Consider the following 407,117-nt stretch of genomic DNA (forward strand, 5'->3'; position numbering starts at 1 on the left):
ATTTTTTATAAATTGCATCAATAATAGTCAAGATGTCTGAACTAGACTGGAAAATTGAATATAGTTCACTGCCGTTCAAAAGATTATTCCGAATGAAAGTGTGTTAAAGTGTGCTAGAAATATTTTTGGTTAATTAAAGTAATCATGAAAATGTTTGCAGAAATTAATAGTTAAATTTAAAAAAAGCTTAGCATGAAATCTATTTTAACAACACTACTATGCGTTTGGAACACTGACGTATGAATAGTAAAAAAATTTAAATTATTATGCTAAGAAGTTTTTTCTAAAATTTACCTAGAAGGAAAGAATTAAGATAACAGTACTGCAAACTAATATAATTAATCAGGCCTCTCAGTAAATAAAAGCTTATTTTTTTAACCAAAAACTAAAAATTGGGATGCAAAAGTTTGTGTAGTATACTTGGAAATATCTGAACATATAATTAATTAGAAACGTACAATTAAATTAATAACAAGCTAATTAACAGTAACATTAAGCTTAATTTCATTCAATCTGAAACAAGCAATCGATCAGGAGCACCGCATAACTGAAGTTTTATTGCTATTTTACGTAGATTTGCGTAGAAAATAAATATCTGCACTTGTGAAACAAGTGAATAATATACTGATAGTCAACAGGAATTAAAATACAGTGGTTAAAAATATAACTCCTTGTCAGAAGATATGCAAAGTTACCATAAAGAAATTGAATGATTATGGAAAATTCATAAAGTTAAGCGCTACAGTGTGGAAAGAATATTCTGGAATAAACATGTTAAGAAAATTGGATGGAGAAATAATCCTTAATTTATTGATATCCATATAAACTGTATGCTTGTAGAGACATTAGGATTTTTTTGAGGCAGGAAAGATGAAAAATAAGCAACGCCTTTGCCGGGATTCGAACCACGGATCTCTGAAATACCGGCTCAGTGTGCTGAGCACTACACCACGAAGGCACGTTAGGAAAGCGGGATAAATACCTTATATACTCCCCTTTTTAAAGGGCGACTGGAATTTTTAAGGGGACCCAATCGCGAAATCCTGGGTGTGTAGAATCCTTTTAGTTCGGGCGCCACTGTAGAGACATTAGAATTAATCGGAAGCAGGCAAGATGAAGCAAACCCTTCGCCGGGAATCGAACCACGGAGCTCTGAAATACCGGCTCAGTGTACTGACCACTACACCACGAAGGCACGCTAGGAAAGCGGGAGAAATACCTTATATGCTTTTGGAAAAGGTTACAATAAATTTGGACCGATGTATGAATCATCGAATACGAGTTAATTTCTTTCGTTATTTTTTCTTATTAAAGGGATTTATAAAAAGATATGCTAAGGTAAAGGTGAAAATTTTCCCAATATTTTTAAAGAATAAATTAAAAATATATTTTTGCTTCATGAATTGACAATTTTACGATGCATTTTTACACAGTAAATAAGTATAAAAAAAAAAGAGCTGGGGGAATTTCTTGGATTATAAACTCGGGTCGAACTACCAATGTTTAGTGACTTTCCCGATTGATCAAAAGATCATTTGAAATTATATATGTTTTTTTTTTTTTTTTTTTTTTGTATGCAAGTAAAGGAATGCGCTGAACACTGGTAGTTCGGTCCGAGGTTCAAATCACGCGAACGGGCTGGTTGCATGGGCGTTTTCGTGGTTTTCCCCATGTGTAACGTGTATACTAGCCAGTTTCCCTTAGAAAGTACTCCACGAAGGCATCCCTCCCCTTAGGCAGATAGCCCTCGTGTGCTTTGCCATAATTAAATACACCATATTAAATACACCTTTTAATCGTTAAGAAAGCATTGCAAGTTATGTTTTAAGCTGGGAAAATACAGCTAGCGGCCCAGCTGTAAAAACCACTGCACACTGGTAACTCGTTCCAGATTCGAGCCCCGCGAACGTATTGGCTACGGATTATTTTCGTAGTTTTCCCATCTGTATCGTGGATACTAGCCAGTTTCCTTTAGAATGTACCTCACGGGCATTAATCCTTGCCGTGAAGTACCTAACGACGGAGCACGAAATGAGTAATTAAATAAAAAATAAATAATCTGTAAAACAACTTTAAAAATTTGATCTCCTGTCTGTGATGAAAGTTCATGCCCCTGTTCTTTTATTTATTTATTTTTTTTAGTCCAAAGGAGTAATTTGCTCACATTTCGTTTTGGGATTTTGCGTCGAAAACTTTAAAAGGCTGTATCACTTTTTAAATCGTTGCCACCACGTATTATTTCCCTGTATTATATTTAAAGAAATTAAATAATGAAGAATCTGCATAAAGGTACGTATGTTTCTCGCATTGTGATAAAACAACGGTACCTAGAGCCATAAAAATTTCAATAACGTTATCTTCCGTAGAATATGGGCATGTGGACGCCCTAATTTGAATTTGAAATTTGTTTTGTTATCGATTTCATATTTTGCAACACTTCAACGAATTTTTGATTATAAAAACTAAACGATTTAAAAGCTAGCAGTGGTAACACTCTAAGAAGGATTTAAGAAAAAAAAAAAAAAAACTTTTTGTTTCCATAGCGCGAGACTGTGTATCGGAAGGACCTTCTTTCTCAAACACTGCTATTAATAACGTAATAACACAATAATTAATAATGCAATTAAGACCGAAAATTTTCTTCACAATAAATTTTACGAAATAATTATAGATGCTTCTTTATATGTATTTTCACTCATACAAGGCAATCCACATTATGTTGGCTAATCGGGATTTTACACTTTTCGGGCTAACCGGGAATGAAAACGTGATTAAACAAAACTTAATTATTACAAAATGCGTATAAAATATTTATCTGGGCAGACAGTAACGCGAGTTAATTAATTCAGATTTAAATAATTTTGTCGCTTATGATAATTTCCCCTTTGCAATACATAATTTAGCGTGCTTTTAAGTTATTCACCCAAGGTCAATATTTCTTTCGGATCAAGACTGTTTCGGTCCTGTTCTTATGGCGGAAGTATTTAAATTATTTTCATACGTCTGCTCTAAGGATCAAAATATTTTGAAAATATGTACAATGCATAATCAAGAAATGATTTTTTTTTTCTATATCTCAATAGAAATATTTAAAAGAAATCTAATCTATATTTGCCATTTGCACAACCTATTGAATATTTGTATTAAATATGCACACAAAAAATATTAGATTAAAAATTGGTTGCCATTTTAATTAGCAAAATCTAAGTTATAATACTTGTTATGTTTTAAGCTGGGATGTGTGTGTGTAATTAGGGCAAAGCCTCGAGGGCTATCTGCCTAAGAGGAGGGATGCCTTCGTGGAGGACTTTCTAAGGGAAACTGGCTCGTATACATGTTACACATGGGGAAAACCACGAAAACGCCCATGCAGCCAGCCCGTTCGCGGGATTCGAATCTCGGACCGAACTACCAGTGTTCAGCGACTTTACCGCTCGGCCGCTGGTGGGGCCCTATATTACTTTAATTCTAAAATTTAGTGTGAGATTTGGCCCTGTTTGAGATTGATCAATTTCGTTACGTCTGGTCTGAGTTCGATTAGTTTTAACCATAAATTAGGATCCAATTTTAATTTTGTTCTGTATTTATTTTTCAAGTACAACATGGAAGAAATGGTCTAGTGGTTAGCGTCGCTGACTGCAGAATGTCCCGGGTTCTAATCCCGGAGATTGGAAGGCATAGTAGTTTGTAAATATATAGTGTCGGTGCGGCATGGCGGCAGTCTAATTATGCGGCGAGCCGAAAGTCCTCTCGTGTAGTTTGGTGGAAAGGGAGAGGGTAGGAGACCCTCGGACCCGTTCCCCCGGTGTGCTCTCCATCAAAATTTGGGGCGGACCGTTCCTTGCCACGAGGTATTTCGTGCGCTTGGGTTGATGTTACGGCAAATGAGCATAACTAACAACAACAGGAGTTAAGCATAAGTAACAACAACAGGAGTTAAGCATAAGTAACAACAACAGGAGCTTTCAAGTGATACCTGGGAACAGACCGCCCTCTTAGCATGCTTTTGTGGTGTAGTGGTCATCACGCAACCGTATCCAGCTCTTATATGCCTTCCAGTAATTTCGAGAAGTGGAAGGTACTAGAGATTTCTCAGTGACCGGCGTAAAACTATCGAGAACAGAGAGAGCGTCATTTTCTCAATTTTAGTTTAGAGCTGAATTCGGAGTATTTAGACATTTTCGATACGCTTTGCATGGCGTTAACTTTCTTAGCAGTTTGAAATTTTAACTACTGATTGCGCTGTGTGATACTGAGAAAAGCTGTACGAGTATGTTTGTGGAAAGTTCCAGAACTGTAAGGTAAGAACTTTTGGTAAAAGAAATTTTATCAAGCTTTCATCGGTTCTGTGTGCATTAATTAAGATATTACCTTTGAACAACACAACAGTAAGTAAAATATAAAACCGAGAACCTATTTTATTGCAAATTCCAAACAATCTATTCTATTGAAATTTGTGCGCGTCTGTCTGTTTGTATTTTTGTGACATCATATCCTCCGGAACGGCGGAGAGTTGAGTTTCGTTCCCTTGGATTCCAAAAACTCGTGGAAAGCCATTTGGACCATTTTCATCATCGCACAACGTTCATCAGCCGAAATATTAATTACAATCTCCGAAAACTCAAATTTTCGCATTCATTTTTTCGAGTGGCAACAGTCTCGCGCGGTGTAGATTTTATATTTCGAAAAATGATGCCACTCTTCGCTTTCTATATTAGAGTCTTTTAATAATAATAATAATAAAAATTGTTAGTTTTACAAAATATGAACTAAAAATAGCATTGCCAAACATTAAATGCATTAATATTATGTAAAGTCATATTCTGTGGGTGAAGAAAACTCATTATTGCATGTGACGTCATTGTATGTCGAAAATGTTTCATGAATGTCAGCATTTTAAATAAATACACACACACACAGATCGTATTTTATTCTCGAGTGTCAAGATGTAGAAACATCTTTTTACTCGACTTCTGATAAAGATCGGGTAGGGGGAGAAAGAGAAGGGTGAAAGGAGTGAGGGAGGCGGATGAAAGAGATTTTAAATAACGAGCTGCTGTTGGCAACTTTTTTGGGTGAAAGTGCAGAATCGCCCACTGCTTGCCGCGTTTTTAAGAATTGCACATACTTGGTATCCATGTGCACATCGACCTATTTTCAATTAAAAATACGTCCCAGAATTGCAGAAAAATGGCATTGTGTACTCCCTTGACTTTACCCATGTACACATCGACCTATTTTCACTTAAAAAGTCAAAGAAAATTGACAAAAATCCAATTCTTCTTGCTGTTGTAAAAAGCGCCAAACAAATAAGTGGGCGATTCTGCGCCAAGCAAATAAGTGGGCTATTCTGCACTTTAGCCCTTTTTTTGCTTCAGGTTAGGATAACTGACTGCCACATTAGTTGTTTTATTGACACTGAGAAAAAGTTGTTATATTTCATTAAATTTAAATCATGACGTCATGCTTGTTAACTTGTTGAAGTGTCAAAAGTTTTTTTTTCCTGGTTTAGCAACAATCAATTAGTTACGAATTGATTGCTGCTTGAAAAGAATAAGATGTGAAACATAATTATAAATACAGATGTGAAACATAATTATAAATTTTGAAATTTTGTTTCGGCCGCAGCTCGCTAGTATAGCAATAAAATTTGAATATTGTCTATCTCTTCAATTCTTAACAATTTGTCGAATAATTGAATCGCCATGTTGATGTTAAAAAATGCATAATAAAAATATCTATCCTTACAGTTTGGCTGCCGAATTAATAATAGTTCAAGGTCAGTGGCGTAGCTAGAACTCTTGGTCCCCTGTGCAAAAAGATTTCCTGCCCCCCCTCCCCAATAAATTTACTGTGTTTAAAAAATGGGGGGGGGGGAAGAAAGTTTAGATTCGCAGAGATTTTTAAATAAAATCCAGTAGGTTTTACATGCAAGTATATTTCGAATTTCTATATAAAATCTGCGCCAATCCAACATACAATTTTTTTAGAAAATATGTATGGTAAAGTTTTACCCCCCTTCTTTGAAGAAAGAGCGGTAAAGTCGCTGAACACTGGTAGTTCGGTCCGAGGTTCAAATCCCGGGAACGGGCTGGCTGCATGGGCATTTTCGTGGTTTTCCCCATGTGTAACGTGTATACAAGCCACTTTCCCTTAGAAACTCTTTCACGAAGGCATCCCTCCCTTTAAGCAGATAGCCCTCGAGGCTTTCCCATAATCACATACACACACACACACTTTTAAGGAAACTTTTTGGTATACTAAACTACTCGAATACATGATTTTTATTCGTGTTTTAAGTTTAAATATGTAAATTTAGTTCAGCATGACATTCATGGGCCCCCTATGCGACTGCATTCCTTGCGTACCCTTATTTACGCCACTGTTCAAGGTCAGAGGGCTTCTAATATAATAAAAGACTATAGTGCATTGTTTGTTATCGTTTTAAAATAAGTGTCAGCTATATGTGCATTTCGTTTAGAAAATAAAAACATATCACTATTTTAGAAAAATAAAGCGTTCAGAAAGAACGAGGAACGTTTTGTAAACGGAGATGTTTAACCGATTTGCGAAAACATTATTTATAATGTATTTTGTCAGGTAGGGACGAAAGAAAGGAATAATTAATTATAATAGAAATATTAAATTAATTTTTAATATATTTCCTAGAAATCGATCAAAATAAAGACTGAAATTTTCCAGAAAATCGTGTTTGTCTTGGAGACCATTTTGCATATCTTCTGCCAGAGATGCATATCTTCTGCCAGGTCATGATAGAACCCTCGCCCTCCTTGCTGTGCCACTGCCCTTGTGGAGAACTTTCTAAGAGTAACATGCTCGTATTCATGTTACATATGCAGAAAGCCAACCCGTTAGCATGGGAACAAACTTCCATTATTCAGCAATCATATTCACCCAACCACTGCTGTGTTTCCTGCTTGCAAGAAACCGCATATTGACATGTTGGAATGATTTACGAGACATTTGATTGAACAAAATAAAAAAATAAATGTCAGAATAAAAATTGAAACGTTTCTTGAAAGTGTGCAGGATGATTTTAGATGTAAAGCCTATTTTTGATTTCTCTGGTGGGATCATTAGCAACTTTCTTCAGCATTTTTTTTTTTTTTTTTTTTTCTTTTGGTGAGACACGTATAAATATGGATAGACAAAGGTGAGTAAGTAATAAAGTATTTGACTGATGTGAATTCATCAATCAAATCTTTAAAAGTGTTCAAATAAAAAAAAAATGATACTGCATGCTTTTACCATTCTGACATTTTGTATGCTCATATGAGGCATTTCTTCTTGCTATAGAATAATTTAAACCGAACTGCTGTATTATTTTAAACTCTTTCCATTTTAATTCAACATGAATATTTTTACTCCGACTAGTCTCATCTCTCTCTTTTTCTTTTATATTACTTTAATTGTCTACTGTACACAAAATCAGTGGCAAAATCAGAAGTATACAAACTGCTCAAAGACGAATATTGTGAGCATTAACCTGGCCTACAACACCATGCTAAGGTTATAAAGGATAAAGTAGGAAAATTTTTGAAAATAGTTGATATAAATATGCTAGATGAAATTTTGGAATGTCAAATAAATATACAAGTTTACTAAAAGGTAAAATACTCAAGAGATAGAGACTGCACTGAGTGGAAATGATGGCCTACTTTGGATTGTTATATACCATAGGAATAAAAAAAGGACACCATGCAAATGCGGAAGAATTGTTCTCAAGTGATGGCACTGGAATTGAAATAACGAGAGCTGTGATGAGCTACAAGAGATTTTAATTTCTGATAAGTTACCTTCGATTCGATGATAAATCAACAGGACAGATGAACATTAAAACTAACTTTGATTTTAAAATATAGTTATTAAATAATAAAGTTTTAAATTTCTATAATAAAATACATCATTTCTTTTCCACCTGACTAATATAAGCATTTAAAAATAATTTAGGTACTTTTCCGTTTCGCCGGCGCAAATCTCGCCAAGCAGACTTTCTTGGCGACAACATACAGTATACACATAAAAGATGTTAATTCTAAGAATTTTTTTTTATTTTGAAGGCATAAACATTTTAATATGGTTTAAAATTTTGTAAAAAGCCAATAAATAAAGACAATAAATTTGTAAAAAGACATTAATTTAAGAATTTACTATGATTTCATGGTTCAATATCCTGATTCGCCAGTTCGTATCACGTGACCCCAAGTGATGTCATCTCACGTAAACTACGCTACTAATATCTAATTCGCTCAGTAATTATCTACATTAATTTCAAGTTAAATCTTAATTTGGAATACAAGTTTAAATGCAAGAATTATTTCAATTCGTACGAATAGCTTACTCAGAAATTATGTAAAACCGCAGTGCTTTACTTCGCTAGTGCATTCTCATTAGAATTGATGAATTTAACACTTGATTTCGCCTTCGGATGAGCGGTGTAATTGCGTTCTAATTGACTTAGAACCTAATTGACTTAGAACTAATTGACTTACTACCGTGAATTGTCTTAGGGGATAAAATTTAAATATCGTGTAAAAATTCTATATTATTGTATGCCAGTATTTAAAGAAACAATCTGATAAGAAATGGCTTCAACTTGTTTTGAAACTGAGGCGTAAAAGGTTACCAACAAAGATATGCCGTCTGGCATCAGTTAAACCATTATTGGCGACTTTATCGTTTGCGCCGTCAAAACGGAAAAGTACCATAATTTATTATCATTTAAATGTGACATCATTTGTAGTTTACAATAATAAATTTAATATATTATGTTTTAACAAATTTATTACCAACATTCACTCATTTCTGTCATTTTTCGTGCCAAAAATGGTATAGTAACAGTTGTCGTGAAAAATACGACGTGCGCGTGCTCGCGTAAAATTGTCAAGCGCGCGTGCTGGGAGGTTAAACGCTTTGGCCTAGCCAGACTGCTGCTTCTTTCTTGGTGCAAAGTTATCAAAAATGTAAGCTTTTTGGAGTAGGCACAATTAATGTGCCAACTTGTTTGTGGCCTCAACATGTTTGCTGAAGTAACTGTACAAAATATGTAAATGTAGCATTTCTTTTTTAGTATTTGTGCATAGTTTCCTTCAAATGAACCTTAATGGGAATTTTTTTCACAAAAATTTACAAATAAGTATTAAAATGGCCTCTAATTAAGGTATAACTGGAATTATAATTAATTCGTTATTGTGATTAGATTATATCATTGCAATTATATTATGCACTTACAGCATAATCGCATAAAGTAATGAAATTAGAGTTCACAAATACAATATAATTACAATGCAATTACAATAACTTATTAATACCATAATACAATTACAATGTAATTTAAATTGGGTACTACAATTGCATACCCTCCACTCAAAAGGAGGTACCGATAAGCCTGGAAGTCATTATCAACAAAAAGCCTGTTCAGGACAGTTTGCTGACAATTTCCACCGGGCGGAAAGTACGTTCTTCAGCCTGGGCAAATCATAACAATAAAAATCATTTAGTCTCATGATTCACCACATTTTAACATACTTTTATTAGAAGAATAATTAGAACCGACATGACAAATATCTTCGAAAAATAACTGTCAAATATCTGTATCCATTAATTGATCGAGTTATACACTTTTAAGTATATCAGAATAACAGTTCTGTATACCTTAAATACACAAATTATGGCAAAAGTTAAAGTAATATTCTTAGAAGAAGCATATGATATTACTCACCAGATGCAAAATTATAGTACATTTTTTGCCATAAATACAGATTAGTTACACAGTAGTAAAATGTGTAAAAATGAATGATAATAAGTTTATCAGAAGTGAATTAATTTTGCAAAAAAACTTTCGGCACTTGAAACTTTTCTACACCTGGGGGGGAGAGGTCTAGTAAAATTAGATTTGTTATAACTTGACCAAACATCTTCTATATATGGATCACTAAAGAAATAATGATCATGCTTAAAAAACAGATGCACATACCGGTTTTCCCCCTTGTTACGTTTTACATTGAGAAATAACAAACAGTATAATGGTGAAAAATACTATTTTTGAAGTTTTGTTAAAATGAAGGAACGCACATACCATCTTTCATTCAAGCATTACACTGAGAAATAACATGCAGTATAACAATGAAAAATTTAGATAAATTGAAGTAATACATACCATCTTTTATTCATGCACTACTAAAATGAACAAAACTATTATGCTTAAAAAACAGATACACATAATAACTTATTTTGTTCGTTACCCTTTACACTGAGATATAACATGTAGTATGACAATGAAAATTACTATCTTGAAGTTTTTTTGAAATGAAGGAACATGATTTTTTAAAGTATAACTCCACTTCCCGCACTGAATAGTCAAATTTCAAACGCATATTTATGAAGGTTCACTGAAGCAGACCCAGTACTTCAAATAAAGCAATATGGAATAATATTATGGGAAAATTTATGCATACTTTTTTCTACTGCATGTCGTCTGATATGATCACACATGTGCCTAAAAGTGTATCTAAAAGAAAAACAAAGCTATATTTCAATGTTAACAAAAAAAAAAAAAAATGTTTACAGATTAAAATTCATTCATTTTCAAGTATTATAAGGATCACGCATGAAACAAATCTGCTTTCCTATACTATTAATTAAACGTTAACTGAAATTTTATACTGTAAAATATGCTATATTTCTATATATTACAAACAAGAAAAAAATACCATAATAATAAACTCATAGCCTAGGAAAAAGTAACACATACAACATCAAACACAGAAATTTGTATACAGATAACCTAGGAAAAAGTAATACGTATTACATAAAATACAGAAGTTATTTAACGTAAAACACACATATCTTCTAAAATCTCCTTTGTGAGTTTATATTTCGATTATTAGTAGAGGATACAGGAATAAAGTAATTTGACTGATATTTAGCATATAACGACAACACATCACCCCTTAATGCTCTGAGACCTTCAATAGTTTCAACATTCTTTGATAAATTCTCAAACAATTTCATTGTTTCCTGTTTAATACTTTCGCAACTTTCAGCATTTTGTTCACTCGTTATTTCATTAACTATCGCCGAACGTTCTTCGGCATGCTTCGAATCCCTCTCAGTCACATCAATTACCAAATTATCTGAATGAAACTCATTATTTTCTAACACCAGATCTCTGAACTTCAGTTACCTAGTTTTGACATACGTGATGAATATGCTTACAAATACTGAAACGGATACTATAATCAATACAAGTACAGGAGAATGCATGAATACAAATATTACAGTCATCACACCTTATGCTACATGCACAAGGATCATTAAACCGAACATCATAAAATCTAATTTCTCTTGAACTAACAGCCTTCGAAACTGACCACTGTTTCTTAGGCTCGATTTCAATTACCTGATATTCAGGCATACTCATACTCTGACTGTTTCGCTTACGAATTTCTGTGACTCTAGTTGTCAATTTATGACGTTCTAAAGATATTGCACGATTCATCAGTTTCCTTGCAATAGCATTTAACACCAAAGATAAAGAATAATCTAGTCTCTTTATCACCTTTGCGTTACCATGTTCATACTTAAGCTGCTTGTGCCACCTTTCAACTTTCATATTTGTATTAACCCCTAATCCAATTCGATAGCAATAGGCCCATTTCTCAGGCTGAGACATATAATTTTTGTAGAAATATTCTCCAAAAGCTTTTGTTTCTTCATTAGACAAACAGCTGGTGACAAAGATATCCGAAATTCTTTTGAAAGACACTATGTCAATTTCGTGCATTATTTGCACTAACTCATTTGCAATTTTTAACCTTAAGTCACTGTTTTTTATTTTAGATAAGTTTTTATTCCATGCTCTGCGAACATGCCAGCTACACAAAAGACAATTATCAACTTCACTAAAAACCTGACACCATGCATTATAAAATGCCGGAGCATCGTCTGACATGAAAACCTTAGGTTTAAGATTAGGAACTCTATCTTTAATAGCTGAAAAAATGGTATAAAAGTTTGTGCTGTTATTTTTGATGAATACAAAATAGCAACAGGAAAACCTTCATGATTATCATCATTGACAAGTACAGAAGTTAATTGAAATCCATACTGATTCATACCATGAGTAGAGTCTATCATAATACAGCTGCTGTTTAATTCCAGCAACCTAAGTTGGGCACCATTCATAACCCCTAAAAGGAAATCATCCCTTGATACACGTTGAAAACCTGGCAGTTCGTCACCAACTTTCTTGTACAACAAAATTGAACAACCAGATTCAGCTTTCATTTTCTGGACTTTTAAGTCCACCGATACTACATCATTAGTGTCAAAAACAATTTCATTATTTACCTGAATACCTCTAGAAATATTTTGTAAATCTTTTAAGTGAGTAACGCCAATTCTTTTTGTTGGTGAATAATTACTTTGAATGGACATTAAAATAAATCTTTTCTTTTGGAATACCTTGCTGCATCATACCTGCTAATTTAGATTTTTCAGTTTTTGAGAGAGGCAATTTCCCAACTTCATGCCTATGACCAACATGCACTGATTGGTAACTAACTTTAATTTCAAAAATATCCCCGATCTCTTTCTCTGACACTTTTATTTCAGCAGGACATGTTTTCCCTATTTTAATTGAACCTCCACATTTCAAGTGATGTATTCTGTCAGTTTTTATTTTACATGAACCACTTCTATTACATAAGAAATAACTACGAATTGTCCCATCTGCCAAACGTTAGTCGTTCGTTTGGCAAAAAAGGACTGACTACTTTTTTCAACATCTTCTTTCCAATTTTCGAATTCAGATTTAGAATGAAAAATAAGTTCCTGAAAATTTAACCTTATATCTGTATGGACAGAATCTATGTGGTCATGTAACTCTTTCATAGAAGTAAACCTCTCATTACACAGAGTGCAATCTCTTTCATTATAAGTTTCCAACTTATGTTCAGAATGAAAATATCTTATGTGTCTATATAAATTACTTTTAACAGAAAATGAGCAGTCACAAAAAACACTACAAAACCTGGAACTTATCGATGACATATAGTATATAAGATATTCTTAGTGTTATTAGTTTAACAACATAAGAACTCTGTAATTATCAGAAAAATACAAATGGCAATCTAAATAGGAACACTAAAAAAAAAAAAAAAAAAAAAAAAAACAGTAATATTTAGATGATTTTTAAATTACGTCAATACACAGAGTCATTATCATGGTGTGTATATATAAATATGCTGTAAATAGCAGCTGTATAACTTAGCGCATAATATTCACAACAAAAAACCAAAATTATTGTATGGAAATATATATCAATAACGCTGTATTTAAAATTACCCAAGCATAAGAAACAGTTTTGCAAAGAAAAAAAAAAAAAATACTTTTCAGTTTCTTCTGTACCTATGAAAAATAAAAATTGGTACTCGAAGTAAGTATTCCCAAACCAGAGTTTTTACATAGAAAAAAAGGTAATTAATGGAAATGTTTGTTACCCAAAAAGTAAAAAATCAAACTTTAATAACGCCCAGTAATTAATTAAGGATAAAAACAGTGCTGAATATATATGCCTTATTACTTCTGAAATAATAATCAAGTTAAGCACCTTAATAAACAGAAAATTAACTTGCAAAATCTGAAAGTAAAACCTGAAAAAATTTACTCGTAAAACCTGAAAAGAATATTGTAAAATCTTAAATTAGCTCACGGATAAGCAAAAGATATTGTAAATAACTTGTAAATTTGAAAAAAAATAATAACTTGTAAAATCTGAAAGGAAAACCTAAAAAAAAAATTAACTTGTCAAACCTGAAAAAAATAACTCGTAAACTCTGAAAAGAATATTGTAAAATTTTAAATAACAACTAAACGAATATTGTAAAATATTAAATAAGAGCTACAAAAACAAGCAGAATAAAAATGCTTTACTATAATTAAGACACAATAACACGCCGAATAAATACTGATTCAGAAGTCAAACAACAAAAATCAGCGTTAATTCACAAAATTTTACATGAACCACTTCTATTACATAAGAAATAACTACGAATTGTCCCATCTGCCAAACGTTAGTCGTTCGTTTGGCAAAAAAGGACTGACTACTTTTTTCAACATCTGGTGAAACATGCTCCGCAAACATTGACCAAATAAAACCATATTATGACCGTAATAAAATGCAAATATTTAAAGATCTTTTGCAGGATCCGGCACGGCAGGCACTGCAGGCACAAGCTCCAGAGGTGGAACGACGACAAGTACAAGGGCAAGCCATTAGGAGGCAGGAGCAATTGAAAAGAAAGTTTCCCCGTTGGAAAATTGAAGGTAACAAGAAAAAGAAGCCGTTCCACCGACCAGAAAAGAGAGCGCACGACCACCCCCAGAATGAAGAAGGGAGAAGTACGACGAATGCAAAGAGAGCCAGGATAAATTACGGCAACTATAACCCGGCTCCCAAACGGAAGATCTACCCATCGGACAAAAGTCTACGCAGCAAATGTCGACTAATTGCTGAAGGAATACCAGCTGCGGAGGCAAAGAAACAAGGAAAATTTGAACAGCCAGCAACGAGATCCAAGCAGGAACGAGAGAGAAGTGTCCCGGTTCCGCCAAGACCAGCTGCCATCAAACGGCTAAGACCACAGGCAGAGGCTAAAAAGAAGGTCTTCAAGGGTGACCGAACTGGAAGGAAAAGAAAGCTCATAGAGGAAGGAACTGAAGGGCGAACCCGCACAAGAAGGAAGATAAACCAGACGCTAGTCTTTGCTACATTCCAGGACTGGGCAGAAAAAAGAATGTCCGAATATCACAAAGATAAGTAAAACTTTATGTAACTTTGCAACCTGAAGATAATCTTTCATTCTTACTGCAAGTGGCAGAATTCAAGACGTTTTACCTCATGTGAGGTCTACCTTTATCGCCAAAAAGGCGAGAAATGAGTTGTTACCTATTTTGGTATTATGTTTTTCAATTTCTCGCGAGTAAAACTAAAATTAATGTCTAATAGGAATGTGTAAATACTTGAATATTGTAAAAGTTATTGTATAAAATTTTATTTAAAAGATTCTGGCAAGAAAGACGTTTTAGTCTGAAAGACTTTTGAAATGTAGTATTTCAATGGAGAAGAATTGGCACTTGCTTGGAAAAGAATAGAAGTTAACAATGTACTACTAATGTATGTTTTAAAATGCGTAAAAATTAACGGCATGTTAATATGTCCTTATATACAATGTGAACTGTTATTTTAAACGTTAAGAAATACTGTGATATGTTAAAAGTGAAAGTAATGCCAAAAATTTTTAACTTATTCGTGTGACTGTAAAAAGAGAAAATTATTGTGAATATGTGTTAAAGGTTGAATGAATATAGTTAGGCTCTCTGACGCTACATTTCAGAGTTAGCCACTTTCAGAATAGTACCTCAGGGTTCAGAGATGAATATAAGGTGTGTTATGAGGTCTTGTTATGTTGAATTTTAACACGTTAGTGTTTTCATTGCAGGCGGTAGTGTTGAACACTTGTACATAAACACGTTTGTGTTTGGTGTTTTCTTTTACAACACATGTCAGAGAGCACGGGGAGATAATTAAATAAAGTCACGAATGAAATAAGAATGTTAAGAGAAATATAAGTATTCATGTTACTTGCCATTTAATTGTGTAACATTTCATTAAACTAGTTTTCCTTCCAGATCTCTGGAAGAAACCAGATTTCAACTAAGAGCTCCTGTTTAGATGCAGTACAGATGAAAAGTAATTGTCCATGAAGTACATAATGTAAAAACAAATTTTTTTTAAAATTTCTAGTTTCTAGTGAGAAATGTTTGTAAAAGATTGGCCTCGCGTTAGATTCTAGAGCTAAAAGTTTTCAACAAGGTCGTTTTAGACCTCAGTTTCAAACTAATTAACTCTGCCGGGAGGTATGTAAGGATCTTAAGTTTTACTAACGTTTATTTTATTTTAAATCTTTACTATCACTTCTTAATTTCTACTTCCGGCCAGAATTAAAAGCTTTAACTTATTTATGCAAATTTGTCTTGCGAACGCCAAGTACTTAAGTTGTGGCTTTTTGCCAAGCAAGAGAGAGGAAGGAGTGATTAGGAGCAGGCCGCTTGCCATAGCAGTTTTACTGGGTTGCTGGTTGCCTTCAAGGCCAGAGGTTTAATCCTCTTGATAATTTTAAACGTATCGTAGTGTTAACAGTTCTCTGTACTACATACGGCCTTTCTGTTAATATACGGCCAAACTTCAAGTAGACACTTGTTTATTAATCCAAAGTTAGTTTAGTTAGAATTTAGTTAATATTTTTATATTCTTACGTTCAGACCACAAGTGGTTGGTCTCTGTATTCCGAAGTCCGGAAATCATTGTAAAGAGAGAAAAACAAAGGGTTTCGTATACCCTTCCTGTGTATCTTGTCTACTTCCCACATTTATTGAACATAGATTTAGTAAGCTCCCTGTTCCGAGTCAGGTCATTTAATGTTCCCAAAGCAAGTAAGGAGGAACACTGAACCTGATACGTTTAATAACGATTTTATAAGGAGGTTTAACCACATTTTATTTAAAATTGAATTGAACATTTACCAATTGCTAGTTTTCACTTTGATAGCGAAAACAGACAAAAATGTCTCGCAAATTCACTTTTGTCCTCAAAATGAGATTGCTTCCAAGACTCAAGTGTCTCAAAACGGTTTTTCCCTCCAGCAAAAACATTTCTCTCCCCCCCCCCATTCATTTTCCGTCTGTTAAATTCCTGAAGATAAGAAAGGACTTACTTCCTATCTCCACGGTTAAGATTCAAAATGAGAGAGTTAATGATGGTCTAATCATTATAAAGTATTAGTAAATATTTTCGTTAATGTATTAGAAAATGCTCAATCGTTAGTAAAGGTGATATGCCGTGTTGAACCAGTAAAGAACACTGATGAGTGTGGCGTAAAAAAGCTAGTGCTGATAGCGGATGAGTGCGGTTAGCTGAATTCTTCATTTCCCGCACAGATCTTGAGCAGCATGCGTTGTTACACTTATCGACATACTTTTCATGTATGAGGATGCACAAGGAGATGGATTAGTTGCTCAAAGGATGTATAGGAAGCTATTCCCGGAGAGACACACAAAATGTTAAAAATCGACCATTTGGACATAATTTGAAGTCTGAAACCTTTCAGATTTTTTTTGGCATAATTTAAAACGTATCAATTACAGTTTTCTGTATTCAAAACTGCATTGCAATGAAAATAGTTTTGTAAAGCGAATAGCCAATCAGAATTGAGAAAGAAAAGTTTTGTTTCCCCGATTGGTTACAGTTGTAATATAAGTTTAAGCAATGATCGCTTCAGCTCATTTTATTTAGTTCTGATGAGGAGGTAGATGGTTTCGAACCCCAGGAACTTCATAAATCGAAATCATTGTCATACAGATGCAGTGGAATCAACACCCATTACTTTTAATCATCGCTTTTTTCAGCAAGTTTTTTTACAAGTTTTATGTATATTTAATTTATAATTTAAATTTCTAGGATTAAATAGTTTATTATCTTCGAGAATTTTAGTTTAATATTGTCTCGAAATTCTGAAATTGTAATTTCTCTTAAAAGTTGAATTTAATGACCTTAGTTGTTAACATTTGCTGATTTAATTTATTCTTCTCTTGTCCATTATTATTTTTTTTATGAATTAAAGGTAGTTTCCAACCCTTAAGATATTTCAATTTCTGGCGGCTGCCAAAATATTTATTTCAAATAATTAAGAAATACTTTTGTTATTGTTATTATCATTTAAAATAGAATAAATCAATATTTAGAGTTTAAAATTTTTAATGAGATAATATATTATTAAGGGGACCATAAGCTTTAACAGTTAGAGTGTCAAGGAGCGATTTTGTACTTTTGTGAAGTTGATAAACGTAGCATATTCAATTTCCATTGATGCATGACTTTATGGTTACTACTCCATTTTAGATAAAAATAAAATAATGAGACAGCTGATAAAAGAACGAATTCTTATTTCAGTCTAACATTTGATTGTAAATATCATTAAAATGTATAAAAATGCTTGTTAATTCTTCTAATCTACAAGTTTATTATAGGAATTAGTCTATCTCAAACCGATATTCTATCTAGAATTTTCATTAAGTCTGCTGTATACCCTAACAATTAATATAAACTATAATAAGAACAGGCAGGATTCAAGTAAAACAGAAACTAAAATATTTCATATGTTTTCCCTTTTAATGAACGATTGATAATTAAGATACCCAATTACTAAATTCTGGTGGTGGATGCCAACCTGGTGGTGATACTTGCCAACGTATAACACTAAAAGATCAAGAGATTAAAAAAAAAAAAAAAAAACCGGGAGAAGTTTTCAACGACAAAAAGATTTTTAAATAATAAAAATAGTAGAAAATAATGTATTTTTTAATAATGAATTAACTTTAAATAGTAACTAATTAATATCTGATAATAAAAAGGTTTAAAAGTTTTTATAGTTTTTTTAATTGCATTTGAGTATTTTTTAGTTATTTTACTGCTGAGAAACATCTTTCTGAAAAAAGATGCAACATGATATGTCTGAATGCATGCATTCAGAGGCAGAACGTACTTCAGTAAAATAGCAAACAACAGGCATACAGCATTAATAACTTTCTGGTCCTTTTTTATCACACAAAAAATTTAATTGTTTTCAATACAGCGTGAGGTGTAGCACATGTTTAAGAACATATGTTCTTCCACCGCACGAAAATCGAAAAATCACAATAACAAATGATACGCATTACAATATTACATTCCTTGACAAAATAACAGAAGAAATATTATCTGTGTAGGATTTTTGAAAAGTCCACGAGTATTTTACAGTTTCTACCATATTTTGAACTTACTGGCTAATATATGCTAAATGCTCCGCAGTGGCGCTTTATTCTTATCAGAGAACTAGAACTCGACGTTTTCAGATTCTCACGCACAAAATAGAAAAGTAACAGTATTTCGAGGATGAAACGACTTTTTTTATACGCATTTAGAAAAAAAAAAAAAAAAAAAAAAAAAAAAAAACAAGCGTTTTTGGGAGAGGGAGGACACATAACGAAGTAATAAGCCAAGCTTCATAAAAATCGTAAGAAAATTTAAAAGTAGTTACATTGTATTGGCAGAAGTATAATATGAAATCGGGAGTTTTCCGATTAAAGTAGGAGAATTTATAATTCTGAGATTATTTCGAAGCCGATGACATGAAAAATGAACTGTGTCCTCGTAGGGATTCTAATCTTGGACCTCACGAATACGCATTGAGTGCACTGATCATTACACATAAAGATCTGCTAAAAATATATTGTTGCGTTTGTCTTTTCTGACACCAGTTGTTGCGTTATTTTCTTCCTTCACGTTCGTACGGGGTTTATGTGGATTTGGAGTGAATGACGACGATACTTGATGAAGTATCGAAACACACTTTATTTGCCAGTATTGTTAGGACAGCTCCAAAACACGTTTTACAGTCGTCGATGAGCTACTATAAACACTTTGGCACGATCAGCGACTCAGTCTTCCTGTTATCAGGCTATCATGGTGGAGACAGCTTCACTGCAAAGCACCAGAGTACAGCTCCCGACTCTGCTCGATCGTTCTCGGAACTCCACGTACTCTCGAGACTCTTCACGCTACAACTCGCGATGCACTCGACGACACACAGAGCACTCCCGACTCTTCGGTTCAGTCGTTCCCGGAGCTCAACACGCTCTCTCGATGATGCACTAACCGCGAGACACTAAGAGACTCCTTCGGTGAACTCGACGACCCACTCGGCACTCGCTGCCCGGCTCTCAACTCGATCGACTCCGCAGGGATTGACTCGCTAGACGAGACAGCAACTCGATACTATCTCGCACTCGACGAGGCACTCTCACTCGCCCTCTCGACGAGGCACTTACTTATTGACTGTGGACCAGCAGGGTTTATATAGCTTTCGGCTTGTGTTCGAGAACATTCTGGGCTAAACCGGTAAGAATTCGTTCCAGAAGGTTCTCCATCCGTCCATGGTATATCGCCAATTTTGTCGCCAAATGTGACAACCCTAAAACGGCTTTGCGGGGAAGCTATCTCACCGCGCCTGTACATTTCGTAACAATATTCTCTATTTTAAGGAGCAACTGAAGATTAAAGAACACAGTTACTAAATTCCAGTAATGGATACTGATTCTCAACCATTACCTTTTTTAGTTCAGGTGTCGGTGTAAAGACATTACGCTATTTTGAAGCAGAAAACAAAAAAAAATGAGCAATGCCTTCACCGGGACTAGAACCTCAAAAATACGCGACTAAGGTATATTAAGCTAATGTCTCTATTTCCCCCAGGCTAATTGGACATCTGAATCTTAGATTAATACAAAATCTAAAAAACATTAATATATACTGATGTTGTGACGTATCTCACTTATCTTAAATACTCTCCCTTTTAAAGAGCGATTAATGATTAAGGGATCTAATTAATATATTATGATGGTGGAGAATTATCATCCGTTATTGCCATTTTTAATTCAGATGCTAATGCAAAAACATTAGGTTATTTCGAAGCAAGAGACACGAAATTTTATCTGTATTATCATCAAGATTCGAACCTTAGACCTCTCGAATACACATCGAGTGTACTGGCCGTTACACACGAAGGTCAGCTAAAAGGACGAGAAAAATATAGATATTATGTTATTTCAAAGCAGAAGACATAAAAAATGAACAATGTCCTCACCAGGACTCAAACATCGAACTTCTAAAATACGTAACGAAAGCACACTAAAAAATTATAAGCTCAAAATAAAACATTTTTACATTTCAAAATAAGTAATTTCATTATCCATTTTTTACCTATTTTCTAAATCCATTAAAGTGAAGAAAAATTCTAATTATATACTCTACTATTTGTTTATTTTAAATAAAAAATGTAAATTTATTAATTTTTGTTTTAAATTTAACAGAAATGAAAATATGGAATCTAGCAAATCATAAAAAATGTATATTTTTTTCAAGTGAGGTAATTTTAACCAGTTAATATATATAAATTAAATAATTTAATATTTCTTAAGATAAGTGTTGTTGTTATCTTGTCCATATTATGCGAAACAATGGTTGCTAGAGCCTATACCGAAGAGAGGTTGGACTTCTATTTTCCACCCCAATTTTGAGAGAAAGCCCTCCGGGGGGTGGAATCCGAGGTTCTCTCATCCTTCTCGCTTTCCATCAACTCACATGAAAGGACTTAACGGCTTGCCACATATTTAAAGCGCTGCCGTGCTGCATCGACACTATACATTTACAAACATCCATGTCATCTCTGGGATTCAAACTCAAGCCCTTAGGTATCGTAGTGGGTTCCCATATACCGTCTAAGCAACTATGATAAGAGTTACTTTAATTTAATTACTAACTGGATTTATTATTATGTTTAATAAAATATTTTATTCCAGGATTTGAATCCGCGAGCTCCGGTACAGTAGTTAGCGTTGCTGACTGCAACGCTAACCACTATACCGGCTGGGTGGCGTAGTCGTGGTACTAAAGTTATTTCAATTTTTGATTAGATGGTAGGTGTTAGTCAAAACGTTGAGAACCGCTGCCTTCATTAAAAAATTGTCATTAATTTAGTCTCATTAAAAAATTAATTTCTACGAAGCTACAGAAGTTTTTTAATGTTTCTCTTGTAATAGTATAAGATTTAAAGTATATCTTAGAAACAATTTCTATATCAACTGACAAAACATCAGCTGATGTTCTTATAGAGTTGTGGATAATATGCTCTGCACATCCGAGTCCAATTAAATCCTATTTAAGGTTTCGTTTCAGTTTAACATAAAACATTATTTTCTCCACGTCCATCAGCTCTTCTAAAGTTACAACTCGTATTATCGGCCCAAATACTAATAACTTTTTCTTTTAAATTATTTTCTTTAAGACAGTTAGTTAAACAGTGGCTGACAATATCGGATGTTTCACCAGGTACGGATTTAAATCCTAAAAGTTTTACTCTTTACTCCAATCTATAAATCTAACAAGTAGTGGAAAAGTTAATCGGCGATATGCCGTATAGACCAGGGTTTCTGTAACTGTAGAGTTTCTATAACTCTCTATAACTATAATCAAGGGGGTAGCCAAAAATGTTAGCAGTTTTGATATTTCTCTAACTTACTGTAATAATTTTACAATTACCAAATATTTTTACACAATGTATCTGAAAATAGATAAAGATAAGGCAATACAGACAAATTAAAAAACGAAAACGTTTCGACGCATTCCTTTTACAATATAAACATTCATTTCCCTTGCTTTGCACGTGACTGTTACTTATTTAAAATTTTCACGTTGTTCTATGTCTTAAAATTAGAAATTAAAGTCAATGACCTAAAACTGCAATAGTGTATTACAGTACAAGTGAAAAATTGGCAGTTTCACTCACGAGTATGTCAGATTTGCGCAATACTTATGGGGGGGGTCACACACAATTTTTGTAAATATTATGGGATCCTGGGGGTCGCGACTGAAAATAGTTTTAGAAACCCTCCCGTAGACGAACCCGTCGAGAAATGATCGACAATGTTCTCGAAAGCAGGTCAAAAGCTGTAAATACCCTGCCTATACGCAGACTAGCAATATATCGCGAGAGTATCGAGAGTATGCTAAGTTCAGTAAGTGTTTTGAGTTCAAAGATTAGCCTGAGCGCGACCGAACCGACTCGGGAGAATCTGAGAATTGGAGTCGCTGGGAGCTGTAATTTAGTCCTTTGCCGTGAAGCTGTTTCACCTTTGCAGCCCGAAGGCTGCGCTGCTGATTGTTTCAGCGTGTTTATCGTAGTTTTTCGACGACTGTAAACGTGTCTTAGGAACTCTCCTGAGAAATATTGACGAATAAATTGTGTTTCGATTATTCATCAAGTGTTGTCATAAATCACTCCAAATTCACGAACCCGTAGAACGCAACAACGTCGCGTTTCCTGTTTGACAACAATGTCGTTGCCAAACAGGAAACGTCATTAACCATCACAGTTTCGGTAGATTAAAAAAAAAAATATCCCTTACGCAAAATCAAAATGACATTGGAGAAAAAAGTTTACTATCCAAATGTGATAAAAGAAAGATATTTTAGATGGATATATCTACAGTGAAATTTTAGCAAATGACAAATTATTTTTAGAAGAGAAAGGAGCCAACAACAAAAATGTGTAAGGGGATGATGCATACTACCGTATGTAATGCACCGCTGATAATTAAAAAATATATGTACATATTGTAAGGTTTATCCTAAATTTTTAACAGTTATTGCAAGTTAAAGCTCCTTTCCTATCTCTTTTAATTTCAGCTTACAATTTCCTACTAGAATGTGTTTTTTTAGAATCGGGTTTAATGCAAATGAGTAAGAGTAGTATTTAAGTTCCACTGACTTCGAGAAAGAGCTCAGAGTTTCTGACTAGAGCGCGTTTGCCTTTTGGCCACGTCTTTCTAAGCTGTTACTACGCTCGGCCGTATTACAGGCGCTTGATAGCTTCGCTAGCTAATTCAATATTTAAGGCCAACTACTTAGAATTATGATATCTTCGGCTATACATCTTTAGTTAAGTTCTTATTTATTACTATTTTGAGTTCAAGCCAAAGTGGAGGCTTTGCTATAAGCCCTGAGAAAGGAACCAACTGTTCATTCTTATTCTGAGCAATAAAGTATAATTAACCCTTCTCGAGTTTACGTTTCTGTTACTGAACTTAAGCGATTATTCGCTTAGCTGTGCACTAGGTTCCTCCACACTCATTTAAGTGTTAGATAAAAGCGTGAAACCACACAATATAATAAATTCAAATCACAATCAAATTACTATATCAGTTAAAAGTTTCAGTGCTGAAGATTTGAACTATAGCTGTGAAACGTCAGATAGGGTATCCCCTGTTTATGCGGCTGGTATGGCGCGCGTCTCCCAATTTGTGTTTGTATTCTCACAGTTTGTAATCCACATTACTTAATTATCGGGTTTTAACGAAAGTTTCCTGCCACCGTATATATCGTCTGCGCAAACAGTTCGCGTTGGCATGTTTAATCATATTTTGTCAAACGATTTTTGGCATTTGAATGAATGAGACTTGCTTGTTAGAACACTGTACTGTGAAATTCGTAAAAAAAATATCGATATCATTAGGTACAAGGTGTCTAAAATGGAACTATCACGCTATCAGATTAGAAGCATCACTTAGTTCTGTTACAAATCGTCAGCCATGGAATGGTACCAAATCATGTGCACAATTTTAGGTATGATTTTAGGTATGACGCTGCGAAGGTTTGGTATACCAAAAGGTCAAAATCAAAGACCATGTCACTCGAGAAGCTTGTGGAAGAAGATCAGTATGAAACCACTTGAGAACTTGCTAAGGAGTTAGCATTAATGCCATGTCCATTAGTCGCGGTATGCATCCCATAAACTTGACTTACAAGTTCAGTCGTTGAGTTTTGAATTAGAAAGCACATAGGTAAAAGTTCAGCAACCTCTCTCAAGAAAAAATGACTGAGTTCAATATGTTTGTTACGCTCTCAAGTGACATAGTTTTTAGCTAAAGAAATGGCACCCTGATTATCAACAAATAAGTTTGTGGAAAATCTTAAAAATGTTCTCCCACAATTTCCTTAAAAAATTTTGGAACCACAGTACTTCCTTGGCTACGTGGCACATCGAGAGGTACTCAGCTTCAACTGTTGACAATGCAGTCGTCTCTTGTTTCTTACTGCTCCGTGAGACAGCTCCACCTGCTAGTAATACGACATAGCCACTAAATGGTCGTCTATTAATTTTATCACTAGCACAATCAGAATCGCAGAACACTTCCAAATCCTTTGCAGTCTTTTGCAAAGTCAGCTTTAATTCCTTGGTCTGTTTTAGGTAACAAAGGATATGTTGTATGCCAGCCCAATGTTCCTTGCTTGGGCAATTATTGAATTGGCTCATGTAAGTAGTAGCAAAAGCTAAATCCGGCCTTTTTCCTCCTGCTAGTTACAAGAGCCCTCCAACAGCCTGCGTATATTTTAATGCTCCTTCAGCATTCAACATGTTATCCTTAGTTGGCTTTTACATATCTCATACCTGGATCTAATGGTGTTGATGCTCCTTTAGCTCTTTTAGCGTCTTGTATATTTGTTTCCAAGAGCTTACTAGCATAGACACTTTGCTACTTATTTCTGGAACATACCAGCCATTTTCAAGATTTTAAATTTGATTCATCCCATTTAGAATGGTTATTATCTTGATAGTGCCTTTTCCAGTTGCTGGTAATGACTTTCCATTTGCTACAGTGAGGCTATGGGGAAACTTAAATTTTTCAAAGTCTATAAAGTAGTGACTGTTATTGACGACATGCTTTTGAGGCCCCATTCATTATCAATAAACTAATTATCAGAATTTGTTTCTGCAGAAAATATTGCCTCATCTACAGTTAGAAGTGTCATATTTTCAGCAACACTTCTTACCTCCTTTGTTTGGCCCTGTATGTGGGCTAGGTTTTGGTGGTTTTCCATCAGCTATCCATTTCTTACATGTTGTAACCCAATGTCCTCTCTGGTGGCAATAATTGCACTTGATATTGTTTTTCTTGTTAATAGATGATTTCCGCTTAAATTACGAATTTGCTATCAATGCTTCCTGATCTAAAGCTTTAAAAAAATTTGGATCTTCCCTTAGTTCTCTTTCATGGGTGCACAATTGTGTGGTTAATTCGTCTAAAGTTTTCTTTTCATCACTAAGAAGTAACCAACTCGATTTGAAAGTACGATAACTGGGAGGAAGAGTATCCAATAGTTTACAAATCAACAGCATTTTTTGTAGTCTTATTTTCAAGTCCACTGTTCAGTTCATTCCATAAATTTATCAATTTTGATAAATGAGCTGCCATATCATCATTTGACCAACTGAATTTGAAGAACTGTAAACGTATGTTATAAAGTTGATTATTGGACGAATCTTCGAATACTTTGTGAAGTTCCAGCCAAATGTCTCTTGCGCTGTCGAATCTCATTACCTTTATGAAGTATCTTCAGTCATGGAGTTCGTAAGAACCATCATAGCACAATTATTGGCTTTATCAAAAACCTTAATGTCGTCTCTGAATCCCTTTCGAATCTCTTTGGCGGCGGCTTGATCAGGCTCCACTGGCTTCTTTAATTTTCCTTCCACGACTTCTAAAGCTTTTTTGTGATAATTTAATGCGAACTTAATTCGATATTTACAAATAGGCCAATCACTTTTTCCGCATAATGGCTTAACTGATATCATTGCAGCTTCCATTTTTGCGAACTAATTTGCCGACTCATGTAAGGCTTAAGAACTGCCGTGTTAGGCTTACGATCTGCTGCTAATGTTTATCTCCACTTTGCTTCTAAATTTTTCCGCGCAGTTATAGCATGCTGGGGGCCATAACCTGATGAAGTCTAGCGTTAGAAATGGTGACATATAAATAAGCAGAGATTCATATGGATTAACATATATTGAAATAAAAAATCATTATAGGCACACTAAATGTTACATGGTAAGCATAATAAAGTAAACAAGTGTCAAAAACTGAACACGTTGCCAAAAACAAGAAATAAAAATCGTGTTGCCACACATGTTGCAAAATACAAATGGGAAATATAACAACAAATTAAAAGTTATTTGCAACATTCTTAAGCCTGTATGTAAAACTATGTGAGCAGAAGCTCTTATAAAAATGCTTTTAAAGAAAGACACAAAATGCAAACAAAACTCTTAATGACATTTTTTGGAAATTTGTACCAATGGATGTCTTTGTGAAATTACAACTCTTAAATTGGGGGCATATATGGTTGTTATACTATTCAACAGAGGGTTTCAAAGCTTACTAGATATTCTACATTGTATAGGTGTACAATATAGTGATACTGCAATGGAGGTATTTAATAAACTCGACAAGGACTGAATGAATCAAAATGTCACTCACTACCCAGAATAAAAATTGCCACCACAAAAAAAAAAAAAAAAAAAAAAAAAAAAGATAGTCTGATTCGCTAATTATAAAAAGCAAAACAGATCAAGTTGAACAAAAGGAAGGTGTAATGTATATATATATATATATTTGCGTCTGCGTGAAGGTGTAATGTATGCGTAAAGATTTAATGATAAAAATATAGCATTTTAAACTTTAAATGCATTTTTCCCATCCGTTCTCAAAACTTGCTTACTTCGTGTAGGATAAATGAAATAATTTTTCTTTTATGAAACATTGTATAATTGCATAATCTATATATAGTTATATAGAGAATGACATACTATAATATTTACATGTTAAATATTTTTGAAATTGTGGCCTGTTATTAAGATAACGACATCGTGAATTTATTGAAAAATTTCATAGAAAAACTTCAAAAATGGTAACGAAAAGAAACAAAGTATTTTTAACTATTAAATTCAAAAATTAAATCCCCCAACACCCTGTTTAAGTTTTTTCTCTAACACTCCTAAATCTATGCGATTTGAGCTTTGTTCAGGGTCTAGCCGCTCATAGACATCGAGAGGTACTCAGCAAAAAAATCCATTTTTATTTTCAGAAATATTCTTTTAGCCACAGACATAATAAAATTTGTGATAAATGATGTTTTAAAAGGAGTGATAGAAATTGATGTTGTATTTAATAGAAAATAACTATAATAAATTCCTGTAAAAAGGTAATAAATAGTATCTCATTAATTCTTTTAGAGTACACTGGTGTGCAAAAATTAAGGACGAGACGGTTTTTTTCAATATAACTTTGTACAAAAGTTTTCCAAATCAACACATTTAATACCGTAAGATCCCCAATACGTAAGGACATGAGTAATGTAAGCAACACTTACTAAAAGAGAAATCAGAGGGATAAAAAGAAGCTTTATTGAAAAAGTAGCATGGAGCGCAATGCAACTGAAGGCCGAAACATCCCTGTGATGGGCGTCCAACAAGAAACATCCGGTCTTTAATAGGGTATATGATCTCCCCTGACTGCTAGGCAGGTTTCACAGCGTCTGCCCATGCTGAGAATGAGGGTGTCAATGAGTTGTTGAGGCATTGCTGTCCATTCGTCTTGCAGCGCCAATCGAAGCTCCGGAATCCTTACTGGTGGTAAGGTACGAGTTTCCAAGCGTCTGCCTAGAAAATCCCATACATGCTCGATGGGATTGAGATCCGGATATCGTGCCGGCCAATCCATACGTTCAATATCCTCACTCTCTAAGAGGCGTTCGGCAGCTACTGTGCGATGACATGGTGCATTGTCGTCCATGAAAAGGAACTGCGGACCCATAGCGCCTCTAAAAAGAACCACATATAGAAGAAGAATCTCGTTACAATAACGGTCCCGTTGACTGAACCTGCGTCGAAGATGTGAAGGTCTGTACGACTACCAAGCATGATGCCTCCCCAAACGAGAACACCGCCACCTCCATACCAGTCCCTTTCAATGATGTTCGAGGGATGATTGCGGCTTCCCCGCTCTCTCCAGATGAGTATGCGATGAGAATCGCTACTCAGACTGAATCTGCTCTCATCTGTAAAGAGTACTCGTCCCCATTCATTGTCTCTTCAATTCCGGTGTTCCTGGCACCACAGAGAACGCCTTCTCCGATGGGCAGGCGTTAGAGGTACACACCGTACAGGGCGTCGTGCAAACAGACCACCACCGTGCAGTCTTCTGGCAACGGTAAAACGCGATATCGGTCGTCCAGTCGCCTGTGTCTAGCAATTTCTCCCGCTGTCTGCCGCCTGTTTCTTCTGGCCTGTAAGGCAATATACCGGTCATCTGCGGGTGTGTTTCCTCGTGGACTACCACTACTAAACCCCCGGATAGCTGTTCCTGTAATTTGAAATTATCTCCAAAGTCGTGAAACGATGCTGTGAGCAATTCCGAACTCTGCAGCCACACTTGTCACACTGCGGCCTTCCTCCAACTTCCGAATGATTCGACCTCGGGTAAAAGCATCCAGATGTCGTCTAACAGATTGATTTTTCGCCATTTCTCGCTGAGGCAGCAACTCGGTGTGATTTTAACTGCTATACGGCGTGCAATCTCTTTGCCAGAAATACTGAGCTTACACCGACAACATGCTTTATATTAGTCAGACACTCCCCCATTACGTCTACCTGCATATCTGAGCATGTGCTACCGTACATCACCTTACTTAATCTCCTGATTGGTCTTTCTGTCTGCTCTGCCTCTTCGTTCAGCTGATATGCTAATTTTTCGACTTCGTCTTTCATTTTTGCACACCAGTGTAGATTGATTTATTAGCATGTCTACACTATAGGTCGCCACCATTTCCAGGCTAATATCGCTCTATTTTCAATTAAAACCATTTTTTACGTCGATTTGCTGTTTTTAACAGCAGGCATTCATTAGTATTGAACGCGATTTGAGAATATCGTCGTTTATTTTTGAAGAACCCGTAATATATTTGGCATTTAAATATTTGTGAAAATATAATAAACTTACATTTTCGATTACATTTTCGAAATGTAAAAATGGCTAAGCGGAAAAGTTATGATTCACAGGTGATAGATCCAGGGCAGTCTACTAACAATAATAATATTGAAAAGAAAAGATTTTTTTTTTTTTATGGAAAATGCAATAAAAGTTATTTATCATTTGGGTTTCTTTGGAATGGAGATGAAACCTCAACCTCAATGTGTTGTTTGCGGTGAACTGTTATCCTATCAAATTATGAAACCATCGTTTCTTAAAAGACATTTTGAATCTAAGCAAGCCAATTTAAAGCATAAATCTGAATAATATTTTAGGAAGAAATTAAGGAAGCTCAGGAATAGTAAACATATAATGAAAGGTTTTGTTACTTCAAGTGAAAAAACTTTGAAAGCTTACTACTAAAGCATACTAAGCCTAAAAATTATTAAGTCTGGGCCGGCTCATACTATATCGGAGAAAACCTTGCATTACCAGCAGCTAAAGACATTATTTTAACATTATTCAACAAAAACGCGGATAATGAACTTGATAATATTTCATTATCAAATGATACAGTAAGTCGACGAATACATGAAATAGCAAATTCCATAAAAGAGACGCTTATTCAAAAAATAAAATACAGTAAATATTTCGCATTGGAATTGGATGAAAGTACTGATATAACGAACTTGTTCATTAATAATTTACGTACGTTTTGAAGAAGATAAACGAATTGCTGAGACAGAGCAAATGCAAATGAAATTTTCAAAGTAGTTGAAAATTTTATGTCTGAGAATGATATTCCTTGCAATAAGTGCATTGCCCAAAGTGACCACACGTCCTGATTTTGGCGGGACAGTCTCGCTTTTTGGAGGACTGTCCCGCGTCCCGCCGATTTTTAAAAATGTTCCGCTTTTTAGAAAACATCTGCATTTCTTATTTTAAATGTACTGTAAAAATATATTACCAATTATTTATTAATTATTATAGTGAATATAAAGAAATAAAAAAAAAACATAAAATGCAAGCAGAGTAAACTAAATTAGGCGATGTAACGAGTTAGATTTACTCGGTGGTGTTCGAACAATGTCGTTACGTTTCGTCAAGGAATATGTATTGTTAACGGAGGAACAGCTAGCATTAGCTGAAGGGCTGTTTGCTTTCCACACCATAAACCACAAGATTCAGATCAATTGATTGTACATCGCAAATGATCAAAACATAGTAAAAATTTGCCCGTGCAAGGACAAAAGCCGAAGCAATTATTTTGTAATGTTTTTTCACCATATTCGTTTTTCCACTTCAGAAAGAATTAGATTAAATGCACATTTTATGTCCATATATTATGATGCTTCCAACCACAAAGATTTAAAATTATTTCTCACTGTTGTTAGACTTTTTACTTTCCTTCAACTGTTAGAGTTTTATTGAAAATTACTTTTTGATCCAGAAACAGGAATTAAAATTAGAATATGTGATGTAGCCGTTCCTCAATAGACACTAATGCCGGCTAGCTTTAAACGGATTTATTAACAGAGCACACAGGAACGGTTACAAACAAAAGAAATATACATAAAAATGAAACATATACCAAATGGAACATCAAACATTGAGAATAACATAACATAGCAAGCTATCATCATGGCGGCTGGAGGTCGACTGACGTTTTTTTTCATATCGCCACGAGATGGCGTTTAAATAAAATAGCTCGGTTACAATTCATGAGTTCATGGCGTGAATAAAATAGTTCAATTACACTTAAATAGGTCTGTTACATCCTCCCCCTCTGACTTCGTAGACGTCTCGGCAAGAAGTCAGGAACTGACATTTGTCTACTTTGTGCAGCGGGCGGAGAATCAGATGGACGGGCTCCAGTTTGACGAGGAGTAGATTTTGCGTCACCAGCACCTTGTGCAACAGGTGCAGATTCGGATGGTATTACACGTTTCGGGCGTCCTCTTTTCTTTAAGGGAACCACTGGAATTACACGAGCTGAGTTTTGCTTATTTCGATCTTGATATGGTTTCAAGGTTGAAACATGATACTTGCCGAGAATTTTGTCTGGTTCATGAGGATCGGCAATATCATAAGTGGTTGGAGATCTTGTAGTCACTATCACATAAGGACCATCTCTCTTGGGCATGAATTTAGCAGTTTTCTTCAGTGGACCTTTGCTGATTGGGTGGAGGGTGACCCAAACTTTATCTCCAGGAACGAATTTCGGTGTTTCTCTTCGTTTTTTGTCAGCATATCATTTCTGCTTATCTTTATGCATTTCGACTCTTTCTCGTACCTGTTGTACATTTCTTGCAAAACGTTTCAAATATGGAGTAATTTCGGGAACAAAATTATCGTTCTCAATTACGGCTTTTATATCATGCTTTACATCATCTAAGGTTCGTAACTCTCGTGCAAATTGAAGAAAAGCAGCAGAATGTCCAGTTGAAGCACATTTGACTGTATTCAAAGCAAACCTTATTACTGGCAGTTTATCCTTCCATGACTGATGGTCGTTACCAACAAGTATTGCTAAACGTGGTTTCAGATCTCTATTCTTCCTTTCAACTGGGTTAGATTGTGGGTGATAGACAGGAGTAAGACTTTGATCAATGTTCAAGATATAGCATAGTTGTTGCATAACAGCACTAGTAAACTGGGTACCATTATCACTTATTATTTTCCTGGGTAACCCAAATCGAAGGGCGACTTCCTCCAAAAGAATAGTGGCACATTCTCTGGCCGTGGCTTCCTTTAAAGCAAATAGTTCTGTCCACTTCGTAGCACAGTCCTGCACAATAAAAATCCATTTTTCACCAGACGGTGTTTCAGGAAGGGGACCGAAAAGATCAATTGACAAGGTCTCAAAACGTTGAGCATAGACTGGAGTTTGAAGTAAACCAGATGGCTTTTGATTAGTGGCTTTATAACGACAGCATTCGAGACAGCTTTTGACATATTCTGCTATATCCTTTCTCATTCCAACCCAGTAGTATCTTTTTGCTATTCGATAAAATGTTCCTTCAGATCCATAGTGACCGGCCGTTGGCGAATCATGATATTCTTTCAAGATTTCTGCTTTTCTTTTGTGAAGTATAACTAGTTGAGCTTCTTCCTCTTCTGAATCAGGGGAATATCGGTACAAAACTCCTCTGTTCATAACGTAGCCTCTTCCAGTCCAAGTTGCACAGTCTGCTTCTTTCTCTGGACTCTCAAAAGTTTCGATGATCTTCCGAAGATCATCATCTTCTAGCTGTGATTGTCTTAATTCTGCAGGGCTAATAGTAGGGATTTCGACAGAGACAGCACATACTTGACAAGAATCTGTACTTGAGTGTTCACAAATAGGACGAGACAATAGATCAGCAATAAAGTTCAATCGTCCAGGAATGTAATTGATAGTCAGATTGTAGGATTGGATTTGTAAGGCCCATCTTGCGAGCCTACCAGTTGGTGACTTTAAAGACATCAGCCATTTCAATGGTTGGTGGTCAGAGGTGATTGTGATAGACTGGCTTTCAACATATCCTCTAAATTTGTTGAGTGCCCATACTACTGCTAAGGCTTCTTTTTCTATGGTGGAATAGTTTCGTTCTGATGCAGTCAGCAAGCGGCTGGCATATTCTATAGGGTGTTCTTCATTTTTCTCCCCTTGTAGCAACACTGCTCCGATGGCTACATTGCTAGCATCTGTGCGAATGATAAAAGGCTTCGTTCCATCAGCTTGCTTAAGAATCGGCGGGCTAATTAATTTGGATTTCAGCTCTTGGAAAGCATATTCTTGTTGTGCTTCCCATTTCCACAGCGCTTTCTTCTTTGTTAAATCCGTTAACGGTTTGGCTATTTGAGAAAAATTTGGAATATATCGACGATACCAGGAACACGTTTGTACGAACGATTGCACTTGCTTAACAGTTTTCGGCGATGGCATGTCTGCAATGGCAGCAGTCTTGTGTGGATCAACAGCTATACCATGCTTAGTAATGTAATGCCCTAAATATTTCACTTTTTCACAACAGAAGTGGCACTTCTCACGATTAGCATTGAGCTTGAATAACGATAGACGTTGGAAAACTTGTTCTAAGTCAGAAAGGTGCTTTTCGAAGCTAGATGACAGCACGATGATATCATCTAAATATGTCAAAGCAAACACATTATTAAGTCCAGAACGGAACCTATCTATCAATCTAGAAAAAGTGGCAGGAGCGTTTCTCAATCCGAAGGGCATTCAGGTAAATTTATATGTACCAAAAGGGCAAACAAAAGCAGTCTTATTTTGATCTTCTTCAACTACTCTCACCTGATGATAACCGGATCTCAAATCAATAGTTGACATATAAGGTGTCGGTTTTGCTTCACTCAACAAATCATCTATAGGTGGCAAAGGATAAGTGTCTGGAACGGTTTGAGCATTTAGGTTACGATAATCAATGCATAACCGTACTTTTCCATTTGCCTTGGGAATCAGAACCACAGGAGAGGCATAGGGGCTTTCACATTCTTTTATGATACTTTGTTTTAGAAGGGAATCAAGTTCCTTTTTCAACAGTTCTTTCTTACTTGGGCTCATCCGATATGGAGGGACTGAAACAGGGGGGCTGTTTCTTGTGTTAATATGGTGTTCAATGAATGGAGTGGCTTCCCCCCTACTTTGAAGACAGTGTGATATTTGTTAAGCAATGCATCAGTTGCAAGCCGTTGGGCTGTAGTTAATTGTTGTCCTTCGTTTTCTCGTAGTTGGCAGTTGTTTACAACAACTGGGGTTTCTTCCAGTACTTGGGATTGATGAGGTTTCACGAAGCTATATTTTCTTCGAGGTTCATCAGAAAAGTTCCACTTATTTTCAGCAAGATTTAAAACAATTTTAGCTTTTTGAAGAAAGTCAATTCCTAACAGAGTCGAGTTATTTTTGGCATCAGGCAATACAAGGAGCGGAGTTTTGAACTCTCTGCCTTCGAGAAGAATAATTTGTTCGGTGCGAAGTACCTCTTTTTCAGATACCAAACCATCAGCGAAAGACACCTCTAGTGTTGTCTTTTCAAATACTGCATCTTGTTTCTGCAGAATATGATAGAGGGATTCACTTGCAATTGAGTGACTAGCACCAGTGTCGGCGAAAGCTGTACCGGAAACACCACCAATACTAATTGGAAATACAGCAGTCCGAGTGGAAGATAAACAGGATCGGATTTGGATAGTGCCAAAATTTGATGAATTTGAAGTCTTTGGGGGGTTACAGTCTGGACATTTAGACTTGATAAAACCAGTTTTTCCGCACCCATAGCATGTTAAAGGAGGTCGCTTTTCCTCTGTTTGTTGCTGAACACGATTTGAAAAGGTTTTATGAGTTCCCTGTATGTCACTTGTTCGATTTTCTACTTTGTGTTTGGATGGATTAGTCGGTTTGTAAGAATAGTTCCGCCTGCCAGGAAGTTCAGTTTTATAGTTCGTATTTTTAACACGTACAGCTTCATAATCATCCAATTTCTGTACTAATTCAGATAACTCTTTATTTTTCCCCAAGTATCAATAAAATGCTCCTTAACGTCACTACTGACTCTTCTTTTAAGCTGATCCGTCAGGACCAAGTCTTTGAGTGATTCAAAGTCTGTAACATCGAGACTATGGAGCCACTCTTCGAGATAATTGTTTAATTCGTAAGTAAAATCTTTCCATAAAGACCCAGGGTGTTTTTGGTGTGTAGTAAGTTTAATTCGAAATGATTCAGCATTTAATTTGAATCTTTGTAGCAGAATCTTCTTGATGTAAGAATAATCTTCTAATTTGTCTTTTGGTTCTCTTAAAATAATTTGCGAAATGTCTATAGGCAGAAGAGGTAGGAGATGAGTGATGTAATCTATTTGTTTTATATTAACTTTCTCACATTTTCTTTCAAAAATTTGCAGGTAAGTTGCAATGTCAGAAGTTCCTGTAAATTTAGGGATTAGGTGTTGAATATTTGTCCCAATAGCTGCATTTGAAGCAAAGGCGGCATAGTTAGGGTTTGAGCTAGCAGCTGCCAGGTTTAATTTTAAACGTTCCAATTCTAATAAAAGTTCTTGTTCTTTTCTTTGACGTGTCTCCAGATCGTTGCTTTCATGTTGTTTTTGTTGTCTAGTTTCGATTAAAGTTTCCAGAAGATTCCTGGTAAAAGCCTCATCATAAGTGTCAGAATTGACAATAAGATCTTTAAGATCTATTACTCGCATAGTGTCGTTTACAGTGAAACCCAGTTCTGCAGCGAGAGATTTTAAATCCTCTTTTCGTGCTTTGGCAAGGTAAGCCATAATTATATGAGAGGTCAGGGGGGAGGGAAAAGATGAAGTTGAATTTGTTGTTATTTCGATTTTATTCACAATACAGTATTTTAGAATTAATAATTATACCTTTAAGTAAAATGTATATACCTCTATTAAACAGCATGTATGAATGTAAACAATGTTACTCGTACATTTAATATACCACTATTAAATCGTATTTATAAATGTAAACAATACTACTCAGAAAGTTTATTATTTCGGAGTCGTAAAAATATCATAAAATGCACTCATAAATTCAACTTGTATCAAGAAAATAACATATAATAAATTGCTCAAAAATTGTTTACTACTTAGCAAAACATACAAAACATACATAAATGTCTTACCATAAGCTTTTATATTTAAGCTGAATTCTTCGAAATCTTAATCTTAACAAAATATTAAGCTGATTAAGCAACACACACTTAGTAACTCTTTTACTTTATTTAAATAGTCATTCGATTTTATTCATAATTATTTTCTTTCGCTTCAAGAAATATTTTCAAGACATGCATTCATTAAAGGAAAACAATCGTATTTTCTTAAAGTATTATACTATAATCATTTTCTTAAAATGTTCGTCGAAAGATAAATCAACAAGTACAATATTTTATTTTATGTAGAATAAAACATTTAATAAGGAACAACAGCACTCAAAGGAAATAAAAATAATAAAAGATTTGACGTAAATACATCATAAATCATCGCTAGTCTAAACATTTCCGCGGGGGGAAGACATCTGCTGCTGTATGTCAGAATCGAAACTAATAAATTCTAATGAACAAACGTCCATGAATATATTCAAACTTTAACATCAAAACATGTATTCAGTGAAACAATATTATTCACAAATTAATTTACTATGCGCATTAAAATTTTAAAATAACAAATTACAATTCAAGAAATAACGTTTGGTTAGCAGAAAGCCGTTTGCTTTCGTTTAATACTCTTACGTAGTATCAATAAATGAGATTTCAGTAAAGAATTTACATTTGCTTTAAGAAGCAGCTTATAATAAATAATCAGTTTAAAAGAACTTTAAACTCAGATTAAACGATAATGTAAACGAAACTTATCTTTTCCGTTGAAATTGTCCAGTTGATGATTCGATCTGCTAGCAGCACGGTATGACAATTTTAATTCCAGAATTGGTTTCCAGAATATTTGACCAGTAGTCCACACCTGAAAAGAAACTGAGCCGATCTCCAGCAACTAAAAGTTAAATTCGGGAGTAAGAGCTTGTTAAAGCCAAACAGAAATTCTAAACATTTTGTTGCGCCATTTTGGATTCAAATTTAGTTGGACGCCAATGTGATGTAGCCGTTCCTCAATAGACACTAATGCCGGCTAGCTTTAAACGGATTTATTAACAGAGCACACAGGAACGGTTACAAACAAAAGAAATATACATAAAAATGAAACATATACCAAATGGAACATCAAACATTGAGAATAACATAACATAGCAAGCTATCATCATGGCGGCTGGAGGTCGACTGACGTTTTTTTTCATATCGCCACGAGATGGCGTTTAAATAAAATAGTTCGGTTACAATTCATGAGTTCATGGCGTGAATAAAATAGTTCAATTACACTTAAATAGGTCTGTTACAAATATTAGATTTTGTTTCATTGCCGGGTGAAACATTTTTTTTTTTTTTTTTTTTTCCAATGGCAGATTGTGAACAGTTACAGTTTTGTAAAAGAGTATATTAATCTATACTAACGACAGACGTGGTGGTCTCTTTATTATGGAGGCACGTAATAGGTGGGCCACCCTTGCCTCCTGTGAAGGGACAGACAGTTACAACCACGCCTTCTCCGCGATTTGAACGCAGGCCCTTCGGTATCGCAGTCAGGCTTCCCTAACCACTATACCGTCTGGGCGGCTGCCGAGTGAAACTTCATAAATAATTTTTTATTCAATAAGTACTACTTTTAAAAAGAATAATTTGAATAATAAAATTATTGCCTATTGGAAGCCAATAATTATATTGTTGATACTAACACAAATTTTGGTGGAAAAGCTAGAAGACGCATCAATAACGTTTTTACGAAACTTAACGAACGTTTGAACCAAAACATTATTGGAGTAGGTTGTGCAACGCACATTCTACACAATACTATTCAAATAGCATCTGACTTACTTCCAGTGGATGTTGAAAATACTATTCCAAAAATTTATTCGTATATATAGATAGATAGATAGATAGATAGATATACTGTGTGTGTCGAAAGTTTGACGGATTTTTGTGAAAGCGCAGAAATCGAATATAAAAGAATTATTGGTTACAGCAAAACACAATGGCTAGCTCTTTTACCAGCTGTAGAAAATATTTTTAAGTATACGAACCATTAAAATCATACTTTTTATCGCAAGATAAATGTCCAAGAACATCACAGCTGTTTTTTGAAAATTACACATCACAAATTTGTCTTCAGTTCATCCGCAATCAAGCTACATTATTTCACAATGTTGTGAAAATTATTGAAGGGGACAAAATTTCAATTACGGAAGTGTCAAATGAAATCAATAATTTAAAAACAAAATTCCCAGAAAGAATTGATAACGATTACGCTCCTTTAGTTATTCGAAAGGACATCACTAGGTTGGAAGAAAAAAGTGCCATATTAAACTACCTGATTTTCTGAAAGAAGTCACGAGTTTTTATAATAACTACTTGGGATATCTTGAAGAACGGAGAGTTCAATTCGAGGATATTAAAAACTTTGATTGGGTGACATTAAAAAAGGAGATTTTATGGTAATATGTGGAAAAATCTTTTTTAATATATTAGAAACCATTTTCGGTAAAATAATATTTGCAAAAATGTTCTTTTTGATGAGGTGTCATTGGTAAAAAGATGCGTTCCTGATGAATAAATTAAATGTTGGTTGTCTGCAAATGTGGAAACAGACAAAAAATGGACGGAGTTATTCCTTCATTTTAAACAGAATAATATTCCTTATGAAAATTGTAGAACACACGCTCTCCCTTCCAGGAACAAATGCAGCAACAAAACGAGTTTTTTCTAGTATCAATAAAATATAGACAGTTGAAAAAAGCGCAGTTGAATATTAAAACTTTAAAATCTGTGTTAAGCCTAAAATATAATTTGATGAATTCATGTGAGAAATTTCACGACATTTTAATAAATGATCCGAATCTATTTCTATAATATTTCGCATTGGAATTGGATGAAAGTACTGATGTAACGAACTTGTTCATTAATAATTTACGTACGTTTTGAAGAAGATGAACGAATTGCTGAGACAGAGCAAATGCAAATGAAATTTTCAAAGTAGTTGAAAATTTTATGTCTGAGAATGATATTCCTTGCAATAAGTGCATTGCATCTATTGCAAAGTATTCACTCGGATAAAAAATTTAACCGTGAAAGAAAATCATAATTTTTTAAAATAATATATTAATTAAATAATATATTTAAATAATAAATATTAAATTAATTTTAAAAATATATTCAAATTATTATTTTTTACAAATATTTATAGTTACCAATTGTTAATAATAAATATATTTTTGTATATTTATAGACAAGTATATGAATGTATATAATAAAAAATATTTTTTTGAATTATTGGTCTGCTTTCATAACTAAATTATAATTAGCATTTCATTCCATTTGTCCCGCTTTGTCTCAATGAAAATGTGGTCACTTTAGCATTGCCGTCCGCAGTGACGAAGCTCGGGCTTTTACTGAACAGCACTCCGGTGTTATTTCTCAAATAAAAAAAGTCGCAGCTGAAATGAAATTTACTCACTGCTCCTATTCATCGTGAAGCTTTAATAGCCAAAACAATCCCCAAAACCTGATAATCGTTTTGAATCAGGCTGTGAAAACTGTTAATTTTATTAAAAGCCAAGCTTTAAATTCAAGAATATTTACGATTTTATGCCAAGAGATGGGCAGTGAACATGAAACGCTTTTGTTACATTCTGAAATAAGGTGGTTATCCAGACGTAAAGTTTTAAATCGTCTTTATGAACTTCGACCATAAATTCAAATTTTCCTCTATGATTCAAAATTATTTATTTAGTAATTTAGCAGATATTTTTGGAAAGTTAAATGAATTAGATTTTACATTACAAGCACAAAGTGTTAATTTGTTTACCATTAAGATATAAAATAAATGCAATAATGAAAACACTCGAGCTAATAATCAAATAATAAACATTTAAGCAAAAACATTTTAAGCTTTTTGCCATTTTTAGAAAGTTTTCTAACTGAAAAAATTTGAAAATAAAAGAAGAATTAGCATCCGAGATTAAAAATCATTGCTTTTCATTAATAAATAATTTCAACATGTATTTCCCTGATGATTATGAAAAAGAAAATTGGACCTATTTTGAAATCCGCTTTGTTCAAATGTACCTGAAATTTTATCTCATGGAAAAAAAAAGAAAAAAAAAGGACAAATGATAGAACTCTAGCTGAAGATTTCAAAAATAACACACTTGTTAACTTTAGGCTGAACCGATAAAAAGAAGTTGAAGGCATTTCGAATAAAACTATTAAATTTTTATTGCTTGTTTGCTCAACATATTTGTGTCAACAAGGATTTTATTCCACCTTACATTTGAAAAATAGATACAGAATAAAATTAAAAGTAGATCCTAATTTACGGTTAAAACTGAAATAAGACTACACATAAACAAATTATCTTTTTTCAGCAGGCCAAATTTCACGCTAAATTTTAGAATTAAAGTATTAAAATTTAAATTTTGATAATTAAAATGGTAAAAAGTTTTTAATCTAATAACTTTTTTTGAGTGCATATTTAGCCAATAGGTTGTGCAAATATTAAAAAAATTAATAAATATTTCTATTGAGGAATTGAAAAATAATCATTATAAAATGTAGTGGTGGTACACTAAAGTTTTTCAATTTTTGTTTAGTTGGTACGCGTTAAAAGTTCTAAAATTAGTTTAATATTATTTTGACTGTGCTATGATATTTACAAATCGCTAATGCACAAAATATTTTAAAGAACAAGCATTACCTGCTTCTTACCTTCACATAGCTTTACAGGAAATCTCCGTTTGCGTGTTTATGCTGCATGCCGAAACCGAAAAGAAATTGGGGGAACAGGAGAAATACTTACCTTTCAATTAATTTTCCAAACACAATTAAGCAGCTAATGAAATCGCTTTTAAGCTGCTCACTTGAATATTAAAATTTAATCTATAACAATTGAGTCGTACGACAATTCCGTCAGGAAAATAGCAGTTGCTACTTGTTTACAGCTGTTTTCAAACTACCTGAAATTCAGGTGTCTCACAGATTGGTGTGAACTGACAGCGCCACCTCGTGAACAAATGTTAAGTCAGTATACTTTACACTCTGTTTCCGAGATAACGAGTGAAGCATGTTGAAGGCTGTCTTTTACAGACACTTATTTTATAGCTAATTCGATAACTCCAGAAAACATCTACTGAGTTCTGGAGTACGAGCATTGACTGCAACGTCAGGAAAATGGTTCCTTCTTCTACTTTCAAAATATCGAAAGGTAACGAAGCAAAAATTTCTAAAAGCAATTTTTGAAGTTATTATTAAAAACCGCATAATACATTTTTAAATTTCGTATATAATGAAGAACAAGTTAATACTTCGTACTCGATATTCAAAGTATTGGTATCAGAATTTATATTAGACAAAAAGAATTATATGATAAGTGTTTTTTCTTTTTTCAGAAGTTAAAAAAATAAATGATTTAATTAAAATGTGCAATATTGAGAAATTTATTCAAAAAGGAAAGTTGTACATAAATCAAGTAAAATAATATTTAGAGTGCATAAATTAAAGCTAAAAATTATTTCTAAATAAGAATGGCCAGATCAAAAATATTGCATCTCATGCCCAGATACATTATAACATGTAATCATAAGCATCGTTGTTAGTTTAAGCGAAAAAAGTGAGCGGTTTGTTAAAAATTAGACGAGATGAAAGATTTTGTTTTAAAATATATTTTAGTATTCTTCAGCACTGCGTTAATATATGCATTTACAACACAACATCCACAAAACATCATAACTGAATTCAGTCATATCTAATCTTTAGAACGAATCAGCTTCATCAGAGTTTCTTAAACTGTGGGTCGCGACTCCCATGGACGTTGCGGGACCTGCAGCAGGGGGTCGCCAAAAATTTTAGCAGTTTTGATATTTCTTTAACTTATTATAATAATTTTACAATTACCAAACATTTTTACACAGTGTATCTAAAAATAGATAAAGAAAGATAAGACAACGCAGACAAAGAAAAAACGAAAACGTTTCGACGCATTCTTTTTATAATATAAACGTTCATTTTACTTGCTTTGCACGTGACTCTGTCATTTCGTCTGTTACATATTTAAAATTTTCACATTGTAATTAAGATTAATGAACTAAAACTGCAATAGTATATTATAGTACAAGTGAAAAAATTGACAGTTTCACTCACGCGTGTGTCGGATTTGCGTAATGCTTTTCGGCGTCCCCCAAAATTTTCGTAAATATTATGGGGACCAGGGGTCGCGAAAAAAATCTCAGTGATAGAAAGCGGTCGCGACTGAAAAAATTTACGAAGCTCTGAGCTGTATAATAGATTAAAGACATCGCCAATGTGAAAGATTTTGGTTGCCATGCTCAGCATTTATCACTTATTTGGCTCAACATTACATACTTCTTTTTTTTTTTTTTTCCATTGTTTTCGATATCGCCTTTTTCCAAATTTGAATCAGCATTTATTTACAGAAGCAACGAAAAGAGAAATTTAATAGCGAGAGCACATTTAAGATAGTATATCACAATTTTGTACTATGTGTATAAAATCTTTGAAGAAATTTTAGTTTCTAACTAGATATTCATGTTTTCAATTTTGCAAATATAAAATTTGATGAATCTCATTTAAATAATACAATTGCAAATTTATTATTTCTATTCAGAAAAGTATTAATTTATTTGTTTTTAAATACAACACATAAGAAAGACATTTAAGCTTGTTTTCTGAACAGTCGATGTAAATTGATTGTATATTTGATTTCTAAATCCAGTAGTCAATATACAGTTAAAGGTATCTAAATGTGAGAAACTTATTTTCTTGGTATCCAAAATGTAGTATTTTTAAAAGTAATTTTACAAAAAAAAAAAACTCATTTCCCCATTATTTTTGCACTTTTGCATGAACCTAATGTAATCTAGCAAAGAGATTTAATAAGGGCTTTTGTTTCTGCCACATAGCAATATATTTAAAGAAATTAAAAAAGTCAGGAAATAAATGGCTTCTGCAATACAAAGCTGCTTAATCATGTATACTGTACTAATTCAATTAATTAAAAAGTATAATTTTCAGAAATATTTTGCTTTTATATGCCTTACAGATAGAATTATAGACATTAACAGTGTGTAGATTTCATGATATTTAGTATATAAATATATATATTTAGTATATAAATCTAGAATTTGATTTTTACAAACATTAACACATAGATCCATGTCATTTTTTGACTTCAAATGTATTGTTTTTCTGTAAAACGAAAAAAAGGCTGTCAGAATCGAGGCCTTTAATCTGGCTAAGGCCTAATTAAATATGCTTAAGAGTTCTGTGTGCTTTACGTTCATTTGAATTTTGTTTGATTAACAGAAACCATTTTAACACTAGATTTGACGTAAGCTGTGTTAGCATATAGAGGGTGTTCGCACATTTTTTAGACGATTTTCAATGTACTTTCAGAAATATTTTTCCTTAACTTGTATGTGTCAAACGTTTCATTTGATAAGCCTTATTCTTAGCTATCTTTCTACACCATAATTTCAAAGACAATAATGCCTTTGTAACGTATTTGCGTTGCTACGCTGTAAGGATTATCTTAATTTTATTAACAGTTAAATTTTAAGTTCCTTTCCTGTCAAATTTTTAACTTCAACTTACTACTTCCGGCCAGAACGTAGTTTTGGAATCTTGCTGAATATTTAATGAGGAGGAGCGGTATTTAAACCACGAAGTTACTTACTGAGTCAGAGAGAATCAGAGTTTCTGATTTACGCGCGTCTGATTTTTTGGCCACTCTCTCTCAAAGCTGTTATTACGCTCGGCCGTACTCAGGCCGTTGCTAAGCTTCGTAGTCAAATCAGTTAAGGGGCCAACTCGATTTGAACCTCGATAGCTTCGGCTATACTTCTTTAGTTAATCTTAGATTTAGTTTAATTCTTAGTCTTTTAAGTTCAAGTCCAAGTGCGGGCTTTGCTTGTACACTCCCAGGCGGAGATTTGTTGAATCTTATTGGAATAATAAAGGGTTAGTTACCCTTCTATCTTGATGTTTCTTGTCACCGAACTCAAGCGATTATTCGCTTATCAGTTTTTAGATTCTTCACATCCAACATTAACTTAGAATTCCAAAGTGAGGAACTCTACATTTGGCGCCGGAAAAGTTTTTTTAACGGACCATGTCATTAGAATTCGGGAAGTTTACGTTGACCCCTCCGACCTTTCAGATCCCTATAACATTCACGAATCCAGTAGAAGGGTTTGGATTCTTCGTGGAAACGTTGCATGCATCTATGAAACCAACAGCAACATTTGACGGCAAGGGCTCAGTCCTGACATTTTTGCAGCAATTGGACCTACATTTCACCTTACAGCCTGTGAATAAGCTACAAAATGTGATCATAGCTACTACAGCCTTAAAAGGTCAAGCCCTTAGCTGGCAGAAGAGTATAGGAAAGTTCTTGTTGGGGGACCCAGGATCTGAATCATATAACTGGAAAAATTTCAAGTCTGCATTACTAAAAGCATTTCCAGTCGTTAAAGATCGTGCGAAGCTTGAATCAGAATTGTATAGTAAATACCAAGGCGGTTTCGAGGATTTGGCGGAGTTCATTTTAAGAAAAGTTCATATTTTTAATCTATTATACGGGGAAAAGACCGATAAAGAAATTGTCGAAGTAATTCTACCGCGTTTTCCACCGTTAGAGCAAGATTTCCACGAAGTGCGTAATCCGCAAACATTAGAAGTTCTATTTCAGCTTGCAGTGAAATTTCAAATAGAAGAAACTCGGAGAAAGCGCGTGCTAGTCAGTTTGGCCAGTACTCAAGATTTACTCCCCAAAAGAAACCACAAGTACAAGGCGTATCGGCAGACGGGAAAAAGTGAGAAGTTCAATAACAAGAGCGCAGATAAATCTAAGAGCGGTGGATATAAGCGAAAAGAGGCGGCAGGTAATCAGAATTTAAACGCAAACCGGTGATCGAGAAGGGGCAACGGTCACCGAGTGGGAAAGAAGACCCCTCAGAAATTTGTTTAAATACAGTGGTGGTACAAAATCTAGCTATGCCGGAGGTACAGATTCTGGTAAATAATGTACCAACCACTGCATTCCTGGACACAGGGGCACAATGTTCATTCCTATCAGAGAATTTTTTTAGAAAGCATTTTCGTCGTTACAGACTGTTTAAAGCCACGGGACAGAAAGTAATTGCCGCCCAAGGCAAACAGTGCGTATGTTTGGGGAAAACCGCACTGCATGTTCAGATTAAAAACGAGGTCCTAAAAGTTAATTTTTTAGTCGTGAAAAATTTACTCACGTCCGTTATATTGGGGGTCGATTTTTTACACGCATCCGGCGCAAATCTTAATTTTCAGAATTCTACTTTTCAGGTGCACATGGACCCGGTAGAAGAAGATGAAGTTCCCATGCCGGAATTGCCTCTAGAACATTTAAATCTTGAAGAGAAAAAGAAGATTGAAGGACTGGTAAGGAAATTTAGTTCTTTGTTTAACGACAAACCTGGTTTTTGTCAGGTAGTTAACCATTCTATTGATACTGGAAACGCCCCTCCAGTCCGGCCGAAGCCCTATAGATATGATAAAACGAAAGAAAAAATTATCGAGAGGCATGTTGAAAAAAATGCTAAAAAACAAAATAATCGTGCCTAGCTCGAGTTCGTACGCAAGTCCGGTGGTCCTTTGTAGAAAAAAGAACGGGCTACCGCCTGAATACCCGGACGCGTAATGGCAGACCGCACATTGAGTTGAACAGTGTTAAGCGAATTTCGCTTACTGCGCATGCTTGATGGTGTACCTTTGGCGCGGGGAGAAATATTGGCGACTAAACAACCCTACGCTAGCTTATTCGTGATCTCCATGGGTGTCGATTGTGTTCGAGTGATGTTTACAACTACAGTCTTGTGGAACTTTGTTTATTAGTTATGTTAACGTCCATACCGATTGCACTTGCTTATTTTTCTAATACATATTTCATTTTAATTTATCAATAAGAATGCGTTTAATATTTGTTAACATATGTTGTGCGTAATAATTCGTTATTTAGATGCAATTTGTTTACATGTTATAATTCAGTAATGTAAAATGTATTTTCTCGCTTAGTTTGTTAGCGTATATTCGCGTTTTTATTTTCTCATTTCAAAGAATTTAATAAACAGCATTAAAGAATTGTAAAATTTCTTCAGTGTTATTTACAAGCACTTGCTATATTCTTCAGTGTTTCTTTATGTATGTACGAATGGAACGTATGGTAAATCCTGAATTGTTTTTATTGCTTAAAAGTGTAATGAATAAATTTTCAACTAATATATCCTAAATTCCAGTCTTTTTCTGGATGAAAATTTGCACAGTTCCAAAGGAATGTGCAGAATTTCATAAGTATTACATCTTACATTTTGAATGCACACTGCTTCACATTATATTGTAATAATGATTTAGATCTTATCTCTCTATGCCTGTATCAATTGTTTCATCGGATTATTTATCAATAATGCCTGGTAGAATTAGAAATATATATATTAGAAAAGGTTTTTCCTATATCATCTCCAAGGAACAGAAATTTAATTAAAGCGATGAATTATTGGAATGAATTTTAGTCAGTATTTGAAGTTATTTAGAATTCTACTGCAGTGGAAAATATGTTATCTAGATTTCTGTTGCATTAAAAATTATTTAAAAGCTGGGTAGAAATATTTTGAAATGTAAAAATTTTAAGTAACAGAATTAAAATTATTTAAAAGGTAGCTATTGTCATTGATCATAGATTAATTGACTTGGTTTGTTTCCCTTTTATCAAGGGAAACAAACCAAGACGTCAGTACATAAACAATATATTTTTTATTCTGGGGGGTTAACATTGTTATAAATGGTGATATAATCAAATAAATAACAAAGAATCTTTGCAAGTGAAACGTATTTTAACATTTCTTTGAATTTAGGTATTTTTTCAAGTATTCCAAGCATTTAAAATAAATATATTTTACATATTATGCAACTGTGGATGTATTTCTATTTCCTGAAGTTCTGAATATCTGCACAAACACATATTTTGATGGCTTAGAAAGTTAAGAAAAAATCTTTTTAAAAATATTTTGGAATTATCAACAAATGATTTTATATCAATAAGAAATTGATACATTTGTAATTAACCCCCCAAAATTCTTTAAGACTGGCAAATACAGAAATTTTAGTTGTAATTAAATATGATCCCCCCCCCCAAGTACGTGTGATGAGTACGTTTCGTTAGACTTTGTGATTAATTTGTGACAACTATACTTGTTGCCAAAATTTGGTCTTTATGCATATATATAATGTATACAACATGCATGCAAAGTTATGATGTGTGTGATTATAGCAAAGCCTCGAGGGCTATCTGCCTAAGGGAAGGGATGTCTTCATGGAGGACTTTCTAAGGAAAACTAGCTCATATACACGTTAAACACGGGGAAAACCACGAAAACGCCCATGCAGCCAGCCCATTTGTGGGATTCGAACCTCAGACCGAACTACTAGTGTTCAGGGACTTTACCGCTCGGGGGCCTGTGCAAAGTTAGCTGTTAATTTATCATAATTGACTAAACATTACGAATACTGTTTCTCTTTCAAGATACGTACTTTCAGTTGTTTTCCTAACAACTTCTGTATTTATTTAGAAAAAATTCTGCTGATAAAATACTATACGCATAAATATTTTTAAAATGGTGTATAAGAATGCTGTTGATTTTTCAGAGACACAGTAACAATTTAACTGGTTATAAACTTAACAGAGCACAGATGTTGAACAGAAAAAAGAATTCCATTGGAAATGCTCAAATGCCAAATTAAAATATTTGATAAAACAAATGTAATTACAGTTAACTGATTTCTGAGCTTGAAGACTGATTATCAAATATAAGTTAATGTTTTAATAAAAGAATTTCATGAAAACAACCTAATTTTGAAGTACAATGAAAATAGTAGATTTTACTTTAAAAAATAGCTTAGTACGATGATTTTGCCAATGTGTTCTTTATGTTTATTTATGGGAAATTCACAGAATGTAACATATATTATGAATACAAAGGTAAATTTTTTTTATTTTAAACTATCTCTAATTAAATATAAAATATTTACAAAAGTTTGAATATTTGGTGTAAAATTCGATTTTTCAGTATTAAGATTAAAAGCTCTTTCCACTGATAACTTTTCTTGATTTAATGAATCTCCTTTTGGTCTTTCTTACACCATAAAAGAGTTTCACTCACTTTGGCAATATATACTATGTGAGAATTCTGGAAAACTTAAGCGACTTCTCGTTATGTTTTGGAAATTACAACAGAGGTTTGGAATAGTTGTAAAAACCCTTTTATAAACTCAGACAAATTAAAAGAGTGCACAGCTTATTCATACATAATCAGCCAGCATTTATGGCGTAAATCAAAAGTAACAAAATGAATTTAACTAAGTAAATTTTAGTTAGCCCAAAGGCTACACAGACAGAAAATGCACAAATCGTCTCAGAAAATGCAATGCTGCAGATAACCTACTCCCAAGAGTACCCAATTAGTAATGTGGTCTGCAAATAGATTCTTCGTTCTGATTCTACCACGTAAAACCTCTTCCTTTAAATACTACTGCTTTCTATCTCATTCGAATACACTCAAAATCAGAATTCTGGCAGGAAAATTGAAAGCGAGGAAAAAAAAAAGCTAATTAACATAAAATCACTGGTTAATAAAAATAAATGAATACTCTACAACCTCAATTCACCACTTTAATTTAGCCATTTTCATTTTTATGTAGCCTGTATGTCAATATATACATTTGTTTTGGTGATAATAAACATAATTCTTTCGGGCCCACCAGCGGCCGAGCGGTAAAGTCGCTGAACACTGGTAGTTCGGTCCGAGGTTCGAACCCCGCGAACGGGCTGGCTACATGGGCGTTTTCGTGGTTTTCCCCATGTGTAACGTGTATACGAGCCAGTTTCCCTTAGAAAGTCCTCCACGAAAGGCATCCCTCCCTTTAGGTAGATAGCCCTCGAGGCTTTGCCATAATCACACATACATACATAATTCTTTCATTTTTTCCCGATTACATAACATCACATGCAACAGCTGTAAATATGAAAAACACTTGCATATATCCAGCAGTATGTTAATTTCTTTTGAATATATGGTGTCTGTCATCTACAAAAGAAAATTGTAAACTTAAAATATAAGATGTGAACACAGGTCTCCTGCTGGATAATATAAGAAAGTCACACTTTCTGGTATTATTATTTGTAGGACCTAAGGTCCTACAAATAATAATTTATACCAAATACTGTGTGGAGAATAAAAAGCATAACGCAGAAACTTTGTGAAAAATTAACATGTATATCGCTTTGTCTTAGTGTTATAGTCAGAATCCCATTCTGTATAATAATATATGCATTTGACATTATTATGTATTGCTAATTAAATTAAAATTTTAATACTTCAATGAAATATCAAGAAAATGAGAAAAAATTATGAATACTACTTAATGTATGATATTGTAAAGATCGTGACTTGTAAAGATCATGACTTGTAAAGATCGTGACTTGTAAAGATCATGACTTGTGAAGATCGTGACTTAAAGAGAACGTGAAATATAAATAATAGGACAAGAACTTGCATTTTACGGTGTGGCAACAAGAAGAGGATTCGAAAGATTTTTATATATATATTTTGTTTAGAGAGTTGAATGTTTTTAATTTTTGAATAGTTGTAAGAGTTTTAACTGCAGTAGTTAAGAGTTTAAAATTTTGATAGTTAAGAGCTGCAGTATTTATTTTTTTGGTTCTGTTTTAAAATTTAAATAAAAGTATTTTGTTTATTCTGAAAAATTAGCTTTATTCTTCCTACAAGATTCAATATTCATTATATTGAAAGAAGGAAAGGATCTTTACTGGCGCAGTCGACAGGATCGGAGTTTCCCCGCATATAATTACGAACCAAAATAACTCAGGTGAGAGCTCAATTTACCTTGTAAACGTAAAATAGTTAATTAAGATTATGAAAAGTTAATTATTGTTTCCGTCATGGAATCTTAGTTTATTTACTTGTCAAAGTAATGAATACGCCAGTGTTCAAATGTAATTTTCAAAGTAATGAATACGCCAGTGTTCAAATGTAATTTTCAAAGTAATGAATACGCCAGTGTTCAAATGTAATTTCGTTTGACTCGCCAGAGTAGGTGAACAACACATTAAGTATTGATTCTACTGATTGATTTTCGTCTCGAATAAAATTAAATTCATTGTGAATTATATTTAAATAGAAAAAGAAAAGAAAAAAAATAGCTTTTCATAAAACTAAGAGTCTATTGGCTGAATAAAATCGAGACATGGCTTTTATGGGACGTGGGAAAAAAGAGGATTTGCTGGCTTTAGCTGCTGAATTAGAAATTCAAGTAGATCCAAGTATGAAAATCGTGGCGATAAAAAATGAAATAATTCAAAGTGATACATATGATGAAGCATTTGCTAAAGAAGTGTTTTTAACGATTATTGAAGAGAGGAAAAGAAAAGAAGAGGAACAGCGAAGAAAGGAGAAAGAAGAGATTGAGGAACACCGAAGAAAGGAAAAAGAAGAGATTGAGGAAAGACGAAGGAAAGAAGAATTAGAAGCACAGCAGAAAAGAGAGCAAATGGAATTTGAATTGAGGAAACTCGAAATTGAATCTCGTGTTCGACTAACACAAACTCCACCAACAAATGAAAATGGACATCATAATTTTGATTTAATTAAGCTTATTCCCAAATTCAATTTAAGACACGATGATATTGTGATTTATTTATCCTTATTTGAAAGACAAGCTAAAAGGACAAAGATTGATCCTAAAGATTGGGTTTCATGTTTATTGACTATAATGCCATCTGAAATCATTCAATTAATTGGTAGGGAATCTGAAGAAAATTTTGAAGATTATGAGTACGTTAAGGCCATTTTATTGAAGAGATTTAAATTAAATCCTGAAAGCTTTAGAAAAAAATTTGTGATGCACCAAAAGAGCGCTGAAAAATCATGGAGAGATTTTTGCTACGAAATTACAAGTTATTTTGAAGAATGGATCAATGGTCTTGAAATCACAAATTTTGCCGCGTTAAAAGACTTGATTATTACTGACCAAATTAAGAAAAGAGTACCCTATGAAGTAAGAGACCATCTTCTTGACGACTGGGCGAAATTCGTTTCTCCAACCAAATTAGCTGATAAACTTGACGAATATGACAGTGTTCGTAATATCTCAAAACAGAATGGTGGTAATCCATCAGCAGACAGAACTAATAAAAAATGGCAACCTCGTTCTCCACTTCCAGAAAGAGCTTTCAGAAATAAATCGCTGTACGCTGAAAACACGCCAAGAGTGTACCCATCCCGTAAGAGTGACGAACCACAAAAGACTAATTTCAAATTAACTTGCTATAATTGTGGAAAAGAAGGTCATACATCTAAGTTATGTACCAAAAATCGGATACCAAGAAGTGCTTCTGCAACAGCACAAAACAACTTAATACAAGTACAAGCACCCCTAGCAGAAAAAGAAAAACCAGAAGTGCTAACTGCCAAGATCTCTATTCCTGTCTCAAAATCAGTGGACGTATCTAGAAACATAGATGAATTAAAACTGGTCAAAGTTAAATGTGGAGATATTATTCTAAATGGAATCGTAGACACGGGAGCACAAATTTCAGTAGTCCGTGAGAAATTGGTTGACAACATACCTTGCGAAGGAGAAAGTAAAATAGAGATATCTTCTGCTTTTGGTGAAAACGAAATTACTCCACTAAAGATTTTCCAGATGAAAATTGACGATGATTTTCACGGTAGAGTGTCCATTACGTGTGCTGTTTCAAAAAAGCTAGTTACCGACTTGCTATTGAGTTCTTCAGCTTATGAAACACTCTGTGGAAATATCGAACTGTGGAACTGTGATCGTCATTGGGATGCATCCCCCTTAGAGTACAAAGAGACAGATGATAAACCCTCACCAGTTGAAGACATTACTACAAATTTGGCTGTTGTTAATCAGATTTCCCAAGAAAACATAGAGTCTCTGAAAACAACGAACAAGGTAAGACTAGAATTCAAGACACATCAAGAACAAGACGAAACTCTGAAAAAATGCTTTGAATGGGCAAATAAAAATCAAAATTCATATACTTTCGATGATGGCATATTACTTCATTCCGAATATATCTGTGGTGAAAACATTAAGCAAGTTGTATTACCTTTAGAAAAAAGAAGGGAAGTCCTAAGAATGGCACATGAAATCCCTCTTGCCGGCCACCTCGGTGAGAAAAAGACAATTCAACGAATCAAGTACTCATTCTTTTGGCCTACTATTAAGCAAGATGTTAAAAAATTCTGTGAAAGTTGTAAAGAATGCCAATTGAGGAGAACAGTTACGTACAAAGATCGAATCCCAATTCAACCTATTGTTAGGCCGGAAACACCCTTTGAAGTATGGAGCGTGGATTGTATCGGGCCATTAGAACCTCCATCCAGGAGAGGTCATCGGTTTGTGATATGTGCTGTTGACCTATGCACCAGATGGGCAGAAGCCACCCCCGTCAAAGACATAAGTGCGAAAACAACATGCAACGTTTTGATGAGGTTTTTTACTCAAACTGGATTTCCAAAAGTGATTTGTTCCGACCAGGGAACTAATTTCACAGCCAAACTCACCCGAGCCTTTGAGAACTTACTTGGTGTGTCTCCACGATTCTCCACTCCAGGACACCCCGAGAGTATGGGTGCTGTCGAGCGTTGGAATAGAACCTTAAAAGAGATGATGAACAAAAATATCCAAGAACATGGCAGAAACTGGGATTTGAATCTTCCCTATCTCCTGTTTGCCTACAGAGAAATGCCCATAGCATTTTTCAGCAAGAAATTAACGCCCTGTCAACAACGATGGTCAACCATCGAACGAGAAGCATTTTGTGTCATCGAAGCCTTGAAAAAATTTGACACATGGATTTTCGGTGCCAAAGTGCAGATTGTGTCTGATCACAATCCCCTCACCTACTTGACCCAAAGCGCCCCTCATGGTGCTAAACTGTCTCGTTGGGCCTTAGCGTTACAACGGTATAACATGACTATGACATACCGCAAAGGAAGTTTACATGGGAATGCTGATTCTTTGTCAAGGTTAGCTGTTAACTCTTTCTCTCTCAATGAACTCTGAGCAACATTGTCTCTACGGTGACGAATGTGCTTCTTGTGGGGAGACTTGTAAAGATCGTGACTTGTAAAGATCATGACTTGTAAAGATCGTGACTTGTAAAGATCATGACTTGTGAAGATCGTGACTTAAAGAGAACGTGAAATATAAATAATAGGACAAGAACTTGCATTTTACGGTGTGGCAACAAGAAGAGGATTCGAAAGATTTTTATATATATATTTTGTTTAGAGAGTTGAATGTTTTTAATTTTTGAATAATTGTAAGAGTTTTAACTGCAGTAGTTAAGAGTTTAAAATTTTGATAGTTAAGAGCTGCAGTATTTATTTTTTTGGTTCTGTTTTAAAATTTAAATAAAAGTATTTTGTTTATTCTGAAAAATTAGCTTTATTCTTCCTACAAGATTCAATATTCATTATATTGAAATAAGGAAAGGATTTTTACTGATATGAATTTTTTAAAGTGAGCTAATTAATAAACAAAACAATATATAATTCCATATTCCTTATGCTGAAGTCTACTTCATGCTATTTAAACATTGTAGTCTTCACTTTGCAAAATCCATGAGCAACATTTTAATAATACTATAGGAAAATTTCATATAATGGTCAGTAGCTGAATTGAATGAAATGAGTATTTTAAATTTATAATTAAACATTTAAAATTCACTAGAAATTTAGGGACATATAATGTTTAAATATTTAAAGTTTCGGAGGAAACTATTTAAAATGTCTCCTTTTTCGGGGACGGGTTGCTTTACACTGCTTATAGGTTACAGATTTCAGCCATATAATCTCATAAATAGCATTTAAAGATTATTTTTTTAACCCAGGCAGATTATATTTCCTCGTATGAAGTTATTAATCAAAATGTATTCACTGCCTTACTTATTCCTTACACACATAATATATTCAAATACTAATTAATCATATAGTAATACAATATTCAAACACTATAAGAAACAAATATTAAAACACTATAAACTAATTAAATCCTTAAAAAATTTTCTCTATTAAAAGGAAGAACATTTTAAAATGCCCAATTGAGCAGTATTTTTTTTAAATCTCAAAATACGTCCCTGTTGTATTATTTTTCAAATTCGTTACTAATATATGAATTAAGTAAACTCGAGTATTATTTAGAATCGAGGATTAGTGATGTGGGTGTTTTGAATGTTCAGGGTTTTATGGAAAAGTACTACTGAATGGTAAAAAAAGGTTTATTCAAATTCAAATAAAGTAATTCAATGATATAATAGACAAATATAATTAATATGTACAACAAACAATTATTGTATGAAATGCATAACAGAGCAAAAAGCGAAAACATATACATGAATTTAAAATAACATAAGCTGCAAAATAAACAGAATACAGGAATATTCACATAAATTTACAATAATATGAAACAACTAAGTGTTATGAGTAATAACATTACTCAGATTTTTCCTTATAGTTAAATATTCATTTTCATTATTGTTTTAATATCTTGTGTTGGTGGTTGGCCTGCACCCATTCTTTGAGTGATAATCTCAGTGGCACTTCATAAAAGCCTATATTGTTGAAACAAACATTACCAAATGCTAACTTGCAATGACATTAATACATGTAGCATAACAAATACACAATGAAAATTAAGAAAATGTTAATGTACTAATATTTCTTGTTTCAGTAGTATTAATTCTTTAAATATCATAAAAGAGGAATTAGACATTTTTTATTAAACATTCAATTATACATCTACCAATTTCAGTGTTATAGTGTGGCACCAGGATAACTATGCGAGACACACTAATCCCCTCAAAGATTTCTGATATACAAAATAATTTTGGCAGTAACTTGTAAAGGCTAAATATTGTCAAAAAGATACAATTCTTAAGTAATTACATATATTTTGCAGAAATATTTCGCAACTGTTTGAGCTGGTATTTGTGAGAATTCTCGAGTAATTTTTTGAATGCAGAATAATTGAACAGAGAAACAATAGAATGCATACAAATTATATCCCTAAGTATTCTTTCATTTCACTTTCTAATGCATGCATAATAGCATTAATTAAGAATTTAATAAAAACATTAAAAATAATTACATGAAGCAAGATCTCTAAAATTTCAAGATTGCATATAATTAAAATCTAGTTTAATATCTGCAATACATTTTTAAGTCATTATATTTTCATAAATTTAACTTTACAATCTAAGACGAATTACAATAAAACATACTTTATGACAAAAGAACATGAACTTTCAGACTAAATATAATGTGCATCATTTAGTCTGAGATTAAAAACTATACTAGGAAACATTCTGGAAAACCATATGTAACACGTTGGTTACCGCGTGCATTTTACGTGGTTTGCCCATGGTGCCAATATGATTTTTTTTTATTATGCGATGTACATTATGTTGTAATATTATCTACGGAAGATAAGATGAGTTATATAAATGTGTTTAATGTATTTTTTGTGGTGGGGGTCACTGGTGACCCTCGAGGCGCTGTAGATAATTTTTGCTATTTATTATTTAAGTTTTTGCAATTTATTCTTCTTCAAACCATTATATAGTTACAGTGGTTTTATTTAAAAATTTATCAGTATCAATATTTACTCCAATTATGTATTTTTACTATTGGTCGCATCGTCGGTCATCGGTGGCCCCCACAGCACTGTAGCCAAGTCGAGTGCCAGCCACCGGTGACCCCCATGGCAGTCAACGTGTTAATACGTTTTAAACTACGAGTATTTTGCTTTCATAGATAAAGCTTCATCCATCTCATCAAATTTATTAAATATTCATCAATCCTTTGATCGTCAGTTTCTATTACCTGCTAATGAGGCAGAATATATTCACCAAGACACAAAGAATATGTATTACATACATGTAAAATATAAAAAATATGATGGCTTTGCTGTATGCGAGCATGCAACGTATAATTAACTTTCCACAATTTCAGGATCTTCCCCCTAGACCAGTACTTTCGAGAACATTCTGGCGTGTTATATAACCGCTAGTATAAATACTGAGTACGTGCCATTTTTGTCAGACTGCTTTTTTCTACTGCTGCTACAAGACCTTGCAGCTGCTCATCCCATCTTGTTCTTTCCTTTGTTAAAACAGTTATGACTTGAAATCTAAATTTAATCTTACTTAGTTTAAATCAATATTGAATATGTAATTCTGAGAATTTCATATAAAGGCAAAATGATCTGTTGTAATTAAAGATGTGGGATCTAAAAATCCTTCTTTGTCGTCATTTTGCAGCCTTTTACTCAGCCATAACAATGCCCGGACGATAATGTAGTTATATCAGTAGATAGAAAACGTTGGTTTGGGGACACAGGGCGCTGGGGCGCTCGGAGAAGGGGATCTGCCGAGGGTTGCTACGTCATCAACTACGGATGCGTTGCATCCTGTTCGCGACGTCATCACGCTTTATCAGCTCGGATTATCTTGATATTGCTACGTCAGCCACATGTTTCATCCTGTTTGTGTTGTAATCCGGTTACATGTACACGTTTATTGATTGACGTAGAACTCCCCGCTGCACTGATCTCATACTAAATCCACAACCTCTTTGTAGCATGTTAGAATTTCTAATGCATTCCTTTTAGTTCAGCAACGACCGCTAGAGGGCAGTAGTCTTATCCATAGCGCTTTCTGATTGGTTCTCATGGATCCCGACCAAAGCCTATAAGAGGCGCTGTACCCTTTCATATCATTTCCGCCTGTGTTGCATGTTTCGTTCTTGCTTTCGCTCTTCCTGTTTGAATCAGGACGTGTTATTCGAGGTAAGTGTTTTACCATAGATTATGTCTGTATTCATATACTCGATGTTAATAATAATTTTTATCAGATATTATGCATAGTTTTTATAATGTCTACTTTATTTTTCTTACAGATTTTTCCTTGTGATTATTTTAGTTGAATCCATTTCGTTTTAACGTAAGTCATTCATTTTCGATACTTCTTTTACATTAATTTTTATTTTGTGTTTTTCACTATTATGTATAGATTACATTCTAGCAAAATATGAAACCTAATGTAAATTTTTCATTAAATATTTTTCAACTAACGGTACTCTTAGGTTTTCACGCGAAATATTATAGCATTCTTTAAATTATCTGTAGTATACTTTCATGTCAATATTATCGCATTTAATAAACTGATGATTTGCCTTTGCATTCTTTCTGTTTAACGTTGCAATATATTTTTTAATGAGTTTGTTTTCGTTTTAGTATTATAAGTAAGTTTATTTTAATATTTTAACTTTCCTGGACTTGTTTAATATTTTTTCATGAACAGTCGAATTTTTTCTTTGTTTTTTTCAGATGCAACATACATCTGAGGCTATGCTTTGAAATAACAAGGCTGCTCAACAACAAGCCAACGTAAGTATTTTTCTTTTTCTTTTTTTTTTTTTTTTTTAATTGTATGTTTGAGAATTTTTGAGTTATAATACTTATTTTTGGTACTTTTATATTTTTAGATGGATCCTGAATACGTTTTCGAACATGAAGACATGCCTTTGGATGATCAAACGATTGCTATTATGGATTTTGGTGGTCTTACATCATCACAGTTGGATTCGCCTTTCGCTGATGCACCAAATTTAACTTGTCGGAGTGTAATAAAACCTTTGCACACCAGAGAAGATTGACAAGACATATTAAAGTGCAGCATTCAATTCCAAGAAACATTTGCGCCATATGTAAAAAGGAGTTTCGACGCTCCGATAAGCTGAATAATCATATGAAAATTCATGCTAAACCACCGAAATTCGCGCTATCTCGCTCAGTGAAACGAGCAGCTCCCCCCGCCACCATGCCTGCCCCTAAACGACCGAGGCAAGAACGTCCACCCTGCCTTCGTACGTTTGCTACGGAAATCATTTATCCCTTTGAAGACACCAACAATGACTTGCAAGTATTTTTAGAGTTGTCAAAAACCGAAGTCGCGAGCAAGATTCAAAAACTGCCGCACAGCACCAAGGTATCAAATGGTACTTGAATGTTTGTGTGAAGATGGTCAGAAAAGTGTCAGAGATCGAGGAGGAGACATGCACCCCTTATATTTCGATCCAGATGCAGCACTACGCTCACGGGAGAAATACCCGACATGCAAGCAGCTTTCGAAAAGGTAAGAAAGTTAATTTTATTTGAACTTTAATTTATTTTAAAATGTGTGTAAAATTAGTAATACTCATGAAATGTTTTATAGGTGCTGGATTCCTTGGAGAAATTTCTGAAAAATGGTTCAGGATGGGTTTTAGACTCTGTTCAATATCTGGAGCTCAAGACCGCTATTTACAAGCCTTTAGCTGCTTCCTCCTATATACCTCTACCGAAAGCCTTAGCCAGTAAAATGGCAGCTCTCAATATACAAAATGAGGACACAAATGTCTCATCTGGAGTGGCTTGGCGGCCCTTCATCCCGTTGAAGGTCATGGAGAACATGCATACAGAGTATCTCACTATAAGCCCTATGGAAACGAAATAAACGTGGATGGCTTGTCTTTTCCCACCCCCATTCACCAGCTGGACAAGTTCGAGAAAATGAATAACCTGTCGATCAACGTGTTCGGTTGGGAAAACAATGAGATTTTACCTCTTCGGATCACCAGGAGTCGAAACGGTAATTTATCCTTATTTTTTAAAACTTAAATAGACATGTTTTAAGTTTGAAAATTATTTTATAGAATGTTTTTTAGGTGATCGCCATATCAGTCTCCTGCTCATTTCCGATGACGAGAAGAGACATTATTGTCTCATCAAGAACATGTCTCGTCTTCTTGCCGGACTCACGAAACATAGCAATGCAACATTTTATTGTGACTATTGTCTTCACCGATTCATGAAGAAAGAGACTCTCGACGCGCATGTAAAAGACTGTCAAGTGCATAGAGCACAAAAAATTAAAGTGCCGGAAAATGAATGGTTAAAATTTGACAAGTACCAGTTTCAGCTTCCAGTGCCTACGCCGACTTTGAATGCATTTTAATGAAGAAAGCTACCTGCCTACCGGATCCTTCGAAGTCATCTACCACCCCTGTAGCCAACCACCTTCCTTGCGGATATTGTTACGTGATCGTGGGGCCTAACGGTTCATTTTATCGGGAACCTCAAGTCTATAGAGGGAAAGACGCTGTCAACCACTTTCTAACAGCTTTACTGGAAGAAGAAACGGGCATCTTTCAAATTTTGAAAACTGTAGAGCCCATGATTTTCACCCAAGAAAATCAAAGGGCCTATGAATCTGCCTCTGGATGTCATATCTATTAGAAGTCATTGAATGGAGATAAGGTAAGTATTATTCGAATATTATAACTTCACTCAGTAATGTTTATTTGGAATAATATGTTTGAAAACTAATTTTTCATTTTTTCTAATTTTTAATTCTAATTTTATTTTTTCTTTCATTGCCATCTTACGGGAGTCTACAGAGGCGCAGCGCATAATGGATGCAACATCAATTTTAAATTTGCAAATTTTCTACCCGTGGTCTTCCATAATTTGAAGGGATATGACTCTCACCTCCTGATGCAAGCGGTGGGAAAATTCAAAGACGAGGAAATTAAGTGTATCCCGCAGAATTCAGAAAAATTCATTTCTGTTTCCTTAGGTCGTTTACGATTCATTACAATTTCTGATTCTCTACAATTTCTGAATGCTTCCCTAGACAAGCTGACGGCTAATTTGGAGCCACAACAATTCCAACTGACAAGAACCTATTTTCGAGAAAAAACAGATCTGATGCTTCGAAAAGGTAATCAGCATTTCTATAACTTTTTATATACGGTAGTGTATTATTACTTTTTTATATAGGTTATTTATCTTCATATTTTTCAAATTTTTTACAGGTGTCTACCCCTATGAGTATCTAGACTCGTTTGAACGATTTGATGAGCCTCACCTTCCACCTCTCACTGCCTTCTACAGCCATTTAACAGAGAATGATATCAACAGTGAGGATTACCAACATGCGAACAGAGTCTGGGAAGAATTTGGATTACATCATCTATAAGACTATCATGATCTCTATGTAAAAAGTGATATTTTGCTTCTCGCTGACATCTTTCAAAACTTCAGACGATTGTGTCTTGATTTTTACAAACTGGATCCGGCACACGTCTATACAGCCCCTGGTCTGGTCTGGCAAGCTGCATTGCGCATGTTCGACATCCAACTGGAGTTACTCACCGATCCTGATATGTATCTCTTTATAGAAAAGAGCATTCGAGGTGGCATCGCTATGATTTCACATCGCTTCAGCCAAGCTAATAATAAGTATATGGAAAATTATGACCCAACGAAGCCATCATCTTATATTATGTATTTGGATGCCAATAACCTTTACGGTTAAGTATCCTTTCCAAATGTTTAGATATAATATTTTCTCTACTATTTACTTATTATTACTTGTGATATTCATTATTTTTATTCTATCTTTTTAGATGGGCCATGAGCCAAGCTTTACCAACCCATGACTTCCGGTCGCATGACGGACCTCTTAACTTCATGGAGATGTCTGACGATGCGGAAGAAGGATGTATCCTTGAAGTTGATCTGGAGTATCCAAGGGAACTTCACGATGATCATTCAGACTATCCTCTTGCTGCCGAACAATTCGTCGTGACTCCTGATATGTGGTCACCTTACACGCGAGACCAGGCAACTAAATTCCAAATCCCACCGAGCAGTTCTACCGAACTGGTGCCAAATCTGCGACCTAAGCATCGGTACGTGATACATTACCGAAATCTGAAGCAGTATGTTTCACTGGGGTTTCACGTGACCAAGATCCATCGAGTGCTGACTTTCAAACAATCTCCTTGGCTTGCGAAATACATTGAATTCAACACTAGGTAACGTAAACTGGCTAAATCTTCATTCGAAAAAGATTTATTTAAACTCTTAAACAATTCAGTTTTCGGAAAGACGATGGAAAATCTCAGAAAACGTACCTGCATTGATCTGGTTCATCGAGAGAAACGAGCCAAGAAGTTAGTAGCTGCTCCAACATTTCATTCCTTCAAGATCATCACTGACGATCTGGCAGCCATTGAGCGACGAAACACCAGCTTGTTTCTGAATCGCCCTATATATGTAGGCTTTAGCATCTTGGATTTATCAAAAACGTTAATGTATCAATTTCGCTACGGATATATCAAGAAAACATACGGATTAAAGGCCTATTTATTATTCACAGACACCGACAGTCTTTGTTACGAAATAGAAACTGATGATATTTTTCAAGACATGGGCAACAATCTCAACTTATTCGATACCTCAGATTACCCAGAAAATCATCCCCTCTACAGCCTTACCAATAAAAAGACGATCGGTAAAATGAAAGATGAACTATCTGGACAAATTGCCCAAGAATTTGTTGGACTCAAGCCAAAAATGTACAGCCTACTGTGTAACTCTACTGAGAAAAAAACTGCTGAGGGCGTGTCGAAAACCATCCTTAAAAGATAGATTCGTCATGTGGACTATGTTAACTGTCTTTTACAACAACAACGGGGCCTTGCCCATGCGCAACGTATTGCTAGCCACAGTCATCAGATAAAGACTGTGGCTTATACGAAAGTTACTTTGTGTCCTTTCGACACGAAACGGTATCTTTTAGACGATGGGATATCGTCCTATGCATACGGACATTATGCCATATAATTTTTAGTTTGAATAATTTTATCTCAAAATTCTCTGTACATTCAATCAAAATTCTAAAGTATTTTATTGTGGAAATTTATGATGTAAATAAGTGTAATGAAATGTCTTCAAACTTTAATAAATGTTTATTTAAATATATTATTTCTTGTTTTGTACTTTAAAAAAGTAGAAGTCTTCAGTAAAGAGAGAGTTCTCATAATCTTTTTAAGGCAATGTTTAACATGTTAGAATATTTTAATCAAGTTAGAATAATTGATCTAACAAGTTAGAAAAATTAATTCTAGTTTTATCAAAAAATAGAAAATTAGAAAAATTAAAAATCTAGTGGAACAATTATAAATAGAATTGTTTTTCGAATAAGAATTTAGTTAAGATGGAACTGTTAAAATGAAAGCACCCTTTCACGATGTTAGCTGCTGGTTCTAGTGGCAGCGGAAAAACCATGTTTATTAAAAAATTAATGGACCACAAAATGATCACTCCCTTTCCTCCTAAAATTATTTGGTGTTGTGGTGCTTATCAAACTCTTTACGATGAGAGGAATCATATTGAATTTTGTGATGGTTTGCCTGAAAATATCCCCGATCAGCCATCGTTGTGAATGCAGACAAGTCCACAGAACCTGGAGCGCATTGGATAGCCTTTTTTCAAGATGAATAATTAGAATTTTTTGATTCTTATGGACAATCTCCAGATGTTTATGAATTTCACTGTTCAAATGTAAAATGGAATAATATTTCATTAGAGTGTAACTTCTAATGTATGTGGAGCATACTGTATTTATTATGTACTTAAACGAAGCCAAGGTCAATCTATTTTGTCATTTATCAATTGAAAATTTATGTAAAATAAGTGATATTAACCTGTATCAATTTGTGAAAAAAAAACTTATGGTGTAAGAATTTTATGGTGATTTTTAAACAATAAAATATTTGAAATGTATTTTTTCTTTTGTGTTTTATTGATAAATTGTTTTCTTGATGAGACAATAATGTCTCTTCTCGTCATTGGAAATGAGCAGGAGATTGATATGGTGATCACCTAAGAAAGAAAAATATCATTCTATAAAATAATTTTCAAACTTAAAACATGTCTATTAAAGTTTTAAAAAATAAGGATAAATTACCGTTTCGACTCCTGGTGATCCGAAGAGGTAAAATCTCATTGTTTTCCCAACCGAACACGTTGATCGACAGGTTATTCATTTTCTCGAACTTGTCCAGCTGGTGAATGGGGGTGGGAAAAGACAAGCCATCCACGTTTATTTCGTTTCCATAGGGCTTATAGTGAGATACTCTGTATGCATGTTCTCCATGACCTTCAACGGGATGAAGGGCCGCCAAGCCACTCCAGATGAGACATTTGTGGTCCTCATTTTGTATATTGAGAGTTGCCATTTTACTGGCTAAAAGGCTTTCGGTAGGGTGTCCGCCGATAACATCGCGGACGAAAACGTCGCGGAGAAAACAACGCAAGGCGAAAACGTCGTGCTACAAAACATCGTGGGAGAAAACATCGCAAAGAGAAAACATCGCGGTTCTAAAACATCGTGGTACAAAATATCGTCGTCAAAAATAAAGCGGTTCAAAAACTTCGCAGTTTAAAAACATCGTCGTCGAAAATATCGTGGTAAAAAATAAAGTATCTACAAATCATCGCATGACGATAACATCGCAGACATGCTTTTTTCAAGCTTTAATAACTGTAAATGGATATTCCCATAATGATTTATGAGCGCAAGATGGAAAGAAGGATAATTTTTACTTTCATATTTTTTATTAACTAATAAATTTTTGCGGAAAAAGTAAGAAGGAGACTTAAGCATAGAAAATTAATGCAACTTATAGCACTTAATAGAATTTTAACTAACAAAGTGATATATATAGTAGTAACAAAGTAATATATATAGTAGTAACAAAGTAATATATATAGTAGTAACAAAGTAATATATATAGTAGTAACAAAGTAATATATATAGTAACAAAGTAATATTATTGCGAGTTCGTTATGAAATGAATGCACAAGTCCGATGAAAAATGAACAAAAATTTATTATTATCACAACAAAAATGCTTAAATTTTCTCAAATTATCATGCAGTATTACAATATCTCACAGTAGTTATCTTTTAACTACTCAAATGTCCAATAGAACGTAATTCAAAACAGCTAAAGAACGCTAATCCGCGAATTCGCTACAATCAACAAGAGCAGTTTTCTAAGCAACAACAAAAACTAAGCAACTACTACAAACTGAGATGTTTTCCTCCTTTTATAAGATTTTAAAATCACGCGCTAGAATTTTCCAGTATTTTCTCGAAATCAAAAAGAGATATTTATTTATTTAATGCACGCGCTCTTGCATTTTCAATTTTCTGGCTTAGCTTTCTTTTAATATTCGTCACGCGCTGCACTGCGCGAGAAATAAAACCATTTAATTTGTAATTGAACTAACATTAGCTTTTTAAATACCAAATTCGTAACAATATATATAGTAGTAACAAAGTAATATATATAGTAACAAAGTAATATTAATAGTTAACTAACAAAGGTCATTAATAAATCATTTTTATAAAGTTTTTACAAGTAATTTTTCATGAAAAGTATTATCTAAAAAAGATTAGAAAAAGGATGGTAAGTAACTGCATAACCTTATTTTTAAAAAAATTGCTAAGTTAATATTGAGATTATTTTCTTCATTTTTGATAATCTAATACACTTATAGAGAAAATTATTTCTTGTTTTGTTTCAGTTTATTCTTAAAATGACATTAAAATTTTCATGCACAGCGTGCAGTCAGTTACTTGAATGCTGATTTTTTAGTTATGAAAAAAGTCAGCTATATAATATTTCAGTAAGTTTTATATTTATTAGATTATGCCAAAGCACACTACTGCTATCTGCTTAAGGGGTAGGATTCCTTTGTTGAGTACATTCTCAGAAACTGTTTCACATGCACATTATACTTTAGGAAAATCACGAAAATCTTCATGCAGGTTTTTTTTTTTTTTTTTTTGTTGTTTTTTAGAAATAATGTATACTTGCAGGGGACCTTCTTGGTGACTATCTCCCTCTAAGACGAACAGTGTTTTTGAGAACAATAAACATTGGTTTTAATCATTACGCAAGTTCACCACATTCACTATTCACTCAAAATTAAAAAGAATGGAATTTTGAGTAGTCGCTTTAAATAGGATTGCTTACATTTACATTTACATTTAGACCGCCTAGACGGTTTAGTGGTTTGAGTCGGTATAGTGGTATGGTGACGGGCTGCGATACCAAAGGTCCCGGGTTCGAACCTCGGAGAAGGCAAGATTGTAACTGTCCTTCATAGGAGGCAAATGTGACCCACCTATAATTAGGTGCCTCCGTAATAAAGTGACCATCACTTAGTAGTGGCCAAACCGAAGTCCGCTGAGGGCCGCCATTGGTAGAAGAACATGCAACTTTTATATTAAGACATTTCTTATAAGCACTTAAGAGTATTTTATTTAAATTTTCATATACATTTTACTCGAAAATTTTGTAATTACTTATTGAACTTACAGTGGCAAACTTCCTAAGACAATTTTAATGTTTTTCTTTTGTGTTTCTTAATTTTCAGAATATCTAAATTTATGCACTCCAGAAATCTGTAGCGAAATTAAAATTAATATTTCTGAGAGAGAGTCTACTTTGTGGCGATTCTTTGTCCTAAGAATTCTTTACCTTTGAAGTATAGTATTTTTTAGTGTGCTGTAGTTTAGTACAACTTTTAGTGCGTTGGTTGTGATTCATACTATGTATTAATACTTGTATATACTCGAAACATATGCTTTTTTTGGAGTAATGGATTGCACAGACTCTCTCTTTTTTGTTCATTTTATTGTTGCAACATGTTTAATTCTTATGTAGTGGTGATGATGTGGGAGTGTGAGGAGCTGTATATAGTCCTTATTTATTTTAAATATTGTCCTCGTTCATTTCTGTAGTCTTTATTATGTTGCACATTGTCCTTATTTATTTTGGTAATAACCATAGTTTCTTACTGATCCTGTGACTCAATTATTTTAATGCATGTTATATATTAGTGCATATTTCCCACTAAACATATATTATAAAACTCTATTAATATACGTCTTCAACATATTAAACATGTTTTGGATATAAGAAACACAATTAATTCAAATAGACTCATGAATCTGTGAGTTTTTATGAGCAAAAATTTATAATTTTACGTGTGATATAGTGCAGAATATCAAAAACAAGGATGTGCAAGTTGTCAAAATATAAAATCTTTGAATGAAAGGAAAAATACTTTTTTTGAGGACTTAAATACATTTAATAAATGGCATTTGGAGAAGATGATTTTACTGGTTGAAATCTGAATAACTAAATACTGAAAATTTATAAAACATCTTAAATTGTTTAACCCTTTCAATCCCAATTTATTTGTTTCAACTGACTTGATTTTTTTATGCCTTCTTGGTAATTATCACAAATGATACAAATCACACTAACAGAAATTGACAGTCTGTCACTAAGCCTCTATAAGAAGATGCGCGCAACAATTTTGTAATGAGGATGTTAAAAATAATGCTTGCTACCAGTGGGACATCAACTAAGTAGTAAATTAATGCGTTTAATTCTCTCTAGGTTTCTTTAAACATCTACTTGGACTTAACCCATTGGGACTGAAAGGGTTAAGGGAGAGACTTAAATGCTGTATTTCACCGCACTTAAAATTTTCAGAATATTGATTTATGAGTTTTTTACAAAAGTTCATTTTTTAATAAATGATTACATTTCATATTCAGTTATTCATAAAATGAAATTTTTTCTTTCATTAATAGTGGTAGTATATATTTGTTTCGAAAGAGAAGTGAGAATTAGGATTTGCCTGGGAATTGTAGCAATCTGTATGCAAGATGAAAGCAATTAAGAACTTTTTCGGGAAACTAACGCTTTAAGGTCTTAGTTTTGAGTATTGAGTTGAAAAACAAGCTAAGTGGCTGAACTCAGGGGAGGGCGGATGAATTACAGCTATTTATACTATTGGGGAGAGTCAACCATTAGTTAACATCCGTGAGAACGGGTGTTTCGTTCAAGCCTTACTCTAGAATCTTGTCCCCTCTGGCCGCTGAAGGCTATTTGGTTAATAAAAGACAGCTGAAAATTTCGGTCATTACTGATGGTGGTCCATGTACAGACAGAAATAGCATTTCTTAACTTCTTAGTATTTGTGTGTTTTACATCTACCATGCAGTTTAAAAAGAGAACTCAGAAAAGTTTAGAGTTCAAACGTGTTTAGATCGCCCTTGTTTGTTTTTGAAAAAAGGCCCTTTGCCTCTTTTGCATATAAGTATTCATAAATACAGATTTATTTAATTAATATATAATTTCATCAATGAATTATATTAAAAATATAGATTTAATTAACATTTTCCTTTCTTTTTTGGCCAAAGTTCAACGATACGAATAATGAATAATCCAAAATTTTAAACTTTTTCCAATAAAATTACATATTTACGTAGTTCGATTAAGGAGGCGAAACTCTACGATTATACGTATGATAAAAACATCATAAATTCAAACTCTGTCGCTGAGAATGGAAAATATTTAAAATCTGAGGAACAAGATTTTCCAAAATTAAATAATTTTTTTAATTATATAAACTTTAAGCAGTGTCTTTTCAGAACTGTGCGTTATGCATTTATTTATTTTTTTAAAATTTCTTTATTATTAAATACTTCTTCAGACCAATAAGAGAAATATACAAATTTTCCCGAAATATGTTTTAATCTGTCAAAACAACTTTAAAAATTTGGTGTCCGGTCTTTAAACACAACAATTATAAAATTTCCTTTTACGATTTAATGTATTTAAGGAATAAAACTTTAGTTTATGTAAATAATGAGAATAATATAAATATGAAGACATGAAAAAATATAAGTGCTTTACAAGTAAATGAAATTGGTATAATGCTTTTAAAAGTACTGTGGTATTTTTTTTTCCATTTCCGCTTTTCGAAATGTTTCATTAATTCCCCTTTGCTTCCGATTGCTCAACAAACGCACACATGACTGTCTTTCTTTATGTCTCGTTTTCACAACGTCTGTTCCTGTACGATTAAATCTACATAATAACAGGACCGAGTAATTCTAAATTAAATGTAATCTTAATTATCTAATTAATCTTAATTCTAAATTAAAATGTAATCTTTAAAAAAAATTTATACAAAATGAAATTTAGAATTGTACACAGCCCCTTAAAGAATAAAATATCATATATTTCACAACTACGGCCTAGAAACAGCATCTACAGCTTTACGGACTGGGAATATCATTTTACGGATTATTATTAACTTGGAGTATGATATACGGCTTTACGAATTGGGAATATGATTTGGCCTTTACGACGAACTGTTGAAAAAATAATCGACGTAACCTCTACATTGATAAGCATAATGCACAATGTTCCAAAGACCTAGTTTAAATTTATATGTGATTATCCACATAACACAATCGTATGATTAATTCTATTCACTTTAAGTATCTTTTATAGAATATTTCACATTTAGTACATTTGTATAACATATTTTATTAAATGTAAGGCAACTTTCTTATGTAAAAGCTAAATAATGTTCATTAATTTTAAAAGTTATATAAACTTGAGGTGATATTTATGATATGACACTAAATGGTTTGCTATAAGATTTGGAAAAATAAGAAAATTTATTTTTCCAAAAAAAAGAGCCATACATTTTCTAGAAACATTTAATTTTTTCTGGAAACATGTTTACTGGAACATTTTTTCCAGGATAATTATTCAGGGACATTTTTTTTAACACCGTGAGTAATAACATTGCGTAATAGCAGTACCGTGTGTAATAAATTTTCGTAATGATAATTTTTTATGAAATAATACAGTTGTCCCTTTATCCGCACTTCCTGTTATTTGAGGTAATCCACATTACCTTAAATGATTGAATTCCACACATATGATAAGAAAACCTAATTAAACAAAACTTAATTAAAAGACTTAATTACTAAAAAACCTACATAAAATATTTATCAGGACAGAGAATAATGCATATTAATTAATTTTCAGGTTTAAATAACACTGTCTTTCATGTTATTTTTTCTCGTGCAACTCCCGTCTGAGTTTTTATTCTAGCTGAGTACATCTTTCTCTTCATCATTGTCTCGGTCCTGTTATTATGTAAGAAGTATTTAAATTCTTTATAAAAATGCAGTAAAAATAAAAAATGTTAGCGAATAAACGCATTGCACAATTTACATACTACATTTACATATAAATATATATGTAAACAACATGTCTAGAATTTAATTGCACACTTTCGACACGTACATTTCGTTTCCATAAAGAGTGTAATCTCTTATCATATGTTTCTATGTTTACACAATAGGCTAGGTTGTTTAAATATGGCAAAGCACACAAAGGCTATCAAGCTTAGAGAAAGGATGCCTGCGATGAGGGCCTTCTCGATACCAACCACGAAGCCAGCCTCTTTGCCTGAAATGGCACTGCGTTCAAACTCCTAGCATTCAGCGATTTTAACCATTCGGCCACTAATAGGGGTCATGATTACAGTAAGATTAAAGATTATAATTTATAAATTCGAATGCTTTGCGAAACGTTTGTTCATATAAAATTAAATGTGAAACAAAAACAAAAAGATTCAATAAAAAATGAAAATGCGTCAAAAAACGTGCAGAGTGACTTTTAGATTTAAAGCTCATAGCTCATTTCTGATTTTCCTGGTAGACTCAATCTTAAGTTTCTCAAGTAAATGGTTTTCTTATAGTCTTATAGTATGATAGTGGATGTGATCTACATGCATCTGGTACTCACTGCTCGACAATACGTGGATAAATATCGATAGAGACCTCGAGATACGTAATTAATAAAGTACTTCTGATAAAACTCAACATTCAGATCATTACAATAGTCTAGGTGTGCAAAAAATATGACACGGAAAGCTTTTTACAACTTTACTTAGAGTATAATATGCTTATATAAGACATCTCTATAACTAAAATTTGGATGTTGGATTGCTGTATTTTTTACTCTTTTTATTTAATTCTACACAGATATTTTTATTCTAACTAGACTCATCTCTCTTTCTATCTTCATTTTACTTCTAATTGTTTATCATAAAATTTCAGTCTAATTATTTTAAGATTCAATTATTATCTGATATTTCATTTAAAGATCTTTTTCTTTGGGTTTGAACCATTTTAAAATAATTAAATAATTTATTACGATTTCAAAACTCTGTTTACTAGCTTTTCTCAGTAAAGATGCTAATATTCGTTACCTGAAAGGAACCTCGAGTTTAATTTTTATTAAATTTTTAATCTGTTCCAGCACTATATACAAAAACTGCTCATTAGTTTTAAACTAGCAGTAATGATTCCAGATACACTAAAAATAAATCAAATTGTAAATTGCTTAGCTGACATTTTTCAGTTCACAGAAATTTTCCTGGTGTTCAACTACTAATAAACATATACTAACTGTGTTCAATAATGGAACACCTTCTTATTTTTACTTAACAAACTGTAAAATGTCATTTGAGCCTGAAGGGGAAACAGGTGGCTCCTGCCTCGAGAAAACCATTGTTTGACAATTAGGTAAATAATGTATGTCTGATGCTCCAAGTCTTAGCTGTACCTGAAACTCGGAAACTTAACTGCATTTTCTGTCAGAGGAGCCAACATGCCGTTACACTATATCATCAGCCAAAAGAACCGTAAACAACTTATGGTGAAAGGATACATCTATAATTTTGAACGTGCTAGTGCTGAGAAAAGTATTTGGAAATGTGTAGATTATTTTACTTGCAAGTGCAAAGGGCGAATTCACACTCACGATGATAATATCATTCTTGAAAAATCTCACGGGCATCCTCCAAATGCTGGCAAAATTACAGCGAAAGAGATTATGAGTTCAATTAAAGAGCGTGCGGTAACAACGCAAGAATCGACACATTCTTTAGCAGCAGTTGGTACAATTGGTCTTCCTTGTGCTGTTTCGGGGCATATACCACCAGTGGAAAATATTTAAAAAAATATCAGATATGCTCGACACGGAGAAATGCCATTGCATAATCCTAGATGTCTTGAAGAATTAGTAATCCCAGAACAGTTTTCAAAAACACTAAAAGAAGAGAAATTTTTGCTGTATGAGAGTGGAGCGCAGACAGACATAATTCTAATTTTTTCGACCCTCAGAAATCTGGACTTCATGGCTGAATGTCCGAACTGGTTTGCTGATGGAACTTTTAAAGCAACACCACCGCTTTTCAGTCAGATTTATACAATACATGGTGTTAAATATGATAATGTGATACCTTCAGTGTATGTATTAATGCCAAACAAACGCGAAGAAACATACAATAGAGTGTTTACGGTGATAAAATCTTTGAAACCGAATCTGCAGCCCAAAACTGCAATGACTGATTTTGAAAAGGCTGCCATAAATGCCTTTAAAAATTCCTTTCCGAATATCATTCAGAGAGGATGTTTTTTTCATTTAAGTCAATGTGTGTATAGAAAGATTCAATCTGCAGGTTTGCAAAGTAAATATGAAACTGATCCGAATTTCGTTTTGGAAATCTCTCAACTTGCAGCTTTGGCTTTCGTTCCTACTTCAGATGTCATTGAAGCATTCGAACAATTAATATCATCTACTTATTTTGTAAATAATATGAACACCATTCAACCAGTCATAAATTATTTTGAAGACACTTGGATTGGTAGATTTACTCGTCGTGGACAACTTCGCAGACCAGTGTTTGACATTCCTCTTTGGAACTGTTATGATGCTGTAAAAGATAAAGTTCCAAGGACAAATAATGCGGTTGAAAGATGGCATCGCAGGTTCAACGAACTTATGAACGGATGCCATCCAACAATCTGGAAATTTATTGATTGCTTAAAAAAGGAACAAAATTTTAATTCTATAAAAATTGAACAATACATTGCAGGTCACCATCCACCAGTAAGTAGAAAAGTTTACAGAGATACATCTCTCAGAATTCAAAAGATTGTAAATGATTATAATGGTCGGCTTATTTTAGACTATTTAAGGGGAATAGCCTACAATTTTCAACTGCAGGTGTAAATTTTTTATACATTAATTAATGAGGATGTTTAATGTCTGATATAATTATACATGTTTTTATTATTACAGCTTTAACATGAGTCGTAATTACACTATATTTTCTGAAAAATATTAGGCGAACTTTTATGCTCTTAGAGTTGATATTTACAATTATACTAGCTTTCATGAATGTATGTGAATGATATTTTACTCCATATAATGTGCTTTATTGAAGCCTCTTTGGTGTAATGTGTTTTATTTAAGCCTCTTTGGAAAACACTCTGGTAGTATAAATCAAATTTTATTTCATCAGAGAAATTATGAACGACAAATGATGATGCCTTGTTCGTTTAAATATCATTTATTAACTGAAACGGTATGCGAAGCTAAAATTTATTGGAGATTTGGTATTAACAATAACGATATTTTTGAAAAATTCCTATCAACTAAAATTTTATTTCGTTTCATTTTTCATTAATTCAGGTTTGTGTGATAAAATGACTTTAGAGTATTTGTTTACAATGGATAATTTTTTAGCTTAATAAGCTATCTATATTTTAATAAAATTCAGTAAATTTAATACCATTGTGGATGCATATAAGACGAAATTTTCAATTTCTATTCCTTTCTGAAATCATCCTGATCAGGCAGCTTAATATTAAAGAATACGTTTAAGAGTATTTTTTTAACTCGTAAAGCAATGGGAGATATATTTACTTAATTTTATCTCAAATAATAAGATTAGACTTTTAATGGCTTTTCTTGTAACTTACTTTGATATATCAAACTTATATACGTAGGCACATCTTATATGTAAGCCCCTTTTGTCTTTCTGAAAGATTGTTAAAAGACAAAACTTTTTCATATATGACACCATTATGTTTTGAGACAATACGGTATTTTATTGCGTATTTTTGCATATTTAAAAGGGGGAAAATTTGAAAACTGAGGTAAGAGATTTGCTTTTAAATCCCTAGTCATTTCAATTTTGATCAGTACTGATTATATAACATAATTTTAAAAATAATTTATTATATGACAGTAATGTAAATTTAACGTTAAAAATCCTTAACAGCAGTTTTTCATTTGCTAAATATAGAATGATATATAAATGGAAGTTTTATTTGATAAATATGAAAGGTATTTTAGAGAGTTTCATGTTTTTCTGCAATGGGTAACACTATAAACATCGGTCTTTTGCTACAAAAATACATTCTCAAAATATGCATATGGTTTTCCATGTATAGCTTATTCGCAAATATTTATGAAGCAATATTAAATATTAGTTCTAACTTAGGCGGAAATTTCTGCTATGTTTACAGTTTTCTCGCGCTCCTAATTTTTTAAATGTATACAATGAAGTATTTATTATTTAATTAATTTTTTATAACTGCATTAATAGATGGTACATTATTTGCAAAGTTTTGACATGATATCGCCTTTTTTACGAAATGAAAGAAAGTAAAATTATTGTTTATTCTTAAGCTACAAGTTTTGAACAAGGCTGACATATCTACGCTAAATTTTATAATGCTGTCAAATATTTTTCATTATTCAATAACAACTATAAATTTTTATAATTACTTAAACATCATAAAAGAGTGGATTATAAAGCACTGTGTTGAATAAAAATAGTATAATATTAAGAATGGCAACTTTTGATTAAAATATAGATTCAAAATATTATTTCCTGACGCACTGCAAAATCTGAAAGTAACACAGTCTATTGTAAACGAATTTTTCAGGATGCAATTTTGGATATAATTTGATCTGAGAAATAAACATTAATACAAGGTGATTATGTAATTCAACAAACAATCTCTATACTGCTTCATAAAATAGATGACTTATGATGGGAGTCTTCTTTTATAAAATACTGTGGTTTAATGTTGCAAACGAAGTTTCAGCTTAAGTTTGGAAATTAATATAGAGGGAAAGTTAAAAAGAGGTCTTTCAAAACTAGCAAGTTAGCATATGAATAGCATTAGGGAAGAATATAAAACGCATTTCAGTATACATTCAGTATTTATTTCACAATAAGGAAACATTTTTCACTATATAAATAGCATAAGGAAATACTTTTTCAGTATATGAATGTAAAAAAACTTTTCAGTATATATCCAGTACTTATTTCAGTATAAAAAACCCCATTTGATTATGTAAATAGCATAGGGAAAGAATTTTTCAGTATATGATTCATATATTATATTCATATATTAATATATCGATTTCTTTAATCAACTTTCGATTTCTTTAAAAAACATGAACATTTAAGAACTAATCAATAGAAAAAAATGCAAATAAACAAAAAGTAAACATATTTAATTAAAATAAAAATTTAACAAACATTCTCTATTCGTAAAAAGCAAATTTAAAGTTAATTAAATTTTAAATTATGAAATTTAATTGCAAACAAATAAATGATTAATTATTGCTGCGAACTAATCTACAACATCATTTAAATTCTGAGAGCATATATAAATTACGTGAAAGTATCAAAATCCATGAATAAATATATAATTCCAAAAAATTTTTTAATCCTAAAAAATTTGTTAAAATGTATAAGTGAATAATTGTTGAGCAGGCAGGAGACAAACTTATCAAGGGAAGTTGCCTCCAAACCTAACTCTTCAATTATTCAATTCGTGTTTCGTCATCCATGTATTCAGAATTTAAATGATATTGCAGATTAGTTCGCAGCAATAATTAATCATTCATTTGTTTACAATTAAATTTCATAATTTAAAATTTAATTAACTTTAAATTTGCTTTTTACGAATAGAGAATGTTTGTTAAATTCAAATTTCATTACTTAAATCAATGCGCAAGAGAATTATTTAAATTTAATTGAACTTAATGTTTATTAAAAGTAAAACTATTATTTAACTAAAATATTTATTCTTTTTAATTAAAATAAAAATGTATTTTTTATTCACGAGAGACGCCTTTGACAAGAATTTTTATGTCTGTTATGGAACTTGAAGGGCATCAAAAGAACTTTTGAAATCTGCACTGTGATTGAACTTATTGAGATCTGTAGTTTTCCAAGCTTTATTTTTTTTATACGAGATAAGGTTGGTTCGTGTAAAAAAAAAAAAAAAAAAAAAAAAAATCTAAAATGAGAAAAGATATATATATATTTTTTTTACTTTTCAAACGAAAATATCAAATGCTCCTCAGCTGACTACCTTCTAGCCAACCTTTTTCACATTTTAAATGATTTTTAAAATTATTTGGATGATTACTCCACGAACCAAACCTTTTTTAGTAAGATCGGTCAAAAGTACACAATTTGTCTAGTAATTTAATGAAAAAAAAAAAAAAAAAGAAAAGAAAAGAAAAAAGAAAGACATGAAAGAAAAATAAGATATTTACACCATTTTTTTAAAATAATATTGTAATTATTTAGTAAAATCATATCTTCTTCTATAATGCATACCACATTACTTCATTTTGTTTAAATTGTAGAAGATTGTAGAATTAAGTAAAAATTTCAAATTACCTTCGAATGCCACTTCCAGATACTTTTAGAACAGGTAAACGAGTAAACAAAAAGTTAACATTTCTAGTCTCCTCTCCTGAAATTAAGCTCAAACTCTATACATAACTGTAAACAAATTAAATGAATATTGTAGAAAAAGTAGAAATCTTCTTCATTAAAATTTCTGAATTTATGTGTTCATTGATACTGGACTATCAAAAATGCAAATTGTGTGTCTTTCAAATTGCAAATTCATAGATATGCAAGAAATTCATATTATATTTAATTGTAGGGAGTTATGAAACTAGCATTATTTTCAGTATAAAGACCTACATTCATTTAAGTCATAAATGTAAAGACCTATCAGAGTTTCACGTCTGCTTTCTAAACATTTGTCAATAAAATAAATATAACTCAAATATCTTTATATACAAATCAGAAAGACCTTACACAAAGATGTAACCAGATAGCCATTATCTATACTGTTTTAATGATTTGAAGCATCATAATATGTATTTTTGTAAGACTCATTTGATAACACTGTAGTTAGCTAGGTCATTAGTGAAACAATCATAGATGACCCAATGCTAAAGAAAAAGATGCAAGAATTCTGAATATAGTTGGGAAAATTCATAATTATCTGATTGTTTTATAATTCTACATTTCCTATGAGCTATAATTTTTATTGCAATTCTTACCCATTACAATTAGGAATATATTAATCCTAGAAGCATTTGACATTCATTTAAAAGAAATTCAAAACATTTTAGAGAAACTACTATTTTCTACTTTTATATATGTATTAGTTTTCAATAACAAGAGGATTTCCCAAGAATTTTGGTCCAGTTTAATGCAAAATTAGAGCACAAAATTTAAATCATATTTTTCATATCAAAATCCTAGTGCTAAATATCCATAAAAAATAATTCATTTTATGATGAAACTGAAACATTCGAAGTTTATTGCAAAAGTTGCCTTCAAGAAGCAAAATGATTGCGTCACAGTATCAATGCGAATTCGTAAATATTACTAAAATGCATTACTATAATATGTAATATAATAAGGACTAGTAAATACGGACAATATACAAAACGAATAAGAACTATATGTAGTCCTCTTAACACGCACCATCACCACTACACTTTATATAAAAATTAGTCATATTTTAACAATAAAATGAAAAAAAAAGTTTTTTTTTAGCAATCCAGCACTCAAAAAAGCACGTGATTCGATTTTATACAAGTTTATAGTATGAATCATAGCCAACATGCTAATTAAGCCTTACGTGAATATTAAAAAGAACACATATCGAAGTATAAAAAATGGCTAACTCCATGAAGTTATAAACTTATATGCAACATTTTGTTCTTTTTGTTACATGCAGATGCAATAATGAACATCGTAGTAGAGTTTTTATGGCTGAGAAAAAAGATAGAGAAGCTTTTTTCCCCTCCCTGCGAAGTGTAAGAGGAAGAAAATGTTTAACGTTGAGGTAAAGAAATCCAGATAAGCAATTAGTATATTTGTTGTTTACAGTGGTGTACATAGATAAACTGAATTCTACATTTACCTAATAACACACCTCTCATTGACTTAGCTATTTCACAGTATATCTTTGCTTATTATTGCGAACTGAGAAACTAAAACTACAGTTAATTACAGATGAAAAAAAAACAATAAGATTTGTAAAATTATTAAAACAAAAAGATAATTTTGTTTGACTTAAAACGTAAACTATGGAAATTAACGTGCTTTCTTTCAAGATATCTTTTCCAATAGTTTAATGCCTAGACGCACTAAATACTTTCATTTTTTTGAAACAATTTCTTTCTGGATACTTTAATTAAAAAATAATCATACACGAAGTGAACCCGGATTTTAAAATTTAATTATGATTGATATTCAAAATCATATGTTTTTAAAGCATATATGATTCATAAATATGTATTCATATGATTCATATGATTCATAAAAATGTTATATTTTGTTATTCCAAACAATTTGTCATATAAATACAAAAAGAAATTGTACTTGAAACGTTTCAGTCAGTGAAAAGAAAAGACAATATAAAATATGTACAGTTTTTATCCTTGAAATCTATATAAAGGAAATTCGAGTAAGTTTTTATTTCACTAAATTTTATCTTTAATTAAAAATCTACAAGAAAAATTAGTCGCTTCAAAATTGCTAGGCAAAGAATCGCTAAAAATAGAATCTCACTCAGAAATATTAATTTTAATTGCACTACAGATTTTTGGCGAGCATAATTTAAGATATTCTGAAAATTAAGAAATAGCGAAGAAAACATTCAAAATTGTCTTAGAAAGTTGGCCACTGTAAGTTCAACAAGTAACTATAAAATTTTCGAATAAAATGTATATGAAAAAATAAATAATACTTTTAAAGTGCTAAATAAGAAATGTCTAAATCTAAAAGTAAATATAAGCAATCCTATTTAAAGCGACTACTCAAAATTCTATATCTTTTTAATCTTGAGTGAATGTGGTGAACTTCCGTAATGATTAAAAACCAATGTTCGTTATTCTCAAAAACACTGTTCGTCTTAGAGGGAGGTAGTCATCAAGAATGTTCACTGCAAGTATATACATTATTTCTAAAAAACAACAACAAAAAAAAAAAAAAAAAAAAAAAACTGCATGAAGATTTTCGTGATGTTACTAAAGTATAATGTGCATATGAACCAGTTCCTGAGAATGTACTCCACAAAGGAATCCCCCCTTAAGCAGATAGCCGTAGTGTGCTTTGGCATAATCTAATAAATAAAAATCCTACTGAAATATTATGCATAGCTGACTTTCTTCATAATTAACAAATCATCATTCAAGTAACTGACTGCATGCTGTGCATGGAAATTTTAATGACATTTTAAAAATAAACTGAAACAAAACAAGAAATAATTTTCGGTATAAGAGTATTAGACTAACAAAAGTAAAGAAAATAATCTCAAAATTAACTTAGCAATTTTTTTATAAATAAGGTCATGCGGTCACTTACCTTCCTTTTTCTAATCTTTTTTAGATAATACTTTTCATAAAAAATTACCAGTAAAAACTTTATAAAAATGATTTATTAATGACCTTTGTTAGTTAACTATGTCGGTTTAAAATTCTATTAAGTGCTATAAGTTGCATTAATTTTCTATGCTTAAGTCTCCTTCTTACTTTTTCAGCTGAAATTTATTAGTTAATAAAAAATATGAAAGTAAAAATTATCCTTCTTTCCACCTTGCGCTCACAAATCATTACAGGAATATCCATTTACAGTTATTAAAGCCTGAAAAAAGCATGTCTGCGATGTTATCGTCATGCGATGATTTGTAGATACTTTATTTTTTACCACGATATTTTCGACGACGATGTTTTTAAACTGCGAAGTTTTTGAACCGCTTTATTTTCGACGATGATATTTTGTACGACGATATTTTAGAACTGCGATGTTTTCTCCCACGATGTTTTGTAGCACGACGTTTTCGCCTTGCGTTGTTTTCTCCGCGACATTTTCGTCCGCGATGTTTTCGGCTGTAACCTTTCGGTAGAGCTATATAGGAGGAAGCAGCTAAAGGCTTGTAAATAGCGGTCTTGAGCTCCAGATATTGGACAGAGTCTAAAACCCATCCTGAACCATTTTACAGAAATTTCTCCAAGGAATCCAGCACCTATAAAACATTTTATGAGTATTACTAATTTTACACACATTTTAAAATAAATTAAAGTTCAAATAAAATTAACTTTCTTACTTTTTCGAAAGCTGCTTGCATGTCGGATATTTCTCCCGTGAGCGTAGTGCTGCATCTGGATCGAAATATAAGGGGTGCATGTCTCCTCCTCGATCTCTGACACTTTTCTGACCATCTTCACACAAACATTCAAGTACCATTTGATACCTTGGTCCTGTGCAGCAGTTTTTTTAATCTTGCTCGCGACTTCGGTTTTTGACAACTCTAAAAATACTTGCAAGTCATTGTTGGTGTCTTCACTGGGATAAATGATTTCCGTAGCAAACGTACGAAGGCAAGGTGCACGTTCTTGCCTCGGTCGTTTAGGGGCAGGCATGGTGGCGGGGGGAGCTGCTCGTTTCACTGAGAGAGATGTCGCGAATTTCGGTGGTTTAGCATGAATTTTCATATGATTATTCAGCTTATAGGAGCGTCGAAACTCCTTTTTACATATGGCGCAAATGTTTCTTGGAATTGAATGCTGCACTTTAATATGTCTTGTCAGTCTTCTCTGGCGTGCAAAGGTTTTATTACACTCCGACAAATTAAATTTGGTGCATCAGCGAAAGGCGAATCCAACTGTGATGATGTAAGACCACCAAAATCCATAATAGCAATCGTTTGATCATCCAAAGGCATGTCTTCATGTTCGAAAACGTATTCAGGATCCATCTAAAAATATAAAAGTACCAAAAATAAGTATTATAACTCAAAAATTCTCAAACATACAATTAAAAAAAAAAAAAGAAAAAGATAAATGCTTATGTTGGCTTGAGGTTGAGCAGCCTTGTTATTTCAAAGCATAGCCTCAGATGTATGTTGCAGCTGAAAAAAACAAAGAAAAAATTCGACTGTTCATGAAAAAATATTAAACAAGTCCAGGAAAGTTAAAATATCAAAATAAACATACTTATAATAGTAAAACGAAAACAAACTCTTTAAAAAATATATTGCAACGTTAAATAGAAAGAATGCAAAGGGCAAATCATCAGTTTAATAAATGCGATAATATTGACATAAAAGCATGCTAAAGATAATTGAAAGAATGCAATAATATTTCCGTAAAAACCTAAGAGTACCGTTAAGTTAAAAAATATTTAATGAAAAATTTACATTAGTATCATATTTTGCTAGAATATAATCTATATATAATAGTGAAAAACACAAAATAGAAATTAATGTAAAAGAAGTATGGAAAATTAATGACTTACGTTAAAACGAAATGGATTCAACTAAAAAAATCACAAGGAAAATCTGTAAAAAAAATAAAGTAGACCTTATAAAAACTATGTATAATATCTGATAAAAATTATTATTAACATCGAGTATATGAATGCAGACATAATCTATGGTAAAACACTTACCTCGAATAACACGTCTTGATTCAAACAGGAAGAGCGAAAGCAAGAACGAAACATGCAACACAGGCGGAAATGATATGAAAGGGTACAGCGCCTCTTTATATAGGCTTCGGTCGGGATCCATGAGAACCAATCAGAAAGCGCTATGGATAAGACTACTGCCCTCTAGCGGTCGTTGCTGAACTAAAAGGAATGCACTAGAAATTCTAACATGCTACAATCAGGTTGTGGATTTAGTATGAGATCCGAGCAGCGGGGAGTTCTACGTCAATCGATAAACGTGTACATGTAACCGGATTACAACACAAACAGGATGAAACATGTGGCTGACGTAGCAATAGCAAGATAATCCGAGCTGATAAAGCGTGATGACGTCGCGAACAGGATGCAACGCATCCGTAGTTGATGACGTAGCAACCCTCGGCAGATCGCCTTCTCCGAGCGGCCCAGCGTCCTGTGGAACCAAACGAACGTTTTCTATCTACTGATATAACTACATCATAGTCCGGGCATTGTTATGGCTGAGTAAAAGGCTGCAAAATGACGACAAAGAAGGATTTAACCTTTTAGATCCCACATGTTTAATTACAGCAGATCATTTTGCCTATAGATGAAATTATCAAAATTACATATTCAGTATTGATTTAAACTAAGTAAGATTAAATTTAGACTTTAAGTCATAACTGTTTTAACAAAGGAAAGAACAAGATGGGATGAGCAGCTGCAAGGTCTTGTAGCAGTAGTAGAAGAAAGCAGTCTGACAAAAATGGCACGTACTCAGTATTTATACTAGCGGTTATATAACGCGCCAGAATGTTCTCGAAAGTACTGGTCTAGGGGAAAGATCCTGCAATTGTGGAAAGTTAATTATAGGTTGCATGCTCGCATAGAGCAAAGCCATCATATTTTTTATATTTTACATGTATGTAATACATATTCTTTGTGTCTTGGTGAATGCTTTTTGCCTCACTAGCAGGTAATAGAAACTGACGATCAAAAGATTGATGAATATTTAATAATTTTGAAGAGATGAATGAAACTTTATCTATGAAAGCAAATTGGTTTAAAACGTATTAACACGTTAACTGCCATGAGGGTCACCGGTGGCTGGCACTCGACTTGGCTACAGTGCTGTGGGGGCCACCGATGACCGACGATGCGACCAATAGTAAAAATACATAATTGGAGTAAATATTGATACTGATAAATTTTTAAATAAAACCATTGTAACTATATAATGGTTTGAAGAATAATAAATTGCAAAAAGTTAAATAATAAATAGCAAAAGTTATCTGCAGCGCCTCGAGGGTCACCAGTGACCCCCACCACAAAAAATACATTAAACACATTTATATAACTCATCTTATCTTCCGTAGATAATATTACAACATAATGTACATCGCATAATAAAAAAAAATCATATTGGCACCATGGGCAAACCACGTAAAATGCACGCGGTAACCAACGTGTTACATATGGTTTTCCAGAATGTTTCCTAGTATAGTTTTTAATCTCAGACTAAATGATGCACATTATATTTAGTCTGAAAGTTCATGTTCTTTTGTCATAAAGTATGTTTTATTGTAATTCGTCTTAGATTGTAAAGTTAAATTTATGAAAATATAATGACTTAAAAATGTATTGCAGATATTAAACTAGATTTTAATTATATGCAATCTTGAAATTTTAGAGATCTTGCTTCATGTAATTATTTTTAATGTTTTTATTAAATTCTTAATTAATGCTATTATGCATGCATTAGAAAGTGAAATGAAAGAATACTTAGGGATATAATTTGGTTGCATTCTATTGTTTCTCAGTTCAATTATTCTGCATTCAAAAAATTACTCGAGAATTCTCACAAATACCAGCTCAAACAGTTGCGAAGTATTTCTGCAAAATATATGTAATTACTTAAGAATTGTATCTTTTTGATAATATTTTTTTAGCCTTTACAAGTTGTAAGGATCTTGAGTTTTACTAACGTTTATTTTATTTTAAATCTTTACTACCACTTCTTATTTTCTACTTCCGGCCAGAATTAAAAGCTTTAACTTATTTATGCAAATTTGTCTGGCGAACGCCAAGTACTTAAGTTGTGGCTTTTTGCCAAGCTAGAGAGAGGAAGGAGTTAGTAGAAGCAGGCCGCTTGCCTTAGCAGTTTTACTCGGTTGCTGGTTGCCTTCCAGGCCAGAGGTTTAATCCTCTTAATAATTTTAAACGTATTGTAGTGTTAACAGTTCTCTGTACTACATACGGCCTTTCTGTTAATATACGGCCAAACTTCAAGTAGACACTTGTTTATTAATCCAAAGTTAGTTTAGTTAGAATTTAGTTAATATTTTTATATTCTTACGTTCAGACCACAAGTGGTTGGTCTCTGTATTCCAAAGTCCGGAAATCATTGTAAAGAGAGAAAAACAAAGGGTTTCGTATACCCTTCCTGTGTATCTTGTCTACTTCCCACATTTATTGAACATAGCTTTAGTAAGCTCCCTGTTCCGAGTCAGGTTCTTGAATGTTCCCCAAGCAAGTAAGGAGAAACACTGAACCTGATAGTGGCGCTCGACGAAGAAGAATAACCATGGCCGAGTTTCAAGAAGAACCTGTGCTGCCTGCAGAAGCGGCTCAGAATCCAGAAATGCCAGCTGCCGCCCTGGAAGGATTTGGTTACATCGTCCAGACCATGCGCGCTTCGATGAAACCAGAAGCAACATTTAATGGAAACTCACCGGTAACCAGTTTTTTGAAAAAATTGGATGACCACTTCATGCTCTACCCCGTGCACGAATTTCAAAAAGTTACCTTAGCTACCAGCGCTTTGAGGGGCCAAGCGCTTAACTGGTTCAAGTGTATAGGCAGAAGTCTCTTGGGTCAAGCAGGAAGTCCCACCTATACTTACGAGAATTTCAAGACTGCCCTAGTAAAAGCCTTCCCTGTTGTAAGGGATCGTGCGAAATTAGAAACGGAACTTTTCAGTATATATCAGCAAAGAATCGAAAACCTCTCAAGCTTTATTTTAAGAAAAATTCACGTCTTCAAACTCTTGTATGGAAACCGTCCGGATCCTGAGACAATTCAAGTGATTTTGCCGAGGTTACTGCCCCAAGTGCAAGACTTTATTGAATTAAGAAATCCGACTACACTGGAAAAGTTATTTGAGCTAGCAATCCAGTTTGAAAGTAGAAGAACGGCGGACATTGAAAGAAGACGCCAATATCAACAGCGAAACCAATTTGGTGCGCCAAGACTACAGCAAACTCAAGCACACGGCTACGGAAGCAAAGCGAATCAGTGGGCAAGGAAACCCGAGCATTCAAAAACAGCCGGCGAACGTCGACAGTTCAATAGCAATCCAGGAAAAAAGTCTCAAGGCCAGTGGAAAAAGAAGAAAAGCATGGAAAGAAAAAAGGATTTAAACTAAAACGGATTTCTGCTGACGGGAAGGTGCGGAAATCCGAAGGCCAAGAAAACCCCTCTTCCTTCAAGTTAAATACATTAATGGTGAAAAATTTGACTCTTCCAAAGATTGAAGTGTTGGTGAAAAACATCCCAGTCACCGCACTCCTGGCTACAGGCGCGCAGTGTTCCTGTGTGGCAGAAGATTTTTTTAGGAAGTATTTTCGGAAATACCGCATATATAATTCGGATAATACGACAGTGTTAGCTGCGCAAGGAGAAAGATGCAAGTGCATAGGTAAATTACCGCTATACGTCCGTATCAAGAACGAACAAGTTAAGGTTATGTTTTTTATAGTAAAGAATCTGCAAGCACATATTATCTTAGGGATAGATTTTCTTTCAGAGGCAGAAGCAACGCTGTATTTTAATGAAGCGTCCCTTAAGCTGACGATGAAACCAGTTCGAGAAGAAAAAACGGAACCGCCAATGTTAAACCTTGACCACCTGCCTAAGGAAGAGCAACAAAGAATCCGACAAGTGGTAAGTGAATTTGCTTCGTCATTTAGTGATATTCCAAGATTTACTCAAGTTACTAACCATAGTATCGACACCGGAGATTCATTGCCAGTTCGCCACAAAGCATACCGGTATGATAAGAATAAAGAAAAAATTATAGAGTGGCACATTAGCGATATGCTACGTAAAAAGATCATAACGCCCATCTCAAGTAGTTATGCTAGCCCGGTGGTTTTATGTAAGAAAAACAATGACTATCCATTAACACTTCCAAAAAGGCGGCGTTTCGCGATTGACTATCGTAAATTAAACTCGATAACTAAATATCCCGTATATCCGTTACCTATTATTGAAGAAATTCTAAGGAACATAACGTCTACCAAATATATGACGACTTTAGACTTAACGACTGGTTATTTTCAAATATGGATCAGACCGGAGGACGTGCCTAAGACTGCTTTTATAACCAAGTCTGGCACTTATGCATTCCTGCGTATGCCGTTTGGCCTTTCAGGGGCACCGGCAACATTTCAGCGATGTATGGACATTGTTCTAAGGCCTGATCTTGGAAAGTCCACATTTATCTATTTAGACGATATCATTATTACTAGTGATAATCTCGACCAATATGTACAGGATTTAAGACAGGTGTTTTCTTTATTAAATGAGGCCGGTCTAAAAGTTCATGTCGAAAAGTGCAAATTTGCAGCCCCTGAATTAAAATACTTAGGTTACAAAATATCTCAGAAAGGAATAGAGACAGACGAATCAAAAATAATCGCTGTGCAAATGTATCCGCCGCCAAATACGGCGAAGAAGCTCCCTTCTTTTCTAGGACTTTGTTAATATTATAGGTCCTTTATAAAAGATTTTGCAGCTATTGCTGAACCATTGTTAAAATTAAAAAGGAAAAAGGCAAGATTCTCGTGGACGACCGAAGCCAATAGTGCTTTCGAAAAATTAAAGCAAGCATTAACGCAAGCCCCTGTTTTGAAATTTCCTGAAAAGGATGAGAATTTAGAAATTTCAGCGCATGCTTTGGATTATGCGGTAGGAGCGGTACTTTCGCAAAATCAGCAGCACGTGGCATTTTTTAGTCGAACTTTAAATCAAACACAAAGAAATTATTCCGCGACTGAGAGAGAGGCACTTGCAGTTCTGTTAGCAGTGCAAAAGTTCCGAGTCTATTTTGGAAAGGCGCCAATAATAGTGTACTCTGATCATGCGGCGGTAACTAGATTGTACTCAGGGAAAAACTTATCCCCAAGGTTAATAAGATGGGCATTCAAGCTACAAGAATATAATCTGGTAATCAAGCATACCCCCAGAAAGGAAAATATCGTAGCAGATGCCCTATCCAGAATAAAAATAGATGAAGAAGGTAATACTGTAAAGGTGGCAATGCTCACAGCATGTACGATAAATTCCCGAGAAACTGTAATAAACGAACTGGGTAAGGATCCTGAGTTTAAAAACATTTATGAGTATTTAAAGGATCCTGAAAATTTTAGCCACCAAGATATTGTGGCGATAAGAAATAGGGCGGCCCATTACGAACTAATAGATGATCTATTATTTTATACAAAAACTACAAATTCCAATAATGAATTTCGACCTGTTATCCCAGCTAGTCTTAGATTAAATATCCTGCAGGAGCTCCATGACAGCCCTTTAGCTTCTCATGCTGGTATTCGAAAAACTATCCAACGCGTACGCGAGGCAGTCTATTTTCCTGAACTGCAAAAGTTAACAAGGGCGTATGTCCAGTCCTGCCCAACATGTCAAGCCGTTAATTATATTAATTTCCGCCCGGCCGGGTTTCTAAATAGTATTAAATCCGATTTTCCAAATGGAATAATTGGCATCGATTTATTGGGCCCTTTCCCAAAAAGTCAGTTATATAAAAGTCGATATCTCCTTGCAATCGTTGATCATTTCAGTAAGTGGACCGAAATTGTTCCCTTGTACGAGCCTCCGCGAAATTAGTTACTGATTCTATTTTAAATAAATATATTTTAAAATACGGGGCGCCCCTAAAAGTTATATCGGATAATGGTCCTCAATTTGTAAGTAATATATTTGAAGACATGTGCCAAAAACTGGGCATACGTCATTTAAAAATGGTCCCGTATCGGCCGCAATCAAATATAGCGGAACGGGTCAATAGAAATGTAGTGAAAATTATCCGTAGTTATGTTAAAAATTTTCATAAAAGCTGGGATAACTATGTCAATGAATTTGCTTTCGCCCTTAGGACCGCAAAACATGATACAACGGGCAAAACTCCTGCTGAGTTATTTTTAGGCAGAAAGATTATAACGCCGTTAGATAAATTATTTTATGTTCAACAAAGAGCCCCAGAATTTAAAATGGATGATATAGAAAAATTAATTAAAAAAGCAAAAAAGAACACTGAAGTAGCACAAAGAAAACAGAAGCTCTATTATGTTTGAAACGACGGGGAGTAACTTATAAAGTAGGAGATGAAGTATTAAAAATTAAGCATTCACTTTCTTCAGCACCAGAAGATAAAACCGCCAAATTTTTTCCACGATTTGAAGGACCATATGTCATAGAAAAAATAACTCACGCTGTAGTGGTGTTAAAAGCCAGGAATGGTGAAACATGCTCCGCAAACATTGACCAAATAAAACCATACTATGACCGTAATAAAATGCAAATATTTAAAGATCTTTTGCAGGATCCGGCACGGCAGGCACTGCAGGCACAAGCTCCAGAGGTGGAACGACCACAAGTACAAGGGCAAGCCATTAGGAGGCAGGAGCAATTGAAAAGAAAGTTTCCCCGTTTGAAAATTGAAGGTAACAAGAAAAAGAAGCCGTTCCACCGACCAGAAAAGAGAGCGCACGACCACCCCCAGAATGAAGAAGGGAGAAGTACGACGTATGCAAAGAGAGCCGGGAGAAATAACGGCAACTATAACCCGGCTCTCAAACGGAAGATCTACTCATCGGACAGGACTCTACGCAGCAAAAGTCGCCGAATTGCGGAAGGACCACCAGCGGCGGAGGAAAAGATACAAGGAAAATTTGAACGGCCAGCAACGAGATCCAAGCAGGAACGAGAGATAAGTGTCCCGGTTCCGCCAACACCAGCGGCCATCAAACGGCCAAGACCACAGGCAGAGGCGAAAAAGAAGGTATTCAAGGGTGACCGAACTGGAGGGAAAAGAAAGCTCCTAGAGGAAGGCGATGAAGGGCGAGCCCGCACAAGAAGGAGGATAAATCAAACGCGAATCTTCGCTACCTTCCAGGATTGGGCAGAGAACAGAATGTCCGAACATCACAAAGATAAGTAAAATTTTATGTTACTTTGCAAACTTAAGTTAATCTTTCATTCTTACTGCAAGTGGCAGATTTCAAGACGTTTTACCTCATGTGAGGTCTACCTTTATCGCCAAAAAGGCGAGAAATGACTTGTTACCTATTTTGGTATTATGTTTTTCAATTACTCGCGAGTAAAACTAAAGTTGATGTATAATAGGAATGTGTAAATACTTGAATATTGTAAAAGTTATTGTATAAATTTTATTTAAAACATTCTGGCAAGAAAGAAGTTTTAGTCTGAAAGACTTTTGAAATGTAGTATTTCAATGTAGAAGAATTGTCACTTGCTTGGAAAAGAATAGAAGTTAACAATGTACTACTAATGTATGTTTTAAATTGCGTAAAATTAACGGCATGTTAATATGTTCTTATATACAATGTGAACTGTTATTTTAAATGTTAAGAAATACTGTGATATGGTAAAAGTGAAAGTAATGCCAAAAATTTTAAACTTATTTGTGTGACTGTAGAAAGGCCAAATTATTGTGAATATGTGTTAAAGGTTGAATGAATGTAGTTAGGCTCTCTGACGCTACACTTCAGAGTTAGCCACTTTCAGAATAGTACATCAGGGTTTAGATATGAAGATAAGGTGTGTTACGAGGTCTTGTTATGTTGAATTTTAACACGTTAGTGTTTTGATTGTAGACGGTAGTGTTGAACACTTGTACACAAACACATTCGTGTTCGGTGTTTTCTTTTACAACACATGTCAGAGAGCACGGGGAGAGATAATTTAAATAAAGTCATGAATGAAATAAGAATGTTAAGAGAAATATAAATATTCATGTTACTTGCTATTTAATTGTGTAACATTTCATTAAACTAGTTTTCCTTCCAGATCTCTGGAAGGAACCAGATTTGAATAAAAGCTCCTGTTTAGATGCTGTACAGATGAAAAAATTGTGTGTCCTGCGAGCTGCTATTGTAAAAACAAATTTCTTTCTTTTAAATTTCTACTTTCTAGTGAAAAATGTTTGTAAAAGATTGGCCTCGCGTTAGATTCTAGAGCTAAAAGTTTTCAACAAGGTCGTTTTAGACCTCAGTTTCAAACTAATTAACTCTGGCGGGAAGTATGTAAGGATCTTAAGTTTTACTAACGTTTATTTTATTTTAAATCTTTACTATCACTTCTTATTTTCTACTTCCGGCCAGAATTATAAGCGTTAATGTATTTATGCAAAGTTTGTCTGGCGAACGCCAAGTATTTAAGTTGTGGCTTTTTGCCAAGCGAGAGAGAGGAAGCAGTTAGTCGAAGCAGGCCGCTTACCTTAGAAGTTTTACTCAGTTGCTGGTTGCCTTCCAGGCCAGAGGTTTAATCCTCTTGATAATTTTTAAACGTATTGTAGTGTTCACAGTTCTCTGTACTACATACGGCTTCCTGTTAATATAAGGCCAATCTTCCACGTTTATTATTTCAAAGTTAAGAGTTTAGTTTTATTTTTATATTTTTACGTTTACACCACAAGTAGTGGGTCTTTGTATTCCGAAGTCCGGAAATTATTGTAAAGAGTGAAAAATAAAGGGTTTCATATACCCTTCCTGTTTATCTTGTCTACTTCCCACATTTATTGAACATAGCTTTAGTAAGCTCCCTGTTCCGAGTCAGGTTCTTGAATGTTCCCCAAGCAAGTAAGGAGAAACACTGAACCTGATAAAGTTACTGCCAAAATTATTTTGTATATCAGAAATCTTAAGGGGATTAGTGTGTCTCGCATAGTTATCCTGGTGCCACACTATAACACTGAAATTGGTAGATGTATAATTGAATGTTTAATAAAAAATGTCTAATTCCTCTTTTATGATATTTAAAGAATTAATACTACTGAAACAAGAAATATTAGTACATTAACATTTTCTTAATTATCATTGTGTATTTGTTATGCTACATGTATTAATGTCATTGCAAGTTAGCATTTGGTAATGTTTGTTTCAACAATATAGGCTTTTATGAAGTGCCACAGAGATTATCGCTCAAAGAATGGGTGCAGGCCAACCACCAACACAAGATATTAAAACAACAATGAAAATGAATATTTAACGATAAGGAAAAATCTGAGTAATGTTATTACTCATAACACTTAGTTGTTTCATATTATTGTAAATTTATGTGAATATTCCTGTATTCTGTTTATTTTGCAGCTTATGTTATTGTAAATTCATGTATATGTTTTCGTTTTTTTGCTCTGTTATGCACTTCATACAATAATTGTTTGTTGTATATATTAATTATATTTGTCTATTATATCATTGAATTACTTTATTTGAATTTGAATAAACCTTTTTTTTACCATTCAGTAGTACTTTTCCATAAAATCCTGAACATTCAAAACACCCACATCACTAATCCTCGATTCTAAATAATACTGGACTTTACTTAATTCATATATTAGTAACGAATTTGAAAAATAATATAACAGGGACGTATTTTGATATTTAAAAAAAAATACTGCTCAATTGGGCATTTTAAAATGTTCTTCCTTTCAATAGAGAAAATTTTTTAAGGATTTAATTAGTTTATAGTGTTTTAATATTTGTTTCTTATAGTGTTTGAATATTGTATTACTAAATGATTAATTAGTATTTGAATATATTGTGTGTGTAATGAATAAGTAAGGCAGTGAATACATTTTGATTAATAACTTCATACGAGGAAATATAATCTGCCTGAGTTAAAAAAATAATCTTTAAATACTATTTAAGAGATTATATGGCTGAAATCTGTAACCCATAAGCAGTGTAAAGCAACCCGTTCCCAAAAAAGAAGACATTTTAAATAGTTTCCTCCGAAACTTTAAATATTTAAACATTATATGTCCCTAAATTTCTAATGAATTTAAAATGTTTGATTATAAATTTAAAATACTCATTTCATTCAATTCAGCTACTGACCCATTATATGAAATTTTCCTATAGTATTATTAAAATGTTGCTCATGGATTTTGCAAAGTGAAGACTACAATGTTTAAATAGCATGAAGTAGACTTCAGCATAAGGAATATGGAATTATATATTGTTTTGTTTATTAATTAGCTCACTTTAAAAAATTCATATCATACATTAAGTAGTATTCATAATTTTTTCTCATTTTCTTGATATTTCATTGAAGTATGAAAATTTTAATTTAATTAGCAATACATAATAATGTCAAATGCATATATTATTATACAGAATGGGATTCTGACTATAACACTAGGTCCAGGAAAGTTAAAATATTAAAATAAACTTACTTATAATAGTAAAACGAAAACAAACTCATTAAAAAATATTTTGCAACGTTAAATAAAAAGTATGCAAAGGGCAAATCATCAGTTTAATAAATGCGATAATATTGACATGAAACCATACTAAAGATAATTTAAAGAATGCAATAATATTTCGCATGAAAACCTAAGAGTACCGTTAAGTTAAAAAATATTTAATGAAAAATTTACATTAGTATCATATTTTGCTAGAATATAATCTATACATAATAGTGAAAAACACAAAATAAAAACTAATGTAAAAGATGTATCGAAAATGAATGACTTACGTTAAAACGAAATGGATTCAACTAAAATAATCACAAGGAAAATCTGTAAAAAAAATAAAGTAGACCTTATAAAAACTATGTATAATATCTGATAAAAATTATTATTAACATCGAGTATATGAATGCAGACATAATCTATGGTAAAACACTTACCTCGAATAACACGTCTTGATTCAAACAGGAAGAGCGAAAGCAAGAACGAAACATGCAACACAGGCGGAAATGATATGAAAGGGTACAGCGCCTCTTTATATAGGCTTCGGTCGGGATCCATGAGAACCAATCAGAAAGCGCTATGGATAAGACTACTGCCCTCTAGCGGTCGTTGCTGAACTAAAAGGAATGCACTAGAAATTCTAACATGCTACAATCAGGTTGTGGATTTAGTATGAGATCCGAGCAGCGGGGAGTTCTACGTCAATCGATAAACGTGTACATGTAACCGGATTACAACACAAACAGGATGAAACATGTGGCTGACGTAGCAATAGCAAGATAATCCGAGCTGATAAAGCGTGATGACGTCGCGAACAGGATGCAACGCATCCGTAGTTGATGACGTAGCAACCCTCGGCAGATCGCCTTCTCCGAGCGGCCCAGCGTCCTGTGGAACCAAACCAACGTTTTCTATCTACTTATATCGTCAAGCTTTGTCCTTCCTTTGCCTGCTTCTCTCTTGGGAGTTTTTCAGCGGTTTCATCCATTGTATGCAGTTTCACCTTAGGGCCGGATTGCACCTGCGAACGTCAATAGCTTTCCGTATTTCTCCTTTAGTTACTTCAAAAGAAGGATTGACATGTCTCTTAACAACTCGCTAAACCAATGAGCCATACACTAACGTGGAGGGGGAAAGCACTAGGTAGAAAATAAACGAGGCGTTGGGGCGGTTTGCCGTTGCCTGAATGAACGGGCGTTACGGGCGACTTCGATGCGAAAGCGTTAAATCTTATTGGAATAATAAAGGGTTAGTTACCCTTCTATCTTGTAGTTTCTTGTCACCGAACTCAAGCGATTATTCGCTTAAAAGTTCTTAGATTCTTCACTTCCAACATTAACTTAGAATTCCAAAGTGAGGAACTCTGCAACGCTACCAACATAATTCCACTAAGAAATGTAAATTAACGCCGACAAATTATCCGCAAAGAATATGCGCAGACGATGCGCGCGCTTAAAAATGTTTTTCAGTTATTCTGTAAGTTTTGACTAATAAAATTTCTTGTTCGTTCAAAAACGGCGACAGTTCTTTAAAACTTCATTACACCTTTTATAGTATCGAAAGAGATATTTTATCCCATTCCTCTTGAACAGCTTTCCAAAGTCCAAGGAGGGTTGTAAATCGACATTTAGATAATTCTCTTTTTAAAAGCGCAAAAATCTGTGGATGCACTTTTCTTGATACACTTTTCCCGTTCCTTTTTTTTTTTTTTTTTTTCCAGGAATTTTTCATTCAATTTTGACGTGCGGCTGCTTACTCTGTCTTGATGCAATTCTAATGGTTGATGACACTGTGGGTAAAGGAAAGGTATTTCATATTTGAAAATTGGGTATAAAATATGTTCCAGATAATATGTGGAGTTGCCCTTAATAGTTTTCTACACTCTCTTTAATTTTTATTTGTCGTTATATCAAAAATCAGCAACCATCATAAATCCCTTTGTAAAACTTTCTTTATATTCTTTAAATCGTATTCTAAGATCTTTCTCCTGCTCTTGGATGATAATAAATAAATGGATCACTTTTATTGTGATCATTTAAATATACCCAAGATTCATCAATAGTGACAATATTTTTCCATTTTTATCTGAATCACTATTTCTCACAGAGAATTCTGCAGCAAGTTCTGCTTATTGTCGCGGAGAAAGACGACGCCCATACCCACTACGTTTTTTCGCCTTTTTAAATCATAATCACTTTGTTTACTGTTGACACTTAGCATTTTAATGATTATGCAACTGTCCGTTGACTTCGGAGATTTTCTTTTAACATTAAAGTTCTTATCTTTGCAACATCCGAAACATTCCTTTCCATTTTTCCTTGGATATGTATTTTGAATATGCTATCAGGTTCAATGTTCCGTCTTACCTTCTTCGGGAACATGCAAGGACCTGACTCGGAACAGAGAGCTTACTAAAGCTATGTTCAATAACTGTGGGAAGTAGACAGGATACACAAGAAGGGTATACAAAACCCTTTATTTTTCTCTATTTACAATAACTTCCGTACTTCGGAATACAAAGACCCACTACTTGTGGTCTAAACGTAAAAATATAAAAATAAAACTAAACTCTTAACTTTGAAATAATAAACGTGGAAGATTGGCCTTATATTAACAGGAAGCCGTATGTAGTACAGAGAACTGTGAACACTACAATACGTTTAAAAATTATCAAGAGGATTAAACCTCTGGCCTGGAAGGCAACCAGCAACTGAGTAAAACTTCTAAGGTAAGCGGCCTGCTTCGACTAACTGCTTCCTCTCTCTCGCTTGGCAAAAAGCCACAACTTAAATACTTGGCGTTCGCCAGACAAACTTTGCATAAATACATTAACGCTTATAATTCTGGCCGGAAGTAGAAAATAAGAAGTGATAGTAAAGATTTAAAATAAAATAAACGTTAGTAAAACTTAAGATCCTTACATACTTCCCGCCAGAGTTAATTAGTTTGAAACTGAGGTCTAAAACGACCTTGTTGAAAACTTTTAGCTCTAGAATCTAACGCGAGGCCAATCTTTTACAAACATTTTTCACTAGAAAGTAGAAATTTAAAAGAAAGAAATTTGTTTTTACAATAGCAGCTCCCAGGACACACAATTTTTTCATCTGTACAGCATCTAAACAGGAGCTTTTATTCAAATCTGGTTCCTTCCAGAGATCTGGAAGGAAAACTAGTTTAATGAAATGTTACACAATGAAATGGCAAGTAACATGTATAATTATATTTCTCTTATTATTCTTATTTCATTCGTGACTATTTTAATTATCTCTCCCCGTGCTCTCTGACATGTGTTGTAAAAGAAAACACCGAACACGAATGTGTTTATGTCTATGTGTTCAACACTTCCTCCTAGAATCAAAGCACTAACGTGTTAAAAATTCAACATACCAAGACCTCGTAACACACCTTAACTTCAACTCTAAACCCTGAGGTACTATTCTGATGGTGGCTAACTCTGAAGTGTAGCGTCAGAGAGCCTAACTACATTCATTCAACCTTTAACACATATTCATCATGATTTAGTCTTTTTACAGTCACACGAATAATAATAAAAAAATTTAACATTACTTTCACTTTTACCATATCACGTTATTTCTTAACATTTAATATAACAGTTCACATTGTATATAAGAACATATCAACATGCCGTTAATTTTACACATTTGAAAACATACATTAGTAGTACATTTTTAACTTCTATTCTTTTCAAAGCAAGTGCCAATTCTTTCTACATTGAAATACTACATTTCAAAATGTCTTTCAGACTAAAACTTCTTTCTTGCCAGAATGTTTTAAATAAAATTTATACAATAACTTGTACAATATTTAAGTATTTACACATCGCTATTATACATCAAATTTAGTTTTACACGCGAGTAATTGAAAAACATAATACCAAAATCGGTAACAACTCATTTCTCGCCCTTTTGGCGATAAAGGTGGACCTCGCATAAGGTAAAACTTCTTGAAATCTGCCACTTGCAGTAAGAATGAAAGATTAACTTAAGTTTGCAAAGTAACATAAAATTTTACTTATCTTTGTGATATTCGGACATTCTTTTCTGGGCCCAGTCCTGAAAGGTAGTGCAGATTGTTGTTTGATTTATCCTCTTTCTTGTACGGGCTCGCCCTTCAGTGCCTTCCTCTAGATGCTTTCTTTTTCCTCCAGTTCGGTCACCCTTGAATACCTTCTTTTTTCGCCTCTGCCTGTGGTCTTGGCCGTTTGATGGCAGCTGGTCTTGGCGGAACCGGGAAACTTCTTTCGTGTTCCTGCTTGGACCTCGTTGCTGGCCGTTCAAATTTTCCTTCTAACTTTTCCTCTGCCGCTGATGGCCCTTCCGCAGTTCGGCGACATTTGCTGCGGAGAGTCCTGTCGGATGAGTAGATCTTCCGTTTTAGAGCCGGGTTATAGTTGCCGTCATTTCTCCTGGCTCTCTTTGCATACGTCGTCCTTCTCCCTTCTTCATTCTGGGGGTGTTCGTGAGCTCTCTTTTCTGGACGGTGGAACGGCTTCTTTTTCTTGCTACCTTCAATTTTCCCGCGGGGAAACTTTCTTTTCACTTGCTCCTGCCTCTTAATGACTTGCCCTTGTTCTTGTCGTTGTTCCACCTCTGGAGCTTGTGCCTGCGGTATCTGCCGTGCCGGATCCTGCAAAAGATCTTTAAATATTTGCATTTTATTACGATCATAGTACGGTTTGATTTGATCAATGTTTGCGGAGCAGGTTTCACCATTTCTATCTTTTAACACCACTACAGCGTGAGTTGTTTTTTCTATGACATATGGTCCTTCAAATCGTGGAAAAAATTTGGCAGTTTTATCTTCTGGTGCTGAAGAAAGTGAATGCTTAATTTTTAAAACTTCATCCCCTACTTTATAACTATACTACTCCCCGTCGTTTCAAGTCATAATACAGTTTTTGTTTTCTCTGTGCTACTTCAGTATTCTTTTTTGCTTCTTTAATTAGTTTTTCTATATCACCCATTTTAAATTCTGGGGCTCTTTGTTGCACATAAAATAATTTATCTAACGGCGTTATAATCTTTCTGCCTAAAAATAACTCAGCAGTAGTTTTGCCCGTTGTATCATGTTTTGCGGTCCTAAGGGCGAAAGCAAATTCATTGACATAGTTATCCCAGCTTCTATGAAAATTTTTAACATAACTACGGATAATTTTCACTATATTTCTATTGACCCGTTCCGCTATATTTGATTGCGGCCGATACGGGACCATTTTTAAATGACGTATGCCCAGTTTTTGGCACATGTCTTCAAATACATTACTTACAAATTGAGGACCATTATCCGATATAACTTTTAGGGGCGCCCCGTATTTTAAAATATATTTATTTAAAATAGAATCAGTAACTAATTTCGCGGAGGCTCGTTTTAAGGGAACAATTTCGGTCCACTTACTAAAATGATCAACCATAACAAGGAGATAGCGACTTTTATTTAACTGACTTTTTGGGAAAGGGCCCAATAAATCGATGCCAATTATTTCATTTGGAAATTAGGATTTAATACTATTTAGAAACCCGGCCGGGCGGAAATTAATATAATTAACTGCTTGACATGTTGGGCAGGACTGGACATACGCCCTTGTTAACTTTTGCAGTTCAGGAAAATAGACTGCCTCGCGTACGCGTTGGATAGTTTTTCGAATACCAGCATGAGAAGCTAAAGGGCTGTCATGGAGCTCCTGCAGGATATTTAATCTAAGACTAGCTGGGATAACAGGTCGAAATTCGTTGTTGGAATTCGTAGTTTTTGTATAGGATAATAGACCATCTATTAGTTCGCAATGGGCCGCCCTATTTCTTATCGCCACAATATCTTGGTGGCTAAAATTTTCAGGATCCTTTAAATACTCATAAATGCTTCCAAACTCAGGATCCTTACCCAGTTCGTTTATTACAGTTTCTCGGGAATTTATCGTACATGCTGTGAGCATTGCCACCTTTACAGTATTACCTTCTTCATCTATTTTTATTCTGGATAGGGCATCTGCTACGATATTTTCCTTTCTGGGGGTATGCTTGATTACCAGATTATATTCTTGTAGCTTGAATGCCCATCTTATTGACCTTGGGGATAAGTTTTTCCCTGAGTACAATCTAGTTACCGCCGCATGATCAGAGTACACTGTTATTGGCGCCTTTCCAAAATAGACTCGGAACTTTTGCACTGCTAACAGAACTGCAAGTGCCTCTCTCTCGGTCGCGGAATAGTTTCTTTGTGTTTGATTTAAAGTTTGACTACAAAATGCCACGGGCTGCTGATTTTGCGAAAGTACCGCTCCTACCGCATAATCCGAAGCATCCGCTGAAATTTCTAAATTCTCATCCTTTTCAGGAAATTTCAACACAGGGGCTTGCGTTAATGCTTGTTTTAAATTTTCGAAAGCACTATTGGCTTCGGCCGTCCACGAGAATCTTGCCTTTTTCCTTTTTAATTTTAACAATGGTTCAGCAATAGCTGCAAAATTTTTTATAAAGGACCTATAATATGAACAAAGTCCTAGAAAAGAAGAGAGCTTCTTCGCCGTGTTTGGAGTCGGATACTTTTGTACAGCGATTATTTTTGATTCGTCTGTCTCTATTCTTTTCTGAGATATTTTGTAACCTAAATATTTTAATTCAGGGGCTGCAAATTTGCACTTTTCGACATGAACTTTTAGACCGGCCGCATTTAATAAAGAAAACACCTGTCTTAAATCCTGTACATATTGGTCGAGATTATCACTAGTAATAATGATATCGTCTAAATAGATAAATGTGGACTTTCCAAGAACAGGTCTTAACACAATGTCCATACATCGCTGAAATGTTGCCGGCGCCCCTGAAAGGCCAAACGGCATACGCAAAAATGCATAAGTGCCAGACTTGGTTATAAAAGCAGTCTTAGCCACGTCCTCAGGCCTAACCCCTATTTGAAAATAACCAGTCGTTAAGTCTAAAGTCGTCATATATTTGGTGGATGTTATGTTCCTTAGAATTTCATCAATAATAGGTAACGGATATACCGGATATTTAGTTATAGAGTTTAATTTACGGTAGTCAATTGCGAATCTCCACCTTTTTGGATGTGTCAAAGGATAGTCATTATTTTTCTTACATAAAACCACCGGGCTAGCATAACTACTTGAGATGGGCGTTATGATCTTTTTACGTAGCATATCGGTGATATGCCATTCTATAATTTTTTCCTTATTCTTATCATACCGGTATGCTTTGTGGCGAACTGGCATTGAATCTCCGGTGTCAATACTATGGTTAGTAACCTGAGTAAATCCTGGAATATCACTAAATAACGAAGCAAATTCACTTACCACTTGTCGGATTCTTCGCTGTTCTTCATTAGGCAGGTCGTCAAGATTTAACATCGGCGGTTCAGCCTTTTCTCCACGAACTGGTTTCATTGTCAGCTTAAGGGACGCTTCATTAAAATCCAGCGTTGCTTGTGCCTCTGAAAGAAAATCTATTCCTAAAATAATATGTGATTGCAGATTCTTTACTATGAAAAACATCACCTTTACTTGTTCGTCCTTGATACGGACATACAGCGGTAATTTACCTATACACTTACATTTTTCTCCTTGCGCCGCTAACACTGTCGTATTATCCGAATTATATATGCGGTATTTCCGAAAATACTTCCTAAAAAAATCTTCTGCCACACAGGAACACTGCGCGCCTGTATCCAGGAGTGCGGTGGCTGGGATATTATTCACCAACACTTCAATCTTCGGAAGAGTCAAAATTTTCACCATTACTGTATTTAACTTGAAGGAAGAGGGGTTTTCGTGGCCTTCGGATTTCCGCACCCTCTCTTCAGCAGAAATCCGTTTTAGTTTAAATTATTTTTCATTTCCGTGCTTTCCTTCTTTTTCCACTGGCCTTGAGAATTTTTTCCTGGATTGCTATTGAACTGTCGACGTTCGCCGGCTGTTTTTGAATGCTCGGGTTTCCTTGCCCACTGATTCGCTTTGCTTCCGTAGCCGTGTGCTTGAGTTTGCTGTAGTCTTGGCGCACCAAATTGGTTTCGCTGTTGATATTGGCGTCTTCTTTCAATGTCCGCCGTTCTTCTACTTTCAAACTGGATTGCTAGCTCAAATAACTTTTCCAGTGTAGTCGGATTTCTTAATTCAATAAAGTCTTGCACTTGGGGCAGTAACCTCGGCAAAATCACTTGAATTGTCTCAGGATCCGGACGGTTTCCATACAAGAGTTTGAAGACGTGAATTTTTCTTAAAATAAAGCTTGAGAGGTTTTCGATTCTTTGCTGATATATACTGAAAAGTTCCGTTTCTAATTTCGCACGATCCCTTACAACAGGGAAGGCTTTTACTAGGGCAGTCTTGAAATTCTCGTAAGTATAGGTGGGACTTCCTGCTTGACCCAAGAGACTTCTGCCTATACACTTGAACCAGTTAAGCGCTTGGCCCCTCAAAGCGCTGGTAGCTAAGGTAACTTTTTGAAATTCGTGCACGGGGTAGAGCATGAAGTGGTCATCCAATTTTTCCAAAAAACTGGTTACCGGTGAGTTTCCATTAAATGTTGCTTCTGGTTTCATCGAAGCGCGCATGGTCTGGACGATGTAACCAAATCCTTCCAGGGCGGCAGCTGGCATTTCTGGATTCTGAGCCGCTTCTGCAGGCAGCACAGGTTCTTCTTGAAACTCGGCCATGGTTATTCTTCTTCGTTGGGCGCCACTATCAGGTTCAATGTTCCGTCTTACCTTCGGGAACATGCAAGGACCTGACTCGGAACAGAGAGCTTACTAAAGCTATGTTCAATAACTGTGGGAAGTAGACAGGATACACAAGAAGGGTATACAAAACCCTTTATTTTTCTCTATTTACAATAACTTCCGTACTTCGGAATACAAAGACCCACTACTTGTGGTCTAAACGTAAAAATATAAAAATAAAACTAAACTCTTAACTTTGAAATAATAAACGTGGAAGATTGGCCTTATATTAACAGGAAGCCGTATGTAGTACAGAGAACTGTGAACACTACAATACGTTTAAAAATTATCAAGAGGATTAAACCTCTGGCCTGGAAGGCAACCAGCAACTGAGTAAAACTTCTAAGGTAAGCGGCCTGCTTCGACTAACTGCTTCCTCTCTCTCGCTTGGCAAAAAGCCACAACTTAAATACTTGGCGTTCGCCAGACAAACTTTGCATAAATACATTAACGCTTATAATTCTGGCCGGAAGTAGAAAATAAGAAGTGATAGTAAAGATTTAAAATAAAATAAACGTTAGTAAAACTTAAGATCCTTACAATGCATATATGTAATTGTAACTGTATCTATTATTATTAATAATAATTAGAACTGTAATATAAATTAGTAGAGTAGCAATATAGAATAAACGATATATCTCGTAATCATCATTGAGCACTTATCCAACATATAAAATTGATACATGGCGTAGTCTGCGTCAGATTAAAAATGAAAATCTTTTTTTAAAGAACAATGCAGTATCACTTGTGAATAATCGTAAAGACATTCTAAACTTAAATACGATGGGAAGTTGGTTACAGTGAAATCGAAACTTCCATCGCTGATAAGTGCGTTGTTTATTTTCATTTGAAGTGGCTAAAAATACGTATATAAAATCTATTTAAAGTTTTAAATTAAATATGGATGGATTAAAGCCACCAAATAATCTAAATTTCGAAGGTAAAATTGGAAGAAATGGAAACGAAAATTCCAACTCTATATGTTAGTGTCTGGTGGTATTACTAAATCACCTGAAATTAAACTAGCTGTTTTATTGCATATTATTGGTGAAGAAGCACTTGAAAAGTTTAATTCTTTTAATTTAAATGAAGAAGATAAAAAGGATGTTGACAAAGTAATCGAAACTTATTGCATACCGAAAGCAAATGAATGTGTTGATAGACATGCATTTTTCCGTCGAACACAACATGTAGGTGAATCGTTTGATGATTTTTCAACAGATTAAAATTAATTAAATAGTAACTGTGGATTTTCAGAATTAACAGATAGTTTAATAAGAGAAAGAATAGTAAGCGGAATTCCAAATAAAAATCTTGAAGATAGATTATTAAGAGAAAATCAGTTAACATTGGAGAAATGTATCAAAATGTGTAAAGCTTTTGAATTAGCAGAACTTCAACTGAAATAAAATTGAAGAAAATAAAATTGAAGTGATCAAAAGAAAACAAAATTCCACCTTTAGAGGAAAAAAGTCAGCCCTTGTAAGAAAAAATATATAAAACAAAAGCAACAAAGTACTAAATCATCTTACAACTATCAAGGAAATGCGTACAATAAACCAAAACCATATAAAAAGTGTGGAACTTTTCATAATTTATACAATTGTCCTGCTTATAATAATATTTGTTTGTACTGTAAAAAAAAAAAAAAAAATCACTTTTCTAAAATGTGCACTTATGAAAATGTTAATGTTGTACAGAATAATTTAGAGCATGAGTTGCAGTATAATGGTAATGAATATATTTTAGGGTCGGTCAATAGAAGATACAAATCCATTTAAAAAAAAAAATAGAACAGAATGATTTGAAAGACTAAAATTAAACATACATAAATATTTATTCGTTAAGTTGGATACTGGTGCTCAATGTAATGTGTTTCCATTGCCTAAATTTAAACAATTAAATTTTAAGAGATAAATGTTTGATTAAATCAAAAGTCACTTTAAATAATTACAATGGTACTACAATTGATATAGTCGGAAAATGCAAATTATTATGTGAGATATCGAAAGGGAACAAGGATGAAGTAGAATTTCAAGTAGTAGCATGTGATAAAACTATTCCAGCTATTTTAGGGAAACTGGGAATTTAACTGGATTTATCTATCACATTAAATTAAAACCAGGAGCTGTTGGTAAAATAGAACCCCGTAGGAAAATTCCCCTTATATTATTAAATCCATTAAAAAAGGAATTGGCAAGAATGGAAAAAGTTGCTATTATAAAAAAAGTTAATCAACTTACAGAATCAGTGAGTTCATTAGTTGCATTAAGAACAAAGGATGGCAATTTAAGAGTGTGTTTAGATCCTCAAAGATCTTAACCAAAATGTACTGACAGAACATTATCACATGCCAACCTTTGAAGAAATTACATCTCAAATGATAAATGCGAAGGTGTTTAGTATTTTAGATGCAAACAAAGCATTTAATTACTACATTTAGTACTCCGTTTGGTAGATATTGTTTTTTAAGGTTGCCATATGAACTGAGTTCATCGCCAGAAGTTCAACCTGAAATTTTTAGTGATTTAGAAGCTTATTAGTTTGGAGGAAAAGATAAAAAAGAACTTGATTTAAAATTAAAGAAGTTGTTGGGCAGAGTCAGAGAAAAGAATGTTAAATTTAATTTAAATAAATGTAAATTTGGGCTGAATGAAGTATAGTTTCTAAAGATGGTTTAAAACCAGATGAAGACAATTTTAAGGCTATTCTAGATATAAAACCACCAAAAAATGTCAAAAAATTAGCTATTTTCCCAGGAAAGTTTATATATGCTTCTAGATTTATACCTAATGTATGAGAATGGACATCATGCTTAAGAAATTTGTTGAAAAAACAAGTTATTTGAGACTGAAATGCAGCACATGAAAAAGCATTTAAAAGACTAAAAGATGTCTTATTAAGTAAACCAGTTTTACAGTATTATGATATAAACATGCCAGTAGTTTTATCTGTACATGCATCTCAAGAAGGACTAGGAGCAGTCTTACTGCAGAATAATTTACCAGTAGCATATGCATCTAAGGCATTAACAGATACACAGAAGAACTATGCTCAAATTGAAAATGAAACTTAAGGCATTGCATTTGCGTGTGAGAAATTTCACCAGTATATATTTGGAAAGTATATTACAGTGGAAAGTGACCATAAACCATTGGAATCAATTTTCAAAAAGCCATTAAATAAATGCCCAATGAGATTACAAAGAATGCATATAAGATTACAGCCATATCAGTTTGAGATGAAATATAAACTAGGAAAAGAACCTTTTATAGCGGATGCATTATCAAGATCATTTACTGATAAATGATCTGATTTCTTTGAAGAAGACATAGTTAAATTAGTAGCCCATATTGGATTAGTTATGGAATCTATACCAATGTCTAAATGGAAATTTTTCAACTGAAAACTGAAAAAGACGAAGAACTAAAAAATTTAAGAAAATTAATTGAACTGGATGACCGAATGAAAAATGTATGGTTCTAGAACTGGCAAAATCATATTTTAACTTCAGAGAAGAATTGTCAGAAGCAAATGGATTAATATTTAAAACTTCCTGCCTTGTACCAAGAAGTTTACGAAAAGATATGTTAAGTAGAATTCCTTATGGTCATTTAGGAGTAGTAAATGCAAAATCAAAGCAAGAGAAATATTATATTGGTCAGGAATGGCGAAAGAAATTGAAGATTTAATACTGAATTGTCCAACATGTTTAAGTTTACAAAAAGCTACTGCTAAAGAACCAATGATATCTAAAGAAATACCTAATGGTCCAAGCGAACTATTGGGAACCGATCTCTTTTACTTTCAAGGAAGGGATTATCTAATAGTTACAGATTATTTTAGAAAATATGTTGAAATTGGACATTTGGAAGATTTGTCAAGTGTAGCAGTAATAAAGCAATTGAAATCAATTTTTGCAAGACATGGTATTCCGAAAATAGTATAGTCGGACAATGGTCCATTATATAATTGCATGAAATTTAAAGAATTTGCAAGAAGAAGGATTTGAAGACCAGAAATTCAAACCTAAATTACCCACAATGTAATGGAATGGTTGAAAGACATATTCAAACTGTGAAGCAAATGTTAGAAAAGCTATAGTTGACAAGAAGGATCCATATTTAGTATTACTGGAATATCATAGCTCTCCTGTTTCAGCTGAAATTAAATCACCTCCAGAATTGATGTTTGGAAGAAAGTAAATGAATTGATGTCTATAAATGAGAATTTCATCCAAGCTAAACGATATGAGACCATAAAGAACATTTACTGAAGAGACAAACCTTACAAAAAAGCTATTATGATAGGAATACAAGACCATTAAAACTACCGAAGTTAGGATATCATGTGTATATAAGAGAGAAAGGAAAAAAAAAACTAAATGAAAGCGGGAGAATTATAGAAGAAGTAGAAAGACCACGTTCGTAGAGGATTATAAGAACAGATGGATGAATTGTAGAAAGAAACCGAAGAGACGTTTTTAAAGGAATTAATCGGAAAGAGTTTGCATTACAAAACAATTATGAAAATGAAAACTATGAAGATGTGGATGTACCCGAGATTAGTAATAATACTTCAAATTTAGATGTCCTGTAAGTTCTTCAGCACCCAACAGAAGCGTGAAGATGTATTCACGAATAAAAATGGGGTGATTTTAAGAATTCCGAGAAAACGTCCAATGTTAATAGACGATGCATATCCATGCATATTTAACGGCTGTCCAATATATATGACGGAAAACTCACCGACAGTTAGGAGAAGCAGAACGCAAAAATTAACGGAAAAGGAGAAAGAAATATTAACACTTTTCATGGAAAAAGACACGATTAATGGTTTTGATAAATTACTAATAAATGTTGACATCAAAATTAGAGAAACTGTGAACAAAAATACGAAATTTATTACCTATAAAAATTCTAATGAACTGTTTGTTATATTTTTACGTTTCTGTCCATCTCCACAAATTTCAAATGCATTCAAAAATGCTTGGTTTAATCCTAGTATACGGTACACTCGGAATTTGGTGACACTGACATTACAAATGTTTTCGCGAGCCCGATAAATATTTTTTTTTTTTTTTTTTTTTTTTTTTTTTTTTTTTTGTAAATATAATCTTGTGAACATTGTTCGTAATTCTAGTCAGCTGAAATAATTCTTCTAGGACATTTAAAACAAAAATTAATTTACCTGTTCTGATGCATTGTTGAATCTGACGTGATGTTTCAGCTGGTAATCTTCTTGACAGAAAAACCACAATTGAATTTCTTGACATCACACTTTATTTACATAAAACATTTAAAAGGACAAAATTAATATTTAAATACATTTCTTGTAGAGCCTCTCTTTTTCTCTTATGGCTGCACGAAACAATTTATCCGTCCATCACACGGATTCGAAACCGAACTATCTACCGTTTACAGAAAGAATAATAAAAACAAAGTTTTGATTTCTCTCACTAATGGAACCTCTAACGCGCTCTAGCGGGGAAAAGACACTTTAGATGAACATTTAACATACTCCCATCTTTAATTTATGGTGAAAGCCAGAAATTAAACATTAAAATTAAATTTACATCATTACTCAAAAATTAATAGAATGAAATAAAACCAATATCTATGAAAATTTCAAGCAAAAAAAAAAAAAAGTTAAAGTTCTAAAATTGAGTTGTGAAAAGTGTTCACACAGTTCATCAGCTGGATTACTGGGTCATCGTTCTGAGAAATCTCCAAATGGCAAAGTTTACAAATCGGTCGTACAAAAGTTCCTGAAGAGGTTTTTACCTTTGCCACACGTGTACAACCATCTCTACTTGGAAACAATTTTGTGACTTTGCCTATTGGCCAGTTAAGTCTCTTTCGGTTGTCTAGATCATTTGAGCCTTTTCTCTTGATTTTTGAACGAGATTTGCCAAATATTCTTTTCGAAATCTATTTCTCAATTGATCTTTTATATTTTGGTATTTCCAGTATCCTTTTTGAAGTTTCTGGAAATTAATTTTCTCTAGATCAGGTACCCAATTTCTTGGATGTCTTGAATAAAAGATGATGGAGTCAAAGGAATAAATTTATCAGATTCTTCTGATATATATATAAGAGGTCGATTATTCATTACAGCTTCAACTTCACATAATATCGTTGAAAGGTCTTCAAAATTGAGTGATGATCTACCAAGTGTTCTTAGAAGATTTTTTACACTGCGAATGAGCCGTTTAGCGGAAATAATCCAATAATTTTCTCGCAGGATGGAACCAACAGTCTGGAGACCAGCATGGCAGTTCTTTAAATGGCAATCTCGTATTAAACAATTTACTACGTGATGTTTAAATGGCAACAAAATTGGATGTTTGAACGAAAATTCGTCATCACGTTCTAACAACTTGGTTTTCATTCGTATTATGTTATTTTGATTTTTCACAACAGCAAGACCTTTGACAGAACCTGAGACATCACCAAAATTTTCTAATTGAATTGACCAAAGGGACTTCTCTGCCTCTTTCTTTTCTTTGATCGAGAGCTTAGATGGGAAAAAATAATTTCTATTTCTACATTTAAGATATGAATCTTTTCATCCAACAAACAATATTTACAAATCTGCAGAAACTTCGAAATTCTCTCATAATTCATGAATTGATCTACTTTTGCACAGGTAAATAATGATATTGCAGTTTTCTTTCTTTCTGACATACCTAAATCTTCATTAGGAACCCGTTCCGATTTGGGGCAATTATTTTCTTCGTATTTTAACCATTTTGGTCCCTCCTACCATCTCGTCTCGATAAGATGTCTTGGACTACAACCACAAGATGGCAGATCCGCCGGATTTAGATCACCTGGGACAAGATACCATTGGTATGATTCTGTGAGTTTGCATATTTCTCTGATTCTGTTATCCACAAAAGTACCCCATTGGTCATTTCTTCATATCCATGATATAACCGTTGAAGAGTCCGTCCAGTAATAAACTGGTATTGTAGTGACATCCAGAGCCTCACGAATATAGTTTGCTAATCTGGCTCCCAAAACACAAGCAAAAAGTTCTAGACGCGGGATTGTTAAAGTCTTTTTTGGCGCAAATCGAGATGTTGCTCCTAGAAGCTGTACCGAAATCCTATTATTATCTTCACAGCGCAGGAAAATTACTGTTGCATAAGCATTCTGACTCGCGTCGTAAAAAACATGTATAGACCATTTTTCTTTATTTCCGTAACCTGTGCGTCTGTTTACCTTCAAGTTAGATAATTGTTTCAATTCACTATACCATTTCTGAAAGTCCTTTTGGATCTTCTCTGGAAGCGAGGAATCCCATTCTGACTTAGCTGACCAGGCCTCCTGAATCATTAGCTTGGCTGGCAACAATGCTGGGATGAGAAAACCGATGGGATCGTAAATATCTTGTGCTATAGACAAGATCTTCCGTTTAGTAGGATTTTCTGTTTCAGGGTCAAATGTATTGCAGATCATTAAACAATCCTCTTTTCTATCCCATTTAATCCTCAAAACCGAAACTGGAGTTGAGCTTCTTTAAACAAACTTCTGTTCTCAGTTGACAATTTTTCTATTTCTTCTACCGGACCGAATTGCCATAATCTCAAATCCATCTTAGCTTCAGCCATAATTTCAGTTGACTTTAAGATAAATTCTTCTAATTCGGATGCACTATCTACGGAGGTTACGCAGTTGTCAATATAGAAGGACTTCAAGAGTTTGTCAGTAACTGTTTTGAGTTGTTTTGGATACTTATTCAAATGGTATCTTATAACCGCGCTGAGTAAAAAAGGGCTAAAAGTAGCTACAAATAACACTCTGTTATGTTGATAGACTTTAATTTTATTTTCCTTCTCCCACCATAAAAATCGCAAAAATCGGCGATCTTCTTCCTTAACTTCAATTTGGAGGAAGGCTCTTCTAATGTCGGATACAACAGCAATAGCCTTTTTTTCGGAATCGCAATAATATAGCGGGAATTTCTTCTATCAAGTTTGGTCCTTTGAAGAGACAGTCATTTAGGGATGGTGCTCTTCCAACTTTGCACGAGGCGTCAAAAACTGGTCTGATAGACGTAGTAGCACTTTCTGGCTTAATAACTGGATAGTGACACAAGCAATGGCCTCCTACTTCTTCTAGTTCCTTTTTTTGAGATTTCCTGTATGACATTCTCTTTTTGCCATTCTTTAAAGATTAGGTCATAATCTTCAAATTTACTTAACTTCTTCAGTCTTCTTGTAGTGCTAAACAACCTTCTTTCTGCTTCATTTCTATTTGAAGGAATGTTTAGGTTAATACAAGTCCATGGAAGATCAACACGGTAACGCCCGTCTACACTTCTCGTAAGTTCTTTGAGGAACGAATCATGGTCTAGTTCTTCTTCTTCCTTCTTAGACAACGTTTCAGCGGGATCATTAATTCCTATTGTTTCTAGCCGCCATATATCTGGAATGCTAAGTTCTCTCACAGATAAATTAGTCATCAACGTTAGCTGTTTCACTATTCACATATGTTGTGTAGCGAATTTAATTTAATTAAGTGATTCATAAAAATCAAAATTTTAAGTTGTAATTATTCAAAATTTGAGCTACACAAGTTTGGTTATATTCTTTTTGGGCCTATTAATTCTAGTGTAATATATTTTGGCTTTCCGAGTTTACGCGAACTGCGTCTTCAATCTTGTACACGCAAACAATGGATAAGTATTTTTGTTTCTGCGTAATAAACTCAGTTTTTCATGTCAAAAATTAATTTGATTTCTTAGTATTTAATATCATTAGTTGCAGAAAAATTAGCTCTTTAATTTGGCATAACTTTCATTTTTCTAACTTTAATTGCATTTCAGTTATGAGCTTTAATTAGTAGATTTTTCTTCGTTTCGCTTGTGATTTTGTTAAAGGGGGATGAAATGCCTTCTTTCCGGTTGAAAAGTCACTTTTTGCGAGTTTTCAGCGTTCTTTCGTTGGGACCCTTGCAGGGTTGTTGAAATTCCTAATCTCCCCCGGTCGCAGGTGGCAGTTATTTGGCGAGGGTTTGGCGACTTGGATTTTCCGTTGAGGTTTCAAAATAGTGGTTTTGGCGAGTTTGATAACATGAGGGTATGCTGTGGTTGCAACTATTTCAACTTTCGGCGAAAAATGGGTTGCGCCAACTTGGCAGTCCGGCACTCTCCCTTTTAACGGGTTGTTTTAGGGGACGAGCTCACTTTTTACACTTTTTGCACTTTCTACTTACCATCTGACGCTGTCTCGTTGGCAGCAGAATTTCATCTCGGAAAATGCATTTTTCCGTCTTTGGAGCTACGGGCCTCTTGCCCTGGAGTTTTGAACGAGGAACTTAGTTGCACGAATTATGACCTCGACTAAATTATAGGCTCCTCATAGCCGTGCCTTAATATGTAAGTTACTCAAAGATAATTAAAATAGGAAAAAACGAAGAAGAGTGATGCCTAGTTCTAGTGCCCTTAAGAAGAAATTTCAGTCTTTCCTCCATGAATAGTTTCCATCTGTTTCGACCTACCTAATCTTTAAGAATTAATTGCCGCCATCAAGAGTCTTCTGCATCGCTAGCTCCGGTGTCCCACGACAAAAATGCTAACTTCAATATTGGATTGGATTTGACTCTTTTGAAAACTATACACCCACGAACTCTTCTCATTTTCTACTACGCTCAGCAGCCGTCCTCCTTGGCATCTTGATAATTTTTAAATATGAGGGCATATGTTATGTGAAAAAATCACGGTACCAATAAGGTTTCCTACGCTGTTGACATAACACTTAAAATTTTTTTAACAGTAATATGCTAATATCAATAAGCCCAGTACATTTGCGTTGTGTTTTCGGATTAACCCTGAAATCAATTTGAGACTGAGACGGGTGAAAATCATTGAGCACACACACAACAGAAATAAATAAACATTGACTGATCTAGAAAAGTGAGCCTATTTATTAAAATTTTTAAGAGTTACTTAGTCCAGTAATTTGTAAGCAATTAAATTTCAATCAGTACTGTTAACATATAGATTATTACACAGTGCAGAATTAACTTAATAAGCAAATCTGATTCAAGCTGAACTGTAAAATATTGCTTTCAACAAAATGCATACCTCTACAGAGTAATACTACTTCTATCGTAGACTCCATAATATCAAACTATTATTGCTATTACATTCAGATAAATATGATTAGATAAAATTTTGGATAAATTAACAATACCCTCCCCGGGGAGAAAAAAAAAGAATAATTAACAAGTTATACATTCCAAAAAAAAACATTTCACACAGAGTAATCAATACCAATGTAATTCTGGTTATTGCACATAGTAACTTTCTATTTTCAAAAGAATGATTTAACCGGGTAATATGTTAATTAAATCAGGCTATTACATCCTACAAGCAATTTAACTCAGAAAAATCAATACCAATGTAATTCAGGTTATTGCACATAGTAACTCTCTATTTTCAAAAGAACGATTTAACCGGGTAATATGTTAATTAAAATCAGCTATTACATCCTACAAGCAATTTAACTCAGAATAATCAATACCAATGTAATTCAGGTTATTGCACATAGTAACTTTCTATTTTCAAAAGAATGATTTAACCGGGTAATATGTTAATTAAATCAGGCTATTACATCCTACAAGCAATTTAATCCCTAAGAGGAGCAAAGAAGCTCAACTAATGACACCTGTACTAATCAATCTTCACCAAGAAAGAAATTCACAAGTTCAATTAAATAATTTAATGAAGAATAAATTTCCTTAACCAATCTGACTAATTTACATTCACAGTTTCAATTAACTAATTTAAATAATGATATATTTCCTTGGCCAATCTAATAATTTACTTTAATGGACAACAAAATGATTTCATTAGAATTAGGTTAGTTTACTCAACTACAAAATTTTTAATTCAACTAATTAAGTTATTTCAATCTCTATTAACTATTTTAGTTGTTAGAATTATTTATTAGAAATGTCTAGTAAACTTTACTATAAGAATTGCCTATTATAACCTTTTTTTCTCTTTTTTTTTTAAATATCCGACCAACAAAATAAAAGAAAACAAATAAAAGGAACTTATCTTATGAAATACAAGCTGCAGATGAACAGGAGGAGGAGAAATACCCTCATATTTAAAAATTATCAAGATGCCAAGGAGGACGGCTGCTGAGCGTAGTAGAAAATGAGAAGAGTTCGTGGGTGTATAGTTTTCAAAAGAGTCAAATCCAATCCAATATTGAAGTTAGCATTTTTGTCGTGGGACACCGGAGCTAGCGATGCAGAAGACTCTTGATGGCGGCAATTAATTCTTAAAGATTAGGTAGGTCGAAGCAGATGGAAACTATTCATGGAGGAAAGACTGAAATTTCTTCTTAACGGCACTAGAACTAGGCATCACTCTTCTTCGCTTTTTCCTATTTTAATTATCTTTGAGTAACTTACATATTAAGGCACGGCTATGAGGAGCCTATAATTTAGTCGAGGTCATAATTCGTGCAACTAAGTTCCTCGTTCAAAACTCCAGGGCAAGAGGCCCGTAGCTCCAAAGACGGAAAAATGCATTTTCCGAGATGAAATTCTGCTGCCAACGAGACAGCGTCAGATGGTAAGTAGAAAGTGCAAAAAGTGTAAAAAGTGAGCTCGTCCCCTAAAACAACCCGTTAAAAGGGGGAGTGCCGGACTGCCAAGTTGGCGCAACCCATTTTTCGCCGAAAGTTGAACCTCAACGGAAAATCCAAGTCGCCAAACCCTCGCCAAATAACTGCCACCTGCGACCGGGGGAGATTAGGAATTTCAACAACCCTGCAAGGGTCCCAACGAAAGAACGCTGAAAACTCGCAAAAAGTGACTTTTCAACCGAAAGAAGGCATTTCATCCCCCTTTAACAAAATCACAAGCGAAACGAAGAAAAATCTACTAATTAAAGCTCATAACTGAAATGCAATTAAAGTTAGAAAAATGAAAGTTATGCCAAATTAAAGAGCTAATTTTTCTGCAACTAATGATATTAAATACTAAGAAATCAAATTAATTTTTGACATGAAAAACTGAGTTTATTACGCAGAAACAAAAATACTTATCCATTGTTTGCGTGTACAAGATTGAAGACGCAGTTCGCGTAAACTCGGAAAGCCAAAATATATTACACTAGAATTAATAGGCCCAAAAAGAATATAACCAAACTTGTGTAGCTCAAATTTTGAATAATTACAACTTAAAATTTTGATTTTTATGAATCACTTAATTAAATTAAATTCGCTACACAACACATAACCTTAGTATGGATTCTCTAACTCACCGCAAATTGTCCATCCAAGTTTTGTCTGAATTGCTGTTAGACCGTTGTTCAGCTGCTTGATTCGTCCTGTTAGGAGTTGGCCATAAACATCACTGCCAATTAAAATTTCTATTTCAAGACATCCAGTACCAATATCTGACATCCCTAATCTATGTTTCTTAAGCTCTTCTAGAACATACTCCTTTGGAATGCGTGGAATGTTCCCACATATCCTTTTTTGGTCAAGGAATTCGCTTGTGATAACTGATTTGTGACCTTTACTCGGTGCACTTAATTCAATTTTATATTTACTATGAGGTTTAGCTTCTATTTCTGCACCTCCAAATACCGTGTGGGTAATAGTTGCTGTAGCAAGAGGCTTAAGACCAAGTTCTTTCGCGGTGCTCTTTAAAATATAACTCCTTTGGGACTCACTGTCCAATAGTGCCCTAACCTTCTTAATTTTCTTATTACCCTTAATTAGTATTTCTAGTGTCATGAGAGCTACTTCTTTTGAACACTGCTGATTCGCAAGTATCTTCTGGATATTCGCTTGGGGTTTACTTTTATCACTAATTTCTTTCGTTTTGCATATCTCAGAACAGAAAAGCTCTATGAGGTTTTGAGCAGACATGACAGCGTACAAAAACTTTACACATTTTGGCACGGTGCCAGTGGCGTAGCAAGCATAACTGGCGCCCGGAGAAAAATACCTTTGTGGCGCACCCCTCACAAAAAAAACTTTTAGTAATATAATATATAGAATATATTCGTAATAAGAAAATAACGCAAATAATAATAAAGTGCTGAATCTGTTATAAAATACTAAAAAATATATTAAGAATAGTCACAACCTAAATACACTAGGCTTGGATTCAGAAATGTATCTGTGTCAGCGGAAAAATCAGACATACTATGATCTAGAATTAGTTAAAAAGGTGTTATTCATTTCATATTTTTATATAAGTGGTTTTAAAAAGTACAGTTTTTAAACAATTAAAAGTTTAATATAAAATAAATAGATATGCGGCAACTTGCCTACCACAACTCAACTCTGCCAGTCTGGTAACCCATAGCAACCAAAAACAAAATAATAGTTATTCTATTCAATTGTTATAATTATTTAACGATCTGTCTAAAAAAATTGTACTTCCATAATGGGTGACTTGTATTTATTACGAACAGCAACCTTCGATGTCGCACGAATATGGAGTTTATATGTCAAAATTCTGAGCAGAAGAAAGTTATCCAGTGTGATGAGATGCAAGTAAGACATTTCACCTGTCATTTCAAGCGTTGTGCCGCATTCCGGTGAGTCAACATATTTCTGTCATAATTTCAACGGATATATGTATCGTCTGCTGCATTTGAGCCGCCAATTTCTCTGATTTCAAGTACCAAGAAACTGTGTCACTATATACATATTGATTACTTTTCTATATATATCATTATTGTGCATATTCTATACATATTATTATTATTATGCATATTTGATTGATGTAAAGTGGTTGACAACGATGCTGCTTCACAATTGGCACGGGTGGCAGTTAAACCACCGCCCTTTTGTCGCCGAGACCCATCGTTATGGTTCATTCAATTGGATGCGCGTTAAGTCACATGACGAAACTCAATTTTATACAGCGATCGCTGCGTTAAGAGGTTATCACGTATGGCTACAGTCCCTGCTAGACGGGACTTTTCTGAAAAACGATATTTCTGGTAGCACTGGTTTAAATGGGAGGATTCCTAGAAAAAAGAGCCCCGGCTACGTGTGTATCCTGCTAATTTAGCTATGTGTGTTTCCGCACAGGAAATGTGCGGTTTTGAAAATTGTGCGGGTTTTGAGAATTGTCCCTTTCGACGTCAAATCCCGCGTAGCCGAAACATAATATGATTAGGACCTTAGAATCAGAGGTACTGCAATCAGCTCGTGAAATAATTTTGGATCCATCGGCGGCGGACAAATACAAATCTTTAAAAAAAATTAATTTCTGTTTATGAAGAATCCTAGACAGTTAAAATCAAGCAGTTGTTGCACGATTTACGCTTGGGTGATATGAGGCCTTCTCAGTTGCTGTCTAAACTGTCAGACTTAGCCGCCGGTAACCTAACAGACAACATTCTTAAAACATGATGGATGAATAGACTCCCATCTAACACACAAACCATTTTAGCGACCAGTAGCGAGCCACTTAAAAATTTTCCCGAAATTGCTGATAAAGTTCACGAGCTGGCCATTCCAGCGCAAATGTATGCAGTGCAGGCTCCTGGTCCAGGTATTGTGGCGTTACAGGCTCAAATTGCTAATTTGTCCAAACAGGTTGCTCAGTTAGTAGCCATCCAAGCTGAACCTTTTCAGCGCAACCGCTCCACATGACGTGGTCGAAATATACATCGTAGCCCACTGAGGAAACGTTATGAAAGCCCTCCTACGGGTATTTGTTTTTACCACCAAAAATTTGGAAACAACGCAAACAAATGCCGCTCACAGTGTCGTTATAACGACCAAGGAAACGAGAAGGGCCGTTGCTCGAAGTTGTGAATGACAGCGGCCGGAATTTTGCACGCCTTTTCGTCATCGAAAAGAATTTGTGCTTAAGGTTTCTTGTAGACACCGGGACTGATGTTTCTGTCGTTCCATCACATTTTCACGAACAAAAGCGCCTTACCAAGTTACAACTTTATGTAGAAAATGGAACTCCTATTCAAACTTTTGGTGAACGCCTGATATCTGTTGATTTAGGATTGCGCCGCAACATCCAATGGCCATTCATTATTGCTACTGTTTCAAATCCTATGGCGCTGACTTTTTTCAAAAATTTTCTTTGCTTGTCGATCTTAAGAATCGCCGTTTGACAGATTTCACAACCAGCTTAACTTATCCGAGAGTAATTCGCAATAGTCAAGATTTGAGCATTAAACTGATTTCGGGTAACTCCCCATGGCATCAACTTCTCAGAGAATTCCCTACAAACACGCGCCCAGTTATAGGTATTTCCGAACCCAAGCACGATTGACTGCATTATATTGAAACTACCGGACCTCCAATTGCCGCTAAACCAAGACACTTACCTTCGGACAAGCTTAAAGCCGCCAAAGAGGAATTTAATTACATGATGGAACAGGGAATTTGCCGTCCTTCAAAAAGTTCATGGGTCAGTCCGCTCCGTCTAGTTCGGAAACGAAATGGTAAGTGGCGATTATCGCTGGTTAAATGCAGCTACAATTCCTGATCGTTACACAGTCCCGCACATTCAAAACTGTAAGCAAGTTTTAGAGGGAAAAGCTATTTTTTACAACCCTTGATCTTGAGCGGGCGTATTACCAAGTGCCCGTTAACCCAGCTGATATTCCAAAAACTGCAGTTATTACGCCTTTCGGAGTATTTGAGTTTTCGGTCATGACTTTCGGCTTATGCAATGCTGCTCAAACGTTCCAACGCTTTATGAATCAGGTGTGAAACGGCCTCGACTTTTGTGTACTTTATTTTGATGACGTCTTAATCGCCTCCTCTTCAGAGCAAGAAGACCTATCACATTTGAGAACAGTTTTTGAACGTTTTCAAAGGTACGGTGTCAGTCTTAATCCTTCCAAATGCGTTTTTGGCCAACCAAGAGTATCCTTTCTTGGTCATGAAATTTCCGCTGATGGCGCTCGACTCCTTCCAGATAGAGTCACCGCTATCCGAGATATGCCTGAACCATCTACAGCAGTGTTTCTTAACCTTTTCTGGCACAATGAACCACTTTAAAAATTTTAAATATGTCACGGACCCCTCTGTGAAAAAAATTGCTTAAACATCATTTATTACAAAATATATTTTGTTTTATTATTTAATTATTTTAATATTTTTATTTCAATAGTATAAAAAATTTGAAGAAATTAAAATTTTTAATGTGAAGGCTGTTGCTGCTTTTCCTTGATTAACAGATTGAATTGAGGGATGGTTTTCGACAAAGCAACGCGCATGTCATGTTCGACATTCAGTCTATTTCGATGTTTTGTTTTTATTGTGACAAGTGTGGAAAATCACGCTTCGCAAAGATATACTGTAGCAAACGGAATAATGGCTGCCATAGCTCGTTTTACAAGCAATGGGTAGGCTTCTCTTAAAGAAGACCAAAACTCTCCAAGAGTTTTTGAATCGAAATCCATTTTTAACAAGGACTTTGTTTTCAAATCAATTAGCTCATCTTTGGCAAGGTTCATGTCATCGATACAGTCAATATCACAAAGAAAAGGATTACGAATCCACAACTCATCTTTTATATTTATTCCATCCGAATTGAAATATTTTTCAAATGAAACTTGAAGTACTTCCAGGTATTCACAGATTTCATTTTTCAAGTTATTCAACAACAAACTATCTTTCCGAGATCCATTTTCAAAAAGCACTTCGTCCAACATTTGAAAGTTTGCATATATCCCATTTTGAATTCTAATTTTCCAAAATGACATTTTCAATAAAAATGCCTCTAGTTTCTCAGTGGCATCCATAATTGTTGTATCAGGCCCTTGAATTGAAAGACCTATATCGTTCATGTGGTTAAAACTGTCTGCCAGGTAAGCCAATTTACATATAAAATCTTTTTTCTTGAAATATTCGAAGAGTGAGTTATCTTTTTCTTCTAAAAAAAAGTGATACTTCTGTCTTCAACATGAAAATTCGTTTCAATATCTGCCTCTTATCTCTCAATATCTTCGTTTCAATATCAACGCACTTCCGTTTGGTACAGAAGTACCTCATATTCTGCGTTCATTTCTTGACACAATGTTTTAAAAGCTCTACTTCTAATAAAATTCACAGTTTTAATAACTATTGACAATACTTCTTTTAAGCTGGTTGGGAGAGTTTTTGTAGCCAGTGCATGTCTATGTAAAAAACAATGTGTAACAATAACATTAGGAGCCTCATTTTTTTACCAAATGGGCAAAACCAGATTTATTGCCAAGCATCGCAGGTGCTCCATTCGTACAAAGTGAATGAAGTTTTTGTTTCCAGTTTTTTCTCTGTTCCAGTACACAAACTAATTCAACCATTTCCAGCGCACATGGCTTAATCAATGTCTCTCCAATAGTATGCGGTTTCTTACTTTTGGCAATACGATATGCAACTCTGAAAGATGCCTCAACCAAAGGTTTTTGTGAAATACCGAATCCAAGTTTGGTTAATGTTCCAGATTTCGAAAACTGGGCTTTCTTCTTTGGCCAGCTCGTGAATTTTATCAGCAATTTCGGGAAAATTTTTAAGTGGCTCTCTACTGGTCGCTAAAATGGTTTGTGTGTTAGATGGGAGTCTATTCATCCATCATGTTTTAAGAATGTTGTCTGTTAGGTTACCGGCGGCTAAGTCTGACAGTTTAGACAGCAACTGAGAAGGCCTCATATCACCCAGGCGTAAATCGTGCAACAACTGCTTGATTTTAACTGTCTAGGATTCTTCATAAACAGAAATTAATTTTTTTTTAAAGATTTGTATTTGTCCGCCGCCGATGGATCCAAAATTATTTCACGAGCTGATTGCAGTACCTCTGATTCTAAGGTCCTAATCATATTATGTTTCGGCTACGCGGGATTTGACGTCGAAAGGGACAATTCTCAAAACCCGCACAATTTTCAAAACCGCACATTTCCTGTGCGGAAACACACGTAGCTAGATTAGCAGGATACACACGTAGCCGGGGCTCTTTTTTCTAGGAATCCTCCCACTTAAACCAGTGCTACCAGAATCTCGTTTCTCAGAAAAGTCCCGTCTAGCAGGGACTGTAGCCATATGTGGTAACCTCTTAACGCAGCGATCGCTGTATAAAATTGAGTTTCGTCGTGTGACTTAACGAGCATCCAATTGAATGAACCATAACGATGGGTCTCGGCGACAAAAGGGCGGTGGTTTAACTGCCACCCGTGCCAATTGTGAAGCAGCATCGTTGTCAACCACTTTACATCAATCAAATATGCATAATAATAATAATATGTATAGAATATGCACAATAATGATATATATAGAAAAGTAATCAATATGTATATAGTGACACAGTTTCTTGGTACTTGAAATCAGAGAAATTGGCGGCTCAAATGCAGCAGACGATACATATATCCGTTGAAATTATGACAGAAATATGTTGACTCACCGGAATGCGGCACAACGCTTGAAATGACAGGTGAAATGTCTTACTTGCATCTCATCACACTGGATAACTTACTTCTGCTCAGAATTTTGACATATAAACTCCATATTCGTGCGACATCGAAGGTTGCTGTTCGTAATAAATACGGGTCACCCATTATGGAAGTACAATTTTTTTAGACAGATCGTTAAATAAGTATAACAATTAAATAGAATAAATATTATTTTGTTTTTGGTTGCTATGGGTTACCAAACTGGCAGAGTTGAGTTGTGATAGGCAACTTGCCGCATATCTATTTATTTTATATTAAACTTTTAATTGTTTAAAAACTGTACTTTTTAAAAACACTTATATAAATATATAAAATGAATAACACCTTTTTAACTAATTCTAGATCATCGTATGTCTGATTTTTCTGCCGACACAGATGCATTTCCGAATCCAAGCCTAGTATATTTAGGTCGTGACTATTCTTAATATATTTGTTAGCGTTTTATGGCAGATTCAGCACTTTATTATTATTTGCATTATTTTCTTATTACGAATATATTCTATATATTATATTACTGAAAGATTTTTTGTGTGTTGGGGGGCGCCAGTTATGCTTGCTACGCCACTGAGACACCTTTACTATTATACTATGCCAGTTCATCCAGGTCCCAAATCATTACCTCCTATTCTCTTGAATTTTTATTGCACTATATTAAATAACTAATATGTGTATCTCCTCTGCTTCTGAAAAAGAAGAAACTCCGAGTTTCGTAAAAGAGTACAGTATTCTGTGTAAATGAAGAATTTTACGTGCTGAAAAAACTTTCAAATCTTTTGACAGGGTATGACATCGAAGCCTTATTTACAAACTAATCACTCTCAATTTTCCAGATCTTTTTATTCGCTTAATAGCCTCTTTTCTCAGCAACAGAACATTCAGAATCAAAATCGGTTTTGCTTACTCTATCACCAGAGTAATCAATGCTGGTGTCCCACAGGGGTCGCCACTTTCGCCGTACCTTTTTAATATTTATACACAAGACATCCCTAAAGACCCTTCTGTTCATCTTGCACTCTTTGCCGATGACACCGCCATACTTACTAAAGCCTACACAGTTATCGCCGTAAGAAACCAACTGCAAAACTTTCTCATAAAACTCGAAAAATGGCTTACCCTTTGGAGGATTAAAATTAACACTGATAAAACTAAGGCAATAATTTTCCGTAAAGGAAAACATGAAATACTATCCTCCACCCCTGAAATATTTGACGAAGAAATAGACTGGATTAATGAAACCAAATACCTTGGAGTCACCCTTGACCAAAAACTTACCTTCAGAACCCACTTCCAGTCCGCAGTACAAAAATTTAAAATCACCACAGCTACTATGTGACCTCTTCTTGGTAGAAAAAGCAACTTATCTACTACAAGCAAATTAATTCTATGTCGCTCCATACTTCGCCCAGCCCTCCTTTATGCAGCACCGATCTGGGGACATGCAGCTAAAACCAATATTAAACAATTACAAGTTCTACAAAATTAAATTCTACGAGAAATTATCAATGCTCCTTAGTATATTCCAAACATCTATATTCACAGAGACCTTCGAATCGAACTTATTCAAGAGCATATTAAACGATTAGAGGTCAACTTTTTTTATTCAGTACAAACCCACAAGCCTTATTAGCACTCTCAGACACTCCCCGCATCACAGAGAAAACATCGGTACCCATGTGACATACTACCCACATAAGAATTACAACCTTAATTGACTCATTCACGCTAAACTGACTTTGCGGTTTACCACCCGAGGCTACATCTTATAACGACACTGAATTCCGCTTTTTTCGCCGCCGCTAGTGCGGATCTCACTCTCTTTTTTTCCACCTCCCACACTTCCTTCCACCCCACTCTTTCTCCTCCTACCCGATCCTTATCAGAAGTCGAGTAAAAAGATGTTTCTACATCTTGACACTCGAGAATAAAATACGATCTGTGTGTGTGTGTGAAAAAACTTTCCAGTTCTTCGAAAGTGCTAGAACTCAGTAATCTAAAGTATATGTAATTTATTCTTTGAGAATTTTTCCTAGTTATCATTATGCACAGTTTAGATACCTATACTGTACCAGTTCATACCAACGACTTCATATAACAGGTAGACGGCTCACCCACAGAGAATTCGTCTGCTAGGATGTCTCCAACATATACCACGTGACTTAAGCTCTTGGCGCTCTTGGGGAGTGATAGCTTAGGCTGTTTATCGCCAGTTTGGCGCGCTTTTGATATGGCTGGTAGTGCTTTTTATTTCCGTTATTCCTTATTCTTATAATGTTTGGTAAGTTCGAATTCACTGCCACTTTATTCCTGCTTTACCAGATCATTCTTATGCATTAGCTAAATTAAAAAAAATTAGGATTTATTCATGCATTATTAGCTAAGATATACTAGTATACAAATTTTCAGCTCATTTATAGATTTTGAATTAGCTTTTTTTTTTTAACCAAAGTAAACATATCGCACAATCTTATCTCAATAATTTAATAATAATAGCATTTTTCTTTCTTTCTTTTTTTTAATAGCAGGCAGTACTTGTTTATGAAACCAAAACGCGTACGATTTGGCGAAAAAAGGTTAGCGCCAATTGGCGCAGCTTTTTATTTCAACGGAATACACGGAAAAAGAACATAAAATGCAATTATTTGTAAAAGGTGATTCCAGTAAATAATGTCGTATTTATTACATTTTGATGCTATTAATACATGCTGAAAATGTCGTATACAGCGGAAATTTTCTTATACAATATGGCTGAAACTTTCCAACCAATTCAAAAGAGATAGTAAAATGACAAAAATACTGGAAATAAAATAATAAATCATGCAGTTTTAACTTAGCTATGAAAGGTTACAGGTCCCCCTTTTACAAAACTTTCTTTACATCCATAGGCGCTGCAGCGGATAACCATTTTTTCTTAAATTTTATGTGACCAAGCAGAGCAGGCGTCTTTCGTCCTATAGAAATTAATGTAAAGTATTTCCGGACTTTCGGAATTCGACCAGCAGTCACGTGACACTAATGTTGGAACCAGTCGGAGGTTGCAATAAGCTCTCTACCAGTATATATCTCGTTGGTTCATACAGGTTCCAAATCATTAACTCCTGTTCTCCCAAGTTTCCGTTTCTTCATAATAAGTAACTAATGCGTTTCTCCTTTGCTTCTGAAAATGAAGAAACTCTGTGTTTCTTAAAAGAGTTAATGCCCTCTACAGTATTCTCTGTGTATGAAGAAAATAATACATTGAAATAAGTTTTTAGTACTTTAAAAGTGCTGGATCTTAGTGCTCCAAGGATATTATATTTGAGACTTTTTCTCGTTGTCGTTATGCATGAGAAAAATATCTATATGGTGCCAGTTCATTCAGTTTCAAATCATCATTCCGAGCTGTGACTCCCAGCGTGTTGGATGCACTTTGGTTAGCTGCTCATTTTACCACGAACTGACCCAGTCCCGTAGGCGGTCAGTTAGTTTACTTTTAGTTTTTTACTGAGTATTTTCTTTCAATTCTGAGAGTGAACCTTAGTTACACGGCAAGCATGTCCTTTTTAGAACAGTAATTACGGATGATGAGGCAAGCGACTGTACGGATTCTGGATTATCTACTTTTTCCATGCCATCTACTTCAAGACGCGAGGAATTTCTGAAAGACCCCAGATTAAGGAAAATAGCGAAAACTAAGAAGGAAAATACGAGTTCTGAGAAGGAAATCACGAATGCGAAAAGAATTAGAGACGAAAGAATTGAGAAACTTATCCAGGAGTATGGAGCTGACTATTTGACTCATCACTTAGAATTTGAACAACGATTAAAGGAAGCCAAAACCTCTGAAGATCGGAATAGAATTACTATAGAACACGCAATGAAAACGTCCAAACTCTTCAGTAAGAAGCAACGAACAGAGCAAGTACCTACCATTCCTAATAATGAAAATGATTGGACTACGCCAAAAAAGACTGCTAAAATTCTTGAAAAACAGATTCCGATGGAGATACCACAAGAAAACCGTCTTCAAGTACTTAGGAAAATCGGCGAGGAAAACCCCGAAGGAGGTGCCAACGCTGACAACTCGCCCCCACCTATTGTATTCTCACAAGACGATGTTGATTGGATGACTCTGGACGAAATGTTCACTCTGAATTGTGCAGAATCCCATGAATCACAAATGAAAGGAAAATCCATCTTCGTGTATACGAAGAACTTGAAGGATTACAGTGTGATGACCGAACTCTTACTTGAAAAACAGATCCCCTACCATTCATACCAGTTTGAATTCGAGAAGCCGATTACAGTCATCACGAAGAAAGAATCTCCCCGCCAGTATCAAAGAAGATGCCATACTTCAAGACCTTATATTCAGGAAATATCCAATAGAAAAGTCAAGCAGTTCTCCAAAATCCATGAAGGACAGAAAATTAAACTCCCCGTCTACTTACTGGAACTAAAAAGATCCCCTGAAAGCAATAAGATTCACCAGCTTAATAATATGTTCAGTTTTAACATCACAAGACAGAAATTCAATCCCAGAAAAGGCCAGTCCAATGCTACCACTGCCAGCAATTCGGTCATTCGCAATATCGTTGCAGTAATCCCGTCAGATGTGTAAAGTGCGGACAACATCATCGAAGCAACCAATGTAACATGAAGCCAGAAGACAAGCCTAAATGTATTTTCTGCGGACTCTGCCACGTCAGCAGCTATAGAGGCTGCAGCGAATATAAGAAAAGATTCGAAAAGAAAAGCAGCTCTCCCTAGCCTAAAGCTCTCGAATTCTTTGAAGAAAACTTCCTTAGCTGCAAGACTGCCGAAATCCCAGCGCAGAACAACCCCAGCCAAGCTACCTACAGCGAGGAACTAAAAGGTAAAATTACTCCACCGCCTAAAGACCTCAGCGACGCAATGAAATGGATTCAAGATGAAAAGATTAACTCATTCTTAACTTCCATCATCTCATATATTGGCAAAATCAGATCAGCAAAGAATCCTGCAGAATTCTCCGAAGGTCTTATACGCAAGGCTCTTATCATCGCAACATATTTTGAGAATTCTTTTTTTTTTAGAATTCTCTGCCAACACTTACTAATGTTATGGTAGGAAAGCTATGTCATTTCGCCATGCGTTGTATACAAAATGAGGCTTTTAGCCTAGGCGCCTGTTCTCCCTGTGCTTCGCACCTGAGCCTTTAAAATCACTGCATCCTGTTCTGCTAAGCTTCGATTTTTTTTTTTTTTTTAAGTAACTATATCTCCTCTGCTTCTGAAAATGAATAATATTTGCTTTTCTGATAATAACTGATGCCTTCTAAGTTTTGCTTTGCAAATGAGGAATATTACGCATTGAAATAATTTTTCAAGTCTTCCAAAATCCTAGAAAGTAGTGCTCTAGAGAAAGGATATTAGTTCGAAACTTTCCTTTACATTTTCATTATGCACAAGGAAAATACTTATAGTCTGCTACTTTCAATTTCTAAATCCTTACATCATGAGGTTCGATTTTATTAGGTGCATATATCATATGCTTCTGAAAATGAAGAAAACAACTCAGCGTTTCTTATAACAGCTGAAACTTTTCACAGTATGTGCTATAATGGAGACTATTATACAATGAAATATTTTATACTATACAACTAGAGCTATTAATGAAATATTTTTACTAGAAATAGAATTTAAGTACTAGAGCGTATTTGTTAAGTTGAGGTATGGAAGATACCTATTTTTGAGATTGTTTCCACTGGTTCTTGTTACACGAAGGAAAATGCTTATGAGCTGTCTCATTACTTATCATTGTTTTAAAGTTCACCTGTTTGTCTCCTTTAAGTTTATTAAAAATTACTGAACAAAACTAGCTTTCAAATCACTTTCAAGATTTAACGAAAAAAGTTATTAAAATATATACAGCATTCTCTTGATTATCTGGGTGCGAATTATCCGGTTTGCGGATTATCCATGCGTACCCAAGCACGCACATTAAATGCTAGGCGCGAGAGTATGTGACAAACAAACATGCGTAAAGTCGGTCATGGAAAAAGATTGTTTCCAATACAGAAATCGGAGATTTATCTAATTGTGAAGAAGTCGAGGCAATAACTGAAGTTGTTTGCCAAAAATTTAGAAATGTAAAAATTCTAGAAACCTGGAGAAATTTAATGATAAGTTTGCAAACGGGGTTTCTCATATATACTTCCAAAAAGTATTATACACAAAGCACAGTGGCGGACTAAGGCTAAAGCGGGCCCTAGGCAACATTATAATTCCGGGCCTATTTTTCAGTCATGACTCATACTTTGCGTGTGGTTGTTTGGTTTTAAAGCATATAGTATGTAGCTCTATTTAATTATCGGATTCCAATAATATTAATGCACAAAAATTAAATAAACATAATTTATTAAAACAAACAATAATACTTAAACAAATATACTCAGATTAATTAGTTATATTGCCTTTTTCCTCACTTTTAATTCTGCAAACTCGTCAATTAGTTTGTCATAATTAATAGAGTTATTTAATAACTCTTTTTCTATATAAAGTAATGATAAACTATTTAATTTTTGTTGGCCTAATGTAGATCTTAAAAATTTTTTTATTCTGGCCATTACTGGGAATGATCTTTCACAGCTTGCATTGCTTATTGGAAGTGTTAAATAAATTCTCAGAATTATGTTTAAACTAGGGAATGTTGCAAATATCAATCTTATTTTCCTGAATAAATGACGACATGGATACAGGCGAAATAATATTTTCTTTACTTATAAAAGTCTTAAATTGTATTACTTCATTTTTCAGTTCTGCTAGGTTTTGTTGCTAATTAAAGAATCGCATACAACCAATAAATAAATAAATAAATAAAATATTAACTTTAAAATGTTCTTTACCACTGAATCTTATTTCATGTTCTGGAATTTCACCATGAAATAGTTTTCGTATTTTCTGCCATTTTTTATCATTAGTATATGCAATATCTTTAACTTTTTCTGCTTCTTTTTCTAAATTGTCAAAATCATCTCTAACAGTTTGTAAGAAGTCTATCAATGAATAATATATTAAAACTGCTGTATTTAGGGATTCATCTTTTTGTAGAAGAGTCCTGTTTGAAGCATCTATTCTCTCTAAAATCTTTTACCATATAGTAACAGTACATACTCAAATGTATCAAGTTTTTTATGTAAATCGGCAGTTTCGGACCTTGTTAATGGTTTTTCATCTTTGTTTGAGGAAAAATGATGTAAATAATGTTTATCATAACTTCATAATCATGTTTATCATGTTTATAACCCTTCATAATCATGTTTATATTCATAATTATGTTTATAACTTTATAATTATGTAACAATGTTTATCACCTTCATAATTTTCCTTTAAGGATTTCACAGCATCGGAACGAGCAAGACCACCTGGTGTCACAAATAGGTTTAATACTCAAGTGTTTGCTCTTACAAAAGTTTTGTAATGCATTCCACCTATGTGTAGAACTTGAAAAAAATACATACAATTCCTTAAAGAAATTGAAAAAAGTGGTCATTTCCATGCAACTTTCGGCAGCAGCGTTTCTAATTAAATTTAATAATAAATGATTTGCGCATGGTATAAAATGGGCAGAAAAAATATGTTGTTTTATTCTGGATTGGAGTCCCTTATATTTACCTGACTTATTAAACGCATTATCATAACTCTGTTCCCGATAATTAGTGATGTCTAAATCTATATTATTTAAAAATTCTAAAATAACTTTCTCCAGTTTTCACCAGTATGAGAAAATATAGGTAGAAATCCCAAAAATCTTTCTTTTATACCCCTTGGAAGAACATAGCGAATAATGACGGTCAGCTGCAGGTGTTGAATCAATAATTAGAGAGTAAAATTTGGCTTCCTTTACTTCTCTCACTATTGTGAGTTGTAAATCTTTCGATATAATAGAAATAAATTCATCACATATTGCAGACGACAAATAGTTTATAGTATCCGGTGCCGCAGTTTGCATATTTTTTCATGTGTTCCCGCAAAAATGGATCGAACTCGGATAAATATTCCAAAGCACCTATATAATTACCATTATAATTACCACTAAAAAACACTTCATTTTTACCACGAAACGCTAAAGAGTATGAAGAAATAAATTTGATTGTCGCTACCACAGGTTTAAGTACTTCCCTCCAATATTTTTTTTTTCATTTATAATTTGTTTTTCCAGTTCAGTGTCAATGCGTCCGGTAATTTTAGATCTTGTTATAAAAATTAAAATGGAGTTAATATGGTCACTGGAGTTTTCATGCTCTGACAATTTTTTATGTACATTTTTCCAATCATTCGCCCTTTTGTCATTAACGTTGTTTGCTTGGAAAATAATTTACAGACGTAACAGTACAATAAGTTGTTGGTTTCAGTATAAGCCAACCAATCTCTTTTAACTTTTCTCCCCGCTATTAATTGTTCTGAAGAAAGGGGCAATAGTTAATTTTCTTGTGATTTGTTTTGATCCTTCATTGCATCGAGTAGAAGATGATTCCGAAGATCTACTTATTGATTTTGGTGAATTTTTTATATAATACGCTCGCATGGCGTCTGTTCAGTATTCTGGCCATAATGCAGTATCGTTTACAAAATTCTTAGTTTCATCATTATTTTGAGATGATTTTAAATTTATATTTTCTCCTTTTGTTTCATCTTCACAAACGGAATTGCTTGGTTTTCCCCGCTGGTCTTTTTGCAGAATAGTTTCGGATACAAGTGATGTTTCTGGAGTTTGAGCAGGTGAAGTTTGTGAAAATGATGACGATTGTTGTAATTGTTCTCCATCTACAGTTAAAAATTTGTCTAACGATCTTTTCATTTGTTTTGCCACTTTATCTCGATCTGCTTTTCGTTTTCTTTTTTCACTTCCACCTAAATGTTTATAGGAACTCATTTTAAAGACCACGTACTAAAACGAAAGAAGAAAATGATCTTCAATTAAATTTATTTTTACTCAATATCAAAATCACAAACAAAATCAAAAGTCGTGGTATTTTATATTATATATTATTTTAATTAAATAATGTAATACTTTTATAAAAACTTACATTTTTATTTTAGGTATTCCAGAAATTAATTATTAACTGTGAATCCAAAACAGTCTATTTGCAATTAAGTCTAGGTACTTAAGTCTTAATTTCACAATTTTTGATCACAACTCACATAAGATGCAATACGTTCAGGAGACACTGACTTTAAATAGCTACGTTTGACTTTTTAAACACGTGCATAGTATAGGCTCGATCGTATTTACACACATCGACGCTCACGGGCGTGGATGCATAAGCACGGAAACGCTCGTCCACACTTGCCGATTTTATCAATCAAACATTCGGCATAATTTGGATACGTTTCAGTAATAATTATGAATACCACTTTTTTCTGTTAAATAAAAATAAAAGTTAAAAACCTAAATTTCGGGCTCCGAAAATTACTGGCCATAGGCACGTGCCTAGGTTGCCTAGGACTTAGTCCGCCCCTGACAAAGCACTACGTTATACATATTTTAATCCTTTTTTTTTTTCATTCATATTAACCAGTCAAATTTTGCTAATGTTACCAGTTTCGCTACAAGAGATCCTGGTTGTATTTTGAAATGTTATATGCATATATTTTTTCGTGAGGGAACCACGAAAAACTCCCATACAGACAGCTCATTCGCCTGGATATAAAATAGAGTTGATCTAGTTGTTTTTAGCAATATTATCGTGGCCGCTGATGGATCTTAATATTTTTAATATTGGTAAAAACTTGAAGCTAATGCATTATTCGCAACACTGCCACTTATAGGCTTTATGGTGCATACGTTGATGTATATTGCATATCAATGAATAATTGGTCAGCGAGTTCCTTATCATAGGTATTATAGCACATGGCATAGCAACGTTTCCTATTTTGAAAAGAGTTGAATTTTAATTTTCCTATTCGAGTATAATAGTAAACTTCCTAGTGCTAATAAGCTGAAATGCAGAAATTAGAACTTAAATTTACAATGTACTCACATGTCTTATAATTTATAGACACGCATTTTTATTCAGATAATTTCATTCTGTTTCCTTTGTATTTTTCTTATACAGTTATTTAAGGCTTTTACTTATGTACGGAAATTTCATCTTCATTTCTTTAATTCTTGTGAGGTCAGATACAGTAACGTAGCTAAAATGGTCGGTCCGCCATGGACGACACAATTTGCAAGCGCCATTTTCATGTGAAATAATATTTGATAAAGGTTAGTCCTGTGGATTGTTAAGGCAAATAAAGAACAAAACGTTCCTGAATTACCGCATGGAATTCATTTAAGAAGAAAATAAAAATTTTCTGTAGATCAGGTATCCAAAGAAATAACGAGATTTTAACAGCTACGCACTCTTATACCATTTTATTTCTTCAACACTTGAAAATTGCGAATATCAAACAAGTTACGATTTTGGTCCATTAAACCTTCGAAAGTTGCGAGATTAAGCAATTCTTTCTGACCAAAATATGAACTCAGCTCGTTGAGGACCATCAAAAGGTTAATAAGGAAATGAATTCTCAGCTAGAGAAAAGTGTTTTAAAGTTTTATTTCCGATAACTATTGCTAAGAAAACGAAACAGGAATGTGAAAGGTGAGTCCTGTTGAGGTTTTGCTATTTGTTCTAAAATACAGTTCTTCGGATAATGTAATACTGCCGAGAAATTTTTTCACAATTGCTGTAAGTGTTTCTAGTTGTGATAAGAGTGTTTTGACTAAAAATCATTTTAGAACTACAACTGTTTAGTTTTGCATTTAAGAAATAGTTCTGTACTATCAGCATAGAATTCTGTAATAGGTGGTTTTGTAAACAAATATAATAATAATAATACAATTTTAAACTCATGGAATTAAATTTTTTCTTCAGAAGTAAAGGTAGATTTTTAATTTATTTTCCTGTATGTCATTTTTTACATTCAGTCATTTGCTTATACGATGAGGAGAGACAAATTCAAAGACTGCCCAGGCGGACACACTCAGGGTCCGCCCCGGGCGGTAAATGTTCTAGCTATGCCACTGGTGTAACATCTGGAAAGACATGACACACACATATATAAGCGGGCTCTCTTGAAGGAGGTGTTAAGGGTAAGACGCTAAGCTGGCTGCAGCCTCCTAGCAAGGTCATTTCGAAAGTAGGTTTTTCCTACTTGCCTCTAGGAAAATCGTATATTCTCCTCGGCGTTTGTTTCACCTGCTTTGGAAACCGACCTGCGTTGAGGGCCAGTAACATAATACGACATTAGCGGCGCTTCCTTCTTATGAAAAGAAGGAAAAGAGCTTAGGCAATGCTGCCTATTGCTATTCCGCAATTTGATCATTTAAGAAAAAGATTTGGTAGTTCCCATGAAAGGTAAATAATAAATAAGTAGATAAGATCCCAAACTGACACCAAATATATAGTATCAACAAAAGATCCCATCTCTAAATTCAGGGTGTCGGTTAAATCGTTAAAACTTCCCAAATGGATGAAGAACCGATTCAATCCCCACCAAACGCAAACTCTTGATCAAACAAGGATGCGATGGTGAGTCTAAAAAAAAAAAAAAAAAATTAAGTAAGGAGGGCAGAGGTACTTTTTTAAGCCAAGTGGCGTATAAAAATTTGATATATATTTCCAAATTATATTCCAAAACACAGCTATGAGAGGGAGATCCCTGCATACTTTCTTTTACAAAAATAATAATAAAAAAAAGATCTTACAGGGCGTCTTAACGCTTGTTTCTTGTGGTTTCAAATTCATCTTACCTGTAGGTGTTTAGTATACATCAGTAACCCTATTATGCCAGAGAGCCCTTTGTATAGAAGGGCCTGATGGAAGCTGATATAGGGAAACCCAAGGATTTTGTTTCTACGGACAAGAAAACACCGGACATCGTCCCAGGATGTGAAAAGGTGTTTCCTCTTTTTCTCCACAAGCTGGGCAGAGAGGAGATTCGACAAGACCACATTTGTTGAGATATTTGGCCAGATAAGCATGTCTGGTAACAATTTGAATTACCTGGCGTAAGTTAGTTCAACTGAGGTGTGTGAGTTTACCTGATAAGTTAAGTGTACTGAGTACCAATTTAGAATGTTCACAGTCTGGTAGTTTAGACCATATATCATCATGTTTGTTCTTTATCCAGCTTCTTATTTCTTTTTTAACAGTTTGATATGAAACTGGGTAAAATGTTTCTGGGCCAGACATGGGTAGTTACGAAGCATCTTTAGATACTTTATCAGCTAGTTCATTTCCAGCAAAATCACAATGACCTGGGACCTAAACTAAACTAATGGTGTTATGGGTCTGAGCCAGAGAATTGAGATCTTGAGTACCGTTCAAAACACAGTTTTGTAACTTGACACGATTAGCCAAGGCAAGAATGCCTGGTTGGCTGTCAGAGTGAATACATATATTGTTACGAAATGTACAGGCGCGGTGAAATAGCTTCCCCTCAAAGCAGTTTAGGGTTGCCATAAAATGGCAAGGGAAGGCAGGGTTGTCACATTTGGTGAGAAATCGCCCATTTGGCGAAAAAATTGCGATATACCATGGACTGATGGAGAACCTTCTGGAACGAATTCTTACCGGCTTAGCCCAGAATGTTCTCGAACACAAGCCGAAAGCTACATAAACCCTGCTGGTCTGCTGTCAGTTTACCTCGTTGAGAGGGCGAGTATATGTGTGCCTCGTATAGAGTGCGAGTTAGTTTGTATCGACTTGGTGTCTCGTCTAGCGAGTCAACCCCTGGGGAGTCGATCGAGTTGACAGCCTGGCAGCAAGTGCCGAGTGGGTCGTCGAGTGCACCGAAGGAATCTGTTAGTGTATCGCGGTTAGTGCATCGTCAAGAAAGCGTGTTGAGCTCCGGGAACGACTGAACCGAAGAGCCGGGAGCTGTGCTCGTGTGTCGTCGAGTGCATCGCGAGTTGTAGCGTGGAGAGTCTCGCAGAGTCGGGTGCTTTGCATTGAAGCTGTCTCCGCCGTGATAGCTTGATAATCTGAAAGCTGTGTCGCTGATTGTGTCAGCGTGTTTACAGAAGTTTTTCGACGACTATAAAACGTGTTTTGGAGCTGTCCTGACAAATACTGGCCAATAAAGTGTGTTTCGATACTTCATCAAGTGTCGTTGTTATTCACTCCAAATCCACACAAACCCCGTACGAAAGTGAAGGAAGAAAATAACGCAACTGGAGTCAGAAAAAAAAAACGTAGCAATATTTTTATCAACCGTTTTTTTAGCTAAGAGCTCCCTGGCTACCATATTGATCGCCAGAACCTCGGCTTGGAAAACAGTTGTTAATTTACCAAGGTATAGATGAAATCTAAAGAAATCTTCTCCAGATCCCTTGGTTCTTATAATAGCTCCAGCTCCGGTGAAGTTGGATTTTGATCCATCTGTGTAGCATTCAACTGACCCTGTTGGGATTAGGTCAATTAGAGATTCTATCTCCTTCCTTTTTGGTATATAAGTTGAGAATTTATCTGGAACTATTGTTTTAGTAATTGCATCTTTGGACATATAGATTATTAGGGATCTAAATTGCCCAAGTCCAGAGATATGTCAATGTGGTGGTCACCCAGGTGGCTTTTATGACCGAAACCTGTCATTTGGCACTATGTACCATTTTTATTCAACTTTTAATTGCTCCTCCGTTCAAGAATAATTTTAAGGGTGGAATTTGCAATAAAAATTCTAATGCAACAGTAGGGATACTGTTTAAAGTTCCACTAATGCATAGGCAAGCAAGTCTTTGTACCTTTTGTAAAATGTTTAAATATGTGCTTTTGTTAATAACATTGATCCACACCACGCATCCGTAAGAAAGCCTTGGCCGGACTATGGCAGTATAAATCCATAGAGTAGATTTTGGGTTAAGGCCCCATTGTTTACCAACGATTCGCCTGCAAAGTACTAGTACATTTGTGGCGGTTTGTGCCTTTTCTTTTATATGGGTGATTTATGTTTGTTTACTGTTCAGGTAACATCCTAGGTATTTAAAGCACTCCTTACATCTGATAATCTGGCTACCCAGATACAAATCTGCCAGTTTTCATTTCCTTTTCCACCTGAAAACTATGACCTCTGATTTTTCAGCAGAGAAAGGTAGGCCATTTGTTTCACCCTAGTGTGATACTTTATTCAAGATTTGCTGAGCTTGATTGTGTAGGGTTCTAATATCGAAACCTTGTAGTAACACAATAAGGTCATCTGCATAAGCCTGTGACATGCCAGGTTCCTCCCGTAGAAGTACTAAGAGTAAGTCGAATACCAGGTTCCACAGGAACGGAGAAAGAATACCACCCTGTGGACACCCTTTAGTAATATCTCTCTTTACTTTCACAGTCAGTGAGACAAAGCTGATATTCCAGTTTTTAATCATAAAGATTACCCATCTAGTTATCATAGGGTGAATATGACTTCCAATAAGGGCTTTATGTATTTTCTCGAATCCGATGTTATCAAAAGCTCCTACAATATCCAGTAGAATCCCAATGGCAAAGCGTTCGTCTATAATTGTTTTTTCTATTCTTCACACCAGTTGGTGTAGGGCCGATTCAGTGGAGAAGCCAAGTCTAAAACCGTATTAGTCTAAGCCAAAAATATGGTTCAGATTATTATCTGACTGGAGGTGCCGGAAAATCAATCGCTCCAACAGCTTAAGCAGGAAGGATGTTAGCGTAATTATTCTAAATGAGTTTGGTTTCTCATATGTATCTTTCCCTGGTTTGAGGAGAAACACACCTCGTGAAGTTCTCCAGACCTTAACCAAGCTGGATTTGAATATGTCCACGAAAATGTGGCCAAAAATGTCCCAGCCTTTCTGAAGCAGAATTGGATAAATGCCATCGTTCCCTGGAGATTTAAAGAGAAGAAATACATATACGTCCGCTTTAGCCTTTTCAAAGTTCACTATTGTTTTAGCATGAGGGCCAGTAACCCGGAAGGAAAGAATTCATGGGGAGCAAAGTTTTCTCCTCTATTATATTAATGATTGCCGGCCATGAAAATAAATAATTTCATCTATCCCCAACTGAAAACTAACAGTTTGCTCACAGCCCTATTTATTTCCTTATATATGCAGCCGATATGGAATCCGTTATTTCACAAAATAATTAATTCCATTAATTACTTATAAAATTAACGGATTTTAAGATTTAACTAGTTATTTTATAGAATAGTTATTGCCTAGTCGTTAAAGTATTAGTAAAGACCCTTCGTTAAAGTGTTGATAAATGACAAATTGTGAGGAAAGACGGTATCTGAAAGTTGCTTGTTTGCTTCCAGGACTAAACAGCCTAATAATTTTATTAGTCGAAAAATTTAAATAGAACTATTAGCACAGTACAGTCTGTTATTTTTTTATTAGGGTTTAACTAATTTAGAAATATATTATATATTCTGTTTTTCCTTATTATTTAATCTATCCGTAAAATGAAATATAATTTTTGAAACACTAATGATTTATCAGTTGCTTTATAAAGCGACAGATTTGTTTTAGTGTCAATTTTTATTATGCTTAAAATGTATGCATTAATATTTCACCAATTCCAATTATTCATATGATATTCCACCATTTTTTAATATTCTAAGAATAGTTGTTTCCCTTAACAATCATAATAATCTCAATTAATTATATGCTGATTGAATGATGAATGAAAAAAATTAGCTTACACAAACCAGTTGCAAAAGGGCGACAAGATGATTTTTGTCAATTTCCGAGAAAAGCTCCGAATTTCGCTTAAAAATTTTTAGAGAAACTGATGCTAAAGGCAAATTCTTTGGTCTGTGTTGTCATCATGGCTTGTCAATTTCACTTTTAAACTAATGAAATACAGACATGATATTCCACCATCGGTTATCGACAGGATGCTATTAATATACAGCAACAGACAGGCCGCTGTATTCCGCACTTCATTACTGATCGGATGTTAGAAGGAAGCCTTTTCTGAAGGAACAGAATATACTGTTTTTAAGTTCTAGCTGTCTGAGACATTTTAATTCCAAATGCATTACCTCTTAATCATCAGGCGACAGTAATGAATCCCCTACTCCTCCAGACCCTGCATGTGAGCTCCAATGAACACATTTCTGACCTTTTCGCGACACTTTCAGTGGATATGGAATCATTTCCATAACTGAGACAATAACAGAATTTTACGATGTTATGTTTAAATATGTAAATGTTAGCGCTGAATCTGTTATTTTAATCTATTTGATTCTGTTATTTCATAAAATAACTAGGTATTTCACAAGTTACCTAACTAAATCAGCTAAAATGCATATTATTGGATTCTACACTTGAGCTAGTAATTTTATAGAATAATTATTGTCTAACTGTTAAAGTATTAGAAAAGACTCTTTGCCAAAGTGTTAGGAAATAATAACTAATAATGCTAGGAAATGCCTAAGTAAAGATGGCGTTAAATTGTCGGTAAATGACGAATTGTTAGTAAAGACTGCATGTTAAAGTAACTAAAAGGACTAACTAACCTTAACATTTGTATAAGTTGTAAAAAAGTGGTGTTGTATAATCTGTTACTTTTTATTACTGTTTAACAAATCTAGCAATATTATATGTACTGTTTTTCTTTACAAGTTAATCTATCCGTAATATAAAATGTATTTTTCGAGAGATTTTTACCATTTAACATTAGTTAATTTATCAAACAATGTACTTACTTTAATGTCAAATTGTTTATTTTTCCTTTTAATGGTTTATCATTAGTTAGTTATATAATAACTAGGTAAAATGTGAAAATTTTAATTTACTACCCACTTTAACTGATTAGCTACTTATTTCATGAAATACCACTATGAAACATTTGAATTATACGCTTCAAAGGTAACACATATTTGTAAAGTTGCATCATTAATAACGTCCACTAGTAAGTCAAGATTCATGATGCAAAACTTAGCTGAAAATATCCTATTCATATTTTCATGCTTTAAAATTTTGGTCATTTATGTCACAGTATTTTCAATTATAAAGCATTTGTAGCAGTTATTAATTATGGATGAAATAAATCCTAACTAGCAGATTTCGTAGCATTGGCCTCTTTTGTATTGGAATACAAATGCAAATGTGTTGCATTAGATAAAAATTTGACTAAAGGTACAATTTACAATTAAGTGCACGAGAACACATGAATCAAAGGTATTAAATAATATATTGCTGCTTCTCAGAAATTATAGGCAGAAGAGAATGATGTATGAAAAATCAATGAAATTTCAAGTTATTCTGAAAAAGTTTTCTATAATGATATTTGCTCTACAGAGCCATCGCATAAATGTTGCTTATTATTTATAAATCATCATTTTTGGTAACTGGATTAGAATTTCATATCTTTCAATCAATGACATTTTGTTGTTCACTTTATGTCATATGAGGATCAAAATGCTATTTAGTTTGAATAATAGTATATTAGACCAAGTTCAGACTTTACGGCAAATATTCAGTGAATGCTATAAAACTTGGGCAGGAGAACGGGAGACCACTAGACAGGAATAAAAATAAGTAATGAAAAAAGTCACTCTAGGAAAAAATATTATGGAATACCCCCTTAGAATAAAAAGAACTACTTTATAGGAATTCAACAAAATTACGCTATAGTAAAATATCATTGATAAAAGTATATCCCCCAAAAAATATTCCCATTATTTATAGTTTTATATAATGCTCCCTTAAAAAGAATGCAATATTTAACAGTCATACTTAGTAGTGCCGATTTACCAACAAACATAAAGGTTTTGCAAACGAGTATACCATTCAATACCTTGCAACTGAGTCACACTTCATCAAATAAACCATAGGCTTATAAACAATCGTCCAGGAGTAACTTAGGTAATTTCTTAAATGCTAATATGCAAAATATAGTATTAATGATAAATATGAATAAATTTTATTTTAATTATGTAAGTAAAGAAAATATTCAACATAATATGCATTTTGCAGGGGAAAAGTTTTACACTGAGCTGGAAAAAAGTTTATGTATTCTGCAGTAAAAATTTACATTCATTCAAATAAAGATTTATGTGCACTGAAAATTGTTTTTTCATTTTATGAAAAATGCATCTGGCAAAATGGAATTTAGAAATTTTCTACATTGACCATAATTTTCTCCCTTCTGCATAGATTGGTATACATATGAGACATATTTTATTGAATGCCGTTTTACAGCACTGGCATAGGACAGTGTCCATTTATTTATACGACGTTCCCATCATCGCATTTTTTGTGATTCTTATGTGTTCATATATTCAAAAATTTAGTGCTATTATGTAAATTATAGCATTATATGTTACACGAAGGGGACTAAATTGAATGCAAATTCAAAATATTTCCATGTATTTTCACTCATATTTCTAGAAATTTTCATAAGGAAAGTTACCAAAGACGAATGATATAAGAAGACTGACAGTCATTTGTGTTCTAAATTCTTAAGCAGAATACGTAATGCAGCTCATCAGTGCTCCAGCGGTCGCTTAACACTGATAGTTAGACAGGGGCTCAAATCCCAGCAGACAAGCTAATTGCAAGAGAATTTAGCTATTTCCTCAAATGTAAAGTAAATACGATCCAGTTTCCCTTTCTCATACTTTGTGAAGTTCTCCACGAAGGCATCCCTTCTCTTACACAGATAGCTCATGTGCTTTGCCATGATACAAATAACATACAAAAAATGAGGAGAAAATGCAGTAGATGCTAGATAGTCCAAGGGATAGAACAATTATTAATAGATGTAGCAGATCATTTTTGAAACATTTTGAGTACCAATGTCCGGGAGTTCTAAATCACAGAGAGTTCTTAAATATTAAATAACTTCAGTGCCTATAATTGAGTCTTAAAATTGGGTTAACTATTACTACACTTTATATTGAATTTATTGAATCTTAAAAATTGCAATTTTCTAGGAAAAAAGAATCTTCTGCTTGCAAAAATTCTGAAAATTCAAAATTTGCGAATCCATGGGCGATGTCCATGATTATTACATTAACCACTTCTAATAACTAATGCAATAACTCTTAAGTTGGGGGAATGTAAATAATCTATAGATATTTCGAAATGCAAATAAATTTGACAGTTAAGGAAAATTGAAAAATATACTAATTATCATAAAAAATAAACAGAAAATTATTGTCGTATGAAAGAAAAATTTTCTCATTTCTTTTGGTTTCTCTCCCTCAAATTTTAAAAAATTATATCAATCTAAAATTTTGTTACTTAGGGAAATTGCTATAAATTAAGCGTATAACAAATCAGTGCGAGAATGGTTTTGCATAGGAAACTGACACTGCAACATGTTTCAACTAGTTCTAACCAGCTTCAGAGCTTAAAAAGCTCCATAATTATAATCTTCTCATTGTAAATGCAGAAAGTTTAAATCAGTCATTAAATGCCTTTATCATTTACAGCCCGGATATTAAAAATTATCATAATTAAGGATTTTGAATTTTCGCAATAACAAAAGTATAAAATAATAATCAACAGCTGATTCAAGGCTTTCATATGAGTATATAATCCGAATGGAATGTAAAAAAAACTATTACTACACTTAATATTGAACATTATTGACTTTGAAAAATCAATATTATAATTTATAAAGCAGGCATGTTAAATAAACTGAAATTATTAAATGCCACAAAAATACAAATATGTTGACACAATTTTCTAATGCGACCACCAATGGTTTCAAGCGATTTAGGCCACTTAAATAGATATCAGCCTTAGAGAGGCAACGTACAAAAGCCTGTTTATTTAGGTTGTAGGAAACTTAGGTTGTAAGAGTTCGTCGTCATGAGATTCTCTGTACTTGATATGTAAAACAGCTACAAATACTACGTCTTACTAAAATGATCAGGCATATTTAGGCTTCCAAAACCATGTCAAAAATTTAAAAAAGAAAATCTAACAGAAAAGTTGCTGAAATGGTTAATTTAAAGCAATTAACATAGTTTATGATAAACCTTAATCAAAGCATTACAGGATTCAGAAATCAGTAAATTAGCATGATTATCAAATCAGGTTATTTAGGTTATGGCAAAGTAACTTTAAACTGGCTACAAAGTAATATCTGCAGTGAGTGGTATGAGATGAAAAAAGACTAACCATTTTGTGCACATTCAATTATCAATGAAAAAACGAAAATCTTTTTTTTGGCAGTTGAGATGCATCATTTTGAAACTTACTGACAGTTAGCTCCGATATTAATTCTATTATAAGTAAAGCTCCTTCTAGAATTAATTGAAATTAATGATGGGGACTATTAATACCTACTATAAAATGATAGAAGCCAGGATATCATGGGAAAAATTTCAGCAGCAAAATATACATCTAGTAGCTTAGTTGTTATCGGAGTTAACAGCAGCTGCGTTTAAAAATATAAATCCAAACCTAAATTATGGTCTATTTATCAACTTTTATGAAAGATGTAAACAACTGGTTTAATGTTTTAAACAGTTATATTCTGCCTTACAACTGTGCTTATAAAAGGCATAAATCAAGTCAGGATGCAGCATAATGTCTACCTTTTGGAAACTGAAAAACATGAAATGAAATTTCAAGAGGGAAAAAGAAAAAAAATCACTGCAGGTATTTCAAAAAATTCTTATTTCTAGTTCTTCTTTAGAAAAATCAGTTACATTATGTGAAACAAAAATACCACTGTTCATACCTTCATTAAAATAAGTTTCCCCAGGTTAAGGAACAAGAGGAGGATTGGACGATCACTTATTTCTCTTAATGCTCTACATGCTATACTCTTAATGCTATATTGCCTACACATATTAATTTATTGCACTTCTAAGTTTTTTTTTTTTATTAATTACAATAGTTTGTGCACTAAATTTCCAAATAAGGTCACCCCTTAGCAATAAGTTTATATTTTCTTTGTTTTTCTAGGGGATAATTTATTAACTTATACATTGTTATGAAATGTCCAGCTGTGGTAAGATAGCTTCCCTGCAAGGTGGGTTTAGGGTTGCTATATTTGGCGCAAAATCACTCCTTCGGAAACAAAACTGGCGATATACCATGGTTGGAGAGAGAACATTCTAGAACAAATTCTTACTGGTTTGGCCCAGTGTTCTCAAAAGCAGTCCAAAAAGCTATATAAACCCTGCCTGTATGCAGAGCAGCAGCTGATCGTCAGTTTAGTGTCGAATACATTGTAGTGTGTTGAGTTCCGAGAGCACTCGACCGAGTCAGGAGCTGTAATTTAAAGCTTTGCCTTGAAGCCGTCTTCACCATTACAGCCTGAAGGCTGTGTTGCTGATTGTTTCAGCATGTTTGTCAGTTTTTTTACGACTGTAAACGTGTTTCTGGAGCTGTCATATTACTCAGAGTAATACTGAATAGTGTTTTGATACTTCATCAAGTATCATCATTAATCACTCCAAATCCATAAATTTGTGTAAAATATAAAAAATACAATGGCTTTGCTCTACACAAACAGGTGAAGATGTAAAATATAAAAAATGTGATGCCTTTGCTCTACGCGAAAAGGCAACCTCTAACTTTCTGCTATTTCAGGATCTTTACCCTGGACCAGTACTGTCGAGAACATTCGAGCATGTTATGTAACCGCTGCTATAAATGAAGAATTCGTGCCATTTTTCATCAGATTGTTTTTCTCCGTCTGCCACTGTAACACCTTTTTGCTGCCGCTCTGTCTTTCTTTGTTTGAATAGTATGACGCAGTAAATTTAAAGTTAATAATATTCAGTCTAAATTACTATCACATATGTAATCTTGAATGATCTGCCATTTGCAATGAATAAAAATATGGAACTAAAAAGTTATTCTTCTGTGTTGTCATTGGATTACACTAAGCCACAACAATGTCCTGATTCGGATGCCCAGCTTCGTCACTTATGTGCCCGACTGCCAAAATATCATATTTATATACACAAAAAATTATATAGGTCACTATAAATATGTGTTTCTTTACCGGAAGTATGTCATTTAGTCTTGTATTTAATTTCTTTCTTTTTTGTCATACATTATACTTTTTATTTGCACATGTATTTTTAATGTCTTTATAATTGTCAACTAGTTACGGATAAGGAAAGTTTGCATAATTAAATATTCCTTTTGGCTTAAAAAATATTAAATATATTAATTACAGTAATCCCCCCCCCGAGCCCACCAGCAGCCAAGCAGTGAAGTCACTGGGTGCCAGTAGTTCAATCTGGGATCCTATCCCAGTAAACAAGCACCGTAATCAACTAACTAACGTAACCCAACCAAATCCCCTTTGAGTTATATAACTAATGCATTCCATAAACTTTAATATAAATCGAATTTGTAAACTACTTAGTGTAGTTTAGAAAGAAACTGCATTAATATTATATGTATGCATGCATGTGTATATATTATTTGCCCAGCATTATTTCATAAATATGATTAACAACATTCATATTCAGCCAGGAGTGCAAGATTGCATTCTAGATGAGATATTTTAATTTTTGATTTAATTAAATTATTGTTTAAAAATTACAAGCACAGTGTTCATGTATATCATGACATAGTTTCTATGCATATGTAAATTGCAGATTTCTACCTGTATTGTTAACTTCAGTCACATTCCGCTATGTAATGTACACTAGTTAAGTCTGAGTGCATTCTGTATTCATATCCCACTCATTTCTCTTCTAATAAATTAACACTGTTTTTTTTTTTTCATTTTGGAATACTTTATGGTACAGATTTTGTTGGCCATAATGTTGAATCACTGAATGCTAAAAATTCTGATTTGATTTTTCAGCAGCCTTCCAAAATTACATTTTAGGAGGAGCAAGAACAGATTTTTTAAGGATGCAAGACACAAATGTTGGGAACCCGTGCATTAAATGGTGCCTAATGTACTTATACATTTTTTCACGAGTTGTGAAATGGGGAAATTAAATGGTTAAATATTTCAGTGAGAAGTGATACATTATGTAGGATATTCAATATGCATAATGGTCAATATATGATAGTTTTTTACTGCAGTTGAGTGATGCATCACCAAGTCCTACATGGTTCAGGTCAAACTGGTCTCATTTTACTGCAGATCCACATCACAAAAATTGAGAGTTTACAACATCTTGGAATTTTTATGTATTACAAAACTGGCCTTTTATCCTCTTTTAAGAGAAAAATGATTAAAAAAATGTCATTTCATAAGCTTTTTTTTTGTCATTATAATTTTAAGTATCAATATAAGTGGTGCCAGGCATTTAATTTCTTTACCACAATCAAATGAGTCCATTTAGAAAGTATAAAATGTCATTTATTTATTATCATAACCATTACCAATTCTTTTTCACTCCTATAATTTTAAATAAGTAATTATAATACTTGATAGTATACCATAATGCTTTTATACATATAGCACACTGCTTACTTTAGATATTCACGTAAAGAACAGTAATAGTAGAAAATTCAAAATTAAAAGAACACAATTTAAACAAAATCCTTTATTTGAGTTTTTAAACTCAACTAATATTTTCAATGTCAAATTTTGTGATAATTCATAAAATATACGAATAAAAGTTAGTTCAAAATAAAATATATGTGAAAGAGGGGCAATATACAGTGTTTAAGGAAAACCATCATCCTCTTCATCTGTCATCTCTTTTGCATATTCAATATCCTGTTTTTCTCGTTCTCGACGTTCCTAAAAAAGTAGACAAATAATTTATTACATAATTTTACATCAATAAAAATGTAAATAGGCAAAGAAAAAATGAAAATTTTCAGTGTTATTGAAAATCCAAAATGTGATGAATATATTATTTTGGCTACCAATACGTTACAACTCACATTTAAAATTTTTTAATTAAATGACCATTTATCCGAACTGTGTTGTATGCATATAATAAATAATCTGCTTCACTGCAAAAGATTACTTAATTACTGATTAATTTATATGGATAAAATACAACAGGCGTTTAAAGAATACACACAACTAACAAATTTATTAGGCATTCAATATTTTTCTTAAATCACGGCATTTTTCTTTACTGTTGTATAAAGCAATTTTAAAAATCCTATTTTTTAAAATCAAATAATCGCATAAGAATTTCCAAACATTTTTCAAGTTGACTAAATTAATGCACAGAGTATAAATCAAAGAACAACTGAAAATCATATTAAACAAAGATACTGAAATGGTTTTCATAAAATTTAAAATATTTTCATTCATAAAATATTTTTGAAATTTTGAAATTGAAAAAAATTTTATGTGGAACATTTTTCATTAAAAAACTTAGTTCAGTAAGCAGTCTGTTCCAAAAGGAGGTGCAATAATGAGGTGCACAAGTATTTCAATCCACAAAAATAAAATACTTCATGAAAATATCCACAGAATGCAGTTGCTTCTTAAAAATTATGGTAGAGTGCTAATAAGAATATGGCATATTACTATTGGTATTGCATACAACAATATTCCATATGGTGATGTCAATCCTCACAGGAAAGTCTATTCCATTAAAGCAGATACAAGCTCTGTACAGATACTAACATGTCATTACTATATATTCTCCATATATGCACAGTAGTAACATAGTCAGATGTAAGTTAAGAAATTGAGCTGTTCAGTTAATGGAATATTAACTTTTATAATTTTCTCATGGTCAAGCTCATTGTGGTTGTATCATTTTATAACATGAGTATTTTGCTTAATGTTTAATACAGAGAGATTCTTGCAAAAACCATTTATATTTTTAACACTGAAATTTCTTCAGAAGCATATAGAAGCCTATGCATAAAGGAACATTAACTGCCACAATCATTACTTCTAGGTATATTACTCGCATGGATAATAAGTGAATGCCTCTTCCCATTTTAATAAATGGTTATGTTCTGCAAACAAATAAACAGATTCATCTGTAAAAAGCTCCATCCCAGCCTAACTCTTATAATTACATGAATAATTCCATCACACTCTTTTATGATGTAAGAAGTGAAATATGCAGATTAGATATATGCCTTTGTAGTTTTTTTTAAAAAAGACACCATGAAGCTACCTACATTTCACAAAAGCTAATATTCTTTTTTAGAAATAGTTATAATAAAATTTTTTTAATCAAGCTTGACTAATTTCTAAGCTTCATTATCAAGTTAACTACAAATACCAGACTGAACTGAATATTAACTGAATCTTCATGACAAAGAATACATGCTTAGAAGTTAATTCCATAATAATGGTCATGTTTTGTAATTGAAAATAATTAGTTGCCTTTAAGTATCATTTGCCAAATGACGAATTTAGTTTTCAAAAAATGACTATTCTTATTCTTGCTTGTTTAGATTTAAAAAACTATAACTATATATATATACTTTAAAATTTTATATTACACCCAAAGCAGTGTTTTTTTTTTTTTTTTTTTTTTTTTTTTTTTTTTTTTTTTTTTTTTTTAACATTTTGTGCGTTACCTTTATTTATTAAATATTATGTTCTTCCCACTTAAAACATAAAATGCAATTCAGGAATACCACAAATTATTTAAAAACATATCTCGAGGATTTCCAATAGACAGTCTCATGTGCTGGAGATAAACGTTTTTTTTTTTTTTTTGGGGGGGGGGGGGACATTGTTGCCATTGTTAGCCCAAATGGCATTTAGCCCAGAAGAGCTATTAATTTCGTTCTGACATTTTGTATTAAAAACTTTATATGTCAGTTCACTTTTTAAACTTTACCCAACCTTTAAATATAAACCTGTATTATATTTAAAGAAATTAAATAATGAAGAAACGGCATAAATGTATGTTTCTCGCATTGTTGTAAAACAATACCTACAGCCATCAAATATTGAATAACGTACGTTTCCACCAGAATACAGGAAGACCGAATTTGGAATTTGTTCTATTATGTATTCATATTTTGTAAATGAATTTTTGATTAACAAAAACTCAACGATTTCAAAGCGAGCTTTGGCAACACTGTGCGTAAAAAAAAAAAAAAAAATTATTTCCAGCGTGCGAGATTGTGTATTGAAAGTTCTAAGGATATGCTCATTTAAAAATTATTTTGTGATATTGCTGTTGAATTAAATTTTATGGTTTAAGTGCGAAGAGCATGGTATTTAATAAATGAAGGTAACACACAAAACATGGGGGGGGGGGGAATTACGCATAACATAAAAATTGAAAGCTTTCAGATATTTTTTCTTCAATTTGAAATCCTCAAGTTTATTAATCAGAAATTCATTAGTTGCCTTTAAGTATCTTAAGTTTTACAAAAGATGAAATACATAATAAAGCAAATTTGGAATTTAAAATTCGGTCTCCCAGGTGCCGTTCAGGTGGAGGATTACATTATTCAAAATTTGACAGCTCTAGTTGCTGTCACTTTTTCACAATGCAAGAAATATATGTTAATGCAGATTCTAATTTAATTTCTTTAAGTATAATGCAGGGCTCTAATATTCGGTGGCAACAATTTAAAAAGTGGTTGACACAAAATGCCAAAACAAAATTAACAAACTTCTGGGCAAATTGCCCCAATGGACTAATAATTATCTGCTCCAAAATCTGTTTTATTTTACATAAGCTGATGCCACCTAGAATGATTTTCATATGATGTAGTAATAAAATATAACTATTGGTAAAATAAAATATCCCTTAGTTTATAAGCAAATTTGAAGACCAATTGAGTTAAGAAATTTCTGATTGTTATTAAGAGAATCTTTTCCCTTACAACTAAGTGATTAAAAATTTAAACTAGCAGATATTTATTTTTATTAAGCTCACTTCCTAATTGCATGTGCAAATGTATCAAAAAATCATATCCAAACTAAGATTAACATTTTTACCAAATAATACAATTTAAATCTGTCCCTTTTACACTGCAGTTAAAGTAACAAGATACTGAGGAGGGAAAAGATTTATCTACAAGAAACTATATTCAAATTCATTTCTTCTTTTGATAATGTGCAGAAATATTTATAAAACAAATTAATCCTTTAAATGAATTATAGTACCCACATAATTTCTCATCAAATGCTAAGTCATACACACCTACATATCATCTATAACATTAAAGTTTTAATAATCTAGAATAATAATAAATATTAATATGAATGATAAAATACTTTTGAATACAATAGAATTTGCTACTTGTGCAGGTAAAAAACTCAACTGCATCCCCCCCCCCAAGAAAGCCCACCAGCGGGCGAGCGGTAAAGACACTGAACACTGGTAGTTCGGTCCGAGGTTCGAATCCCGCGAACGCGCTGGCTGCATGGGCGTTTTCGTGGTTTTCCCCATGTGTAAAGTGTATACGAGCCAGTTTCCCTTAGAAAGTCCTCCACGAAGGCATCCCTCCCTTTAGCCCTCGTGTGCTTTGCTGTAATTAAATAATCCAATCCAATCCCCCAAGAATAAGAAGAAGATTATGAAATTAATACAAAAAGCATATAACTACGTTACTATAAAAAAATCCTAATTTAAAGTATTTGAATAAAAAGAATGGTGAAAAATAAAATTTTGAAAATGCAAAAGTATTATTAATATAGATATTAATAAATAATAAGAAAAAATGTCTGGCATCATAAAAACAGATCATATTAAGCAAAATCACATCAAAAAAATTCAGAGATATTTTTGTTTTTTAAGCTTCATCGTCATTCCCATCCAGTGTTTCGTCTGTCCAAAATGGTCATGTGATCTTGCTGGTGAGCACCTTGCCATTCTTATAAAAAGAAGTTTATAAACACACACACATATATATTGAAACAACCATAAAATATTTCAAATGTATCACATTTGTTTTCTTTAATGTATATTTAAATTTTATTGATATTCTGTCAACTTTCTATCATATATTAAATATTCAAATTTAAAACAAATCAAAATAAAAAAATTTGAAAATCAAGTGAAAAATGAAATGAAAAATAACTTGAATTTGAAAAGAAATATAACTTGGTTACATGTCATTTTAAATAAGGTACAGTACAAAGTCCATAATCCAGACTTGTCGGGACTTCGGCGATTCCGGATTAGGGGTTTTTCTGGATCATCAATTTAAATCTGGTAAGATGGCATGCAGAAATTATACAATTAAAAATATGAAATCGTAATTTATGAAATAAAGAGCAATTATGATCTAAAAGGTATCAAATTTTACAAAAAAAAAAAAAAAAAAACACCTTAATATTTATTTTACTTTATTACACATTTCTTTCAACACCCGCATGCGTAAAGTTTGTTGTTTTGAGGTCCAGATTATGGACTTTGTACTGTATTACAATTTTTTGGTGTCCTGGAAATTTGCTTTTGGAAACTTAAAGTAAATAATTTGAAGAAGGGATTTTTCAGAAAAATTTTACTGCTTACTGGATTGCTAAAATATTTTTTATATTTTGTTATTGAAAATTAACTGTTACCCACGAAATACATTTATTTAAGAAGTACTTTTTGTTCATAAATGTAAGTTAAAATTTCAATTGATCATAGACTATCAAATTTTCATTATAATGAAATCTCAGCTATATTTCATTATGATGAAATCACTTAAAGAATAAAAGATAATTTATAGTAAGTTATTGTGTAAAACAGCATCAAAGCTCAGTCATATTTTGGCACTTATTAGTACATAAACTTTGTAAGCTTGCATTATATTATGTAATTTGTACAAAATGAACAATATAAACAGTTACATTTTTAAAACCTTTATTTGCTCTTACTGAGAGAAAAATAATAACAATTGCTCAATATTGTTCACATCTGTATGGAATTCTTTGGAGGATCTTAATAAAATTTAAAGATTTTTCGTAGTAGCTTGAGAATCTTCAACCTTCTATTCTGGATTTTTTAAAAAGAAAAACAAAATTAGTATTTTTCTGATATGTGAAAGAATATTTATTTAACGAAGAAAGGATTAACATACAAATCACACAATTTGATTTCCTCTTTGTTCCTGTATATAATTTTCCTTTAATGTCACCTAAAATATTTGTTATTCAAGATTTTACAGTAAACGCTCAACTATCTGGAAAGTTCGGGAAATGCTAAATGATGGAGAAATGAAAATTTTGGATAGTTGAGCATATAAAAACTGTAATTAATGATAAAAATGTCCAATAGATGGAAGAAATTTCCAGTCTAAAATTATAAAAGCAATCATCTTACTTGTTACCAACTAGATTATCAAAAGCTTACATTTAAAATTATGTAAGGCAAAAAATGCATTTCAGACATCAGAACAGATACATTTTTAAGACTTAACTTATTTTTATGACTTAAACATATGAAAGTAAAACATCTTAACCAATTATAAAATCCTGTAGATCATGAATATTGGCACTGATGTCGCTAAATCTGCACCATCATTCTAACAGAAGTTCAAAGACAATTTTTTTTTGTCTTTTTAATTTTATTTTTAAACAATTTTCCATGCTTACAGAACACAAAATTCAAAAGCAAAATCAGAAAAGTTTTAAAAACAGCATATTCTTAGAATTCCTGATACAGTGTTAAGTGCTGTCAATTAAAAAGATCTTTTCTCAGTATATCAAGTGCTCGGTTTTGTTAGTAAGATACTTTATTTATCAAGCACAATTTCTTTCACACTTATCCCACATTAAATTCAACAGCAAAATCAAAAATATTTAAAAACAAATCTTCAGAACTCTCAAGAATGTTGTCATATATTTTTTTTATATTCACTATACTGTACAAAGTCTGAAATTCGGATGTCTAATATCTGGACCTTCAGACCATCAGCAATTTTTTTGCAAAAAGGGAGAAAGGGGAAGAGAAAAAAAGGGTGATTAGATTCCGAGTGTAGCATATACTTCACGCATATGCAGTAGACATTTTCTCATAATACAGCATGAGAGGGTGGGTCTGATTCTCAATTTCACTTTAGCACTTAATAAAACACTATCATGTTGAAAAAACACAATCATTTATTAACATAAATCTATCTGATCCATTATCTGGCTCTGTAGCTGCTTTACTGCTCAACATATAAATCAAACCAAAACATTCAATCAAAGTCTGCTGAATATCATATAACCCTTATGCCAATCTAATGGATCATTTGTTGTTATTTTTTGCTTTCATTTATCACATGATTATCAACCCATGGAAGCTTGAGGAATGACTCATGCAGCAATATCTAAAATAATTTTTGTCTTAAATATCAGTAACTGAATAATACACAGCATGATAACTATTATGCTCAATGATGATTACAAACTAAAGCCAACTGTATTTCGAAGTGTTGACGAGGAGATATTTAACAGAAATTTCTGAAAAACAGACTTTGTAAATGATATTTACAGGCCAGTTACTGCTGTTTGAATTAAGGTTAACTAATTTATTGTTCTTATAAGAAGTTCAAATGTATTTTGCCATGATGTACCTGCCAATTGATGTTTGGTGTGCTTGCCACAAATAAATGACTCGCATAGTTAGAAACTGTTTATGATTAAGAAAACTGCCACAATGCATGGCAAGTGCATAGTGGAAAAATAATGCCTTAGTATATGTGGGAACTTACTTCATCAGAACTCGGATAAGCCTTAAGCATATACAGGAAATATACGTAAGTATAATAAACAAAAAAACTAATATAATTCAGGCTTAATTTCCTCAGCATGACATAGGAGATGGATAAGTTTTAGTAGAGCATGTCTTTAGTCATTAAGCTTTATGATAATCGCCAGTAGCGTATAATGGGAGCTTCACACAGACTTTATTATAATAGCCATGAATTTGAAGTTTTTCAGATATCGGAAACAAAATGTGAAATTTTCTGATGAATGGAACTTGCAAAGAAAGCAGAGAAGTGGTAATAAATGAAGATGATATAACATAAGAATTCCACTGGATGACAATGACCCAATAATCAATCAACGGACACATGGCAAAATTTGTAATATGGTTTCAAATGCAGATAATTTCTCTATCAATAGTGAAGAAAATGACAGAGAGGTTGTTGGGAATGAAAAATTTTTGACACATAATTGGAATTCTTGATATGGTAATTATAGGAGTACATTATAAAATTAAAGTATTAGCACAAAACGTGAAGTAACCGAACCAGCTTACACTGAAAGAAACGTAATAAATACCGAGCCTTTTTTTTGGGGGGGGGGGTAATTTTGATTCTTTTAATTCATAAATGTTTCAATTATTTTAGATTTCTATAATTTCTATATGTCCTCTTACTAGATTTAAAATGAGGATCAGATAACTCAGAAAATTCCCAAATCAAGGATATCCAGACTTCTTTTAAGTCCGGATCTCAGAAATTGCACTGTATTATTTCTTTAAAAATAATACATTGCAAAAACTTTTGGTGGCAAGCCCTTTACATGAAAAGTGATGTGGACAAAAAATTCAGGATCAAAACTAATGGCACCTTAAAAAAAAAAAAAAAAAAAAAACTTAACAGCCCTCTGTAGTAATGGACAATAATTTATCTCGACCTAGATTTTACTGACTGGGTCCTTAAATGAGGAATAACAAAAGGAATTTATTGCATTCCCGTGTACATGCCTTTGCAGTATAAGTAGTAACAGGAAGATCCATTCTTCACATCTCAATGAAGCCATAGTTATTTTTATTTATGTACAAATGCAAATAATTTCATCCTTTCATTTATGTAGGACTCCTGAGCATGATCTCTGTCTTAAATATTTAGGCCTAGTTAAACATTTTGTTTATTTTAATAAATATAGCTATAGGAATCAAGAAGTCATAAATAAAAAATTTTATTTTGTAATTTTTAAAAATCAATTTTTGAAATTAAAAAAAAATAACCTCAATTTTTTTTTTTTTAATATAAAAAATTTATTTAAAGCTTTTTGGTAATTGAAAGTAGAGTGTACTCTTGATTATCTGGGCTAATGCTGGACAGAAGGCTTTATAATTGAAAAATACGGATAATACATACTATGAATATTCATGCATATGTGTTAAATATTTGTCAGATTTCACTGAGTACTTTTCTGAGTGCTATTTTATCATTGTATTCAATTGTCTTTGGTCAACGAAGTCCAGTAGAGTTTGAACATAAATTTAATCATAAAAATAAATCTAAAGAAGCAATTCAGTGCTATACCATGCTTGAATTTGCAAGGGTTTTCTACATTCTCTTGCTTGCATGCATGCACACATGTGTGAAAAAAAAGATAAAATTTTAACTTCATTTGACCACCAGTGGCTGAATGATTAAGAATGCTGAATGCTGATAGTTCAACATGGCTTTGGTTCAAATCCAAGTGCTGCTGGCTGCATGGTTGGTTTTCCTCACGTGTAATACAAGCCAGCTTTCCTTAGAAAGTCCTCCATGAAGGCATACTTAGTTTTAAGCAGATAGACCTGGTGGTTTTACTATGTTCAAATAATCTAACTTAATTTGCAATAATTTCTTACTTCTCCTTTTATAATTTTGGTTACTTTCCCTATCCATCCTAAAAAATAGTAAATCCTAATAATAAATTGCTATAAACTGCATCATTTCAAATTTAATTCTCCTTATGATTTCTACATAACACCATAGACTCCAAAATATAACTTGTCAGTAATTACTGCGTGAAACCTTAAAAATTGCATGTAATACACATTTTTCACTAATATTAATTTAAAAATTATAATTACGATCTACATATATAGAAAACTGAAAAACTGTTTTAAAATTAATGCATTTATTTAGAAGTTTTCATTAAATTATTCAAATAGAAATATCACAATTTATTAATATATTTTGAAGTGACTATTCAATATTTTACATATAAAAATAATCACATGAAAGGAAAACCGCAATCCATAAACTTCCATACATCAAATTTTTATGAAAATATTAAATTATTTGACACTTTAAGTATTTTCCCATTGACCATGAAATTGGCAGAAGTCTCGCCAGTCATTCAGATTTCAGTTTCCAAAAGCAGATTACAGTTTAATTAGTTAGGTAATCAAAAGATACAAGTTACAGGTATAGTACAAAATATTTAAATAAATGTGATCTTAAACTTATGCTAATCATTCTGGTGGTTTTTAAATTTTAGGATCTTAATTTTCAAGATGACAAGTGAAAACACATAGGTCCAACACTGTGAACTGAAAATGCTAGAGATAAAGCACACTACATATCTATCTTCTTGTCTAAAGGGGGGGGATAAGATAAAAGGACAATACTCACTAAAGGGAGAAGGCAGGTAAAGTCTTCTCCCTTTAGTGAGTATTGTCTGCTGCATAGAACAATGCATGCCATATGTAGCAGCAGTAATGATGAATGCACTGTAACTGTTGTGGTTTTAATACATCCACTTTTACACTTCTAATTTAATGCACAAATATGCTTTTGATTCACTTCAAGAAATTGTATACTGTTGGAGTAACACTCTAATGTAGGCAAAGAAAAGTACACACCTGTATTTGAGAATAGCTAAAAAGCTTATTATCCCAATGTCTTGTAAAAGGGTACAAAAAGTGTATTGCTGTACTGGGAAGCATCTAGCAAAGTGATACATGTCATGTTAATTTGTTCACAGTTATCAACATGAAAAAATATACTTACTGCTTTTAGTAATTTCTCACTCATTTTTATTGCTTACTTATATATTTAAAATAATCATCTTCACATAAATAAATACATAAATTATACTTACTTCAGCTGTCTCAAGGTCTTTATGAAATGATTTAGGTGGAAACCGCATTGTCTAAAATAAAGAAAGAATATAATACAATCATTGCATTTTCAATCATGGTAAAATTACAAGATTTTGAAACATTCCTAATAATAATTCAGTAATATTTTCCAGCATTCATAGTGTATATGATAGGCCTAAACAACCTTAATAAATAAAGTTATATGTCAGTAACTTATAATAAGTAGTTTAGATAATATTTTAAATATTCCAGCACAGAAAATCTGGAATTACAACCTGTTTTAAAATTTTATGAGCACATCATGAATGACTGGTGCTTTATTAGAATAAATTAAAATTTCATAAGCCTCAGTAAGTACGGCTTCTTGTTGAGGGATTGTACTGTCCAGGACATGCATTCCTTGAAAAGAGAACAATGTTATTACTTTGTATAATGTAACAAGAACGGTCTTAAGAAATGCAAAGCTCCAAACAAAACAACAACAACAAAAAAAAAAAAAAGTTGCAGGAGCAAATTTATTTAACATTCAGGTAAATGGCTAAATTGCCGAAGACACGAACAAGTTGGCAATGGTTTTGGCAATTGAGTTTTTTTTTTACCAAATTTGGCAAGAAATTGCAAAAAGTCGCCGAACTTGGCAATAGTTTGGTCTGATCTCTATACGTAAACACAACTATGCATGCCTTTCAGTAGTTTTGAGAAACTGAAGTTACTGGAAATTCTTCCACAGAAAAATTGTATAAAACCTACGAAAGCTTCAGTTTTGAATTGTTTAGTTCAAAGTAGAGTTTGGAGTACTGAGAGATCTCCATGCGAGCTTCGCCTTTTGGATGCATTTTGCATTACAATTAATGTTCTTAGTAGTTTGAAGTGTAACTACTGATTGTGCTCTCTCCTACTGAAAAGAGCTGAATGAGTACTTTTGTTGAAAATTTCAGAACTGAAGAGTGTTTCTAATGGAAATATAAATTTTATCAAGCTATCAACACTTCTGTGTGCATTCAATCTATTATAAACCCATATGCATACAATATAATAGCACATACCAACAGGACACTTATTGAAAAAATTAAAGAATTAAATTAAATATTTAAAGTGTATAAAACTATTTAAATTATAAAACTGTTAAACCATAACTAGAAAAGTAGTCAAGGTTGACAGAAATAATAAAAGGGGGCCCTACTGTCCTCTGTTGCACCAGGGACTCAAGTCTCTAGTTACGGTCCTATAAGAAAAGTTAACTTACAGCAAAGCTATATCTATGATAAAAGTTGTTAACTGAATCTAAAATCATTAGCATTTCACCTCAGTTCTGAAACTCTGTTTTGTACAAAAATGTACAGATGAAAATAAAACTGGTATAAATATCATTAAAAAAAAAAAAAAAAATCAGCTCCCTACATGACATAGTTCTCCTTAATTTTAAAATTTCAAGTATATCTTACATAAATGTATAGATTACCTTCACAGATTTATTATGAATGTCCAAGCAAAAGCTGATTCTCTTGTGAAATGCTGCTAGAGGTTCTCCAGTGCTATATACATCTACAGTTTGTTTGGACTGCATGTACCCTTGAGCATGGTTTATATTTGCTTCAATCACTCCATCACGTATAGCCTATAATGTAAATTTTATTATTTTTGTGTTTCAGATTTAAATATAGAGATAAGACCAGTTAATGTAATGTACCAAACAGATAATAGAAATGCTGTAATTGCAGCGTCATTACGAAAAAATTACAAAATTGATATGCAATGTTTACAACATGAACAAAAATAATATAAATTTACAAAACTGTATTTATTCTAGATTATTTTGTTTGCAGAATTAGTAATGCTCAAACATTTTTCTCACATGAATTCTCCTTTTAAAATGGCTTGATTATTTTATTTTTAATGTAAAAGAATATATCATACCCTTACACTAAGCATATACAGTCAAAAGTCGTTAATTCGGACACCCATAATTCGGAATGATCTATAATCCGGACATCAAAACTAAAAACTTTCTGCGCATGCGCCGCGTTGACACATGCGCAGAGGCGTTCACGCGTGCGTGTAAGACCTTTTACGACTGCGCATATGAGTGTGCGCAAGTGCAGAATACGTTTTCGCGTGCGCATTTTATGTATAATGGAGGTATAAGCTAAATAATTATCTATTTCAGTTAATGTTGATGATTGCGTTGTTCCTTAATTTTCAAATTGCATCCGGCTTATTATTTTTTGCAGACTGTAAGAGCAATTTTATAAAAGTAAGCTTAAACTTTCGATTATATCAAATAGAATTTCCGATATATATTTGTTAATATGTAAAGGATCTAAAGCGAAAGTATGTTTTGAAATCCGAAATCTGTTTATCATTTTCACGCTGCTCCGCGGCGGGCGCGTAATGAATTGGAAGTTGATTTGTCAGCACTATCCTTATCTTCAGCGCAGATGTTTTTATTTTATTTGGCTTATAATTCCTTACCAAATGTAGTATTTCATCTCGATATGCTCCGTCTTTGATATGATTTAAAACAAGTTCCTCGTCATTATAATTCGCTTCCGATAGCGAAGAAAAGTGACAGAGGTTATTGAAAACAAAAAAATTTCGATTGACAAATTAGTCGGTGTTCTTGACACAGCAATTATAGGACTTGAACGGCGGAACTTTGTAACTGAACAAGAAATTATGTCTGTTTAATAGAATTAAAGAGAAAGTATTATCACATGAAACGAAGCAACTTAAACAACTTACATTGAAAGAAATGTTTAATAAAGTAAACAAATAAATATTAAGCTTTTTTTTTTTTTTTTTTTTTTGTAAATTTTGATACCTTTTAGATCAGAAGTTGATCTGTCAGCACTATTCTTATCTTCAGGGCAGATGTTTTTATTTTATTTGGCTTATAATTCCTTACTAAATTCCTTAAAATCGAGTATTTCATCACGATGTACTCCGTCTTTGGTATGATTTAAATCAAATTCCTCATAATTATAATTTGCTTCCGATAGTGAAGAAAGTGACACAGAGGTTATTGAAAACGAAAAAATTTCGATTGACAAGTTAGTCGGTATTCTCGACGCAGCAATTACGGGACTTGAACAGCGGAACTTTGTAACTGAACAAGAAATTATATCTGTTTACAGAATTAAGTATTATCCCATAAAACGAAGCAGCTTAAACAACTTACAATGAAAGAAATGTTTAATAAAGTAAACAAATAAATATTAAGCTTTTTCTTTTTGCAAATTTTGATACCCTTTAGATCATAATTGTTCTTTATTTCATAAATTACGGTTTCATATTTTTAATTTTGGAATTTCTGCATGCCATCTTACGAGATTTAAACTGATGATCTATAATCCGGAATCGCCGAAGTCCCGACGAGTCCGGATTAACGACTTTTGACTGTACCATGCTTAAAATTTTAATCCATGTTCTTGCCGAAGATAGCTCGAACTTATTTAATGATACTTAACTTCAGTAAGTGGACTGTAATATTAACAATAACAATTTTATTTTAACAAAAACAACATTATTGAATACTAGCACACGCATGTGCTTATAGTTACCTACGTAACTTAGCTAAAGAGTGAGCAACCATATGCTCTTACATCAAGTCAGAAATCATTCATACTAATAAAGCAAAAACGAAATAACTTTAGGGTTACACTAAAGCCAAACTCTGCTTGGCGTAAAACAATGCTGCTAAGCAATACTCTTTCAGACACCGAACAATCCAATACATTTAAAATTTTAAAACAACATTTTTTAGAAAACATATGCACTTGATCTCTTTCCCAAGCACAACGTGTAGGATGCATAAACTGTTATTCATTATGTTAAATTGTTTGGACTGACATCGCTTTAGATGAAATTAGCTTTTCACTAACCTTGGCCACAATAAATTCTGCATCTTCAGAGCTGCCTAAAAGAAGTTTTCGGGCTATCTCTGCTAGAGAAATTCGGGAATAGGAGAGACTGATCATTCGAATTCCAGTCTTGATCACATTGTGCCTCAGTCGCAATATTAGAGTGTAGGTATGATCTGCTTGAAATTGAGGACCTAAGTTTTCTAGAACTTCATTAAACATATTGAGATTTCCAGCCTTAACCGCTGAAAAAAATGTAAGTAAAAATTAGCTTCATAATATAATGTTAATTTGAAATAAATACAATACAGATATCAATGTTGATCTTTTCTTAAAATTATACAAAATATTGCAGAAATAAACACATTTTAAAATATAAATTGTTAATTACAAAAATATTTAAAGAAGTGTAGGAAGATTGTTAATTACCACAAAGAATTCTAACAAAATTTCATCATACAGAATAAAGCCAAAATTAAAATTCTTTTGACTTACTGATGACAGATTACTGCAAAATGATTGTATTTATCATATTTTTGTTTTGCTTATAGTAAATGTTAAAAATTTTCATACAAACTTCATTCAGCATTTCATTTTATTATAGGTCTATTTAGAATAAATAGTAATACTTTTTTTACAGGTTATGTTTGGTTACACAGAAGCTTAAAACATTCTTTTCTAATCTCAATCATAAGTTTCCATCTCCTGCCTTAAGTAAATGCGAAAGAAAAAGTAGTTTAGTTGTTAATTTTCATGCAAGCACTTCAACACAGTTGTTATCGAAGTTGTTCTCCTATTCTTTGTGGAGGGTTTCTTAAACTTTTTTAGTCACAACCCCTTTTTGTCACTGAGATTTTTTCACGACTCACAGGACCCCATAATATTTACAAAAATTTTATGAGACCCCGTAAGTACTGCACAAATCCGACACACGCATGAGTGAAACTGTCAATTTTGTTCACTTGTGCTGTAATATACTACTGCAGTTTTAGGTCATTAACTTTAATTTCTAATTTTAAGACACAAAACAATGTGAAAATTTTAAATAAGTAACAGACGAAATGACAGCGTCCCGTGCAAAGCAAAGAAAATGAAATGAACGTTTGTATTATAAAAAGAATGTGTCGAAATATTTTCGTTTTTTCTTATGTTTATCAATTTTCAGATACATTATGTAAAAATATTTGGTAATTGGGAATCACTCCTGGCAGCGCAATTACTGGTTTGAGGTTCGTCAGCGCCTTCTTCAGCCTCTTCATTGTCGTCGTCGGGCAAGATTGGATCGTAGAGAGCTTTGGCCTTTGTCCTGATCATATTAGTGTCCAAACTCACTGTCATTTTCCTGCCATCAGCAATCAACAATGCCAGTGCAGCTTCCATTTTTACAATTCCGTTATTACGCGGAGTTATCACACGTTTTGCTTTTTTATTGAAGGTTACTGAGGCAGTTTTGCAGATGTTTGCTTCCTCTTTCTTGATGTACTGCACTGTAGATTCATTCGCTCCGTAATGGCGTGCCACAGATTCATAACTTCTGCCCTCTTTAATCATATTTAAAAGTTTCACTTTTTCGCTGATGATCATCATATTCTTCCTCTTGGGCACCCCAGAGGAAGCTTTCGCAGGGGCACAGCACTTAGGCGGCATTATAAGGGCTTAATTAATAAAAAAAAGTTATCGCTTAAACAAAAAAAGTTATCACCAACACAACATTAAAATACAGTATGTGAGACAGTCAACATCATGGACAAGACTGGCGAAGTACAACAAGAGAATATGCCAGGTGAGGCTGCGATGATGCGCAGACAATCAACTCACAGGGATAAATCCACTCGTACTCTCATTGGTCGATGTCGCATTGGAAACCAATCATGCGCCTTTATGAGAGCCCGTGTACTCTGAGTCAACTCATCTCTTTGTTTGGTTGTATTTTTTTACTTTTATTTTCTGATGAATATTTTGGAAAAACCCGCGAAGCACTGAAGCTGCAAAACATGAAGCGCAAAGTGGTGAGGGAACACTGTATAACATAGTCTAGGCGAGAAAAATTCTACTTACAATTTCCGATGAGAACTTGAAATAGATATTGAAAAATTAAAGCCTTTCAAACAGATTCACTTCACATACTGACTCTAGATTGGGTGTGTAGGCACTTTAATATATATATATATAGAATATATAAAAGAACATGCAAAGTTAATGTATTACTACATAACATAAAGAAAAGTGAATCCAAAAATGTTAATAATAAAACTAATATAATAAAATCTGCTTATAGGTAAGATCTGAAGTAGACAAAATTCTGTACAATGTAAATGAAATTTAATAAGTTTGTATTCTGTAAATGCAAAATTCCAATTTATGTCAAGTACAGATATAACTTAGTTTATGCCATGATTTAATTTTTGAGCTTTTATGCATAAACTGAAATAAAAATATAACAGGAATACACAGAACTTTCCAAGGCCTTCTTTAATCAATAAAACTGATTTCATGTTTCCTTCAGGTGTTTAAAGTTTGTACTATTTCTCAGTTTTTTTTTTTTTTTTTTGAAAATATATTTGGGAGTGCACTTATAGGTATTTAAAAATAATAACCTTTTCACATCAGAAACATACGTGTACTACGACAATCATACCATACATTTGTTTAGATCTTACACAGGCATGTTACTTGCATTTTGCCTGTAGTTGGAGCTATACTTTACTGATAATTCATGTAATAGATTGCAAGATTTCCTTTTTCACTCACTTAATAATGGCAGCACTAATCAACAATATTTTAATATTGATGTTTCATTGATATTCCAAAGGAAAATACTGGAAATATCAAATAATACTATTTTCATCAACAGAAAAGAAAGAAGAAAATGCCATCAGAAGAAATCAGTTATGTACCTGAAACAGAATAAGCAAAAATGCAATACAAATGAGAACCAGGAAATTTCTGCCTTTTTAAGACACAATTATTTTATGAAATACAAATTAATAGCTAACTCATATAAATATATTTAAAATGAGTGAAAATATTAAATACTACACAATATTAAACATTTTACATTTATTTAAAAGCGGAAAAGGAAAAAAAAAAAAAAAAAGCTTTAAAAAATTTTCTGAAAAAATTAAATATTTTTGGTACTCAGATTCTGTGTAGCCAAGACTGGCATGGAAAGGATTAATAAATAAGGGTAGAAGATGGATCACAAAGCATGACCACCCATAAAAACTAAAAGCTAATAAGAGGGCAAAAAACACACATGAAAAGACCATAAGACAGGAACTTCTTTCAAGAATGGAATAAGAATTAATTTTCAGCAATCTTGTTGTTCAAGCATTAATATCTGCTGCCTTACTATTGATCAATAATTAAGTAATAAATGCATTATTTTCAGTTTTAAACATCTCTAAACTAAACTAAAATTTCAGTAAACATTACTGACCTTGAGTTAACTGATAATAGGGTGCTAAAGATTTTCTAAGTTGAGGTTGCCTGAATAAAGATCTATCTGGTATATCACCAAGTAACAACTCTACTGTTATGGCAAGTTTGTAAACCTAAATAAAGTGAAAGATATATTATCAAACAAAAAATAACAAAATGCAATAAAAACTATTTTCTACATAATTGGGAGAAAGATATTTATAGATTTATTTTTATAAATTTGCAAAAATATAAATAGTATAAATTTTCGAAGCTTTTTTGGTACAAAGTAATATTTTACAGATGAAAATATTATATTCCATTATATAAAAAGACTTACTCAAATACGCAAGAGCATACCAATATTAACAAACAAGTCCTTTTACCAATTATCTTAATATAAACAATATTATTTTATCAGCTTTTTTTTTTTTTTAAATCAGTAGAAAAGAAACATGCACATTATATACTAATAAAACTTAATGTAAATACTGATGTAAATAAAATTATATTGTTATTAAAATTTGCATTACTATAATTTAATACACAAGTTTTTAAATTTGATTTATTAAAACTTTAATCATCATAATAAAACAGTTATTAAATTTATTCATTCAAGTATTACATGTGTTAGTTATTTCTATTGCTTGTCTTCTTTGATGGAATAATTTACTTCTATTATAATCAATAAGCACAACCCTAATTATAGGGTTCATACACATTTCTGCACATGGAAATTAAGTACTTTTGAGGATAATTAACAAAAAAAAAAAAAAAAAAGGGACGTATCAACAAATGGGAACTGAATAAATTCAATTAAAGATATTAGCTATGCCTGAACTTCACTTTTGTAATACCATCCTAACAATAAAATAGACCCACAAGTAGAAAGCCTTACCATTAAACATAATTTAATAAACCTAATTATAAAACACATTTGAGAATAAAATCAGCTTTATAAAATTTATCCAGTAGCATTAAATATTTTACACTTTTAATAGTTGGACATACTTGAAAGAAAATTACTGACATTTTATACATTTTACTAGTTGGACATACTTGAAAGAAAATTACTGACATTTTATACATTTTACTAACTGTTAGCTTTACGCTGATTTTTTCTTTTTTATGCCTCATTTTGTCATGCACTTGCTCAGTTTAGAAGTTTAGTAAATAGCAGGTAGATTTTACGTTAAACTGCATAGGTTAAAATGAGAAGTAGATCAGAATGATTCGTAACAGAAGACTGCCTGTTGCCACTGCTGCTGATTCCCTAGACAGAGACCTGCTGATCAGAACAAACCTGCAAGTCTGATGTAAGCACAGTTGGCCGCACTGCCTCACACTTTATCTTCGCTCAACATGGCATATCAGTTACAATTGTAGTGTCAAGTCTCGTACAAACTCGTTTATTTTGTTCTTCATGGATATACTTACAGATCTACATGCATATTACTTATCTCACAAGTATGTTATGTCACACACATATTTCAGAACTTTATAAAATCGAAAATCGGCTAAATATTCGACCAGGGTAGCGCACCACGCGTGGGTACCTACATGCAATGTACAAATTGCCTGAGCCGACGCAATTAGTGTCATAGCTCTGTGTAGAGTTCCTGGGGTTGTAACCCAGTTAATATATTTTGAGGTTCCAAAAAAAACTAAAGCATCAGAAATGATAAGTTGTTTTTTATTATGTCTCACTAGATGCAAAGAATAAAGTTTACATTATTTTTTTGCATTATTTTGTTGCCTCTTGTGACCACAGTAAGGATTAATGAAAGGCAATAACTCACTTTAATATGCAGAAATAACTTTTAAGGATGACCAATTAGTTACAAAATAATTAAATTAGCTAGTTAGATAACCTTAGTCATTATAGATTTACAAAGCCACTATTATATTTAAAAAAATATTTGTTAAAAAATAGTATTAGAATCACAATCTATTATTAAGTCAGAGTTTAAAATACAGTACAAAGTCCGTAATTCGGACTTCGGCGATTCCAGATTAGGGGTTTTTCCAGATTATAGATCATCAATTTAAATTTGGTAAGATGGCATGCAGAAATTATACAATTAATAATATGAAACCGTAATTTATGAAATAAAGAGCAATTATGATCTAAAGGGTATCAAAATTTACAAAAAAAAAAAAAAAAAAAAACCCTTAATATTTATTTGTTTACTTTATTAAACATTTCTTTCAATGTAAGTTGTTTAAGTTGCTACATTTTATGTGATATTACTTTCTCTTTAATTCTATAAACAGACATAATTTCTTGTTCAGTTACAAAGTTCCACTGTTCAAGTCCTGTAATTACCATGTCGAGAATACCGACTAATTTGTCAATCGAAATTTTTTCGTTTTCAATAATTTCTCTGTCACTTTCTTCACTATTGGAAGCAAGCATGGGTAAACGCTTTACGTGCATGCGTAAGTTTGTGGCTTTGAGGTTTGGATTATAGATCATTCCGGATAATGGATGTCCGGATTATGGACTTTGTACTATACATGTTATTTATGACATAGATTCTTAAATGATATTAGGATAACTACACATTAAAAGCTACAAAACATTTAAGTTTTGTAGCTTTAATGTGTACTCAACAAAATATTTATACACTTTTTTAATTTGAAGCCTTTTCAGACATTTTGTTTAAATTATATCAGTTTCCTTCTTTTTAAGCATCTTTTCTTAACAATTTGAAATTTGTTTCAATATGCAAACCAATATTCCCACTAGCTTCTGCGTGCTTTATCTTCTAACTCGTCAATATCTCGACTAAGTGACTATGAGGATTTACTTGACCTGATAAAAGTTAAATATTCCAAAATACCCGACAGATGTGAAACAAATTACAGTGGTACCTCGCGATACGATCTTAATCCGTTCCTGGACCGGGATCGTATCGTAAAAAAATCGTATAATGAACAATGTAATCTTATGTAATTTAATTAATTCGTGCAACGCTTCATATATAAACACCAAAATCGTCTATACGTAATAATAATTAGTCACAAAATAGTATATTAAGTACCACATACACACAATAAACATTTATACCACATTTATAAATTAAAATAACCTTATAAATAAATAAAAAATAAAAAGAAAAATTAATTTCACTTACCATAAAGTACTGTACAGTCAGCGAGGGATAGTTTTTTTTACGACATTGATAAATTGCGCACAGTGTTTATAAAACTTAGACACAGTAATGGAAACTTAAAATTAAATTAAATTTCTTATGTAAAATTACAGACACAGTAATGAAAACTTAAAATCAATTTTTTTTTTATAATTTTTTTTTTTTTTTTTGCTTTTCTTTTTTTTAAACTAACTGAACTTAAATTTGAGGTGATACATCATCGTCTTCACTTTCCTTTCTAGTTTTCTTACTAGAAATACTCGCTTCTTCACTTTCTGGGACACTTCTCTTCGAAAAATATCTATCTAAAGAAGCCTGTTTCTGACGACTCCTCAAAATGTTCTGAAAATGACTCATACAAATGTCATTCACATTGTCCATTGCACGAGCTGTACGCACTTTTTCTGGGTGCTTTTTTTTCAATAAAACTGTTTAAGTTTTCAAACCAACCGATGGCTTCCCGTATTTCCGTAGATGTCAGTGCCACCTCCACCTCCTCCTCAACACTCGAATGATGTTCCTCTTGAAGATCGCTGATTTGCATCGCCTCCAATGCCTTCAAGTCGTCAGTGTTGAGCTCCTCCTTGTGCTCGTCGAGTAGGTTGTCAATGTCAGCCTCATCGACAACAAGCCCCAAAGACTTTGACAGACAATGGAGCAGGATCATCCACAGCCTCTTCTTCAGTAGGGATTTCGAAACCCTCAAAGTCTCGTTCTGCAACCACAGCTGCCCAGAGTTTCCTCCATGCTGAGTTCAAGGTGCTCCTTGAGACCTCACCCCATGCCTTTTCTATGATTTTTAAGCAATGGACAGTGTCGTAGTGACTATTCCAAAACTTGCGGAGTGTGAGTTGCGTGCTCTCTGTCACTTCAAAGCATCGTTTGAAAAGGTGCTTCGTGTAAAGCTTCTTAAAATTAGCAATGACTTGCTGGTCCATAGGCTGGAGAATGGAAGTGATGTTCGGTGGCAGATAGAGAGAGCACTTTGATGAAGTCGAAGTCGGGATGTATCTGTTCTTCAAGGCCAGGAGGATGAGCAGGGGCATTGTCGAGCACAAGGAGGCATTTTAGAGCAAGACCATTCTCCTCTAAATATTTTTTCATTGCAGGTCCGAAGCAGCAATTAACCCACTCAACAAATAAAAGCCTCGTGACCCAGGCTTTGGCGTTGGACCTCCAAAAGACGACGAGCTTATCCTTCGACACATTATGTGCCTTGAAGGCACGAGGATTTTCTGAGTGGTATACCAGTAGGGGTTTTATTTTTAAATCCCCACTGGCATTCACACATAGGGCAAGAGTAAGCCTATCCTTCATGGGTTTGTGTCCAGGAAGTTTCTTTTCTTCTTCTGTGATGTATGTACGACGGGGCATTTTCTTCCAGAAAAGCCCCGTTTCATCACAGTTGAAGACTTGTTGAGGGATGTAGCCTTCATCGAGGATTAACTTTTTGGAGGCCTCGAGATTAATTCTTGCGTTGCTTTTTCATCAGCGCTGGCAGCTTCCCCGTGCCTGACCACGTTATGTATCCCCGATCTCTTCTTGAATCGTTCAAACCACCCATGAGATGCTTTGAACGTTGGGGCCTCTTGTGTTAATGTCCCTTCGCCTCTCTGGGCTTTTGCAAGGTCTTCAAAGATCGCAGTGGCTTTATGGCATATAGCAGCTTGTGTTATTGTATCACCAGCAATTTCCTTCTCTTTTATCCAAATAAGAAGAAGAGTCTCCATCTCGTCATTAAGGGCAGTTCTATTGTATGAGAAGGTGGTAACGCCCTTTGCAGACTTGCTGGCTTTAATGGCTTCTTTATTCTTTATAATGGTACTATTTCCAACTTCACTTCCATGGTTATTGATGACTTTCTTTTCCCCTTATCACCACCAGCACTAGAAGCACATTTAGGACCCATGGCGAATAAAGTTTATCACAAAATAATATTACGATCACACAATCACAAGAATATCGTATGAACTGTACGAACGCCACGCGGTCTCGAGAAGGAGAGAACGATATCACATCGAGGCTTTGTGTGGACTCGGTACCCTACGATGCCGACCAATAGGAGAACAGGATTTATAGAGAAAGGAAGATGACGTCACGTCGACCAATACCAGAACACAGCTTGAATAGTGACATATTGAGGCTTGCTGAGTGACGTGTGAGGTTTGCCCATAGCGCGCCAACTTCAAAACAATTTCAAGCAGCAAGAGATATTGGGATCGCATCGCGAAAAACGTATTGTTTCACGAGCACGAATATTTGCGATATTCCACTTCGTATCTTGAACCCATCGTATCGCGAGGTACTACTGTATTGCTATGTCTGAATGTAACTACTGTCAGATAACGGTTTAAATAAACCTCTTATTTAAAAAGAACTTAGAACATAAAGGCATGTCCTTATGCAAGCAAAATCAACTATAGCTTGTTGTAATCTAACTAAACAGGAACAGTCATATTCAAACTAAAAATGTAGACTGGTAGTCAAGGACTACACAATTTAATTTTAATCTAAGCTCAGTAACACGGCCTAACAAAATCGCCGTTAACGTAGTTATTGTCATAATAAATTCAAATATTGGTAGAGATAACACAAAGACAAATTATTACAAATTATCAGAGCTGGTAGGAACTAATGCAGTGTGCAAGTGGAGGTCAGAAACAAATTATGTCTTACAACCCAAAACTTTAGTTTAACCCTTTCAGGACGGGCGTCCCATATACGCAACAGTAAAGATCGCATTCAGAGGACGGGTGATGCGTATATGCATTTTAAGGTGGAACGTTTTTCTGAAGGCCACTAGATGACATCCTGTGTCCATTACTTTTGAAATGAACACAGTTTTAGGTTCCTGACCTTGAGTTTGATATATTCTGCTTGACTTTGGTATTTTACTCATCAGCTGTTCGAGGGTGGGGGTCGGAGGGAAAGCGTAAACAGAGGTGGGCTCTTTAAATCGCTGCGTGCTAATGAAAACATTCTCGTATCTGATTTATATCCAATTCCTTTTTTTCCTCTACTATGTACTGTCTTTTAGGGTTACTGTATGGAGTTTTTAAGTTTTGCATTGCCTTCAGCTATATTTCCGTTCCTTCTTTTTTTTATTTAGGAAAGCCTCACCTCCAGTCTATTATGGTGGGAAGACGCTATTTATCAGAGTAAGAATATCCTAGTATGGTTAGTGAACCATTTACTAACGCAAATGAGAGTACTGATTCATTTTCTAAAGAGTTAAAAAGTGATACTTTTTCTAAGAGTCACAAAGTGATACTTCTCTGTGCTTCAAGATTTATCACACTCGTTTTCATTTTAAATTTTGTTACTTCTTACTGTAAATAGTCTTTATTGTGTTCTTTTTATTAATTTTAAACTTTATTGATGGATTTTATCAATTAAAACTTTGCAATAATTTGAATAGCACTTCCAAAAATTATTTTAGAAGATAAGCAATTTTTTAAGTACATTTTCATGTAAAATAAAGAAAAAGATGTTTTAAGGGCTAATTTTAACATATATAAGAGCTCAAGTAATAATCTAAAATGATACCAAAAATTACGATGCTAAAAGCGAAACTTTTGCTTTACTGATTTTAGTTATAAAATTAGGCTTAGCGATGCAAAACCTCCATGTTGTAAGGTGACTGCGATTCTCTTCCGTCCTGCGCATCTTAAACAAAGATGCGCCGTCGCGAAAAGGTTAAAAATTATCTAAGTGATTCGCATTCTGGTGAGGAAACGGAAAGGGGAAATTAAAGTAAAGGATGAAATTATAAACAACAGCTTAATTTACATAATAATAACTGTACCTATCTTTGAAGAATACTTTTTTTTTTTTTCTCTCTTTATGTATTCGGTTTCTTTCTTCAACACGTCCTTTTCATTTTAGAATTCCTGGATTTAACAAAAGATTTTGCATTTAGAATGTATAGAAAGCGGTGATAATTTTATTGCTTTAGGTATATGAATATTCAGAATAAATATGAAATTATATATGGGAAGTGACGAATACAGAACCGTAGTTGTAGAATTTTTAGAATTTACTGACCACTGAGCAACAAAATCTAGACATGGCAAAAGTTTTAGAATTTAGGAAGGCACTAGGCAGCAGGATTTAGAATCCACAGACATTGTATCAGGTGGGAAATTGCCTAGTGCCAGCCCTGTGATGAATTGAGACATGCAAGATAAATCTTTTAAATTGGCAGTTTTTAATTCCTTCATTAACTCTTTCGGCATGCCACCTTTTAAAAGTTGGGATTTCAGCAAATAAATAAATAATAAAATAAAACTTTAAAAAAAATCGGAATGCTTTCAGATTTTTCATTATGCCCAAAAGGACGTTTTTTTAACGTTTTATGTGTTACCTTTACTTATTTAACCTCATGTTCTTTGCACATAAATCATAAAATTCAGTTCAACAGCAATATCACAAAATAATTTTTAAAAAAGGCATATCTTTAGAACTTCTGATGCGCAGTCTCCTGCGCTGGAGGTAAAAACTTTTTTTCTGTACAACATTGCCATTGCTCGCTTTGAAATCCTTGAGTTTGTTAATCAAAATTCAAAAAAGAATTCACATCCACAAAATACAAAGAAGCTCTTCATTAGAAAAAAATGAAATAGTTTCAAAATGCTTATGTTTCACTTCTTGCTCAGAAACTTGAGTATCACACCATTTACATTAGAAACAAGAAATGCCATATATATAAAGATGTTTGGTGAGAAATTTGGTGATTTGAGGGCGCATATAAAAGAAGTTTCACAAGTTTTCATTACTTACATTAAAAAGTTTTTTAACGTAATTCGATGTTATTCGGTTAAGAATTACAAAAATTAGGATCAAAGTTTATTATTAATATTAAAATTATGCATTATTTCATTTCTATATACAGAGCTTCTTCCTGAAATAATTTCTCAAACATGAGATGATTTTTTAGCTTCTGAGGCATCTTTCAAATTGAAAATCTGAGTCAATTTATAATTATGCTCTATTCAGTTAATTTCTAATTAGAGCACCTTTTATTTTACTAGTCAAATATGTTAAATATTGGTGCTGATTTCCATGTACTTAATTTTCTATGAATATTTCTGAAAAGGAATAAATAAAGTTTTTTTTTTAATATTATTAAAACTTGTAACCAAATTATTGTAAAATGTAAGGAAATAATTCTTTTAATACTAATCAGATTTTTTTAACCCTTAATTTCAACAATACATATTCTAAAAACTCTTCTTTATTACTTATTAAGTATGCATCTCATAGAATTTGTTTTGCAGTACCTTTTAATAGATTGCTTTCCAGTACATATAATTCTTGCTGAAACAGTTTTATAAATGTATTTTTCATCAGAATTTCAGTTTATGTTTACAATTAAATGTAAAGTTTATTATATATATAGCTAATACTTGTATTTTAATTACATTGTAAATATACATATAAATGTATATATAATAATAATGTGAAAGTTGCTGTTAGGAAATTTAGTTATTATAAATATATCTAAATTTATAATTATAATCATTATAAATTTAGATATATTTAACACTTTGAGGACCTTGTGCACCACTGGTTGCTCACACACAAATGGTTTATCTGTTGGCATGCACTACCGGTGGCTCGCATGCGAATGGTTCATCTGGTGGCATGTACCACCGGTGGCTCACATCAGCTATAGTTTTATAATACAATTTTGTTAGATGTAAAAAAATTCATGTATTAATATATTTAACTACTACATCATATTACACTACTTTGCTAAACCCATAATGAGTATGCCAATGAACTTATTGTAATGAACTTATTCTGAACTTATTTCTCCTATTGTAAAGGCACCAGGATTGTTGGTGTTTTCTGGTGGTGGATAAAGAACTATTTTCAACACCAACGTTGGATTGTTCAGCATACCTTTGTTTCATTCACTATTAATTATAAAACATGGTCTGACAAAAACAATTAATACAAAGAAAAAGGATCATCATAATTAACATTTCCATACGAAAATTCCCCGTTTTCCATATACTGACATATCACACAGCTTCTTCCTGTGTGAGCTGCTGCCATTCTATCTCCTCATCACTTTCTTCTGAATCAGCTTCTAAAAACTCTGGCATTATACAGTCAAAAGTCGTTAATCCGGAACTCGTCGGGACTTCGGCGATTCCGGATAATAGATCATCAGTTTAAAACTGGTAAGATGGCACGCAGAAATTATAAAATTAAAAATATGAAACCATAATTTATGAAATAAAGAACAATTATGATCTAAAGGGTATCAAAATTTACACACACAAAAAAAGCTTAATATTTATTTGTTTACTTTATTAAACGTTTCTTTCAATGTAAGTTGTTTAAGCTGCTTCGTTTTATGGGATAATACTTAATTCTGTAAACAGATATAATTTCTTGTTCAGTTAAAAAGTTCTGCTGATCAAGTCCCGTAATTGCTGCGTCGAGAATACCGACTAACTTGTCAATCGAAATTTTTTCGTTTTCAATAACCTCTGTGTCACTTTCTTCACTATCGGAAGCAAATTATAATTATGAGGAATTTGATTTAAATCATACCAAAGACGGAGTACATCGTGATGAAATACTGGATTTTAAGGAATTTAGTAAGGAATTATAAGCCAAATAAAATAAAAACATCTGCCCTGAAGATAAGAATAGTGCTGACAGATCAACTTCCAGTTCATTGCGTGCCGAGGCATTCCCCCCCCCCCAGAGCAGCGTGAAATTGATAAACAGATTTCGGAATGGTTAGAGAAACAAAGGATATGCCTTTATCTATTTTTTTGCAGCAATTCCACTTTTTGTTTAATGGACTTCGAAACATACTTTGTAGATCCTTTACATATTAGTAAATATATATCGGAAATTCTATTTGACATAATCGAAAGTTCAAGCTTACTTTTATAAAATTGCTCTAACAGTCTGCAAAAAATAATAAGCCGGATCCAATTCGAAGATTAAGGAACAACGCAATCTGCAACATTAACTGAATTAGATAATTTTAGCTTAGCTTATACCGTCTGTTATACATTAAACGTGCATGCTTAAACGTACTATGCGCATGTGCACACGCATATTCGCAGCCGTAAAGGTCTTAAGCGCATGCGTAACGCCTATGCGATTGCATGCGCAGAAAGTTTGTAGCTTTGAGGCCTGGATTATAGATCATTCCGGATTATGGGTGTCCGAATTAACGACTTTTGACTGTAGTATATTTATAAGATGTCCTAAAGGAGTCACTTTCCTCCAAATTGTGTCATTGTTACTCTTCTCTGAAGAAGCTGAAAGTATCATCTGCCTTGATCTTTGTCTGTGGAACACAATTGTAGACTCATCTGATGAGTCAACTGCAATTGTAAAATTCATTTCCTTCCAACATATTACAAATTTTATCGGCTATGTCTTATAATTCTGCTTACCAGAAGAAATCAACTTTTAATTTTTTTAAATTTCAAATTCTTGCACACAAAATGAAATACAAAGTTACATACCAACAGCATTTCACCACGTATTAGTAATCCCTAAAGAATAGAGAATTATTTCTTAACACTCTATATTTACAGAACCAACTGAGTGCAAGTGCTTGCCAAACACACAATAACAGGAAAAAGAAACTACTCTTGTAAAGAGCACTGCATATACTAAATGTAGAGTAAAAAGAAAGTACGCTTTTCCATCTGAAGTTTTACTACACAACATTGTGAGCAAGGCGATGCCAGGTAAAACAGTACGATTTTTACTGCCGTCTGGTGGCGGGATATAGGAAAATCTGCGCAGCCCTCAATGTGCTTATAACTAGATTTCTTAACAATAACTTTCACAGGAGCTTATAAATGAATAAACCCTTCATTTCCAATTACATTTATAAATAATTTAATAAATATTTACGTATTTTGTTAAAGGCAGATACATGCTTTTTACAAGCATATGCATAAATACTCATATATATATTCCATATTTTTCATTTTTGCCATGTGCAAATCTTTAATTTCTGGGCATTCACTATATTTTTCGAATAAAGTAATCTCTACATAAAATAAAATGAAGAACCTGCCCACCTGTGTGTGTCTTTCATTCACGCTGTGCGTAAGCTAATAGACCCATGACTATGAAATTTGGTACAAAGGTGCATCTAGGCACTTCGAAATGATTTTTCAAAATTCCAGTCGGTAAAACAAGGGCCTTTTTTTTTTTTTTTTTTTTTTTTTTTTTTTTTTTTTTTTTTTTTTTTTAAGTGGACGTCAACTTTACCTAGGACCCAGGAAAGAACTGCAGATAGTTTTGTGACAATAGCTGTAGTAGTGACAGAAAAAACAGACTTCCTTTACACCATTTCAATTCTTAAGATTTTGCAATGGAAAATTGGTTAATTTATTTACTAGGATAATCAATATTTGTATTAAGGGATATTGCTTATCTCATTGTGAATTTTTTTTATATATAATACATTTTTACTTTTTTTTTTTTTTTTTTTTTTTTGTATGTGTGTGTGATAAGGTTGTTCTGCAGAGTAAAATTATGTGCAGTTTTTAAATTTAATGTTTGGTGTTCCATTTATGCATTTTTCTGGTACACTTAAAAGTCAGACGAAGGCTGGCCATGTAGTGTCTAGTTTACAAAAAAAGTATTTTATTTAAAACATTTTGGTGTTTGGAACATGAAATAAAAGTAGCAAATACTCTATCAAGGACATCGAAAGACATATACAATTTTAAAGGTACTATACAGCATTTTTCATTCTTTACACATAACGTTTTTGCTAAAATCTATATTTTTGTAGTCCAACAGCTTAGAATTTTATAAGACAAATTCATAATCAAAATCGCTGTTGCAATTTATCAAAAAATAACCAAGATGTGATTGTTGGGTAAATATCACTAAACTATACAAACTGCTATTATCCATCCAATAATGAAGGTTTCTTTTATGCAAAAGTGTCCCGCTTTTCAATTTGAGTGGTACTGTTGTATGTGGAAATACTATCAAAGCACTGTCAAGAAAGCTCTGAATGTAAACAAAAAACATCCCATCTGGAGACCAAAGCCAGGGAGCACTGCTTCAGTCGTAGTGCGAGGTTGGCTCCTCCTTTTATTCTTACCTCCATGGGTTTTACGGCTGATTTCATCCTTGGGCCTTTTCTTTCTTTGAGAAGAACACTCCTCAGTTCCCTCAAAAGTATTCTATCATGAGAGATCATTACTGCAAATTTCTTCAGCAGCAAGACATTCCTGCCTTACAAGAACAAGACTGTTTAGAGATTACTGTCTTCATACAAGATGACATAAATGAAATGCAAACTGAACAAATGCACGGATTAAATATAGTATTTTTAACTCAAGCTCTTATTCTTCATGCACCTCACCTGGTGATCAAAATCTGAACTATATTTTTTTTATTGCAGCTTTCTTTCACTTATGTTCCATATAATGCATCTACCAAGTTTCAATGAAATAGGTCTACCAGAACAGGCTCTATGTAAGGTATATATACGGTAACTTTAATTATAACCATCCCATAATAAGTTAGCAGGAGGTAAAAGATTTTGTTATAAAAACACTAAATTTGTTCTTTAAAAAAAAATCAAATTCACGTACAAAATTAAGCAATTTAAACACTAATTAAATGATCCATATAATTATCAGAATAAAATTTTGGAAAACAATTTACTGTTTGCCTGAATCCAATGGCTGATAATTCGGGAGCTTTTCTTATTGCCTGCAATAAATTTTTGTGGGCTTCAGAATATTCTAATTGAATAGCTTTGATACGTCCTGAAATGAGAAAAAATTCTAATTATATTTCAGATTAAAGCATTTCCCTTTAACAATTACTGAGTATTTGCCTACAAGCGAGTAATAAAATATCACTTTGAGTCAACAAGTCTCAAAAATTCATGCACAGGAACAAGAATGGCACATTAAATTATGAAAAACTGTTCCAATATTTTTCAGAAAATGAAACTAAAAATTAAAGAAAATAAATGGAAATACATAAAATTGTGGAGAAAAATTGTCCCTTATTTTAAAGGAGGATTAAATAAATTTACACAAGAGAATATTCAGTTCATTTGCCACCAATGATGTGCAGATAGATTTAAAACCTGAGGCAAATGTCAAAACTGCAGCCCATAGGTGCTTTATAACTTACAAATTAATATTTAATTCAATATACACCTGAACCTGCATTAATGGACACTACCCATTAATGAATTTTTCTTGAAGGCCTGTACACCTGAAGTGGAAAACCAATGAATGCTTTCATGGGCTTTTCTGTCATTTTTTAGTGGGTGCAAGGCACCATTACCCTCCTTTGACATTTCTCTTTACCCAAAAATGAGAAAGACACAAAGGAAAACAAGATAATAATGCACGGAAGACAAAAATACGCTAATTACAATGGATGAACTAACATAATTTGATTGAAGTACTCAGTTTCTTTTATTCCTTTGCTCCCAATTCAAATAAAAGGATTTATCAGAACCCCCCCCCCCAAAAAAAACTGTGCTAATCTCAAAAATATTAACAGCTATCTGTTCCTGAATAATTTGATAAATCATTTTATTTATGAAAAATGTCTACAGAAATATTACAATTATAATACGCTGGTTATCATAAATTAAGGAAAAATCACAAAAATCACGATTACTGAAAGAGTTACATATAGAATTTTATAAAACTTACCCACGATATACAACACATAGTAAGGTATCAAATAACACAAAAGAGAAATTACCAGACAATTATGGTAGTATAGAAATTAGCACATGTATAAAATGAACAAATCGAAGATGTCAGTTTGCTACAGTAAAAGTACCTTCAATATAGAATATAATCGCCTCTAGAAGCAATAGAGCACATTCAGCGATGTGTGACACTTTCAATTATGCGGTCTATCAGTTCCATAGGAAGCGAGAGCCATTGCTCTTGCAAAGCAGTTGCAAGCGCAGCAAGGGTCTAAGGGGGCGGATTGAGAGCAGCTAAACGTCTTCCTAAAGCATCCCAAACGTGCTCGATAGGATTCAAGTTCGGGGATCGAGCTGGCCACTCCATGCGCATAATTGTTTCATGTTGAAGATAATCATATACGATGCAAGCCCTGTGTGGTCTAGCATTGTCGTCCTGTAACAGGAAAGCATCACCTATTGCCCCGGCATATGGGCGCACATAAGCATCAAGGATGCTTATGTGTATAAACATGAGCATTCACGTTTCCCCTTGGAAAAACATGTAGATCTGTGCGTCCACCCAAAGAGATGCCACCCCAAACACAGACACTGCCTCTTCTGTATGCATCTCTTTCACGGATGTCTGATGGATGATAACAGGTTCCAGGTTCTCTCCATATCAAATAATACCTACTATCGCATTCTAGACTAAACTTGGACTCATCTGTAAAGAGAATAGCCTTCCATTGCTCAGGCATCCAGTGGACATGTTGCCGTGCCCACTGCAAACGGTCCCTCCTATGGCGGGACTTGAGCAGCACGCAAATGGTTGTTCGCCTCGCATACAGACCACCTTCGAGAAGTCTTCTACGCACAGTTGACGTCGACACCAACCTTCTGGTAGCTGCAGCAAGGGAGAATCTAAGAAGAAGAAGAGTAGGAGTAGCAGTTCTATTCCTGAGTGCACATAATGTCAAATATTGGTCATTGACACTCGTGGTAGCAGATGGCCATTCTTGGCTGAACCTCCTAGGTGCCAAATCTGGGATTTGAAATTGCCTCCAAAGTCTATGAACCACAGAAGGACTCACATTTAGCCATCTGGCCACTTCTGTTTGACTTTGTCCTGCCTCTAGTCTCCCAATGGCTGTCTGTCGTAGCTCTGCAGGCAAATGATGCCTGGAGATCACTGTTACGAATTGGCTATCTCAGATTTCTGATGTCACTATCACAGTGAAATATGTGGGGTTGCTCTCAAACATAGACTTTTATGCTCCTCGCAGATGACGTATTCAGAGTGCAGCGCCACTAATTTGCATATTGGAATTTTACTCAGCTACTCTTACTTGGCAACATATTCAAATTTTACAGGTTTGGCTTATTTGTGAGGGAGTTACTGCTATGTTTGTGATTTTTCCTTAATTTATAATAACCAGTGTACTTTGCCTACACACAGTGAAAAGGAAACTTTTGTATTCATAAATGATTTGGTGATTTTAAATGGGAAAAAGCACATGTACATTCTCGTTTAGACATTTCATATGATATACTCTCTTCTGTACTTCTAATTGCTTCCTTATTCATTCAATAAATTAAAAAAGAAAATATAAATTTTAAATAAAACCAGTACATATTATTTCACTTAACATTTAATTTTTATGAAGCAAAACTATACATAAATATGTACAGAGCGAATTTAAAATGTTTTAATAAAACAGTTAAAAATTTCAGAACATAATAATTACCTAAATAATATAAAAATCTGGCCCATTCATTATCTGATGCCATTTCAGGAAACACAGATTTAGAGGCTAATTTAGAAGCTTGTTCATACAAACTGTAATGAAGATAATTACGTAAAAGACAATTGAGAAGTACAGCCTGGCCTTCATAATCATTTCGTAGAACTGCACTTCGGAGGCGGGTATGAAGAAAACTGGAAGATAAGAGACAAACAGTTAAATAAAAATTACATTCCTTCAATAAGTCAAGAAAAATAATAATCTTTTTTTTTCGGGGGGGGGGGTAAAATGTATAAATAAAGTTATAAAAGTGTTAAGTTAAAAAAGTGAAATAAGTTTAAGTTTCAATTTCTAACACAATGCAAATTACAGATGTTATAATTAACAATAATAAACTATGTTTTATGTACATACAAATGACAGAAAATAAATTGTACTTAATTTCTTTAAAATCCTTTCAGTCTACTAGTCCTTTTAGTCTGCCAAACTAATTTCCTTACAGAACTGCTTCATCTTAATGAATGAATATAAAATAACAAAAGTTTAATCTTTTGCAGAAAACATTTTGACTTTACTCTTATATGCGCCCTAATATCACCAAGTGTCGCGATATGTGTTCTGCGCTGCTTTTTGCCGTGATTGTGTGTTGCAACCCTGTTGACGTTGAAAAAACTTTAGCTGGAGTGGTTTAATTGCTCGTTAGTTGGTGTCGTACGTGCTTTGAAATGGCCTATGTTACAATGCTAGGCGTGGTGGCAAGATTTCAGTCACGTATTTCAGATTGTGTGGAAAATAAATTTAGTATTAAAAGGTATGATGTTGGAGTTGTTAACAAGTCTTTTGTTCATGGGTGTGTTTATGACGATTGAAGTGTGTTTTTGGAATTTCTGTGGGACTTTTAAAACGGAGTGCGAAATGCGGAGCTGCTATGACAACTCGGACGAAGAAGGGCGTTTCTGATAGTTTTTGAGTAGAATTTCAGTCAAATGGTTGCTGGTAAGGTACGTGGCTGCCAACGGAGTTTAAGATTTGGATTGTAGTTTTGGTATAGTAACTTAACTTTGGAGGAAGTTTTTATTGTTACTTTCGAAATTTTGAATCTCAGAAAGACATGTGATATAGCAAAATCGTGGCACTTTTGTTCAGAGACGTTGTGTGACTGGCAAAATTTTATTCAGGAATGTATTATGGTAAGTGCATTTTATTTTACTCTTTTTATTTTGTAGAATGGTATGTTCATTTTTTTTTTTTTTTTTTTACTATGAATTTCTGTTGTTGTTGTTGTTTTTTGAACTGCTTTGTAATTTAGTTTATTTGTGCTCAATGCCTAGATTGTGGAATTTGTAGATTTTTTTAAAGTTTAATGTAATTTGTAGATTTTTTTAAAGTTTTTTTAAAGAATGCTGTGTACATGGTATTCTTAAAATTTATTGTTGTTATGTTAATTTATTGGAGCGAGGTGTGCATAGTTCGTACATTCCTTCACAGCCTAGAATGTGCAATTCATAGACGTTTCTTGAAGTTAAGACATATCGCTGTGTGATTTTTGTCAAATATTTTTGGTTAGAAACTTTACGTTTTCGTTTCGAATTTTTAGCTTAAATTGTGTCTTCCAAACGTGGTTTTTGCACGTATGAAAACTGCGTTTTTGGAGACATTTTAGGCTTAAAATTTGAAAGGTAGCCAAAAAATTTAGGTAGTAATATGGTGGCATGGAGTTTCTTGCCAAAAATATTTGGCGAGAAATTTGGTGACCTGAGGGCGCATATAAGAGTAGTTCAAACATTTTAATTACATTTATTTTGAATAACAATAGAAAATTTATCTTAAAGGGTATGTAAATATAATTTAATAATAATCAAAATTTAAATTTATATAGGGTTAACTTCACAAAATCAGATTAAAAGCTTACAAAACAAAAAGGATTCATTTTTAATCAGGAAGCATCACAAAATCAGATTAAAAGCTTACAAAACAAAAAGGATTCATTTTTAATCAGGAAGCATTTAGTATCACTTCCTAGAGAAAGACTTCAACTTTAAAATTCTACTTTTGTTTGTTTTCAAGACATGTCATCATCATTTGAGCACGTAACATTCCTTGAGTAATATAGTCACTAATCAGTTAAAAAATACTTTTATGTGGTTGAATGTGCAAAAATAAATTTTGCTACAGTTGTAAAATATTGTTTTAGAACATGGCACACATGAAAATATGGCTCGACGTTGGATTGGCCATTTAAAAAACTAGACTATGGCTCTAGCATGCTGGTAAGATTTAACACTGCGTGATTACTTCCTGGGAAGGTGCATCAAGTTTTTCTTCTTTCTCTTCTTATAAATCTAGACTATTTAAAAATGCATTATAACAACTGCTGACATTGAGATACTGAAAATATAATTTGAAAAAACTTGACTATTGTATTGACCCATGTTATGTTACAAAAAAAATATAACATAAAACATTTGTAACTTAAGCTTGGACAATTTAACTTGTAAACTTGGACATATTTCTTCTAATCACATAAGCATTTTAGATATGCTACTGAAACTCATTTCTGTAAAACGGTGAAAATATTGTTACGAAATGTACAGGTGCGGCAAGATAGCTTCCCCGCAAAGCAGGTTTAGGGTTGCCACATTTGGTGAGAAATCACCCATTTCGCAGCAAAATTCGCGATATGCCATGGACAGATGGAGAACCTTCTGGAACGAATTCTTACCAGTTTAGCACAGAATGTTCTTGAACACAAGCCAAAAGCTATATAAACCCTGCTGGTCCACAGTCAGTGTGTGTGTGTCTCGTCTAGAGAGTGCGAGATAGTTAGTCTCAAGTTAGCCAGTCCGTGCGGAGTCGATCGAGATGACAGCCGGGCAGCGAGTGCATCGAAGAGTCTATTAGTGTACCGCAGTTAGTGCATCGTCGAGAGAGTGTGTTAAGCTCCGGAAACAACTGAACTGAAGAGTCAGGAGCTGTGCTCTGTGTGTCATCAAGTGCATTGCAAGTTGTAGCGTGGAGTCTCGAGAGTACGTGGAGTTCCAAGAACGACTGAGCAGAGTCGGGAGCTGTACTCTGGTGCTTTGCAGTGAAGCTGTCTCCACCGTTATTGCCTGACAGTGTGAAGGCTGTGTTGCTGAACGTGTTAGCGTGTTTATAACAGTTCGACGACTCTAAAAGTGATTTTGGAGCTGTCCTGATTAATATTGGTAAATAAAGTTTGTTTTGATATTGCATCAAGTGCTGTCATCGTTATTCACTCCAAATCCACATGAACCCCGTATGAACGTGAAGGAAGGAAATAATGTAACAACTGGTGTCAGAAGAAAAAAACGCAACAATATCTATTACTTTTAAGCTAGTCTGTAAAAATTAATACTTGAGATATCACAAAAAGCAAAGTGTCATTCCAAGGACTAATGGATGCAATTAGATACATAAGTTTAGAAATTATCAAAATTAAGATTATTAATTATAAAAGTCATGCAATATGTTGCAAAATTAAATAATCAAAAAATAATAATTAAATCAAAAGGTGGTGGCTAACTAGCTAACAGGAAGAGCACAAATCTAAATCGAAACAAAACTAAAACAATAAAATAATATGACAGCAAATAGCTAAAAATTCTTTGGGTCTTTTTCAAGGAGTAGCAAACAAATTTCAACACAGCAATATTTCTGAATTATATCTAAATGATTAAAAAAAATAAGTTCAAACAAAAAGAGTAAAGTGAATTTAATTTTGAATAACAAGATGCAATAACCCTCAAGTCTTTTCATACCATAACTTTTTGGCTAATTTCATCCTCATGAATACTGTCCCAAGGATTTCAGGAAAAGTACTTCACACTCACCTATTCAATTTAGAAATTTTTTATTTATGCAAAAATTATCTTAAATGTTTCTTTCTTACTTTTTTTCCCTCTTTCTGGTTAACTTAATTTCATTTTCTTAAATCTTGACCTTAATTACTGTCGTTTTGCAACAGTTTAGAAATTTTGCCATTTTTTAGGTTTAACTTTTATTAACTGAATATTAAGAATCATTTCACGAATTTATTTATTTATAAATATGCCCAGTTGTTTCTCTGATTTCTAACATGGAATGTTCTAATTTCATTCTGTTTAATTTTTATACAGAATTATTTGTTTAGGGTCATCTTGGAGCAGATTATATCTTAATCAATGAAAAAAATTGTAACTTTGTTTTATTATATTCTTTATTAATATGGTTTTAAAAACATTTTTAATGATTTTACTTTTCTGTTTATATTTACTTTTGAATTATTTCATGAACTTGATTTACATTCATCCAAATATAATTCAGAAATGTAGTTGCGTTGAAATTTTTTTGGCTGCTCCTTGCAACAGACCAAAAAATTTAAAGGATTCGTTACGTCATATTATTTTAGTGAGTTTCATTTTTGTTTCTTTTTTGATTTGCGTTTTTTCTGTTGGGTAGTTAGCCACTACCTTTTGATTTAATTATTATCTCTCTATATATGTAATAATTTAGCAGATGATGAAACCAAATACTTAAAAGCCATGGCCAAGATGTAACTCAAACAGAACTAGGATACATAATAGAAGAAGAAACTTACAGATGTTGAATACTTTATAGATAACAAGACACATAATTTTATTCTTTAATAATTTTTACTGACACATAATCTCCTTTTCATATCACCGTGGACATGACACACACTGCACAAATTTATATGCACTTATTACATGGTGAAACAATAGACCATACAATGCAGCAGTGTGACATGTACTAGAAAGGCAAGCAATAATAAAAAAGTGAACATACATTTCAGCAAGACTCATATAAAAAGATCTGGAATGATTTGTTAGAATATTGAACAGTGATTGGCTAAGAACTCCACACAATGCAGTTGATATTGCCACAGTTTAGAAAAAGTTACTATTTTCAGAATAAAGAGGGGAGGTATCGAAATTAAAAAGATGAATTAAGGGGCTCTTGATAGTTTAAATTATAATTTATATTTACATACTTTTACCTTGCACATATATAGTGTTCACTAAAACTACGTGACAACACATAAGAAAAAGAAAATTACAATCTTAATTTAGAAATTTATATAAAAGCAAACAGACACTAATTACTATAAAATGCTGCAGTGAATACATAAATGTGCAATATGAAATTCTCATTTATGGGAAGGGTTTTTAAATTCAACTCTCATCAATTAATCATTACTGCAGTGCAGATGCAAGTTTTCCTGTGGAATGTTCAAATATGTCTATGATTTATACAATTCTATTGTATCCGTTTAAATTTTTTTAACTTCTCCAGTACACCTGAGCTGAGATGACATTGTTAGAATAAATTTTATGAAATTTCTTAACTAATGTATAAAAATTTTGAATTTGCTTAGCTGTAAAAATGTCTTAAGCAGAAAAATAAGTAGAAATGCTCAGTGAAAAAACACTATGAACTATGTTTTACATTAAATTTTATTATTGACTAATGAGCAAATTATATGGATCCACATGGAAATTCAAAATTACTGTTTTAGAAACAAGAAAGAAATATACAGTTAGTTACCTGCGGATATTGGCCAAATTTCCAAGTAATTCATAACCCCTTGAGAGGTAAAAATAGCATTTAGCAGCTATTAGATCTACAGTTCGTTGTGGCTGAGCCACTACTTTTTTCATTAAAAGGTCAGCACAGTCAACTGCCTAGAAAAATAAATTCACAATTCAAATAAAAACCACGTAAACAAAAAACTCAACAGAAATCATTAGAAGGGAAAAATATCACCCAAGAAAATTATTTTCAATAAAAATTATTCTTTAATAAATATAGAAAGGCATACAATTTATTACCAGAGTATAAACCTCATTTTTAACTACTGTTTCCCACATTCATGTTGGTATTTCAATTAAACACTTTTTTTTTTTTTTTTTTTTGGTGGGGTGGATATAAGGAAATTTTCCTCAGTTTATTTATCTGGCTGATTTCCTTGTTAACAGCTAAATGAGAATACAGAGTTCTAAATTTTTATAAGTATTTATGTTCTCTTTTTGTAGTATTGTATATTTTGTTTAATCTTTGAGTCTCTGGCCATTTATTATGCTTTTCGTTAATTCACACATTTTATAATGCTCTTAATTCAGAGCTGAATGATATTGAAATTACAAGGATAATTAAAGTATAATTGGTGACACTACCAAAAACTGCTTCATAGGTTTTAGTGACAATTCTTTTTTTGCACAACATTCTGAAAAATTTCAAGTAACACACTTTTTTTTTTTAAGTTCTAGAAACTTTTTTTATTGTAAGGCTTGTTTATTACTCCTACTCATTGGCATAAATGTGAATGCAATGAAGTCAGTTAAGAATTATTGTAGCTACAATGCTTGAGGATTAGTAACTCCAGGAATTGATATTGTGATCTGCGACATTCCTTCACATTAAAGAGAATTTCAGCTCTTTTTTAGTTATATTTAGCAATTTATGTATCTGCAAGAACTGCTATTAATCTCAAGTGGAAATAAAGTTTAAAATTTTTCTGTTCACCAGGCTTGATAACTTTGCTGTAAAACCCTTCAAAAGCACATTATAGTACAGTTAAATTAGCAAATTCTTCAGCTTTATTCCTCCCTCCAAATAAAATGAAACCTCCTTAAACAACTACTTCTCAAAATGACCAATATTTCTGAGAAAATAAACTCATAATGGTACTCATAATATTATTCTCTAAGAAATCACTTCCTATACAACTTTAACTAGCAAATACCTAGTTCATTATCAAATTAAAATATGCTATGTATTAAGCAAATGAATGAGTTACTTTTTTAAGTCAGTTTATCAGCAAAACTATTTTCATACAAAACAACAGATAACTATTTCAGAATCATCAGTTTTACATTTTCTCAGCATGGTGTAATTTATCATGTCAGCTTCATACAAAGGTTATAATACGGCACCACACTCTAAATGATTAATCAATCAAATTCCTAAACTATGTTTATTGATTAATTTAGAAGCCAAACAACAAAAATCTGCTGGAAAATTTGCAAAAATAATGCCAATTTTTGTTGTTTGACTTCTAAATTATTCGTTGTTCGGCGTGTTATTTTGACCTAAACTATTCTTATTGACTTCTCATTTCATATCTGTATGGTTGGTAATATTACACATATACAGTTAAATTGTAAAAAATATGTAAAAAGAACTTAAATACTCTTCCTGTGCAAAATGCTGAAAAAATTTGATTAATAAATATTGAAAACTTATTTTGCCATCCCTCCTTCCACTAACAATCCTCATTTTAAGTGTTAGAATTTCTATATAATTTTTTTTATATTCTTCTGCTTATTTTCTTTTGCCTGTTTAGTTATAATCATCACTTTTGCTATACATATATTTAATGAAAATTAAAAAAAAATCATGTAAACAAGACTTACAAAACAATATCCTGCACAATCACTGCTAAAATTACATAGCATAATTATTTACTATTTTAAATTAAAACAGGCAAAGTATGATAGAAAGTTGAATTTTTGTCAGACTCAAAATTTTTTCAAGAAAAGAGAAAGATTCCATCAACAACAGATTATTTTTCTAGCAAAATTAGATACGTTTCTGTCCATTTCAAATTAGCTGAGGCACTGAAATTATTTAAAACTATTTGTACCTCTGAAAATTAGAAACACATCCCCTACAAAACAATTCTCCAAAAAGAAAAGTAAAACAATTCTAACTACTCGCAAAGAATATTTACAAATTTGTATATTATGTACAAAAATTCAAAAAATGGCTAAACTGCCTACAGAAATATTATACATCAAATTAATAAACAACTACAAGAAGTGTAATGATACAATATATTTTGGATTTTGTTCTATTAAACTTATGCTGGTCATCAAAATTAAAGGATAACGAGAAAAATTTTGCTCATTAAGTCAATGTTGCAACCAATGGCCAATGCTGTAATTATTTATGCTAATTAAATACTACTGAAAACAAAACTGCACTTCTGCCAATAAATTAGAGCTGGAAATATGCGAATTCGGTGGTTGACTATGTGGTGCACAATAGACACATGTTGGAATTCTGTCTGTAGTCTTGTCTAAAGTGAATGTAGTTTCTGAGAGTGATCAGTATTCAATAATTATGGCTGAAAGGCATCATTTATCAGTATTCAGTAGTTATGGCTTAAAGGCACCACTTAAGTCAGAGTTTCTTAAACTGTGGGTCGCGGGACCTGCAGCAGGGGGTCACCAAAAATTTTAGCAGTTTTGATATTTTTTTAACTTATTCTAGTAATTTTACAATTATCAAATATTTTTTAAAAATGTATCTGAAAATAGATAAAGATAAGACAATATAGACAAAGAAAAAAACGAAAATGTTTCAACACATTCTTTTTATAATATAAACGTTCATTTACCTTGCTTTGCACGTGATGATGTCATTTTGTCTTACTTATTTAAAATTTTCACATAGTTCTATGTCTTAAAAATAGAAATAATGTTAATGACTTAAAACTGCAATAGTATATTACAATACAAGTGAAAAAATTGACAGTTTCACTCATGTGTGTCGGATTTGCGCAATGCTAATGGGGTCCCACAAAATGTTTGTAAATATTTTGGGGCCCTGGGGGTCGCGAAAAATTCTCAGTGATAAAAAGGAGTCGCGACTGAGAAAAGTTTAAGAAACCCTGACTTAAGTAAAGGTCAAGAGCCGAATAATTGACAGAATCAAAGTCAAATACAAATAGAGGTCCCCAAAATATCAATATCCTTCAAAGTGTTATATCAAGAGTTTGCAGTCACTTTTTAAGTACTGGATCAGTTGATAGACAGCCTGATGAAGGGTGACCAAGAGCAACAACTGCATCAGAAGACCATTGTCAGCCCAAAAACAATACACAAGATTTGGTTTTAGACTTCGAGGTTGTCACAGGAACTCAAATTAGCCATTCTACTGATGCATGAAGGGTTAACGAGGTAGGACTGTATGTGAGAAAAACCAATGGTTTGTGTCCTACTTACTTCAGCCTTCAGAGGAGGCCATTTAAAGCTTAAAGCAGTGCGGTCATCATTTTCAATGGAGCCAAAATTACGGGGCCCTAGTATTGTTTACTGATGAGTCTAGATATAGTCTAATTTAAACAATGATTCTAGATACGTTTTGATATGGAGAGAGGAAGGAACATGTAACTTGCCTTCCCTTATCCATGAAATATCCCATTTCCATGACTGCAGTTTAATGGTTTGGGAAGGAATCATGACAAATGACTGAACCGAGCTGCATATCTTTCAAGGAGGCTCTGTAGCCACTGAGAGATATGTGGAAAAGGTATTGGGACCCCATGTTCAACTGTTTAAGGGTGCTGTTGGCCAACAGTTTTTGCTAATGGATGACAATGCACAGCCTCATAGAGCACATGTGGTGTCAAAATACTTGTAAGCAGAAGAGACCACTTGAAATGATTCACCACTTTACTCACCCAGCTTGAACCTGATTCAGGCTATATGGGATGCCTTGCGGCAGCGGATTTCAGCATGCAAAATTGTTCCCCGAACCCTTCAGGAGCTGAAAAGTGCACTTTTAGAAGAGTGGCATTAACTCCACAATACCTGATCAACGTTTTGGTAAAGTCTATGAAATCAAGATGTGAGGTATGCATCTGTGTCTAAGGTGACCATACATCCTATTAAAGAACAAATTTTTCCACAAGAGGTGGCTTAATTTTTCCATTACCTTTCAATTTTCAGAAATTTCGTAATAATTTCAATATTTTGCAAAACATTATAATTTATCTTAACTAATGCTTTTGTTCAAATTTCTATTAAAAAAATTTTTCACTAAGTATGAGTTACATTGTATTTCTGTCATTATCCTTTAATTTTGATGACCAGTGTATATTTAATTAAAAAAAATTTGTGTCTAAATACAAAAGGAATAAATTAAATCAGCCCAATGTAATTGCATTTACATATTGTTGAGAAAAATTGACCATTATATCTGTTAGAATGCCACAAAAGGGAGAATTTTCTAATAAACTATCTTTGGTGATTTTTAATCTCACCTACTAATACTAGTGAAAAAAAATCATTCAAAGATTAGCCAAACTACAACTCGTAGTTCTTTCCACTGCTGACAAATTCCACAAGATTTTATTTTAAAACTAGGTAGGTATAAAGGAAAAAAAAAAAAAAAAATCACGATTTGTGTATAAAAACCATTGGAACTTGGAATACAATAAAGTAGAAGATATATGGAAATGGTGGCATTGCTTGACTGAAACGATTGTTATATGAGCATGGTTGCCAGAGTTTGGCTAATTCTTTTATCTTTGAATGATTTTTTTCACTAGTATTACTAGGTGAGATTAAAAATCACCAAAAATAGTTTATTAGAAAATTCTTAAGTCTCCCTTTTGTGGCGTTCTAAAAGATATAATGGTCAATTTTTCTCAACAGTGAAATGTTGGCAAAATACAGAATTTTGCAGAAAATTTTCTAAAGGGACAATGAGGAAATGCATTTTCTAGACAGCCACTGCTGCTGAAGATTACATGAAGCTGAATCTCCGCAATTTTCTGATGTTCTTTTAAGTGGAAACAGATCACTGCTTATTTCAGAAGAATAACGAAAAAGAAAAGAAAGACTCGAAGAAGAAAGTGTTTATTTTTTTAATGTATGACACAATCCTCATTTAATAGTTTGAATTTGTATTTTAAATTACTAAACTATTTTTTTTCGCCTTTTGAAGCCTATTATTATTTTATAATTTTACACATGCCAACAGGCAACTGGCACCACTCTGGCGGAATTGCACCATACTTTACGTATGCCAAAAAAATTTTTTAATAATTTAAAATATTTCTAATGAATGATTTAACTATACACAAACTGAGGGGGAAAAACCTATACAAGCACCTAACTATACAAAAATGTAATACTAGTTCCTAATGCTAACATATGACATGTTTTTTAATATACTTTTAAGTTACTTAAATATCTAAGATATTAAAATCTAAAGGATAGGACTTAGGTAAAACGAGTATGCCACGCAAAATTTAACCTTAGTATGACTGTAGCTTCATAGAATAATTTCATAAAGCAAAATCATTATGTATAATACTTTTGCTTCTCGAAGATAAGAAGCCCTGTGCCCGTTTTCACTAAAATGCATATACAGATTTTCAATGAAGTGCCTGTTTTCACTAAAATGCATATACAGATTTGCAATGAAACTACAAATACACGAGTTTTACTAAAGTTGTAATATTATGGCCTATGAACCTTTCTGTGCTTGTCAGAGCCGCACATACCTTGTGAGCTAGGCCATAGCTACCCCTGGTAATAAGATGAATAGAAAAATTACAGTTGAATAATACTATGATCATTACAGATATAATATTCTGATTGAACCAATGCCTTTGTGGCTAAGATCAAGTGTGTAGTATCAGAGTTGATAAATTAATGAGCTATTCCTTATACTCACTAGCATGCAGATGTATGGTGCATATGTTGATGAGACTGTTACTGCCCAACATATTTAATGATGACTATCTTGTAGTTATCCTCTCCTCAAAGTGTATTGCAACATATTAATCTCAGAACTGTCACACAGTAACTCAGAAGCTGGGATGTGCAATTAAGATAGAGTATCTTGGTAGCCTCCTTACAAGATCTTACTGCAGGAAAATATGCTTTCTTGTGCTCTTAAGGCTCTGAAGCACAGGTTAGGAGCCTTAAATGCAAAATTTAGTTATTCCTCTTTGAAGTCTACATCTCCCACCGTGCAATTTTACATCTGCTTCCCCAATGTTCCAGCTTAACTAAATCATGGGGATTATATTTAGTTATTACATTAGTTACTTATGTAATAACAACAAACTTCTACAAAAGGGTCTTTTTATCAATTTTCCAAAGGCATGACTTCATTTTTATCAGCTGCATTTCTTCAGAACATTGGGTTACTATCAGGTCATACAGCCATCAAACAAACTTTTCATCATGGCTTTGAAAATAAAACATTTATAAAATTTTGAAATATTGTAAAAAGTTAATAAATAAATATACCTTATCTCATCTTACCATTTTATGTTGACCACAATCAATGAGGTATAACAATACAAGAAGGTGAATATAAATATCTTGTTCTGGTAATAAAGGCAGCTGACTAGATTTAGCATTCTTCACTCTAACAGGGGCTTTATTTCCATTTGTATCCATATCCATAGGCTAAAAGTAACCAAATTTAAAATTAATTTGTGCATATTCATAGTTGAGAGCTCATTTTCACTTAACTACAAATAAATTCAGTATTAAAAGTATTTATAAATTAAAAATTAGTATCATTGTTTTTGACAGACAGAATTTATATAGGCAAGAAGTATTTCTTGCAAATTATATACATTCTCAGCTAACTTTTAAAGTGCTTACCTAAAATGTGTCATTTTAATATCTACAGAAATTACACCTAAAATATTCTAATATAAGAAGGAAACTGCATATTAAATGATTTAACATTCCAGTTAATTTCCTGATTGTTTAATTTTTCAGGATAAGTGCTCACTTAATTAATGAAGACAACAGATCATAAAAGTAGGAGCATGAGACATTTTTGAGTTTTCTATTACTACAATGTAGGAAAGATGTCTAGAAGTAAAGAGATTAATTTTGAGAAATGCAAAATAGTTATATACCCTTCCTCAAAATAAAATTTAGTAGGACTTATTTAGCCTTAAAAAAGAGGAATATTCTTAAATATTATATGCTTTCTCAAGATCAATTGCAAGAGTATTTTAATTTGGATTGGATATGATTTAAAAAAAAAAAAAAAAAAAAAAAAACCCACCCACTCCAATCTGCAATATTGCATTTGTGAATACAGGCTGGGTAAATAAAGGTTCGGTACTTGCATATTAAGGCCAGGTGGCGCAGTGTCTAGCGCATCGTGCAGCAGCACCACAGGTCCGGGTTTGATTCCCGCTCTGGGCAAGGTCGACTAAGCCTTTCATTCATTGATTTCCATCACTTGGGTCATTAAAATGAGTACCAAGTTCGCTTGTGGACTAAACACAGGGGGTCCTGCGACAAGCTGACCACTTGTTCAGGGCATATGCCCCAAGGCCCACGGTCAAGAAAGCAGATTATGGGCACTGCAGGCCTTGGCCCAGTAGGGCTGTTACACCACTGAGTTTAGTTTCACTTGCATTATATCCTATTGACAATGAAAGTTGGCAGAAATCTCGCCAAAGCTGTGCCAAATTCTGAAGGAACTGATACTTCTTTATGTAATAAACAATTAGTATTTGAACCATTTCATTTTAAAAAGTTTGTTTATAAAAAAGGCTTCAACAATTTCAATTATTTTTTTAGGCTTCCCCATTTTACCAGATATTCTATTTAGAATGCTACAAGCACAAACTTCTCTCAGGCAATTCCTCCAATCTATTACTGTATTGCTGGCCATACTCAGCTGACCATGACATGTTCATTAATACAGTCAAAAGTCGTTAATTCGGACCTCAAAGCTACAAACTTTCTGCGCATGCGCCGCGTTGAAGCATGCGCATAGGAGTTTATGCGTGCGTGCAAGACCTTTACGGCTGCAAATATGCGTGTGCGCATGCGCATAATACGTTTACGCTTGCGCGTTTAATGTATAACAGACGGTATAAGCTAAGATAATTTTATTATCTAATTCAGTTAATGTTGCAGATTGCGTTGTTCCTTAATCTTCGAATTGGATCCAGCTTATTATTTTTTGCAGACTGTTAGAGCAATTTTATAAAAGTAAGCTTGAACTTTCGATTATATCAAATAGAATTTCCGATATATATTTACTAATATGTAAAGGATCTACAAAGCGGAATTATGTTTCGAAGTCCATTAAACAAAAAGTGGAATTGCTGCAAAAAATGGATAAAGGCATATCTTTTTTCTTTAACCATTCCGAAACCTGTTTATCAATTTCACGCTGGAGGGGGGGGGGGGAGAGAACGACGTGGCACGCAATGAATTGGAAGTTGATCTGTCAGCACTTATCCAAGTTCCTCGTCATTATAATTCGCTTCTGATAGCGAAGAAAGTGACACAGAGGTTATTGAAAACGAAAAAATTTCGATTGACAAATTAGTTGGTATTCTTGACACAGCAATTATAGGACTTGAACAGCAGAACTTTGTAACTAAACAAGAAATTATGTCTGTTTAATAGAATTAAAGAGAAAGTAATATCACATAAAATGTAGCAACTTAAACAACTTACATTGAAAGAAATGTTTAATAAAGTAAACAAATAAATATTAAGCTTTTTCTTTTTTGTAAATTTTGATACCCTTTAGATCATAATTGTTCTTTATTTCATAAATTACGGTTTCATATTTTTAATTTTATAATTTCTGCATGCCATCTTACCAGATTTAAACTGATGATCTATAATCCGGAATCGCCGAAGTCCGGACGAGTCCGGATTAACGACTTTTGACTGTACACACTTTTTTTTCACATCCATTGCTTGCTGTTCTCTAAAAAGCAATCCCCAAATTTTAACCTCTTTTTTTTCCTCCAAAATAAAATAAAAAAAAAAAAAAAAATTAGCAATCACAGTTAATTTATATCCTAGTTCAAAAACAATGTAGCTCAACAAGAAATTCAAAAATACAATGTAGCCTAACAAGAATCAATCAGAACTGCATCAAATAAAAGTGTAGATGTTATGAGAATGTTACCATGGCATGCTTATCTATAACTGACACTAAACTACCCTTCTTGAAGACTATGTCATGGCCAGTGTAATAATACATAAATACCAAAAATTCTTTATCTACATAAAAAAGCTATGATTATAGCTAAAAAGCTTTTCATAAGAATAATTATGTTTATGGACAAAAGAGATACTTTTATGCTCACATCAAGTCTGATAAGTTACTGGCGCTGTTTTGGTCAGCTAACTAAAAGAGACACAAAAATTTTGATATTTCAATAGAAAAATTTGTTAGCAAATTTAATACTTTGACTATCCACATTCCTCTTTTAACATAGCAGACTTGCTCAGTTCTCGGTATAATTTTCAATATACAAGTAGCCCTCCTACAACACGGCATCCTGTAACATGGTTTCACTATAACATGAATCATATATTGCGAGAACCCTTCTACAGCAACGGCATCCTATAACATGGTTTTGCTATAACACAATACGAAAATTGCTCCAAAAATTTAACAAATTCCACACGAAGTTTCTCCATATTGAGCAAAGCACTTTGAAGATGGCAGTTGAAATATAGGCCAGATTTGCAGGGTCTAAAAAAATAAGCTTTGACCCAAATATCGGTCAGAAAAATTGGTACCTTCAGGGTGTCCGGACAATCTTCCCTGCCACTCATCCTTTGCCCAAGCCTGTTATCTGGAAAGGCGACACCCTAAAGATAGGTTTTAAAAAAGTTCACTGATGAAGATTGTGAAGTTAATAATTTAACAGTTAAAAAAATTGAAAGAAAGCCTAAATTTAGCTGAAAATCTTGAGTCATTTTTCTTGAATGCAGACCCTTCCGCTGAAAGAAGCCGAAAATTCAAAAGGAAGTTGCAAAGCTGTCTAGCTCCACGTCGAGAAATTTACAATGATCTGGTAAGAACTAGTAAGTAAAGTAAAATCACAGATTTTTTAAAGAGGGAAGAAGGTGCCAGAACTTTAAATGAAGAAAAAAATTCTGAAAATGAAAGCGATCTCACTCCACAAAAAAAAAAAAAAAAAAAAAAAAAAAAAAAAAAAAAAAACCATTCTCGGTTGATTATACTGAGCAACAATGATAAAGAAATTAATTAAATTAAAATAATACTTTTTGTTTTTTGTTATACATACATTTATATTTTTAATAAAAATTAAATAAAAAAGTTACTTGGTTTAAATTAGTTTTCGGAACGTAACCCCCTTTTTGTACTGGCTCTAGATCTCGTACAACACGGTTTCACACAACATAGCATTTTCTAGGAGGGTTACCTGTACACAGACAATAACCAAAAAGCACATGTGTTTGCCTTACATGTTTGGTAGCATATGGATTTAAATATTTTATATTTATCGGTTATTTCACTAAACATACCTACCAGCTGTAAAAATACAAATATTGCTCATACAGACTTTTTGTTTTTTTCCTCATATTTTTTGTTTCTTACAAAAGGTTTCTTTTTTTAATTATTTTTTTAAAAGAAGAGTATCCATGAGCTATTAAGAGAGCAAAACATTTCCTGCCAAATCACAAGTTGGTAATGAGTGCGTGGCTTTTTGTAAGGGTGGGAATAATGAGAAAGTACAGTAAATTTTAAAGTTTTAAACAGACATTTAAAAATAAAGGTTATAAAAATTATAAAAGTTTTACAGATTATGTAAATCTGTATATATTTCATGTCAGCAAAATACAAAAACATTCTTGTTTGGAATATGGAAAACAAGCTTATAAATTTTATCACTTTACCTCATCAATAAAAGATAACAAAACATCTCGTTGTTCAGTTGCATGAATATAAAAGTGAGACACAATTTTCCTCAATATTTTTGCATTCAGACGCTTTCTGACAGATACAAGAGCTCGGACAACACGAAGAATAAACCTTGGTTCTTTTGAGCTCACAGATTTTTCTATGAACAGAAGATGCTCCTTGATATCTAAAACAAATATAAATTAAATAAAATACTTTACTATGTTCATAATTGAGAATAGAAAGTAAACTTTGCATCACAGACCAAACATCATGTAATATATACTGTGCAGATCCAACTCTTTATAGCCCCGTTCACAAAAGCAGATTCGACCGGTAGCTAAAACCGGTTCTTCCAACGTGTCCCATTCACTTGGGAACAAGCATTAACTGCCTCGCCGAATTGGAGGTAGAACTTGGTCGAATGTTCCTTACCTCTTGGGAGCAGGGCAAATGGGAGGATTTCCTGTACTATACTGCGTGATTGCGTGGTTCACTTAATTTTAGTTACTGCTCGCTGGACTGTCAGCGAAACAATCGCACTAATAGATGTCTGGGGAGAACTGTACACGATATGGAAATTATAGACAAATACAGAGACAAGGTTATCTGATGCTAGATATTCCAAGAATATCGTTCAAATTAAAACTAAAGTTAATACAAGTGCATATCGACTTCAACGTGACAAGGAACTCGGTACCTTTTGAATGATTTAAAAAAAAAAAAAATTAAACATTTTCATCTACTTTTTATGAATATTATTAAATGGTTTTGTGAAACAAAATAATTTTAAGCTGAAAAAAGTTTTTGCTAGTAATTTTTTTAAATTTAAATTTTTGAAGAAAAATTTTACAATTAAAATGTCTTTCTTCTCCTATTCAATGTCTCCTTCCAGTTTTTTATTTTATTTATTATTCTTAATAACTTCAAGGAATGATTTTGCAATTAATGAATCAGTTTCTGAGGAAAAAAAAAAAAAACACTTTTATCTAAAATCTTTAAAACAAATATGATATCAGTCAATTTTCATTTCAAATAATTTTTCTTTTCAGTATTTTGCAAAACCCATCCTTGTTTCTATAAAGTATATAAATTTAAATAAGCAGTTAAAATAATAAATAATTTAGTCCATACCTGTATGTTTTAGGACTTTAAGTAACAGAATTTATTGAAAAAAATGCAAAAGGTTTCTCAGTTTGCATTTTCAGTTTAAAGAATACAAACTGTCTAAATAGGCATTAAATCATTTCAAATTTCTTTAAAATTTTATTACTGAATTTCAATACACACCAAATTTAGCGCTATTTATTTAGTTGGTAAATATAAACATAAATTAAAAACCTTTTTTTAAAAACTTATCCGGCCAGAAAAATTGCAAAAAAAATCATAAAATGCAAGCAGAATTTTTCTTTACCCAATTTTGTTTTGTAAAACACGTTCAAAACAATTTTAATACATTAATTAATTATAATATTGCTCGTAATAGATTGATTGTTCGTAAATGATTGTCATTGCACTCAAATCCAATGATAACTTAATTAAATTTATTTTATCAACAGAAACACTTCAAAGTTCTGGAATTTTCCACAGAAATACTTGTACAAGTGTTTAGAATATCACTAAGTATAATCAGTAGTTATGCTTCAATCTAATAAGAATGTTAAACACAACAAAATGCAAAACGCATCTTAAGGGAAAGTCAACTCAGAAATACCTCCAATCTCAGGCTGAACTAACAACTGGCAACAATAACAACTTATATAGTATAAATAATGTCATAAAAATAGTGTGGTATAATGAGATTATTACTTTGAAACCGATGTTTCGAATTGATGCCCAAGAAGAACCAATATTTCCCATTCTGCTTCATTGCATATCTTTTAAAAAAAGTAAAAAAAAAAAAAAAAAAAAAAAAAACCATCCAATAAATTTTCTTTATCATTTTTTTTTTAAATGTGAAAAGTTTCTTTTATAAGCTGTGAAAATATCGGAAGTTTGTAACCGATATATTTTTAGATATGAAATTTTAAAATTAATGGGCGTCAAAAAGTCTAAAAATATGAACGATTTCCAAAAATTCTCCCAAAATATTTAAAAAAAAAATTACTCTAAAAATTTCATTTAATCTTTTTTCCTCCACAATGTGTTATGGTGCAAACTATAATATTCTGAGATTCTCAGTTTATTTCTTAACATTTGCAAAAAATCGTTTCAACTTTAAATTTGAAAAAGTCTGATCCTCTAAAAATCAAAAGCATGACACCACATCCACAAGTAGTGTATGTACAAAGTTTGAGTTCTATATCTTATTGGAAAGCAGTTTAAAAATCAATGACCATCTTTTAACCATAGCTACACAAGCATCAAGAGTGAACTAAATAACAGTTTATAAAATAATAATAATAATTAAAAAGCATATATTTTCCAGAACCCATTAGAAAGTTCAGGTACCAGTTGCGAAAGTACAGATTACAAAATTAACAACAGTAAACAATGTTAAAAATGTTTAAACAGTATTAGAAATCGGCCAATTTGGAGATGCGATTGTTTACAGAGGCTTAGGTGCAAAGGGAAGGAAGACGGTGGTCTTCTGAACGGGTTGTAATGACAAACTCTTTTATGTCTCCTTTTTCTCCTTTTGCTAACAGCAGCTGTGCGAAGGAGCGTTGCATGTGAATGGGACTCATGTTTCCTTTATTTTTGCAACTATTAGTCACAGATTCACATTTCTAATAACAAAAAACCTTTGAATGCTGCAAATATTTATTCCATGATATTTTAAAGTTTGAAAATTATTTTTTAAAAATTATGGAATTAACCTTTTGTATGGTCAGTTATTCCACACCGATTTTAAAATAAAAAGGCTAATCTTTGGAATATGATAACAGGTAGTTTCGCGACATTTTGGTAAGGTAATAAAAGTTACTAGCTAGGACTTAAGCAGTGTACATGGATAAAGTCAAGAGTGTGCGCAATGCCATTTTTGTGCAATTCTGGGATGCTTTTTAAAGTGAAAATAGGTCAACGTGTACATGGATTATACTTCGCACCTAATCTTCGTCATGATGAAGCACTTTTGTTCCATAAAAGTTCTAGCATAAGAGTAATTCGGCTAGCAGATTGTTGGAAAAAAATGTTGAGTAAAAAAAGAAAAAAAAAAACCTTTACTTTATTTTTTTTTAGTGCTAAAAAGGAACAGTTATTTTCCTTAAAGAGTTAGTAAAAAAAATAAGTTAATTCGACGTTATTGTTTTTGTCTTTTCATTTCATTCAGTGACATTACCTTGTAATCTTAATTTTGTTACATTCGATACACTTAAAAAGCATTTTTACACATGTAAGTTTACTCCAAACCTTAGAGCTTTTGAAAAGTTTACTCCAAACCTTAGAGCTTTTGAATGCATTCTACACCTCTGGGTGATAGATGTACACTGCTCAAAAAAAAAAAAAAAAAAAAAAAAAAAGGACAGTCCTATATCTCCCGATCTACTGGGCTGATTGACAAAATTCAAACTGCGTTCTTCATGTCTTGAAAGCGCAACTTAGGATATATATTAGATTTATATATAGCACTATTCTAACATAGATATTTTGACACAAAATTGGACTTTTTCTGAAATAACATACCAATTTTTTTACATATTTCGATTCTACGACTCAAATTACGCCTAAATATGAAATTTTGTAAAATTTGGAGCAAAATTTACGGAGAAATTCACAAATTTATGTTGGCACTATTTTGTCAGTTTGCGCCAAGAATAGTTCACTTGGCGAACTTCTTGATATATGGCAACCTAGTTTCCTTTCCCGTAAGAGGAAAAAAAGTCACCATCGTTCCTTTTTTCAAATTATATTCTTTATATTGTATTTTTAATTATAACTTATTATTTTAAGTAATTTTTTCTTTTTCGAATTTTATTTTAATTGTTTAAGTTACATGGTTTTTTTCAAATAACTGCTTTAAAAATTTCTATTTACCTATTCGAACTGCGTAAATAAAGGTGCAGCATTTATTTATTTATTTTTCAAATAGTTTTCTTTATATATATTTTTATCATAGTTATTATTTTAGGTAATTTTTAAATTCTTATACTTTTATTTTAATTGTTTGTGTTGCATTGTCTCTTCAGATAATTGTTTTAAAATTTTCTATTTATTCCTTCGAACTGAGCATTTTAAATAAATTTTCCAGAATTTGATTTTATTTATTTGAATTACGTTTCTTTCGGAGGAATACTTTGTAACCCAGATTACGATGCATTTGAAAACTGCATTATATTAAAAGAGCAAATACAGTAAAGCATAGTTAACACGCCTTTCAATGTTCCGTTCAGAAAAGAAATATATAAATAAGAGAGATGTATAACAAACATTTTAACATAGGATGACTTGCATACACTGCTTTAAACAGTTTAATCATTGTGCCCATTGCTTTACACAGTTTTATCCTACATTTGGTTTCTTAAAATGTTATTCATATTTTAGTCAAATATTTTATTTTTGAAATCGCAAGAATCAAATATCACAAGATTGAAAAGTTTTAAATTAAAAAAAAAGTAGAAATATTAAATTTTACACAAAAATTTATTTTTTCTTTTCTTTTTCTTCAGGCATTCTACTTTATTCTTGCTCTTTTTCTTTAGGCATTCTGCAAGTATATTAAAAAGCATCCAACTTTTCGAAATAATCTTGGTATTTCTGACAATCATTTTAAATAAAGTTATCGCCTTCCATTTCATAAAGGCCCACAAACGGCCGAGCGGTAGAGAATCGTTGAACACTGGTAGTTCACTCCAGGGGTTCAAATTCCGGTAAATGGGTTGGTTACATGGGTGTTTTCGTGGATTTTCTCATGTGTACCATGTATGCCAGCTGGCTTTCCTTTGAACGTTCTTCACAAAGGCATCCTTCCTTTTAGGCAGATAATCCTGCTTTGACGTAACTTAATAATCCAATTCAATCCATTTCATCAATATTTGGTCAGAGCCTTTATCAGTCTTTAGAGGCTAAACATTTTGAAGGTATGAGATGAAAGAAAAGACTGGTTTCATCAAGAGGTTTTGGTTTATTTAATTATGACAAAGCACACTAGGGCTATCTGCCTAAGGGGAGGGATGCCTTCGTGGAGGACTTTCTAAGGAAAACTGGCTCGCATACACGTTACATATGGGGAAAACCATGAAAACGCCCATGCAGCCAGCCCGTTCGCGAGATTTGAACCGCGGACCGAACTACCAGAGTTCAGTGACTTTACCGCTCGGCCGCTGTTTCATCAGGAGGGGAAAAAATGCCTTTAGGTGACATTCACATACAATACTGGATAAACTCCTGAATCTTCAAATAATTCGACTGAGAAAATCACGGGATTCTCCATTTATGGTATGATATGATGTTCTATAACGTAATTTAAATTTATACAACCATATAGTCTAAAACCAGTCGCTCTTCACTTTAATCTGCAATGATAACGTTTTTGTCTTTTCTGATAACACAAGCTCAATTGATGGTATTTGCTGGTGTACACGCCCAAGTGTTTTCTCTTTGAACGCCTAAATTCTTTGAATTAACCTGAAAGCATATTCAAAAGCGTCCAACTTTTTGAAACATCTTGGTATGTCTAAGAGCCAAATTTTCCCTGCAAATTTTTGCTGGCTTTTTTCCCTAATTTTCTTCTTTCCTTCTACAGTTATTTTAAGTGCTCACACAAGAAAATTAAGATTTTTCGATTGCTAGATTTTCATAAATTTTGCATTCTTGTCAGTTTTTTAAAATATCAATTGCATCAACTGTGTTTAACTGAAGACAGCTTTTCATTTTCTAGACATTTTAACTATAAACAAAGTATAGAGCAAAGTCCAAAGGATAAATATTTTAATTAAAAGATTTTTTGCTAAATGACAAAGAAATAAAACAGTCCAACAGTGCTTATTCTTCACCACCGAGTAACCCGATTCTTATATCGGCTGAAACAATCTAAATCATATTAAAAATCATGTTTTTTTATACAATCTATAACGTGAGGGAAAAATTAGCTTCTTAAAACATTTTTTCTAAGAAGATTAATATAAAAGATTATATTTATATATATATATTTTTAAACTTGGACTTGGTTATTGAATAATGAAAAGATGCATTTTCATGCAATACAAAACATTTGGAATACGTTTTCTGACTGAAAACGTAAGATTAAAAATCATCTGCTTAATTCACAGCCATTTACAAGTCAACTACTCAGGCAATTGCAGAATCGTTTTGATCCTAAGCTTGTAAGACAAACGTAATATCACTGGATTTAAACACTTCTTTAATCTTCCAAGAACGTTCCTTCTTTAGCTCATATTTCAAGAATATTAAGTGAATACAATTATTGCAAAAGAAATTGAATATTCATTTGCACTACGGCTTGGTAGTTTACTAACAAGTTAACAAAACTTAAATTCTGCTTTTTGTGTCTAAGAATACAACAATATTTTAAATATTTACAAATAAAATATTAAATTGGAGCCTCACCACTTTAGCATTTGAAGATTGTTAAATACTAATTGTTTGTTGCGAAGTCTAACCCAGGCTTGCATGGTTGGTTTTCGTAGTTTTCTAGGTTCTCTTTACGAAGGTTCTCTATGAAAGCATCTTAATCAAATAGCTCCCATGTTCTTTCTATGTTCAAATCCAACTAACCTAGCTTAAGCGTGATTTCCAAGGGAAGTTACTAGCAAAACCCGAATACTCATTAAAAATCATGTATCTTGCCTATCGGGAGTAACATGAAAGATACGGTGCCAATAATTGAATTGCTGTTACGGTACGCTGTTTCTAAACTTAGATGGTCATTCCTTAATTAAATAGCCCACCAGTGGCCGAGCAGTAAAGACGTTGATCATTAGTAGTTCGGTCCGAGGTTCGAATCGCGTGAACGGGCTGGCTGTATCGGCGTTTTCCCCATGTATAACATGTATACGAGCCAGTTTACCTTAGAAAGTCCTCCACGAAGGGATCCCTCCCTTTAGGCAGATAGCCCTTGTGTGCTTTGCCATAATTAAACAATCCAATCCAATCCTTAATTAAATATAATTGATTTGTAACTTCTACTGGAACTGACGGTAAGAATTGAAATGCAAATAAATAATATCGTGTGCAATCTTGATTAATATAAAATTTAAAATATTTGCATAGAAAAATATTTGCATTCAGACAGAAAGTTTTTTGAAATATTTGCAATTACTTTATAAGAAGGATTTATTAATTACCGTAATAATTACTTATTATATTACTGATGATTAGGATTCAGCTCTTGACAATTAAATTCTAAATTAGAATTTTAAGGATATAATGAAAATACGCTACACACAAAAATACATTTTAGGATAAAAACGAGTTGGTTTTTTATGTTTTAAAATTTCTTAAATTCATTTAATAAACATCGTATCCTCGTTGTTAATTGAATCCTGAATGTTGGTGGCGTTTATAGAATTATTCTTACTTGTCCACAGAATCTGCTGACTTATCCAGCCATTAAGTAGCTGCAGATCATTTCTACATAACCATTGAACTTCCAATTATTCAGTCTCTAGAGGACTGTATGTTTATAGCATAATTTGACTTTTATAAAAATGATTATTCTAAATATTATGTTTCTATAAAAATATACTGTGCTTTAAAAATGTGGATGATAGTATCAGCCGCTCTTTCAGCCACTTCAAAAGCAACAGTTTGTTTAGAAATAAATTATGCAGTTAATGTCATAAAATTCAAATAAATATCAAACGAAAATTCTCAGTTTTAGACAATTCGATTTAAACGAAGTAAAGTAGCAGACGATAAAACGCCGAAGGTAAAAATTTACTCTTATTTTTTTAAAAAAAGGAAGATAGAGAGAAATTAAAAAAAAAAAAAATAGTTAAAAATTTGAATATCATCATCTATACTTTAAAAAAAAATAGCTTTTCATATAGTATTAATAAATATTTATTACTCTTCATTGAGGGAAAAAATGTATATAATTAATTATTCGTAAAATCTTGAAATTTAAGGTTAAAAATAGCTGTGGCAATTCACTGTAACAAAAATCCATAGACCACATTTGGCGATATTATCGCTCAAAAAAAAGATGCCAAATTTCAAAACTCGAAAATATGTAAATTTGTGTATATCTTAGAAAATTTTGAATAAAAAAGTCTAATTTTTTGCAGATATGCTTAAAAATATACCTACTTTAAGATGATGGTAAAAATTTTATAGGTTATAATTAAAAATTTTTTTCGAAAAATTTATAAAAATTATTTAAAATTAGAAATTTAAAAAATAAAACGCAAAAAATGAGTAAATTTTATTTGGAATGAACCTAAATTTCAAAATGTGAGAGAAAAAATCAAAAAAGTTTAATAAAAAAAGAGATATTAATAAATATTTGCCAAATTCAATTAACATTGAGGAGCTAAAATTTTGAGCTAATATTTTAAAAACTACTCGTATGATTTTTACAAAACTTGGTATTCTGGTATAATTTGAGACGTAGAATCGAAATATGGAAAAATATTGGTATGTTATTTCAGAAAAAGTCCGATTTTGTGTCAAAATACCTATGTTAGAATAGTGCTATATATAAATCTAATATATATCCTAAGTCGCACGAGACATGAAAAACGCAATTTGAATTTTGTCAATCGGCCCAGTAGAACGGGAGATATAGCACTGTCCCATTTTTTTTTTTTTTTTTTTTTTTTGAGCAGTGTACCAATAGTACATCTTCTTTTTAATACAAAGGTAAAAGGCCTAAGGCATACTTGATCTATTGGTGATAACTCACAGTAGTTGGTACGAAATGCGGGTAAAGGTAATTATCTATTTCAGTTAATGTTGCAGATTGTCTTGTTCCTTAACCTTCTAATTGGATCCGATTTTTTTTTTTTTTTTTTTACAGACTGTTAGAGCAATTTTATAAAAATTAAGCTTGAACTTTCAATTATGTCAAAAAGAGTTTCCAATTCTGGAGCTACCAAAGGATCTACAAAGCAAAAGCATGTTTCAATGTCCATCAAACAAAAAGTGGAATTGCTGCAAAAAATGGATAAAGGCATGAAGAAAGTGACAGAAAGGTTAGTGAAAAGGAAAAAAAAATTATTGACAAGTTAGTCGGTATTCTCGGCACAGCAATTGCAAGACTTAAACAGCGGAACTTTGTACTGAGCAAGAAATTATGTCTGTTTAAAGAATTAAAGAGAAAGTATTAGCACATAAAACGAAGCAACTTAAACAACTTACATTGAAATAAATGTTTAATAATGTAAACAAATAAATATTAAGCTTTTTTTTTTTTTTTTTTTTTTTTTTTTTTTTGTAAATTTTGATACCCTTCAGATCATAATTGCTCTTTAATTCATAAATTACGGTTTCATATTTTTAATTTTATAATTTCTGCATGCCATGTTACCAGATTTAAATTAATGATCTATAATCTGGAAAAACCGATAATCTGGAATCGAAGTTCCGACGAGTCTGGATTAAAGACTAAGTATTGTATATATATTTGAAATCTTAATATATATATATATATATTTAAAAAAATAAAATAAATAAATAAATAAAAAAGAAAAATCCAGGAAAAATAAACGAAAGATAACTTTTCACAATTATTTTTAAAAATGACAAAAAAAGGTACAATATCTAGTGCTCAATATGATGGAAATTATGCTTCAGTATTATTAAGCTGACTGGAAACTTTGTGTTTTGGAACTTTTAGCAAAATATTAAGATGCTTCAGCTAAACAGAAAACTTTTCACTTTTGCCAAAGAAAGAAACCCAGCACCATTCCATTTTCATATGCTGCTTGAATGTCTCGCTTAAGCAATCCTATAGTTGCCATCTAGCTAGCACATATGCTAAGCAGTTCCACAGTCAATAAGATTGTATACAAAGCAAAATGAAATGAAGAGGGGACTTCTTGCTAGGTGAAAGAAAGAAGCACATGATGAGGCTCCATAATAAGTATTTTTCTATTTCTTCGCTATATTAAATAAACTAGCAGCTTCGCTGCCAGCCTTCGTCTGGCTTTTAAATGTACCAGAAAAATGGCTGAAGGGAACACCAAACGTTAAATTTAAAAACTGAGTCGAATTTTACTCTGCAGGACAACTTCATAAAAAAAGTTATTATGTATAACAAAATTACAATGATATAAGCAATATCCCTTTATACAAATATTAATTATCCTAATAAATAAATTAACCAACTTCCCTTTGCAAAATCTAAAGAATTCAAATGGTATAAAGGAGATTAAAAACTTTGTTTCCTAAAAAAATCACTCAAAACTTTTCAATATCTTAAAAACAGTGAAATGAGCAATAAATAACATAAAAGAATACAAAAAATTCTGAAAAGCAAAGTATAATTAATGATATTACATCTTATATTTTCAAGAGAAACAAATTACAATGAAATATGCTATATAATATATAATGAAATATGCAATAATTCCTTATTACAAATATTAATTATCCTAATAAAAAAATTAACCAACTTTCCGTTGAAGAAAAAAAAATCATGCAAAACTTTTCAATATCTTAGAAACAGTGAAATAAGCAAACAATAGCATGAAAGCAACTAAAAAAACATAAAATTCCACGCAGAATTTTACTCTGCAGAACAACTTTATCAAATAAAAATCAATAAAAATGTATTATTTATATATAAAAATGACAATGAAATATGCCAATCTCTTAAAAACAGTGACATAAGAAATACGATGAAAAATCGTTGCTAAACCCATATTTCTAAAAGAATGAAACTATTCAAAATGATGCGATTTCATCAAAAATCTATCAACAACAATAAAACAAGAAAATTGTTACCAGAATCGCATTTTTGAAGGCGTGAGAAGTGTACTCGGAAGCTTCATTTTAAAAAAAAATTTAAAAATACAAAATATTATCACTTTTCCAAAATTCTTTTTGTAAAATCAGTCGCAAGGATGAAAGTTTAACGTGCCCAAAAATCAAAGAAAAACAAACTGTACATTTTTAAAAATAAACTTTTTTAGAAAAAATCCCGTTGAAAAGGTGTTAAGCTTCCTTTGTTAAATAAATTCGTATTTAATCAATTTACTTAAACATGAAATTTATTTTAAGTTTGTAAAATAGCTAAGTGCATACGTTTCATGAAGATGTGAAAATGGAGTGTGTAGAGTAAAATTTCGCTTTCCTATAGACCATTACGTCTCAAAATGACGCGATTTTGTCACAAAACATAAAATAAAAAAAAATTCCAATTCCGAAAAAATTGCTTTGAGGTGCACTGGCTCTTGTCTAGATGCACCTATGTACCAAATTTCATACCCGTGGGTCTATTAGCTTACGCGCAGTGTGAACGAAAGACACACAGACTCTTTCTTTTATTATATGTAGAAATTGTTCATTTTTTAATAAGTGATCAAAGGGGAAAGGTGATCACAGTAATCTACGACAACTGCTGGCAGTCAGGATTCAAATAATACCTGATCAGGTTGTTTAGAAATTGAAACTAATCGTGGAACAAAGCCAAGGAAAATATTACGACGAGAAAAAAGGGTTACATTTCTTTATAACAACTGCAATTTAAAGATTCTTACAGATTAATAATATATATAGTTTTTAATCACAATTATGGGTGAATCCTTAGATTAGCAAAACAAAACTGATTACTGAAATATTATATTACATCTCACCTGCTAAAGAAAGAGCTTCAATATCAGACTTCTGAGTCTTTTCCTTTTCTGAAGTATTTTCACCATCTTCTGTAGCCATTTCTATGTCAACATCTTGAATAGCCATTATCTATGACAAAATAATATTAGCAAGTAAAATAGCAATTTTGTTTACAAATTCTAAGAAAATTTTGATTTATTATACTAGACAAAAAAAAAAAAAAAAAAAAAAAAAAATCATAACAAATATGGTTTAAACATATTTTCTGTTCATTATGACCAAACGGCTAATGAAAATATTTTAAATAAAATAATGTGACAAATTTTAAAACAAGCAGAGAAAGCAGTTCACTGAATATTTGCTTTTGACAACACAGCACTTAGTTAAGGAGCAATAGTATACATAACTAGCAAGCCACTAAATATATTATACATATTTCCTACTCAATATATTTATAAACCAATTAAAGTCTCAATATTTTCATGCTATTACATCGGATCATAGTTTTCATTTAAGTCAACACTGTTTCAACTCATTGTACAAAAAGTCTTATACTTGCATGTGCTAATTTTAGTATCTGTAGTTTAGTACATCCAAAAAATATTCTTTAAAAAAATAAACATCAATTTTTCAAATGGATTGAAAATTTCAGGTTGAAAAATGGATGCCATGACAGAAGAAATGTTACAATACCTCTTTTTCATCTTGACATAATGTAGCAAGCATCCCAACATATAGCTAAAATATCAATGTTTCTGACATATATGACAAAGTAAAACATATACTGTAAACATACAATGCAATGTACAGCATATTATAATATTATAACTTTATTTAATGCTGATAATGCTTTACAGTGCATAATTTATCAATTAAACTTTACGATACCTTTTTTTTTTTTTTTTTTTTTTTCCCAATGGCAGATTGTGAACAATTACAAATGTCACCCAGTCAATTAATATACACAAGGTCGGATGTGGCGGTCTCTTTATTATCGAGGCACCTAATAGGTGGGCCACCATCGCCTTTCCTATGAAGGGACGGACAGTTACAGCCATGCCTTTTCTGGAATTCGAATCCAGGCCCTTCAGCATCGCAGTCAGCTTCCCTGACCACCATACCGACTGGGTGGCACTTTACGATACTTATTAATACAATATGACATTGCATTAGGTATTATCTCTAATTTCAGCAAATTATGACAGTCTTGATCAACCCTGGATATGAAAGCACTACTATATGTATATTTTTTTAGCTGCACATTGTTAAATTTAAAGAAATCGTACTTGACATCTACACGAATTTTAACCTTTTGTTACTATTTTCATTCAATTTGAGGGGCATATAAGTATGCCCTAATACAGCAAACAAAGGGTTAAAATTGGTTTAACAAAAAAAGTAGTATTGGGTTGTTCGGAAAGTAATTTCGTTTTTTTTTTTTGGGAACATGAAAGACAATTTGGTTGATCTTTACAATATGGTAACTGGTAGTTTGGCGACATTTTGGAGGCGATAAAGGTTACTACCTGGGACTTTGGTAATAATGTGAGCAGTACTCAGTTCCGATTACACATTATTTTGTGTGGGGGAAATGAGAGATCATGGGATATGTCACGTGATATTAATGGACGAATTACGGTTCTTTAATTGGAAAAGGGGGGAATTTGGACAAGTATCTGTGGATGTATATTATTTTGTATTAAGCTTCATTGTGTGTTGTGTGAAGTAGGGTTGAATAATTTTGGGATTGTATGGCGCTGTCTAAAGTGAATTGTAGATGTGATAAAGAGAATTTTTTTTTATCAAATTCTATCAAATTCGGAAAAAAAGTTGCTCAATAATTTTATTGAATACATAATAAAAGTGTATCCACCATGTAAGGAAGATTCGGAAGAAGATTAGGTTAGTTAGACTTTGTTAAGAATGTGAGTAGTATTCAGTTCTGATTACGCATTATTTTGTGTGAGGGAAATGAGAGATCATGGGATATGTTATGTGATATTAATGGACGAATTACTGTTCTTTAATCGGGAAAAAATCTGGCAATTTTGTATTTGGCTTTATTCTGTGTTGTGTGAATTTTTGGATCCCATGGCCGTAACTAAAGTAAATTCGAAATGGGTATTTAGTGGTATTGAAAAGGATAGTAATAAATGTTTTTTAAGGTTGTGCGAGAGAGAAATAAAGATGTTTTATTATGTTATTTATTTTACCTGGTATCTTGCTTTGAAAGATAAGTATGATTTTAAAGATTCTGAAACAGAAGTAAGAAAAGTGTATCCGCCACGTAATCAAGATTCTGAAGAAGATCAGGTAAGTTAGTATTTTTAATTATTTGAGGATATTATTTTTATGCATTGTTGTAAATGTAAGGTGGAAAGGAATTTGGTATTATTGGGAAAATTGTTATTAGCAATGATTTAGTTTAAAGTAATTAGGATTGTAAGGTAATTTTTATTAATTTAATGTATGTGCTCATTTATATTTTAAGTAGTGTTTTTGAATTTAATTATATTTTAATGAAATGATAGTTATTTTGTGAATTTTATGTTTGTAGGAATTTGGTATACGTTTAAGTTGAAATAAACGTGCATGGAAATAATTTAAATATTTGATATTAAGTATTTGTAATGCTTGAGGTATGAATTCGTTGGTGACGTGTATAATGTAATAGATGATTTAGAGGTAAAAGTTTTTGGATATTCTATTTATTTTATATGTGGAAATGTTGATATTTGTAAAGGGTAAATACTTTTTCGCGATCATGTAATTTCATATATGTTCTTTTTACCGGGTTTAAAGATTGAGAAAATTGTCATGTATTTTCGTGAAATTTTTTTAATTTATGAGAAAAAAGCAGTGTACATGGATATAGTGAAGAGTGTGCGCAATGCCATTTTTGGGCAATTCTGGGATGTTTTTTTAAGTAAAAATAAGTCGACGTGTACATGGTTTAGTGATATTTTAATGAAATGATAGTTATTTTGTGAATTTTATGCTTGTAGGAATTTGGTATACGTTTAAGTTGAAATAAACGTGCATGGAAATAATTTAAATATTTGATACTAAGTATTTGTAATGCTTGCGGTATGAATTCGTTGGTGACGTGTATAATGTAATAGATGATTTAGAGGTAAAAGTTTTTGGATATTTTATTTATTTTATATGTGGAAATGTTCATATTTGTAAAGGGTAAATACTTTTTCGCGATCAGGTAATTTCATATATGTTCTTTTTACCGGGTTTAAAGATTGAGAAAATTGTCATGTATTTTCATGAAATTTTTGTAATTTATGAGAAAAAAGCAGTGTACATGGATATAGTGAAGAGTGTGCGCAATGCCATTTTTGTGCAATTCTGGGATGTTTTTTTAAGTAAAAATAAGTCGGCGTGTACATGGTTTATGTGTATGTGTTATTTTGAAAAATGCATAAGGAGAATGGTATTGTGCAGTTTTTCCTAATTTTGCAGTGAATATTTGTCATGATTAAGCAGTTTTGTTTGATAAAATTTCTAGCATAAGTGTAATTCGGCTAGTAGATTGTTGGAAGAAGTGTTCAGGAGATAAAAAGAAAAGAAACATGTCTTTACTTCGTGAAGACAAAATGGCGGCGGGGGAAAAAAATAGAGGGTTGCTGTAGGAGAGTTGGTCGCCAAATTTTCGCCAAAAAATCGCCAAGTTACCATAATGTAAAGATCAACCGACAATTTTCGTATAATGAATAAATATTTTATTAAATTATATATTGGCCATTCTGGTCCAACACCTTTTGCCATCTTTCTGGCAGTAACACGATTCCCCGCTCATAAAAGTTTTGGTCCTTGCTGGCAAAAAACTGATTCAGGTGGTTTTTGACATCTTCATTTGAGATAAAGGTTTTACCATCCAAAAAATTTTGCAGGGACCGGAACAAACAATAATCAGAAGGCGCCAGATCTGGAGAATATGGTGGGTGTTGCAGTATGTCCCATTCAAGCTGTAAAAGCTTTTGGCGAGTGACCAAACTTGTATGAGGTCTCGCATTATCCTGGTGGAACACTACACCCTTCCTGTTGGTTAATTCTGGCCTCTTCTGTTTAAGTGCATCATTCAATTTGTCCAGCTGATTACAATAGACTTCCGAATTAATAGTTGTATTGTCCGGTAAAAGCTAAAAAAAAAAAAAAAAAAAAAAGATTCCTTTGAAATCCCACCAAATGGACAGCATCACCTTTTTTTGGTGAATGTTGGCTTTTGAAACGCTTTGAGCCAGTTCATCTTTTCTGCTCCATGACCTCTTGCATTTCACATTGTTGTGTACGACCCATTTTTCGTCCCCAGTAATAATCCGCTTCAAAAATGGATCATTTTCCTGACATTTGAGGAGCGAATCACACACGTCAACGCGGCGACACAAATTTCGCTACATAAGAACATGGGACACCCACACATCGAGCTTCAAGGTTAAGCCCAGGCCTTTCAAGTGGCCATAAACAGTCGAAATCAACAAATTTAACCTCTCACCGATCTCTCGTGTGGTTATTCGCCGATTTGCATCAACTAATGCCTTTATCGCATCTTTGTAAGCTTCAACTGGCCTTCCAGACCGTGGTGCATCTTCGACATCAAAATTGCCGGATCGAAACTTTGCAAACCAGTTCTGGCACTGGTGTACTGTTAACACGCCTTCTCCATACACATCCGTCAATTTTTTTCTCGCTTTACAGCATTTTTACCTTTTCTGAAGTAAAAAATAAAATATGACGAAAATGCTGCTTATTGCTCTCCATATTTAAAAGAGCACCAACCAAAAACTACTGCGTAGAATTAATAGAACTTTTTCACACACAAGCCTTGTAATATCAGCTCTCAAGACATATAATGGTTATGCGGCTTAAGTGCGAAGTTGGTTTCGAAAAAATGTAATTAAGTCCTCTGACGGGAAAAAACGAAATTACTTTCCGAACCACCCAATAAATTATAATAAAAATGGCTAAAGTGCAGAATCGCCCACTTATTTGTTTGGCATGGCGCTTTTTACAAGAAGAATTGGATTTTTTTCAATTTTCTTTGACTTTTTAAGTGAAAATAGGTTGATGTGTACATGGATAAAGTCAAGAGTGTGCGCAATGCCATTTTTGTGCAATTCTGGGATTTTTTTTAAGTGAAAATAGGTCGACATGTACATGGATACTGCATATGTGCAATTCTTAAAAACGTGCCAAGCGATTCAGCACTTTCTCCATAAAAATTAGCTAAGTACCCATAAGCCTAGATATATTTCATATTTGGAAAAAATCTGAATTTTTCCTAAAATCCATTAAAAAATCATCACAATTTCTACTATTTTACAACACTAATTATTTTCTCAAGTACAGAATTCTTTATCCAATATCAGCATAAAAAATAAAACAAAAATACAGCACCAGTCTACACATTCCTTAGGTCTTCTCTTTAAATTTTTTTTACATGATAGATGTGCCATTTTATTAAATAGTAACAGTAGCTAATATTTCTATTTAAAACTGAAGAGAGAAATTTTTGTACAATTTTCTGCTTTGTGTTTCCGCAAAGTTCAGATCATAGACCTAGGAATATTTACAAATCATGTTTAATTTGCATGGCATACCAATACATTACTATTTATTCTAGTTACAGCAAAATTTTATTTGGACTTTTTTAAGAATTCATATTTTTCTTAATGTAAGTACGCAATCAGCAATAACTCTTAGGAACTAAATTAAAACTTGAAAAACAGATTACATTACATTTCTTTTTTCTTTCCATTTTCAAAATAGGTATTACTAGAAACTCACTTAAAAGTTAGAAAACATTTAATTTACATTATTATAATTAATTGTGTTTGCACTATAATGCTCAGGCTAGTTATGCAATTTCTTTAGCAGGAAAATAACTAAAATACTCATGCAATCAGGCTGTTCACCAGAAATTACTAATTGCAAATAGCAATGATTATCAGTTTCAACTATTTGGCCTGACTAGACGTTAAGAATTCAACTTTCTATATAGCAATGTTAGAAGGAACCCAATGAAAATTACTAGCTAATTTCTTAAAAGTTAAATGTACAGCTGATATTTCATTAAGCATTACAATACAGATCAAAATACTGTTTTAAAAAGATCGAATAAATTTTTGCTGAAAAGAATTAAATACCTGAACAGACGTAACACCTCTATACTAAGTTCAGTGAACTAAATCCGTGTATCCAGCAACATCTATTTTGGCACAGCAGGTTCCAAGTTTAATTCTTACAGTAGTGCTTAGAATTTTATTATATGAAATTAAAATACCTCAAAAGATATGTGTCAAAAATACTGAAATTGGCTTTTTTAATTTAAGTAAAAGTAAAAAATAACATTTAAAATTCATTAAATATCAAAATTACTTGTACTTAAATTTCAGTTATACTTTAGTGTTTCACAACTATTAATAAAACATCTAAACGCTATATAAATTATAGCCTTTGACTACAGACCCGTCATATAACACTACATGTTGATTAACGAAATAATATTACATCTAAATACTTCAAAATGTGACCGGATAAGGGATCGAAACTGTTATGCTTACGAATATCCACCATGGACCAGAAAAGACATACATAAATTACAATACGTTATAACAAATATGAATCTTCTGGCACTCTTATGCAACTCTTAAAACTTCTAATTTCAAATTAAGTACAAATACAAAAATTAATAAAAGTAACTTACATCAAACGAGATGACAAAGCGATCTAAAACTTTCGCTACCGATTCTCAATGATGCCAAAAACAGTATACTAAAACGGCAGAAAAAATATTTTAAAAACATTTTTTTTTCACTACTTTTACTGGTTTTCGGACTCAAAAGTACTACTTACCTTATTCTTCATACGTATAACAGAATAACGGTATAACAGAAAAAGTCAGTAAAAATTTTATTTTTTATTTGATTTTGAAGAGCTATGATAGTTATGAACTCTTTCCCACCTCTTAGATATAAAAGGGAAATATCTCAGTATAATAATGAAATGTTTCCTTCCATGTGATCGAAAACAACTAATTATTTGGAAACTGAATATTTAATTTTCTTTAGAAACCATCACAAAATAATTATTTGAACAGATAAAATGGCAATAATGTCTATTACTGTCGACTGTATGAAGTGTTGTCTACTTTATCGCTGTGAGTGTGCATTGAATATCTGTGGAGCAAGTTTGAATGTAATTATAGCATATTCTAAGGTAGACTTCTTGTCAGTATTGTCCATTTTCTCCTCCTGAATTTGAAGAATAGAGTATAACATTTGATCTACTTATCAAAAGCTGTTAACGTTTTTGTATATTAATATAAATAATCAGATAAGTTCTGTTTTATTGCGCTTACAGATATTTCCTCTCAATTTAAGGATGGTCACACACTGGAGTAGCAGTTAACTCAAAAGAAATCTTGCATTTAAAACTAAGCAAAATTCAGTTTTACACTGTCCTTGATTTTATAGAAAAGCTCTATGCATTTTGACGGAAACAGTCGGTTTTGACAGAACTTTTTGCAAATTTTTATGTTGAATTTTTTATAGTGGGAAGAGCCAATAACAGCCCCCGTAGGAAATGTGTACATTTTCCCTATAAAACTGTGTTGAAGTTTTAAGTTGAGAGCTGCCTTCGAATAATAATAATAATAAAGCATACTAGGTTCCTTGTGAATTTGCTGTGGATGGAAGGCACTGCATTCACAGTTCTGTCCTTATCACTACCAAAGATCAGAAAATACCTGAAGTACATTGTCATGTTAATTGAAGGGTATAACTCATAATGATCAAAACTTTGCTTATAAATTTCATGTAGTTAACATTGGAAAGAAATAGTACATTTTTAGGTTATTTGAATGTGGCAAAGTAAACAAGGACCACCTGCCTAAGGTGAGAGATGCCTCCACGGAGGACTTTCTTAGTGAAAGTGGCTCATATTCATATTATGCATGGGAGAAACCAACCTGTTCATCTGGATTCAAACAAACCTGTGTCGAACTATTAGTATTCAGTACGCTTTAACCATTTGGCAACCCTACAGGGCCATTCCCACTGGGGTTTATCTGAGCTAATGGGGACAACTAATGTAGCCGACCCATTCCCCAAACCATATGGCAGCAAGTTGAAAAGTCTGAACTGCAGGCATAGTGGAGCTAGTCGACACAGAGAACGGACTTTGTTAGTTCAGATAAGCTCCAGTGGGAATGGCCCACACCAGTGGTTGAGAGGCTAAGCCTACTGAATACCTGATAGTTCAAACCCAAGCAAATCCACTGGCTGCATGGGCTTTATTGGTCTTTCTGATGATTTATTTATTTCTTAAAGAGTATTATAAAAGTTTCAGGGGTAAAATCCTAGTATACGGTGCAGCCTTAACACGATTTTGAAAATTATTGCCAACACCAAAATGACCCGTTTACTACTCATAAAAAGGTAGATAAATCCTGTGTGCACCGAATACTAGGATTAAATCCTTTCAGGTTGTGGATGCTCAGCTCTTAAAGCTTCATGGATGAAATGGTCCAGTAAAGAAGTATCAAGAGTTGCACTACTGAACAAAATAAGAGAAAGACTACATGCATAATTTAATTTTTATTAACTATAATAGTATGTCTCATATATTCATATTTTATTTGATGAAGTGATATTTAGTTTTTTTACTAAAAGGGGGCTTATTAAAATATGAATGTAACATTTTTAATATGAGAATGGAGTCTCTTTTTTTTAATATTAAAAATTTAACATTTAGTTTGATGGACACTTTAGTGATTGCCAGTATGTAATTACAATATTAATCTGATTTTTTTCCCTGATTTTACTTCATTTATGTTGCATATGAAAAAAGAGAGGATTGCTACTTTGCTTTTAAAGATTTGTCATAAACAGAAAGAATACTTAAGTGCTTGAAATTTCTCTTTAAATTAGTTCCACCATTGGCCAAGGGGTTAAAGATTGCTGAATATTGGTAGCTCATCCCAAGCTTGAAAACAGGGAAATGGGCTCGCTGAATTGTTGATTCTCATAGTTTTCCTTGTGTGTAACAAGAATAAAAGCCAGTTTACCCTTGAAGGTCTTCCACAAAGGCATGTGCTTTGCCATATTCAAATAACCTAATCTCAATGTCTTTTAAAATAGAATGAATCTGTAATAATCTTTTAATATATATCAGATTTATTACATTTACATCAGCTGTGAACATCTATTAAAAATAATCCAAACAGATCTCATTTTCAAATTTAACTTTGATTATGCTTACTCTTTTGTATTAAATGTGAGTGCACTATCAAAGTTAAATTGCCACCCAATAAAAATCCAATAATTATTTCAAGCTAGGCAAGTTTAAGTTGTTTTCGTGGCATCCTGCAAGCTGGAATATATGTCCCCTTGAAAACTGCATTTTCTATAACATGTTTAAACTATTACATTAATTGGTACTTCCTTATTATTGTGGCCACCGTATTGTGAGCAGTGGCAAGATTATCAATGTCACCAATGTAAACTGTCTTAAATCATTAGCAGCTCTACAATGCTCATTTGTAATTCGCTAATGAAAAGAGCTCCGAGTAAACCATGCATTATCGTATTTTCCTTTTTCTGTGTGAATGATAATAATTCATAATGTCATAATTCTTTTATCGAAAGACCTTTAAGTCTGGTTCGAAGCTCTTCTTGTATTTAATACAGATATTGTATACCGAATCAAAAAAAAAAAAAAAAAAAAAGAGGGAGATACACATTTCTATATCTTTCATTTTACTAACCAGTTAATGGAATTCAACTTGTGTTTTTAATATCTCAAAAGTGAAACTTAGGAAACTTAACAAAAATTAGACTTTCTGAAATAACATGCTGATTTTTTCCCTTATTTCGATTCTCTGCCAAACTACCAACTTTATGTAAAGCTTGGCTTTTTCCCATAATTCATTAAAGATTGTAACAAAGTGTGTAAGCCCATATTTAGAATTATTATGACTTATAACAAATATGCCAAATTTCAAAATACACCAATATATAAATTCAATGTATCTCCAAAAATTTTGAATAAAAATCCATACTTATCCATGCTTATACCAAAGTACCAATTTTTGTAAAAATCACAGCAGCGAATAGGTAGAAATTAGGCATCAAAATTTTAACTGTGTAGGGTTAAAAGTAATTTAATTGTTTTTAAATAATTTTTCAAAAAAGACTTTGAGTCGTAACCTATAAAATATTTACTATCATATTAAATTAGATTTATTTCTAGGAATACCTGCAAAAAGTTAGAGGTTTTTTTGGAAAATTTCCAAAGATATATTGAATTTATATATTCGTACATTTTTAAATTTGCCGTATTTGTTGTTTAAGTGATATTAATTCCAAATATTGCTTATGCACTCTGTTACAATCTTTAATGAACTGCAACAGTTGTTTTTAACCTTAAATATCAAAATAAACTTCTATGCCGATTATTCATATGGAATTTCATCTTAATTCTCATGTTTATTAATGGTACATAATAAATATTGGTACTATTCGGTTTCGAGGGCCGTAAAAAAATTGCAGCGAAAATGTATGCACAAAAGCGCCAAATCTAGCAAACGCGCCCATTTAACAGCGCGCCAAATCTAGCGTACGCGCTGATTTCAGATTGCGTAAGTTTATATAGTTCTGTATTTCTTAAGACGCCATTGAAATACTAGTTTAATTTTTAAATCATTTTTTGATTTTAAATCCTTTTTTGATATCCTATGGATTTAACAATATGGGAATTGCCATGACAAAAAGTCGACAATAGAATTTTGGGTGAAGTGCAGAATCGCCCACTGCTTGACGCGTTTTTTAGAATTGCACATACTTGGTATCCATGTGCACATCGACCTATTTTCACTTAAAAAAAAATTCCCAGAATTGCACAAAAATGGCACTGCACACACCCTTGACTTTATCTATGTACACATCGACCTATGTTCACTTAAAAAGTAAAAGAAAATTGACAAAAATCCAATTGCTTTTTACCCTTGTAAAAAGCGGCAAACAAGTAAGTGAGCGATTCTGCACTTTACCGAGAATATTTTCAAAGAAAAGGCATCATTCATTATAGAAAATTACGTTTGAACAACCAACGAGATGTAATTATGCTTTAGCGATAAGTCGGTAGCAAAATAGCGATGCAGGCATCCATTCAGTTATGTTTAGCAATTTTTATATAAATTATAATAATGATTTGAAATAGTTATTGACTCTTATGCTTTCATTCAGTCCTGTTTAGCCTTTTTCATATAAATTATAATAATAAAAAAGTATTATATGAAATTAACCTTTCATCTAAATTAAAACATCAATCTTAAATAGTTATTTACTATTATACTTCCTTCTTGACGCAATTATTAGGGTTGTCGCAATTATTTTTGGCAGAATTGGCATTAATAATAGTTTGGCGATTTTTTACGGCCCTCGAAACCGAATAGTACCTAAATATTTATTAAAGTATGGAAAGCTATTTTTTTAATGTATGAAGAATATTAATCAAAAGTTTATTTATTTTCTTTTTTGTAAGAGTTGAAAAGTTTAGATATCTTTTTGGCAATCATAAACTATCATTAAATCTAAAGTAAGAACTGAATCATGAGAGTGGTTTAAAAGACTGTTTATTTAAAACTAAATGAGAAAACATTGCACATGTTGTGCTTGCATCTCTGCTAATCACTTGTGGAGAGATAATTCAAATTAATCATAAGTCAGATGTAAAATTCAAATAAATTAGTAGCCGGAGGCTACGTAATCAGTTTTAAACAAAGTTGGCTCAGAATTAAATTAACATGGAATTCAACTATCAGCAATTATAATGCAAGACCGAAGACAAGAACTCTTATCTAAGATAGCAACTTAGTAATGTAGCTGCAAGAGGCAGAACAATGTCTGTTTTGCAATCTAAAATCCTCACTAAAATGCATGCAAACTAATATGCATTATGGTGGAGAAAGTGAAAGAAGTGACAGTACAGATCCGAAACATAAAATAACTGGTTAATTAACATAAAAGAATCTGCCAGAGTAAATGCTTACCTCTGCAATTTTATTATCTGTTATTTTACTTAACTCCATTTTATGTACAACAACATTTGGTGTAATATATTTTTAAACAAACTGTTGTTTATATTTGAGAAGTCTGCTAATATTACCATCAATAACCCTTTTTTAAAAGTACAGTATATTTTTATATAAACATAAGATTTAGATAGTCACTTTTTTTAAAGTAAATTTGTTCATTCAATCCCATAGAGATCAAATCCGTGTTATTTCTGCAAGGTTTCTATATGTTAATACCTTCTAATTTCTTGATTGACATACTTTGAATATACACTAAAACTTCAGTTAGTTGAAATTTCTGATGAGGTGGGAATCGGAACTAGGAATTCGAAATTATGTCACTAGTAAACTTGAAACATACTATTTGAAATTGATAATATTTCAAAATCAAATTTAAATATTTGTTTTTTAAAGGTAGTGTTTCTTCAATTTTGTTTTATTGAAATGTAACTGATTCTTCACTTTTTCCATAAAAATGAAAATCTTATGTACGATATACCCGTACTGTAGCATACAGTTTCAAATTAAGTATTTAACAAAATAAATTAAGTTTTAAGGGTTTGACAGTTTTGGTTGTATCCCATTTTTTGGTAAAAATATAGGAAATATAAGTTTATATATTAACTGTCTTATAAAGAATGTTTCAAATAGGCAGTGTTTCCTCATACTATAACAGACAATGTAAAAAGTATGTTTTTAATATGTCAGTTACTTGTATAAAAGTTGGGTACTTTTCCGTTTTGCCGGCGCAAACGATAAAGTCGCCAATAATGGTACAACTGATGCCAAATGGAATATCTTCGCTAGTAAATTTTACGCTTCATTTTCAAAACAAGTCGCAGCCTATTTTCTTATCAGATTGTTTGCTTCTTTCAATACTGGCATACAATTACATAACATTTTTACCTAGATAGCTAGATTTTATGCCCTAAGACCATTCGCGGTAATTAAGTTAATTAGGATGCAATCACACCCAAAGCCGAAAATATAGAAAGGCAAAATCAAGGGTTAAATTCAACAATTCTAATAAGAATGCACTAGCGAAGTAAACCAAGGCGGTTTTACATAATTTCTGAGTAAGCTATTCGTACGAGTTGAACTAATTCTTGCATTTAAACTTGTATTCTATATTAAGATTTAACTTGAAATTAATGTAGATAATTACTGAGAGAATTAGTTTTTTTTTGTAGCGTAGTTTACGTGAGATGAGATCACTTGGGGTCACGTGATACAAACCGGCGAATCGGGGTGTTGAACCATGACAGCATAGTAAATTCTTAAATTAATGTGTTTTTACAAATTTATTGTCTTTATTTACTAGCTTTTTACAAAATTTTAAACCATATTAAAATGTTTATGCCTTCAAACTAAAAAATTCTTAGAACTAACATTTCTTAAAATTTTTTATGTGTATACTGTATGCTGTCGCCAACAAAGTCTGCTTGGTGAGATTTGCGCCGGCGAAACGGAAAAGTACCAAAAGTTGTCCAAATTATATGATTTAGAATATTTGCAAGTGATATTAAGAACGAATCCCTAGGAACAGAAGAAATACTGGATTCTGTTTAACAGAAAAGTTTAGGAAATGCTTTATCATTTGGTAAGCACATTTTAACTCTGCCATGTTTGTATTTGTTCTTTGAGTTTACAATAATCTTAACTTGCAGTTAAATGCTTAGTAAATAAAAAACAGTCTCCCTGAAAGATACTAAATTATCAAGAATGTGATAAGAATAGAAAATTTATGTAAACATAATTTATGAAACAGCTGAATATTCTCGTGTAAGCAACAAATGTTTCTGGAAAAAGAAAATTGAAGCAAGAACAGCAGTTTTCAGAAAATCCACTTATAGAAGTTGCGTGGTTAAGGTGAAAATATCTGGACTTTGAAACCATATTTTGCTGAAGTTTTTCACTCAGTGCAGTGCATCAAATATTCCAATGAATCGGCCTGTGCTTAAGGAAAAGACTAAAGAAATAACATTATAGGGGTAACATAAAGAAATAACATTATGAAGGGTGGCTGTTTTTCAACTGAATGTCTCTATAAATTACCTTATAGAATGACATATCATACATAAGCAGAGAATCCAAAGATGTCTCAATGAAATTTGTTGAAGATTCAAGAATTTATCCAGAGAAGTATGTAGATATAAGACATTTACAGTGTTAATGAAACAGTCTTTTCTTTCATGTCATGCATTTAAAATATCTATCCTCTAAAGACGTTCAGTATTGTGGTCCACTTCCATGCCAGAATATTTACTATTTTACTTTGACCAAATATTGATGAAACGGAAGATGATACCTTTACTTGTAAAAATGTCACAAAAACCAAGCTGTTTGACCAAGAATAAACCAAGTTTTTATGGTATATAGTGGCTCAAAAAAGGGAGGATGACTGTGGATATATCTGCAGAATGTCTCAAGAAAAATCATTAAAACATTAAGGTCTTGAGGCTATAAGGCATTAAGACGAAAACATAATGTATATTTTGAGGTGTAACATGCACTTTTAATACAAAATAAAATATAAAAATTTTCAGGTATTCATTATATGCAGAATATAAAAATGATAGGTTAAAAAATAAGATGATATAAAAATTAGATTTTTGCATGTACCTAAATGCTGTTCATTTAAAAAAAAAATGACATATCATTTGAACTTAAAAATTTTCATTATTGGATAACATGAAAAGTTTGTCATATTTGTTTTTCATTATATCTTTAGGCACATCATTGAATTCTGTTTCATATTCACCATCACTGTTACTCTGATCCATAAATAAATAATCATCTTTCATTCCATTCAGATTGTGAAATGTACTATATTTTTTAAATAACATTTTAATTATGGCGGATTTAATTTTAATCCATGTTTTTACTATCCACACGCACACTATTTCTAGACTGGCACGATGCATTTGATCTCCTTTTGTAAATGCTTTTCACCTTCTAACATCTATGTATTCCACTTGTCATTTTAAATTTTGAGTGGTGGAATTGCCATGCCTGTATTACACTCTTTGAATAATTTCTTTATATTATCCTTTAAATGGATCTGAACATGTCCCAGACTAGAAGACTTTCTGAATTCTTCAAGGCAACAGGACACTTCTGCCAAACATTTCTTGTCCACAGTTTCACACTGTTTTCACCCATCCACCCTTTCTTATGAACATGAAAGAAAACACCATGTTGAAAATTATATTTCAGCATCATCTTTCTTTTAAAAATAACCACAGTTTTTAATTTTGTACCATCTGATAAGCAGAAAAGCTTTATATTCCTTTCGCATCAGTTACTTTAATAACTATCATATCAAGCATCACTGGAGTTCATATTTCTGGTATGTGACGATAAATAATTTTTTGCATTCGTAGGTCAATAACTAATCAATTTGTTGTCCAAATATTTTGGAAGCTTTTGCAAAACTTGTTTTTTCTCGTAGAACTAAATTATTCGATGTTATAAATCGACTACACTAACTCAAAGTTGCTTTAAAATTTTTGCTTTCATTTGCATTCTTTTTGCTTTTTGTATAGGCCATTTTATTACTCCTTTATGCAAAGCAAAGAAAAATGAAATTTCAATAATTAATATTTGCCGTATTAATTATTGTAATTTCATTTTTCTTTCACTCTCATTTGGAGCTTTCACCAACACCAAACATCTTTGCTGTTGCACGATTTCCATTTTGTTTGAGAAACTGAATAACTTCATATTTAAAAACAGCCCTGTTTTGTTTGGTAGGAGCCATATTTACTACTGTTGTATTTTGACTAAAACAGATGCGATTTTCTAAAGCTTTTAATGGTCACTTCAAAATCATGGCTTCAAATGACTACAGAAAGGAAAAATAACTGACCTCCTAATTCTACAAATTCATTCAAGTCAAAATTGCAATCTTTCCCCAAATTATTTCTCCCTTTTCTCAAAACTGAGAATAACATTCTTGTGCAAATCTGCATTGAATGCAACCCACCCTTTTTGTAGAATTATTTACTCTCTTAAGCATTTTTCCACACTCGTATATTGTTCCACTTATTGCTTATCGATTCAGGATACCATGGTTCAAAAGCCTGGAAAAAATCTTCGAATGAATGACTTAGAAAGATAAGAGCATTGCACATGTATCTTTGTGAAGAAAAGGGTGTGCGTTATATGGTGAATCTACCTAAAAATTAAAAAATGTAGTTTTAAATTATAGGTGCACATTATATGCCGAAATATATAATTGTTTTTTCTCAAAAAATCAGCTTTTTTATTTGTTTATTTTTGTTATGATTCTTATGATTTAAAAAATAGGATAGTAAAATTTTGTGAAATTGCAAGTATATATATATATAAACTAATAATTTATAATAAAAAAACTTTCCATATACCATCTCCAAGGGAAAAAAATTCAGTTTAAATCCAAAAATAGGAAAAGAAAAAAAAAAAAAAAAAAAGGCAGTATTTTTATTAGTATTTGAAATTAGTATTTTCTAGACTTCCTTTGCTTTAAAAGCATAAAAATCTGCGCAGAAAAATCTTTAATCACAAAAATACCAAAATCAAAAGTAAACATTTTAAGTAAAAAAGTAGCCATTGCCATAGATCGCAGATTAATGAACTTATCAAGGAGAATAAACAAATCTACCATCAATTAACAATAACTAAAGTAAGAGAGAGAGTTTCGTCTTACTTCCAAATAAGCATCAAATTTTTTTGCTACATCCAAATCATCAAACACAAAATAATACTCAATCAAAATAAAGATAATTAGTTTATTTAAGCCTAAAGAATCCTGTTATCATTCGAAATTTAAAATATCTGTTATATATCTTTCTCAGTTATGTATTGCTTCTGAACACCCATTGGAAAGGCGTATTAATTGTGCTTTATAGTAGTGGTCTCAAATTCCATGCGAATCGACTACATAATCTGAACACAACTGATGGGTCAGAATTCTTTTCCCTTCCCAAAATGAAAGTTTATTCACGAATAAAAAATATTGTAACTAAATTTAAAACTTTGCTTAGTAAATGTTTATCAAAACATAGACAATAATAATAACACAAAGGGAAAAAAATTAAATTTATCTTTATTTTCTACTGGAACTCTAAAATTTCATACCTACAAGACATTTTTCTTTTTTACACTTTGTAACTCAAATATATTGATGACTAATATTTCAGATTGACATATATTTAAAATAATTCTAATATATTTAATTAATCATCAATTAAATTAAACAATAATTAAAAAATTAATTAAACCAATTTTGAAAACTTTTTAAGTAAAAGTTAATTTGAAAATAAATCATGAAAATTTAGTATATCTCTCTTATTTACTTAATATTTCTTTAACACATAAATAGATATATTTATATGTAATTAATTATAAATCTGTATCTAAATACAAAATTTGTTTGTATAGTGTGCAAGGGAGAAAACTATAAATTATATTTATCGCATATTGTAGATGCTCATTGATCAACGGTTCTCTTCTTATTATATTTTCAACTCGTAACTCGTATGTAAATGTATTCCTAAACAAAGCAAGTATTCTTAGTGTACAAATTTGTAACCAAACAGATTTAGTTTTTTTTACAATATGAATAAAAAAGTTAACCAGATCTTCCAAATCTCTAAATGAGATTTATATCCCATTAGAAATTAGCTGAATTTACAGATATTCTGGTGCTTTGTTCTTGTTAATTTTTAATGATAATTAAAATAATGTGAATTTGGATTTTCAATAATTAAAAATCTTCAATTTTTGAAAAACTATTTACTTCAAAGGCCACATAAAATTGCATAAAATGCATCCTGTTGGCCACCAGTTTGAGGCCTGCTTTCTAATATTTTCCCTTTTAATGTAGTATGCAGTTTTCAAAGACATCTTGATGAATACTGGGTTAAGTACACTTTCAAAAGAAATGCAAATCAAATAAATTAAATTTAACAAAAAAAAAAAAAAAAAAAAAATTATTTTTATGAATAAAAGGCTGACAGTCCAATTGAATAAATAAAAGTATTTAAAATAATTATTTGAAGAAATATAATTAAACCACACAAATCAATTAAAAATGAAATTGTAAAAAGAAAAAAAAAAAAAAATGAATCTAAAAATTGTGAAGGAAAAAACATAATGCAAAATAAAAATATTTCCACAAAAGAAAAAATTACTTTTTTCGGCATGTTTGGGGGGAAAAAAGGAAATTGAAACAGGTTGTCATAAATGAAGAAATTCTGAAAGTGGATGGGTCCTAGGGTCTCGCATACCTCTATTCCTGCCACCAACCTGTGTAGAGGACTTGCTTGATGCATATTTAGAGTGCCCCATGTCATAAAGATACTATACATTTACTAACATCCACACCTTCTTCAGGATTTGAACCCAGGCCCATCATTATGGCAATCAAAGTCACTAACCCCTATCATGGTTGGATGGCATGTATTTTCTTAGTTAATGACATTAATTCCAATCCCTAAATGCTTTTGCAATTCTAATATTATAATCTATCACATTTCATTACTATTTTCCTCAACAGATGGCTCTGCATTTGTTTTGGCATTGCTGTGCATATTGCATTTGATATGAAATGCATGTAACTTCTCTTCTTTTTTGGGAAAAAAAGAACTTGTGTCTGATTGCTGATAGAATTTTATTTAAAATCTATGCTAAAGCAAGGTTGTTGCTTTTTTGTCTGATTGCCCTCAGAATTGATAGAATTTTATTTAAAATCAGTGCTATTGCCTAACTTTAAGTGGTTGGTTATTTAGCATATGGGTGTGTTAAATGCTGATAATTTTACTCTATTTATTACAAGCTTCAGTATTATAATCATGCAATTTCAATTTTCTATATTCAAATTCATTAACAATAATTGAAGTTATTTTAGTTGATACTTATTTTTCGCCTCATTTTCAAAATATCTATTAAAAAATATTTAGGAATTATGTACATTTAAAAAGTATTACGTAAAAAAAAGAATTTGAATGAATAATGGATAAATCCAGATCTAGTACGATCAAGAAATATAAATTATGCTAGTTTTAATAAGATCTACTAATTACTGGAATGCTATTACTAATGAGGGAAGTGTCTAAGATTCCAGTCCCTGCTCCTCTTCCTTATGATAATACTCCTTTAGCAATCTAATAATCCCTTGATCACATATGTATACTATGGCATTGGTATTTTCTGGAAACAATACAATTGTCTGTATACTTTAGGAGATGCTTTCAGTTGTCAGTCAAGAGAAGGCATAATTTTTTGCTTTCTCTCATTTCAAAATCTATTCATTAAATATTTGCTGTCATCAGCTTTGTATCTGAATTAAAGCTATAATGTCCTAATAATTACTTTTTAAAAGCTTCATGAATTTTGTCTTTCTCTAGTTAATAAAAGCAAATATTGATCATAAACAATTGTGGAATTCTGTACCTTTTAGGGGTGGATTTCTTCCCCCCCCCTTTTTTTTTAAAGTGGACGAGACATCTGCAATTCAAAAATAATATCCAAGTGATAATATTAACCATGATCATATTTAAAGGTGACTACTGTAACTATTTTTGAAACCACCTAAAACTAAATCTAAACTAATAAAAGTAATTGGTACTGTTCTGTTATCAGGACCATATTTAGAAATGTATGCACATGTGTATGTATGTGCATACATGCTATATACACTCATATGTACATCCATACATGCATATATGCATACATTTCTGAATCCCATACCGATAACAGAACCAAGTAATTTATCAATATCTGTAGTCTGAAAACTTTAAAAATAGCCTAGCCTTGATTTATGGAACTTCAGAGTAAACTCGTCAGTAAGAGAAAACAGTTAATAGTGAAGTATTGCCAATTTCAAAAATAAAAGCTGTGTATGCTTATTTAAATTTTTCAAAATGTGCTCTAGTAAATAAGAATTTTCATGAAATGAAAAACATGCGGCAGTTAGGAGGTGGGTGATTACTCTGAAAGTGCTAAAAGAACTTGTTTTCTGAAAATCATTTTTTGGTTGATGATGGTTATTTTTAAAGTTGCCGAACTATAATTATTTAATGTCAGAAATTAAAAAATATCTTTTTATTATGATAAATTTAATGAGTTACTTAATTGTGGCTTATCTCTGAATTTTTTTTGTTTTGCAGCTATGTAGATAATTGCTTTAAAATGTCATGGTTCACTGAAATTGCTGGTAAAGCTGAGGATTTACTTAACAAGGTTGATCAAACTGCTGCAACTGCTCTGCAGAACAAATCAAAATCAACATACAAATCTAGTGGTTATGTGAGCAGCCATGGCCATCCTTTTGATACAAATTTTGAACAAACTTACTCTGGTGCTAATGCATATATTGGCACAGAACAAAGTCTACAGCAAACATCTGTAATTTCTAATAAATCGGGTGACAGAAAGCTGTCATACAGTCCTACCTCATCAATGACAAATAGAAAGAAAGCTGAAAGTGATGATGAAAAACTTCTGAGATTTTTAAATGAAACTGAACCTTTCTCAGCACAGAAAAAGAAAATAAAGGAAATACCAAAGGTAAAAAAGAATGCTGATAACACCTATATTACAACTGATACAACAAATGTTAAAGAAAGTGAGTATTATATTAAAAACATTCTTTTTATATCTTAAGTTTTATGTTAATTGTAAGTTGATGTCAGTTTTTTTGTTTCAAATACGTATCTCTAAGCATTAAATTAGAAATAACTCAGTTTATGTACTAAGTATTTAAAAAAATATCCTTGAGTTCTATTTCTTTCCAGTACATTTTATTACTTTCAGGTACACTGATGCCCAAAACTAACCGTAGACCTATTGATAAATCGGCATTATTTCTGCTAACGTAGAAAAATCTGTTAAAATGATGGAATAATAGTTCTGATGTCAAGACAATAAATATGAATTGTTCAATTAAGTGTATTAATTTGATTGAAATTTGGTAAATACATCATGTAATGAGAGACTAGAATAATACTGAAAAACTTCTTAACACATTCATATTTACATTAATTATATTTACGTTAATTAGAATACAATGTTTATACAGTCAAAAGTCTTTAATCCGGACTCGTCGGGACTTCGGCAATTCCGGATTATAGATCATCAGTTTAAATCTGGTAAGATGGCATGCAGAAATTACAAAATTAAAAATATGAAACCGTAATTTATGAAATAAAGAACAATTATGATCTAAAGGGTATCAAAATTTACAAAAAGAAAAAGCTTAATATTTATTTGTTTACTTTATTAAACATTTCTTTCAATGTAAGTTGCTTCGTTTCATGTGATAATACTTTCTCTTTAATTCTATTAAACAGACATAATTTCTTGTTTACTTACAAAGTTCCGCTGTTCAAGTCCTATAATTGCTGTGTCGAGAATGCCGACTAATTTGTCAATCGAAATGTTTTCGTTTTCAATAACCTCTGGGTCACTTTCTTCGCTATCGGAAGCGAACTATAATGACGAGGAACTTGATTTAAATCATATCAAAGACGGAGTACATCGAGATGAAATACTACACTTAGGAATTATAAGCCAAATAAAATAAAAACATCTGCCCTGAAGATAAGGATAGTGCTGACAGATCAACCTCCAATCTGCGGTGTGAAATTGATAAACAGATTTCGATTTCAAAACATACTTTCGCTTTGTAGATACGAATTACATATTAGTAAACATATATCGGAAATTCTATTTGACATAATCGAAAGTTCAAGCTTACTTTTATGAAATTGCTCTAACAGTCTGCAAAAAATAATAAGCCGGATCCAATTCGAAGATTAAGGAACAACGCAATCTGCAACATTAACTGAATTAGATAATTTTAGCTTAGCTTAGACCTCCGTTACACATTAAACGTGCATGCGCACAAACATATTCGCAGCCGTAAAGGTCTTACGTGCACTCTTAAATGCCTGTGCGCATGCGTGAACGCGACGCATGCGCAGAAAGTTTGTAGCTTTGAGGTCCGGATTATAGATCATTCCGGATTATGGGTGTCTGAATTAACGACTTTTGACTGTATTTATATTAATTAGAATGCATAGTTGAGAGAAATTTTATTTCTCAATTTATGCAAATTAATTAGTATCAGTTAATTTTTTTTTTGTTACAAAAATTTTTATCAACTGTCTGCAGCAATAAATTATTTTAGATGTGTGACTACTGTTAAGATAGGTGAAAAAAAGATAGCTGTAGCATTTAAGAAATATGCAGATCTTAATGTTCAATGAAATATACAGATCTTCATCATCTATGATGAGGATATCATAATTAAATATTAAAACACTGCTCAGTAATAATTGTTGAAGTGTATTTTTAAATTGACTCTTGACTTCCATAGTTTTTCCTTAGCTCTCTGATACTGTACTAGTAAAATGGTTGCAACAGTATTATCATTTTCTGTTTGTTTAATGTTAGTGTTATTCCTTGTTCACAGTATAATTTCAAAGTGAGTGCAAACAAAGATGCCAAATATGTGCATTTTTTTATAATTCTGCTATGTTATGTTCTTGTATTCTGATAGCTGTTTTGTATTTTGAAAAAGAGTGCAGTGTTTATTTATTTATTTTATACTGAATTTTAAAAATAGCATTGTAAGCCATTCAATGATAAAACAATTACCTTGGAACACATAAAATCATGGTACTTTAGTATTATCATGATCACCTTAGTAGAAATTGCCAAACTCTGGCAACCATATCCATTGTAAGCTTTAAGTAATCATATCCATTGTAAGCTGCAATCTGGAAATTCACTGACTCACCTTAAAAAAAAAAAAAAAAAAAAAAAAAAAAAAAAAAAAATATTGCCAAACTGCGCCAAGGTTGTTGTGCTAATACGTAACTACCATAATCTTTTGTGAGCTGCAAAACCTCTTTGAATGTCTAATTTTGAAAACCAGAATTAAAAGATAAGAAAAGCTGGAGTATCTATAAATTGAAATTTTAATAATGGCAATACTGCTATATACCATGAAATGAAACAAGTACTTTTTATAGTTTGGTAACTAACCTACTTCACAATAAATGGATTCTCTCTTCCATTGCTTTGTCTATGTGCTATGATATCATAAGATATGATATGTGCTATGATTCTATTGCTTTGTCTATGTGCTAGCCAAATCAAAACACATATATAATGATATATGTGTTTTGATTTGGCTGTGTAGCCACAATATTCTTAAGATGGGAACTTTAGAAACCACAGAATTTTCAAACTATATAATCAGGTTGGGTGAGATATCAACTATAGTCAGAACTGAAATACCAGTTGAATAAAGGACATTGTTATAATCCATGATCATTTTATCACAATTCAAGCAGTGTAGATTGTAGTACAGTCAAAAGTTGTTAATTCGGACACCCATAATCCGGACCTCAAAGCTACAAACTTTCTGCGCATGCGTCGCGTTGATGCATGAGCATAAGAGCTTTAAGGCTGTGAATATGCTTGCGCGCATGCGCAAAATACGTTTACGAATGCGCGTTTAATGTATAACGGACGGTATAAGCCAAGCTAAAATTATCTAATTCAGTTAATGTTGCAGATTGCATTGTTCCTTAATCTTCGAATTGGATTCGTCTTATTATTTTTTGCAGACTGTTAGAGCAATTTTATAAAAGTAAGCTTCAACTTTCGATTATGTCAAATAAAATTTCTGATATATATTTACTAATATGTAAAGGATCTACAAAGCAAAAGTATGTTTCGAAGTTCATTAAACAAAAAGTGGAATTGCTGCAAAAAATGGATAAAGGCATATCCTTTGTTTATCTAAACTTTAATGTTTGTTTATATAAACTTTGTTTGTCCTTAACGCCGCGGTGCGCAATGAATTGGAAGTTGATCTTTCAGCACTATCCTTATCTTCAGGGCAGATGTTTTTATTTTATTTCGCTTATAATTCCTTACTAAATGTAGTATTTCATCTCGATGTACTTGTTCTTTGATATGATTTAAATCAAATTCCTCATCATTATAAATATCATGAATACACATCAAATAGTTTTCTGGTTGCAATTTTCTAATTTCGACTATGCGTAATGTATGCTTTACGCATGTGCGCGTTGAAAGAAATGTTTAATAAAGTAAACAAATATTAAGCTTTTATTTTGTAAATTTTGATACCCTTAAAATCATAATTCCTCTTTATTTCATAAATTATGGTTTCATATTTTTAACTTTATAATTTCTGCATGCCATCTTACCAGATTTAAACTGATGATCTATAATCCGGAATCGGCGAAGTCCCGACGAGTCTGGATTAACGATTTTTGACTGTAATTCTCAAATATGACCGTGATGACATGGCACTATAAACTGTATCATAAATAAGCAGTACTGCTATTTTTTTTAATTAATGTGCAACTCTTGTTGCAAAAGAAGCCGTAATGCTTTCTATAGAATCTCTTTATTATTTCGCAGAATGATGTTTGAGCTCACATTGCTCATTGAGGCTAAGAAGTGCTCTATCATCTACCATACTTTCCGAACATAAGACCTTATAATTGTGATTAAATTTCTAAGATGAAAAAAATCACTTAATGGCATTTGTGAATTATTTCCAGGTATTGTTCAGGCAATAGATCACTTGTTTCCAACAATTAACAGAGCAGGTTTGCTACAAGAATATTACAACTTCTACATTTGGCTTAAGCCCCCCCCCGCGAGACTGTATGGTATTTAGGGGAGCCTACTGTGGTATCAAAGGGCCAGGGTTCGTATCTTGGAGAACACATGGATATAACATGCATAGTGTCTTTGCGGCATGGAAGCACTCTAAATATGTGGCGAGTTGAAGGTCCTCTCAAGAGGTTGGTGGTAGGGAAAGAAGGGGTGGGAGACCATCAGATTTATTCCCTTGAGATGCTGTCCATCAGAATTGGGGGTGAAACTGAGTAAAGTCGTACTGTCAGCTGTATGGTGCTCAGTGCTCTTGCCAACAACAGGTACAGTCTTGCTCTCATTGTCATGGTGAATTTTGGGAGTTTGTTCTGATGTTGCTGTTAATTGAGGTAAGTCACAGCACAACAAATTTGGTTTGAAAACAGTGTTTGCAACTACACTGTAAGATGATAAAAGTTTCACCAAAAGTATCTTTCTTGTGTCCAGCTGTAACTAAATAGTTGCGATTATTAAAGTTCCATTCCTCATCTGTAGTTGCAAATGTATTAAAATGTAATTGTTTTAAAGATGCTGCAAGAAGTCTTAAATTTTTTGCTGGTAAGATTATTTATAGTTTTGGTAGTTTATGGTTATCCATACGAAAAAGCTGCCAAAAAATATTGATGAGGCAATGCAAAAATGTAAACACTGCATTGTTTAGAAAGCTGTTGAAAATTTTTTAGAGAGCACTAAATACCGTTTAATTTTAATCAAAAGCAACTGAGACTGGTTATTTGAAATTTATTTAAACAGTCATTCCATGGCTTATGATTCACATAAGAGATTGCATGTCTTGTTTTAAGCATGTACACTGCGCAAAAAAAAAAAAAAAAAAAGGGGGGGACAGTTCTATATCTCCCATTCTACTGGGCCAATTGATGAAATTCAGCTTGCGTTTTTCATGTCTCGAAAGCACGACTTAGGATATGTATTAGATTTATATATAGCATTGTTCTAATTAGGAATTCTGACAGAAAATCAGACTTTTTCTGAAGTAACATATCGATTTTTTTCCATATTTCAGTTCTACAACTCAAATTACGCCAAACTACCAGGTTTTGTAAAAATTGCACTAGTAGTTTTTAAAGAATTAGCTCTCAAAGTTTTAGCTCCTCAATGTTAACTGAGTTTGGTATATATTTATTAATCTCTCTTTTTTTTATTAAACTTATTTGATTCTTCCTTTCACATTTCAAAATAAATTCATTCCAAATAAAATTCACCCATTTTTTATGATTTATTTTTAAAATTTGTATTTTTAAACAATTTTTATAAATTTATTTAAAATTTCCGAAGATGTACGGGAATTTATATATTGTTGCACTTGAAGTTTGGCATATTTGTTGAAAGTGTTAAAACATCAAATGTGGTTAAGACACGTTGCTAAAATTATTTGAAAGTAAGAACGATGTAACTTTTTTCCCCACTCATGCACAATGCAAAAAGGTAGAAACGAGTTGCCTTTTTTTTTCCCATTCCGGCATAATGGAAAGGAAAATTGGTTGCCATATATTAAGAAGTTCGCCAAGTGAATTATTCTTGGCTCAAACTGGAAAAAACTTCACCAAGATAAATTTTTTAATTTCTCCATAACTTTCACACCAAAATGTACAAAGTTTAATATCTAGGCATAATTATAGTCGTAGAATCAAAATATGGAAAAAATTTGGTATGTTATTTCAGAAAAAGTCTGATTTTGTGTCAAAATACCTATGTTAGAACAATACTATATATAAGTCATGCTTTCGACACATGAAAAATGCAGTTTGAATTTTGTCAATCACCTCAGTAGAACGGGAGATAGGGAGATATAGAACTGTCTCCCTCTTTTTTTGTGTGCAGTGGACATATTTTTCTTAGATGCAAATGTATGTTAATTATTTTTTACTTTAAATTGGTTTCTATAAATATGATAGAATGAAATTTAATTTTTCTTATCAATAAATACCTGTGTGTGTCTTCAAGCTATAGATATTTACTACATTTTAAATCTACTTTAAACTGTAGGTTATGAATTGAATATACAAATAGTAACTGTAAAATGTGGTGTATTAAATGATGTTTAATTTACTTTGAATTTCAGTATTTTAGATCAAAATTTACTCTTTTATCAGAGTTATTTTTCTTTTTAAATAGCTGAATGTTCTAAAATTTACTTTTTCAGGTGACAAATGATAGGACAAATTTAAATTATTTTGACTTGAAAGTTTTTGTAATTGTAAATCACTTTAGAATGTAGGCCATTTCATTCTTTTGAACAATTTTGTAATACACATTGCATATATAGCAAATAATGAGTCCAATAAATATGCATTATATTATTTGTTATATACAGTGGTTCTGAACCTTTTTTTTTTACCCCAGGCACCTCTTTCATCAGAGACAATATTTTCCTTCATTGCTAGGTAATCTTTTTCTCCCATCCTATCCTTTCCAAAACTTGAAAAATATACAGACATTTATTTAAATTTGTTGTTTTTAAAATTTTTGTTCTTTACAAGGCCTTGAGAGTTAAATGTAGTAGTATGTGTAGAACTGAGGTTCTCTGCTGCAGAAGTACAAATTGCGCTAAGTTGAAATCATAAGATATAATCAGTGACTTTCCTTAAGATGTAACAAAATAGATGAACATATCATGTCAGACTATGACATATTGGTGAAATCATACAGTGGTTAACATACAAATGTACTTGACTGGTACAACATGATTTAAGCCTGCTTAACAGTTCATTCAGACAGGCAGGTACTTGGCAATGTAGAAAAATTATCTGGAATACTTGGTTAGATTCCTATTACAATATAGTCTTCCACTACACTGCTCCATGTTAGGACTCTGTGCATCACATTGCTGCACAACGCTCGAGAGAATCATGGCTACTGGCCACGTCGACAAACACCTTGGATAAGCATAGCAGGAAGGACACAGTCTTCAACACCATCAGAACCAGAACACACAGTTGACACCACACACCCTTTCTCTCTGTTGGAAGGATTCTCTTGTGCAATTATACAGTTCACCTTTTCTGCTCAGCACAATCGGGAACAAGACCAACAAAATTTAGATACAAATTCCAACAAAATGTAGATTATTTTTAATGTATTTTATAAATTAAGCAAGAAAAAGTATAGAAAATAGTGGTTCTAAAACTTGAACAAAAGTAGCTTTTTATATTCATAACCTAAAATTAAATACTTAACAGGTAAACTAAAGGATGATCGCATTCCCATCTGAACCTATAAAATTCCCCCCTTCCTAGGAAGAATTCCCATCGATTGAGAATCCCTGTTCTGTTGTTGCTAATGCTCACTTGTCTGACATAGTCAGCCCAAGCCCATGAAATTCCTCGTGGCAGGGAGCGTAAGTTTTGCGCCTGTCATTGGCCTCAGCCTTGAGCACCTTACAGGTGACAGACCCCTGTTCTACTCCTTATAAATAAATAAAATTCAGCAATAGCTTATATAAAGGCATCTTTCTTGCCTCCATTTTTTTTTTCCATCAAAGAAATATAAAGTCAATTAGGATGAATAAAAACATAAATAAGACAAAAACTAAAAACTTGGGAAGAAAAAAGTGTGGCATCTTCATAAATTGATTTATTATGCATATTGCTTGAAGTCCTAGCATTGTATTCAGACAGAATGTAATTTCCTATACTAGGGATTAATGAAAAAGATTGATAAAGTCATATACCTTCATATAATGGCTCCTCATTATGTATGTTTATTATTAAGTGTGGAAAATTGTATACTGTATTTTTTAACAGATAAAACAAATTCTAGATACTGTGGAAGAAGAAGCATGCCAGAATGAACAGACAGTGCCACAAATTGAATCTGTAAATATAAAGGAATCTATATCTGAACCTGTAAAATGCACTGAAAATACTGAAGAAAAATATACCTCAGAATTATCTTCACTTCCACTGAAGTCTAAAATGATGGAATTGCCAGAGAGTAGTGCTATGCCAGTTACTGAAGAACTGTTGCTTGTACAAAAAAGAGCTGAGCATGCTGAAGCAGGTAGTAACTGATATTCAAAATGTCTTTCTTACATTAAAATTGATAACAATTTTAATAAAAATAATTTCTAATCAGATTAGTTCTAAAGTGGGTTTGACGAATTTTTATTTGAGTATAATTTAGTTTTTTTCTTTTTTCCTACAGATGATATCACAATCTACAGATAAATGGAGAAAACATAAAACAGTAATTTAATAGATGTTATAGTTCATGTTCAGTTTGGCACACTGTGATAAATTGGTAGTTTATAAATAATGATTTGATTGACTGTTGCTAAAATAGTACAAGAATTATTAATTTTTTGTAACCTTAAGCTTTTAAACATTTGATGTTTTTAAAATTTATGTTGTAAGAAATAATATATATATTTTTTCAATTATGTGATAAGCAACAATTTAATGTCAACCAAAAATATTATAAAAAATGTACCTAGCAGCATTTAAAAAATTATTTTTATGCTAATATAACTAAAATTTTTATGTCTCAGAATTTTTACAGCATTAAATATTCTTCATATTCCATTTTCATATGAATAAGACAGAAGACTCCATTCTTCATGTCAATATTTAATGCCTGTTTTCAAATAAAATACATATTCCAAGTCAGCAGAGAAAGTTTTGAAATGTACTTAGTTTGTAGTTTTGTCTTGATCATTTGATGTAACCATCATCATTTTAAATGCTCATTTCACACCATTTTTTCCATATAATTCTAAGCAGGAAGCACCAGCGAAGCACTTTTTGATAGATCATAGTGACAGAAGATAATTTCAACATATAAACGCAACTTAGACGTGACTCAGATACAGCTAGAAGTGGGCAAGATACCAGAAATTCAGCGCTTGTCCTACTAGCTGCATGGCTTAGTCATGACACATGGAAACAAATGGTCATGGTTTCTTTAGTATCACAAGTGATGTTGAATATTTGCCTTATATGACAGGGCTGTCAAGAAAGTGGAAGAGCAGTGTCATACATTTCTTACTTTTTGCTTGCACTCTATATACATTGCAAAAAAATTCTCCAGAAGGTCCACACTATCCATATATTTGTTGTAATTTCCTGTGAGTTTACGTTACTTTACGAATACAGATTTGTTTTTTCTTGAGAACTTCTTGGTCACTAAAGGCGGATAAATTGTATCATAGTTTCATAGGGTGACAGATCTGTCCTTTCTTTAAATTAAAGCAATGCAGTACTCTTTATCAAATGCTGTGTCATGTGTTTTCAATGTCTTGTTTGTTTGTTTGCAAGTATAATAGGACCCTTTCCCAATCTGTACTCAAAAATTGTTCCAACCACATGGACTCATCCAGTTCTGACAACAAGTATGACGTAAAAAAGTTGTTGAAATATATGTAATGATTTGAAGAAACTTCTGCTAAAAGATGACTTGTCATTCTATTGCTGTTCAGAACTCCATATAGCAGGTTCCTCAGCATGCATTCTTTTAATCCTTTGTGTAACACTACATAAATTGATATTCCTGTTTTTTTTTTTTTTTTTTTTTTAGTATTTAGCATTCACCGTACTGGTAACATTATACTGGTATCTCTAGAAAAATATCAAAATACCTTCTTTTTATGTTTTAAATTAAAATTTTTTTCTTGTATATTTCTTTTGCATATTAGCACCGATTAAAATGAATAGTAAAATAAATTGGAGACTTATCATTTTCATGAAAAATAGAAAACTTCATTGCTTTTTTTAGAATCATTAAATGTGAGTGTTGTTGCTTAATATTCTCTGCCTCCATAGCCATTGCTGGGAAGACATTTTTTTAACTTTGCATAACAAATATCAGACAGATTATCCACAAAATAGTGACTTTAGAAACAACAAAATTAGGGATTTAATTCTTAGTTAAAAGCTTTAAAAAAAAAATATATATATATATATATATATATATATATATAACCATGTTGCATCATTCCAAGTAAACCATAATTTAGAAAAAACATTAAACCATTTTTCTGACCAATTTGTAAAATAAACTTCTTGAAAATGTCAGATTCTCCTTTTTAATCATATTAAGAATAAGATTGAAATTTTTGCTGCAATTAGAGATCTGCAGCTATTTCAAAATAGTGTGATACGACAGACTAAGAAAATGAAAGAATATTTATGTAATGACATTAGTAGATGTTTTTGTTTTTCCTTTGAATTTGATGAATTGACAGATATATGATACACAGCACAATTTTTTTTTAATTTGCATAGTTTTTAAAAATTATACATCTAAAGAAGAATTATTGTGTATGCTTTTTCTGAAAGAATTAAACTCTTTTTAAAAACTTCATCACTAATTTGAACTATTGCTTTTTAAATTAATTTCAGTAACAACAGATGGGGCAAGAGCAATGATAGGATGCATAAATGGATTTATAACTGTAAAAAATAAATAATAATAATGTTGAAATCCTAACCTTTTTGTGTTAGCATGTAATTTGATAAGAAGTATTAGCTGAGAAAATATTAAAGATAAAAAAAAAAAAAAAAAAAAAAAAAATAATGAACATGGCATTCAAAATAGTTAATTCCACCCATGAAAGTTCCTTCATGTGATGTTTCTTCCACATGCAATGCAATGATGAACAGCCAGAGTTTTTATATGTGATGTGGCTAAGTAGAAATTAGTTTCTGGAGCAGTTTCATGATTTATTAATGAAGATAAAAAAATTCTTAAAAAGCAAAAACAGGAATGAGCAAATTTAAATGACAATTTAGCATTTTTTTGACAGATTTTATATCAAAATTAAATGACTTAAGCTGAGAATTACAAGAAAAAATTAGGTAACAGTTGAAATGGTCTGTAGCATTTAATGCATACAAAACAAAATTCAAATGCTAATAAAAGATCTTCAGTGAAACAATTTGGATCACTTTCTAAACATGCTCAATCACTTACAAAAAAAAACATTAAAATTTTAATTATAACACTAAAAAAGATTAATGAAATTTTGAGGTCAGATTTCATTATTTTGAAAAAAGTCAGTTATTGTACAGTATATGTCTTTTTCTTTTAAAAAAGGATTTAATTATAAAACATAATTTCGTAAAAGTTTTTGACACATTCCTTATTTGGGGGGGGGTATTAGGTAATGAAGACAAAATTATATCTGTGCAAACTGATAAAACCATAGAAGCTTGAGAACCTGAGGAATTTTGGAAATACATCAATTGAGAAAAGTATTCCAATGTCAGAAAACATGAATATAGCTTCTCTTCAAGTTTTCATATTTAAAATTCACAAAAACTAAACTAAAATTCCTACTTACCAATTCTTACGCTGAAAATTCATTATCTTTGTTTGGATACATGCAAAATTATGAATGCTTGGTTGGAGATATGTAGACACAGACTTCTCATTAAGGATTAGATAATAAAATGAAGTTTAATCAATATTTTTTCTGTGACTACTTTCCAATTAATAAGTATTATTAATTAAATATATTGATTTAATACTTCCTTCTGTATTAACTCTCATACATGAGACACAAATTTGAATGTGTTAAATATGGGTGGATAGCAACACATTTTTAAGAAAAAACATCAATCATAATAGAGTCCTGCAAACTCAACATAATGGGGACTGAGAGACTGTCAAGTTTTACAGAATAAGGGCTGGGTTTTTCAGAACTCTTAATATTTAACTGTAAATTCGTCTAGACATTTGTAGCACAATATTGGACATGAAAAAGTACAGCATACTTGATTTTTTTTTATATCAAGTTCTAGCTCAGTAGCAGTCATAAAAAGAAAAAATATTCTAAGATAATTGAGTAAAATAACTTACATACAAAAATGAAGAAAAATTATTAGTAGTTCTTGGTAGAAAAATATTGTGTGATGGTAGAGTGTCTCTCACACTCATTCTGCCATTGTGCAGCTTCATTCCATAGGGAGGGAAAAAATGTCCATGTAACGGAGCATTCATTTAGCAGCCATCAGTCCTTCACTGTGGGTCATAATTTTAGCTTTTCCTTTGTTTTCAATCTCTTCGTTTTGTGATTCATCTCCATTTTTATCCACATTGTCTTTCACCAGTGCAACTATGGGTATTTCTGCTTGTCCTAAAATTTCACAATTTTCATCTTGTCCCATCCATTCTTCAACATCACCTTCAGTAACTTCTTCGCTGCCCGGAATTTTCTCAAGTAAGTCAACTATTTCACAATTTTCTGTCTTTTCTCTGCTTTCATGAAATTTGTTTCCTCAATGGTCAACAACTCTCTCCAGGAATGAATGAGGCTTATCTGCTCGATTTCACTCCAAGAATGAGCTATCGATCCAAGATATATATTTCAGTTTCTAGATCATATCATACCCTTCCTCCATGGCCAGGAAAAGAGGTGAAAGATGTTTACTTCTGCATTATTTCTTCAGTGCCTCCAAAATGCCCTGGTTGATCAGCTGACTCACTGAAGTTATGTTAGGAGGGAGAAACATGGCTCTTATATCTTGTAACTTTTCTGCATTGGGATGAGATGAGACATTGTCTAGAAGGAGAATCCCCTTCCTTGGTAGATTTTTTGATTTAGAAATTTTTTCCACCAAGTAAAATTTTTGATGATGACCAATCGTTAAATATTGCTTTATTCGTCCATCATTTGACTGATTCCGATACCAAACAGGAAGATCATGATTGGTTTTGGTCCTATTAGTGTAATTTTTAACATTTTTAAACGCCTGAGGATTTTTTGATTTGCCTATAAGTGCTAGTTTGAGCTTATGGGTGCTTGTTGCATTGCTGCATCCAAGATTGTGACTCTCTCCTTGCTTTTTTTTTTTTTTTTTTTTTTTTTCCGAAGGTAGCATTAAAAAATTCAGACCAATCTCATCACAAATATAAATTTGATCTCCAGATATACCCTTCTTTTAAATTATTTTGAGGAAATTATCCTTGAATATTGCAGCATTTTCCAAGCTAACATATAGCTTTTCCCGACAGACGTTTAACTGCCTGATGCCATACCGCTTTTTCCATCTGTCGAGCTAGCCAACACTAACAGTAAATCCAGGCTCTCCTGAAAATTCATCATAAAATTTCAGGGCCTTTTTCTTGTAAAATTGGTCTGGAAATGATTGTTCCCTTTGCTGCCTGAACCACAAATAAAGCACCTCACTCACTTTTTTATATTTACACCTTTCATATTTTTTCTTTCCTTTAAACTATCTGTACATGCTCTTTTCCTACACCAAGACTCTATTTTGGACCTCATCTTTTTTCTCCCTATCAAAGTAGTCTGTCTAACACCTAAATCCATGTCAATTTTGTTTACACTTTCCCCTTTGTCCAGGCTATTTAAGGTATCTAGTTTTATTTCAGTTGTAACGTTAGTTTGTTTTCTTTTCTTTTCAAATGATATTTTCATTTCACAGAATATCAAAAGGTCCCAAAAATATGTAACACTTATATGCCTGGATGTGAACTGAGGAACAATACCCACAATGAACTGGTGTGAATTTAGTTTGCAATAAGATGCAGTCACAAAGCTTCAGACCAAGTCTCCTAACATTTTGCAACAATAGAAAGGAATGTGAGCCAGCTGCTACCTGACTTTTTCGTATCTTCGAAAGAAACAGTGTTGCCAAGTATTACAACATACTTTGAAACTTATTAGGCAGTTCTAAGAATTAATGGCATAATGCAAAAATTACAGAAAAAGAACACTTAAATCTTTGAACAGAACAGGAAAGACATACGCATAAATAATAATTATATATACTGTACGTAATATTTGTGTGTTTGGCCTAGAGATATCTTAAAAGGTTGCTAAAAAGGTATTGAGTTTGCTGGACTCTACTGTATTTTCAAAAATTGCCACTTGGGGTTGTAAGGAAGGTCCAGATTTTGATGACATGTGCATATTTTTTTTCATTTTTTAGTATTCATCGTATTAAAATATAATTAATCATATGTAGTTATTTGTTGTATAAAATATGTCTAAATTTATGAAATATTGTTGAGAAGAAAATTGTAATAAGTACTGGTGTAATTTCAGTTGACTTAATTTCACTGTCTAGTAAATCTTTTGTGCACTTTGTTAAATTATGCATAAGAATTAAATAAATTTGATTTCTCTAACAGTCATTTGATTTAAATCGATTTTAATATTAGCTTATTAGCTCCTTTTATGAAACACATGTTTTGAAGTGAGGAAATTTATGCTAAGAAGTAAATTTATTTTTCAGAGGTGACCCATATCTACCTATGGATTAAACGTTTTTTAGAGAACTTCATGCATTTGTAAGATTGATTATAATTTTAGCAACAGTGTTAATGTTCAGTGGAGATATGAATAATGATGAAAATTCAATAATCTTTTACTGAATTTATGATTTAGAAATTTATTCCTTCCCCCGGCCTAAAAAAATAAGTTATTTTTCTCTGTGCATCTTATTTTATTGTATTAGAGTTGTGTCCATATTTTTTAATAATTTATCAAAATTAATTTTTTTGCCTGCTTTTGAGATTTTTGCTTTTAATTTAGTTTTAATTGAGTTCAACATTATCATTTTATACTTGAATAAAAGCAGTAAGAATTATTTAAATTAATTTTATTTACCTCAAGAAAATATTTTACTTTATGATTAAAAAAAAAAAACTAATACCTACAAACTATTACATTATGTTTTAGAAATGAAGAGGATGACCAAAAAATTAGATCATTGGAACTCTCAGATTTCTGGGAATGACAAGTTAGTTCGAGAATTGAGAGAAAAAGAACGGGACATGATTGCTGCTTTGGATGCTAAAGACTCTCAGTTAGCAATTTTAAAAGTACGATTACAAGAGGCAGATCAAGAACTGCAAGCAAAACGCAATATAATTGAGAGTTTAAGAGCTGAAAATGAGAGGTAAGTTGATAATCATGATCACCTCTCTCTGTTTTAAGTTGAAATTAAGTGTAGATGGATTTTATAGTAGTAGTTTTGTAATTCATAGTATGGATTTCTTAAAGAATCATTACTTTTGTATGATCTGGTTGCTAACCATAAATTGCTAAGTATGGTTAATTAAGTGCAGGGAAACATGCCAATGTAAAATTTTAAATTAGCCCCCCCCCAAAAAAAAACTTAATTTGACATAGATTATAATGATGAAATTTTATTCAGAATCTATGCCAGACTAAGTTTTTTTTTTTTTTTTTTTTTTCCCTAATTCTAGAGTATAATTTATAAATTAGTTTGTACTGATCATGTTGTTTCAGTACTAACATATTTTTCTGTTGACCAGTTTTGACAGTGTCACCAAACAGTGCAGTTTAGTTCAATATAAGCATAATGCTGCAACACACTCTTAAAATGTTCACTTTGGTTTTGTAAACTCAGTAAGCCCGGTTAGTTTTTGTAAAGAAGTTTATAAATTAACTGTATTTCTCTGTTTTTCTTTAGCATTTTGAAAAAAATGATTAAAATTTAGGACCTACCTTTGAATTCAGGAGCAGCAAGCAGTGCAGGATTTTCAAAGTTACAAGACTAGTTTTACTGATGCACATACTAAAACACTGAAAGACAATGGCAAACTACTTGATAAAAAAATGTAGTGGAACATATAACACCACTTAACTTCATATTTAAATAAATTCATGTCATGCCGAATTCACAAAGAAGGTGACAGTGTTATTGTTCTTTTAAATTCCATTTAGGATTTTCTGCTGCTGGATTTAGGTGCTGTTTTTAATAAATTTGTTTATAAGATAGTCTCAGAACTTGAGCTGATATTTATTAAATTTTTTGGTAATTATGTTTCATTTAGTTAGTTATTTCTTGGATAGCACCACTAAAACACTGTTTTCAAATTCAAATAACAACAATCAATTTTAGCACTATTTTCTGAAAAATAACTAGCTAAAAGTAGTAAACTGCATTACCAATTTTTTTTAATATGCCATACTCTTAAGTTGTATCTGTTGATTAATTAATTAAAGATTAATCTGTGATTGTCTAACTAAATAAAGAGCAATCCATTCCTCTAAATTCTGTCTGGAATCATTAGCATAATTTTTGTGGGATCTCCACCAACTTTTCACGGTTAATGGGCAAATCCATAACTACCATTTTTTCAAAGAAATCACTGTATAAATTCTTTTAAATTGCTCAGTAGGAATACTTTATAGGAAATGAAAATGTTCAAATTTGATGTAAAGCGTATGTTATGTTCAAGTGCTATTTTTTAATCGGATTTTAATTTTGTTTCAAAATGCTAAGTTGTTGGTAAATAAGTCTTCTGCAGTATATGAAAAGTAAAGTATTTAACCCTTTGACGCGCTCTATATTATTTTTATAATTTTTTTAACTAAAAACTCAAGAAATTGAATATTATGATCCTAGAGACAAATAATATATGAATTTAAAAAAAACTACTCTTGCCCATTGTTCTGTGGGTGGTGGTCACACTGTGAAACTACCGCGCGTTTAGGACTTGAAACTTACCTTTCTCCGTGCGTGTTTCCAATAAATGACGAAATTTATGAATTTAAAACAAAATGCATGTAGGAATTGCATAATATATAATATATATATTTTTTTACATTATTTTGTGTGTAGTGTTGTGTATTTAATTATGGCAAAGCACACTAGGGCTATCTGCCTAAGGGGAGGGATGCCTTTCGTGGAGGACTTTCTAAGGGAAACTGGCTCGTATACACGTTACACATGGGGAAAACCACGAAAACACCCATGCAGCCAGCCCGTTCGCGGGATTCGAACCTCGGACCGAACTACCAGTGTTCAACGGCTTTACCGCTCGGCTGCTGGTGAGCTGGTGGGCCCTTTTACATTATTTTACAAAGTAAATCGTCAGAAAAAATTTAAAAATAAATGTTTATGTAATTCTTCTATAGCAGTGAAAGTACCTACATAATAAGGACGTTTGGCTACAGGGATTAAAAAACTCAGTACAATAAGGATAAAAAAAAGACTCAGTTTTTTTTTTTTTTTTTTTTTTTTTTTTTTTAAATTTCAAAGAACAAATATTTTTTGTGACATTGTTCAAAGCATGTTTTGTCTTTTTGGTACATGCATGCCCACATTGCACGTTTCGCCACATGTATCTTCTTCTATGAGGTTTCTTCCTTGTGCTAGAAAATGTACACTGATTGGATCTAAATTTAACTGGTATATGTCCAGCGTTATTTAGTTTTTTTCATCTAGCACATGAAATTTGTGGGTTTTTTTATGTTAATGAGGAGGGGCTTAGTCTTTTGGGCTTTGATACGAATCATTCGTTTCCCATTCACACTTATTTTATTCGTATTTCGTCCCAAAATTTTCAGAAAATATTTTTTATTTAAATAAAACTTTATGTGATTTCTATTTTTTATTACAGCAAAGTATATGTACATTAAATTTAAACCACAGGAAAGAATTTATAAAATCACAATACTAGCTTGGGGAGCAAGTGTGTTGAAGTTGCTGGAAAAGAAAGACCTTTTTACTGGGCAGGTGCATGTATTGTTTAGTAATAAAATAACTCTGTGATTTCAAAACCCCTTATCTATATCCGGGTAAAAATAAACATTCCTATTCGAGAAGCAAGCAAACGCCATTGTGAAGAGCAGTGGTTTCAAGGCGCGACCACCGGGTCCGTGACACTTAGCCAACAACCACTTAGCCGACGGGACACTTAACTGACACCAGTTAGCCAACAGGACATTTAGCCGACACGGACACTTAGCCTACATGACACTTAGCTGACAGGTCATTTAGCCGACACGGACAGTTAGCTGACAAGACATTTAGCCGACAAGGACAGTTAGCCGACAGGACATTTAGCCGACGCGGACAGTTAGCCGATAGGACATTTAGCCGACAAGGACACTTAGCCAACAGGACATTTAGCCGACATGGACAGTTAGCCGACTGGACATTTGGCCAACACAGAGAGTTAGCCTACGGGACACTTACCTGTCAAGACATTTAGTCAACAAGTTACTAAGCCAACAGTGACGTTTAACTGACACGTACCCAAAAACTATTTAAACTATCAATTGCAAAATTTCTCGACTACTCCATAAGTTCAATATTTAAGTCATTTTTTTCACCTATCAGTAAAATTCATTTTTTGATTCTTAAAGATCTCATATGTGCTATTAATTATTGTGTTAATTTAGCATTTTTTGGTATGTATCGTGCTGTTTAGTGTACATTGGCCAAATTGAAAAAGCGCTGAAATTTCAAAAAAATTAATAAAACAAAACCTTAAAGAATATTTTACTTCTAAATTAAGCATTATGCACTAGTTTAGGGCCATAAACATTAACCTAAGTAAGTATTTTAAGTGAGAGGCGTGGTCAATAAAATGTTACAGAATTTTTATCTCAAGAATTGTGGCATGAACTGCAAATTATAGAGGTCACAAATAATTATAGCCTTGCTTGTCTTAAAAATGCACTTTTTTAAAATTGTTTTTAATAACAAAATAAGATATATGTGCTAAACTAACCCTCACCACCATATGTTTCCAAAAAAAGTATAATTCAAGAATAACAATAATTTTATTGCATTATTCAGATTTTTCATGACAGGGAAAGGAAATTTCATTAGTGGGAGGACCAAACGATTTTGTAAGGGAAAGAATGTAACAGGATGTGATTTTGTAAAATAGTAATGAAACGTAAAGGTATTAAAAATTTGAAAGCATTTGGAAGAGCAAGATTGGAAAATTAATATCATTAAGTAAACAAAAAAATGTATTAACGATGTCAAAGTGTTCAAAAGAACCCAGTTGATTAAATGAAGAAGTTTTATGGATAATTTTTGATGATCTCACATTAAAATGTATATAAGTGACCGCCGTACTTAGCTAAAAAAATTCTTTTTTCCTTTCGAAATTTCATTCATATTTCCTGACGAGAAATTTCAGCTCTTTATCAATTTCGCCAATATACACCAAACAGCACGATACATACATGGACCTTATAAGAGATAGACTAACCCAGTGGGCGGAGCGTGCGTCGCCCACATGTCCACAAGGAAGAGTAGGGATGATCTGGCTTACTTTAACACGGAAACCTATGGCGTTTGTATCACATAACTGTTTTTAATTATTAAATGTGATACGTTGTATAAGTGATGAGATTATGAAAGTCACAGTTTTTGCAAACAAGATTTAATATATCTCATAAAAGCACTTTTTACTGCATTTTGCACATTTTTTTCAAGCGTAATTCTTGTATAAATTTCTTTACTTTAGAAAAATGGTAAAAATTCTAAATGCAAAACTTATGGACTTATTTTTGTGTACAAATAAAGTAAAATAATACTGATAGCATATGATGTTTTGAAACAAATAAGATAAAATTAAACAAGATCTGATAATTTTCTTTGATTTTATGAGCATTTTCAGTCAGTAGTTTTTTAAATTATTATAAAATAACAAGACGATCATTTATTTGATTATATGATCATTAATTATTAACATTACAAGATGATTATTTATTTTAGTAATTCATAAAATTCAGAGCACAAATTTTTTGAGTGTAATGAGGGGAAAAAAGATAAACTCTGGAAGCACTTAGCAATATAATTTTATATTACGCCCAAAGGAACGTTTTTGTAACGTTTTGCGTATTACCTTTATTTATTAAACATCATGTTCTTCGCAAGTAAACCACATAGAATTCAATTCAAGAACAATATCACAAAATATTTGAAAATGACATATCTTTATAATTTCCGCGCTGAAGATAAAAATGTTATTTTCTGTACAGGGTTGCCATTGCTTGCTTTGAACTCGTTGAGTTTGTTAATCAAAACTTCATTAAAGTTACAATATGAAATGGATTAAAACAAATTCGAAATTAGGCCATCTAGGTGCCCATGTTTGGGTGGAGGATTACGTTATTCAAAATTTTATGGTTCTAAATTCTGTTGTTTTTTTTCACAGTGCGAGAGAAACATACATGCATTCATGCAGATTCTTCAATATTTAATTTCTTTAAATATAATACACAGCGATAATACTTGGTGGCAACAGTTTGCTAAGTGAAACGGACATTTATAGTGAAATAAAGCCAAATGCCGTTTCGAAACTAATAGCTTTTCTGAGCTACCACCCCTTTAGACTAATAAAAAAAAATTAACAATAAATAAGAAAACTTAAGCAGAACTAGACATAAATTTTTAAAAATAATCACTATAAAATACTAGCACAATTAATTATTACGGTTAAATACATTTTTTAACATTAGAATAAATGTCTAAAAATTATTAAAGTGTTAAAAGTGCTAATCACTATGATGTATTATGAAATATTATTGAAATAAAATTTCTTTGTAGAATATTATGCTATGATATTCAGATTTAATTTTAAAAAAGCAGTTCAAATAAGAATTTTAAGCAAAAACTTTCAAAATCCATTTTTTCGAATTTAGTATTTTTTACTTATTCACACCAATAAAAAGCATAAAATTTGTAAGAGAAAATTGTTTGTTTGAATTTTTTCTATTAGTTCAGATTTAAAATATTTTTTAAAAAAAGGATATACAAATTTCCTTACAGCATAGGAAAAGCTAAAAAAATATCCAGACCTGAAAGCATGCAACAGCTTTATAATTATTTAGAACATTAATTATGATTGATAAAATGCTAGATTTTTAAAAATCAACCTCAGTTTCAAAAATGAAAATATCTAAAAATTCTAATTTGTGAAATGAGGCGCTATCACCAGCTTTTTCTTGAAAATTATACGCGCTGCAATAGCCAACTATTGTTAAGCTTCTGCAAGTCCTCCCTACTGCTCCAGATGTGGTCAAGGTGACAGCTGGCAATACGCCAAGGCAAGGGAGAAAACCCATTTGGGTTGGTCCATGGATACATATAAAGAAATGCTAAATTAACACAATAATTAAAAGTATATATGAGATCTTTAAGAATCGAAAAATGAATTTTACTGATAGTGAAAAAATAACTTAAATATTGAACTTATGGAGAAGTCTAGAAATTTTGTAATTGATAGATAGTAAGTTTGAATAATTATTGGGTACGTGTCAGCTAAATGTTACTGTTGGCTTTGTGTCCTGTCGACTAAATGTGTTGACAGTTAAGTGTCCCGTAGCTAAATGTCTTGCCGGCTAATTCTATGTGTCATCAAAATGTCCTGTCGGCTAACTGTCCATGTGGGATAAATGTCCTGTCAGCTAAGTGTCCTTGTCGGATAAGTGTCTTGTCAGCTAAATGACCTGTCGGTTAAGTGTCCGTGTCAGCTAAATGTCCTGTCGGCTAAGTGTCCGTGTCGGTTAAATGTCCTGTCGGCTAAATGTCCTGTTGGCTAAGTGTCCTGTCGGCTAAGTGTCCATGTCGGCTAAGTGTCCCTGTCGACTAAATGTCTTGTCGGCTAACTGGTGTCAATTAAGTGTCCTGTCGGCTAAGTGTCCATGACCGGCGACCACCGAGCCTCTAGAGCATTGTGGCACAATGCTCTAGTGGGGCAGTGGTCGTGCCCTGAAACCACAAAGCAAATGTCATACATATAGAGGATAGTTTTTATATATGCAGTTTAATTATTGCTATTTTTTATTGTTTATGTTAGAAATCATGATGTGCCATGAATAACTTTTGAAATTTAAAGTTGTTTATATTAATAAAAGGAAGTTATTTTGTCTCATTGAAAACGAATTTTAAAAAGCATCCGATTTGAAGTACTAAGACCTAAAACATGTATGATTCTGAAGTCATTTTGTGTTATTTAGAGGTAAAAGATCAGTAATCAATTGATTTTCACTCAAAAATTTCGGAAGGAAGAGAAAAAAATTCGAAAATTGGTGGTTTCAGGGCGTGACCACCGCGAATCAAAGGGTTAAAAAGTGAAAAGTAATTGTTTTGTAAATGGGCAGAAGTATGTTAGAAGTCTTTTGAAAAGCAGCATTTATGTTTGCTGTTTAGGAATAATTTTACTGTGTGCTATTAAATGAAGTCATAATTCATTGTTATGTTACTAAGCTTGATATGAATTTGATATTTCTACTTTTAGTTATGCCATGAAATAATACACTGGATTTTAATTTGATCACTTTTTCATTAAAAATTGTCATGTATTATAATTAATTATTAAAAGTAAATTAAATAATAAAAACTTTAAGAAACCACATCAAAATTCGTTACATTATATATCAAATTTGCATACATTTTATTCTTCCAAAATTTTTAATTAATTTCAGTATTAAAAGTAATACTTTTATATTTATATCCTTTTATTTGAATAAAATTATTCTGTTGCTTGTTAAAAGAAGTTCAATTATTAAACTATGCTTCAAGTACATTCGAAACAGATTCTGTATGGCTTCAACCTTTTCTGGGTCAGGCTGATGTGAACTAGTACCAAATATACAGGGTGATTTGCTACCAGACTGACAAACTTGCAAGGTGTGTGTGGGGTACAGAGATGAGTTGGAATCATGTAGGAATGCAAAATCGCAAATACTCTAGTTGCAAGCTATGATACAAAGTAGAGAAAAAGAACAGAAACAGTAATACATTAATGGGACGGAAAATATTTTATTGAAAGGCTGTACTACAACAGGTATTCAAAATTATGACCAGAAGTCATCAGGTAGGCTGGCAGCAGCACTGCATTGAATTCTGTACATTCTGGAAGATTCCTCCTTTCAAGATTGCATGAACAGTGTTCCTGCTAGAAGTCATCATTTCCAATCCATTTCCTGAGTAGTAGGATGAACGTGTATTCAAACAATGAACTGGTTAGCATGCTGATCATGTTGACCAGTTCATCGTGCTGATCATAAACATGTATTTAAATGATGAACTGGTCAACCTGCTGAGCTGTGGATGGTAATGGGCACACCACTCTGCATTTGTACCAGAAATGTTACCAGAACAGGCATGCTTCACATCACACAACCTTTGCAAACGTGAACAGAAGGTTATATAAGGCTAGAGCTACAATGAATCAGTAGTGAATGACGAAGACACCTGGCAGTGAGGATTCGGTTTTACCTCTAGCAGAAGACAATCCAAATACAAGTACTCGAGCAATAGTCCAACAAGTGGGTTTATTTCAATCCATTGTCTGGAGGATACTCGCAGGAAACCAAGTGAGCACATACAACCTTCGTTGCGTCCACTTATTAGAACCTGAGTGTTATCCACTGTGGAGGACTTTTGCTACATTGTTTCTGCAACAGAGTGCTACAGACAACACATTTGCTGTGTCCGTACTGTTCACAGATGAAGCATACTTCACACATGAGGGAGCCTTCAATCAGCATAACGCCATGTGTGGGCTTTGGAGAACCCTCATTATATGCAACCACGCCTAACTCAAGAATGTTTCTTGGTCAATGTTTGGGTCAGCTTTCTTGAATATTAACCTCATTAGACCATACCTTCTGCCCAGTCCTTTGAACAGTAGGGTATGCCTGATCTTCTTGCAACAAGTCCTCCCCGAACTCTTGATACAGCACATGTTCCTCCATCATTGTGCTGCTCCATGTGGTACCAGCATGAGGGAGCTTCTTCATATTACACGACTGATATCCGCTGATGCATTGATGTAACCTATGGATAGTGGTGGATAAGTTGTGGTGGCTTGATTCATTGGCCTGCCAGATCACCGGGCCTAAAAATCATGCATGAATTTCTTCTGGAGTCACATAAAGAGTTTGGTAAAGAGATGCCTGTTCCTTCAGTTGAAGACTTCGTCGCTCGATTATCTATATCTGCCAGGAGGATACATGACATTCCAGGAATTTTCCAGAACATAAGAATTCCATGCAGCACAGCTGTGAAGCCTGCCAGACAACAGGTCATAATTTTCAACACCTGTTGTAGTACAACCTTTCAATAAAATGTTTTCTGTTCAATTAATATGTTGCTGTGCCTGTTCTTTTTCTGTGTTTCTTTGCACCGCAGCTCACAACTATGGCATTTGCAACCCTGCATTCCTATGTTCCAAGTTTTCTCTGTATTCCCTATAGACCCTGCAAGTTTGTTGATCTGGTAGCGAATCACCCTGTATGTCCTAGAAATTTGATTTTGTGCTTTGCGAAGTCACATTTTAAAAAAATAGCAGTGAAATTTGCTTCTTCTAGCATACTTAAGACTTCTTCAAAATGTTCCAGACGTGTATTTCAATTATCGAAAAATATAATTACGTCGTCAATATAAGAATCTGCGTAGTCTTTATAGTTGCCTAGAAGTTTGTTCAGAGTCTTCTGAAAAGTTGTGGTAACATTTCTTAATCCAAAGTGTTAAACAACAAAAACATTGTCCTCAGTGCATCACAAACTGAGTTGGAACAACCAACTCTTTCTCCTAAAATCTTATCTTTATGATACAAAAAGCTATCAATAACAATAAAATTATTACTTCTAATCTTAGCATCTTACCAGCATGTTTTTAAAGATTTATTATTCATTTGTTGAACCTGAAACAGTTCTGAATCTGAAGCACAATAATCTTGTCTCTTGCTACATTTGAGTCATTCTTACCTGTCTTTTCGTGTAGCAGAGCATGACATTCTATTGTTTTCTTAATAGTTTCAATACATTTAATATTAATAGTTTTCCCCATCGTGGTAAATATTTCGTCAAAATTTTCAGTTTCGTAAAAAAATATTTCAACCAAGCTATCGTTAGTAATATTTACATTTTTGGATTAAAAATTAAACTTTCGTTTATCATCTTTATTTAACTCATTAAAAGGATTTAATGATAAAAATAAATAATTGCATAACTTATTAGCCATTGTACTTGTTATAAAAATAGGTGACTTAAAATTTAGCATCTTCAGAATACTTTGATAAAAGTAAGTTAATGAGAGGAGCCTTTAAAAGTTGTCCCAGAGCTGACGGGAGAATAACACTTCCATGTGCTGTACAGTCAAAAGTCCTTAATCCGGACTCGTCGGGACTTCGGCGATTCCGGATTATCGATTTTTTCCGGATTATAGATCATCAGTTTAAATCTCGTAAGATGGCATGCAGAAATTCTAAAATTAAAAATATGAAACCTTAATTTATGAAATAAAGAACAATTATAATCTAAAGGGTATCAAAATTTACAAAAAAAAAAAAAAAAAGCTCAATATTTATTTGTTTACTTTATTAAACATTTATTTCAATGTAAGTTGTTTTAAGTTGCTTCGTTTTATGTGATAATACTTTCTCTTTAATTCTATAAACAGAAACAATTTCTTGTTCAGTTACAAAGTTCCGCTGTTCAAGTCCCGTTAATTGTGCCGAGAATACCGACTAACTTGTCAATCGAAATTTTTTCGTTTTCACTAACCTCTCTGTCACATTCTTCATGTATTTATCAATTTTTTGCAGCAATTCCACTTTTTGTTTGATGGACATCGAAACATACTTTCGTTTTGTACGATCCTTTGGGAGCTCCAGAATCGGAAATTCTATTTGACATAATTGAAAGTTCAAGTTTACTTTTATAAAATTACTCTTACAGTCTGCAAAAAATAATAAGCCGGATCCAATTCGAAGATTAAGGAACAACGCAATCATCAACATTAATTGAAATAGATAATTAGATAATTTTAGATTATACCGTCTATTATACATAAGACGTGCACGCAAAAAAGGTATTCTGCGCTTGTGCACATTCAGATGCGCAGTGGTAAAAGGTCTTACGCGCACGCGTAAACGCCTATGCACATGTGTCAGCGCGGCGCATGCGCAGAAAGTTTTTAGCTTTGAGGTCCGGATTATGGGTGTCCGAATTAACGACTTTTGACTGTACTACATCTTTCAATATCAAACTTAACAACAGTTAATTACGTGCCTGTATCTGCTACTGCATTAATTTACAATTGAAAACCAGTTACCAAGTCATTGACTAATTCACTTATAGCTTCTTGACTCGCATTAAAATATTTAGAAGAAATCTTTGCAATTGCGTCATTAGAATTATTCTTCTATTGTTATTCTAGAATTATTTCTCCCTTATTAAACTTTTCTGGTACTATTCGGTTTCGAGGGCCGTAAAAAATCGCCAAACTATTGTTGATGCCAGTGCTGCCAAAAGTAATTGCGGCAACCATAACGCAAGAAAGGAAGTATAATAGTAAATAACTATCTAAATATTGATGTTTTAATTTAGATGAAAGCTTAATTTCATATAATATTTCGCTACCAAATGACATTATCGCTAAAGCATAATGTCATCTCGTTGGTTATTCAAGCATAATTTTCCATAATGAATGATGCCTTTTCTTTGAAAACATTTTCGGTAAAGTGCAGAATTACCCGCTTATTTCTTTGCCCCTTTTAACAAGGGTAAAAACAATTGGAATTTTGTCAATTTTCTTTACTTTTTAAGTGACAATAGGTCGATGTGTACACAGATAAAGTCAAGGGTGTGTGCAGTGCCATATTTGTGCAATTCTGGGATTTTTTTTTAAGTGAAAATACTACCAGATCAACAAACTTGCAGTCGATGTGTACATGGATACCGAGTATGTGCAATTCTTAAAAACGCATCAAGCAGTGGGTGATTCTGCACTTTACCCAAAATTCTATCACAGACTTTTCATCATAGGCAATTTCCAAATTGTTAAATCCATAGGGTATCAAAAAAAGTAATTAAAAATTAAACTAGTATTTCAATGGCGTCTTAAGAAATATAGAACTATATAAACTTACACAATCTGAAATCAGCACGTACGTGAGATTTGGCACCCTGTTAAATGGGCGTGTTTACTAGATTTGGCGCTTTCGCGCATACATTTTCGCTGCAATTTTTTTACGGCCCTCGAAACCGAGTAGTACCACTTTTTCTTATCTTCATGCAACAATATGTTATGATACATAGAATTACATTTTAAACATTTTGATTGCAAAGGCTAGTTTTTTGTTCTGCAGTTCCTTTCGAAACTAAGAAAGCACTGCTTAGATTCTTTTGAACTCCTTTTTCTTTCTTCTGGTGACACAACACAATTTTTCAAAACTTGATCTCTTCCTCAAAATAAACAAGAAAAAGTTCGTACAGTTGGAATTTTGTTCACATTATGAAAATGATCGGCATTACTAGTCAGGTTGGTGTTGAAAGAATTTCTAAAATACTGCTTCTTGAATATGGGCGTGGGTTCGAATCCTATCTTCTGACACTATTGCGATATATCCGTGAGGTGGATTCTGCATATATTTAACATGAACATGAAGTGGTCATTTTCATATAGCATATGCACAAATAGGACAAGCACTTTATTATAACATGAACCCAAAAATGTATAATTTACATAAAGTTAGTAGCATAATATTCTCCCATTGTACAGCACATAATGTATATAATAATATGTTCTCGATTCTGTGTTATGTGAGAGAGAGGTGAAAACATGCATCGTTCAGCTAAAGTGTGCATGCAGCATCAAATCATCACATTGGTGATAAAGAAGTATAGTTAAAAATTATTTCTAACAAAGATGTGAAACATGCTTTGAAAAATGAAATGAAGTGTATTTTTAGCTCAAACGGCATTAGCCGAGACAAGCTAATTTTGTTTTGGTATTTTGCGTTGAAAACTATAAATGTTGGTTCACTTTTTCAAATTGTTACCACCAAATATTATCATCCTGTGTTATATTTAAAGAAATTATGTAATGAAGAATCTGCATAAATATATGTATATTTCTTGCATTATGATAAAACAACGGTACCTAGAGCCATCAAATTTTGAATAACCTAATCTTCCATCGAATATGGGTATCTGGAAGCCCTAATTTAGAATTTGAAATTTGTTTTATTATCCATTTCATATTTTGTAACACTTGAACGAATTTTTTATTAACAAACTCAACAATTTCAAAGTGAGCAATGGAGGAAAAAAAAAAAAAAAAAAAAAAAAAAAAACATCTCCATATCTCCAGTGTACGAGACTGTGTATCGGAAATTCTAAAGATAGATATGCTCATTTTAAAATTATTTTGCAATATTGCTGTTGAATTGAATTTTATGGCTTAAGTGCAAGAACATTTAATAAATAAAGGTAACACATGAAACATTAAAAAAAATGCTCCTCTGGACGTGATATAAAATCTGAAATCATGTTCTTTAGAATTTCCGATATACAGTCTCTCGTGCTGGAGACAAAAATGATTTTTTTTCCGTACAGCGTTGCCTCAGATTTTTTTTTAATAATGACATTTTGCACCATAAAATTGCTAAATTTTACCAGTGGTTTACTCGATGGTCTGGACCGTGTGTTATTTTAGAACTATGATGTTTTTCCTTGATTTCCTTTCTGTATTTTATATTTTTTACTTGCCTAGTAACAATACCAGTTCAAGTAATATTGAAGATAAAATACAATAAATAGTAAATAAATATAAAATACAGTGGTTGGCAGATTACTCCCTAAGATTGTTGCTCTATTTGGTATAATGTTTAGTATTTTGGCTGCTGTATCATAGGCTCATAGTTCGAATCTCAGAGAAGGCTTATGTGTTTGTGAGTACATAATGTTTATGCAGCATGGAGCACTTAAAATACTGGTGAAGTAAAAACCCTCACTCAAGGTTTGTGGTAGAGAAAGAGGGATGCGAGACCCTCAGATCTGTCCCTTGGGTTATTCTCCATTAAAATTGAGGTAAAATTTCTCTGTCCTCATGGGTTTAAAATCGGTCGTTCTCCGTTATGCACATTGGGCAGCATTCTCAGATAGCTAAATAACTAATGACAATGAATTCATCAGAAGTGAAGGTAGTTATTCCTGATGAATGCATTATGTTGCAAATATCCAGCCATTTAATACAACAACTCTTGAAGAAGCAAATGGAAAGCTTGTACACTTCTCAAAATAAATAAATAAATAAAATAAAAAGTAAAAAATCTGAAAGCTTTCACATTTTACATTATGCTCAAAGGGGACTTTTTTTTTTAACGTTTTGTGTGTTACCTTTATTTATGAAATATCATATTCTTTGCACTTAAACCATAAAATTCAATTCAACAGCAATACCGCAAAATAATCTTGGAATGAGCAAAGCTTTAGAATTTCTGATACACAGTCTCGCACGCTGGAGATAAAAATGTTTTCTTTTTTCTCCCATGAAGTGTTGCCATATTCCCACTTTGAAATTGTTGAGTTTGTTAAAAAATTTGTTGAAGTGTTACGAAATATGAAATCAATAATGAAACAAATTCCAAATTTGGGCTTCCAGATGCCCATATTCGATGGAAGATTTCATTATTCAAAATTTGATGGCTCTAGATACCGTTGTTTTATTCTAATGTGAGAAACGTACATATATTTATGCAGAGTCTTCATTATTTAATTTCTTTAACAATAACACAGGGCGATAATATTTGGTGGCAACAATTTGAAAAGTGAACAGACATTTATAGTGAATCAACTCAAAATGCCAAAATGAAATTGATTGTCCTTCAGGGCAAATTGTCCCTTTGGACTAAAAAGTTACAATTATATATCTCCTGTTCTATTCGGCTGATTGATAAAATTCAAACTGTGTTTTTCATGTCTTGAAAGTGTTACTTGGGATATATATTAGACTTATATACACTGAAGTGACAAAAGTCATGGGATACCTCCTAATATTTTGTCAATCCTCCTTTTGCCCGGCAAAGTGCAGGAACTCGACGTGGCACGGATTCAACAAGTCGTCGGAAGTCCACTGCAGGAATATTAAGCCATGCTGCCTCTATAGACGTCCATAATTGTGAGTGTTGACGGGGCAGGGTTTCGGGCATGAACTGACCTCTCGATGATGTCCCATAAATGTTCGATGGGATTCATGTCGGGCGATCTAGGTGGCCAGATCATTCACTGGAATTGTCCAGAATGTTCTTCTAACCAATCACAAACAATTGTGGCCCGGTGACATGGTGCATTGTCATCCATAAAAATCCCATCGTTGTTTGAGTACATGAAGTCCATGAATGGCTGTAAGTGATCTCCAAGTAGCTGAAGGTATCCATTTCCAGTCAATGATTGGTTCAGTTACATCAGAGGACCGAGTCCATGCCATGTAAAAACAGCCCAGACCATTATGGAACCACCACCAGCTTGAACAGTGCCTTGTTGACAACTTGGGTCCATGGCTTCGTGGGGTCTGCACCACACTCAAACCCTACCATCAGCTCTTACCAACAGAAATCGTGACTCATCTGACCAAGCCACGGTTTTCCATTCGTTTAGGGACCAACCGATATGCTCACGAGCCCACGAGAGTTTCTGCAGGCGATATCGTGCTGTCAGTAAAGGCACTCGAGTCTGTCTTCTGCTGGCATAGCCCAAGGAAGACAAATTTTGCCACACTGTCCTATCGGACACATCCCACATTGATTTCTGCGGTTATTTGATGCAGTGTTGCTTGTCTGTGAACATTGACAACTGTACGTAGACGTCGCTGGTCTCGGTTGTTAAGTGCAGGTGGTCGGCCACTGCGCTGTCCATGGTTGGATGTTATGCCTGAAATTAGATACTCTCGGCACACTCTTGACACTGTGGATCTCGGAATGTTGAATTCCCTAACGATATCCGAAATGGAATGACCCATGCGTCTAGCTCCAACTACCATTCTGCGTTCGAAGTCTGTTAATTCTCGTCGTGTGGCCATAATTACCTCAAAGCCTCTTCACATGAATAACTTGAACACAAATGAAAGCCCTGCCAAAGCACTTCACATTTATACATTTTCTATGCGATACTACTGTCATCTGTATATTTGCATACTGCTATCCCATGACTTTTGTCACTTCAGTGTATAGCATTGTTCTAATATAGGTATTCTGACACAAAATCTGACTTTTTCTGAAATGACATGCCAATTTTTTTTTCCATATTTCGATTCTACAACTCAAATTATTACTAAAATATTAAATTTTGTAAAATTTGGTGTAAAATTTATGGAGAAATTCAAAAATTTATCTTCTTGCATCTTTTTGAGTTTGTTCCAAGAACTTAACAAAATTCTTAATTTATAGCAACTTGTTTTCTTTTGCCTTTTTTCATTTTACATGAGTGGAAAAAGAAGTCATTGTTCATACTTTCAAATAATTTTAACAAAGTGCATAAACCACATTTGATGTAATTACCGTTTATAACATATATGCCAAATTTCGAAACATACCAATATGTAAATTCATGTACAGGGTGTGGCAAAATGGTAGGCAGGATTTTAAATAGTGGTTGCTCTTGTAAAATCGGCAACACTGTGCATGCAGCCGCATTAGATAGACAAAAGTATGCACTTGTCAATTATCGACATGGCTTGAAGCGGAGTGCATCGTGCTTTCGTTGTCGAGGAGTTTATTAGAAATGGGGAATCTGTAATAGTGAAGCAGCATGCCTTCCGTAATAAGTTTGATGTTGGCTGACATGGCGTGGTTCCGGATGGAAGAACGATTTGTCAGTGAGTTTTACACTTCAGGGAAACACGTTCTGCGCTTAATTGAAAATCTACTGGCCGACCAAGGACAGTAAGTACACCAGAAAATGTGAATGCAGTAAGAGTTTCCGTACAACAGTCTCCAAGGCATTCAGCTCTTAAGCATGCAGATTCTTTGGAAATTTCCGATAGAAGTGTTCGAAGAATTTTACACAACTCACTCTAAATGCATCCATACAAAATGATGGTGGTGCAGGAATTAAGTGAAAGAGATTTTGAAACCCGTACAAATTCGTGCCGGATATTCTTCAAAACATTCCCCGAGGTGCTGTATTCATGTCTAGCGAAGCTCACTTTCACCTATCGGGTACCGTATATAAGCAAAATTTCCTTTATTAGTCGGCAAATAATCCATAGGAACTTCATGAGCGACCACTTCACAGTCCAAAGGTTACCGTCTGGTGTGCAATATCTGAGTTTGGTGTGTGGGTCCTTACTTTTTCGAAGAAGATGGAATAATGGTAACAGTCAACGTAGATCAATATTTTGATATGCTTAACAATTTCCTGTGTCCAAAAGTTAACAAGTTGAACGATAATCACCAAGAACATCTTTGGTTCCAGCAGAATGGTGCTACATCGCACACCACTCGTCGTTTACTTAATCTTCTTCAAGAAATGTTCCCAAAGTGGTGTCTTTATGGGCTGATCTCGGCTGGGCGTCGCGTTTGCCTGATTTGTCTACTTGCGACTTTTGTTGTTAATTCTCGTCGTGCGGCCTCGTACCTCAAATCGAGAGTTTTTACACATCGTCCGCAGACTTTGGAAGAATTAAAGGCAGCTGTGGCGACACACTGCCTTTCTGTGGCAACCCTAAAGAATTCGTCTGTCACGAGGATCACGTGCCCAGATGATGCATCATTACGTCTACGTCTGCTTTTCTGTTTGATAGTTAGTTGCACTTAAGATTTTGTAGAATTAGAAATGTCGTGAAAATAAATGTTGGTGTTTTTAAAAAGTGTCGGCTCAGATTTTCGAACCTATGATTTACTTGTTAAGCAACAAATTTGGCGAGCCAGCCAGGATGAATGTCACAGGGTGACATTATCGATTTCGACACTTGATAATTTACGAAAATAAGAGAAGTTCCTAGGTGCAAACATGGATGATTTAGAAACACTAAAACAGAAGCGGAAAGCAATTAGGAGTGTATTTACGAAAACAGCTAATAAGTTAGATGAACTGATACGATCAGATTCTCCGGATTTGGACGATTTAGAAATTTATTTAGATCAAATTTCAGAGAAGTATAAAACTTTACGAAATACGGATGACTCTTTTTTGGAACTTCTACAGAAAAAAGGCTGTACTGAAGAAGAATACGAAAGAGAATTTAGTGCAGCTCAAGAATATTACGATAAATTATCTACGTTGAAAGTAAAAGCCAACAGGAAAAAGGATAAGTGTTCACAGCCTTCTACTGGGTCAACGAATAGCGGTTCTTCATCAGGAATAGTTACAGCCGCAAAACAGAAATTGCCAGAGATCGAACTGGTGAAGTTCGATGGAGACTTCAGAAAGTGGTTGACATTTTGGACGAGGTTTAGTAAAATACATGAAGATACTCGCATCGACAAGAGAGACAAGTTTCATTATCTACTACAATCTACGAAACCTGAGACTGCGCCTAGAGCAATAGTGGAGAGTTTTCCTGCTACGGAAGAAAATTACGAAAAAGCCGTGGAGTATCTCAAAGAACGATTTGGAAACGAAAATGTTTTAATTCAAATTTATGTTAGAGAGCTATTAAAACTGGTAATCAATGACAAACAAAAGATAGACTTATTAACTCTTTATGACAAGTTGCAAACTCAACTACGCTCATTGGAAACACTCGGTTTAACTAAAGATAAATTTGCAGTTGTTTTATTTCCTTTAGTGGAATCAGCACTTCCTGCTGATTTAATACAAATTTGGGAAAGACAACGAGGTATGTCTCCTGAAACAACAGGTAAGAGTGATTTAGAGTCATTAATTGATTTTCTAAAAAGGGAAGTAGAAACTGAATTTAGAGTTAAACTTACCCGTGATGTTTTGGGTTCTGATAAAGTAAGTAATAAGAAAAATAAGTTTTTTGACATAAAACCTGTTGTTCCAACTGCATGTGAACTAATTAATGCAAATAGTAGTAAGTGTAATGATAATTTTCAAAAGTATAAAAAGTCTGATACTTGTATTTTTTGTGAAAAATCCCATTTGTCTGAAAGTTGTAAAGATGCATCTTTAATGAGTTTAGAATGCAAGAAAGATATTATTAAGAAAAAGAATGTTTGTTTTGTGTGCCTTAAGAAAAACCATAGAGCAAATCAGTGCATAGCTAAACATAGGTGTACCTTATGTAAAAATCGACATTTTGTGATTATGTGTCCTGATTTGACTTCTAACAAAACAAAAAGTGTTACAAAGTTAGGGAATGAAGAAAACAAAACAGGCATTCTTAATAACTATGTTAAGGTATCAGATGTATATCTTCAAACTTTAATTGTAAAAATTCAGAATGGTTCTAAAGAAATGTTTGTACGAGCAATTTATGATAGTGGTTCTATGAAATCATATTTATGTAATGATGTTGCTCAAAGGTTAAATTGTAAGTGTATTGGTGAATCAAAAATTAAGCAATTTCTTTTTGGTGGAGTTGAGACTTCAGAAAATGTATATAAAAACTATGTTATTGAAGTAAGAAATATATATAGTAAATATAAGTGTAAATTAGAGGTACTTGGTCAAAACAAAATTTGTTCTGAAATTAAGCAACTCCCATTTGGTTCGTGGTTACGTGAACTTAAGTCACATGGTATCAAATTAAGTGATTTAGAAAATGGTACATATAAGGTAGATAAAGAGATAAAATTACTAATTGGTGCGGATTTTGCTAGTAAGTTACTAAGTGGAAAAATTGTTCCCCTTACGTGCGGCGTCAGCGCGGTGCATACGCAATTAGGCTGGACTGTTATGGGTAAATTTACTGGCACTGAGCCAACTACGATAAATACTGCATCCCTCCTAATTTCTTCTCTGTTAGTGAAGGGTCAATGTATAAGTGATCTCTGGAAGTTAGATGTTTTGGGTATTGGTGAACCTAAGTAAAACCAAAACTCAGTTACAGGAGGATACGCAAAAATATTTTGAAGAGACTCTTACGGTAAATTCAGAGGGAAGGTACGAAGTAGCATTACCTTGGGTGTTGGATAGCTCGCTTTTACCCGAAAACAAAGTGATAGCAGAAAAATGTCTTGTAAGTACTAAAAGAAAATTAATGACTACGGGAAATTTTGAAGCTTACGGAGACATTTTCCAGAACTGGTTAGCACTCAGGATAATTGAAAAAGTACTGGATAAGAATAAATATAAGGGTGTACATTATTTACCTCATAGAGCAGTTGTTAAAGAAAATAGTAGCACGAGTATAAGACCGGTGTTTAATGCAAGTTCTCATTCGCCTGGTTACCCATCATTGAATGATTGTTTATCTACTGGACCAAATTTAATAGAAATTATACCTTCGATTCTTAATCGGTTTCGCAAGAATTACGTTGGTGTCACTTCAGATATAGAAAAAGCGTTCTTGCAAATATCTATAAGGGAAAAAGATCGAGACTTTTTGAGATTTATTTGGTTCAGTAGGGATAATCAAGAACAAGTTGAACTGTATCGGCATGGAAGGGTAGTTTTTGGTATTACGTGTAGTCCGTATTTATTGGCCGCTACAATACAATATCATTTGTGTGTAGTTCCCGAAAGCTTAAGTCATACAGCGGAGATTTTGAAAACATCCTTTTACGTAGATAACTGTGTGGCTAGTATGGATTCAGAAATAGAAATGAGAAAGTTTGTAAATGAATCACAAATAATTATGGCTTCGGGTCATTTTAATTTAAGATTCTGGAAATCCAATATAAGAAGTGTTGTGCCAGAGGAAGATTCCTCCACAGAAGGAGATGTGTCTGTTTTGGGCCTTGTATGGCATACAGTTACAGATACCTTATCTTGCAAAATAAGTCAAGATATAAAATTGGATGACCCAGTTACTAAAAGACTAGTTTTAGCAGTAGCTCATCAGGTGTTTGACGTTATAGGGTATACGGCTCCTGTAATGTTGATTCCAAAACTAATTTTACAGGAAACTTGGAATTTAAGGCTTAAATGGGACGATGTTCTTCCCGATGAATTAACCAAAAAGTTTAGGTTTTGGCTTAAAAAGTTGTACTTGCTATCCAGTATCCAAATATCTCGATGGGTAGGTCTCAAATCTATTAATGAAGCTGTGAGTATACATCTATTTTGTGACAGTAGTAAAAGTGCGTATGGTGCATGCGTCTTTTTAAGAGTACAGAGTGGCAAAAAGGTGAAGGTTAGTTTGATACACGCAAGATCGAGAGTAGCTCCTTTAAAACCTATTATGATTCCTCAATTAGAACTTCTTGCTTGTAATATTGGTTCTAGGTTATTGTCTTCAGTTGTTAATGATATTGGCCTACATGAAGTTCGTATTCATTGTTGGACTGACTCCTCGACGGCTTTAAGTTGGATACAGCGAAATCAACGTTGGGGAGCATTCGTTTTTAATCGTGTACAGGAAATCAGGTCGTTGACCTCCCCCACTGTATGGCGACATGTCCCTGGTAGTCTCAATCCTGCTGACCTACTTTCTAGAGGTTGTTATGCAGATCAATTAATAGAACGAAAATGGTGGGAGGGACCTGATTGGTTACGGGAAGATGAGGCAAATTGGCCTAAATCTAATGATGAACCAGATGAGGATTTGGTTAATTCAGAAATACGTAAGACAGTTATTGTTACGTTGGCAAAGAGTGATAATTGTATTGGATGGTACTATAAGTATTTCTCATCATTTAAGAAAATTGTAAGAATGTTATCATGGATATTCAGATTTTATAATAATGTACGTAAGAATAATAATAATAACCATTCTAAGGATTTGACTGTATCTGAAATAGAAAGGGGAGAAATAGCTTTAATGTTATTAATACAAAAAGAGTCGTTTAATGGTGAAACAGATGATAAGCTAAGACGACTCAGACCATTTGTCGATAGAGAGGGTCTAATAAGAGCTAAGTCTAATGTTGCTTATCGTGACGACTCTAGCAGCTTTAAGTTCCCCATCATATTACCTTCTGAGCATCCAGTAGTCAAATTATTGATATTAAGTGCACACAAAGATTTGTTGCATGCGGGTACTACATTATTGATGTCGCATTTAAGAGAAAGATACTGGATCTTAAAATCACGTAAAACTATAAGGAACTGTATAAGAAAATGTGTAACATGTCAGAGATTTAAGGCTAAAAGAGGTGAGACAGTCCCAGGCGTTTTACCAAATGATAGGGTTCGTGATTCAGCCATTTTTGAAATCGTAGGGTGTGATCTTGCAGGACCCTTGCATTTAAAGGATGGACGAAAATCGTATATTGTGCTCTTCACCTGTGCGGTTTATCGTGCTATCCATAAGGAACTGGTTACCTCATTAAAAACTGAATCATTTTTTCAAGCTTTAAGGCGTTTTATCGCACGTCGTGGACGCCCTACCACCATATATTCCGATAATGGGAAAAATTTTGTGGGTGCAGAGAGAGTTCTGCAAACCATTGACTGGGACAGCCTCTGCTCTAAGGCTGCTGAAAAGAGAATACAATGGAAATTTAATCCTCCATCCGCCGCTTGGTGGGGTGGATGGTGGGAGCGTTTAATACAAATTGTAAAACAAATATTAAGAAAAATTTTAGGTCGTGCTTCTCTTGGTTATGAAGAGTTACTCACTGTCTTGTGTGATTGTGAAAGAATTGTCAACTCAAGAGCACTTACGTACGTGTCTGATGATATCGAAGATCCCTTGCCTTTAACTCCAGAAAAATTTCTGCATGAAACTCCACAGTCGGGTGTACCTGATATTGACAATGTGGACAAAGAAAAAATGAATAGAAGAGCGAAGTATCTCCAGAGAATGAGAGAATTGTTAAGAGTGAGATTTCGCTCTGAGTATCTAGGGCAGTTAAGACAGCAGTCTACCAGAAATTACAAAAATAAACCTCTCTCTGTAGGAGAAATTGTCTTGCTGGAGGATAAAAATAAAAACCGTGCATATTGGAATTTAACACGCGTTATTCGAGTGATCCCTGGTCGAGATGGCAACATAAGAGTTGCTCTTGTAAAAAGTAATAATTCAGAGTTCTTGAGACCAATACAGAGATTGTTTAGATTGGAACTGGATAATATAATAGATAATACTCAAAATGAGCAAGTTCCTTTCACCACCAGTAGTGGTAGAGTTGTAAAATCACGAATAATGTAATTTATGTCTTTGAGTTATTATGATTAATTTTTGTGCTATTATTGTTGTATTATTCCTCAGTATTAATTTTGTTTCCAAGTAATATGATTTAAGTATTAAGTAATTTTCTTTGTTATATAACCATCATTTATATTGATGTAAGTTTTATGTTTTGAGTGTATAGCCATCCACTCAAAAGGTGGGAGAATTGTGGCGACACACTGCCTTTCTGTGGCAACCCTAAAGAATTTGTCTGTCACGAGGATCACGTGCCCAGATGATGCATCATTACGTCTACGTCTGCTTTTCTGTTTGATAGTTAGTTGCACTTAAGATTTTGTAGAATTAGAAATGTCGTGAAAATAAATGTTTGTGTTTTTAAAAAGTGTCGGCTCAGATTTTCGAACCTATGATTTACTTGTTAAGCAACAGCAGCCATAAGACAAGAAATTGCCGCAATTCCTCAAGAAATGATCCATCGGGTAATGACGTGCTTCTATGAGAACCTACAAAAGTACATCGACAAATAATGGCCATCATTTTAAAAGATATCATTTTTAAAAAATAACGTTCCTAAATGGCTTGAAATGTAGATTTAAAAAAGAAATAAAAAAAAGTTTTTCCTTTATGTAGTTTGCTTTTCATTGACATCCCAAATAGTACGTATTTTTTTGCAGGTGTGCCTAGAAATACATCTACTTTAAGATGATAAAAATTTTGTAGGTTATAATAATTTTTTTTAATTTATAAAAAATATTTAGAAATGCAAATTTTAAAAATAAATCGCAAAAAATCTGCGAATTAAATTCAAATTAAGCCTAAATTTTAAATTCTGGGAGAAGGAATCAAGTAAGTTTAATAAAAAAAGAGATATTAATAAATATATATACCAAACTCAATTAACATGGAGAAGCTAACATTTTGAGATCTAATTTTTTAAAAACTACTTGTGCAATTTTTACAAAAACTTGGCAGTTTGGCAAAATTTGAGTCATAGAATCAAAATATGGAAAAAAAAATGGCATGTCATTTCAGAAAAAGTTTGATTTTATGTCAAAATGCCTATATTAAAACAATGCTATATGTAAATTCAATACGTATCCTAGGTTGCACTTTCGAGACATGAAAAATGCAAGTTGAATTTCATCAATCGGCTCAGTAGAACAGGAGATATAGAACTGTCTCCCTTCCCCCCTCACAGTGTACATTAATAAGAAATGAAAGTCAATCTTTTGTTTACACAAAAGTATATTTTTACCTGAATTTTCAGGTCTTTGTATCCTAGGCTGTGTATCAATAATTATAACTTTACATGCAATTTATTTCGAGAATTTGATTTTTAGAAAAAGTCTCATCTACTTGTTTCAATTACAACCATTCTTTACTGTCTGCATAAAAAGTATACTTCACTTGTCTTAATATTTGGCATTAAATTTATCAGCTAATTTGAAACTATCTCTCTTAATTATATAAAACCCATTCTAATAAACTCTCATACATATGAAGTGTACCACAGAGAAAAATTCAGTAATAAAACTAAAATTTGTGCAGTTAAAAGTAAGGATATGAGTCTTTCCAACTGCAATGTATCTGATCTCATTATTTTCTTGCTTTCTTCGTAGTAGTAAAAATTAAATATTAATTATATGCTAAATATTTTTAAAAGTATCTTATATCCATTAAAACAAAAAACTAATAGTTTTTACTTTTCTTATTTAAATGATTTTTTTTTTTTTTTTTTTTAATTTTCATATTTTAAATCATTAGAATCATTAAAGAGCATGCAGATAATGCTGCATTTCAAAATAAAACCATTGAAATCCTACAAGGCCAGTCACAGCAAGCTGAATCTGAACTGAACAAAACCAGAGAAGCTTTTCTTCAGTCTCAGGTATGTTTTGTTATATAAATAAGATTCAATTATACTTGCAAATTTAATTTTTTAAATTTCATTTATTTATTTATTGTAAGCATATTTGATTTTATATTGGCTTTAGCTTTTCATATGAAGTGGTATAAAAATATTTCAAGACTAGCTGTATTTACAAGAAAGTACTATATTTATCTATGTTTACACACAATTGCCTTCAAAATAGTCACCTTGTACAGCGCTACAACATTCCCAATATTTCTGCCGCTGCTGGAATGTGTCCTGGAAGTCTTTTCAAAGCATGTCAAATACCATCTTGGATTTACACTGGATCCCCATAATAGTATCAAAAAGCAACCTTTGAGCTGGATCTTCAGCTTTAGGAAAATGGCGAAATCTGCAGGAACCAAATTTAGCAAGTAGAGGTGTAGAAGTGCAATCATCTTTTTTTCTAGTGAGAAACTCATGTGAGTAGAGTACAGTAATAGGGTGCATTGTTGTCATGGAGCAGCCAGTTTTCTATGTGCCACAGATCTGGTCGCTTTCACCATTATCTGCATTATCTATATCTGGCACCCCAACAATGGCAACAATGGTATGAACTATTCGCCGATGATCTTCATTCTGAAGTTGTTGAATGTTTTTAATATTTTTGAGTGTTTTGCTCGTTTGAATTTCATCCTGATCTCTCGTCTTCTAGTGATGTTCTTCCACTCCTGAAGTGTGTGTGCCTCTCAAAATCAACTAATTGCAGCATCAATGTACACTTGCCGAATCATATTAAGCATCTCTATGGTGGATTTTCCCAGTTTCACATGGAATTTCATGTCTGCTTGTTGTTCCAACTTGCTGTCCATGATAAAATCGCAGACATGGTAACGTAAGTGGTCAGAATAGCATCTGCTACACAACTGCTGTTGTGCACAGAATGTTGTCTCTTGGCACACTGATTTATGAAGGTCGGTGCTTCTTGTGAATGTGTATGCAGCATTGCGCTGCCATCTGTTGGCTTGTTACAGAATTAGTCTTGAAATTTTTTGAAACCACCTGATATATATGATTATGCTAAAACGGCATGTTGAAACTTCAATATGCAGATTCATGTTTAAAGTTTTGATTTTCATTTTATGAAGTATGTTTTCTACTTTAGACTGAACATATGCAACAAATGAGTAAAATGGAGGAAGAACACAAGCATTTAGTTGAAAGTTACTCTTCATTACAGAAGAAATGGAATGAAGTAAATGGTTAGATTCTAAATTATAATTGTATGTATATGTAATATTTTGGCAGTAGGGCACATGAGTGAAACTTGTCAATCCAATGACGACACAGAAGGATTTAAATTTATAGCCCCATATCTTTATTCACTTCAAAAAGCATATCATCATTCTTTACTAAATAAGATTAAATTCACTGCATCATAGTATTCTAACAAAAGCCCCGTTCACATGCAACACTCCTTTGCACAGCTGCCATTAGCAAGAGGAGAAAAAGAAGACATGAAAGAGTTTCATCTTTAGGACCCGTTCAGAAGACCACCGTCTTCCTTCCCTTTGTACCTAAGCCTCTGTGAACAATCGTCTTCGAATTGGCAGATTTCTAATACTGTTTGCACATTTTTAACATTGTTTACTGTTGTTAATTTTGTAATCTGTACTTTCGCAACTGGTACCTGAGCTTTCGTAATGGTTCCTGAAAAATATATGCTTTTTAATTATTATTATTATTTTATAAGCTGTTATTTAGTTCACTATTGGTGCTTGTCGCTATGGTTAAAGGATGGTTATGGATTTTTAAACTGCTTCCCGATAAGATATAGAACTCAAACTTTGTACATATACTGCTTGTGGATGTGGTGCCATGCTTTTGATTTTTAGAGGATCAGATTTTTTTCAAATTTAAAGTTGAAACGATTTTTTGCAAATAGTAACAAATAAACTGAGAATCTCAGAATATTATAGTTTGCACAATAACGCACTGTGGAGGAAAAAAAATTAAATGAAATTTTTAGCGTAATTAAAAAAAAAAAATAATTTGGGCGAATTTTTGAAAATCGTTCATATTTTTAGACTTCGTGACGGCCATTAATTTTAAAATTTCATATCTAAAAATATATCGGTTACAAACTTCTGATATTTTCACAGCTTATAAAAGAAACTTTTCACATTTAAAAAAAAAATGATAAAGAAAATTTATTGGGTGATTTTTTTTTTTTTTTTTTTACTTTTTTTAAAAGATATGCAATGAAGCAGAATGGGAAATATTGGTTCTTCTTGGGCATCAATTCGAAACATCGGTTTCAAAGTAATAATCTCATTATGCCACACTATTTTTATGACATTATTTATAATTATTTTGTCTCACAAAACCATTTTATAATATTCATAAAAAGTAGATGAAAATGCTTAATTTTTTTTTTTAACTTTAGTTTTAATTTGAATGATATTTCTGGAATACCTTGTCTGTATTTGTTTATAATTTCCTTATCTTGTACAGTTCTATCTAATTTTTGGGGGGATGCTATCACATCTCCAGACATCTATCAGCGTGATTGTTTCGCTGACAGTCCAGCGAGCAGTAACTAAAATTAAGTGAACCGCGCAGTATAGTACGGGAAATCTCTCCATTTGCCCTGCTCCCAAGAGGTAAGGAACATTACCTCTCGGGAGACAGCTACCTCCAATTCGGCGAGACAGTTAATGCTTGTTCCCATGTGAATGGGACATGTTGGAAGAACTGGTTTTTGCTACCAGTCGAATCTGCTCTTGTGAACGGGGCTAAATGGAGGCAGATGAGAGTAGCAGCATAGATCCTAATACCAGTAGAGGCAGAAAGCAGTCTCCTACGCAAAATGGCACGAGTTCTGTATTTATAGGAGTGGTTACATAATAGGCTTGATTGTTCTCGAAAGTACTGGTCTAGGGGGAAGATCCTGAAATTGCGGAAAGTTAATTAAAGGTTGCTTCTTCGCATAGAGCAAAGCCATCGTGTTTTTTATATTTTGCATATATATATATATATATATATATATATATATATATATATATATATACAGGTATATTACAATGCTAAATAGTTTGTTAAATTTTAGGTTTGTTTGAGGGTAATATAAAGGTGTTTAAATTTAGAGATTAGAACATATATTTTGTTAATTAAAAAAAATTAATAGTCAAAATTTAGATGTGAAATATAATGTGAGATCACAGAATACTAAAAGTTGAGAAATATTTGAATTTTAGAATACTGAGCACATCAGTGGCTCTTAACATTTTCTAACATAGTACTCAAGAATTGAACTTAATTATTTGAGAGCAGTTGCTATTGACCAAGGATTTTCTCTCGTGATCATTGATAAAGCCGTTAAAAAATTTTCAGATTCCCATCAAAGAAGACATTCCACTGTTAGAAATAATATTAATGACCTTGTCATGCTTCCATTTTATCCTTCTGTTAGTTATAAAGTTGCACGGATTCTCCAGAAATTCATTTTTTAAGTCATATACTCCCCTATCAATAAAATTCACAGTTCGATTCTAAAAGATTGAGTTTCTGATTTTCATTCTTAGGGAATTTGTAGTATATCATGTCAGTGTAGCTTGAGATATATTGGCCAAACAAAAAGAGCATTAAAGTTTCGTATCAAGGAACATGAATTTTATGTCTGAAAAGGCGAAATTAACAAGTATTCAATAGCATATCATACTTGGAAATTTAATCCTAATTTTGGCTTTGGTTCTGCAAAAATTATCCAAAAGGCTTCTTCTGTTGGTGGATTGGATTTTCTTGAGGCTTTTCATATTCACAAGGATTTAACATGTTAAGTGAATGATTTTAAGTCCAATTCAGTCCTTCCTAATGATTTTAAAATTCTATTGTCATAATTCTTTTTTATTTTTGCCGACAGATGGCATTGCTTCCTTTCATTTGGTGCTACCGGAGCGTATAAAAAGCCATTACAGAGGTTGCTTTCCCTTTATTCAAGGTTCGGTCTTGGTGCATGAAGGTGCAGTTGCCCCTCGCTCACTATTTTTTGACTTCGCTGATTTGTTTGCTTTTTAGTCTATGTGTTATATGTTTGATCAGATAGCCTGGCTCAGTAAAAGTAGGTGGCCAGTGTAAATCTGACTCAAAATCCGGTTACGACCATGTGTGTGCTGATAATGATCACGTGTTTCTGAGACTCCTTTGTCAATGCTTTATTTTTCTTCTTTTTCCCCTTTCTAGTAATTTCGTTCTCATGATGAGGAGGGACCTGTAGGTGCCCTCAAAATCGATTGAGTGTTTTAATATATGTATGCTAAACACAAGGTTGTTATTGCAATTTTAATTAATTTTGCTCAACTCACTAGTGACCTAGTGTCAATCAATAATGGTAGTTTGACTTATATTGAAATCCCAGCAAACAGGCTGGCTTCATGGGCACTTTTATAGTTTTCTGTATCTGTAACTTAAAGATGAGCCAGTTTTTATAGGAAATCTTTCCTTAGACAGATAGCTGTAGTATACTTTATTATAATAAATTAAACAAAACATATTCTGCATTCTGACTTTTAAATAATTTTTTTGGGGGAGGGGAGTTGCTTCCCAAAACAGTTTCATGTGTAAAACTTATTTTGCTGGTTATACTACATATCAGTATAGATATACAAATATTTTTTAATATAAAGCAAACATAGTACATACATACATGCTTAATCTCTTTTAAATATAAGTAGTATATTTTTTAATATTAAGAAAACAAAGTTCGATGAAACGTTTTGGATTATTTGATTATAGCTAATCATGCAAGAGACCTGTGATGAGGTATTCTTCTTCTTACTAGAAATTAATTTGTATTTATTTTAAGCATGACAAAAGTCACAAAAACCACAGTCAGTTAGCTTATTTAAAGTAAAGGTTAAATTTTTGAAAGAAGAGTGACATGTTATATTTCTTAAGAAAATGTTTGTCCTTTTGTACTTATAAAGTCCAATTAACTTAGCATTAAAGGATATTTAACATTTTATAACACTGTTGAAAACTTGAAATAATTTCCTTTACTTGTTTCTTCTTTAAAACTTAGAAAACTTACAAAATTTAAATGGCTTAAAAACTTGAGTCAATAATCTTTTGTTAAAATTCATTTCTTTTTCTAAATACAACTTATTAGTTAATAAAAGCATATTAAATTTTTAGTGCAACCATTTTAGCAATATTTTTTTATATTGTTACCAAAATGCGGATTGAGAAAAACAATGAAGGTAAGCATTGTTCTTTATTATATAATCTCTGTCTATAATTCTATAGTCATGGAATTCAATTAATTTCTGTGTATTAATTCTTGATAGTACTCAAAGAACATTGTGTTATTTCCGAGAATTAGCGGAGCTAAGGTGCCTGCATTGATGATTGGGATCAGGATTCATTTGCATCACTTTAAGAAGAAATATTTTAGCCTGTGGGCATTGCAAAGATCTGCTTTTTGAATAGAATTCCTTTTCATTACCTTTAAGCAAAAATCATAAAAGCAAGCTAAGTTTATTTATGTACATTAAAGTGTATATCTGTAACATGATCTAAATTTGTTCATGATCGCAAAAGGGTTAAGTGAATTTAATTTTTCAGATGCTTTTGATAGATAACATACACCGTGTTTCAAAAAGAATATACGTATTACAAAGTGTTACTTTGTCCAAACTATCAATCACTGTGCCTCGGCTCGGCTATTGCCGAAACGAATACATAATCTAGTTTATATTAATAGCGGCTAGATGTCAGTTGTCTTCTGTTTTGTGTTGCAACCATCACATGTTTAAAATGACTACTTTGCAGCAGAAATTATTTTGTATTCTCGAGTTTGTGAAGTGCAATTCTGTGATTATAATGCAAAGATGTTTTAAGTTGAGGTACCAAAATGATCATCCGAATGTGTGGAACATTTGCAGATAGTATCAACAGTTTGTAAATACAGGATGTGTATGTAAAGGAAAGAATCCTGGCTTCTCTCGTGTTCCCAATGAAAATGTTGCTAGAATTCAAACTGCTTTCCAACGTAGTCCTTCAAAATCAACTCAACGTGCCAGTCTGGAGTTACAGCTGCCTACAACAACACTTTGGCATGTTTTGAGACGTCGGTTTGGTTATGAAGCCGCACAAGTTACATTTGTTACAGGCTCTGTGTCCTGATGACAAACACAAACATGTGGCATTTTGTAAACGAGATTATTGATGCTATTGACAGTAACACTTTTGCACAATGCATTGTATTCAGTGATGAAGCGACTTTTCATATTAGTGGTCATGTAAATAAACACAATGTTCCAATTTGGGGCCTACAGAACCCACATGTAGCCATTAAACCTGTACAAAATTCGACCAATATCAATGTGTTTTGTGCGATATCCCGATCATCTGTTTACGGCCATTCTTCTTTGATGGAAGCACGGTTAACGGTCGGTAGTATCTCGCTATGTTACAAAACTGGTTTTTTCCGAGTTGCACGAAGACAATTCATTTTTCAACACATCTTACCATAATACGTTCCTGAATAAAATATCGCCAGTCACACAATGTCTCTGAACACAAGTGCCATGATTTTGCTATATCACATGTCTTTCTGAGATCTAAATTTTCAAAAGTAACGATAAAAGCTTCCTCCAAAGTTAACTTACCACAATCCAAATCTTAAACACTGCTGACAGCCACATACTAGCAACCATTTGACTGCAAATCCATACAAGAACTATCAGAAACGCCCTTCTTCGTCTGAGTTCTCATAGCAGATCCGCATTTCAGACTCTGTTTTAAAAGTCCCCTAGAAATTCCAAAAATACACTTCAATCCTCATAAACACATCCGTGAACAAAAGACTCGTTAACAACTCGTTCAACAAGATGGGGCACCCCCCTCACTGGTGTCGCCAAGTGCATGATTATCTGAATGAAACTCTACCAAACCGTTGGATTGGTCGTCAAGGAGCTGGCGACTTAGCATGTCTTAGCTGGCCTCCATGGTTAACGGATTTGACAACTTGTGACTTCTTCATGTGGGGTTTCATTAAAGACAACGTTTATGCACCGTCACTTCCACAGAACCTGGAAGAGGTGAAGAACTGGATCCGTACTGTCATAACATCAGTGATAATGGACGTGCTTGCGCGAGTATAGAAGAATTTGAGTATTGATGTGACATTGTTCGTGTCGCTGATGGAGGACATATTGAACATCTGTAATCTGAACTTGAGAGGTTTGTACATATGTGTGTAAAGTTTCATATTCGTATGTCATACAGTTTAATCAATATATGCATTCGAAATACATATATTCTTTTTGAAATGTGCTATATATATCACCTCTCATGACAAGAATGAGTTGCAACTACACATTTTATGTAGAGCTGCTTACTTATCTAATATAAAATAAGGTGCCTAAAAGTGTCTCGAAGCATTTCAGTCTGAAAGTGTACCAAAGCATATACTGTTAGCCATTCCATATGTGTATGCATCACAAGAAGTTCAAATGCTTCTTCATTTTCCTTATGAAATTTATGAAAGAAGCAATCTGGAAGAGCATTTAATTTTAATAATATTAACAGCATTTCAATGGTGTTTTTGGCATAGTATAGGCATAATTTCAAAACGTTTAGTTATTTTGAAAGTTGATGGTGAATGACACTATATATGTAAAATACCTCAGGGAAAACACTGTATATCTGCTTGCCATAGGTGGAACACTCATAATACAGATCATTATATTCCTTAATGGAATAGTATTTTCTTTGAAAACAGTGAAAGCTTCTTTAAAAATTGTTTCATATTCTTATGACTTTTATCAAAAAGCATTTCTTTGGAAAACTGCATTGAAATGCATTATGGCAATATATTTAAAAAAAACTATATAGACACTAAACTATATAGACAGTAGATGTTCCAGTGGAACTGAAGTAATGCCAAAGAAGTTTTTAATGTATTCATTTAAGTCAAATTGCAGTAAATCTTGAATGTAAACATTGGCAATTGAAACAGCTGTTTTCTTCCTCATTCTCAACTGTTGTACAATTTTTCAAAGAAGTTATACATATGTGTGTTGAAACAATCATTCATTAATAAGCAAAATGTAAATATAGTAATGGTAGTTATAAATGACATTTCAAAATTAGAAGAATATTATTTAAAATCATGTTGTTTATAATAATCAAACTCATATGGCCTCATTAAAATACAGCTATAACATGCTATTTAATTCTCATAAACCTTCTAAAAGTTGATTCCCTAGATAATCATACAGTTCTTGATCAAGAACTTCTTTTGTTTGAGGTTTTAAAAATAATCAAAACTTTATATTTTAAAGGGAAAATAATGTTATATGTAATAACTATAGCATGTACAAAACCTCTTTAGGATATATTTCTATAAACGAGGCGGTACTCACCAAATATGTAACCCTGTTCATAAATAACTGTTTTGTGCCATGTTTAATGTGTGGAATACTAAGGCTGTTCATACATTAAACATTATATATATTACATAGACTGTTCACAACAAAAAGAGACTTGATCTCACCTGTTAAGAGGGAGAATTCATTTCACCACATAAGAGAGATGTTGAGCCAAATTCCATTGTTATAGAGCAAACACCTTTAGACCCAGTTTATGTAAAGTAAGATCCTGAGTTTGTCTGACACTGATGTGGGTGTAGCCATGTCTCTTCTTGTTGCGGACAGATGCGATATATTACTATTGTTATAAGTTCATTTTTTCCTTTGAAACATTACATGTTATCAGATTTGCTGCCATCTAATTAGATTTCATGCCAAATTTTATGTTTAGCATCTTGTTAACAAAATAGTACCATTTTTAGCTTTATTCACACTACTTTTTATATTTTTAAAAAGGAACTACTCTTATATGTGCCCTCAAGGTTGCCAAAATTTTGGGTGAGAAACTCCATGCCACCATGTTACTACAGTCAAAAGTCGTTAATTCGGACACCCATAATCCGGAATGATCTATAATCCAGACCTCAAAGCTAAAATCTTTCTGTGCATGCGCATAGGCGTATTACGCATGCACGCAAGACATTTACGACTGCGCATATGTGTCTGCGCAAGCGCAGAATACGTTTTTGTGTGCGCGTTTAATGTATAACGGACGGTATAAGCTAAAATTATCTAATTATCTATTTCAGTTAATGTTGCAGATTGCGTTCTTCCTTAATCTTCTAATTGGATACGGCTTATTACTTTTTGCAGACTGTAAGAGCAATTTTATAAAAGTAAGCTTAAACTTTCCATTATGTCAAATTAAATTATGTCAAATAGAATTTCCGATGCTGGAGCTCCCAAAGGATCTAGAAAACAAAAGTATGTTTCGATGGCCATCGAACAAAAAATTAATTGCTACAAAAAATGGATAAAGGCATTCCTTTTTTATCTAACCGTTCCGAAATCTGTTTATCAATTTCACGCTGCTCTGGGGGGGGGACGGCACGCCGCACAATGAACTGGAAGTTGATCTGTCAGCACTATCGTTATCTTCAGGGCAGATGTTTTTATTTTATTCGGCTTATAATTCCTTACTAAATGTAGTACTTAATCTCGATGTACTACGTCTTTGATAGGATTTAAATCAAATTCCTCGTCATTATAAATATCACGAATACAAATCAAATAGTTTTCTGGTTGCAATTTTCTAATTTCGGCTATGCGTAAGGTATGCTTTACGCATGCGCGTGTTGAAAGAAATGTTTAATAAAGTAAACAAATAAATATTAGGCTTCTTTTTTTGTAAATTTTCATATCCTTTAGATCATAATTGCTCATTATTTTATAAATTACGGTTTCATATTTTTAATTTTATAATTTCTGCATGCCATCTTACCAGATTTAAACTGATGATCTATAATCCGGAATTGCCGAAGTCCCGATGAGTCTGGATTAAAGACTTTTGACTGTACCTAAATTTTTTGTCTACATTTCGAATTTTAAGCCTGAAATGTCTCCAAAAACCACATTTTTAAGTCACAATTTCAGCTAAAAATCCGAAACAAAAACAAAAAATTTAGTTAGCAAAAATGTAAAGTTTCTAACCAAAAATATTTGACAAGAATCTATGTACACAGCGATATATTTTAACTTGAAAAAACATCTACAAATTGCACATTCTAGGCAGCGAAGGAATCTACGAACTACTCACACCTTGATTCCTAGTACAATGAACATACCATTCTACAAAATAAAAACAGTAAAATAAAATGCACTTACCATAATACTGTCCTGAATAAAATATCGCCAGTCACACTACGTCTGAAGAAAAGTGCCACGATTTTGCTATATCACATGTCTTTCGGAGATTCAAAATTTCGAAAGTAACGAAAAAAACATCCTCCAAAATTAACTTACTACACCAAAACCACAATCCAAATCTTAAACTCCACTGACAGCCACATACTTCACCAGAAACCATTTGACTGCAAATTTACACAAGAACTATCAGAAACGCCCTTCTTTGTGTGAGTTCTCATAGCAGCTTCGCATTTCAGACTCCGTTTTAAAAGTCCAACAGAAATTCCAAAAATACACTTCCTCGTACATCCACAGAAATTCCAAAAATACACAATCCTCATATACACACACGTGAACAAAAAACTCATTAACAACTCCAACATCATACCTTTTAATTCTAAATTTACTTTCCACACAATCTAAAATACGCAATTGAAATATTGCCACCACATCTATCATTGCAACATAGGCCATTTCAAAACACGCACAACGCGAACCAACAAATAATTAAATGACTCCAGCAAAAGATTTTTCAATGTCAACAGGGTTGCCATACAATACGCAATCATGCCAAAAAGCAATGCAGAACACATATTGCTACATTTGGTGATATTAGGGCGCATATAAGAGTAGAGCCTTTTAAAATTTTGATTTAGTTTGAAATTAATTATTGTTTCACTAACTGTATTTATTTAACAATTTGAGTATAGAAATCAGTCTAGCCATAGATGGCATTAAGAAACTAGAAATTGGTAGTCAGTGTAGCCATAAGTGGCATGAACAATATAAATTGAATGATGATGTGTAAGAATCTGGCAGTTAAAAGCTTGATTTTGACACAGAAAAAAAAGATAGAAAGAAATGAATACAGTCAAAAGTCTTTAATCCGGACTCGTCGGGACTTCTGCGATTCCGGATTATCAGTTTTTCCGGATTATAGATCATCAGTTTAAATCTGCTAAGATGGCATGCAGAAATTATAAAATTAAAAATATGAAACCATAATTTATGAAATAAAGAGCAATTATGATCTTAAGGGTATCAAAATTTACAAAAAAAAAAGCTTAATATTTATTTGTTTACTTTATTAAACATTTCTTTCAACGTGCTCATGCGTAAAGCATACATTCCGCATAGTCGAAATTAGAAAATTGCAACCAGAAAACTATTTGATGTGTATTCGTGATATTTATAATGACGAGGAATTTGATTTAAATCTATCAAAGACGGAGTACATCGAGATGAAATACTACATTTAGTAAGGAATTATAAGCCGAATAAAATAAAAACATCTGCCCTGAAGATAAGGATAGTGCTGACAGATCAACTTCCAGTTCACTGCTCGCCGCCCCCCCTTCCACAGAGCAGCGTGAAATTGATAAACAGATTTCGGAATGATTAGAGAAACAAAGCATATGCCAGAGGTGGGGAACCTTTTTACCATTAGAGGCCACATTTAAATTAGGCAGCAATAAGAGAGGCCGCATAAGCTGATTGACCTAAGAAAGTGACTTTTGTGAAATTATTATAGTTTTTCTATAGATTTAACAATTTATTGCATTATATAGAAAAAATAAAATATAATACTAGAAAATTTTAAATATAATATACATATAAAATAATATAAAAATATAAAAAATACAATAAAAAATATTTTTTTATTCACTAAGTTAGTGAGTTATTTGGCTTTGTTTTTTGTTTGACAGTAATTGTATATTTGGATCAAGCTTCATAACACACAGCTTTAATTGATCCTCTAAATGTGCATCTGTAATTTGCATTCTTAAATTTGTTTTTATTTTTGACATGAGAGAAAATGTTGTCTCGCAACAGTAGGTACTTCCGAAGCAGGAAAGTAAACGGTGAGCATGTTCTCGAAGGCATGGATATTCAACAGCATTTTTCCAGATTTCTATGGGATCCTTTTTAGCGTTAAAAAGGGATTTGATGATACTATCTTCCCCTAAATCAATTAACTCCATTTGTAGTTCTGCAGGAGCCTCGGATATATCTATTAAATGTCGTTCAAATGCCAGTTTCATAGCAGGAGTGCGCTTGTCAAAATCAGAAAATCTATTAGTATACTCTTCTATTAAACAATCCAAGACACCTACATATTCATCGAATATTTTATTTTCACAGTTCTGCTCATTTAACATTTTAGCTAGCTCCGGGAAATGTTGTGTAGATGTTTCCGATCGACAAAGCAATGTTTTGAAAAATGATAATTTTTTTCTAAACGCTTGGATCTTTTGCCTGATTTCATAAATATACCTCGTTTCACCTTGCAGGCAAATATTTAAATTGTTTTGTTTTGTCATCATATTAGACAAAAATGCAAGGTTTCTGAGAAATACTTCATCTGATAGATCACATTGTTTTCCTTTTTCTTTATAAAAGTTTAAAATTTGTCGTCGTAAAGACAAAACTTTTATCAAAACCTGACCTGTTGATAGCCAGCGAACCTTGCAGTAGTATGGCAGGTCAACACTATACGTTTCCTCATCTAAAGAGAGCATCTGCCGAAATTCACGATGACGCATTCTATTTACGCGAATATAGTTGACAATGGCAATGGTTCTATCCAGAGTGTCTTGCAAAATGGTAGATTTTGCGCAAAGATTTTGCTGATGCAAAATGCAGTGAAATGATATCAATTTTTTCAAGTTTAAAGTTTTCCTTTTTTAACAAAGCAACGAATCCTTTTTTGCCTCTCATGGAAGGTGCGCCATCGGTGCAGACACTGACTAAATTACTGACATTCAATTGTAATTTATTACATACTTCTTTGAAGTTTTCGAAAATATCGGCTCCGCGAGTTCTTCCAGTTAGTGTACCCCACACAAGTAGTTCTTCGTAACATCGAAAATCTTTAATTATAGCACGAATAAAATATAAAACTTGTGCCGAATCTGCTTTATCAGTGCTTTCATCTAAAGCAATTGAAAAATAAACATCTTCATTTTGTATAATTGCATGAAGTTGCTCTGTTACATTTTGCGCTAATTCGTGCTGTCGATCTGTTACAGTTCTCCTTGAAAGAGGTAATTGTTTGTATTTGTCGACATTTCTTGGATCTAACATACTCACTGCTTCAACAATACATTCTTTAATTATTTCAATGTCACTAAATGGTTTGCCCCTTTTTCCAAGTATATGTGCTATTTTATACGTAACAGCAATTGCAGCGGAATTTTGATTTACAAAGGCACTAAAAGATGCCTGCTGATGATGCTTCTCATTTTTCAACTTTTGAAGTGCAGCTTTTCGTGATTCACCTTCTAAAGCGAAATATTTATGTTCTTTATGAGTCAAATAGTGTTTATTTGCATTCGCTTTTTTTAAAGTATTTAAAACTGTATTGCACAACAAACACATCATTTTATCTTTCTCAGCAGTAAAGAAAAAATCTAACTCCCATTCTACATTAAATGTTCTGTTTTCATCACCTAATTTTCTTCTCTTACTATTTGACATGATGGATAAAAAACCGAATATCAAATAATATCTTTAACAAAGTGTGTACTTTCTAGAAATACAATAAAACCGTGTACCTGTTATAAGCACACACTGTTAACTACAGTTACCTGAAGATCGCAACAGGGAAGCGTTGAGAGATGCGAGTCAGAGAAGCCAAAGCAAGTTGTGACACTCAAATGGGAGATCTGAAACCGAGTTTTGTTTACTTCTTAGACAAGGTAGTTGGCGCTGCTAGCTGTGGGCCAGAGCCTCGCTCATGCGTGTTAAGAGTCTGTTTCAGACTAGTATTCTGACGTCATGTTACAATGTGACTGTCTTTGGCGGGATTTTTCGCGCAACTGTCATGGCGTTGATGTACAATAGTTGTTTGAAACGAGCTCTACCATTTTGTAGTAGGTGGCAAAGGGCCGCACAAGAACCTCGCGGAGGCCGCAGGTTCCCCACCTATGGCATATGCCTTTATCCATTTTTTTGCAGTAATTCCACTTTTTGTTTGATGGACATCGAAACATGCTTTCGCTTTGTAGATCCTTTGGCCTATAAACTCTGAAAATTGTGCTGTGGGCAAGGATCTGAATTGTAAATATAGGGAGAAAAGTAAACGAATTAATTTATATCGCTTAAATAATGCACAAGCAGTGGGTTGGGGGTTACATGTTTATGGTAACATGGTCACAGATGGCATAGTAGAGTTTCATTGTTTTCTAGAAGTCAGACTTAGGAACCATGAAATGTATGATAAAGAAGATAAAGTCATAACTAAAAATAGGGAAAAGACTTTTGTTAGTATTATTAGTGTGTTATTAAAATTCATATAAGTAAAACAAATTATCGGTATTTTTTAATGTTTTATTATAACCTTGTTTAATTAATATATAATTTTTTTAAAAATGCAATTTCAATTCCAGAGAAAAATAAAGAACTGTTGTCTCAATTAAAAGCAGCTAATGGAAATCTTGAAATGATCCAACAAGAATATAGTGACTATAAGCAGAAAGCTCAAAGAATTTTACAAGTATTTTTTTTTTTTTTTTTTTTTGTTCTCTTGTTGTGATTGATTTCTGTCTTGAAATGTAATTTTTATTTCTTACAGAGTATTATTTTTAATTTCTTGTGAAGATTAATTTTTAAATCCTACTAATATATTTTTATATAATATAGTTAATATAGATATTTAGTTAGTCAAAAGCTTAATATTCTACAAACATAAAAATTATTTTAACTTCAAATGTAATAAACTTTTTTAAATTCTGAATATAATATTAATTAAATTTTAATACTAATCACAATCTATAATGAAGAATTTTATACCGAGTTTATTATATTAAATTAAAGGGTTAAATTTTTAATTTGAATTCCTCCGATTTACATTTAAACTGTCAGAAAACTACCGCTTTATGCCTGTATAATTTTTAGTAATTTTGTTATGTTTCATTGTGTGTGTCATTTTATGGTGTGATAATTGTATTTTAATGTTACTTATTTATTTTGAATTATTATTGTCATAAAACTGTAAGTAAGCTCATTACATTTTTTCATTGTGATTTTTGGGGTTATTTATATATTTCTTAAAAGTTTAAAAATTGCTTAAAGTGCAGAAAAGCCATCATAGTATGGAGAACAATATTTCATAACATTTTGAATCATTTCAAAATTGAAAATGTGAGTTCCTTTCATAAAATGCTACTTTAAAAAAAATTATATTTATTTAATGTTACTGACTTGTAACTATCTTGTTAATGTTACTGTCTGTAAGCAAAGGTTTTTTTTTTTTTTTTTTTTTTTTTTTTTTTCGGGGGGGGGTGTGTGTCTGTGTGTGTGTGTGTTTAGTAAAGTGGACTGAATTGTTTAGTTATGTACTATATCTCATTTAGAAAATATTCTTTATGATAAGATAAATAAATGTGTTGAACTCTTAAGTTGTTATAAAATTAATAAATTTAAACCTTAATATGTGAAGTATTTTTCAGTCTAAAGAAAAACTGATTTCAAGTATAAAAGAAGGGCATCTTGAACTAAACAATATTGAGAAGAATGAAGCATCTTCTGCCTTATTAAATGCTGAAATTGAAAGCATAAAACAAGAAAGGGATTTTTTTAGAGAAGAACTAAGACGAGCAAATGAATTACTTGAAACATACCGATCTGAGATTCAAGAAATGGAGAAAATATCACAAAATGATTTGGCCTCTGCTCAAGAGCAATGTCGAATATTAAAGGAACAGCTTGAAATGGAAAAAATGCAAAATGAAGAGATGCATTTATTAAATAACCAGCTCAAGGAAGTAAGTTGTTTTTATTACTTTAAGCTTAAAATAATTGAGTTTTCTTAATTTACAGTTTTTGGATGTACATTTTCTTTAGAAAGTAAAATAAATTGAAGAAATATACTTAAGCAGAAATAGATTGGGTAAGAATGGTCTGTATACCTATTTCATAGGTTTACAGATTCATATTCTAATATGTAACATATGAACAGATATGCTTATCACTAAGTAATTTTTGTTTTTTAGTCTAAAAAGCACATCTCGAAACTGCCTTTGCATCAAAATACTTAAATGCATTGTATCACTTTTCAAGTTGTTGCCGCCAAATATTATCACCCTGTGTTATGTTTAAAGAAATTAAATAATGAAGAATCAGCATGAATTCATTTATGTTTCTTGCATAATGAAAAAACAACTAAACCTAGAGGCATCCAGTTTTGGATAATGTAGTCCTCCATCCGAATACGGACACCTGGAAGCCGAATTTAGAATTTCGAATTTCTTTTGTTGTCTATTTCATATTTTGTACAACTCAAAAAAAAAAAAAAAATTGATTAACAAACTCAACAACGTCAAAACAAACAGTGGCAACACTGCATGGAATAAAACATTTTTATCTCCAGCTTGCAAAATTATCTAATGGAAATTCTAAAGATAAGCTGTTTTTTAATATTTTGGGATTTTGCCGTTGAATCAAATTTTATCAGATGTAAGCACCAAGAATGTAATATTTGATGACTAAAGTAAACACACAAAATGCTAATAATAAAAAGACAAAAAAAATTTGTAAAATCATATTAGTTAGAAAACTGAGCATTGTTATGAAAAGACTTGAGGAGGGGAACAGAAAATTGTATGCCTACACTTAATGCTGCATTGGGAATTCTAAATGTATACTGCTATGCTGCATTTAAAATTTTTGTAGTTTTACTGTTGAATTGTGTATGGTGTAAAATGCGAAGAAGATGCTTAATAATAAATCCAAAAAGACTAAAAAAAAAAAAGTTTAGTTAGAGTGAGTGTAGCAGCAGACTGGTGGACTGCAAGCCCAGTGAGAGCATTAAAATCTTAACAAACCCTTTTGGGTGACTGTTAAAATCTGAAACTTTTCAATTTCAACCCCACTTTCATTTGCTTTTCAGGCAGATGGTGATTTTATGGATTTTTTTTTTTTTTTTTTTTTTTTTTTTTTTTTTTTTCTTTTTATTAACAGTGGGGTTGTGAAAAACGAAGTTAATTAGTGATGTTGTTAAATTTACCTTCTAGGATAACATTTGATTAAGCATTTCACATTATTTGCTAGCTTTTTTGTAAATTTAATTAAACTGTGTGATTTTAGTGTTTATGCTATGAAATCAAAAGATACAGTGGAGGATTTAAAATATATCTTTGATTTTGTACATGCAGTCCTATTATAAAAAGTTTATTTAAAGCTCTTTTATAAAATAAAAGGGAAAATGTTGAGTTTTGGGGGGAGAGGGAAGGGGAGCTATACAATTAATCATGTGGAATTTTTAAACTTCAAAAGTACTATTAATTGAATTGTTCTGAATTATTGAGTGGCTTAAAAAAAGTAAATTGTAGAAAAAATTTTAAAACTTGAAAAGTTTTCTAAGAGGACATTTAATATTACTAATGATACTTTTCTTTTTTTCCTCATAATAAATTAAACAACATATATGGGAAGGAAGTTTTATTGAAAAATATCACAAATTAGTTGTGCACTTTCAAATAGATTATTTGCACCCCTGTCGAAAAGTTTTGAAATCATTGCCAACTTCGGAGAGCATTCGTAAAATCATTGGCAACTAATTTTTTGCCTAGCTTATTTGCAAAAGGCAACAGCCATTTTCAAAATGGCAGTGCACTACGAATTCCATACAAGGGCATTCAATTGTAAGTAATAAAATTGTAAGTAATAAAAAATAATAATTCAATTGTAATAAAATTGTAAGAGCAAGAAACATTGGTAATAAAACATCTTTTAAGAAAAATTCTTCATTTTTGTACTGTTGTGCTCTCTATCTACACTGCCAGCTGTTTTCATGTAAAAAAACATCAGGGAATTGCTCGTATTTAACATCATACAATTTCGGCATTATGCTCTGAATGAAATAGCCATATGCTACGTGCATACCTGGGTTGCCACATAAATGCTTTTTGGCGACATTGTGAGTTACCATATAACTAATTTGGCAACTTCTTGCTCTGCCCCATGAGTACTTATTTGTGACTTTTTATTGTGGGTGCAGAGAAATCAGAAAGGGTCATTAATTCTGCAAAAAAAATTTAATAAAAGTATCACATTCTATATAAGGAATCGTTTGAAATCTTGCAATAGGAGGAAAATGAAAATACTGTGTCTTTGAAAAAATCCTTTTTCATTCATTTTTAAGTACAGCTATCTACTTCTTTGCTTAAACATCTGTCTGTGTATTTTTAATTAAATATTTTTTGGGTCCAGAAAGTAACTTTTATGGTGAATATGTGATTATCTTATAGAACAGCAGAATTGTGGTTAATATGTGTTGTATTATATCTATTGCTACACTTGAGGTATTAAAATTTGGTTTATTGATGGCTGTGCTGCTTATAAGTTCATGAAATAAAGTTCACTCCCTATTTTATAACATTTCTGCAGTTGCTATGGAAATGTACATTGTTTGTGTTTCAAGTACTGTGCATTGACATAAAAATGAATATTTCACATGCCTCGAGCTGCCAAGTTTGCTCTTCATTTTGGATCAACATTGATGCAATCAGCTTTCCTACATAAATACATTTATATTAATTACTAATATATATATACAAATAACTTCATCATGTGTGATGAAATTGTATCTTTTTTTTTTTTTTTTTTTTTTTTTTTTTTTTTTAATTGTGCTGGGCACATAAAATTAATTAAAATTAATTTGGGAGATTGTAAACAAAAGCAAACTCTTATTGAAGTCAATATCATCATGCTAATATTATGTTCATGCGCATAACTTTTTATTTGTGTGACTATAAATAAAAATATTTCAGGTTTTATTGATTAAAATCTGACTTCAAAATTCTGAAATGTTATTTAGTTTCATATGAGTAATGTTTTTAGCTAAGCAATGATATTATTATATTTAATTGCACATTATTTTTTTTTCCTTTAAAATATAACTTTGTAATGATATGACGTTGATATATCAAAATCCCTTCTCTACATCTACAGGAAATGCAATTTTTGAGAGAAGATTTGACAAGAGCAAAAAGTAATTTCCATAGTAGGTTACAAGATAGAGAAATCGAAATTGAGAAACTTAGAAGACAGGTAAGTATTTAAAATACAAAATAGGTGTCAAAACTCTTGCACTAATAATAAAATCTTTTTAATCTTTTTTTTTAAATTTAATTTAAAGAAAGTAATCTGAAGGTGTAGTTATTTGTTATTAGTACTTTACATTACTTCAATGTATCATAAATCATTGTGATCCCTTTCAGATAAAAAAATAGAATTACACCTATCCCTCGATTTACACGGTACTCATTTTACAGGTTTAAAAATTAACAGATTTCAAAAACTTGGTAAAAATGTATATTCGGCTGCATATATGTAAATATATATATTTGAAGACAATTTTTAATCTCATTCCTTTGGTAACGCTGGTGGCAACAACAAGGATGGGGATTCTACGTGTTGTAAATGGGGAATCCTCCTAGTATGTATATGTATTTCACAATAGTAAAGCTTTTTTGGTTCATGTGAACTAGTGCAATATCAGTATTTTAGTAGCAAAGCTTACATAATTTTTGTCTACATATTTGAATGTTTACTGGTTAAGTTTTCAACATTTATATTTTTTGTGGCATTTTTATAATTTACGTAAATTTTTTAAGCTTTTATAATGCCAAAAGATTTGAAAATAATATCAAAGAAAAGAAAAGTTATTTCTTTAGAAACAAAAATTAAAATATTAGATTGTCTACCTAATAGAGAAAGAATAACAGATGTTGCTAAATTTTACTCCAGGAATGAAGCCACAAGAAAGACAATTAAAAAAAAAAAAAAGTGATGACTCTATTAGAAAAAGTGTAGCAGCTGGAACTTGCAGCAGTAAGAACACAATTTCATGTGTAAGAGATGATACAATGAAAAATATGGAAAAGACATAGTGATATGGATACAAGACCAAAATCAAAAATGGATCCAGTTGATACTAATGCAATTACAAATGAAGCTTTCAAGTTTATAAAGCACTTAAGAATCGGGCACTGTCAACTTCATCAGATGAAAAAAAAGGTATCTCTTTCCGCATGTTATGGTTGGTTTGAGAGATTTAAACAAAGACATTCTTTGCATAATCTAAGATTGAAAGGAGAAAGTGCATCTGCTGATTCGTATGCAGCACAACAGTACCTAGCAAAATCTGCTCAAATCATTGCTGCCAATTCCTATACTTCTGATCACATCATTAGTGGCGACGAGTCCAGATTATTCTGGAAAATTGCCTGAGAGAACCTGTTTAGCTAAAGCTTGCAAATCAGCTAGTGGTCATAAGGTAAGGAAAAGTCGTATAACAATTCTTTTCTGTTGCAATGCTTCAGGCGATTATATAATGAAAGCATTGGTTATTAACAAATCATAAACAAGGAATAAACACAAATAACCTTCCCGTTTATTGGGTTGCTTGTAAAAAAGCATGGGTCGCTGCCATAGCTTTCAATGAATGGTTTCATAATATGTTTGTCCCAGATGTCAAAAATTATTTAAGTAAAAAGGGATTGCCTTTTAAGGCTCTTTTATCAATTGATAATGTACCTGGTCATCCTCAAGATTTACAACACGAAAATGTAGACGTTGTCTTTTTACCAAAGAATGCAAATTCCTTATTACAGCCATTAGATCAAGGAATAATTTTGACTTTTAAGGCATTGTATATCAAACAAACCTTCAGGTGTATTTTAGAGCAAATGGAGAATGATGAATCTCTTACTCTTATGGATGTTTGGAAGAAATTTACAATCTTAAATTGTGATAAGCATATTGGACTGTCTAATACTCAGATTAAACAATCAACGCTCAACGCATGCTGGAAAGCAGTATGGCCAGATGCTGTTAAAGATTGAGAATGATAGATTACCATTAGAGCATGAATATTCTCAGATCACTAATCAGCGTAGGAGTTTGGGAAGAAAATTAGGTAATCATTTTTTACAATCTAACATAAATGTTGAATGAGCTCTCCGATTCCAATGAGAGCTTAGTAATCAATATGAGAAAAAATCAATATGAGGAAGTTGAGAAAGATTTGAGAAAAAAAACCTAGGCAATTGTTAACTACGGATTTCACTCAAAGTCTTGTCAATCTGAGATCTTCCCATTCGTCAACCATTGAAACAGAATCTTATCAAGAATGCTCAAGTGATGAAAGTGATATCATACCAATCAAGAAGAAACACTAATAGTTTATGAAAGTGATGACAGTGATTAAACTTATAATAATTTTTTTGAATGATCTAATATTTTCATAATGTAAAATAAATAAAATGCATACTTCTATTACCTAAATATATTTATTTTATGAAAAAGTATAACTTTATTTATTTTAAGATGTCTTACTTTTGTTTTACGCAAATAAGTAACTAAATTATATACATTTAGTGTGTTTTTCATTTTATACGGTTTTACATAGCAAAATCCAAGATTTCAATTTACACGGTTTTGTCCGAAACCTATCTTCCATGTAAATTGAGAGATAGGCATAGTTAATACATGAAACTCTAAGCGTGTTTTATATTCCTTTCTGTTCAGCCTGCAAAATTTGATTTCACATGAGCTGGTGCCCAGAGATCTTTGTAGAATTTGATAGAAGAATATCATTTTCTAAATTGTGTAGTGTCAGCCAACAGTGAATGATGCAGCCCGAGCAAAATGTATGTTGTCAGTCAACAATAATTGATGCAATCCAAACGGAAAGTATAGTGTTTGTTACCAGTGATTGGCATGGTCTGAATGGAAAGTATGGTGTTAGTCATCGATGATTGACATGGTGCTTAATGTGTTAAGAAATAGTATCATTATACTTATAATTTTCTTTTAAATGGCCAGGAAAAGAATTTCTTCTGTTCCAAATCAATAATATTTGGAGTGGTCACATCTCATGATATCTGAAGGCAGTTGCACTTATGTATATACAAGTTTTACTTATTAGATATATTGGGTCATGCATATTCTTAAATCTGCAGAAACTTGCCAAAATATATTTTGTTATTATCTGATGAATTAAAATTAAACAATAACAAAATAACAATAGTAATTGTACATTTTACTAAAAATTCAAAAGCTTACTGCAAAATCTCTCAGCTCTGTGAGCCAAGATGAACTAGAGTCTCGTCTTCATGCTCTAACTGAAAACCTCATCCAAAAGCAAACCCTTGTTGAAGCACTAAGTACAGAAAAGAATTCCTTAGTTCTTCAGCTTGAAAGATTGGAGGTAAGTAAATTTTGTTAGTCTTAAAAATGAAAGATGAATTTTTCCAAGAAAATATAATTTGACTTTTCTTGTATGTTTACATTGTTAACAGTTTTAATAGTTATTTTGGTAAACTTTATATTTTTCTCAGCAACAACTGCGAGATGCTCAGAATTTTGGGATGCAACAACATGCATTTGTTGGTATTAATAATAATGAAACAGGTATGTTTGGGGCATTTTTTATGTTTGTTGCATTAATATTGATGTTATGAGTATTGTGTGTGATGTTATGAGTATTGTATGTCAATTGTTTAAATTGAATTCATGGTTAGTTGATTTCATTACCTTTAGCTTAATTCTAGTATATACATATTACTGATTTTAAAAAAAGTTTTAATATTAATATGCAAATAATAATTTACAGACATCATGATTTTGCAGAGATAGTTTAGGTTATTTGGATATGGCAAAGCACACAAAGGTTATCTGCCTAAGGTCAGGAATGCTTTCATAAAAGACTTTTTAAGGTAGAATGGTAGGTTTTAAAGTAGCCTTCGCATTATGTGTGGAGAAAACCATGAAAACCAACCACATAGTCAAGTGAATTCAAACCTCCTGGATTCGAATTCATTTGAACTACCAGTATTCCAGCTGTCTTAGCCAATTGAGGCCTGAGCTTGTTTAAAAGCAATGACAAAATTCTTACCTTCATTAATAGTATTATATGACTGTGAAGCAAAGCATATTTTATATCTGAGAGAATATTATAACTATTTATATATCATTTTATTTTATTTTGGCAGAGTTGTTCGCAAAAATGTTATAAATACATGGCAGCCAAATTTGATTAAAAGCCAGTTCTGAATGACATAATTTTAGTTTTTTAAATTATAAACTTTATTTTTGGAGGACAGAAATTAAATTTTTGGTTATTATTCATATAGCCTAATAGTAGTATTATAAGAAAGTACCTGAAGATAAAGTGTAAATTGAAGAGCAAAACAGCAAAGCATTTCTCTCCTATCGAGAGACATTTTTATGAAGGATTTTTCAAAAGAATTAAACTAAGTAATCTTCATGTTGCAGCCAAAGAGCTGACATCTAAATCAGAATAAGATTTCAGTATTAATACTCGTTCACCTGTGTTTGCTATAATCAAGCAAAACAATTAGCAGGTTATAAGGTAACATAGCAAATTACTTTTAGAATTTATATTATAGTTTTAGAAAAAGCATTTGATAACATAGAGAATCTATCAAATAAATATGCAAACTTAGGACATAAAAATTTTATTTTACAAAATTCAGGGTACATCAACCTTATTTCCTTCAAATTGCTCCCCATTTACTCCATTTGTGTTTCTTTTGTTCAGATTATGCTTGGACGTCTTCAGAAATCAAGCTTTTCACCTGCCTCATCATTTCAGGTTTTTTTATCTCCATATCATTCCATTGCCACTCCCACATGACCCTTTTGTATTTCATAAATTAAAAAATTCTGAACGGGCCAAATCTGATGAGAGGTAGTGTGATCTAGTGAGGCTATCAAAATAGCAAACAGTCATTATGAGATCATTGTTGAGATGGAGCATCATTACATAAATTTGGTCATATTCACTCTTTATTCTTCAGAAAAAAATTCCCGCAATGTTTCATGAATTTCCTGAGAGATTTTTCCAAATTTCGCTAAAATTTGATGTTGAGTTTTTATTCCACTTGTTTATCAATATCTCCTTTGTTGAGAAGTGATGGAAAAAAAGAAAGAAAACTTTAGTTGGTATGCTTGCCTTCACAATTTACAACAAGGCAGCCAGTGCACATGAACAAACACCAGTCACATTTTTGGCATATTTTTTTAGTGAAATTAAATTAATGTAGAAGTAAAGTAAATGTGCAGAAGGAGCAGTTTAAGATTTTAAAATGCTAATTATCCATTTTTTATTTATTTTTTATTTACGCATAACCTCAAGTCTTAATTACAGCAGCAGCATCTAAGATTCATTGTAAAGAACACTTTTCCTTTTCAGCTTTGAAAATGTTTGAAATATTTGATTAGCTGTTATTTCCTGATTAAATTAATGAGATCGAAATATTTCCATATATTAATGCTAAATTTTAACCCTTTCGACGCTGTGGTTTTTTTTTTTTCTGAAATTAAAAAATTTCTCAGAATGTCATGAATAAATAGAATTTTCTTGATTATAATTTGAAAACGACATTTTAACTTTGTACTGTAACTCCTTTTATTCCAGTATGCACCCAACCTGAAATCAGATACATTAAAATCTGTCAAAATTTTTCATGTGTATTGAATTGGAAAATCACCTTTCTATACAGACTTTTACATCCATAACACTTAGAGGATTAAAAATCACACAATATTGAGAATTTGAATATTTCAAACTGCAAAATGGGGCAAAATACTTAACCTAAAAATAAGTTATGATATGATAACCATGTAGCTGAAATTTTATTGATGTTAACCTAAGTTCTTTTTCTCTAATATTAAGCCAAATTTTTCATAATAAGCCATCAGGAAACATATAGCTATACCTAAGCAGAGGAGGGAGGCAGCAAGAACAGCTGACATATATGTATTTTAATTCTTATTTGCCTTTCCAAAATAGTGCAAACTATGGAATCAACAATGTAAATTTCTTTTTAATTCTAAATGTTTTTTTTTTTTTTTTTTTTTTTTTTTTTTTTTTTTTTTTTTTTTTTACAAAATGTTATTCTACCAAAGAAAGATAGCAAAATGTATTTTTACAGAAGTTCCATTCAACTACATTAAGAGAAATATTTGATACTGGAAATGTGAGCAAAAGTTCTAAATTTTTTAGACTTTCTAAACTAGTTTTAGGCTTATTCCTACCCATGAAGCTTTTAACAAATTATTGAAAGGAATAATTAATAAAATTATTAAAAAATTGTATTACACATATTCTATTTCATCTCTAGAACTTAAAACAAAAGCCATGTTTCTGGAGAATTCATTTGACAGTCCATTAACAAGAAAAGTTAAGAGAGTATATGGAAGCATTGATTCATTCAGGTCAGTATCAAAATTTTCTCGGGTGTGATATATGATATTTTAATCTCTATAGTAACTTTAAATATATAGATCTTGAGATCTCACCTTATTCGTCTGTATCACACACAGTAAATATTTTGTCATTTCTTGTAAATTAAGGAAATTTGATTGATTTTCAGCTTAAAATAATAATAAAAAAGTATAGTTGAATATGATGTATAGAAGCACAGAATTAAAATTATTTGCAAGGATGTTTGGATATATATACAAATTCTAGCTAAAGAACTCTTCTGTTTTTCTAGTTTTTAGTCAATTTATTTTTTCATCTTAAAGTAATGACTGGTATGGTGCAGTGATAAAGATTATTGTTTGACAAACTACAATAAAAATTTAGTAACGTACTATAGTTATGAAGAGAGTATAGCTGTATTTGTAGACTCATAAATTCCAAATACAGTCAAAAGCTTTTTATCCGGACTCGTCGGGACTTCGGCGATTCCGGATTATCGGTTTTTCTGGATTATAGATGATCAATTTAAATCTGCTAAGATGGCATGCAGAAATTATAAAATTAAAAATATGAAACCGTAATTTATGAAATAAAGAGCAATTATGATCTAAAGGGTATCAAAATTTACAAAAAAAAAAAAAAAAAAAAAAAAGCTTAATATTTATTTGTTTACTTTATTAAACATTTCTTTCAACGTGCTCATGCGTAAAGCATACATTAGGCATAGTTGAAATTAGAAAATTGCAACCAGAAAACTATTTGATGTGTATTCGTGATATTTATAATGACGAGGAATTTGATTTAAATCCTATCAAAGACGGAGTACATCGAGATGAAATACTACATTTAGTAAGGAATTATAAGCCGAATAAAATAAAAACATCTGCCCTGAAGATAAGGATAGTGCTGACAGATCAACTTCCAGTTCACTGCTCGCCGCCCCCTTCCACAGAGCAGCGTGAAATTGATAAACAGATTTCGGAATGGTTAGAGAAACAAAGGATGTGCCTTTATCCATTTTTTGCAGCAGTTCCATTTTTTGTTTGATGGACATTGAAACATGCTTTCGCTTTGTAGATCCTCTGGCAGCTCCAGAATCATAAATTCTTTTTGACATAATCGAAAGTTCAAGCTTACTTTTATAAAATTGCTCTAACAGTCTGCAAAAAATAATAAGCCGTATCCAATTAGAAGATTAAGGAAGAATGCAATCTGCAACATTAACTGAAATAGATAATTAGATAATTTTAGCTTAGCTTATACCGTCCGTTATACATTAAATGTGCATGCGTAAACGTATTATGCACATGCGATGCATTTACGCATGCGCAGAAAGTTTGTAGCTTTGAGGTTTGGATTATAGATCATTCCGGATTATGGACGTACAGATTAAAGACTTTAGACTGTACTATGTTAATTAATCACTTAACTGTTTTGCCGTTCAGGTGCCGTGAAGAAAGACTTTTTTTATTTGCCCGTACACCATTCGAGCAGTTTATTTTTCTACACCAAACCACTGATTTTCCCAGGCATTTTTGACATTTTTTACTTTGTGGTGTTTCTAATAGATGTTTCTAGTACTCCAGGAGAGATAAGTTTGTAAAATCAGTTCAATGATACATTTTACCGCTTTTCATTAAGTGAAAAAATTCATTCAGTTTGTTTGGACGTGTTCAGTGTATTAGGCTTTGTGAATAGTATTACTTCCCAATTCTGTCATGAAATAAAAGAACAATGGGTGACAATAAATGGCTCACAACAAAATATAATTCTGATATTGGATCAGGTAGCGAAACTGAATTTTCTATAAATGATTCTAGTAGTTCTGAAAGTTCTTTATCAGAATTCTCAAGTGATGATGAAAAAAACGGAAAGTTCAGAATTGTTTAATTCAGGTTCAGAACTTTTAAGAAATGGATACTGGTAATTCTCCTCTGGAACAGCCGGGATTTTCTTTCACAGCAAATTCACTTCTTTCACATTTATCTCCTGTAAAGTGTTCTTTCCAGTTCTGCAATTTCGTGATAAAAAAGCCAACTTTAAATAAAAATTCCTTCATTTTGCCGTAATTAAAAATTATCTTAAATTAATAAATGCATTTTTGCAGCATTGCAGCTTGTAACAGTTTTGACAACTTGCAGCATTGCAGCTTGTAACAGTTGAGTTTGCATTTTGCAGCTTGTAACAGTTTTGACAGCTGATTTGAATTCATATAATCGGTTAGAATACAAAATTATTTATAAAAAATATGCTTATTTTTGGTCACAATATTGCAGTAAAATGAAACAGTTAAGTGGTTAAATTAAACTAAACATATATTCAAGTAGACTGACTGACAGGAATGATACTTGAACATAGATATTATGGATTACCTCCTCCTGATAAAAAAATGAGTTGGTATTAATTTAGAATGATGATATATATATATATATATATATCTTGCAGATACAAAGGTTTTAAACATAGTGCTGAAGGTTATCCAAAAAAGCAGATAAAACTTTTAGCCTAAGTTGTTCAAATTTCTTGTCATTTAAAAAAATTCTAGGAAAAAAAAACAAAGGAGTATGGAAAAAGTATAAAAAGGCAGAATAAATTTAAATGTATATTTTTAGCAGAATTATTTGGGATACAAAAAGATGGCTACTGTATCAATTTTTTTTTAAAGCATGTAGATTTTTTTAGTGAAGAATTTAAGTTTTAATATGTTATATATCACAATTCCTTTGTTATATTATTTATGGTTAGTATAACTGTCACATATTTTATATCTTTTATTATATGGTCAATGCAACTGTTGTATTAATATATGAAATTTACAGATGTATCTATTTATATATGAAATTTACAGATGTATCTATTTATATATGAAATTTACAGATTTATTTGTACAAGGTAACAAAAAAAAGTTCTTGGCATTTCTGATATGATATTGGAAGAGTGAACCCCAACATAAAAATAGTCGCCAAACCTGGCGATAAAGTGGTTCGGATGGGAGTCCAGACATTGACTAAGAGTATAAAAGTGCATTGCATCAGTACTTCAAACATAACTCACACAGCAATTGATTGAAATGGGTGCATCAAAGGCACTCGTTTGGAGTTGTTTGCTGTATGATTTTAATGTGGGCCTGTCAGCAGCAGAATCAAGTCATCCAATTTGCCAGGCCTTTTGGGGATGATGCCGTTAACTAACAAACCACTAGGCAATGGTTCCAGAAGTTCAAGTCAGGGGATATGTCTCTTAGTGATGCACCGCACAGTGGTCGGCCACAAGCACTGGACGATGAGGCCCTGAGAAAGCCATAGAGAGTGAGAATAGCCAAACATATAGTGAGCTTGCTGCACACTTCCAGATATCTGATGAAATGATCAGACTCCATCTGCACTGCATAGGAAAGGCATACAAGCTGAGCAAGTGGGTACCCCACTCACTGTCTGATGCAAACAAGCAACAGCATGTCACTGCCTGTTTGTCATTGCTTACTCAGCACCGCAATGCACCCATATTTGATTGAGTACTCACCAGCGATGAAAAATGGGTCCAGTATGACACACCCAGGCATTCCAGACATTGGTTGTCACCACAGGACCACGTGTCTCACACTGCGAGACCTTCTCTTCACCCATGCAAGATCATGCTCAGTATCTGGTGCACTAATTGCCAAGTGGTGCACTAATGAGCTCCTGCCAGTGAGCCAAACCATCATGGCAGGCCTGTGCTTGCAGCAGTTAGAACATGTGCTTCAGGCACTGATGCATAAAGAGCCAGTATTGGTCAATCACCTCAAGGGTCTACTCCTCCTCCAACAATGCGAGTCTATGGCTCGGGAAGCCAGGGACACCATCCAGCAACTGGGCTGAGAGACATTACTCCATCCACCATACTCCCCAGACCTCGCACCAACAGACTACCACATTTTGCATTCCCTGGACAACCATCTTTGTGGGAAATCCTGCAACAACCGGCCAGACCTCAAAAAGACCCTCACGAACTTCTTTGCATCCAAGACTCCTGACCACCATGGCTCTACACAGCTAGCCACTCATTGGCAAAAGCAGTGGAGGCCAATGATGATTGCTTTGAGGATTAGCAGTGATTGTTGTTTGTTTCATGACTTTTTCCCTGATTGTCCAAAACGGCAAGAACTTTTCTGGATACCTTATATATATATATATATGTGTGTGTGTGTGTGTGTGGGTTCTTTAGTTTGGCAATCACAATTCATATTCAAACAAAACACATTTAATGAAACATTAATACATCTATAAGATCGTTCATCTATTAATACAGCATCTATATCATCTTACATCTATAAAACAACATCTTACATCTCTTCTCAAAAAACAAAGTGGCGAGAGTTCTATCAATTTCACTCGTGCAATCAACAGCTAAAATTTAGACAGTGCGTGAGGAAAAATATTAAGCTACGGATTTAAAATCCCACATTCGGCCTTCCTGCTATGCGTCGACCTCGACAACATTATTCTATTCTTGACATTATAAATCATTGGTCATCTTACATCATCGTTGTCTTCAGTAAAAGAACCATCATAAAGAATAAGCCGAAACCTAAAAAGAAATATGAAAGGAGAGGGGATGTGCTAAGGACAATATTGAAAGGAAACATCTTAATTGTCCTTCATCTTTGCAACTATAATATCGTCAACAGTCCCTTCTACTTTTCAGAAAATTTCATCTAAATCGAAAAATATCTTCAATCTTTAACATTTTTGGTAAACTTCATTTCATCTTAAAAATAGCATTAACTGAAATAAAAGTCTTTATTAGGTGAAAAATCACAGTTCGATTATCAGTTCTGTCACGCCAGGTTTAAATGTCATAATCAGTATTATTTTATGCATCTTCTACTTAAGTCCATGGTTTTATGTATTCAGTGCATGCACTTGTTTTAGTGGGTGCTTCATGATCTCCTTCTTTTACAACATCATAGGAGACATTATTCTTTATTTTGATAATCTTATACGGGCCTAAATACTTTGATTTTAACTTAACGTTTGATCCAAATTGCGTTCTTTTGATACTAAATCTTTAATTTCATAGCATTTTGGAGAACGTCTTCGAAGGTTATATGTGTTATACGCTTTCTTATTTCGTTCTTGCACTTTAAATATTTGTTTCTTCGTGTCTTTTCCAAGTTCTTCTTGTTTGGAAAATAATCACTTCTCCATAATTTTTCTCATGCGATCCTTTTCAAAAGGTAGCTTTTCTTGCATTTTCAGTTTAACATGTTGAACTTCTTTTTCTTTCTCAGATAGGATTTTATCTTCGGTTCTCATCTGAAAGTTTGCAGCTTCTACTTCCTTCTTTGCTTCTGATAGTTGCTTCTGTAACATTTCTACAGTTTGTTCTGATACAGAAAGTTTTCTTTCCAAAGATCTAACTTGTTGTTTATGAGCATCCAAATCCATTTGTAAAATATATTTTTCTTGTTTTAATTGTTCTTTACCTATAATTGGTAAACGTCTGGGTTTCAAAGAAATATGTTGGTCATCTTTTGAAATACTACACATTTCAATATTAGTAGATTTTCCTTTGCCTTGTCTTCCTTTAAGATTTTCAGATATACCAGGATCCAGTTCTTTAGCTGGAAGTTTCTTTTGCTGTTTACTCTTTCTTACTGTTGATATTTCTGTTTCACCAGCATTATATTAGTCTAGTTTCTCAGATTCCGAATTCTTTCTTTTTCTAGATCTGTTTGGCTCTGAAGTGGGTTTTTTTGGATTCGTTAATTCTTTCATTACTCTTTTTGACTTGCTGAACATTCTTAGGTGGGTTTTTTCTTTTTCCTTTATGAATGAAATTCTTCCCTTTCTTTACATTTTGCAATTTTCCTTGTCCATGTTTAACATCACTTTTCTCTTCCTGAGACACATCTTCCTTTAATTCATCTTCAACTACATCTGTTTCTTCTATAGGGTTTTCAGTTTTACTGGGAATATAACTTTCATTTAAGTATTTTACTTTGGAATATTCTTTAGTAATATCTGAACAATTATATAATCCATTTTCTTGACCAACAGTTATATACATTAAATTCGATTCATTTTCATCTTCTGCTACTTTCATAGATATGCCGTTCTCGTTTATAATAATTTCCATTTGCGAAAGCAATTCATTTCCAATAACAGCATTTTCTTTCATTGTTCCTTAAGGTACAACATAAATATTTGATTTAATTTCACAATCATCAATTTCTATGGAACCTTTAAAATAACCAATAGGTTTTACTTTACCAAAGCCTACGAGAATCAAGTCGGAAGAATTAATACTAGGTGAACCAATTACTTTATAAATATTTTCCGATACTATATTTATATCACTTCCTGTATCAATCAGAGCTTTTATTTCTACATTATCTATTGATACAGTTTTATGCATATCATTTAACTGCTTCTTTACAAATATGTGATTCACTCTGGAAAGGTCTTTTATATTTGTCTTATTTTTTATACATTCTGCGGCTACGTGACCAAATAAATTACAACGAAAGCATTTTTTTCCCTTGCTCTTATTTTTGCAAAAATTCTCCGTGACGAAGATTTCTGCAGTTATAGCAATGAATATTTGTTTTTATTTTAGTTTCAAAATGGTCGCGTCTGGTTTTAGAATTAGGCTTAACGGATTTATTTTTATCATTATCTAATTTAATTTTTTCATATATCTTAAGTTTTTCTTGAAATTCTGCCAAAGTTTTACAACCACAAAGAATAGCTTTATTAAATGCAGAATCGTTTATACCTTTAATAACATATTCAAATAAAGCGGCGTTTTCAATATTACCTTTAGAAGATAGATTTTTAATTACCAAAAAATATTCATATAGAGATTCTTTTTTTTTCCTGCATTTTACGTTTTGATAATAATTCGTGCAATTGAGCAGAGTTATACTGAACACCATATTCATTTACTAATAAAGCCTTAACTGCATTCCACAAATTAATGTTCATTTCACTTTCAATAAATAATTTTGCTTTACCAGTTAAAGATCTTTTGGCGAATATCAGTTTCTGTAATTCATTTAGTTTTAACAAATTAGATACATCTTCAAAGTTTTCAATGAATTTGTCAATCGAATTATACGGATTACCATCAAATTATTTAGAAATCAAACTTTCAATATCACTAAAATTTATATACATATTTGAAAACTGTGAAAACAGAAATTGAACTGACGACTTACTAATATTTTGTTTTACGTCATGATCTTCATCAAAAACAGCAAAAGAAGAGTCATTGAAAATTCGAGCAGTTGATGCATCGATTTCACTATTAACAGAAATATTCCTTCTGTCATCCAACATTGCTTCATATTCCTCTATTTGTTGCTTGTAATTTGATCCCGAAGTTTGGCAATCACAATTCATATTCAAACAAAACACATTTAATGAAACATTAATACATCTATAAGATCGTTCATCTATTAATACAGCATCTATATCATCTTACATCTATAAAACAACATCTTACATCTCCTCTCAAAAAACAAAGTGGTGAGAGTTCTATCAATTTCACTCGTGCAGTCAACAGCTAAAATTTAGACAGCGTGCGAGGAAAAATATTAAGCTACGGATTTAAAATCCCATATACACAAGTATTCAAGAATGAAATTGCTGAGTGAAAAATAGTTTATAGTTTTTTAGCAGCTTAATAACAGGAAGAAAATTATTTTGAAAAATTTAAGATTTCCTTTACAGTTAAAATTTATGTTGTCTAAAAGTTTAGGCCACAAGTAAGTGTGCACTAACAAGACAAATAATTTGATAGTATGGTAAAAGAAGTAATGTATGTCATTAATGAAAATTTTAGCAGAATAATACACTGCTTCTATATAAATAGAAGCAGTGTATTATTCTGCTAAATTTAGCAAATCATTTAATAATTTATATATCTATGTTATAAATTAAATTATTGTAACTTGAAAAATGTTATGAGTGATGTGTGTTCTCTAATAACAGAGAAAGTGGGAGGGAAGATGTTAGGAAGAATTATTTTTTATGCTTTCATTTATTCATAAAATTGTTGTAGAATATCATGTTATCATTGGAAGGAGTAACTTTCCATTTTAAATAGGAGATTAGATTTTAGTTTTAATTGGATACAGAATAACAATATTGTCTGACTTACCTTACTGAATATTTATTAGCATGTATGAAACTATATTAACCAGTAATGAATTTTTATATATGTAACTAATAACATATTTTTAATCATTTGATACATTTATTTATCTTTGTAGTATTCGGCTTGGAGTATTCTTTCGGAGGTATCCTATGACCAGAGTTTTTATTATAATATATATGGTGAGTAAATTACTAATCTGATTTATCACCTTTCTTTGTGGCCATATTTTCATCTAATATTGTACTACAAGGATGTCAAACTCGTGGCCCACAAGAAATATTTCTGCGGCCCAGCCAATATATCGGCAAATAATAATATATAATAATAAAATAACATATCGACGGAGAAAAAAATTAAATGTTTACTGCTAAGTAATTAACGATAATTTATTCAGCGTTAGATTACTCACAGTGAGCTGACACACACACTACTTAAATTACAAATGCGTGTGAGTAGCTTGCGTTCAGCTACCTTCGGCTTTTGGGGGACACGTGCACTCAGAACTTGTACGCATCCCCCGATAGCCGAATGTGGCCGAACTCATGGTCTCAGTTTTCCAATCATAGTTTTATACGATATATTGGTGCATGCACTTTGCTTTAATATTAATTATTACTTAATTCATATTGTTACGGATTTCATAGTTATTTATTTATTTAGTTTTTTTTATTTAGAATTGTAATTAGATTTGCTTCATGTTGCCTTAGCAATGCAGACAATTTTTGAAAAGACAGCTGCGTTGCAAGGTTAAAAATAGAACAGCACGTGCATTTAATACCTAATAAATAAATATCTCGTAATTGCTGTTGCCATCCACAAAAATCCAGATATTTATAGATGTTTCTAGTATATTCGAGAAATTAATTATAAAGCTTATAAAAGCCAAGAACAAACAACTCATCTCAGCAGTAGCTGTAGTTCTAGCGAACTGTTTGTTTACTTAATGCTGTGATTGATTTGTAGCGATTTCGCTGTGAGATAGAATTAGTTTCTCTGTTTTGAATTGATTTTTGCTAAACGTTTGACATTTTTTTGATATTGTTAGAATATTTTTGAAGAAATATTTCAGCATTTTGATTTATCTCTTGTGGAAAGAATAAATTTCTGTTAACTTTTTAGCGTTAACTGTGTTTATTCCAGCCCTTTGTATTCAGTATGTCTATATCAAAACCAAGTGGTAGTAAAATTAAACGAAAAATCGCTGACGAACATAGAAGAATATTCCTAGTAAAATGGGAATTAGAATATTTTTGCTATGAAATAAAAGATAAAATAATCTGCTTGATACGTAATAATACTATTTAAGTACCGAAGTTATATAATATTAAACGTCATTACAAACAACACAAATCGAAATATAACAATTACGAAGGATTAATGAGAGAAGAAAAGTTGAAAGAGCTCAAGTTAGGAGTGAAAAAGCAACAGTCCATGTTTAATAAAGTATCGCAAGAAAGTGAAGCGGCGGTACATGCAAGCTACGTCTTGTCCGAGTTGATAGCTAAACATTCGAAGACTTTTACTGATGGTGATTTCATCAAGGAATGCCTAATGAAAGCTGGAGAAATTGTTTGTCCTGGAAATGTGAAGGCTTTTCAATCAATTTCATTGTCTCGAAATACAGTTGCGGAAAGAGTTACTGATTTAGCCGCGAATTGAAGTGATCAGATCAAAGCAAAATCATCTAGTTTCGAAAGTTTCTCCATTGCCTGTGACGAGAGCACGGACATTAGTGGCAAAGCTCAATTAGCAGTGTTTCTTCGTTCTTGTGACAAGAATTTTAACATTTTTGAGGAATTACTGGAACTAATACCGATGCCTGGTACTACCACAGGAGAAGATACATTTACTTGTGTTTTTGGACTTCTGCAGAAATACAATCTACCTTTGGCAAAATTAAATTCTGTAGCTACAGATGGCACTCCATCAATGACCAGGAAAAACAAGGGCTTCGTAGCATTACTAAGAAAAAAACTTAGTGAAATTCACGGTTCAAACATTCATCATATGCATTGTATTATACATCAAGAAGTTCTATGCACAAAAGTAATAAATATGGAGAATGTTTTGTCATATATAAAAAAAGTTATAAATTTTATAAGATCTCGAGGTTTAAATCAGCGTCAATTCACTGCTTTCTTAAGCGAGTTAGTGAATATTCGGGTTTGTCCTACTATATTGAGGTACGTTGGTTATCTTGCTCCAAGATTCTCAAACAATTCTGGGATTTGAAAGAAGAAATATGTCAGTTTTTAAAAACGAAAAATCAAGACGTAAGTTTGTTTTAGGATCCAATATGGATACAAGATTTATCTTTCTTGGTTGATATAACCAAACACTTAACCAATTTAAATTTATAGTTACAAGGAAAAGATCATATCATTACGAACATGTTTAAAGCATTCAAATTATAATAATATATTTAATTAAAGCATTCAAATAATTAAAGCATTCAAATGTCATGACATAATTAAAGCATTCAAATGTCAACTAGTTCTTTGGGAAAAACAACTTAAAAATGAAGATTTGACGCACTTCCCGACGTGCAGCATAAACAAATCAAGTTTAGATGATACTTGGTCGTATCAAAAATACGCAGAAAAAATTGCAAATTTAACAACTGAATTTGATACGAGGTTTAATGATTTTAGTTCCCTCGAAGACAATTTTTTTTTTTTTTTTTTTTTTTGTTCGATTTTCTCAATAAGTATTGACTCAGTACCCAGCCATATGCAAATGGAGGTGATCGAGATTCAATGCAACTCAAATTTGAAAGCAAAATTCATTGAAGTGGGCATGCCTGAATTTTACAAATATTTACCAGCCAGGTTTGAAAATACTCGAAAATTCGCATATGAAATTATTTCCATGTTTGGTAGCACTTGTGCGAGCAGTTATGTTCAGTCATGAAAGGTAATAAGTCTCCTATTAGAAACCGTATTAATGATGCTCACCTTGGGTCAGCGTTGAAAGTTATCACTGCAAACAAAATTTCTCCCGAAATAGGAAAGATAATAGCAGAGAAGAGATGTTAAGTATCAGGACGTAAACATTAAATTTTTCTTGTTCTTTTCTATATAAATATATATATATGTTTATTATTGTATTATTCGAAATAAATCTACGTTTCTATGAATATTGATTTTTTTTTTCGGCCCACCTAAAGTTAAACCTCGTTTCTTTGGCCCAAGTGTACGTATGAGTTTGACATCCCTGTTGTACTACAATGTTCATTATTTGTTGATTTTACTTAAAACGATTAATATTTTAATTTCTGCTTTTTCCAGTTAACTATAAGTCATCCCTTTCATGTTTATGGTAGCACTACTTGTTTTATAACTAAACAATAATTCATGTTAAAATTACAAAGCAGGTAGTACTCTATAAATAAATCTAATGTATGATATAACATAATCCTTATAATATATGATATAACATATGATAAAAAGGTGTATGAATGCTATTTTTTAAGTAAGGTCTGTTTGTAAATACTATTTGAAATTGTGTATGTGCATGGGAAGGACTGCATACACAAGTTTTGGCAATTTTTAATCATTTGCATATGATTAACATATCTTATAGATTCTGTGAATTTCTAATTTATGTGACCTTTCCTTCTTGATGTGACAATTTCATTGTTGAGCAATGATAACTAGAATACAAAAGTAATTTTAGTCAAACTCTTTGAATTCTTATTTACCCTCCAAAGACTACATAGTAGGCTTTCACCTCCCAAACAAAATTGCCCTTTTTAAGAGCAAATTGATCTGATGCAGATATTTCTAATATGGATGGCAATATGATGTTAGAGTACTTATTTATTTTCCCATCAACTGTGAAAGTTATTGGAGTTTTTACTAAAACTGCACCAATGATTCAAGTGGAAGTTCGAAAGAACAGATTGCTCTTTATTTAGTCAGAAAAATAACAGATCATTATTTAATTAAATGATCAATAGATACAAGTTATGAATATGTTATATAAAATCTTATATACCTGTGTGCTCACACTTTGAGATCTTCTGATAAAGAAATTCATTAAACTTAGCTCCAGTCATTCTAGTGGTCAAATACCTAACAGAACATAAAATAACAACAAAATTGTCATTTTTTTATAAACTTAAAACGTCATAAATTCACAAAAATATGAATTTAAATGGTGCTGTGCTTTTCCACAATGTCTTTATTGTGCCATTATGACAAATAGTCTTTTAAAGTTTTAAGTATGCATATCATATACTACACAGTCTTTTAAAGTTATAAGTATGCATATCAGTATAACCAGTCTTGTTGTTTTAAAAATAATCCGCTAACTGCTATTCTGTATAAAGTTGGTGCCAAATTTAAATCTTTTTTTTTTTTTTTTTTTTTTTTTTTTTTTTTTTTTTCAAAATGCAAGAGAAAAACAGAGAAAGAGCAATTGACTGATAACTTCTTAATAAAAGCTAATTTGGCTTATTGAAGATCAGGATTACACAAAACCAAGGCAAAGTTGTTATGAGTGTATTGTAACACTACAGTTATCCATTATTTGTGATAAATTGAACTAGCAATTTTGTTTAAAACAGTGGACAACAAAATATGTAAGAACTGTTATTAGTCCTTTTTTTCAGGTAATGTTTTCATTTATGGATTGATTATTATAGTAAATGTATGCTTCTTGAAACTTGTAAACTTCCAAATATTGGTGATTTCCACATTTACTCTACTATGATTACTTCAAAGTCAAAGGTAAAATGCAGTCATTAAAAATAACAATTGTAATTTTGAATATTATTTTATGCATTTGTATTTAAATTAGTTAATTCAATTATCCATGCTCTTCACATCAAATTTTTCAATTGTAAATCATTGTATATATATTTAATTGCTTTTAAATGTAGTAGTTTACAAAATAATCTTTTATGAATTCATTATCTGCTTTTACAAAATGCTACTTGTAAAAATTATGTTTGTGTTTGTACACTTACTTCTTAAGCTAATAATTCAAGTAGCATTTTCCATTTCTTCTGCAGAGTCCATTTGCCTTTTAATGACTAAACTGTAATACAGCGATAATTTTTTAATACATCATTTACTCATTTATTGTTTCTTCTTCTTATTATTATTATTTTTTTCTGTGTCTCAGGCTTTTTCATGTATCAAGCCTGAGTATCCATTCTCTTTTGAATATGATCTTTATATTTTTCCCTCTCACAGTTAATGAAAGTAAATTATAGTTTTAAACATTGTTGCTCTATCACTGTTTATTGATGTGCACGTCTGCTAAATGTATTGTTTCATTGGCAAGGTGTTTATACCATTTTCAGATATTACTCTAAAGTACATGCTTTTTGTTTATATTTATTATGTGTAAAAAATACTATTCAATTCTGTATTTTATATTCTATCTTATTGTTTCTTGCCTGCAAGAACATAAAACCAGTTGGAAATCGTCGGCAACTTATTGAAGTTCATATGTATTTGTAGCAGAAGAGATCATTTTATGTGATGTGCTCTGTATTTGCCTTTTAAAAAAGTTTTCCATCCTTTTTTTTTTTTTTTTTCTTTTTTTTTTTTCAAAATTGTATTGCAGAAATTGTGTGCATGCTGGATGTCAAAGTTGTTTATAAAACAGCATGAATTGAAATTGCTTGTTAATGCAATGGAATTCTTGACATGTTACCATGAAAAATAGTAATCTTCTGAACACTATTGGTGCCAGAACATAAATTAGTTGTTCCATATAACCCATTAATCCAAATAACAGTCTATGAAGCAGATGGCACATTTCTTTACTAGAAAAATGATGATGAAGCAGATAATTGTTCACTTAAAAAATCATGCATGCTGTATTTTGGGCCAGTACATTCATGCAGATTAAATCTGGATCAATTACTACTGTTCAACCATATTATCTGCTTGGCTGTCAGTGGGCACATTGTATTGTGAGATCATAGGCATTTCAAGCATATTTTAAAAATAATTAGATGAAATGAAATAAAGTGAACAGCAAAATACTTTAAATTTCTTGCTATCCTTCTCTGACACCTAATACAGCCTAAATAAATACTGTAAAATGATAGCTTTTGATTTCAAGTTATTTATTTATAAATGACTTGCGTCAGTTTCATAAATTCCACAGTAAAATATTAAGTTCAATTTCTGTCCAAGGCTGCTCTGTAATGCACTAATAAATTTCATAACTAATAAATTTCACTTTTCTGTCTCTCATTGAATAAATTGATCTGAAATTCAATATGATTTTGGCAGAAAGGATTAAAAATATGGCATGTCATTTCGATCACAATCATTTAACTTTTGTGCAACCAAGATATCTTCTATTTTTATATATCAAATTTCAATGAAATTTTTCGGCTTTTCACCAAAAATTTCCCCAATGTATTAGGGGAAAAAGTTATTTAGCATACAGTAGCTCAAAGCACAATACTTAATCTAATCTAAATTCCAAATTCAGTAGTCAAAACTGAAAAGGAATATAGATACACAAATAGCTCCAACAGAATGATAATAATCTATTTTTAAATGGTCTACTTTCATTTCAATTAAAGGAAGATTATATCAGTTCAGCAATAAAAACTCAGAATAATGTCAGGCAGCATTGCAACCATCTGTATTTTGTAGCTCAAATTTTTTTAAATTTCAGAAACAAATTTTAATACAGCCTTTTCTTAAGGCAATAAAATATATGTTATTAAATTTTGTATGAGCATGAAAATACTCTTCACTGTACCAAAATCGTTATTCTGGTTTACAAAACTGTTCTTTTTTAAGTTTTTTTGGGGGGGAGGGGATCATTTAGCGAATAAGGTAAAATTCTCTGTGTTACAATTTTTGGAGCATGCTTAAAATCAATATGAATTTCAAAAAAAGAGAGAGAATATGTAAAATTAGGCAATAAAGAATAACAGATTAATATAGATTTTAAGTAAAACTATTTGTTTGAAAGCAGCTTACATAGATTCTTCATTTTCAGGGATAAAAAATTTTGAGGGGTTATTTTATTTGAAATCTGTGCCAATCTAAGATTCCGTTTTTGCCAAATTTTTACGTTTTAACATTAGCTTGCTTTCCTTCCAGTTAAAAGTAGTGAGTCTATTTGCTTTTTCTTTGTATATCATTGCATCATGTATTATTGCGTTGCTTTCTTCTTGTCTTTAAATTTTGTTATTTTTCTACATAACTTAAAAATTGGCTGCAACTCAATAACTTAATGATCCCCCCCAGATTGTCTTATTTAATTCTGTGTGATTGATTGTTTGAGATATTTTATGTCAGTAATATATTAATCATTTTTTTATTCTGAATATTTATTTAGCTTAATTTTAATTTTTGAATTATTAAAAATTAGTATTCAAAAGTTAGAGTACATTATGTGTACTATTTAAAATACTCTTAATAGTAATTACTCTGTTTGTTAGAAACATATTCATTTGTTATTTTATATCAATCTGAGAAACTTAAGTATTACAGTGAAAAATTCGAAATCCGAACATTAAATACCTGGAATGATCTAATAACTGGACTTCCAGACCATGACCAAAAAAATAAATAAATATGCCCCGCCCTCTTTAAAAAAAACTAGAAATGAAGAATATAATGTTCAACAAAGGAAGCAGATGTGCTGTAAATATGATTTTCCTCTTGACTAACTGAGATTCCTGCCTGTCACTTTCAAACACCTGCTTGTGTGGAAGTTGGACCTTAGCCAGTAGCAGTATATGAATGGGCATGATAGTGATGTTGGCCAGGATTACACTTTTGAGGGTCTAGTGATTGTGTGGGGAGGGAGGACCAGGGCTATGGAGTCGGAGTTAGGCAGATTTTGGGTTAAAAGGAGTCTGAGCTGGAGTCGCTAAAAACAGGTCGACTCCGACTCAACTCGTGTTTTTGTTGGACAGTTTGAATTTGAAATGAAATTAAAGTGAATTGAAAAAAATTTAATGACAAATTGAGTTATTATTTTTATTTATGGACTATATACATTAATAAAAAGTTATTTTCTATTTTATTGACATATTTATAAATATAAGGCAAGGAGGATGGATGTGATATTTTCCATTCTTGATTAAACTGATTCATTTAGTTGCAAATCTCACTGGTAAATTTACATAAGCAGCAATAGCAGCAAGAACTGTCAAAATTGATGCCATTCTTAGGAAGCGATCAGGAAGAGGAGCAATTATCGATCAAGCAGTGCGATGGAGAAGTATGTATTTGAAGATATAGAGATTGTTAGAAAGCCATCTTTGAACTTTCATTAAGAATGAAATTATTCTCAGAACAATTGGAGAATTCGAATCAGGACAGTCAAACTGCAGACTGTCTATCGTCCTCTTCCAGTAATGAATTAAATTTTGAGAAATATTTGGATAATATTGAAAAGGCTAAGTCAAAGCAAATGAAAATAAAGAACCAAGAGCCTTTAGATATAAAAATGAAAACATACAGACAAGATTTCTACACGGCCTTTAAAGAAATAGAGAAATATGATTGCTTTTCCAAGACACCTCTTTTAGAATTTATAAAAATTTATCCTGAAAAGTTAAAAAAAGTAGCCCTAAGAGTAACAACTCTTCCTCCTACTCAAGTCAGTGTGGAAAGACTTCTCAACTCTGGAGTTTATCAAATCAGATCAATGGTCTTCTAACAAGGAAGATCTTGCTTAAGCGGTACTGTTTCTTAGAAATTACTAATGCCAGTTTTTTCCATTTCATAATAAATGCTAATTAATATAAATAATTTGCTATGCCATAATTTTTTGTAGCATCTATTACTTCTTTTATATTAAAAAAATAAGCTGTAACCCATGTGTATATGTTGACATGATGAATGATACGTCGGAGTAGGTAATTTTCCCTACCGACTCCACAGCCCTGGGGAGGACCAATGCCACACATTTTGCTGCCTGGTATAATCTCTTCAGGTCCTAAATTCTGCCGTTTAGTATTCTCTAAATTCTAAAAATTTTACTGCTCTTAAATCCTGTTGCCCAGTGCTTCTCCTAAAGTTTTAAAACTTCTGTAAATTCTGCTGCAATGATGCGGGGACAGCCGGCCCTGTTTGGGGGGTTAGCATGCTTCAACCCGACCTAAAAAATAACCAAAGCCCCAGTGTCATGTCATCTTACTAGATTTAAACTGATGATACAATCTGAAATCAGTGAAGTGTGACAGTTCCAGATCTCGGACTTTGTACTGTGTTTCTGAACAGATTTCTGAACTGATGTTTTATTTGTTATTTTCATTTTGTCTAATGCATTCTCTTTAATGTATTGTGATGCTACAGTTCTGTACTTAGAATGCCAATGTGATTACACCACTTCTTATAAATACATAATAAATAATACATACTGTATAATATTCTTATTAATACATTATATAATAAAGTTCTTGAAAGGTTATTTCAAAGATTTTATTTTATTTTTCAGCTCCTTTTGCATTTATGGGTGATGATTGTCCTGCTCACTTATGAGCCAGAAATACACAATTCAAACTCTGCTACTGTAAAGAAATAATAATTTTCATAATAGCCTATTTTTATACACTTGTTAGAATTTGTCTGTTTGAAATTTCATATTAAAATCTTTTCTGTTATAGTTAGTAATGTCTTTATTATATTTAGATAATCACATCAGTTTATTCTATATCTGATAAACCACTGCTTATGAATCGCGTTTAATAGATATGATATTTACTATTTGTGTTATAAATCCTGAGTTTACTACTTTATGAATGAATGATAAATGATTAAATGCAGACAATGATTATTTAAAACTAAATATTATATAACTGAGGTCTGTTGTTGATATTATTACTCCTGTAATAAAAAGAAAATAATTGAAAAATGTTCCAATTTTTCTTTTTAAATAGTACGGAAATTGCTACATTTGAATCAGCTATTAACAACGAAAGTGAGCAAACAAATGAACAAACAAAAAATTGAATGTAAAATAATGAGCTTTACATCAGAATCATATAACAAGAATTAATTTTAAAATGATGCTGTTGAGGGATTTATTATAAGGATTTTATTATTAATTTTAGGAGAAAAAATTAAGTAGAGGACATAAAGGGGTCAAATTAAAGATAGGATTTTATTTTACATATTCTTTATCTTGCATGCACACTCTTGATATACAGGGTGAGCCAAAAGTTCATTAAAACTTTTAAAAAAAATTCATAAAAAAGGAAGAAATTATGATAAAGAAGTTTGGTTTGCAAGAAAGTGCTCATAAGAAAATCAGATTTTTTTTAACAACAAAAAAATTTTTAGTTAAAAATATTACCAGTAGAGGGTGCTGACATGCAAGAAGTTAAGCAGAGTTATGCAAATTAATCATGCAATAACAGACTGTGATACATGAGGATTTCCCATTATCTTTCAGAATGTTATTACCCAAGCGAGCATTGTTGGTGAAGTTGTTCTATTTGAACGGAAAGTCAGCAACTGTTACAATTTGAAGAAAGTAGCCCTTTGGAAGATCGGCCATGAAGTGGAAGACCCTCATTGGAGAAGAGCCAAATTATTGCAGTGAAAAACACCATGAATGATATAGTGGTTGACTCGTCCACGGGGAGTAGCAGTACTCATTAAGCTGGAAGGATATTGGATGTGTCATCTTTATCCTTACAAATTGCAGTCATTGCATGAGTTACAGCCGGGAGACCCAACTATAAGGGAATCATTTGCTGAGTGGGCTACGGCAAGAATTAAAAGCAACCCTAAGTAATGGTTCAACGTTTTCTGAACAGATGAGGGGCACTTGACACTGCATGGGAAAGTTAAAAACCAGAACACTCATATGAATCCTTGGGAATACGCAACGAAATCACTGCATCCAGCCAAGTTGACAGAGGCTTCACCTCATCTTTCATTGTCAGACCATTCTTCTTTGAAGAACCATGCCACATATCTGGCTAAAAATGTGCACCATAACTGCTCAGTGTTACCTCATTGTGACAGTCTTGACCGCATTAAATCAAAGAGATGTATCATCTGTAATAAGATTTATGCAGGATGGTGCATTGTCCCACTATGCCAATCCAGTAAAATGATTCCTACTGAGTACATTTTGTGAAGACAAAGTGATCAGTTGAGGTTGCAAGATCACATGGTCTCCACGATCACCTGATCTCACTCTGGTTGATTTCTGGTTGTGAGGCTATTTTGAAATCACTCATCCCCTTCAGTACTGGCCGAACTCAAAGATTCTGTCTATAGTGAAGTTTCTGCAATTCATTTCGACATACTGCATTCAGCTGCAATGGGTGTTGCGAGTCACCTTCGTTGTGTCGTACAGTATTCTGGAAGTAATGTTGAACACTTGTTATTGCAAGAATAAATGAATGGAGCATACTATTGTCCATGTTCTTTATGCTTTGGATTTCCAGCTCGCTCTACTGGTGACATTTTTAACAAAAACTTTTTTGCTGCTAAAAAAACTGACTTCCTTATCAGAATTTCTTCCTTTTTTATGAATTTTTAAAGTTTTAATGAACTTTTGGCTCACCCTGTATGTATGTATATATATATATATTTCAAGAGATGATAATTAAATCAAGAAAGGCGTTAAGCATCCAACAGGAAATACATACCACAAATTGATACAAAAATAATAAAATTAACAAAAAATTATAAAATTGTTGGAAATTTCCTGATTTTTATTCAGTTACAAGAAGCAGATTTCAAAATTTAATCACATTAAAGACCTTTTTCTTCTAAACATTTTGTACTTTCAACTATTTGTTTATTAATCATTACAACAGACATATTTAACTCACTATGTTACTAACATTCCTCATTTCAGAACATTCCAATCTTTAAAATTTTAGGCAATTTAAACATACAAATGTCTTATCCTGTCATTAATATTTAAAACTATTTAAGCACTCTCATTTTAGCATTAAATGAAGAAACTTTGAATTCCTTAAATGAAAAACAACTAGAACACTTTGGATGGGGAGAATACCAGAACACTCTCCCCTCCCCCACGGCTGTCAAGAGCTGAAGCATAAGTAAACACCATTCAAGTTCTTGTCTTAAAAGATCATGGCACAGCAAAAGTCTTAAAGTACTCACAGCTATCTCCGCTGTCATGATATTCCAACTTACTTGCACTGCAGTCGTTCTGGAAGACTTTCTATTGAATTTACCACCATTTTGATGAATTTACAATCAATACCACTTGAAAGAAGTAACCACCCAGCTAATCCAGCATGGCAGCTCCTCTGTAAAAATTCTGAGAATAAAGTGTGGAGATGAATACATCAATATCTACATAGCTAGTGAGAGTCATGGCAGTTGCTCTGAATCTTGCTTCAAAAATATGTCTCATAGCCAAGAAAAATCTTTAATTCCTAGCAACATATCTTCATGCCTGGCTTGACTTTTAACTGGGAAACGAAAATGGTCCAAAACCTGCTTATGCCTGAAAAAGGAGAGATTGCCTCTCTTCCCCCCCCCTTTTTTTTTTCAAATGATTTGAAGAAGGTGAAAAAAATTGTGCCTGCTTCTCATGCAACAACTTTTAAATTCTTGTCTTCTGAAAATTAAGGCCACCTTTAAATTTACTATCAGTTCGAATTAGTATAAATTAATATCTACCCATTCAAATATTTTTCTTCAGCTCTCTCCAATCAATAAGAAAAGGGTAATAATTTACTGCAAATTGTCCAAGAAAAGTATAACCCCCTTTTAGAAGTGACATACCCTGTTCTTGCACAAATTCAAGCAATGTTTTTTATTGTAATTCAGACCTGTAACAACATCAGTAATAAGCAAATCAGAAAATTTTCCACTTCAGATATATATATATATATAATTGGACTGAAATTTAATCTTATGTATGTGTGTAATATGCACACATACACAAGATTAAAATCACTGCGACACATTTTTCCACAGTGGAAAAAGAAAATAATAAAATGTGCCCTGGAAATTGATGAATTAAGACTAAACACTTAGCATCTGTAATACACCTTATTAGTGTGTGTGTGATTATGGCAAAGCCTCAAGGGCTATCTGCCTAAGGGGAGGGATGCCTTCCTGGAGGACTTTCTAAGGGAAACTGGCTCGTATACACGTTACACATGGGGAAAACCACGAAAACGCCCATGCAACCAGTCCGTTCATGGGATTCGAACCTTGGACCGAACTACCAGTGTTCAGCGACTTTACCGCTCGGCCGCTGGTGGGACGTAATACACCTTATTAATTGTATTCATGTTATATACCAGTACAACAAAAACAGTTTAATTCTTAGTGGCAAGAAAGTTGTTCATTATTGAAAAACAGTTATTTATATTTCTCAAAACCCACTGTATAAAGTAAATAAAAATAAAACCAGAATTATGATAACCTGTCTTGGAAAATCAAGATCTTTGTTCACTCAGTGCTTTGATGTAGAAAGAATAAGAATTAAAGGGATAACACATGCACGTCGAAAAAAAATGTTTTATAAGCAATATTACATTTTTAAACTATTCTATTAGTTCTATAAAATAGAAAAAGCACTTTCTAAATACAGTGATTATACATGTAAACTAACTAAAACCAAACTTCTTTTTAAACTACTTTATTAACAACAGTAGCAAAAATACAAGAAATTACATTCAATTACAAATTACAAAATAATTTTAAAGTACATTTATAAAATTATATAATTGTGAAAATTTACAGAATTAAAAACACCACTTATGTTACCTTTATATATATAATAATAATAATAATAGCTAATTCATTAATAATAATGACCATTTTAAATGTAAAACATAAATGAAATCTAATGTACAAATTCAGTAGTGCAATATCCGTGAACTACAAAAGTCTTGTAAATAGTGCTCTCAAATGCTTTGCCTTAATTAAATAATCCAATTTAATACCACATTCCAGAGATCTATGTGAGCTAATAAAAAAATTTTTGAAACATGATTAAATAACAATCAATTTGGTATTTACATTTAAAATTTATCTCATAATCTTTATTAAAAATTATTTGTATTTCTAATTTAGTTGATCAGTCCCATTATACAGTAATTAGAATATTACAGAATATCTGTCTTCCTCAGAACAAATGTTTTCCTACTTATACCATTTATCACCTTTAGACCCCACTAAATTTCTTTAATGTTATTTTTACCACATCTATTACTATAGTATGAATATAAACTTAGTAATGTACCATATACTGAAGTAAAACAAAATTAAATACAAATATTAACTGACAAAACCTGGTTTGAACCTTCATGCAAAGTTCCATAAATGTGTAGAAAAATTAAAACATTTAAAAGATAAAAATTAAAAAAAAATTATTTACTAAATGTGGGGAAATGAAAATTACTAAAGATGAAGGAATGAAATTTGCACAATTTAAGTTTCATTGATTCAAAACATTTCATTTACTGCTGATAAATGCTTCCCTAAGTAAATGCTAAAAATCAAAAACCATAAGACTGGGAGGTGGGATGAAAAACAGGGAAGAGTTTGCATTTATGCCATAGTGAAATGGTCAGAGTCCGAAAAATGCGTGTAAACTCTTTCATTTTAGGCTATTTCAATAAATTCCAGCATCTGCCAACAACATACAATAAAAGTCTGAAATGTAAAAGCAAATTACACTATTTAACAACTGTTTAGCAATAATGAGATTTTTATGTTTTACTAATGATGGATCTTATTCCAGGAAGTGAATATCAAATGTAGAGTAAGGGAACTATGATACCTTTATTAATCTGTAATGGTGGAAACCTTTTGCAGATAATGAGAAAAAAACAAAAAAGGCGTTCCATACAGTATCTTGGAGTGACTGAAAATGCAGGGACTCACACGAATAGCTGCAAATCTCATAATATTAGTAGGCAGTTTGGATTCCTCAAGCATGCTCTGTACTAATATGGTATGCTTTTCAGATTATTCAGAAATGTTAATGAGATATTTTTTCACTTTTATGGGAATTTGAAGTTTCTGATTATTTTCACCTAATAATTACTGAAAACATTCTAGATATGTTTGATGGGACTGAGAACCAGAAAATATGCAAGCCATGTCATGCAGATGATATTTGCAATTTCTAATTCCGGCTACACCATCTGTATTACAAAGCAAGTTCTTCACACTTGTACATAAGATTCTGATCTACTACTCCACGCAAAAGATAATTATCCAAAAGCGTTTCTGTATAATAAATACCTTTCTGCCATAGTAGATACTAATGGGAAAAAATATGCAACATTGTTCAGACTTCATGCTTTACCTCTATTAAACAAACAATATATGCACTCTGATCATAAAAATCAACTTTCAGATATATCATTGAAGTAACATTTTAGATTCTTGCCAAATCATATGATGTGTAAAATCACTCTTAACAATAATAGGATTTATTTTAATAAACATACTTTTGTTTACATTAAAATACATTCTACACTCCTGGCTTCACCTGCTTCTACCAGAGTATGTTAATGACAAGATTATTATGTACAGTAAGAATCTTAAGAAAGGATTGGCATCGGCTTTCACTTTAAAGCAAACTCCTCCATGTGTAGTTGACACAAGCAGAAAACCTCTGATCTGATTCTCCATTTGGCTGCCAAGTAATATTTAATGAGATTGATGCTGGGATAAAACTTAACTTGTGATTATGGATAATTCATTTTTATGTGTTGTCTGTTATTGCACAAGCAATGGAAGTCAATTTATGTTCAGTTTGCTTTATTTTTGTAGAAGATTACAAAAAATTTTAGTTGTTTGGTTTTCTGGTTTCTGATATGTTTAGTTTATAGTAGAAGCCATATTTATCTTGCAGGCTTAAAAGACTAGTTTAATTTAAGCACATTGGAGTTTAACTTTCCAGGATTCTCAGAAAGCTTAACCGCTGACAATGGTGTAATGATAGCAGAATAAATTTCGTTGGCTTCCATGTAAACAAACTCAGTAAGATCCAGCTGATAGGAGGTGGATAAGGCAGAAACACAGGTGCCTTTGGTACTCACAAAATCTATATCAATTTGTGCGAAAGTGCGTTTCTATTTATTTTCCCTAAAGTGAAAATATAATCATAATTTCTTGCTATTAATCATTTCACAACATCCATTATATAAATATAGAGCTATTTCTCTGGATTTAAAAGCTTTTTTCATTTGGGAAAAAACATTCTTTAAATACTCATTGCCATTGCAACATTAGACATTTTTTCCCTTTGAGGTATCTAAAATAATACTAAAAAATCTCATGAAGGCATTTTAGAACTGATATTTACAGAAAGAGTACTATTCCTCATGAAAATAAGGAAAATAATCTCAAAATGTAATTAATTTTTTTTTATCATAGTAGTTTAATGCAACTTTTTTCAAATTAACTGTTCGCTTGTAATTCATTTCCTTGTATGCAGGTAATGAAGGATGTATACTAACTCTGTTGATTGTTCCAGATCACGAGGCATAGACTAGTTTTTTCTTGACAATTATTAAGCATTTATAAAATGGTTTGAAAGGCTTGAAGCATTTTTTTTTAATCTGTAACATTTTGCTACAAACAAATTTTTAAAAAAATAAATTAAAAAAATACATACATATATAATTTTCATACAAGTCCAAAAATTGTATTTACATAATTAATATAATGTTTTGTGATTGCTACATTAAACACAGAAAAGTTTTACAATATATTAATAATAAAAATTCAATAATAATCAGGAACTCATCCTATACTAATTAAAAACATAGTCTTTTTCCACTGAAAATTTATATTTCTTCAAAACTAAGGAGTTGATTATAAATTGGTCATTCCTTTGAACACGAAGTAGTATAATTTTTAAGAATATTCACATATGATTATATAGAAAAATATACATACATTACAGAAAAAATTTCAAGGATGTAAACTGTTTTTCAGAATTCTATGTATAAAATCAGTAACTCTATATACAAGGTACTAAAAAAATTTGACTTTAAGTTTTAAAAACTTCAATGATCAGCTGAATATCAATGTAAAAAAATTTTAAAACATGCATTAGTAAGTATACAAATTACAATATTATGTAAAATACATGCACATGAAAATAATTTAATAAAAATATTAATTTTTATCTGATATTAAAAAATTGGTGTTAAAAGTTACTGGAGGCAGTTAATTATTCTAAAGAAAGAACTATAATTTCATAATTTAATTATTTGTACTCGTATATGATTACATATTCTTGTAATATATGAAAGTAGAAATAATAATAAAAATTTCTCATTTCTAGTAAATAAATTATTTTAAAAATAGAGATATAAGAATTCAATTTGATGCACAATGAATTAACTAAGTAGAACAAATATAACAACATAAAAATTAAATAGTCATTAGTTTTTTTAAAATAGCACAATTAATGTTTTTTGTTGCTTCTGCTACCCTACTTCAACAGAAATATATATATAAGGTTCTCCATATCTGTTTCCAGGGAGTTTAAATGAAAAAGGTAAAGATATTGAATATATATATATATGTGAAAACAAAGTTTTATACATATTGAAATATTTAACTAAAACAGACATAACATAATAATACAATACAGTATAAAAACTGAACATTAAAACTCAGTAAACACCTTTTTTCTTTCCTTTTTTTGGGAAGAGAGGGATATTGTCTTATGTTACATAAATATAAAAAAAGGCTCAACACATCTCTTTTCAGGGAATTTAAATTCACTACATAATGAAAATTTTCAAAGGAAAAAAGAGGAGGACTTGCAGTTTGACATTTGTATTGATCCCAATTCGATGACCAAAATAAATTTTTATCTCCCAAAAAGGATTATAATTCAAATATTACAATTATCTTCTTAATTACTTACTTTCCCAAAGATTAGTAATAAAATACTATGTAATAGAATTCAAAACTACTCAGTAAGAATATTTAAAAAAGAAAACACATAGGTGAAGACCAAAATAAAAAGTTGTTGCTACTAAAATATATGTTATTATTAAGAAGTGAATGCTCTTCTTAAATTACTCTGCATAGATTTTGCACTTTATGAATTAACAATGGCTAATTCAAAATTTATGCAACTGAATGAAAAACAACTTTTTATATTGGTAATATGAAATTTTTTCTCAAGAACAGGGCATGAAGTTTGCCAGAGTGAAACAATTACAAATATTTATCATGTGTTATTAAAAGTTAGGAAATAAATTAATGTTTATTCTTAAAACTTATAAATAATATACAACATATTTTATCAAAATCAAAATGCTAGCATTCTTTAAACATTTACCATCTGCATGAATAGCAACAATTAAACTGTCAATAATTTTAAAATGTATGAAACGGGTATTACAAACTAATAAAACAGGGTCACATACAGTTTAGAAAAGTCAGCCAAAACCACTTTAACATTACTTCAGAGAAAGAATATATAGCTTTCTTTAAACTTATGAACTAAATTTAAATTCCTAAAAATAAAACTCAAATATGTAAACAAACAGTAACAAATTCGTACCATTAAATGCCTTAACACTAAATACACCGGAATAAAAGTAACCATAATACGTACCATGCAAAAATAAGCGATAAGAATGACTAAATAAAGCATAAACTGAATTCATACACATTATCAAATGAAAAACAAACTTGGGAATAGATCTTCAAAAACCAAGATTTATTCAATTTACAGACGAGCTCTTCTAAAGTATTGAAAAATGCATTTTCTGCATCTGTTTATCATAGGTTTTCTAGCTAAAGCTTGAAGATTATATATTGAAAAAATTTTTTACTCAGACATGTTTCTAACTTGTGATGGACTCTAGTCCTATTTATTTCAGTAAAAAAAAAAAAAAAAAAAAAATTAATTGTTAAATATCTTTTATTGCAGATTTGCAAATAAAGGGAGAGGAATGTTATACTGCTTCCTTCAATTAAATGCCATTAGAAATAGTTAATTTTTTTGCTGTGAGTTGGCAAAGAGCAGTACAATGCAAAAATATTTAAAAAATAAAATAAATAAAATTGTGAATTTTAGGAAATTAAATTCATTCCAATACATTAAAAAAATTTAGTGTATGAACTCTTATAAATGCTGTTAATTAAATGCATCTAAATGTGATCTCCAAAATTCAGTGGCTTACACATATAAACTAATATATGAATATTAATAATCTGTTTAAAATTATCCAGTATTCCAAAATGTCCACAACCTCATGTTGATTCACATATAAGATTGAAGCACTTCTATAATGTCACCAGGGACTTGATCTAAGCATAAAAATTTGTGATAATAATTTAAAAAAGGCAGATAATGTTCACATCAGAGATTGAAGGATCTTGGTCGAAGAGAAGTGACCCACTCACGAGCTAATTCAGTAAGCTCCAGCTGATCAAATGTTCTTCCATATACCACTTGACCCCACTTACAATATGCCTGTGAAATATTGCACTTGTTATAACACATAAAGGCTTATATTAAAAGTCAGCCAAAAAGTTTAAAAACTTATATGAAACAATAGAATTAAATAAACAAAACAAATATGCATTTCTGTACATGTAACATTTACATACATATGTAACATTTAGTGATAATTTAATTTGAAATATCTAAACAAATGCTTGCGACTTTTTATTTTGAAGGCTTTTGCTTAAGCTGAAAATTAGCATGATTTTGAATATTCCTTCAAATGGGTACAGTTCTTATAAAGAATATATTTCAAATGGATACAGATCTTAAAACAGTTCTTATAAAGAATATTATTAAATCCATTATACTCAATGGAAATGCACACAAAGAAATTAGAAAACAAATTTTATGAGTTATAAAAATTCCGACTAAGCATGCATGAGGGAGATCAAAATTTATGAATATGAATATAATAATAGCTATTTCGTACTTTCATCAAATTTTACTTTTACCTATTACATTACTTGTCAAATCAGTAGTAAACTTTTTGCCCTTTAATATACTAAAAATTATATAGATTTACTCTTATACTTTCTAACATCTTAATTTTAAAATATTTCAAATGAAAACATTGCATATCATTATTTATTTAGTATAATAATTTAAGAAGCAAAGGTTTTATTATAACTATCTATATCAATGTTTCCCAAAGTGAGGCCCACGCTCCACAGGAAGGCAATTCGATTGTTAAGGGGGTCAATTTGAAAATGGACTTGTCCAGAGTCACATTCAAATTTCCAAATTTTCTTCAAGAAGTTGAAATTTCATTTTTTATTTCCAAAAATAAAGAATAATGTAAGTGGTGTATACATAAAAGTGCTTTTAAATTGCAGTCCATTTTAAATATTTTATAAAGATATTTTGCTGTAGGGACACAGCAGCTGCTTCAGTTTTTGTTTATATTTAGTGGTGTGATGAAGTTTTCAATTGACCTTATATTTATTTCTTTCAGCCTTAGTGAAATGAGTGGTGAAAAAAAAGTTTGTCAGTATTTGGAGGAATATTTAAAAATTTGGTTTCATACCCCTGTACACAATGAATGTCACCTTTTTGTCTTTTATGCCAACAATGCCTGACCAACAAATCAGTGAAACAAAGTTGTTTTGGGGCACATTTGAAGGCGAAACATAATAATACTAATATTAATTCAGATTTGAATTATTTTCAAACTTTAATGAAAAATTTTTTAAAAAAAGTAACATTTAAGTCTTTATTTACTGCTCATAATGCAATTGTTAATCGTACTCTTGAGGCTAGTTATTAAATTTCATAACTCATCGTTAAATCTGAGAAAAGTCATACTGTAGGGGAGAATTTAATTAAACCATCAATATCAGCATTTCTTAAAACTTCTGTTCTTTAAAAAGATGAAAGATGTTAAAACTATGCCATTAAGTAACAATATTGTTAGCAGAAGAATAGATGAAATGAGTGAGGATATTGAAATACAACTTGTTGAAAAGCTGAAAACAAGAAACTTTTCGGTGCAAATCAAGTTTGAGAGACAGTGAGGCTGTACTTATCAATTACGTAAGATTTATTGATAAAGGTGAATTTGCTGAATTTGTTCTGTAAATCATTAAAAAGCACCACCACTTCCAAAGATTTTTATAGTAAGATAAAAAATTACTTAGATGTCAAAAATATACTAATGAAATTTATAACATCTTGTGCTGCTGATGGTGATTCTAATACGATGGGGAAGAAAAAGAGTTGTTTAAAATTGATGAAAGATGAAAATCCAAAAATGCTTCTTGTCCATAGTGTTATTCATAGGGAAAACCCTGATAGCTAAAAAAATTTTGCCTGTTCTAAATGACGTACTAAATTCAGTTATAAAGTGTATCAATGCCATTAAAGTGCCAAATGTGAATTTCTTTTCAAGTTATTTTGTGAAGAAGAAAATGAAGACTATATGAGATTTACACTTCACACTGAAATAAGATGATTGTCAAAAGGGAACTTTTTGTACAGATTTATGGAACTATTTGATACTCTTAGTTATTAAACGACAAACCTGAAATGAAAAATCTGTTAACGGCTGAGGGTAAGGCATTTGTCAGTTATTTAGCCGATACCTTTGAAAAACTAAATATATTAAATAAACAACTTCAAGGAGCAAATAAAACTATTATCTATGCAAAAGTTAAGATATTTGGTTTCATTATTTTTACTGAATTATGTCAGGCTATATTTATAATAAAAATTTTGAAATGTTTCATTGGCTTTAAAATGTGAAGTTACTGATACTACTTTACATGTTATTGTTGATCATCTGAAAATTTTATCAGCTGATTTAAAAGAAAGATTTTCTGATTTGAAACAAACTGATTTCCCAACTTGGATGATGCAGCCAATGTTAGTGGATTTGGCTGATATTTCAAATATGCAGTATCAAGGAAAACTTGCAGAAATGCAAAATGATGAGCGAGTTAAAACTTTATTTAATATAAAAGGAGTGATGACATGGCTTTGTGAGGAAACTGAAATCAAATATTCGAATGCAACAAAATATGCAAGAAGAAAAAAAAAAAAGAAAAAAAAAAGGAAAGAAAATAAACCGGCTGGATATAATAAAATGGAGAGACTTGAGACTGAAGTTAACTAAACTAGAACCTGGCATTAAATCTCTTTGCAGCAAGCATCAAGTGCAAGGATCTCGCTAAATTTAAATAATAATTACTAATACTTAAAAAAATATAGAAAAAACTTCCATTAAAAATATTTAGCACTTGAATTTCAGTTCTCCATTATATGTTTTGAAAGTTTACTAACTGTGTTTTCTCACAAAATTTCCTGGTGATTTCTTCCTAAAACCAATCACTCAACTTCCTTTCATGAACATTTCAATTTTTTAATATTAAAAATTATGTATGTGCTAGGGGGAGCATAATAAATTTAGAGAGGATTAGGTGGGACATAGCACAAAAAAGATTGGGAAACACTGATTTATATCTTCAGTGAGCCAGCTTATCAAGATTTTAATAACACTGACACACTAAAGTTCACAGCACAGCCCTCAGTCTTGAAATATGAAAAACCGAGAGGTCATCAGATTGAAACTAAGAAATTCTGGGAAGTATTTGCACTATGAAGTGCCATTTCAAAATAACTTATATACATAAAACATAAACTAACTTAAATTCACTTTATAACCCATGATTCAGGTTATTTAATTATTTATGATATGATTTTGATGTAAAAATACATTGGTATTAATTAGATGTTCTAAATTTCATGTTTTTTTGGCTAATTTCAGTTTGTAATTTTCTTATATACTTTAATTCTGAGAAAATCCCAAGAAGGTAAGGAAAATTTTATTTTAATAAACTTAAGTAAAATATCCATGATTTTAAATAAAATAAAAATTAAGAATTAATGTACATACTATTTGTGTGGGTAAACTTTCCATATGTTGATGAAAAACAAAATTAAATACAAATATTTACTGATTAAACATTGATTGAATCTTGTTTACAAATGTCTACAGTAGATTTAAACAATTCAGACCAAATTCATTTTGTGAGAAAAATTATGCTGGAAGCAACTAGGGGTTGGGGGAATGAAATTTGTACAATTTAAGTTCCATGAATTCAATAAATTTCCATTATTGTTGGAAAATAATTTCTTTAGTAAAGGCTAAAAACTAAAAATCAATGAAGTTGATTGTCAATTGTGAGACTGAGGGATGTAGCATAAAACTACGAGAGTTGGTAGCTATGACAAGGTAACTAAAAAAGATCTTGTTTTTTACATTCTATTTGATAAAGATAGTGACTTGCACTAATACAGACACACTGTGCACACACAGCAATCACAGGTCATCCAATGTCAGAAAGAAATGGAATTCAAAGCAATTCTTTTGTGATTGTTTGCTGTATTATGACTCTAGAGTAGGCCTTGTCAACATATGCATGAAGTTGTTAAATATTTTGGGCATCTGGAGAGGATACTGAGAATGAAGGCATTACCAGGCATTGATTCCATATGTTCAGATTGACAGATCTGATGACATTTGTAATAAATCCCATTGTGGGTGATCACAGGTATTGGATGACAAAGTCCTGAGGGCAGTTAAATGGAAGGACAGTAGTCAAATGTGTGGTGAACGTGCCAAACACTTGAGCAACTGGATAACATCCAGATTATCAGCAGCCAAGTAATAATGAGTAATGAACTGTTTGTCATTGCTGTTTTGGTATGACAACTCACTCATATTTGGTCAAATACTCACAAGTGAAGGAAACTGTGTCCTGTATGGCACTTCCAGGCATTGGTTATCATCAAGTGACCCTGTGCCACACCTAAAGACCACTTCTGCACCACACAAGATCATGTTGTGCATTAAGTTCTATTATCACCAGCTCATCCCATCACTGAGGACCTGTACTCACAACAGTTAGAATGGGTGCAACATGAATTGCAGCAGAAAAAGCCAGCACAGATTAATTGCAAAGGTACGCTATACTTCTACGATAATGCAAGACGATTTGGGACACCATTCAAAGACTTGTCAGGGAAACACTGTGCTTTCTATACCTAGTGCTCACAATTACCACATGTTTCAATCCCTAAACAACCACTTCTGTGGGAAATCTTTTGGTAATGAAGCATAACTGTAGCATGTAGTTCAGACTTCTTTGCATCCATGATCCCAGAATTTTATCACCAGGGGATGGGATTACAAAGCTGCATAAACATTGCCAAAAAGTGCTAGATGCCGATAGAGATTATTTCAAGACTTAACACTCAGTAACATGTGCTGCATGTTTATCTGTTTCTGACAATCTCAGATCACAAGAATTTTTGGTTACCTCGTTTTCCAACTCAAAAATTTTAATTCTATGTTAAATTCTTCAAATATCCTCTTTTTCTAAACTTTTTCACGTAACTGTAGTTTCTTCCAAACAAAATACATATTTAAAATAATTTAAATGTTAATTTTTTATTCTGATTTCCAAATATGCACAATATATTAAAATTGACACCCATAAAAACATGAAAATGGTGACTGAATGGAAAGCAACTGTCCTTGAACCACAACATTCTAAAAAAGATAAAAAAAGTTTACCTCTGAATGATCAAATTTTCTTAAATTATGGTATTCCTTCCTTCTTTGTTTTGGCTATAAAATGATAAAAATTTAAAATATTATTTCATACACATAATAGATTTGATTTTAAATAAGAAATAATTTCTAAAGTTGATATCAAAAATATTTTCAGAAAATTGGCTTAAGGAAATCATGCATATATGAGCAATACTACATACAAACATAATAAGGAGCTTCTTATACATTTTAGTAAAAAAGTGCTTTTATTATTATATATTTCTACAATTGCCTGAATTCTCATAGTATGTTTTATTTCCCATTTGTAATTTCAGATGAAATAAGTTTTTATGATCATGGTATCAGGATTTGGAAGGATAAAACTTTATTACTGATCATTATAATGAATTTACAGTATTTTAAATACAAAGTAATACTTTCTGCAAACACCCAATATATCTGGGAAAGAAAACCTTTTAATCTCCTTCGTCAAAACCGAGACACTCATCTCCAGAGCTAAATGAAATTAAAGTATTTCCAAAGAGACACAACAAATTCCACCATCCTTTGAGTTCTATCATAGCCAGATTACGATCATAAGACAAGTGGCAATCTATAATAATCTTCGTAAATAAACCGTCGACAAAATATTGAACATGAAAAAAATCACTCCTGCTGATCTGTTCTCGAATCTATGTCTATTATTTTTTGTAAGTATGAAGAAGATACTCGAACTTAGGCCTAATTTATTTTTAGACAACAATGCGTGGTAAGCGCAAAAAAGGACAGGTCACATTTGTGACTGAAATATATCTTTCCTTGATGAATGAAGATACTTGCCTCAAAATGAAATTTATCAAAAACTGTTCTATGATTCCCCCCCCCCCACTGTTTTCTTGATTAGACCAGTAAAAATTCCAAGCTTGAAGAATTTCTCTACACCATTACAGCAGACATAGCATGATGAATTGTGGCAGGGAGAATGAGGCCAATTCCTTCTTCCCCTTACAACACGCTGTTGAAAAAGGGAAGCAAAAACCATTTAGTGAGAATTTATGCACTCGCCCTGAGTGAATTCAATGGCAATTAATTAATCTCAATTCAAGTGTGAATACTTGCTTTCACACCCCACCACTCCACCCAACCCTACCTTTTATTTATTCATTTAATTTTTTTATTTTTAAACATGAATTCCCCCCCCTCTAACAGACTGTTCCTGTAAAACATGTTTGATATCTATTTAACAGTAATATAATCTACTGGAGGGGAAAAACATTTCACCAATCCCTTAATACTAAAAATATTTCATCACATAATTTCCATTTATTATATCAGCAGAATTTAAGCAGATTAATAAGAATGTTTATGAAAATAAACATATTCATTAATCTACTCATTTTAATCAGTAACAGTTAAGTGTAATTTTAATAGAAAGCTAGATTATATTCCAGTACTGAAACTTAATTTTAATCTAATTAATTTAATTTTAATCTTCACAGATTAGCTTTTTTAATTCAAAAAAAAAATCCATATGTTAAAAAAATGCATAATTTTCACTTTTTAAGCAGTATTTTGAATATTTTTTAAATAAAAGAATAAATTTCTTTTCATGCACTTGGAACAGAACTGTTAGTTGATACTCTTGTTTCCTTGTTGTTAGTAGCAAATAAGTAAATACAATTTCTTTTATGACCATTGAGTTTTCCTTTCTTTTGTGCATGAGCACACTTCTTTGCATGTTTCTCATATCAGTTATAAATTGAAATCACCAGATATTTTATGTATGCTTTAGTGGACTAATTTGTAGCTTACTGCATTACAGTGAAACCTAAAAGCTTTATCAGTGATTACCAGTAATACATTCAAAGACAGTTAAAGTACCTGAATTTACTATCTACTAAGCTTAGCTTTCTGCCGAGAGAAAACAGTTTTTTCCCTGCATCTAGGACAGACTAGATGTAATCAGTTCAAACCAACAGACAATAGCAATGGTGGCAGACACTAATAAAACTATTTACAGTACATCAATTAGTAATTCTTATTAAGTTACTAAATTATTTCCAGTGAATAAAATACTGCCTATGTTTTAAGTATATAGTTTTAATTTCTTGAAATTCTCATTATGGAAAATCAATAAATTTTTACAGATTTTTTTCTGTTGTCATATATTTCTACCAAAATGTGTGCTTAATACTAAAAAGTTGATAAGTGTTTTGTATTAGCTGAGAAATGCTTGGTGCCAGAGTGGAATCTTGGCTAATGGCGCATGTGCCGCCGGAGTTGGCATTGAAATGTATTCTGTGAGAAACTTGATTTTGTGGTACATTGGAAGTTGAGATTCATATGTTACGCTGTGAGGTGAAACCTAGCGCCTGAGTGTCGCTTTGGAAAATAAATGTATTGAAACTGTGTAATGTGTGTGGATTTATTTTATTATGATATACAGCTATCGACAGGAAATAAAATAAGTCAATTCAAGTTTTGTGGCCGATCAGAGCCGGAACAGCTAATGAAGTTTATGAGACTGTGATATTACTTTCAGTTTGTAAATTGAAGAATTACTTAGGATACTTCCAGATTGAAGTTCTGTAGAATTAAAAGGGTAAGTACCCTCCTCCTTTTTGAAGCTCATTGTACCATTTTGAAGCTCTTTGTTTGTTTATTGACTTTTGCTAATTAAAATGTCACTAAAGGAGATATTAGCAAAAAAACGTACATTAAAAACGCAGTTAACGAATTTAAATCAAAAAATTGCGGACGAAAATGTCCAAGGAAGTGACTTGGAAGTATTAAAGGATAAATTTAAAGTGTTTGAGACAGAAATAAATTCTAATTTCGATTCTTTGTTCGGGTTAGGTACGGAAGAAAGTACTGATGCTTATGTAAAAGAGATAGAAGAGATTGACGATATTTTCTTAGATCTAGAAGTCGAATTAAATCGTAAATTAGCTAAACTTTCCAAAGAAATTAAATCGGAGCCTTCGGTTTGCACGAATACTGAGAACAACGTTAAATTACCGAAAATTAATTTGCCAACGTTTTCGGGTAACTTACATGAGTGGCTTTCATTTAAAGATATCTTTTTAGCCAGTGTTGATTCAAATCCTAACTTAACAGATGCAGTCAAATTACAGTACTTAAAATCTGCGCTAAGAGGAGATGCTTATCGTATTGGGCAGTCAATATCCATAGTTGACTCTAATTATAAATTAGCCTTTTCATTACTAGAAGAAAGGTTCTCTAATTACCGTGAACAAGTGTATGCTCATCTGAGATGATTTATGAATATGCATCCTATGCAAAATAAGTCTGCGTCAGCAATATTAAACTTAATTGACATTAAAAATGAATGCATGAGATCATTAGAAGTTTTAAATCAGAGTGTTAACGGTTTTTCTTCCAATGTATTTGCATACATTTTAGGGCAAAAATTAGATTCTAACACCAAAATATGGTGGGAAAGAAAATTAGAGAAAGAGAATTTGCCTAATTTAGCAGATCTTATAGAATTTCTTAAAGATCATGCAAGAACTCTCAATGCTTCAAATAGTGTGACTAATACAAAAAAAGTTACACATAGAGTTACCGCAGTCGTTTCTAATGCAAATGAAAAACATTTGCAGAATTCGTGTAGGTTATGTAATTTGAGCAATCACAAGCTTTTTAATTGTCCCAAATTTCAGAAATTAAGTGTAAAAGAAAGGGTAGAATTTGTGAAAAAACATAATTTATGTTTTTGTTGTTTTAATTTGCACAGTGTGAGAAATTGCCGTTCTAATTACTTGTGGAAGAAGTGTAAGATAAAACATAGCTTTCTCTTGTGCCCGTTCTAATTACTTGCGGAAGAAGTGTAAGAAAAAACATAGCTTTCTCTTGTGCTATCAAAACAAAAATAATTCCGTTGGCACCACAGTAGAAAGAGCAGACACTTCAGATCTGGAGTTGGGTGATCAAAACAGCAATGCATTAAATGTACACGCACCTGCATTTCAAGCTAAAACTCAAAACGAAACCTTTACAGCCGCTACGGGTACTAAACATTGGGAAAAACGCGATTTTATCTACTGCCTTTGTATTCATTGAGACTAATGATGGAACTTTAATTAAGGTGAAAGCGTTATGTGATAGTGGAAGTGTTTCTTGTTTTTGTACCACTGAATTAGCGGATATACTTAATTTAAAAAGGGAAAAGACAAATATTTCGGTTTGCAGTATATCAGGTATTTCAACTACGATAAAGAGAAAAGCAGTTGCCCTTATCTGTAATCAGGAACAAACGTATAAAAGGAAACTAGAGGTTTTGGTAATTCCAAAAATAGCAGGTTTAACTCCCGCAAAGTTTATCGATGTTAGTAACCTTGCAAGCGGATCCGGAATTTTACATACCAGAGAAAGTAAACCTGTTGCTCGGCGCGAAAGTTTTTTATGATATGTTACAAGCTGGTAAAATCTATGTTCCTAACACCAGCTTGATATTACAAAATAGTGTGTTTGGATATATAGTTAGTGGAAATGTAAATGATTCACGGAGAAATAATTTATCATATTGTGGGTTAATAAATGATAATTTAGAGAGTTAAATGAAAATGTTTATCGAACTTATTGTCATGAGGAAGACAAAGCATTGGAAATATTTAATAAGACAGTTTGTTTTAAAGCTGGTCGCTACGAGGTTACTTTACCTTGGAAAAGGGACTGGAGGGAATTAGCTGATAATTACCGAGTAGCGAAAAATAGATTAAAAACTCTTGCAAAGCGAATGAATTATGAAAAAACACTGTTTTCTACATATAGTGAAATATTAGATGATTATCTCAAATAAGGTATCATTGAAAGAGTGTCAGATGGAAATATACCTATCGGTAAACCAGTATTTTACCTACCACACCAACCGGTATTTAGAGAAACCAATGTTTCAACGAAGACTAGAATAGTGTTTGATGGCAGCTCACATGAGTTCGAGCAGCTATCACTTAACGATTGTCTATGGACAGGGACAATTTTAAATCCTAACATGTTCCATCTGCTAATTAATTTCCGACTAAATAAAGTTGCAATTTCAGCGGATGTAGAAAAAGCATTTTTGCAGATTGCTTTGGCAGAAAAGGATCAAGATGCAGTGCGATTCCTGTTTGTGGAAAACACACAATTAAATGATCTAAAACTAGCGACATATAGATTCAAGCGCGTAAATTTTAGGATTAAGTCAAGTCCGTTTTTGTTGGCTGCAACAATTAAAGAACACATTAGAAAATATCGAGATGAGCAGCCAGATGTATTTAAAATATTGAATTCTTGTGTTTATGTTGATGATTTTATTACTGGACAGGACAGTATAGATGAGGCTCTAAGCTTATCGCGTAAAGCTAAACAAATTATGAGTGCAGCAAATATGAACTTGCGTAAATGAGTATCCAATGATCCTGAGCTGATGAGAAAATGGGAAAAAGAAGAGTTCGAGATCCATCCACATAAAATTAATGACTCAAATGAGACACTTAAGATCTTGGGAATATATCTTGGTATACTAATGAAGACAGTCTGAGCATAGACACAGACAGTTTGATGGAATTCCTTAAGAATAAGTGTAAAACGAAACGGTTCATCTTGAAAACTGGCGGGAAGATTTTTGATCCCTTTGGGTTAATAACTCCATTTACTGTTAGACTTAAATTCTTGCTACAAGAACTTTGGGTTCGAAAATTGACATGGGATGATGAACTACCTACCGATATCTGTCAAGAGTGGACAAAGTGGTGCTGTGAGTGTCATCATCTAAGTAAAATCGCAGTTCCAAGATCAATTTTGAATCCCGAAGCCGATTCCATAGAGATCCATTGATTTTCAGATGCTAGTCAGAGAGCGTACGGTACTGTTGTCTACGTAAAACTGCGTAAGGAAGAAGAAATTTCTGCACGTTTTGTCACATCAAAATGTCGTGTTGCACATGTGAGAAGAATTACGTTACCTCGTCTTGAATTACTTCGTGCATTATTAGCAGCGCGTTTAGGTTCTGGAGTTAAAAAATTGCTCGATCAAAAGAAATCCTCGAGAATATTTTATTGGACTGATGCCAAAATAGTGCTACACTGGATTAAAGGTACCAGTATCAAATGGAAATCTTTCATCGCCAACAGAGTTAACGAGATTAGGAAGTTAACACAGCTGACAGAGTGGTTCTATGGTTCAACAAAAGAGAACCCAGCAGATGTTATGATGCATGGTGTTCAAATTGACTTTCTTGTGAACTGTTCCAAATGGTGGTCATGCTGTGACTTTCTAACATGCTCAGAGTTTCCTCATCAGGACTTATTAATTGAGGTAGTTGAAGAAGTGTGTCCAAATGAACTTAGGAATGAAAGAAGGACAATGAACTGCATAACGATTCTAACTTAGTTTTAATTGCATGTAATGAACCAAACCTCTTTAATGATATTCTTAATTTGTCTTCTAATCATACTAAACTTATTCGTATTGTAAGTTTCATTTTCAGGTTTATCCATAATCTTACGAACTCTCAGGCAAGGAGGTACGTAGTACTTACTTTAGAAGAGATAAAGGATGCTGAGGTGTATATTTTATTAGAGGCCCAAAAAAGTAAGTTTCGAGAAGAAAATCAATTGAAAAGAGGTAAGTGTGTAAACCCCAAAAGTACTAGTGTAGAACTCAAAAAATTGCAAAAATTGGTTGAGTGTCCAGATGAGAATTTAGCGAGTTTCGATACCACTGAAGGTATAGAGTGGAAATTTATTCCTCCAAAGTCGCCAAATTTCGGCCGAATTTGGGAAGCCGGGGTTAAATCATTTAAGAGTCATTTGAAGAGAGTTATTGGTAATCAGTGTTTTTAATTTTAGAAGAATTTTTAACTGTTATAACTGAAATTGAAGGAGTATTGAACTCAAGACCTCTTACTCCAATTTCAGCTGATTACAATAATTTTGAAACTTTGACCCCAGGTCACGTTTTGGTTGGTAGACCTATCACAACTCTAGCTGAGCCAGATTTATCCAACATAAATGAAAACAGACTTTCTAAATGGCAAAGAATCACTAAGTATACACAAAAAATTTGGAAATTATGGAAACGTGATTATCTTAATAATTTACAAGAACGTCACAAGTGGAAATTTTTAAAGGATGACGTTCAGTTGGGAACTCTTGTATTAATAAAAGATGAAAATTTGCCTTCAACCAAATGGTTAGTGGGGAGAATAGTTGAGGTTTTTCATGGTAGGGATAACAAAGTAAGAGTAGTAACCGTAAGGTTGCCTAATCAGCATTTGATGAAACGAAATGTTCGAGATATATGTATACTTCCTGTAGAATGATGGTTTATTTCTATTATAAATTGGTATTTGTTGTAATAATTTGAATGTATATTTTTCAATATTGTGATTTGTTATTGTGAAGTAACTTATTGTAGTGCCTTTATATTTACATTTATTGAAATAATAGTTTTGAAATTGTTAATTTTAACGCCGGGAGTGTTTTGTATTAGCTGAGAAATGCTTGGCGCCAGAGTGGAATCTTGGCTAATGGCGCATGAGCCTCCGGAATTGGCATTGAAATGCATTCTGTGAGAAACTTGATTTTGTGGTACATTGGAAGTTGAGATTCATATGTTACGCTGTGAGGTGAAACCTAGCGCCTGAGTGTCGCTATGGAAAATAAATGTATTGAAACTGTGTAATGTATGTGGAGTTATTTTATTATGATATACAGCTATCGACAGGAAATAGAATAAGTCAATTTAATAAGTAAGTCAATAAATTTATGAAAAAAAAAAAAAAAAAAAGGAAAGTTGTTCACTAACCAGAATAAGCAATAGCAAAGTTCTCTTAATGCTGTACTGGTCCTTTTTCTCCCACTAAGCATCAATTTTTTCCACTTGAATAGTTTAGTAAGACTAGATTACACACTCCAAAGGGCAAAAATAATGCTGAAAACTTCCCATATTTTAAGAATAAAGTCACAGGTAAAGAAGATCAGTGATCAAATGGTTACAGCATTTTCAGATGGTTGGAATTAACATCCAATATGACCCATTTGCCACTAATGTTATTCATATAGGTACTAAATATATCTCCTTCTAATTCCACAATAATAAAGTATGAATAAAAGATTGCAAGTTACAAAACACAAGTACCTACAACAAACAGCCACAATGGAAACAGAAAAAATAAGTGCAAGTTTTTGTACCAGATGATGAGCATAAAATGTAATTAATGAAAAGGTTCATACAACTTATATGTGTTCAACTCGTTATCTTGAATGTCCTGCATGAGATATTACACCAGTATCTGTTATTAAGCATGCAGCATTTGTTCAAATATGTTTCAGAAATTTAACACAGACAAGGATTAAACTGCATAAAAATACTGTAATAAGCTATAAATACTTGGCAGTACAAGGTAGAAAAGTCTGGTATATTACTTGGAATCATTTGTACGAAATCATATACATTTCTTACAGATATCTTGCAAATGAAAATCTTGATAATAATACAGATGATAGAGAAGTAGTTAAAGTAATAAATAATATGGTTACTTTTAATCCTTAAACTATTCTAAGGTTTGTCCTCAGAAAGGGCAAAAATGCCATGAAAAAAAGCTATTTTCTTGATCATAATTCCAAAATACTGTTGCTATTTTATATCTGGACTCTTTCTCTTCTAACAGATATCTTGATTTTTTTTGGACTATTTTAAAATGCACATATATATCCTTATTTAGAAATTTAAGTAAAAATGCTGGGACATATATATATGGCCGGAACAGTTGGAGAGATTTAAAAATTATAACACTTACTGCAGTTGTTAAAAACCTGTTATTGTTGCACTAGATAAAATTTAAAGAGGTGAGGAGATGATTGTTTCTACTGCAGATACTTGTGAAACTGACATTAATAGTAGATGATAATCTTGCGGAAACTCATGAAAAATATATTAAAAACCAGATTCAGTCAGGAAATAATATAGTATCATACAGTTAACTTAAATATTTCATCCTAAACAAATGGGACCTTATGTGTAAAATGAACAAGGAGAACGTGCTAAGATATTACTTCATTATATAAAACCATGTTCTGCCTTACATCACAACTTTTCAAACAAAACCAACTCCTTTTCCACATATGTATTTTTCCAATTAAGTCTTACAAAATGTTTCAGCTTCAATGTGATAGTCTTAGTGAAAAAGACTGTAAATGAAGATTTTATACTATAATGTATTTTCCCCCCTTTCTGCAGGCCTCCATGGTGTACTGGTTAGCACATTTGGCATATATTTAAGAGATCCAGGATGCCTATTTTATGATCACAGCAAACAATATTGACTTAAAAAAAACTGGTATGGACAGCCATCACAACTTATTGGAGAAAGCCATTCTGTGGTCCTCAATTGGTGGGCGGGTGGGTTCATTTGACTTTACTAAAAGGGTACAAGGCTTCAAGGAGCTATAGACCAATCGCAGCACAGACGAGTGACGAAATTTATAGCGCGCGCTGGCTGAAGTTCTTCGGAAAAAATTGCACAAAACAGTATTATGACCAAAACGCAGCAGAATATGCTGCTGTGTTATGTGAAGGGAAATCCCGTTTTTTAAGGGGAAAGTTAACACAGGAATTTAGAGCTAAGAAATAAAGAGTGATATGGGATACCACGAAAGCAATGGTAAATAGATAAGAGTAAATTAATTAAGCTTACTTCAAATCCTTTTAGAAATAAACAATTTTAATCATTTAAATTTATAATATGATTAATTTGCATTACAATGTAATAGCAAACTAAGTTTCCGCCACCCATGCTTACATTTAAACTGTTTTCCCGCAAGTTACTATTGGAAAAGTATTTCTTTAAATAAAAAATTAGAAAGGTAATATTTTTTCCTTAATATTTCTTCCCTTTTTTTTATTTTCTTTTTCTATGAAAATTATTTCTTTCAGGAAAAGAAATAAAATTCATTCGCTATTACAGTATGGCAGATTGCTGCTGCATTCAACTATCACACACGCATCAAAATGCTTTATTTTAAATAATTTATTCTATAATTAACATGAAAGAAAATATTTTTTCAATATAAAATATATAACCAAAATTAAACTAATCTATCCTGTATCTGTGATTAATTCATTTTGCAATATTTGTCACATAATTACTAATACCTTTTTTAAATATTACATTGCTGTTATTTTAATTATATATATATATATATATATAAGAACTGCTCAGTTTAAATAATCTTCCTTCTCAAAAGATTTTATTCTGTGGAAATAATTAAAAGATAGTAATATTTTCACAGTGCAAGTACACTCAAAAGTCGTTAATCCGGACTCGTCGGGACTTCGGCGATTCCGGATTATCGATTTTTCCGGATTATAGATCATCAGTTTAAATCTCGCAAGATGGCATGCAGAAATTCTAAAATTAAAAATATGAAACCGTAATTTATGAAATAAAGAACAATTATGATCTAAAGGGTATCAAAATTTGCAAAAAGAAAAAGCTTAATATTTATTTGTTTACTTTATTAAACATTTCTTTCAATGTAAGTTGTTTAAGTTTTGCTTCGTTTCATGTGATAATACTTTCTCTTTAATTCTATTAAACAGACATAATTTCTTGTTCAGTTACAAAGTTCGTTGTTCAAGTCCTATAATTGCTGTGTCGAGAATACCGACTAATTTGTCAATTGAAATTTTTTCGTTTTCAATAACCTTTGTGTCACTTTCTTCACTATCGGAAGTGAATTATAATGACAAGGAATTTGATTTAAATCATATCAAAGACGGAGCATATCGAGATGAAGTACTACATTTGGTAAAGAATTATAAGCCAAATAAAATAAAAACATCTGCGCTGAAGATAAGGATAGTGCTGACAAATCAACTTCCAATTCATTACGCGCCCGCCGCCGAGCAGCGTGAAATTGATAAACAGATTTCGGATTTCAAAACACACTTTCGCTTTAGATCCTTTACATATTAACAAATATATATCGGAAATTCTATTTGATATAATCGAAAGTTTAAGCTTACTTTTATAAAATTGCTCTTACAGTCTGCAAAAAATAATAAGCCGGATCCAATTCGAAAATTAAGGAACAACGCAATCATCAACATTAACTGAAATAGATAATTAGATAATTTTAGCTTATACGTCCATTATACATAAAATGCGCACGCGAAAACGTATTCTGCACTTGCGCAGTCGTAAAAGGTCTTACGCGCACGCGTGAACGCCTCTGCGCATGTGTCAACGCGGCGCATGCGCAGAAAGTTTTTAGTTTTTATGTCCGGATTATAGATCATTCCGAATTATGGGTGTCCGAATTAACGACTTTTGACTGTACTAAAGTAAAAATAATCAGTGTAGGTCTCCTGCAGTTGAAGTCCTTGTCAAACCAGCGTTTCGACACATTTTAAATAGAAAACTAATAATAATCAATATCTCTTTTCAATATAAAAATGAGAATGCTATGAACAGTATTTTAAGTTTGCAAAGAAACAATGATTTTTACTTCCTTGTACGAAGTAAAAAGGAAGTATTGTTATCGCGAAAAGTTTCAGGCAGCATATTTCAACGAAAATATCCATTTTGACCGCTATCGAATGCAATTTAACGATGTTTTTGCGTGATATCTGTACGTAAGAACAGAATAAAATACTCTTTTCCCTCAAAAAAATTATAAAACTGCTGTAAAATTAATTCTGAAGAGAATTTTTCGTGGCGTCTGTACGAACGTATGTACGTACGTGCGTACGTATGTATCTCGCTAACTCAAAAACGAGTAGCCTCAGAACGTTGAAATTTTGTATGTAGGACTGCTATAACATGTAGATGTGCACCTCGTATTTTGGTTGCAATCGGCCACACCAAACGTATATAAATATATTTATATATATATATCCACTCTGTTACCCGGCTCAGTGATCTCAGTTTCTTTACTCTTATATGTTTGTAAATTGTACATTTTTTGCTTTAAAAATGATTGAATTATGTTGTTTTTATCTTCCGGTTAAGGATTTTACGCCTTTAGTAAATCTGTGTGCAATATTTTTAGAATTATCAGCAATTTTAAAGTTGTTTAATTGCCACTAAGCCTTTTTTAATGGCGGCCATTGATGTTTACATTTGAAACAGGAGACTAGTGGATTTGTTGCCAATCTAGAGAAACTTAGCTTCAGAACAACAAAGATAACGCATTCATTTATTATTGCCAATTAAATCATGCTTAATTCTTTCTTGAATTTTTTCGAGAAAATAAGTGTTTGAGATTTACTTCGTAATTTTTAATATACATATTTTGAGTTTTTATGTAATTTGCCTTCTTGCGAATTGAGAACTGAATTCATTAAATGAGAAATACTCAATCGTCTGTGAAAAACTGTCTCTCTCTCTTTTTTTTTTTTTTTTTTTTCTTAATTTCTTTTATACATCATTCTAACTTTATTATAGTATTTGAATCGAACATGTGGCAACGATTAGATAATTCTGTTCTTTAAATGATATAAATTTTGTGCATTATGAGTTATAATGTGAACGAAATATAATACTGATGGGGAGTCATCAGTTTTGCGCAACACAAAAAGTGAGAATTTTAGCTGATTTTCGAGTTTTAATAAGTCAAATTCTTTTTGTCATACATATATGAAATTTTCAGTGTGGCATCTTTATGCATAGATGATTATCTCTCTTGATTTATTTTACTTAATAGTGCATAAGAATTTGTTTTATAAAGAAAAAACTAACTGTATTTTCCGAAAATTTAAAATTTGTACTGAAGCACTGCACGTAAACTAACAGTAATACAAATTTAGTTACAGTAATAATTTTTAAGTGAATCTAGCGCCAGAGCGTCGCTATGGTAAACAAATACTAGAGTGAATTTTAAAGAATGCATTTATTCTATTGTGGTTTATGCGCTGTCGGCAAAGTAGACTTAATTCAATCCAATAAGTTTAAATGAAATGCAAGAAAAATGCATATAATTTAATATTCCGTACAAGGAAGTCATGTGGTGTACACATCAGATTTTTTAATACTATAATAGGTTACAAAAGTACTATTCCATGAACAAACCCTCAGTCTTATAGCATTGTTACTTTATAGCATAATACAATAATAATGCAGTATAATTCTGCTTACAAGCTTAATAGCTGCCGAGCGGTAGAGTTGCTGAGCGCAGGCAGTTTGGTCCGAGGTTCAAATCCCACAAACGAGCTGGCTGGCGTTTTCGTGGCTTTCCCCATGTGTAACGTGTATACGAGCCAGTTTCCCTTAGAAAGTTCTCACTTAGAAACCAGTTTTAAAACGTAATAAAATTGCACACACATAAACAAACAAAAAAAAAAAAAAAAAAGCCTTCAGATTTTACATTACTCCCAAAGGGCCATTTTTTTTAACGTTTTGCATGTTACCTTTATTTATTAAATATCATATTCTTCACACTTAAACCATAAAATTCAATTCAACAGCAATATTATATAATTTTAAAAAAGCATATCTTTAGATTTTCCGATACATAGTCTCGCGCGCTAGAGATGAAAATGTCTTTTCCCTCTTCCCCTCCCCCGTACAATGTTACCTTTGCTCGCTTTGAAATCGTTAGGTTTCTTAATCAAAAACTCATAAATGCTTTACGAAATATGAAATAGATAATAAAATAAATTCCCAGTTCCAAATTTGGGCCTCCAGATGCCTATATTAGGATGGAGGATTACTTTATTCAGAATTTCATGGCTCTAGGTAACGTTGTTTTATCACAGTGCGAGAAACATTCATACATTCTGCAGATTCCTCATTATTTAATTTCTTTAAATATAATAGAGTGCGATAATACTTGGTGGCAACGATTTGAAAAGTGAAACGCCATTTATTGTGAAATGCCACAAAATGGCAAAACGAAATTAATAGCCCCTCTGGGCTAAAATGTATTTTTAAAAGTATCACACTAGTAGTAGTACAGCTACTGAAAAAAAATATTATAAAGCTGTTTTATAATTTATTTGTTTTATTTTTTATTTTACAGTAGTGTGAATTTTTCGCATAATAATGAATGACATTCCTTTTTGTGTTCACAGAATTATTCGTAAGGTATTCAACTGTTAGATTTTAAAGTAAACGTAATTCTTGCTGTACATAAATCGAGTAGAAGCTTATCGGATGTCTATATTTGTATTAAATGAAGAAGGTTTTTTAAAGCATACAATTACAATTTATAATTTCAGGAATAGTATAACCTTTCTTTCAGTAGAAATTGCAATCTTGTTTTCTGAATGTGGCTCCAAATACTCTCTCAGTTCATCGCAAATTAAAATAACTATAAATTTTGGCAATCTGAAATATGCAATGAAAACATCTTTTGGCAGAGCAAAAGCATCAACATATTTTCTATAAATTCGCCACCAATTCAGAGATCTAGGACCGTATTCTTTGTTTAAATATGAAAAAATCAGCGGCGAATACACATACAAAGCCATTGTCTACTTAGTACGTCAACAGCACAAACCTGATTGACGACGTGGCAACACTTTTTCACGCACTTTCGACAACTTCTATACTCAGAGAATATAGGATGTCGGGCAGACCTGTTTTTTATTAGCAGCGACATCTGGCGGCCCACAACTAGCTGTCGACTCTCGTAGCGTAGAATAACCGTCCAAGTTCGAGTCCTGGTGAGGGTATTGCCCATTTTTCAGGTTTCCTGCTTCAAAATAACCTAATGACTCTACAGCAACACCCGAACTAAAAGGTGGTGAAAGATGATTCTTCACCACCAGGATTTGGCGACTGCGTCCCCTAATCCCTAGTTGCCCTTTAAAAGGGGGAGCATATTTTATCCCTCCTTTCTGCATACCTTCGTTGTGTACCAGTTAGCACACTCAGCACGTATTCGAGAGGTCCAGGTTCGAGTTCCGGCAAGGGCATTTTTCATGTTTCCTGCTTCAAAATAACCTAATGACTCTACAAGACTCTTATCTGAAATGATGAAACTGCTTACAAATACTACTGGGCATACAAAAATTTACTAAAATTTTTCATTTATTCATAGTAAATTAAGAAATTTTAGGGCTTTGAAACAGTAACAACTATCTTCAACTTAGAGTGAGTCTGAAGGAAGGTGAATTTGCTGCTATGTAGTCTTCAAATAAACATTATAACTTCACTGCTTTATTTTAAATATACATTCAGTGTACAACTCTCAGCATTTCAAGAAGTTATTTGTTATTTTATGTGTTTCTTCCAGTTATGACCACATTTAGATTTAAAATTAGTTTATGCCATAACCAGTTTTAATTACTATCACAGACTTTGATTTATAGTATGCATTCAGTTTCAATTTCAAAAATTAATAAATAAAAAATAACATTTATTGTTGTTTAAATCAAATTTAGATCAGTCTTAAATATGAAAATGTAACAGCATATATTTTATCATTACATTCTTCATATCTAGTTGCAAATAATGAAACTTAATCTATAAATTCATTAAGCTTTAAAATGAATGCTTTACATACATTTGGCATACTTCTGAAAACTCACATGCTCGTGTTGTATGTTTACATTTTATATATGTCTGCTACCCATTTAAATAAATGACGAATGCAAAACAAGAAAAATAGAGACTGAATAACAGATTACCTTTCTTGATACAGCAGCTGGGATAAGAAAATCATTGTTTAATTCAGGAATTAAACTGCTGTCCAACAAAGTATCTTTGACAATTGATGGAGGCGAGAATGTTACAGATGTATCGCCAACAAGAGATTTGCTCTGAAAAGGGAGCTGACACTGTAACAGCTATGCAAAATAAAATACTTCACACAAATTCACAAATTTGGTTCACAGAGTCTTCTGCCACTCTTAAAAAATGACACGCGGGCACAAGTAACTGATTGATTTGCTGATCCAAGTCATCAAACATTACATGTGATTTTGGTAAACATTTAAATGCCTGTTTTTAAGTCAAGAAATATTGAAATTGTGTTAAAGGGAAAATATGATTTGGGGTTCTTTTCTCAAGAAGGGAAGAAGGGGATAAGCATTAAGAGGTTAAATATGTCATTAAGTTTTTCCTCTGAAAATATTAACATAATCAGCTTAAAAGAGCAGCATTCTAAAAATAATTACTTTCTGAGTAAACTGTAACAGCATGAATGGTATTTGCATCTGTATAAAATTTCTGTATAAAATTTCAAGAAAAATGGGAGAAATTGTGATCTTTAAAAAAAAGTATTCTTTTACAAACTTCATTGTTCATAACTTTTTGAAATTGATTCATAATTCATTTTGATATTAAATACAAAAAACTAAAGAATTATATTTTTTCATTAAGTAAGAAAACTACATTTAGTATAACTGCATACACTGCTTCACTTAAAAGATTTATTTATAGATTTTGCTTCATTACAACATTGCATGGTTACAAATGTAAAAAATATATGTTAATTTTTTTAAGAATGAAAAATACTCACAGGTGTTTCAGGACTTGAAATATCTCTTGCCATATATATAGCTGAATCATCACTTTCTGACATCCATATTTTATGCAAAGCTTTACGAGCTCTTTTGACAGGTTGAACATTCTAAACAAATAGTGGTGAAATGTTTTACTGAAATACTAGCTTTATAATATTAATTAAGTAATTTTTGTATGTTTAATTTAGATTAATTCAAATCTGATTTCCCTTTACAGGAAAAAAAAAAATAGTTGCACAAAACTATGAAAGCATTTCTTAAAGCATACAGTAACTTCATAAAAATACCTAAAAAAGGGAAAGACTTTTACATACACGTTGTGAAAATGAATATTGTCTCTCCCCTCTTTCTTCCCCCCAAAAAAACTTATTTATAACCTTTCCCAAAAAATTATTCTTTACCAAGAAACAAAAAAGTAATTGAAAAGTTATTAGACTAAAACTTTTAATAAGTGAATTTTGCTTAAAAAAAAAAAAAAAGAAAGAAAGAAAGAAAGCAAGATCCCCCATATGGACTGTACAGTATCACTATCAAATCTCTTTTAACTGCAAATTCTCAGAGCTGATTAATAATTGACTTTTCCTCACTCTTAGAACTGTATTTTATGGTATTCTGGACACTTCAAGGAAAAATCAGTTCTAGGGCTTTAAAAATGAAAACTTCCCAAAACTTCCAGCAAGTTGCCAAGTTTGCAAGAAATCACTCAAATGTTGCCAAGCCCTAAGGAGAATTTCTGCCCATATCTCATGCTCTAGTTGAATTAGTTTAATAACTTAAATGTCACAAAATAAATGGTAAAACTATTAATCTAAACGCAAATTTAAATTACTCAATATCACAACAAAACACCAAAACAACAATGCAATCAAAGGGATTAAATATTTACAGAAATTTACAACAATCGAGTCTCTACCATATATGATTTTGGAAATATTTTTAAAATGCATTAAACATGGTCTTTGGTCAAAAAACATGTTAAATCTATTTCCAAAAACTAAATTGACACCATTGTCTAAATACTCATAGGCCATTAAATACAGCAATATTTACCTCTTTATCTTTCACAGTAGTTTCAATGAAGGTTTCCATTTCTCCTCTTTCATTGAAATAACCTTTTTTCAGAGAATTTCTAATGGGAAATCTCTATAAAGACATGATTAAAAATTAGGATTGAACCACATTATTTAAAATTACTAAACATATACACTGAAAAGCTCCTGTATTAATTTTCACATTATTATTAAATAATTTCATAACCATACATAAAATTAATGTAAAAATATTAATATCTTTACTATATGATTGAAATATTTATCCCATTAAGTTTATTCAACTGATATTAAGGTCACTTTCCCTCCCCCCCCTCAAATTATAAATCAATGAATTAAGACCTGCTTCACTCCCTATAAATGGCCCCTATATTTTTACAGTGCAATATAAACAGTGATTTATGTTAAGTTTTAAATCCACTGCAATTCTGATTTGCATAAGCATAACATACAGTTACATCAAAATAATGAATGGTCAAGAAACAGCATAGGAAAAAGATCTACACTTCTGCCCCAAAACCAAAAGTTAATTCAGTTTCTCCTTATGTGTTAAACTTTTAAACATAAGGACTCCGCCTTTTTTTACAAAAATAAAAGTTTTACAGATTCTTGTATAGTGGCTCAATAATAGCTGTTATTTGTTGCATATTATCTTACAAATAAATGAGTAATAGAAAATTAGAGAGGTAATTAAGCATAGCATAGTAAAAAAGTGAATGCTTTCAGATCACATGAGAGATGTCTTTACACCAAACTAGTTCAGATAAGTATTTCTGCAGCATATGAAGAATACATAAAAATCCTATTCTGCTAGTCCTGCACTTTAATATTCCCCCTGGGATGAAGAATTTTAAACATCCCGTCTCTTTTTTTTCCCCCTCCCAATTTTAAACAAATTTACCATGAGATGGATTACTTCAATAAGAAATTTAATACATAATATTCAATAAAAAAGAAAAGGTATAAACCTCATTTTTGTCAATACTGCTCTTTGACATGTCACCAGAAATTTCTTTCAAAGGAGTCGGTGTATGAAGAGATGCATTCAACATGGGAAGCTTTGGTGTTTGCAATACACTAAAGGGAGGGAAAATTAATTAACTTATACTGAAATTTATCATATTAAAAAAATGAAATGAGAAAAGAGTAAAAGAAAATTTCTATAGATCAATGATGCAAGAAACAAAAATAGCATACCTTGATGATCCTCCTTCACCCAAGAGATCATACAAAGAATCATACAACTGAACTGTATTCTTTGGGGTTGATGTCAATGCATTAACGGGGCTTCTTACAGAAGGGCTGTTTAAAAACTGTGAAAAAATTAATTAAAAATATTAAAATTATTGCTCGCATATGGTAGTCTTTACACGAAACTAGTTCAGATAAGTATTTCTGCAAGTAATACAGCAATATTTACCTGCAAGTAAGTAGGCAGTAAGAATCAAATTCATATTTATACATAAATCAAATTCCATACTACATTTTAAAAACTATTTACGTGATTTTACAAACAGGTTTTTTATACCTTTAAAGTAAATTGTTAGAACAACAAAAATATGTTACAGATTTGTCAGTCACTAAGGCAATTTTCTAAGTTAAAACTTCCAGAAAAACAGACTTTTTGGTGGGGAAAGGGTACAGGAATAACTATTGATGCCAAGCTAATATACGCTTTTTTCATTCATCCTCATATAGATAGTATAATACCCAACAAAAAAAAAAAAAAAATCTTTGATAGATTTTTATACCTGGAAGACAAACAAAATCTCAAAAGGATATGATAAATTACTTTCAGCACACCTCATAATTTGTTAGGTAATTATTTAATAAATGTTCATTGTATTGGAATTTTAAGCATTATGTTTTTCAGTATTTAAAATTTTGTGCATCTGAATACTAAATAAGGTAGCAGGCACAAAAATTAACACGAGTAAGAATCATTTGACAGCTTTAAAGGATGCTGAAACTAAAATAAAGTGAATTTTAGGATTATTTTCTTGATAGTCTTTATTAGTTTAAAGATAATCAAATTGTACATATCTATGCAATTTATCAATTTTTATATATTTTGTAATTTAAATTTTTCAGAAAATTTCTTGATACCTAATGTTTATCTAATTAAATAATTTCTTTAATTTGTCAACAAAGACATAGCTTCTTCTAAGACATAACTAACACGAGTCCACATACATATAACAAATACTTAAGAATGTCCAATTTTGACTTTTCTGTGCTTGAACTCTTAACAGTGATAATAGCAATATATTTAATAATAAAAATAACTGTAATAATAACAATTTATTTGAATAAGAAATATAAAGGAGTATTGTTTAATAAGAATAAGAATTGTTTAATAAGAAATATAAAGGAGTATTGTCAATTTTTATTGTTAAGCATAATGGCATAATATTGGCAAAAATATTATGGGAATTGGTATGGCCCCAAATCATTTTAGATTATTATCTCTAATTTATGAGCATGCAAAAATTCTATATTACTTTGAAACCATGGGAAAAGCTAACAGGTTTTTCTTTACAAACAGGAAAAAGAGAAGCAATGAAAATTAAAATGCAAAATACAGTTACTGGGGGAATAATGCATTTAAAGCATGGAAACAAAAACTGTCACTCATCTCATAAAAATATCAAACACTTTAAAATAAAGCAAAAATAACTTAATGTATATATTGCAAGTAAAAAGCTTCCTGAACAAAAAGAAGTGTTATTAAATTCCTGGAAATGTGTTTATCACAATCTAAGACAACAAAGCAGATAAATACCAGACATTTACAGGCAGCAGATATAGCTTTAAAGAAATTACTGTTATCAACCAAATCAAACTACTCATATATTAAACTACTTCTGAATACAATTTTCTCATTCTTTAACCATGAGACGAAAGAATCAGAAATCATGTATCTCAGTTCAAAGTAAATCACTTTGTAACACATAAAAGAGAATCTCCTCATGCTTCACATACTATGGTTTTACACATGATGACCTAATTTACTAAATTACATTGAATTATAGGCTAACATCTAAAACAGATAGTAATGTAATTAATAATGTCATTAGATACATTTTTATTTACTATACAGTCTGACACAAGCTGCATTAGTCTGTTAAGCAAAGAACTGAACACAGTTAATCAAGAGTTTTTAAAGACCAACTGCTTTTACAGCAGCCATCAAACACAATTATTACAAAAAATAAATAATGATTTTAAAAATATGTCCAGTTAGTACAATTTCATGAGTCCAACTAGTAATTTATAATAATAGAGATGAAGACCTGTATTTATTGCTTTTAAATCACTTTGTAAATCAATAACATTGAAAGAAAAATTAAATAGCTTATGCTTTCTGAATGGCAACACACTGGCATGTGGAAGCTAAAAATATTTTATTTCATGCAGTGATAACACATTTCTTTTAACTCAATGAGTTTTCTGATTAAATTTGAAACATAAATATCTTACACTTTGCCAAGAAGCACCACATTCCTTTTAAATTGCTGAATCTGTAAACTAAAATTTCATTAAAATCTGATTAAAATATACAAACTGAATCAAAAAACAAATTCAAAATTTGTACTTCAAGGAGCTTCTGTTAGGTAGATCAGTGTGTATTTAAATTTGGTAGTTCTACATGCTGCCATTTTCCTACAATGCAAAGAACAAACTTACATACAGATTCTTTATTGCTTAATAACAGAGATACTCAAGGAGCAACATTCCACAGTTTTAGGAGACAGCTCATATGGCAACTGTACAAACTCAAACAAAACTTTTTTACTCGTGCAATTGAGCTACTAAAAATAACTAGATAAACTCTCAGAACAATATAAAATCTGAATTTTTACAACTAGTGTAATGGATAAGAAAGCCCAACTTATAAAGCTGATTAATTTTTTTTTTTATATCAAGGCTGAGCAAATGATTTACTGAGCTTGATCACAAAACTTCAATCTGACTAACCAACTGCTTATAAATTGCACATGAAAAGATAATTAATTCCTAAATTTTGAAGAGAAGTGTATAAAGTAAAACCCATTTAATATGATTATTCTCATGCAGATACAAAGATTAAATAAAGTTTTCAGTGTCCCCTCCCTCCAAATTATTCTGGTAACGATATTTCTTACATATACTTCCCGTCTATCTTAAATCAATATTTGCAAATTCTTTCCCTTACTACCTCAACAATATGAATTATAATAAATGAGCATTATTTCCATTCACATACTGTGTTACAAATAGAATGATCTGGATAGTAACTCTTCCCTATTAGCTCAATAAACCTTTTTTTTTCCCCCTGCAATGTTAAAGAGTTTGAGGGAAGGGGGAAAATGCTCTAAAAATGCTTCTCTTTTGATTGCATTAAAGTTAGTTTTTTTGCTTGGCATACCTTCTGCACACATGATAGAAGGCCTGTTATGTCGATTTATCAAGCCCTATGGTTCCAATGCATGATAATTTCTAAAGTATCACGTTTTTCATTATATTATTATTCCCAGGTCAGTCAAAAAACTTCTTTGAAAACAAGTAATGATTAGCTTACTCATTTCCTTTGATGTTATATATTTGAAGTATGGATAAGATATTAAAATGCATTCTATATATGAATATGCAATAATTTTTCTTTTCTTTTTTTAAATCTTTCAACAACTAGACTAATTGTATTTTATTTCACTTATATCACAATGGAGAGCATTAAAATATTTGATGAGGGATTCTGTGCTATAATTCAAGATTTTACTGCAGTGTCCCACTTAAACATTCAGTTCAGAAACTCTCCCTCTATTCTGCAAATTTTGCATGTGCATATAATCATAGACCAGTTTATATATTCATAGAAGTATTTTTGCTAGATCAGAAGAAAAACAGGTTCAATAATCAAATAATTTTATGTTTCTGACTTTTTTTTTTTTTTTTTTTTTTTAAATCATCTAGCCGCTAAAAACATTTTTGGATTTCTATCTCAAATGCATTAACTTCCCAAGATACATCTCATTGATCAACATATCTTTTTTTATAAAAATGGATTAAAATACAAAGGAATTCCTTCTGAGCAAAGGAATTCCCTTGTTTGACCACATGATTAAATTTGCCATCTATGTTAATATAAGAAATGACGCATAAATTGTAGTACAAAAATTTGCAACATAGATTTGTAAACATAAGAAAAGTTACCACAATAAAATCCTTCATATATGTATAACCTTAGATCAGGACCTCAACATCAAATCTGGCAATCTTAAAAACTTTTATATTAGAAAAATTTTGATGCTACAATGGAAATATTTGCATATTCATAATCTTAAATTTCATCATAAATAATTACTCCATTTTTTAAAATTAAGAATTCTGCTCTTTCAAGCCTTAGAAAACAACCCCAAAATCTCTGAAAAAATATGATTCTGAAATCTTGCATGAGTGATGATGCAAGTGATGATGCACACATTATAGTTTCTCTCTCCAACAAAACTTAAGCAGAATGATGAAATAATACAATATGACATCATTTAAAGCAACAATGTTGCATTAAGACTTTTTAGTTATAATTTACTTTAACTCATAAAAAAGATATGTATCATTAAATCTACAGCTCATACTTAACATTAAATACTAGCCATATTCAATCTACATGGGAAACTAATTGCAGATAAAGAAAAGTTAGTAAGATTTTTAATTATCTTACCTGAGAAGGAGAGAAAGTGAGTGGTTTCAGAGGTGTATTACATTTGACAGGTGTGGAGTTCTGAAAATAATTATGAATTTCAGAAGTTGCTGAATAAGGCTCCGGAGAAAATCCATTTGATTCATCACTCAAAGATATTGGCTCCTTTTTAATAGTAATATTTGGAGGCTTTATGGGAGAAAAATTAATATTCTGAAGGGTTTCCAGAATTTGAGGAACTAACTCTGGAGCTGGACTGGGAGCTGCACCTTGTGAAATTAAATTCAGCAACTGCTGTTCAGTATCTAAGCTAATATCTAATAGACTTTCTTGGCCAGGTTCGGTCACAAAAGATGTATCAGATGGAATCTATACAGTAATTAAGGGATGAAATAATGTTATAACTAGAAAGCTTATACTAAGTACTACATACAGCTTTTGCAATTACTTTCTTTCTATATTATACTTCTCTCTGTCCCATAACAATAGTAGCAATTGATGAATTTAATTTATCCCATAATACTAGGGGGGAAATACAAAATGCAACATTTACTATCAAAAAAATTAGATTAAATTAAAAATAAATTTAAAATATTACTCCTAATTTTTATTCAAAGTGTTCAGATAGTTTCTGGGTTTTTCAATAATTTTTGTTACTGCATTTTAAACTTGTAGGCATGATGCCTTGGCTATGAAGCTTTAATTTCACTATATGCCCAAACTTAAAACTATTGGAGCCATCATTCTTCATTGCTTCCAGCATGACTTGTTGAAGTGGCAGAAACATATTATCCAGTATTTGGGGAGAAATATAATCAAAGGCTATGTTTACTGTTTTTATGGTGCTTCTTCGGCCAAAAGAAAAATGTCTTTCTCCATAATCTTTGCATTGCGGCCACAGTTTTGTTTTTTAAACGAATCAGCATTAGCATAAAATTCACCTTGGCAATTATTTTTGGAAACACATTTCCAAATTCTAATTATGATCATTCTGCTGCACGTAATTGTTTTGCACCCTTCTGCAATTTTTTGTTTTTCTTTTGATGTATTAAGAGCTGGAGAACTGGAACTCAATATTTGCTTGAAACTTCTGTCCTCCCCCCCCCCACCAATCTTACTTTTACATTGGGTTGATATTATGCTGAAATAAAACTATTGATTTTGATAAGTGGATAAAATTAGATATATAGTTATTATTCGAAATAATTAGTTAGTTTAAAAATCAAAAGATGTATCAAAACAAATGACAGATTCCATGAAACATTGATTTTGACTTAAGGCTTCACAATTTTGTGCTAGAACATAATTTACAGATGCATTCGTTAAAAATTCACTTGCTATTATTATTAAAAGACAGAGGGAGTACATAAATCACTCGTTAGTTAAAAGATGTAAGTAGTTGCAAGATACAAAGTATTCATTAGCAAATAGTTCACTTCATTAGTTGGATTGAATGACACATAAATGCATCATGCATATTTTGTTTCAACTATTTATCATGATATTTAATTATTTCCCTGGACCATAATTCAGTTCAATGAATTTAGATTAGATCAAAACATTTAATGAGATTCAGATGTCATTTTTTTACTATGAATTCACCATCAACTAGAATTATTTAAAAATATCAGTTATTTAACATGATGTGCATCATATCATGCATAAAGAAATAACATTGTCAATTTGCATACAGGTTTGTTAGTTGCACATATTACAATTATTTTAAATTCTATTAACACTCAAGCTTTAATTTACTTAATGTTCATTATTTTCTTGGCTTTGGTCACAATAATTTGCCCAGACCAGAGCTTTATGCAAAATTTAAATTACATACAAAAAAAGTTAGCTATGGCTGGTTTTTAACTGCAAATCATGCTGTTGTAGAATCACAGCAGAAATTGCTGACTTGTGATTAAATGTATCAGTATATATAAATGAAGTTCTTCAGGAAATGATATTAACAGAGGTGTGTGATTCTGTTCAGAAGGATAAAAGGTATTAATATGTAAATGAATAAATGTATTGTAAATGAATTCAGGCATTTTTATCATGTTAACCACAAAATGATGCTGCAGACAGAAGCTGTTAGCCTATTGTTAAATTTGAAATCACAAGTAGTGCAATCTTCTTTTGTACATTATTTTTAATTTGTAACATCAGTTTTGGAATTTCTAACTGTTGATTGACATTTAAAAGTCTTCATTTTCTGACTGAGGCAATAGCTCATTGAAACAGTTTGGATAGCTCACACTAATTAGGTTAGGTTAGAAGTACAATACCCGAATTATGTTTTGTACAGAGGTAATGACTAATATTTAAATGAAAACGGTACAAATTTCTATAAATGATTATATTAATGGTCTTAAAGAAAATTATATGAGGGCAAATCAGAAGTAGAGACAAATTCTACACAACATTTATAAAAATTCTGAAAAAACGAATATATTAGTTTTCTGCACTGAAGACAGAGCACTTAGCTGTACCATTTCACTGGCTTCTTTTTTCCTTCAAAAAACATTTTCCAGCCTCCCTTTTGAAGCCAGTTTTGCACAAGTCTCATGCATATTGGTAAGGTGCTCGGGAATCCCCGTCATCCAAATTTTATAATGCTGTAGGTATCAAGAACAATGGCTTCTGCGTATTCATAGCTAATTTTCATGTGTGTAACCAGTTCTAATAGCATTATTCAGTGGTTTTATCTAATCAAGAATTTATTCTCTGGACCTGCACCTCCTGGACTTCAACTTTCAAGCTTAATGCCCATCTTGCTTTTCAACTGTTACTCTCACTTTAAATCCATCTGGTCACTCATAAACTTTTCATTCTTCATGGTACTTGTTCCATAATGAGCCAAAAGACAGTGATGTATTAATTCCTTTCCTTAAAGAAAGCTTACTATGCTGGTCTTCAGCAATAGTAGCAGAGTAGAGGATCTATTTTTCTGCCCTGGTTACTACCTGAATGAAAATGAACAAGTTGTATTTACTGAGCTATCCGTCAACTGGTGAAAGCACGTTGCACTATGTCAGCTCCTTTCTCTAGCAGTTACCATGTAATTTACTAATTGTCTTACTTTCTGATTCATTTACATACATGCTTTTTGGTTTAGCTGATCAGTGAAAACTGAAGTTATATCACAGAATATGAAACACACACACACGTGAAATGTGTGTTATGAAACACACAACACATCAGTAACACACACACACACACACACAAAAAAAAAAAAAAAAGAGAGAGAGAGAGAGAAAGAGAGAGAAAGAAAGTTCATTTAGCATTTTGCATTAACATAACACGACAAAGAATATGTTAAAATACAGAATTCATACAGTATTTTAAATTACTACTACAAATTCAAACTATCAACAGTCATTAATAAAAATGAATTTTTTTAAAATTTTTCAATAAAACATCACATTTTAATAAAAATATTTAGACTCAATAATAACCTAATTCAGAGGGAAAATAATAATCAGTCAGTTTGTAGAATCAAAGAAGTAAAATATCACTTTTTTTAACCAGTTTGTTGAGCATGAGGGTGAAAATTTTTTTCCAAAGAATTCCAGTTTAAGCTTCTAATACAGAAAGTATAGAACTTTATTTAATGATAAAATTATAAGCCATACTTTCCATATAAGCTACTCATATATTTGGAAATGAATCACAAAACATATAGTGACGTCAGCTCCAGTTTTTAATACATAATGGCATGATGACTTCATTAATGTAATATTTGCTATTTGAACAAGGAGAAAAATAACATTTTTAAAAAAGTTCAAGAACTGAAAGATAAATTTATATATGCAATTTAATAATAATAAAAAAAAGCCTTAAGTTTGCTTTCATTTAAGAAAGCCAAAATAAAGCAGCCACTAATCATTTTAAAATTCATCTCCATTTTCAGTCTTACAGAATCCACTACTACTGCATTCCCATAACCCATGAGATGATACTGCATTTGCTCTACATGCTACACCGAATAATTTACTACAACCTCTTTTGTTTCAGCCATTTCCATACAACTTTTCTGAATACTTTAAACGTATTTTGCCAATCATGCAGTAATTGAATGAAAAACCTTTAGGAGACAAGCAAGAAAAACTGGTCTCAACTGAAGTGTGGAGAACAAGTTCAGAGGGTGCTATACTTCTTGTGACCTAAGACAAAAGAAAAGGCTGCATAATTTTTATTGATATATATTGAATTAAAAAGTTTTATTTGCAAAATACTTTAAAAAGTCTTAATTATTCATTTAATTATCCCTAGCTGAATCTTAACTGTGAAAGGTTTCAAAAACTAACAGCTATCTCACTAAAAATATGACTTTGCCTAAATAACAAAAAGAAAATTAAAAGATATGCAATTGACTTTTATATGGTTGAAGATTAGGAAAAAAACAAGATTTTTTTTTTTTTTTTAAATTAAATCTCCCATCTTGCTACTTTTACAGCTTTTAAAAGGTAAGGATGCATGACAAATTAGACTTTTTTCAGTTTCCTCTTATTCACACAATCAATTTGATTTTATGAAAATTATTAAAAAAGTGGGGCAAAAATTATAAGATGAAATTGTAAAAGAAAAACATTATACTGCATTTTAACAAATTATAAACACTTACAGTTTTTCTAAGCAGAAATAAGTTACTGATAATTAAGTTACTAATAAGTAATTAAAAAGAAAAATTTAATGAAAAATATTCTAGACATATTTAATATATAATAGTTATAAATAATTTTATATATGTTTTATTTTGGCTTTATTTCATTACATGACAATATGCTCCAAACAATTTTCTACAGAAAGATAGAAAACATCAGCATTATCAATTGGCCAGTGACAAATTAAATATCTTGTTCTTATGTTTTATAAAAGAGTTGTTGTTTTCAAAGTAAGTATTAACAATACAGAGTTGTTAAAGTGATGTATTCTATTTTGTTCTTTATTTACTAAAATAGCTAACTTTAAGAGATATATTTCTCATGTTTAGAAAATTTTTACTGTCAAAATGAGCTCATGACGAAAGTTCCACCCCCTTTGGAAGATTCATGCTAGCCCATGTATATCTTTCTAAAAAACACTGTTTGGAGTTTTTTGTCCTATAGTCCAATATTTTCTTCACATGAATCAAAGGATACATTTAGTTCTTTTCTCCTTTTAAAGTTAGTCTTTGGTGAAGCAAGTTTTGTCATTACAGGTGATGGAATTGGGATCAAATTATCATTTGGGGCTGCTTCTTTTAAAGCCTGGTATATACTTCCATCAAAAGTATACGCTTGAAATAAAAATAAAAAAGCATAATCAGATATTTCAGACTATAAATATTTCTCATTATATACTCAAATTAAAGAAAAGGTAAAATAATAAATATTGTAGCAGGTAATAAACATATAAGTACAAAATATTACATATAGTATTTTTTCCCACCTTCATGGAATTAAACACACCATGCATACCAATCTAGTTTACCAAACATGACTTCTGAACAATAGTTCTGAAACATGCATGGTGACCCAGAACACAATAACGGGCGATAATTATATAAGATCATATGGTCACATGTGTAATCCTGAAGTGCTAAACATCCATAAAAACATAGATAAAGTAAACAGAGATCAGTAGAAAGCAGGCATTGAAAGATGTGAAGTTTGTTTATTGTAAGTAATTGTAACTTCAATAACTCTGAGAAATCTAAGGCTTAACAGTGAAAATTAAATATTAGACTCTTCTTAGTTATTCTGCTTAATAAGCAATACCTCTTAATTAAAAAAAATTCCAAGTAAAATATTAAAAATATTTATACTGCTTTTCCCTCCCCTTTTTAAAAACAATTACTAAGTACTAATTCAGAAGTCAAACAACAAAAATCAGCGTTATATTTTCAAAATTTTCACAAGACTAGTTTCGATGGTTTTACCGAACCACCATCCTCAGCTGCAAAACTGCAAATGAACAAAATAGGAAATAATGATTAGATAAGATAAGAAAGCCTGGACAAGAATAAGCAAGTGGCGCCATCTGTTGGTGAAACCACAACTAAAACATAATTGCGCCACTTGCTTATTCTTGTCCAGGCTTTCTTATCTTATCCTATCTTGTTCATTTGCGGTTTTGCAGATGAGGATGATGGTTCGGTAAAACCATCAAAACTAGTCTCGTGAAAATTTTGAAAATATAACGCTGATTTTTGTTGTTTGACTTTTCAATTAGTATTTATTCGGCGTGTTATTGTGTCTTAATTACGAAGTACTTTTTTTTATTCTAAGACTTATTTCAAATAAATCTATTTCCATTACTTTTCACACATATAGTAAGTTGGCACATTATGGAACATACGGCATAAAATGCAATCAACACATCCATCACTACAGGTAAAATGCGGGAAAAAATTGGGGTAGTTCTATATCTCCCTTTCTACTGGGCTGATTGACGAAATCCAAATTGCATTTCTTATGTCTCGAAAGTGTGATTTAGGATATATATTAGATTTATATATAGCATTGTTCTAATATAGGTATTCTGATACAAAATCAGACTTTTTTTGAAATGACGTGCCAATTTTTTTTCTATAATTCTATTCTATGACCTAAATTATGCAGAAATATTAAATATTGTAAAATTTGGTGTGAAATTTAGAGAGAAATTCAAAAATTTATCTTGCCACATTTTTTTCAGTTGCGCCAAGACTAATTCACTTGACGAACTTCTTAATATATGACAAACTATTTTCCCCTCCCTTTTTACACTGTGCATAAGCAGAAAAATAGCCACATCATTCTTACTTTCAAATAATTTTAACAAAGTACCTAAATCACATTTCATGTTATCATCGCTTTGAACAAATAATCCAAATTTCAAAACGCGCCAATAAATTCAAGTACGTCTTCGGAAATTTTGAATAAAAAAACTCTCATTTTTTGCAGATATGCTTAGATATACATCATCTTTAAGATGATGATGATACAAATTTTATAGATTAAATTTCAATTTTTTTTTCAAAAAATTTATAAAAATTATTAAAAAATACAAATTTTAAAAATAAATAATAAAATATGGGCAAATTTTATTTGGAATGAACCTAAATTTCAAAATGTGAAAGGAAGAATCAAATGAGTTTAATTTAAAAAAAAAAAAGAGATATTAGTAAATATATACCAAATTCAATTAACATGGAGGAGCTAAAATTCTGAGAGCTAATTTTTTAAAAACTACTCGTGCAATTTTTACAAAACTCGACAGTTTGGCATTATTTGAGTCGTACAATCGGAATATTGAAATAAGTTGCCATGTCATTTCAGAAAAAGTTCGATTTTGTGTCAAAATACCTATATTAAAACAATGCTATACATAAATTTAATACATAAGTTGTGCTTTCGAGACATGAAAAATGCAAGTTGAATTTTGTTAATCGGAGCAGGAGAAGGAGAAATATAGAACTGTGACCCCCCTTTTTTTAAATAAAGCAATGCTCATTTTACAATCCAGAGAGAGAAGCAATTTTTAATGAAAATTGAAGTAATAATGTCATCTAGCAAGCAATAGGAATACCGTACAGCTTATGAGTTGCTTCAGAAGAAAAAGCATTCATGTTGTAACTGTAACCGAGAAAAGATTTTGCATACTGCGAGAAAACAATATTTACCCATGAACCAAAAGGGAAAAAGCATTTATGTCCAACTTCCTTTATCAGATTTATTCATGTTTCCCTTGTCTCTTGTAATGACAGCCTGTTAGTTTCATCTATTGCAATGGGGACTGCAAGGAGATATTTTTTAAGATATGATCTAGGCCAAGGAATAGGAATACATTGTGCGTTGTAATTTTTGGCAGCCTCTCTTGCCAACTTTCTACCAACTGATTACCATGTGATCCAGCATCAGCCTTTATCCAACAAATATTGACATGAATCCTTTTGCTGTTTTGCAATAAAAGCTGAAACTTGCAATTAAGTGGTAATGTCTGTGAATAATTTGAAACAGCAAAAGGTACTAGCATACTATCAATATAGATATTTGAATGAAGAAAATTATTGTTTACATTACATTCAATTACTTTACAAATATCTAATGCTTCTACTTGAAATATACTATTTTTACTGCAAATGCCCTTTCCACTGATACTTAATCAACCTCTAGTAGAACAAATGTGCATTCCAAATTATCATTAATTCTATAGCCATAATTAATTCTATAAACAGTGGTTTCCAACCTGTTTTGCCTAATGCATCCATTTCACCATTGCTAGATCTTTCACCCTTTCTAAAACTAGAAAACACATACATATTTTAAACGGATTCCGGTTTGAAAAGCCAAATCGATTTAATCATATATTATTAAAAATACTAATTATGATTTGTAACAATCATTAAAAAATTTCAGGAATACTTTTCTTTTTAGAAAAAAGGGTTCTACGAATTATCTTATGGTTGGCTTTTGTTAGACAAAGCTCTTCACAGAAGCCCACTACAAGTTGATTCGTACAGACATGCTTCGACTTGTCTCTGCTGTACAGCTAAAACAAGTGCTAAGCGAGTAAGTAACTCATAGCAGTGCAAAAGTGGCAAGTCAAGAAACTACGAAATAACTCGTATTGGGTGTCCTTAAGAAGATCGCTAATATGAGTTATCTCATGTTGGGCAGTCAATGTGTAATATTCAGATTACCTTTTAACATGTTTTATAAATTAAACAATAAAAAGTACAGAAAACATTGATAAATACCAAAACTTAAATTAAAATAGTTTCTTATATTCATAAACTAAAACTAAATACTTAACAGCCAAATAAAATAAAACATTTCAATCAGTAAAAAGTTCAATAATATGCCTGGGTGTTGTAATTAAGTTTTTTTTTTTTTTTTTTTTTCCCCTGCGTGTGTGTGTCCAATGAAAAATCTGCAATTGTGTTTTCATCACCAGTTCCTGGATACACAAAGCAGTGCTTAAAAGGGCACAACACAGGTCACTTTCAACCTCCAATCTATTTCATTGTGTTGTTTTTATAGTATTACCACAGAGCTGAAAAGCCAGACTCACAAAAATATATTGACACAAATGGAAGCAATGCACAGAGTAACTCATAGCAGTGCAAATAATACATAAGATAGCTCTCTCTGCTACTCTTGCATAAGGTTTGCACATCAAAGGCCAAAATTCTGTGACAAATTTGCAGGAACATTTTCAACTCACAACCTGAATGGATTTGCCATATGTCCTCATCAGGAAGTACAAGAAAATATTCTCCAAATTCATTTTCAAGTGTTGTCAAATATTGCAAAATTTCATTTTTTGAAAATTCTGGAAGTGTTTGATCATCCCCATTAGCAACAGGAAATGATTACAATTTCTCAAACATTGCAACATTTTTCATGTTAATTTTTTTCTTCCAATTTTCTAATTTACTCATAAAAAAGCTTTCAAAGAATTAATGAATTTTATATCGTGTTTCTTCCTTACATTTGAAGATTAAATTTATCCAGCTGCTAAAAAATATCAACCATACTGGTAAGGCACAAGATTCGTTCCTCCTCAATCATCCACACAACAAATTCCACTTTGCTCTTAATTTCAAAATATAATTTAAGCTCATTTCTTAGCTCAAATAACTTGCTCAATTACATTTCCTTTTGAAAGCCACAGAACATTTCAGTGAAAAACAAACAATTTGACGTCTGCATCACTGTCAATGTGTAACTGTTTGAAAAGTCATACATTGAGAGCTCCTCTCATGATAAAATTTTCGATTTGAACTTTTTGATCCCAAACTATCTTTAGTGGAGTTGGAAGTGTTTTTGAGGCTAGTACTTGGTGATGGATCACACAGTGGATATCTTTTAAGTTTAGAGACAGCTTTTTCACTTTGACTTGAAATCCAGATTTTGTACTCAACATGTTCTACATCTATGCAGAACATGTTGAACATGCAGAACATACCCCAAGAAAGATTTTGAATCAAAGAAAAATGGAGCTTTTTCAAAAATATTTGAGGCTGTGTTGGTTGTGAACAAAAAAAGGAACTCTTTAAGTGAGTACTTTAAGTATAAGTAAAGTTATCCTGCAAACATCAGAAAAACTGAGAATACTTACATTATGTATTCATCAAGTGGAACTGAAAATAAGTCCAAATGCTGAAAATCTCCTGCACAATTTCATTCTTGATATCAAATGCCATATCACTGATTCTCCTTTGAACAGTACTGTTTGACAGTGAAACTGCTGCAATTTCCTTCTCCATTTCCTTTCCAAACACATTTCTCATCATTTTGAGAGTGCAGGGTTTGATCAAAGTTTCTCTAATTATGTGGTTTCTTTCTGCATTGATATCTCCAATACTAACGCATAGGAAGCTTCGGTAACCAAAAGGCATTTTTCTTCAAATGTCATTGTTGAATATAATTTCATCTTTTTAAGAGCAGTTCCATGTTGCTCAAGAAAACTTTTGCCCTTGTCTTCTTTTGAGGATAAACATTCTGCTAATTTGAAACCTGGTTGGTTTCAGAGAATCATTTGACGAAACTCTGCTGCAATTGCTCTGCTCTGTTGAATTCTTTCTTCTCAACTGACCATAATGGATGTGACCATAAGATATGATGGTAAATAAATGTATCAACAGACAAAAATTATTTTCCACAGATACAAGTTATGACAAACAAATCAATGGCAACAAAATGTCATCTCGATGTACTCAGTCTTTGATATGATTTAAATCAAATTCCTCGTTATTATAATTCGCTTCCGATAGTGAAGAAGTTATTGAAAACGAAAAAATTTCGATTGATAAATTAAGCGGTAATCTCAACACAGTAATTATAGGACTTGAATAGCGGAACTTTGTAACTGAAGAAAAAATTATGTATGTTTATAGAATTAAAGAGAAAGCATTATCACATAAAACTAAGCAACTTAAACAACTTACATTGAAAGAAATGTTTAATAAACAGGGTTCGTACACATTTCCTTACATGAAAATTAAGGAGTTTTAAGGACCATCAAAGAAAAAATTAAGGACCTATCAGCAAACAAAAAAATGAATAGAATAAAGCAATTATCCATACGACCGACTTCGTGCTTGTAATTTCACTTTAAGAAACTAACAGAAGTGTGTATTATGCACTATTATTAAATTCAATTTAATACTTACCATAAAACAATTTTGAAAATTAAACTAACTCCCTACAAGTTATCAAGTAGATAACATTAAATTAGGGACATAATTTCTTGAAAAACATGTATAAGTGTATTTTACACTAATAACAGTAACTATTTTAGAGATTTACATGATTATTATTTAACTTATTTGATATTTATTTAAACACAGTCAACTACTATTATAATCAAAATGTAAGAATATTTTGCAGATTAAAATAACTGATTTGTAAACATACAATTTATTTCCTTGGTTTTTTGAAAGATACTAGAATAATAAACTGTACAATAAAAGATACAAAACATTTGTGCTTTTTTTTAAATCTGAAATCTTTTTAGCTATAAAACATTTGTGCTTTTTTTTAACCCCTTAAGGCACACATTAATTTCTAATTTTCGGTCAAAAAATCACCTATTTTTTTTCTTGCATAATCATGCCAGGGTTAGCTTCAAATCGAAATCTCGGTGGTGCAACGTTTGGTTGATTTATACTAATTTGATACCAATTCCTTGCTATATCCAAAATCTCGTTGTCATTATCTTCCGATTCACTTCCATCACTCAAGAAATCATCACTCTCATCGCTGAAACTGTCTGATAAATTGGCATATTCAAAATTGTCATCGTCAGAGTCGCTCATTATCAGATAACTTTTTTTAAATTACAGAAACACTTAGTAATATGATTTGCAGTTAACTGCTTACTTTTATTATATTTACGTAATAAAAATGGATATATTACCTTTTCCACACCAAACGACTACTTTATAGCAAAGAATTCCTAGCAAACTTATAGCTAATCATCAAAATGCGTCACGTGGTTTAAACAAGAAAAATGCTGAATAGTGGTGCCATCTATGTCAAATAAGTTTAATTATAATCTAGCCTATTTATTTTTACTTGGAACGGATCTCAGACAAGCATTAGAAATAAAATAATGCGAGATACAAGGGCGTCCGTGTGAGACACGGGCATGTGCAAATTTGCCGGATACTTTCGCCCGTGTGAGACACGGGCAAATGCGTTAAGGGGTTAAATCTGAAATCTTTTTAGCTATTTTAACATCTAATTTATTTATGTCTATTTCCTTTTCTTTAACTATTCTTCTAAGTTCATTTGCTTTGATAAACAAATCAATGTTCCTGCTGGTCTCAGCTTCATCTGCTAAAGCATCTACTTCTTCATTAATATCTTTAACGTCCCTTTGAAGAAATTCTTTCTTCTGCTTCATATAATCAATTTCTTCCTCAATAATATTTCTTTTCCTCTTTGAATTTTCAGATTTAGTTAAAGATTTTTGTTTCTAATCTTCTAAATACTCTAATACTTCTAAATAAATAAAGTCTTCTAAATACTGAATGTTCTTCTAAATACTGAACTTCTAAATAAGGAACTCCACTTCTTGCAGAAGCTGCTGCTGATCTCATTTCTTTATTAATTTCGATATTAAGAACACCTCCAGAAAATTTTATGTAATAAAATACTGTGCATTGAAAAATGTATGATGAGCACTTAAATTTTCAATTTCAATTGCTTTATTTACAGAGAAGCCTTTTTCCACAGAGGCCTGTTCATGTGACAAGATAAGAATATTTGTCACAGTGAATACTTGAATAGTGAAAATATACATTTTTTACTATATATATATATATATATAATTTATTTCCTAAACAATATTCATTAATTGATTATATTATCTCCTAAGTTTAATTAAAGTAGAATTATTTTAAAAGAGTGAATCCATACTGGTAAGTTATATTTTGAAAGATGTATATATATACAGTACAAAGTCCGAGATCCGTACATCCAATATCTGGAATGATCTAAAATCCGGACCTCAAAGCCACCACCAACCAATTTTTAGGGCTTTTTTGAAGGGAAGGGGTATGCTTTACGCACGCGCATTAGATTTTTTTCCTCATCATAAAAAAACATGCTGGAAATCCCGATTCTTAATCTCAGTTTGGCGCTAAATAAAATATCTCATTATTGAAGAAATAATTATTTTAGCATAAATTTGTGTGATTAGTAACTTGACTCCATAGCTGCGTATCTGCTTGGCATAATCTCAAACTAAAACATTTATTAATTTTACACCAACTGCCGAAATAGCGAATCATTATTTATTGTATTTTGCTTTCATCACTGCATGTTTATCAACAGATGACAACTTGAGTGATGAATCATGCAGCGACGCCAAATAAAAGAGTATTATCCGATTACAGATTTAAGTTTAATGCGCTAAAATGTTGACAAGGGGAGATTTAGCAGAAATTTCTTTCCTTATGCTAAAAATAGATTTTGTTAATGAAACTCATAGGACAAACGATTATATTTAGTGCTATTTGAATTAAGAATAACTGATTTGTTATTCACATAAAGCTAGAACCAGCGCCAGAGCTCGCATGGCCACACTAGGCGGCAGAATTTAGCGAAGTTAAACAGAAGTTTTTCATTGCAATGACAATGCCCAATCATCAATCAATTAACGGAGAGCGAAATCTGTAGTATGGTTCTAAATCCAGAAAATACAGCTACCGACAGTGAAGAAAGTAACAGAGAGGTTACTGAACAAGAAAAAATTTTGATTGACAAGTTATTCGGAGTTCTCGACACAGCAATTACAGGACTTGAACAATGGAACTTAATAACTGACCAAGAAATTATATGTTTATAGTATTAGTCTACCGTATTAGCAGAGAAAACAAATCAAACAACTCACATTGAAAGAAATGTTTAATAAAGTAAACATATAAATATTGTAAAATTTTATACCCTTTAAATCATAAATGCTTCATTATTTCATAAATCACGATTTCATATTTTCAATTTTATAATTTCTACGTGCCATCTTATTAGATTTAAAATGATCTAATATCTGGAAAAATATCAAATCTGGGATCACCGAAGTCCCGACGAGTCCAGACCTCGGACTTTGTACTGTATAAATATATTATGTATATAATACGGAATGTATATTTTCAGTTAAACTTCTACCCAATAACTTTAGTAATTCATGAAAGTTAATTTTGCGTCTAGTTAATTCAGGAAAATTGGTTTCAATTCGTTGTTTCCAGCTTTAAAAATATTAACAAATTTTTAATTAGTTAGTTATTTTCAACTAATTATAGGCTTAAACCAAATACTTAATTGTCTATTGAAGCTTCAAAACGTATTTCCGAACTGTTTTTCTCGGCTAGCATTACCGAATTTGCCCTTGGCGACCTAAAATCGAAATGGAGCCAACAGATTTCCCGCGAAATCGATAACAGACCCTCTGCAGAAATAAACTCATAATCCTGATATCCCCTACGTATTGCTTACTATATGTGCAAAAGAGAATAAACTCCGTAGAAAGTGATAAAAAATTAATTTATGGCTTTAATTGAAACAAACACAGAAATTAAGCTAAGCAAAACCGTGTAAAAACAAATTGAAATGATAAAACGAAACTTAATTTTCACGTGAATTTTCAGCCCTGACTCTCCCATTCCAGAAATTTCAATTTGTTTCACACAAAGACCACATTTAAGGATTGCCATCCATCAATATCCAGTCTTTGTAGTCAGCTTGATGAAGCCACAGTTCGTTGAAAATGCACTTTCCAGGCATCTCGTTCCTATTGGCGTCGGAAGAGTTGTGGATTTCCAGGTTGGGATTGCTCTAATTTTGGCAAATATTTTCAGAATCCCCCCCTTTTTTTTCTCAAGCACCTTCAACATCACTTTCGCCTCTTAAAGAACTTCTGGCTTCATGCTTTCGTCACAATCTGCCTAAATTTATGGATAAAACCTGTTTCGAAAGATTGGGTGAATAGCCAATCAGACACCGATACTTTCGTTCGGGTAGCTTTTTTTTTTTTTTTTTTTTTTTTTTTTTATCGTTTACAACGCAAATCCGCCAACAGATTGGTTAAGAGCTGTGTAATTTTAATTCCATATTCATGAGAAATCGTAATTCACACTTAGAATGGCAATCATTAGAAATGATAAGAAATGTCAAATGAGCAAAATTAAGGACCATTTATTCATTTCGGCCAAAATTAGGACCAAAAATCATTTTTGAAAAAATTAAGGACTTTTAAGGACCGTACGAACCCTGAATAAAGTAAACAAATAAATATAAAGTTTTTTTTTTTTTTTTTTTTTTTTTTTTCCCTTGTAAATTTTGGTACCCTTTAAGATCATAATTGTTCTTTATTTCATAAATTACGGTTTCATATTTTTAATTTTATAATTTCTGCATGCCGTCTTCCCAGATTTAAACTGATGATCTATAATCCGGAAAAACCGATAATCCGGAATCTCCGAAGTCCCGACGAGTCCGGATTAACGACTTTTGACTGTATAATTGCTTCTGTACATACGGATTCAAACTCCAGTTTATGCCCTAAAATCTTTTAATACGGTCTGCAATAACTTTTTTTCTCACTTTTAAATTTTGTATTTGTGGTATATAGCTAAGCTTTTCCTCCCATATTAAACATAAGTATTTTAATTCTTCAACACATTTAATTTCTTTCCATTGAGTTTGAAAATGTGGAAATGCTTCATTTTTTGCCAGGTTTACTGATAATTAGAGAACCAAAAAGTCATTTGAAAACAAAGGATCAAGTAGAAATGAAAAAAAGGTTAGAACTCGGTGGATCAGCTATGTGGCTTATAAAGAAAAGCTGTCTTAAAGACTATTGATTTAACATCAATTTTGCAAATGGGAGGGGGGGGTATTTAAACTTTTACTGGATTTTTTTTAGTTTTAGCAATAATGAAAAAAACAAAGGGGGGGAGGAGAATTACTATCCTAGGAAAAGAACTCACAATATATGAGTCAATAATTTTGTGGCAAGGATGCTTTGTACTTAAGCAATGCCAAGCAAACAGCATAAGTATGGTACAAAGTCAGCATTTGAAAAAATAAAAAATCTATGCTATAATTAAATACGACAACTGGCTTTTAATTCTAGAAATTTTAATGGTAACTATCAAATAGTGCCTTAGGGCCTTTCACATAATTTTTCGCCTAAAATTTAAATTGCATACAGTGGTTTAAGTGCAAAAATAAAAATCACTTGTCATTCAAGAATGGACATCCCTAGATCATACAGATGCAAAAAAATGTGACAATGATACAATATTTGTAATTATATTACACATATAAAAAATAATCTCTGCAGACATAGAAACACAAAATTCATATAAACCCAGCAGTTGTGCATGGAATATACTAGTGTATTGTGGTAGGATATATCAGATGTCTGGATTAAGACATGCAAAGAAAACATATACTTGAAAGAAATTTGTAAGAAAGGACAATGGTGTAGTAATTATACAGATAATTACTATATAAACAAAATTAAAATTTTGCACTAAAAAACACTAAACATTTTAGGAGATTATGATAGAGGTCTCTGTTTTTAACCAGTTATTTAATTAGAGTTATTTCTTTTACTTCTGTTGAAATTTGAAAGAACAGCTCAGAATAATACGCGATTCTGGGAAAGGAAGAAAAAAAGGAAAAAAAGATTTACATCAAATTTTCAAGAAACACACGAAACGAAAGTCTAAAATTAACCTTTGCCTAATTTTAAATTTATTTATTTATTTATTACAAAATGCCTAGAAGATTGGCTATGATGCCATTAATTCTCTAGCCTTCCAATATTTCTGAACTTGAAAATTTAAAAACACAAGTGCATATCACGAGTCAAGATGTTGTCTGCATAGAGGACCTAAGAGACAACCACAAAGCCCAAGCCAATACAAGTATGCAGGCAAACAGTCATGGCCTGCAGTAACGCGGAAAAGTGCCACAGCTGCACTTCTAGGAAAATCTGGGATCAACTGAGTATCCTCAAGCAGTGAGGCCCATGGCTTACTGGCAGATCAACACAGTGCTCTCTGCTTTATCCTGGAGGCATACCTTCATTTTATCAGGAGTTTGATTGAATGAAATGAGAGGCTTTTCAAAGGTCTTTAGAGAACCCTTGCGCCCCTTTTGGCCAAAAAGTCGACCAAAAAGAGCACAAGAGGGTAAAAATTTTTTAGAAGCCTTTTGGCGCAAGTCGGCCAAAAGGCACCTCATTCCCAGGAATACTGCAGTAAGCTAGGATCCATTGGAAAGAAACAGAGATTGATGTTGAAAGCTCTCTGCACTCCAGTATATGGGTATTATCTGTGTACTATTTATTTACAAGACTGAAGAACAGACAGAGGGTTAGACAAAATAACCGATCTGCAAAATGACGAGCGGCGGATAGCTAGTTGCTTTAATGCGATATAAACAGCCTCAATTTCGCCATCTTAATGGGTGATTTTAAATTCATAATAATAGCATACTTCATGAAAAAGCTCGATTGTAGTGTAGCTATCTGGATAGTTTTAGCTACATAATACGCAAATTCACCATTTTATTGAAAATCTTTCAAATTTTCACTCAAATATTAAACAAAAGATTTCCAAATCTATTTAACTAACAAACTTGCTTCAACAATCAACGATTTTTAACAAAAATATACAAAATTTTCATTTAATAAATAATGCTTATGTCAGAATATAACTTCTATTTCACAAAAAGGAGCATTTAAGGAACAATATTCTTTAATATTCTCCCTTGCTTTCTCAGCCCAAAGGGGTGTTTAGCCGAGAGGGATATTAGTCTCAAAATAACATTTTACAATGAATCACTTAAATGCAATGTATCTCTTTTCAATTTGTTGCCACCAAATATCGTTGCCCTGCATGATATTTAAAGAAACTAAATAACGAAGAATCTGCATGAATGTGTATATGAGGGTTGGAACTTTAATAGTGGCAACTATTTATTTACAAGGAATACAAAAGTGATTGATGTCACCATGTTTTACAGTCCTTCAATATAGTCGCCAGCATTGTGTACAACCCGTTTCCAACGATGTGGAAGTCGCAGAATACCTGTAGATGTGCATGTTTTGTTGATAGTTTTAATGGATCGGTCTACTGCCGCAAGAATCTCAGGAACAGTTTGGAAGCGAGTGCCACGAAGTGGTTCCTTCATCTTAAGAATTAAGTCATAGTTACATGGGCTTAGATCTGGGGAGTATGGTGGATGGTAAAGCACTTCCCAGCCCCATCACTTGAACAAATCAGTCACAGCTTGCAATGCATGCGGCCGAGCACTGTCATGCAAAATGAGAGGAGCGTTCTGCAGAAAGTGTCACCGTTTTTTTCTCAAAGCTGGTCAGAGATTGTGCTCCAAAAATTAGCAGTAATACTGCGCAGTGACAGTCTGCTGTGGGGGAACGGTATGCGTAGGATGACACCATCACAGTCATAAACGAGAATCATCATAACTTTCACATTGCTGGGGTTCTGACGAAATTTCGAACGTCGTGGTGACCCACGATGACGTCATTCGTTTGATTGACGTTTTAGTTCTGGCTGGTACGATCGGGCCCAAGTCTCATCCAGCGTAATGATACGGCGTAAAAAAGCATCTCCTTCGCGCTCATAGTGCTCCAGGTGGGTTCGGGCAGCATCGTATCGTAGCCATTTCTGCATTTCCGTCAATTGATGTGGAACCCATCGTGAAGCAATTTTTCTCACGGACAGGTGTTCCTTCAGAATGTGCAGCAGAGTCGTATGCGCTAGTCCTGTTTGTCCGGCCAGCTGACGAATCATTTGGCGGCGATCACTGTCCATTAGTGCGGCAACAGCTTGCACGTCTGCATCGCTGACACTCGGATGACTTGGCCGCAGCATGTCTGCCACATTTTGGCGTCCTTCATTGAATGCTTTCACCCGTCTTGCTACGGTTCTGCAGATTCGCTGCAAGCCTCTTGAAGCCCTTGATGACACTGTCATGCTGTACGACCTCTGGCACATTCAATTTTTATCCTACATCGTTGTTCTTGTTTTGAAAACATCCTGACAACACTTACTTTAGACTGCGAGGTAATACAAGGATCCGTTCTTCGCATCACTCCGCATGCATGTGACATAGGCAGGACGAGTCTTTTTGCTGAGACGTAAGGTAGGTATGTGTTCACGTGTGGTATAATTCACGTGTGATATTCTTTGGTTTTGTTGCGTAGCATTTTTTCAGCTGTGTTGCCACTATTAAAGTTCCAACCCTTGTATATTTCTCGCACTGTGAAAAGACAAGGGTACCTAAAGTCATTGAATTCTGAATAACATAGTCCTCCACCTGAACATGCCCGAATTCGGAATTTCCAATTTGTTTTATTGAATATTTTGTATACTGTAAAACTTAACTGAATTTTTTATTAAAAAACTCAATGATTTCAAAGCGAGCAGTGACAACACTGTAGGGAATAAAGCATTTTTATTTCCAGCGTGCGAGACTGTCTATCCAAAATTCTAAAGATATGCTGTTTTTAAATATTGCTATCCCAAAGTGATGTTAGCCTTAATGTTCACAAAACTTGTATGTGTCTGTATATGAAAAAAATGCCCATTTGGGCATAATATAAAATCTAAAAGCTTTCAGATTATATTAAGACTTTTGCAGGAGCTTCCTTACAAAGAATATGCTTTCCAGAGAAGTAATGATAATACCAGTTAAAGATACTTTTATGCTTCTAGCAGAAGGGTCTCTAATACTCTTTAATATACTATCAAAGTACCAAAAAAATACCTTATGAAAATAATTTTAGACACATTTGGTCTTTCTTTTAATCCAAGCACAATAGGCTGTATGGCCAGCCCCCTTTAATTCATTGTTGACAAATGATAAAACCCAGCATAATGTTTTGAGTTACAGGTTTTACTTTCTAGATAAAACTTCTTTTCTACCAAAACTGACAGCAAGCAAATCACAGTTAAAATCCCATTCAGTGAAGAGATTCAACTGAAGTATTCAAAAATACATATAAACATCCTTAGAAAATACTATGAGATTCAAACCTATCAGTCAGTAACAGAATACTTTTAGTTACAGGATCAAAAAATGAAACATCTATGTCAATAAGCTGTCTAATTAATTAACATATACTGAGTAAGACAAAGAACATATTCAGCAATAATTTTACAGTTCTAGAATTGCCTTTTAATTCATCAAATTCAGATTCTATTGAGAGCACACAAGGCATACTTTAAAAGCATTTATCAAAATATTTACAATCTATATACAATGTATTGAAGAATTGTGATGGAAAAATCAAACACAATGTCACAAGATTCAAACTGTATAAGAGTCAGTGTCATTCAAAATATGTTCAGCAGAACACAAAAAAAAAAAAAAAAAAAAAAAAAATTGTGATATCAAACAAGACTGAAAGACGTAATATTACATATTTTCTGGGTGAGCACTCATAGAATTGTTATAATATCGTATAATTTCATGTTAACACCATTTTTGAAATTGCTTATCTTTATCAGATTTTGAATTAAAAAAAAGGTTATTTTTGTACAGTCAAAAGTCGTTAATCCGGACTCGTCAGGACTTCGGCGATTCCGGATTATCGATTTTTCCGGATTATAGATCAGATTAAATCTCGTAAGATGGCATGCAGAAATTCTAAAATTAAAAATATGAAACCGTAATTTATGAAATAAAGAACAATTATGATCTAAAGGGTATCAAAATTTGCAAAAAGAAAAAGCTTAATATTTATTTGTTTACTTAAATAAACATTTCTTTCAATGTAAGTTGTTTAAGTTTTGCTTCGTTTCATGTGATAATACTTTCTCTTTAATTCTATTAAACAGACATAATTTCTTGTTCAGTTACAAAGTTCCGCTGTTCAAGTCCTATAACTGCTGTGTCGAGAACACCGACTAATTTGTCAATCGAAATTTTTTCGTTTTCAATAACCTCTGTTACTTTCTTCGCTATCGGAAGCGAATTATAATGACGAGAAACTTGTTTTAAATCATATCAAAGACAGAGCATATTGAGATGAAATACTACATTTGGTAAGGAATTATAAGCCAAATAAAATAAAAACATCTCCGCTGAAGATAAGGATAAAGCTGACAGATCAACTTCCAATTCATTACGCGCCCGCTGAGCAGCGTGAAATTGATAAACAGATTTCGGATTTCAAAACATACTTTCGCTTTAGATCCTTTACATATTAACAAATATATATCGGAAATTCTATTTGATATAATCGAAAGTTTAAGCTTACTTTTATAAAATTGCTCTTACAGTCTGCAAAAAATAATAAGCCGGATCCAATTCGAAAATTAAGGAACAACGCAATCATCAACATTAACTGAAATAGATAATTAGATAATTTTAGCTTATACGTCCATTATACATAAAACGCGCACGCGAAAACGTATTCTGCACTTGCGCACACTCATATGCGCAGTCGTAAAAGGTCTTACGCGCACGCGTAAACGCCTATGCGCATGTGTCAACGCGGCGCATGCGCAGAAAGTTTTTAGTTTTGAGGTCCGGATTATAGATCATTCCGAATTATGGGTGTCCGAATTAATGACTTTTGACTGTAGATACTTTAAAACTTATTTTCTATATGTTGTATTCAAAAGGTAAATCTAAAGAAAAAGCCCGGCTTTCCAGCATTCAACTAACCAGAAAGCTGAAGTAGTCAGAATATTTTAGAATTTTTTTTTTAATTCCTATAAAAAATTTAATAAATGAGAGATTTGTATTTGCCATTATACAGCTTGTAATACTATTAACACATATCCATTGTCACCAAACAGTGATTTAGTGCCAATAATGGATAAGCATGATGTTACATCACAATAAGTTTATTTTGGTTCAATGTAAATTCAGTTAATTCTTGATAAGTCAGTTTAATTTTTGTATAAAGACTGATATAATTTTTTTTTGGGGGGGGAAGCATTTTGAAAAATTGGCTGACATTTGGGACTGCATGAAGTGAAGTATTTTCAAATTTACAGGATCCAGACATCAGAAAAAGGCCACAATATAAAATTTTCAAAACGAATAAACAGAGATGTAACATGAAACTTTTGACAAAGGATTTAATTTTTTTATATGATATATCTGTAATTTGTATCTCTTTATTATCTAACTAAATAAAGAATGGATTTTTCATTTAAGTTTCTGCCAAAATGATTGGTGACATCTCTGCCAACTTTCATGTTCGGTAAGATTTCGTAATGGGATCAGAGCTTTTACTTTCATGTCAAAGCCTATGAAATATGTTGACTTTTATAACTGAAATGAGTCATTCCCCGAAATCTCATATAATTTTAAATGCAGGTTTTTGATATTCAGGCTGGTAAGAAATATGATGAGTGTTTTTTATAATTTTAGATGGATATTTAGCCCATTGATTTGACTCTTCCAGCACGAATTTTATTTTTTAAAAGCTCAGTAATCTAGAGTCCAGCATTTCTCAAAATTTCCAGATAGTCAAGCTTTTATTGTACTTATTTTTACTGCAATAATTTAAATTTGCATCTATGACACATAGATTCTGTATTCTCTTTCCTTAACCTGTTGAATTTGAAATAATAAAATATACATAAGTTAAAAAATCAATTAATTAAAACATATTTCATGCAGTTGCCAGAGTATATACGCTCTTAGACAAAAAAAAAAAAAAAAAAAAAAAAGGCAAGATATTTAAGAGGAGAAATTACGATTCTAGATCATAAATTCTTCACAAATTTCATTCTGTGTACTAATTTCATTGTTACTGGTAGACAGTAACCATGCCTCGCATACAGGTGCGAGAACGATATGCGCAGATGTCGGAATTTGAGAGAGGTCGTGTAGTTGGGCTCAAAGAAGACGGTTGCTCTTATCGGCAAATAGCTCGACATTTGAGCAGGAGCGATGCCCACTATTAGACGATGATGGCAGGAATGGGTGAACCATGGCTGCACACAGCGTCAAGAAGAAAGCGGTAGGCCTAAAGAAATGACAGAACATGAAGACCGAGCAATCGTCAGGGCGGCACTCACAGCCCCAGATGCATCATTATCATCAGTTGTACGTGCAACTAGCACTTCAGCGACCGCAAGGACCATTCATAGACGGCTCACAGAAAGGGGACTGAGGTCACAGTACCATTTGTGCAGACTACCATTGACCTCTGTACAACGTCAAGCCTGTTTGCAATGGTGTCAGGCTCACTCGCACTGGAATGTCAACTGACTGGAGTAGAATTGACCGATTTTCGTCCCATTCGGATAACTCCTTCTTGGTGCGTCTTTTTTTTTTTGTCTAAGAGTGTACATTAAGGCACGATCATATAAGAGCAAAACATTATTTCATTTATAATACTTTTAAGCATAATAATAATAAAAACTTACTGATGCGAGACTGAGGAGCAGTTTTTATTGGAGTGACAGGTGGGCTCATTGCCCCTGTAACAAGATCAGACATGGATAAATCGGCCAAAGAAGCATCACTCATAATGTCTGACACATCAAAGTCTTCAACAGTTGCACTGAAAATACAAATTTAATATAAAAATTAAATTGCATTATACAGTTTATACAAATAAAAAAGTAATAAAAATAATTTCTTAAGTAGTTTGAAAAATTTATTTACATGAATTGTGCTCTGAGGGAAAACATTAGAAAGTTTTTATCCAATTAATAACAGATTCCAACATTATTTTTATTAAAATTCCACAGGAATTTTAATAAAAATTATCTTCTCCAAGATTAAAACTCAGTTTTATTACTGTTATTATTAAAACAATTTTATTAATGTTTAATTGATGTGGGATCAGTGACAATGATTTTATATGTTAAAACACATACTTTAAATGCTTAACAGTTTTGCTCCTACATCACACAGGCAACCTTATTTGGTGCAGCCCGATCTGCTCGTGTGTGATACAGGCATCTCATTTGCGAAGTTTTAGTTTTTGACCATCCCATATTATTTAATTTATTTTTTGTGATTCTATATGGCATTCCATGACCGTGAAAAACAGATTTCTATTTATTTTTTGTGGAAGGTGGGAGATACTGAATTCATAGTGAAACATTTGCTCACTTACAGATTCACTGTTTTGCATTAGGTTTTGCTTAAAAGTTTTATTACAAATTAATAAACTTTTGTAATCTTATTATTAAAAGCATATAAAATAGCTTTTATGTCAAATTATTGCAATTTGTATGCTTTAATTTTCGTTCGTTCCTGTTTTAAAACACATAAAAAAAAATCCTTCCTGCAACATTCCTTGTTTAAGAGACCACACCAGATTAAGTTACAGTTACAATTTCTAGCTATGTAATAAATATGAAATATCAAGCTATGTAAAATGTTTATTATCACCAGGTATTTTATGTAAAATAAGCTTATTATCTGTACTTAAATATATGGAAAAATCCAACATTACAGGGCAAATGTAATTGTTATCTCTATATATATTTTATTTTTCACATATGAATTGATTTTTCGCATAAAATTCATCTGAAAATGGGATTTTTTTTTAATTCTATAACAAAAAAGTCAAAAATTTATTGAGCAGAAAAATGGTTTAATTCTTTATGGGGTCAGCTGAAATGATTTTATACATAAACGCATATACTTAAGTTCTTTCTAACCCTTTTTTATGTTTATGTGAACAGAATATTATTCACGTGCTGCAGAGCTCAATGTCAATAAAACTACATGGCTGCCATACTGGCTAGATGGTTTTATATAAACAGTATGCACACTTACATAACAGTAGATTTTATATAAAGATACATGTACTATACAGATATGAGATGTACTATACAGATATCAGTAAATGAGAAATGTTACATAAAGCCAATACAGTGAAGACACCACAGAATCATAAAAAGAGCATGCTGAAGTAAAACAAAATTTCAGGAACAAATATAATGCACAATTTATAGTGATATTATTAGAGTCAATGTTAAATGGAGGGAAAAAAATGCAAGGTTCCGGATATCAAGAATTAGGAGAACACAGGTGGCTGATGGCAGAAATTTATTTTTCTGAACAGAAATTTTTCATATCTGAACACTCACAATAAGCATAATGATACAGCTTAGTCAACAAATGCATCTGAGCCTTTGACTATTGTAAAATGAAATCAAAAGCTCCAATCTATAATAATTTAAGAAGGGATACATTTTAATGGGAAAACACTTTTGTTTTCATTGATTGATGGTTAAAAAAATTAATTAACAAACATTTAGAAGAATATTTTGAAACATTCATCATCAAAAAAGCACTTCGGAAATTGAAAATAGACCTTCCAGTAAAACTCGACACTAGTACACACTGCTAAATATACTCAAGAATGGTATGAGACACATTTTACAACTTTTCTTACAAAACAAGAATTGGAAGTTTACACATCAGTTTTAATTAAATGGATCATTCTGTATGATCTACCTTACAGACAAGGGTTTGCATTAAATCAAACAAAATATTGACAGCTCTATAACATTCTTTGCAAAAACAAAAGAAAACTTTCAGAAGATTGATTGTGGCCCATAAAGAAATTTTATCAAATTTATCAACGCTATGCCAAAGGAGGCACATTTTAAAATTTGTAAATATGTTAACTGGTAGCAACACAATTTTTATATTAAATCTAGTTGAAATACTTCAATAAGCATTGAAATTATACGCTCCAATATGGGATCAAGTTAACTGTCAGCCTGTAATCAAGCAGATACTTTTATAAATCAGAGTTTAACAATACCTAAGGAAACACTTCTGAAAAAATTTTGATTTTGTAAACTTCATGAATCTTGGATCAGCAACAGCAGTGGGCATCTTAAAAGTGAAAATATTTTGGTGAATAATTCATAAAAGTTTCAAAGAAAATGAATTCCTCAATTATCTGTAACAACTTGGCATAGTCTGAATAAATGAAAGTAGCAATTATAACGTTTATATTCATGCTAAACAATGAAATGATAAATTGCAACTAAAACTACAACTACAGAAGTGAAACACATTCAGATTTGTCTATTAAATACAAGTTGTTACATTTGTTAAAAGAAAGATGCATTAATATGAATGTATTTATATAAGTTATAAATAAGAATTCAAAAGAGTTTCATAAATGTGCTCTTGAGTTATATTAAAAAAAAATGCACTGTAAATCACCAAAAAGTATTTGGGTTGAATCTGGACTATATATGAAGTAAATTCTCAATAAAACTTAAATTTCTATATAATATACAGAAATAAAGAAAACTGAAAAAAATCTCAGACTGTTGGAGACGCTCATAATAAAAATGCAACATAAAATTATATACCAGAGGTGGCCAAACTTCATGACAGCAGAAGCCTTAAGTTAGAATCTTTCAAGAATACAATTCGGAAACTTTCAAAAGCAGCAACTATATTTTCTAAGAATTAAAACTAAATATTTACATCGTTTAAAAATAATCACATTTTGTTAATTATTTTGACTGCTTTAAATATATATATTTTTTTTTCTTTTGTTTCATATTCAGTGAAATACATTCCTCGTGTAACTAAATTTTTCTACAGTGTACCGTACACATTTCCAGATCAGATAGGAAACCAACCAAACATTTGTTTTTAATTTTCATATTTTTTCCTACTTTCTAATTTTAACAGTAACTAAATTTGGCAAACAATCAATTATTATACAGTAAAATGAAATCAAAGGAAGATACAGCAGTCTATATAATCAAATAAAAAGCTTTTGAGACAAGTGAAGAATAATATTAGTCATTTGAAAATCAGAACCACTTATAACCCCCCTTAAACCAAAAGTTTTTTAACTATGGTACGTAAGTGAAATTTACATAGCCAATATGAAAAATTAGAAACCATCCTGATTTTCGAAAAAATGAAGTTTCAAAAATTAGTTTGGAATGCACAAATTATTATCTTATTTTGATACACACATTTATCTGGAAAATATCCTCATTATTATTGTTTGTGAGATCACTGGTGTACAAAAGTGCAAACTGTATAGGCGATATAATCTTTAAAATGTTTCTTCACAATTTTACAAAAAAAAAAAAAAAATCAAAGTACCATTTAGATTTTACCAAATGAAAAATTACACTCAATTTTATTATAGACTATATTTAACCTGGAGCCACATATTACTAGTATTTTAAATCACAAATCCCAGTTGCACATTTCTCATTAAAAATGAAATATTAATAACTCTCTTTTGAGTTTTGTTATATGTTAACTGTACTGACTTCAGATATTATTATTATTGTTATGAATTTTGTATTTAATTAGCTATTTCTAGTAGAATTATAATTAAAATTATTTTATATCACCGTGCTATGCAGCATGAGATGTATTTTAAGAGAAAGCTATGCCAGAAAAGTCAAAATATAACAGCACGCGCTAACATTTAAAAAATAGATATCTCATTATTTATATATAAATTGAATAAATGTAAATGACTACTGTGTTAGCGGTAACCGTAATTCTACTCTTCTGCTTTCCAGAAATCTCAAGAAGCAGAAATTACCAGAACTTTCTCGCGACCGATTAAAAAGGTTTAAAAAGCCGGGGAGAAACATCTTAGTTCACTTGTTTAGATACCTATTGCTGGTGATTGTAGCAAATTCGCGGTGAGATCGGATTAGCTTTCTCTGCGCTTTGGACTGTTTTCTATTTAACGTTTTAGTAGTTTAAAATGTAACTTTTGTGGGATATTGTGATATTGTACGAATATCTGAGGGAAAATCCAGCATTTTGTTATATTTCTTGTGATAAGAATAAATTTTAACTTTTTACCGGACTTTTGCATTCAATCTATAACGAAACCATATGCACGCAACACTTTGATGTCAGAAGTGGGATTGAAGGCCAGTCACAAGAGTGATGGAAGAACAGTTAAGACAGCTCATCACTGCTTTTGCTGCATTCCAAGAAGAGATGGAAGCTGGCCAAGCATCCTTTAAAGAAGAGATTAATGCGGGTCAACAATCTGCTAAACGAGAGATGAAAGCTGTTCTGGAAAAGATGGAAGTATCTGTTAAAGAAGAAATGAAAGATCTTCAGAAATCTGTTAAAGACATGAAAAGTGTTCAAGAAAAGATTGAAGCAGGTCAAGAGGAAATAAAAAGAGAATTTATGTTCATAACAGAAAACAAATTCGAGACTACGGAAGACAGAATAGACTAGGTCGAAAATAGGATTGGAGAAATTGAAGAAAGAGTTTCTTCTGTCAAAGAATGTGGAAGGGAGAGTTTCTGCTGTGAAGCAATGAATCAAAGCAAGAGTTTCTACCGTTCTATACCAATTCGAATAAAAATTGATGACAGGGTTTCTGCGGTCGCCAAAGAAGTTGATACATTGAAGAAATTCATAGCAAAGGCACGAAGCAATGCAGATGGTTTTAAATTTTTACTAGTGCCTGCTCGTTCTTTTCTGAAACTATCTATATATGATGGGAAGACCTCTTGACAAGTGTATAAGACACAATATTTTATAGTGGCAGAAGCGAGTGGATGGGATTCTCAAGCTAAAGCCTGTATCTCATCGCTCCTCTGAGAGCAGACACTGCGGATATTCTTCAAACTCTTCCAGAAAACCAGAGACTAGACTTTGAAGCTCTATCCGGCATGTTGGAGCTGCGCTTTGGCAAGAAATGTTTAAAAGACTACAGTAGACTTCAATTAAAACCTGTCAACAGAAGCCCATGGAAACATTCCAGAAACTCGCCAAGTATATTGAAAGGCTATTCCATCTCACCTTTTTGGAGTGCCGACAGAAACAAGGGAAATCCTGTCCCTGCAATATTTTATAGACAGCAAGAAGGATCCTGAAATACAGAAAGCTCTATGAGTGGCAGGTGTTAAAGATGTAAAACGTGCTCTGCTGCAGGCCATGAAATTTGAGGCAGCCCAGCAAGCAACTCAGAGATTGCTACCCAGTCACAGCCGTGTGAGTCCACAAGCCAGTGGATCAACTGATGGCTCGTTTAGATGATTTATCCAGACAAGTCAATGTTTTGATATGAAGTAGGAGTGAGAACAACTGGCTCTAAAGTGTTGGAAATATGGTACTGAAAGCCACATATAGCAGCATTGCAGAACACCCCAGGAAATGGAAAATAAAACAGATGATTTGACAAGACCAGTCAGTGCCTTGAGATGGAATAGGAGTGAAAAGAAACCAATCCTAAAGTGATGGAACTGTGGTGCTGAAGGCCACATATGAAGGAACTGCAGTACATCCCAGAGCACGGAGAACAAGACAGATAATGAAATGTCATGAGATTGAAAAGGAGTGACAAGAAATCAAAGTGCTGGAACTAGAGAGCTGAAGACCATGGTCCTTTTGTTTCTAACTTTGTATTTGATTTGATTTGTATTTAGTATTTGATTTGTTTTAAGTGACTTATTGCAATTATTGTTTATGTTGTTGTAATGTAATGCTTATTATTGCATTTCTGCCTTAGTTTTAAGTTTGGCTTCATGTCCAGGGATTGTACTGCCCGATGCGCAGTCCTTGGGAAGGGGGCAGTGTTACAGATTTTGTATTTAGTTTTCTGTTTTTTAGTAGAATTACAGTTAAAATTGTTTTATATACCTGTTTAATGCAGCATAACACTTATTTTAATAGAAAGCTATGCCGGAAATGTAAAAATATAAAAGAACACGCATTTAACATTTAATAGATGTCTCATAATTTATATTTAAATTGAATAAATGCAATTGACTACTGTGTTAGTTGTAACCATAATTCTACTTTTTTGCTTCCCAGAAATCTCAAGAAGCAGAAATTACCAGAACTTTCTCGTGCCCAATTAAAAAGCATTAAAGAGCCGGAGAGAAACACCACAGTTCAGCTATTTAGATAGCTGTTGTTGATTGTAGCGAATTTGCAGTGAGATTGGATTAGCTTTCTCTGCACTTTGGATTGTGTTCTATTTAATGTTTTAGTAGTTTAAAATATAACTACTGTGTGATATTGTATTAATATCTTTGTGGAAAAATCCAGCGTTTTGTTATATTTCTTGTGATAAGAATAAATTTTATTAACCTTTTATCGGACTTGTGCATTCAATCTATTATTATGAACCCATATGCACACAACATTATTATGTTATTATTTAAAATGCAATAAAAATATTTTTCATACAGAATCTACAGTATAGATTCATCATGTCTCCAAAATTTCCTTGCAGCTGCTTCATTTAGTAATTAACATACAAATTTACGTCTTTACTTTATAAATTTTGGGCATCTTTGGCTTAATCAATATACACTTAAAACAAAAACAACAGCAACAAGTATGAATAGATAGAAAAAGCTAGATACATTGTAACTGAAATATGAAAGTTACTATAAAACAAGTACAGTACAAAGTCTGTAATCTGGACTCGTCGGGACTGCGGCGATTCCGCGTTAGGAGTTTTTTCGTATTATAGATCATCAATTTAAATCTGGTAAGATGGCATGCAGAAATTATACAATTGAAATTTTGAAACTGTAATTTATGAAAAAAAGAGCAATTATGATGTAAAGGGTATCAAAATTTACAAAACAAAGCTTAATATTTATTTGTTTACTTTATTAAACATTTCTTTCAATGCAAGTTGTTTAAGTTGCTTCGTTTTTTGTGCTAATACTTTCTCTTTAATTGTATAAACAGACATAATTTCTTGTTCAGTTACAAAGTTCCACTGGTCAAGTCCTGTAATTGCTGTGTCAAGAATACCGACTAACTTGTCAATCAAAATTTTGTCGTTTTCAATAACCTCTCTGTCACTTTCTTCAGTATCAGAAGCAGTATTTTCTGGATCTAGAACCATACTACAGATTTTGCCGTCTGTTAATTGATTAATGATTGGGGCATTGTCGTTGCAATGAAAAACTTCTGTTATATCATCTTCATTTATTAACACCTCTCCACATTTCTTTACAAAATCCAATAACTGGAAAATTTCGCCTTTAGTTTGCGATTGTCCGAAAACTGCGGCTATCATCTTCATCGTCCTCACCATGAAATACGGTAGCTGGCTATAAATTATGCCAAGCATATTTTAATGTATCTGGAGACACATCCTCTCAATGCGCATGGGCATGCATAAAGCATACAAAAATAGTTTGTGGCTTTGAGGTCCGGATTATAGATCATTCCGGATAATGGTCGTCCAGATTACGTACTTTGTACTGTACCTAACATATTAGGAATTTTGCATTAAAAATCAAAGTTTTTCAGGTGTAGCTCTGATCATTATTTGTAGATCATACCTAGCATTAAATCATTCAATTTATTTATAAAATTATTAAAAACTGAATCATACAGTATTTTTCCCCAATATAAATTATAATTATGTTTCTAGTTTGGCAAGATTTGAGATACATAGTTAACACGACATACTGTCCTTGCATTTATTTTTCTACTGTCTACTTTCCATTACGTCTTTTAAAAATAGATACCATGGTAGCGCTAGTACCATAGTTTTAAAAAACTTTCAGATTATTATATGTCAAATACATATTAGAAAAAAGTACAGGATACTAAAAGTGCTGTAACATAATTTTTGTTCCAAATTAGAAAATAAAACTACTGCTTGTTGCAGCACAATTCACATTTAATAAAACAAGCACCCTTTTAGCTAAGGGTTAAATTTGAATCAATAGATAAAATATAGTAGATAAAATGCAATTATTTGTATTACTCTATGCACAATAAGATCACAATTGTTTCAGCACAATGCATGTTTAATAAAATAAGCACCCTTTTAGTTATGGGTTACATTTATAGTACATTATGTTCTATAAATATAAAAGATAAAAATGCAATTATTTGTATTACTACATACAATAAAATCACAAACATAAAATTATAAAGTACAAATATGAAAAACTAAAAATTTTAAAAAATATTACGATTCATTAAACTAACCTCAAAGGGGATATATCAATATGGTCCCTGATATAGTCTAAACTTGATCGTAAAATATTATCTTTCACTGCAGCATCAGAAAAAGAAGGCATCTTCTCTGCATCTACAGAAGTATTTTCATTTTCCACTTCAAATTCCATTTTAACTTTCACAGATGGTATTGATAAATCAACTAAATGCTTGTCTGAATAATCAGAGCAATTTGCAGATGAAACAGATAATTCTGAAATAAGAAAATTCCAATCCATTCAACAACATGAAAAAGAACATATTTTAAGTTTAAACTTGTTCTTAAATATGATTCTGAAAGAATGGTTGAGTAAGCCTAATTGCATAAACTGTGAAAATGCTAAATGAGTTTCAAACATTCATATTATTTTTAGAAATCTAAAGTGAATCCAAGTGTTGCTGACAAAAACACTTCTTTCTAAAGTATGACTTACAAAATATTTATGCTGGAAGACCGTAAACTCTATGTTCTATCACACAGTTAGACTTACACCTTAAAAAGAATTCAGCCCTTTAAACAATAAAAATTCAAGTTGTAAAATTATGCCCCTTATGCAATGCAACTATCATCAATCAGTTTATCAATTTACAGCAAAAGAAAAATATCAGTAGTCCTAATTATTCTCCTTACCAACTAGATTTGACACCAGTTAATTACTTTCTGCTCTCTAAAGTTAAATTCTGCCTTAAAAGACCATTAAGAGAATCTCAGAAGTTTAAGGGGAAAAAAATGATGGAATAAAACAGTGCTTTTTCTATTAAAGGATCCAAAAGTTTTATGAATATGCCAATAGATACATGTACATAGCATGGTAAAGCTGAAGGAAGGTACATTTCCTTTAAATCTCTTTCTCTCTTTTTACTTGTACAAAGGAAGTATTGCAATTACAAAAAAATTCGGGTTTCAACATAAATATCCATTCTGATCGTTCTCGAATCCATATCGACTATTTTTTTCATGATGTCTGTACACACATATGTATCTTGAATAACCTAAAAATTATTGCCCACCCCTTTATCTGGCCTTTATTTTCACAATGTTAGTCATAGTCACATACTTCCAGTTACAGAAGAGTTTTAAATGAAGAAAATATTCATGTTTTATCAATTTCAAATTGAAAAAACAATTAATTTTGGGAAAATAACAAAACTTTTAATGCAAAGTTTGGGAAATATTTATGCTCATTATAAAAGAAATTGGAAGTTAAAGATACAAGAAGTTTGACTCCTGTACAACAAAAATTGACCAGGATATTTAATATCAAAATTTGCAATTTTTAGTTTCATTTTCAACTTGCCTTGAGGGATTGGTTAATTGAATTTAAATTTCTCAAGGAAACAAGTTTTAATGAAGTGCAGCAAAAAATGTGCATAACTTAATACACTGTACAAGGAAGTCATGTGGTATCCACATCAGATTTTTTTTAATGAATCTTGGAGGTGCGAAAAATGTTTATTTGGTATTATTCCATTAGCGAAGCTTCGGTCATTACCAAATTCCATTAGCAGGGTACCATAGATAAATCATAAATGTTGGTACTAAAAATGAGTAAGTTATGAATAATAACTCATAAATGTTGTTGCCAACATATATGATTGATAAATGGTAACAACCACAAATATTGTTGCAAATAAACATCAGAAAAAAATAAAAGACTCTCATACCCAATTATTTTATTACATGCACACTAATTATTCAAAATTAAAGAAGATAAATAAAGGAAATGACAAGAAAATAATAAAATAAAAATTGATTATAAAGAAACAAGAGATTAATTTTAACAGCAAAGATGCAATTATAAATATCTCCTAGTATCCCTCAAAACATTTCTTTTTAGTACGCAAATGTCATCATATAAACTCTATCATATACGATTCTAAATGATGGTGAGATGTTTCACACTGCCCCCAAATCATTCTGTTTCAGATCCAGTGTCAGGACCAAAAAAGTGTAGTTTATGATGAAATGTTTAAAGCCAACATCTTGCAGTTTGTAAGTTTTGTGTTCTTTTCCACAATAAAAAAGAAAATGCTTCCATCTGTGATATTTCTTTCTATCTTGGTCATAAAAGTTTTTGTTGTATGATCGGGATTGGCACCTAGTTATCTGAGTTAAGGCAAAGCCACGAGGGCTATCTGCCTAAGCGAATGGATGCTTTCGTGGAGTTATTTTCTGAGGAAAACTTATTTTCACATTACATAAGGAGAAAACCATGCAGCCAGCCCAATCACCTTGGTTCAAGACCAAACCATACCAACATTCAGTCGTCTTAACCCCTTGGCCACTGGTAGAGTCCAGGGAACCCCTACTTTTATGTTTTTATCGCAATGACAAACCAGTTACAAAAACTAAGAGAGTCAACTCTTGACACCACAAGCATATAAATCATAAAGCTGTATGGAAAAAAAACATGGTACATCAGACCATGTCTGTATTCACAATCCTTTGTTTCCTCAACATAATCATAATTTGCATCGCTGTTTCAGTGTCGAATTAGAACTCAACAGATGATTATTGGAACAAAGTCTTTCTTTGGAGATAATTCCACTGTCTTGGAACAATTTTATGAATGTCTCTTCATCATTAGGTAATTGCCAGATTGTAAGTCCATCTTAACATTTGCATAAAAAAAATAAGCCAACAGTAAAAAAGTGTTACTGAATCTAAAATGAATGAAGCAATTTTCAATATATGGTTGTCATGAACATGAAGGAAAAAATCTTTAAAGTTTGCAAGTTCAAGTCAGTTTTCGCTAAGATTTGGGATGTTTCTGTCTAGGGTCTCTATAATAGAATTGTATCTTTAATCACAAAATAAATAAATAAAAAATATTTAAAAACTATAGAATCATTTGGGAAAAGAATTCAAAAGTCATAAAGCAATTTTAAACCATCCAAAGTTTTGTAGTTTGAAAGTGTAAAAATTTTAAGCTCTAGCAAAACTATCAGTTAGTCAAATAATTAAATTATAGTCATTAAAAAAAAAAAAAAAAAAGAGAGAGAATAGAAAAACAGATCTGGAGATTTTTCAACACAGCATTTTTCAAACCCTGCTAAAAAGGTAATTTTTTGGAATAATTAATGCATGGACACTTTTATTATGATAAACTGGATCTACAGTGCATTTTGAAAAAATTTAAAAGGTATTATATTATTACAAGAGATATATTACCAATGTAACCAAATTCTTTCTACATCATAGAACTTCAAAGTCATTAAAATTTTCTTTATTGAGTGAAAAATTAGTAAAAGAATCTATAAATGTGATTAAATGTTTTAACACCCTTAGCGCTCCGCATATTTTTGTACCACTGCCTACCAGCAACTCTGGCACATTTTCACAGTAGATCAAGTGAAACGGAGTCTTATTTTAAGTGAGTATTTTTGACTAGCTTTTCAGTTTTTTTTTGCCTGCATTCATCAAATTCTTAACCTGAAGAAACCTATTACTTGCGCTTGTGAATGTTTTTAATTTAATTTATTTTATACATATGCACTTTCTTCTTGCAAATGAAAGAGAAATTTTAAATTTTTTAATTCACCGTGGTGTGATATCTTTGGAAATAATCACCCTTGTGCATCCTGGGTTTACTTGGGCAAGTGTCACATCTAAGTCTTCCTGCAAATCTTCATCTTCACTTTCAATAATTCTCATTCGTCATCTATTTGGTAGTATAATTTTGGAGCCACTACTTGAAGTTTCAGAATTATAATTAACATTGTCTTTTGCTATATCTTTTAACACTTGAAAATCAAACACGTGTTCACTACCACTCGAAATTCTCATCATAATTATTTTTCTACGGGTTGCTAACAATCAAAAAGGTTAAAAAATGGTTTAATCCTAACAGTACAGAGACTGAGCACATTTTAACTACAGGTAACAATTGCCAACGCCAACAATACTGCAGCATCTTAAGCATAATCATGCTAAAAACATTTAGCTCTACACATATATTTATTGGTAGAAAAATAAAGCATTTTTTAAGGTACTAGTTAAAAATATTCTGAAAAAAAAAAAGTCTACTAAATTAAAAACAAACTTATCCATGCAACATCTTCTAAAAATGTTCTTAGATTGATACTAAAGAAGAAAAACTTGGAAGAAACTCATTTATGATGCACTGAACCCCATTATTAGACTGAATGAAATTAGATGCTTAACCACTTTTGCTAAAAAGACGTGCCACGCACGTCGAGATACTTTTGTCTTAAACCGTGCGCAAAAATGAAAATAATGTGGTGCACGCGTCACCTAACAACGAGATTGTTTATTTCTCGAGTTACAGCTCTGGATTGCACATGCAGATCAGAGCGGCGTAAATGAAACCTTTTACCGCTTGTTATATTGTAGCGCACGGCACTGCAACTGTGAAGTTTAGTCATAGCGCAAGTGGTTAATATTGACTCAGAAACCAGAAAAAACTGTTCCTTGACAGTGCAAATTTCACCAATGAAGTCAAACTTTATTGAAATTATATTTATTATATTATAGGCTTGAAAATGTAAGTAAAGAAAATAGAGACATGATTGAATAAATCAAAGATTGATGAAGGCTCCATGGGTTTCATCAAACTAAGATATTTTTAATGCGGTGATTCAAGAACAACCAGCAGAAAAATGCAGTGAGGAAAATAAAGATAAATGAAAATAGCAAAGGGTGGCTGCACTGAGACAATGAAAAATTTACAAAATTAGTTAAAACTTCGTGGGTGTATAAAATGAGTTTAATGACATAACAGCTTCGTACAATGTTTGATATATTATTTCAAAAGCATCAATATGGCTTTCCAGAAAAAAAGAATATATCAGACCCCCCCCCAAATGAAAATTTCATTACTATATCTCTATATATTACTATCTATATCTATATATTACTATTATCATATTATTATTATACATTAAACCCTATCTTAGGCAGTACACAATATGTGATTCATTTAAAACCTCTGGAAAGTCGTATTTGGGGGTATCCAATTATTAATGCATGAATTAGAAAGGATAATGCAATGGGTTAGAATGATAAATGCAATGGGTTATGCATTTATCTTTTTTCTTTATACTATCTTTAATTAACTACTTTGTTTGATTGTTTTTAATGCAATATTTTCCAACAATAATTAAATGAAAATATTTATGTTTCTTACTTGTTGCTCTGGTTGAAGTTGTTTCACATCGAGCTCGTGAAGCACGATTCCCTTGGTCTTTTTTCCGCTATGAAGCGATAAAAAGCAAAAATTAAAAAATTTTACAACTAAAATCTCTTTTTGACATAGATTTAATAAATATTTGTATAATTTATAATGACATGAGAGAGCTAAAAAAAATTAAGAATCTGTCATTTAACATGGTTAATTAATTCCTGTGAAATACCATGTTAAATGAGATTATGCTAATCGATTATAAACAAATACATACAAAATACAGTCATTCATTTACCAATTATTTCTCACTATCTGATTTTCGGTTCTCTTTAACTATTTATACAGAATCAAAAGGTAGTAAAATAAAATGCGATATTTATAAATATATATTTTTTAATTATACAGGCAAAATTTAATCGATGCTCTTTCAGCAAAAACTTATCTAAAGCAATGTGAACATTCCTTTGCTTACGTTTTCTTGTAATACCTCACTTAATTATCAACCACATAGTGAACTTCTTACTGAATTCGGATCCAAGTCTATAATTTGTAACTCTTCAGCAATATCAAAAATATTTTACTGCTACTCCCAGTTTATTTCACTTTTAGTAAATTTTTTCAGTTGTAAATGCATCATCATTAAATCCATATGCACATTCAAGATAAATGCTACCAAGATCGCTAGAATTTAACTCATCATGATATGAGTTCATCAATTCCTATACATATTAAAAAAAAACAAGTATATTTCATTACCATCTAATTTACATCCAATGGCTGCAGAGTCAATAGTTCTGATCAGTTGCTAGCTATACCTAATGTTGTTCAGTGGCAAAAGTTCTTGTACAACATTAAAAAGTTCTTGCACAAGTTCACATATCAGTCTGATGACTATTAGATATTCTCAGTCGAATATTTGACACTGAATATATCTTACAGCTGGAACCAATGAAATAGGAATATCCCTCATATACTGCTTATTCAAAACTCGTAAGATAATTGACTTAAAGATTGCAAAGTGTCCAAGATCCATGAGCAACAAAACAAATTCCATACTAGCAAATAAAACTCTATATTAATGTTCTCATATACATCACTAATCGCAAAAGGATGATCAATATTACCTGAAAGCAATGATACTTTAAAGGTTAGATATTTTACTCAGCGTGATCCATGAGCTAAAGCATATAAATTAGAAAATTTAAAATTCACCCTGCATTTAATAAAAGCAAGTTGCATTTAGTAAATGATGTTAATTCAAAAACATGCCTAATGAAACGAAAGTGAAAAATTATTCTGCCAGAAATTGTACTGCCAAATTTCAAACTTGAAACACAAATTAAGTTTGAAGCCATAGATGTTTGTAATACTTCTCTCCCAAACAAATGCAGTATTATGCTACCCCCTTGTAGCCTGCTCCAGCAGTCCCTTATTGCAGTGGCAGAGATCTGTACTCTACCAATCTCAGCACCGGGGTGGGGATAAAAAAACAACCCTGGCAATTCCATGTAATCTGTGGGGGAAGGGCTTAATCCCAACTTCCCGCAGGCTAAGGTGGAGTAAATCCTCAAGCTCACAGTACCAGTAGCTGTGCAGTGTGTTCACAAGCTGCCAGATTAGTATTTTAGCATAAATCCTCAGAGCGAGGCAGCCACAACAGTACTGGTGAGTAGCAAAGGACCAGTCAAACCACCAGGTTTATAATGCCCTACCTTAGCATGATCTCTGACTGCCAGGAGTAGTGACTCTGGTTGAGCAGTTCAGCAGTGGGGAAGAGAGAATTAAAATGTCTGTCGTCCAGTAAATGTGGGACTGCTGAGTAGCAAGTGAAACGTATAGAGCTCTCCAAATTTGTCTGATTTCTTGCTTCCCGCCTAATACGGTGAATCTAACTTGGGGAACAGGCCATGTCATGGCTTAAGTAAAATGTGGCAGTAAGCATAACTAAAATATTACTACTTTGTAAGGTCTCTTGGGCACAGTAACACTTCTAAAACTTTTTTGTTAGACCTAACACTTTTTATAAATATTTAGTATTTTACAATTTACCATCATATCTAGTATTTTTTTCCCTTCTAAATAACAGAAAAACAAAATGAGAGAGTTAGACATAGGAATTTATTCATCACCTTCTCTGCAATAGAAGATGGCATTTAATGTTTTAACATTTAATTACTAAATTCTTAATTAAAGCATATTTTGTCTTAAATTCACCCTACCAAAACTTAATAAACTTAGATTACTTATATTACGCTGTCATGAAAACTGAAACGGCATAAAGGAATCATCAGAACTAAATGAAAGTTATTTACATATGACCAACAGTAATAAAAAGAAACTTCTAAATTTACAAAGCATTACAAGAATATTAAATGACAAAAATCCATATTTGGTGAAGCTGCCATGATCTGCAATGAGAACTTGTACTTATTGTAGCACACCAAACCAAACAGGTTTTGAATGCATACCTGAAACATAGCAAACTATAGCTGCCAAACAATTATTATTGTAAAAATATTGCTCAACAATGAAATTTACATTTTTCTTTCATGTAGTGATACATTTATAATAACCCGAAACTGTCAACCGACATGTTGCCTTTTTTTCTCCCCATTAGCAACATGTTATCACACAAATGCGGCAAAATTCAGATGACTGAATGTAGAAGTTTTACACAGTTATTACTTTGTTATTGTCAAATTACTTTTCTTGTTCAGCTGTACTGTTTAAAATCAAATCTATTTAATATGTTAAAATTAACATGGCTTTAATTAAAATTTATGCAATAATTTGATTTAAAAAGTAGAGAAAGATTTTATTGCTTACCTTTGCTTTACCAAATGAAGACGAACTTGAATAGCGTGACTCTTGAGATACTCCAAATTTCTTTTTCAGTGTAGAATTCCAGTGATTTTTTATAGCATTATCCGTTCTGAAATTAAAAAAAAAAAAATTATGAATCGTATATAAACAGATTAAGCATGTGTACACTCAGTGTTGCTGAATTCAAGTTTTATTTTAAAACGAATTATTGTTATTGTACAATTTTCTAAAGACGTTTTTGAGTTATATGTATAAATTTCCAAAGTGCAATTAAATATTTGCAGCATGCTATTAGAAATTTCTACTAAAGACATAAATACTGAATTTTACTTAAAAGCTGTTAATAGAACATCTGTGAGATTTAGAACATTTAATATTTAAAATTCATCAGCTCAATGAATTTGGCTTTTTAAACCGTAAAATGGTCTCTGTATAAACTTTGCCTAGGTGCACAAAATGGCATTTGGATTTTATTTTGGAATTTGGATTTTATCTCAAGTTAAGAAAACTGGCAAAATTATTAAAAAATTACTTGACTTCATCAGCATCCCAATCTCAATGTTGGAAGCTACAGAAGATAACCAATGACTCCTTGTCAACAAGGAGACTACTAAGCTTGACTTGCTTTTCAGTTTTTTTGCCTGCATTCATCAAATTCTTAACCCGAAGAAACGGACAAAACAACCTCGATTTCCATTCCCGGCAGTAAACACAGGGTTGCCACTCAAAGAGGAGATTGAAATTCCCTGACTTTTCCAGGTTTTCCAGGTATGTTTTGAGAAAATTCCAGTCTATCCGCGTAATGTATGTTGGCTATGCTAAGAGGTAAATTAATTATGGTATTACTTGTATTATGTAGCAAATTCACTTAATTATTCAATAAATCCCAGAGGACATTTATTCTTAATTATTCTTAGTACACTTTGTTTGATAATTTTGTTTACTTTTCTGCTTAAAAAACTTAATAAAATTTAAGATATATACATTGGATAACAACTGTACGTTTTATTTAATTATTACTCATGATCATCCCCAGTTCAACACGAGGCTAATCCGGTTCTTATAAATCACAACGCAATGCTAAAAGTTAGCTTAGATTTTAGGTAAATTTAATTTGTGTGAGGTGTATTCTTAAAAGGCACCTTAACACTTGAAAACACAAATATAATTATAATAGGAGTTGTTTTCTCCACTGAAGACTGAAATTTGAATCTGCCCAATCTGGAATAAAATAAGGCTTTTTTTGCAGACATTCTGCAGCTAAACGAAAGAAAGAAATCTATTTAATGATATTTTTTTACTAAATTGATGTATTTTATATTTATTTCGCAGCATACAAAAGGAAAAAATATGTGCATTAAATTTCGTGATGTCATCATACTGCTAGAATTAATTTGAGGATTATGCCAGAGAAAATTTCCTGAAATTTGGAAATATTATTTACTAATGATAAATAAATTTAGAGAGAAGAAGCAACATTAAATGATATGAATAACATAAAAATAAAGAAATTACTTAAAAATTTAATTAGAATAATCAACGATATTTTAACGAATATAGTTATACAGTGTCTCACAAAAGTGATGGGACATTTGTGCTTTACGAAAGGAAACTGTAGTAAAATAAATTAAAAAAACATGTAAAAATGTTTTGTGGGTGTGTTTCATACCTAAATTTAGTAACAATTATTACCTAATATACATTTTCTCAAAATATTAAAATAGTAATTTAATAAAAATACAATTGTTCAGAACGGAGCAAAAAATGGCTCACATAAGTGATGGGACACTTACTTTTCCATCAAATATTTATCCAAAAATTTTACTTCTTAAAATGTTTTAATATTTTGTTGGATTTCCTTTTACTTTAAAAACGTGATTTAATCTTCTTGGGATGGATTCGACTAATTTTTTTGTGATTTCTGGAGTGATTTTACCCTATTCTTCTTGAAGCAATGATTTTAATTGTTGTTTTGAAGAAATGGTGTGTTTGCGAATTCTTGATTCCAATTCTTGCCAAATATTCTGTATAGGATTTAAGTCTGGAGATTGTAGTGGTTTTTTTATTATTTCAGGACAGTTATACAACAGCCAGAGTCTAACGTGCTTGGGGTCATTGTCCTGGTAGAATTTAAAATCGTTATGAAGGTTCAATTTTCATGCTGAAGATTTCAAATTTTGATTTAAAATGTCAATATACTTGTACTGATCCATTATACTGTCAATAAAAACAAGATTACCAACTCCAGCGGACGACATACACTCCCATACCATAACTCCTCCTCCACCATGTTTTACTGTTGGCACCAAGTTCTGTTTGCGAAATTCTTTCCTGGGTTTTCCCTACACCAAGATTCTACCGTCAGAACCAAATATATTAAATTTACTCTCATCAACAAATATAACTTCATTCCAGTAATCAGAGTTCTTATTTATGTTGGATTTTGCGAAAGCCTGTCTGAGTTTTCTATTCTTTTCACTTACGAAGAATTTTTTCCTGGCTGCTCTACCGTGATATCCAGCAGATCGAATTACTCTTCTAATAGTCTCAGGATTAACAATTACTCCATATAATGCTTGTAAATCAGCAGCAACTTTAGGGGCACTCATTCTTGGATTTTTTTTAATATTTTGAACAATAATTCGCTTTATTCCATTGGATAGCTTTGATGGTCGGCCAGGTCTTCTTTTATCTTGAATCATATGATTCTTTTTATATCGTTTAATGATATTAAAAACTGTTGAATGACTCATGTTAACTGTTTCAGCAGTTTCTCTAATAGATTTTTCACGATCAATATGCAAATTAATAACTAATTTTCGAATTTCAGGCAAAGTTTCTTTTCGTTTAGCATTCATGGCTGCACAGAGCTAAAAAACACAAAAATTCCAAAACAAACTGGAGAGAAAGACTGCAGACGATTTTATAAAGTATTGCTAATTGCTTCTGAGTAAAAATAAAAACCCAAAAAAATATTTTTATTGTAGTACGTAGTAGTATCTAATGGTGTCTCATCACTTATGTGAGCCATTTTTTGCTCCGTTCTAAACAATTGTATTTTTATTAAATTATTATTTTAATATTTTGAGAAAATTTATGTTATGTAATAATTGTTACTTTATTACAGTTTCCTTTTGTAAAGCACAAGTGTCCCATCACTTTTGTGAGACACTGTATATGGTTATCCTAGATGATTGATTACTATTTTTTTTATTTTACTGCAAAATGACAAGGTATTTATTAAAAAAAAAAAGGAAAAAAAGATTTTGCGGTAAAATCCTAGTATACGATACGGCCTTCGCATGATTTTGAAAATTGTCGCCAAGAACAAAATGACCCGTTTACTGCTCATCATCATGTCGCCAAATCCCGCTGTACCATACATGGAGATTATTCTGACTAAAGAATGTCTATGTAAAAAGCGGAGGGAAAATTTGCCAAGGGATTTGACGACGGAACAGCCAGAATTTCCCTCTCCGCGATGTGTACAGGAAATTGAGAAACACGTGTTAAGAAGAAACGTTCTTTGACAAAAAAGAAAACTATGAAAATCTGTTTTTAAATTATTGCGAAAAATCCAAGAAGAAACGCTTTATCAAAGAACGTTTTTTCTTGGATTTTTCGCAATAGTTTTAAAAACAGATTTTCGTAGATTTATTCCCCCCCCCCCGTCAAAATAACTAATTCATGAATTAATTTACTTGCGCCAAAAAATATTTTCTTTTCCTTTAGAGTTTAAAGATATTTTAAAAGATATTCATTTTATGAATTCTTGATAACGTGACCTTCGAACTTCGACACCGGTTTCGAGCTTTGGCGACAGATATATCGCACATGCACAGTTGTTTCCCGCTATGATGGAACCGGGCCACGTCTGTTGCAGAGAGGTTTTCCTTCTTTACAATACATATTTTTTTAATTCTAACCTTCATGGTACCGTATACTAGGATTAAACCTATTTTGTTTTATACGAGAACAGGTACTTTCTTTAGTTCATGCACTGCACACGCGATTCTCGAGAAATCGTTTTTTACTGGAAACCAAAAGTTGCAGGAAACTTGCTTGCCTTTCTAAAAAGACAATCAAATTGGAGCTGCGAAAATTGGCTCTATGCCAGCTGCCCGAATGACACTCACGTGATACACAATTCGCCAAAAAAGTGATCTCTTCCGACGTCGGCGCAAAACTCGCCTTTTTCGGCGGGATCGTTGTATGAAATTCCCTGACTTTTCCAGATTTTGACTAAAACACTTAAATTCCCTGACTTTTCCCTGAATTTTTTGGTCAATTTCCGAATTCCCTGACTTTTTCCAGTTTTCCCGGTAGCGTGGCAACCCTGTAAACATAAAATTGGTGATTTCCTGGCTATGGAAAGCGCTCTTTGATACTAAAAATGTTTTCGTCAACATTCCGATTAATGTTGATGAGAACAGACTAAGCAACAAGAAACCATTGAGCCCAATCCATGAGTATAATGTTCCTGTGGCAAAATGCTTTAGCTTCAATGACGATTGCAATGGGATCTCATTACAATAAGACTCCATTAAAGATTTAATCTTAGAATTCAAAACTGCACCCCAAAAAACAACGTAACTCTGGAAAGTGATGTGATGAACACCAGGTCCTGTGAAAGCAAGGAAACCATCCTTCCAAATGACTGCACCTGGAAAATTTTTAATTTGCGAGCACCAATCCCTCCAACCAAACCAACCAAGGAAATCAACCAAACCTGCAGTGATGGAGAGTAAGCCAGTTAACAGGAGGGGGGGAATTGATTTTCTTAATTGAAACATGTAGAACCTTTAATCCAAAATTAAAGAGCCTTTCTTTACACAAATAACATAGATGTTGTTCTTATTACAAAAGTCATGCTAGCTACCTCATACTATTCAATGAACATTTTGAATTATAAGAGTTTTTGTATGGATAGCGACAGTAAAAGTAAAACACAGCAGAAGTGCAGTGACAATTTTCGTAAGTTCAGCTTTAAATAATATCAGTCAAGAAATAGCCTTAACTCTACAATCCTCCAGATTAGAAGCTGCAGGAAGCATAAATTCTCAATCTTTTGGAAAACATTCTCCATACTATGCTATGTCGTGACTTGTATGTAAAACATATTAGTTGGGGTTGTCGCATATCTAACAGGAATGGAGACATCTTTTACAGTATCTCCTTTAATCACTCATTTTAACTCCATCCTCCAGATGAAAACACTTTCAAATCACTTCATCTCAGGCACAATCCTGACATTTTACACATTTTATCTATTCTACAAATATTCCTCTCTCAATGGAAATGATCACTAACCTCTATTCCTCTATTAGCTGCTTATCAAAAAATTTTCATGTACTCGCATGCTCCCTCTGTCAAATCAGAAATCAACAGAATGAACAAAGAGATTAAAAGTTTTGATCAGCGAATACAGGTAAAGTTCCTCAGAAGATGATGCTCTCTGAACTTTTATTTGAAATTTAAAAGGCAACAAAACCAGCAATAAATCAATCAACACTAACTCTGGGTTTGTTTACATGGACGGAGACAAAGCAAACAACATCTGTACTTCAAGCAACAATTCTAGCCTAAGCAACAATATTTTCACCTAATATGTACATAATACTGTTGAAAATTGGCTGCTCCAACCTTGCAGTGAAAATGTTCAGTTCACAATCCCTTCGGAAATCAAGAAAATAGCTAATACGTTGAAGAACCAAGGCCCCGGGGAAGAGATGATGCTTCAAGCAAGATAATTTTAAAACTTTCAAGAAATCACAAAAGTCTACAGCATATTCAACACTTGTCTAATTTAAATTATTTCCCTGCAGCATGCAAAAACATTATGGTTATTCTTATTTGTGAACCTGGCAAAAACAATTGCAAAGTAGAAAACTTCAAGCAATTATCTTATTGCCTTCTCTTAGAAATATCTTTGAAAAATCATTTTAATAAACTAGACCCAATTTTCAATACACTGCCTAAGCAGTTTGGATTTAGAAAAGGAATGCTGAATGCAGTTTATCCACATCATTGAATTTGTCAGCACTACCATCCACATCATCAGCTTGTAGTTTTCCTTATGCTAGATGTGGCAAAAGCCTTTGACTGTGTCAGGCATAAGTGCCTTATATATAAGCTTATTAACGTGGGCATCAGTGAAGAAATAGTACCACTAATTAACTCTTTTCTAAGCCACCATATGCCTTCAGTGTCAAGCAAGGCCAAGCAAGGCAGTTTCTACTCCAATACAGAGATTGAAGCTACAGGGTAGTAGGCCAGATCTTGTAACTCTGTCATTGTTATGGATTTTTCCGCCTTCAATGATGATAAAAATTCCTTCACCACTTGTTATATGCATGATACAGTCATCCTCTCAAAATCAGTGAACCCCAACCGTGCTACAGCCAGGCTCCAGAACAGAATACACAAGACAGAAGACTAGTACTCAAACTGGAGGAATTAATAATAAAAAATCTTAACTCATAATAAAAAATCCTGACTCATCTGCAGACATAAGAGAAGAGGCATCAAACAAGATTTCACTTTCTTTAATGAAAAAATTCCCCGAATCACCAGTGCAAACTATCTGCAAGTTCACTTCAGTGGCATTCTCACCTGAAATGCTCAGATCACTAATTCTATCAGCAAAACACTGGGAAGGCTTCCAAGATCAAGCACTTCCATCAAAAACAGCATTTATACTGCGATCATCCAGCCCATTCGCAACTATGTCTCGCTTGCCTGAAGTGCTGCCACAAAAACTGATTTCAGTAAGCTGCACTGAGAAAGGTGTTTTGAAAAATTGCTGAGACCCTTTGGTTAATTAGGAATGAAATTTTTCACTGAGACCTAATAATTGATCCCATAACAGACCCCCATCCACAGACTGAATACAAATTTCTTCATCAAAGACAAAAATAACGATCTCGTACATTATGCTGACCATTTTCAAATAGGGACCTTTTGTTACATACTACAACAACCTCAAGTCTTTTACTAACAACTTCCTCAAAAGCGTTTCTCCCTTTTTAATTTTTTTTGCACTAAGACTTGACCTGTAAAAATTACGAAAGCAGGCCATCGCTTTATTCAAATTAATTTACTCTAGTCTCATGATTTTTGCTGATTGATGAATTTTTTCAGCTCTCTCCTACATCTTTAATTTTACAGTCATCAGCTGACAACTGCTCACATTCCTGATTGGTCAAAGAATTTTTTCAGCTCTCTATGAGGTCCACAATACGATGCACTTTTGCCTGCTTTCAATCCTAGTTAAGTGAGGAAAAATTCCGTTCATCGCTAGCAAGACTTTATTTCCTTTACGAGGCCTGGCCTTCCTTTTATTTATTTTTCTCCCAGCATTTCTCCAACTTTGGATCTTCATTTAAGATTCCATATGCATACTTTCCTACTGAAACTTCATTAAAGTGAAAGTAATAGCTCATAAAAGTATTCACTGAAACTAGCATAAAAAAAAAGAGTACCAAAGTATGCTAAATTTATTTTTCTGAGAAGGTAAACACTGTTATATATAAAAATTCAGAGCAAAGGGAAAAAAATAAAGTGCATTAACTGACTGAGAAAATTAATTTAGAATTTGAGCAGGGTTCATAGCCACATTTTAGTTAAAAAAATAAGCACCTATAAGCACTTTTCAAGCACATTTTAAGAAAAAAAATAAGCACCTGTCTAATTACATCATACACAACTTCATAACCTTAAAAATTAGACTTGTAATTTAAAATATGAGAAATGAAGTACTTATTAAGAGAGAATAAGCATTACCTCAACCATGAAAAATAAATACTTTTTTGTTTTTAATTTTAAATAATAGTTCAATTTAAAGAACTAGTTTACAATGAGAGAAAAAAAAACTATGAAGAACTAAACTATATTACAAGATTTAATGATGAAATTTCAGTTCAAAATAGAGAAAATAAATAATAATAAGGCATATTTATTGTATTCGCTTGGAACCTAATAATAAATACAATTTATTTTCCACTCATATTGATATTTAAATAATTTAAATCTAAATTCTGAACATTTCCTAAATTTTCATTCTATATCAGTTTTCTCTTAAAAGATATTGCAAGCAAAGTAATTTAAGTAAAAAAGAGGAACATTTCTGAAATCAGAAGATAGAAATTTGCTTCCTGCAGTCATCTTTAACTTAACTAACCCGCATACTTGGCTTAAATTAACCAATTTAAAACTAACCCGCATACTTGGAAACTGGCGAATATTCGGGCAGTCGAGTAAAACTGAAGGAGCGGAGGGTAGACTGTAGCCGCTCTTTAGATTTTTCCGCTAAATAAATGCTTTTGACATTTCAATATGTGCATCATATAAAAATAAACCAACGGAACTAAAACATATTCTGCTTAGCAAGCTTAGTAAAACTATTTTAAGTGTTCATAAACAAATCTCGGATTGAACATTAAAATTAATTATCTCTGCAAAATATCGCAAACGTAATTGCGCAATATGTGCGCCGTAATTCTTCCCTAAGTGATATTACGCAATCGGAATCAACAACTGGCGGTATTGGAAGAATAAAGAACTAAATAACTGGGGTGTTTTTCATTCTAATTTTCAACAGATGGCGTTAAATTTCCGGAATACAATCATTCTTCGCTTCAGTTGGTAGACCGCAGAACTTTTAGTCCTATTCAATTCAGATTGGAAAGTGACCAAAAAAAAAAAAGGGGGGGCGGAACTGTAACAGTTTCAATATTCAAGATTTTGCGGAGAAAGAGGAGACCTCCCAACCTTCGTACTGTATAATATATTGGCCAAAAAAATGAAATTATTTTGACTATTTCATTACTTTCCCTTTATTTAAGCCATTCCGAATATCATTCCTTAGAAAGCTAATCTGTGTTAAAACACAACCATTTTTGGAAGTTTACTATACTTCAGCAGTTACTGCAACTATGTTATTATAAACATTCATATATATATACTCATAATATAAGCATAAAGATCATAATAAACACGAATATGAACTGACCAAGCGAAACGAGAATGCAAATTTTTAAGATCTTGATAGAAATTCAAACGTGTGTAGTATTTGGATGGAAGGAAAAGAATGCTGAATGTAGCGGAATTTTCTACAGCTTTCGCAATTCTTTGACCAATAGAACGACAGGCACCTGTCTGTACTCTTCCTGCACACCAATGGTTATGTTAATGCAGAGAAAGGGGGGAAAGCTATTTCAGCGAGTATGATTCACCATCTGGCATTCCATATTAGGAAGAAAAGTTGTTTATTTAGTTTCGGCTTTGGTACAGGGAAAAATAGCAGGTTCATTAAAAAAAAAAAAAAAAAAAGCACTAAAAGCAAAAAATAAGCACTAAAAACAAAAAAAAATAAGGGCTTTAAAGAAAAAGTAAGCACCTATAAGGGCCTTTATATTTTATTTTCAAATATAAGGACTTATAAGGACCGCTACGAACCCTGTTGAAATATACATTGCTTCTCAATATTTGTTATTTTTTATTTAATTCAGTAATTCTCTTTTTGTTTTAAAGTATTAAAAATAACCAATATCTAATATACAACATCCAAAATTTATATTAGCATTATTTCATAAAATACACATTCATTTATAGACAGATACTTATTCTCTACCTTCCTGGTAGCTGCTTTGCTATCTTAGACCACTGGTTTCCCCAAAGACTGTGATAATGACATATTTGTTGCTCTTCTTCTACTGTCCATGCAGTTTTCTTTATCTCTGGATTTAAATGGTTATGCCATCTGAGAGGGGAAAATGTACTATTTGAACTTTCCAAAAAACACAAATGCAGAAAAACAATATTATCCTGAACAAAATTTTTAAAAATATATTTATTTATTTATTTAATTGATTTACATTAAATGCATTAATTCATTCAATTCTTAACATTTTTTTAGTTAGAAATTTTTAAGAGGGGGAAGGGAAAGAGATGAATTTTCACATACAGTATTTTCAGATCAGATCTGAAACATGATAAAAGCAGTAATAAAAATAATCCCTATTTCCTCAGTACTTATTAGACACTGAAACCAAACAATCTGGATAAAAAGCCTGTTTCACAAATAAAAATTTCATACTGAGAGGGAAAAAATCATATTTCTAATGATTGCTTACAAAATCTACTCTTGTGCGCTGCACAGCTGATATAAGAGAGATGGAAAATAACTTTTTTTTAAATTATTAATATCACCTCAGCTTCTTTACATGTAATTTGCTTAAATGTTTTTATTATCCTTAGTTTATGTTTATAAAAATGCGAATATGAAAATCATTAAAATCACTATAAATAAGAAAGATGAAAAAAATTTAACTTTATTCTGCCTTACCCCGCCCTTCAAAAAACTACAATTTTAAACATCAAAAATCCCAAAAATAAAAATTATATTCTTAAACTTTCACATTAAAGCCGTACACTTGGCGCTTTTTTGTTTTCGTGTGTTTCCTTTAGCATCAAGTGTCACCATCTTGGTTTGGCTCCTTATGCCTAGTAATAATTGCCTTTACAACCACTGCAACCATACTTTCAGATTATTCCCCCTTTTTCAGACTATATACTAATTTTAGATGTACCTAGGAGATATTTGCTGCTAAGGTGTATTTTCATTATAACACAGTATTAAAAGTTAATATTCCACCATTCGAAAATTACTTAACTCCGAAATCTCGCCATTGTATGTTTCTCTAGTTTAAGGAAAAGACATGGCAGAAAAGAGAAAAGCTTCCCTTGTATTATTCCCTAGTCTCTTATTTGAAAATTAACAAAGGCAATCCCTAAAGAAGAGGTTTCAAAACAGCAGTAGTTTCTCTTTACAGGGAAAATAAAAGGGGGCAGAAATGCATTTAGATTACCTGTCCTTTTAAGTGGAAGCTTTCCAAACTCCCCAGTCTTAGTTAAATAAAAATACTTTTTCACTAATTAAAGGAAATATTATTTATTGTATTTCTCATCAATACAATATATATATATACAATCTGTTTTTCACTGTATTTCTAATCATTCTTAATGGCAACAATGGAAAGGTTGCCCGATTATAGATAAAGGCAGGATTGGATTGGATCATTTTAATTATTGCAAAGAACCTGAGGGCTATCTGCCTAAAGGGAGGGATGCCTTTGGAGGACTTTCTGAGGGAAACTGGCTTGTATACACGTCACACATGGGGAAAACCACAAAAATGCCCATGCAGCCAGCCCGTTCGTGGGACTTGAATCTCGGACTGAACCACCAATGTTCAGCGTATTTACTGCTTGGCCGCTGATGGGCCAGATGATGGCATGTGTTACTTTATCAATGGTACTTTTAGCTTAGTCATGATAGAAATAGTCAAATAAATACATAATTATGATACAAGTTTAAAAAACTTGATAAAAGATAAATTAACTTTTTTCAATTATTTGGTTACAGAAATAAGATTTAAGCACTTTTAGAATTTGTCATTCACAGCAAATATTATCCCTCCATATTATTTTTAAATTTATGATTAACAAATAGTATCTCCCTATATACTTATTAAGCTAATATTTTTAAACTAAAGATTCAGATTAAAGCTTCCATTGTTAATTCACTGCTCAACTTCAAAATGAATTCTGCAATCCCACACATAATTTGAAAAAATAATGTTAAATAAAAAGTAAGTCTCAAGATTAATTTCTAATTTAGCGTTTCAAAAATCCAAGTGCATCAGAAATGCATAAAAATGTTTCATGTGTTATAAGTAGACAACTCAATTACCTACAGCTAACAAAATGAAAGTAAGGTCATGTGTTAATCAAATTGCACAAATGCAAGGGGGAAATATATCATTTGTAATACAAATGTATTAATGTTCCACTCCATAAAATGTTGAGACTTCATAAAACATTGAAATATCCATATACTACATTATTAAATATTCTAGAAACTATAATTAGCTGAAATGCAATCATACCTTTCACGACACTGCTTCCCAATTCTCCCTTTCAGATGTTTAGCGATAATTGTCCATTTTTTAGGACCATATTTTTTCACCAATTCAATAACTTTTTCATCTTCCTATTAGCACAAAATTAACTATTAATAAAAATATTATTTATTAAAAAATTCATGAAATAAATCATTGTAGATGACACATTCAGATACTGAATAAATTAAACAAACAAACAAAAAAAAAAAAAAGAAAGAAACATTTCTATGTACATGTAAATAGATAACATGTAAAACTAGTAATAAATGTATGATTGCATTATACAGGCACTTTTTTTTTAAATCTGCAGATCTCTCTTACAGAATAAATTCCATAAAACCCGGGTAAATATTTTAAATCTTTAGCAGTTGCAAGATTAAGCACTTCTTTCTTCCCAAATACATGCAATATCAGTCGGATATAAATTTATAATGCTAGTTAGTTTACTTGTGCCCACTGCAGTATGTAACTGGAATACGAGCTCAGCTCGTTCTTGTCCATCCAAATTTTAAATTAAATCAGGAAAAGAAAGAAAAGAAAACCACTGTAATTTCTTTTTTCATGAAATGAATTGAAGGATTAAATTTCTCATATTTATGACTAGGTTAGACAATGAATAATATAATTGAAATTTTTCTTAATTACTTTTTTTTAATAAAATAAATGTCAAATGCACAATAAATATATGTATTCTATGAATTTAATTTTTTCAAATAATTAATGTATGTACTATTCTATAATTAAAAAAACAGTGTCTAAAGAAATTGCTTATAGAGACAAGTAATATGATTATAATAATACTAAATAATTGGAATCTAAAATTTAAAAGAAAGAACTGCATTTTTGTAACATCTGATGATTCATAACTTCAATATTATTGCGTTCTATGGGTTCCTGGATTCGAAGTAATTGATGGTAAAGCTTGATGAAGAATGAAAACATGTTTTATTCGCCAATAAGCATTATTAACAGGACAGTTCTAAAAACATATTAAAGTCATCAAAAAACTACAACAAACACGCAAACACTACTCAATCGATTGCTCTCATGCTAACCTCTAAACTAAAGTCACTACTTTCTCCCCACACAGGCAGGGTACATATATATAGCTTGATACCTTTGAGAATATTAATGAGAAAACTGCGAAGAATGTATTCTAGAATGTTCTCGCATCATATACAGCATATCACCAATTTTGTCGTAAATATCGCTAAATGGCAATTTAGAGCCAAATCTAGCAGTCCTGCCTTTCACTGCCTTTTTCTGGCAATGCTAACCCCAATTATCTCACAGCGGCTGGGCATTTTGCAGCACTGCTCCCTCCCAAGGACTGCATGTCTCGGGCAGTACAATACTTGGTCAGAAGCCAAATTCAGTACAAACAAATAAAGCAATCAAAAAGGCAATCAAACAAAGCAAACAAAAAAATCTGAAGCCTTTCAGATTTCATATTGCATCTAAACGGGCATTTCTTTCACAGAGCGATTCAAAACGTGATATGAAAATTAATACAGACATTCAAAGTCATTCGATGCAAAATAGTGTTAGACACTGTAACGTCTTTGCGTTGCTATGCTACCAACATAATACCTGTAAGAAATGTAAAGAAACCTCATGTATAAAATATCCGTGCTTGAAGATGCACGTGATGTTAATGGTACACTTTGAAATCATTAATTTTGTTAATAAAAAATCAGTCAAATTAAAAAAAAAAAAGGTTTTACAAAATATGAAATAGTTGATAAAATAAATACCCAATTTGGGCTTCCAGATGCCCATATTCGAGTGGAGGAGTTATTCAAAATTTGATGTCTTTAGCTACCACTGTTTTTTCACAATGCAAGAAACATATGTACATTTATGCAGACTCTTCATTATTTAATTTTTTTAAATATAATGCAAGGCTCTAATATTTGGTGGCAACAATTTGAAAAGTGATTCAGACTTTTATAGTAAACATATGTAAAATGCCAAAATGAAATTAATAGCCCTTCTGGGCTAATAAATTAAGTAAAAGAAACAAATATTTACACTATTCGCAAATAACTAAGTACAAGTTACATACACAAATTATTTAGGAAAATTAATCTATAAGGATTATCAATATCTTTATGAGAACCACTATGTACTATGGCCATAGTATAGGAGTATAGATAGTAGTCTAGATGTTGATCCACTCCCAGGCAAACCTGCATACAATTTTCAACCGGATATAGTGGTTTTACACGTACTCCTCAGGTGAGAAATGTGCATCTGGAGAGTGGCTGAAGAGCGGGTCACTTGGCAGACTGAGATCGCGACCGAAAAGCATCTGGGAAAGAGAATAGCCAGTGCTCTCATGGACGAAACTACGGTAAGCAAGCAGGAACATGGACAGCTTGCAATCTCAGTCTTCTTGATTCTTGGAAACAATGAACGAGCGGTGGTTCATGATTGTATGGTTAAATCTTTCCACCATGCCATCAGAGTGCGGATGTAACAGGGGTCATCTGCATTTGCTTGGTTTCCAATAAGTCTTAGAGTCCCTTAAACACAGCCGAAGTAAAGTCCTTGCCTAGGTTGGAATGAATCTGGAGAAGAGTCCCAAACCAAGACACCCAGTTCTGTTATAGAACTTCAGCTGTCCTGACAGCCTCTTGATCTGGAATTGGGTATGCTTAGGTCAGTTCGTAAAATAATCCATGACAACGAGGATGTATTTGTTGTCAACGGCAAAGGTCTAAGTATGTTGAGGCCGATTCGCTCAAAAGGCACACCTACGTTGTATCACTACAGCTGTCCCCAGCTACATCCCTTCAGTCCTTTCCTTGGCTGCACAAGCATCACAAGATCGGCACCACTTCTCAACACTGATTCTTGCTGAACATCAGCTATTTCCTTCAAAACATCAGCTATTTAATTTCGAAGAAACAGCAGTCACATCTCTTACTAATCCCATTATTATGTTACGTAATGCGTTACATTCGAACAATGGCTAGCTCAGAAGGGATTCATAAGTCATCTACCTGATGAATTAACAGCTATCTTATCATAAATGGAGAACTTCATTTAAACTTAAGCAAAAAGGTTTATTTACACATAAAGACAAGTTAAAAGAATAAAAAATATTTATCTGGCTACAATATCTATCTAACCACATCATGCAAACATCGTCCTTAGCTATCTAAACCGCAACTATTCTTTTTTCTCTGGCGTCCCATGACATCAGTCTCTCTAGCCTTTGATTCGCTGGCATAGTGATGCCATTCCCAACACTCATTGTCACTTTCACATAGTCAATATAAGACTCCATTTCAAAAGTAGATTGAATCCCAGAAAACCCAGTACCTTTTAGTTGTAGGACCGATGATGGAAATGTCCTGCCACTTGGATTTAGTACTGCATGATTCCTTCAGCTCTATTATTTTCATTTCACATATAATGTTCTTCAACAAAATAAGTGTAAAATATTGTAATATCTTAGTTATTATTAATTACAGGCTTTAAGAAACACTACACATAAAGCTAACATTTTACAGATAGCAATATTCAAATACATTTTTTTTAATAAAATCTCTTCTGCATCATACATTCTACAATTCATATAAATCAATAAGCTGTATTTTATGTTAAAATACACACTTGACTAAAATATGGCAAAAATTACCTTAAAGCTGCTTTAATGCAAGCAAGAGTACAAATAAATATAATTTAAATTATAAAATAAATATAGAAAGTAAAAGTAAGAGCCTGAGAGTATGTGCAAATTTACAGACATGTAGAGAAAGAGGTACATGCAAATTACTTCTTTAGTCCATGGGCCTTTCACTAATTCAGGGTTGATCACTTTGTACCATCGCTGTTGGCACTGCACATCACTTCGATCAGGAAACATCCTGGATATAGCCTCCCACTGGCTTTCTCCATATGTTTCCACATAGAATTTCAATCTTTCATCCTGTAACAATAGAAACAAATGTTGACATCCCTATACATATTTTAAACAGCAGTAAAAAACTCAATATTCTGCATATCTTACAGTTACTTGTTAGGTTAGGTCGATTAATTATGGCAAATACTTCAAATCTGTCTATAAATCTATAAAGTGTTCCATTAGAAAGGGATCATAGTTTGAGGACAGTCATTTTATTTTTGAGATTTTGATTTTTATGTGGATGTGGGTGTATGAAGCTAATACTAAAATGATTAAGACTGAATTAAAATTTAATTTTTTGTTTGTGAATTTATGTGGTGACAGCAGTTCAAAGATTCTAGTTCAGAATTTTATTTTAGATAATTTAATTTAATTTTTAGACAGTTAATAATTTTAGACAGTTTTGGGATGCCGTTAAGGAATTCTGTTAGCTACACATATAAAAAGAACAGAAAATTTTAAATAAGTCGATATTTCCTTTTTGTACTGCGTAGATTAGATAACATGTATTTCCATTTTTATGTTATTTCCTTGTTTAATTTAAAATGCAGTTTATTGAGATTATATATATATTTTTAAATTATGTTTTAGATGCCATATTACCAGGGGAGAAAATTAGACATAAACAAAAATGGCGGCAAAAAATTGCCAATTTTCATCAAGGGGCACCCTGAAATATATTTTTTAGTTAAAAAAATATACAGGACTTAATAAATTAAAATATTTGAAAAATATTATCAACGCATAAATTTATACCTCTTCTTTCAACCATCTTCCTCGATTAATTATTTTATTGCGAACTCTTAAAACAGGAGCTGATGAACCAAAATCACTTTCATCATATTCTGATGATGAATAGGAGACAGATCGTGAGCTATGGAAGAAAGAAAAATGAATTCTAAAAATATAAAATGATTAACTATAATTGAATTAAAACATCTAAAAAGAAGTTATGTGACAAAAATCAAATTTTACAGAAGCAAACAAAAAATTATTCCATTCCTCACAAGAATGTCAGAAGTCATCAACAAAAAACTGAGATCAACGTGACTTGTATCCATGTAATTCAGGATTGGGGGGAAGGGGGAGGGGGACATTCTCGTCAGGAATGAAATAGTTGTTTGTTTCTCTTGTAAAATTTGAATTTCGTCACATAGTCCCTTTTTACATCTTCTGATTCAATTTAGGTTAAAACAAAATCAAAGAAATCATTTTCAAATTTTTCAATAAATTTCTTTTTGATATCAAGTGAGCATGAACTATAAAATTTCTTACATATTTTCAATATTAGTTTATTAAAAAATGCAAATTTAAGTTTTTTAAAAAACTACCTAAGCTAAAATTTCTTTATTATTTTACAATATTTAAATGATGATCTGATATATTACATACTACATGCTCATGCATCCCGACACCCACAGTGAAGAAAGCAGATATCAGGCCACTGCAGCCATGGGTCACTAATGGCTGTTGTGACACTGAGTGTAGTTTTTTTATTAGTTGAGTTTGAGTTTAGTATTACATATAAACCTCAGAAAACAGTCTCATTTCGGGTAGAGTAGACTTTAAGGTACCCCTTGTATTATGGCGAAGTTGTTTGATTTATCGCCAAGTTGTTGTTTCATTTATAGTAGCCTGAGTAGTTGAATGTTATGGAAACCCTATTGCGATGTAATCGGATGCATGATTCTGGGAAATTTTGAATCATGAGATGTTTTGTAAGTGTTTTTGTGGGGTGTGTTAAAACCATTTAGATGAATTTAAATGGGTTTGTAGGAAGAACAGTTTAAATGGTCAATATGTGAAGCATTCGATCAGAAAGAGTACCTGGTTTGAAAAAAGTCATTTGAGTACGATTGTTATTTTGATTTTTACTTGGCTCTGGGTGTATGAAGCGAACTCGAAAATCACGGTAAGTGAATATTTGCTTTTGATAGCGCTTAAATGTATAACATGTTTCACCTTTTTTATGTCATTTTATTGTTTGGTTTAAAATGTATTTTACTGAGATTATGTATTTTTTGTTTGCCTATATTGTAGAGTTTGTTGCTCCTTTGACTTTTTAAGTGCAAATACATCGATGTGTACATGGACAAAGTAAAGGGAGTGCGCAATGCAAGTTTGTGCAATTTAGGGATTATTTTTAAGTGAAAATAGGTCGACGTGTACATGGATAAAGTCAAAGGAGTGCGCAATGCCATTTTTGTGCAATTCGGAGTGTTTTTTTAAGTGAAAATTAAAAAAACACTCCGACACTGTTTTTTTAAGTATTTTTTAAGTGAAGTCGATGTGCACATGGATACCGAGTTTGTGCAATTGTTTGTCTTGTTACTTTGCCGGCGATTTTTGGTGCAAAAACCGCCGCTTCGCAAGCCAAAATAACGAGTCAAAGAATTGCAAAAAATCGGCATCCACGTACCGCCAAAAGTCGTCAAGTTTCGACAAGAGGTACCCTAAACTACACTTTTACCCTCATTTCATATAAGGATCACATTATTCAAACTTTTCATTTAAAAATAAACATTATTTCAAAAAAGGGTACTCTTCTGCTATTGGGACCTCATTCAGGAATGCATGTATGTAAGTATGCGCGTGCATGTGCATCTATGAGTATGCATGCATATGTGCATATATGAATACGTATGCACACACAAACATATGCATGTACATGTATACACATTGCATACATAAACTCATACATACATGCATATATTCACACATTTCTGAATCTAGTTCCGATAACAGAAGAGTACCAAAACGTATAAGAAATATAAGACTAATTACTAACTAAGACATGTTTCTAATGCATCTAATTTCATAACTATGTTTTAACAGTTAATTTTTGTTTTGCATGTTTTTAATAATTGTTAACTTTTAAAATAAAAACTTAAAAATGAAAACTATTGAAGGCTGAGTGCCCTTTATTTATTGATAATCAAAGAAAAATATTAACTGCTAAATTAATATTTGAACATCAGTATAATAAATGTAACAAATAAATAAATCCACACTTACATTCAGAATACTTACAGACAGAATGTTAAAATTCTACAATAGATCATCACTAAAATCACATCAAGTAATTTTTGTGAAGCTAAATAATTTGATCTTTACAATGGTAACTGACTTCAGTTCATGACATACACACACATATTTTTAATTAAGAGGAAAAATGCATAAAAGAAAAAAAAAATTACAAATTCAAGCCACCTTGTCAAATTATAACATGTAATAACATATGTAACAGAGTTTATAACTTGAACTTCCAAAATTTCAATCTACTTATCATTTATCTGTCTAATTTACAACTGTGATTTTTAACAGGACCTGATCTCAAATGATGCACATATACTAAATCTACATTTTCCATGTTATGAATTTCAGCATGTAATTATAAAATCATCTTTAACATTCATTTACAACCTATTCTACACTACATTTGTGACAGAAATACCTTACAAACTCGCTTCTTACATCACAGAATTAAATTATACATCTCATTAATTAATTATACCCTCTTTTAAACTTTATTTCTTTCGAAGTCCGAATATAAAAGTTCAAAATAAATTGTTGCGAGAAAGAAAAAAATGAATTTGAAACGCATTTGAAAATAAATGCTATACAAATACACAAATAAATTTAAGTACATAGCTAAGCTGTATTTCTGGCTTTACGTATTTTACATCCTGTTTCATTATGACATAAATTGAGAAAGTTTTACTAACCGTGATTTTATATCCTTTCTGACCCTTCGCCGTAACATTCTTTACGTATAGTTAAATACCGATGTTGATCATTACTTTTTATTATAAATCAATCAATTTACTGCCGAAATATAGGTTAAGTTACATTTCTGCAGGAAACTAAACCCAAACAAAACAAAAGCTCCCGCGTAGTCTTAAGTACGCTAAAAGCAGACAGAAGCGTCGGCCAATCACAGAGCAGCAGGAACAAGACCAGGTGCAAATGTAGAAAGTAATGAACGGAAGACTCACCTAAAAGTGTGTTTATTTTTAGTAAGGGAAGAACTACATTACTGAAACATAAAACGCTAAATAACTTGATATTTCTTTCGTTCTTTCAATGAATATACTGGAAAAAATTCGTTGTTTAATTCAAAGCGCAATTAAAAAAATTTAACACGACTTTGAGAAACAATAAATTGGACATCCTAGTTAAAATTAGCAACTACAATAGAAATTTAATAAGTGGAAAGAAGAACGTCAAATTCGAAAACAACCTACTTCTTAATAAATAGATTTTATCGTTATTGAAATTTTCATGAACACATTCCATTATTGGAATTCATAAATCTATTATTCCTCAGCGTTGGCTTATCCAACTGAAAATTTGTGAATGTGCTGTTTACACTAATGTCCATATATTAAGGATAATTCGGAGTGACGCGGAAATCGAACTCTAAAATAAATATATCACCTGTAAAATCACTACACACATCTTCAAGAATCATATGCAAATTTCAGGAAGTAACCAGATGACACCGATGGTACGTCACAATGACGAGAGTGTAAGAGAGTGATATATAAGGAATACAGGCAAAGTAGTAAAATAGTTCGCAGGCGCTTTATAAGCATTTCAGTGCAATAACCGAATAGTTATGACACAAAGGACGCATTTGGATGATTTTTTACGTGGTAGAATTATCGGCTGTCTGGAATGTGGGCGTACCCAACTGGAAGTATCAGACGAATTTGGAATTGCCCAGAGTGTCATCTTCAGGCTTTGGCAACGATTCGAAGATAATGGTAATGTGAGTAGACGTTACAGCACAGGTCGCCCCAGAGTTACAATGCCGAATGAGGACCGGTATTTGGCAGTTACTGCCAAAAGAAACAAGCGGAGCACAGCCTCAGACCTGTCTCGTCAGCTCTCTTCAGCCACTGGTACGACAATTTCAAGACAGACCGTCTACAGACGCTTAGGGCAAATTGGTCTATATGCTCGTAGACTTGTCAGATGCGTTCCACCTACTGCAACTCAGTAGAAAGCATGCATTGTGGACACCGCAACAGTGGGCTTGTGTGATGTTTTCCGACGAGTCCAGGTTTAGCTTGCAGTCTGATTCTCGCCGGACTTTCATATGGAGAGCTCCAGGTACCCTTTACCACCAAGAAAACATCATTGAACGACACCGTTACGGTGGTGCAGGAGTGCTCGTTTGGGGTGGAATTATTCCGGGTTCCAGGACTGACCTGCATGTTCAAATTGGAACCATGACAAGCCAAATCTATCGAGACGTCATTCTGGAACATGTACGTTTGTTTCGGGGCGCCATGGGCGCACACTTTGTGTTTATGGATGACAACGCCCGTCCTCACCGTGCAAACATCGTAAGCGAATGCCTTCAATCGGAGGATATCACCCATATGGACTGGCCAGCATTCTCACCGGACTTGAATCCAGTAGAGCACGTGCGGGACATGCTTGGCCGACGAGTTGCAGCCCGTCAACCTCCTCCTACATGTCTACAGGGAACTTCGGAGAGCATTGCGTTTTGAGTGGTGTAATATCCCCCAAGATCAGATCGATAATTTGATACTCAGCACGCCTGGGCGTTGTACGGACTGTATTGCATCGTCTGGGAGACATACAATGTATTAACAATCATACCAACCATGTAATATTGGTTTTTTGTAAATAGGGCTTTTGTAATTTGCTCCAGGGAGAAAAAATCACTAATTGTTTTTTAATAATATCAAACATATAGCAATTTTTTTTTGCTGTTTACCTTTTTAATAAATAAACTTTACAAATAAGTCGAATTTGTTTTGCTTCTAACTCTTCCTTTGCCTGATTTTGCATTATCCTTAATTCATGGACATGAGTGTAATTCTTAAAACTTCCTGAAAGTTAAAAATTAGTTATAAAGCAATGAAGTATATTCTATACTTATCTAAATTCGCAAATATAAAATAAGCTGAATCCCAATAGTACTCACCAGGACTATTATTTTGACATTTTGTTCTTATGCTAGTTCCAGTGTATAATTTTTGCTTTTATTAGCACCTTAACGAAGCTTTAGCAGGAAAACCATGTGTGCGGAATCCTGAAATTATGTATGTATTTATTTATTAATGCAGTTTCTCCTCAGAGGCAGATCTGTCCTTGTCTCTTAATTCGCCTAATGAGTTCCCGCACATCTCCCTCCCCAGACACGAATCACTTGCGACGTGAATTACCTTTCGCAAGTGGTTCCTTCTCTTGTTGATTATGATCATTGATCAACTAAACACAGAATCGTTTCAAAATTCATGATGTAACCCTTTAAAATTGATTCTGGCCCATTTTCGCTATCAAAATTATTAAATAAAGTCCTTCAGTGTTTTTACCACTATTCACTGTGGAAGACAGCTTACCATTTGTTTATTTTTAACAATTCGACACTAAATTTTACTCTTTGCGGAACCCTCTTTTAGGTGATAATAATTAATCACTGATGATGTAGGGATAAAGGCATTAAGCCTATGAGCTTCATAATTGAAAACTTACTTGATCTTTGGTGGGAATCCTGAATGGTCACGGGTTACTACTTGTAGCATCGTATTATAGCGAAATATTCCTTGTAACACCATCTGTTGAGAAGAATACCCTGCATGATCTGAAACCCAATTTGACTGAATAAGATTAAACCCATGATTTGTATACTTCTTCAGTTTAGCGAGCTGAAAGTTGATTGGTAACAATAATTTTTTAGACTAGCATATGGACTGTATTTACTAGTTTAGGGACTAGAATAGTAAGTAT

At 32.3% G+C, this 407,117-nt stretch overlaps 3 protein-coding genes and 1 long non-coding RNA gene across 11 annotated transcripts; 2 read left to right on the forward strand and 2 right to left on the reverse strand.

The window, feature by feature from the left end:
• The first annotated feature begins 41,182 nt into the window (after positions 1-41,182).
• Positions 41,183-140,193, forward strand: LOC146998665 (uncharacterized). The gene is made up of 3 exons (XR_015039343.1): positions 41,183-41,309; positions 45,443-45,538; positions 139,849-140,193. It is a non-coding gene; the product is annotated as an uncharacterized LOC146998665 (long non-coding RNA).
• Positions 140,194-141,761: 1,568 nt separating this feature from the next.
• On the reverse strand, positions 141,762-209,742 carry Rpn3 (regulatory particle non-ATPase 3). Of its 2 annotated transcripts, XM_035353330.2 has the most exons (12): positions 209,645-209,742; positions 202,950-203,058; positions 191,247-191,437; positions 186,861-187,007; positions 180,343-180,479; positions 174,781-174,971; positions 172,039-172,142; positions 159,228-159,342; positions 155,810-156,033; positions 153,391-153,546; positions 151,928-151,978; positions 141,762-141,976 (listed from the first exon to the last, which is right to left on the reverse strand). In XM_035353330.2, exons 2-12 carry the CDS (start codon positions 203,053-203,055, stop codon positions 141,899-141,901), a joined length of 1,500 nt encoding a protein of 499 aa, XP_035209221.2. In that variant the 5' UTR covers positions 203,056-203,058; positions 209,645-209,742; the 3' UTR covers positions 141,762-141,898. The 2 variants fall into 2 exon arrangements, with proteins under 2 accessions (XP_035209221.2, XP_035209220.2); XM_035353329.2 differs by lacking the exons at positions 141,762-141,976; positions 209,645-209,742 and adding an exon at positions 143,882-147,107.
• Positions 209,743-210,005: 263 nt separating this feature from the next.
• LOC118183735 (golgin subfamily A member 5-like) lies at positions 210,006-306,493 on the forward strand. Of its 7 annotated transcripts, none has more exons than XR_015039664.1 (15): positions 210,006-210,156; positions 223,165-223,622; positions 231,479-231,718; positions 238,359-238,578; positions 263,155-263,278; positions 264,408-264,504; positions 277,908-278,014; positions 278,970-279,284; positions 282,472-282,570; positions 285,584-285,733; positions 285,864-285,936; positions 288,672-288,765; positions 297,012-297,075; positions 301,295-301,508; positions 306,326-306,493. XR_015039664.1 is itself a non-coding variant. In XM_035353332.2 (15 exons), the coding sequence occupies exons 3-15, from the start codon at positions 223,187-223,189 to the stop codon at positions 306,410-306,412; spliced, it is 2,106 nt and encodes a 701-aa protein (XP_035209223.1). In that variant the 5' UTR covers positions 210,108-210,156; positions 216,452-216,614; positions 223,165-223,186; the 3' UTR covers positions 306,413-306,493. The 7 variants fall into 7 exon arrangements, 4 of the variants coding, with proteins under 4 accessions (XP_035209222.1, XP_035209224.1, XP_035209223.1 ...); XR_004757285.2 differs by having other exon boundaries at positions 301,295-301,478; XR_015039665.1 differs by lacking the exon at positions 301,295-301,508 and adding an exon at positions 301,509-301,626.
• A 3,962-nt stretch (positions 306,494-310,455) lies between these two features.
• On the reverse strand, positions 310,456-404,273 carry LOC118183736 (uncharacterized). Its single transcript, XM_035353335.2, has 18 exons — positions 404,078-404,273; positions 401,109-401,226; positions 400,224-400,376; positions 396,425-396,528; positions 394,109-394,237; positions 384,481-384,586; positions 381,658-381,724; positions 376,502-376,724; positions 367,975-368,111; positions 349,718-349,854; positions 344,604-344,951; positions 340,100-340,215; positions 339,871-339,979; positions 338,904-338,996; positions 337,850-337,960; positions 337,017-337,148; positions 321,399-321,452; positions 310,456-316,294 (listed from the first exon to the last, which is right to left on the reverse strand). Exons 1-18 carry the CDS (start codon positions 404,113-404,115, stop codon positions 316,181-316,183), a joined length of 2,289 nt encoding a protein of 762 aa, XP_035209226.1. The 5' UTR covers positions 404,116-404,273; the 3' UTR covers positions 310,456-316,180.
• Between the last annotated feature and the right edge of the window lie 2,844 nt (positions 404,274-407,117).

Source organism: Stegodyphus dumicola, chromosome 2, assembly GCF_044657685.1.
Source record: "Stegodyphus dumicola isolate Sdum_Otavi_A_Nest chromosome 2, ASM4465768v1".
Taxonomy (NCBI): Eukaryota; Metazoa; Arthropoda; class Arachnida; order Araneae; family Eresidae; genus Stegodyphus; species Stegodyphus dumicola.

Bases quoted from the DNA above. Each gene is read 5' to 3' on its own strand.
- LOC118183736 (XM_035353335.2), bottom strand. From the start codon at position 404,115: ATGTTACGGCGAAGGGTCAGAAAGGATATAAAATCACG. The intron at 384,587-394,108 runs GTAGAGAATAAG...TTTTAATTTCAG, and splicing joins GCAAAGCAGCTACCAGGAAG to AACGGATAATGCTATAAAAA. The intron at 349,855-367,974 runs GTAAGTTTTTAT...TTTTATTTCAAG, and splicing joins TGCTCCTCAGTCTCGCATCA to CGTATACTTTTGATGGAAGT.
- Rpn3 (XM_035353330.2), bottom strand. From the start codon at position 203,055: ATGGCTATTCAAGATGTTGACATAGAAATGGCTACAGAAGATGGTGAA. The intron at 172,143-174,780 runs GTAATTATTATG...TTCTCATTTCAG, and splicing joins CAGATTTTTATATTATTTAG to GACGTATCAAAGCTATTCAA. The intron at 153,547-155,809 runs GTTAGTGAAAAG...TTTACATTATAG, and splicing joins CAGAATTTATTGTGGCCAAG to GCTATACGTGATGGAGTGAT.
- LOC118183735 (XM_035353331.2), top strand. From the start codon at position 223,187: ATGTCATGGTTCACTGAAATTGCTGGTAAAGCTGAGGATTTACTTAAC. The intron at 231,719-238,358 runs GTAGTAACTGAT...ATTATGTTTTAG, and splicing joins AGCTGAGCATGCTGAAGCAG to AAATGAAGAGGATGACCAAA. The intron at 288,766-297,011 runs GTCAGTATCAAA...TTATCTTTGTAG, and splicing joins GGAAGCATTGATTCATTCAG to TATTCGGCTTGGAGTATTCT.